The sequence below is a fragment of the Perna viridis genome, chromosome 1, assembly GCF_037379345.1.
Source record: "Perna viridis isolate PV_CMFRI_1.1 ecotype Kerala chromosome 1, ASM3737934v1, whole genome shotgun sequence".
Classification (NCBI taxonomy): domain Eukaryota; kingdom Metazoa; phylum Mollusca; class Bivalvia; order Mytilida; family Mytilidae; genus Perna; species Perna viridis.
Window position 1 is genome coordinate 56,565,133 of NC_142445.1, and position 568,448 is coordinate 57,133,580.

At 32.6% G+C, this 568,448-nt stretch overlaps 23 protein-coding genes across 60 annotated transcripts; 9 read left to right on the forward strand and 14 right to left on the reverse strand.

Moving 5' to 3' along the window:
- Nucleotides 1–1,372: 1,372 nt before the first annotated feature.
- LOC148629499 (testis expressed protein 56-like) lies at nt 1,373–4,271 on the forward strand. The gene is made up of 4 exons (XM_088552466.1): nt 1,373–1,546; nt 2,749–2,845; nt 3,212–3,335; nt 3,753–4,271. The coding sequence occupies exons 1-4, from the start codon at nt 1,442–1,444 to the stop codon at nt 4,102–4,104; spliced, it is 678 nt and encodes a 225-aa protein (XP_088408592.1). The 5' UTR covers nt 1,373–1,441; the 3' UTR covers nt 4,105–4,271.
- A 115-nt stretch (nt 4,272–4,386) lies between these two features.
- Nucleotides 4,387–57,251, forward strand: LOC148629500 (uncharacterized). Of its 3 annotated transcripts, none has more exons than XM_088552413.1 (54): nt 4,387–4,719; nt 7,823–7,849; nt 8,441–8,500; nt 13,265–13,518; nt 18,691–18,856; nt 19,944–20,063; nt 20,275–20,384; nt 21,122–21,260; nt 21,797–21,905; nt 22,598–22,741; nt 25,045–25,201; nt 26,061–26,124; nt 26,323–26,410; nt 26,791–26,954; nt 27,307–27,471; nt 27,861–27,978; nt 28,231–28,302; nt 28,535–28,664; nt 29,059–29,209; nt 29,473–29,678; nt 30,590–30,755; nt 33,246–33,365; nt 33,748–33,823; nt 34,986–35,019; nt 35,776–35,914; nt 36,199–36,307; nt 36,631–36,777; nt 37,057–37,222; nt 38,245–38,308; nt 38,741–38,828; nt 39,116–39,264; nt 39,589–39,756; nt 40,133–40,241; nt 41,924–41,989; nt 42,310–42,442; nt 42,770–42,923; nt 43,179–43,384; nt 44,095–44,260; nt 44,905–45,024; nt 45,942–46,017; nt 46,203–46,236; nt 46,613–46,754; nt 47,046–47,154; nt 47,704–47,853; nt 48,435–48,591; nt 49,266–49,341; nt 50,787–50,874; nt 51,338–51,525; nt 51,685–51,849; nt 52,998–53,127; nt 54,102–54,170; nt 55,907–56,036; nt 56,313–56,457; nt 56,980–57,251. In XM_088552413.1, exons 1-54 carry the CDS (start codon nt 4,702–4,704, stop codon nt 57,115–57,117), a joined length of 6,639 nt encoding a protein of 2,212 aa, XP_088408539.1. In that variant the 5' UTR covers nt 4,387–4,701; the 3' UTR covers nt 57,118–57,251. The 3 variants fall into 3 exon arrangements, with proteins under 3 accessions (XP_088408539.1, XP_088408549.1, XP_088408555.1); XM_088552423.1 differs by lacking the exon at nt 4,387–4,719 and adding an exon at nt 6,049–6,308; XM_088552429.1 differs by lacking the exons at nt 4,387–4,719; nt 7,823–7,849; nt 8,441–8,500; nt 18,691–18,856 and having other exon boundaries at nt 13,328–13,518.
- Nucleotides 57,252–61,472: 4,221 nt separating this feature from the next.
- Nucleotides 61,473–85,588, reverse strand: LOC148629501 (uncharacterized). 2 transcript variants are annotated; one of them, XM_088552442.1, is made up of 23 exons: nt 85,513–85,588; nt 81,356–81,490; nt 80,939–81,027; nt 80,054–80,206; nt 79,016–79,145; nt 77,377–77,445; nt 74,812–74,932; nt 74,182–74,236; nt 73,896–73,994; nt 72,823–72,979; nt 71,287–71,401; nt 70,418–70,507; nt 69,431–69,553; nt 68,730–68,932; nt 67,975–68,086; nt 67,522–67,682; nt 67,078–67,203; nt 66,212–66,332; nt 65,231–65,387; nt 64,936–64,973; nt 62,860–63,003; nt 62,492–62,543; nt 61,473–61,869 (listed from the first exon to the last, which is right to left on the reverse strand). In XM_088552442.1, exons 1-23 carry the CDS (start codon nt 85,539–85,541, stop codon nt 61,694–61,696), a joined length of 2,655 nt encoding a protein of 884 aa, XP_088408568.1. In that variant the 5' UTR covers nt 85,542–85,588; the 3' UTR covers nt 61,473–61,693. The 2 variants fall into 2 exon arrangements, with proteins under 2 accessions (XP_088408568.1, XP_088408577.1); XM_088552451.1 differs by lacking the exon at nt 85,513–85,588 and adding an exon at nt 85,239–85,484.
- Nucleotides 85,589–86,001: 413 nt separating this feature from the next.
- On the forward strand, nt 86,002–94,930 carry LOC148629502 (RING finger protein 11-like). The gene is made up of 3 exons (XM_088552477.1): nt 86,002–86,220; nt 88,458–88,618; nt 91,710–94,930. Exons 1-3 carry the CDS (start codon nt 86,101–86,103, stop codon nt 91,879–91,881), a joined length of 453 nt encoding a protein of 150 aa, XP_088408603.1. The 5' UTR covers nt 86,002–86,100; the 3' UTR covers nt 91,882–94,930.
- A 1,043-nt stretch (nt 94,931–95,973) lies between these two features.
- LOC148629503 (uncharacterized) lies at nt 95,974–100,292 on the reverse strand. The gene is made up of 4 exons (XM_088552493.1): nt 99,317–100,292; nt 98,640–98,849; nt 97,803–97,912; nt 95,974–97,445 (listed from the first exon to the last, which is right to left on the reverse strand). The coding sequence occupies exons 1-4, from the start codon at nt 99,552–99,554 to the stop codon at nt 97,272–97,274; spliced, it is 732 nt and encodes a 243-aa protein (XP_088408619.1). The 5' UTR covers nt 99,555–100,292; the 3' UTR covers nt 95,974–97,271.
- A 1,040-nt stretch (nt 100,293–101,332) lies between these two features.
- Nucleotides 101,333–142,989, forward strand: LOC148629504 (uncharacterized). The gene is made up of 27 exons (XM_088575847.1): nt 101,333–102,105; nt 102,761–102,844; nt 104,133–104,345; nt 104,683–104,869; nt 107,307–107,383; nt 108,789–109,058; nt 109,456–109,532; nt 110,191–110,310; nt 110,580–110,762; nt 124,845–125,156; nt 128,464–128,482; nt 128,820–128,913; nt 129,463–129,536; nt 129,786–129,863; nt 130,681–130,777; nt 131,042–131,117; nt 131,731–131,781; nt 132,552–132,611; nt 133,091–133,194; nt 133,707–133,793; nt 134,961–135,050; nt 136,620–136,691; nt 137,044–137,109; nt 138,043–138,112; nt 138,557–138,652; nt 141,204–141,280; nt 142,129–142,989. Exons 1-27 carry the CDS (start codon nt 101,415–101,417, stop codon nt 142,310–142,312), a joined length of 3,609 nt encoding a protein of 1,202 aa, XP_088431973.1. The 5' UTR covers nt 101,333–101,414; the 3' UTR covers nt 142,313–142,989.
- Nucleotides 114,319–128,335, reverse strand: LOC148629505 (large ribosomal subunit protein uL15m-like). The gene is made up of 4 exons (XM_088552832.1): nt 128,175–128,335; nt 116,908–117,065; nt 115,777–115,942; nt 114,319–114,799 (listed from the first exon to the last, which is right to left on the reverse strand). The coding sequence occupies exons 1-4, from the start codon at nt 128,277–128,279 to the stop codon at nt 114,338–114,340; spliced, it is 891 nt and encodes a 296-aa protein (XP_088408958.1). The 5' UTR covers nt 128,280–128,335; the 3' UTR covers nt 114,319–114,337.
- LOC148629506 (uncharacterized) lies at nt 117,075–321,954 on the reverse strand. Its single transcript, XM_088552863.1, has 3 exons — nt 321,789–321,954; nt 122,538–124,834; nt 117,075–122,175 (listed from the first exon to the last, which is right to left on the reverse strand). Exons 2-3 carry the CDS (start codon nt 122,808–122,810, stop codon nt 121,867–121,869), a joined length of 582 nt encoding a protein of 193 aa, XP_088408989.1. The 5' UTR covers nt 122,811–124,834; nt 321,789–321,954; the 3' UTR covers nt 117,075–121,866.
- LOC148629507 (kelch-like protein 21) lies at nt 147,809–160,137 on the reverse strand. The gene is made up of 2 exons (XM_088552503.1): nt 160,020–160,137; nt 147,809–152,583 (listed from the first exon to the last, which is right to left on the reverse strand). The coding sequence occupies exons 1-2, from the start codon at nt 160,033–160,035 to the stop codon at nt 150,848–150,850; spliced, it is 1,752 nt and encodes a 583-aa protein (XP_088408629.1). The 5' UTR covers nt 160,036–160,137; the 3' UTR covers nt 147,809–150,847.
- On the reverse strand, nt 167,872–175,477 carry LOC148629508 (uncharacterized). Its single transcript, XM_088552845.1, has 7 exons — nt 175,312–175,477; nt 174,918–174,998; nt 174,368–174,512; nt 173,934–174,016; nt 172,305–172,394; nt 171,333–171,552; nt 167,872–169,305 (listed from the first exon to the last, which is right to left on the reverse strand). Exons 1-7 carry the CDS (start codon nt 175,405–175,407, stop codon nt 169,235–169,237), a joined length of 786 nt encoding a protein of 261 aa, XP_088408971.1. The 5' UTR covers nt 175,408–175,477; the 3' UTR covers nt 167,872–169,234.
- On the forward strand, nt 176,801–246,287 carry LOC148629509 (sushi, von Willebrand factor type A, EGF and pentraxin domain-containing protein 1-like). 4 transcript variants are annotated; one of them, XM_088552517.1, is made up of 35 exons: nt 176,801–177,362; nt 178,237–178,492; nt 178,898–179,074; nt 179,353–179,514; nt 180,964–181,143; nt 181,356–181,535; nt 181,802–182,002; nt 182,338–182,586; nt 182,847–183,083; nt 183,289–183,480; nt 184,311–184,435; nt 187,157–187,229; nt 187,554–187,703; nt 188,157–188,366; nt 188,657–188,818; nt 189,074–189,235; nt 196,402–196,563; nt 196,937–197,074; nt 197,286–197,399; nt 197,829–197,942; nt 200,899–201,100; nt 201,609–201,766; nt 202,178–202,373; nt 202,943–203,115; nt 203,297–203,533; nt 217,926–218,093; nt 221,510–221,683; nt 222,136–228,825; nt 229,143–229,334; nt 230,112–230,282; nt 230,433–230,615; nt 230,879–230,974; nt 231,174–231,269; nt 233,771–233,867; nt 245,574–246,287. In XM_088552517.1, the coding sequence occupies exons 1-35, from the start codon at nt 176,868–176,870 to the stop codon at nt 245,890–245,892; spliced, it is 12,891 nt and encodes a 4,296-aa protein (XP_088408643.1). In that variant the 5' UTR covers nt 176,801–176,867; the 3' UTR covers nt 245,893–246,287. The 4 variants fall into 4 exon arrangements, with proteins under 4 accessions (XP_088408643.1, XP_088408652.1, XP_088408662.1 ...); XM_088552526.1 differs by having other exon boundaries at nt 245,583–246,287; XM_088552536.1 differs by having other exon boundaries at nt 176,848–177,327.
- On the reverse strand, nt 246,275–260,025 carry LOC148629510 (armadillo repeat-containing protein 7-like). The gene is made up of 8 exons (XM_088552853.1): nt 259,908–260,025; nt 258,156–258,264; nt 257,325–257,423; nt 257,017–257,085; nt 256,180–256,246; nt 248,492–248,562; nt 247,628–247,719; nt 246,275–246,605 (listed from the first exon to the last, which is right to left on the reverse strand). Exons 2-8 carry the CDS (start codon nt 258,262–258,264, stop codon nt 246,528–246,530), a joined length of 585 nt encoding a protein of 194 aa, XP_088408979.1. The 5' UTR covers nt 259,908–260,025; the 3' UTR covers nt 246,275–246,527.
- On the forward strand, nt 259,989–291,204 carry LOC148629511 (5'-AMP-activated protein kinase catalytic subunit alpha-2-like). 20 transcript variants are annotated; one of them, XM_088552666.1, is made up of 20 exons: nt 259,989–260,270; nt 261,525–261,666; nt 263,924–264,017; nt 265,631–265,775; nt 266,589–266,676; nt 267,177–267,246; nt 268,021–268,069; nt 268,504–268,609; nt 269,647–269,752; nt 272,745–272,859; nt 273,217–273,278; nt 273,845–273,889; nt 276,323–276,362; nt 277,070–277,093; nt 278,739–278,828; nt 279,755–279,825; nt 280,165–280,230; nt 280,775–280,934; nt 282,657–282,785; nt 290,351–291,204. In XM_088552666.1, exons 1-20 carry the CDS (start codon nt 260,177–260,179, stop codon nt 290,446–290,448), a joined length of 1,794 nt encoding a protein of 597 aa, XP_088408792.1. In that variant the 5' UTR covers nt 259,989–260,176; the 3' UTR covers nt 290,449–291,204. The 20 variants fall into 20 exon arrangements, with proteins under 20 accessions (XP_088408792.1, XP_088408811.1, XP_088408783.1 ...); XM_088552685.1 differs by lacking the exons at nt 263,924–264,017; nt 273,845–273,889 and adding exons at nt 264,321–264,414; nt 273,510–273,530; XM_088552657.1 differs by lacking the exon at nt 263,924–264,017 and adding an exon at nt 264,321–264,414.
- LOC148629512 (uncharacterized) lies at nt 291,359–314,212 on the forward strand. 3 transcript variants are annotated; one of them, XR_015916568.1, is made up of 13 exons: nt 291,359–293,182; nt 293,439–293,588; nt 294,150–294,425; nt 294,683–294,814; nt 301,168–301,248; nt 304,670–304,837; nt 305,544–305,819; nt 306,277–306,393; nt 308,956–309,151; nt 310,791–310,975; nt 311,486–311,535; nt 311,993–312,162; nt 312,427–314,212. XR_015916568.1 is itself a non-coding variant. In XM_088552596.1 (13 exons), the coding sequence occupies exons 1-13, from the start codon at nt 293,098–293,100 to the stop codon at nt 312,687–312,689; spliced, it is 2,190 nt and encodes a 729-aa protein (XP_088408722.1). In that variant the 5' UTR covers nt 292,195–293,097; the 3' UTR covers nt 312,690–314,212. The 3 variants fall into 3 exon arrangements, 2 of the variants coding, with proteins under 2 accessions (XP_088408726.1, XP_088408722.1); XM_088552596.1 differs by having other exon boundaries at nt 292,195–293,182; nt 311,486–311,576; XM_088552600.1 differs by lacking the exon at nt 294,150–294,425 and having other exon boundaries at nt 292,193–293,182; nt 311,486–311,576.
- On the reverse strand, nt 314,681–422,364 carry LOC148629513 (neuroligin-4, X-linked-like). Of its 5 annotated transcripts, none has more exons than XM_088552587.1 (6): nt 421,479–422,364; nt 320,055–320,204; nt 319,432–319,617; nt 317,973–318,771; nt 317,336–317,433; nt 314,681–316,017 (listed from the first exon to the last, which is right to left on the reverse strand). In XM_088552587.1, exons 1-6 carry the CDS (start codon nt 421,876–421,878, stop codon nt 315,113–315,115), a joined length of 2,538 nt encoding a protein of 845 aa, XP_088408713.1. In that variant the 5' UTR covers nt 421,879–422,364; the 3' UTR covers nt 314,681–315,112. The 5 variants fall into 5 exon arrangements, with proteins under 5 accessions (XP_088408713.1, XP_088408706.1, XP_088408696.1 ...); XM_088552580.1 differs by lacking the exon at nt 421,479–422,364 and adding an exon at nt 391,009–391,414; XM_088552570.1 differs by lacking the exon at nt 421,479–422,364 and adding an exon at nt 373,030–373,483.
- Nucleotides 422,365–426,173: 3,809 nt separating this feature from the next.
- On the reverse strand, nt 426,174–428,456 carry LOC148629514 (uncharacterized). Its single transcript, XM_088575972.1, has 5 exons — nt 428,380–428,456; nt 427,901–427,980; nt 427,397–427,520; nt 427,064–427,262; nt 426,174–426,860 (listed from the first exon to the last, which is right to left on the reverse strand). The coding sequence occupies exons 1-5, from the start codon at nt 428,454–428,456 to the stop codon at nt 426,174–426,176; spliced, it is 1,167 nt and encodes a 388-aa protein (XP_088432098.1).
- A 17,269-nt stretch (nt 428,457–445,725) lies between these two features.
- On the reverse strand, nt 445,726–457,209 carry LOC148629515 (uncharacterized). Of its 5 annotated transcripts, XM_088552637.1 has the most exons (4): nt 456,886–457,209; nt 452,186–452,286; nt 449,499–449,526; nt 445,726–448,164 (listed from the first exon to the last, which is right to left on the reverse strand). In XM_088552637.1, the coding sequence occupies exon 4, from the start codon at nt 447,928–447,930 to the stop codon at nt 445,792–445,794; it is 2,139 nt and encodes a 712-aa protein (XP_088408763.1). In that variant the 5' UTR covers nt 447,931–448,164; nt 449,499–449,526; nt 452,186–452,286; nt 456,886–457,209; the 3' UTR covers nt 445,726–445,791. The 5 variants fall into 5 exon arrangements, with proteins under 5 accessions (XP_088408763.1, XP_088408746.1, XP_088408754.1 ...); XM_088552620.1 differs by lacking the exon at nt 449,499–449,526; XM_088552628.1 differs by lacking the exons at nt 449,499–449,526; nt 456,886–457,209 and adding an exon at nt 453,001–453,019.
- Nucleotides 457,210–459,405: 2,196 nt separating this feature from the next.
- Nucleotides 459,406–463,334, reverse strand: LOC148629516 (perlucin-like protein). Of its 2 annotated transcripts, none has more exons than XM_088552878.1 (5): nt 463,223–463,334; nt 462,518–462,609; nt 460,581–460,677; nt 459,873–460,107; nt 459,406–459,492 (listed from the first exon to the last, which is right to left on the reverse strand). In XM_088552878.1, the coding sequence occupies exons 1-5, from the start codon at nt 463,275–463,277 to the stop codon at nt 459,462–459,464; spliced, it is 510 nt and encodes a 169-aa protein (XP_088409004.1). In that variant the 5' UTR covers nt 463,278–463,334; the 3' UTR covers nt 459,406–459,461. The 2 variants fall into 2 exon arrangements, with proteins under 2 accessions (XP_088409004.1, XP_088408998.1); XM_088552872.1 differs by having other exon boundaries at nt 462,518–462,612; nt 463,223–463,325.
- A 5,698-nt stretch (nt 463,335–469,032) lies between these two features.
- LOC148629517 (uncharacterized) lies at nt 469,033–474,484 on the reverse strand. Its single transcript, XM_088552818.1, has 2 exons — nt 474,402–474,484; nt 469,033–470,375 (listed from the first exon to the last, which is right to left on the reverse strand). The coding sequence occupies exon 2, from the start codon at nt 470,215–470,217 to the stop codon at nt 469,084–469,086; it is 1,134 nt and encodes a 377-aa protein (XP_088408944.1). The 5' UTR covers nt 470,218–470,375; nt 474,402–474,484; the 3' UTR covers nt 469,033–469,083.
- On the forward strand, nt 473,853–479,829 carry LOC148629518 (perlucin-like protein). The gene is made up of 5 exons (XM_088552889.1): nt 473,853–474,005; nt 476,939–477,033; nt 477,448–477,544; nt 478,549–478,768; nt 479,667–479,829. Exons 1-5 carry the CDS (start codon nt 473,939–473,941, stop codon nt 479,689–479,691), a joined length of 504 nt encoding a protein of 167 aa, XP_088409015.1. The 5' UTR covers nt 473,853–473,938; the 3' UTR covers nt 479,692–479,829.
- A 1,894-nt stretch (nt 479,830–481,723) lies between these two features.
- Nucleotides 481,724–494,004, forward strand: LOC148629519 (perlucin-like protein). The gene is made up of 5 exons (XM_088552900.1): nt 481,724–481,821; nt 491,102–491,196; nt 491,611–491,707; nt 492,708–492,927; nt 493,830–494,004. Exons 1-5 carry the CDS (start codon nt 481,755–481,757, stop codon nt 493,849–493,851), a joined length of 501 nt encoding a protein of 166 aa, XP_088409026.1. The 5' UTR covers nt 481,724–481,754; the 3' UTR covers nt 493,852–494,004.
- Nucleotides 494,005–499,558: 5,554 nt separating this feature from the next.
- LOC148629520 (nuclear inhibitor of protein phosphatase 1-like) lies at nt 499,559–510,055 on the reverse strand. 2 transcript variants are annotated; one of them, XM_088552930.1, is made up of 7 exons: nt 509,929–510,055; nt 504,272–504,332; nt 503,190–503,343; nt 502,558–502,775; nt 501,974–502,112; nt 500,680–500,744; nt 499,559–499,949 (listed from the first exon to the last, which is right to left on the reverse strand). In XM_088552930.1, the coding sequence occupies exons 1-7, from the start codon at nt 509,991–509,993 to the stop codon at nt 499,617–499,619; spliced, it is 1,035 nt and encodes a 344-aa protein (XP_088409056.1). In that variant the 5' UTR covers nt 509,994–510,055; the 3' UTR covers nt 499,559–499,616. The 2 variants fall into 2 exon arrangements, with proteins under 2 accessions (XP_088409056.1, XP_088409067.1); XM_088552941.1 differs by lacking the exon at nt 509,929–510,055 and adding an exon at nt 506,720–506,930.
- A 39,816-nt stretch (nt 510,056–549,871) lies between these two features.
- Nucleotides 549,872–551,377, reverse strand: LOC148629521 (uncharacterized). Its single transcript, XM_088564764.1, has 2 exons — nt 551,136–551,377; nt 549,872–550,372 (listed from the first exon to the last, which is right to left on the reverse strand). Exon 2 carries the CDS (start codon nt 550,346–550,348, stop codon nt 549,971–549,973), a length of 378 nt encoding a protein of 125 aa, XP_088420890.1. The 5' UTR covers nt 550,349–550,372; nt 551,136–551,377; the 3' UTR covers nt 549,872–549,970.
- Between the last annotated feature and the right edge of the window lie 17,071 nt (nt 551,378–568,448).

Sequence of the window (568,448 nt, forward strand, 5' to 3'; positions counted from 1 at the left end):
AACATTTCTCACTATTTTTGGGGCAGAAAATATTGAGTTAAAACTCAAAGAAAGAAAATTATCCAATCTACTGATATTTTCACACATTTTCCAATGGAAAAAAAATAAGATTATTATATTTGATTAAAATATACTCTAATATGACGTCTTCATACCATCAAACAGTATATGTTGGTACAACCCCACCTTTAGCACCTGCGCAATTTTCTTTCACTGTCGCTTTGAGACAAAACACTCATTTCAAAATGTTTATGCCATGATTTAAAGGCTGAGATGTTATCTAATTGAAATCAATTATATAAATACACACATTTAATACATGCGATGACATAAATATACAAATTTAATCCAACTTCCGTACATGTGATGTTAAACGGAACAGCCGTTATTTTGGCTACACCTAGGGAAATTTTGTCACAAAAATTACCAGATCTGTCATATTAGAAAAGAAATAATTCGTGGAGTGGGTAGATTTGTACTCATTTTAACATGGGCATGGCATTTATATTGGATTATTTAACACCAAGCGACAGCAAGGTGTTAAATGAGAATAAAAATGCTAAGCCCATATTAAAATGAGTACAAATCTACCCCCTCCATGAATTATTTCTTAAAGGCATATACAAACAAACCCTCATCCCTCATCCCTCCTCCACTAAGTTAATACACCACTTTTATTTGGAATGTCCAAGTTTTATTACAAACCCAAAATATATAAAAATCAAGTTTAAACTTAAAATTTATGATATGGTAAATGTTTTGGAAGATTCTTACTGGATACTCCTATCCCTACCTGATTTATATGTGACAAAGTTCATTGCTAAATTCATAAAGTGAGAGGTTTCAGATACACAATATGCATATTGTTACCCCTATCTCAATCTAAACCAATGGCAAAAGAGTAATCAAGGAAACCATGATTGTAGCGGAAATAAAAATAACATTAAATAACCAAAATAATAGGTACAAAGTTACAAAAGTAAATGAGCAACTCAGTCCACTATAAACTTTATAATTTTTTTGTAAACCTACATTGAAATAGTTACTTTAACCAAGAAATAGTCAATTACAAAGAATAGTCATAATTTTTACCAAAAAGCTTACATTGCGCACTTATGGCTATGGCTAAGCACGTTTAAAATGTGTCCTCGTCAGTCCGCCTTTCCTAATTTTTTTCTGGCTTACTGTACTAAATACTTGGTGCAGTATTAAGTACACAAACCGATTCAGTCGTTGTACCAACACATTGCACTGCAGAGCTACTAGCCACTGTAATGATAATAATACCTACCAGACTACTATTAGCAAAAGTTACAAACCTAACGTCCTTACAATGTTACTAGGGGCTACATGACGTCAAAGTCATCTCTACGCATCGATTATGCCCATTACAAAGGGGAGGCCAATGGCAACTTGGGATGGCTTGTTTTGAACAGCCGCTATGTTGTACGGGTGTACCAAGAAAATAAACGCTACTGTCGCCTTACCTACCGTTCCAGTGGTTGTGCCTCACGTCGGCAAACGGTTAAAAAAACATTCGTCAGAGGTATGTGACAGACAATGCTTTTGAACTCTTTATTCTACTATTGCCCATACTCAGTTCAAATCCCGACTCTGAAGCATTTTATATCGTAGTTATCCTAAAAGGATGGAACGCCTTGGTACAAATACGTAGCACTTGGTAGAGATTCCGCAGTGCTGAAGATGAAAGGTAAGCTGGATGATACAGAATGAAAAGTCATCGTGTTTGTCGTATAGTTTGTTCACGAGTTTTCCTTTTCCATCGATCTCTGTGAGTAGGTCTATACACGAGACTGACTTCATAATGTCTCTATCTCAAGTTCTTGGTGTTTAAGATCAAAGATTCGGATCGAGGATTGTTTACATATGTAAAGACAAAACCATCTATATAGCGGAAACTGGGATCAAAGGATGTGGCTAAACGATATTCCTACCTTTGGATAAAATCAGCTATCAAGTCAGCCTCATAAGAGTGAACGAATATGTCGGCGAATAGCGGAGCACAATTAATTTGTTCTCATTGGAATGCCGATCGTCTGTTGAAAAGCACGTCCATCACACTGAATAAATATGGCCTCGATAAAAACTTCCAACATTTTGACATTTTCTTTGGTATGTTTAGAAGATGATAACTAACTATGCGCATGGAGCTCATATGCTGTGCCAGAGCTTACCGAAACTAGGCGGACTTTTTATAATGTCCTAGACTATGTATAATTATGCTTCTGGAACAGGTTTAAGTTAATGCAAGATTATCACTACACAAGTTTTATGATCGTGAACCGTTTCGTTGTATCTATCTGCACCATGAAAACCACTGTGTCGTAGTTTTTCCTCTCCTCTTTCGTCTACCTCGGAAATAAAATTTTATGAGCACTCGGGGAGTGTTTCTAGAAAAGTAGATGATATTTGCTATGGTGCACCTGGTTCATGCTTCCACTGTTCAGTTGGGTCCGGGTTGCTTGTTTGTACGCGTTATATTTGGGTTATTTCAAGTTATTGTCCCTGTCTAATCCTTATCCTCGGATTAAATTATTTTGATTATCGTTCGAATAATGGTTCCCTTGCACATGTTAACATTACCACAAGTCAAAATTATTTCCCTTTTCAGCAACCAAAATATATTATATTACAATTATACAATTATATTTCATTTTTTTTTACATTTAACAATCAGAGGTTCAGAGGCTACTCACAATATGAGTTGCAAATGATTTTATCTTACAGTCTTCAGAAACATGGAAGGTATATAAACGTCTACTCGACCCAAAAAAGGATGTTTGCAGAGTAGGGGATAAGCATACGAAGAAAGGATGCCGTCTCGGTATGTGTGTGATTTATGTAATCTTACTTTACCACAAAATATTTCGTCTACATGTGTGTATATTTTAACCTATATTATTTAACTTGGCCGCTAAATCTTAATGTTTTTCTTTCGATGTTTCAAATTTTGATATTGTTCTCTAATAATTCCAGAATACCCTTTATTAAAATAGTATTAGTAAATTTCATATGAGATTTTATTATATTCTTACTACTTAGATTTGTCTTCGATCTGGATTGCGTTCCTTTACCCGTAAATGAAACAAATTTTAATATAGCACGGAAGAATTAAGGTAATCTAATAAAATTGATAAAACTTGATTCAAGCATAATTTAATTTTACTTTTGAGAAAATCCTTTATTCTAGACTTGCCGACAGTTGATTTCCTAGAAAAGGAGAACTTGAAGTGTACATGCTTTGATAATGTTTTGGAAGCTGTCCATGGTGTCAGTGCTATTACCTCTAAGCCTAACCATCAACCTCCGAGAAGGTAGATTTAGCTGAATAATAGGGATAGAAGGACTCGTTCATGAAACATCCTCTCTATAAAGGAATCAGATCAAAATATAAAGAAAATATGTATGGTGAATATGTCAAAGAGACAGCAACCCCACCGTGATGAAAAAGTTGAAGGAAACTTTAGATTTTTTTTTTCGCGGGATTTAAGTTAATTGTGTTTTGTTGAAACCTCGAAGCTTTGAATCTTTTATATGTTACAAATTTACATGTAAATTCTTTTTCTAAAAGACGACATCCTGATGGCATCAACAATGTTGTGATTTATTGTGTGATTTGTGCATGCAGTGTCTCTTTTCCTGTTAAACTCTCAGCTATAACCATTGTAATTATTGCTATACCCTGCATACTTTAACTATGCAGCGTAAGTGGAACTATGATATTTTTTCAGTTGGCTGAAAGAAACCAACGACCTGTTCAAAGACAACCAACGGATACAGTTTCCACTATCAACAGTAGTGGTTAGATGGCAACTGAAGAAAAATCTACCCGGCTATGATATCCAAGCTCTGTACAGAATTCTATCCAAGTTCGGTGCAGTTAGGTCCATACGAATGACAAGTCCAAACAGCGCTATAGTAACTTTTGAGGATCTTTTGGTTGCGTGTATGGTAGTTAACTCACAAGCGACAGGGGAGCCGCACAATTACCTTCATTCTCGATTTTGGCACAAGACTATGGAGAACAAAGCTGTATATACCACTCACAAGGGCGCCAAAGTGAGAAGGATCCCATGTTTATAGAATCGGATTAACGTAATATATTGAGGGAAAGGGTGGAAGGTCGCTTTTTGTCAACATTTTGAAATTTATGGCACTGTCTGAAACAAGTTCTGAATACATGTTATCTGTAGTTGTAAAATTAAATGTTCGTGTACTGGTATTAAATTAAAGCTGCTTCCATACTTTAACTGGACAAATTTGTTTAAATTCACTTCTATTTAATGAATTTGTTTTGGATATTAATGAATTTAGTGATAACTTGTAAGCATTTATGTGAAGCATAGAAAAAATATTATAGTTAACATGTACATTTTGACTACATTTCTCTAGAATTTTTCCACAACCAGAATATTTTATCCACGATAAACTTTTGCTTTATCGGCCACCGGCATAGGCAACTATGGTCACGGAATATTTTTTTTGCGATGTTTTAAGACATAGCCTAGATTGGACGGTTAATACATACAAGGTCAATTTGACAAGATAACACGATCGATTAACTAAAATTTCGATTTTGTACCAGTAATTTAAATACTTTGTTGGAACGGTTATCTTTCTTTATACTCTTAGTAGTTGATTGCTTATTGTAATAGGACACATGATACCGACATTTTCGATATGCCAGGATATAATATGGTAAGAATTTATCATTTAACTTTTTATAATCAAAACTTCAAAAGCTTTTAGTAGATTAACGCAGGAGATACGAAAAATATTAACACTATAAGTAAAGGTCAAACAGGACGTTGTTCTTTTTAATATTAACAAACATTATATTTTTTAAAAGGGTTATTTCGTTGTTATATTCGACCAAAATATTTGTTGATAAATACATGTGACCTTCTTGTACCTTCAAAAGTGTGGTTGCAAGCATTTGATATTACATTTACAGTTAATTCGTTGTTATGTACAGTTTTAACATGCCCACAATAACACTGAAAAGCACTGAAAGGTATCGCGATTTTTTGGCGAAGCTTCCATTACCTTTTCCTATTTCACGATTTTGTTCTCAAAATTTGGGTAAACATAAAGCTTGCTTTAGTCTTCATTGAAAATCTTGCAAAGCAAATTTTTCGTCGTTCCCACTGCCTAGATGAGCTGTCCCGTACTACCATACACCGTGTACTACGTTACAGCCCTAGATTAAACCTACTACTACCTTTCTAAGCATGTATTATCCTACCTGTATCAATTTGATCCGACGGAGCAGTGTAGCGAACAGAATTGTCACTTTCTGAGACGTTGTATATATACATATATATTGAAAGGTCTGGAAATTTCCCAACGATGTTAGAACTGTCAAATTTGCGAAGCAAATTTTTGGTCGTTCCCTCCGCAGAACTCGTACTCGTACCGCTGTGACGTCTATGGCACACCGCCTACACAAAGTCCATCGCCTTAGACCACTCGGCCAGCTAGGCTATATTGAAATACAGCTTTCGCTGGTCGGGCCATTCCTCCTCGTAGGATTAATCTAGGGCTGTAACTTAGTACATGATGTATGGTAGTACGGGACAGCTCATCTGGGTGTTATTGTGTAGGATATATATAGTAAATATCCATGCATTTTAATAGGACAAATCTATGAGTCTTTTGTGAGTGTCATGAAAGTGACCAACCAAATTAAAACTGAAAGGTAGACAAAAAAAATTAGAAAAAAAACTCGGCTTGCATACAACACTAAAAGATTTTTTTTTGGCGTATGAGAACAAAAAGAGTTGTTTAGAACGTATTGAAACTGGCGAGTAATCATTTTGATTTTGCTGTTGTTTTATGAAAACTAATATAAAGTTTCTACATATAACGCAGTGACATTACGTGCTAAATATCTAATCACACTTGGGCAGTGGTAGATACAAAATAATAGATATCTCTGTAGTTAGATTCTTATACATTGGGTGGTATCCACTGTAAGATACCGTACCCATCTTTATACACTAAAGTTCAATTTCGTTTAATCTATCCCATAAGTCACTTTATCTTTAAAGCTGCGCATTTTCCCTTACGAAATTTACGAATATTAAGGAACTGATATATTAAAAAAGAACTCTCGCAGTATTTTTCTTATAATGTGTTTATTTAGGATGCGATTGTAAATTTCAAAATGAATCCTAATGGTTCGAGTTAAGCAAAAAGAAAAAAAGAAAAAAGGAGAGAAAACACTAATTAATATACTCGAACAAGTCCACAAGATCTAAGTTTTATATAGGATGTCGGAAAAACAGGTACGTGATTGCTTTAATTTCTTTGCAATTGAGCGTGGTTGTGCATTCTGTTAGAATACTAGCAAACATTTATGAATACACGTATGAAATCATAATTATATACCGTCCGGACTTTGGTGACATTTGCTATTTTAATGGAGTCAGAGTTGCTCAGTTATGCTTTTGTTACTTTGTATGTATGATTTTAGTTACTTTATTTTGTTTGTTGTGTATGTCTGTTTTCCATGTCTTGTCGTTGTCTCTGGATTACATTCTGACCTATAACCTTGGTTCCCTTGGTTATTCTTGCTTCAATTGAAAAAAAAGCAGCCTTTCATCAAATTCCCTCTCTACCGTTAACTTGGCGCAGAGGAAAAGGACGGAGCCAGGATTTCTGGCTAGGGAATCAAAAATTAAGAGAATCAAAGGGCAAGTTAGTCGAAGCAAGATGAATTTTCGGAGCAGAATTTGTGAAAAATCAAGATTTCACGCCAAAAAAGTGTTCCCCTATTTTACGCCGGATTCTCCCCTATGAACGCGCCCCTGAAAGATGTCATTTTTGTCGCAAGTGCATGATTTGTGGCACAATTGCATGACCTTTTCTCTCGCAATTTTAATGTTCATTTGCGGGAAGTAGAGGGCCACAAAGGTATAGACATCCTGCCCGATCGTGTAGATCGAATGCCAAACGTCGTACCGGTATACTAAATTCGCAAATTTGTATATTCTGTTACTTGTGTTTCTTACTTGGCAGTTTAAGATGTTCAAAACACACAGTAAATCTCACACGGGTATTGGTATGAGTAGATTTGTAACCCCATGCACTTTAGAATTTTATGTACAAACATACCACAGATGTCAGGATTGTTATCAAACCTATTTCCACTGAGCAAATAGATCAATTCGTCTGGGGCGGATCTAAACACTTCGAAAAGGAAAAATAGAGGGGATGTTAGGACATTTTATGCTATTTTTGTAAATTTTACAAAATTTCCATTAAAAAGGGATATACCAACCCCCTGCACCCCTTCTGGATCCGCCACTGATTCGTGTCTGCGTGGCATTGTTATTTTTTTGCCCGAAAGTCGACAATCGCTCTTAACTACTGATTAAATTTGAGATGGATGATACTTTCGAAAACAAATAAACAAACAAGAGAGACAATACATTAGACTCCTCCCAGATTTAATCAGTATTGGTTGATGTAGACATTCTAGATTATCTATCCGGTCACTCGGTCGGCAATGTCTTTAAAAGTAAATCGAGAGAATTTATTAGATTTAACATATTTTATTGTCCAGAAAACGAAAGGATTGGATTAAAGTTTTAACACGTTATCAATGTCCTCTCCATATAACACAAAATACATGTATAATCAACATTAATGGTGAGTTTATGATGATACCAGATGACCGTAACTATATTGTATAAAAAACATTAATAAAGGGTCATATAAAACCGTTGAAAATGATCTAATAAAATGAAAAAGTAACATCCTCAAATTTTTTTTTTGCTTTTTTTTCTTTATTTTTCAGCGATTTGAGCTATTTTCAACCTCAGAGGTAAGCTATACTTTTAGAGTCGTGTTACATCTGCACGTGCATTTTTAAGTAATAGTTCTTAGTGATATGTTACTAAAATACAACAAATAGAGAGTAGATTTTGGCATTTAATAAGTCATTACGCAGACTTACATACAGTTGTTTTCAATGTGTATGATTTTAGTTACTTTATGTTCTTTGTTGCGTATTCTTTTTTTTCATGTCTGGTCTTTGTCCCTGGCATTGCATTCTTTTGATTACCGCTATAAGCTTGGTTACCTTGATTACTCTTGAATAATCAATAGTTTTTTGACACGTTACATGTGTCTTTTTTAAATGGAGATGGTGGAAGCCGGTGTGCCTCTTCAGATAAATCTTGAAAAAAGTGTCTGTTTACACAATATATATATAAAACCACTTGATATGAATAAGAAAATCAACCAATAGTTAGAATTTCTATTCACGTATGTACCCCCTCACCTACACATATTTAGAATGATTCGTAGTAGAATTCTGTATACAAATATTGTAATTTTTTACTCAGGAGCATACATCGAAAACGGAAATCTTGAGTGGTACGCATTGTAAGTTTATTTTTTGTTGTTGTTGTAGTCGCCGGAAGAGGAAAAACGCACACGCAAATCCAACAACAGGCTAAAATTCGGATTAGGGGTGAGTAACTAACCGAGCACTTGTCTTCAAAGATGAGATTTGTAGGCAATACACACGAACCAAGATATTTAATAACTGTACTAAGTGTAATGTCCAATCTTGAAAATGTGCATACATGCAAAGATTTATATATAATTATATATTTAACTCCTTGATACATGTATGTATTTCACAAATTGACGGAATCAAATAGGAATAAAGTTGTGATGATATATTTTTGCATATTTCATATTGGGAATATTTTGTTAAACATTTTGTTAATGTTATGAAATCAATTGAATAAATCAAAGTTCACTTAAAGATTATATCTTCTAAGGATTAGAATTGAAAAGTAGTCAAAATGATGTTTACAAATTAATAAGAAAGGAACTGGATAATACTTAATATCTAGATCCGTTAAGCAACTCAAAAAGATTTTATGAAGACGTCGATTAAGGAATAAGATTTATAAATGGGATGCAGAGACGGAGATAATTCGGTATATAAAAAGGTGTTGCAGCCAGTTTAATCACTTCTGGTTTGCAATAAAATATATATCGGATTCTCTTCGCTCTCATTTACAGAGTGAGCTAGTTCTATCCAAAGCCTTTTCGGCAGTTTTGTTTATGCTTCAAGTCCAAAAATAAGCATAACAAATTTATGTATTGCATATTGCTAAGTATTATTTGTTACGCTACTAAAACCCTTTTTTTTAAATTTGGAAGATACAACGATAAATAATATTTTACGCTGACAAAACATATTTGATAAGGGACAGTGACCAAAATGACCCTGTTTGTATTTAAATCTCTATAACATTCATTCTATCTTTCTTATCGAAATAAAAATAATGATAATATATTTACTTGTACTGTCCAGGTACACGTTCATATAACAACTGCGTTGTATCTTAAACTGATTTATTGAAAAACATAATTCAGAAAGTAGGACTCGCAGAAATAAGAGCCCTAATAGTTGATACAAAAAAAAACACACAAACAAAAACAAAACAAAAACAAAATAAAACAAGCACATATAGTCTCGAGACCCTAGATCTTGGAAAATTACAATACCATGATTTTTTATGCTACCGATGGCAGTTTACCGGTAATGAGATCCAATTGTTGAGGCCCCAAAAATCCTGCAATTTTCTTAATTAGCAGGCGCCCCGGAAGCGAAAAACTTTGTCATTCCGGGACTTGCCTTCCGACACCGTTGTCAAGTTAGTTTTATGACTTCCGGTTATAGTATAACCCCTGTACGCTCACCTGTAGGAAGAACGGTACTATTTATTTTCCATAGGCGACAATAATGAAACTTTTGAAAAAAAAAATCACCCTTTAATACAATGACGGAGCGAGCTATAAAGTGACTTTTTTTTCAGTAATATCGTCATTTTCCTAACTAAAACTGTGATCAAAGTCATAGCATAACCATCTCGATTCTTCGGTATTTTAAGCAGATGATGTTTGGGGTCAAAGTTTCCCCCTTTCTCTGCGACTGGCATATAAATTTAAAAAAATCATAATATTTATATAAAATGGGTTTCAAAAAATATAATGCAATTTTTTTAGAAGTATAATAATGTTAGAGCCTGTAATTAATATAACATTTCGGGTATCATCACGATGTCATGTTAACTTTTAACTTCTATACTCACAGCTGTCAAAGGGGGTTTGCAGTCCTACCACAACACTTGTTACTCCCGTAGTGGTATTAATTCAGCGTGGATCCTGAAAAATTCGAAAGTTCTTTTGGAGACAATCAGTTCAAGACTATTATCAGAATATGATTTTTCAACACTGTATACTTCTATTCCACATACTCAATTAAAATCCCGACTCAAAAACATTATACAGCATTGTTTTTTTTTAAAAAAAAAGGTACACCTAGATACAAATATACAGTACTTGGTAGAAATTCCTGTTACTTTGTAAGAAATAATTCCAAACCATCTTCCAAATATACAGAAGAAGATGTTTACAAAATGCTGGAATTTTTAATCGACAACATATTTGTCCAGTGTGGTGAAATTAATTCTTAATTCGTTTTCCATTTCTTCAAAAGCTTCCAAACTAGAGTAATTCGAATTTTCAGGTGGTACATACACACATCCGAATAGAGTTCACATTTACTACAAACAGCTGACTTTACTAAGATTGCATTCTTTTGATTACCGCTATAACCTTGGTTTCCTTGATTTGTATGTCCAATCACTGTGTCCAGACGTACTTAAGTAGGGTACACAAAAGGCCAACATAAAATAATGAGAAATAGCACCGTTCTACCTATATAAAGCAAGTGTTTTGCGAATTTTAGACACAAGTACGGACGGAATACTTAAATTCAATATGAATAGTTACAGCTAGTTGAAAAGGACCAGTTCCAATTTCAATACAAATCTTGGTAGCTACGGAGTAGTTTAAATAGGTCTCTAGGTAGAAATATGCCATACATTATACCATTATTATGTTCTACTTAACTACTTCAGAACACCTGTGTGACCTTTTGGACACTGCCTTATCAGTTTGAATAGTTGTCAATTATAATGACCTTAACCTCTCTATCATGCCACCCACCACTGTGTTTAGGTAGCTTGTACCCTATATACAAATGATTTACTTGTTCCTGATTGGGTAATACTGTTCAATTTAGACCAAGCCTATATCTTTAGTTTCAATTACTTAATTGAACTGAATGCTGAAACTTCTTCTAGAAAGAATTTAATGCTTATACATTGTTAAACTGAGATTATTTCTAGCTGAAGTAGTTTTAAGAGCTTAAAGTTATGGTGCATTCATTACACTTTTGCAAAATGGCCACGTTTTCAGTTTGCAATATAAATGTGTGCACCAGTCCTTTTAACAACCTTCTTAATATTAAACAGTTCACAAAAAAATGTTTAAGAAATGTTGTAAAGTGATTGTAAATACTAGAATAATTTTATTTTTTTTGGTTTACAGTGACTGTTTTATGTAAGATGCCCTAAAATATAAACTTGAAAATGTACCATAATAGAAAATTTAACAAAGATTTAAATGGCCTCAGTGAGCTGTATTTACTTGACATTTTAGGGGTTAAACTCATCATAATTGACTGCTATTCTAACTTAAAAGGCAGTGTCCAAAATATCATACAGGTGTTCTGTGGCATTAAAGTAGAAGCATTGATATAATGTAGGACATATTTCTACCTAGAGAGCTATGTTTCCTTGTATTACAATGCAAGGTCGTAGTCAGGGGGTTCGATTGGTTGGAAAAAAAAACACCAAAACAACCAAAACAAAAAAAAACCACTTTGATTTACATTTTAGCCTGTAATCAAAGAGAAATCATACCAAATAACCAAGTAAAATTGCTTACCATTGATCAGTTCACACCCTCATTCATAATTCAAGGCTACGGCCATGCAATGGTAGAAAATTATGGTCTTCACCACAGGCATGAGATTTTTTTTTGTTTTGACAAGAAATGAAGTAATTCATTATTATTATGATTTAAGCAAAAAATGCAGATAAGACTTGAGAAAATTCTGCTTTAACACAAGCACTTAGACAGGAGATTGCTGATTTTTTTATGAAGTATCTGGTCCTGTCAAAGATGGGCAATGTAACATCTTTGCATTACAAAACCATATTTCACTAGACTTGTTTTTGTGAGATATCCTTCATCAAGGCCTCACCTTTTTTCCTGGCAAAGAAAGTCCAAACAACATCATAAAGACTAAAAAGAGCACATAGTTTTAACTATCTTTCAAGAATATTGCATCTCAATGTCTTTTAAAATAAATTGCAAAGAAGTTTTTTAATTTTGAGGCTTTGTCCCATTTTCCCTGGACATGCTGGGACTCTGAAGTGTTTCCTAGACTTTGCTGAAAATTGCCTTACAATTAAAATACCAGTAACCAGGCCACTGGATTACACTGTCAACAGTGAATTACAGAAAAAAAAAATACATCTTTGACTCTCCAAAATATGCTGAGACTTTATATTTTGTACATTTTTTACATTTCCTAGCAATTATGGTTATTCACTTACCAAATGAAAACACTTTCAAACTGAAAACTTAACTGCTTGAGAAAAATGGTCTTCACTTTTGTAAAAACTTGTTTGAAGTAGTCCAACTGACACAAGTGAATGCAGATTTTGTAAGGATGATAGCAGGTATTCATACACTTAACCATGAACCCTTGGGTTAAAGCAAATGAAAGAAAAAAACTTTACCTCTCATACTATAGCAGTCTTCCTAATAACTGTCCGTCCAATGGCCCTGACTTCTAAATTTTTTTTCTAGACTTGCATTATTAAAAGAGGTCGGTAGGAATTACAGAAAACATTTCAGTCCTGCAGATATGTCAAGTCTTTTGGTGGAAAAATGATTGACACTTTGTCAGCAAATTTCGGGAAGTCTGTAATAGGATCACAAAACTATGATGGAAAAAATAAGAATTTGTGTAGAACAATATAAAATGTTTTTTACCAAGATAATGTTTACTCATTAATTATTAATTTTAATGGGATAAGGTTGAAGTTCTTTGGTAAAGGTATCAATTACATAGATAAATTTACCTCATTTTCTATTAATAAAAGGGGATAAAAAGAGGAAAAATAAAACATGATTTTTCCAGATAAGTTTTCCAGGCTATATAGAGCCAAACAATAAAAATAATAAAAATAAATTGCTTTTCAAAATTTATTCAGTGGTTATAATGGGATAATATATTCTTTACAGAGCAACACTCATGACAGCAGTGATGACAATTAAGTATTGATTGCTTTCCTTTCAGGTTGCAGTGTTGATAATTTTAGCATTAGCTACAGCTCTAGCTGTAGTAGTTAGTAAAAGTAATACAGATGACAACAATTCAAAAGGTAGCGAAGAACAAGATCAAAAGACAACCCCAACTGGTACCACTGTACCATCAACAACAGACTCATCACATACAACTAAACCTAAACCTGTGTTAACAACAACAGACCCTGGTCAGGAATGGATACAGGAACCTTGTCAATCTCAGGAATCACTCAAATGTCCATGGAAGTAAGTGACTGTTATGTGAAAGCTGTTCCATGTTTACATGTATTTTAAAAAAAAATGTAGGTTTAATCCTACAAAGGTATCAATGTTGCTTAATGAAGTCAAAATTCCATAGTTGTTTAGACTTTGATTATCTATATTTGATAGATTCCTTTGTTTTTTTTTCAATAGAAGATGAAGATTGTGATCTCCCTTTTTCAACTGGATACATAAACTTCATAAGTGTCCATAGTATTAATACTGGGTCAGCCAAGTGTATCCCTTTCTAAGTCGCTTACAAGCATCTTAACAACTGTGAAATTTTTTTTTATGAAACTTGCTACATATCAGATGTGGAATTAAGCAGATATGCATTTTGAAAAATTATAGAGAGATTCTTATATCTAGACCTCTTTTTTTCTTGTAATAAAGTTGTTTTAAACTGAAGATTTTCCCAGTTTTTATTCATGTACTTCTATTACACAATTAAAACAAAAAGAAAACAGAAATTTTTTATTTAGTGCTTCCCTTTTTACAATGGTAAGGAAACACAGGTATACATACCTTGTTAAAGGCTAAGACAAATCTTACTCTGTGCAGTAATATAATTCTGAATTCAGCTACTAACATACTGATATGGATTCATTACTTGTTGAACTTTTTGATAGACAACATACTTGTCCAGTAAACAGTTGATAAGCATTCACAATTGGAACCAATTGTATATACACGTACCTCTGTTATTCTTTTTTGACACTCTTATGAGGCAGACTTCAGCCAAAATTTACTCACAGAAGACAAAAGGAATTCATGTTTTCCCCAATCTTTAAAATGCAGTTTCAATTTCTGTTGTGTTGATAATGTTTATCAACTTAATGAAATAATGAAATTCTACATTTGAAATGTGAACTCTGAGACAAACATTACAACTTTAATTTACCCGTTGTCAACTACCCTTTCCATTGTGGTAAAATTCAAGCTACATAAGTATATGGAGTAGTTGTCTCTCAACTCTAACAGTTTTTAAGAAATTGCAACCATTGGCAGTACAATGATTTTTTAAGTAAGGCTAAGCTGCTGACACAAAAGCTACAAGAATATGTTGCCTTGCCTATAGATTAAAATCATCATTCCAAAAGTTCATCTAGTGTCACCATGATGTAATTGACAAATATATCATTCAATTCTAATATGATAAAAAACCTATAACTGTCATATATAATCTTCTGTACCAACAGACTTGATCCTCAACAAGCCATTTTGCAAATGTCTTGCAAGAAATGAACTGCTCAACCTTCAGAACGCCTTGCCACAAAAATTCAGAAATACTTAAGTCTGAGAATATTCTTAACTTCCACAGATAAGTCAAATCAAAGTCTTTGAAATTGATGACATCACGAACAGTTAAGAATTTTCTCAGATACAAGAAATTTTTCAAGGTCCTGAGTTCACTTCCTGTTTTGTTTTTTTTGTTCCGTTTTCAATTTTGTGTTGTTTGACATGTTTTTGTACATAGTCGTTTTCTCGACATTGTTTGTACCTTGGGCATATTGGTACTTCTTTATTGTACTTATTTGGTCAGGACTGATTATTTTGGTAAATTAGTAGAGGATATATCAACTGTAAGATTTATTGTTAGTGTATATAAAAAAACTTTAGTTATTAGTTATTCAGTAGGTTAATCACCTTTAGACAGGATCTTTATGTTATTTCCTGATATATAAGGAAGGTTTATATGGATTTACATAGTTTTCACTTATTCAAATTTTAAGAAATGGACCTTTTCATAGCTATAAGTTAGAATTAACAGGAAAATTTAGGTTTCTGTCAATTGAAAGCCTAATGTTTTTTTTGCATGTTTATGATCAATTATAATGTGCAAACACATATAAATTAAAATAGCAGCATACATTGACTGTTTTACAGTTGGAGTATGTGTAGTATACATGAATGGTTTATAACTCAGAAACCTGAACAGTAAATAATGTTAATCCTGCACACTGTAAACCATGTATTATATATTAATTAGAATATATAGTTAGGAAGTTTATCTTAAATAGTTTGTTTGGTATTGTATATAGAGTCGTCACTTGAGTGTCTTGGTCTTGTTTGCTCAGTTAGATACCTTAACAACAGATCGTATTTCAGTTTGCTACTCAATCTGATAAAGAATATAAAATATATGACACATACATTTTATGGTAGTCTGTTGGTATTGTTCAAGTATTGGCTAAGTGTTTGTTCAATTAAATTTTACCCAGATTACTGTCAACTTTTAGGTCTGATAAATGAGTGTCAAGTTTGATTTTTATGATTTTTCAATGTCAAAGACAAGTACATATGTTTATATTATCTGGTTACAGATCAATTTGTACAAGAAAAAATTAGCATGCGAGACAACCCTTACCTATTTTTTTTTTCAATAAACTGGGCAGGTCATGCATGTTTTGATAACAGTTTTATAGAACATGTCACAATAGACAATAGACTATAGACAATATTTATTAGCACAAACACATTTACATTAAATGGTTATGGCATAATGCAATACGAAACATAGTGCAAATAAAAGTAATATGACATGTTAATACGAACAATAATTTGATCAAGGTGCAACAGTGCTATACTGTTTAATAAATTTATGTATTTATTCTGATTTCAAAAAATTCTTTCATAAATTTTGTAATTAGTTTGATTACATTGAATAGGCGACTGTTTAATAGGGAAACTAATTCTTTCATTGTAAAAAATAAATTAGAGACAAGATTATCAACTTTATTTAGATTTTCTATTAATTTGTTTCTTTGTAGGTTATAGTGGGAACATATTGAGAAAAAGTGGTGTTCATCTTCAATATCACCATGTATGATATACACAAAGGGAAAGATAAAAAAAAATCAGAAAATGTTTAACAGAATAACTAAGCATTGATATGCTTTGATATAAAAATGTGTTAATTCCTGGTGTTAGAAAAAATTTAAATTTCTTAAATTTAATGGTAAATAATAAAAAAAAAAGTTTTACTGCTAAATTTTGTACTATGATAGACAGGTATTTACTGTAAGCTAACTGAAATACTGGTTAGTGCAAAAAATAAAATATGGCCTATAATTATTCAATTTTACAACCAAAAAAGGAAATATTTAGAATGATATGTGATAAGGGTATTTGTTTTGTGCACTTTTACTACATGTACTATATAATCAAAATTGAATTAAACCTGAATGAAATACTGGGTGAAGGTGAAAACGTAGCTTGTAATTATGTAATGTTGCAATACCTGTAGGAATAGGTTTTCTCCCATTATAGAATAATCTGTGATAAGGAAAATAGTTTTCAAGCACTTTAACTACATGTACTCCCTAATTGGAAACACAATTCATGCACATTGTTAAAATCAGTTAAGTACACTGGATAAATACTGTTGAATGATAAATACAATCATATAAAAATCCCTGTTTAAGTGAATGTACTTAGTCCCTCAACTTTCCATTAATTTTACATTATCCCTACTTAGACAAAGTTAGTGTAACATATTAACAGACAATATGTCTGTCTTTCTGTCTGTTTATTTATACTCAGGTTGACAAGTTAGGGTTGTACAATTTTGGTGTAAATTTAATTACCATTCAGATGTCCCTTTCACAAGATCAAAGTATTGTAATATCATAACTTATGATTAATTTTTTGTTAAAAGGGCTGGGAGGAGTTATAGGCCTTTTAACTTATTGTCATTTGCCTCGACACATAAACTCATGATTCTTCCTAATTTCGTCTTACTACTAAGCCAGCAAGTAAAGTTCATTTACGAAAATTGTGAAGTTCAAAAGCTATTTGTTTTGATTAAAATATTTGTACAGACATATAAGTAGAGTTTTTAACTTTGTTACTTTATTAAATGACAAAAAGATTAGTCTGAAATAAACTTGATTACATGGCTTAAACAAATTATATATGAGATTACGATTAGAGGACCTATAACGTGTGAATCTGAACCTGTATGGCAACTATCTCTACTCATCCAAAAAACATTGTGAAGAAACTTTTTTCTTTAAAGTGCAAGAAAAATCTCCCAATTTGATACTAGGCCTCCAGAAGCAGATTATGAATTGACACCTTCATGACCTAACTGTACTAAATTCTGGAAATATAATTCATAGTGTTATTTACAGCTGGCTTTCTCCTTGTGTCAAAGTCTTTTCTTGGTGTATTTATATCAGAAAAGACAAACCTTATATAACTAAATCAGAATTTTTTTTTTGAGAAATTGCCAAGCAAATGACCGCAGCTTTTTTTTACAGATACACTCTCAGAATGGGGGGTTCACAGTGGTGATCAATCATTTTGTAGTTGGTGGGTATCCAGCTACTGTTGTCCCTCTTCAACCAAATTCAGCAAGCTTTTTTCGCTGCTTTGCGCAATCCTTGTACTGCTGTTCTCCTACGTTGCCCAGTCACTCCTAGTACAGAAAAACTGTGCAGTAAAGCCTTTACATCCAATCTCCACTTGGAAGTTCCATGTTTGCCAACCTTTGTTGCTACATTCTGGCAAGATTCATAAACTTTGTCTCTTTCCTTCATTTGCTTCACAACATCTTCCCATGGAACCGTCAATTCGATGACTATGATATCCTTAGTCCTCGTCAACCAAAGAAACATGTCTGTCAGAGGTATTTTTAATCACCTGATCAACTAAATGTAGTTAATTCACTCTGATTCCACTGAACAGAATGTTGTAACACTTGTTGTTATGATCATGTAGTCAAATGCTATACTTCAATTTTGATATCTAAAGAGCTATAATTTTTGGTTACTGAATAGATGAGATCATAACCTACAGGGTGTAGGAGTTTGTATCCTGTGGTAAAACCAGCTAAAGCACCATGCTACTTTTCTTTAACATTGGAGTCAATATTTTCACGACATACAATTTTGTGGCTAAATAAAATTATAAATGTAAACAATAAAACTGAATACCTTTTTTTGTTGCTTTAGATGGCAAAAAATACATGGCTGGTATGAATAATTTCCGAAATAAAAAAGTTTTATCTGTGTGGAAACAAGATTATTTTTACTTCTATTTTCTGTCCATTGACTTCAATTTAAATGAAAAGTAGCAAGGTGTGTTCAGTTGCATATGCTTGTACACACTGACCTATCTAGACATTGTGAAAAACCTGCTGTTTATGTGTTCTAGATCCAACCCAGTAGTACTGGTATCTTTGGATGGTTTCCGTGCTGACTATTTAAAAAGGAATCTGACACCAACATTACAGAGGCTAGCTTCATGTGGAGTTCATACTCCTTACATGAGAGCTATGTACCCTACACTGACATTCCCAAACCATTACACTATAGTAACTGTAAGTTAAACTATATAGGCTAGAAACCACTAATTCCACTTCCCATAGGCTTCTATGCTAATTTCACAATATTCAATGGCTTCTCTGGACTTTGGTAGTGTATTCCTCTCATGGCAAAGTTTACAAGATCTTCAAGTAGTTTAAAGCTATTCCAAGAATCTTTTCATTTTGCCATGGCTTCAACTTAAGGCTAGAAACCACTAATTCCACTTCCCATAGGCTTCTATGCTAATTTCACAATATTCAATGGCTTCTCTGGACTCTACCTTAACTTTAACCTGCAGAGGACTATATATCAGCATGATTCTACATATGTCAGCTCACAATCCTCAGAATGGCATGTGGGGTTAACAGACTTGCAGTGCAGCACTGGTAACCAGAAGTGAAGGGTCTATAAATAGCATGGGAAATCCCAGTGTTTTCACATGATAGGGGTATATTTAGAAATCATTATGGAGATTAGGCTTCACATCACAAGAAGCAAAATGCACCTATAAAATGTACAGAAATGTTTTTCCTTTCAGAAACTGTTTAAATTTTTTAAATAAGATGAGAACTTTTTTCACAGCACTATGAGGAACAGGGGTAATTTCTGCGTAGGACTATTTTTGCGTACGTTCCGAATGCTCATTGGTTGAATTGGTGGTCTGTAACCTATATATACTAATTAGAATTGTTACTTACACAGATGGAAATTTGAATGAAAAATTTAAGGAAATATAGAACCTAAATAATCAGTACTTTTCAAAAATTTTACCAAATGCCAAGTATTCTGTGGTCATGTTAAATATTCAATTTGATTACACAAAAAAAAAATGAAAATAATACGCTTGAAAAATTTCAAAAAAATGATATAAAAGCTATTTCTACACAAATAGTTTTGCACTAAATCACAGATAGAATTGAATTTAACCAGGCAGAGACAATTTAAAATGAAAATGCTAAAAATATTTGAAAAATAGTATATTAACCATATAACTGAGATTGTTGCTGGCACAGTTACCTTTTTTAACAGTTTTTAATGATCAAGTGCAGCATCATTTGTAAATTAATTTGTATGTTATACTAATGGAGACATTTCTTTCAGGGTCTGTATCCAGAATCTCATGGCATTGTAGATAACAACATGTATGATTCTGTAATGAATAAAAGTTTTTCTATTGGTGGATCTGAGACTTCTGATCCTAGATGGTGGGGAGGGGAACCAGTAAGTTTATTGGCAGACTTACTTATTTTTTTCTTCATAAATACAAAATGATTTAATATAAATTTCCGTGTATAGAAAGTGAACAGAAAATTAAAAAAAAAAATATTGCCAGGAAAGCATTTCATATATTGGAGATAACTCAGATTACTATCATTATCTTTGGATATTATCACCAGGAATTTCAACAAATACTTTTTAATGCCCTTTGTAGCTATGGGTTACTGCAAAGAGACAGGGGAAGAAAACAGCAACATATTTCTGGGTTGGATCTGATGTCAACATATCTGGTGTTCTACCCGATATATACTACCATTATGATGGGTAATTGTATAAAATTGCTTTTTTCCAGATTACATTTTGATAATTAAAAAAATATTTCCAGATGTTAAGGATTATAAAGTTAGTCTGATTAACCTGATAAATTGATACTTGATATATCTTTTTCTTAGAAGTTTTCTGATGAGTTGATTAATCAAGACCTTAAATAGAATGGAAAGGTTGTGCTACTGGATACTTAGGTTACTGTTTTTGTTAACCAATTAATGAACAATGGAAAAAAAGAGACATTGTAATATGCAACAAATGCATCAGCATATAACCTTGATAATGAATATGTTCAGAGATAACCTAAATGTCTCCAACAAGTGTAAACACACCTTTAAGTAAGCTTTGAAAGTGCAGCTTTGATATCATCTTTTTACCAAGATTTGCAAATTACACACTTATACAGCAGTGAAGTTATTATATTATAGTGTAAAATTCTAACAAAATGATGATTAAAAACTGTCTGCTATTCAGAACAAAGTCTTGTATTATTTTTCAACTAGTTTAAGTGGTCAAATTTTATTAAACAAACTTCATGTAATATCATACTGAATGTAGATATGTCATTAGGGTACAATTCTATATCTCAATCATTGTGGCTATGCATTGAATTGTATATAACTTTGTACCATTATTTTTATCTGTGGCAGTTGTTTTGTATTTAATTCTGTTCTGTTCTGTTTGGATAAAATTTGAAATAACTGTTTTTTGTAAGAATCACAAATCTTTTTCAGATCTGTAACTAATGAAGAACGTATTGATACAGTTCTAGACTGGTTGAGTTGGTCAGATAAACATAGACCAGATCTAATTACTGTCTACTTTAGTGAACCAGACCATACTGGGCATGGACATGGGCCAGACAGTCCTGAGGTAATTTTATTGGCAAAAAAGTCATAACATATACTGGGCATGACCATTGACCAGTCAATCCTGAAATAATATTATAGGGAAAGAATCAATATTCACACTGGCACAGTCAGTCCTGAGGGGATTTTCTTGGCAAAGAAGTCATAACACATACTGGGCATAGCCATGAACCAGTCAGTCCTGAGTTGGTTTTCTTGGTAAAAAAGTCATAATGCATACTGGGGATAGCCATGAACCAGTCAGTTTTGAGGTAATATCATTGGCAAAGAAGTCATTACATATACTGGGGATAGCCATGAACCAGTCAGTCCTGAGGTAATGGTATATGAATCATTTGGTATTATTATAAGAGCTCTCCTCATTGGTTGTGGTGTGTTAGCATTCCTAAGGCAAATTAAAAGTTGATTGTCATCTCAAAAGTCTTTGGGAAAATCTTGTTTTAAAATAAGTTCTTGTTATGCAATTTAATTTTCATCTGGAATATTCATTTAGAAAGGTTTCATAAAATCAACCACAATAATATATTATATTTATATAAGGTTGATGCTATGCTTGGTACAATGGATAAAGTTATTGACAGACTGATGAATGGACTTTACAGAAGACAGATCCATAACTGTGTCAACTTAGTTATTCTTGCTGATCATGGTGAGATTTTATCAGTAAAATGTATTTGAAGCCAACTCTGACTATAAAGGAAACATTTTGGAACAAATCACCAGTCATACTCAATCCTCTCCCTGTGCACATGGAACTTATTGTGTCCCTATATACTGTAGAAGAACTATTGTATACGAACTTTCATAGTTTGGTCAAATTACAATTTAAAATTCTTGATGACATGTTTTTATTGAGAAAGATGACTTTTCTGCTGTTATAAAATCAATTAAATTAAAAATTGTGGACTAGAAAAATTTAGACAAACCACAAAAACTGCTTTTTTTTTTATAAATTGTGCCAAGAAAAAACCCCCCCAAAAAACAATCAAATATGCTTCTTTAGAAAGTATTGCACAGATGCTTATTTCAATTTTGACATGGTAGTTAAAAATATGTTTAATTTTGTGTAATATGAAGACAGTTTGGGCATATGTTGACCATTTTGCAGTTGTTATTTATTGAAGTACATCTCATATGGATTTGCCAGTCTCTTTTCAGCCCATCTTCCTAATAAGTAATTACTTTATTGGATGGTTTGTGGCCAAGACCCAAATGTTTTTGTAGCTACTTCTTTCTTAATTGATGAAGTTTTTGATCTGCACACAACCCTTTTTTTCAATCATGCTCAGGACTTATCTGTTGGAAGAAAATTCAGAATTAACAGTACTTCTATCTTTATAGGAATGGAGTCTACATCGTGTGACAGGAGAGTTTACCTTAATACCTACATGAACACTAAAAATGCATTGATTTTTGATGGTGTAATAGGAAGAATTCATAGACAGTTTCATGAAGAACATAAAGTAGTGAAAAGCAATGATAATAGTAAGTCAATTAATTTAAACCTTAAAGTCATCCATGATTAAATGTTTAGGTCACTGTGTTTCTGTTTAATTGTCCTCCACAGTAAATCAACAGAGGGACTTAGTAATGGTTCATGCCCCTGTAATCCAATTTCATCTGAAATCTTTGTCATAATGAAATGATTTTTCAAAATTGCCATTTCTTGTGAATAACAGGTATTAAATTTGTCAATAGATTCTGAAAATTGTGATTTAGTGTGTATCATAGGAAGCAATATATATAATATGTATTGTTGCTATAAACCAAGCCAGTTTTGTCCATTTAAATTTTCCAGAATGTTATGACATGTGTAGACTACATCACCATTTCGATGATATAAATTTAGTAAGAATTTTAATGTAGGTAACTTCAAATCTTATAACTGGGGAAGGAGACATTAGGTTGTGTTTGATTTGCAACATTGGCAACTTATCCTGATGTGACAAAAATAATCCAGGATATTTCAATAAATGGATACATGTATCAATTTTCTCAGTTTTCTAGATAGTTCATTACTGTATGTAAGTGTGAATTTGTGAATTTCATTATGGCATCTCATTTTTCAACTGAAGCATTTTCAATTTTTTACAGTATGCTTTATAGGGAATTTGAATTTATGGTTAAACACATCATGAAAAATATGGTAGTTCTTTAATAGCTATACAAAGATTTTTTATACATGATTTTTGTCCCCCACCTTTTGCAAAAGTGGAGGAGTATAGAATTTGGCTTTCTGTCGGTCCTTCAGTCCTTCCATCTACTCGTAATTGAATTATGGAGAGTAACTTTTGAACACCTGAATAAAATTTAATCAAACTTGGACAGTGTAAGGCTTGTGAGGTAAGGAAGACACATATTAGTTTTGACTTCAGGAGGTCGAAGTTCAAAGTCACAGACTTAACAAAACAAAATTTTGTAGCTGAAAATTGGTTTCCAGAGCGTAACTTTTGAACGTCTTTAAACTTTGACTGTTCAAGGATTATGAGGTAAGGAAGACACAAATTGATTTTGAGGGCAGTAAGTCAAAGGTCATGGTCAACAAAATAACTTAACAAAATAAAATATATGAACCGAAAATTTCAGGGCATAACTATTGAATGCCTTCATGGAATTTCACCAAACCTGGGCAGTTAAAGGCTTATGAGGTAAGGAAGACACCTTAAAATTTTGCAGTCAGTAGGTCAAATGTCAAGGTCACACAGACTTAACAAAATAAAATTTTGGGCCCAAAAGTGGTTTCTGTAGCATAACTATTGAATGTCTTTATGGAATTACACCAAACCTGGGCAGTTAAAGGCTTATGAAGTAAGAAAGATGACACCAATTGATTTTGAGGGCAATAGGTCAAAGGTCAAGGTGACACAGACTAAACAAAATAAAATTTTGGAACTGAAATTTGGTTTCCAGGGCATAACTATTGAATGTTTTCATGGAATGTCATTAAACCTGGGCAGTTAAAGGCTTATGAGATTAGGAAGACACTTACAGATTTTACAGTCAGTAGGTCAAAGGTCATGATCACACAAACTAAACAAAATAATATTTTGGACCGAAAAGTGGTTTCTGAGGCATAACTATTGAATGCCTTTTTGGAATTTCAACAAACCTGGGCAGTTAAAGGCTTATGAAGTAAGAGGGACACCAATTGATTTTGAGGGCAGTAGGTTAAAGGTCTTAAAGGTCAAGGTCACACAACCTAAACAAAATAATATTTTGGGCCGATAATGATTTCTGAGGCATAACTATTGAATGGCTTTTTGGAATTTCAACAAACCTGGGCAGTTAAAGGCTCATGAAGTAAGAGGGACACCAATTGGCTTTGAGGGCAGTAGGTTAAAGGTCTTAAAGGTCAAGGTCATACAGACTTAACAGAATAAAATTTTGGGGCCAAAAATTGGTTTCCAGGGCATAAGTATTAAATGCCATCATGGAATTTCATCAAACTTGGGCAGTTAAAGGATCACGAGTAAAAAAAGACACAGATTGATTTTGAGGTCATTAGGTTAAAGGTTAAGGTCACTTAGACTTAACATCATCTTTGATTGTGCCTTTCACTATATATTCCATGAAATTTTACTTTTGTTGCAAGGCAGGGGACCTGGAGCACTTCTCTTGTTCTCTTTTAGATGTAAAAGCCATTGCTGTATTATTCCTGTTTCAACCACATGTAACATTTTCAGCATTTAATTTTCAAAAATTACTCAATTACTTGCCAAAACTTTTCTTTTAAAGTAATTCTAACACGTGGACATTGTGTCCTTTTTCATTCTTTCAATTTTATTCAGTCCAGTCTCAAGAGGAAATAGAGAGATTGTTACGATGTAAGAGTGGCCATGTCCAAATGTTTAACAGAACAACCATGCCAGTTAGGCACCATTACGTCAACAACAGAAGGATAGGTGATATTGTACTGGATATGCAGAGAAGATGGACTGTAGCTAAGTTTGTATTTTAATTGTTGAAGCTAATAGATCTGGGCAGAGGGTTATAATCATTTTAAAATGGGCATTTTAGTTGGTTTTATCAAATTAAAAGAGCATACTTTTGTTAACAATGTTTATGCCTTAAAATTTGTAATTCAAAATATTTCTTGGTTTTTAAGAGTAGTTTAGTGTAGATAAATCTATATACAGGATTTGAAGATAATCAGAAAGTTGTTGGCAGATTCTTCCCATTTTCATCTGTAAGAAAGAGGGGCAAATCAATAAGGCACTGTATTCCTGTATTTTAGACTCATTAGGTCTCTGGTATTATAGGAAAAATATGCTTGAAAGACAGCTCTGATACCATGATTTATAGACTGTATCTTAAAAAAAACAGGACACAGTCTAGTTTTCATATGAACCATAAATTAAAACTGAAATATATTCTGATGAACAAAATGATCAGATTTGCCATGTATTATATTGTTTCCATAGTCCCATTAATTCTTTGTTATATAGTACGTTTTGTTTGTATGTGTATTGAGAGTAAACTTTTCATCATGACCCAGTTGCAAGAATAATAGTAAATTTAGACTTCCATCCAAAACTCAGTTATAGCTGCCTGTTTACAGCCAACTAAGGATAACTAACCCTTAAATGAGCAAATTCATACAACTTGTTTTCAGTTTAAACAATCTATTTGAATTTTAATCAGACATATGTACTTGGAACTTTTAACTGAAAAATAAAGCTAATGAAAATGACATTTTTTCTCTAAACAATAGAAAATACTTAAAACAAGGAAATGATAAGAGAAAAACAATGACCAGATACTTTGTATATTCATTAATGACTTGCTTGAGTTTTTTTTATTATAGGAGTAGCAAGACTTACTGTTTGAAAGGAAACCATGGCTTTGATAACATTTACAAAAGTATGCAGGTATGGACATGTTTTCTGATGATAGAACTTATACTCATATTAAACAAATATCAGGGTTCTTGATGTGAGAATGTGGCACTGATTCCTTCATCCTCTAGAGAGGATATTTACTGGCACTGTATTAATTTCTATTGAAAATTTTATTAATTTGCAAAACATATATTGTTGTGCTGTTTTTTAATTTACATATACTTACAGGCATTGTTCCTTGCTCATGGACCAGATTTTAAACAAGGAATTGGTATTGAGCCCTTTGAGAACATTGAACTGTATAATATGCTGTGTGGTAAGTTTGTTTCTGTGATATCACATAATTACATACTGTAAACTACCAAATTTTCTTGGCCCCTCGTATATTCACAATTTCTGTTTTCAATCTATTTTTGCACAGTTCTGAATTTCAAATGTAGATTGATTGCAGAAACTGTCACATAAAATTTTACTGATTACAATATTATTTTCTTGGTAACCATTTCCGATATTGACTTATATTTTGTTTGTAATTAGATTTGATTCATTAAATTGTGCTTTTTTGATAACTATTGTTTTTATTAGAATGCCAGTTAATCATCCTATACATGTTTTGATGCACTTTCTACCACTGTATTTGTTTTATCACTTTACCATGTAACATATTTCAATTATGACAACTTATGCTATTTGCAGATTTATTAAAGATATCACCAGCCCCTAATAATGGTACTACTGGATCTTTACATCATTTACTGCACTCTCCCCCACCCATACCTACATCTGACAGAGTTAGTTCCCCTGATTGTCAATCTGTTGCTCAGTTTGCAAAAACAGAAAGCTGCTTTTGTTCAACCAAGGTATAAATAATAGGGAAAAAAAAACTTAAAATCTAACTTTGATAAAAAAGATGATTTTATTGATGTGTTTTTACTAGATAATTCAATGTCATTCTATCTGAATGATAAACATAAGTATTTCACATAATCATTCATACAGGTTTACAGCAACTTTCCCACATAATAACATTTCTACATTTCTTCTCAACAGCTGCCTTTTGTATAGATTTCTTCTGGAATTTGGTATGGTTTTTCAAGGTTAAAAGTATTCCATACTATTCAGTCCACAGATAACGTCTCATTCAAGAAACGATTAATTGCATATATAAATTTGAAAATAACAATCAGCTTTATTTAAGATATTAATTACCAGGTTGCTACAATAACTGGAGTTGAATCATTTACCAGTCCAGTTGGTAAGCCAAAAATGACAAGTGGACATGATGTATGTATAATGAACACAAATGATACATCCAGTGGATACAGTAAGAAACATCATATGCCATTATGGACATCCTTCATACTTTATCCAAACCAGGTAAGCTGAAGTGAAAATAATTGTTTTTTTTTATTCTTTTCTGAAGACTGTTAAAAGTGTGTGTTCAAGAAATGTAAATTTTTTTTGGGGTGTGGGTGGGGGTTGGTGGGTGTTTTACAACTATCTGTTGGTTACTCAGTCAAGTAAGCTTTTATAGCTTAAATATTGTTGAATCAGGTTTAAAATGTACATGATTTTTCTCTAATTCTTTTTCTGTTACTTTTATTTACATGGGTAAAAATTTCTATTCTTTACTCTGCTTTAATGTATGAATGTATAAAGATGAGAAAAAAAACAAAAGAATGAGTCCTTGTTGAATATGGGTTACATTGTGTAATTTTTAGATTAAATGATTGAAATAACAGGTTTTTGTATCTACCATTTTGCAGACAGTTGTGAATACAACAGGAGCCTGTGTAAACACTGATTCAAGAGCAGAATCTGTTCCATGTGGCAACTATTCTGACCAGAACCAGTCTATCTCACATGATTTCTTATTCAACCCAGGTACACTGTACATCTATTGTCATAAAATATAAAAATTTACTTTGTAATTTTCATTTTATAAATCAGATTGTTTGTGAAATCAATATGTCTTTATAGATAAAACTGAGAAAAATGAAGAAAAATTCCAAACTGTCAAGAGTATTAATTTAGATTGATACTTAAAGGCACTTAGAAAAGAAGGTGTCTATAAAAAATACATGTCTACATTTATACTACATGTATTAGAAAAATAAGTTTTTCATATCTTTTCAGGGTTTCAAAAAGATGATCTTGAGGTCAAACTAAATTCCTACTTAGTTCCTATGTTTGATGGTTTCAGAAATGGTAAGGTCATCTTAAGGGGGAGACTTTTAGTTTCTTTATTTGTTTATATTCAGTATAAAAATACAATAAATTTTATTTTTCTAAACAAGAAGAACTTGCATTTTCCAGAAAATAAAGGACTTTTCTTTGAACTAAGAAATTAGAATTAGTCATTTTTTTAATTGTTGAAGTGAATAAAGGGAACATTTAGGACTGGTTATGATACTTATTGTTTTAATTTTGTGTATTTCAGGGATATGGGAATATACATTTAGATTGATTACAGATTATGCCAGTCAAAGATCAGGGATGGAGATATTTGTTGGTCCAGCCTTTGATTATAACCATGATGGACTAGATGAGGTTTTGGACCAAGGAGTTCAGTAGGTCTTTTGTGTTCTCATACTGATGACAAATGTTGATTACAGTTATTTGTCAGTAATTAATGTTTGTTTTGGTGAACTCTACATTGGTTGCATTTTTTTTGGCTGTTAATGCTTGAGATCTGAAACTACTTATTTTCACATTGTATTTATTACACAGTGAAATTTCATGATCTGTAACTATCTGTGAAAATAAGTAACCCCAAATATGCATAGCATTTACCATATGGTAAGTATCAACATTAATTCTCACCAGACACAAAAATAAGTACCCATATACTTGGCATAAAGAAATATAAGATATTACTTATTTGACTGATTTCATTTTTCAATACAAGCATGCTGTGATTTAAAGGTTGACAGGTATTATAATATATGTATGACTTTCTTGTAGACATGTGGGAGATGGTTATGTCCCTTTACCAACACACTATTACATCATTGTTTTAGCATGTAAACAAGGAGATTTAAAGACATGTACTGAAAAAGACATGGACATTCTTTCCTTTGTTATTCCACATATCCCAAATGTACCCAACTGTATGGTTAGTATTCAACTCTATTTTCAAGTCAGAGTGTTAATGTCTAAAGAAGGGGAGATAATTCACAATTTGAAAAAAAAATCTTTTTGAAATTTGTTTAAAAGAATTGATTTATATTCTTTTGCATGTTTTTTTTAAGTGAGTGAACATGATAGTTTTGATAAAATTTTATATTTCAATGTATACTTTTAACTTCGTTAATTAGACTGGATTAATTTGCTTCTTTCTTTGTACTGAAAAAAAAAATTAATGTTGTTAAATTACAGCCAGACGAGGATTATTTGCTTGAAAATGTTGTTAGAATAAGAGACATTGAGTTGCTAACTGGGATCAAGTTCCTCACTGGGTTCCCAGTAGAGACTGCAGCAAGACTAACAACCTATCTGCCCACTTCTTTATGGAAACCCAAACTCATGGCCCTGAAATGGACTGATTTACCATGTATGAAACCAAATACTAGAAGTTGTTCTGGGTAAATATCAGATAACACATATATTTTTGTATATGTATAAGAGGTTACAAACCCTACCCTGGCAAAATATGTGTTTTACAGAGTGAGGTCAAAATTTGAATGTATTTCAATCACTTTACTTAACTGTCCTTCATCAGATGTTGCATTGCATTATCAGGTTAAGTTGGTATTTAGTGAAACAGTCATATATAACTGTTACCTTGCAAATTATAGTCATTAAATGTTTTAATTGCATGTCACAATTTTTGGCTCACAATTTAGGAAAAAAAAAGTACTTGAGTTTTTGCTAACCCCAACAACTGTAATTTTTTATGCCTACTCTCTATTTTTTTCTCAATACCTATTGAGTTGTTTTAGTAGTTAAATGTCAGTCCCTGTAAGAATCAGACAGTTGGTGAAACATAGTATGATAAAATCCATCATTTTGATAGTGTAATTTGACTATTTGTACCATCAGAATCAAGGAAAACAGACAAAATTTTCCATATCATGCTTGAGCATTTGGTTACAATTTCATTGAAATGCACTGAAAATGAACATTTCAAAGGCAGATAACTCTGTCAAAAGCTTCATTTTTCTAAGATTCTATTGAAAAATTTCTGTGCAAAGCCAGTGATGCAGAGATCAAATAATGGTCTTTTCAAAGAGGGAAAGTATCCTTGAGTGAAATTACATAGTCAGATTGGTGAGATTTTGACATGCATGTTTGAGATTTTTCCCATTTTGCCTGATTCTTACAGAGACTGACACCTAATGTTAGAATGATTGTTTTGACTATTGGAAGCTCTCTACCTTATATTCATTTTTTTTTAATTTAGAGTTAAGGGGATTTAAGCATAACAAGGTGAGATAAATTCATCAGTGCTTTTGCACAGCTGATAATTTCCAATATTATTAGAGTTATTTTTCAGCAAGGTTCCATTATTGCTGATATCATTAGATGGCTTTAGAGCTGATTATGTCACCAGAAAGTTAACACCAGTTATAGAGAAGTTGAGAACATGTGGTGTCCACACACCTTATATGAGATCAGTGTACCCAACTGTCACATTCCCTAACCATTATACAATAGCTACGGTTAGTTTAATTATGCATTATTTAGGTATTATGAAGAACTGTTAAGGATTTTTTATTATTTTGTTGTCGCTAGCTCTGATAAATTGTCAGAAAAAATGGGATTGAGTAGATTTATTTCATGTGGGTTGAATTATGTTTGAAGATAATTCTAAACCTTCTTGAATGAAATTATGCATTTATTATCACGTTTTATTGAAATAACACTGATTTCCACTCTACCCTGGCAGTAACATTTCAGAAGGGCAGATATAGACGATAGTAGTGCACTGACTTGACATGAAACTGATATATGGATGAGGCTTAGAACCGCTGGAAAATTTTAGGCTGTGCAGAGCATTTTCACTGGTTTGAGCTGAATTCATATCATAGTTTTTGTCAAGTCAGTGCACTGTTATTGTCTTCATACAGCAACAAAATTTAAACAAAAAATGATGTTTTAAGCAAGGAAAACAATGTTTTTTATTCAAAATGGATGGCATCCTGGTAACTTCAAAACAACATAACATGATGTCACAACAGAAAAGTAATATTCATTCATTGACCCTATATCACTTGTCAATATGCATTCAATGCATTTTGACTGCTCAAATAGAATAATTGCAATATAAAACATGTTATCAGCCCTCTCATAAGCTTCACTTACATTACTTCGGCACAACTGTTCAAAATGTTATATAGATACTGCCAGCAGACTCCAAAGGGAGATAATTTAAATTAAAGGTTGTACATGTTTGATCTTAATAAGCACAACCTCTTCCTAAACCACTCATGGAATTTCGATGTTATTTTATAAGAACATAGGGTATCATATGTAGATATGCATGAAAGAGTAATCAAGGGAACCAAGGTTACAGCGGTAATCAAATGAATGTAATCCAGGGACAAAGACCAGACATGGAAAACAGACATACACAACAAAGAACATAAAGTAACTAAAATCATAAAAGCAAATGAGCAACTCAGATTCCACTAAAAACTGGGAGCATGGACCAGGTAAACCGGTAGGGTAAACGTCCTCTGCTTTTCTAGAAACACCCCTGAGTTGCTTATAAAAAGTCAAGTCCTGGGTAGATGAAAGAGGAAAAGAAAACTATGACATGTTGAGCAAATCAGTTTTCATGGTGTAGATGGATACACAGTAACGATACATGAGTTCCTGATGACGACCATAAAACTTCTGTAGTGATGACTTCAACATAACCCTGTTCCAGAAGCCTACTTGTTAGAAATCTAGCGCGATACAAAAAGTCTGCGTAGTTTTGGCAATCTCTGGCATAACATATGAGTTGTGATATGAACACTTAATACACAGGTGCTGAAGGGATGTTGCCCCAGATGAAAGGAAAGTTGACAATTCTGAATGAAAAGTCATCATGTTTGTCGTAAAGGTTGGTCAATAGTTTCCCCTTACCATTGATTTTTAAGTGTAGGTCAAGATATGAGGCTGACTTCACAGTGTCTGTAGTATTCTTTATCTCAAGTTCTTTGGGGTAGATGTGATGTATCCAATCCCCGAAACTAGGATTGTTTAAAGATAATACGTCATCTATATAGGGGTAACTGACATTAAAGGATCTAGCTAAGCGATATTCTTTCTTTTGGATCAGATCAGCTATAAAGTCAGCCTCATGAGAGTGAAGGAATAGGTCAGCAAGTAGAGAAGCACTATCTGTTCCCATTGGAATGCCGATTGTTTGTTGAAAAACACACCCACTGCACTGGACAAATACGTTGTTGATTAAAAATTCCAGCATTTGGTAAAAATCTTCTTCTGTATATTTGGAAGATAATTCGGAATTATTTCTTACAAAGTGTGAGGAATCTCTTCCAAAACTATATACTTGTATCTTGGTTTACCATCTTTTTTGGAAAAACAAAGATGTATAATGTTTGTAAGTCGGGATTTTAACTGAGTATGGGGAATAGACGTATACATTGTTGAAAAATCATTGGTATTAGTGCTATTATATTCTGATAATAGTCTTGAACTGATGGTCTCCAGAGGATCTTTCGAATTTTTCAGGAAGAACCAGAATTGAAGGTTTTAGATTTGAGTCGGTTAGAAGCGGGGGATATACTCTTTGTGTACTTGCTCACAGTATTTCTGTTATTGATGATGTCACCGTCGATTTGTCTTAACATTGTCAATTGGTGTTGCAGATTTTTATTTTTGTTATCACAGCATTAGCATGTGATAGAAAATATCAGGTAGTTAGTTTCTAATAGACAATCATCTGCTGTCAATTGAGAACTATACTGCTATAAGCACCCAGAAAAGTCAATTGCAACACAAACATAAAGAATCAACAGACCACACACTTTATATGCTAGCCTTTCATGATTTTTGTTACTAAGGAAAAATCAGTAAATAATTCATTACTGGTATAAAAATATGTGATAAACAGATTAATACTTATGATTTTGCATGAAGTATTGCTTTTGTATTTTTGCTTAATATTTCCTGTCAACTTTTTCTATATTTGTTTGTAGGGTTTATATCCAGAATCCCACGGTATTGTATCTAACAACATGTATGATAATGATATTGGAGAAGTATTTAGTTTATCCAGTAAGACGAAGGGTGATCCCAGATGGTGGGGAGGTGAACCTGTAAGACATTTAATTTTTCATCATTAATAAATTGTGTTTAACATGTGAAATTAATATTTTGTATCCCATTTTGAATTTGGAATGGACACTTTTATTTTCACTATATTCAGATTTATTGCCCTACGCATGTACTTGTTAACTTTAAAAGTACACTAATCGTTTTGAAAGAGGACGGTATTTTATTGAGAACATTTGACATGTCTATATATGAAAGCTATTATCGGTATTATATGCATGCTTTAAAAGTAGTGATCAGTCTGTCTGTCTATCTGTCTGTCTGTCTGTCAATAATTTTGACTTGCATCTCTTTAGTATGTCACACTTTTGTTTTTATCCAATGGGTATTCTGAACTAATAAGGCTGTAAAACATTTTTATGTAAGATATGGAATACAGCCAAGAAGCAAGGAAAGAAAGCCTATACATTTTTCTGGCCTGGATCTGATGTCAATATTTCAGGTGAGCTTTGTGTTCAAGTGTTCGTGTTAATTTATATGAAGGAGTAGATTCACTTTACCCAAGTACCACCACAGGCATATATATCAGAAAAGAATTGAATTGACCCCTGGATAAAATTAAGGATTCTATAGGGGTCAGTTTTTTTCTTAGACAAGTGCCTGTGAGTACAATTGTAAATATGAAAAAGGAAGAACAGAAGTATTCCAAGAAAAACATTTGGTTCATTAAAGTTTTAAAACCCCTAATATTAAAATAGAAAAGTAATTCTGACTACAATGTTATCATAGAATGGTAATGTCATATTCTCTGTAAGGAAGTAGGTGGTGTTGATGACTGTTGCAGTTTTCTCTAAGACTTCAGGCAATGATCAATATTATCATTTTATGTAGTAGATCTTTTATTTATCACATATTAATTTTGTCAGTAAAACAATGTCAGTGAGCAAATAAGTGCAAAATGTAAGAAATTTGAACTTTTCAATGAATTTTGTTTATTTCATTGTGTTAGGTTAGCTTAATTTGAATTGCATTACAACCAGATAAATAAACTGGGCATTAGTTCTATCACAATACAACCAGATAAATATACTGGGCTTTAGTTCTATCACATTACAACCAGATAAATAAACTGGGCATTAGTTCTATCACATTACAACCAGATAAATATACTGGGCTTTAGTTCTATCACATTACAACCAGATAAATATACTGGGCATTAGTTCTATCACATTACAACCAGATAAATATACTGGGCATTAGTTCTATCACATTACAACCAGATAAATATACTGGGCTTTAGTTCTATTCTATTACAACCAGATTAATAAACTAGGCATTTGTTCTATCATTTGAAAATAAAAATATGTTGGTCAACATTGGATGTGAAAAAGTGAAAATTTGAGAATCAAAGGGGTTTGCCACTTAACCTATTCAACTTAAACAAAGAATGCCAGTGTTGAACAACTGTGAGCTGTTATTGTGAAACATTGTCTCTATAAACTTAGTTCATTTACATTAATATGCTGAAATATGAAATACAACACCAGCATTACATATCACAAGTATAAGTTATTGTTAGAGTGATTATCCATGAGCTTGCTGTAAGGCCAGTGATATCTCCAGATAATGCATTATGGCTAACCATATTACTGGTTCTGTTTCAGGCAGTTATCCTGAAGTCTGGAAAGGTTATGACGGGTAAGTACATTTATATTATTGATAGTGCAGTGCAGTCACATCTTGTCTTAGGGACCACCTGTATTCAGCAGTAACACTATAATTTAAATACTCCTGTATTGTGAATTCTATGTAGATTTAACCTGTCTATAAAGGCAACCTGTCTTATGTGAACATGTTTTACTCTCCTTGGACAGGCTTGACAGTTTAATTTCATTTGTAATGTCCAAAAGAGAGATCATGGGACAATAAATCTTTCCTTCTATACACATTCACTTTTTGAGTTTTAAATTAAGACATTTACTTACTAGGGATCCTATCAGAATACAGAAAGAAAATGAGGTGATTTATTGGTAATCCGTACTTTATTCCTTTGATCATATTGGCTGATGTTTTCCTTCCTCATGTACATAAGATGTTCAAAAATGTTCGTCAAAACATTGGGAGTGATTGTGACGCATTACTCTTCTTAAAATGATGTCACACACCAGCAGTTTGTAGTCACGCTACTAGATTTTTGCTGAAATTACATTAAAATGATAAAAAATGCAATTATTGGAGTACTGATAAACAGATTAATAATTACTTCTGATTTTGATACTGACAGTATCATGTGGAACATCTCGAATTGTGCTCACATGCTCATTGAGATTTTCACATGATATTGTCAGTATCAAAATAAAAAAAAAACTATTATTCTATATTTATCAGAGATCCTGAAGGAAAATCTGGTTGTAATTACAAAGAGACATATTTTTGTTTTCCAACAACCTTTAGTAAGATAGGGTTTCCTGAGAGACTAGACACGGTGATGGACTGGCTGACATTACCTGAAGAAAAGAGACCTGACATTGTAACACTTTATTTTGATGAGCCAGACCATGCAGGGCATCAGAAAGGTCCAGAGAGTGAAATGGTAGGTTTTTAAATCTGTGTACTGATTTGGAGGTTATTTTAAACCATGTTGATGCTTTAGTTATTTCTCAGATAAACCAAGTAATTTGCATTATGATTGTCTTCTTCTTGCTTTCATTAATTGGTGATTTAAAGGTGAACACCAGTTAATGTCAGATAAATGTATATTTATGTTTGCAAATATAGGAAATTAAACATTTAGTCAAAAATTGATTTTAGGTTTCTTGTTTTGAGTTCCTCTATTTAAACAACCTAAATTAGATTGAGTCTCAAACCTTTTGATAGGTTAATGGTCAGCTAGAAACAGTAGATGATATGCTGGGACGACTAATGAATAAGCTTTACCAGAAAGGCTTACAGGACTGTGTTAATATGATTGTCATTGCAGATCATGGTAAATATTAGGAATATGTTACAAGTGAAATCTAAAGACTTGTTCATGGTTTCTTTGTAGTTACAATGGTTTGTGTTAATATAAAAAAATGACTTTCATTACTATTGTTATGGGGAGCTTTTTTTTTGGATATCATTTAATTGATTTATAAATCGATTGAAGTGTTTCTAGTTTTATGAAATGACTCTCATAATCCCCAAGCTAACAAACAAATAAATCAAACTGCATGTAAGGGAGATAATTCATTCAATTTCTTATTCATTTTTTTTTTTAGCTTTTCTCAACTTTTAATTTGCATTGATTAATTTGCCAACTTATTACAGGTATGCAGGATGTATCATGCAGTGATGTTGTCAAGCTACCAGAATACATGCCAGAAGATATCAAGAATGTCTTAGTCTTTGATGGAACATTTGGACATATAGAAAATGATTATGCAAGAATTTCTAAGTATAGAATCAAAACAGACAGTAAGTTGTTTTAACTTCTATTATAAATTCTGTAACTTAATTCTTAAATAAATTAATTAGTTTGCAATTGTATAGATTTTTCTTGTCTTGGTTTTTATATTGCTGATGACATTTTATAAAACTAATTATTTTGCACTGATATTGTTATTTAAACTTATTGCACCAAATCCTATCATTTACAGGTACAGATAACTTAATGATTTGAACTCAGTTGTGAAATTTCTTCAGTTCTTTAATTTAAGCAATCAGTTTTGTCAGAGCTTGAGTTTGTCTTTATAGACGTGAGCCATGTACCTGTAACTAAGATAATGGATGATCTGATGTGCAAGAATCCAGCCATGAAGGTGTTCACTAAAGAAATAGAACCTAAACGATTCCACTATAGAAACAATAAAAGGATTGGAGATATACTGTTGGACCTTCAGGATGGATGGCTTGTTTCTGAGTAGGTAATTTTCATGTTTAAAGGCCCTAGTATGCTTAAGGTAGATCATACCTATTATTTCTAGTAGATTTTTCTAATTTTTCTCATAGATTACTTTGCATGAACACATTTCAGAATTTTAATGTATAAAACTTAGGTCACCAAATTTGTTTTCGAGATAATTGATAAGTGAATTTATATTTTTGAAATTGTACAAGGAAAGCTGCGATTGATTTTTGGGGTTATGACTTGAACCATTTAGGAGTTTGGGTAAAAAAAGGTCAGAAGCAAGCATCTTCTTGGTGTCTGGATATAATAATTTGAGAAAAAGAGTGAATTTCTAGAAATCATACTGCAAGGTGCCATTACATTGAAGGAAGCCTTTTTTGGAGGGTTTGACATGAACAGTGAATTTGGGCCAAAAAGGGGCCACATTGATTCTCTTCAAAATCTTTTCCTGTTTCAAATCTTTAATTGCAATTTATATTCAAAGCTTGATCAAGCTTGAACGGTAGTCCAAGCTGTCAAGTATTTGACCTCTGTTGTGTATCAAACTGTGTCTTGCAAAATAATTTGATTTGAGTTTAGTAAACCCAGTTTTAGGTATATAGAAATCACCTTGTCTGTGTGTCTGTCTGTCAGTTTGTTCTTCAGTCCACCATTTTTATAAGCTTTGTGAGCTTGCTTGTGTATTTCTGCTTTGTGAGCTTGCTTGTGTATTTCTGCTTTGTGAGCTTTCTTGTGTATTTCTGCTTTGTGAGCTTTCTTGTGTATTTCTGCTTTGTGAGCTTGCTTGTGTATTTCTGCTTTGTGAGCTTTCTTGTGTATTTCTAATTCTGACTGTAAAAATTGCATGATGTTATACTTTTCCTATTTTCTTCAATTTTTTTTCTCTTCAAAATGTTTTTAGAAAAGCTTCAAAATTGTTCAAGATTTCATTGTTAGATCCCTTTTAATACTGTATTGTTGTTATCAATAACATATTTTGATAAGTAGTTGAATACGTCAATTTTTAGACAGGATTAATTTTGTTTATTTTTCAGTACAAACTTTTTTTGGTGCACAGGAGGCAATCATGGTTGGGATAACCTGTTTAAATCTATGCATGTAAGTTCTCTTATTTCTGTTAAGATATTTAAGTCATGGTCATATGACCTCATTACATGGTCAAAGTGTTTATCAAGATTATTTGGTTGGAAGATTTTTGATTGGTCAATTTTTGCATCAAAGTGTTTCAAAGTTTTTTTTGAAAAATAAGATATATAAAATCCATCTAAGTTCATTGTCAAAGTCCCTAAAAAAAAAAAAGAAACTTTGATTGTGAAATTCAGTTTAGTTCTGGTAAAAAATTGAAAGCTTCCTCTTTACTTAAATCCTTATCTTTGATGTTTCATGCAAGTTTGAATAAAAAAAAGGTTACGGAAGAGGACAATCTTTCCTAATGGTCGCGTTTTACTATTATCTCATTCTGAAGATTTACAGAATTATTTCACTAGCATTGTTACATGAAGGTATTTAAAGCAATTTACATCTATTCAGGCATTGTTTTTGGCACATGGACCAGCATTCAGACAGGAGGTTGAAGTCAAACCTTTTGAGAACATAGAACTATACAATCTAATGTCTGGTTAGTATTAGGATTTTAGTCCAATATTTTACAAAAAAAACTTTGTAATAAATTTTTATAGATGAAAAGAAGCTTAACAATTTTCTCCTTAATAATTCCATTTTCATACCAGCATTAGAACGTATGTATTATTAAAGATTTTGAATGGTATAATAAAAGATCTCTTTTTACTGTTTCAACATTTTACATTTTACTCTTGATTTAAATGATAATTAAGAAATACACTCATTTTTAACTCAGATTTTGTTGAGCTATTTTGCTACACTGAAAAATAATTTGAATTTCAGAGATACTTGGAATTACCCCAGCCCCTAACAATGGTACTGTGGGTACTTTACATCACATACTGATGAATCCTGGTACTGTACCAGTAATGACTGCTAATATGACTAACTACTCCTTGACTAAACCTACACCTGTCTGTGGATGTTCTGGGGTATTACTTATATAGTTGTTTGATTACCTCCCTTTAAATTGTTGAACAGACATAAAAGTTAAATGTTGTATGTATATCGGTGTGATAGGTATAATCCCTATTTGTCTATCTGTCTGACAGTCAAACTTAGATAAACAAACAAACAATATTCATTTTGTAAATAAATTTGGCCTGCATATTTTTCCCTTCAGCTTTTAAAAATGTGCAAATTATAATGAATTAGTGCACTAAATTGTGAGAGTTATTGATGTTTTTGACCTTAGTAGTTAATGAATCTCAGACAATGGAAGTCTTCAATTTACACAAGCACTATTTAATTTGTAGAACATATCTGTTTCTGTTCCATTAAATGAATCACATGTTTTGCCATATGGAGTGCCAGCTAATGTAAATGGTAAAATGTATGTAAGGAATTACTCCACATTTTCCTCTGGATTTACTCGAGATGGACCTCTCTGGACGACTGTAAACCTACCCTTAACAAAAAATAAGGTAAAGTGAAAACTATCAGTTATCTCCAGCAAATTAATGAAAAATTAATCATTTAATTGTGAAATTAGTTTCAACTGTTTAAAAGTAAGTTTTTGGTTACTTAATAATTATTGGTTTATCCATTGAAAGGATTTATTCTTCAAGTTGCTTTTGCCAATTGTCTAAAAATTCATGACAGTTTTTTGGAAGATTCTCTGAAAATATAGGTTGATACAAGTTTTTTTTAAAATTTAGCTAGCTTACTCAGTTTGTTTTTTTTCTCTTGAAGAGTATAATTCTCTGTTATGTTCTGTAATATGAAACTTCTTAAATATTTTGTGAATATAGTTTTCCTTTTTTTTAATGCAGGTATATGAATTATATTGTGTTTTTGTAGAAGAATGAAACAGACTGTTTTGTAACTGACATTAACATGTCTGATAGAAGTTGTTCTGAATATAATAACAACGCTATGAACCTCACTCTACGTGCAATCAGTCAGGGTTGTAAGTATACCTTTTTTTCCCCTAATGAAATTCTAGGAATACTTACAACCTGACTTGGGGTTCATAGCCCTCTCATTGAGGAACTAATAGTTCTTCAATGAGAGGGCTATGATTAGTTTCTCAATGAGAGGCCTATGAACCTCAAGTCAGGGTTGTAAGTATTCCTATTTTCCCTAATGAGGTACCTGTGACCTTTGACCTTGTTGAACTGGAATAGCCCAAGCTAAATACCAGTTTATTAAATGAATTCATCTATTGAATATAAGTGACAACTGAGCTTTAACTCTGTGGTCATTTTAATTGACACCCTCACTCATGCAGTTAAACTGCTGTATGATAGTTTTTCTTTCACATGGAAAAATTTACCTGTTAGGAGTTATAGTAGGTGAATCCTGGAGTGTGAAATCAGTGTTCAAATAACAATATTCTGTTTTCCCATTTGTTATAATTCTCTAGAAGTTTAAGTTACATGTAATCATATTATTAGAGGAAAATAAGTCATGAACACTCTGAATAATGTGACCATGTTGCAATTTTCTTATGTAACAAAAGAAGTGCTTAGTGGTTTTTTTTCACATTAGCTAAATGCACATATCTTTTTTTATTTTATCCTTGTAATTTCAGTTAATTTGATGAGAAGTTAGTCCAAGTCTTTGTATAGGTTTTTAGTATGAACATGTCCACTAGAAATGAAAATTATACAAAAATGATGCATCTTTAATCATTCACCATTAAGTCAATGTTATTTCACTTTCATCCCACAGTTATGAGAATCTCAAGATTATTTTGTTGGAGTTAACAACTACCCTATTCTTTAGGAAAAAATCTCCTGCCTTGTAGAAAACGATCTCCTACTTTCAGCTGTTTAACTGCTTGAATGAAGGTGTCTTTTTAAATGATCACAGAGTTAAGCTCCATTGTTCAATGGAGGAGTTCACTCAGCAAAACTGGTATTTACCTTGAGCTACTCCAGTTCAACAAGGTCAGTAATAAAAGTCAATGGACTGTAATTCCTCAATAAGAGAGCCATGAACCTCATTCTTCATTCAATTAGTTCGGGTTGTAAGTATTCCTACTTTTAAAAAAAATATTAACTTGATTAATGAAAAAGATGTGAACATGGACTTCAGACATTGTTCAGTAGAGAAACATACTTGGAGAAATACTCTTTTTGCACTTCGTTCACCTTTTTTCAAAAAAGTATAGTATAATGTAATTTATCATACTCCCCACAATTAAAAAAATTGGGTTATATATGGGAATAACAAATGTCTGTCTTTGTTTATTGTGATTGTAGTGCCATCAAATAGATTTTGATTATGTTTCATATGAGAAATGGATACCATGTGTAGAATGTGTATGAAGAAAGATGACTGTGGTCAGATGCTTGCAAAGGAAGATAACCGAACTTATTGGTTCACATGTTTTAGAGTTCATGGTGAAAGATTATCCTTTAATGAGTTGGCTCCAGTTATGATTTTCATTTGATTGCAAATTTTACATTAGCGTGAAAATTTTTCTTATGTCACTGTCAATAATAAATTAAAAAAAAATGTGTCCTTCAAGAATAGGCAAGTTCTCAAATTTGAATATATTCTGTAATAGTTTCAGGTAAGTCTATTGTTTATGGTATGCATATCATAGACAATTACCAAACTGTTATGTGTATTTTTTATTTTCAGTTACACAGGTCTCTGGTGTTAATTTCTTGAGTTCATTGTCTCCTATGTATGATGGATTTTACAGCGGTAAGTTCTTTCTGCATGTAAAACTTCCACGGCCATTTAAAAGATGCAAACAGAAATGAAAATGTAATTGCATGCTACAATTTTGTGCTTTTAGTTATCTTACTTCATGATGTTTTGCTTATCAGTCTTATTTTTGTCCTTTACCTTAATTTATTTGTAAAAATTAAGAATTCCGTTGTCTGCAATGAAATAGATCAGAGTAGCCCTAGATCAAACAAGTCATAAATTGGTAATAAAACATATCTACTAACCCTTTAAAATGGTGTTAAACAAGAAACATACAATTTTTCTTTTGGCCTAATTAATACAATTTGTTGTAGGTATTTGGTCATATGCATGGAAGCTGACAGAGCATTACAGCAAAAGATATGGTAACATCAGTGTGACAGTTGGACCAATTTATGATTACAATGCAGATGGGTTGTCAGATGATAGTTCTTCCCTCAACTCTAGGTAAATTAATTCCTGTATTATCTCACTACCAAGTAGTAATAACAATTTTCAGTTTTTTTCCATGCCATCTCACATGATAATGGTAATTTTTTATAATCACTTTTGCAATAAAGGTGGGGACTAGTTATGGAATGATAAGCAGCGGACACACCACTTGTTATTGAACTGAAAGCATATTCTAAATACTTTATAGAGATGAGCTAAAAATGGCATAATCATGTGAGTCAGAATGACATTTTATCCATTTTTTTTTACAGCTTATACTTTTAAGTATATTTAACTTCAGTTGTGGTCCTTTCATCAATCAAGAAATGTTTTACCTTTCAGTACAGTAAATGAGAATAGTTCAGTTATAATACCCACACATTTTTACATGATTCTGATGAAATGTAAAGATAGCAACCAAAGTCTCCCTTGTAATGGAGAAATTGATGTACAGTCTTATATCCTACCACATGTACAGATCATTCCTAATTGTCAGGTAAGAGAAAGTGTACTGGTCAGGCCTAATTGTCAGGTTAGAACAAATGTACTTGTCACTCCCAATTTTTAAAGGACAAAACAGAAATAAAAAGTAAAATGAAAGAGCACATAGAAACATACAAAACATGATCAACCAAGACTCCTTCAAAAACTCTAAGAAGAGCCATGACAAAAATATTATTAAAAATTAAGCCAGTAGTACCATAATTATACAAGTACAAATGTTATTTCTGTAATTTTACTTTTATATTAGTTCCAACTGGACTATCTTAAGGACAATGTAGCCAGAATCAGAGACATTGAGTTACTGACTGGATTACAGTTCCTGACAGAAAACATTGACCAAGACCTTGCAGCCAGACTGAGGACATACCTACCTGTAACACTATGGCCTGAGGAGATGATCCAGACTTGGTTAGAAAAGTCATGCACAGATGAGCAGGGCGTTTGTCAATCAGAGTGAGTTAGATACTATTTAAAAAGGTTCACTGAATAGATAGAGTACAAGATATTATTTATCTCATTATAACAGACAATAAAGAATTCTTAATCCTTTTCAGAAAGGGTTCAGTTACCAAGGACACCCTGAGATGTAACTTGCCTTTTGCTCATTGTTTTGAAATTTGCATAAAAATAAGATGTTAAAGTTCTATGGAACAAACTTATAAACCACCAACTTAACACCATGTGAAAACAAGTACAATCTTTAAAAACAGAAAGCCAACACATTTTCTCGCTTTGTCAGTCTATTATTAAAATACCAAGTCTGATTTAGATTTTATATGGTGAACAGTGTAAGCCAATGTATGAAAGTCAAAAACTGTTGACTGAAACTATTCTGGGCATTACGGCCCCACTGGAGCCTTCAATTTCACAGTTGTCATCACTTTTGTTTAAGTGAAATGTGAGGTTGTAAGCTTCATAGATAAGAGGTTGTAAGCTCCATAGATAAGGTTGCCATAGTTAAACATCATCAGTGTCATGTGATGTCAAAGTGAACTCAATACCGACTATGTCTGAAAAAATATAAGTTTCCCACATTTGAGAAAAACTAATCCTTTATTATTGTTTCAATTAAATTCAGTCTATTACCATCTGCAAGTGATAATGAACAAACATTTTTCTCCATTAACCAAATAGAGGTGCACCATCTTTTCTTTTATTTTTAGTTACCAACCTCTGATTTTGATATCATTAGATGGGTTCAGAGCAGATTATTTACTCAGGAACTTTACTCCGTATGTCAGGAAATTGAGTCAGTGTGGATCACATGCTCCTTACATGAGATCAGTGTATCCAACAAAGACATTTCCTAATCATTATTCTATTGTCACAGTAAGATTATGTATGAACATGCACAAACAATTGAAATTTGGAAGTTAATGGTTTGCAATGGCTCAATCAATTTAAGTAGCAGTCATCATAAAAATCTGAAGTAGGTGATTCATGTATGTCAAAACCCACCAAATTCACTTTACTTCTTATTCAGAATTAGTTACAGACCTCATAGTTAGTCTTATTTTTTCATTTTGGTGTTGCACTTTTGAGATAAAAAGTACATAGATAGTACATGAAATAAGCACTTTGCAAGAGTTATTGTTCTTGATTTGATTTGATTGGTTCTATAGTGAGATGAATGTATGGTTTTCTCAAGAGTACAGTTCTGAAAACAGAAAAGACATTTGTTAAGAAAAAATGTAGCATCTGAAGTGTTGAAAAAACATTGTATATTCGGTGGGTATTTCTACACCACAAATCACATGTACCATAGGCATTGTCTGAATTTTATATAGACTGGTACTTAAATAGTATCAAACTGTTATACAGTTAAACCTGTCTCATATGATACAGTTTATTTCAGTCACTTTTACTGTCTCACTGCTAAGCATTTGTTTACAATTTGTATTATATCCAAAGTAAAAGTTTAACAAGTTTAAATAAGATTTTTTTAATGATCTATGTTTTTTACAAATTTGCAGGGTTTATATCCAGAATCTCATGGTATTATAGACAACAACATGTATGATGAGACAATAGGATCCTGGTTTGGTATGAGTAAACCTAATGCTAGTGATCCAAGATGGTGGAAAGGTGAACCTGTAAGTTAAGTATTCTATTCAGTAAGATGTATTGTTTATGGTACTAGTAGACAATATTACAGTCAACTCTTGATATCGGTGTGACTGATAAGAATCAAACTCCAGTGGTGGTGGAATTCAGAGAAATCTCAGACATCTAATGGTAAGATTTCATGTTCTATAATGTATCAAGTTAAAGAACATTGAAATCTTACAGAAGAGGTGTCTGAGATCATTGGAGTCTTACAGGAGAGGTGTCTGAGATCATTGGAGTCTTACAGAAGAGGTATCTGAGATCATTGAGATCTTACAGAAGAGGTGTCTGAGATCATTGGAGTCTTACAGGAGAGGTGTCTGAGATCATTGGAGTCTGACAGGAGAGGTGTCTGAAATCATTGAAATCTTACAGGAGAGGTGTCTGAGATTTCCTAGTCTTACAGGAGAGGTGTCTGAGATCATTGGAGTCTTACAGGAGAGGTGTTTGAGATCATCGGAGTCTTACAGGAGAGGTGTCTGAGATCATTGGAGTCTTACAGGAGAGGTATTTGAGATCATTGAAGTCTTACAGGAGAGGTGTCTGAGATCATTGAAGTCTTACAGGAGAGGTGTCTGAGATTTCCTAGTCTTACAGGAGAGGTGTCTGAGATCATTGGAGTCTTACAGAAGAGGTGTCTGAGATTTCCTAGTCCTGCTTTGGATTCTCCTTTTCACCTTACTAATGTGATTGTTATGCCAATTTATAATAACCTGCTTTCCACTTTGTATTCGCAAGATTTCATAAAACATTTTATTCTGGGGGCAGAAGCATTGCATGTTTTATTTCATCCATGGTGAGAAGGGAACTATTAAATATTCATGAGTTTAACCTAAATAATAGATCATTGTTTTGTCTTGTTTTATGTCTTGTTTTATATTTTGTTCATCTTTCACATCGATAGATATGGAATACAGTGAAAAAACACAACAAGACTTCAGCTACCTATTTTTGGCCTGGGTCTGATGTAAGCATTCAAGGTAAGAATATCTGAAGATATTATAAGTTTCAGAAGTTGAGGATTTCTTTGCTGCTCAAATGTTATTGATGAATATTTTAAGATACCAGTATTACAAAATCATGGTATGATGCCAACAAAAAAAACCCCAAAAAACTACTGTTACCTGATTTGTTTCTAATCCTATTTGTATTATTTTTATTTCAGGAATGTATCCAGATATTTGGAAGAAGTATAATGGGTGAGGATTAGTTTGTTATAATGTTGTAATCAGTTCTTCTGATTAAAATTAATTTGTAATAATAAGGGGATCACATTAAAGGGAATGAATAATAGTAAGACGGTCTTCTAATGCAACACTAATCACCACAGAAATTTTTCACTGTCATCTGTAGACAATTGGTTTCCAGATATTAGATTAAATATGTGTCAAATAATTATATGGTTTGAAATTCAAAGCTTGAAAATCATGCTAATAGTTGTCCAACTTTTCAGGGTGTAACCTCTATCACTGCATCAAGCTAAGCCCCTTGGAGCATTTGAGCATTTTATTGCAATTTGAAAACATAAGAATTTTAAATTTACAATTAAACTAAAAGTAACTGTATAATATTCAGGAGAATTCCCTTCAACTCTAGAGTAGATGAATTACTGACATGGTTATCTTTACCACCGGGCAAAAGACCAGATTTTGCCACATTGTATTTTGATGAACCTGATCATGCTGGTCATAATTATGGACCTGATGACATTGTCAAGGTAATTTATATCAAAGTTCAAGGTTTTGAACACTGCATGCATATCCTTAAATCAATCTGATCAAGCAGGACATAAGTGTGAACCTGATGAATTAATGTCTGTCAAATTTTAATTTTTGGTCTTTAATGATGTCTGTAAAGCATGATATATCATTTCAATAAAAGACTATCAGCAGTTTGTACTGTCTTGTGTCTGTCCAATTTCTCCAGCCATTTTGCCAACACAACCTATTGCATATTATTGAATCCTTTATTAAAATAAGCATTAAATAACAAATTTGCTGTGTTTCAGATTGGTCAAGCCTTGGATAAGGTTGATAAAGCTGTTGGTAGACTGATGGAGGGATTATACCGAGCTGATTTACATAACTGTGCTAATATCATCATTGTAGCTGATCATGGTACAGTTCTATACATATTATCTCTTATAAGTTAAAATTGTGCTGGAATAGTACTACCAGTAGTATATAGAACTTTCATTTGAACATTGTTAAGTATTTAGAGCTTCCATTGTAAAATCTTATTATTCCTGTGCTCCAAGGGAACCAAGATTTTAGCAGAAATCAGAAGAATGTAATCCAGACACAAAGATTAGACATGGAAAATAGACAAACACCAAAAAGAACATAAAATAACCAAAATAATACATACAAAGTAACAAAGGTAAATGAGCAACTCGGACTCCACTTAAAACTGGGAGCATGGAACAGGTGCACCAGGAGTGTATATACTGTTTTAATCTTGTTTGTTCGTAAAATAACCAAACTTATACATATAAAGTAACAAAAGTAAATGAGCAACTCAGACTACACTAAAAACTGGGAGCATGGACCAGGTACACTGGTAGGGTATGTGCTGTTTTAATCTTGTTTGTCCTTATTTCCATCAGTGACACCTTTTCATTACAGTTTTTTCTGTAACTACTATTTTTTTAATGGTAAAAATTTCAGGTATGTCAGACAATGATTGTAACAGGATAATTACAGCCAGAGACTATCTAACACAGTACAACAACATGTATATTTATGAAGGAGCATTCAGTAGGATTAATCCAAAGATAAGATATAGTCCAAACCATCCTAATCCTGTCCCTAATCCAGGTAAAGTTACAATTTGATTTACAGTTTAATTTTTAGTCATTGAAGTAAAACAGTACATCTTTAATTTTTTGTCATATTTGCATTACAAGAAAAAAGACGATTTTATAACATACTTGTGATTTCTGTATCTGCCTTGTTTTTAGTTGATGTTTGGTGTTGACTTAATAAACGACAATGCCAATACAAAATGCATTTTATTGTAATATTTTTACTTAATATATAATTTATTTTTCATGATCAAATCTCATGGAGATTTAAGATTTTATGAAGTAATATTAACATAGTTTGATAAACATGGATGAAGTAAAGATGAATGATTACAAATTGGCTTTCATCTACTGTGAAGTACTATTTTTCGTGGGGTACCAATATTCATGGTTTTCGTGGGTAGACAAAACCACGAAATTTGGTTCCCAAGGAAAAGGAAATTTCCTTTGATGTGTATATTGAAAACCTCAAAAACATGAATTCAAGAATTCACGAACTCATGTTTCTTACCTGATCCACGAAAATTGGTATCCACAAATTAAAGTACTTTCACAGTAAATTATTTTTTCTATTACCATTACATATTTTTTCAGTGCCTATATCTGATATTATTGCTAATTTGAGCTGTAAAACACCACACATAAAGGTTTTTGAGAAGTCCTTGTTACCAAAGAGACATCACTATGCCAACACTAAAAGAATAGCTGATATTGTCGTTGATGTAGAGGATAGGTGGCTTTTTACATATAGGTACTTAATAATATATATAGTTCTCTTATTAGCATACTCATATTATACAAGAATTAATAGTCTGTGTTGATACATTTTAAAATGGTGTGAAAGATCATTCTTTTTCAGGTTTGGGATTTCATTACTTTCGTTGGTTTGTGAAAACTAAATTTTTTCAGTGAAATGTATATTAGTTCAAATCACTGTGAAAAGAAGGAAGGAATTCAATGAACTTTTGATAAATAGAAAAAAAATTATATCGGTAAATTACAATCCTTCCAAAGTAGATTCATGTTGTGGTAGTTGGTCTGTTTTGTACTAGTCTTCGTAGGAATCAGGTGAAATTTGAAAAATCAGAAACCTGCATAAAATTCAAAAGAACATTTTGAATGTTGAAAAATAAAACATTTGGACAGAGTTATCTGTAGCTGAAACATTAATTTGTAGTGCATTTCAATAAAATTATAACTCATTTTGCCAAAAAATGACAGAAAATCTGGTCAGTGTACCTCAGTTCTACTTGTACTAATAACCCAGTTTCACCCACTGCCTGATTTTAACAGAGATCAGTACTGGAAAATGAAAAAAGTAAATAAATTTTATTTTGTATAGATATACCGGTAGATAGAATTTATAATGGAAAAAAAAAAAAAAAAACTGAAATCACTAAATATTTGTATTTTGTTTTATTGTAGATCACTGCATAATTACAATAAGAAATATTGTCAGGGTGGTAACCATGGATACGACAATGCTTACAAATCAATGAATGTAAGTTTTAGTTCAAGTTTCAGATTAAAAAACAGTCTATACTTTAAATTATCTCCATCTTAAAACAAGAAGTCCTGGAAGAGCCTGAATCTCTCTCCTGGCAAACCATGCTCTATCTACCAAGTAAGAAATTGTATCATGCTTTGTTACCATGTTTGACAAAAAATTGCTGAAAAAAGAGCATCTACTGATGAATGATTTTCAGTTGAGTACCTAAGGCACTATGAAATGTTGGAATGCATTCAAAGTGTTCTTTTAGCCTCTGAAAAAAATTTGGGCAGGAGTACCCCTATGACCTGTTATCCTACCGCATCTGAGGGAGTAAACATTTGCTGAAAAAGAACATAGAATGAAGTTAAATCATGGCTATACAACATTTTCATCATCACTTCGACTCAGGAGACCATGTTTAATATATAAACCAAAAATTATTAAAAGCAAAGGAAGTGTATAAATTATTGGGAAAATGGCCACCCAGAACAAATTTTCGTCATCACCTTAGAATACCATGTTTGCGATGGTTACCAAAAATCATTGGAATCTGAGCCACTGGTAAAAATGGCCGCAAATTGGCAGCTATTTTGAAAACAGTCGCAAAACAGAAAATTTCAAAACTGCCAGTCAACTCAGAATGTCATGTTTATCTTATGAGTAGCTTTCATCTTCATTATTCTTCTTTAGTTGAGGATTACCTTTAATAGAAAAAAAACATTATGACCCCTATTTTTAGTAACAGTGGCCATGTTTTTCAACCGATAAAAAAAATTTTAACTGTCAGTTTGTGCAGGATACCCTAAGGAACAATTATGCCAACTTTAATTGTTTTTGTTGCATAGTTTCAGAGAAGATTTTCAAAGTTGTACATGTGAAAAACAACAAAAATATCTGTTTCAGGGGCCATAAATCATACATCGGGTGACAAATCATTTTGAAAATTTTGGTATAGGTCCGTCTTTTGATGGGAGCAATATTACCCCATCAAATTTTTGCTAAATTCAATTGTTTTTTAGTTATTTGCAAAAAACTGTATTTTAACCCCTATGGTCTATTTTAGTACCAGTGGCCATGTTTTTTAACATTTCAAAAATTTTAAACAATCATTTTGTGCAAGATATTGTAAGGAACAACCATGCCAAGTTTCATTCCAATTGGCTGGCAGTTTCAGTGGAGAATTTGTTTGAAAAAAAGCTAACAATCGAATGACAGACACATTGGCAGATGACGACGGACAGTGGACGCAAGTGATGACAATAGCTCACACGCCTTTAGGCCAGGTGAGCTAAAACCCCAATGTTTCTGTAGTTTGATTTAATGTTAAGAACATGATGATATTGTCTTAATTTCTATTAGTCTTGTAAAACCTTCAATATAGGTGTTAGAGTGACCTACTATGTTACTAAGAAAAAAAACATTCCTCTATATTGTATAAATGTTTTATGTTTCAGGCTTTATTTTTGGCCCATGGACCTGTTTTCAAACAGAATTTTGTCATAGAACCCTTTGAGAACATAGAACTATACAATTTAATGTCAGGTATCTATAGATTTTATTATTTCACATTTGTTATAAAGTTCAAATAAAGAGATCAAAATTGGAAAAAAAAGTAGTTTAGTATTTCTTAGTATGGTAAACTTTAGAAATATATATTACTTAATCAGAATACAATTGCAATTTAAACTTTAAAGTAACAATATGTAGTGTCATATCAGAGAAAAAATTTAAGGCCTCACAAAGTGAATTACTTGTGAATTAATTGTTTGTCCTCATGTCTTTATTTTAAGGTTCCTTGTTACCAGTTTTTATTGTCATATCAATAGAGGTAAATAAAACACACCTCTCTCACCGTTTTTTTCATGTCTACATAAATAATGTTAAAAGCATCCTTATCACAGTTTGGACAATAAAAAGGTAAAAGTTCCTCATTGGTTTTCATAAAAAAAAATGGTATGAAAACCAAGGTATTAACTTTAAAGAGCCTAATATAACTTTTTTACAGGTATATTGAATATATCTGCTGCTCCAAACAATGGTACTATTGGAAGTTTGTACAAATTGTTAAAACATCCTCCCAAAGATGTTCCTGACAAACATAGAATGAACTACTCAAAGAGCTTTTTAACACCTAATATATCATTATCCCCAGAATGTCTAGCTAACTGTCCATCATTTGCTGATATTAAAAAGGTAAGCCAATTATCCTAAAATTTAAAAATGTTTTTATTTACTTCCATAGAAGTTTGCAGAGATTGTTTTTTTTAATGAAAATTCAGTTGAAACATTGTTTTTATCAAACCTTATTTAGTTGGTGAATAGATTAGCTTAATCTTTCTTTGTATATTTCAGTCATCTTTTAACAAAAAAGCGGTAGAAATAAAACACACACCATTTGGTATTCCTGACATAAGCCTGAATTCAACCGTAAATCTATTATACAGTCCAACTCATGTCACAGGATATAATGTTAACTACCAATACCCAGTTTGGTCATCATATACTTTGGATAATAGTGTAAGTATTATCTGTACTGAAATCACAGTGTGTCGGGGATCATTTTTATACTCATACTCAGTGAGTGGTTTGATTGGAATCACCTTGTATGTCTGTCATTCCATTTGTCCATCCTAATTTTATTGCAATCCTCTCAGCTGCCTCTGTACAGATTGATTTCAAATTAGGTTTAGAATACTGTAGACTTATGGTGCAAGCCTTGTTGTCTGATGTCAACTTCCTGTATGTAGCACAATAATGCATGCAACTTCATGTTAGGTTGGTCATGTGTTAAAGCCCAAATTGAAATTCAAAAGGTGTCATCAAACTGAATGACAGTTGAGACAATAAAATGGCCCAAACAATTTAAATTATTTTCTTCAGGACTCATTAATGATTTAATAGTAGGGGCATTGGCCCATTTGAACATGATTCCAGAATGATCCTAGGATAAATGTTTACCTTCAATATACTGTATATATATATAGATCAGATAAATTTTGGTAAAGTTTTTGACATAGGCCTTGGAAGTGTTTTAATATTGAATGTACTATTGTTCATGGGGTACCAGTTTTTTGTGGTTTTTGTGGGTAGACCAAACCATGAAATTTGGTTCTCAACGAATGAGAGATTTCCACACTTCCATTGATGAGTATACTGAAAACATTAAAACCACAAATTCAAGAATCCACAAACTTGTGTTTCTTCCCTGATCCACGAAAATTGGTATCCATGAATTAAAGTACTTTCACTGTAGTTCTATCAGGATGAGTTACCAATTAAGTTTGAAATTTGAGTTTGATGAGACAATTTTCAGTGTTATGCCCATATCCTTCTTTGATATTTGCAGTAGGTATGGACATTATAAACTTGAAAACCTGGTTTTACAGTACTCCTTAAAAAGTTAAAATGAAACTTAATTTTGTGATTTCAGTCTTGCATTAAGTAATTTTATGAAATCTTGAAACATTACTCTGAGCCTCATTTTTGCAGACATACAGTTTAAAGTTATGGTATAAATTATATTATGATAGGATATCTGTATCTTTTTTCACTTCTTTGACAACCTGAAGCTGTCATGTTTAACATATGATAATAGTACAAGCATTAAATAAAAATTGTTAATATGACAAAGAGTTTACTGAACTGTTAAATTCTAATGTTTGTAGACATACACACAGACAACTGAAAAGAATTGTGAGTTGCCAGATGAAAGAGTTACACATTTTGCCACTAAGACTTGCCTTATGACAAAGATGTTACCAGATAATTTCACACCAGCCTCTTTAAGAGTATCAGGTAATAGATTTTAAGAACAGGAGTTTTAGTAGTTTGAAAAAGTGGCAGACAGAGCTTTTTAAAAACAAATACCTTTTTATGGTATTCTTTTCTTATTTAAGCATAATTGTATGTAAGCGGTTGGAATTCCGTTCCTCCACACCCCAACCTCTTACCTCCAAGCGCTATATTGCAAACTGCCCATTCTGACCTTCTTTGAAATCGGCAGAATTATAGTTAATTATTTACCATTTAAAACATTTTATACAATCTCTTTACTCTAACATGATAGAAGGTGACTAAACTTAAGAAAAACAAATAGCCTACCTGATGAGAAAATCCAGCAATCCTGAAATCCTTTGTAAAAACAGTTCAAATGAACTTCAAATTTCGTTTTCAGCATTTTGAATGTGTACATCCAGTTGATAAATAAAGTAATAATACAGACTTAAATTTGTGAAACAAAAATATTAAATTAACCAACAAATTGCCATTACCAACTTTAAGTTAGTTGTGTCAAAAATATATTGTAATCCGTAAAATTAGTGACCTAATTCAAAATGGCTGGTCACTTTGATAACTGTCTTCATTACAAATGTTTTCTAGGTATTTAACAAAAATTTAGGATTTTTTTGCTTGATTTCTGTTTAGTTTAAACTTTTTTTTGTAAATAAAAGACTCGAAATATTTTAAAACACATGTTAAGCTTATTTACATTTGCAGTGGTGTTCAGCATGTCAGACATTAGAGGTTAGGATGGCACCAAGTCAGAAAATAGCTTGCAATGCTACCTCTAGCACTGCTGGAGTAGTTCTTGGTTAATTCAATGTAAAAATGTCATATTTTTCCATTTTCAAATAAAGTTTTAAAATTATGTACCATTTTAAAATTTCTGTAATTTTATGGAAAAATAGGTGAATAAATTCTTTACTCCTCATGTAAATGATTATAACTCATAACTTACACAGCATATACTTATCCTTTCAATATTGTAGATGGACAGCAACCAAACTTCAATAAATTGTCATCGTTGTATGTGACAGTCTATAAAGAATTCATGACAGGTAAAAATTGTTCAGACCATTAGTCTTTATGAAAAAAATGAGATTATTTTCGTCATCCTGAAAAGTTTTTCGTCAATGACGAGTGCTAGAAAAATCACTGGAAACATACCATAAACGCTGAAACATGTAACAATTTTTGTTTCTCTCTTTTATCAACTTCTTGTTTAATGGAACTTTGAAATTTTCAATTAATGTAGTGACATGCAAAATTTTCTTTGCAAAAATCTTTGATCCCTTATAAATCAGAAATATTGCTTCAATTTGGTATCATATAAAACATGTTGTAAGCAATTTTTGTCAGTCTCTTTTATAAACTTCTTATTGAGCAAAAATAAGGAATGAGTCAGGATATACTTGGCATGACATCTCATAAAACCTTGTGTTATTCCAAAATATTGTGGTTTTTTTTTTTCAGAAGATGATGGCCATATTTTTTTTTATGTTTATTTATCATTCATATTGTGGTTATTGGATTAAATCAGAAGAGTTTTTAAATGTTTTGTTTCAAAAAGAATTCAGATGCATTTAATTTTCTGTGTCAATATAGTAGTCACAACTTTGATGTTGCTACATGTAGGTTGAATACATAGGAATATTACAAGTACATGTGTATAATTATTTCTTGTTAGGCCAAGTAAAATTAAATGGTAGATTCTCATCCAATCTTTACAAAAAATATGGGGTGGGAGGGAGGATTTAATTTTTTTTACTTGCCAGATACTTGCTAGTCTGAATTTAGATATAATCTAAATCCATAGCCACATCAGTTTCAGAGAAGAAAGACTTAGTCACTAAGAAATGGAAGATTTGTTTGTTATAGTATCTCAATACGAAAAACTGACACAAAAAAAATCCTAATTTTGAAATTCCCACCCTGATTTTTAGTTCACCTGGCCAGGCCAGGTGAGGCTATTGCCATCACTTGGCATCCTTCATCATCTCTAACAATTTTTCAAAACTCTTCTTCTCTGAAAATACTGGACCAATTAGAATAGAACTTGGTATGAATGCTCCTTAGCCGCTGTTACTGAAAATTAAATAAAGGGGAGAGACAGAAGTTTTTCTTATGTATCTCCAAAACCTTTGAAGTTCTTTCAGTTGCCAAAATAATCCTTATTATAAGGCCTACAAAAGTCTGCATTATATCAAAGTTGTTGGATGACTCTGTGTTAAGAGTTATTGCCCTTGAAAGGTAAAAAATGATGTGTTTTTTTCCTACAGTTATCAACCAATATTCTGAAAACTTTGAAAGAAGGAAACTTTTAATTGCTAAAATGATCCTCATGATAAGACCTACAAATTCTGCAGGGGATTAAAGTGTTGGACAACTCTTGGTCGTTATTGTCCTTGAAAGGTGAAAAATTATGTTTTTAGCAGTTTTCAGCCAATATCTTGGAAGCTATAATAGATCGAAACTTTCAATTGATGAAATGATCCTTATGATAAGTCCTACCAAAGTCTTCATTTAGTCAAAATTGTTGGACAACTCCTTGTTAAGAGTTAAAGGCAAAAGTTCAACCAGGTGAGCAATTCAGGCTTCCGGGAGCCTCTTTTTTTTTTATTTTTGTCATTGAGAATCTACTAATAAGTTTTATTTGGCCTGATCGATCTTGTTTCTTGTCTAATTTTGAGATTTCAGTTTTAGTTTATTTTTGTGGTTTCTTCAATATGCTTATTAGTAGCTACAGATTGATTTATGACACAAATTAATTTATCCGTACACAACTTTTAAACAGGAATATGGAGTTCTTTGATGCAGAAGATAAAGCAATGGTCCATGAAAAATGGACCTGTAAATATTATCACTGGTCCTGCTTTTGACTATGATTACGATGGACTACCTGATACTGCTGCTGTAGCACAAAAGTATGTAAGATTTAAAAAATTGGTTACTGCAAATAAATCATCCCATCTAATATTTGTTTATTTCACAATTAAAGAGGGGGCCAACTCACACTTTGCATCAATTGAGCTGAATTATTTCAATTCTTTCAAGTTGTGTATTTTCATACTTGTATACTGATCTTGAAAAAATGTATTATGGTATAGTATAACAATTTCTGTCTACCATCACCAAACATCTCAATCCATACATAGACATATTGTACAAAACCACACCATGTATTTTGATTTTTGTTTAAGCCATTCCAAAGTAAAAGACATTCCAGTTCCAAGCCACATTTTCCTGATAGTTACTAAGTGTACCTCAGGTGACATGTCTTCCTGTTCAGATCTCAAGACCATATCATTTATACTACCTAACATTCCACATGAAAATAACTGTCTGGTAAGTAAATATGGTGACATTGTCTAAACCTTAAATAGTGTGACATTGTCGAAACTTTAATTATGGTGACATTGTCTAAACCTTAAATATGGCGACATTGATTTTTACACCTTAAATGTGGTGACACTTTTTTAAACCTTTGATATAGTGACATTGTCTGAACCTTAAAGATAATAAAATTGTCTTAACCTGGAAAGAGATGTGAAACAAAAATTATCTTATTACTAATTTTTTTATTTATAAAACTGAGTATGCTTATTTTCAACTGTGACATACAATTTCTCACAAAGTTCCATGTTTATTCTGACTCTTTTTTATGTACCACAACTGATATTGTCATTGGCTTTTAACCTGTGTATTCCAAAAAAAATATTTTAAACTTTGTCTTATTTTGTTTTTGTTCATTTATTATTTTTTCTGCTAGTTTATAAACAATATGGTTTGTGAATGTTATCTCCCCTATTTGTTACTTCTTCAAGAAATATAATCGATCCTTTCTCATTTTGATTTCTCTTTTTTTAGAGCACAGATGCTTATTTGACAGATAATGAAGCTAGAATCAGAGACATAGAACTCTTGACAGGTCTAAAGTTTTTTACTAATCATAAAGACAATATACAACTAAGAACATTTTTACCTCATGGATTGTGGACTGTTTAAAAGCATTTCTGTGATCAGTTTTTTAACAGATGTGTGATCTTTATATTTTGTAGCATTATTGTATCTATTGATTTTAGTTTCATACACTTGAACAATGTAGAGTAGAATAGCTCCATAGTAAATGAAGATTTTGATGTTCTATTTTGTATTATTTACCTTCTACCAACTGCAGTACACTTCCTGTCTCCAGATCTTAATTGTCTCTGCATCTAAATATTGTGTAACTTACCACACCATAGTTTAACCGACCAAGACAGGTAACAGCTGGGGAAACTCTTTCAGATCAATGTGGGGTCAAGAAGTAGGTCAAATGGCTAATCCATCAGCCAAAGCCCCTAGTACCACATCTACATGTATGATTGACAATAGTAGTGTTACACTTTTATTTTAAAGGTACTGGCATTGATTTCACAAAAAGTCATAAGTGTGAAATTGATCATAAGTTATGACGTCACAATGCTATTTTTGATAGTGACATCATTACTTACAGTCAACTTTACTCTTATGACATTTTGTGAATTCAACGCCAGATCTGGGCATTGTTTCACAAAGCTTAGGAAAGACTTACATACACATAAGTACAATAGGTTTATTAAGGATATGTGTTTACGTAAGTCTTAAGAGTGCTTTGTAAACCGGTGGCCAGTTTAGCCATTTTTCTACTTACACAAAGACATTGACATCTTTAGTTGTCTTTTTAATTAGTCACCAAATCTGTTATGTTCAGTACATATAGCTAGGACATTGGAGCTAGTAGCTATACGTGTACATTGTAAATGAAGAATAGATAGAGTACATATAATTCTAAACTTTAATATTCATTTATCAATTTCAACAAACACATAAAATAAAAGAAAATAAATTTTGTCATCTGATGATATAGTAGCTTAGTGACAAAACTCCATAACATAATGTTGTTTTATTTATGGACAACAATTTACTGACTAGATGAAATAGAAATCTTTATCAAAATTACCATGAAAATTGTTTAGAAAGCTTTAAAATTTCATTTAGGGAAAAAATTAAACATTTTAATTGAGAAAAAATTGGAAGACATAAAGTTCAATAGAAGTCCTGCTTTTGACTATGACTACGATGGACTACCTGATACTGCTGCTGTAGCACAAAAGTATGTAAGATTTAAAAAATTGGTTACTGCAAATAAATCATCCCATCTAATATTTGTTTATTTCACAATTAAAGAGGGGGCCAACTCACACTTTGCATCAATCGAGCTGAATTATTTCAATTCTTTCAAGTTGTGTATTTTCATACTTGTATACTGATCTTGAAAAAATGTATTATGGTATAGTATAACAATTTCTGTCTACCATCACCAAACATCTCAATCCATACATAGACATAAAGTTCAATAGAATGACCCCCAAAATAGACAAGTTAAACATTTAGCATCATTCAATATGATTTACATTTTTATTAAAAATTAATATTTTGGGATTCTTTTCTATAAACAGGAAACAGTCCCTTGTGCCAAAAAAAATCCAAAAAACATACAAAATTGATACTTGTTTGAGAATATTAATAAATTTTAACACATAATATATATATATAAATTGCCATAAAAACCTTTAAATCCCTAATTGTTTTTATACAGAACCCTATATTCTATGTTTTGATTTCTTAATCCCCATAAAATATCATATTTTGAAGTCTAAATTAAAGGCATGAAAGAAGTTATGTTATTTTCATTATCTTCAAAATAAAATCATACAACTTGAAATATCACAGTTTTTTTGGTGGTGTATCCCCTCCAATTCCTTGAAATATGTTTAAGAAATTTCAGTCTTCAATTTCTGTTCATTATTTTAAAATGAACATGAATAAGACTATACTGTAATTATCTGTAACATTGGTAGTTCCAGGTGTTTGAAACCCTCCTTTTGTTAGAAAAATTGTAAACTTCAATTATATTTTTGGCAATTATGAACTGATAATAGTTTGAAATCCCCATTCCAAAATATCTGGATCTTCATCTGTGCAGGATATCATATCTGAGTAGCAATCTTTGTAAAAAATCAGACAGGTTGTGATTCATGCAAGTCAAAAACCCACCTAATTCACTTTCATTTCTTATTCAGAATCAGTTAAAGACCACATAACCGGTCACAGTTTTTCATTTGGGTATTGCGTTTTTGAGATAAAATCTCTATCTCTCTCTATCCATCTCTATATCTATATCTATACCTAAGGGTCTGAGAAATTCCCAATGATGTTAGAACTGTCAAATTTGCTATGAATATTTTTGGTCTTTCCCTCCGCAGGACTCGTACTGTCCTGTACTACCATACATCGTGTACTAAGTTACAGCCCTAGATTAATCCTACGAGGAGGAATGACCCGGGCAGCGAAAGCTATATTTTTATATAGCCTAGCTGGCTGAGTGGTCTAGGGCACTGGACTTGTGCAGGCGGTGTTGCCATAGATGTCACAGCATTATGAGTTCGAGTCCCACGAACAAAAATTTGCATCGCAAATTTGACAGTTCTAACATTGTTGGGAATTTTTCAGACCTTTCTATACATTTACATATCTTCCCTGTATCAATTTGATCCAATGGAGCAGTGTAGCGAATAGAGTCTGAGATGTTTAAATATATAATATCCCAAACGATGACGGTATAGAAGCCTGCAGAGAAGCTTGGGAATTTTGGACCCCCCTACTGACTGCTAAGTAAATTTACTCACTTTAGTTTTGAAGTGTAACAACTTCATTTTCAACGACGAACACTACCTCCAAATCAATGGTACAGCTATGGGAATGAAAATGGCTCCTTCGTATGCTAACATCTTCATGAGTAAATTAGAAAATCAAATAATTTCAACATCTTCATTGAAACCCCTCTTTTGGTTTTGATTCATCGATGATGTTGACATGAAATGGACTGAGTCGAAACAAAACTTAGACAATTTTATCACACATGCCAACAATGTTTATCCATCAATCAAATTCACCCATGAAATTTCTGACACTAAAATCACATTTTTGGATACTACTACGTTTGTAAAAGATGGGGAAATGTCAATGGATCTTCAAAGCAAACCAACTGATAGTCACCAATACTTATCTCCCAATAGTTGTCATCCAAAACATAGTACTAAAAGCATACCATACAGCCAGGCACTTCAAATTCGGCGCATTTGCTCATCTGACGATACCACCAACAAACGTCTAAATGAACTCCGTGGTCATTTGTTATCGCATTGCTATAAATCAACAGATATAGATCAGGGATTTGAACGTTCTAACAACATCAGCTGTAAAGATCTCCTCAAGTACAAACCTATGAAAAAGAACAAAAGGGTTCCTTTTGTGCTTACATACCATCCAGCCTTTGGGAAACTCTCGCAGCTACTGCATTCAAATTGGGAAGCCATTCAAAAACATCCTAAGCTCTTCAAGATCTTTCCTGGGGCCCCTGTCCTGGCATTCTGTAGACCTACGAGCCTAAGAGATGCCCTAGTAAGAGCAGAGATTTCAGCCCAACGGGCCAGTGTCGACCATGTGGAGATAAAAGACCTGTACTAAGATACTGCACACCAAAACATTGAAAAGCTACTGCACTGGAAAGGAATTTGCCATTTTTTGCGATGTGACTTGCAAAACTGAAAATACCATATACCTTCTCCAGTGTCGATGTCGTATGCAGTAAGTTGGCGAAACAGAAAAACCTTTCAACAGGCGTATGAATGGTCATTGCAGTGACTACAAATGCAAACCAGACCTCCCTCTAAGTCGCCATCTTAGATCCACCGGACACACCCAGGAGTATCTCCACAACATTACTGTTACGATCATAGAACATAATAAAATAGTCAAAATGTAAAAGAGTGTCTTGGGAAAGCTTTTGGATGAAGAAATTACAAACAACTTCTCCAGATGGAATAAACAAGAAAAAATAATCCATTTTTAGGTCTTGGTCTACATCCTATACATCAATACGCCGTACTACTATATTTTGACTTTTTTTTTTTTTTAATTGTTTTCCATAGTTAATTTTTATTTTTAATTTTGATAAAAAGATCCCCTTTGTTATTTTCATTTAGGCTCCTCATCATTTGCTTATGTGTGCCTTTGATAAAGGTACAATCACCCACAGCATACATGATTCAGCTTCTGAATCTGTTATGATTTTGAACTTTATGAGGTTTATGCTGAAGAATCAATTATCCGAAATATTCAATGTAAATTTTACCATCTTTCATATATATATATACTCTGTATATCAGGAATAATAGAAACTTTATCTCTATGTGGGAAAAATGTCATTTAATTTATTGTGATACCGAGAAGACATCAATCATCATGCATTCTATACAATAATAAAAACACTGAAATAATTTCTAAATTTACAGTATTGGCAAATTTTGCAGATTTTATTCATTAAAGACAGATGCCAAATACCCTGAAGATTCTTTTTTCAAACTACCAATGTCAATAAAATGTATAACATAAGTAAAATGACCTGAGTCATGGTGATGGTGATGTAGCTACCATAATGATCAGCTGAGGAGTCAGTATCTGTTTTAGTCTATATTGATATTGGAAGACATAATTTTCAGCCAACATCCATCGGACTGTTAATATTCACATTTAGAGCAAAGTCTCTGCCACATTCTGACCCCTTTATTGTGAAACTGCTACCAGATTCTTGGAGGTTACTGTCCAGGTTACAATCTAAAACGTTAACTGTTGTCAATTTGTTGATGGCTTTTCCTAGGTCACACAAATAATCTTGAAAAGAAAAAAGAGTACTTAAGTCACCTAGTTTGAAAAATACTTTTTTTATATATATCCTCTAGCATATAGTAGTTTCAATTATAACCGAAGATTAAGTATCAGTAAATACTTAATTTGTCAAAAATCTTACAAACATTACTTAAAGACAGAATAATGAAGGCATGATCTAATTTTTCTTATAAAGTCTGGCAACTTGCAAAACAAAAAGAAACATTCTCCCAAAAAAGATCTATAAAAATGTACCAATAATGATAATAATCTATGGTGTGTGGACAGACAGATATATACAATGGGATAAACATATACATGTATTAAAAGATGGGCACCTTAAAATAGGAAAAACACATTTTGTTGTCAAACTATATAAAGTTTAACCAGTCAAATTAAATTATTCATAGCTATGTCAATTACTTAATAGTAGACACAGATTATCATCTTGTATGCAAATCATTATATTTGAATAATCTAGAAATAGGTAATTATCATATTTCCTCTACCCCTTCACTGAGTTTCTTTCAGAACAAAAATGAGACTTCCTTTTTTCTTTGCCTTGATTGAATGGTAGTAATAAACACATGTAATTTCCAGTTTATATGACATCAAAGTTATTGCTTACCTTCAGTAACACTGCTGCCTTTCAGTTCAAGAGTGGTTAAATTAGGTGTGTACTGAAAAAGAACAATTCGTCCATCATTGTCATTCCATTTGTTTAGGTATTGTGTACCATACAAATGTGATAGTTTAGGGTCAATGCATTGAAAGGATTGCTCTAACAAACTCAAACTTTTCAATATCAAACATTTCTGTTTATATTGTTAAAAAGCTGAAAATGCAATATAATGAATGCTTTATTTTCGTGAGTGATCTATGTATGCTGATTTTGTGCACACAAGAAAAAAAATCATAAATAAATTATTGTAAATAAGTCCATACATATCAGAGTGTATGAAATCTTCAAAAACTTTAAATCAAATCTTTACTTACATGTGCCAGTATATTAGCTAGATACTGAACATGGAATGCCTGTAACACCATGGTCTTCAGAGCCAGTAATGGAGAACTATGTTTTACTTTCACTTGAGATAGTTTGTTCAGCTGCAATACTAGGTGGTTTAATCTTGGACATCCCTGTTGAAAAAAAACCATCATCCAATATGTTTTTTATAGTGTGATCAAATTCATAAAAGTTACTTTGGGTGATATACTACACCATTTTCTATAATGGTCAGAGCTGTACTGCATCAAATGATTCAGTGTTTAACAATTAATATTTCCATGGTAACTTCTGATATTAAAGCATTTCTCAATTTGTTGTTTAGAGGCAGTTTTCCTAAGATGTTATGTCTAAAACTCAACATTTTTCATACAGTTTTTTTAGCTCACTGGCCAAAGGCCAAGTGAGCTTATGCCATCACTTGGTGTCCGTCGTCGTCGTGGACAAATGTTAAAAAATCTTCTACTCTGAAACTATTGGACTGACAGGTTTTAAACTTGACATGATTGTTCCTTAGGGTGTTTTGCACAAAATGACCGTTGGGATTTTTGATCCATGAAAAAAACATGGCCGCTTTTACTAAAAATAGAACATAAGGGTCAGATTGCAGTTTTTTGCAAATAACTCAAAAACCGTTGCCTTTACCAAATTTCTGGCATGGGTAAAATTGTTAAGCATCATGAGAAGGACCTATGCCGAAATTTTCAAAACCATTCATTGACTAATGTAGGAGTTACGACCCCTGAAAACAGTTTTTTTGGTTTTTTTTTCATATGTACAACTTTGTAAATCATCTTCTCTAAGACCATTTAAGATCATTGAATGAAAATAAGCATAATAGTTCTTTAGTGTATTGTGCTCAAAATGAGTGTTGTGATTTTTAATCCATGAATAGATATGGCTGCCTATACTAACAAGAGGCTCTCAGGAGCCTGAATCGCTCACCTTCTTGGATTTTGCATTTCAAAGGCAATAAATTAAACAAGAAGTTGTCCAACTATTTTGACTAAAGAAGTCTTTGGTAGGACTATCACAAGATCTTTTCAATAACTGAAAGTTTCTTTTATTCTATCATAATTTGCAAGATATTGACTGAAAACTATTAAAAAAAAGTCATTTTTCCAACATGTCTTAACGGATTATAACCAAAATTTGACCAGAGATAGATTTCATCATGCTGAACACTTTTACCCAGTCAAAATTCAGTTAACCCTAACGGTTTAGGATATATATGCGGAAAACTACTGTCTGACCCCTATGTTCTATTTTTAGTAACGGCAGTCATGTTTTTTTGATGAATCAAAAATCCCCACATCAGGTCTATGCAAGATACCCCAAGAAACATTCATACCAAGTTTAGTTCTAATTAGTCGAGGAGTTTCAGAGGAGAAGAGTTTTGTATAATTGTTAACGACGACGACGACGACGACGACGACGACGGATGCCAAGTGATGGCAATAGCTCACATGGCCTTTGGCCAGGTGAGCTAAAAATGGAACTTAGGGGTCGTAAGACAGGTTTTTGAAAAAAATTAAAAAATTGTTGCCTTTAGCAAAATTCTGGTTCAGGTCATGCAAATGCTATGAAAAGCATTTCCTGCATTTGACAATTTACTTGATTTTAACTTCGCCTGTCTCATTCCTCAAGTTTTTCAAATAAGCAAATGGCTAACCATGTGAGCGATTCAGGCTCTCTTGAGCCTCTAGTTAACCAGAAAAATTCCTTAAGCTTCATATGCACTACACATATCTTTTACTGGTTTTTATTTGTAACAGTTGAAATCAGCATGCCGACAGAATTTGTAACAGTAGAAATCAGCATGCTGACAGAATTTGTAACAGTAGAAATCAGCATGCCGACTGAATTTGTAACAGTAGAAATCAGCATGCTGACTGAATGACAGAAAGTTTGTTTAAGCTACTTAGGTGACTTTCTTAAAATAACCAAACAAAATGAAATCACACTGAAATCTAATTTGAATATAAACAACTCAAAAATGATTTTTGATATACATTTACATTCATTGAATAGTTTATCTAATAATGTGTCATTGTACAATTAATCACCTGAATTCTGAGATACTCCAGCTTGGGACATAATATTTCTGAAATGAAAGAATTATAAATAAGGGTAACGATAAAATTACCGACACTAATCCAATCCATAATCATGTCAAGTCCAAAATAAATCTGACAAGATAGATATTACATCATCAATTTACAGTCATTAAATTTTTCAAATTAATTGTTTTATTATTTTTTGTTGTTGACAAAATTGTTAATGAATCAAATTCTGTAGTTTACCCATTTCTTTATCATAGTCTATAAGTACTAGTAAACATATATAGACATATAAGCCTACCTAAATTAACAAGGTCAATACCCTGGTCCAAGGTCAAACACTCCAGGTTGGGTAATTGTAAGCACAAATCTTGTTCCTTTGGAATGGCTCTCACTTCTAGCCTTTTCAATGTAGGAGCACAGGTTCTTAGTAAATCTATTCTGCTCTCAGGTGCAAACTGATAAAGAAAAGTATTCATTAATACAAGCCAATCTATACATGTAAAACAATTACCCCAACAAATGTAAAGTCCACAAGAATAAACTAAAACTTTGTTCATGTCTACATAAAATTCTGAACCAAAAAGAAATATGTTTCATAAAATATTATCAGAATCTCTACCCTACTTGTATCAAATCTTATTATGTTTAGATCTGGAAACAGGAGACAATATACAAATCACTAATACTATACATGTATAACAAATATACAGTCTATATCAAGCAAAAGCTTTGGAAAATTATGTTAATTATGGTATTTTATTACATCCCGTGGAACAAATTTTGATCAGGCAGAACTGTGAATAAGAAAAAATACAACTCATCAAGTCAACACTTCATACCAATAACAGTATATTGTGTCACTGTGCTCAATACTTAGAAGTGAAATAGACAGACCTTTATTTGGTCAAAAAGAAAGGAATCTAGTTATAAGAAGGCAACAATATACACATAGTTAGTAAATTAGGAATTGTAATAAAGCTAGATGATGATGATTGGGGGTTTTTATGGTCTTGACTATCCTTACAGATCTCGCACTACCGCCCCTTAGTTTGTTCTGTTAGTAAATGTCTGTTAGAAGTTGGAGGTAGCGGAGCCCAGCCTTCGGGATACCTGACCGAAGAACTCAGTCAGAGTATGTCCTACTAGCGGCTGGGCTGCTCTGTTGATGCTCTGGCCTACTCCAAGACCCCAAGTGGGTCCAAGAGCGTTTCCCCACTCTAACTGTTTAGGAGTACGTCAACGTGGAAAAGTGTGATAAAGCTAGACAGCAGCCCAATACCTTTATAAGATTGTTCAATTTAAGATGATGAATTGTGATTGGTTGTTCTAAGGTGATGGCCTGAAGTCGTTTCAAAGCGGTGACACTAAAAGATGTCACCCCTGATGGGATAGAAATGTACCTGAAAAAAAAAATCAGAAAAAGTTCACAACAGTAAAGTTAAAACTGAACAGGATATCAATCTTAATTAAAAAATAGAAAAAATACATACCCTGCTCATCTATTATGTTACATGGAGAATGAAAAAATAAAATACACATCTATTAGTCTTTCTGATGTGGTTGCCCATCTTGTAAACAGAGAATTACAACTATCAACTATAAACTGGTTAATTTCCTACATTAGAAGGAAAACTATTTTCAGTGGAGCACCAACATACAACATTGCTGGCTCTTTTTGTCTTATCTTTTAATTGCAATATATACAAATATATGTGTCACTGAATTTACAAAATTGTGATATTCAGAATGTAACAATATCTATTTTTTAACAATGTCAAGGTCTAAATATGTGTAATGATCTCATCTGAAAAGATCTGACACTCAATGGAAACATTTGATATACCAAATTACAACTGACTTGATCTGATGCATAAAGCATCAGGATGTGATACATGTGTATTTGAAATCTCCCATGAACTGAACTGACACATACAAGGTCAGAGAGCGATAATTCTAATCTCACTTGATTTGATCTGAAAAAACTAAGATCAGGAAAGCAAAACTTAAAATTTCACTCGATCCATTGTGACGTGGACAAGGTCAAAAATGTGTTATTTCAAATCTAACACAATTTATGAAATTTCATGCATTTTAATCTCATAAGACCTCATCTGACACAGTTAGGGTCTAGGATATGAATCTCACCTGATTTGATCTGATACAGACAAAGTCAGAGATCTGATACCAGGATTATCTGTAAACAAACTGTGAAGGGTCACATCATCAAGGGCATTACACTTGTTAATGGACAACTCTGTCAGCTTTGTACACCTGAAAAATTACATATGTGTAAACTACAAATGATCCTTTCAACATACATACAGTTGTGAATAATGTACAGAAAACTATCTACTGTTGGCACACAACATGCCATGTAATGTATAATGTGTAAAATGTAATAATATCTTGGGTATGAAATCCTTCAAATACCAATTTTTTTCATTATTTCAGGCCGTTATTGCTTTGTGGTCTCAATTTAAGGTCCTAAAAGCAACTTCAGAATAAATTTACTGCCATCAAAATAACAACAAATATTAAAATACTACCATTTTTAAAAGAAATTTCGTAAGCAACGAACCAACTACATACCTGAGAGATAAAGTATGGTTTGGCTGGGTACAAACTCCTGATAGATTCAGTACAGATAAACTGACAGAATGTAGATAGAAATGAGCAAAATTACAACCAGTTACATCAAGGTCAATGAGATCAACATTATCAGCATGGAATGAATTAATCATACTGCACCACTGAAAATTGAGCAACATTCTAGTCAGTAAGGTCAAGGTCAAGTAAGTCAACATCGTTAGCATGGAAGATGTCAATTACACTGTGTAAATACAAATAATGTTTGGCTAATAATGTTTAATTTTATTAGTTAACTTTTATTAAGCATAAGAAAAAGAAATATAAAGCAACAACTTTCATGAAGATTTATATTAAAAAAAAAATGGATTTATTGTACTAATGACATCTTAAAGCATATTAAATTTTTAAACTTTTGGTATAAACAACTGAAAAGTTAATCCAAAAGTGTCCTACCTTTAATGACGTAGACTTAAGGTTAGGGACATCATGTATCTTCACTGCAGATAGGTGATTACAGCTCTCTATTGTCAGGGTAGATAACTCTATTAAATCGTGTACATCTAACCTTATTGTAATGTAAATAAGAAATATAAAACCATATTCAACATTCTTAACTTTTAAACAGTTAACTAGTCAAGAATATGATCTAAAGGCTTTAACTCAAAGCAATATTAAAATAATAATGCACTACCCGTGCACCTGTTCTATGTTCCAAGTATTTGGTAGTGCCTGAATTTCTCTATTTCTTTTTATTTCTGTATGTTGTTCATTTATAGTTTTGTGCCAAATTTTGCTTAATTTTTGTCCATTTATATTCTTATTTTTAATATTACTTAAATTGAGATTACTCTTGATTTCAATTCAAGCAAAAGATCACCAACAATTTTCATTTTTATGGGAGGAAGATGGGTGTTATTTAATTTTGAAAACTATAGACTATTTGATTTTTACAGTATAATAGGGAAAAATCTTTAAAAACCAGTATTACATTAAATTAAAATATGCCATTAAAAATGTGAAAAAAATACCACTTTCTTTAATTTTTTTATAATTTTATTAAACCTTTCAGCTTATAACAATCAATGAACCAGTAATCAATCTCACAAAAAGTTGTATGTAATGATGACACAATGTTATTATCATTGCCGCTATTTATAGCTTATTTTACGACTTTTGGTAAAGATGACTGCCAAACTCTAATTACTTACTCTTTCAAACAAACACAGTTTTTGATTTGAAGATCAGTGAGTTTTTTAAAATAAGGAAGAGAATCAGACAGCCTCCTTCCCTGTATGCCTGGTACTTGCTGAAGAATTAAAGTTTCTATACAGGGTACTCCCAATCTTCCTTTAAACGGGGTGTAATCTTTAAAATCTTTCATCAGACTTTCTAGCCCTTCCACACCATGACTCTGTAAGGGACAAGGACAAATTACTCTAAAGTTATAACTGGTCTTCAAAGTTACATAAATTAGTATTTATATTATCATAACAAAATACAAGCAAACCACTACATAAGCACAATAATTTAATTTTGGGGAAAAATTCACTAAACTCTGTTATTTCCTTATATTATTGTGTATTTTTAATAGTAGTTTTAATATATAAAAAAAAACACAAGGATCTTAATATTCTGTTCTGTTCACCTACAAACCAGAAAAATCTATTCATTTATAAGATGAATGTTTATCTAGAAGAGTGAGTAGGTGTTTGTTTCATGAATTTCTATAAAGTTTGTCTTTAAGCAGTTGCCATACAACTTTGTCTATATGATGCTAGTAAGCCTTTAAAAACCTTTAAAAATGGACCAACTTCTACAAGGACACATTAGTAAGGCTTGTCACAATGATAGTCAAATAATAAGATTTTTGTAGGTCACAATAGAAGACATATGTTTAGTCTAATCCTACCTTTTTCTCACCAAAAAGAAGTCCATCTATCAGAGAAATCTCTGTTAGCCCTGAACAGTTCTCTATTCTGAGGGTCTTCAGGGAATGTATGTTCAGTGGTACAATACTCATTATTTTATTATTCTGAAATTCAAACACAAATAAACTATAAATACAAAGCATGGGTGATTCATGAAAAAAAAACATAAATATTGAATGTTTCAATGTCTCACCCTTACTGCTTAAAAGGTTTCAAACAGATATAATTACATTTACAGTGCATACAATTAAAATATGCTAATCTCTTTGAATAATTGGCTTTACACATGATGTTTCATGAGTCGATGAAACACATCTACGAACTAGGCCACGCCCACAATAAAGTGGACTACTTTTATTGATCACTGTGTATTGCCTTTCATTCTATATATATCTATATATATCTAACATATGAAATGTAATTATAAGAATTGAATGTTTCATTTTATAAGTTTCATGGGAGTGTAAAAGTGTTGACCAGTTGCACATTTTGGACATGAAGTGTAGCACACTTCACTGAAAATGTGTTAGGGTCAACACTTTTACACGCAGATGAAACATAAAAAATGAAACATTCAATTCTAAGATATAGATGATTTATCTATGATTCCCTGTTAAATTGTCTTTCATTTTTTGTGTAAATGAATTTGACTCTTCAAACTATACCACTTTTACAATCTTAATGTTCTACTTGGTTGAGTGCAATAAATGTTTTTGGAGAGATCACAGGGGAGATAATTCAAATTTGTTGCAAGTCAATACACACAAGAATGACATCATCATGGTTTCTTTTTCAGTGTATGATGAATTTAACTTCAAAGACTTTGTGTAAAATTAACAACAGGATTATAGGCAATGTATCAACCAGCTAAATAATGAATCAATAAAAGAATCGTTACTATTACATACGTATTAAAAGTATATATCTATTTTAACAGCAGTAGTTTAATCAAAAGAAATAAACAATACCTTGAATGTCAATGTAGTAAGATGGACAGAATTAATCTCAGTACTGGACAGATGTTCTCCACCAAACACAAAACTTGTCAGGTTTGGAAACTGTTCAAAATTAGGGATAACACAATAAATAGAAATATTGATCTAAAATTAGAATGTCTTCAACTTCCACAACTATTTTAAGGCTAAAAACCACTAATTCCACTTTCCATAGGCTTCTATGCTAATTTCACAATATTCAATGGCTTCTATGGACTTTACCTTAACTTTAACCTGCAGAGGACTATATATCAGCATGATTCTACATATGTCAGCTCACAATCCTCAGAATGGCATGTGGGGTTAGCAGACTTGCAGTGCAGTACTGGTCACCGGAAGTGAAGGGTCTATAAATAGCATGGGAAATCCCAGTGTTTTCACAAGACAGGGGTATATTTAAAAATCATTATGGAGATTAGGCTTCACATCACAAGAAGCAAAATGCACCTATAAAATGTACAGAAATGTTTTTCCTTTCAGAAACTGTTTAAATTTTTTAAATAAGATGAGAACTTTTTTCACAGCACTATGAGGAACAGGGGTAATTTCTGCGTAGGACTATTTTTGCGTACGTTCCAAATGCTCATTGGTTGAATTGGTGGTCTGTAACCTAAATTAAGGGGCATCAGCATCTTGAATCTGACTTAACAGTGTACTCCATGTGGAAAAGAGGTATGAAAATCATAGATATAAATACATGTTTTGAAGAAAGAAAATTTGTATCATTACAGTATAATGTGTGGTTTTCATAAAATTACTTTGACAATTAAATTGATATAATTATTATACACTGTGGTTCTGTAATGTACATCAATAATTTTTTTAGCCAAAATTTTACTTACTTCTTTGAGAATGCTATCTATGTCAGCTGATGTCATCTTACTACACCCTGCTATGTTGATGTGCTCCACTGGTCTCTTGTTAGGTACACCAACCAAAAATTGATGGGCAGATAAACTGTAAAAGTTGCATTAAGGTAGAGTTCTTATAAACCAATTAATGAAAAAAAGTCATTAATGATTAATCATAATCAAATATATATGTCAATGTATGAAAAATTGGTATGTAATATAAATGTAATTGGTATGTAATATAAATGTAATTGGTATGTAATATTAACGTAATTGATATGTAGTATAAATATGCAAAATATCATTCTGATACCAATGTGTGATGAACAGACCATTGTATTGACAGACCACTGTATTGACAGACCATACAGGGACAGACTGTTAGATAGACAATGTTTCATCCAGAAGGATCACTATATACCACTAATTCTTGTCCAGTAATGTATTAACATTAAGTTTAGTATTTGAAAATTTGTGTATTTTATATTTTAAAGGAATATATGTATCTAACCTGACACATGTGCCAAACAAAACAATGGGCTCCATGATACAGATTTTTATTTCAAAATTACACTGTTATTATTTATGCTCATAGAGGTTACAATTCTCCTTACAAGATAGTGTTTCAATGCTTAATTATTGCTATGACATATTTTGTGGTACATGTAATTCTATTTCAATGAGATTTTCCATCATGTCAAAAAAAAAAATTAAAATTAGAACTAAAATCTTAGGAATTACAGTTTTTCAACAAGAACTGGAAAATTTTAAGTCATAAGGTTTTTCATCTCTGTTGGGTTGTTGTCTCCTAGCCATATTCACCATATCCATTCTCCTTATACTTAATAGTTTAGTTTAGCATCAGGAAATCATATCTAAATGTAACCTCCATCACTTGCAAAAACTTCAAGGAGTTATGAGAAGCTTCAGTTGTGTACTACATGCATTGGAAACCAAGTTTAAAGGCAGATCAGGGGTGAATCCAGGATTTCAGGATGGGGGGGGTGGGGGGTGGGGGGAGGGGGGGTGCATGAATAGAACCGGTAAATAAAAGAAAATAATTAAGGATAAAATTCATGAAAAATCCAGATTTCAAGCAAACAAAAACTGAAATTTCCCAATGTTAGGGTGTGCATCCCTGGCATGGTCGTCCCTGAATCCGGGCCTGGATATAGCTCCAACAAAATTAAGGATATGAAAAATGACACATATATGTACTATGCACAACTACATATTGCATAGTTTGCTACATACAATGTTTTGTAAAATTATTTTCAATAGTTTAGAAGTTGCAATGACAGAAAGAGAACTAATGAACATATATACAGATTGATGGATAGATGGTCACATACAAAAATATTTTCTCCCATTCCCATTGCAGGCTAGTGATTAAAACTGCATGTGACTTTTTATCCCCTGAGTGGTAATTATATTTCTTGCCATTTTACATTTCTGTTGCAACTATGTTGCATGGTGTAAAAAGTAAATAAGTATTAATACATAAAAAAGCTACCATATTGCTTATACCTTGTGCAGCCTGACACATCAATGAATTCAAGTACAGGACTATCAACACCAAATAAAGATAGTCCTTCAAATCCAGACATGTTAATCTTTGATAAATGGACATTGTAGAAATTAATGCTCATTAGACTCTCACAATTCTGGATCTCAAAACTCTTCACTGAAAAGGTAAACACACAGTGGTAGTCATGGATATAATATTTAAACACATAAATACAAAAGTATATCATTCTTATGTTAATGCTTTACTGTTCTAAAAATATTCTATTTTCATGATATCCCATTCCTAAAATTCTATTAGTACTTGATTAATGAACAAACATATATAAACAGGAAATTTAGTACTAAATAATTTATCTTGATTTGCAATGGAATCATGTTGTGTTGCATAGTCACATTATAATAATGGTTGAGCGATCATAAAAAATGTAATATGTCCAGTGTAGTAAAAACAGATATGCTTATTCAGTTGCATCCATCCATCATCAACATCATCATTGTAAACATGCACAGTCACTTATAAACAGTTAATTTGGACATAAATCATTCAAAAACATAACACACACACAAAACATCACACCCGGTACTTTTGAATTCTTCCAACAACATCAATGTAAGAAACATACAACGTCACTAGCAAAACAGGGGAAATAACTTATAAATGAAACATAACACTGTTGCAAATACGTATTCACAACAACAAGATTCCTAATTACTTAGTGTTCTTTGAGGAAACCAAGTTTTATATAACTTGCTTCAGAACAGTGATGTTATTAATGTTGATCCATGCCACATGATTCAAATAATCCCAAACATAATTATGTTTTGATATCATACCAATTCTTAATATTTGCATTTGAATCCATTAGATATCCAATTATAAGGACTTAAGTTATTGCATTAAGATAATTGAGACCAAAGGATATAATTTTGTATGCTAGAGAAAGTGGCAGACAGACCACAAAAAGCGATAAAATGACAGTAGTTAATCTCTGGATTTGTGAACATAAGATTGTGCTATCATTAGGTAAAAAACTACCCAAGAGTACTAGGAGCTGCTATCAAGTCAGACTTACATTTAGGGGCTTGCATATTGATTTGTCTCAGCAGACGACAATCTTTGATCTTGATAGTTTCAAGCTGATCCACTAGTGTGAGATTCAAGTCTCTAAAATCTGTCAAAACAGAGGAATGATATTCGTTGCTCAATACATTAAAATTAAAGTGAATAGACAATACACAGGTGGTAAATAAATTGTTTAATTAACAGAAATTACAGCAACATGTCAAAAGCTGTCAACTAAAATTTTCGTTGGTTTGATTAAATTTTCTTTTTCCCATGACAACCAGTTCACAACTAACCTGGTTGTGAGTATATCTTTAGATTCTTCACAGTCTTCAAACCAGTTTGCTCCTCCTGTCAGTGAAATAGAAAGCTAAAAACATTACAAAACTAGACAGTAGGCTCAAGTCCCACTTTGATTACAAACATGTAAACTTGGACATTTACTAATAAGTATCTTATTACATGCACACCTATAAATAAAACCTTACCTAAATATATGAAAAAAAATCCTCATTTCAATCCCATGAAAAAATTCTGCAACAAAATTTTTTTTAATATTATTTCAGCTCACTTTATAAATGTACAACCATGATATGTTCAAACAAAATGGTTTTACCATGGCAACTTTATTTGAAATAAGAGTCAGACACAGAATTAAATAGTAAATACTATGAAAATACTTGAGAAACTGTAAGTAATGCTCATTAACTTGATACCACCACTCCCCTGTTTGATAACATACACTTTTTGACCTCCATATTGATTTTGATCAAAACCTTAAATAGGAAGGCACAATAATAATATGTAATAAAGATTCTGTGAAAGTTTCATTAAAGTCCATATAGTGGCATAGGACGAGGAACTGAAAGGAAAGAGGGACAACCCTATTACTCAAAAGTAGGGGTATAAAAACAAATTTTGCTTACTTCTGTGATATTTGGGAAGCCTTGAAGTACCAGATTTTGAACTAAAGTAAGATTTTCTAGCTGTAAACAACTTTTTAGTAAGGTCTGCAAGTTGGCTTTAAATAAGCTACAGTTTTCAATCCTGAAAAAAAATTTATACTTTATTGCCAAAAATATACTACAAACTATAAAATATGCAAGTCACTTTTATTTTTCATGAGCACTAATATCCTTCCAATTAAAGTATTTTGACATTGGAACTCTGTATAAGATAACTAAAGAGCTACATTATAAGAAGAGACAGTCAAAAACAGGAGTGAGCGGTATAAATGGCAAACTTCTCATAGAAGAATATACTTAAAAATTAGGAAGAGCATTTTGAAGAGGTATTGTACACTGATAACCATAGTAATGAAGGTGAAGATGATCACAATATTGACCTCATGAACATTGAAGTAATTGAGGATATCAGCACTGGCACTTTTACAGAGTAAGAAGTTAAACAAGCACTCAGCAAGTTGATGAGCAGTAAAGCAGCTGGTATGGACAACATCAATGGAGAAATATTAAAAGCTGGATGTGAGATAACATAAAAGATTGCTGTACTTGTTCAAGAACTTGTGCAAGGAATACAATCAGTATGCCTGTCAACTGAAAGAAATCAATGATTGCCAAAATACCAAAGACGGATGACCTTATGAAGTGCGACAACAGTAAAGGAATATCACTGCTCTCCATACCAGGAAAAGTCTTCTGCAGAGTTCATATAGACAGAGTTAGGAAAGGAGTAGAAGAAATCTGTGGAATCTACAGGCAGCTTATAGAAAGGGACATGAGACAGATGAACAGATATTTGTACTGTATAACATTGCTGAACAGTACATCAATTGGCAGGCACCATTGTATATAAACTTAATCAACTTCCATAAAGCCTTTGACAGTATTGACTGGCAGAAACTCTAAAGTTCTTGGAGTCATAAGGAATACTAAATATTTTCATCAAGATACTCAAGGAGATGTACAATGGAAGCAAATGTTGTGTCATCAACAATGGATGGTTCTCAGTCAAAACTGGAGTAAGACAAGTTTGTGTGATGTTAGGTTTCCTTTTTTATATTTGCTGTAGAAAGGATAGTGAAGGATACAACCAAAATGGAGAAAAAAAAATGGCATAAGATGAAAGTTTACCACCCAGCTTGAAGACAAACTATGGTGATGATAATGTCCTACTTTCTAGTATAAAGCAACAGCAAAACAAAGAGAAAACTGAAAGATTGTGTAGCATGCTGAAAGCACTGGTCTCCAGATCAACACAGAAAAGACCAAAGTGTTGAGGCTTGACAACAAGGATACCAACCCTATTGAGATCAAGGGAAAGAGTGCTGAGGATGTGGACACTTTCACATACCATGGTGTTGTGATCAACAAACAGGTGGAACAACAGAAGACATCAAGCACAGACTAAGTCTAGCCAGAAACTTCTTTGCATTGCTAAACCCTCTTTGGAAGTCTTCATAGTATAGCAAGATGAAGAAGATCAAAGTCTTTAACAGTAATGTTAAGTCCATGCTACTTTATGGAGCGGAAATGTGGAAACTGAATGAAAGTGATATCATCGCTTGGAAACCTTTCAGAGGAAATATCCAAGAAATATACACCGCATCTTCTGGCCAATGAAAATAATGATGACAAAGACATGTCCAATTGGAGAAAACTTTAAATGCCAAATATAGAACATACTCTGAGAAAACCACATGACAAAAACTCCAGAGTTGCTCTGACATGGGCTCCAGTGGGAAAGAGAAAGAGAGGTCGCCCAAGAACAACATCACGAAAAAGTGTTGTGGTAGAGAGGGAACAACTGGTATGGCAGACATGGAGTGAAGCTCAAGCAGTTGCCAGTGACAGAGGTGGATAACAAAGGATGCTGACAAGCCTTTTGAACTAACCATGGCTTACAGAGGATAGTGATGGTGAATTAAAGTATTTGAAAATTTATATACATGTGTTTCAACTGTGGATAGCCAGTTCTACATTTATGAGCATGAAATTCAATGCAAATAGCTTTGGCCCTCACAAGTAAAACAAAAAATCATATCCATAATCATAAAGCTCAATTCGTAGATACAAAGAAAAATATATGAATTAAGCATCCATTTATTCATAATATTATTTTCAAATTTAGAAATATTCATCACAAATTCCAAAGCCCATATTGAAACTTGATATAGTACTGCTCACTTCTGATCCAAAACTACAGTTAGTTATTTGAGCAAAATTATAGCTTATTTCATGTTCCATCCTTATATTTTTGCTTTTAAAATTAAGCTGAGTTTGAATTTCATGATAACAATTATGTTTAAAAGGCATTTCTTTTATGTTAGAAAAACATACGGTAATATATACATGTTTATCCCACAAAGTTAACCAAAAGAGCCTAATGTATAAAGTTCATTCACATCTTCCAGTAATACATGCATTAAAACATTACTTACAATTGCACAGCCAAAATATATGAGCCACCAAAATATCATTTATTAGATATGATAGCAATGCTAATATTTACAACCATACCCAGTTACTTACTGAACATCTTTCAGATTGAGATGGTGTCCTTCATTTTCATGTTTTATCATTGGAATCATATTAGTACACCTGTTAACAAAAATTGAATTTTACTACAATGTTATGTATTTTTTCCCTGACATTCTCAACATTTTGTAAGTACAGACAAATCTGCTTGAAAAGTCACCTTTTTAATTACTCCTACAACGTAAGAGGTTGGAATTCTGTTCCTCCATACCCCGACCTCTTACTTACGAGCACCATATTGCATAACGCTGGTTCCGCCATTCCTTGAAATCGGCAGAATTATAGTAAACTATTTTCCATTTAAAACGTATTATACAGTTTCTTTACCATTACACGGGAGAAAGTGACTAAACTAAAGAAAAACAATGACCTACCTGATGAGAAAATCCAGCAATCCTGGAAATCCATTGTATAGGCAGTTAAAATGAACTTCATATTTGGTTTTTAGCTTTTTGAGTGTGTAATTCCAGTTGATAAAATTACGGCTTTTAAAATTTGCAAAAACGAACATAACAAATTTACCAACGAATTGCCTTTACCAACTTGAAGATCGTTTTGTCAGAAATATATTGTATTCCGTAAAATTAGTGACCTAATTCAAAATTGCTGATCATTTTGATAACTGTCTTCATTACAAATGTTTTCTAGGTATTTAACAAATATTTAGGATTTTTATCATTCGATTTCCGATAGGTTAAACTTCTTTTATGTAAATAAAAGACATAAAGTATTTTAAAACACATGTTCAGCTAATTAACATTTGCAGTGGCTTTCAATATGTCAGATGCTAGAGATTAAGATGGCACCATGTCAGAAAATAGCTCGCCAGACAACCTCTAGCAATGCTGGAGTACTTTTTAACAGCCTTTCATTTTACCATTAATCTATTTCCCTTTCAAAAAAGGTGGCTATAATATAGGTTTGAAAGTATTTTCTTACTACCTGACAACAAAGGCATTATGGTAAAGTGATAAGTGTATATAAATATATGGAAAGAACAGGCGATAAAGGTCTAATAGGTCTCAAATACAACTGAAAATTAAATGTTGAAAGATTAAATTGTGAATTTCGAGATTTGAATACACAACAAATGAGAAATAATAGACTTCTGATAATTCTTGCTTTAAAAGGACAGAAGAACAGCTTGAAGCTTACCAATATTCAGATATACATTCTATAAATTTTGTACTTAATACAATGTAGTTACTTTCCAGTCTTATTTTTGGAAATGGTGTCCACATTCTAGAAACAACTTTATGTATAGTTTATCTAAAGTGAAAACATTAAGTTATTTCTTATGACATCATTGGACTAATGATGCAAAAACATTCTTCTTCCTGATATTCATATATCTGACTATGTTATGAACAATTTTTACGTTCTTAGAACAAAGTTGATATTTTGAGGCAATATTCATAGCCTAATGCCCCTTCTTCTCTGATATTTACCAGCAGGGCTGGTAACCAAATTTATGCAACAAATAAATTTCAATTGCTTACTACAAATCTTTATATACACCTGGTAACACATCTGTTTTTTTCTTTCTAGAGTAACTTTTTGCAGTCATTTAACAAGCATAAGGTGTGTACATGGCATAACTTTATTTAACTCTAAATACAGCATTATAACTTACGATATAATATGAAATTGTGTCAAGTGTGGTAAATAAGAAAGCAGGTTGACCACACCCTCGTTGCTGATGTACTCATTGTCTGACAGGGTCAGACACCTCAGGCTCTCACATTTGGCACAGATTGCATTCACTAGAAATATTTACAAAAACATCAGTAAAGTTAATTATTAACCAGAAAGGGAAGTCATAAATTATCAGTTAAAGTTTTCTCATTAATTAAAGCTCAGTTTTATGGTTGTCATCATGAACTCATGGATCATTAAGTTGTATCCATATGCATCATGAAAACGGATTTGTTCAACATGTCTTAGTTTTCCTTTCCTAGTTTCGTCTACCCTGGACTTTATTTCTTATGAACAACTCGGCAGGTGTTCCTTGAAAATCAGAGGACGCTTATCCTACCGGTACACCCAGTCCTTACTCCCAGTTTTTAGTGGAGTCTGAGTAGCTCATTTACTTTTGTTACTTTGTATGTATTATTTTAGTTACTTTATATTCTTTGTTGTGTTTGTCTGTTTTCCATGTCTGGTCTTTGTCCCTGGATTACATTCTTTTGATTTCCGCTAAAATCTTGGTTCCCTTGATTACTATTTGAGTCTCCTTCTAACATTTCATTACATTTGTAAAAGTTAATTAGTATCATTGGTATTTATGAGGCTTCATGTAGATAAAAAATATATTCTGCGTTTAAGTAAGTGTTAAATTTGCATTGACCAACAAAGCTTCTGTGTCGTCAATAATAAGGGAGATAATTCAATTTTTTTGTTATGTTTTTTTTTGTGTTTTATTCTGCATTGTAAGATGGGTAGTTAGCTATATGTGTGTCTTTGATTTTTTGCACATCATCAATATGTATATGAATATAGTGCGAAGTTTGAATAATATTAGTTATATATTTTTTAAATTAAACAATACACAAATAAGGTTCTCCCTAAAGTCGAATGTACAGAGGACAGTGGGACAGAGTTGATCCGCTACTAGACCTGCTTTCAATATTGGTGACGTAGGGAAAAAGCAACCAACGACATTAATTTTTACCTGAATGATCAGTCAGCATTTCCATGGATAAGCTAAGCTCTTTTAATTTCAAGCAGTGTCGTAAAACTTCTAAGAGAAACTTATCAGCAGTAGTGACCTCCTCAGCAATATCTTCTTCATTAGACAATAACACATTGCATAGTTTAAGGTCCTCTAAAACAGATATAGTCCATTCAAATAAACATGTAAGTAATAATTCTGTTTGAATACTTATACTATCTTTGAAAAAATGCATTTACTGAATTGCCAATGTGCATTAATGGTAGTTTCTTACAATCAAAATTAACACTATTGAAGGTAAGTAATCTAACTTTGTTATAAATTTTAGATTGTTTTGGAGTCTCCTTCTTACAAGAACTCTATTAAAACAAAAAGTACTGTTAAGCTACAGGTAGAGGGTATCTTAAGCAGTTTCAAACATATAATTTGCAATATACATGTTTTTAAAATAATTGATGTATTATTTAATTTGTAAATTCGGTGCACCTGGTCCATGCTCCCAGTTTTTAGTGTAGTCCGAGTTGCTCATTTACTTTTGTTACTTTGCATGTATGATTTTAGTTACTTTTGTTCTTTGTTGTGTGTGTCTGTTTTCCATGTCTGGTCTTTGTCCCTGGATTACATTCTTTTGATTACCTCTATAACCTTGGTTCCCTTGATTACTCTTTTAAGCCATTCAATACAGGTTATTTGCAACAGACATCATTCCAACCTATGATAACTTAATAAAGACAGACACTTGGGTTTATAAATTAATATAGTGGCAGTAAAAAAAGAAAAAAATGTTTCACAAAAGAAAATCATAGACCCAAGCTCCCGTGACAAGAATATGATTAATTCTGTCACAACTGTAATACAACTTCTATCAAAGTTAATTCAGCATACCAATTTGAGGACATTTCTTGAGAATAGCGAGTATCTTATAATCATATGGAATAGCACATCTTGTAAAGTCCAGAGATGTTAACTGAAACCTGAATAAGAAAGAAATAACAAGCATAATTAATAACAATGACCAATCTAAAATAAATTCATTTTCAATGACATATTATAGTGAGAAAAAAAAAACCAAAACAACTTACTTTTTTTCTTGTGTGTCTCATAAACTTTGTGATGTAAGTTTTCATGAAATATTCATTGATTGCTTCTCATCAATACTTTTAATAACATAAGAAATTATACTATCATAGCCCTGACAGTCACATCGCAGTGTTCAATAATCATTTCAAGTTCAATCTAATAAATTCCTACATTGTGCAACATGTATATTGCCTCTTTATTATCATAATTGCTAGTACAAACCAAATTGTTGCTGTCCTGCAGATTTCATAAAATCTTTGACAAGTTCTACCAATGCATAAAATATCCTGCCATCCAAGGTATTTAAATATTTCAAAAAGCACACCAGATGGAAGATATTCTAACAGGATATCAGACCTACAAAACAAACACTATATGTATATATATAAGCTTATCAAAGAACATCACTTATAAAAAAATATATTTATGACTTACATGAACTTGATACTTTACAACTAAAACAGTTACTCAGTAATTACAATTAAGGGGCTGCAAGTGACTTGTTGTAGAAGGTGGCAAGAAATTATGTTCAAACTTTGATATATCAGGAATTGAATGACTCGGCCCATTGTCCATAATCAACAAAATGTTCCTGTTTTGCCTTCACATCTTGCCGTTGAGCATTTTAAGATAGTCACAGAAATGAGAGAATTCATCCACGAGCTTGTTACTTTTAGAACGGATGGGTAGCAGACATGTTATTTTTCAGCAGAATTTTGAAATATTCTGTTAGATTCGGTTTTAAAAATTGATTCTGCTCCACTCCGTTCCAAAAGTAACAAGCTCCGCACACTCTCTATAACGATTCAAAATGTCAGCAAAACAGGGTCTCTCATGGAAGAAAATGATAAAAACATCAATAAAAAAACAAATTTTTGTAGCAAATATGGTATCAGCATACAGAAAAATGATTCCAGAATGTAACTAGGTAGGTGTGACAACTTGAAAGTCATTACAAGCAGTTGAAGCGCGGTACTGCTGAATCTCCAACTTTTTGTATGGCACTTCGTTCTGACCCCAACCCGACATATCAATATTATCCAAATAAAATAGAGGAGGGTTGCAGAGTCAGAGGAAATTTGGACCAGATGGCAATATACAGGGTGGCATTATAACGACGGAATGCAATGCACGGAAAATGCGACCCAACAAAAATGTGGCATATACCAATGTGGCAATTTATCAAGGGTAATATAAAGAGGGAGCACTCTATAAGGAATAATTTCATGACAACTTTGCAAGGTTATTAGTTTTTTTATACTGGCATCTCCATCTTGTTTTTTTTGTACACCACTGAGAGAAAAGTTTGAAAGTTCTTCTATAATTGTAAGGATTTTAACAGCAATACATGTTTAGTAATAACAGCTGATGAGTAGTGAACTTAACACCTCCAAACATTTTATATTTTGAACTTTCTTCAGAAAGAATATACAGCAAATCAAGTAAGACAGTAACCTGGCCTACTTCTACTTTTACAATCTCCCGACCAACTTCAACACGCTGAAGATAATTTCACTTTTCTCTGCGCATGCTATTTACAAATTCCAAACTAAATTAAACTAGTGAATTTAAATATTAACAATAGGAGTGAATAAAAAAAAAAAAAAAAACAATAAGTGTGAGTTTTAATCTATATACATTGGTGGATGTTTAATGACTGTAGGTGTAAGTTGAGATGGCTGTTTTGAATGACTCGACTGAGTCACTCATAACAATGTTCATTGGTATGCTGTTCCATAACTTGATGGTTCTTGGGACGAAAGATTGTTGTCTGACTTGTAACTGACACTGAGGAATTTGGAAGGATAATGAATGTATGTTTTGGGAATGTCTGAGAGGTGGAATTAACTGGTCTGCCTTTATGATGGCAAACTAGGGAATAATTGATTTTGTATAACATTATGAATCTTGTCTGATCTTCTATGAGCTAGGCTTCTCCAATTTAAATGTTGTATCATGTTGGAGACACTAGATGTATTGTGATACATGTTTGTCACAAATCTAGCTGCACGCCTTTGAATCATTTCTATTTTATTTATGTCATCTAATGTGTATGGATCCCAAATAGAGCAGGCATATTTCAGTGATGGTCTACTAGCCATTTATATGCCTGCTCCCTTACCTTGGTGGAACTGATGTTTAGATTTCTATTTAGAAAGCTTAATGTATTGGTGGCTTTATTGCATATGTTGTTTACTTGACTGTGCCATTTAGGTCAGATTGCATTGTAATGCCAAGGTATTTAGCTTTATCGACATGTTCTAGTGTATGGTCATGTAATGTGTAGGTATATTTGACAGGTTTTTGTTACTGGAGATTGAGAGAACATTACATTTGTTGGGGTGGAATACCATATGCCATTTTTGTTCCCATTCTCCTAGTTTTCCTAAGTCATTTTGTAATGATTTACAATCACCATTAGATTTAACTGCTACAGGCATATCATTAATGTAACATAAACACAGACTGGGTCCCAGTACAGAACCTTGGGGTACCCCTGACTGAACGTCAACATAGCCAAGGACGATTGCTTGAGTAAGATTTGATAGGAAGCTATGTATCCATTTATTAATTTTGCCTTGTATACAATTGTTTTTATTTTTGAGAGTGAGTAAATTGTGACTGACTTTATCAAATGCCTAACTGAAATCCATGATTAATACATCCGTCTGGAAAGAGTTTTCAAGGTTTTTAGTTACATCATCAATAAATTCTAAAAGTTGTGTTTCACAAGATCTTTGTTGCAGAAAGCCGTGTTGAAGTGGATATAAAATATTGCTTTCATCTGCATGGTTCATGATGGCACTAACCACAACATGCTCTAAGATTTTGCACCAAATGCATGTCAAGGATATTGGTCTATAATTTTCAGGATTATATTTAGACCCTTACTTGTAAATTGGAGAGACATGTGCTGTTTTCCAGTCAGAGGGTACTTCACCTGTATTAAATTATTTTGGATATATAAGACAGAGAATTGGTGATATATCAATGGCTATTTTTTGAGAACCCAAGGTTTGATCTGATCAGGTCCGCAGGCTTTTGATAGTTTAGATTCTGTCAGAGCTTAGTTATGCCTGGGACTGTAATTTTAATATCGTCCATAAAGGATGTTTTTCCATCTGTCATGAAATTTTTATTGCTGAATTCAGATTCTGAAATATTACTTTGTGTTGAGAGGATTTTTGTTGATCATCTGTAAGAAGCTGACCATTTTTCTTAGGTAGTCCAACTCCCACATAATCTGTTTTCTTACACTTGATATATGACCAGATTTTTTTCCTAGTGGAGAAACCTCCTTGTTCCTGTTTTGGGGTGACTATACCTTCTATTTAATGCCAATAAGAACGTCTGAACAATTTTTGTATGTTATGTTTAGATTTTTTGTATCTCTCTCCGGTCATTTCCACCAGTTTTTTTCATTTTTTTGTATAGGCTGTCTCGTGTTTTCATGTGTTGCTGTAATTCAGGTGTTATCCAGGGAGTGTATATTTTATTGTAAGCTTTTTTTTTTTGGAATATAATTGGCTATCATCTGACTTAATTGTGTTTTAAATTCTTGCCAAAGATCTTTAACTGCTAGTGTGTCAATTTTACTTTTGATGTTCCCATATAAATGTTGTATTTCTGTTTTCTGTTTTCATGTCTTCCCATTTTGCCTTGCTATATATTGGTATATTTCGAGGTGCTTGCTTCAGCCTTGATGGTGTGGCATTAAATTCTATACAGACAATGTCATGGTCTGATACACCAGGTAATATTTCAGTACGAGGTACTTGGTTAGGTAGGTTTGTAATCATAAGATCAAGTGTATTTTCTTTTCTAGTAGGTTCATTTATCAGTTGTACTAAGCCAGTATCTTCTAAAGTTATAGTGTATTTTGTGATGAGTGGTATTTGGTTAAGGGTTTTGTTGTTCCAGTCCCACCCAGGCAGGTTAAAATCACCACCAATAAGCAGGGCTGCATTTTTAATTTGTGTAGCTCTTCAGACAGATTTATCAAACCGTTTTAAACTTTTGTCATCAGATGTTTTGGGATTATAGAATGCACAGATATAAAGTGTTCTGGTGCCTTTAATTTCTAATCTAGCCCAAATAATCTCACATTTATTATCAGGTGATAGATCTTCTACTTGGCTTTTGCGGTCTTTTCTATATATTTTGTATCCTTCAGGAAAAATTTCATTGTTCTTAATACTACTGTCTAACCATGTCTCAGTTCCTATGACAATATCAGGTTTTGTGCTATCAATTACAACTATTATAGGTGTTGATTGGACTGGAAATTGATGTTTAGCCTATGTAATACAATTTTTAAACATAATTGGTCTTATCAAGAAATATAGAAAACTAGCAAAGTTCAATGTTAAGGCTAGTACCATTCATTCACATCCGAAGGATCCATCATGCCAATAGTCAATACATTTCTTAACTGTTTTATTAAATCTTTCAAAAGTGAAAGTAGATCAAAGTTAAGCAGAAGCTTATTTTTTAAATTATAACATATGCAAGTTAAAACACAAGCATGTTAGTTTATTTGATTTTTATTATTTGAAATGAAATTAAGTTTAATGAGTATCCATAGATTTTGAAAAAGAACACAACAAGATTACCAGGAAAAACATTTATTTATGTATCCACGAAAGGTTTGATCATTGAACCGTGAAATGAAAGTAGGAAATATTCTTCCGCCGTCTAGACATTAATATTGTATGTTGTTGCAACAAAATAATGATTGATTTTCATATTGACTATTTTGAGAAATTAAGCCGAACAGAGTATTGCTTATTAGTGTTTCGATAATTACTGTGTTAAATAAAAAGGCTTTTTTTTAAATAATACAATTAAGGACTCTTTGTACGTGGAATGTTTTCAATATAGCAGTTATACGGGGAATGTTTTGATGAAAAAGTCAGTCAACAATGGAAGGATAAATAACCTTCGAGATCCACAAAGACATTCCAGTTATGGGTAATTGTTTCAAAACCCAAAGTGCCGATGATATAACACTGTTACATGACAATGACAATCCCGAAGGGCCACAACAGACTGCTCCAGTCCCTGTAGGACCACCACCACCATATCAGGTCAATATTTATTTTCATCCAACATATACTTTACATCATACACGTGATTTCTGGTGTTTTGAGATAAAAGATGCGTTTCTTTATCATTTTTTTGTTAATGAAAAAGTAATAAAAGATTGGGTTTTTTTATCGTATGTGTCGCTTTTGTTTATTTTCTCAAGTTCACCTGTGTCATCAGCTGATCTTGACAACAAAGAAATTGGTGATCTATTTATAGATAAGTGACTAACTGAAATAGTGAAAACATATGCATTGTTAAAGATCATGATGTATTTGATAATACCCAGTCTGATGCTGTAATTTATTACTGTTTTTTTTTCAAATCATTTAACAATAAATTGCATGTATTAAATGTATGTACAATGTACATGCTAATGCGAATCCATGTACATGCAACAAGGTCCCTTATGGTGCATTGACATTTATAACACCATATTTACAGCAATTCTGCTTTATTTTTTTAAGTGTGTTACATGTTTCAAAGAAAGTCGAAGGGGAAAGTCAAACAAAAAATTGTTTTTCAACCTATATTTGTATTAGGAGTACATACAATGCTTACAGGCATTAAAGAATGGAATAAACTTGATGTATCCACTCGACAATTAGACACTATTTCCAAATTTAAAACAGAGTTAAAGAAGGATACACACAAACCACTAGTTCCTAATTATTATTCTATTGGTGAACGAAAACTGAAAATTATTTGGACACAATTACGATGTTCTGCTTCTTCTTTAAACTATGACTTATGTAGAGTCAATATCGTAAGTAGTTCTTAATGTAGATGCGGAGATGTTGAGGATGCTCATCATTTCTTTCTTGCCCTGTGCAGGTCCGGGTGTTAAAAGAATAGGCCTGCAGCAGCGCTAAGCTTGTCGTATAAGGCGACTAAATAGTGCTCAGCAACCTAGCCGGGGGCTAGGCGCTCTGCCCACAGAGCAACTGGGATGTGTGCCCCAGGTGGTGGAATGGGGTACCCCTGGCGTGTTACATGCTGGGGTTGTCAGGCTATAATACGGAAAACCTGACCGCAAACCATAGTGGTGCACCGTGTTGGGAAAGATGCCACGTTCCTCGCACGTTAAAGAACCCTGCTGTGGTATTCGATAGGAGTAGGAACCTTTGCGCTCCGCCACAGGAGGCTAAATTGCCCGACCTTACCCATCCCCCCCTTTTTCCAGTGGCAATCAAAATTTGTCGACCCTATTGTCCTTGTGTCCCATCCTTTTTTTTTCATTTCATGTTCATTTTATCATCCATTTCATGTTCATCGTCTGAATATAGCTGAAATATTGCTGCTCGGACGTTAAACCCCAACAAACAACAAACAAACAAACATTTCTTTCTTGACTGTCCCTTATACGAAAACACTCGAGTATGAATAACATTAGTTGGCTGCCCGATGATTTGCCATTGAATGTAAATCTTTTGACTCATGGAAATCCAAATTTAACTTATGATCAAAATGTTTGTTTAGTAAAACATGTCCATAGATATATCAAAGAAACTAAAAGATTTTCTGTTGTTTGATGAAATTTGATGAAATAGTGATATGCCCATGTTTTCTTCACCATCACCACATTCCTCTCAACTCTCTTATTTTTTCTTTCCTTTTCTCAAACTCTTCTCTTCTATGTCTTATTTTTCACTTTATTTTTTATTTAGTGTTTGAAAAATGTAATTGATGCATGCTCGTTTTGACAAAATATTGTACATTGCTATTGTATATGGGAGAGGACCTCGTAAGTATGATTTACTTTTGTCCAATCCTTTTTGTTTATTACAAATAAAATATGTTTAAACTAAACTAAACAGGCAGATCCAGGGAGTGCTGTGCCCCCTTATCAATTTGTAAAAATTATGAAAATAGTGTATTTTGTGTGTAAATGCATGCAAGATGTGTTTATCAAGGATTTTTTTTTGTTGACCCCTTGCAGCCTTCCCTTCGGTAATTCTCTGGATCCACCACTGCAATGGATTCATTTTATCAAGTTTACCCAAAAAAGTAAATTTCTTTAATCATATGTACAATGTACATGTTTATTTGCATAAAATGTACATTGTAAATACAATGTAAACTTACATGCTTACACCTGCTTGAAATTTTGAAAATAAAATACGACTTTTTTTTTCATTTCATATGGCTTTTTCAATTTACTGATTTGCAAATTCAAGCTCAATTGTCTACAGATCAAAAATGGATCCAACCATAATTCCTTGTTTTTTTTCTGCTGTAGGAGAGAGCCCCTAGAGCACAAGTTTACTATCCTTCCCCAAATGTCAGTAGACCTGCCAATCAGCTAACAGAGGATGAACAGATTAAAATTGCCCAGCGTTTGGGTCTTATAAGTCATTTACCTTTAGGTGTTTATGATGGCTGTAGCAAAAGAGGAAAAGAGTAAGTGATTATATAATGATTCTACACTGCATTATCAAATTGGATGATTGTAAAAGTCTTTTTTCAAGCAAATTAATCAATGTAGTATTGACTTCTAGATTATTTTGATGTTCACTTCAAAAAGATCATACTCCTAGATTGACTGAGGAACAATAACATTTTGAATATCCATGTGTTTTATTGGTTCTTTACCATGAATGGATAATTTTCTAATTAAACTATGGAGAAACAAATCACCATATACTTTTTGTTCTCAAGTTCAAATTTACAACTTATTCAAATTTCATTATGGTGTCAATCATAATATGAGGTACTCAGATGTGGTTAAGAATTGAGAGAAACATTAAATTTCATCATAAGCAGTTATGAACTGAACATCATTCTACAGTCATTACAGCAGGTATATTTTTAATTTCTCAAGTGAGACCCAAAATGTTCAAGTTCGTCTTTACTATAGAAATATATTTGTATATGTAACATTATGCTAATCAACTGATGGCAAATTACAATTTTTTTCTTCTTAATTACCAGCAACATGATTTATCTGAAAATCTTTTGGATTCACAATTGTAGTGGACTAAAGCATGGGATTTTGTAATTTGAATATAAAGTACATGTAGTATATTTTCAAATGTCTTCTTCCAGTATTTACATGTATTAAGTAACCTAACACACAACATAACCTTTCAACTTGAATGATTTTAAGACAGGTAGTACACATAAATAGACTCGGGTTCATAAACATTTACTACATGTTTTCATTATTGATTTGCTTTGTTTTTACCTCATGAGGTATATCAGTTAAATTGATTTACTATACCATGGTCTTTCTAAAGTAAATATCAATTATTTATTTTGGTAGAAAGTCTGTGTTTTCTCACACAATAATAGAGTGTAGCATTATTAATTATTAATTAAGAGTTATCATAATAAATGTATGTGCATTAAGTTCTCTTACATAAACAAAAACATATTTTCTTTGATATTAATTGTATTGAAGTATTATGTCATCCACATGTGCATGGTTTTTGTGATTTTTTCACATCCTGTTTGATGCCTTCATATGTATATTTTAGTTGAACAAGTATAAAATACAAATACATAGTTTAAAAAAAAAACAACATTTGCCCTAGTTTAAAAAAAAAGCAACATTTGCCCTTAAATGTACATTGTATTTAAAAATCCATATAACCATACCACAAGGAAGTACTTGGATGGTAGACTGGATGTCAACAGGATGTATGGAGAATGATAAAATTTCATTTCAAATATATATATTTCCTGTTTAAACATTGACAATAGTATATCAGTGTTAATTGTTTCTAATTTCTGTATTTAGCATTTATTCAAAGAAAGCACACATTATTCATAATATTTTAGAAGTAGTGTTTGTTATTTTTTGTTGTTGGTTTCTTTATGGTTTCTCTCTCCTTTATCCATTGTCATCTTTCTGCTTCAAGATGTAAATTTTGCCCCTACTTTGTTTATACTATACATTGTATTTATGCATCTCCCAAACAAAGTTTGAGGGGTATATAGGTTTCACCCTGCCTGTCTGTACTATTTTCTAAGCAACTTGCAGCATTGTTATGAAATTTTGTGAGATGTAATATAACCACAAGGAGTCTGGAAATGTGCATACTGTCAGGAATTGTCAAATGTGCTTAGTCTATCCACCATAAATTTGTGTCCAATATGAATCGTATGACCACAGTGGTTCTCAAATGTACAGGGTTCAATAGGCTGCGGGAATATTAGTCCCATTAGGGACAATGTCAAGTTTAATACAAATGTATAACTCAGATTGTGAAAATAGCCAGAAATATACATGTTAAACTGTAAATGACAAAAGGTTTGTTATAGTTATTATACAATGTATGTCTGTCTATTTAACAGGACATACAAATGTATTGTGGTATATTTGTGTCCATTCTTCATTTACACTTCCCACAATAGCTCAAAAACGATGCCACCAATTTTTGTAAAACTTACTTGAATTGTTTCTTTCTATTCATGTGAGCTCCCTTTTGATTTTTATTAAATTTCTGCAATTTATTTGTACAAAAATGGGATGATTTTATGTTTTCAGACTCTCACAGCATTGTCAATAAAACTTCGTTGAATTGTGTATTGGTATTAACTCCTTTCAAATTTTTGTAAATTTCTGATTTTATTATTTAGAGTTATGGGACTTTGTTCTTAAAAGGGAGGATTTCACACTTTTCTGACTATACAAAAATGTAATTCGGCAGTGGTTACACCCATTTTCATGACACTTTGGAAAATAATTGTAATTTATTTCTATTGTTGTAAGCTTCCTTTTCAGTTATTATTAATTTCCTACTTTCTGTTTTTGGATTTTTTAACTTCATTCATAAAAAAGGGGGATCTCCCATAATTGCACAATAACTTCAAAACACTGCAAGCTTTTTTCATGAAAGTTTGTTTTTAATCAATGTAAGCTATATCAAGCTTGAATTTTGTGTCAATATTTGCCCTATCTGTCTAGGGTTCAAGCTCTGTGGGTGTACATTTATCTAGCTGTGCTCAGTGAAACATTTTATTAACATGTGCATTTTTCTGAAAGAAAAACATGTATTTGAAGTACAGGGGGTATGACCTGTACTTTTAATTCCTGCTAACATGAATCTTGAGGGGAAATACACATATGTAATAATTTTAGTACTGTTTATACATATGTTATTGCAAATTATGTCTGTGTCTTTCAATACAATGTACTTGCATAGATACCATCTATAAACCCAGGTTAATATTCTTACCCATTGTCCTTTTATTGTTTACATAAAATGTGGCAAAAATGTATCAATTCTGGTGCAGAAACTTGTACACTATGTTGAAGTCTCTTGTTTTACCTAAGTGTGACTCATTAAAAAAAGTTTATTACCAATAGGACTGTGTAATGAGATGCATGTGTAGTACATGTATTAATGTTATAAAAAATATTTATGACTGATGTGGAACTTTTATGTGAAATGTACATGTATTAATGTTTCGAAAAAAAAATATTTATTACAGACATACAATTTGTGTGTGTACTGCATGTGCTAATACTTACTGTTTTTTATTACAGATGTGCAATTTGTATGTGTGAGTTTGTGATGGGTGAGGCTTTACGATTTTTACCATGTATGCATGTTTACCATAAAGATTGTATAGATGATTGGTTAATGCGATCGTTTACATGTCCGTCGTGCATGGAGCCAGTGGATGCTGCTCTGCTAACAACATATGAAACAAATTGATGGCACATACACAGTGAGACTTATGGTGCTAAAGGACAGTGGAATATTTCAATGAAAGGCTGTGATCTCATGCATGAAACATAAACAGAGGGCTTTCATCACAGTATAATATTCAGTCTTTGGTTTGTTCATTCACTGTATTACATTGTATGTTTGTACTGTAGTATTAGAAGTTCAGTTAATAGACTTGTTCATGGTCTGATGCACATGCTGGTACATGTATTAAAGCTTTTATCAATAGAACTGTGAGTCAGTGATAAGTATCATTGACATTGTAACATGTTTGCTGTTTTTTGCATTATTTTTTCGTAAGTGAGTGCTTGTGGTTAAAAACCTGGGTTTAAAAAGTCTCAATTTAATGCATTAATTACATGTGTTCTGCATGGACTAAAGACACATCATGTGCAATGATACATTTATATCTGCTGGTGAGGTTACTGGTATACTACTATCAACACAAATTTTAATTTCTCCACTCTTCTCAGTGGAGATATTTTGATTGGAGTCACAGTGTCTCCACTCTCCACAGTGGAGTCACCATTTCAAAAATTGTCTACAATTAACTTCTCCAGTCTTTATGAAAGGTATATTTAATGGTTCCAGCAGCTTAATAACATTTCAGTAAAGGACAGAGAAAAATATTAAAAACTATTGAAATTGGGCATTTTTTTCCTGGTTTTTACTTTGGTGGAGTCACAGTGGAGGCCATGAGTGACTCCACTGTGAAATGTGGAGAAATTAAAATTTTGGTTCACAGTAGTATATGTAAATTTACATTTTGAGATAGTTTCACACATGTTTGTAAAATGGAAGAAATAAAAATGGCTTTATTTTGCTACATGTGCATACATAATGTTATATGTGAAAACACTATACATTTGTCCATATAGAAAAACATGTATGAGACTGAAGTTTGAGCATTTATTGCACATCATTTTGTCCCAATCACTTCTTGGTTGTGGGTTTTTCCATATCTGTATTCTTGACTGTCTCTTTGATATGTAAAAAAATGTGTAATTCTGTGATAATTGTTTTATTACACACTGTAGGTATTAAGTGGAGTTGTTTTGGGTACCATAATTAAATATTTAAAATTCTGTGAAATCCAGTCTTTTCAGTATTAGATTAATTATAGTGAAGACAGAGTTATCTCCCATTACATGCTTGTACTATGAAGATATGTTTTACATGTATCCCTCTGTATATTTCTTTTAGGTAATATTTATAAAATTATAGAAAAGTTATTTGTATGTTAATAAAATATTGTAATTACCAGTTATATTCAGCGCTGTATTTTGAATAATTTCATTTATATCTGAAATATTTATTAAGAGCCTTTGTATCGAATTTTAAAGGAACTTTGTCAACAGTGCTATGCTCCTGGGATTGCTACATTTTGTATTTTGTTTTTGTATAATTGCTTTTACTGTAATAAAAGAGCAATTACATTTTGCAACAAAACTAGTATCTATTTTGTTTCCAAATTGTGATTTAAATGGGGAGATAATTCAGTGGTACTCTGGAATTTTAAATTTATTAAGTAAGGTTACCTATTGCAATTATAATGTTGTGTAGTTTTTGCAATTTATTTTCTTGAAACTGGTATTCATGATGAGAAAACCATTCTTTAATTACCTGTAGATGATAAAATATCCATGTGTTCAAAATATAACATACTAGTAGATAATGTAATTGTTGTATTTAGGAGTGCCTGTAAGTGAAGTAGCTGGGTGTAAATATAAGTTTAAACTCATTTATTTTTTGTTTTTATCAAGCTGCAAATGACATTAAATTTTGATTTTAAAATAAAAATAATAATTAATCCCCACCTAGTTCAGCTAATGAAAAACTGATGCAATACCAAAATATTTCAATAATATTTTGCCTCACCTATTGATTTTATAAGTAGCTTTTAGTCACTGAACTGATGCTGTCTTAAAAAAATTAAGAATGTGGCTTTGTGCTAGTTGAAATTAATCAATTCTCTTACATGCACGCCCATAAATATTTGCTACCACTAGAACTTTTAATTTTTACTGAATTTTATTTTAGAAAAGTCTCTATTCATATCTAAATAATTATATTCCAGTTAAAAATGAAACCTACATTTGTTTATGCTAACATATTGTTTTAGAGAAAAGGAAAAAATGAACAAAATCTTTACATGAAGTCATATTTCATTTTAAACAAAGGTTATGTCAAATTTGGTCTTGAAAGCTTAGTTTGGATAGTAAAAATAGTGAAATTACATTGCACATTGTCAGAATTGTGATTTTTTTTCTTACTGTTTCACCCAGGGCCAGGTTCTTACTAAGCCAGGTACTTATGAAATGGCCTTCGAAGACAAACTTTTCTATTGTTAACATATTTTTTTTGTTGATGTTTACATATTAATATTTGGACTCATTATCATATGTTTATTGTATTTTTTGTCTATTTAATATTGTTGCTTGTTAATATATTTTTATTGCCAATGGCTAGACACTGCTATTAACATTTAGTTGCCTTGTGTTCAGTTTATTTTCATAAATTTAAATCATGAAAGTTAAATTATGTTAAATTTCAATTAAAGTTGTTTTTTTTTTTAATTTCTTAGCTAGTGTGAAAATCAGAAGAATTTGCAATGTTATTTAAAATAAATCTATTTTTTATCAAAAAAATTCATGAATTCTTAATTCATATGGTAATTTGTAATCATTTAAATGATCTCAATGGATACTTGAATCAACCTTTAAAAAGAATCTTTTTTGTCCATTTTTGTACATGAAACAGCAATATTAGCCAGAATGAAGATCGTTCAATGAACATACCAATGGACACCTCGCAGTAGATATTTCGTTATGATGATGATCATTTATTCTCGTTACTTTCCGTAAATGTACAACTACATACGAAGTGACTGCTAAAATGCCTTTTTAAACAACATATAATATTAGAGTCTGATTGAATGTGAATGATGAATGTATTGTGTACTTTGTTATTCACTCTTTTATCATCTATTTGTTCCCTCACAGTTCTTGTGAGTTAGATTAAAATGTCTGAACAAAGAGTTTTTCTTTTTTTTTACTTTTTTACTTTTTATAAGAATACATCCCGATATATCTAGAGTTAAAGAGATAATGCATAGAATATGAATATATAGCTGACTCATCAGGTGTAGTTATTCAATGCCAACTTTTTTATATTGAAGAAATTGTAAGGACTATATAATGATACCATCACTTAAAGCAGAGTGGTATATAGTTAACAGGATGTAATCCCATCTCATGATACCCATCACTTGAAGCAGAGTGGTATATAGTTAATAAGATGTCCTCCCATCTCATGATACCCATCACTTAAAGCAGAGTGGTATATAGTTAACAGGATGTCCTCCCATCTCATGATACCCATCACCTAAAGCAGGGTGGTATATAGTTAAACAGGATGTCCTCCCATCTCATGTTACCCATCACTTAAAGGAGGGTGGTATATAGTTAACAGGATGTCCTCCCATCTCATGATACCCAACACTTGAAGTGAGGTGGTGTATAGTTAACAGGATGTCCTCCCATCTCAGTCTTATCATTCAGTTTGTCTCACACTTTTTATTTCAATTTGTGATCTGAACGAATTTTGGGTTTTGATTTGCATAACTTGGATATTGCAATTTCATCCTGTAAGTTTTTGGTCTATGTATAAATACATGTAGTAAGAAACACTTTGTTCATCTGTCATTCTATATTAGTTATCTCAGATTCTACTTATGGATTTGATTTCTAATGCTGCTTCATAGTGATAGGGGGGTCAAATATTAACTACCTGTAAAGCAGGAATTGAGACTTTTCAGGCATGAAAATTTTCTTTTAAAGTTCCAAATTTCCCCTAAAAACTTTAAATGTGTTGTATGATGTAAGCAATTTTTGTTTCTACTTGATATCACTTCATACTTGAAGAACTTAATTTTTTTTACAGCACATTATTTATGATAGAAATTACCCCTGAATAACTAAGGCTTCCTTTGATGAAAATGATTTGACATTATTGATACTGTAAATGGAGAATGTTTCATCAAAGAGAAAAAATCAACAAAAAGAGAACAAAAAAACATCCAAAGGCAAACATTGATAGTAATTTAATACTAAGGGTATACCAAACAAGACAATGCATGCAACAAAACAACATCATGTTTTCATTCCATCATTAGAGTCTACTAGTCTCACTAAGCAATGGTGTTGAGCTTTTTACAAAGTCAACTTTGCTGAGGTTAGGTCCAAAGTGATGAATATATACATGAAAAGAGCTAGGAGAAAATATTCCATTGTAGATACTTACCAACTTATTATAACATTTATAATTTGCTCTCTTAAATCCTATGAACTAAAATCAAAATAACCCTTCCCATTTCAGTATAAAAAAACCAATATATTTTGCAAGCTTTTTATTATGTCTCTAAAAAAAGTAATGAAGTAGGGAGTATGACCAAGTATGAATATGTAATTTAAAAGCTTTCACAAATATCACAAATATTGCTGCATACAGAAATGTTCAGACATACAAATAAATAATTTATAACAAATATATACCTATAAAATGATATGATAATAAATGAAAGACCAGATGTTAGACAGTTACAAGTTCTCAAGCATATCACATTATAAAAAAATTACACTAAAATTATGTCTTCCTTCTTCAATTTATCATCACCAGAAATAATTACTTTGAGTAGCAAAATCAATTTTGACATGGATGTCAGAGATAAAAAATCACACAATGGTCATTATGGTATTTGATATTCCTCCTCATGCCAAAAAAATACCAAAACCTGTGTCAACAGTTACAAAAAAGATTGCTCTCAAACAGTGCATAAGGCTTAAAAGTATGTCAAGGTCATTTGATTCTCCTCATTGGTACACAACACCAATCTTCAGTGTGTTGTATCAACATGTCTAAGGTCTAAAGATAAAAAATACCAAGACAAATATCCTTAATAAGTGCATAAAACTGACCTTAACATAAAGGTCGAAGTAACACGAAGGTGATCATGGTACACCACTCATCACCTCATAATCACATTCCAATGATTCCAATGTCATATACTGTCATCATGGTAGCGATGCATTAAGTCTTATACATCAACCTAACCTTTTGTATTACCTCCAGCGTCGCTCACAGTATAGTTTGTCTCTCAACAAATGCCCATATAAATCTATTGAGTACATTTGATGGTTGACGTTTTATACCATTGGCAATTCAGGTGTGTTCTCTAATTCATTGATATACCTTGATTATATACTCAAAACGTAAATCGGACTCAATTTATGTATTCACAAAAAAATCACATCTCTCGGTAAGAAAGTTTTGAGCACAAATTGTACCACTCAATGACAGATTCCTATAAAAGATAAGTGCTACACAAATTCACTTCGCGCTTGTTTTATAGAAAGTCTCCATGATGCGTGTTTATTGACGTGCTGTAAAGCTGGCGCCCTAGCATCATCCTCTGGGTCATTGTCTTCTACAATCTCATTTAGATGGAACCGACCTCGTTTTATCTGTACTATGATAACATCTGCTATGATGACCTACAAGCATAACATGGTAACTGTAAAATGGCAGTGAAGCTTTCAGAGTACCTAAAACAATTTGCCAGAAATTACTGCAATAATACTTCTGATTTTCGATTTTACAATTACTACATACTATATTCCTTCTTATTACCGTAATCGACGTTGTACACGCGGGAGGTATTTGAAGTGCTTGTAAGTTATTTTTGCTGGAAACATGTCAAATAAGTTCGAACCAAGCATGTTTCAAAGTTTCACCGAATTCCCACTTAGAACTTAAGAGGCCATCGTCTCTGGTTATATAAAACCTGGAACAGTGTAATGTCGTCGGGAAGTCTCCCTCTACTACTATGTTTGTTTTACTGGTATACAAACCGAAATAAGAGCATATATTCCTCCAGTACAGCCTAGACCGAAGGACCAAGACAACTGAGATGGACTGTGTCTTGAAGCCAACACTATGCATCCCACTATAATCAGTAATCCTGTATTAAACATAAGCATAAATGATGTAAGTTATTCTCAAAATAGAAAAAAAGAATGGATATGGTGAAACGCAACAAATGTTCGATCGTATTACAGTAAATACATTCAGAGATCACCAAAAGGTCATCAACAAAAGCAAAAAAACACATCTTCAAGTATGCTCTGAAAGGCTTCGACGATAAAGGTAATAAAATACTAGTACGCAGTAACAGAATGATGATCCTTCTTCATAATGAACTAAAAAGTAAAATTACGACACATAGTACATTTATTTTCAAATAAGTAAAAGTACCTCCCAGATTATATTGCTTTTGGTACCCAAATATGTGTCTGCCTATGAAATTCGCATATGGTATAGAGTACGTGTAATGGAGAACTAGAAAATTTCTGAGTATTACGTTATTATTAAGGTATTTCAATAAAATGTCTAGTCGTGCTGTGTGATATATTACTTCTCAAGTTCACACTTTCAACTAGCACCAGATAATTCAATGACTGTTCTTTATGTTTCCCTATGAATACGGTAAAGGAATATATATATATATATACTAATACCTATGCAGTAATTCTACAATCCAAAATAAATTTATATATTTTAAAACTCTAGCCGAACCCTATTCTTTTTATGGGGAATACACTCGTGACACAACGCCGTGCATCGCCTATACGATTCTGTATTCTGTATTTATGTACGCTTCTTGGGTTGAAGTATCAAATAATACTCACCCGAGACTGTATAGATTGATATAAAAATGCATCCACCTATAATCTCCTGAAACCAGTCATAGTCAAAAGGATTGGAACCAGAATCTGACCCATCACCCACCACATCCCTTACATAGAAACGCCATAATGTAAAGACTACCAGAACAAACAACAAGAATGTGTTGAACAATAGAGCTACAAGCTGTAACCAGAGATTCGCATCATGGTTAGCTGAAAATAAAGACATTCATTTAAGAAACCGGAGAGGTTAAGTTATGAATGTAGTAGGTCTGGTATTTTAAGAATACTAATAACACGTCTTATTGCATAAACTTTTTTTTATTTACTGGGAAAAAATTATTGGTAAACTCTTGTTAGGTTAAGAAATAGATTCGGCATCTGTCATCTGAAGTACATGTATTACTTCGATTTCCCCAACATTGTGCTATATATATGTTCATCCGGCAATATTGTTTTCTTTACATGCGCATCATCCAGGTTTTAGTTACAACTATTTTTTTGCTTAGCTTTGATGTTTTTTTTTGCTTTTGCTTTTGTTTGTACCTAGTTAGTACTAGTACACTTTATTATATACATTGCGAAACCGAAAGGTGGTGAGCAATTTGCCGTTTCGATTACGTATTTAAAAGTAGTAACATAATCATAGTGCTTATATGGTAAATAACATATATACTTACATGAACTATCACGAATAAAACATCCTCGTATACTTGAAGGACTACTTGTGTGATTCACTGTCATGCAATCACTACAACTATAAAATAGTCCATGTTCATGACAACCATCGACCACCCAGAACGGAGAGAAAAATCCAACGAAGTGAAGAACATATCCAAACAAAAATATACACAGAAGAGTACATGGTGTAATTTGTAGACATCCAATGTCAATTCGAACAGTTCGTCTTTTCGCCATGTTAATCTATATCTACCTGGTTTGAATACCTAAGTAAACCTTTCCTCAAGGTCCAATGGTTTTTGACTAAAATACTTAGTATATTAACGTAAATTGATAGCGTGGGTGATAAAAGCTATGAAAATAGATATGTAACTAAATATTGTCAATTTAGTAAGTTTTTCACCTGGGCATTCCACCTGTCTGACGCAGCAACCAATGTCATTTTATTATTTCTTATATCAAATGTGTCTTTAAAAAGTTCCGTTATTATCCTGTCTGGCACATTAACATAACAAACGATTAACATAATCATTAAATAACATAATCATATAGGTTTGTACTAAAGTAGTAATTATGTCTTTTAACCAAATGGTTCATGTGTAAATATCGTATGTGTCACAATTTTAGAAACATTTCCTGTCGGGAGTGGATCTATGATTTCTGGTTATTGAAGACATAACATAAATATGCGTTGAGCGAATCCACAAACTGTTTGAAGCTTAATTCTTTTGATTAAAAATAAGATTGAAAAACGGAGTGCAATAAAAAACTGTCTTTCCTTGATTTTACATAATTTCGACTTTCTAGCAAAATCCCGTGTTTTTGACATCGGACGAGCCCTGACGTCCCACGGCTCAAGCTTTTCTGGCAAATCAGCCGTTGGATTTGAGACCAATCTCGGATTAAATATCTTCATAAATGACCGTCAGATATTGGTAAATTATTTGTAAGTTGACTGATCTAATTATAGCCGGGTGTTTAAATGAAAAGTGCTGGTAGTGACTTTATATACACTTCATGGCCAAAGTAAGCCTGTAAGAAGAAGTTTTAAATATAAATTTATAAATTTAGAGTTTTTAAATATAAATTTATAAATTTAGATAAAGCTTTTGACATGGCGACATGGAGTGTATGATCAAAGTCTCTGATAGGGATATTATTTTTACAGCAGACTCTTTAAAAATCCCTGGTAAGGCTATATAAGGAAACTTATGAAAAAAATATTGCGGTTCATTTTAAAACCGTTTTTTTAAGATTTATCCTTCTTTGTCACCCAAAAAGCATCCGATCTTCATTAGAGGCCTTTAAGGAGGTAGATCAAGGGTAAGGGACACAACTCTTACAAATCCCTGGACCGTTTGTATTCAGGCAGTATTTTACACCAATCTCCTGTACCTGTAAGCACCAAAGTAACTTGAACTGATTTTCATTCTGTTTCCATTAAAAGCTTGATAGACTTTGGTGATATTGAATATGATACAAACTTATCACTGGTCTCACTAACCACTTCTAACGTTTCCATTACTTTACATGTTAAAAAAGTAATTTTCAAAGTCTCACTGTGAATTACCAGGACAAATGACATCTTAAAGTTGCATACCGTTGCGAAGCTTGGAAAATAAGGCTTCCAAAATCATTATGCTAATGGTACGATGACTGTAGAAATTCTTCACAAAATTTACTTGAATAAATAATACTGAGAATCCACATTTTTACCTGTTCTGCTATCTGACAGCATGGAGGCAAATTACTCACACATGTAAATAATATCCATACACTTTTGTAGTTAATTACATATATGATTTTAAAGTACACATTCTCAGCTTTATTTTGACAACTTTTAATCATGATACACACAAATAATGCACTTACAATGCATATGTCTAGGTTCATTTGATCCAGAAGTGGTTAGTGAGACCACTGATTTCAAGAGTTATGTCCCTTACCCCAGGTCAATTGACAGAGTCTTACGACCCGCTTTCGAATTGTCCCCTCGGTTTTAGGTAAAAATTTTCTTTGTGTCATGTGACTATGTTTCGACGAAACAAAATGGTGGACGGATGAAATCTGACAGTTCTATTGTGGTTCTGTTTTGTTATGGATTTCTCTGTATCCTCGGGTATACCAAAAATTACATCTCCACCCAATAGAAGAGTATCAGAAGATGTAACATCTTTAGACTCGTGGAGTGAAGCCATGGACGAAAATGACGTAGATACACGTGTATCAAAACCGAAAATTAACAAGCATCATAAGAATAAATATCAAGCCAATCAACCACATCATCAAAATATTTCGAGCTTTCAGGGTTCTATTTTATTGAATCCACAGACTCTTAATGACTTAACATATGATAGTAATGGGGAAAATACCAACCCAAATTTGCAAATGACAAGGAACAATAATTTAGGTCAAAATCATCAGCGAGTGCAACACATAGCTTCCAATCGAGATGGTGGTTGGTCTGTTGTTCAGTCAGACTATGATCATGATCAGTTTCACTCATTGGACTTTGCATCTCTTCAACTACCTAGTACTTCTAGTCCAAACTTTCAAAGTGATGTTATGAAATCTTGTGGTCAATCATCTAAGTTAAAAAGCAAATCATACCATGGATTAAATAAACAAGTAGAAGACATTAGGTCATTCTTTACTGGCGATGCAGAGGATTCTGATCAACCACGCTCACTACCTCCAGATCTTAACAGAACATACTTATTGGAAGATGTTGACCAAACAGAGAAAGTTAAAAATAAGATAATGTCTGTCTGGAATAATGTTAAATATGGTATATACACAATGTGTACCTTGATACAAATACATTGTACATTGAACTATTAATGTTATTCACTTCAATTAACAATTTGTTTTACTTTAACTTTTACTTTTAGGTATCTGAAAGTAAAGTACTGTTATAGTCTTATTAGGAGTTGAATGTAATACTGTAAATTTGCCTTACATCTTTTGACATTTAATTTAAGTTAAACCCTCTAGAAATCAAAAGTGTTACATGTATGGCCCTAGAATTAGAAAATTAATTCAAAAACTGAGTTTTCTGCACTTTTTTCGTCATTCTTGCTGATATACATTTGATACTTGGTACATTGTTTACCTTGACTTTAAAGATCAAGATGGAGCTTTGTTTTGGTCTGTTGATTTTTTGCTGATTTATGGCCCTTGGACTTAGAAAATTAGTGCAGTCTCAGTTTCTGCACTTTTCTCGTTAGCAAATTATGCATGAAGTTTGCATTCTGTTCTTTTCAACAGAAATTTCCTCTGGTAAGGGACTTTGCATTGCCTTGCAATACTCTCAGAACATGCTTGTTATATTCTGTGATCTAGCTGGATATCATAATATTTTTAAGTTTTTTGTTTGTGCTTTTGTTGTTTTACATAAATATTTAAGATGCTGTATGTTTATGGTTATTATGGTTATGTTTTAGGATGGACTTTGAAAACAAAAACACAGTTTAAATGTGACAGTCCTATTTTCCTTCTTGGGACTTGTTACCACATAAGGCCATCTGGTAAGTGTATTTGTAATTATTACAAACAATAAACACTTACTTGCACCTGTAGTCTTAAAAGTGTTTTATATTTTTTTAAAATCTTGAGTCTTTCTTTAGCATTCTATCTGAGCATATTTGGAAAAAAAATGCACTAACACATATACATGTAATTGTGTTTTTGGAAAAAAATTGCACTAACACATATACGTGTAATTGTGTTACCAACATCAAACACATTCAGTGTCATGGAAAATACTTTCAATATTTGTTGTACATGTGTATAATAAAGCATCTGTTCTTTAATAACAGCTGTTAAATAAAAATACAAGTTTAATAAATACAGACATGTACCAGTGTGTCATTTTACATCTTTTCCATGGCTGCAAATTTGTAAAAAATGAACATCTTCAAGCTGTTTACAATGTGTATAGGCCATGCCAGCAATTAAGTGGATTACTGTTATTGATCACTGTATATTTTATTACTTATTTTCTATGTACCGGGTATATCCAAAATAAAGTAATAGAAAAATATGAAATGTAATTACAAGAATTGAATATTTCAATTATGACGTTTCATCGGCATGTACAAAACGTTGACAGGTTGTACATTTTAGACATGAGGCGCTAGCATGCTTTATTGAAAATGTGCTACAGTCAACACTTTTACATTTTTTGTGCTAAAGCAATGGCTGGTCCCACATTTTGGACATGTAGTGCTAGCATGCTTCATTGAAAATGTGCATATATATATACATGTATATGGTAAATGCTTTGACACACTGATGAAACATAAAAAATGAAACATTCAATTCTTAATTGTAATTTAATGTACCTTTTCATGTAAAAAAACATGTTCAATAATTTTAAAAAATTTTAAAACTAAATCTATTGATAGCATTGTGAATAAGATTTTTATAACTAACTCAAAACTTGTAAAAGCAGATGAAATTTATTTTACTACTTATATTGATGCAGTTGATTAAGAAATTAGGGAGAAAAATGTTGGTTTCACTGATATTTTATACCTTATAAGAACTACTCGGTATGCGTGAATCAAACACTGTGATAATGAAGGACCATACATAGCACCAAGGGTTGTAATAAGATATAGGAAAGTCTTGTTCTTTGCATCAATGAAAACCAAACGAAATGAATGAGAGGGCCATTAAAGCACTTTTTTCTGTGAATAAGTAATGCTTAGTTATAGCAATTATGGTAGTATTGTTCATCGTGTGAAAGTATTTTCATTTAATGATAAAATTGCAACAAAAAAAAAAAAATTTAACTAGTGATTTGTTTTGTAGATGGAGAAGTTAAACCAGGAGAGAGAAAGAAAAGACCACCAAATGTTGAAATATTTAAGCAAGATTTTGCTAGCCAAATTTGGTTTACATACAGACAAGACTTCCCACTAATTCCAGGAACTAAAATGACTTCCGACTGTGGTTGGGGTTGTATGCTAAGGAGTGGACAAATGATGTTAGCCAGGGCATTTCTGACTCATTTCCTTGGAAGAGGTATTGACTGAGCAAATTTACAAAGCATTACAATTTACTCTGCATGAAAACATAGTAAAAACTTACACAAAGGGCAACATGTTTCAAAATGAAAATATAAATTGCTAACTGTTGCAAAGAAACATTTACACTTCACATAATGATACTCTATATTTTAAAGTAATTTCCTGAAATTTCTAATACATGTAATTTCAACTGGAATAATGTATAACACTAAAACATTTCAACAATGCAAAATACTTTATACCTGTACATATATATGTTTTTTATCTGCTTGGGGAGAGTATAAATGCCAGACTTATTACACAGTTTAATATATTATTCTGAATTCTGTTAGATTGGAATGTGTTTAAAGAACAGAGCAGGGAGCATGATACATATAGGAGGCAGATTATAAAATGGTTTGGTGATTTTCCTAGTGAGAATTCACCATTTTCTATACATAGACTAGTAGAAGCTGGAAAGACACATGGTAAACAACCTGGTGAATGGTATGGTCCTTCTTCTGTTGCATTCATACTCAGGTAAACATTATAAGCAAACACTTGAGAAAAATTATGAAAGTATTTGTTTTTCTTGTCTTTGATGGTTTTGTTGTTTAGTTATTTTGTACATGTAATTTGTGTTAAATATTGTTACATTAATTTCATTTGATATTTTTTGTCTAACTTTACCATGTATTTACTGTGTTAGTAAGAAGCATCTATGATTAATCATGGATAGAAAGTATCTTATGAAAAAATATATACCGAGTATTATACAACTATGGCAGGTCAGTGCATGCAGTATAAAATGTTTATGGAATATTTACAGAATGAAAAAGACCAGTTCCAATTTCAATACTAATTTATGTAGGCTAGTGAGTAATTTAAATAGCTGTCCAGGTAGAAATCTGCCCTACATTATACTAATGTGTCCTACTTAACTGTTTCAGAACACTTGTGTGATCTTTTTTATTCTTCCTTTTAAGTTTGAATAGCTGTCAATTATGATGACCATAACCTCTATATTATATCACCCACCATTGTGTTTGAGTAGCTTGTATTCTATATACAAATGATTATTTGTTTCTGATTGAATAACACTGTTCATTTTATTTAAATATTCAAAGAACAAGCCTATTTTTAGTTTCAATTACTAAATTGAACTGAATGCTGAAACTTTCTTTTAAGGTATCCGACCCATAAATGGCCCAAAAACAACCAGCAAAATAATTTGGTTTTTTATCAGTAGTTATAAGCAGAGGTGTCTAGTGGTTCTTACTATAAAATAAAAATCCGTAGAATGTTCAAGGTATTAGCACAGGGCTTGGTTATATTACCCCCATTTTTTGCCTATTTTGGGGGTTAGGGGGTGCAAGAAATATTTAAATGACAGTAACCACTTTAATACACTATACTACTATATACCTTAAGAGGAACCATAAAGATGTTCTTATCAATTGAAACTAATAAAATTCTCATAGCTATATGTTGTTTTATTTTTAGACATGTATGGTTGTTACTAAAAATAGAAATAGAAGAAAAGGCTAAATAGGCACAACCTCAGAAATTAAGGAGTCCAGAAATACAACATTTTTTTAGGCACTCAACATTTGCATTAAAAATAACTTTAGTTATTGTTTATGTTGTAAAAAAAAATTCGGAGACTTTTACCGTGCCAATTTCTATGAATTAAGATTCGTAATGTCAAGGTCATTGTAGTGAGATGTAGACTGTCTCATTTCAGTTTATCTCTTTTGTTTTTCACAATACTTTAAGTTTGCATACAACTTTGATAGTGTGTCATAATAGGGACATTTTACAACCAAAAGGTTAAAGGTTAAGGTCACCTTAAAGGCTAAAATCTGATAACAATTTTCTTTTAATGCTCAATCCTCAAAAAGTGTGTATTTTTTTAATAATTTGATCAACTGATCCTTGCTATTGACAGTTTTACACCTGAGAAATATCATAAAAGAATTTTATGCTTTTACATTGTTTAACTGAGATTCTTTCTAGCTGAAGTTGTTTTAAAAGCTTAAAGTTATGATAACATTCATTGCACTTTTGCAAAAAGACCATGTTTTCATGTTTTCAACTTGTAATATAAATGCATGCACCAGTCCTTCTAAGGACCTTATTAATATTACACAGTTTTTAAAAAAAAGTTGTTTAAGAAATGTTGTAAAGTGATTGTAAATCCTAGTATCATTTTATTGAATGTTTTTCTTTGGTTTACAGTGACTGTGTATACAAGATGCCCGAAAATATAAACTTGAAAATGTACCAGTATAGAAAATTAAACAGTGATTTAAAAGGCCACAATGAGTTGTAATTACTTGACCTTTAGAGGTTAAGGTTATCATAATTGACAGCTGTTCAAACATAAAAGACAAGGTCCAAAAGATCACACAGGTGTTCTGAAGTATTTATGCAGGACACATTGGAGTAATGTAGGGTAGATTTCTACGTAGAGAGCTATATAAACTACTTAGTAGCCTACCAAGATTTGTATTGAAATTGGAACTGGTCTATTTCAACAAGGTGTAAAAGAGATATTGACCCAGGCCATTATTGTTTTATTACACTTCTCTGTAGAAATTTAAGAATTTCACACAGAGTGAATTTTTCTTCATCAGGATTTAAAAAAGATATTTTGGTATATATTTAATTTGGTTAATTTTTTGTATGTATTTGTTTTTGGATGCACTTTTTTTCAAGTGAGCAAATTTAGGCAAATACCTATTAGATATATTTGACCACCAGATATTCAGTCAGATAATTTTGTTGTTCATAAAACACGTTTATTGTGAATGTAAACATCTGACATCAGCCATGCAATATCACTTGTAACAAAACGTCAAGTTTGCAATATCACAATATATAGGTGTGTCAGAAATACATTGTTTAAATGGAAACTATAAAATATGAAATGTAATAGTAGTTATTATGTTTTTTTATTTCACTTTGTCTTTATCAGGGATGCCATGATGAAAGCTATAGAGACACAGCCATTACTGGCTAATATTATTGTGTATGTTGCTCAAGATTGTACTGGTATGTATCATAAAATTACATGGCAAGGTGGTGATGGTACCAAATATTTCTGAAATCCGGAAAGGATTTTCTTCATTTTATTCAAAAACTTTAGGATCCATGTCAAAAAAGTTGGGTAGTAGGAAACCAGGCTATTATTACATTTTTGTTCATGTGAATATAAAGCATCAACAAACATTTTTTATCATAAATCTTTTTCACATTTAATGATTGAGTCCAGTTTAAAAAACAATATTCACATGAAAAGTTCTGAGTCCTCTGTTGTTTCTTGTGGGACTTTAAGTAATCCTGATTGCATCCCATCTAGCTCTGTTTTGGCTGGTTGACATTAATGATAAAATACAATTGTTGAGAACTCAGTGCAGCACAATCCCATTACCATATAAGAAATCTTAATTAGTTTTTCCAGAGTAGCTAAATTTTGATCTTCTTTGTTATAACTTTGATGCATTTGGAAACTTTATGCATTAAAATAAAGTGATAGATAATTATTCCCCCTACAAAGTTTGGGGGTATATACATATAGGTTTCTGTCTGTCTGTCTATCTGTCTGTCCGATATATGTTTTCTAAGCAGTGTGAAACTTTGTGGGATCTGATATAACCAAATGGAGATATGCAGACTGTCAGAAATTTATGTTTGGACAAAATTGTAGAAATGATGGCTGTTCTTGTGTTTCTTTCTATTGATGTAGGCCCCCTTTTGATTTTTATACCCCTGCAAACGAACTTGAGCATTTTTAAGCAAAACATGGTCTCATGCATTGTCCACAACCTGCCAACCACTTGCAGGTATAATATGAAACTTAATGGGGTGTTAAATTACCATATTGGGATGTGAATATTGTCAGGAATTTATGTTTGGACAGAAATTGTAGAAATGATGACCGTTGGACCTTAGGCATTTTAAACTTGGTCTGATGTGTTGTCCACAACTTCTCCTTAACAACTTGCAGAATTTAATGAAACTCAGTTGAGTGTTATATTACCATATGGAGATGTGCATATTTTCAATTAGTGATTGTGGTGTTAACAAAAAAAATAGTACTAATTGATCTTTGGAGTTTGGTGTTTTCAGCATATTGTGTGTCAAAAGCACTTTAATAGTCTATCCACCATTAAAATTGCATTAAAAATGTCCACATTTGTCCCTGAATTTACAGGATTCAACTGGTTGGAGGAGAGGGTGGGGTATGAGCCCTTTTAGGGACAATGGCTAGTTTATTTCCTGGTGTGGAAAAAAATTAAGAAAATCATATATTTTGACCAATGATTTGTAACTTATTGATTATAATTTAACACTTTGTCAGCCTGTGGAAGTTATTTAGAGGATCAATTTCACCTGTTGCTGTATCTCTATCTATCCTACATAGAGGACATTTTAATTTCTTGAAGTTTCATTTCAGTTTACAAAAAGGATATATATGAAGTGTGCTGTATGAGAGGAAGAACAACTACTAAATACAGTGAATCCTCTGATACGTCAGAAACCTCTTTAAATACTGAGGTAGATGAATGGAAGAGAGCTGCCGTCATTCTAGTCCCAGTACGACTTGGTGGTGAGGAATTGAATCCAGTATATATTCCTTGTCTTAAAAGTTTACTTGCTCAAGATAGCTGTATTGGTATTATTGGAGGCAAACCAAAGACTTCCCTATATTTTATTGGTTGGCAAGGTAGAGTATCAACTTGCTGTGTTTTGTTTTGAATATTAAATGAAATCTTCTCTGATCTCTGTTGAAAGGGAAACACACAAACATAAAGTAAAAATTGAATTTAACCCAAAAAAAGCTAGAAATGCACTTGCATTGAAATTCATTATGTAGACTCGCTGTTGAAATTGGTTTGTTTTTAAAAGATAATATTTTAAAGAAAAATATTTCAAATACAGCATCTGTTTGATAAAATTGAAGCTATCAATTTCACATACTGGGTATTTAGTTGTCTTTGTTCTAAGTATAGTATTCAAGTGAAATAGTATAAGAATAAAGAAGCTAACAAGACATAAGCATAAAACTAATCCAACCTCCTCAATTTAGATTCTTAACACATTTTTCATTACATTCTATTCAGATGATAAAGTGATATACTTAGATCCTCATTATTGCCAAGATGCTGTGGATACAAGAGAAAGAAATTTCCCAATTCAGGTGTGTAATCTTATCAGTAGTTTTCTTGTTCGATCACCAGTTTAAGTTTAGACAATGTAGGTCATTTGACAATGCAAAAATAGTTGCCAAGTTAAACATGCTTTTTCAGATCAAGCAGACTTGAACTGAAGTAGTAACATTGCTTCTTCCCACAGCTATGATACCTATTATAATGTCACACTGACCACAGTTTTGCAGATGAGAAATCAATTTATATCTGTAATCATTCTACAAAATCCACTATTATGCAAAGTAATGCTAAATGTCACATTTTCTATACCACACTAATTATGGTATACCCATCTCAAACTTTATTCTCATTGTTCGTGTATTTATCTCTATTAAATTATACATGTAATAACATATCATACTAGAAATGTTCTGCAAGACCTTGATCATTTGTCCAGTTTCTGATTGTCTGAATGCCACTTTTAATGCACTTTTCTATGCATTAGAAGTCTTACACACCAGATGATGTACAAATAAGTAACAAATTTTGTACTGCAATACTTGTTTGTCCTTACATGTTGGTAAGCAAAATGTGTTTATGTAGACCAATTACATGACCTTGAACTTCTCCTAGACAGTGATGCAGGAAAATAAATCATTTCCCAGAGGCATGATACATTTTGCTGTAAAATTGTTTTTTTTATTTCAGACATTCCACTGTTTATCCCCAAGAAAGATAGCTTTATCAAAGATGGATCCTAGCTGTACCATTGGATTTTATTGTAGAACCAGAGAAGAATTTGACAGATTTGTCCAACAAACAGAAGAGGTTACATATGTTAACTCACTTTGTGTTCAATTTTATTTGTTGCAACAACAAAAAATAAAGAAGGAAAAAAAATTATGTCATGTAAATAGTAAATATTACCAAAATTTGGATATTAATTGGTATCTTCATGGTTTCTACTATTAAGTAAAATTTTACTGCATACATGAGCTTTACATACTCTACAGGGATATTATCCTTACATCCGTTATATGAAGTCTGTTAATCTCTACTTCTGGCATGTTATAGATTGGATTATTATTTGATTACAGATGATATCTCCTCCCAAACAGAAGTTATCTTATCCTATGTTTGTATTCAATGAAGGACATTCTTCAGAGACACATGTACAAAATGATGGTTTGGAAAAAGAGGATAGATTATTGAGGGTAAAACATTATACAATGGACCAGCATGGTCGAGTTAGATCTGCAACTGTGGAATCAGAAGAATTTGTTGTTTTATAACAGAACTTTAATACTAGGCCTATTATCATTCAAAAAATGTTTTTGCATTTGCAGCATTACCTTCTATTTAGAGTTTTTTTGTGATGGGTGAACTTTCATCACAATGATAACATTCAACATTTGCCTTTATTGTTCTGTATGATATTGAATTTACAACTTTCTTGTTATTTGTTATAATTTCATACTATTTTACTGACTGTCAAATAGAAACTACATGTACATGTATTCCTTTGTAAGATGATATCTTTTAAAAAGGTTTTAATTGCAAGGCAAATTAAAAGGTGTATATTTCATTGTTATTTTATTTGTATTTTTACCTCTCTGTTCATTGATATTGTGAAAACTAATGGTTATATGTCACAAATTTTCAAATATAATGACATCAAACTGACATCATCCACATCATTGTCATTGTCTGTAGATTAGGTTTTTGTTCATTAATTGAAGTGATTGGTCAATGAAATTACCATGTGGTTATAAACCTCTAGTTTGAATTAGAACCAAACAAGTAGTTTCAAGCCAACATTTTATAAAACTTAGTACTGATTGCTTATTACATGACAAATTTCAATGGTGTCTAAAGTAATGTTTTCTTTGGTTCTTTGATATGCTGAAAGTAACCTGGTAATAGATATTTCTATATTGGGACCAGTTTGTTCAGTTGGTCAACCATGAGGTACAAAATTACAACTTTGATATTAATGGGTTTGATAAAATGAATCCAACCATGTTTTTATATTCTTGATAATTGACCATAAAATTAAGGTAAATTTTAACTTTTCTGTTTTTTATAAGGCTGAAGCTTTTAATCACAATCCAAATTTTTTTTTCAAGCTGGACTGTCGTACTCATGATTGCCTAACTGTTCAGGGTTTGTCTGCTGCTGTAGCATGCTGTGCCTCATGAAACATTTTATTTATCGAACTAGTACATATTACCTTATTGTTACCTTTTTTTTCAATGAATGTCAAACTCAGGGTCAAAATCTAACATCATACATGTGAAATACTGTATAACTCTAATCACAAGATGTAGAATTGAGACCTTAGTTTTGGACCAAATAATACAATTTCTTTCATATTTTTCTTAAGTATCCCATCAAAATGTAAATTAAGCCTTAGTTTTTTAAATCAGTTTCTTTAGATTGAAATATTTTTAGGGTTCTAATTTATCTAATTGGCTGCCTCTTAAGAATTTTTTTGTCAAAAATAGTTAAACTTTTCAAATATTACTGTCTTTCACATTTATGTTGCTTGTTAATAAACCATAAGCCATCTCTACATCTTGAGTAGTTAATCAAATGTAAATGATCAGCTTATTGGAGTTATTTAATGATGAATATTAGCAGGAGACAGATGGTTAACAATAGAATTTCAAAAATCTCTGAAACAGGAAGATGGGAGGTGATATTTCTAATAGTTCATCTTAACAATAAAAGAAAATAATCAATTTAAATTGTATGCATGGTGGGGTCAAATAAATGTGCCTCCTGACCCCTCCTACATTTATTTCTGGAATAGCACTAAACAAAACTGAACTTAAGAAGAATATTTTAAAGAATTTGTTGTTACTAATGTTGTCATAATTTCATTTTACAGTTGGGGAAATTGCAATGAATAAGCAACAATACTTTATTTGTCTCTAACTATTACCCTAATTTATATGTTATAAGTCATTAAATTTGCTAGCTTTTGCATTTGAACTGGCTTTGTTATAGTAATTTTAATTACCATGGAAACATACAACAGTATGAGGTTCATGAGAGGATAGCTCTTGGACTTCCTTACTATGCAGCCTCATCATTCAAGAAATTTAATGGAGAATAAAATTATCAGCACTTCAAGTGTAATTTTCAAACAGGCTTTAAATTTTGGTAAGTTAACACATGTAGTCCCACCTCCGATGATAAGTATTATATGTATATCATGCATTGCCTAACATTTAATTTTGTCACACATTTATCATTGCAGGCATGGATGGACCACCAAGTGTATCTGGTCTGTTGTTCATGTATATGTATAATGATCATGATAACCATTCATTCATACTTAATATCTATGTGTTTAGGGGTATATGTTTGACGTTTTTATTCCTTGAAACAGTGGGAAGCATGTGGATATATTGGTGCAAATTCTATGTAGTAATTATCATTTTTAATTTGTACATAGAGAAATTATTTATTTTATTTACAGTTTTTTTTTTATATAGAAATGATAAATTTTAAGCCTTGTATATAAACAGATTTCTTTTTGTACATAAAAATATACTTCAAATTCTTTCCAAGAAAAACCAGTTTTACTACATGTATATGGAATATTACCATTCATATTACATAGTAAGACAAGAGCTTGAAACTAAGGACAGTAGAGGATAATTTGGTAATCCATAGTCACTTTCTCATTAGGTAAAATCTACTTGTACTGTAGTTCATGCATTAGGTAAAATCTACATGTAGTTCATAGCTAAAGGTGTTGGAACACCTTCTTTTTTCACTGCTCCAATACACTGTGACATATCATTAAAGAAAATTCTTTTAATTAATCAAGATTAATGAAATTTTCACCATTTATAGAGAAATCTCAGTATGAAATCAACTTTTTTTTCTGTTTTGGATTGGTGTTTTGATAACATAGAATAATTTTATGTATTTTTATTTTTCACCTACATAGATATGTAAATTTCTATTTATTTGCTTAGCTTGCAGTTGTATGATTACACAACTTTTCTGTTGTTAGGTGAAATATTATAAGTTTGTGGACATGACTTTACAGTAACTTATATAAATGCAAGTTGACCACTGTATGATAGATAGTTGTAATACACAAGTCAAGAATTTTTTATACCATAATTTTGTGAAAAGCAATATCAATGTGTTATCACTTGGTTACATACACATGTCATACATGATTGTCATCTCATTATTTATCTGTTATGTTTTTATTGTTTTACCAATAAATCTTTTAAAGGAACTTTTGTACATTTAATTATTAAACTTTTGAAGGAAGTACCCTGCTATTCCTCTTATTTTTTAAAAGTTAATTTTTTACATGTATGTATTAAAAATAAGGAGTGTGAGTATTGCTCTTCATTACAGTCTAAAGATTTACCACTTTTGAGGTCAGAAAGGCGTTTAAAGAAAATGTGTTCTTTGTGCTTAACATTAGGTAGCACAGTCGAACCTTGATGTGTCAAACTCGGAGTCAACATCTCAGATAACTCTAACTAATTTCAAAGTCCAAGCAAAATTCCCCATACTCCAATACGATTCTACCTATAATGACATGAACTCAAATGAATTGAAATCTTGGGTAACTCCTGGTTTTCAATCAGTCCCCTCAATAGTACTTTGAGGTTAATTAACCCTGATGTCACGAAGTCAACTAATTAGTCAAGAAAACTGATTGCTTTATCACAAACCATGATCAAAGTATATTTTTACAATTAGAAATTATTTGTTGACACTCCTTATGGCTTGAATCATGTATTTAGTGAAAAGAACCAAATTGCGAAGTAGTTTTAAAATTAAACCAAATTTTAACTCAACTCACAAGATAATTATTTATTTAAGATACATAATATTCTTGATATTCTTCATCAACAGGTTTTAATATACATTTGTCCTTCATATTGATCACCCATCCTGGTTCAAGTCCATATAAAATCTGACGAGGATCTTTTCTTCTCAACAACAACTCACGCTTTGGGTCATCTGTGAAGTCGGGTAAATTATAACCATACTTTTGTGCAAGTTCTATTCTAGCTTTTGCTACTACCTCTGGATCAGCTAAATAACCCCTGTTATTGGGATTTGTGTAATATTCGAATGCATCTTGTGGAGGTAATTTACACTTCGGTATAGGGTTGCCACTTTTTAGAAATCGTAGAAAATTAGACATGACTTTAACACATTCAGGGTCATAATATCTAGTAGTTATAACACCACCATTACTCTCAATTGCTGCAATGGCTGTCTCACTGGCATACTGAACTTCAATATTAACCTGAGCAGCAAATTTTTCTGCTCCCTGAAAAAAAAAAAAGGAATTCATATAATTACAATGGTCTTGATCTTTCAATGCAGTATTTTTTCTTCTTGGAATTAGTGTCATTGAACTGTAGCCATAAGCTAGCTATGAAGACATATTTTTTTTAATAATTTTTGTTTGACCATCTTAATCGAGCCATTAGATCAACACCAGTCTCAGAAAACATGCCTTGATGAGGCCAAGAAAAAAATATATCCCTATCTATCCTAGCACATTTTATTTGGATTTTTTTCAATGAAACGTGGCTTAACCATCATTTTTTAGTTTAGCACTTTTAAATTTGAGACATCCTACCACAATTGTCTATATATAATAATTAAAAAAATAAAATGGTTTAACCTACACTATTTTTTCATCTAATACAACCTTAAATAAATGGACATATTTTTCTTGGCCTAAGTTAAAATCCATGAAACTCTGGCATATTTACTTCAAAACAATGTGAATACCATTTCTGTTGTGTAATACTTATTATTATGCGATTGGATCTGTAAAAATAAGAATTCTCAGGATGCGCCTTTGACGTTTAAAAAAATAAATAAAAAAAAAAAAGAAAATTGGACCTAAAGACCCTATAAATACTTGGTGATGTAATCATAAGACAACACTTTTTTTTAGGCCTAATCTGTAACTAAAAAAGTATTAAACCAATATTATTCAAACTTTGCACTTTGTTTATATACACATTGAAGATGTGCACCTGTTATGGACAAATTTTCTAATTTTTTCAGCAGTATATGCTATCACCAGTACATTACTGTAGGAAATTTGTAACCCATACTGCAGTTTTATTTAAAACTTGCTTAGCGTTTATATACATGTACATATTGAAGATACTATTTACTGGCAAATATATGAAGATGACACAGGTCCATACATGTATTGGTCTCGTTTTATTTGGAAGTTAAATTTCACAATTGTTTTGAGGTTTCTAGAATTTATGAAAATAAATGTACCTCATCTGTTAAATTCACCCCATAATGCATGTCATCAATATTACATCTATAATGAAGAGTGTTACACAATGTTAGTAAATCTATTGGTTCACTGGTGTCAACAAGGCCCATATCTATCAGTCTCTGGACTTGAAGTAAACTGAATGGAGGATATTGTCTTCTAAATCTGCAACACCAAAAAAAATTCAATGAATTATCAAATGATTATATTTGTCAAGCTTGGATGAAGTAGGATGTATTGCACCTTTGATTTGCTAAGGTAATGAATAATTTATCACTTTGAAATTAAATTGTACATTTGTATATACTTTGATAATAACTACATCAACATATTGATATGTGATATTCTTAGACAAAATCTGTACACATGAAAAAAAAAAAACAAAAAACAAAAACAAGAAGCCTAAACCATTCACCTCCTTAAATTTTTGCCTTTCAAGGGCAACAACTCTAACATGGCTCAATAGATTAAAAGGAAACTTTGACCAGAGATAGATCTTATCATACTGAACACTTTAACCTAGTCAGAAATTGGCAAAAAAACAACAACAAAAAAACTTTTTCGAGACATATGCTGTCTGATTCCTATGTACCAGTTTTAGTAACAGCAGCCATGTTTTTTAAAGGATCAAAATTCCCACATCAATTCTACGCAAAACCCGTAAGGAACATTCATACCAAGTTTGCTTCTAATTGGTCTAGTATTTTCAGAGGAGAAGATTTTTGAAAGAAATCACATAAAAATAGGGAAAAAACGTCAAAAAAGGGCAACAACTTCAACAAAGCTTAACAGATTTAAATGAAAATTTGACCAGAGATAGATTTCATCATGCTGAACCTAATGGTTTTGAAGATATATGTGTAAAACTTCTGTCTGACCTCTATGTTCTAATTTTTATTGCGGCAGCCAGGTTTTTCAATGGATAAAAAATCCCCACACCAAGTTTGGTTCAGATTGGTCTTGTAGTTTCAGAGAAGAAGGGTTTTGAAAAAATTGTCAACAATGACAACAGACGCCAAGTGACGGCAGTAGCTCACATGGCATGGTCAGGTGAGCTAAAAACTGAATTATGAAGGATTTTTGTTTCCTTTATTTAACAAAGATAAATGTAATATATTTCTATGTCTTACTCGTGGTCTTTATAATACGGCTCACTGGGTATCCTTATATGAAATGGAGTTTGTCCTCCTTCATATCCCAAGGGAGGTAGTGTCATCCTCTGTCCCATTCCTTTTTGTCCACGACCATGAGTTTTTGCTTTAGCAGCACTTCTGCGCTTGTTAAAGTTCTGAAAAAAAAAGTGGGTTCTCTGTTCCAAACTTTTTTGCTTTTTTTTTCTTCAGCAAGATTTACTAAAATTAAAACTTTTATTACCAGATATTATTTTTCATGTAACAAGGAGTAACACTGAATTACCCATATGGGTCCATAATGGCTTGTCAGGATGGAGCGTCCTATATTTTGTATATGTTTTTGTTGACACTGACATATTTTGGAAAAGATGCATGTGTTGCAGTAAGGAAATGATTCCTTTCACTTTAAGTGCAGACAGACAGTCTGTATTGAAGTAAGTCTCACATATTTCCATTGGTCGAGATGTTAGCAATTTAACAACATCACAGTGATTCACCAACACCTGTTTTCGCAGATAGTATATATTTGTAAACTGCCGATCACTATCGCTTTCAATCGGACACACTGCATCACATGTCATCTTAAATTTACCATGTGTAAGGCTACCAGTCATGATAGGCTAAGATGTGGAAAGTTAATTGTAAAAAAATAACATCCTCCATTTTTATTTGCTTTCACTAATGCCATTTTTTTCAAATTCAATGCCCAAGATAATTGAGACATGTTACTGTGTTGAAAATTGTTTTGAAGCTGTGACCTTCTATGGACATAGTTCAATGAATTCATGTGACTGTCATGTGATCAATATCCAAATTAAGATAATTATGACAAACTTAAAAGACGTTGGTCCTTATGTATTTTCTGGAGAAATGCTCTCCATTAATGAGAGCAAGTTTCCCCCCAAAAAATTGATTTGATACCAAAGGATTTCTAAGATTGCACTGTTTAAATGCTTCCATGCTCCTTTTCCCCACATGGAGGCTGGACTAGACTTCTAATGATTTAGAGTTATTTATTTGATGTTTTAGAAGTGTTCATGGACTCTTGGAGGTATGGTTGTCTTCATAGGACAATTTTATGTTTTTAGTCCTTATCTTGTGCAGTAATTTTGTTCCCAGTTTTAAAAGCAGCCACAACCTTTTATTTTTGGGAAATTTTTGCCGTATTTCAACACATTAGGAAAATATGGTATGGGGGACAGAAACATGTCATATGCCAATCCAGAACTGAAAACCGATATGAACTGGCAAATACACACTCCAAATATTCATTAGGTTACGACTTGCTGAAAAAAAAACCTTATCCAGAAGTAAAACAAAGTACCACGCCAAGTAATCACATCCTGAGGGACATTTCAGGGGCTGCTCTGGCTTCCAAAATTCTGTCCCCAATTTTCAGATATTAGAGCAAAAATGGGTGCTAAAAAAATTATTCTAATTTTTAAAAATAATGACAGTGTTACGTCCACTGATGAGTAATCCCTATCAATTCATCAAAATAACCCCTTTTCAATTATCTCCTTCTCTTATACTCCTGCTTGGTATCTGAATATTTATGACTTAATGCCTTCAGTATTCCTAAATTAGATTTTGGGAATCCCAATTTATTTTACCGATTTTCCCACCAAAAAAAGCCACATGTCAAAAGTGTAAACAAATGTCATCCATTTTCTTTTATCAATTCTTGCATTTGGGAGTGTATTAGACACTTCCTGATGTGATAATTATTGTCAATTGGATTTAGTTTATTCTGTTATAAGGTAAATCTGTTTTTGAAGTATCATATGGTTTACCAAGTTTGTATGTAGCCACCTGCACATGGCCATGATTGAGTATAACTTTGACCAGATTATGAGAGTTTCGATTGGCTAATTAATATATTTACATCTGATTGACACATTCTGAGTCATAGTCACCTGGTCTAATTACCTTTGATTGACTTTAATCGTAAATTGGTTGGGGTCAATTAACTCTGACCAGGTGTCAAAACAATTGTTTAATAAGAGAGAATATCTTTGCTGACAAACTTCCTGTCAATTTTAATTTACAAAACCTAGCCACCAAGAAAATCACCAACTGGTTATTTTTGTTGCCAAATCAAATAAAAAATCGCAAATTGCGACATTGGCAAAGCCCAGCGAGATCCGTGCATTTCACTGGCTTCTTTACCTGGTTTTCCCCCAAAAAATTATGCCTGACAATTGGGAATTTTCCTCCCTATGGGAAAAATATTTTTCAACATTTTGGGAAAAGTCTCTAGGAAAAGCAGCTGATATTCGGCTGCAATAAAATGGTAACAAAATCACTGTTGTGTCATTTGTGAACTCTATCATCTTAAGTGATTATTTCTGAGGTTTAACATCTGTTCCTGATTAAACATGACCATTTTCATTCCACTAAATATAATTTTACAGGGGTCCGTCTTTTTACTCAAATAAACACGTAAATGTCTTGAAATACTATTAAAACGGCAGTTAAATAGATGTTACAAATTAATCATAAATATCCTAATATTTATGGCTTATGCTTTGATCTCGCAAAGTTGTAAAACATAGATACAATGATGGATATGACACGAATTTCTGTACCGGATTTCAATTTCCAGCACAACTTCACTTGAAAAAAAAAAAGGCTGGTATCGGTGTAAATAGCAATTCAAATCAGTCAGCCTCTAAGAAAATTAAATTTTTACAAGGAAGCAAATTTTGCACCAAATGTAACCGTTAAAAAGGAACTAAAAATCTTATCCTATATTGAAGTACCAGTTGACCAAAAATGGAAAAATACAACTTCCACTTAACAGAGATAAAATTCAGAAAATTTTACAGTATTCAACTTCCAACTTCTGAATGTTCACCATATTACATGTCCATCGGTTTAAAATGTAATTACAAATTACAAATTACAAATACTGTAAAGAATATATATTCATATCTAAATTTTATACGAAATAATAATAAAATTCATAGAAAAAATCCATTAATACAAAACTCTTACATTTCTTGATCTTGAAAAATATTATGTGAATGCCGCTCCTGACTTAATTTAAAAAAAAAAATATTTCTGACATCCCAAGTCAGACAGGAATGGATGCTAAATATTGAGTTGTTAAATAATATGTTTGCTGCATAAAATGATTACAAGCAATATGCGTAACATTCTTGAAACTTGTAAAATGTATGTGAGGGCCGCGTGCATTATACTTACTACACAGAAACACATGTAGCTTCGAGCGATTTTTAAATAAAAGAGGTAAAAGAAGCCGTATACATATTTTACTTCTGCACCTAACTATCTGGGTATGGATTGAAAAATGGAAGTCCTTTTTATATGTAAAAATAAATAAATATTTTATTTTGAAATTTAATAGTTTGTATTGATATAATAAATAGAAATAACGATCTGACTTAATAAAAATAAAATGTGTACAGGCATTAAGTTCTCTCTAACACGTCTAACATGGAGCAGCGCGTCAACTGAGTCCAGTAGAAGTAATACATTAATTCAACTGAGTTTCTGTGTAAAAATTGAAATAACACGGACAAAGTGTTTCATGTCTATCAACTGTTCGTTGGTATAACACATGATCAGAGGTACACGCTGCTTCTGAAAAGTCATTTCCTGGACGAATGGGTGGTTATTCACCATGTTTATCACTTCCTGCAATTTCATCAGCTACGTTGTGTTGAATAGTCCTTTTCTGTTTCTTCTTTTCCCTGTACTGTAGGTTCCGAATTTGTTTGTTGTCACATGGTCCCGATATCGAATTGTTCTCGTCTATAGCGTTGACGTAAATTACTTGCAGGTGTTCTTTTCCCACTTTAGTTCACATGTTCTCCATTGTTTGTGGGTCCATTCTGAAGAACAACTGGTTTCTTGAAGATGGAAATGTTCCAAGATATTCATGGACAGCTACGTCTGATATAGCTGTGTTAATATTTGACGAAAACCAGGTGACACGCTTTCGATATCTCGAGTAAATCTTCAGGGTAGCATAGTATCGATGAAATGTTAGTGCATCTTCCTCTGCTGGTTGGGGTTCAACTGGTATTCAAGAAAATTTACCATTTTTTTTCAGTCGAATGCAATACGTGTCTCCTCTCTTTGTAACTTGTCGTAAATTTTGCGACACGATGTGTACAGTTTTTTGCGGATTCTGCTTTACTGGAGTCCCATACACCGCAGTCATCGAAGAAGGTTGATCTCTGGCCTCCCTTTATTCTTGATGCGTTTTTTGTATTGTTAACAAGGAAGACTTTATTGTTTTTCTAGCCATTTGGTACATTCGGCAAAATGTCCAAATTTGATGTGATTTGTTGGTACACGGCCTGTGTGGATAACCATTTGTCTTCTTTCATGTCTTCACCAAATAGCATGTAATTTGCTAGGTTTTGATCTGTCGTTGTGGTATCAGGGTCTCTTTTAGGCAAACTGCATACTTTTGGGGTAAAACCTAGAAATTCTTCTGCGTCGTCAAAAGATGAATCCCGATCTAAGACTGGTGGTACGGAGTTGGACAGTATTGCAGTTGGGTCTTTTGAACTACTGTTAAGGTATTGAATGTAAAGAATCAGACAGAGTTGAAGTTTCGACAAAACTTGGTACTGGGAATTGGTCACCGTAATCACATGATAGTGTTGACTTTGGTACTGTTTCAGGTGTAGCACGAATTGAGGAAATGAGTGGAACAAAGTGGTTTGGTGTCCATAAACCAGGTAAATCCCACTTTGAATGTGTCCACATTACGCTTATTGTAGACGTTGGTGTTTTCTTGAGTGGTTTGAATGTCTTATTCAGGGTCTTGAAGGCATGATTCTGTTCACCATGTACCTGTGGATAAACGAAACGAATTTGTCTGTTGTCTGCTAGGGAAATTATTGCCCATGCTGACTGCCACTTTTTGTCTACACAAGCTTCCTGGAAACTTGGCGATATTAACAAAATGTCATTTTTGTCCTAACGGCTTGTGAAATGACTGCTCTCTAGGCACATATTTATGCAAGTTCTCACCCGTAACTCAGTGGACAGTGAATCAGTCCCATTCAGTAGAATGGACACTGAGTTGAAAAGACAGTTTCCATTCCCAGCAACTTTCAGAGGGATTCCGAAATCGGACATGTCAAGAGCCTGCAGATACATGACACTAACAAGATCAAGTTGGTAACCATCCAATGATGGAGTAGTAGTTGGCAGCCTAAGATCTGGTTTAACAAGACTCTCTCGATGAGCAGCATATGTTAGGGCATGTATTCCTTTTCCTGCAGCCTGCAAAAAATTGTAAAATAGAGATGAATAGATATTCTCTGATTATAATATTTCTATTGTTTAACAGCTTTATTTATTTATTACAAGTGGCTTAAAGATAACAGACAGTTTTGATAGGCAAAGAAATTACTAGATAGAAATAAACTATTTGCGCTATTGTAGGATTTGCCCCGTCCATTTTAACATAGACGTGAACTCATTTACGTCAACAATTAGTTATTTTCCCTTCAATTTTTATTCGGGCTGGTAACAGCAGCAATAAATTTACTAATTACAAACAAAAATATGACCAGACCATCAATGAATTTATTTGGATGGGGTTTATACGTTTTATTTTTTGTTTTAACTATGCGATATCTTACCAAGCCAAGTCTGAAGATGGCACCTTGGTAGGAATATGAACCGATTTCTTGCTTAAAACAGTCCAGACATGTGAAGCTTGAATCAGGTCTTACTAAGTACTCGATGTCCAGTAAGGTCACATTCTGGCACTGGTAATGGTACCAGCTATTGCAGCATTCACACTGCACAACCTTGGCGGAACAATTGAGGCGACAATCCCCACAAGGCCAAAAAACGGACCTATATAAAAAAAAAAATAAAAAGCAACATACTTGGGCTGAATTTGTTTCCATGAACAACAATTCTGGCTCATTAGGAATGCAATGTGAATTTAAGGGTAAGAAAGAAAAATAAATTTTTCAAAGTGATACGCAGAAATATACACATACATGTCTATCTGGTTGATTTCCAGTGAGTATTTAAATAAACGCCTACGTGAATATCAGAACTGAATACCATATAAGGACAAACAAATGTAGGTCCAGAAAATATTCCATAAATTCCATAAATTATTCGTCTATAAGTACATATATATACAAATTCACAGACGTTTGAAATATCTCCTTTTAATTCCACATTTCGAAAAGGAAATAATTTCAAAAAACATAACCTTGAAATTTAATTTAACTACACTCATATTATATGTATCAATACAAAGTTCAATATTTAAATTTTGTTTTTTTTTCTATAAACTCATGTGCAACATTTTGAAGTTCACTTTTATTGCAAATCGTCTTTTAAATAAAACAAATGCATAGACAAACGTCTTGAACAGATAAAAAAAAATAACAGCAAGTATTTAATATTAGCAGTTCTTCTATCTCACAAAGAATAAAGGTTATTAAACTTATTATTACAATAATTACCTTTCTGCACTGTTAATCTTTCTCTTCTTAAACATGTCAATGGTAATGTTTGACAAATAGCGATAAAACAGACTCTACTCTTATAACCGTAAATATATATAATAATATTTGTTACTATATATGATAGCCAATTTCCTTTTCGTCAGACGCGAAAAATAGAGTGTTCTTGTTGTCCAAAGTGTTTATGAATTCATGAAAAATATGATAAACCAATAGAAACAAAGAAGTGAAATGAGAAATGTAAGAGGAACAGGGGTGTAATTATCAACTTCTTAGGGTAGGGGTGTGTCAATGTCATTGTGGAACAGATGCACATTTAAATATACAATCAACAATAAAACCAAACCTATAACTATATAAACCGATAATAAAATAGCATTATTTATATATATATAAGGAGGATGAATTATATATTTATCTTGACACTTGCATATGATGTTAACAGGAAGTATCCATGGGAGTTCCAATCTTAAACAAATGTGTGTTCAGTGTCGTGTGGATTATACTGCTATTGATATATTAATGACAATTAGTATCACCAATTTCCTTCCTGTCTTCTAATGATTGTTTATTTTTTTCTGCTAATTAGCATTTATTTATTTATTTATGGGTCATTATATTACATTGTATTGCATTTGGTCCAATGGTTGTACATTAACTTATAAACCATATACAAATTTATATAACATTGTTTTCTTATGACTTGCACTCTAATCTATTTATTTCAAATAAAATTTTTTTTTTTTAAAATATCAGAGACCTTTAATAAGAATTTAATTACAGGTTATGAAAATATATAAGTAAAAAAAAACATATCTCTTTTGATTTTGATATATTGGTGAAAAAAATAGCTCATAAGCAACAACTTGTAACTTGTTCACGAACTGTGCTCTTATATAAGACATCACTAAAAGATAAATCCTAGAATAACTCAACCTTACTATTATTAATATGATCACTGAGAACCATTACTCTCTTCCAAATCCATTCTTTGGCCCATTGTGTAACTGTTAAGGGGGGGGGGGTGGGGGGTGGTAACAGTGGTTTATGTACCGATTAAATGCACATCATTTCTTTTTAACAATTATATTATACTGTTACTATTAGGAATTGATAGTTTTTTTTTAAACTTTAATTTTTCTGAAGCTCATTTTATGTTTTGTCCATGCCAAACATTAACATGCTGAATTTCCCGAGGTGACTTATATATACTGTAAAAGTGGAAATTTTCGTGGGGTGATATTTTCGCGTTTAACATGTTAAAACCTTTCGTGTGGGGGAAATTTTCGCGGAAAATTTCTTACCAAAATGTGAAATTTTGCGATCGTTGGAAATAAAATGAAACAGAGTTATCCTTCTTTCACTGATTAACCAAGTCCAGGGGTTACCCTAAGGGTTTAAATCTATATTTACGGGTGAACTTTACTAACTACATGTAGTCGTATTTACATCTAAATACAGATGGATTTTGTGGCAATCGAAATGCTTCGTCGATGGCTAGACCAAACTCCAAAAAAAATTGGATTACCAGACCCAACAAAGCATTCTACGCCAGAAAAACAAAAACTTACAGAGGAATTAAATGACATTCTGGAAGTCAAATATGTTGCTAAAACTCCAGGGTCTGAATCAAGGAAAAGAAAACGTGGGGAATATGTTCATTATACTCCAGAACAGAAAGCTAAGATAGCCCGCTATGCAACAGAACATGGAGCCACTAGAGCTGCCAGTCACTTTTCTGATACTTTTGGGAAGAAACTTAACGAAAGTACTGTTCGTTCAATGAAATCATCGTATTTGCTGCAGTCAAAAACAATAAAGAAACTCTAACTGAAATTGTTCCTAAACCAAGAGGTCGACCGAAGCTTCTTGGTGAGGAATTAGACACATAAGTATGTGACTACATTCGTGACCTCTGGGATGGAGGTGGATGTGTGAACACATTAATAGTGCAAAGCATCGGCAGAGGAATTATGTTGAAAAGAAACAAATCTTTGCTACCCGAATACGGAGGAAAAATTGAACTATCAAGAGAATGGGCTAGATCCGTGTTAGACAGGTTGAACTTTAAAAAGAGAAAAGCTACAAAAGGAATAAAACATTTACCAGCAGATTTCGAAGATGTGAAACGGGAATACTTGAATAGAATTGAAACAACTGTGAAAAAATACGACATTCCGGATCAACTGGTTATAAACTGGGATCAAACTGGTAGGCATTTTAATATTTAGAAATATTACAATATCAAACTGGTAGGCATTTTAATAATTAGAAAAATTACAATATTTAAACAAAATGGCAAAGCAAATCAATGAAAATTTTCTGTTGCAATAATTTGTGTTCATCTGTCAAAATACTATTAAAACATAGTCACACGCTGATCTAGCCCACTCTATGATACCTAACTATTGTCAAATGTTTACAGGTGATTGGTTTTATTGTCAATCCCTCTAATCAGCTGTTTGAAGTGTCACCTATCCCAGCGTATGTTTTTATAACAGTAAACATGTCAGTGATTACAATTTCATTGACCGTTAATTAAATTTCAGGTCTCAACGTTGTACCAACAAGTGAATGGACAATGGATTTAAAGGGTTCTAAACAAGTGAAAATGGTTGGATTGGGTGACAAAAGACAAATAACTGCTTTATTATCCGTAACTAAATCAGGCCGACTACTACCGCCGCAGTTGATATATCCCGGTAAAACCGATGCTTGCCATCCGAAAGTCACATTCCCGGGGGATTAGGATGTAACTCATACTGAATCTCACTGGAGTACAGAAGAAACAATGGTTTGCTTCACAAAAAAAGTTATAATTCCGTACGTCAAGTCGGTTAGAGAGTCTTTACCTGTGACTAAACACAACCAAACAGCTTTAGCCATATTTGATGTTTTCAAGGCACACAGAAGTGAAACATTACTATCACTGTTGAGAAAGTCGGGGATTCGTTATGTTTTTGTGCCTGCAAGTTGTACTGACCAACTGCAGCCTCTCGATCAAACGATACAAAAATGACATTAAAAAACAATTTCAACGCCGATGAGTTTGCTAAAATGTTGAAGGATAGAAAATCCGGCGAAGAATGCGAACACGTGAAATTGACTTCCGAACATCCGTTGTAAGGCCGCTACACGCCAAATGGGTTATTAAATGTCACGAGAAGTTTGAAAAAGAAACTGAAAATATTCAGCGATCGTTTGAGGTCATTGGACTCCCCATGAGAACCTCTTCTTCTGCACATGCCCAGTGAAAGTTTCTGAATGTTGTAAACAGGGATATTTTGACGATTGACATGCATCCTTGATAATATTTTGATTTGTTGCTGTAAATTGTAATAAAATTGATACATGAAATTAAATTACATGTCTTTCAACTTACAAATGAAACAACGTTCCATTAATTGAACATATAAACCTGCATAATCAATGAAAATAACCAAACTAGGACACCCAAAATAATAATGGATATATTGTCGGTGTTCACTCAAGACCTGAAATAATACATAGAAATTCAAAATAATTTGAGTGGGGGATATTTTCGCGAATATTTTTTGATCGCGAAAGTAGCGAAAATAACCCCCACGCGAAAATTTCCAATTTTACAGTAGCTCCACTAGGGCTGGTTGTTGACTAGCGTATATTTTTAAATATATATGATTCATACATTTATTATGCTATAAAGCACATGTCACTATAATAATTGGTATACTTACTAATTCTGATATCCACAAAGAAATTTTATTTATGATAACTATTGTATTATTTTTTCTACTTCTTTAATTACAACTATATTTTTTATGTGTATCACTACTATACAACATTGTAAGTCCTTGCTTGTAGTAGGCTTCTAGTATGCTTTGTTTTATGGTGTAAATATCATTAGATTTATAAACGGACCTGTGTCCTGTCTCACTTGTTCTACAAATAGCGTCTTCTTACATGTATGAACAAAAACAACATATAAGTATAAAAGTGATCCAACCACAGGTCATTAATCAATTGCAATGAATTGCCATTTTATCATTAGAGATAACTACTCTTAACTATTTATGGTTTTTACAACTTTTTTTTAAACAAAAATGATAGAAATATTTGGCACTCATTTTACAGTTAATACCACTTGTAAAGCGAAACAGGAGTTTAATATTACCCCGAAACAATATTAATCTTTAAATGAAATCCAGTACGGAAGTTCTTGTCATCTCTGTCATTGTATCATTGTTCATTTGTTACAATTTTGGCAGATCAAAGCCTATATTGTGATATTTATGATTAATTTGTCCTGAACATCTATTTAACTGCCGTTTTAAGTGTATTTCAAGGCATTTCCATACTGATTTTAGTGTATTTGAGTAAAAGGACGGACCGATTTTACAGAGTCCTCAAAAATAGGTGACGCATTACTCAAAACATAATTTTGACCTTGCCCTAGTGTGGGTAGCAGTCGATAATGAAAACTTTCTAGAAATGCACCATATGTATTTTCTAAAATGGACTGTTTATTTACTTCTAGAATGGTAGAAGTGTTTATAAAGGTAGACGTGAAATATTCTAGCATGAAAATTATGTTAGAAAAAATGGGTGACATGAGTAGAGCTATTAAGCATGCCTTCGGAGGCTAATTTTAATTTTTCTTGGTCGCCTCCCTTAGTTTGTGAAGCACAAACGTCAGATTTTAAAATAGCCTCAGCGAACGTCACGATTAGCTGGACTACTCTCTGTACGATTGTAGTGGCACTGGCAGTGACTAAAACAATTTCAAATTATATCTATTTCTATGCGGTATACCTTTTTCAATGCACCTGGCATATCTTTTATGTTATTGAGTCGAACTCGGGGGTATTGTCGAAGCAACTGGAGAGCCTGTTCGGCGACTTTCCCTGCTTGTGCCATTGCCGATACTCATTCACGCTTTTTCTGTGACCCTGACCTTTCAGATTCTATCGATGTCATCTATACACTTGATCAAACATTTATCAATATACTTTTACAAACGTTAACTAGAATGAGACGGACACAGTGCGCTTCCGGTTTTCAATTTACATTGACAACGCTCTAGTTGGGACATGAAATATAGTATATCACAATGGTTCGAAGTAAGTTTAATGTTGCTTAATGATTATTTCTGAAAAAAAAAAGACATGTGCTACTTTCATTTAAATTTTGTTCTCCATTCTCATGTCACATGATTTGTAATTGTAGTATTTAATCTATAATATTCATTACACGGCACCGAACGTACAAAGACTTTAAAAATGGTAGTCACTTCTCAGCCAAACATTTAGTATTCAAGGATAGAGTGATAACTGGTTGCCTCTAAGTTAGAGTAATGTGTCCAAGTGTGGTGGGATGCCTACCTGTGGGCTATTGCTTCTGTGAGCTAGTGTCATGTAAGAACATGATTAATATCTAAATGTATCCCTGTGTTAATAGTTACAGAGACATTGATCAGAAAGAGAGCTGAACACAACAACCTTGAAATATCAACTTTAGAGGAAGTTTCTTTACATCAACAGGATATAGAAAAGTATGGTTAAAGTTATCTATGTTTGTACAAGTGGTGTTCTGAAATTATCCAAAATATTCAGTTTTATCAGGGATTTAAAAAAAATATAATTAACAGGATATGAGTCTTGTCTAGAACAAATATAATAAAAAAAACTTTTATTTCAATTTTTGTGAAAATTTTAATGTAGTCTGTGGAAGCAGTTTTATACGAAAAATTAGACGAATTATAAATGAACAGATAATGAAATTCAAAATGGTGTCTATTAGCATGTAACATATTTCAGTTGGCTGAGCAATTGTTTAGCAAACCACAATATTGGGCAAAAAGTAATTATTTTATACATTTTTTGTGATATTAACAAATATAAAGGAATTATGCCGTAACTCAAGTTTTGAAAGTCTCCAGGGAAAACAGCTGATATTCGGCTGCAATAAAAATACAATCATTAAGTCTTTTAAAGTTTAAAAGTATATGTAGCTGTAACAAATTTTAAATAACACACATATTTCACTATTATCTCTCTTTTTATTTTGTTAAAAATGTATTGAATGTTTTTTTTTTTTACAGAATAGAACATATAGGTAGATGGTGCAGAGAACTAAGAATTTTGTATTTACAAAGTAACCTTATTCCTAGAATCGGTGAGTTATTATTCCTTTGTTGGTCTGTTTCTTAACACAGAAACATGTATGGTAAGTTTAGTGGTTTTCGTTTTATTTAGAATGTAGTAAAATAAGGTTATCAATATTTTTTTTTTTTTCACATTTGGTAGAAGTTCCATAAAAAGGCAATAAATTTACTTACTAGTACCAGCAATAAGTAAGTTTTTTTTGTTAACAAGTTCTTTAAAGACAATTGAAATTTGTGCTGTTACAATGTTTACATTTCAGAAAATGTTGGAAAACTGAAGAAGCTGGAATATCTGAATTTAGCACTGAATAATGTAGAGATAATTGAAAATCTATCAAGTAAGTAAAATGGTTGATAAAAAGAAATATATATTGGTTAATTTGTATTTAGTTTTTACGTGGTGTACTTTTAAAGTTCAAACCTTATTGGATTATTTTAACCATAGTTACATGGTAATCTATTGAACTGTGGGAGGTTGTGACCCCTGTCAAATAACATCTGAAAGTTTATTTAAAAATATAATAGGTAGCCATTGCTTTTCCACCAAGCTTGTGCTATATTGGAGATAGAGAGACAGCTGATAGGCTTAAAGTCAAAATAATGTGTCTGGTTTGAATGACATACCTACCTGCTAACTGTTTCTTATGTGAACTAGTACAATCAAATTTCAGCACAGTATGTTAAAAGCATAACAAAAGTTTGAATGATCAAGCATTCTCATGAGATGCATAAAATGACTGCAATGGGATGTAAAACCACAATTAATCTATATTGAACCCAACTCTTAAGTAATTCCTCTTTTTTTATCCGACTTTATATCTATTAATCACAACAACCTGTTCTTTTAGTCATAGTTTTGTTGTACCAAAGTACCAAAGTACATGCATATTTCATAAGGAAGGTTTCATAATGTGTCATAAAAATACAGGACAATAACCTACTAATGGATTTTATTACTTTATTTCAGAATAAAACATTTGTCACATACTTATAACTGGTAAAAGATACCAAGGATTCTGTTCCTAGGACCAACATGTAGCTCAGTAAAATGTCAGTGACTGTTTCAGTTCACATTACAGATGTAGTGTAAAATAATTCATATTCAGAATTAAGTATTTGTTTCATGAACTTACCAATGATTTATTTTTATTTCAGATTGTGAATCATTACAAAAACTTGATTTAACAGTTAATTTTGTTGGAGAGTTGACAAGTATAGAACATTTGAAGGATCTTCCACACTTCAGAGAGTTGTAAGTATAGCTTAAACAGAAGCCCATGTTCTTTTTATTTGTAGCAATTACTAGTATTTTTTAAATAATACCCTGTATAAAAATTCAGTACCTTTTCTACTAAGTTTGTTATTTAATGGTTGCTTTTCGTGTAGAAATGTCTTCAAAAACATAAGAAAAAAATGTTCATAGACTTTCTTTCCAAGTAGTTGCTCAGACATTCTCTCTAAATTCAATTTATTCCATAATTTTTTTAAATTTTTTTACATGATTTACCTTTCACAGATACTTGACAGGAAATCCTTGTGCAGAATATGATGGTTACAGACAGTATGTTATTGCAACTTTACCAAGACTTGAGGTAATGGTGCCATAAATGTATAGACTGTTTATATATTGGGATTATATTGGGCCATGTACCATTAATCTCATTCCAGTAAGACATTTACAAGGAATGTTTAATTCCTGAATGTCAATAGAAAATATCACATTTTAAAGTATAATTCTTTAGACTGTACCACATGTACACTTGGTCATTAGAAAAGGACTACTAAGTTTTTAGTCATTCTCAGTGTGATATTTTATTTTACATTAATGTTATTGCATATAAATATAAATACTAATGGACACATTTTAACCTGAGATTGTATTCCTATTTCAAAGTCTTTTGCAAAATTTTTGATTAAAGATACAAGTTATATTGTCATTTACAATTATTTGTCAAGTGATCAATAATAGATATTGTTGAACACACTTTTTATCTAAAAACTTAGGTTCCAAACTTATGGCCTAGTGTTTACAATCATAAATATATGTGAATGTAATATACAGGTAAAATTGGACAGTTGAAGCTTAACTTTTTAAATTAAAGTGATATGAATATTATTGTGCATAACTGTTCCATTAAACAATTATATATAATTTTTTATAAGTCCTGCATCAATGGTTTGATGTTTTGAATATCATTCTTTCAGCTATTAGATGGTCAAGCAGTTGAAAAATCAGAGAGAATAGTTGCTAATCAGGTATGTTATGGTAAAGAAGACATTTGGTAACTTTATAAACATAACTCTTATGGACTTCATGTTATTTTTTTCTGGACCATTTTGTTAAGTTAGTTTTGTAGATAATATAATGATTCATGTGATGTTAAGTTCTGGTAATAAACTTTACAAACACCCGTTATTTATCAATTTCTATCAGAAGTTGTTTCTAATCAGCATACCCAATGAATAACTTGGTTATTGTGTGTAGAAAAACTGAGGTTACTTACTAGTGTACAAGGTTTTTGCTTCTAGATCTGTTGTGCAGTCTGTATATTACTCTTGATTTGTGTATGATTTCATTGCTTCCTCTCTGTACCGCTTGTAATATCTACATAAACATTGGATTTCTATTTCACTATGATTATCCTTGATTTCAGTTTGGAAAAAAATATTTTGTTATTGATGGAAAGTCCAATTTTTTTCACCATATAACCCAACACTAGAGCTTGGTCTATGAATGTCTGATATTTCAATTTTTACAGTTGTTATCAATCAGTAAAAAGAACCATAAAAGATCATGCTTATTCATATACTTAGATAAAAAAAAACTTTCATTTAAAGAATAACAAAAAATAATCTCTAATTTATTTAAGAAATTTCAAATTAAGATTTCAGAAGGAACAAACAAACTTTGAATATTGCATTTATTCTTTATACAGTTTTAGGACAATAAGTAATTTCTGATACAACTGTTTGGGATTATGTTATATATACATCTGCAAATGCATGGATTTATTGTAATGTTTTAGGACTACACAGAATTGAGAAATAAAATCATCAGGCAACAGGAGGAGTATAAAAAGAAAAGGGTAAATATGAGTCGGTATAGCAACAATATCAATATCCACTTAAAACCATAAAGAAAATTCTCCAAAACATTTTAATCAATATATTTATAAAGTCAGGTGTGAACTCCATATTTCATTTCAATACTTTTAACTTTAATGAAAGAATTTGAAGTCGGCATGTAAATTAAATTAGATATGGCAATATTAAAAGAATGAACCACTGGAGGACAAGATACAGCACTTATTTTCTATTTCAGTTACAGTCTTTTCTAAGTAAAATGTTGAATTGCTAATAAACATTTTGATATTCTTATACCTTCAAACAACTATTACCGGTATACCATCACATTTTGGATGCTGCCAATATTAACTTCCTGTTTCAATATATGAAAAGATAGAGAAAATCAATGTACACTCATATAAATCTTGTCCCTGGACTTCCTGCATACAGACAGAAGAGCAGTTTCTTATTGTTGTCAGCTAACTTTCTCTTTATATAGAAAAGACAAAAAGATGAAGCAAGACAAAAAGAAGATAAGAAGAAAGAGCAAAAAGAGAAGAAGCCTGGTTTTGATGGGAGATGGTACACAGATATTAATGAAAGGTCAGAAAATAAATTTTATAGTCAAAGTTTTAAAATTTAAACTGAGTTACAATTTTCTTTTCATATTAAAATGAACCAATGAGAGATGATTGTGAAATTTCTATGTTTACCATGACAGTTATGTTTGATGTTATATTGTTTATGAGGCATTTTTCTTTTATCAGTCCAAATACATGAATGTAAGAACATGGATATTTGACCAATACTTATTATAAAAGCACTGCTGTTCATAGTGTATCATCTTCCTGCCTTAATAATTCAATGGAGACACAAATTAAAAAAAATTCCTTTTAAAACTTGGATGTATTATTCATATTAACAGATTAAAAGCTTAACAAACAAATGAAATTTGGACAAATCAAGAAAAATTATATAAGCTGAAAAGAGAATCATTCTTTTGATGAATACTGTAGTTTACTGTCCCTAATTATTTTTAAAAAAAATTGTAAATTGGCTTTTTACTGCATTTGTTCTAAAAATTTTAGTATTGATTTTATAATTAATCATTTTAGTGACAAGAAAATTGTAGAGTGTAAAGATGGCAGCTCAGATGAGGATGAAGAGGTTGAACAAAAGAAAATGGAAAAAGAAGAGAAAGAGTATGTTTGTGTTACACTGACTTTGGTATATGGTGTGTCCAACTGCACCATGAAAACTGATTTATTCAACGGGTCATAGTTTTCCTTTCCTTGTTTGTCTACCCCGGACTTGACTTTTTATGAGCAACTCGGCGGGTGTTTCTAGAAAAACAGAGGACGCTTACCCTACTGGTGCACCTGGTCCATGCTCCCAGTTTTAAGTGGAGTCCGAGTTCCTCATTTGCTTTTGTTACTTTGTATGTATGATTTTGGTTACTTTGTGTTCTTTGTTGTGTATGTCTGCTTCTATAACCTTGGTTCCCTTGATTACTCTTTGTAATCACATGAAGTGAATTTTAATGTTCTTTGATATGGACACTGTCCTGTTATATAATAGGAATTTTATTGTCTCCTACTGCTACACAGAAGGGAACATAAAATACCACTGTCCATCTGTGCATCTATATGTCCTGTTACATTTGTGAACACAACTCCTGGGAAACCACTTGACAGATTTTGTTCAAATTATGTTTGATTGTTAGTCACCATTTGTACTTGATCATGTTGTGCGGTCATTTTGATTTGACGAGTTTTACAGAAGTTATGGGACTTTTGCACTTAGACTTTTTGTGGCAGTTGGGGACATATTGCCTCAAGTTGCTTGGTCTTTTTACTTTATTATATCCCAAACCCACTTGCACCAGTGAATCTCTGAATGGAATTTAATGCAACTTTTATAGAAGCTTTATATTCCCATTCTTCTATTCAAGATTTTCATCCAAATTAATTTTGAGGTTTCACATATCAAAATATGCAATTTGTCATACATGAATATGGGAACATGGGGGTACCCATCACTTATTTGTAACTCCTTCCACACCACTGAATGGAATTTGATGAAACTTTCACAGAATCTTTATTACTTGTTCCCATTGTGTACCTCCTATCTTAGATTTTGATCCAAATCAGTTTGGAGGTTAAAATTGCATGTAATTGTGGGAGTTTGAAGTATCAATTTAGTGAGCATTACTCAGTTTTTCTAGTTTAACATGTGTTTGTTTCAATGATTTAATCTTGTATCTAAAATGTATCTTACATGAATATAAAGTAGATTAAAATTAACAACAGGAAAGGTTATAAATTGATGGTCCACAGTTCATAAACAAAACCTGCTATTTTTCACTGTAGATTTTGGGAAGAGAAGACAGAGTTCACACCTGAATCTAGAATTGCAGTTCATCAACACATGGAAGAAAAGAAAAGACGTGAAAACAAAGAGTATGTTATATTTTTTATGATGATACCTTGCTGTAGGATCTTTTGAAATGATTTATAGGAATTATTTTCTGGGTTAATCTTTAAATTGCATTATGTTAGAAATATAGAATCTACAACAATAGCGAGTTGATTATTGAAATTTCTTGAGATGTGAGATATTTCTTAATGGACAAGCTAAAGTTGCAGATTCTGTTACTTGTGCCTAAGACTAAGTGAACTTATGCCATCACTTGGCATCCGTCGTTGTTGTCGTCGTGTACAAATTTTAAAAAATCGTCTCCTCTGAAACTACTGGACTGACAGGTTTTAAACTTGGTATGATTGTTTCTTAGGGTGTTCTGCACAAAATGAATGTTGGGATTTTTGATCCATCAAAAAACATGGCCACTGTTACTAAAAATAGAGCATAGGGGTCAGATTGCAGTTTTTTGCAAATAACTCAAAAACCGTTGCCTTTAGCAAATTTTTGGCACAAAAATAATATTGTTCAGCATCATGAGATGGACCTATGCCAAAATTTCAAAACGATTGGTCAACTGATGTAGGAGTTACGGCCCCTGAAACAGTTTTTTTTGTATTTTCACATGTGCAACTTTGAAAATCTCCTCAAAATCCATTGCACCGAATTTAATGAAAGTTGACATATATGTTCCTTAAGGTATCCCACATAAATTGACAGATGGAATTGTTGATTCATGAAAAAAACATGGCTGCCGTTCCTAAAAATAGAACATAGGGGTCAGATGGCAGTTTTTCGCAAATAACTCAAAACCATTAACTTAAGCAAATTTCTGGCATCGGGTAAAATTATTTAGCATCATGAGAAGGACCTATGCAGAAATTTTCAAAACCATTCATTGACTAATGTAGACGTTACGACCCCTGAAACAGTTTTTATGTTGTTTTTTTTTTCAGATGTACAACTTTGAAAATCTTCGTCTCTAAAACCATTTAAGATCATTGAATGAAAATAAGCATAATAGTACTTTAGTGGTGCATTGTGCTCAAAATGACTGTTGTGATTTTTAACCCTTGAATAGATATGGCTGCCTATACTAAAAATGGAACTTAGGGGTCATAAGACAGGTTTTGAAAAAATTCAAAAATTGTTGCTTCAGCAAAATTCTGGTTCAGGTCATGAAAATGCTATGAATAATTTTAGTTGATTTTAACATAGCCTGTCTTATTCCTCAAGTTTTTCAAATAAGCAAATGGTTAACAAGGTGAGCGATTCAGGCTCTCTTGAGCCTCTAGTTTACATGGATAACATCACTTCCAATCAAAATAAAACATGTGGTTCTTATATACAATATACAATATACATGTACTAAATTTGTATGTAGTCTTTTTACTAGCCTGAGGGTATATGATTTATCAGTTTAGGAAAAATCTAACCATAAAAAGTCAAGGAGAATACATTTTTGATACAAAAGGGCATTTAATTAAATTTAATTTAATTAATGAAACAAATGGTACATTAAACTATATGATACTGAGAGAGTCTTTTCTATTTATAGCTCATTGTTCAAATTTATCTGTATAGATTATTGTTGACTGTTATTTCTACAGAGTAAAAGAAGAAAAGGCTCCAAGAAGACTTTTTGCTGATGATGGGAGACCTTTGAATGTAAATGAACCAAAGTAAGTTTTTTTTTCTTTTAAAAATACAGATAAATTTAGGATACATTTTAGAATGTAGTTCATGTTTATTTATGACTCTTTCTAGTAATAGAACTTGTATTAATTCAGATTTATAAAAATTATTTATTACAGCTTCTTCTATAATTAAAACTTTAGCATTTGGTGTATCTTATTGAGTCTATATGTTGTAAGATAATTTGAACTTTCATATTCAGAAACTACTTTTTCTGAAATTAACCTGTGTAATTTCTTTCATAATTCATTAAAGAAAATAAGAATAAACATTAGTGTAATTCTTGATTGGTTGTTATAGATTTGTAAGTGCTATTTAATTTGTAATTTTTTACAACAGAGTAGATTTTACCCTGACAGATGATGAAGAAAATAACAAATTCCTGCTTGATTTAGCTGTATTCAAGTAAGTATCTAGTAGACTGTAGTGCAGAGTATTATTTTTATGGTGAAAAAATATGGTTTCTTTCAAATTTAAAATTCTTAATGAAATGTGACACTTCCCTCAGATATGACTTAAACTTGTTCTAAAAATTTTTTTAAAAATGTATTTGATTTTTTTCAAATTTAATTTTTTGGGTTGTACATTATATGATGTCCATGTCTTAGTTGCAGATTATTCGAGAATTTATTATCTGTTTTTCCTAGCATGGAAAGTAAATAGATTCCTACTGAACAACTTCATATCAATTTTAATGATGTTGTAAAAGGCATTGAATCTGACATTACAAATCTTTGAACGAGGTTAAATAAGTGTTTTACATGTATTCTTAATGTGAGAAAAAGGGGTGTTTGTTTATGATAGGCAGTGTTTTGGTTATGCCAAATTGACATGTTTTGGTAATGTGACCAGTAAAATTTCAGAGTTTTACATTTGTAAGGTCACTTTAATACAGTCAGAAAGTTTTTAGAGGTAGCATCATTACCATATTTTCCAGTTGTACTTGCATAAAATTGATAATTTGTCACCAGCTAGAATCTCAGGGTTTACAGTTCATATGAGACTTGTGATTTTTTAGTGTATGGCCATGGATATTGAAATGTAAAAAAAATTCATGAAAACTACATTTTAGCACAATATTTGATGATTTAATGTATCTTATGCAAGTCCCTGTGGACAAAATGTATCATATTTTTGCCATAAAAATGAATTTATCTAGTCCATTTATTTAAACAAAACATGATGGTATTTTGCAAACTTGTGACCTTCATTGACAAGGTGTGCTATAAAAAAAGGTTATGCTAACCTGGAATCATTGTTAACCTATTAAAATTTTGAATATTAATATTAACGTGGAAATTTAATTTGTACTGATACTATATGCATGTTTAATTGTAGACACATGGATACATCTTTATTGGATGTGGATGTACAGACTAATTATGTTAAAGTTGTAATGAAAGGAAAGGTAATATATATATCAGGTCTAACAAGAAGATTTTGTCACTGCAACAGAATTTCATTTATCTTATCAAATATTTGGCATTTAAGTTCCTATCAATTACTTTAAATGTTGCTGCCACTATTGAATCATCAATGTGAATCCAGTTTAAAGCACATATCGTTATTGATGAAAGAAGCAAATAATATTGCTTTGCATTAAGTAAAGAGGAATAACTTAATTACATGTATTATAACATGTTTCACATTCTTAATTTAATCACTTGTGCTAGGTCAATTATATTTGGTATGCAGTTGAATTAGCATCACCACATAACAGTTATATATATGTTTCATGCAAATGTCCCCACAGTCACTATCAAAATATTGAATAACAGAGACCACATACCACAAACAAGACATCTCTCTTTGATAGCAGTTAATATTTTTTATTACATGTATTTACCTGCAGATATTCCAATTATGTATGACAGAAGATATCAATGCTGATTCAAGTTCTGCAAAGAGATCTCAGGTCACAGGACATTTACTGATAACAATGCCAAAGGTTAGACTAAATCTTAACTACAATATTCTGATCAACTGTAGATGTAAAACTTGTATCCTTTACATGTTTTGATGTGTTTATAATTATACCCCATGCAACGAAGTTGCGAGGGTATAATGTTTTTGACCCATCCGTCCGTCCATCGCGCCATCATTCCGTCAGTCCATCATCAGTTTTCCGGACTTTTTTTCTAAATGCTTGCTGATATTGACATGATTTTTGGTCTATAAGTTCACCATGATAAGTTACAGGTCAAATTTAACTTTCGTTTCGCTCTGATGATTTTTACGGAAATTATGGGGCTTGAACTTAGCAAAATTCACAAAAGTAACAGTTTTCCGCACTTTTTTTCTTAAACTTGCAGATATTGACATGATTTTTGGTATATAAGTTCACCATGATATGTTATAAGTCAAGTTTACGTTTCGTTCCTATCTGATGATTTTTACTGAAATTAGGGCCTTGAACTTAGCAAAATTCACAGAAAAAAAGTTTTCCTGACTTTTTTTCTAAACGCTTGCAGATATTGACACGATTTTTGGTCTATTAATTCACCATGATAAGTTACAGATCAAGTTTAACTTTCATTCCGCTTCAATGATTTTTACCAAAATTATGGGCCTTGAACTTAGCTAAATTCACAGAAATAACCGTTTTTTCACACTTTTTTTTCTAAACGCTTGCAGATTATGACATGATTTTTGGTATACAAGTTCGCCATGATAAGTTACAGGTCAAGTGTATGTTTTGTTCCGCTACAATGATACATACTTTCGATTAATTAAAACTCAAAGAAATCACAGTCTGGAGTTTGAAACTACCATTCTGAGTAACAGAATTTAGTTAGAAATTGATTGATTGATTGTTGGGGTTTAACGCCCGAGCAGCAGTATTTCAACTATATTCAGGCGATTTTTTAGTTTAAAGATTATTATTATTATTATTACAAGGTTCTTTTATAGCATATTATATATTTTTAATAAAATACTCTAAGTGCTTTACAACATACATTGAAAATACATATAAACCCAGAAACTAGTATACTTAATTTACAGTAAAATAAAATTGTGAACAATAAAGGAAATAAAAAATTCGAAAAAATTTAAGATTTAAAATTATATCAGTCATCCAAATAAAATATTAAAAGTATATACACAAACTTAAAATGATATTTTATGGAAAGTTAAAAATTATCTGTTATCAAACTTAAAAATAATGAAACAAACAGAAATTATAACTTAATGAAATGGAAAAAAAAATCATGTAGCAATCAAAAAATGTGAAGTAAATATAATCAAATATTGAACAATGCATAAAAAGCAATAAAACATACTGTAAAAATGCATAGCAATATAAATAGACAGTAAATAAATATCTCAATAGTAAAAGTCAGTTAATAAATTCTCAATATTAAAAGACAGCTAATAAAAATCTGAGACTCAATAATTAAATGACAGTTAAAAATCTTGATATACAAGTCTAAAAAGGTGTGTCTTAAGACTTCTTTTAAAACAACAGAGCGATCGTTCATTCCTGAGAGCACCAGGTAGGTTATTCCACAGAATAGCAGCTGCTTTATCGAAACGTCTCTCGCCATAAGTTTTGGTGCAGATGCAAGGTTCAGTGAGTAATGAACAGTTCTCTGATCATAGTGACCATGTAGGCTGATAGACATGGACCAGGTCTTGTAGATAGGATGGAGCACTGCCACAAAGACATTTAAAAACATACATTAAAATTTTATATTGGCAACAGTAACCGACATGTAGCCAATGGAGAGAAATGAGAGTAGGAGTGATAAAAGTCTTAAGCCTAAAAAACACTCTTATTCCTTTTTTCATCGGGGTCCTTCTACATGTATTTCTCTTACAAACCAATTTACTTGAGTATCCAACATGGGGACGCGTGGGATATGAGAGCGCACTCATTAAGGTTCTTTTACATTCTGCTTATATTTTTCATGCTTTCCTTCGGGACTGATAATGTTAAGATATTTGTATATGTACTGTCCTTGGTAGTTCTGTGGCATGTGATTTTCTATTGATATAACCATTCTTCTATGATTTGGTTGTTTTAACTACCACATGGATGGCTAGATATTTGCAATTTCACACCATGGACAATGATATATAAACTGGTAATATGAAAAATATGCTGTTTGATTGGTTGTTGCTCGATTGTGTATCATTTTTTATAAAACCTGATATGTGGAAAGTGATGTTGTGATGTTACTAATGTTGTTATCCAAACATCATTGGTGATGTCATAAACAGACGATCACTAGAATTTCCGCCATGACAGATACCAGATGTCAAGTGGCCAAAATATTCCAAGGGAATCATAGAGAAAAAGTTTTATAACTTGTGAAAGTTGAATATAGCATAACATCTACTGACTCTATTTAATTTCAACTTCAGAGGCTCATTTGTTATGATGTTGAATAACTTGAGTTGATATTTTGCGATTTTCAACTTTCACTCATTTGAAACCTGTAAAGTACTGCTTGTATATACTATCATTGTACAATTCAATGTATCCTTTGTTATTTCAGGCTAAGCCATTAATGAAAATAAAGAAAGTGATAGTTGATACCCAAGAAAATAAAGAGAACAGTCTGAAGGAGAAAAAGTAAGAATTTTTCATCCTTAATCGATGTACCTCAGTTGATATTTCAACAATAGACTCTTTCACATTAACTGTAGGGAAGATGATGAGCATTCTTAATATACGCATCATTGAGGAAAATTCTTATGTTCTATCCAAAGGCCTGCCTACCTTTATAAGTATAACCCAGGCATGCTCATTGGCTATCCTGCAGATAACACGAAAGGGTCTATTTCTTCAGGAAAATGATTCTGACATACTAGAAAGAAAACAGTATTGAGGCAAAAAAGAAGTTGAAATAATATACTATGTTCAAGTATTTTATTTTAGTGAAGCATTACTGGTAGTTCCAAAACTGATATTTTTCCGACACAGTCGGTATAGTTTCACTTTTTACCCTTTGACCTTAAAGACGCTCTTCCATGGAAATGCAAGTCACCTGATTGCAATTCTGTTTCCCAATTGGCCAAATACTGATTACTTAGTGGCGTTCGAAAAAAACTGCATCGAAACTTAAAATTGTGTGCCATGTGTTATTTCCCGATTGAAATGTAGAAAATTATAAGTAAAAGGAACAAATTTTACTGTGTCGGCCATCTTTATTTTTAAAGATAGTACTTGTTTTTCGTATAATACACTAATATTCAGAAATATAAGATAATTCACCAGTAATAACATTCTTAATGGGATCTAGATTTTATTAAGAATTCCATATTCTTTTTTCCCCCTAACTTTACTAACTGTTTATTTTCATTGATTTTTATGTCCCATTTTATATGTTACTTTCAAATATCATTTCGATTTCCATCATCTTTCTCTTGTTTAATTTAATTGACTAAAGCGCTGATGTATAACTACTTTTTATCTTTCAGGAAGACACATGAAAGACTAGAAGTTGATAAGAAAGCTCATAAAGGAGTAGACATTGCGAACATTGTTGAAGATAAAAAGGACAAAATTGTTCCGCCACTAGGTTCTAAAATAAGACAGCCTGTGAAAGAAAGACCTAACAGTGAAGACTTTGTTGATGATTTAGATGTACCACCACTGGAATGATTTCTTTACTATTTTCATACCTATGTGTTCAATTAATATAAACATTCTATCACCAGTTGCTGAAACATTCAATAGGAAAGGAAAGTATATAGAATTTCTTGGAACAAGTACAAATATATCCTCTTCAGAAATTCTTAATGATTTCTATATGAAAAAAAACATGTCTTACAAATAAATGAAAACCTTCGTTTCTCTATCATTAAAGAAGAGCACATTTCTGTCAATGTGCTAGTAATTTAAAGAATTTGATAAGATTGATATCATTATGATGATGAAGTTTCATGTTTGCATCAAAGCAATTGTTGAATTATTTAGTAATGTGACAAAAATCGCATGTTTGTCAAATGATAAAATAGAGCAAAATGGATCCCTTGATAAAATAGAGCAAAATGGATTCCTTGATAAAATAGAGCAAAATGGATTCCTTGATAAAATAGAGCAAAATGGATTCAAGAACTATCTTCTAACTCTCAAATAAATGTTTAAATCTTTGTTAAGCATGAAATGAAAGATTCATAATTAAACTTTAAATATCAATGCATTCTCTGATTTCATAGAGAATGTGTGGAAAGAAAATTTTGTGATATTTGTTGTATTTTATTTACAAAGATGTTTTAATAGATGAACTAGTATTTATAGAGTGATCTTTATAATTAAAAAAAACTTTATCTGTTTGAGTATTTGGATGCCTAGCTTATTTGGCTTGTTTTCCATTAAGAAGTATAAACCGACTTTCACTTATTCTACTTCTGTTATGTCACCAACCAATGATGGAATGTGAATCTGTGCTTCAACTGGAACAAACTGTATAATTTATAGTAATCATCTGCAGACAAAGGTCCATGTTTGGTATAGTCACCTCAATGAATCTGTGGTTGTCTGATTTTTTTTTGTTTAACATTTCTTTGAATAAAGAGCTTCCTGGAGCTCAGCATGATACAACTGCAACATGTCTAACTCTTGGGGCAAGTGGACACACTGAAGCATATGGACTTACAGTTCATTATGGAAACAACAGTTGGTTTGGACACAAAAAAGCACAAAATTTAAAATTTAAAATTTTTTTTGGATGTAGGCCCTTTGGCCTCTTATAACTCAAAAACCATAAGAGATAAGAAAATCTGTAATTTGATTTACGGTAATAAGTAGACAGGGATTTGTATAAAAAGTCAAATAACAAAAAAATAATTTCGAAATCAGATCAAAAATTAAAAAAGTCAATTCTTTGGGTGTGTCCCCTTTGATCCCTTATGGCATGAAAATTGTGAGAGATATCAGTCAGACCATTTTGGAACAACATTACAAACATTTTCATGCTTTTACTGGAGTTTTATAGTTAAATATTATAAAATGCTTGCCTCTAATTCAAAAAATGGTTGGGACAACAACTGTGTAAATTTATTCCAAACTTCTTTTGGTGATTTGGAACCTTGTTATAAAATTTTATAAAGATTAACCACCTAATATTCAATTTATTGCACAACAATCAAGCGTCTATGGACAACAGTGCCATGCCATTTTAAGACTGCATATTTTTTTTTTAAGTCAAATAAGAAATGTTCTCTTCTAAAACTATTGATGTGATTACAACCAAATTTAGTTGCACATTTTCTTGTGAAATTTTGGTTATTGTGATTGAGCATGAAACATGTGAAATATGTTCCAGTTTCCCTTTGCCATTTTAAGTATTCCAATAAATTATTTATCTCTCTTTAAGATGCAACAAAAAAAAATACTACATGTACTGAGGTACTTATTTAAAAGTTAGTAGTCACTTAGGATAAATGTGACAATCTTAAACCATTTCAGCTTTTATCATTAAAACTACAACAGATAAACTTTTGATTAAAGGAATGACCCTGATGACTAGCATCTATGAAATCTCCAGACAATGCCATGGTCTTTGGTTTGTCAGCAATATTTATTGATGGCTGCTGTCTTCAAGTATTATGTTGCTACATACAATAAAGAGCTTCGCAGAGGGCAGAATGATAAGACTGGTGGTCAAATCCTGGACATGTGGGGCAAGTGTGGACACAATATTAGTTTGTGACACACTTAAGCATAGGGACTTATAGTTCATTATGGACAAAACAACTTGCACAATATAGTACAAAAATTGAAAATTAATTGAATTTTTTTTTAAATCAGACCAAAAATATACAAGGCACTCCCAGGAGCCTGAATTGCTCACCTAGTTTATTTTTGTCATTCAAGGGCAATAACTCTAACAAGGAGTTGTCTGACAATTTTGACTCCAATAAGACTTAGGTAGGACTTATCATAAGGACCATTTCATCGATTGAAAGTTTCTTTCTATTTGTTACAGTTTTTATATATTGGCTGAAAACTGTAAAAGAGCGTCATTTTTCACCTTTCAAGGTCAATAACTCTAACAGGGAGTTGTCTGACAATTTTTATCCAATTCACGCTTTTGTAAGCCTTATAATTAGAATCATTTTGGCAATTGAAAGAATTTGGCTAAACCTAATGGTTTTGGAAATATTGGAGAAAAACTGACAAACCCCTTTGTTCTATTTTAAGTAACAGCAGCCATGTTTTTTTAGACATGGCATGAATGTTTGAAATCCCCACATCAGTTCGATGCTGGATACCCTAATGAACATTCATACCAAGTTTGGTTCCTATTGGTCAGGTAGAATTAGAGAAGATTTTTAAAAACCGTCAAACTTGAGACTCTAGGGAGCCTGAATCACTCACCTGGAAAAAAGAGTCTTTATAAGTTTCTGAAGCTGGACTCTTGACCTTACCATACTATTGTCACAAGAATCATTTAATCAATACTGAGCATCTTAGTTATCCAGCCAGTTTTCTTATTATAAAATAAATCTCCCTTAGTCATTTTTTGACTCTTCAAGGGCATTAACTCTAACATTGATTAATAGATCTTTATGGAAATTTCAGCATAATAAGGTTGGTCTCACCAAGCTGATCAAATTTCTCCCTAGAAAATTTGGCAAAAACCTTTGGTTTTCAAGTAATTTTAACAGGTCCTCAGTTTTCAGAAGTGGTGGCCATGTTTTCAACAGATAAACAATTATTAAGGATATCCTAACAAACATTCATGCCATGTTTGGTTATAATTCATCCTCCAAGTTGTCTAAGAGGAGAAGATTTTTAAAAAATCCATTCCAGGACCCATAACTCATATATGTGAAAGTGAAGAGAAGCCTAGTTAACCAATAATATGAAGTAAGTAAGTAATCCTTTATAGTACATAAAGTAAAATATTAATCACTAAAAGCTCACAAGCTAAAAATTATCTTTTTATCTATTTTGAATAAACATCTTGAAAATCTAATGCTGGAGACAAAGTCACCTGAACTTAACAATGTGAAAATTAACAATTACCTAAGAATTTGTACACTTTACAAAGATTGTTATGTATTACAATTTATTACAATTTGTGAAAAATCAGAAGCAAATATTTTGAATTTTTGGTACAATTGTACTCTATAGAATATCCTGTACAGAACTTAGTCATCCTTCATAAGTCAATTGTACAGCAAAAAGAATAAACTATAAACTACTGGTAAATATTTTATTGGTTATAAACCAGACATGACTGACAATACAAAACATATACAAAGTACAACAAACATTCATTTCACACAGATGTTCTGAAGATCAAACAAAAACTTGCAGTTAAAAAATGCCAGTTGGCTTTTTTTTTTTAAACTTGAATACTATTTTGGTATCATATGACCTTCCAATGATTCTCATTACAGTAAGTTATATAGTTAACTTTAGGGAATAGTATCAGTCTACCCTTGATAAAATGATAATCACCTTATGAACTGCCATAAGTAGTTAACTGGACTATTGACAATCAAAGTTAAGATTAAAATCATATAAATGGTAGAGTTTAAATCTCCTTAACATTTCTCTGATTGTAGTCAACTTCCAGTTTGCACAATTTTTTCCACTAAGTCAGAGTGTTTAATAAGATGTTTTTGGAGTTGTTTTCTATGAAATTCAGAAAACAATAAGTAAATAAAATAAAATAACATCAGTCCTACAGACCCATTGCTCTACTGACATAGGTATACTTTTATTTGGCCTTAGTTCATCATTCCACGGTTAACTATCTAGGGCAGTCCATCAGGTAATGGTCATTATATGATAGACCAACTTCATTCCCTAAAGTTAAGTGCATATTACTTGTTATAAGAATCTTTCTTTTCAAATTCCAAAATAATTTCAAACTTGTATGCACTTAACTATCAAGTTGGTCCAGTATTCAGATGAATATAAATGTACCGTTTTTTTTTTAAATTTATCAAACTCTGAACATGTACTTTTGTGTTAAATACTGATTTTTTTTGGGTACTATAAATGCAAAATAATTCCTTAAGTAAACACAGTAATAATTTTTTAGAATAAAATGCTTCACAGGGTATAGCTAGATACAACTGCAGAGATCAAACCCTGAACAGTTGGGACAAGTATGGACATCATTTGAATTTAATATTGCTTTGAATTTATATTTAGATTACAGTAGATATTCGACGCAGAGTATCTGACCAGAATCGAAGTGGTCAATTTTTGGCCCCTAGTTCCTAAATAGTACCAGTTGAAACCTCCGAAATCAATCCCAACCTTCCTTCTGGGGTATTGCAGCCTGTGGTACAATTTCAAAGTGATCCATTCTTTCTTACTGAAGTTATTATTCTGTAATAAGAAAAACTAACTTATTTCTGGCCCCTTATTCTTACTTGGTTCAGATTTCTTTTTGTGATATAGTACCTTGTAATACAATTTCAAAGGGACCAATTCACTTTTCCTCAAGTTACAGTAAAATACATACAGAAAATGCTTGTTTCAGGCTCCTTTTTGGCCTCTAATATAAAAAGGTTCAAGTCTAAACCCCAAAATCAATCCCATCCTTTTTTAGTGAAATAGCACCTTGTAATACAATTTCAAAGAGATCCATTCACTAATATTCAATTAATTACCTGGACATAAGGAAAATCATTGCTTCTGTTTCTGACCCCCCTTTTTGTCTCCTAATTTCTAAAATATTCAAGTCTAAACCCTTAAAATCAAAATCAGTGTGACCATTGGGGAATAGAATATATTGGAATAATATAACACATTCCTATGCTTTTACTGGAGTAATATACATGTACCAAGTTTAATTCTATGAAATGCTTCTATTTGGCCCCTTTTGGGGTCCTAATTCTATAATGGTTTTGTCTATAACACCCAAAATCAATATCAAACCTTTTTTCATGGTTTAGAACTTTGTTCTAAAGTTTTATAAAGATAGATAAAGATATTCAAGTTATCACACTGAAACCAATGGTTTATGGAAGACTTTAACACGGACAATGATGATACAGACGCCAGTGCTATACCATTATATGACTACAATTTTTTTTGCAGTCATCTAAAAATTCTGTAATTGAAACAGAATCTCAAGACTGCAGAAAAATTTTAAAATTCTGCATAACTTAGATCTTTAAACAAAATATGAAAATTTGCATCTTTAATTGATAAAAGAAGTTGTCATAAAAATGCTTTGAGGTCATCAAAATAATACTACATTTTTTTACAAAAACAAGAAGTAAATACTGGATGCATATTCAACAATCAAATAAATAGTAGCATATAAAACTATATATGTTGATTATCTCCCTTGACTAGAATTTCAAGTAGAATTATCACATGACTGTAACATATTCTATCAAATAAGTTAACTATTATTTGGCATTTCTTCACCACTTTTAATATGAACTCCTTAAATGACTATTGTAAAGCACTAAGATTAAAGTTCATGCTTAAATAGTAAAGCAGTAAACACCATAAACTAAAACAAAACCTCTCAATGGTAATAAATATTTGCCTTCAACATGACGTTTACCTGTCTGTGTGACATAAATTGTAAGGTTATATCTCTTTATTAACTCAAACTTCTTCTGTAGATTGAAGATTTCATAAATTAAAAAAAAATATGAAAAGTAAAGATTATACACAATATATCATGAATTTAATAAGCCATGATAGATTTTCCCTAATAATCCAAAAGAAATGGGAGATTAAGGTAAGTCACTGGAGATTCTTCAAATTCTGAAATAGCATATGTCATAATATTACTCAGAATGCTGAAGAACACAGTGACTTTAAAAAATTTGTAGAATAAATTATGTGTTTCTCAGCATATGAGATATGGTTTTAGCAGGGACATATATATATATATATACAAATCTGTATTATATGTCCCTGGTTCTAGATATGTGTATACAAAATCTCTAATTATATTATTCTACCAATTACAAGCACGTAGTATCAAAATTTAAGAATTGAGTTGTTTCAAAAAGTCATTTGATTGTTTTGTTTAAGAATACAATGCCATACAGTAAGTGGACGGAGGCTGAGCACATGAGTGTAATCATCAGATGTTATTCCACTCAGTGAATAGTCAAAATTGTTCCACCTTGAAACATATAGCCTGTATCTAAATAACTGCAGACTTTAAATAAATCCCACAGTTTCTGTAGTAACAATTGATGATTGGAAATTATGAGGTGACCCCCATAAATCCGTAAATGTGATAGAATGTTTTGGGAGCTAGATGATATACAGGGGGTCCTTGGTATGGGTATACTGCATAACAGATGCCTTTAGGAACTATACTGGTTAAATAAAAAAAATTATGAAGTTTGGTCATTGATATCATCAATCCTCTATTAATCATGGTCAATAACAAACCATTTCACTGACATTCAATTAAAAAACATAATGGTATACATATTTAAAAAAAGAAATAATAAGTAGAAGTACAGGCATCTGAATGAGTTAAACACCAATTTTAAATTGTACATTTCTAGTTACAAAATACAGGAATACTAAAATATTATTAAATGAGGAGAAATCAATGTACAAAAAACAAGCAAGAACACAAAAATTGATTGTAATGTACTGTTAGTCACCTGTAATTTGAACATAAATATATGGGAACAGTGAAAAACTACAATCGGGGATCTCTTTCAATTTTATTAATCTTAGAAAAAGATTCTTAAAAAGTCATTTACCAAAATATCTTTTATTCTTAAAATATTCACATTTTTCCTATGGCACATGAAGTCTTGAACAATTTTGATTAACTTTTTTTTTACTGAAGAAGTTATTGTATATTTTTCCAGTAAACGTGGTGGTGACAAATTTTAAATAAAAAAGCAGAGAAGGCTACTGATTTTAATAGGAAATAAAAGATGTATTAATAAAATATGAAAACAAAATTTACAACAACTCATTCAAGATAAAATATTGATGCCAGCTCCAATAAAAATAAAGCACTTGTTCCTTGACTGAACCAAAAGCCTCAGGATTATTGATTTCATGTATGAAGCGTCAGAACTTATTTCTTTAGTAAAATCAGATAGTGGGCAGTTTATGTAAGAAGCAATCATTGTAATGCACTGAAGACGACAATCAAAATAAAAATAACCAAGGTCATTTTAACCATATGTTAATACTGTAAATTCAGTTGATTTTTATATGTGCTCATTTATTGGTCTTTACTACCTAAACTTTGTTTAGAGGTACAAGACAGGAGCATGACGTTGAATAAATAAAATAGAAGTTGCATGATACAGATAATGAAAAACTCCACATTATCATGTCTTACAACTTGCAATTCATGAAATGAAAATGCAGCAAGTGACTAGTGAAAAAATACAATATGAGATCTAAGTAGATACCACGATACACTGAGATCAAAGTTTCATATTTGTCCACACATACATCCTTTAAAACATCATTGTTTGATATCTTTCAGTGATAGTCTATGTAGAAATCAGGCATTCTATCTGAAACATGTATGATAAAATTCTTTTAACTACTACGATACTTGTATTTTATAAGAGTTTAACTATGTGAAATGGTCATCTCTTCAATTAGAAACTGGAAAAAGTTTGAATAGAACTTTAAAACATCATGCTTTATGATACAACAATTGTTTATTTGAAGGGTTTCAGCATGTTCAATGAAATCTTAACTTTTTTTTCCCAAAAGATACTGGAAGTTTTGGTCATTGTTCTCATGTCCTGATGCTACAAAACATAAAAATTACACTGTCAAAATGTTTTTTTTCCCCTGACTATGGCCCATGTTTCATATACTGCCTGATTCTTATTGTGACTCCTACTTAATCATAAAAAATGAAGAAAACAGCAAGCATTGAAAACTACATTTTTTCTGTGAATTTACGAAATGAAAAATGTCCATCCTTTTGTCAACCAGAGATTTTTTATATACTTTTTTATTATGCAAATATGATTTGACCTGAATATTAAGGCACCAAAAATACATGTTACATAAACAGTGTGCATGTACATGTACATGTAGGAGATTCATTTCTTATTGCACAATGAACTTAAAAATTTTCAACTGATGTAATGGCTGTATAGTTTGATGGAAAACAAGGCACATATTGTAGGTTGAACGATGATGTTCATGATGTCAAGTATGTTAAAACATTTTTTTGATAACAAGCACTGAGTATCTTTTCCATCACAATGGTACTGTAGCACAACCATGGTGCGTCCTTGGTTCTTTAAGTGACTTTTCTATGGTCCATTTATTTGTAGCTGGGTCATAACTCTCTACAATACAGCTTGGTCTAGTGTCTATCAATCCCCCTACAACATAGATTTTACCCCCTAGAACTGTGGCCCCTGAGTGTTTATGGGCATATTGCATGTCAGCTAGCCTTTCAAATGTCCGTCTTCTTGGATTCAGAGCAATCATTTTCTTAGTATCTTCCCAAATAATGTAAAATATACTATTAATCACTACAATTTTGGCAAACTGAATGGGTTCTGGCAAGATAAACTGTTCAGCGGATCTGATTTCTTTGCCTTTTCCTGAACACATGAAATTGTCCATTGTATTAACCTTAGCTTCACCTTGCAAACCTCCGACTTCCACAAGCATATTATTGAATGTCACAACCTGTGACTGTGTCCTTGGAAATACTGATTGACCAACATTTGTCCATGTTTGTGTAGTGGGATCATAACATTCTATTAATTCACAATCTATAACACTATAAGTTGTACCATATGTAACACCACCGAACACATAAATAAGGTCACCTAAAGCACCTGAAGCATGACGTGCACGAGCCTTCAACATTGGAGGCATTGAAATCCATTGTCTACTTCTACCTTCGAATTTCCAAACTTTGGACACAATATTGCCTTCCTGAATACCACCTGTGACTATGATTGAGTTAGACACATTACAAACACTAAACCATGATATGTTGTCTGGCAAGTCAGGCAAGTCAAACCATTTGTCCTTTAAAGGATCATACATTTCAACAGACCTATTGACATAATTATTTATGCCCCCAATAACAACCATTTTCTCCTTTGCTACTGTAGAGGGTCGAGGTTGGACATGACTATTCTGCATGCTTCGTCTTCGACGTTCATGCTGCTCAGGAACAGTTTCTTGATGCTTTTGAGCATCTTGTACCAATTGTAAACAGTCCTCACAACTTCGAATTAGTGAATCTTGTTCTATATTGGCTAATCTAAGTTTATCTATTACTGGTAGTCTAATGTGTCCTAATAATTCAGGCAAGTGTTTCTTACGTTCATCAAGATCAGAATTAATCCATTTCATGACAGCATCATATACGATGTCTTCAGTCCTTACATCAATGTAATCACTAGATATGTATTGAATTAGATGATCTGACGTAAGTTCTAAAAATTCCACTTGCTCTGTCACTAAACTAAAATTTTCTAATGCAAATTTATGTGCCTCCTTTTCTAACCAAGGACATGAATGCATCTGAGCAAAGAGTTCAATTCCTAAACAATTAAATGGATCTAGCTGGGTTTTTAAAAATTTGCAGCATGCATCAACAATTGATTCATATTGTAACATACTCCCAGCAACTAACATTTCCTGAACATTGTCAGTATTTATTTCTAGTTTCCCTGTGTAGATATAGTCAATGATTCTTTTCATTGTCCATGGTGATATGTTGTTGAATGAGACTAATGTTTCTTTCCCTTCTCTTAATTCACTGGTAAACATAGCTCTGAAGTATGGACTACTAGCAGCAAGAACATTACGATGACAATAGAACTCCTCCTGTCCTACACAAACTGTAGAGTCTGTAAAAACTCTTTCATTCCTCAGTGAGTTCAGTCTGTTCAACATTTCATTCCCATAATCTTCATCGTGGAGGACATATTTTTCAGCAGCTGGTGAACCAAGCCTTCTATCCATATCTGGAGGAGAAGACATATTAAAATTAAATCAATCTCAAAACATGTTGCAACTTCAATAACTTGCTTTCTATAGGTAAAATAAATATATGCATTAAATTATTAAATTTACAAAACTTTAATCAGCCAAAGCAGATAATCATGGCTTAAGACATTTTAATCAGTATTTATAAGAACCAGAATGGATAGACTTATTTAAACACTGGGCACATAAGTACTTAATTTGGTAAACTTTGTACAACCTTATTTAATTTTCCACTCTCCTTCACCTATTATTGAGGCTATAATACACAAGGTTGTGAATAAGAATTCAATCAACTGAGACCCCACTATGTGTGTCACATCATGCTGAACAAATGAATTTAGACCTATTTAATTATAAGAAATGATGATTCTCAATAGGTATAACTTTTCAATGTATTGCAATGCATTTGGGCATATACAAGAAAAAGTTTATATCAATCCAATATAACTATGGTACAAATGAACATGAATACTAATTGAGTTCATCTTCTTACATTTCTGTATACTCATAATGGTTCTAAGCAGAAATATCATGACTTATCAGATAGTAACATATTATTGAAATTAGTTAAAATAGTATTAGCCAAAAGAAGTACCCTAGGTCCTCAATAAAATCCATTACAACAAGAGAATCCCAGGAGCCTGAATTGCTCACCTGGTTAGATTTCTCCTTTCAAAAAGACATAATTTTTTGCCTGTCAAGAGCAATAACTCTAACAAGGATTGATCCCCACAAACTTTTATAGGCCTAATAAAGATCATTTCAGCAACTGAACATTTCATTCTATCTATCATAATTTTCAAGATATTGGCTGAAAACGGTAAAAAAATATCATTTCTCACCTTTCAAGGCAATAACTCTTACATGGATTTGTCAGACGACTTTGATCCCTGAAGACTTTTGTAGGTCTTATGATAATAATCATTTCAGCACTGAAAGAATTTGGCTAAACATAATGGTTTTGGAGATGTATGTGAAAAACAACTATCTGACCCCTATGTTCTATTTTTCGTAACAGCAGCCATGTTTTTCAACAGATAAAAAATCCCCACATCAGTGCTATGCAGGATACCCCAAGAAACATTCATACCAAGTTTGGTTCCAATTGGTCAAGTAGTATCAGAGGAAAAGATTTTTGAAAGAAATAACATTAAAAATAGCAACAAATTTTAAAAAAGGGCAATAACTCCAACATGGCTAAGGTCTCACTAACCACTTCTGGGTCAAATGGCCACCCCCCCATGTAGTACTAAAAACAAACTGAACCTAGACATATGCATTGTAAGTGCATTATTTGTGTGTATTATGATTAAAAGTAGTAAAATAAAGCTGAGAATGTGTACTTTAAAATCATATATGTAATCAACTACAAAAGTGTATGAATATTGTTTACATGTGTGAGTAATTTGCCTCCATGCTGTCAGTTAGCAGAACAGGTAAAAATGTGGATTTTCAGTATTATTTATTCAAGTAAATTTTGTGAAGAATTTCTACAATCATTGTACCATTAGCATAATGATTTTGGAAGCCTTATTTTCCAAGCTTCGCAACGGTATGCAACTTTAAGATGTCATTTGTTCTGGGAATTCACAGTGATACTTTGAAAATTACTTTTTTAACATGTTAAGTAATGGAAACGTTAGAAGTGGTTAGTGAGACCTAAACATATTAACACAAAAATTTGACCACAGATAGAACTCATCATGCTGAACACGTTTACCAATGTCAGAATTTGGCTAAACCTAACAGTTTTAGAGATATATGCGAAAAACTACTATCTGACGCCTGTGTTCTATTTTTAGTAACATAGGCCAAGTTTTTCGATGGATCAAAAATCCCCAAATCAGTTCAATGAAGGATACCCCAAGGAATGTTCACACTAAGTTTAGTTCCAATTGGTCCAGTAGTGTCAGTAGAATTGAGTTTTGAAAAATTGTTAACGATGATGGATGCCAAGTGATGGCAATAGCTCACATAGCCTATGGCCAGGTGAGCTAAAAATAGTCCCCTCTCAAGCTACAATCATACTGTCATTTTGCAATTATACAGCAAATCGAATCCATCCATACTGAACTTCTTAAAATTTAAACATAGCTATACCTAAAACATCTTTTGTTATACATCCCATTCTATTGTTAAATGCTCCTTTGGGAGCAGCTTGATATCCTGCAAAGTTTGAATCCTGAACAGTTGATAAAATACTTAAGCTTAATACACTTACTAAGTCTTGATGAATTTTGAGGGGATTAACGTTTTGACACACGACAGGTTTCTGACACAAGACTGAATGTGGTCATAGAACTTAAAAATTTGATGTTAGAAAAAAAAGTGAATGTGATGAAACGTAACAAATGCATCAGTGTATTATTAACCTGAATACTAAATAGTAAATATCTTGAACAACTAGAGGCTCTAGAGAGCCTGAATTGCTCACCTGGTCAAAAATAGACATTTAAGCCATCTAAAGCTGGACTCTTGACCCTACTATACTATTGTCCTAAAAGAGCATCTAATTTAAAACAAAGCATTATGATGGCCGTCACCCAATGCTGACCCAATGTGCTTTCTGCCCAGTGCTCTGAATGACAAAGTGAAGTGACAAGTAAACAGCCGCAGTAACTATGACTCTTTTAAGGTAACCAATTGTCTCGTCATCAAGAGGATAAATTAAAATTTGAACTTCGTGAAATCAGATTTTTTCCTGTTTGAGAGCTATTACAAAATTCAAAATTTAGTAGGTGATTTTACTGAAATGAAGCTGTGAAACTCGCCTGGTGCCTCCTCTTATTAAAAATCCTGCTAACCCAACTGTTTTGAGTTACATGCATAATTCTGCAATTTGACCACTATAGTCTACTTTTAGTAACAGTGGCCATGTTTTCAGCCAGATCAAAAGTCCTACACAAAGACTGTTAAAGGTACCCAAAAAACAAAGGAACATTCAAGCAAAGTTTTATTACAATCGGTCTAGTAGTTTCAAAGGAGAAGATGTTTGAAAAGTTAACGGATGATCAAGACAGACAACAGACGCTTAGGGATGGCAAAAACTCATAAGGTCCTTTGGATCATGTAAACTTAAAAGTTCAAATCTTAATGCCCAAAATAAATTCCAGCCTTCCTTCTGTGGTAAGGCACCTTGTTATACAATATCAATTCCATCCATTCACTAATAATCAAGTTATTGTCTGGAAATCAGGAAAATGCATTTTCTGCCATAACCCCCAAAAATCAATACCAACCTTCCTTTTATGGTATGAAAACTTGTTATAATGATCAACCAACTCACATTCAAGTTATCGCAGGAAAATCAAGTGTCTATGGAATACACCACAGACGACACCCACAATAGCCCCATATGATATAGGACTGCAAATATTTTAGGTCAAATACATTTTTGTAAACTGCGCTCTAACACCCATGTTCTATCTTTTGTAATGGCAGCCATTTTTGTTATGGGTCAAAAATCCCCACAAACTGTTAAGAATATCATATGAAACATTCATGCCGAGACTTTCAAAGTTGAAAATGTAATATTCAGAGAAAAATCCATTTCAGAACAATAACTCAGCCATAAGTCAACAGATCTTTCAGATAATTTCAGCATAGTTACATCTCATCACGCTGATCAATTTTACTTCAAGCCAGATTTTAGCTATACCCAAATGTTTTTGAGTTATTAAATTTAGCAAATTTCTTCAATTTTACCCCATGAACTATTGTAGTAACGGTGGCCATGTCCTTTGCCAGATCAAATGAGCTAAAAAGCATCAAAATTGCAACTTTTGGAATAACACATGAGGGAAGAGATTTTATACAGTATTTTAGAAGTAATTTCTTTATACAGTACAGAGGAGATTTTATTTTACATCAATCTCCATTTAAAATTGTTAATCATGTACAAATCTTGAGACAATGTTGCTAGGGCAGTATGGTGTATACAGGACAGGCTAAAGCTGGCCCTAAAACATCATTAAATACAGGTACAGGGAAAGAGTTGTCCCTAAATACTCAAGTAACATAAAAATAAACTAAAGGTGAAAACGAAACAAGACATGTAGAGGCCAGAAATTCCTGACTTGGGACAGGCGCAAAAATGTGGCAGGGTTAAAGTACACAAAGTCAAAATGTAAGATTTTGGTATAGAAAGTATTTGGAAAAATTCTACAGATCAGACAATCACTTTAAGTCATATACAATGTACATGACAAATCATGTACATTTTTAGATATTTGTTTTTAATATCTCCAAGTATATATGTTAAAATACAAAAATTCATGAAAAATCTTGAAAATTTAAACTGCACAAAAAAGTTATTTCATCAAAGAAAGCAATACATAAATTTGTTATGCAAGCATGACCCCTGAATTGTCTCTGAATAACCTTTTTACATTTCAATATGAAAAAAACAGGAAAATATATTATTCCCTGCAATGGTATTCACAGGTGTGAATAGGTCTATTTGGGAAAAGGCCAACTCTCATGCAGAATCAAACATATTTTAGATGAATTAATAACATTTTTCTTTAATCAACTGATTCACTTTGATCTTTCAAACTTTGCTTAATCTTACGCTATCACATCTTGAAAGCTAAGCTACCCAGGAAGACATGTGGGCAGTAGCTCATACACATCATTGACCAAAACAAAAATGAAATGACAGAAAGACAACTCAAAAACTTAGTTGCAATGCATTTTATCAATAAAAATTTACTTAATTTAATCAGTTTTATATGAAAATACAAAATACATACAAATTTTTTTAAAAATTTATCGGAAAAGTCATATGTAGTCAGATGATCAACCTTTAAAAAGTCGTATATTAACCGAGTTTAATTTCACTTTATAACATACAGCTGAAAATAGGCATGCATCATTCTTTAATTTAGGATTATAATTAGTCCTCAAAAAGTTGTAAGGTGGATTTTTTTGGCAAATAAATGGTAAAAAATTGAGGTGCCACAATAAATAGAAGGTTTTTTCACCAATATAATCTGTCTTTTCATGATTTTTTCAACACAGTTTTTTGCAGCAAACATTGTGAAATAAATACCAACAAAAACTCATCATATTTCTATTCAATGTAATAATCACTTTGGGGATAGATGATTTAATTTTGAATTTTATCAAATTAAATAGTATAAGAAAGTGTGTAATCCTCCTTATAGGTTTGTCAAATCAATGTAGCATTCTGTCATGTTTGTTTTTACCTTCAGAATCAATGATACATAATTTTTGCAGCTTTCTCACTTCAAAATGCTGATTATTTACAAAATATCCAAATAATTTTATTTCATATACAATATTATGTCAAAAATATTGTCTAAAAGAGAATAAATAGTTGTATAATTAAAATTTTGAGGTGTCTCTTGGTCATTCCATGTGTATTTTGGTCAATGACACTTATTTCTGTCTTCTGAGTCACCCAACCAGGAATGTCAGTTGTATTTTAAGAAGCTGAAAAAAAGAAAAGGTAGCAGGTGAACTGATGAAAATTTTGCAAGAGTTCATCCATTTTTGAAAATAGAGTAGCCGTCAAGAGATTAGCAAGTAGTTCTCCAATTTTGTTAGTGGACGGCTTCTACTGACATCCCTGCTGAAATGTGGCACAGAATCATTCAGAACATGAACTAGTCAGAGAGTAACCAAAAAAATTATGCCATCGTGGAATGCTAATTTTTATTTTGCTTGATCACTACCAATAGTTAATGAGGCATAAAAAATGATTATCTGGACTAGTTAGAGAGTAGATCTTGTCATTTTCAAGATATATCTGCTCACCAAAACTTTATTCTCAATGAAAATTGCTTTATGGTAGCCATTTTTAGAGCAAATATCTGCTATCTGATAGATGTTTTATCATAAATTTTTGGCTCAAACTTGTTTCACAGGAGAGGACGAAAAAGTAGTTGGCGAGAACTACATGTATACAAGTTGACTGGTATAAATAACTGCAACTGCTGTTTAGGGAGGGGGTCATCTTTTTCAATCATGTTTTGGGGAAGAAGGAAGTGGAATAAAAAAAAAAAAGAACTATTCATCAATTAACATCATTGGTTTGCTGATGAAAAATAATGTCACATTAAGTACAGGGGAAAAGATTAACGGTCGCCCACTCACCAATGGTGACCAAAAATGTGCCTGGGCGACCATTTTTTCCTATTTTAATAGCCCAGCTGGGGAATTGCAAAAAAAATTATTGCAAACAAAAGTTGTGGTCAGAGTTTTAACTGGTTACCATGCGATCAGAAACATAGCACCCCTAGTTAAATTTTATCAGTAACCAGTTCTAATCATACAGAAATTGTTCATAACTGATGTAGGTTTCTTATTTAGAATTGCTAATTAATTTCTGCATCCGGTATTTTGTAAAATGTGAAATTATATTTCTGGAGTTAAAAAAAAACCCAAGAAACCAACACCACACCCAAGAGAAAGACATACCAAAAAGAATATGAATGAAAATAAATCAGTTGAAAACCTGTCTCTAGCACCTGCTAAGCCTATTGTCATTAATGATGACAAGGAAGGGAAGGAGGGAAGATGTGAAGAGTTGGCTACTGAGAGTAAGGAAGGGGGACAGGGAGATGGAGAGAATTAGGCAGTAGGAGAGAGTCAGGTAAAAAAGGGAGAGAGAGAGTCAGATAGAAGAAGAGACAGAGGTAGGAGAGAATCAGGAATAAAGGGTAGAATTGAGTGCGAAGCTAGGATGTGAAGAGGATGATAGTGATTATGAGTAAGACATGTCAGAGTGTGATAATGATTTAGAAGAGGATTCTGTTTTTGCAAGACTGTTTGAACATTCTAGAGATTAATTTGTTCAGAATCTGAACAAAATAAATCTCTAGGATATTTAAACAGTCTACTGTTTTATGTATTAAAGTTTTGAAATTATACGAATTGGTTGTAAAATTTCAATTCATTGAAAGAGATATTATCCAAAGCACATTTTTAACTTCAACTGCAGATTCAAAGGTTTTCCATGATGCATATAAATTGGGAGGCTGTGTAGTGAATATGTGTGTGACAACGAATCACACCATACAGTGAAAAAAATATCATGGCTTCTATTTCTATTCTACATATTGATGTTGCATGAGGTATTGAGGATCTTCAACAATGTTCATACCCTCAAACAAGTACATGAAGTATTTTTACGTACCAAAATTTCGTCCGAAAAAGTCTGGGCTACCAACTTTTTTTTCTGGGGTAATTGATTTTATAGTTTTGTAGCCCTGGTGGCTACTGGCCTCAAAAAGTAATCTTGACCCCTGAAGTAGTATACCAATGGTTCATGTTAAGACAATTCGACAAAGATCACAAAGATGACTTGATTGGACAGGTTTACGGTGTATTGAAAGGCCAGTCCAACTTCAGTTTGGGTGTTAAACTGTCTCGGTGAGTAAAAGTGACTTACATTTATGCAAATTCATACTGGTCAAATACTGCACGTATTATCGTATAAAATAATTTGGTCCATGACATTTAACTTCCATCGATATGAAGGCAGCCATTATTCTATTAATATCCCAATTGACGTCACGACTGACGCAAGTCTGGAAACCCCCTAAAAATTGTAAACACAGCCACGTGGCTACGTGGCTAGTTAAAATGTCGCACCGTCCGGACAAGAAGACAGTTGTAAACATTGTAAAGATATTTTAAATATGACATTACATTATTAGCAACAGCAGAAACAAAAAATAATAAGCATTAACCAAACTGACAACCTCTTTCTTTCCCAATTCATGTTTGTCCATGAAATTTTTCTGTTCGATTTCAAAACTGTAACACTCATGTCACACTCATTACTAAACCTACTAAACCTATTCAACTTTAATATAGGACAGTCAACTTTTGTGAAAATATCAAAATTTAGAAGCAGAGGGGGAAACATAAGCTAAAGCAAGGAGTTAGTCTTCAATAATAAAAATCCTTGGATGAATGATACACGAGCAAAGGTAGGCAATGATAGGTTCCTGTAACACATAGTTGTTAAACTTCAACTAAAATACGACAATATGAAAAAAATGCCAGATAAGTTACATAGGGGAACAAGACAACTAATGAACAAGTTATTGTGCCAGTAACAGTAGAATGTGATAAGTCTCACTCTCTCTTCACAGAGAAAGAAAAAGAATATGTTTTATTTTCAATTAAGGACCAACATAGGACATAAAAAAAATATACATATATGATCAATACATATAAACACACACCTACACACATTGATATGTTATAAATATCACAGAAGTTGCAAGAGACAGCTTTACTACTGTTCCAGAGGTCTCAGGGTAGCGTGCTTGTCTCATATCGCAGGTTCGATCCATAGCTGACATACACAGAAGAGTGTGAAACTGGTATATATATATAGTCACTGCTTTTCCTCAAAGCACATGGTATTTAGGGAAAAGAGTGACGACTGGTTGGCTCGAGCAGGACCGTAACTACATTGAGGCAAATGTGGCAAATGCCTCGTGAAAATATTGACAATATTTTTAACAGACCCGAGAACCAATGATCGAGCAATCGTTAATATATTTCACCATATCCAATACATAAATAATGTAATAATAAATCGCCTTGATTTTCGCCGTCTCCTTTAGATGTTTAAAATCAATAAGGATGACTGACATGTAATTGTATATCCAACTTTATTGCTGGATATCAAACATATTCTTTTTCACGTACTCCCAAGGAACAATGCGGAAGAACTTAAGTATTACACTCCATGACTGTCGTTTAATCAGAACGATCGTATTAACAACTTTTAAAACTGTAACGGGAGAGCATGATTTGACTCGGTTTGTCGCTGGCTTGTCACCGAGCGGTCTAGAGTTCGATCTTCGGTGACGGAGTATAATTTTGTGAGTCAAATCATGCTCTCCCGTTACAAAACCAAGCAGTAATGTCTAAAAAAATTGGTTGAGGACCGGATCTTTGAAAAGAAAGTTCGCAAAATCAGATGGTAAGCACGGGCACAACATTAAAAAATATTTCACATATTTTATCTCCTATCATTCCTGATTTGGGACAGGCACAAAAATATGGGGTTGAACTAGTTTGCTACTTTGCTGGATGCTGATATTTATATCTAACCGATGTGAATAAACTGCATATAAGAACAAAGAATTATAAAATTGCATTCGGTTTACTAGCTTCCGACTCTGTTCACCACTAGTTCACCAGAATAATACATGTATTGTGCAAAATCAACATAGTTTGATGAATCAATTCAAACGTCTTCAAAAATAACTTTAATTTGTCAAGTTTTGACGCCACCTCCCCCCCCCCAAAAAAAAAGACGCGTACGTGTATCTCATAGCGCAAGACTTAAAGATGTATTGATGTCTTGCAGATGTTCTTGATAAAACCCAGTCGGTCACTAAATCTCAGGCTCATGATGATGAAGCCACGACGTTGACAACAGATTCAGACAATGACACACCGGGTCCATCCTTTCTTCAAAAAAGCGACGCCCAAGTGTCGTTTAGATAATATCCTCAGAGAAAACAAAAATCTTGTTGATTCTTGTCTGCTTTTTTTACCAAACCGCCAATGCTTTCGTCAGCGCAACTAGTACATGTACTAAATTCCCAGTTGAATTTTTAGTTATATATCACAGTATCACCTCGTATATGTACCTAAAGCAGCAACCATTTGATTCTCGGGGGTGGGGTGGGGTGGGTGCTTTGGATTTTTTCTGAGACAAACTTTTTTCCCTTGAGCAAAAATAATTTAATTTTTCCAGGGCCAATCAAAAACAAAAACTAAAATCATGATCTGTTGAAAACAATTATTTTTTTGTCCTCTCACCGCTGCATAGCACTTTTAACATAGACAGCATGATTTTTTTTGTCATGTTTTTAAAACATTTTTTTCTTTCTCTGCAGTGTAAAGTCAATTTTTTCCCAGATTTTCCAGAAACAAACTTAAAAAAATCTATAGTCTCCCCCCAGAAAATCGAATGGTTGCTGCCTAATTTTACCAAAATTTTTGTTGAAAGTTCGTTACGATTCGGAGGTCAAATAGGGTTCTGGAAATAATCAGAACCTAGGATTTTGCATCATTTACTCCAGAGCATTTGGGGGCCCTGAGCGGCCTTAGCTCCCCTGCCGAATTCGTTTTTGCCTCGTTTCGCTCGACGAAGTCTTTTTGTCTCATAAGAACCTAATTACTGCCCTGTCGAGGCCTGAATAATGTGTCAGGTGGGGGGACTTGCCCATCTGCGGGATGTTGCGTTACAACAAAGATCCGGCTCAGCTTGGCCGACCAGTACAAGCAAGGTCTGTTCAATTGATAATCGTTCTTGTCAGGAAATGCATGGAATAAGTTGGTTTGTTATGGTTCTAGTAAGACATGTTTTTTTCGAATACATGTCAATGTAGCATGCCTTTGTATTATATATCATCACAACTTTCACAGCCAATTATAAATGGTTTGTTTGTTTAGTTTGAAGAAGTGTCATGTTTTGTTACTGTGGATTTTATTACTTTTGTTGTTGGAGCTTTTCAGAGCTTACTTGAAGGTGTGTTTACACTTGAAGACCTTTGTGATCTCAGTATTTACTATTTTTATAAAGGTTATACAATGGTGCATTTGTTACGTTTCACAACGTTTGTTCCTTTTTCTATCCATGTGTATAGCTTGATATGCTCAGACACATGTTTCGTTGACAATCATTGACCTCTCTATTAACCTATGAACTGTGTGTTATTCCTATGTTGTTGAATTCTCATTTTCCACACATCTCTATCTTACAGTGACATAAAATATATATTGTTCTCTGTCATGTTAGCACTTGATAAAACAACTGTATACTTTAATTAGAAAATAAAATGTCCTTTAAGTAGTATAATGAGTTGATGCCCTAAACAAATGTCCCGAGAAGCGTTTATATGACACATGCTGGTACATCAATACAAATTGATTTATTGCAGGTAGATTTTATTTTTGCTGGAATATTTTAAGCTTACTCTTAATGATTAAAATGGAGTCTAAACCATGGGGTCGTCATAGTAATGCTTTGTCTGAATACCAGGCATCAAGCTAGTTTTCAATACCAGTATTCATAGGGAAAGGCATACATTTTTATCTGGTGTTTAAAGTACAGTCCTGCCTAAAAACCAGACAGAGGCTCATAATGGGTGATTCATGCATTTCTCAATCCCAAATATTTTTTATTGCAAATCCTTCTGTAGGCCCAATATAAAACTGTATAAGTGAACATAAGTGCAAATAAAAGTAGTTCACTGGAGATTTGGTTTGTTCTACAACAGAAAAAGTATTGGAAAATTTTTACGCTATCACCTGTCAAACAATATTTCAAGATATATAGGAGATCCCAAATATTTTTTTATTGGAAATCCTTCTGTAGGCCTCATAGAAACTGTTTTCAAAAATTACAGTGTAAATGAAAGTTGCCCAGTGGAGATATTAACACCAAAATTTTGGTCATGTTCTACTAAAGAAAAAGTACAGGAAAACTTCCTGCCAGATTTTTATACTATTACCAGTCAAAACAATTTTCACGATAAGTAGCAGATCTAAGGACATGAACATAGGAAAAAATCTTTTTAGAACCTAACAAATGTATTTATACAGTTTCATTGATTATATATATATATATAGATATGATGAATCACCCCCTGCCTGGTTTATAGGCAGAACAATACTTAAAAATTCGGAAATTACTGCATGCATTAATTAAATTTTGATCTAAATCAGTCTCAAAATTTGGAATAACATGTAATTTTATTTAACAGTATATTTGAAAACTGCATAATTCACTAGTTGAATGTGTGCCTTCAATGATGAAGTTTTATCCCAGTTCTTGTATCTGTTGCATGGAAACTGATGGCTAAAGTTGGCAAATGCCAGCCTAATTGTTAAAAAAATAAAGATTATTTTATCAGACATATCTTACAAGGAGTCGTCTGACTACTTTGATCCATAGAGACTTTTGAAAGCCTTATAATTAGGATCATTTCAGCAGTTGAAAGAATTTGGCTAAACCTAACGGTTTTAGAGATATAATATCCGAAAAGCTACTGTCTGACCCCCATGTTCTATTTTTAGTAATGGCAGCAATGTTTTTCGACAGATCAAAAATCCCCACATCAGTTCTATGCAGAATACCCCATGAAACATTCATACCAAGTTTGGTTCTAATTGGTGAAGTAATATCAAAGTCGATTTTTAAAAGAAATTACATTAAAAATCGCAAACAATGTTGAAAAAGGGCTATAACTTCAACATGGTTTAACAGGTTAAAACGAAAATTTGACCAAATAGATCTCATCATGCCGAACACTTTTATATGTCAAAATTTGGCTAAACCTAACAGTTCTGGAGATATATACAAAAAACTGTCTGCCCCCTATGTTCTATTTTTAGTAACGGTGGCCATGTTTTTCAACGGATCAAAAAATCCCCACTCCAGTTCTAGTCAGGATACCCCAAGGAACATTCATACCAAGTTTGGTTCCAATTGATCAAGTAGTGGCAGAGGAAAAGATTTTTGAAAGAAATAACATTAAAAAAATGTCGAAAAAGGGCAATAACTCCAACATGGCTTAACAAATTAAAACGTTTGTTTGTTTGTTGGGGTTTAACGTCCGAGCAGCAATATTTCAGCTATATTCAGACAATGAACATGAAATGGATGATAAAATGAACATGAAAAGAAAAAAAAAGGATGGGTCACAAGAACAATAGGGTCGACAAATCTTGATTGCCACTGGAAAAAGGGAGTATGGGTAAGGTAGGGCAATTTAGCCTCCTGTGGCGGAGCGCAAAGGTTCCTACTCCTATCGAATACCACAGCAGGGTTCTTTAACGTGCGAGGAACGTGGCATCTTTCCCAACACGGTGCACCACTATGGTTTGCGGTCAGGTTTTCCGTATTATAGCCTGACAACCCCAGCATGTAACACGCCAGGGGTACCCCATTCCACCACCTGGGGCACACATCCCAGTTGCTCTGTAGGCAGAGCGCCTAGCCCCCGGCTAGGTTTCTGAGCATTATTTAGTCGCCTTATACGACAAGCTTAGCGCTGCTGCAGGCCTATTCTTTTGACACCCGGACCTGCACGGGGCTAAAAATTTAAACGAAAATTTTACTACAGATAGATCTCATCATGCTGAACATCATATTTGAGTCTTAATTTGACTAAACCTAACGGTTTTGGAGATATATGTGAAAAACTACAGTCTGACCTCTATGTTTTATTTTAGAAATGGCAGCCATGTTTTTCAACAGTTCAAATCTCCACATCAGTTCTATGTGGGATACAAGAAGGAACATTCATACCAATTTTGGTTCCAATTGGTCGAGTAGTGTCAGAGTAGAAGAGTTTCGAAATATTGTTCACAATGACGGAAGATGGCATTGTTTACTTGTTTTCCAAATTACCAAAGTTCTTAAACATGATTTTAAAGTTGTGAAATAAAGCTGCCATTTTCGATATTCTCAATAGACCCTTTTGTGGTAAGTTGATGAGCATGCTCAATATACACTTCCGCGAGGTGGGGCTTGGGTAGAATACTAGTTCTCAGTATCGTATTAATTTTCCCATAGACTTCTATAGTGAAGTGCATATTTTTAGGATTTTTTAAAAAATACGTAAATTGATTTAATAAAACTCACTTATGTAGCATTTCTAAGGACATGTGAAAAAATAATTCCCCACAAGAAAATAGGGTGAGTCCACGAAGATCGGACAGAAAAGTAGTCTTGAACTATAAATAGCCATTTTCCCTACTTTCTCTTTCGTTTTGCACTTATCAAACCAATCTTTTCAGTGGAACATTTTATGTTAGATTTTCTTTGAAAAAAGTTCTTCATCTTACATTGCGATTTTTGCTCTAAGTCATTGTTCATATCTTTTGACAAAACATTAGTTTGTAGAGAGGCAAAACGAAAATGCACTATATTTTAATAGCATCCATGTTTTAACGTACATCCGCTCAGGGATATGCAATACGATACTGGTACCAGAACAAAAGAATTTTCCTCGCGGAAGTGTATATTGAGCACGCTGTACGCTTGCTCATCGACTAACCCATTGTTAGCACAAAAGGGTCTACAACTTCTCAAGTTGTTGACTGAACAAAATTAGCAGGCTTTGTCCGTAACTTTAAAAAGTAGATGTTACAATTTTGCACCAGCCATTTTGTAATCGGTGGCAACAAAAATAATGATTGGAATATTGAAATTCCAATTTTTTCCTCTTAGCTGGAAAATAGGAGAGTGCGCCGATCTTATTAGTGATGTCATATTCACTAATTTGCATATCATTAAGTGTCAAATTGGTTGGCAAATAAACAGTTAACAATTTCATAAGGATCTCAATTTCAAAACTTTATAGCTTTGTTATTTTATATCCAATTTTGGTTCTGTAAAATGTTTCATTTAGATAAAAGAATTCATATTTTGTATGTGAATTTATTTAACTCTTTTACTTGAAAAATAGATTTAACATGATATTTATATGTAAACCTCGATTTTCATACCACGTTATTTTTTATTTTTAAGCTCATATAGTCTCATTACTAAATATTTATATAAAATTCCGTGGATAAAAAGTTTTATTGGCAGTGTAGGGAACCAAAAAATGTAAAAGTTATGGTGATTTCAAGTTGATACCCCATGCCTCTAAATGGACTTTTTGCTGGTCAAATCCAAATCACAGGTAAGTGATGACATCACCAAGAACACTCCTATAGGATCGGCGGATCCGTAAACCAACAAATTAAAAAACTGTGGCCTAAGGCCAGGAAAAAAATGTGTTTCCATTCGCTCCTCTAAAATTTTGCAGGGTCGGTAGGTAGGGATTTAAAAAAAATTTTTAAATGAAATAAGCGTGAACTCCAAACTCAGAATATGATAAAAACCAAATCTGAAAAGATTAAACATGCAATAGATTTAGTCCATGACCAAGAGCACAATCACATTTGTGTTGACAATTGATTCTAATTATAAATAACCATAATGTCTGTTTTTCCATCTATGATATAAAAAAAACATCTGCTGCCTTATTATTTTCTTTTTTTCTTTCTGTAAGACAGTCTGCAGGTTTTTATTCCTTTTTTTCTTCAAAAACACAAAAAGTTTTGGGTGGGGGTCTGAAGTAGGGTTGGTAGGGTGACCAGAAACATGACAATTTTTATTTTAGGCTTTAGTGAACCTATCCCTTTATGTCACATTTTGTTCAATTCTATAAAACCAACACAGAAATCCAGGCATTAAAGGTTTACATAAACACCAGTGGAAATGATCACAATTTTATTGAAATTTAAAGAATTATCTATCTACCATATATACATATTTACACTACAATTTCACATGATCTTTTTGGATAAAACATTTACACTGTATCAATTACCGTACATTAAAGCATAATATCATTCTTAAAAAAATATAATAAAATTCACACACACCCTTTCATCCAAATTAAATCACAAAAACCTAAAATTAACCCCTCAATGTAAAAATACAAGAATACAAAATTAATGATTTATTACTGAATACTTTCAAATAAATTCATAGCATGACATGATAAATAAATTAAAAAAAACACACAACACATTAATTACTGAGCAGGATAACATTGAAAACTATGCAAATTCTCATCCCAAGCAGTATGTATTAGAAACCAGACATGGTTTTAAGGAGCCAACCAAAAAAATCATAAATTGTTGAAATTGGAAGTAAATATACTATAAATAGAACTGTAACAGTAAATTCCTGATTTGAAAAAAACTGAAGAAAATCATATCTGTAGGAACTGTGACGGGGTTTTCTGAAAGACAAAAACCTCACTTGGTGATACCCCCTGCTCCCCTCCCTAGAAGCCATATAGGGAACCCCAAAATTTTTCAGAATGAAAAACAAAATAGAAGATGCACAAGGAGTTGTGAAAGTTTCATCAACTTCTAATTAGAACAGCGGACAGATGAATAGTTGGACAGCAAGATCATTTTTGTATGCCCCACTTTTAAAGAAGGGGGAATTAGTGAAATCACAGCTGATCTGAACAATGAAATAAATAAAATTGTGAGAGAATATGAAGTAGGATAACTTTTTCATTTCTACACTTTGTTACATGTCTGCATATATTAAAATAACAAATATACACTTATAACATCCACAATGAATGATGAATATGTTCACTGTTTAGCACATGTACAGACTCCTTTGAAATAATAATATAAACAGAAAAGACAGTTTATGTATACAACTACAAAAAAAATACAAAAAAAACCAACAAAAGACAAAAAAAAAACCCACCCAAAACAAATCTTCAACCTAAAAAAATACATCTTTTAGTACATTGTACTACATAAAGACATCAATTCCTTTTTATCATACTTTTTAAACAACAGAGGTAATAAGTAGAAATTTACTTGGTATAAAATGAATAATAAAATTAATGACACAAATCATCTATATCCATTGTTTACTATTAAACTCAATGCACTCTCTTGTTTAGTGACAGATATACCAAAGTTGTATAATATATAAAAGATAATTTCTTTCTTTTCAAGTTAAAACTCATGTTTAAAAGTGATTAAAATACCATATACAAATATAAGTCCCTGAGAGCACTGGCTTAGGTGTCAAGCTTATTGTTACTGACAGTTTAAAGGACCTTTTGTTGAACTGGTTGGTGATTCTTCTAAGATCTTTGGGTTTTCTTCATCTGAGAAAAAAAATTGATGGAATCTATTTTACAATTAAAATGAGCTTTCTATACATGTTTAATAAACAAGAAAATACAATGTACTGCAATGTAAAAATTAACCCTCAATCTTTCAATTACATATGAATGAGCAATCGAGAGCTTTTTCATATAAATACTATTTTAAGAAGTTATGTAGAAACAAATATTTGCTTGTTAATTTCAACAGAAATGACTGCAATTTATCCCAGGTACGTATGTTTTTGGAAAGAATTGGTACATTCTGTAATTGACTTTAATATTGCACCATTGTCATTGGCAGATCATGCCTATTACACATAGCATTCTCTTTTGTCGTCTTGCAAAATCACACAGAAGTATGTATTATTAACAAGCAAATATCATTTGTTATTAAGTAAAAAGAATTCCTTTGAGTTATTTAAAAAGAATTTTTGACCAAAAACAATATGAAAGAATGTCAAAGGTGCTCTTAGTATATATTTTAAAAAAATTCTATATATTAGTTCTTCAATTAAATGCAAAATAGTCAAAATTTCCAACAGTATTTATAAATAGTCTATATTAAGGCTCAATTATTTTGGAAATCAAGTCTTAGTGACCTATCATTTTTATATTGTAATTTAAAGTATGTTTGTTCGAGGTCAACTTTCAGAAAAGTCAGGAAATTCTATAAATAAATATTAGGTATGGTCTACCTCATGGGTTACAACAAATGGTGGATGCCTATATCATTCCAAAATGCATTCTATTTATTAAAAGTAAAACATTAAATAGTTGAGTTTAATGAAGATTATCAGTATTTTAAGAGTGGTTGAAAACCAGAAGTGAGATGAGTATTGAAGTAATTAGTTGTAGTCAACATTAGAATTAGTTAAATATGAAATGACTAGTTTGAGTGCATTGTATCTATTCAAGCACATGAAGATGGTCGAAATAACTAGGAGCCTGAATCGCTTACCTGCCTTAATGAGCTACATTCAAAATGTTTAAAAAGCTACTGTGAAGAATTTTAATCGAAAAAAAATCCTAACCCTCATCCCTAAGGAACAAACATATAAACTTTCACTAAATTTTGTCCTGTGGTTTCACACGAGAAGACCTTTGAAAGTAATCACATCAAAAATAGCAACAAAAAAAAAAACTTCCAAAAAGGGCAACAACTCCAAGTAGGTAATGGCAGCCACGTTTTACAATGGAAGTCAACAATCATTCTTGCAGGGTGATGTATCATTATAAATTAATACAATATGGAGCATAACAAAAATTAAATATAAGTCTAAATATGTTCAACATCACCAAATGATAGTAAAATTTACATTGAATATTTTGGATAACGGATATTCTTCTTCAGCATAAGCCCAGTGCAGGTCTGTGTGTTAAAAGAATAGGCCTGCAGCAGCGCTAAGCTTGTCGTAAAAGGCGACTAAATAGTGCTCAGAACCCTAGCCGGGGGCTTGGGCGCTCTGCCCACAAAGCAACTGGGATGTGTACCCCTGGCGTGTTACATGCTGGGGTTGTAAGGCTATAATACGGAAAACCTGACCGCAAACCATAGTGGTGCACTGTGTTGGGAAAGATGCCACATTCCTCACACGTTAAAGAACCTTACTGTGGTATTCTCCAGGAGTAGGAACCATAGGGCTCCGCCACAGGAGACTAAATTGCCCGACCCTACCCACCTCTCCCTATTTCCAGTGGCAATCAAAATTTGTCGACCCAATTGTCCTTGTGTCCCATCCCTTTTTCGTTTCATCATTTCATGTTCATTTTATCATCAAATTCATGTTCATCGTCTGAATATAGCTGAAATATTGCTGCCCGGACATTAAACCCCAACAAACAAACAAACATCTTCAGCATAAAATTCACAAAGCTCAAAATCAACCAAAATAATTCTGAACATGAATGATGCAGTGAATGATGGTACCTTCACCAATATAAATGTAATAACTCTATTTTATTTGTAGAATTCATTGTAAGAACACTTTTTTGTAAGCATGTTTAATAGTAACTGTTTAACAATGTACCTTGTTGACTAGTTTCTTTAGAATGGTTTGTATCTTCTTCAGCTTCATCATTCTCTGTTTGATCTGATGTTTTAACAGGACTTGAATCACAATTATCTTGTAACAACTGGTCTGTTTTCAAATATTCATTGTCATCTGATGTCTCACAATCATTACACGATACATTGTCTTCACTGTTGGAGTTTTGATCTTCGTTTTCTTCATCAGCACCCAAAACATCCTTATAAGTATATTTCATATTTAGTGATGAATTGGAAATAATTTTTTTACCAATATAAGTGTCAATTTCGTTTGTAATGAACCATATACATACAAAATTAAATAACCCTAAAAAATTGTTCTATTTCCGGTCACCCTATCCACACTCCTTCAGACCCCCATCCAAAAAGATCTTATTTGTGAATTTAAAAAAAAAATTAAAAGCCTGCTGACTGTCTTAAATAAAAAAAGAACATAATAAAGCAAAAAAATATTTTTTCTATCCACTCCTAGGAAAAACAAGAGTTTGAAATTCTTGTTTATATTTGGTTTTTATGGTATTCTGAGTTTGGTGTCATGCTTATTTTAATTCAAAATAAAAATATAACAAAATCCTTACCTACATACAAACCCTACAAAATTTTAGAAGAGTGATAAGAAACACAACTATTTTATTTTAGACCTTAAATAGGGATCAACATCCTAATTTAGCAAAAATAAGTATCCCCAAAAATTAATTGATTTACAGTGAAGTTCTACAATGCTGCACATATGTCCATCAGAATCAGAAGCCTCATTTTGGACACACATATTCAAGTTATACTTTACATGGAATATGATATTAAAGATAAAAGAACTTAATGCCAAAAAAAAATCCAAAAAAATCAAAGATTAGTAGATACAAGAAACGATAAAAAAATATCATGAAAGGATGTCTGCCTAAAAAAACATAGAAAAAGAACTGGAACTGATCATTTATTAAAACAATCTTACTTTCAACACATCAGCAAAGTATTCGGCTTGACTGGCAACTTTAGAGAGTTTTTCATTCTGTTCTTTCAGTTCAGCAACTTCTTTGTGAAGCTACAAGCAGAAAAATAAATTATATTTAAAGGGTCTTATATACTGTATAAATCATCCTGGATATGTATAAAATTATATTTATTTTCGATTTTGATACTGACAATATCATGTGGACCATCTCAATGAGTGAGCGAGTCAATGAAATTTTCAGTATCAAAATCGAAAGTAACAATTTTTCTGTTTATCAGTAATCTTAATATGCATGTTTGGTCATTTTGATCTAGTGCATTTACAAACTGTTGGTGCCTGACATCATTTTCTTTCAAAAAAGAGTCTATTGTATCACAATCACTCCCAAATGTTTTGACGGATATTTTTAAATATCTTGTCATGTATGAAAGAGAAAAATATCTGTCAACAAGATCAAAGGAAAAAAGTACAGATTACCCATTAATGTAGGAAAAAACACAGTAGTTTCTATAATTCAGTCAGCCTAATGGTGTAATTTCAAAATATCTCTACTAAGATGCAGCAATGTCACTAGAACAACTGTTGTTAACTTATATTGGCCATTCTTCATGCCATGGCATACATCAGCTGTACTGCAGCAGTGCTACAGGTCCGGCTAGCTATTTTTTGACTTGATGCCATCCTAACCTCTAGCATCTGACATGTTGAAAGCCACCGCAAATGTGAATAAGCTGAACATGTGTTTTAAAATAATTTAAGTCTTTAATTTACATAAATGAAGTTTAACCCACCAGAAATCAAGTGATAGAAATCCTATTTCTGTGTTGAATACCTAGAAAACATCTGTAATGAAGACAAGTCATTAAAGTGACAAGCCATTTTGAATTATTGAATACAATATATTTTTGACAAAACAAAAATTAAAGTCGTTGGGTTAATTTAATATTTTCATTTGGCAAATTAAAATCTGTAATTTTATCAACTGGATGTACCCATTCTAAATGCTGAAAACCGAATGTGAAGTTCATTTAAATTGCTTTTACAAAGGATTTCCAGGATTGCTGGATTTTCTCATCAGGTAGGTCATTTGCTTTTCTTCAGTTTAGACACCTTCTCTCATGTAAGGGTAAAGAAACTGTACAAAATGTTTAAAAGGTAAATATTTTACTATAATTCTGCTGATTTCAAAGAACGTTGGGGTATGGAGGAACAGAATTCCAATCTTTTACGTTGTAGGAATAAAGTAGCTTCAGAGAAAAGTGTTACAAAAATTTATCTTTAAACCATAGGGTCCCTGTAGTTGTTGCTGCAAAAGTCGGAACTCAATTTCTATGATATAGCATACATTTTGTAGTTTTAAATAAGCTTTTGTCAAAATATCAAGTTTATGTGACATATTTCAGAGAAAACTGTTAAAATATAATCTTGTGTTGTCAAATAGAAAGTCCTTGTGATGTAGGTCCAATATTAACAATATGGCACACCTGTCAACTCGAGTCATTTTCAAGTTACAAAGAAATAAAAATAATCTAAAATTTTCATCAAACATATTCATGTACGAAATCTAATTTGGAGTTTATAGGATTATGCTTAAAAAAAATTTTCTGTAACACGTTCAGAATCAGTTACCATTTCATTTTCATGCAGTGATTCATCCAAAGCTTTTCTTCTTTCTTCTGCTAAGTCTTTCCAATAGACCTCGGGTACTTCCTCTATAAACAGAATTTTTGTTTCATATTTTATAACTGCACTTTTGATATTATTTACAAAAATCTAACTTCTATTAATGTACATATGGTTTCAATACTTATAAAGTTAATATTACATGTTTTTGATCTTAAGACCTAAATATTCTCAAGTAAAACAAAAACCCTTTGTTAACTACCATCAATTAAATAATATGTCTTATTGGGATTAGGCAGGTTAAATCTATATGTACTTAAAATGTTGATCACTTGTCGCACAAACAGAACTTATTAATGACTTTACATTTATTGACCGTTTTATTTGCTTGTATATTAGTATTTGCAGTTCTATATAATATCATAATCATTATTCAATACCAGACACAAGCAGGTTGTAGGCCTCAGATGAATTCTGAACCTTTTCTGTTTGACTTGCTTTATCATCTAACTTTTTTTGTGGAGGATCCACAAAAACTGTGATTGGCTTTTGACTTTTTTGAATTAAACTCTTTTTCTGAGGTTTCTAAAATAAAAGGAGTATAACAAGTTTAAGAAATAAATAATAGAGAAGAATATTGAAATGGAGAATAAGTCAAAGAGAAAACAACCCTACCAAACAGTAAAAAAATAAAAAAAGCAGCCAAAAGTAATCTGTATGTAAGTACATGTTTAAGTTTAAAGTTTAAAGCTAATACATGTAAGTTTATTCAAAAGTTTTTTTCTCATTAAAAAATTATTATGAACGAGTTGTATGTATAAAGAGTATTTAACATAATACTGCTACTGATTATGATTTAAGACATAACCACAATTGTTGTACTTTGATTTTTAATCAAATGCTTAAAAGTAAAAAAGGTCAGTCTGATCTTTCATTGTGAAAGAAGATAAAAGACTGTAATGATGTAAATCTAATGTACATTGTACTTACAACAATTTTTCTTATGGGTGATATTGGAGCTCCTGTTGAATATTGCAGAGTCTGTAAAGTTCTTCTATTCTCATTATGGCCCTGAAATATATAAAATATCAAATCTAATTGGTGAGAACATTACACATCAGGATGCGAACAATGTTCAACATGTACACAGTACTTGTACATCAGCAATTCAGCATGTTCAGTAAGAAGACAATTTTTATATTGGCACATGTTGTACATGTAATAGACTTGAAAGTATTAAGACCACAAAATCTTCATGTTTTTGATTCTTAACAGTGCATCAGTTTTTTTTATACACTATTCTAATCCCAAAAGGGATTAACACTCTTCGTGAATGCCTTAGCTTCTTGTCCTTTAAAACTAAATGACCTTAAAGAGAACTTACATGTCTTGTCAGTTCAGATGTCTGTTTCGCTAAAGATTTAGAATTAGGAGGAATCTTTCCGTTTGCATTTTCTGTCGACAGGACTGTGGACGCCATCGCTGTTATTTTGGTTGTTGTATTGAATTTCCCGCAAAATATACCACGTGACCTAGAAAGGTACAACTAAATTAAAGATTGCGATTTTCGAAATTGTATTGTAATTACAATATCGGGATTTAACAACAATTTGAATTCTTTCAAAAACGTTTTAAATCTATTTTGATCATATAACAAAAAATTGTTGTGCAAATAAAAATTATTATCTAAACTCAAAATACTACAAAACAAATTCATAAAATTTTAGAATTAATAGATAAAAAAGTTCAAAAATTTCAAACCCATTCACACCACTACTTTTCTTTAAGAGTCATTAGAACTGTGCATACGTAGACCGACAAGAACTTTTCTTTGTATGCATGATTAAAAAAAACAAACAAACAAAGATACGAACAAAACAGTAATAATATTAAGTAATTGTAGATAAATAATATGACTGAATATTTGAGAAAGTAAATATACGCATCAACACCGAACAAAAACAGCATTAAATTACAAACCACACCAGTCGAATATATCAGCCAACAACACTTGCCAAAATAAATAAAATGATAGAATAAATAAAAAAAGGCTAACGAACTTGCTGACACGGCTTGTCATGGTGCACAGCAAATAATTAATACAAATGTATCATAGAATATACATGAAAGCACGTGGAAATGACAGACTGATCACTCCTGCATTGCTATTTGAAAGGCAACACAGTTTATGTACCTATCATGGGGATATCACCCCTCCCCATTCAAGTCCAAAGCACATTCTATGTTTTGAGTGAAGTCCCAAGTACAATTTAAGTTTTGGTAAAGTCCAAATTCCATGAAATTTGAAGTACAGAGTACGGCTGTTTTGAAATGTTAAGTCCGTGGACCTCTAAAAATGACCAAAATTCAAAAAGGGGGTTAAACCCCTGTGATATAGTCCCTGTACCTATCTACGTTTAAACATAATCAACTTGACCGACAGCAATCTTTTGGAGATTGATATGTACGCAACAGAAAACTAACAATTGGCAGAACCACAAAGAGAACGATGACAACAAAAGGGAATGGAATGGAATTGAATGGGTATAATCTTATTTTTTTGAAATGTGAAAAAAAAAGATTCTAATATATATCTCCTACTTTTAAATCTCGAAGCGGTGAATATACAACTTTATCGCACCACTTTAAGTTTTGGTACCAAAGAAAACTGGAGACAGACAGACGGACACGAATAGTTTCTGGAAGAAAGCACGATTTCTTAAGTTATGATTTAAAATAGTCGTATACAAACAAAACAAAAGTGAAATTCTAAGATTAAAGATGTGATAAAAAGCACCGGTTTCAGGATGAAAACACCAAAAGAAAAAAAACTTTTATGAAAGAGAAACGATGACGTCATACCATTCAGGGAATCATATTTCAGTGTTATCAACGATGTAAGTGATTGATGGAGTTAGTTATTCTGATTTCTCTACAAACATGAACTGGCAATTATTTCGTCTACATCGAATTTTTCTTCTACTAGTCATTTATATTCCATCAACTTCGTGTTTTAGAGACGAAAATTTAATTGATCATAGACATTCTACACAGCTTACTGATGATACGTCAAAAAATAAAGTTGAGCTCTTAGGATCTGTGTTGAAAAAACACATTCATTTACTTAGGAGTTCATCGGAGACAAAGTTAGATATAATATTTCTAGTTGACAGCTCTGCTAGCGTTGGAAAAAGCAACTTTGGAAATGAATTGAAGTTCGTGAGGAAATTACTTGCTGATTTTGTCGTGGATGAAGACCATACAAAAGTATCTGTGATAACATTTTCATCCAAACGGTTAGTGTTAAGACAAATTGATTATATAACTCCGTATCATTCAGAGAAACACAAATGTACACTGATCGAGGATGACCTGCCAACGATTAAATACAGAGGAGGAGGTACATATACATTAGGGGCTTTTAGAGAGGCTAAGGTAGGAACGCATTGTTTAATAGCAAATATCGTTCTATAGAGTTAATGTGTAAAATCTCAACCATTTGAAAAATAATGAAAGTGGGAAATTGAAGGCTAACATGCATTACCCGTGAATAACATGGTACGTGTTCCCTGGGAAAATTTTAAGATTTTGATTTGTACATTTGGAAAAATTGAAGAAACCTTTTAACATAAATTAAAACAGATGTTTAACCCCACCGAGAAGAGATTTATTGAACTTTCTTTGTTCTATAGGTTACTGACTCTCATACAACTTTCTTAATAGACTGGAACCAAAAATAAAGAAAAAAAGTTTGACAAACTGCACAGCGGTGATCACCCTAATATATTGAAAACGTGCGTCTTGTCCATCAACGCTAGATCCTTATCCACGCTATTTGTATAAATAATTGCTCAAATTACTACAATATGTATACTATAACATGTATAAGCTTATTCATAGCTTGTTATCACATTCATGGAATATTTATCAATGTATTCATTACGATAGATAAAAGTTGTAGGTTATAATCAATAACATTTATTTTTGAAGAATTCTGTCAAAATTTACAACTGTAAACATTCATCGCAGAACTTGAAAAAATAAAATCTAAATTTAGAAAAAAAGTTACGTACGTAGAAAGAAGAACACGTCAGATGCACGAAAGTTATCAAAATATAATGGAGAAACGTGCCATTACTAATTCTAAAATCTAATTTCGATATAAAACCGACAATGATATCAGAGTGGGTAAAAGTCATCACAAGACTTATCAGGTCATATTAGAATTTTAAAAAAATTTTGTTGATTATTTTATCTACGTACATGTATAATCTTTTGATTCGATCTAAACTTATTTTGCGTGTTCCAGAAAGTTTTAAACAAAGCACGCCGAAATTCCGAGAAAGCAATTTTCTTGATAACGGATGGTTTTTCTAATGGCGGGGATCCAAGACACGAAGCTAAAAGAATCAGGGAAAGTGGTGTCAAAATATTTACATTTGGGATCGCCAATGGTAATAGAGATGAACTGTGGGACATGTCCTCCGAACCAAAGAATGAAACCAGCTATATCCTGGATAGTTTCGAGGAATTCGAATCCTTAGCTAGACGGGCACTCCATGAAGGTAACAAGTTCACCAGTTCATCACTTTTCATTCTTAATTAAAGTTTTATTCATTCTTTTATAACCTCTATACTTAGATATATATTGCTGCTCGGACATTAAACCCCAACAAACAAACAAACAAAAAAAAAATACTGAGATATAAAAAAGTATAATGCATAACGGCAATACGCACACCCTCTTGGAGAAATTCAAGAAGTTATTTTGTAACTGTTTCTTATTAATCAAATAAGATAGCTGTTTAAACCAGGTTGCAGACTTGTTGAATAAATACGTACCCCAGTACATGCCCAATAAATACTAGCTCCAGAGATATTTTGAAATGAAATACGTATTATGGATTAAACAATTCGATGCGTTTCGTACCACTGAATCATTAAACATGTATAACAGTGCAATTTTCCAGATTTAGGTCGCGGGGATTTTATCCAACAACCAGAAGAAAAATGTGACAACCTGTGTTATGAAGGTTACGAATGTTGTGACAAGAAAGCCTCGTGTAACTGTGGAACATACACAGGAACCTACGAATGTATCTGTCAACCGGGATACTATGGCAACGGTCGGGTAGATTCCTGTAAACGTATGTAGTCACCATATATTGCATATTATATAGAACAGGCATGTTGATATTTTCACTAACTAGTAGTACTCATAAGTCATAATATAGAGTCGACTACATGCTCATTTTCGTTGACAATTTAAAGGATTAAAAACGGAGTATATAAGAGCCGGAACAAAGCCATGGTTTTCTGTCTATTAACTAGTTATACGCCAAATTTGCAATCTATCCCAATGCATCTGATCAATAGTGTCTTAGCTATCTGGAAATGTCACTTGAATTTAAACCTTTTATTTCAGCTTGTCCACCAGGTACATACAAATCACGCGCAGTACCAGGGGATGTCAGATCATGCACACGATGTCCGGATGAAAACCACACAACCTTTAAGGGATCTACTGATGTCTCACAATGTGTTTGTAAAAAGGGGTATAGGGATTTCAATAACACAGGATGTGTAGGTAAAGCTGAATTAAATTTTATAGCATCATGTCAGAAAGGCTGGACAAGTGTACGCGGTGTACTGCAATCAATCAAACGCACTGAGCTACTTTTTATTAAGTCGCTAGAATATTAGTAGCGACTTCTCTCACTCATAATTTCTGTATTTTACGTTCGGATATGATTTACATACTTTATATTACTACTTCACATTAAGCTGCTGATCGGTGCCGTGTTTACCACCATAGTGTCAAAGATCTAGCTTCATTTCGCCTGAATATAGCTGAAATATTGCTGCTCGGGCGTTAAACCCCAACAAACAATCATTCGTGATCAAAATGTGCTTCTTAAATATCATACACATTTGTTTTACGAGTGTTTTTTTTTTTGCTTGTATGAGAACGGGAAGTTTACATTAAAAGATGAAATGATCGGTTAGCCTTGAACGTCACCCAGTTTCCGATTCAGAAACAAGGGCTCATTACAATCAACTTAATAGGTCATACATATACATATATATCTGGTTCCCTGGTCAATATCATAAGCGACCCCAAGATCGCTAAATTTTGAGAGAACGAAAACATTACTCGAACTTCTTTGTAACCAGTTGTTTTGATTTAAAACATTCGGGTTATCACGGTTACAAAAGAGTAATCACATCAAGGGAACCAAGATTTTAACGGAAGTCAACGTGGACGAGAAGTCGACATTTTTTAACTTAAAAAAGGAAATGTATATCCACCATGTATTTTTTCGATAACTTAAACTATAAATATAAGTACTTAGTTCCAATTTTGCATTTGTAAACTCTTTAATTATGTCTCATGAAAATGTAGTGAAAATGCGTGCATTTTTCGTTATATTGCACTTGAATGTGTAGGCAATCGTTATAAGAAACGGTGTAAACCATTAACGGTAAAAACTATGTCCATTGCCAAAAAAAAAAAAAAAATGCAAAATTGAAACTAAATACTCATTTTTATAGTTTAAGTAAGCGGAAAATGCATGGCCGGTATACATTTTGAAAATGGGAACAAATGTCGATAAAATCACCGCTGTTTGTCGCCGTTGGCTTCAATGGTAATGAAAAACATTCGGTTGATTGTAGCACAGTGCGTATGCTTGTGCACCCTGGGTTTTATTGTATATAAATGGGACACTAAACATAATTCGATTATACGATCAAATTGAAATGAACTTAATAAATTCAATAACAAGATTAATTCCATAGAATCTAAGAATTTGCCGTCGTGTATTTACTCTCATAAGAAAACGAAACTGCATGTACTTCAAAATAATTTGTTAATGGAATAAAAATTGTTAAAACATTCATAATTTGCGAAAACTAGCAATAATTCACATGTTTCGAAAGTAAAACATGCAGCTATACAAATTTTAACCCTGCTTACAATGGACGGATTTTGTATATGTCTATAATCACATCTTTTTGTATCTACACATAACTTTAGCTATGAGATGTCCTGCACTGACAGCACCAAGGAACGGATACTTTGTCAATGACAAATGTGAAAATGTTTTTAATGCTGCATGCGGTATTCGTTGTAAGCCAGGATATTACATGAAAGGAAGCAGCCTCAGAATCTGTCAAGAGAATGCCGAATGGAGCGGAAAACCAACAGAATGCATCAGTCAGTATAAATCATTTGGTTCAAAGCATAAATCTATCTTTTTTTTCTACAAAAGCACAAATAATCAGCCAATCTTCTAGATACTTATATAACTAGCTATTTAATTTCATACTTCGTTACTATTATACTTATGATGTTTTTATCTTTCGCTGTTTCATGATAAAACTTTACAATAATGTAACGAATTCGATAAACTAGGTTTCTGCTTTCAGTGAAGACATGCCCAGCACTACCAAAGCCTAAGAATGGGAAGATTGTATGCGACAAGGATGGATTTCTCTTTTCTACCGTCTGTCGGTTTTCGTGCGATCTGGGTTATAAACTCGTTGGTTCTAGGAAAAGACAATGTCTAGCCATAGCCGCGTGGGCTGGAATCAACACGAAATGTCGAGGTAAGTTAAATAGGGTTTTAGGAATTTAAAATCACATCTGCTTTTATATTGTCCAAAGGTAAACCATAGGCACAAAAATAACCAAATATCTTTCTTAGTACCGACAACCCAAAACATTGCCATTTGAAAGCAATATTATTTTTTTAATAACGTGAAGTGTCAAATATCAATATGTGACCCAAAAAGTAAAACAAGCAAATTTACAAAGAAAAAGAAAAAACATAATATGAACATACAAATATCTGACTATTGTTTTGTTCCATTAGAAATAACTTGCAGACCATTGCCTTTGGTTAAAGACGGAAAAATCTTTCCATCGGCGTGTACCAAAGGTGACGTTCCATTCGGAACGACCTGCCAAATATCTTGCTATCATGGGTATTCAGCAATGGGACCGCCTACAAAGCAGTGTACCCCTGATGGACTCTGGACACCATCGTCTGAGGGAGAAATGACACACTGTGAAGGTATGGTAATTAAAAGGGTTTTATCAACGTTTGTCGTGTTAAGATGATTTTTTTGTATCGGACGAAACTGGCTTTACTTATAGACGAAGGTTCATTTGGTTGAATCAATATCGAAGGATAAAAAAATAATAATACGTTTTGGCCAAAAAGTAACAAATTGAGGGCAATAAAATCGGCTTAATCATTAGTTGTTGGTTGAAAGCTAAATAAGTTTTTGACCTTTAACACTTCGTTATGTCATCAATCTGAAGTGAAAATTTCTTATGCAGAGCTGATTTTTTTCGTAAATGAGGAATATATATAAGGACGAGAAAAGAACGTATGTTTTAATTTAGATACCAGTCCACCAATAATGAAGTGCCCACGGAATGTGTATACAGACGCCGATGCTGACGACAGTAGTGCTGAAGTGTCATGGCAACCACCTGTAGCTCTTGACAATTCCGGTATCAGACCACGACTCAAAGTCGTACCTGCCATTGAACCACCAAAGAGGTTCCCAATTGGTATAACCAAAGTAAAGTATATTGCTGAAGATTTAAGTGAGAACAAGGTGAAATGTTCATTCACTGTCCGTGTCAGAGGTAAGAATGTTTCTCTCCACACAAAGCTTATTCGAAATGAAATGTTCACAAATTAAGAGTCAAATAGAAAATGCTATGAAAATCTTAAAATAAACATCGTGAATATTAGTAATATTCCACGATCATTAATGAAGTGCCCACGGAATGTGTATACGGACGCCAATGATGTTTCTTATTATTGTATTTTGTTTTTACAAAAAATGACAACTGATCACTCCTTGAAATATTTTTTGATGATTTGAATACAATTCTCGGTACAGACAGGACTCCACCCATGGTAGACCGCTGCGTATCTCCATTCCCATTTGTCACATCAGAGCCGTATGCTAACGTCACGTGGGAAGAACCTGAGTTCAGTGACAATTCTGGAACAGTTGAGCTAGTGGAGCGGAATCATGCGCCAGGTTTATTTCCTCAAGGAGAAACTACAATAGTTTATAAAGCATTTGATTCTAGTGGAAATAACAATACCTGCAACATCATCATCAATGTAATTCGTAAGTGAATTAATTATTTCAAGTACTCAATGCCGATTATAATGCCTTAAAAAGCTGTACACTATACTCATGATATTTTTTCCTCATTTAGAACAAGTTTCTATTTCTAAAGATGTTTGATATAAAAAGTCCTAATTTGTACCATGACATGAAAATATTCATGATAATTCATGATAGAGTAATACACTAACATTTTTTATACAAGCGCACTCTTGCCAGTACCCTCCAGCACCAGTCAATGGTAAACGTGACTGCTTCGAGACCGATGAGGGTGTCCACTGCAGAGTATCCTGTAACGAGGGATTTGCATTTGCAAAACCCCCGGCTGACGACTACTTCTGTGCCTATGACCATAAATGGAGACCTGAGGATAAACTACCCATTCCAGACTGTTCTGGTATACCCAATATAGTCTAATTTAGAGTTTACATTGTACTTATTTCTCAGCATTAGATAAGCAAAATGTTATTGCTAGTACTTCTTTCTTTTTCTTCTTTTCATTAATTTTCGACGAGTGTCATATAAATTGAGAATCTTTGTTTAGTTAACGTCGTTAAGTAACCTTAAATAAATAAATAAATAAATATATATATATATATATATATATATATATATATATATATTAAATCAGTTTTACTTAGATTCGGCATATAGTACAAAGTAAGGAACATAAGCTCTTGTGAGCTTTTGATCGACATTCCAAAAAAAAACCCCTACAATTCCATACGTAATTTGCTGAAAGCGATTTTTTACTAGCTTGTTTTGTCCAGAAAGTGTCCTTATTTATTTAATGGTGTCGCATTTGGCACAAAGCATGTTCACGAATGTCCCAACGTATTGTTTACTTCTAATATTAGATTGCAAAGGTTCCCTATGTTCAATGTGACTGTTATAATTTGATAGTTTATACAACATTTCTTCGCTGATTGTGTCATTTCTTTATATGCTGTGTACGATAAAGAACAAGTGTTGAGTTGTAATGGATCTTAGGGAGGTAGACCTAGGGTAAGGCACATAACTCTTGAAATCAGTGATATGTTTGTATCATATTCAATATCACCAAAGCCTATCAAGTTTTCATTTAAAACAGAATGAAAGCAGTCCAAGTTACTTTGATGCTTACATGAGATGCTTAATGTAAACTGCTGAATACAAAAGTTCCGATGATTTGTAAGAGTTGTGTCCCTTACCATAGATCTTCCTCCTTAAATCACTTTCATATTCCAGTGGAGACATTATCAAATAGTGTAATACAACCAGCATCAGTCACATATATTGGCAATGTGCCTTGTGGAGAACAACTCATGGTGAATAAAATTGAATCAATATTTAACCAACAAGTCAGTGAAAGGGTAAGATGTACTTTTTTCAACCAAATATATCCTTTTGGATAAGCAACTGAACAAAGTCAAAAACTCTCATTTTGAGCGCGTTCAATGCATATCAATTTATCATCTGCCATTGTGTTGATTAAATTCGGTTTATATATCCTAACTAATGGCGTTTTTGTTTATCCGAAATAACTCGCTGGGATTTACTAGAAATACAGATAATACTTACCCAACTGGTACACTGTTTGTCTAAAAAAAAAAATAAACAAGGGAACCAAGGTTATAGTGGTAACCAAAAGAATGCAATCCAGGGACAAAGACCATACACGGAAAATATACACACAACAAAAAACATGAAGAAACTAAAATCATACATACAAAGTAACAAAAGCAAATGAGCAACTCGGACTCCACTAAAAACTGGGAGCATGTACCGGGTGCACCGGTAGGGTAAGCGTCCTCTGCTTTTCTAGAAACACCCGCCGAGTTGCTCATAAAAATTCAAGTCCGGGGTAGACAAACGAGGAAAGGAAAATTAGGACACGTTGAATAAATCAGTTTTCATGGCGTAGATGGATACACCATAACGATCCACGGGTTCATGATGACGACCATAAAACCTCTGTAGTGATGACTTCAATCTTGTAGCAACATACATGTAACCCTGATCCTGAAGCCTATTTATTAGAATTCTAGCGCGATACAAAAAGTCTGGCATAATGTATGAGTTGTGATATGAACACGCCATACGCATGTGCTGAAGGGATATTACCATAGATGAAAGGAAAGTTGACAAGTTTGAATGAAAAGTCATCACGTTTGTCGTAAAGTTTGGTCAATAGTTTTCCTTTACCATCGATTTCTAAGTGTAGGTCAAGATATGTGGCTGACTTCACAGTGTCTGTAGTATCCTTTATTTCAAGTTCTTTGGGGTAGATGCGATGTATCAAATCCCCGAAATTAGGATTGTTTAAAGATAATATGTCATCTATATATATAAACTGAGATTAAAGGATCTAGCTAAACGATATTCTTTCTTTCGGATCAGATCAGCTATAAAGTCAGCCTCATAAGAGTGAAGGCATAGGTCACATGCGTGCGGTTTATTTAAACGTTGGTTTACCACGACGCGGTACACCTTGTCCTGATTCTTAAAAAAATCTTTGTAGCTCATGAAATGTAAGGTTATCAATCTCAACATTTAAAATATGATACTAAGCATTTGTAGTTATTTGTCCAAGCATAGTTTTCAAAATAATCTTTACTTGTTAAGAGAACATGATTTCATTCGACACTAAACATGCGACAAGATCCTCTCCTTGCACTCAGATATGCTGTCTCGGAATTACTTAAGTCTTAAAGTCGAATATCTATCTGTAGAATTATATGGTGCTGCGGATAGGTATCAAAAAGTGCTTTAGGTTTCGAGTTTAATGGGCCTAGAGTGTATACGGCTGTATCATATGTCAATGGAAAGATAAATCCATGTAGTTTTTGAATATCGTACTTATCAAAGTAAAAAACGGTAAAGTTTCCTGCTATTTTGCATTAATTAGAGGAAGGATCAAAGATCAATCGACCCCAGTACATTTTGATAAGTAATTTAAGTGAAATCATTGATTGTTGGTATTAGGAAACAAGTAACATGTAAAGGTCACATGTATAGAATTTAAAAAATGTAAAAAAGAACTGTTTCCAACAAAAGTTGACTATTTAATCACCGAACAAAAATGCCCCTAAAATTGGTTGCATTTTATTGCCTTTTCAATGATTAAGAGATAATAAGATACCGTAGAATATTACAATGTATATCTAAGTATTCTTTACTGAACAAAAAATAAAATAAACACAACGTTCTCGATTCGATCTGCAACATGGGCTTTGCAAAATGAGTTTGAAGTTGCAAATTTTCGCATATTTAAACTATTAATTGTACTAAAATTGTATAACACGGAATCGTTTCCGGAAATTTGTCTAGTTTCCGGACTGTATTATGAAGGGGGCACATGTAAAGTATCTAGTCTACCTTACGTTTTGATGAAAAGACTGAAGGTTTTGTAATTTATTTTTGTACATACAAAAATCATACATATTTTTGTTGTTGCATTTGTCTTTATATGTTTGGACTTCAAATAAAACGTTAAAGATTAACCATGAATCAGGGATTCTCAAACAAAAAATGCGACTCGGGGTTTCACGATAAGGCTGGATTTCGTAATAAATGTGACTATACATAAACTGTGAACTTTGAACTTTGCATGGAAGCATGTGCAAACATGTACATGCATTTTGTCACAATATTTACGTCTTATGATGTTTAATTGTGCGCCAGGCTGATGCTTGTAATGCAATATCCTCTGCTGTGGCAGATCCACACTGTGAAAAGAAGGGTGCCAGCCGGGGGTTCCTCAGAAAAGGGTGTGTGTGCTAGGAAAGTTAGAAAAGAATGATATTCAAAAACTACATTGATTTATCCTTCCACTGACATATGATATAGCCGTATATCCTCTAGGCCCATTAAAAGTTAGAAAAAATCCTTAGCCGTCCGCACCGCTATGTCTTATTAATTATAATTTCTGATGTGCATCAAAAAATGTATGTTACAGTTGAAAAGTTTAATTTGATCAAAGTTGAGAATTTCATAGAAATAAGCGTTGTTACATTTTTATGATATAAATTAAAATGATCACTTATCAGACACAGTTTTGAAATTGTGTCTAAAACTTTTGTACTGAATTTCAGATAAGTTCGTTGTGTGGAAACAGCATAGAATGTGAGATCGACAGTATTGTGGCTACTTGTGAAGAAGATCAGGGTAAGTTCTTGGTGAAACCTGAAAATTGTAACCAACTACTAGTAGTCAGTGTTAAAAGTTAGGCAGATTAGACTACCAAAGTTATAAATTTTAGGTTGATAATTTTAATTTCTTTAGAATTAGTCAACTTCTTCATCCAAAATGCATAATTTGTATTATGTACAGACATCAGAACAAACTACAGTAGGGAACATACTAATGAAACAGTTGATAAAAACTGATATTCGTTGAACACTGAACAATTAAAACTAAAGGAAACATGTTTCTTTGGGGCTGTATTTCAGTTCTATATGTTGAAGTAAAAAAATAAAAACTTTTTTTCAGAATTTAACAGAGTAAAGTTGATCTACAATGATAGAAACAAGAGAAGTGTGAGAAGACATTACAGAAGACGTCAGAAAAAAATCATACGTAAACAAAGGAGTCAAAAGAAAAAGAAATCATATGCTATAACCTTCACATTCATACTTAAAGGTAGAGAATAAAGTTAGAAAAGGGAAGGTGTCAACGAGACAACAACCCTGCCAAACTTTTTTCCACACGAGGGCATGCATTTGCATCTTTGTATAAGTTATACATCCTTGTTTGTAAAAAAACCCCAAAATATATAAAATGGTAACATAAAGTCTTGCCTGTACAATTTTTACATAAAAAGTACCAAAACCTGACTTTGAGGCCAAAGGTCAAGTTAACATGGCGGTTATAGTGAAAAGAGATAATAGAGTTGACCTCGAGATCAAGGGTTAAGTTCAACTAAAGGGAATCATGGTATAGGGTACACACCTGACAGAGATATATAACGCATGCTCAAGATGGAATACATGCATGTTTACAAAACAACATGTGAACAATTTCAGGATTTGAACAAGTTCGAATTACACCGAAAAAAAAAGGTTAATTTCGAGACTATGTTCATTAATTGTTCAGGAAAGAAAATAAAGATAAGAGGAAAGGACTCCAAAAAATTAGAACAGTCAGTAGAAAAAGTAATCAAGACAGTAAAGGCGGAGGCAAGCAGTGGAATTTGGGATTTAAAGATGAACGGAAGGGTTAGAATGCAATTTGCCAACTTAACGGACTCGGAAGAAGCAACATACCAGTGCGAAAATGGAAGTATATTGATCAATACGTCATGTGGTAAGTAACATAGTTGTGGCCTTTTCACTTTTCGTACTTTACTTAAACTGGCCAGTCCTTATTCAAATCAATACGTGTAGTATGGAATTAACACAAGATGGTCGTACTTAGAAAGATAGAGAGAAAAAAAAATAGAAACTCTGCGAGAAAGCAAGGAACCATTTAATAACGAAAACACGAAAACTATCTGTTCTAATAAATAATGATATAATTTTTTACCTTCACAAAAGTATTTATAATAACCGAGTGAAATTGGCTTCCCACTATTTAGATTTCCCGTTTTATTTCAGTGAAATGCCCCGTTGGCACAATGTTGAACGTAGAAACTAAAGAATGTGATAGTTGCCTTAGGGGATACTACCAACCGAACGAAGGTCAACTGTCCTGCAGACAATGTCCAAAACTAACATCTACACATTACAATAACTCAAAAAGTAAAGGAGAGTGCATTGGTATGTATTTTTATAATACATTTTACTTCATTCTTACAAAAAATAACAATGAAAAGATTTTAAAACATTATTTTTTTCAAAGAAGACAGCAAATATGTAATAAAAAAATACAAAAATACAAGCAGAAAATGCTACTTCAAAAGAAAGAAAGTTTGCCTATGCATCGTATTTTCTTCACTATTTTAAAAGATAGCTCAGCAGCAAAATAAATCATTTAAATATGGAGTGTTAATACATTTATGACTGTATCGTCAGCACTTTGTCAACCTGGAACATTTTCTAAGGATGGATTAGAACAGTGTACGACTTGTCCAATAGGAACCTATCAAAACCTTTATGGGCAGGTGTTGTGTATTTCATGTCCACGCAACACTACAACAAACAACAGGGGAATGAGAAGACAGGATATGTGTAGAGGTATGTATTCATTGACCAGACTTGAAATAACAAGTTGGAATGTGTAGTCTATTGTCAATCATTCTGTAAAGACATTGTGAACAAGTCAGTTCTTATGGTGGAGATGGCCACACCATAATAATTAATTATCAGGTTTGTGATGTCAACCTTAAAACGTTTGAAGTGAGGCTTTTTGGTCTTCTAAAAACATAGCCTTGTTCCAATAGCTAATTTGTTAAAATCTTTGCACGGTACAAATCAAATCCTTGTACCTTCGTCAGTCTCTGGTATGAAGTGTGATATAAAAACCATCTTCGACGGGAATGACAGAACTTTGCAAAACACGAATGGAAAAATTGACAATTTTTACATGTAACTCCCTCTTGGCCAACATATGTGAATTAATTAATTAATCTGTTATTCAAACAAGTGTGGACACAGACTGGTATTGCCAGGGGCAAGTATGGACGCAGACAATATTTCCCGAAGAGCACATTTGACTGAACAGACATACGTTTTGTCTTGAATGTGTTTGCATTGTCTAGAAAACTCTTTCATTTATTGATATCAATAACTGAATTATGTTGATAAATATCCATTAACATATGTTACTATACATCTAAATGGGGAACAAATTCCACAATGGCTTGCCATAACCATTAAGACAAGTCATATACGTATAACAATGCTTCTTTCTTGAAGGTGTACTTGCATGGATGTGTTGAACTTGATATGTCATGTTAAGGATTGACCATTTCACTTTATGTACGTTACCTTTGTTAGTAAAATTCTGAACTCTCAGTTCTTTTTTTAGATTAACAGAAACCAACGGTGTTGTATCTGTCAGATAAATGGATAGTCCTAATTTGAAAACGGTAGGGGCCATAAACTCAAAATTAAATAGGAGCATTGTTTTAGTAGTTAGTAAAATCATATCAAAATTTTATAACATTTGATCAACCATAACTAAAGTCATCGCACGAAAACCAAGTGAATATAGACGACGACGACGACGACACGGACGCTGTCGCCGATGACGCCGCTGTCAGCACCATACCAATATACGACCGAATTTTTTTTTACATATATAAGGTCTTTGATTTCACATTAGTCCTAGTTAAACAGTTCTCTATCAAAAGAGGATAAAACTGCAAAACTGTAAAGTTTTCCCACTGACAGTTATGTACACAACAGAAAACATTCAAAAATCTTATGAATCAAAATTACAATACCGATATATGAAGGACTTTAAGGCTAAATCCATCGATACTGGCTCCCAGTTAAAACTTCAAAACCAATATTTCAACTAAATCTTGTATCAAACAATTTTATCAACTTCTAAATAGCCTGAAAATGTTTACTATACTATAGTACTTATTTCAGAATCAACATAAAGTGTATCTACATTCAGTACTTCACAGCACTGTCATTAACTTAAGAATCACTATTTCATTTAATCCTGTAAATCCTCTTCACAATTTAACAAAACTTAGTTTTTTCAATGTGTATAGTATTAATGTCTTAATACTTAATAAAATTCCCACCCTTTTAACAAATGTTTAAATATGAATGTGACTAAAATTATATTTTTATGTACATGTACAAACTTTACTTTATTGGCATGAAGTCATAAACAAAAAATGGTTTAATTAAAAATCATATTAAGAGTTGTCAGTACATGCAGTCTGAAATATACATATATAGCAAAACTAAAAATCGTTGGAGCTCCTCGGGAATGTACTTACAAGTACACTGTACTCTTACGTGTACATAATGGCTATATGCATAACGTAGAGTCCCCGAAACTTCATATTACAGTAATGGACAGCTAATTGGACTGCCCCAACTCAACAGATTCCTCATTGCCATGTGTTTTGCAACAAAATAGCTTGCCAGATAACCTCTAGCACTGTTGGAGTAATAAATAGACCATCCTATTAGGCCTAAAAATGTGTTATGTTTCCGGTCACCCTACCGACCCTCCTACAGACCCCTATCCAAAAGTTTTTATTTGTTATTTTGAAAAAAATAATGATTAAGTCTGCCGATTATCTTTCAGAAAAAAAAATAAAGCATAGATGTTTTTTTCTATCCTAGATGGAAAAACAAAGAGAAATATTGGTTGTTTATATTTAGATTCGATTGTAAACAGACATGCCGTGAGTGTGCTCTTGGTAGTGGATAATACCTTTTGGTATTCGGCACTTGAATTAAATATTTGTTGTTTTGACCATTAGCATCAAAACAAAAACATATCTCAAGCGCTGATTCCCAAATGGGATTATTCAAATTATTTCACATCATTTTTTATCCGGAGGATATTATTTCCCTACGAAAAATTTTCCACACCTATTGTTTCCACTTCTTAAGTAGTAGTTTTTGCAAAATCTGAAAAATGTCCCAAAAAAAGCAACATATTTTAATTTTCGTAATTAATTTGTTTTTTTTTGGGTCTTTATTATGAAATATATAATTATTCATTCCAATCTGTCGGCTCTCAGAAGATAATAAACATTGAAAATCCAATAGATTCTATTGTATTTGAGTGTCATTTACAGAGTTATCTCCCTTGTTTTTGAAATCTATTGTGCATTCTGTATAATTTTTATCTCCTAAGAACACTGGTTATATGAAAAACTGAATGTTAATTTCTGATTACTGTGGCAATTCGAACAAAATGTCAAAAAATAAAAATATGTAGGTTTTTCACCCATGAATCACATTTTGCATGATTCTCAGCTGGAGTGCTACTTAAATAATGATATTTACTATAATTTCTTGTGAAAAAGCTAGATGTATTCCTAATTGTACACATGATATTTTTTCATACCACAGTATTAAATAATATCCTGAATATAGTTCAAATAGAGTGAACAGAATTTATACTTTTGACATAATAGGTAACTAGAGGATGCCCACGAAATCGCGGTCGATTGTGGACACGGTACTAATTTGACGAATCCCAACAAAATGAGTAATCGTTGTCAAGGATATACGATCATCTATTATACATTAATAGTGTACATTTTTCTTCAAATTGCTTTAGTTGTTTAAGAGTGGGGACTTGGTTTTCTTTTGACTCAGAATTGTTTTTGTTTTGCGCTGAACGCACAAAGTACTCTACTAACGCATGTAAGCGAATTATTCTTTTTCCTTTTTTATTCACATTACTTATTTTTTAACTATTTCTTACCAAATTATCTTTTCTCCAAAGTTAGGATCGAAATATTTTTAACAACCATAGAACCCCCTCCCCCCACGGAAGTTAAATGGTGCGTCCCTAAGCAGTTTCATATCCTCATGCCAATGCACTTTCCTGGAAAGAAATGGTTAAATCTGGGACTTTTAAGCTGTTTTATTGGTCCCAGGTTTAATTCGACTCAGGGGTATAGGAGGAGATAACGTTTTACGACGACGATGGCGACACCGACAAACGCAAAGAGAAGACTTTAAAAGTTGATAAGGTCCGTTGAGGAAAAAAACCAACTCAATTTAAAATACACTTGCAGTAAACAATGTGCCTGCTCCAGACATGTGTTGCGTCAATGACGTATTTTTGCTGCGACCGATTAAATCAATATTAGCAGTCTCTACCTGTAACCCTGGTGCTGTTAGCTGGTTTACCTGAGGCTTCGTCCATGTTTTCACTCCATGGCCACTGGGCAGCAAGAGAGTAACCTTGATTTTTATTTTATCAAAAATTCTGCTTATGTGCACGTTATAGATGGCCTTCTTGGTCTGGTTTGAGAGTATTAACGTTTTTTCATTGTTAAAGACCCTCATACAACAAGACACAGAAGAAGCATTAGTTAAAGCCCTGCTCCTTGATATCGGTTATTTTTAATGTATCGTGTGAGTTTTTTTTTCAGACGCACATGCACTCCGTAACCACCCTTTTATATGTACATGTATATACAAATATGTGATCAACTCCAAAACTGGGACTTGTTCGCTCGCAATTTTTTAATGGTTGAATTAGCGAGAAAAGTCAAAAGGGAACTTTCTGGCATTTTGTCCTATCATTCAGCGAAATTTCCTGTTAGTTATCAAGGAATTACGCCCAATAATGCTTTCAAGTAGGTTATCAAAGTGGTCTCTTGCTAACTCGAAAAATATTTTTTTTTATCTAGCTCAAAATCGAACTTGCATGTACTTTTATGCTTAACGACTGTACAAAGGTTTGTTTATCAAATGGAAAACGCCGGGAGACGAACGGAGATAAACACCCTTTCGTTTTCTGAAAGTTCTTGTCGACCCAGTTAAAAGGTGCATAATAAATTCTTGAATTTTAAATAATTAAATATTTTACTCAAAACAATGGGTAGGGGGTTTAGCAGTCATGCCAGTTTACACCTAAAAAGGGGGGTCCGAACTTCTGGCGCAGATCTTTACACATAGAAGGGGGAGGTTTATTTCGACACGTTCTGCGCCTTTCCATGTCTGGACAGTTTTACACCTTGGAAAAATAGTGGGTGTCGTTTAATTAAGCAAAATAATGAACGTACAATATTGGTGTAACACATGTACACATGATCCGGATAGTCGATTGAGCATGCGCGAAAGCGTATTACAACACTGAGAAATGACGGTCTCCGTATTGGGATATTTTCCCCAAAATTCGCGTTTTCCATAGAAAACAGATGGTTTCAAAAACAAATTTAGGAAGTACACAACACTACATTTATACCTCATATCACAAGTATGCCCGACCTTATATGGTTTCAGAGGAGTCGCGGCTCAAATAAATCGGTCTATTCCTTTAGTAGTATAGATATTTATAACGTTACGACAGCTTTGTGAAAACGGGACCAGGATATTAATTAATATCTAAAAACATCCTGGAAAATATGTCGCATTAAAACTATCCGAATCATTCACACCTAATACTGTGAACTCTTTTTAACCCCCCTAAAAATAATTATAGTGCCTCTAAAGAAAACCTATTCAGATACTTGTATGTTTAATCATCCAAAGATTAACTATGGAAACAATTCAATAGCCTTGGAAAACATTACTATTATAAAATATTCCCGATTAAATTTGATATTATTTTTTTCCGGTTGAAAGTATTTCACAATAATATACTATTGGATGCTAAATGTTCACATGAGGTCCTTACTAGTTCATTTATGAAAAAAGATCATATAAAGGAAAAGTTTGACTTGACCAATAATGACAAATGCATAACTTCAAGAATTGATTGAGAATTGAAGGGGAGGACATTTATCTTGCAAGTGAAGGATTCAGTTGTTCCATTAGGCCTGGACTTAATGACAATATTTACTGACGATGCTCTGAGACTAACTACCAGGCTGAGGCAGTAACCGAACAAAGTGGAATTTCCTTACAGAATCCTTAAAAAAATGTTATAAAAAAACTACTGATATCCACAAATAAAATGAATTAAATACATGATATAGGTATCGATATATGCAAGACAAAAAGTCTACCTAAATAAAATTGGGTTGCGTTAACTTCTGGGGACCTTAATCCGCGCATATAATGTAATGGTCGATTCCATAAAAAAACAAACATATGATTGCAAAGGGAGAACTTGTGGTTTATCAACGGTAAAGTGGAATTTCCTTACAGAATCCATAAAAAAATGTTATAAAAAACTACTGATATCCTCAAATAAAATGAATTAAATACATGATATAGGTATCGATATATGCAAGACAAAAAGTCTACCTAAATAAAATTGGTATGCGTTAACTTCTGGGGACCTTAATCCGCGCATATAATGTAATGGTCTATTCCATAAAACACATATGATTGCAAAGGGAGAACTTGTGGTTTATCAACGGTAAAGTGGAATTTCCTTACAGAATCCATAAAAAATGTTATAAGAAACTACTGATATCCACAAATAAAATGAATTAAATACATGATATAGGTATCGATATATGCAAGACAAAAAGTCTACCTAAATAAAATTGGTATGCGTTAACTTCTGGGGACCTTAATCCGCGCATATAATGTAATGGTCTATTCCATAAAAAACATATGATTGCAAAGGGAGAACTTGTGGTTTATCAACGGTAAAGTGGAATTTCCTTACAGAATCCATAAAAAATGTTATAAAAAACTACTGATATCCACAAATAAAATGAATTAAATACATGATATAGGTATCGATATATGCAAGACAAAAAGTCTACCTAAATAAAATTGGTATGCGTTAACTTCTGGGGACCTTAATCCGCGCATATAATGTAATGGTCGATTCCATAAAAAACATATGATTGCAAAGGGAGAACTTGTGGTTTATCAACGGTAAAGTGGAATTTCCTTACATAATCCATAAAAATTGTTATAAAAAAACTACTGATATCCACAAATAAAATGAATTAAATACATGATATAGGTATCGATATATGCAAGACAAAAAGTCTACCCAAATAAAATTGGTATGCGTTAACTTCTGGGGACCTTAATCCGCGCATATAATGTAATGGTCGATTCCATAAAAAAAAAACAACATATGATTGCAAAGCGAGAACTTGTGGTTTATCAACGGCAAGGAAGACCCTTTTCTGTCACGGATTCAATCCCACAGGCGCTTGGACACAATTTGTGGTTTCACCGTAATCTTCGTCGAAACCCGCGTATTTTTATAGTGTTCCCTTATGTGCCTCATATTTGGCCATTATAGGCATATCTGACCTGGTTTTAGCTTGTTTTACCATCTCTGATATTTTTCCTCCATCTCTAATATAAACTCTAATGGGGTTAGAGATCGATTGTAAAAGAAAATTATTGACTGTACGACAAACACGATGATTTTTGACTTCGTATTGTCAACTTTCCTTTCATCTGTGGCAGTATCCCTTCAGCGCCTGCGTATGGAGTTTTCATATAACAACTCTTACGTTATGCCAGAGCCTGTCGTAACTACGCTGTTTGCACCACGCTTGTTTCTTATTTATGAAGACTCTAGGCAATAGTAAAAAGTGATAGTCCATAGATTTAACTATGATTTTTTTATTTGACATTATCACACTATTGATGTTGGATGAAAGAAGAATTAGAAAAAAGGTGCCATACCGATTGTTGTCAGTAGAAAATGAAGAGATGAATCTTACACCCATGATCAAACTATAACGCTTCTACGTTCTTTCGATTTGTACTGACAAAGCCCATGAGTACTATATTGAATCAAAAGTTTTATATTATAACTGTTTTAGGCAAATGTATCAAAGGTTATGTATCAGAAACAGGACTGCAACCTTGTTTACCTTGTCCACGAAATACATACCAGTCAGAGGAAGGAAATACTAAATGTTTAGTATGCCCGGGTGGAGGTTATACTGATGACGTTGGATCGATTAATAAAGAAAGTTGTAGTGGTTGGTATGACTGCTTGTATTTTGTTTTAACTTATTTTCAACAGAACACAAACAACACCTTCCAATATCAGATCTAATCACATTTCACGTTATCCTCTTTTTTTAATGTTAATAATTCCAAATTAAATCTGGTTTATTTAGACAATGCTTTACCAAACTTTTTACAATAGTTATTTGTAACTGTATAAAGAAACGTCAGGTGTACCAAAGCGAACACTAGGCTCCTGCAGATTGAGTTTAGTAGCTAGAGCAAAGAATTACACTTTCTTTATTCTTAAAAAATTCGAAAAAAATAGGAGAGAAAGAGTCTTTGTTATGATTGTGGTTGCTAAACAACATACTATTTTTTCAAAGTTATAGACATTTTCTACAGGTGGAACTTCTTACCAGTCAGACGAGCTTACGAATATTGACTTTGATGAGTGCTTTGGTAATAAATGTCAAAATGGAGCTACATGTGAGAGTCGTGGAGGGTTTGGGTTTGACTGTATCTGTCCTCCAGGATTTACAGGTATGTAGCCACACATAAAAGACATAGAGGGTTTAGGTTTTACTGTTATATGTAGCAAGCTGTAAGAAAAGTGAAGTGCTAATGAAAAGATGTTGTTATGACAAGAGTAACAGTTAGAATTAATACATATCTTTAGTTTTAAGGTTAGTTATGTTTTGATGAAATACTTTTTACTGTTTGTTGACTTGTTTCATTGATTTTACTATAACAGGAGTCTACTGTGACAAGGAGTTGGATGAATGTGAAACTGAGCCATGTTTACACGGTGGAACCTGTGTGGACCTAAAGATCGATTACTCCTGTAAATGTGCCGCTGGGTTTACAGGTAGGAAAACACATTTTTTAACATAGGGAAACATATAATGATGTAAGTGAGAGCCAGAACAAAGACCAAGTGTCACAGTCCTGGTTGATTTGTGTTGTTGTACACATGGTAGTTCTCATTTAGTGCTGCAGACGGGTATTAAAAGTATTTTTGTATACGTGTTTAATGGACTTCAGTTTATATAGCTATACCATTTATGGGGTATTTTTGTTGAGTGATAGATTACAGAATAAACTTTGGCCACAAATAAAGTGTCGTTAGCGTTGGGCTGAATGGCGGGAGTCTTTTTTGGAAGTATGTTTACTTTAATCACAACACCTGAGTTTTCGCACTAAAAACTGATTTTATTTTTTTTAATGTTACATTTGAAAAAAAAAACAATAACAGTACACTAAATGTATCAATCCTGTCGTCATTATGCTATTGTAGGCAAAAAGTGTGAGTTTGACATTGATGAATGTATTCCAAAGCCATGCTTGAACAATGGCACGTGCGTGGATGGTATAAACGGTTATACATGCTCTTGTTCTGCGGCATATGAAGGTAAAATATATTGTAGACGCCGTCTTCAAATTCACTGCAAGATTCATAAGGCTTATATCTTATTAATGAAGCGACGTACCATTTGTAAATAAAAATTAACTGCTCCACTTATAAAACGAAGATGGGTAAATGTCAGAACAGAAATAAAAATTGAAAACCCCTCATGTCTTGAACTTGAAATTTTATTGCTGCATGATGTAATTTCACCTCTTCGCGGTATGAAATGTTCAATATCAACTTTGTTAATGTAAGAACATGTGGTTGTTTACTGCAGTTTCTAATAGTGCTGCGGACAGGTATTAAAAAGTGTTTTAGTTTTCGAATTTAATGGGCCTTACAGGGTATACGGCTATATCATAGTTTAAAACGGTTAAGTTTTCTGCCTATCTTGCAGCAAGTAGAGGAGGGGTCAAAGATCAATCGACCACAATACATTTTGATAAGTAATTTAAGTGAAATCGTTTTAGGTATCGGAAAACAGGTAACATGGAAAGATCACTTGTATGGAATTTAAAAAATGTAGAAAAAGAACTTTTTCCAAAAAGAGTTGACTATTAAACACTGAACATATTTGCCTCTAAAAATGGTTGTATTTTAGTGCATTGTCAATGATTAAGAGATGATAAGACACTGTAGAATATTACAATCAATGTATAACTAAATATCCTGTACTGAATAACAAATAAAATAAACACACCGTTCTCGATTTGATCTGCAACATGAGCTTTGGAAAATGAGTTTGAAGTTGCAAATTTCACATATTTGATCTACTAAGTATACTAAAATTGTAATCTACGAAATCACTTCCCGGACAATCTGTCCTGTTTCCAAACTGTTGGTACAACAGAAAAGCATGAATAGTATCCAAAGTAACTTATTTTTTGACATGATCAATATTTTAAGTGCTTTTTAAGCAGATAGACAAAATTTTGACATATTTTTTTCTTCTGTTAGTCAATAATAGAGCGCCAAACATTGTTCGTTTTGTGTAATTAGAACGAAGAACAGGATATCCATAGTCAAGACAAAGCACCAAAAGTACAAAAATAGTCATAAGAATAACATATATAAATTTAAAGAATAAATTAGCAACTCTGGCTTGATAAAAAAAATAAATTTTAACATCTATTCTCCGTTTTTCCTCAAGCGCCCGTCAATCTGTTCTTATATAAATGATGTCATTCCGGATTTAAACGAAGGAAGGAAAATCCGGCATTGCTTAAAGGTCATCTGTATAGTAAGTGACGATAAAAAAGAACGTTACAAAGATTTATCACATAGACCGAAGTTTAATTATGAGTGGCTTATTTCCGATTCCTAGTTTTTACATCATCTTCGCTAGGCAAATGTTACAGTCCTGTCCCTCCCTTTGCGTGAGGAGAGGGGGCGGGACGGTAACCCTTAGCTAGCGAGTATGCTTTTACAGTTGTGAAAAATCCAAGATTCAGTTTAATTTTTTTTTTGGTATTTAGATTATAACCAATCACAGTTAACGTTCAAAAAAGTGAACCATAAAGTGGCTAAGTCTGATTAAAATACACGATCTGGCATGTGCCAAGTGAGGGTAGCATAATTAAAGATTTAATTTTAATTAGATTGGAGGTTGCTCACTTATTCATTCTTTACGTGAAGCAGACAGGTCTACGTGATTGACTGCCAGAAAATTAAAATTATGGCATTGTAAACATTCAAAACAACTTTACTACCCTGTCAAAAGTAGCGATATTTTATTCTACCAATCAATTCAATGTGCAAAGCACATACTATGTTGAGTACAACTGCTCTGTACACGTATGTTTACGCCGCAAAAAAGTAAGTCTGTAACAAGTTATAGTAAATAGCTAATGATAGATTGTACCCTCGGTTTATAAATGTCTTGATCAGGGCCCCTCGCTTTTTCTAATATTCCTGATCCGCCCTGCCCTTCACAATTATATTTCCTTTGAACTAATATTCTATAACAACTATGTTACCATTGTGTCCTATTCATACGACTACTAAAATGGGGAGGGGTGCTGGGGGTTTGCACCCCCTTGTCTATTGGAAATTTGTCCTTTTCATGTGTAAAATTGACAAAAAGGTAAACAATGTTCTAGTGCCCCCTTTTTCCGAGGAACCCCCGGAAGCCAAAGTTCACAGTGTTGTTTGAGAATCCCTGCTTCATGGTTAAACGTTTTATTTGAAGTTTAAGCATATAAAGTCAATGCAAAAAAAAAATTTGTATGATTTTTAATGTACAAAAATAAATCTCAAAACAAGAAGTCTTTTCGCCAAAACATAAGATACATTCGATTCTTTACATGTCTCTGTTCATACAACAGCTCGGAAACTAGACAATTTATCCGGAAACGATTCCATACTATACAATTGTAGTACAATTAATAGTTAAATGTGTAAAAATTTGCAAAATTTAAACTAATTTTGCATAGCTCATGTTGCAGATCAAATCGAGAACGTAGTTTTTTTTTAATTTTATTTGTTATTAAGTACAGAATATTTAGATATGACATTGTAATATTCTACGGGGTCTTGTTTCTTCTTAATAATTGAAAATGCACTAAAATGCAACCATGTTTTAGAGGCAATTTTGTTCGGTGATTAAATAGTCAACTTTTGTCGGAAAAAGTAAATTTTTAACATTTATTAAAATTCTATACATGTGATCTACACATGTTACATGTTTTCGATACTTACAACGCACAATTTCCCTTAAATTACTTATCAAAGTGTATTCTGGTCGATTGATCTTTGACCCTCCTCTATAATTAATACAACATAGTAGAAAGCTTGACCACTTTTCAGTTAGAAAAGAATAATATTCAAAAACTACATTGATTTATCTTTCCATTGACATATAATATAGCCGTCTAGGCCCATTAAAGTTCTAAAAATCTTGAGCATCTGCTGCACTATAAATCCTCATTCACATGTCGGGACGATTTATTACGTGTTACAGGTGAAAGATGCGAGCTTCCGAAGAATAATTGTTTGGAAGCGGACTGCCGGAACGGTGGTACTTGTATTAATAATTTAGTGGGATACACTTGTCAATGTATAGATGGTTATGAAGGTATCAACTGTGAAATTAATACTGACGATTGCGCCGACGCTCCCTGTCAGAATGATGCTACATGCGTGGATCGCATAAATGGCTTCACGTAATTACAAATAAACTTTAAGAGATTATGTCAACAGATTTTTATTTATGAACTGTAATCTCAGACACTTGGAGCAGAGATGATTCCGAGCCTCCTTTTTTCTCGAGATTCATTATTTCCGTCTGTTTCGTTAATTTCATTAAAATAGTATTTTTGCAAGTTTGTAAGTCTATTCAATGAACACACAACAAGGAATTGGATTATACCACTATCTAATAAAAACATGGACTCTGATTCTAGAAGAGTGACACAGGCACGAACAATAACAAACAGAGGTTATACGGATGGACTTTTCTGATATTTTTAATGATTAAACAGTACCGGTCATTTTTAGATTTTGTAGTAGAAAAATATTTATTTTACAAATTTTACATGTTATTTTTATTCAAACTAAAAGCATTTTGCATGCTATTCCATATTTAAAAACATGTCTTTGCTACATCCCCTGATAGTCGTCTATAAATATTTGTGATGTATTCATGGTGTCTGTGAATTTTTAATTTACTAGTTGTCAATGTCTAGACGGGTATGAAGGCGATAGATGTGACGTTAACATCAATGAATGTTTGGATGAACCGTGTCAAAACGGAGCTACGTGTGTTGATTTCATAAGTTCTTTTAAATGCTTCTGTCCAAAGACATTCTCTGGAAAATTCTGTGAAACAGGTAGTCTTTCTTAAAAAAAATAATGGTTTATTATTGTTTTCTTTTTTAATCATCGACTACGTAATGTTTTCCTATGATATTTTTGCCTTTATGTCATGCAAAGACAATTATACTAAAATGACATACAGAAAGCTGCAATTTTTTTTACAGATCAGATGATCAGATACGCGAAAATTAAATTTCATTTTTTCTTCGAAGAACACCATAGACCTAATATGATTTGAGGAACGATTGCCAATTTAAAATGTACAAAAAAAAGAACACTGCGCCAAAATTACCGGGTTACAGAAAATAAAGCTTTAAAAAATATGTAAAAAAAAACAAAAAAAAAACAAAAAAAAAAAAAAAAAAAAAAAACAAAAAAAAAAAAACAACATTGTGATTAAATGATACACCGATATTGTATTCTAGAGTTAAATGGGGACTACATGCTAGACTTCCCGAATGCAGGGATTATCAATTACGCTACAATGAAGATGGAAACGCCATTAAGTGCTTTCACTGTTGCATTCTGGATGAAAACATTGGATGAGATAAATCAAGGAACTCCTTTTTCATATTCTGTTGGAGCGTTTGACAATGCATTAACAATAACAAATTATGACGGGTATGAAACTTCAGAGTTTATATATATAGCATTAGAAACTTTAGAGTTCTTATATATATAGCATCAGAGTTTTGTCCTCTATACTGAAAGAAATCTACATCAGAAAGAGGTTTTCCAAAATAACAATTCAAAAAGTTTCCGTTAAGTTACCGCAAAATCGTAAATATAATTGACCGATATATGGATGACGACATTACTTAAAGAACCAGCATCTGAAGATTGTCCCAGAGTGAGGATGTGCATAGTGTATTTCCTTACTATACCCCGAAAACGAGGTATGAGGGTTTATTGGAATCACCTTGTGTGTGTACATGTCCGTTTGTCTATCCACATTTCTTGTAAGTGCAAACCCTCCTAACCTGTAAAAGAACTTTATGAAAGAAGGGTAGATACCATATGTAGATGTGCATGTAAGAATTCGTGATTACATTCGGAGAACTCAAAAAGGAACAAAATGATTCCAAAGTGAGATCAGTAAACTTATCGTTTTTAAATTTAACATTAGACACGATTTGAAATGGGAGAGGAATCATCTTTGTATTTCTAGTTTATTAATATTTTATACACAGGTTTGTCATCTATGTTAATAATGATAAGCGTAACACTGACGTAAAGGCGAACGATGGAACTTGGCATCACATTGTGGTCACATGGGCGTCAAACAGAGGCACATGGAAGATATATCAGAATGGATTTCCTTTAGATGGCGGTTACAATTTAGCTGCTGGTCAAACGATACGAGGTAAGGAGTGATCTTTTGACTCTTTGATATGATAAAAAGTTGGTCTGAGTTTTTAAACACTGTTTACAGATGAGTTTTCCTTGAAATTAATTCAAAACAAAGTGCAATTGGCTATTCAGATAAAAATATTTGTAATACATGTATCTCTAAATTCAAAATGTTTATTAATTCTTCTTTGAAGGAGGTGGAAAAATTGCCATTGGTCAGGAACAGGACAAAGGTGGAACTTTAAGCCCAACAGAATCATTCATTGGATATATGACAAACTTAAACATGTGGTCAAGGGAACTAAGCCTTACTGAAATAGAAAATATGTTGGTTTCTTGTGACAAATTCCTTGGTGATGTTATAGCCTGGCCAGATGTTCAGTCTGGTCTCCAAGGAGATTTACAACCAACGCCTTCAGGATTTTGTAAAGGTACTGGTTACGGATATACTTAGATAGAGTAGAAGCTGCAGACTTCATGCTACAACAATTGCGCATTAACTATGCTTTGCGGATGCAAATAGTGCTTTTATTATCATACAATGCTTTTATGAACACTTAAAGAAAATATGTGATGATTAGCTTTTGCTCATTTTCATATATTAATTGCAATTGTAATTTATATATATATATATATATATATATAGAGAGAGAGAGAATGGATTGCAATACGAACAATAATTTTTACGAGAAATAAAAAAATCGTAATTTTAATATTTGTTAAAGAGTAATAAAACCTAATAGCGGTTAAGTTTAAGCGTGGTCACTAAATACACACCTTCATTCATACAGTTTTACAGCTGAAAGTAGGAGATTTTTTCCTTTAAGGTAGGAGAATATTACCTTCAGGAAAAAGGCTGGTTGGCAACTTCAGTCTTCATAACTTTGGGATGAAAGTGGTATAACATTGACTTAATGATTGGAGAATGATTTTTGTATATTTTACAAGTGGGCTTATCGATACTAAAACTATACAAATACTTGGACTAATTCTCATCAAATGTACTGAAATAAATGATAAGATAAAGAATTTGAAAATGTGCATTAGCTAATATGGAAAAAAAAACAGTTGTCACTCCTTTTATTAAATAACACTATAACAACAAAGCTGAAAAACAGCACTTTCCGTATAAAAATTACACCCTTCAAGTCATTCATTATAAGGCTGAGCCAATATAACTTCGAGGATATAATTTTACTTTCTTTGTGGATACAAACCACAAAAATCCAGAAAAAATCTTTCGTAACAGTTAAACAATCAAACGCAAGATATGAGTGACGCTGACGTTCAGCTGACCGTTCCTATACTTGGTGTCTTTGCCGTTTCGTGCACTTTTGTGTTTTCGCGATTAGAATATATACTCAATACTTCGCACGCATGTTGTAATCATGACCGACTATGGGATTTATTAATTTCCTAGAATATTATTAATTCTTTAAAATCATTTATGCAATTTAGTAAGCGAAACATTTTTATATAAAAAAGTAGCAATGAAATATACCCTCTCTTTCTATGTTGTAAAGCGGTAAAGAGAGGTTATTTTAATGGCGAAGTGTGTTGTTTAATACCTAAGTCAGGAGCGTTTTCATGAAAATCATGTCTTGACATTTAAGAGTAAATGAAACCTTATACAATGATCAAAGTAGCAATTTCAAATATGCATGGAATGTAAGTATCCCGCGGTACCCTCACTCTATATTGTAAATCAATATTTGGGAGAGAGCTTATACAAGTAAAAAAGGTATAAAAAGGTGACTTCTATATTTTTCTGTACATCTATTTACAACCTGTTGGTCAACATTTTTTTCTATTAAATGAAACGTTTGGACACCGTGGTTGCCCTGTCCATCTCAATTGGAAGCGGTTACCACAATTCTGCGGAGGGGTTATTTATGTTTACACTCTGTGCAAATTTCTTTTTAAGAAAGTTGAGTTTTTATATTAATATATACTTTATATGAATTTTTAATATTATATCTTTTAATATTTCGTGTGATGTATGATTTAAAGAGAGATAGTAGATTTGTTTAATATAAATCTAACTATAGCCCCTCGGACACCTGCATATTAAAATATTCCAATTTTACACGCTAAGAGTGTAATTTCTCCGCATCAATATAGATGAGTCTATAACAATTTTAATAAGGATGTTAACCATTTCTTACAATCAAATTGATGGTTATGTGTGTTTCACTTCTTTTTATTTCATCAAAATTTTGTTAAGAATAATTTAAAGATTGAATTAACAATGAAGTGTTCAACGAACAGTGGAAATGCGGTTTAGACTGTTAATCATCGTAAGTCATCGGTCACCTATATATTAGACTAACCCAATATTGCGCGGGAAATTAGTGTCGCCATTGCCTGAGAAGAAGAAAAAGATGTTACAGAAAAATTATGTAAGTATTTTTATGATTCAAAATGTGTTTTAATAGTTTTACTAAAAATAAAAGTTTTAGGGTTGATTTGGTTCCACAAGACAAGGGGTTAGTTAAGTCATAACAATAATTTAATTCTATCTAATATAAACATGCACTATCGAGAAGACATTTTTATAAAAGAGTAATCAAGGGAACCAAGGTTATAACGGTAATCAAAAGAATATAATCCAGGGACAAAGACCAGACATGGAAAACAGACACACACAACAAAGAACATAAAGTAACTAAAATCATACATTCGAAGTAACAAAAGTAAATGAGCAACTCGGACTCCACTAAAAACTGGGAGCATGGACCAGGTGCACCAGTAGGGTAAGCGTCCTCTGCTTTTCTAGAAACACCCGCCGAGTTGCTCATAAAAAGTCAAGTCCGGGGTAGACAAACGAGGAAAGGCAAACTATGACCCGTTGAATAAATCAGTTTTCATGATGCTGATGGATACATCATAACGATCCACGAGTTCATGATGACGACCATATAACTTCTGTAGTGATGACTTCAATCTTGTAGCAACATATCCCTGTTCCAGAAGCCTATTTGTTAGAGTTCTAGCGCGATACAAAAAGTCTGCGTAGTTTGGGCAAACTCTGGCATAACGTATGAGTTGTGATATGAACACTCCATATGCAGGAGCCGAAGGGATGTTGCCAAACAAGCACTCATAAAATGCCAAAAATTCCCATCATTTGGTGCTACATGTGTACAATTTATTAGAAGCAATTGAGTGACCCAGATTCGCAAGTTTTACAGTAGTTAATACCAACATTTGAAGAGACTGAGCTCATGTATTATTTTCTTTTATATACATGTATCTACACAAAGAACTCTGAACAGCCTTTATTACTCAAGTGGTAATGTTAGAAAGCTGGTTACTATTTTATTCGTTCCAGCAGAACATTTGTTTTTAATTTACAGGGGCCTATCCTAATATACTGGACATTTTTGTAATATTTGTATCTATATCGCCCTGTCATAGGAATCATCAACTGAAAGGGTTTTCTTTCTATACATGAAGCCACAGCATGTACTACAAGTATTACGCATGTTTTTTCAAAACAAAAGTTGAAGAACCCTGTCTTTGTTCACACTACACACAGTTACTTGAAAACTCTTCCACCAATTTTAATAAAATTTTATTGTGTTTTTATGCGACTTTGCTGTCACATATGGTTTGACACTGTTCTCTGTTGTCAATGTATGTCAATAGACACTTAGTTTTGTGTAATAGTTATATGTAATATAAGTATTAGTTGGTTGCTCAAGTGTCCAAAAAGAAGTTTGGTATTGATTTCTTGAAATATGACATTTCGTAGAGTTGAACTATATACATGTAACTAAAGTAAAAGTAATAGAATGTCTCTGATATTGCTAAGCAATTTTCTATACTTATAAGATTGTACTACAAGATGCCATTTTTGGGGTTGTGACTTGATCTGATAAAGCTATAATTTTCCTGATGTCTGGATGATAAATGGAGTGAAACAGAACTGATCTCTTTGAAATTGTACCACTATATGCCTTTTTCCAAAGGAAAGTTTTGACTGTTTGACCCAAATGAAGCCAAAAAGGGCCACATTGATTCTGGAGATTTTTTTTCGCCAAAGGAAAGTTCAGATTGATTTGAATCAAATAAGGTCCAAAAAAGCCGCATTGATTCTGGTGGAATTCTTATCCTGTGTCAATGTATAAAAAGTTAAAGCTGTATCAATATTGATTAGTGTATCCATAATAGCCCAGCCCCTGCTTTTTCAAGGTTCAACCCTGCAGTCAAATTTAGCTGTGGAGAACGTATTTTACTTGGTTATGGGATTTTATTTTTTTATATTTTAACTGTATGACATACACTGCGTAGATGTGTTCTTTTTGCAGGGAATTTCAGTGTAGTTATCATATTGTGTTACAAGGTCATTTGAGTAGAAGTTAATTCTGACGGGCACAACAATGTAGAGGCCTACGGAGGTATGTTTCTCACTATATCAGGACAGTTTCATATTTTAATCAATTAAATTGAAGTACATTTTGAACTATATTAATCATACAATCCAAATTATATTTTTAAATATCAATCATGTATTACTTTCAAAATATTTGTGGTAATATTACAAGTCCAATCTGCTCCGAGTGTATGTGAATTCATAACACAAAACTGTCTTAAAATCTGAACACAACATTATAACATACTGACATTAAATGTGTGAACCCATTGACATTCCCAACGTTTACACATTCATCTGTTATAGAACAATATATCATCTTGCACTTATTGTAGTATTTATTTTGCTGTCTGTGAAGAGCCAGGACTGAAATGCACAGGAAATTATTGCCTGAAATAAATTATTACTAGCAAGAAGTTTCTTTGCGTTCTTTCTCATACCGATACAAAATGTCAGGAAAATGGCACCAACTTTATTGCTTTGATATTTTACACAAGAATGTAGGAAAAGTTACTTGTTACTTCATGTAATTTATATTAAGTATGTAGCTTTCTGTCAGAGTTGCGGGACTTGGAAACTTCAGAAATTTCCTTATTCAATGTAACTGATAGGTATCATACTGTTAGTTTCTATTAAACAAAAAACAAAAATAAAACAAAAATAAAACCTACATTAAGCGAAATCCTTAACTTGGCATCTCAAAGGTCAACACATCCATGCAAGTACACCCTTACAAAATCTAAACCTTAGTTTCTGAGGAATAGGACTTCATCTCTATGTATAACAGAGGAAATATCCTCAATTATTTTACCCCCTAACTTCAGTGGGGATTTATAGTGATAGAGGTGTCCATCCTTCCTTCTTTCCGTTACGTAGAGGAGTTCACATATCTTAATTTCTCTCCTCCTACTCCACTAAATGGAATCTAATGAAACTTTCATAGAATCTTTTTGTTGCAAAATGTAGATGTTTTGCATTTGAATAAGTTTGGGTTACGCAATCAAAGCGGAACTCCTTATAAAAAAGTATTGGAGTGCCCTAGGCATCAATTTCTATAAAATACCTCAACATTTTGTTTCTAGCCAATGCAAACACATTGAAGACAAAACGAATTTGCTCTTCGGGCAATACCAGTCTGCGTCCATACTTGCCCCCAGTGCAATACCAGTCTGTGTCCACACTTGTTACATGATGATAAAAATATTGCAACAGGATCGTCACAGTATCTAGACTGTGACCATCCTCTTAAAATATGATTATATATAACACAAACCTCTCAAGAACCAGAGCAAATGGGAAACCACAATTTTGTACAATTTTCCATGTGAAGGGAAAATTCTATTGTATTTTTTTGCATGAGTGAAGGTGTCTTTTTAAAAGACCACAGAGTTTAAACTCCATTATTCTAATTCAATAAATGAATTCATTTTGCAAAATTGGTATTTACCCAGGTCTTTTTCAGTTCAACAAGGTCAGAAGTCATAACCAACTCAATATAACTAAGAGCTATTATATGCTTTTATTGCATTTAAACTTTTCTTGGATATGTAAATCTTTGGTGTTATCTTGGTAGGGCCAATTTGAAGCCAAGGTCTAAATAAACAAAGGTGGTTATGTTGTTTTGACAATTAAAATATGTTTCTAAAATGTAGGTATACTATTTACTATTTACTTGCAAAATCTTTTTGATAATTCTGTTTAAGATTAAGGTGAATGTGCATTTATTTCTACAAAACATAAACTAACAATAATTGATACATAAAAACAAAACTGACAAAACTTACTCAAATTTGTTTCAGTGTAAGTATTTGTTTCAAACTAATTCGCCAAAGTTGAAGTTTACAACAAATTTGCGAAAGTATGATAAAATTGTAACAAAATTAAGCTTAATACACAAAACTTAAAAGATGAAATGGAATTAATTGTAGAATTTTTTTTGTATTTGTAATTCCGTTAAAATATTTAATTACATTTTGTTTAAATATATCTTACTTTCAAATTCAATGAATTTACCACTTGAATATCAAACATGTCAGAATATTGTACCTATGTACTATGTCATAACCTATAAACAGTAACAGAAAAAATATTGATAATGTAACATAAATTGCATGTGAAAACAATTGTATATGCATTGAAATTAACCAAGCATAATAATTAACATAATATGAATAGTATTAAATCTCCTGGCTTAGTTTTCAGTTCTGCTTGTTCAAGCTGTAATAGTGCTTAGATAAGATGAAATATTTGTACTTAAGTTACATATTACTTTCAATGTTGTTACATGTTTATCTAATGTTCAACACAGTGAAAGCAAGTATTGTATACAATATACACAGAACATGAAATAAGCAAAATAATACGCACAAAGCATGAACAGTAAATGAGCAACTCGGACTCTACTGAAGACTTGGAGCATGGACTAGGTGCTACGAAATGGGAAGCGTCCTCTGCTGTTCTAGGAACATCCGCCGAGTTGCTTACAAAAGTCAAGTCCGGAGTAGACGAAGGAGGAAAGGAAAACTATGACACAAATCAATGCTTATGATGCAGATGGATATACCGTAACGATCAACGAGTTCATTATTAGGGACCATAAAACTTCTGCAGTGATGACTTTAATCTTGTTGCAACATAACCCTGTTCCAGAAACCTAATTGTATGAAGTTTTGCATAGTATAAAAAAGTCTGCATAGTCACGGCAAGCTCTGGGATAACGTATGGGTTGGGATATGAAAACTCCATATGCAGGTGCTGAAGGGATGTTGCCACAGATAAAAGAAAAAAAATGACAGTACGTTAAGAAAAGTCATTGCGTTTGTCGTATAGTTCGGTCAGTAGTTTTCCTTTACCATCGATCTTTAAGTGAAGGTCAAGATATGAGGCTGACTTAACAATATCTGTAGTATCCTTTATCTCAAGTTCTTTGGAATAGATGCGATGTATAAAATCCCCGAATATAGGTTTGTTTCACGATAAAACATCTATTTAGCGGAAAGTGAGATCAAAGGGTCGGACTAAACGGTGCAGCTTCCCATGGATCTGATCAGCTATAAAGTCAGCCTCATAAGAGTGATAGAATAGGTCAGCGAGTAGAGGGCATACTTTTATCCCATTGCAATGCCGACCGTTTGTTTGGAATTATTTTTTACAAAATATGAAGAATCTTAAACAATAACTATATATATGTATCTATGTGTACCGTGTAACATGCACATATATATATATATATATATATATATATATATATATATAAAGGTCTGAAAAATTCCCAACGATGTTAGAACTGTCAAATTTGCGATGCAATTTTTTGTCGTTCCCTCCGCGGGACTCGAACTCGTACTGCTGTGACATCTATAGCAACACCGCCTGCACACAGTCCAGCGCCCTAGACCACTCGGCCAGCTAGGCTATATAAAAATATAGCTTTCGCTGGCCGGGTCATTCCTGCTCGTAGGATTAATCTAAGGCTGTAACTTAGTACACGATGTATGGTGGTTCGGGACAGTTCATTTAGATGTTACTTGACTTTGGGCAGGCGGTGTTGCCATAGATGTCACAGCAGTACGAGTTCGAGTCCCGCGGAGGGAACGACAAAACATTTGCATCGCAAATTTGACAGTTCTAACATAGTTGGGAATTTTTCAGACCTTTCTATACGTTTATATATCTTCCCTGCATCAATTTGATCCGATGGAGCAGTATAGCAAATAGAGTCGTCACATTCTGAGACGTGGAATAATATTGCTTTGTTGTGACATGCATCATTAATTTGATCCTCTATCCTACATATTAACATCTAAATGAACTGTCCCGTACCACCATACATCGTGTACTAAGTTACAGCCCTAGATTAATCCTACGAGGAGGAATGACCCGGCCAGCGAAAGCTATATTTTTATATAGCCTAGCTGGCCGAGTGGTCTAGGGCGCTGGACTTTGTGCAGGCGGTGTTGCCATAGATGTCACAGCAGTACGAGTTCGAGTCCCGCGGAGGGAACGACAAAAAATTGCATCGCAAATTTGACATTGTAACATCGTTGGGAATTTTTCAGACCCTTCTTTACGTTTATATATCTTCCCTGCATCAATTTGATCCGATGGAGCAGTGTAGCAAATAGAGTCGTCACATTCTGATTTGTTTTATATATATATATGACCCCTATAAATTTGGAACAGACTATACAACTTCTTGGTCAGTGAAGTTTTGTTTATATAAATGATTGATATTTGGAGTAATTCAAAGTGGGTATTTAACTAGATTTTTATATTGTTTGTTGGTTTTGTTTGTTTTTTCATTTATTTTTGTATTGTGAAATGATTAAGTAGAATTAGTTGGGTTTTTGTCTTACTATTTTTTATGATTGGCCTTTTCATTTACTCACCTAGGCCGAAGGGCCATGTAAACTCATGTAATCACTTGGCATCCGGCGTCATCGTTAACAGTTATTTAAAACTCTTCGCCTCTGAAACTATTTGACCAATTAGAAACAAACTTGATGTGGGGATGTTTGATCCGTTGTGAAACATGACCGCCGTTACTAAAAATTGAACATGAGGATCAGACTGAAAGATTTCGCACACATCTCCAAAACTGTTAGGTCTAGAAAAATGTTGACGATGTAAAGGTGTTCAGGATGATGAGATCTATCCGTTGTCAAATTTTCTGTTGAGCCATGTTGGAGTTATTGCCCTTTTTGACTTTTTATTTCTTGAAAATATTTTTTTCTCCGACACAAGTTGACCAAGCAGAACCAAACTTTGTATGAATGTTTCTAAGGGTATTCTACACAGCAGTTAAATGAGGATTTTTGATCCGTCGAAAAAAAACATGGCTGCCATCAAAAAAAAGTAAAACACAGGGGTCGGACAGAAGTTCTTCAAATATATCTCCAAAAACACGTTAGATTTAGCAACATTCTGAAGTGGTTAAAATATTAAGCGTGATGAGATCCTTCTCTGGTCAAATTTTTGCTCCTTTTGGAAGTCTTTTTTTTGTTATTTTTAATGTTATTGCTTCCAAAATTTTTCTCAAGGGAAACTGCAGGACATAACTCAATGAAAAGTGATTAATTTTTAGGTATGAGCTTTAGGAACTTACCCAAGAGACAACATGGTAGCTTTTACAAAAAAGGGTGTTGCTTATGAAGCCAGGTGAGCGATTCGGGCCCTTTAAAGCCTCTAGTTTTTTTCTGATTTATAATCACCAGTTTCTTTCTTATTTGATGGATGCTATGAAAAATAACTGTGAAGTATAAAATGAATATGACATGACTGAGCTCTTTAAAACTAACTTGACTCGTAAACGCACTTTCCAATTTTATAAGCATACATCAATGAAGAGGCAAATTAAAATGTTCTTTAACATACAACATAGAATGAGCAAAATCGTAATGAAAGCATGATTCCAGCAGATCAAAATTAAAGCAACAGCGGAAGACAGTTTCAGGCTGAGCTCAGCAGCCCAATTGTGAAGGTTCATAAACCATATATAATAATCACAAAAGCTCCAAATTTGATGCTGCATCACCAAAGTAGATAAAGCTCTTCCCGGGTCACCAATGACATCTTCCGTCATTTGATTGGCTGAGCGAATACGACGTTATTTGATTTACATTTTACGTTCTTATTTTCAAATTTAAATTTTTTTCTTTGAATTATTTATATTATTTTTCGATGCACATTATTTAAGTTAATTTAGATAATTTCATCTTTGTTTTTATTTTAAGTAATAAACAACATTTCGCAGGTGACCTGAGTCTATATTTTAGCGGTTATACGGTCTCTTATGATATTGACCAGGAGCCCAGGTTTGTAGAACTCCAATTTTATTGTCCATTAATATTAATATGTTCTAGATCACAAACACTAGAAAGTAACAAATCAATATGCTTGCACCTAGTTTTATTACATCGTCTGTTTTATTGTTTGTTCCTGATTGACCCAGAAATCTACAGAAAAATTCGGAAAGTTTGCATAGTCGCAAAATTTAAATCAGTAATGGATTAAGAAAACTGTATATTCACATAAATGTATCAGAACATATACTGTTGTATAATTGTTTAAATTTTAATTGTGTTTAAGAGGACTACAATGAAAATTAGAGTTTATTTTTATTGGGTTCCAATCTTTAAATAAAGAATTTACTTATTTACTTATTTACTAGTGTAGGTTGTCTGTTATAACAATAGAGGTCAATTTTAAAATGATCGACTGAATATTGCTGAAATATTGCTGCTCGGGCGTTAAACCCCAACAAACAAACAATTTTAAAATGGAGATTGCATACAATTTGCAATGTATATTCGGTGGTGGGTTCATTTCGTAGTACCTTACTTCTATTTAACCAGTACTCTGATATTAAATCAGGACTATTGTGGCAATTTAAACACTGAATTCTGCACATTTTATCTTTTATTCATTATCCTGCACATGCATGACAGTTGCTCCAGTCAGTACAGTTGCTCATTGTTTTACACATTTTTTGCAGTACAAAACACCAATTATATACATTGCAAGTTTTGAGTTATCTTTCGAACCCTGGTACCTATTATTTCCCTTTAATGTTGTCTGCAGGGTACATTGTGTCTTTGTTGAAATGTGCTGCTTTAAACTAAACTTTTAGATCAATACCATAAAAAACGTAAAACATTAGATATCAAAATTCTGTAAAAACCGATTACAGTGCAAAAAAAAGCCAACAATCTCTTAGATTTTAAAAATTTCGTACAGAAAATGTCCTGATTTTTGCATCTTAAAAGATTTTCAACTAACAAAGGCTGTTGAAAGAGTAATCAAGGGAACCACCAAGGTTAAAGCGGTAATCAAATGAATGTAATCCAGGGACAAAGACCAGACATGGAAAACAAACACACACAACAAAGAACATAGAGTAACTAAAATCATACATACAAAGTAATAAAAGCAAATGAGCAACTCGGACTCCACTAAAAAACTGGGAGCATGGACCAGGTGTACCGGCAGGGTAGCGTCCTCTGCCTTCCTAGAAACACCCGCCGAGTTGCTCATAAAAAGTCAAATCCGGGGTAGACGAAAGAGGGAAGGAAAACTATGACACGTTGAACAAATCCGTTTCATGGCGCAGATGGATACACCGTAACGATCCACGAGTTCATGATGATGGCCGTAAAACTTCTGTAGTGATGACTTCAATCTTGTAGCAACATATCCCTGTTCCAGAAGCCTATGTGTTAGTATTCTAGCGCGATACAAAAAGTCTGTGTAGTCTCGGCAAGCTCTGGAATATCGTATGAGTTGTGATATGAACACTCGATACGCAGGTGCTGAAGGGATGTTGCCACAGATGAAAGGAAAGTTGACAATTCTGAATGAAAAGTCATCACGTTTGTCGTAAAGTTTGGTCAATAGTTTTCTTTTACCATCGATTTCTAAGTGTAGGCCAAGATATGAGGCTGACTTCACAGTGTCTGTAGTATCCTTTATCTCAAATTCTTTTGGGTAGATGCGATGTATCAAATCCCCGAAATTAGGATTGTTTAAAGATAATACGTCATCTATATAGCGGAAACTGAGATTGAAGGATCTAGACAAACGATATTCTTTCTTTCGGATCAGATCAGCTATTAAGTCGGCCTCATAAGAGTGAAGGAATATGTCAGCAAGTAAAGGAGCACAAATTGCTCACATTGGAATGCCGACCGTTTGTTGAAAAACACGATTTCTTTACAAAGTATGAGGAATCTCTACCAAGAACTATATATTTGTATCTTGGTGTACCATCTTTTTTGGAAAAACAACGATGTATAATGTTTTTAAGTCGGGATTTTAACTGAGTATGGGGAATAGAAGTATACAGTGTTGAAAAATCATAGGTAAGGTTGATGAAATAATTCCGAAAAGTAACATTTTATTTGTAACAACAATAAAAATAACATAGAAGTTATTTACTCCGAATTGTCAATATTTCACGCTTGAATGTTGTTAAGATAAGTAAAAACTACTAAATAAGGTTTCTTATAACTGTAGAAATTTAAATATTTTTCACTTTGACAAGTGCTTTCATTGAACAAGTCTGCAGGTAAATGTATTGACCATAATACATGTTTCGTCATATTGTACGATTTTTTTGAATATATAGCGTTATTGCATGAATACTTTGGACTATTATCCAAAGTAGAATTCTATATTGCACGAGTATACGAATGCAATATACATTCCACGAGGGATAAAATAGCCCAGTATTCATGCAATAACCCTTGTATCGTTTGGCAATATAATTTAGCTTTGTTTAAAATGAACTTTTGTCACTGGATAACTTAACATTGTAACAAAATTTGCACTAGTGTAATTATGAATATTTGTTGCACGCTGACGTTGCTTGCTTTATATGAGAAAATTATATTGCTATACAATACAAGAATAATTGCCAGTGGCTGACGTCTGATATATATATATATATAGGTCTGAAAAATTCCCAACGATGTTCGTTCCCTCCGCGGGACTTGAACTCGTACCGCTGTGACATCTATGGCAACACCGCCTGCACTACATCCAGCACCCTAGACCACTCGGCCAGCTAGGCTATATTAAAATATAGCCTTTGCTGGCCGGGTCATTCCTCCTCGTAGGATTAATCTAGGGCTCTAACGTAGTACACTATGTATGGTAGTTCAGGACAGTTCATCTAGGTGTTATTATGTAGGATAGATGTCACAACAAATCAATATCGTACAGCGTCTCAGAATGTGACGACTCTATTCGCTACACTGCTCCATCGGATCAAATTGGTACAGGGAAGATAACGTAAACTTATGGAAGGGTCTGAAAAACTCCCATCGATGTTAGAACTGTCAATTTTGCGAAGCAAATAATTGGTCGTTTCCTCCGCGGGATTCGAACTCGTACCGCTGTGACATCTATGGCAACACCGCCTGCAAGGAGGAATGACCCGACCAGCGAAAGCTATATTTTGATATAGCCTAGCTGGTCGAGTGGTCTAGGGCGCTGGACTTAGTGTATATATATATATATATATATATATATTCTTATGTGGCAAAATTAACAGAATTAAAGATTAAAGTCGATTTGAATGGGTCAAAATAGCATTTGCCTAAATTTGTTCTTACATTGCTTGATAAGCAACATTATTTTTTTTTGTAAAAGTTGCAATGTTCTTCCCTGGGGACAAAATCCGACAACTCAAGCCAAGAGAATCTTCATATAAGTTTTCACTGAATGCTGCCCAGTGATATCTGAGATTTTCGGAAAAAAAACATTACAAATAGCAAAAAACGTAAAAAATGGGCAAAAACTCAACCACAGCTTAACCGATTACAACGAATATTTGACCACAGATAGATCTCATCATGCTGAACACCTTTACCGTCATGTCAGGAGTTGGCTAAACCTATCGGTTTTGGACATATATGCGAAAAACTTCTCACTGACCCCTATTTTTTTTATTTTTAGTAACGGCGGTCATGTTTTTGACAGATTAAAAATCAGTTCTATCCAGAATACCTAAAGGAAAAATCAAATCAAGTTTGGTTCTAATTGCTCAAGTAGTCAGAGGAGAAGAGTTTTAAAAAATTGTTAACGACGTCGACGGACGCCAAGTGATGGCAAAAGTTCAAATGGTCCTTTGGGCCAGGGGAGCTAAAACTGGTTATAGGTATTAAACTCGATCACATAAAATGTATACCAAAATATTTGCTTTATTTGCTTTATTTTTATATCAAGATGGATACTAAGTTGGAAATTTTTAAATATCTACATAGAAATGGACTTCGGTCAGTATCTCTTTTAAGTGTTTCATAAAACATAACATCGCATGCACCAAGCTGCCATAATCGTATTGCACAAAGGATTCGACTGATAGTCTTATGGAGATAGCTTACTAGGTATAGAAGGAGATATCAAAGTGAGTATGCTTGCAGTAAAATATAAAATTATGTAACTGCTCAAATTCATAAACCTTTAATGTTTTAAAAAATACATATGAATGCATGACTGTCGTGGTAGATACAAAATTATTTAAATACATGTATACTTAATAGCAAAATAGCTTTTGGCAATGGCATTCTTTCAATGAAATTGTTACTTTACAGCAATGTAGCATTACATCGTTCAACCCCTTTACATTTGTTTGTGCTGAGTTGTCTTAAAAACTTCAAAAATCGTAGCTTAACCCAATTTCATTAAAATACAAGTATTTTTCTGTTATCAAAACCATGAATAGTTGTAACATCTTAATATCTAAATATTGCTAAGAAAATGTCATATTTAAGAATTAGAAATTTCATTTTTTAGTTTGTTTAGAAGTCCATGTAAAAAAAAATATACTAGTAACAAAGAAATCAAACTCTTAGTTTCAAACCTTTTTGCTTTCCGACCTATAAAGTATATCTTAATGAAAAAAAAAATGTTTTTTTTATAAATCCAGTAATTTATAAACATATATTCTGCAGACTGCCCAATTCCCTCTAAGCCAGTAAATGGACAATTAGAATATAACGGAACCACAACAAACAGTATTGTAACCTATACATGTCCAAGAGGATATAACATGAATGGCCGAGACAGACGGCTTTGTCTTGTTACCAGTCAATGGGAGGATTTGGAGCCATCTTGTGAACGTATGTAATAATGTTCCATAGATTACAATAAAGTCATCTCGTATATTATTTGAAATTAACCTTTAGATTTATGAAATAATTCGTTTAACATGGCTACCGCATGAATATTCGATTATTTAAGACCGAGCGACAGCTTTTTCTAGACAACATTTTCTAGTATGACAAATACGGTAATTTTTGTGACTAATATTTCCCTAGGCGTAGCCAAAATAATAGCTGTTCCGTTTAACCTCCCCATTATGGAAATTGGATTAAATTTGTATATGTTTTGAATGTGTGTATTTATATAATTGGTTTTTTAAACGTATTTAAACGAGTGTTTTGTCTCGACGCGACAGCGAAAGAAAAGTGCGCAGGTGCTAAAGGTGGGGTTGTACTGACATATACTGTTTGAAAATGTGAAGACGTTATATTAGAACAGTTCTTTAATTATTTTTAATCAAAGTTGATTAAAACCAGCTTCAAAATATAATGTATACTATACTTTTATGACGTCCTTAAATAGCTTTGTGACCACAACCGTTGCCATATGAAAAGCACGCGGTAAATTGAGTGGTTTTTGTCTTTGTAAGTTACCTACTACAAATAGGCAAATACGGGTATCATTCGGATTTGTATTGGCTATTTATAGCAGTAGAGTGATGGAACATGAAACTCAGTTTGATTAAACATAATGCTGCCAATTGGTTTTTATGGGTTTTCCACAAAAAAAACGGACTTCGTATGCCGTGAGGAGGCTTCACAGCCAGTTTACCAATAAAGTCACACATGTTCGTATAATAATTCCCATTTATTCAGGACGAAATATAACAGTGTGGTAGTGAGATGTATACAACTTGTATCTCTATACTCGGCGTCACATAAATAACATACTGTTAAAATTTGAATAAAAATATTTTCTACGACTTTATTGACACCTACCGTCGTTTAAATTGTCTTAAATGACTTGCTCATTCGTTTAGCCAAACGGCTTCTCCCTAAACATTGAATCGTTAAATTCCGGTCAGATTTTAATTCTAGGTGGCAATATTTACATTGTAAAAAGTCGGCCATGTTTACAGTGATCGGGTTGCTAGGAGATGTTGTTTACGTTTAAATGGTTTGTCCAAAAACCGAAGAACCCAGAATGCAATTCGGCGTTATTTCGGATATCTCGGATTTATTTTACGCGAACAACGTATAATACCGAGAAGTTGATCAAGCAGACGATTGTCACCGGAGTTCGACGGGAACTTACGCACTTCGTTTGTAAACAAATCGTCCCGTAAAAACCAACATGGCGGATATTAGTATGGGATTTTCCCGTAAGGATTTGTTACGCATGATTTAAGCTAATAAGCGACTTGTTTTTGAGAAGCTGTTTGGCTAAACGAATGAGCAAGTCATTTAAGACAATTTAAACGACGGTTGGTGTCAATAAAGTCGTAGAAAATATTTTTATTCAAATTTTAACAGTATGTTATTTATGTGACGCCGAGTATAGTAGTAGTGTTGTTGTGGTAAAAAGACATTGGTTTACCAAGGATCGATGGTCTAAGAAAAAGGTGGATATAAAACCAAAACAATGAAAACAATCAGTCCATTTTGACCGGATATTAAAGAGTGAAAGTGAAAGTAAAAGTAAAAAATAGATCCTTTACTGAAACGAATTTAAACAAAACGAAATTACTAAGAAAGTATGAAAACTTTATATTTGATTGAAAACTATTAATAAAAAGTTTTAAATGTATAAAAAACATTATGAAAAAATAATTATAAAAAATTCTGAAAAGGAGAGTCAGAACACTTCGATGACTTTTTTGAACTTATTTTAAAAAAAACAGTAAATTAAAAAAGCCAATAATAATAATAATAATAACATAATAATAATAGATAAATAAAATAAATAAATAAAATAAAATACAATAAAAAATAAAAATAAAAATGCATTATCACGAGCACATTGTAAAATATCGCACCACGCATGAACACCGCGAGCATAAAAATGCAGACAGCTTGTGTGATATGTACGATCGTTCACTATATTTGTTCTTTCTTTCATTATTAGATACAGCACAAAGTTCAATTGCTCTCCTTTTTGTTGATTCCGTTACATGACGTGTGTTCACTTAATTATGAAACTACTAAATATGGCGGAAATCTGATGTTATCTAAGGTCACAAAAAGCACCATAATTCGAAAAAAACTCCATTTTATCATTTTTTTCTTTAAGGGGTGGTCATTTATGTCGTATTCAAATATGAGATGGTTCAAAGTTTTTTTTAGACCACAGCCATGGTAAAAAAGTGATTAACACATGTCCAACCTTTCGAGCAACACATAGGCTGCGCCCTTTAAAAAATGAAGACACTACTCATATTAGAATCGAATAAATCTCGGAAACTCTATTTTATCATTGTTTTACCACGGACTGGCCATTTATGTCGTTTTTTACCCTTCGTCATCGCTGGGGGTAAAACAATGCGACATAAATGGCCAGTCCATGGTAAAACAATGATAAAAAGGAGTTTCCGTAATTTATTTCTTAAATTCCTATCTTAAAAGTGCAACAACCAAATGATATACAAAGACTGGTTATGTTGTCTATAACTCTTTCTGGAAAGAAATACGAGCAAATTAGGTGTTATGAAACCGTCAAATAACTTTAAAAATACGAAGACACTAGTCATATAAGAATCGAAATATCAATGTTTTACCACGGGCTGGCCATTTATGTCGTTATCACTACAGATATTTTATGGTCGTCATCATGAACTCGTGGATCGTTATGGTGCATCCATCTGCACTATGAAAACTGATTTATTCAACGGGTCATAGTTTTCCTTTCCTCGTTTGTCTACCCCGGACTTGACTTTTTATGAGCAACTCGGCGAGTGTCTCTAGAAAAGCAGAGGACGCTTACTCTACCGTTGCACCTGGTCGATGCTCCTAGTTTTTAGTGGAGTCCAAGTTGCTCATTTGCTTTTGTATGTATGATAATAGTTACTTTATGTTCTTTGTTGTGTATATCTGTTTTCCAGGTCTGGTCTTTGTCCCTGGATTGCATTCTTTTGATTACCGCTATAACATTGGTTCCCTTGATTACTCTTTAATAATGCGACATAAATGGCCACTCGGACCACAACATTCGGAATGATGACTCGGTTTATATTTTTGATCATTTACTTTCTCTGTTTTCTCAGACTGATAGTCTTATGGGGATACGTCACATTTTCGGGTTACGGTCCATATGCTTAGGTTTCTGTTTTGTGTTTCACTAGTGGCTAATGACTCAGATTTCTAGACCCGTGGTGAAAACTTTCAAATATGAATTGTTAAAACCTCTGAAAATATCTAGCTTAGTATTATCATGAAAATTACACAACCTAATTGTTACCGTAAAATGCAACGTGATAGCCTTCTAAATTTCTACTTAGGTGTAGTGTGTGACTTTCCAGGAGGAGTTAAAAATGGGTACATCATTGGAAATGATTTCAGTTTTGACAACAGAATTCGATATACATGTAACAGTGGTTACAGACTTGAAGGGAATACTACACGATATTGCACAGAGTACGGGACATGGGATGTTGACGCACCAAAATGTAAAGGTAGGACTAATGTTTACAGTTATTATTGCAAATTTAAATTTGATCATCTACAAACTCATACTAATGCCTCATTCTTTCTATTTTATTAAAATTGTTTGCTTGGTTTGTTTTCTTATTAAATGGAAATGGTGCTGAATTTAGTGTTAAGAAATAAAATCAATGATATAATCTTAGTGTCCTTAAAATTGAACGAACAGTGAAAGCAGATATATCTGTATACTCAATTATCGCAATGCCTGAAAGACGGAGTGAAAAAGGCCTTTGTTTTTTGAGAGATCTAATATAAACGGAACTCACTTGCAAACCGAAATACTTAACTTTGAGGAACAGAGTTTTTGTTCATATAAACATCTTTTATGTTCAAATCTTTACTTATATGATTGACTGTAACACATCTTCTGGTCAGTACTACTTGTTGCATTGCATTGCATATCATATCATTCTGATTTCAGAAATTACGTGTTCTCTGCCTTTACTATCGGATAATACAATAGTGTCCAATACCAAACCATTCTACAGATCAAACGAAATCGTAAAATTCAGTTGCAAGCCAGGAAAACGTTTATTTACAACCTACGACTCAATTTCATGCCAAGGAAATGGGGACTGGGACAAAAATGTACCAACCTGTGATGAACAAACGTGCAAAACACCACCACCCATAATAAATGGTGGAGTAGTGAGAGATAGATATTTTGTAGAAGACCTTGAATCGTACTCAGTTGGTTATGAAGTCACTTACAACTGTGATTATGGTCACGAATTTTCAGAAGGAACTAAATCAATGAAAGGGAAGGTGCACTGTCTTCCCTCGGGAGAATGGGATATTTCAAATCTTCCAGAATGCGTTACCATTACCTGTCCAACACCCCCTACCGTATTGTATGCAACACGCAGTTACGAATCTGTCGAATTCACTTCAACTGTTGAGTATGAATGTGAAGAGGGCTACACGATCGATGGAGAGAGTGTTCTTGAATGTTATGAAGATGGATCTTGGAGTCACAACCCTCCTATTTGCGATCCAGTCGACTGTGGACCACTGGAGGCTCCAGTTAACACATTAATAAATTCAGTAAGTACCACATATGGGAGCACTGCTGTTTACCAGTGTGAGCCTGGATATATCCTTACGGGAAATGTAAGCACAAGAGAGTGTTTGGTAAATGGGTCTTGGAGCAATAAGCCACCTCGATGCCTTCCTGTATCATGTGGACGACCAGATAAAATTGAACATGGATCGTTTAGAGGGGACATCTTTACTTTTAAAAGCACAGTTATTTATATTTGTAATCCTGGATACAATATTATAGGTCAACCAGTAAGATCGTGTACCGGGACGGGTGCTTGGACTTCAAATTTACCGACATGTGGTAAAATTGAGTGTGAAGTTCCAGTTGTAATTGAAAATGGGTATTATAGGCAATCAAGTCCGTTTTATTTCGAGGATATTGTTAATTATCAATGTCAAGACGGCTTCAACATTAACGGAATACCATCAATACAGTGTCAAAGCAATGGAGAATGGTCACCTCTGTCTGCTGTGTGTTTACCTGTTTCCTGTTCACCATTAACCAACTCCTCAAAATCCACAGTTTATGTCAGTAGTTCGATTTTTCGTGGCGAAGCAACATATACCTGCAAGAACGGGTATATGAAAGATGATACTTTGGCCCTTACTCGTGTATGTCAGCGGGATGGTACATGGTCGGGTGCAAATCCATGTTTTCCAATTTCTTGTCCAAGCCTTGGTCCATTTTCAAATGGATTAACAACAGTAACTGGAATAACTTATCTAAGTACTGCTAATTACTCTTGTAACGAAGGATACAGACTTGTAGGTCAAAGTACAAGAGAGTGTCAATCTAACAAAACATGGTCAGGGACAAAACCAACATGCAAACCGATTACATGTCCTTCCTTGCCAGCCCCGACTGGAGGTAGTATTGAAACCGATAATTCCAATCTTACTGATGGTACATATGCAACATACTCATGCAACAATGGATACAGTATGGAAGGAGAAAGCATCCGAGTTTGTCAGGCAGATGGGAGCTGGTCAGGTTCATCTCCTTTATGTAATCCACGTCAATGTCCCGAGCTGACATCTCCGTTGTTCGGAACAGTTACTGCATCTTCACTTACTTTCAACAGTGTAGCAACCTATTCATGTAATTTTGGGTACCAACTTGACGGTCAGAATTCAACGGTGTGTCAAGACAATGGCGCTTGGTCAGGATTAGCACCTGTTTGTAATGTTATTTCATGCCCTTCCTTATCTGCTCCGACAGGTGGTAGAATCGAAACAGACAAACAAGATCTAACCGATGGAACATATGCTACATTTTATTGTAATGATGGGTACATTATGGTAGGCGAAAGTATTCGTGTATGTCAATCTGAAGGATATTGGTCAGGTTCATCGCCGGTTTGTAATCCAGTACAATGCGACAATTTATCTAATCCATCCTTCGGATTTGTTTCAACATCAAGATTGACATTGGGAGGTGTAGCGACGTATTCATGTGATGAAGGATATCAAATCGTTGGAGCATCAACTCGGAAGTGTCAAGTTGATGGAGAATGGTCAGGTAAAGTACCATTGTGTTCGGCAATAACGTGCCCAGTTTTATATTCACCTTTTGGAGGAAGTATTGACATTGATAATCAAAACATTGGTGGTATAGCAGTGTATTCCTGTAATGACGGCTATGTTATGGAAGGTGAAAATACCAGAATATGCCAATCTGAAGGAATTTGGTCAGGTAACTCCCCTCAGTGTAACAAAAACACCTGTTCTCCTCCACCTAACTTACAAAACGGAAGAGTTTCTTATAAAGACTTGCACGTTAACTCAGTAGCAATATTTCAATGTTACAGGGGGTTTAGACTAGTTGGAGATGATGTAAGACGTTGTTCAAGTAATCTGACTTGGAGTGGTATTGAAACAAATTGTATTCCTATAATCTGCCCAAGCCCACCGAACATCAACAATGGATTTGTCAGAGCTACCGGGCTGACTTTTAATTCTATAGCGACTTTTTCATGTAAAGTGGGATTCCAGTTAGAAGGGTCTAATGAACTGACATGTGGAAGTACAAGTGACTGGTCAGACGCTTTTCCAACATGCAAAGCTATTGAATGCCAAACGCCAACGCGTGTTATTTCAAATGGACGAATGATAGGGAATAACTATACATACGGTAATACGGTAACATATGAATGCGATATAGGATATAATTTAGTTGGATCGCAAAGAAGGACATGTCTTCAATCTGGCAAGTGGAGCGAACCTTTACCATTGTGCGAAGTTGTAAGATGTGTTCAGCCGAGATTACGACATGGCTCTGCATCTTCGTTCAAAAATGAATATGGCACTCGGATTCAATTCTCGTGCAACAGGGGCTACATCTTATTTGGTTCAATAGACCGGCTTTGCTTATCCAATGGAAGCTGGTCGGGACCTGATCCAGTATGTGTAAAATGTCAAAGCCCCCCAGAACTAGAAAATGGATTTGTTCAAATCCGAAACGAACTTGCAACATACCAATGCGCCTTAGGTTATACTTTGGTTGGTAATACTCAACTAGAATGTCAAGTTGACGGGTCTTGGATCAATGAATTACCATTATGTATAGCAAAAGAATGTGACGATCTCAGCATTGAAGACTTTCCAAATGGTTTAATAACTCAAACAGGTTACGTGTATAAAGATACGGTTGAATTTGGATGCCTTGCAGGGTATACTTTGATTGGTCAGAGCCATCAAGTCTGTCAAGCAGATGGGACTTGGTCGGGATCTTTCCCTACTTGTAACAAAATAAGTTGCTCAGGGACATTCAAGCTGGAAAATGGTAGAATAAGTGGTGACAACACATTCAATTCAAGTTTATCATTTACCTGCAATATAGGGTTTAGACTTGTTGGACATTCCAGTCTTACCTGTATGGCATCAGGCGAATGGAGCGGCACGGCTCCACTTTGTGACCAAATTCGGTGTCCCACGCTTCCATCATTTATATCGCACGGATTGGTTATAGGGTCTGAAGTTGTATACGGAGCAACAGTTACATATATATGCGATACTGGCTATATTTTAATCGGACCATCCGTTGTGGAATGCCAAGAAACGGGAGATTGGAACTCATCAGTGCCGTCATGTCAGATTAAACATTGTGAAAAACTGCAACTTTATCATGGAACATTGTCCTCGAATGACACTGAATATAGAACATCAGTTACATTTTCTTGTGATGAAGGATTTGTCATTTTTGGTTCTAGACAGAGGTCATGTTCAGAAAATGGAACGTGGACTGGACTGGTCACTCAGTGTGTCGAATGTTCAGACCCTCCTTATATAAATAACACTCGCGTCATCGTTAGTGAGAGAATTGCTACCTTCACTTGTATTGAAGGGTATCAATCTAATAGTCAGACACATCTTGAATGTCAAAGAGATGGGACATGGAATGGAACTTTCCATACATGTGAGGCGATATCGTGTGAAAATTTGCAGTTATTCATATTTCCAAACGGTAATATGAGTCAATCAGGACATTACTTTGGTGACACCGTAGACTATTCATGTAATGAAGGATATAACATCACTGGATCAAGAACAAGACAGTGTCAAGCAGACGGCTCATGGACTGGGGCAACACCTGTCTGTTTTCAAGTAAGTTGTCCTGGTAACTTTAGTATTATAAATGGAAGAGTAAGGAGTACTGGATTTACATACAAGTCGAATATAACTTTCTCATGTAGACCAGGATACCATTTAATCGGAGACCCTTTGTTAACATGTGAGTTGTCCGGCAAATGGTCTGGTGATGCTCCGTTCTGTGAACTTATCAGATGTGAACTTCTTTCAAACATAGAACACGGAATAGTATCTTACACAGCAGTAACTGTAGGAAGCGAAGCAACCTATGCTTGTGATAGAGGCTATGAGTTAATTGGTCAATATGTAAGAGAATGTCAAAATGATCAGTTTTGGTCCGGATCGGAGCCTCAGTGCATACAAATGGTTTGTCCGACACCACCACCTCTTCAAAACGGACATTTTACCGGTGAGTATACTGTAGGGTCTCTCCTTAGCTACAGTTGTGATGTGGGATATAGACTTTCAACTTCGCCCATACGAATATGTAGTCTAGCTAAGGTCTGGTTGGGTGAAGATCCAAAATGTGAAATTGTAAAGTGTACCCAGCCATCTAAATTGTTGCATGGAACAATAACTAACAGCAAGCTTATATATGCCTATGGTGATAAAATTAATTATCAATGTGATGAAGGTTACCAATTGACAGGGGAAGTTGAGAGGACCTGTTCCGCTGATGGACGCTGGTTAGGCATAGCTCCAACTTGTGACATTATTACATGTAACTCGCGTGCACTAAACGTCATCAACAATGCTCATATCTTTGAACTTAAGGACTCCTATTCGTATGGTTCCAACATTACAATTGAATGCAATGACGGATACACAAGCATCGAAGGGAAGTCAGTTATTACTAGATGTGAAAGCGATGGTGATTGGTCAGTAAAATACGTAGAATGCTTCCGAATGACATGCCCACCACTAGGAAGTTTAGGAAATGTTGAGGTTAAAGTTACAGGTCTTAGTTACAACGATGTCGTCAAATTCTCGTGCAGTGAAGGTTTCCGCCTAGTTGGACCTTCTGAAATAATGTGCTTGTCATCCGGAAATTGGAATTCGCCAATAAGACCAAGTTGTGAAATTATGACTTGTCCACCTCCAGAAAGTGTAAGCTTTGGACAATTTAGAGGAATGAACTATACTTACAGCAATACAATAACATATGAATGCAACGCAGGATATACCTTAGATGGAGACAGTGAACGAATGTGCTTAGCAAATGGTAGATGGTCAGGCAGACAGCCTCGATGTGAAATAGTTACATGCTTATTACCACTCAGTCCTGCTAATGGGCAATGGAATACTACAGCGTCATCTTTACCTTATAATACAATAATCGGATTTACATGTAATACTGGTTATACCTTAAACGGTGGTCCGACACGTCAGTGCTCCGAATCAGGAAATTGGGATGGAGCACCAGCTTCATGTTCAATAATTACATGCCAAGAGCCTGCGAATATACTAAATGGAAGAGTATCATATTCATTATTAAACTACAATTCTGAAGTTGAGTATGCATGCGATGAAGGATATGAGCTAGATGGCGATTCAAAAATAGTATGTTTATCATTAGGAACTTGGAGTAAATTACCTCCGACTTGTGTACCTGTTGCATGTGGAGTTCCAGACTATGTGCAATTTGCTAATATTATTGGAGATGTCTATACATACGGTAATAGTGTGACATATAAATGCAAAAGAGGTTTCACTGTCTCTGGTGAACCTAGCAGAGTGTGTACTGCCGATGGGGCTTGGAGTGGAGAAGTCCCGTCGTGTAATCCGGTAACTTGTGGAAGACCACCGAACATAGACCATGCCATACGCAATGGAACTAATTTCAATTACGGAGGAACTATATCCTACAATTGCATAGATGGTTACAGAATGAACGGTCTTAATTCTCTGACATGTGGTATAACAGGCGCGTGGATTGGGGACCTGCCATTTTGTAACATAGTATCATGTGGGCCTCCACCAGTCATTCCTTTCTCAACAACAACTGTAACAGGGCTTACGTATGGATCGACAGTAAGTTTCCTATGTAATCGAGGATATATCCTGGAAGGAGATCAAATAGCAATTTGTGAAGCAAATGGGCGATGGAAGTCTGGGGGCATTTTTTGCCGCCCTGTCAGTTGTGGGCAACCACCGGATATTCAAAACGGAAACGCACGATATGACTCAATAACCTTTCGATCATCTGCAACGTATTCTTGTAATGATGGGTTCTCAATAGTCGGATCTGCAACGATATCATGTGGAAGTAATGGACATTGGGAAGGTCCATCTCCACAATGTAATCGTTCCACGTGTGGTTCTCCTAAGTTTTCTGGTAATGTCACGGTTATCGGTGGAGGAAGCTACTCAATTGGTGAAACAGTAACGTTCCGGTGTCCAGAAGGTCACATACTCATTGGGAACACCGAAAGCAGATGCATGAGCAGTGGACATTGGAGTGGTGCTCAACCAGCATGTCGATGTAAGTAAAGTTCTTAATTAGAATTATTTTAAGGAAATCTTCCTTTTTAAACAAATGGATCACGTATAGAAGATGTCTAACCTTTTCCCAATAAATAAGATGTTAGTATCCATAAACGAAAATAAATGATATATGTCACTAGTCTAAATCAAGAGAACTTTACTATTACAACAAGAAATTGTATGCATAGGTTATCCTAATTATGTAATCTTTGTATTCCATCAAAACTTAATTACTACTGTCTGTCCACATAAAACTATTCACAAATGTAATTTTTAACTCGGTCTGTCTAACTTTGATAACTACTTCTTTTGAAGACACGCCATGCGAGACGCTTTCAAGAAGCGATCCCGCGTTGATTGTTAGTGGTGTACAAAACAGGACGTACCATTATAAAGATGAACTACAATTTGACTGCCAGGAAGGCTATATCCTACAAGGCAAATCAAGAATACAGTGTCTGTCCAATGGATCATGGAGTGCTAGTGTTCCTAATTGTCATCTTTCACGTACGTAATCTTGTATGATTTATTATTTTTAGTAGTTTTTGTTTTCGTAAGGATGTTTAAACGATAATTAGCTCAAGTTTAAAAAAAAATCTAGGCATGATATTTAAACGATTAAGGATTGTAACTGATATCTTGTAAATCAAACCAAAGTTTTTTTTTAAAGATAATATATTCAGATATTAATTACATTCCTTAAAATTTAATATTTTGGCAACAAAAATTAAAAATAAAATAAAAACAAACAAACAAATAAATAAATAAATAAATAAATGCATATTAATTTATTCCAATACACACGCCTTTTTTCATCAGGATTATTTCGTTGGTAAAAACAGTCCTGTTAATAGGGGCATGGTTTAAAGTTCACGACCTTTTTTCATTGATCAGGTGATAGGAAATTTTGTATTCAAGATAAGATAAAAACGACGGCATCTTTTCTAAAAATCACATTAAATTATGTAAATATAAAACATGATGTGGATTTTTTTCCCCGTTCATATCAGCTAGTGTCAGTAACAATGCAAAGCTTCGCCGAGCGCAGCATAATACGACCACAGCCAGCTGAACTATGTTCAGTTAGGGAAGATGTGGTTATAATATTCGTTTTGACACACTTAAACAAATGGAATCGACACAAACAACTCATTTCAATACAATATTGCACAAAATGTTCAGTTAAAAATTTAGCACACGACTTCTTCAGGTTTTCTCTTAAGACATTTTTAATCAAGTTTGCATCTATTGTCCCGAGTTCCAATTGTTCACTTATATTTTAAGTACTACAGTGTCGGCCATCAATCCTGCTACCGCATACTCACCCTGCAGCATCAACTTCGACAGGAAGTCATACGTATATACAATGTTCAACCGGATATCAAAGTGAGGGGAATATGACAGCAGTTTGTGCTACAGACCAGAAATGGAGACCACCAACTGGATACTGCAAACGTGAGAACAATCTCTTTTATGTGCAATACAATCAATTCTTAACTGGATTAATGTCAATTGACCCAATTTACTTAGTTCCATAAACTGGTTATGTTTGTTTATGTCGTAAGATTTCCTTTTGAAATTTATTGATTTTCTTTTGTTACACAGGAACGTTCTGCGGAAAACCAAGAATTACAGATATGGTTAATGTTGTCATGGTGACTGGACGTTCCTACTTTTATAATGATGAAATTCGCTTTCGGTGTAGGCCTGGTATCTTGCCTGCTAAAATTCCACCGATCCTCACTTGTACAGCATCAGGAAAGTGGGATGGTGAAATAGCTTGTTCTTGTAAGTAGTAAGATATTGTTTTACATTTGTTGGTGTAATCCAAAACAGGGGGTATGGCTGATTTTGAAAACTGAAATGGAAACCTTATGTATGGCTAGTTTTGAAAACTGGGCAAACCTATTCAATGTCAAAGTTGATAACGACACAATGAAAGAGACATTTACATAAAACAAATAATAATAAACAAAAACAAATTCCTGGCACATTCCGGTATCCTTCTTTAATAATTTCTATGAATTAAAATCATTTTCGTTTAATTCCAGTACCATGTAAAGGCGGTTGTTATAATGGCGGACATTGTCTAGGACTGTATGGGTGTAAATGCCCTGTGGGCTTTGGTGGAAGACGCTGTGAGAAAGGTATTTCATCAAAATCTGATATTTTTGCTGTGAGTGTCTTAACGCGTACTCTTCAACTTTAAATTAGTTTGTTAGTTTATAGACATGTTTTGAAAGGTTTGGTATACTACAACTAAATCATTCGCCTAAAAGATTATAAAAAGGTATTCTTGTAATATACTGCCTACGCATTATACTTCATTTTACTTTATCACTTTAGCATACTGTATCTTGCCGTGTTTAAACGGAGGTACCTGTATTGCACCTCATCTATGCTCGTGTCATCTAGGCTACCGAGGATCGCGTTGTCAAACACGTAAGTAATACCCATTGCTTATTTTTTAAATATATTTTGTACGTAAGCAGTGGCGGTACCAGGGGTTTAGGGAGGTGGCACCCCTCCTATTCATTAGCTCACCTGGCCTCAGGCCATTTTAGCTATTGTTATCACTTAGCGTCCGCCGTCGTCGTCGGAGATGTTTTGTTCGTCGAAAAACATGGCCACTGTTACTATATATAGAACAAAAGGGTCAGTCAGAAGTTTTTCTCAAATATCTCAAAAAAAAGTTAGGTTAAGCCAAATTTTGTCAATTGCCGAAATGATCCTTAATATAAAGCCTATAAAAGTCTGCATTAGATCAAAGATGTCGGATGAATCCTTTTTAGAGTTGTTGCCCTTGAAAAGTGAAAAATGACGTTGTTCACAGTTTTCAGCCAATATCTTAAACACTATAACAGATACAAAGAAACTTTCAATTACAGAAATGATCCTTATGATAAGGATCATTTCTGGGTATCAAAGTTGTTGGACAACTCCTTGCTGGATTTATTGCCCTTGAAAGGCGAAAATTTTAGGTTTTAAGCAGTTTTCAGCCATTATCTTGAAAACTTTAATAAATAGAAAGACAGGTTCAATTGATGAAATGATCCTTATGATAAGTCCTACCATAGTCTTCTTTTATGTCAATTCACCTTAACGAGATATTGTCCTTAGTGAAGGTTGGACAGCAAGCTGGTTGTAATACGACTTACTCTGGTAGTGGCATTAATCATATGTGGATACTTAAAAGTTCTAAAGATTCACTTCAAAACCTAAAATCCCGCAGCTTTTCGGAAATTAGTTTTCTCCAAATTGTTGACTTCTCGACTCTTTACACTATGTTGCCACATGATAAAAGGACTTATTCGTTAATCTTTTGCTGATTCGAAAAAATTAAGTTGTTCTTGGTTACAAATCCACTACTGTTCTAAAACATTGCAGAAGGGTAAAGTGTGCTATACAAAAATTCAGATTTGTGATATACTTGATTTCATTATTGATAACATATTTGTCAGTTTGGAGGAGTTATATTAAAACAACAAGTTGGCATTCCAATGGGCACTAACTGTTTTCCTTTCCTAGCTGACTTGTTTTTATACTCAAACGAGATTGAATTTCTTCAGAATCTCGTAAGGCATAAAATATGAAAGATGCTAAATCCTTTAACTTTACATAGAGATACATTGATAATGTATTGTTCATCAACAACCCTTCTGTGGTAAATTGTCACCTTCAATATCTCCACCATAGCTCGATATAAAGAAGACTACCGAAACAGCTTATTCTGCATCTTTTTTGGACCCGCATCTCGACTTCTGTCAACAGTAGTCATCTCAGCACTAAGATTTATGACTGATTTTAATATATTTTTTTTCTTACCTGTACAGCAATATACCTTCATCTCCTGCATATGGTGTTTATATTTCACCATTGATTCGCTATACGCTAGAGCAAGTACTACTCCGATTTCCTTAAACGCCATATATATCTGCCTTACAGACTAATGAATCAGGGGTATGAAGAAATGCGTCTTAAAAGGTCTCTTACCAAATTACTTTTAGATATCAGCCCTTGGTTGAAAAGTACTCAGTATCTTCTGAAATAAAGAGTAATGATCTTTTTTTTTGTTGTTGTAAATTGGAATGGTAAAAAAATAACCAGTTGAACAATTCAGGCTCCTGAGAGCCTTTCTTTTTGAAAAATTTGTCATTTTCGTGTGTAAAATTGACAAAAAATGATAAATAATGTCTTAGTACTCCCTTTTTCTGAGGACCCCCACTGGCACCCCTCCTTTTCAAAGTGCTTGGATCCGCCCCTGCTTAAGACGACTTTCTTCAGTGAATATGAAATTAAGTCTTCTGTTTATCATCTGACCTGGGTTTCATAAAATAAATCTCGAATTAGGATTTTCCTAAAATCAATGAGTTTGTTCTCAAATCTACAATTTTCAGTAAATGATTGGTCAAAGTTCGAGTTGAGAAAGAATTTGTGGAAAATCTAAATTTGAGATTCTTTATAAAACCGGACCCATTTCTTAATCGTCATAATAGTAACCTCTTAAGTCATGTTTATCTGTTAACTTAACTGTCAAGAAAACGTAGTATTTTTAATGACTCTCTTTTATGAAAAAGCAATTTTCTTTACTTTTCATCGAGTTTTAAAGAAAAGAAAGTGGCAATTTTGATAGCAAGGGCAAATAAGAAAGTAGATCACTTTATTGTAAAACAAATCATTAACTACCCGAAAGTTGTAATATATCATTTGTCTATGCTCGTTGTCTATTTTGTTGTGTATACGGTATTAGTCAGCTGCTTTTATTGTCAATTTCATTTCAATATTTACTTCTGGAGTACTCAAATTAGCATGAATCGCCAAACCAATGATTCTCTGGGAAAATATACGAATTTGCTTCAATGATTTCGTAAAAATCCGTGCTTGCTCTAACTTATGAAAATTATTAAAAATTTTAATTCCATGGAATACATTTTGTTTCACAGCGATATGTGATAGACCATGTCAGTTTGGTGGTCTCTGTGTCAAACCTAATATGTGTCACTGTAAACATGGCTTCAGGAAACCATTCTGTGATCCACCGTGAGTACTTGTTTAATCTCATATGTATGGCACGCAAAATTAACCAAAACCCCATTATCTATAGGATAACACCGTTATCTATGGGTTAACTGACTGTAACTCTCAATATCATCTGTGATCGATAATTAAATTCCGCTATCTGTGGGTTATCAACCTGTTAACCCATAGATAACGCTCGCTAATACATAGATAACGCTTGTTAACCAGTAGATAACGGAAAATTAATTATCCTTACCGTTTGCTATTGATAATTAATTCGATTTAATTCATTTAAAACACTGTTATATAAGAATTAATTTACGAAATTAGTGTTATCTATGGGTTAGCAAGTGTTAACTATAGGATACCGAAGCTAATTCATAGATAACGCAATTAGTTCATTGATAACACTTTGACCAATCAAATCGGGTGTTACATCCATATTCGGAGTGCTGAACCAAAGTATTTGTTATCGCTTGCTTCGTCGGTCTCGTTTTTTTCATCCTCCCAAGTCAGTGTTTTGAGTCCACCCTCGCTCCCTCAAACCCCTGACATCACTAATTCATATTTAGCGGGTATCGTCCAGTGCCATCTAGTGAGTTACCTAAATTTAACCCGGATCCAAATTTTTTTCTCTATAATTAACTCATGATCACTCTGATTCTATCACAATGCTTTCACAGAATGAAAATAAATAATTTGATAACAGTTTTGTCCTCTAAAGTGGTAAAAAATTAGAACAAGATGGAAAGTTTGAAGAATGGCTTTTTCTTATTGGATTGTTTTTTATCCCCCTTATATGTAATTCAATCTACATGGTTTACAATTACATGTACGTTTACCTATTCTGGACCAAAGACGATTCTAAGAGGGTGTAGGACCAGAAGCTAATCCCTTTTGGGATTAGACCAGAAGCGTACCCCCTTTTAGTTTATTCACAAAAGTTGGATTGATTATGAAGTAAATACTGAAAATCACTTGAGTATCCCTTCCCTTATTTGACCGCCTCTGTGGATAATACTGGTACATATATTTGGTAACATAAATATTTTTTTCAAATAATAACTGCAAGTGCAAATGCAAGGTCACAAATTCTATATATCTATGGCAAGCCAAAATGGACAAAACTGCCTATTTATTCATATTTATAAAAATTATAAATATTAATATTTCATTTATAAATATTTATAAATCGCTTAATAATATTTGTAATTCAATTATGAATAATAATAATACAATTATAAATATTTACAATTCAATTATAATTGAAATGCTGGGTTGATCCAGGATTTCAGGTTTGGGTGTAAAATATGGTAAGCAACTTTCATATTTATTCCATATTTTAGATACCTCATACATGTATAATAAATCAGATATCTTTTACATGTATAACTGTATCTCATATACTATATAAGATATCTCTTATATATGAGATATCTTATTTAGTATAATTAAATATTCTAAAATATGGAATTAATATGAAAAAGGCTTGCTGTACATCGTTCACAAATTATGTGAGATTTCTTATATAATTTACATCTCATATATGTTAATTTATAAAAAAAGTCTCTTATATTATTTAAGATATCTTATATAATATAAAAGCTCTCTGAAGTATAAAATATGGAATAAATATGATGACAACTTGAAACTACACCTGAATTCTATCAATATATCAGTAGATATTTGTACCCTAAGGTTAATGTTATGTAGAGGTTAGAGACATGAATCCCTAATGTAGATTTTGATTTCCTTTCCATGATTTTAGGACCTTTGATCTGTATTAACTGATAATTATGAGTACATTTGTAAATTAAAATGTACATGTAGCTCATTTTTATATTCATAGTATATTTTATGTTTGCTTTCTAAGATAATTTTTTTCTCTATTTTTTAGTTTAAATTTATATATACTGAGAATTTTAGGCTGAGGAATTCTGTATTATAACACACTTCAAACTTGCCAAATTAGAAAATGCAACAGGAAATTGACAGATGGACAATAACAGGTGTTAAAGTTTGACTCTCTGATTATGTGCAGTACAGAAACATTACTACATACCTAACATTATGCTAACTAAATTACATGCATACAAAGACAAGAAGAATTAGATTTTAAAAATGAGATTGAGGATTTTTTTGCATCATTTTAGAGACACACCAGCATACTCACATGCTTTGTTCTTCAGAAGATGGATTGATACTTTTTATTTGTTGTTTTCAATAAATATAACTTGATTTTTTTGGTTTTAATTTGTTGGACTGAAAACATTTTTTCAAAGCTTATTTAAGGCACAAAAACAATTAACATTTTCGTTTTCTGCTACCACCAAAAAAACTAGGTACTCAAGTGAGTAAGAGGGCCAAGGTAATCAAGGGAACAAAGATTTGAGCAGAAATCAGAAGAATATAATCCAGGGATAAAGACTTAAACATGGGAACAGACATACAATACAGAGAACATGAAACAACACATTACATTTTAAGCAAATACTCAACTCAGACTCCACCAAAAACTGGAAGCATAGACTAGGTGCATCGGTAGGGTAAGCATCCTCTGCTTTACTAGAAACCCCTGCCATTTTATTGTCGAAAATATTTTACATTCAACAAGTTAGTTTGCACTAAAATAGTGCCCGAGCCAAAATGTTGAGGGTATACAAACTATAGGGTAAGTTGGGTAGCACAAAATGAATTTTTGAACATTTTGAATGTGAAAAGGCTTCTGTGTGGGATTAGATATTTCAAAACAAAATGCTGTTTTACTTTTTTCTACTTAGGACACACAGAGAACAGTATCATCAGTGGGACAGATATAATATAGTTGTAGACAAATCACTAGTCCAACAGGTACATTACATGATCATTGGACTGATCTGTCACAAAGACCATTATTTCAATGGAACATATATGATATAGGTTTGGACCAACCACCAGTCCAAAATGTACATTATATGATCGTTGGACTGAACTGTTACAGAGGGCAGTTATACAAATGGAACAGTTCTGACGAAGGTGTAGACCAGTCATCAGTCCAACATGTACATTATATGATCGTTGGACTGAACTGTTACAGAATATAGTTATACAAACGGAACAGTTATGATATAGGTGTAGACCTGTCATCAGTCCAACATTTACATTATATGATTGCTGGACTGAACTGTTACAGGGGACAGTTATACAAACGGAACAGTTATGATATAGGTGTAGACCAGTCATCAGTCCAACATGTACATTATATGATTGTTGGACTGAACTGTTACAGGGGGCAGTTATACAAACGGAACAGTTATGATATAGGTGTAGACCAGTCATCAGTCCAACATGTACGTTATATGATCGTTGGACTGAACTGTTACAGAATATAGTTATACAAACGGAACAGTCCAAAATGTATGGAACGCCTAAAATGTCTGATGAGATACACATTTGTTTACGTGTTGTCAATTTTACATTACTTGCTGTGGTTTTATAATTACTTGTGGTCATTTTGTATTTACGTTATTTAGGAACATCTTTACATTTTGTCGTTTTGTCTTAACGTTCTGCCATTTCGTCTTTACGTTCTGTCATTTCGTCTTTACGTTCTGTCGTTTTATGATTACGTTATATCAACATATATTTATGTAATGTGGATTTATCTTTACGTGCAGTGGCTTTCTTATAACGTGAGGTCGTTTCATCTTTACGTTATGTCGATCTCTAAATACTTTATGTGCATTTTCTTTTCTTTACGTGGAGTGATTTCGTGTTTACGTGATGTGGACAAAAAAAAAAAAAAATGCATGATGACGTGTGACCCCGGAACTTTTCGATCGTGTAAACTTCAAATCAATCCGTAAAAGGCAAAATAGACGTCACAACGCCAATTAGAAAAATGCTGAACGAATACTTGGGTAGTCTATCCAATGACCCTGGAGTATTTATTCTATAGTAAAAAATAGCTTATTTGTTATTTACGTTCAATATTATCACAATTGATACACCTTGGACTCGGATGATGAGTTGGGCGATTTTCGTAGTCAGAATATATATTGTTTTAATTCCAAAAACATGGGAATTTCCACTCCCGCGAAAATTTGCATAAATTCGACTCTACAAGGTATTGCGTGACTAAATTTAATTTTCTACATTAGTAAACCACCAAAACTAATTTTCAGGAAAGAATTTTCAAAAATGTTAATGATTGATTGATTGATTGTTGGGGTTTAACGTCCGAGCAGCAATATTTCAGCTATATTCAGACGATGAACGTGAAATGAAAAATGGGATGGGACACAAGGATAATAGGGTCAACAAATTATGATTGCCACTAGAAAAAGGGAGGGATTGGTAAGGTCGGGCAATTTAGCCTCCTGTGGCGGAGCGCAAAGGTTCCTACTCCTATCGAATACCACAGCAGGGTTCTTTAACATGCGACGAACGTGGCATCTTTCCCAACACGGTGCACCACTATGGTTTGCGGTCAGGTTTTCCGTATTATAGCCTGACAACCCCAGCATGTAACACGCCAGGGGTACCCCATTCCACCACCTGGGGCACACATCCCAGTTGCTCTGTGGGCAGAACACCTAGCCCCCAGCTAGGTTTCTGAGCACTATTTAGTCGCCTTATACGACAAGCTTAGCGCTGCTGCAGGCCTATTCTTTCAACACCCGGACCTGCACGGGGACAAAAAAAATATTCAAGAAAGAATTTTCAAAAAATGTTAAAAATATTACCCCTACTCCTAGAAAATTGGTCTCTGTATCAAACAAAATTCTCATTCACAGCATACCGTGAAACTCATATTTTAGGCATTCATAATATAAGATAATTATTTACCCAAAGTATTTGAATAATTCAGGCATGTGATTTTTTATAGGGTTACAATTACTATAAACTCGTAAAAAGTGGAATTTACAGAATTTCTTCTATATCACCCGTCATTATCTTTTTTTCAGAATACCGTAGTTTAAAAAAGGTTTTTGTGTGATACAGTAGATTTATATAGTGTGCAAGCTTTCAAATCGGCCAGGTAATTTATATTTGAACTTTTCCTGGTAAAGTTGGTGCAAAAAAAACCCTACCCATGCAAAAATACCTCAATATGAACCAAAATGTTAATTTTTAACATATAAACGGCGTACACTGGGCATGTTGCGGGCGATGGCTTTCATTATCGATGCATCCAACATATTTGCTAATTTCAGGAGCGTAGGCGACAATAATGTGGTTTTTTTTCATAAAAAGGGAAAATTCCGGAATTTCATTTTTCTTCCATCTTGCCGTTCATTGGCGTATTTTTTTTTCAAATACCGTACTTCGAAAGAGCTTTCGTACATTAAAATACGACTATATAATGTAGTAGCTTTTGTAATGAGCCCAGAAAATATGTAAGTACTTGAACTTTTCCAAGTCAAGTTAGTGCAAAAATTGCACTACCCATGATAAAAATACTTTAATACGGCCCATCGCCTTCGATTTTTAGAAAGCTAAGTTACTAAATAAATCTGTTTAGATATGCAAAGGCATGTTTGAAGTACGGTATTTAATAAAATTGCACAAAACAGGTTTTAAAATGAAAGAAAATATGAAATAAAAAAACCCTCTTTACTATGAAAAGCACAATGTTTTCACATTGAAACTGGAAACAATACGCTCCTGAAATGAGTAGATATGTTGACTACGTCGATAATTAAAACAATAGTACCCAGCATGTCTTTTTAACATCGATTATATGCTAAATATAACATTTTGGTTCATGTTGAAGTATTTTTATCATGGGTAGGGGGTACTTCTTGCACTAACTTGACTTGGAAAAATTCAAATATTTATAACTTGGGCTCACAAGAAAGCTACTAAACTATATAGTAGTACTTATGTACAAAAGCTTTTTTGTAGTACGGTATTTTAAAAAAATAGGCCAATTGGAATTGAAATGGAAGAAAAATGAAATTGCGAAAATTCAATTTTTTTTTACGAAAAACACATTATTGTCGCCTTGAAACTAAAATAATACGCTCATGAAATGAGCAGTGACGTTGGATATATCAATGATGAAAACAATAGCACTCAGCATGCCTATTGTACACCGTCAATGAACTTAAAACTAATATTTGGTTCATGTTGAGGTATTTTTTTCATGGGTAGGGGTGGTAATTTCTCACCTTATTTGACTTGGAAAAATTCATATGCATGCACTGTATCACACAAACACGTTTTTAAACTACGGTATTCTGAAGAAAGATAATAACCGGTGATAAAGAAGTTCTGTAAATTCCCCTTTTCTTGATTTTATGGTAAATGCAATTCAAACGCCTGAATTGATCAGATATGTTGAGTAGATCATTATCTTAATAATGACTGCCTATAATATGAGTTTCACAGTGTCGGTATGCTGTGAATGAAAATTAAGTTTGATACTGAGACCAGTTTTCTGGGGGTAGGGGTAAGATTTTTAACATTTTTAAAAATTCTTTCTTGAAAATTAATTTTGGAGGTTTATTTATGTAGAAAATTAAAATTTAGTCACGCAATAACATTTAGAATCGAATTTATTCAAATTTTCGCGGGAGTCGAAAGTCCCATGTTTTTGGAATTAGAAATATATATTCTGACTACGAAAATCGCCACAAGTCATTAACAGAGTCCAAGGTGTATCAATTGTGATAATATTTAACGTAAATAACAAATAAGCAATTGTTTATTGTAGAATAAATATTCTATTGTGTATGGCAATCCAAAGTGGACAAAAATCAAGATTTTTTAATATTAGAAATTTAATTCCTGATTTAACAATATTATAAAATATCACACATTTTGTAATATTAGAAAATTGAATTTGTAATATTAGAAAATGAATTTGTTATTTTAAAAAATATTTTTGTAATATTAGAAAATCAGTCACATTTTTTAATATTACAAAATGATTTTCTAATATTAAAAACTCGTAACTGAATACTACAAATCCATTTTCTAATCAATTTCTTATATTAAAAAATCGTTTTTTAATGTTAGAAATTCAATTGAATTTTTAATATTAAAAAAGTGTTTTGTGATATTAGAAATCTAATTTGTAATATTAGAAAATGGATTTGTAATATTAAAATTATCATTTTTTAATATTAGAAAACACTTATTTTCTAATATTACAAATTCCTCATTTAGTAATATTATAAAAAAAAAAATTAAATTTGTAATATTAGGAAATGTATTTGTAATATTAGAAAATCAGTCACATTTTTTAATATTACAAAATGATTTTCTAATATTAATAAATCGTCATTGAATAGGACAAATTCATTTTCTAATATTACAAAATCAATTTCTAATATTCAAAAATATTTTTTTAATGATAGAAATTCAATTGATTTTTTAATATTAAAAAATGATTTGTAATATCAGAAAATGAATTTGTAATGTTAAAAAATCATTTTTTAATATTAGAAATTGTTCATTTTTGTCCACTTTGGCTTGCCATAAGGGTGACTAGATAGAAAACCCAAGTGTATTTCGTTCAGCATTTTTCTAATCGGCGTTGTGACGTCTATTTTGCCTTTTACGGATTGATTTGAAGTTTACACGATCGAAAAGTTCCGAGGTCACACGTCATCATGAAATTTTTGTCCACATCACGTAAAGAAGAAATCACTCCACGTAAAGAAAAGAAAATGCACATAAAGTATTTAGAGATTGACATAACGCAAAGATGAAACGACATCATGTTACAAGAAAACCACTGCACCTAAAGATAAATCCACATTACGTAAATATATGTTGACATAACGTAATCATTAAACGACAGAACGTAAAGACAAAATTACAGAACGTAAAGACGAAATGACAGAACGTAAAGACAAAACGACATAATGTAAAGATGTTCCTACATAACGTAAATGCAAAATGACCACAAGTAATTATAAAACCACAGCAAGTAATGTAAAATTGACAACACGTAAACAAATGTGTATCTCGTTAGACATTTTAGGCGTTCCATACATTTTGGACTGATGACTGGTCTACACCTATATCATAACTGTTCCGTTTGTATAACTGTCCCCTGTAACGGTTCAGTCCAACAATCATATAATGTACATGTTGGACTGATGACAGGTCTACACCTATATCATAACTGTTCCGTTCGTATAACTATCTTCTGTAACAGTTCAGTCCAACAATCATATAATGTACATGTTCAACTGATGACTGGTTTACACCCATACCATAACTGTCCCTGGACTGGTGATTTATGTACATCTTTATCATATCTGTCCCACTGATATAACTGTTCTCTGTGTGTCATAAAGTAAACAGCATTCTGTTTTTAAATATCCAATGCCACACAATGTGACATTTCAAATGTACAGTTCATGCTACCCAACTAACCTTATATTTGTGCATACCCTTAACATTTTGGCTTAGACACTGTCAAATTAATTTATTGAATGTAAAATGTTCTTGAAAATAAAATGTTTCTTGAAAAGCAGAGGATGCCTACCCTACTGATGCATCTAGTCTATGCTCCCAGAGGATGCCTACCATACTGATGCATCTAGTGTATGCTCCCAGAGGATGCCTACCCTTACTGATGCATCTAGTCTATGCTCCCAGAGGATGCCTACCCTTACTGATGCATCTATATGCTCCCAGAGGATGCCTACCCTTACTGATGCATCTAGTCTATGCTCCCAGAGGATGCCTACCCTACCGATGCATCTAGTCTATGCTCCCAGAGGATGCCTACCCTTACTGATGCATCTAGTCTATGCTCCCAGAGGATGCCTACCATACTAATGCATCTAGTCTATGCTCCCAGAGGATGCCTACCCTTACTGATGCATCTAGTCTATGCTCCCAGAGGATGCCTACCCTACCGATGCATCTAGTCTATGCTCCCAGAGGATGCCTACCCTACCGATGCATCTAGTCTATGCTCCCAGAGGATGCCTACCCTACCGATGCATCTAGTCTATGCTCCCAGAGGATGCCTACCCTACCGATGCACCTAGTCTATGCTCCCAGCATTTGGTCAAGTCTAAGTTGACTATTTGCTTAAATTGTTTCTTTGTAGGTGCAGTTTGTTATTTGATACTCTCTGTATTGTGTGTCTGTTTCCTGGTTTAGTCTTTATCCCTGGATTATATTCTTCTAATTTCTGCTCAAATCTTTGTTCCCTTGATTACCTTGGCCCTTTTTTTCTAATTTAACTACCTAGTTGCATTTGATGGTAGCAAAGTGTTCCCCTAAAAGAAGAATTACTGAGGTCCATTGAATAATAGAGGTATATACAAATTCATCTGATTGAAAAGTATTCAAAATAAAGCTGATAATGTGTACTTTAAAATCATATTTGTAATTTACTACAAAAATGTATGAAAATTGTTTATATGTGTGAGTAATTTGCCTCCATGCTGTCAGTTAGCAGAAAAGGTAAACGTGGATTGTCAGTAAATTTTGTTAAGAATTTCTTCAATCATCGTACCAATAGCATGATGATTATCAATGCCTTATTTCCAAGCTTCACAATGGTATGCAACTTTAAGATTTTTGTCCTCGGAATTCACAGTGAAAATTACTTTTTGAACATGTAAAGTATCAACTGGGCTAAGGAGGTGTTGTTCTAGTGATTATATATAATCAAACTATCTGTTGGAGCATTGGTGGGTGTCGGGCACCAACTTGGATCAATAGTAGGCAAAGGAATATACATTTGCAGAAAATCTAGTGTACAAATACATTTAAAACTTAGTTTTGCAAAAACCTGCATTGTCTTGAATATCGCTAGTCACAATGAAATTATAAAATAGTAGGTCAGAAATATGAAGTTGGCAAGAAGCCATATTTTATAATATTTAATATAATTTGTTTACTTTCTTAGATACATGTGCCGTGCCTTATAATATTAAATGGATTGGTAGGACATTATATGGACCGCCTTGACATCACAATAAAAGTCTTTTCCTCACAGATGATTAATAGTAAACTACATTAGTTAGTGATACTGCAGGTGAAATGGCAACATATATGGACCAGGTGGTCCTCTAAAAATTCAATGGACCTCAGTAATTCTTCTGACTATATGATTTTCGGGGGCAACCAACAAGTCCCTATATTGTACTTATAATTAGCTAAATGAAGGTACAACCCCCCCCCCCCCACATTTTCGTATACAGGATTAAGCCAATTTTTTACCGGATGCAAAAAGTTTCTTAATTAGACCCAAATGCAGACTTGTGACTTGGTCCAAATTTTATGCCGTACGCTGGACTCAAAAGGTGGGGGTTATACTCCCTTATGTATTTGAAAAAAAATTGATACTAACGAACAAGATTTTTTTAAAGTAGTCCAAAAAATCCTTGAGTGTAATTTTTTTTTACTACTGGCTTGCCTTATATGAATGCATAATACCTGAAATGGTGAATGTTTGCATAGTGCAGGTAGCCGAGGGGTCAATGGAATTAAAGGCAATTTGAAATTGGCTGGAGATGAATCGTGATTTGTTTTTGTGTTGAAAAAATTCAATTTAGGTAGGGAATATTAATAGAGGCATAGAGGATGGTACTGGCTACTTGCCATGGGAAGCGCGAGGTGGTTCTTAATATTACTCATCACTTTTCCTTTAGACCGGCTGAATTAATTGTCAATAGCAAACGGTGATGATAAATAATTTGCATGTATCTATGGGTTAGAAAGCGTTATCTATGGGTTAACAGGTTGCTAACACATAGATAACGGAATTTAATTATCGATCACAGGTGTTATTGAGAGTTACAGTGTGTTAACACACAGATAACGGTGTCGTCCTATAGATAACGGGGTTTTGGTTAATTTCGCGTGCCATACGTATACATATAACCACATGCTATATTGATTGATGTCATTTCAAGGTAGGATATCAATATTAGTGTGAAGTAGACTAATCAGCGAAATATCGCGGAAAAAGAACAGGAACAAATAGGAAGCATAGAATACACAATAAAAATGTTTCGGTCGATGAAAAGGGACGGAAGTGCAAAAAGTAGTATGATTTGTTCCTTTTGAAATAGCTATTGTTTTTTCGTCATCGTTTCAAAATACAATCATACTGATACTTCTAGATCTTCTAGGATATTTTTTTATATTAATACCAGGAACTTAAAAATATTTTGGTTGGGCATCTTTGGCGGTTTGGATGACCCTTTTGTGCGTTTGGATGGATATTTTTTGGTAGTTTGGTTGGGCTTTTTGGTGATTTGGATGGGCTTTTTGGAGTTTTGGGTGGGTAATTTTTGGCGGTTTGGATGACGTTTTTGTGAGTTTGGATGTATATTTTTTGGTATTTCGGGTGGATATTTTTTGGTAGTTTGGGTGGGCTTTTTGGTGGTTTGGATGGTTATTTTTCGGTAGTTTTGATGGGTTTTTCTTTAGCTTTGGATGGCTAGTTTTGGAGTTTTGGTTTCATGGATCCTGATAGATTTGTGGATGATAGACATGAGACAAGTAAAAGCCTAAATATTTAAAAGGGACAAAATGTGACAGAAAAGTAGCATAATGGCCCATTATGGGGATCAATTAATAATCCTAATAAGAAAATTGCAATTTAAGAATCAAGATGTAAAACACCTTTTTATCATTCAATTATCTAAACATTCAGGATTGATACCAAATTTTGCACTGTGTTTTCTCTTGCTATTGACAATTACAAGACCAAAACATTTACATGTAAATATTATTTATGTATACATTTATAATCCTAAATTTCAGTCTTTTCAGAACACTTCCACCCTTTCCTACTCCAGTGACGTTCCAACCAGATGCAATGACAACACGGCCAAGACTAATTTCAGGGGGCATGGAAACAACAACAAAACCAAAGCCCATAATAAGGCCAACTGCAACAAGAAGACCAATCCATTTACCAACACCAACTCAAGCTAGAACTATCAACCTTGGAGGCGGACTTGTAACTATTGGCACTAAGACTGCATCTACAACAAATCCTCCATTCAGAAGGACACGTCGCCCTGTGTACCTAGATTATCTGGATATGGACTATTCGGTTAATATTCCAGATCCAAGATAGTCTCATTCAGTATTGATGTTTTAAAGATGTATGTAGTTTTAACATGTCTACAAATGTATTATACCAATTAAGATTTCTCAATTCTAGCTTGTTTCATGCTGAATTACATGTACATTTTATATTTAAAGAAATGTCAAAAGTAATCCTATGATTTATATGAAGGCTGTTTTTTTCATATGTTTTTCGTATATTGTGCTTATAGGCGAAAATATTTTCTATGTTTGTAGTGAGAGTAGTCAGTTCAAATTGGTTTTTGGGACACCAAACCCTATGGTTACAATATCAAAGTAAGGTACAAGACAATAGTTTTCCTTTTAAAACAATTCAAATAATACAAAGTAATATCAATGAGTGCTGTTAGTTTTATATACAGTTAATAAAATTTGTTTAATATACGTTTAATATCATTAAAACTAACTAACAAAAGTGAAAACAACAAAAAATTGAACATGAGTCAATCAACAATAAACACAAAAGCCAAACAGTTCCATGTTATCCAGTTTCTGTGCTGCAGCACCGAACGCCTAACACATTGTGACACTTGATTACAGTTTCTGGGCTGCAGCACTGAAGGCCTAACACATCTTGACACTTGAGATTTAATTGATATTTTCATCGTAACAGACTGTAACTTGTCAAGTTGTTCCTCCTGAAAAGCTGTATTCCTCTTGGACTTTTTGAGCCTGACTAACTTGGTCCTTGGTACAGTAATCCTGAAATAATAATTACAGATCAGACCAGATGTCTTCAGTTAGATTTCACATCTTAACTGATTAAGAACTCACTGAACTTGACTCTTTATTTTACTCACTTGACTGGTGCTGCTGGTGGAGAACATCCAACAAACTAACTTTTCCAGAGCACCTTATGTCAGTCCTGGTCTTTGTGGGTGCTTTGATTTTTTGTGTGATATCTTGCTTTCCTTGTCTTCAGTGTTTATATGTACTAGTATTTTTTTCTGTTAGCTTCATTGAGTATAATATTGTCTCAGTTTCCTTTATTCATAATTTGACCATGTAGTTAAATTTTTATGTCTCTGAAATGTCTGTCTATTTTGCTGCTTTAGTACATTTTTTGTCGACATTTAGAATTTTTCCAAAATGTTTGCTTAATCACACATGAAATAATAATGTCTGGTTCATTGAAACAGGTCAAATTAATGTACTTTTATAAACAAAAATGTAACATCTGACAGTAATTTCATGGACACAATCAGATAAGTAGAGTCTTTCATCGAATGTAGTTGATTATAGTATTATGACTCTGAGTCCTGAAACTTAAAATTGAAAATATTTTGCCTCATTAGATGATTTTTTTCTCTCAAAAAGTGGTTCAAGAGAATTATGCTTTAACACAAGAAATGAGGACAGGCAAATGGACAGACAGACAGACCGAGAGCTGTGACTATTTTGAAAAAGATCAATTTATTCCAAATTTGAGCAAAAATTTCTTGTTACTCAGCCGAGGACAGAAAAAAAAATATGATTCAATATTTTACCCAGTACTTAACAATGAAGCCTTTAAGATAAATTTTTTTAACTTGGGCTGTTGCTGAAAAAAAAATATCTTCACACTTGCACAGAAAATTTTCCAACTCAATATAAAATCTTAGCCCCCCCTGCCCTGTCAAAAAGAAAGTGGTCTGTGTCTAACAAATTTACCAATTACTTAAATTACCTGTTAAAAATATGTGAGACACTGCATTAATCTTGTAAGAATACCTAACGAATCATACCTGTAGAAACACTTGTGCCAGATTACTTATTCTTTTGTTTGACGCTTGACTTAACCTTAGCATACATTCTACTACAGGTATACTACAAATATCTAGAAAGATAAAGAAAATATCATGGTAATTTGTAATAACAATTATAATTATGGAATACTAAAGAACTGATTATTTCTTTCAATTCTGTCAACAAGTATACTAAGATGTGTGCTACCCTATCAATTTTAATTTTCTTTTTTTTTTTAATAACCAGTAAATCAGTCACATCATATAAGTTAAGAAAACATTTTTTTTTACATAAAAGTATTGTTTCATCATACTTATAACTTTTGCAAAAAAATATGCAAATATTTAAATATTGAGTAAAAAAATACATATCAACTCATGAAGTTACACCTATAAATGTACAATAAGGCCAAAATAAATTGTGTGTTTCCGATTTCCCGACCCCACCTGTTTTCAATGCGGACCCTGCACATTTGATTGCCAATTGAAAAAAATCTGGATTGTTTGGTTGTTCCTGTTACGATTTCTTTGTTTTGAAACAATAAAATAAAATGTTTTACCTACCCACCCTGCCTAGCTTTTGGGAGGAGAAATTGGGAACATGCAATTAATTAATTTTGGCATAACCAGAGGAAAAAAATAATACAAGTTCATTTATTTTTATTATCTATACAGTGTAATTTTCTAAACTAAAGTCTGAATTACTGGAAGAAGCCAAAAACAGAAATAAAAAGATGATTAACAACTTATATATCAGTACCATCCCTAAAAATGGATGGCTATTTATAGTAATTAAAATATGTCACAGGAATGGACCCAGTAGCCAACATATTCTAAGGTTCATATTTAGAAACCTGATCTCACCTGCTTTTGAAGAAGGAGTAGTCAAATACATTAGAGTGGTTATAGCTGACAATACTGTCTCTTCACAGACACTGTAACATATACATAGTAATAACTAATGTAATATCCAACAGTAAATTAAAGTACAATAATGTAATATCCAACAGTAAATAAAAGTACAATAATGTAATATCCAACAGTAAATAAAAGTACAATAATGTAATATCCAACAGTAAATAAAAGTACAATAATGTAATATCCAACAGTAAATTAAAGTACAATAATGTAATATCCAACAGTAAATTAAAGTACAATAATGTAATATCCAACAGTAAACAAAAGTACAATATCATTAAAATAATTCTCACGAAGAAAAGTTTTAACTAAGGCAACACTCAAACACACAAAAAAATACCGGGAAGTAGAGGCCTAGCTCCAAAGTCTCGATTGGTATGGCTTTAATGATGCCTAGCCATGTTTGAACTGGTTTTCATTTGAGTAAAATACTATTTTTTTTTATAGTTGACATGAATTTTAGGTAAGGTAGTTGCCATGCCAAGAAAAAATTATTGGTACAGCCTTAGCCATACCTGCTGTACCAGGCACTATGCTCCTAGGATGTCCAAAGTTTTGCTGAAATTGATTACACAAGTGTATATGAATATAAGTAAACAGCAGGAAATAAGTGCCCTTGACACCAAGAGGTTGGACATAAGTCTTAATTAATGACTATTATTTGTACATACAGTAGACGAGAAATAAAATGAAAAAATAATTTTACAATTAATGTCTGAAAGGAAACCACTCAAGCAGTCATATACAAATTAAAGAAAATTGCTTCACAGAGTGCAGCTAGATATGCCCCCAGAGGTCGAACCCTGAATAGATGGGCAAATATAGACACAAAGTTCAAGCTTGATACAGTTCAGAATTTTGACTGTGATAAAATGTATAACACAGGATAATAATTAACCCAGAATTAAAATGGTAAGATAAATACTTAAATATTTGCAATAAAACTTTGATAAAGAGCTTCACAAAGTGCAGCATGATGCAACTGCTGCCATCCAACTCTGTTCACATGATGCAAGTTGAAGTGTGGACACAATATTAGTTTTTGACACACTTAAGCATAATGACTTGTAGTTCATTATGGACACAATATAGCACAAAATTTGACAATCATTAAATTTTTGAAAAAAAATAAAAAAAATTGGGGGGTGTCTGGCCACTTTGACCCCATGTATCTAAAAAATCATAAGAGCAATCTCAATTATAACAGAAAACACTGGCAGGAATTTTTACAAGGAATCAAAAAAAAAATTTTTTTCATAATCAGTCTAAAAATAAACTAGAGGCTCCCAGGAGCCCGAATCACTCACCTTGTTCAAGTTTGTCTTTCAAGAGCAATAAAATTTAACAAGTTGTCCAACAACTTTGACTCAACAAGACTTTAGTAGGACTATCTAAAGGATCATTTCAGCGATTGAAAGTTTCTTTCTATCTATTATAGTTTTCAAGATAATGGCTAAAAACTAAAAAAAGGCACTTTTCATCTTTCAAGGGCAATAACACTCACAAGGAGTCACTTGACAACTATAATCCCTGAAGACTTTTGAAGGCCTTATAATAAGGGTCATTTCAGCAATTGAAATAATTATGCTAAACCTTACAGTTAGATATATGCGAAAAAACACAGTCTGACCCCTATGTTCTATTTTTGGTGGCAACGTTATTCAACAGATCAAAAATCCTCACATCGGTTCTATGTAGAATACCCAAAGGAACATTCATACCAAGTTTGCATCCAATTGGTCTAGTGGTGTCTGAGGAGAAGATTGTTGAAAGAAATAACATTCAAAATAGGAAAATAATATTGAAAAATGGCAATAACTCCAACATGGCATAACATATTACAATGAAAATTTAACCGAAGATAGATCTCATCATGCTGAACACTTTTACCTAACCCATGTCAGAATTTGGCTAAACATAACGGTTTTGGAGATATATGTGAAAAAATACTGTCTGACCCCTACATTCTATTTTTAGTAATGGTGGCCATTTTTTTCAACGGATCAAAAATCCCTACATCCGTTCTATGCAGGATATCCCAAGGAACATTCATACCAAGTTTTGTTCCAATTGGTCAAGTGTCAGAGGAGGATTTTTGAGAGAAATAACATTCAAAACAGCAAAAAAACGTCGAAAAAGGGCAGTAACTCCAACATGGCTTAACAGATGAAAATGAAAATTTGATCGAAGATAGATTTCATCATGCTGAACACCTTAACACCATGTCAGAATTTGGCTAAACCTAACGATTTTGGAGATAAATTGGAAAAACTACTGTCTGACCCCTACATTCTATTTTTAGTAATGGTGGCCATGTTTTTCAATGGATCAAAATTCCCACACAGGTTCTATGCAGGATACCCCAAGAAACATTCATACCAAGTTTGGTGTCAATTGGTCAAGTGTCAGAGGAGGATTTTTGAGAGAAATAACATTCAAAACAGCAAAAAAACGTCAAAAAAGGGCAGTAACTCCAACATGGCTTAACAGATGAAAATGAAAATTTGATCGAAGATAGATTTCATCATGCTGAACACCTTAACACCATGTCAGAATTTGGCTAAACCTAACGATTTTGGAGATAAATTGGAAAAACTACTGTCTGACCCCTACATTCTATTTTTAGTAATGGTGGCCATGTTTTTCAATGGATCAAAATTCCCACACAGGTTCTATGCAGGATACCCCAAGAAACATTCATACCAAGTTTGGTGTCAATTGGTCAAGTGTCAGAGGAGGATTTTTGAGAGAAATAACATTCAAAACAGCAAAAAAACGTCGAAAAAGGGCAGTAACTCCAACATGGCTTAACAGATGAAAATGAAAATTTGATTGAAGATAGATTTCATCATGCTGAACACCTTAACACCACGTCAGAATTTGGCTAAACCTAAAAGTATTGGAGAAATATGTGAAAAACTACTGTCTGATCCCTGTGTTCTATTTTTAGTAACGGCGGCCATGTTTTTCGACAGATAAAAAATCCCCATACCAGTTCTATGCAGGATACCCCAAGAAACATTCATGCTAAGTTTGGTTTCGATTGGTCAAGTGGTGTCAGAGGAGAAGAGTTTTGAAAAATTGTTAACGGCAACTATGACGATGGCCGACAATAGCTCACATGGCTTTTGGCCAGGTGAGCTGAAAAGTCAGTTTTTTTTTGTATGGGCCCTTTGACTCCTCGTAATTCAAAAACTTTAAGACTAAGAAATATCTGAAATCTGTTTTGAAAAATGCAGGCAGTAATTTTTATAAGGAATCCAAAAAAAAATTCAAAATCTGCCTTATTTTGTACTCCTTCAACTTCATAATGGTTAAAGATAAGCCTATCCAGTACAAATGTTTCAACAGAATTTAAAAAGAAACAGACTGACATCTGAATAATAAAAATTGGATCAACAATAAGCTTTTCCTAACAATTCTAATGATAACACCCATTTTCCCCCTTTATTTAAATTGGGTGGGGCAAAAACCCCCAAAAATTGTAAGGACCTCCATCATGCCCCATGGAACAATGCATTTAAATTTCAAAAAAGATTGGGTAAGTTTGCAGTTGTATAAAAAGATAACATGATGGACAAACACACGGATGGATAAAGTGCTTTTTAGAGATTCAAGAATTTTGGGTTTTTTTTTTTTTTATAGTGTATGATAAACAAATCAAAAGCCTATATTAACTGGTAAAAGTATTTTTGAGTTAAAGTCCATAAATCAGAAATTGCCCCATATTTATTTAAATGAAGTCCCATAACTCAAAAATGTAAAATCTGAATTAAATCATTATCAAAACTAAGCTTACAATAGTAGAAATAAATAATTCAACAAACTTTCAAGAAAATTTCTTGAAGCATGCCCAAAAATAGCACAACAACCTTTTTATGTATAAAATCCAATAACTCGAAATGGCAAAAAATTGGAAATTTATCAAAATTAAAAGGGAGCTCTCAACAATCAAGAGAACAATTCACTTACTTTTCAAAAGTTTCAAGAAAATAATTAGAACCATTATTGAGTTATAGTCTAAAAACTGGCGATATTCCCCCATTTATATGAACTAAGTCCCATAACTCAAAATTGTAAAATCACTAATCTTCAAAAATTGAAAGGGAGCTTTAATGAATGTAAAGAAACAAACAAAGTTTCATTGACATTGCTGAACAGAATTTTGAGTAATAGTCAGAAAACAAAAAAGTTACCCCATTTTTGAACATACAAAGTCCCATAACTTGAAAATTTCTTAAATTCGAAAGAGAGGCTACATCAATCAGAAGAAACAATTCACAAAACTTTCACAAAAATTGGTGACAGCATTGTTGAGATATTGTATAAAGTGTGAAGGGATGGTTAGGCACACCAGTATATTATACTACTCAGAAGAGGGGCTGTTAAAATCACAAAAGGGCATGGTCTAACCTTCAACACAGAGCAAACAAAAAATCATGGGATCAACTTTCAGTGGTAAACAAGAATAACAAAATTTGAAAGGTATGATAAAATTGTGAGCATATTCATAACATATATTGTAAAACTAGGAAACCGAGCGGAAATCTACGAAATAATCAGAAACTGATGGGCGTAGAAGCTGCATGTAACACGTATAAAAATGAATATTTTATTATGCAGGAATATAATTTTGACAATCCAAAAACAATATACAAATTCCGTTACCCAAGTCAAAGAACCTGCATAATGTCAGTAATTTAGACAAAAGTATAAATATAACACTAAATAATTATCAGTGATAATAATAAAATATCAAATCTAGGACGGGGTTGGGTTAACAAAAACAGCACCTTCAAGTAAAAGCGTTACGGAATTCACCGTCTAAAAACACTTGAAATACGGAAGATGTGTATAAAAAGAGCTATAAAGCTTATCGTCCAAACGTGGCAAATAAACAGGTCAAGGGAACAACACAGCCGATCCCTGGGACAGTCAAATTTCGAACTTACCAACTTTAGTTTCAGTAGAAACACCAACGTTAGATTGTTGATGACAACGCATGAAATTTCCCGCAATACACTAATTTCGCGGAATAAAAGACGTTCACAACCGACTGACAAATATGCAGAACGAATAAAACATAACTATATACAACAATATTCTATAACAAGACTAATTTACTCAAAACATGGAATTTAAACCCATATCTAACCAGTCCTGGTATAAAAGTTAATGTACACCAAAAGAACGATAACTCTACTTTTGGCGGAAAATGTAGACGTCAAAGCAGCGACAGACTTCTGTTAAAATGATAATATTATTAACTTAAATGGTAAGACAATGCTAAACCATTATCCCTAAGTATATTTTTGTCTTCCCAAAACTGTTATAATTCCCAAAATACTTCAGGATAATTAATATATGTAAATACGTATTTCACAACACTACCCCCTCCCCCCTCAAAGAAATAATTTCGTCCTCGAAATTCAAAAGGAAAAATTTCTTTGAAGAAACGATAATGAAAATTTATTATAATCTCTTTTCTGTAGAACAAATGAAACATCCAAGTAAGTGCTGAGGCATTCACCCCCTTAAAGCACCTAAAAAGATGTAGTTACCTTTAAATAATCGACTTTAATTATATGAACAAAATTTTGCTAAAAAAAAAAATAGTACAATATAAAATACTGTCGTAACAATATCAACACACATTGTTTACAAATATCCACAAGAAATATAAATAAACTTAAAACAGTTTCTGGACAACGCTTTTCATCTCCTTCTTTTCTGGTTCATCTCTTTCGGAATCAAATGTTTTATTGTTCTTATATAATTGATAGTCTTGATTCTCATAAAATCTAAGTTTCCGTCAAACTTTCAATTTCATTGTCCTTGTGTCTCACATTCCTTTCAAGAACGCGGACTTTGTCATCCTTTTTCACAAGTTCTTCCTTCAGAAATTTAACTTCATCTGATTTGTGCTTGAGTGTAGTTTCCTTTCTGGCTATAAAATCAGCAAATCTATTAAGCTCTGCCTGATGTGAACCCTTAAGTATATTAATTTCAGCTTTTAATTCTTTGTAGTTTTGAAATATTTCATCAATCTGGCATTCAGTGGTTCAAAAAGAGAACTCTGTGCTAAATTCCCGGATCTGAAATTCAGATTCTGAGTTGCTGTCTTCTGCTTCACCCTCAGAGTCGCTTTTAGCTTCTTCTGGCAATGCTGATTTTAGGATAGCGTCAACAGAACAGTCTGTACCGAGAACAACAAAATAAGAACTAAGGGATACTTTCAAAAAATCTTGTTCTTTATCTGTGAAATCTGCAATGGCATCTTTGTGCTTCCTATATGTTGACACATGTCTCTCCAACAATCTAAAAGTTGTAGTTCTATAATGGCACAGGGTACAGTAATAAGGGACTCTTTCCCCCTCCACATGAGTTACCAGTAAATGATGAACCATATCTCTGGTCCAGTGCAGTATAAAGGTTTCTGATATTACCTTTTACAGGTACAGGCAATTTGGTCACAAATACCAAAGCTTCATCTTTTAAGCTACACATAAGATGTTCTAATTGCTTGTCATTGTCAAAACGTCAAAACAGCGACAGACTTCTGTTAAAATGATAATAATTAATAACTTAAATGGTAAGACAATGCTAAACCATTATCCCTAAGTATATTTTTGTCTTCCCAAAACTGTTATAATTCCCAAAATACTTCAGGATAATTAATATATGTGAATACATATTTCACAACACATATATTTCAATATACAGTAATGACAATCTGACAATTCAATTCTATGGCAAATGCCTTATTTCTTGTGTCTGTTAATTCTCCTACCAAATCAAATTTGTAATTTGCCAAAAAAATGATTTGTTAATCCGAACTACTCGACCATTTCCACTACACTAAAAAATAACTTTATAATTTGTCACTGTCAGTGGTAACTTACAAAAATAGTACCAGTGATCACATTTTTCTACATGTAGAAACATAACTACAGTTTTAAATTGTTGAATACTTATTTATGTTATTCTGATAAGAAATAACCCTTTAAGAAGCATTTATTTTCATGTATGGGATATATAAAGAGGCTGTCCATGTGAAAATCAGGCAGTTCCTATGATATTGGTAGCACAAGGTAAATTATATCCCAGTGAATAATGTGAAAGTACTATTGTTCGTGGGGTACCAATTTTCATGGTTTTCGTGGGTAGGCTAAACCATGAAATTTGGTTCCCAACAAAAAGGAGATTTCCATTGATGTGTTTACATAACACCTCAAAATCATGAATTCAAGAATCCACAAATTAAAGTACTGTCACAGTATTTTGTTCCAATGTAATGTATATATATTATAGGTATGTCAAATAGCATAAAGTTTGTTTGAAACTGACAATGGATGGCTCAGATATAGACTTTAAAATTGACTAAAAATGCAACCAAATTTGTACAAATTAAAGAGTTATCCCCCCTTTTCAATGAATTTCAATGCCTTCTATGTAAAACCAACTTTCAACTTAGAGAAAGGATGCATTTGTGATATGAAATAGGTGAATTTTTTTTTAAACAAAATTTTTCATGTGCCACCCACTACCTGGTTTTTCCCTCTTAAGGAAACGTGGACATGCAACGTGTGTATTTGTTCTCACATTTTTAATGTATTGTGGAAGATTTGTTTTACCTTGATAGACATTTCACTATCAGCTGTACACCATTATTCTTCAAAATATACTCCTTGTTTTCTTTATCTGATATGTATAAAAATATATATATTTTTTTTAATTATTTCCAAAAATAATATGGTTATTATTGATTTCACTTCATGTAGGAATGGTTCGAACTTGCCTAGCTAGCATGTTGAAATCTAAATTTTAATTTCAAGAGTGGAGAAATGGAGAAATAAGTCCAATCAAAACTTAGACGGAGAATCTGTTTCTTTAAAAATTAAAGAAAATTAGAAAAATATGAAAGGGCAGAAACTAATCAATAACAACAATAAACAGTAACATACTTTGGAATATTTCTTACAATTTTTACTAACAACTTGCACTATGATTTGTATGTAAAAGTACATATTCATATAAAATTCAGACCCTGTCAATTGTAGAGATGATTCTGACATGGTGTAGAAAAACCCGCTGAACAAATGATGCTAATTCAGTCTACATATGCTATAATTTTAAGAATTCGGATATTCATTTTTTAGAAATATTCATCTCACACTAAAGTCAACCATATCAAAGCAAATGAAAAACAGGATGACTCTTGAAAAGTGCCAACTTCATACATAATCTATTTCTTTTTTATCTCATAAGTGCAAAAACCAAATGGCAAACTTGTAGACTGTAGTAATTTCTGAATACAAAATAAAAATAAACTCTTTGAGGTCCTGTATGATTAATATAGACTGCTACTTAAAAAAATCCAGTGGTTATGATGCTTTACTGTTGCACCATGGTGTATATGAACAATATGTTTGGTTGCAAAATAAATCTGGCCTTATTGAAGAATCATTTACCTAGACAGCAATTACAGATCCCACCTACAGCAAATTCTATGAGCTTGTTATCAGTTTCCTCTACAGCATCTGTAAATGTTATTTCAGAGTATCAAAAACATTTAAGTATCAGTCCATATAAAATTCAGACACTGTCTTCGGTAAGGTGATACATGATATAAAAATAAACCCATGGATCAGCTGATGCTTTTTTGGTTTACATATGCTATATTTTTATGTGGAAATAGTCCTTACTGTACTTAGATCTGTACTTTTGAGAAAACTACATTTAATACTAACACAAATATTTCAAACAACAATTTACTCACCTAAGAAAAGATCAAGGATGTTGAGTGTTCTAAAATGGTCATAGTTGATGGGATCATAGGCAAAGTTGGCAAGATTGGCAAGAACCTGCTGTTTAGATTCTACATAAATAAAATATTTAAAAATTTAAAAAAATAAAAATGTTGCCAGTTCATAGAATAAAAGGAGAAACCTCCTACCAGCAAAATCAAATCTGGCTTGGAACAAACTTTCGGTTGTCTGACTTGGTGCTTCCCTTAGTATTGAGTATCAATGGAGGAGTGTAAATTCAATTTCGTACTTTGTAGGTGATACACGATTTTTTTTTATACCCATTTTGTGAAGTCAGTAAAAAAATAATCTCATCTGGATATGTGAAAACTTCACTGGTATATAAGAAGAATGAAATAGTGATGTATAATAACAGGAATCATGTGTTGTATTAGTGACTTCAATATGTTCCTATTCTTATAACTTAGTTTAACTTGCATAATATTGTTGTTACCTGGTTAGTGCTTTCTTTCAAAATCAGTATCAGTGATTACAACTGAAATGTAGCATCAATCTGACTGTCAAGTGATGTCACCCAGAGCTGGGTTGACCCATTGATTTTGAAAAAGAGGGTTTTGAATTTTTTTAAAAGGAAGGGTCTACCCCCTGCCATACTTCCCCCTGGTTTTGCCACTGTAACCATTTTAAAGAAAAACATGCTTACATTGAAAGTCTTGGCAGAAAGCATAACTAGAATCATTGCTCTTTTGGGCTTCCTTTCATTACAAGTGATCATTTCTGTCTCGTCCTTCAAACTGACATTGCTCTATATGTTCGACATATTACATGATAGCCATCATTACCTAAACTGTTAGTGTCCTGAAACTCTGTCACCAATGACTGAAGATAACTTAGACGACCAATACCATATGGACCAGTTCTTTTATCAAGCTGTTCCTGAGAACTAAACATCTAGAAAATAAAATTAACAAATGCCATAAAAATTAAAAAAGGAAAACAGAACTAATAGTGGAAGTAGGAAGACCATGTTTTGATTACAAAAGTATTCATGTATACAAACTTCTGATCACTAAATTTTTAATGAAAAAAGTATATTATGTACTTAATTTGCATTCAAATTTCACTAGAAATGAAAATTATGATATTTTCTTTCTGCAGAACTAGCATTAATATATTTTTGGCAGAGCAGTAAGTATACACAAAAAGCAAACAAGATTTAAGGGTAATATCAGAATGTTGGAATCATTACACTGAAACAAATTACCAACTTTTGCATAAAGCAAATGCACTTGTCACTCTAATTCAACCCAGAAATTTGATCTTATGATTTTCTCTTTAATGCAATTATCAGTGAATTACATGTAACATGATAAGGGGCCATGTGTAAGTCTAGACATAAATATCAGTTTTATCAAAATGTGAAAAATAAGCAACACATTTATAGTATACCTAATTACTTATCAATATAAGATTTTAACAGCAACTAATTAAACCACAAAAGTCTCCTCATTATTATTGAAGCAATGCAATGAAAGACTGAATAAAAAAAAGAGATTAAGTGAGATCTCAATCAGTCTTCTTCAGAAAAAAAAAACATGTTAAAACAATAAAACTTCAAAATCTTTTAAATAAATATGGGATCAACAAACAGGAATATGAATCTAGAATTGAACTAGGTAGGTCTGGCATACACTTTTAACTGAAAGAAGCATTTGAAGTGAACCTGATATTCTGCAGTATGGCATGAAATCAAACTTTTTGTAGGACAAAATGCTCAGTAGTAACAGAAATAATTAGTGTCATGAAGTGTGTACACCATATGATACAGCATAACTGTTCCTGTCACATGTTCCCGTGAGTCATCAATTTTCATGAACTGTTTACATGTTAATTGCTGGTCACTTCCGCTTCTGATCGGTCATACTACAGCGCAAGTCTTCTTAAATTAATTGTTTATAAAAGTAGAAGTAGTACATTCAAACATGAAAATAATGTTCGCAAAAATAGATGATGTGATAATAGTTTATTTACATCTACATTTATCAATAAATAAAGTATATTACCGATGCAAGTCGTTTCGGCCACACTACCACTTCAGCCATAGTTATCTCGGCCACAGTATATTTTGTCCATACATTTTTAAAATATTGTATAAATTTACAAATATTACATAAATTTGTATTTAAGTTTTAAAAAAAGATGGATGACTGTGGTAAACTTATAAAAAAAATAATAATAATTGATTTAAAAAAGAGCAATTTACATATAAGTAGAAAAAATAGATGAATAAATAATTGATAAATATAAACAAATAATTAAATAAATGTTAAAAACAACTGAGGGAGAAACAACCAGTTAATATTTAAGAAAGTTTTAACAACAAAGATATTTTATAAAAACGACTTGGACAATTACCCAAGCCGTGTACTCAAGCTGAAACTGAAAGGGTGGCAAGACAGACACAAATTGACTCCTCTCCCGCCCCATTGACACAAACAAGTACATGTGCCACAGAAAAAGACTGGTTATCAATATCTTTTTGGAGGAATAACGATAAAAAATGTCGTTAACATCAGAAACCTGGATAAGATTACCTTTTCAAAGCGGGCTTTTCTCAGCTTAGTTGCTATTTTCACTTTCACTTTTAACCGGAAATGCTTAATCGGAAGTTTTTTGGTCACGTGACAGTTTGTTGACAAACTTGACCAAAAATCTTTTCCACATCGGCATACTTTGTTCCATCACCCGTAGTTCAAGCATATTATGTAATGCATAACAGATATTCCATACTTTCTTCCACCAGTGATTAGTTGTAGAGCGTCTTGGGACATCCTGTGGCTATTTATCGTAAAAATTGCCGACAATGGCGGAGAAGAATCCATCTGAAGGGAAAGTGAAGATTGGGCATTACATTTTGGGTGAAACACTTGGAACTGGTACATTTGGGAAGGTTAAAAGTATGTGCTCACGTTTGTAATAACTATGCAGTATGATATTGTATAACTGTTTTTTTTTTAAACCTTTTGATTTTGAGAACATCATACATGTTTTACTTGCGTATATCTTGGTGAAGGTCATTTCACTATAATGTGTTTATGTTATGGAACTCATGACATTTTAATGTGCAAGCATTATACATGTACATGAGATGTTATTGAGGATTTTCATTTGCTTAATTAAATCCTCTGCTTGGTTTTTCCAATAAGTCCTATTTTGATACGCACGTTGTGATAATGTACAAATGTACATGTATGAACTACAATGTACACGACTTCCATATAGGAGAGGTCGCCAATCTCATTACTGATGTCATATTCACTAATTTGCATATCATTAAGTGTCAAATTGGTCGGCAAATAAACAACTAAATAAACAATTGACACTTTCATGATTAGAATCCCAATTTTAAAAACTTTATAACTTTTTTATTTTATTTCCAATTTTGGTTCTGTAAAATGTTTCATTTAGATAAAATAATTCATATTATGTATGTGAATTTACTTCAAATTTTACTTCAAAAATAAATTTGAAGTGATATTTATATGTAAACCTCTATTTTTGTATAAAATTATAATTAAAATCTTATATACAGTCTACATAGTCTAATTACTGAATATTTATTTAAAAATTCCATGGATAAAAAGGATTTTATGTGCAATGTTGGGAACTAAAAGAATTTTTCAATTATCTTTAAAAATGAAAAAGTTATGATGATATAAAGTTGATGCCCCATGCCACTCAAGGGATTTTTTGCCAACCAAAACCAAACCACAGGTAAGTGATGACATCACGAAGAACTCTTCTATAACTGGATGAAGGCTTGGTTATCAGTTCAAAATAAGGGTCTCTGCAAATGATTATACTAGTCTGGTTAACAGCAGGACTTACAGTTGTTGAAACTGTGTTCCTTGGTACATGTTGTTTAAAAAGCAATTGGATTTTCATTGCCACTGAAAGTTCTAGTTAAATACTTCAAGACTTCAGTTTTTATTTAATTTGTTTATAAATATCTTTCTATTTAACTGGGTTTTAATAATCAAAAAGGTGGAGGGGTGAAGGTTTGCCTGGAGTGATAACATAATTCAGCTTACATGTACATGAAGTCTACTTGTCCAAGATTGCTTTGCCCATGGACATTTTAATTTATTTTTGTTACCTTTACATGTTTAATTGTCTGAATGAACTTACTGTGTAAACACTTTTTTTCACAGTTGCCACACATTACATTACAAGTCACAAGGTTGCGGTGAAGATATTGAACAGAAATAAAATAAAGAGTCTAGATGTTGTTTCGAAGATTAAGAGAGAAATACAGAATCTCAAGCTTTTCAGACATCCCCATATCATAAAGCTGTAAGTCTAGTGTATGTTTGAATAGCCTAACTCTTCCTCTGTTTTTTTTATATGTACATGTTCTATCCTTTTCCCATTTTTTGTCCCATATAATGAAGATCTTTATGATATTTTGTTGAATTGTTGTGTTTTCCTTAATTATAAAATATTTAGTGTGAGTTTCTACAAAAATGAACAATGTAAATCTTGTGATGTGGTACATGTTCATGTATGCACTTATTTTTTTTCAATAACTTTTCAGTTTGTCTTTTTAATTAGGTCAAATTATTGTTTAATGGCAACATAAGTTAAGGCTAGACTGAATTGTTACACACACCTGTCTTACACACTACACTCAATGAACCCCATGAAATCCAATATATATTAAGTACAGGATTTCCTAAAAATCATGGAGAGGACAAAATTTTAAATTTCTAAATCACTTAATTATGATTTTAAATGCATCCTATTAGTAATTTTTGAGCCATTAATTTAAAATTAAGTAAGATTGGGAATCATTGCCTGAGAAAGAGTGGTTTGTAGTGAAAACAAATACTGGTGGAGATGCTTTTCAACTAAACTATTTTAAGGAGGTAGACCTAGGGTAAGGGGCACAACCCTTACAAATCATTGGAACGTTTGTATTAATCATTTAACATCATCTCATGTAAGCATCCAAGTAACTTGGACTGAATTCATTCTGTTTCAAATGAAAGCTTGATAGACTTTGGTGAAATTGAATATAATACAAACATATCACTTATTTCAAGGATTATTTCCCTTACCCTGGGTCTACCTCCTTAATTTCATCACTTTGTCAACCCAAGAAAGTATTTTTGTTGAGGTTGTTTGTTGTTGACTTATCTTTTTCTTCATTTGCTTGATTCTTAGCAGAACTTGAAAACAATGATAACATAACCCTGTCTTTTAAGACTTGACAGAGGTTTTTGAATTGTGGTATACTATTGTCCATCCAACTGTTTGGACAATGACTTAACTTGCCTTTACAAAGGAGAAGGGGCAATTAAGACTCTTATTGGCTTAAAATACAACTGAAAATTAATCATAGAGTGATGAAAGATTGAATTGTAAATTTAGGGACTGGAATCCACCACAAATGAGGAAACATAAATGCTTATGATAATTATTGCATTAAAAGGACAAAGGAATGCTTTAAATTTACCAAATTCAGATATTCTGTCAGTTTTGTACTTTTTGGTCACTTTCTGGTAATATTTCTAGCAAGGCAACAGTGTTAACACCCAAGAAACAACTTAATATTTTGTTAATGTCTAAAGATGTTTCTTGGGTGTGGACATACATTAGTTGTAGTTTTCTGGATGTAAAGATGTCTGAAAAAAGCAACAAAATTTTTGTTAAATGTCATATATTGTGGTACCATTATGATATCATTGCAGTGAAGAAATGCCACAAAATATTCTTTTTCTTTATATTTATATATTTCATGATATGAACAATTTTTATGTTATTACAACAAAGTTGATATTTTTCGTCAATATTTATAGCCTAATGCCCCTACCCCTTTCCATCCATTGTTCCTTTCTATTGTTTCTAGCTCCTTTTTCATATTGGGTTTTTAAGTTTTTAATTAAAAATAGGGTGATTTACAGACATATCTTGCACTGATGGTGTAGCTCATAAAACATGAGTAGAAGGAATTGTTATTGATGTTTACTTTCTTTTACATCAGAAATATATAAACATATAATCAGTGTTAAATTCTTTTGAACTTTTTATAAATGAAAAATTGTGTGATTCATTTACTAATGCTTCATATATTTTCTAATTAAAATCAAATGATCGTTGATTAAAAAAATGTTTAGTGACAAGCGAAACTTACATGAACAATTTCAACATTTTATTTAGTTTTTTCTCCCTTCCTTCTTTGTCATGTATTGTTGTAGTGTTTCTCATGTCCCTTCAAACTGTTGTTTCTTATTTGTATTCTGTTGCCAACCTTTTTTTTGTTTTTTTTTTATTCTAGAATTTCTTAATACATTACTTTTAAGTACATTTGAATTTAGTAACTGAATTTTTATACTATTTTTTCAATATACTTAGATACATGGTCATAGCTTTAAGTATCAGTATGATTTATGATAAAAAGATTGTTAACTTGATTAAAACAGAAGAATGTAAATGGAAAAAGACAAAATCTTGAAAAGTTATTTCATCATTCAAAATCAAGTAAAACAAAATGAAATGCCTTTATTCAAAAGAATCAGAATTGAAGTTTTCTTGCGTAATGTAAACCCAGGTACCAGGTGATGAGTACCCCGACAGATATTTTCATGGTTATGGAGTATGTTGCTGGTGGTGAACTATTTGACTATATTGTAAAGAAAGGGAAAGTAAGTTGTTAGAAATTTTTTAGGGGATTATCTCAGAATGTAGCTTTACCAATTGTATAATGGAATAAAGCATCTGTTATTGAAATTACAAAAAAAATTAAGTTTTAATAATTACAAAATAAACAAATTTGTTTATTTTTCAAATTGATGTAACTTGTATATCACTGTCTGATAATATTTATTAAGATGATGTTAATTGAAAAAAAAAACAAATTCCTGAGGTAATAGGTGGAGTACATTTTGAGAAAGTCCCTAACATTATAGTATGTAGCACTGTATAAGCTAATTTGCCCTGTTTAACAGATACCAAGTGATAAGTACTCCTACAGACATATTCATGGTGATGGAATATGTGGGAGGAGGTGAGCTGTTCGATTACATTGTCAAAAATGGAAAAGTAAGTAAACGTATGATGGGAATTACCTCCCCTAATGACGCCTCTTGAATTAAGAAGCTTGGTTAATATAAAGTGACAGTTTTTTTGTTATATATTTTTGGATGAATCAAATTAATTTTTTATGTTTTCCCTGGCAAATTGCTTGGTTTGGTCTTTGACTTTACACTGAATTCTTCATTTTGCATGATTGAAGTCATAACTGTTTGGTAATTGAACTTTGACACTTGGAAAAATCTACTTGTGCACTTTCTCACCTTCTCTTTTCAACTCCTTTGAAGTCAGATGCAAAGCATGATCTAAATTTTGCTATTTTTGATTGGATTTTGAAAGAGTTCATCTTTTAATGATGAATCAGTTTTGTTAATCCTTTAGCAGTACTATATTTGTACAATTAAGGCACAGTACTAGTGTGGACAAAAGCAAATTGTTTATCTAAAGTAGAAACATGTACCAGGATGGTTATGGGTAGCATCTGTTTTTAATGCATGTGACTATAAACTCTACCTTGCTAAAATATTTGTGTCTTGACCCTTGGGGGTTTAATGTAGGCCTTTTTCATCTATGTATTAGTTACAGAAGTTAAATGTATCAAATACTTGCACACTCTATTTTTAACCCATTGTTGAAAAGTTAGTTACTTGTATGTCCTTTTTTGTACTGTATATGTATAGAGATTTGGTCAGTCAAATTTCTGTTTTGCCTTGTTTATAATAAGCATGCTCAAACTGAAATATAACAAGAGAAAGACAATTGCTAACATCTCTAACAGACAATTTGTATTCTTACCCTCATATACTTTCTATTTTTATAGAAACAAAATCAGAATAATCTTTTTATATATTGCATGATTAGAATTGTTTTTTTCTCCATGACCATCTTTTGCCTTAAAGAACTTTTAAAAAGCATTGTTTTTTTACATGTATCTAAGTTCAGCTTTCAGTTGTAGGTGACACAAGTGCACATTGTTTGTTTGTTGTGTACATACATGTACATGTATGTGTACAATTCAGCAAGACGGCACCTAATAATGTATTTTTGGAAAGGTTTTACTAGTGTTTATGATTTTGCTTATCTTCAAGATACATGTACATGTATAGGTTGTGATGTATCATTCTGTTGTCACCTATGATAAAACATCACAACTCCTTACTATGGTTATAAATTCTTCAAGAAAATTATTAAGCGGTAAGTTGTAGAAATAGAGAATATTTTGTAGTTGAAAGAACCAGAAGCGAGACGTTTTTTCCAGCAGATAATATCAGGTGTTGACTACTGTCACAGACATATGGTTGTACACAGAGATCTGAAACCAGAAAATTTACTTTTAGATGATAAACTGAATGTTAAAATTGCTGATTTTGGTAAGAGTTTTTTTAAATAGGCTATAAAATCCTTTTCACATTTTTTACTGTGAACCCTGTATATCATAGTTACATATATTTCTCTTAATCATTAATATATCATTGTTTTTATACATCACAAAAGAATATTGTGATAGTATAATGCTATTATGCTGTCCTCTATATACATTTATTTCTGTACAAAAGCTTGAGTAAAGTCTTTACTGGTAGATCTTTATGAAATTGTGCTACACCACAAAGGGAAAGATGAGATTTTTGGGGTTGACACTTGAAATTTTAAGAATAAGGGGTCAAACAGGGAACAGAAACAAGCATTTTCATTATGTCCAAACAATAACCCGACTATGAGGAATTGAAATTGTTTCACAAGGTGCTATACAATAAACCAGAGGAAAGTTAGGGTTAATATTGGAAGTTGTGACTGAATCCATTTTTGAATTAAGGAGCCATAAAGGAGCCACTTTGATTCTGGTCAAATTCTTTTCATGTGTCAAAAACTTCATGTAAGAGCTGTATCAAGCTTGAATGGTGTGTCCATACTAGCCTGAACTGTGGAGGGCTTGACCTCTGTGGTTGAATCAGGCTGCACTCTGCAAATTGTTTATGATGATGGTAATAAAAGCATTTTAAGTTACAAAAGAATGTTTTAAAATATAGTTAATTGCTATTCATATAGTAGATGGCAAATAACATCAAATAAATATACATAATCATATACATGCAGTCAAGTTGATCGTAACTATAGTGTCTGCATATCTCAGGGTAACAGTATAGCTCAAAAGATTTATTTTGTTTCACTTTTGAATTTACCAGGTTTGTCAAATATGATGCAAGATGGAGAATTTTTACGGACAAGTTGTGGTTCACCTAATTATGCTGCTCCAGAAGTAATTTCAGGAAAGTAAGTGAATACCTGATGTTAAAGCTACTACCCCAGTAAAAAGTGTTGGTCAATAAGGATGTTTTGCTCAAACCAGAAGTTAAATTTGCAGTAATTTGTAGTTTTAGTGATATTGAAATAGAGAAATAAACAAGCAAAATAGAAATTTTTATACAGTGTATATGTAAATGTACTCTGTTATAATTTCTGTACCTAAGAGAACATCAGGAAAAAACAACTTGATAGTTTATTAGTTGATTGACTCAGCGATTTGACTTTGTCAGCTGTGGTTTAGGCTTTACAAACTTGTAATGTAAAATTTAATTTGTCTTGCTAACACTGTTAGGTTTGGCCATGATGTCACAAAGCTGAGAAACTAATGGTCTCTACTTATGGTAACTCTAATCAACGTCTTTGAATTTTATATCAAGAACAGTGAATAATTTTCTATATCTTAGTACTTTTGCCAGCTCTGCTCTGTTTGGCCAAGGCACTCTTTATTTTCCTTTCCTGTATTTCAGATTGTATGCAGGTCCAGAAGTTGATATTTGGAGTTGTGGCGTCATCTTGTATGCTTTGTTATGTGGCACAGTGAGTTCATGAGATATACATTTTTATCATGGCTCCGTTACAATTTTAACTTAAAAAAGACCAACAGGATAGTTTTTGTTTCTTTTGTTACTCAACACTTAGTATTGAGGACACATTTAAGTTTCCCCTTAAAAATACTATTTTCTCTGAATATGCATCAGACTAAGTGCAGTAGTAAATTAATTGAGGATGAGAAATTAATGTATACCATGCTCTGTGCCAGCCACTAAAGCATAAATTAAATGTTATAATAAGTGTTAATCTAGTATGTCTTCAGGAGAAAAAAATTCTGTCCCATTTTAGCAATATGATTTCATGTTCTATGAGCTAAAATGATCTTATTAGTTGTAAATTATTTGATGTATTCTATTTTCATTTTTGCAACTGTATTTATCTCAATATTTGGAAGGAGAGAGATTAACCTTACTAAAGCAGTGTAGGTATTTATAAAGGCCCTTCACTTGATCAAATAGAACTTTTGACAAAGATTTTGATGGAAAACTTTGATTGTATATATATAGGCAGGCCTTAACTTCTACATAGTTCGACTAGACCCATCATTCTTAAGTAGGGTGATACTGACCCGACATTCTTTAGTAGACTGATACTGACCCGATATTCTTTAGTTGCATGATACAAATGTGTAGATCAATTTAAATGGTTTATTAGTGATAATTAGTTTCTTACTAAATCAATTTAATGTAATTATATTTACATGTAAGCATGTATGTCATTGAAATTATTAATTTTACTCCCTTATCTTTATTTTTGCAGTTACCATTTGATGATGAGCATGTTCCAACATTGTTTAGAAAAATTAAATGTAAGTTGAATAACTACAGTGTTCAGCATTTAACTTAACATGCTTCTATATGATCAAAATCGAAGTAGAAACTGTACATAAAATTTAGTATTGTTATAGTTATTATAAATTAGAATGAGACTTTGATCTATTCTGTTAGTGTCTACATAGAAAACTCGAACTGAAAGTTAACAGCATGGAACACCACCATGATGTACTTTCTCTGTTGTGTTTGGTTTGGTTTATTTTGTAGCCATTTAATTTTTGTAAGTTAAGGCTTACATTCAATGTGATCTCCTATGTCAGTACTTTTTTTTCTAAACTACTCTTTTCTATTGTCTTTTTTGGGAAAATATGCACAATTTTTTTTTTAATTTGGAAATTTGAAATATGTGTCATGAAGTTGGTGTACATTATTTTCAATTTTAAGGATATGTTAACATTTATTTATTCAGCTGGAATTTTTGCTGTACCAGACTACCTTAACAAAGAAGTAGTCAGTTTACTGTGTATAATGTTGCAAGTTGATCCTCTGAAGAGAGCAACCATTTCACAAATTAGGTATGCTTTCCTAAGGGAGATAATCCAACATAAGTTTTTAATATTTAAGACTATTTGAGGCTTGGTAATTTGCTGTGTGAAGTTGCTTACAGTTTTTCTGTTTTTCGTTTTTTTTTAATTACTCTCAGAGGTTTTATTATTAATCTTGGGGTATTTATTTTTGGTGGTTTTCATGAGATTTTGTGAACCACAAAACCAAGTATTCAACTAATAGTTATTTCTGTTGATGAAAAACAACTCAGATGAAAAGTCTTAGGATCAATCTCTTCATGGTACATATGTACATACACATATCAACATCCTGTCAACCCTTAAGTGCTTAATTGAACAACAATAGTTTATTAGCCGTGGGGCTGTCTTAGTTTGTGAAATGTTAGGGTTAAAATAAATAGATCTTATTGAGATTTCCATTAAAAGTTTGACTTACAGGAAGTTTTAATTTAGTACATGTACTTGTAAACAGGAAAATGAAAACGTGATTCATAACTTTCTGTGGATGTGTCATATATGTAACTTCCATTCGTTATTAAAATTACCTCTGTCTCAGTTGTCATAAATTGGTAAAAAAGTGTTTCTTTTAATATCCAGCAAAACAAAGTTTTGCTCTTTCAATATTTTTTCTTGAAATGCAGAGAAATAGATAATTTAAAAAAAATATATTGACCCACAAACCAAGAATTCAAGTACCCAAGAAAATGTCTTTTTTCTTCTACCTACGAAATTAAATGAAACCACAGTATTAAAACCATCTATAATGAAACAGAAGCCAAATGTATTCAGGGAAAGGAATAAAATCTTGTTACATGAATTTACTAATATTACACTTAATGACTTTTTTGAATGTCATAAAATCCTCAGCAGTGGATGATTATTTTTCTTATTTACATACAGTTTTAATTTTCCTGATTGTAAATGTAGAAATAATTGATAGTCATTAGGAAATCATTAAAAAAAAACAACAAAAAAAACCCTCAAAAACATGACAATATATGTGCATGTTTTTAAAGCATATTGAAAATGTGGATTACATATTGCAGGGAGCATGATTGGTTTAAGAAAGAATTGGCAGATTATTTGTTCCCCTCACCACATGAGCAAGATGCCTCCATTGTAGATATGGAAGTGATATATGAAGTCTGCAATGTAAGTAACAAAGTTGTGTCTTATGAAAGATATGATTTTAGTAAATAATCTGTCAAACTTTGATAGTACAGTAAGAACTATCTTAACTGAACCCTGAATAATCCTAAAACCTGTCTAAACCAAACCCTGAATAATTCTAAAACCTGTCTAAACCAGACCCTGAATAATCTGAAAACCTGTCTAAACCAAACCCTGAATAATCATAAAACCTGTCTAAACCAGACACCTTTAAAGTCCCAATATATCAAATTAAGTGTATTTTGAAGGTTCTTAGTTAACATCATCTGAGGGTTTCCTTGTCTTTCATTGAGGGCCCATGGGTGGTTTTGAGGTTACATTTTTCATCCTGGTATGGTTGTTGTCTCTTTGACATATTCACCATATCCATTGTCCTTATATCATCTGAGTCCATTAATAGCGAGCGCCGCGAAGCGGTGTGAGCTCTACAGGTATTAAGGTTACAGACCACCAATTCAACCAATGAGCATTTGGAACGTACACAAAAATAGTCCTATGCAGAAATTACCCCTGTTCCTCATAGTGCTGTGAAAAAAGTTCTCATCTAATTTAAAAAATTTAAACAGTTTATGAAAGGAAAAACATTTCTGTACATTTTATAGGTGCATTTTGCTTATTGTGATGTGAAGCCTAATCTCCATAATGATTTTTAAATATACCCCTGTCTTGTGAAAACACTGGGATTTCCCATGCTATTTATAGACCCTTCACTTCCGGTGACCAGTACTGCACTGCAAGTCTGCTAACCCTACATGCCATTCTGAGGATTGTGAGCTGACATATGTAGAATCATGCTGATATATAGTCCTCTGCAGGTTAAAGTTAAGGTAAAGTCCAGAGAAGCCATTGAATATTGTGAAATTAGCATAGAAGCCTATGGAAAGTGGAATTAGTGGTTTTTAACCTTAAGATGAAGCCATGGCAAAATGAAAAGTTTCTTGAAATAGCTTAAAACTACTTTAAGATCTTGTTAACTTTGAGAGGAAAAATTAGTGGTTTTTAGCCTTAACTGTATTTTCTAAATTTCCCTTACGATTCCCCAATATACTAACGAAAAAAAGTCATGTCCTGGAAGTAACAAAAAGTGACTGTCCTTACGGAGAAAATTCATCATTTCCTTCAATCAAGTAAAAAAATATAAGTTAAGATTACATTTCAGTAAAAATAAATTCATCTTTTCTGATAGTTTCCAGGTCTTTTTCTATTTTTTTTCACTTATTTAAAGAAGTGAATGTTATGTTTTTTAAAAAACATAGGGAAACACATGGATGTGTATGTACGTGTATCTCCGCTGTTCTACTGTTGCTGTTGTCAAGAATCTAACCTGCCTTGGAAAAAATATAAGTCTGTTGGTATTATCAAAATCAAAGCATAGCTTTTCTAAGATAGGAAAGGCAATCGTTTTCTTGTTTGGAATTTGCACATGATATGTGTAAAATATTCCCAACATCCCTGGAGAACTGTAATATTTCCGGTATCTGTACAGATTGATCTGACAGGCCAAAACTGAAATGGATGTTGCTAGAGATGCCCTAAAGGGATAAAAAATGTACAGTATTGCGAAGTGCTGTAAAGTTATTGACCATTTTGAGAGCGAGGGGAAAGGGAGTATTGGGTTGGAATTTTGGGGGAAAATTGTTCAAGTTATTCATTTATTAAAAAAAAACTCCACCATTAATTGACAAGACAGATTTTCAAATAGAAATATTGATTTTGCTTGCTGCTTAAATATAAATGGAAATATTGCTCTTGCGAAGCAAAAATTTTCATCCGGGTTGACCCCTATGTAATGTCCTTTTTTATTTTTACAAGTCTCGCACAGATGGTACACGTATGGTCAAGCTCACTGTGCTCTCTGATTTAGGCAATGCCTACCCCATATCAATTCACATTTTATCTGTGATTACAAAACACTTGGTGTTATACAGGTTGACTCTACCGTCATAGAAGACAAATACCATTGTCACTAAAACAGGTTTTAGTCTCATAAAAAAAATTGGTTTAATATTAATAAGTGATATATTCTATTGTGTGTGTTTGTATGTGTGTGTGTGATAGAGAGAAATTGTATAATTACAAACTGACAAATAATATCTTTGAATTGGAGAATAATATAAAGGAAAAATTACTTGATATGTATACATGCAATTAGGAATGTATGGTATTGTAGTTCTATTAACATGAATGTATGGTATTGTAGTTCTATTAACATGAATGTATTTAAAACATGTTTTAGTTTATGTTTATATATAAACTCATGTTAATATTTTTGTTAATACATGTAGTAATTAAGAAAACAATCAAATTTCTAATGTAAATTACTTTGTTCACATGTTTACATGGATATGTATACAGCAATAAAAACGGGCATCATCCTTTGGTGCCAGTTAGATAAAAAATGAAGTTTAATTGCTCCAAAATTGTTTTTTCCCAGTTGACAATTTGACCCCCCTCCCACAAAAAAAAAAGAAAAAAAAAAAAAAGACAAAAACGAAAAAAAAAAAACTACCAACTGTGCCAATTAACATGTAAAATATCTTTAGAGGCAGTGATATCAAAAACTTGACACAAAAAATGAAAATAGGATATATCTAAAAAGGCATATATTGACACAATAGATCAAGATGAATCAAGGAAACAAGTATTGCAGTATACTTGAACTTGAGGGGCACGAGTTAGTTTCATATTTAACTGTCATTTAGTTTCAAATTTAACTGTAATTTGTCACAAAAGGATTCTTATTGTTTTGGCACAATTCAACAGTGAAATTTAAGAAATAAACTGGCACAAATGAGTTGTGGCGCAATAGGAGATCACCCATGAAAACATGACATGATACACATAAATGGATTAATGAAAAACAAGTAAATTTTTGAATTCCTAAAATTAATATAAGGTGCCATTGCTATAAAAGAAAGCATGTTTAAGCATTACCAGTATAATTATTATTTAATGACATGAATTTATCTTTTAGAAATATGATGTGAGTGAGGAAGAAGTTGAGCGAGCTCTCCTAAATGGAGATCCATATGACCAACTCAGCATTGCTTACCACTTAATTCTGGATAATAAAAGAAGACAGGACACTTGTAAGTGGTTTTAATGGCGGATAGGGGAAAACTAATTTGCAAGTCTAAAAGCACTATTTAAAAAAATTGCTGACTGAAACATAATTGACACTATTAAATCATTGCAAAACACTTGTCAAAATTCAGTTAAATGGATAAGTGCAGTGCTAAAGGAAAAATAATTATGAAAGGGAATGGCATAATGGAGGAAAGAGGAGGATCTAGAAACTGAAATGTTATGAAATAGTGAGAAGACAAATGAATAATTTTTTATCACTTGTGTAATTTTTATTTATTTCATTTCTTATATTCAAAGATTTGAAAGTAAAATGTATCTTTATATCATTATTTTAAAAAAATTACTTTAAATATTTTCAGCTATGGAATTGGATATGAATGATTTTTATCTGGCATCCAGTCCTCCAGCAGATTCTTTACTGGTATGTTAGTATAATAGAGTAGTACTGTGTAGGTAACAGAAATGTCATACTATTGTGATTATGTACTTGTAGTTGTTGGCTATTCTAATGTAGAGTGTGTAAACATACATTTGTACATAAAAAACTATGCTAAAAGCTTAATGCTTACAAAAGTTACTGTAAATAGCTATGGTCTAAGAGCAATAGTCATGTTAAAAATTTGTTACCTTATTTTATGCATATTCTAACTAGGTATTCATGACTTCAAAGAAAGTAAGTGGTAAAAACTAAATGTTGGAATTTGATGTTATTAGTTTGGTTTTGTTTTAATTGGTATATTGTTGAAAAAAAAAAGTGACACAAAGATTGGAAAAAAAAGATTGAGGTATTTATAAAATAGCCTACATTGTGTATTTCCCTCCATTAGAAGTGGTTGTACAAAAGATTAAATTTCAGTCAAGAAAAAAAGCATTTGCTTGTAGGTTTATGTAGAATTCTTTCCCAGTTAAGACTCTTTAGTACAGTCTTAACATGTGGAGATTGTTACACAGAGAAAAAATGCTGACTGATATATTTTTGTCTTTTAGTCACGATACACACACTTGGTTGGTTCCCCACCAACTCAGGAACAAGTTAGTATCAAAATGTTGGTCCTTTCACATTGCTTCATCATAGCTAGTTTGATGTAGTCTATTCTATTTCTTCTTGTCTGTGGACACTAGAAGAAGATGGAACATGATATTGTAAAATCGGGCTATTCTATTAAAGATGTTATTATATACATAGTAAGGGAAGTTCAATTTTTTTGCATTGGTCCTGACTCATTCAAGTTCTCAATAAATAAAAATAATGTAAAAAAGGTCCTGATTGTTATTAGGTAATATAATGCTTTGACACTTTTCCTTCCTGGGAAATTAAATAGAAAGCCTTTCTTTCAAATGAAGATAATGTCATGATTTAAATAGTGATGTATGCTTTGCTCTTTTTTTCCAAATGAATACTCCAGAGTAAACTGTATTTGAATAAAAATTATATAGCAAATACTTAATGGTTCTTAGGGTCAGATTGCAGTACATGGAATTTTTGGTTGACAGGAAAATATTTAATGGACCTTAGCTATGCTTTATTCCAGATAACTTTTTGAGGAGGTCAACCAGGCCATATATTGCCACATGACCCTCCGCATCACAAGCTATTTTTTAATATTGAATATCCCGTCCTACCATCTTCAGCCATTCATTTTAATAGAATAGCCTTAGGTTTATTGGAAAACATGCATGTTCAGTATTTTTTTTTTTTGAACAATTTCTTACATGAACTCCACAGACACAAGAAATTAATTTATCCAGTGTTCTCCCCTCCCCCACAAATGGTGTACCACAAAATAACATTTGTTATGCATAGAGCCATGGAAGTAAAAGAATCAATCCCTGGTCAGATGAGTTCAATAATGTGGGCCAAATGAACCAGTGTTTTTTCTAAGGGTGCTACTCTTTAGAATGCTGGGGAGAACACTAGGACTCACATGACACTTAATACCATTGTCATTCATCAACATTATTTCAGTCACAGTTTACATCTGCATGGTGGTCATCAGGGAGATTTTCCTTGCTTGATACAGAGTTAAGACTTGATGAATGGCTTTACTTCTAGGTGAAGCTTTCCTGGTGACGGATCTAGATAAAACAAGTTTTACACACAAAATAAATTTATACTGTTTTTGTTTTAACTTTTCAGTATTACTGTTTGAGTTTGATATTGATAATATTTATACAACTTTTATATACATGTAGAATTGAATTGCTACTATATAATTAACCTTGGCAAAAAAGGGGAACCTAACATATTATAGATCATTTGAATGAAGAAGTCTTATCATTTATTTAGTTATAGTTTAATTATGTAACTAGAGAAGATTAATTGCATGTTAATTGTGATGATTGGTTAATAGTTTTCAGAAATCCCAACAAAATCTCTTTCTTTACCACATGATAGCATTATATTTGTGTTAACATGAATTAATACTAATGACTGCTTTTAATTTTTATACAAGAATGAGTCATGTCATTTGTTTTCCTTCTACTTATAATTTATATTCACTAGTTATGCAGCCACTGCACTAACTGCAATATTGTATTTGCTCTTTGGTTTACCTCCCTTACTTATTTTTTCTGTGTTCTTATTTTTAAATCTTTAATGTAGCTCGAAAAAGATGTACTTTGTCAGGTTTGGCAGTTATTAATGGGTGTCATGCATTTTTTTCAACATTTCAATAAAGGATATTGGAAGAAAATTGTTCATTTACAAAGTATTTCTTTAAAAAAAATAAGGAGTTGTGAGATGTTTATTTTCAATGCTTTCCCTGCTTCAAGCACACTTATATTCAGATACTGGTTCATACCAACTACTAATTACTGTAGAAGTAGGCATGAGTGATTTTATTGTAAATATACAGTAGCATTACCTTATCGTCTGAATTAGTACATGTATTAGTAAATAAATTAGTTGACAATGACATACAAATTCAATGTCATTATTATTGATTGCCTCCATTTAATCTCAACAAAGATAATCAGTGAAGAATGTTGTTTGTTGTCTCAGTAAAGTGAAAGTGTTGTGATACAGTTATCTATATTATTTTGCCATTATCTTCCTGATTTTTTGACATGGTGCTGAACTCTATATACTCAAACTTATATACATAGTATCAAACCTATTATCATAAGAGCTTAGAAAATTGGACAGAATTACTTATCCTACTGTAAATTCTGTGGTATGATATATATGCCACTCCTCCCACTACAGCACTGGTAATGGAGAATGACAGGTCACAATCAAAACTTGATAACCACCTTTATACTTAGAATATTTTAGAATTTACAGATTTGTTGATATTAAATCAGATGGTTAAAGAAATTACTGTAATAATACATAAGTATCCAGTAGAAACTTGTCCCTGTTGTATTGTATACCTTTATCAATACAAATGGTAAAATGTTTCTTGTAGTTAGTGTATGTTCATGTATAAATTATTTTCAAAAATTGACATACATGTATAATTTCAGGCCACCAGTCCACTGCGTCCACATCCCGAGAGAATGCCAGGTAGGTTATTTATACTGACACCATGATGCTTGAGATTCTCATAACATCATACATGTATAAATGTTCATTTAATAAATTTAAATTATAAGACTTGAAGATATTTTGCTTAATTAGCTTGTATAGTTTGCTTACATGTTATGAGTTGGCAATTTTCTTTTTACAGTGTGTATATTTAACTTTTCTAAATGGCTTATTGATTTTAAAAAAAAAGATTTTGCATTAAATACCTTTGCATACTGTATTACCAGGTACATTGAACTCTATTCTTTTTAGTTCACCTGGATCACAGGTCCATGTTATGTCATAACATGATTTTTTGACTTGTCCCATTTGTCATTTTGCTTACCTGAAAAGTTCTGGTCAGGAATGATGTATCACAAGATTTTAGAAATGTTCCGTACTTTGTCAAACAATTGGCAATTAAATAGATTATGATACTTAGCTATCAAGAACTACTGGTGAATATGATTTGGCATTTTACAGATTTGTTAGCATACAAACATTTCATATTTTCTATAGAAACTCTCTTAAAGGGTAAACACTTATCTTTAAATATAGCTGTAGTTCTATGAGGTTTGACTCTGTCTTCTGGACGATGAACCTATTTGAAGAATTTAAGCTTTAAGTTCCCTATTAGTAGATGCTGGAATTCCGTTGTTCATAGTTGCTCTCCCTTGTGCATAGAATTTTATTTTGGACATTTTCAGCACTTAAGATGAATGTTGTCCCAGGTAAATGGGGGTGTGGCAAGGTGTTGATAAAGTCTAATGCACTGCACCCATTTTAGATAATATTATGCAATAAATGTATTAGAAAGGGCTGGATATTGGTGTTGCATTAGAGTTTTATCAACTAGAAGCTTCTGCTTAGCAGGAAATAAGTTCTTATTCAATATTTTGAAATAAGATTTTGTCATTTGTCAATAATTTTAACAAGTATTTTGTTTCCTTTTAAACATGGCCTTTGAAATATGGGTTTAAGTAAAGTAGGTGTAATGGCTATTCTGTTTAGTTTTTGGAAACTTTTTTCTTAAATTAAGTCTATTTTTTATGTCAAGTTGAAAGATTGAAAACATGTATCATGTAACAAATATTTGTCTTTTTTCCTTGGTGACATTATAAATGGCAAGTCATAGATCAAATAATATGGTGTATTATGCTTTTTTTCTGGCATGCTTTTTATACGACCACACATTTTTTTTCCGGTCATATTATGGTATCACCCTGACATGGTTGTTGTTTGTTGTCGTCGTGGTAGTTGGCATCCATGAATCTAAGGTTATTTACAATAACTTTTTGAAATTTAAACACATTGTTTCTAAGGACATGGCAGAGGGCCCTTTAGATTTTGGAGGTTTTTGCCCCACACCTTTAAACAAGGGGCTTAAGGGGAAAAATGTGTGTGATCATGATATTTGATAGGCAAGTTTATTATTGATCTGATTTTTATGATTTAGATTTCAATCTATTCCTTTTAATACTTCTGTTTTCAACATTTTTAACACCAATTTGGAGTTAAAGGGGTACAAAATTGGGCCATGCCCCCCCAAAAAAATCAACTATTTTATTTTGGTCCCATTTTAAAAGTTTTCTTTTATTGGTTTCCTTATGGAAATTCCTGTCTGCTTTATTATTCAATCAAATTTCAGATATCTCGTATGGTTTTTGAGTAATAAGGCACCAAAGGGCCTACACTCCTAAAAATCAAATTAATGATTGTTCCAATTTCTAAAATATTTAATTGATTTTCAAATTTTTTGTGCTATGTATGTGTCCAAACCAATTATTGTATCCATAATGAATTGTAAGTCCATATGCATAAGTGTGTAAAAACCTTGTATTGTGTCCTGACTTGCCCCAAGTGAACAGAGTTTGACATGCATTGGGTGTATCATGCTGTGCTCTGCAAAGCTCTGTATTATGTTAGTTGTATAAGTTCTATTATTATGCTTATTTCTTTAGTAGATCAAGGAGCAATAAATGCATGCTTAACTTGAAAATTCATTTTATTGAAATTTATTTCTAGAATTCAACATTCCAAAGCCATTTAAGTTATGTGTAGACACTACATTCACCCAAAGTTTTTAGTATACCATAATAGTACACTAAATAGTATTTCAATAATGGTAATTTCATTGATAGTAGCTTTTTCAATTTTCAATTAATGCTTTAACATAAGTGATTTTTGTTCTGTGTCCTCCTAGCATAAAAGATCTTTTTTTGTCTTATTTTGTAACTTGATTTTATGAATTGAAAAATAAAGGTAAGGGCCTAAACTTATTAACAGTCTAGTAAAGTTCTCCAGAAAATAAGGTAAGTTGTCAATTTATTTGTTGTTGTCAGAAATGCTTAAATATAATCTTTCAACACTTTTCAGAATTGAAGCACACATCACACACTTTGGAACCACTACTAGTGACAGCTAATAAAGCAATGCAGCCCCCCAAGAAGGCTAAATGGCATTTAGGTAGTCCTTATTTTTATACATAGAAATGTTTTCATTTTTGTTCATTAACATAGTGAATATTCTTTCATTCCGTGGTATGACAGAAATGACTTTAGTGATAAGATTTGAGTTTGTGGACTAATTTTGACCATCTATGTTAAAAGGTATAGTAATATTGTTTTTTTAGTAGACTTAAACAGATGCATGTCTGATGGTGTAGAAGTAAAATTCTAAATTATATGAGTTAACAAGGATACATGTAAACATTACAGCACATATTTCTTGAACTTTGTGTAAGAAATAAAACATGAATTGTAAATACTTTTTAATGAGTCATCTCTCTTCTCATAATGAAAGTTTTGAAATATAATCTTTTTTCTTTGTTAAATGTGATGAACAAGTACAAGAATGTTTTAAAATTGATTACAGGCCCAATGGGTCTGGCGTATGTATTGAAAAGAATAATTGCGCATGAAAATTAATATTTATGCAAGTTACTAAAATAAAAAAAAAAATTACTTACTCGCTTTTATAAAAAATTGATAGTTCAAAAATGGTTGGGAAAAAGTCACATTATAAGTACACAATCTAATGAATATAATGAAAACCACAAAAAAAACATATACAATTGCAGTGAAGTGAAATAATAGTTTGGTTATACCCTGCTCTGAAGGAGAGGGGGTATACTGTTTTACCCTTGTCCATGTGTCTTTGTTTCCGTCTGTAACAATTTTTTCCATCACAGTTTTGTAAGCAACTACTAATCACAATGGCTTGACATTTTAACACATTCTTCCTGTAGATATGTTATATATTGGGAATCATTTTTGAAAAAAAAAATTCAACAATTTCCTGTTTACTGAGTACTTTGTTTATTTACCTTATATTGTGATTGACAGCAAGGGTGTCACCAGTGAGCCATCTCTCAGATTTCTTGTTTCTTACAGGAATAAGATCCCAGAGTAAACCACAAGACATCATGCATGAAGTTTACAGAGCCATGAAGACACTCAATTATGTAAGATATGTGATTGTATATCTCTATCCTTTATATAAGGTTTGAATTAATTCATTTGATCTTTGAAATAATGTACATGATTGTGTATTAGAATGCCTACACTTAATTTTCATCTTGAATCAATTTTAGGTTCCTAATGGTTAATAATGGATCAATATGGATACTTAATTTGTGTCATCAACTTTTTTGTTATCCTTTATAAAATGAAAGTCAAACTTTCAAATTAGTGTACATCTACCACATTGATTTTTGAAAGAAATAAAAAAAAATGGGGGTTATTTATGATTTGGCAAAGCATGGACTAGATGTATGTGGCATAATGGTAACTTCTAACTGTAGGAATGGAAAGTGATAAACCATTATCATGTTAGAGTTAGGAGGAAGAACCCAGTCACTTGCAGATTTGTAAGTATTCATAATATTTCTATCAGGTATTAGAAATCATCTTTGTTTGCTTGAACTTCTGCAAAGTGTTTACACCTGACTGGTGTGATGATTTCTGCTATTTTTTTACATCTTTTGTTAAGTCACATTTTGTGTCTTACTATATCACTATATTCCTTGCAATGGTAAAGTTTTCAACATAAGTATAATTGTTTGTTAGAATCAAGCAAAATGTTTTACCAACTGCCTGATTCTTACAGAGACTGACACTTAAAAAATACAGATAGTTGCTTCTCCACTAGGTTCTTTGCAGACAGAAGATAGTTTGACAACTGGTTGACACAGGGTCTGAAAAAAGGCTTACAAGACTTCATTTTGGTCAATTTTAATTAGCATAAATGTCTTGATAAGAACAACATGATGAGTACATGAAATCAATCAATTTCAATCAATTTATTCCTATTCTTAAAAATGTTTTTATGCTTTGTTAAATTTTTAAATATGTAGAATTGAGTGGATTTATTTTTGAAATGAGGGTACTTAGCTCTTTGTAATTAAATTACAGTCTAAGATGAGTCTACAGTTGTATCAAGTTGATCAAAAAAGTTTCTTGCTGGATTTTAAGAGCCTGAATTCAGTTGAAGTTAATGAGTCATCAACAACATCATCAGAATCATCTCAAGTGCCCAGTCTGCCACCAACACCAGCCTCATTCTCTGATCTTGGTAGGTTTTTTAATTTTACAAATCTATGTATTAATTGTCATGCATAATTGTCTAAGAGTGCTGAGAGCACTTCAAAATCTTTGTCCTAGAAATCAAACCCATAAAAAAATTGATTCATTGCATCTGAAAGTTTGATCAGTAAATATGTGATAAAAGGCATGTTGTTTGGTAATTTTGAAAATGGATGACAATTATGAATGACCTTGACCTATATGTGAACTTTGGCTGAGGTTCCTGCAGCTTCTTCATATTTTATTCCTGAACTGTGTGATCCTTAACATATTTTGCTTAGAAGAATGTAGATGGAAGAAAGAATTGCATAAGGGCTGTTTTATTAACATATTTTAACAGACATAAGTTAATGTTCTAATCTTTTTCTGTAATTTAAGATTTTAAATCCACATACACAAGCAGAAATGCCTTAAATTTTGCATCGTCATTTATATGCTTTGTTATTAAAATCGTGATGCAATAATTAAAGTTTGCTAATTTTAGTTTGATTTACACATCATTTGACTGATTGTGTACCAAAATTCTCTGCTTTATTGAGGTCATATTATTATAAAATTTCCTGCTGAATTAATATAGGAATTTGTTATTATTTTCTATCATAAAAGATTTCATTTGGTATAACTATGCTTCAGTATTTTTTTGCCGATATTCAGTAGAATGAAGGTGAAAATTATCGCTAGAAATGTAGGACCCTGCCAGTGATGTTGTTAGTGTAAACAAATAAGGCACCATAGGTACATTAATGATAAATAGATTATTATTTGTTATATTCATTCAGTTTGCTTCTCTTACTGGCTCCGCCAGCTCAAGCAAGAAAGTCAATCTTTTGATGATAATCAACATGTGTCTAATTTTTTTTTTGATGATTCAGATTTTTACTTAATGTCCTCATATGATCAGTTATCTTCAATTTGTGTATTATAGGGCTTTGTTAAAGTTCAGATTTTAAACTTTGTATTATACAGGTAAAGATACTACTAGAATATCAAGTAAAGAAATATTAATATCAACTCAGAACTTTGCGAGGTTCCATAAACATTGTTCAGTTAGACAGGATGGTGTGTTTTGAAATAAATTATTTACAATTATTAGTCAACTATATTATTGGTTGTTTAATGTATGTACGTGTAAGTGGTGTCCAAACTTCAAATCTGAAATCATAGAATTAACTTAAATTGCATGTGTCAGACATTTGCCATAAAACTGCTTGTGAAATGAAAAAAGTTTTTTTTTGCATAATAATCAAACAATGGAGATCTGCATGCTGAAGTGTTTTCATTTTCATGAATTTTGTCCAACCATTTTGATAAATGAACTTTCATAAAGCAGGGTTGCCTTGAAAACACAATTGCTTGACTGCTTTTAGGCTAAGGGACATTTGCCTTGTCTAGTTTCTGTCATGTTCGTGTGATTTACATTATATGTACTTTTGTAATAAGGGTCATAATAAAGCTAAAAATCTGCAACTTGAATACAATTTATAAGTAATATTTTATGTTTTTCATTAATCATGTTACAGGATTAAAAGCCTTGTCAGTTAGATCTGTTGGACATCTTTGATTTTTTTAAGATGCTTTTTCTGAGGTTGTTGATATTTAAAGGAAACTCTTAAGTCCATATATTTGGCCAAATCTTAATGTTTTGTCACTAAATTTTTGTTCATATTCACTACTTAAAAATACATAGGGCCATGATGCTTTATAATTGCAGTGATTGTGAAGCCTTTACTCTCTGAAGGGAAGATAACCGCTCCAATACGTCATCGTAAAATATTAATAAGAAATCTTCAGCGGTTTCCTTGCTGTAAATTATCATATTATCCGTTCAGCATTCTGGAAGGTGAAATAAAATGGCTGCCCTTCTGTTGTTCTGCTATTTGGTGCCGCTTGTTTTTGCAGGCACACTTATATATTCTGTTTAACTTAGAAGTATGTTTTAATTGCAGCATTTGTAGGCTTCTAGCATGAAGCGAAAAGAAATAATGAGCAAATTCCTGCTGAAATCATTTATTAACATAATCAGATTATCAAACTTAACATTATAAATGGAAAAATGATTCTCTCTGTCTTGCATGTTATAAATGGAAAAACTGATTCTCCTAAAAACCTGCTTGAACATGTATGTTATTAACTAAATAGTACCAAATAGTTAATGTTATGACCAAATTTCAACATTCATTTTATCTGTATGTCTTAGAGACTTCTAATCAATTTAATCTAATCTAATCTAATTTAGAGTCAATATAAATTTGTTTTGTATTTCATATTTTGTTTTCTTTTTTATACTTCTTGCAAGTTTTCATCCATTTTTTCTTAAAGCCTCAGTGTCAGTCTCTGTTAGGATCAGGCAGGGGGTGAAAATGGTATGAAAAAAAACACCTTTTTGTAAGCTTAATTTGACTTTGCATTCTCAGAACCAAAGAAAAAAAAGTTTTCCTTATCATTTTGGTAAATTGAGCAATAATTCCATTGAAATTCACTACAAACGAACATTTCAAGGGCAGACAACTCTGTCAAAAACCTCATTTTTCTAACATTCTGTTGAAAAATTTCTGAACAAATCCAAATCAAATAGTGAAATCATCCTTGAATGAAATGATATTGTCAAATTAGTGGATTTTTGACATGCATCTTTTTGAATTTTTCCATTTTGCCTGATCCTTACAAAGACTTACACTTACTCGTTTGAGATGGACGTAATGTTTTATGTTTCTATGGATTTAGTCATTTTTTTTCCTTCAAATTTACAATGTAGACAGTATCTAATCTGTGACAATGTTTCTAGTAATATAACTGTATCCTTTAAGGAAAACATTTTGTATGCTGATTTCTCCTTTTGTTTTTGTTTTTTATTGTTTTTCTTTTGTGGGAGGGGGGTATTTTTTAAATATTTTTTTACTGTCTTTTAGCATTTTGTCTTTGAGGTATATTTGTGAACTGGTCTGTAGGGTTTCCACATTTTTAAAGTATTTTTATTAGTGTATTCCCCTAAAAGCACCTGAGAAATAAATGAGTTGTATTGACTGTTAAGGATGGAGTGATGCACAGCAGGGGTTTGCAGAGTTATCTGTTTATATATGCTGATCATAATCACTTCATAGATACATGATACATTTATATATATATATATATATATGTTGTAGAACAACATTACACAGTTTGTTGACACAGTTGTCCTCTGATTTCTCTTTGTTTTTTGATGAACTACACATAAATATGTTATTTTTCATATAAATGATACTACTGGCTTCTCTATTTATTATGTGCTTTGTACTTCATATGTTTAAGTACAAATTTCTGTCTAATAACTGCAATTGATATGTTTCACTTATAGCATTATTAGCTCACCGGGCTGTAGGCCATGTGAGCTCTTGCCATCACTTGGCGTCTGTCGTTGCCTTTAATAATTCTTCAAACATCTTCTCTGAAATGACTGAATGGATTTGGATTAAACTTGATATGATTGTTTATGCACAAAATGACATTTGGATTTTTGATTTGTTGAAAAACATGGCTGCTATTACTGAAAATAGAACATAGGGGTGAAACAGCACTTTTTTGCATATATCTCCAAAACGTTTGTTTTAACCAAATTCTGACATGGGGTAAGAGTGTTCAGCATGATGAGATCTATCTGTGGTCAAATTTTTGTTGCCCTTTTTGGATGTTTTTTTGCTGTTCTTGATGTTATTACTTTCAAAAATCTTCTTCTCCGAATCTACTATACAGAATTTAATGAAAATTGGTGTTACTGTATTTTAGGGTATCCTGAACAAAATGACCATTTGGAATTTTGATTGGCAAAAAGCATGGCCACTGTTACTAAAAATAGTACATTGGGGTCTAAGTACAGTTTTTGCAGATTTTGCGATCATTTTCACCAGTTGCTATGATTCCAATGAATTTTGGTTTGTGTAGGAAACAAGGTGTTTGAAGTTGAATGGTGATGACAAAAGACTGTTCTGGGCAGCCATTTTTCTGCTATTTTTATACTTGCTTTGATTTCAATGATAATTGGTTTACATAGCAAACACATTCTCCTGATATGAATGGTGATGATGAAAATGTTGGATAGTCATGGTTTAACTTCATTTTATGTCCTTTTTTAGCAAATGTATATCAGGCTAATGCCCACTCAGACCTGGTGGAATAAAGGGGCATAGGGGGGACCCCTGCCCAAAGTTTTTCCAGAGGTTCTAAAAACACTTGGAAGGCATTTCCAACATTTAACAGTACCTTAGGTACTCTTTTGAACTTGAGGCATTCATCAATATATGCTCTTTTTCAGCAATTTTTTGTCAAACATGGTAACAAAGCAATTATACCTGTCCTTACTTAGTTAATAGGGCATGATTTGCCAGGTGGGAAATTCAGGCTCTTCAAGGGCCTTTGCTTCTATTTACTATGTGCTTTGCACTTTAGATCTGAGATAGTACAATTAAATATTCTTATGATGCATTTTTCATTTTCTATATAAAATTCATGCCTGGCTATGATTTTGTTTTAGTATGTTTCTTTGTTCAATAGCTATTTTTCCACCTTCTACGTGTTTTCTGTTTTGATATCTAAAACACTGATTTTAGTATGCAAGCTTGATTGTTAAAAGTGAACCATTGATACATTATATATACCTGTCTCTTCTGTTATATCTTTATTCATATGCTACACTAAATATCCATAGAAACGCCCTTTTCACATTTCTTTGGGCCAAGTCACCAACATCATTTTGACACATTTTTTATGCCCTTGCTACTAAGTGTAATTAGCATATAGCTATGAAAATAATAGTTACACAGGTGCATTAACAAGTCTTCCATGTAGTTTTATCCTTGTTTTTGTCATCCCATCTTTGCACATCTAAACAATTTTGATAATTTTTCTCTATTCTTGAAATCTATATTGAAATGAGATTTTGTGGGTAAGAGTAATCTTGATGAGTTATAGGCTGAGCTGGCATTTCATTCTTTAATTATTACGTTTTTAGGATTAATTTTGTTTTTTTTTTATTTTTATACAAGCACAAAAAAAAAAAAAATATTTTTGGTTTCACAATATTATCACCCTATAGTTGTTGTCATTAACAACTGTTGACTTGTTTTATTTACTATAACTTGAGTAAAACTTATTTGATCTCATTGAAATTTTAACACTTTGTTCCTAGGGACATGGCAGAGGGTCCTATAGTTTTGGAGGTTTTTGCCCCTTTTCTTATAAAAATAAGGGACTAAAAGGTGGAAAAGGTGTGTTATCATTAGAATTGATAGGAAAAGTCTGTTGTTGATTTGATTTTCATGATAAAAAAATCAATGTGTTCCTTTTGAAATCCTTTTTTAGAAGTTATTTTTCAGTGTAAACTTATGTTTAATTTTTAAAGGGGTACAAAATTGGCAAAACTGGGCCATGCCCAAGAAAATCACCTTATTTTTAATTTTTGGTCTGATTTCAAAATTTTCTTATAAAAATTCTTGCCTTCATTTTTTCATCAGATTTCAGATATCTCTAATGTTTTTTTTTTTAAGTTTTAAGGGGCAAAAGGGATCCCCCCAAATCATCTTTTTTATTTTTGGTCAAATTTTGAAAATTTCTTTTATTAGATTTTTAATAAAAAAAACATGACTGTAATATTCAAACAGATTTCAGATATCTATTAGAGTTTTTGAATTTTTGATTTTGTGCTCTATTGTGTCAAAACCCGATGTTGTATCCATAATGAACTGTAAGTCCATGTACCATAGTCAAATACTAATGTTGTGTCCACATTTGCCCCAGGTGAACAGAGTTCAAATACTACAGTCATATCATGCTGCACTTTGTGAAGCTTTTTATTTTTAAATCATGGAATTTTTTTTTTGTTTTTCTCGAGCATCCATTTAAAAATATAATTCTTCAAATACTAATTTTAATTTTTGATATTGATGAAAATAAGTTAAATTTTGATTTGTTTTATATCAGCCTTTTATTTTCATGGTAAAACTATTATTGCCATTTAAGATACTAAACAGAAGAGGTCACCAAAGAGAGGTCCTTATAGAAAACTATGTCCCTATTAAAATAGGTAATATTTAAAACATGATGTAGGGCAAACAAACTAAAAATGTAATAGGTCTTATCATAGGTAAAACTGTTGATACATCTTTGTGGATGGGTTTTAAGTCATACATAAAGTCAACCTTTAGGTTAAATAAAAAATACCATTAGCATTCAATAAATGTTGTGAATACATTGTGTAAGTCCATGCTATTTTCAGATCCATCACAAGACAATGTTTTATTTATGCCTGGTAAGTCACATATCAGCTTATGTCAACCTAAACACAGCTTGGTCCTGAAGGCACTGGTAACCAAGTCAAACAAGCTTGATAAAAAGCCCAATATAATGGGTGTATATTCCTCCCAGCATATATTTTAATACCATTACTCCTTGCAGTATCTTCCTCAACACGTTTTCCATATTATATCCTGTATATACTCATATTCAGTGTCATCACAAGTTTTTTTTTCCTTTGGTATAACTTGATGGGTAAACACTTCCATTCTTTTGAAATGCAAAAAAGTTTTTTTGGTCAATTCTGTCTTTGAGATGTTGTAAGTTTGGTCTGTCACAAACAGGTTGGTATAATTATGCTTAACAACTAGAAATTGTTCATTGAGAAGCTTGTATATCCCCCACTCAACTATCCACTCCCAAGATAAACTTCCCTTGATACAATATGTCATGCCTATTTGTTACCCTGAAGGTTTTCATTTAAGCCTTTAGTGAAATCCTTGTTTCATTGTTTACTTTTTGAGGTGAAAAACGTGTCCGCAATATTTTTAAACATATTGAAGACCTTTTATATGGCTGAGGTGTAAAACATAAACCTGATTGAAGTGTTAATTGACATAGATTTATTTATACTATATTAATGTTTTATTGTGTAGACTACTAATATTCTTACCCCTTATGTTATAACAGTTATGTAAAATATGTAATGTTTTTGAATTTGATCAAAACTCAGATGATGTGTTCATATTTTCCTTTGCCTATTTTCAGCTCCAATTTTATTGATTTCTTTAAAGCATGCTTCAAATTTCAATTAGCTTTAGTTTCTTTGATCAAAACTTGACATCATGTACTTCAAAGTGTAACTATTATTCATAAATAGATTCTTTAATGTTTAGGTTTTGACATAAGCTGATAGAGATTTTGTTATTGCTTTGGATAGAGGGTTGATATACTGTAGAATTCTACTGTTTATTAGTTACTGCATGGTCTAGCTAGGACATGCTGTAATTGACATATTTGTAAGAGCACATTGGTATCTAAAAATATGCTTTAAAGTAGAAAGTTTTGCTATTGCACCACTGTATGAAGTTGGTAAGCAAGAAGCTTTCAACTAAGCTGAAATAAATTGGATGTTGAATTGGAAAGATAATTCTTATGAAAACATTGTAAGCCCCCCTTTTACCAGAGGGTATTATGGGTCATATCAGGATAACCTGAGTCACATGATTGTCTTAACCAATCACAATTACTTTAGATTATTCGCAAACCAAGACCAGCTATGAAAAATAAAAAAAAAGAATTTTTTTTACATTGTTTATGACCCATAAAGAATCATCAATTTCAAGTACCGGTACATGTATTTTGGATTATGAATCTTGCACTCAATTGATAAATAAGTACTTCATATCTACTTAAAAAATAATAAAATAATGACTTTGTTCAGTACATTTCCGTGTTTTGCATTATTCATCATCAAATAACATTGACCTTATTTAATTTTGTACTTTTTATTCATTTTTCCTTCTCTTCAAGTTATATAAAAAATATGTTATTTTGTTAGAAAGCCTTCGTAGTTGACATGACTTACAGCTATATATCTTATTCTACTTATACTACTAATATGTCTACAAAATAATTTTCACTCTGGCTTACTCTCAATACAATTTACTATGCCCAACTTTCACTCGGGCTTTTATGCATGCATAATATCTAACTTGTTATATTTGATATTTTGTTTTGTCTTGAATTATCTTGTTATCACAGGGGCTTGAGTTCAATACACAAAATTATCTCAAATTGCTGTGTTTAAATTATTTTGCAAATTAATACCCATACGGAACAAGTGGGTGGTATATTGGAATCATCTTGTCTATCTGTTAGTTATCCTCTCAATCAGAAACTTTTGTTTCAGAAATCTCTGCTCTCACTGGGCAGATTGACTTCAAATTTAGTATGTGGCTTTATATAGATGGGGCATATCATATATGGAATTTTTATACGACTGCATAGTTTTTCCAGTCATATAAATGCTATCAACCTGTTGTTGATGTTGACAGCGTCATTGGTGTCAGTGAACTTTATTTATGAAAACTGGAGTAAAACTTATCCAATCTTTTAGAAATTTTAACAAATTGTTCCAAGTTGATGCTGTCAGATATCGACTTCTTGTTTTAGTGGGGAATACCTAGCATGTGCATTTTCATGCTTTACCTTTCGTAGTCATATAGTTTTTTTTTTAATTATATAGTCATAGGTAGAAAAAATATTTAAAAAAAAAAACTGTAAAAGACAACACTTTTATGGTAATTTAGGTGATATTGTGGGTCTATCTCACGAACTCATGCCCCTTTGTTGTTTGTGGACCTTTATGCTTCTTTATTCAAGATATTTTTTTAATCCCTGAGTTAACTTTTTTATTTTACGATATAGCTTCCCTTAAGAACATGTTAGAATGCATGAGTTTTGAGTCATTATCTGTATAGTCTATGTAAAAGAAGTACAGTCAAACCTGACTTAGCAATTACCTGTATTCAGCATTAGCTTGCCTTAAAAGGCTTGGATTAAAATATCCCTATATAGAATATTTTTTATGAAAAGTTAACCTGCATATGTAGAACACCTGTCTTATGCAACAATGATTTTGCTATACCTTGAGAGTTAACAGGTTTGACTGTACTTAATTGTAGAGGCCAATATTTTTTATGATATGGAAAAAAGTTGTGGTAATAAAGTTTTTAATTCCTGAATTTCACTGAACCACAATGGTTTTGAACTTTAACTCACAATTTTACTGACCCTTGGAAACAAACAATAAGTTATATCCAGCATTGATACTCTTACAGTCCCAGTGTTTAATATTTTATCAATACAAGTTCCTTTATATATTGTAGCCTTTCAGTGTTCGCATGTGTGGTTGTTCTTTTTGTTTTGTATTTGTCAAACATTTCTAGTTTGATTTTCCTTTAATTTAAAAATGTCCTTTTAACATTGAAGAAATAAATTTTGCATGTTAAATATCTTTTTGGTTTTATGTTGCTACTAAATATATGTTAAATTTGTAAGTTGTATGTTCCCCTATATTTGTACCTGTATCATTGATTTAAAGTTGGCTGAACTCATAGTCAGTTTTTCTCTTTACAGAAGAGAATATGGAGGTAGATGATGAGCCAATGAAAACACATCAGACATTAGAATTCTTTGAGATGTGTGCCGATCTTATAACAACACTTGCTCGCTGATTGACTGATGATGGACTTTAGTTGTACTGAAATTTGAAAGAATAATCATGTGCTCATGAAAGTTTTAGTCATGGTGAATTGTATTGTCAATTATATACATGGAATTTCATGTAGTGGTATGAGAGAGTGATGAGAACATGCAAGCTATATTGCCCAAAAAAGATGAAATTTTTTAATTACAGACAGCAAATTTTTGAAGTATGGCATTGTTTTTTTTAAATAAACCTTCATTTAAATGAAATTAGGAACAGCTGTGGTAGGAGATGTTATTTGCCATTTCTACTAGTAAAAAATTAGAAATATTCAACCACTAACTAAAATGGAAAAAAAATGACTTAAGTAACAGAATGGAATAAGTTTTGTCTATTTCAATGATAGCCTTTGTTTCTAGAATATACTCTTACTATTTTGTACTATTTGAAATGAAGACTGCTAAATCTATATTGAATTTGTTATTGATTTTTATCAGAATGAGCAATAGGAAGGTTATTTTAATGATCAGTTGATCAGTCTGTATGGACAAAAATAGCTGTTGTTACAATGATTCAATTTGAAACCTTATTTTTTCATCTTTTCAATGATGAAATTTATCACTTTAGACCCTTTTAAATATTTTTTAAAAAGTTTTATGAGCCTTTTGATGATTTTTTGCTTTGTAGAGTTTTGTTCAAGTCTGTTTTGTTATTTATAGATAGGGCAGTTATGTAATCAAAAGTGTATGTAAAACTATTCAATAAAATAACCAGATTATTCTAAGGTGTTTTTATTTCAATGATGTAATTTTAGAATTATCATATATTTTATTCTTTGTTGTAGGACTGTCAATGTCACCCCGATTGTTATACATGTTTATGGTACTTCGTGAATTCTGCTTGTCGCACTGACTTGTTACATGTCTTTATTATACTCTTGGTCTTGTCGACTTGTCAGAATCCTCTTACACCATCTTATAACAAATGTTTTCAAAAATAGCATTTAGAATTTAAAATAGATATGATTCAACTGTAAATTTCAAAGTTTGTCTATTTGCTTTATGGTTTCATTCCTCAATGGATATAAATGAACGTTTTGATTTTTCTTAACTTCTCTATTTATTCTGAAATTTCTTCGTTTAAGAGCTCCGTCGTCGAAGATAAAATATTTTAAAGTTTCAACTGGAATACCGTTAAAGAGCAGTGGAGATTTTCGTCGGTAATGAAGTGATTTTTACTACTTTTATTTTGTTAGTGCATTCCTTTAATGGCGGATTTCCTGTACTTTGGAAAATGATGTAGATAAATTTATGAATAAAAATATGCTCTCTTAAACGTGTTTTATAGTACTTGCAATGGAAAAAGTGTTAAGAGATAAGCAGGAAAAAAAAACCGCGAGCACTTTCGCCTTGTCTATCAAACAATTTCAAGCAGCACTAAACATTTTTAATAATTTTTAACAAAGAGCATAGAGTGAGAACACCGATATGTTGAACCCTCATGGCTATTAAATTAATAACGGTCTGAGTGTTCTCAGTTATAGAATCCATTGGTCTTCTCTGATGCTTCTCTGCTTATCCGTATTTGGGTTAGAACTTAGATGATCGCAAACACCAGGTGGCTGACATTGTTGTGTGATTGATTGATATGTCGAACCGTGGGGTGTCCTTATATGACGGAGATCTATGTTCTCCTAGTCTCTCTTTTCAGAGTCGTTTTGTTTTTTTTCGACGTATTGTTTGTCAAATTTTGTGCAAGTTATGATATAGTTGACATTTGCAGTGTTGCAATCACCTATAAAGTTGTTATTGTATATCTTGACAGTGTTCTTACTCGGTGTCTTCTCTTGCCAATCCAAGGGAAGTATGTACAGCCTGTTGTAGTGGTGCATGGTTCTACTACGTTCTTGTACATTTTGCCCGAAATCCCAGGTTATATGCAGGGTATTCAAAGCGGGCGTTTGCCAATAGGTCTTTTAAGTTTTTGTTTCTGTGGTTTACTTACAAGGGGGTCTTTGTGAGCCATGTGTTGCCTATAATCGTCTTGAGATTTAGGTTGGCTCTCTTGTAAGCTGTGACTGTAACTACATGATAGTTAGGTGTAGCACATTATCACCCACTATCACAAATTCACTTCTTATTACAACAGCCTTATTAATACATACACACCCCATAGGATTGAGCATTATACTACCATACAAGAACAAAATAAGTACCAAAAAAACATGTGTACACATAAATGAGCATTGACTGACATGCCCATCATGCTTCTAATTTTAATGACTGTTGTAGAAAAAAGTACTAATATTACATGTAAACAAAAGCTCCTCTTTGTGGTTGGGTAGAAAAACTAATTTTTCCAAGAGAATCAAAGATTAAAATGATTCATATATCTATCTTTTATACTAGTCGCCAAAGACTTAAATGGATATAATCCAAATTTCATATTTGGTAATAAATTATGCAGGTTTTCAGACATTTACAATTGTTGAAATGAGTAATAACCAACATTTGAAAATTGGAAATGCCAAATTTTAGAATATAGAATCGATAATAGAATATGACCTAATTGGTAAAAAATGATAAAAAATCAAATTTTATTTATCATTTCCGTTGATTTTAAATCATTCATCATTTTATCAACACATTATTTCCGTATTATCTCTAACGATTGAAGGATGCACAAACTTTTAGTGCCTTTGAGCTCTCTTTTTAAAATTCTCTTATTAGTATTTGATTTGACAGAATCTGAAACAATTAGACGTAAGTAATTAATTGTTAATAGCATTTGCATAAATGATAAAAATAAAAATAATAATGATAATAATAAAAGGTGTAAAATATCCTAGAAATGAACAAACACAAACGACGAGTTTAAACATTGAACTTGAACTTATCAAAACATTTTCTGTATGAAATAAAATTTATATATCACATGAAGTTATTAATGAAGAATTTAATGCCCAAGTATCCAACTCTTAGATATGAAAGTTGGTTATGTAGAATCATTTTTTTCCAGATATTTATTTCAGTGAAGCATCTCCAAATAGACCATCATGTCAGAGACCATCCTTCCGGGCTGAACAGGTCTTCACTACAGATACAAAAAACTCAACTTTAGCTTTGATAGGCGGTCATGTTATATTTACACCTGTGCTTAATCACGAAGGTATAGTAAACATACACCCTCCTAACATTATGAGAAAATAAAACTATATTCCGTGTTCGAATGGCGACTAGTGCATGTTTTGTTAAATACCTAAGGAAGGGACCATGTAACTACATGGGAGAGGGCTGACAAAATTTTCTAAAAGTATTTTGTTTTTGTTATGTTTCTGAATTCTAAGGATTTGATGAAGTTTTGGAGCAATTGATGTAAACTGACTTTTCCAGAGAAAAAAAAAATATTTGGAGTAGCAAAATATGATCCGATGCGAATTAAAACATAGCCCTTCTTGAAGTAAAATGAATAGTCCCTACAGTCATCAATGTTGATAAATTGATAAACAATATCCAAATTACTGACCTCCAAGAAAATTGGCAAGAACTAGTCAATATCTTTAATATCAATACTTTGACTTTCGATGTAATTGGCGGTTTAAAGAAAGTTTGTGCTGAATTTCACTGCTTTGCTTCGATTTTGAAGTAAAAATTCTTATAAAAATCATGTTATCATTTGTTTTGGGATTTAAATATAGACTCCAATTTATACTACAACTTCTGTTTGCAGGATGCGCATATATAAAAGCCAATATCAATCCTTTCAGTCTTGGCTACAACACTTACAGTGAACAAGAAGATGGACTATATCAGTGTTACTTATTCTGTACCAGATCATTCCAATATACTTATATTGGCATGCACCAAAGAAAATGCTCCTGTCTGGTTCAAACAGATATAAGAGATTACAATGTTTGTAAGACAGCAGACATTATAAGCTGTGGCTTTCTAAATTCAACCTTATGTTCAACCAAGGAAAACATCGTGGTACTTTATAAAATAAAATGTACGATCATTAATCGATTAAATATTTTTGGGTAAAATAAACCAACACACACACACACACACACACACACACACACACACAAAATAGTTTTGAGTCTACACGCTCTCAATTTTGATGTGTTCACTTCTGTTATTAGATACGAAGCAAAGGTATATTTCAAACTTAGACAAGAAGTATTAAAACAGAAAAGTGTCTTCATCACAAACAATATTGATTTACATTACAGTAGTTTCCACTCCTTTATTGTTACATTTCAGATGAAAGTTCGCCCGGTCCCGTGACATGCAAGAAAGATCAGATTATTTTCCAAGGCACCGGGAATTCACTTAAAAGAAGAAGTAGTGACCAGTCACTGGACACTCGTGGTGTCAGAATACTTACATCTGGAGGTATGTATATACTGATAATTTGGATGCTAAAACGAATAAGGAAAATCCAGAGAGACATTAGTATTTTCAGCAAATATCTTGACACCAATGACATACATAATTAATTTCACAAAACTATTTTTCAAGGAATTCCCATTCGATCCTTTTGGTAAAAAATACATTTACTGCAAAAACACCGTCATATAAATAATAGGATAATATATAAATAATAAATATTGCATACCCTCCTGGTAGTAAGACTATAAAAACATAGAGTGAATCATTTTTATTAGCTCACCTGGCCGAAAGCCATGTGAGCTGCTGAAATCACTTGTCATCTGTCCTCCGTCGTCGTCGTTAACAATTTTTCGTGTGGAATCTTGCATGGAACTGATGTGGGGATTTTTGTTATGTCGAAAAACATGACCGCCGTTACTAAAATTAAAACATAGGGAGTCAGACAGTAATTTTTCGCATAGATCTCCAAAACTGTTTGGTTTAGCCGAATTTTGACAATGAATAAAACTGTTCAGCATAATGTGATCTATCATTGAGGAAATTTTCGTTTTAATCTGTTGAGCCATGTTGGAGTTATTGCCCTTTTTGTCGTTTTTTTTTGAAACTATGAAAAATTGAAAGAGACAGTTGCTGAAATGATCCTTATGATAAGTCCTACCAAAGTCTTCTTGAGTCAAATTTGTTGGATAACCCCTTGTTAAATTTATTGCCTAGAAAGGCAGAATTGAACCAGGTGAGCGATTCATGCTCCTGGGAGATTCTTGTTGTTGCATAGTTCTACTTTGAATATAAACCATTTCAGAGGTTTTACACAATAAACAGCACTGTTGTATAGCCGCATTTGTTAGAAGTAACAACCCTCTTATGAACCCTACGGTGTATACATGCAACGCAGCTCTGCCTCAAGCTTGTGTATCTCTTGGTAAAGGATTTAAATGGTTATATTTCGTTTTATTGACGCTTGTGATATGCGGTGTACATATACCTGTTTTTGGTGCTTTGATTTACCATTGTGTCAAGAAACAAAAATGTGAAGGCATGACACCTGGAAATATCAGTGAAATAGAATCAGTACCAGAACTTTCATGTAGCAGTCAAATCAATGACACTGAAATAAAGGCCATTCAGACGATGTATGGAAGTAATGTTGCGTCATCTTCTACACTTAATGATTTAAGTTTTTTGCTTACGGAAGTTTTCCGTCGATTAAATGGGGATTTCAAAAAATGTGCAATAAATATATCGTTTTTTGGTGAAGGTGCAGAAGACGAAGATACTATAGACAACCGTAGAAACAGACTTTCAGTCACGTTTGATAACACAAGCAAAAGAATGCAACGTGAAAGGCCATACCACAACTTGTTAAGTTTGAAAGAGAGAAAAGATGAAAACCTGCGTAGTTACACAGCAATGCATACATATGGCAATGAAATTGAATTTTCTGGAAATTCATTTAATTGCCATTCAGGTGTGGTACATAAGAATGAAAACGAACTATTAAGTGAAGCCAAGTATGAACATTTTACAAATGTAAGCTATTGTCCACGTAAAGAAGACAGATTACGAAATCATTGTGTATATCTTAACAGCAAGAAATATATGGAAGATGTGGAATATGTAGACGGATATTCCCCTTCTTCCTGATAGAGTAAAGATTATTTGTATATTTTATATTACAGAGATGAAAATGTTGACGAATTCGTTCTTACAATTCTCAAAATTCATTGTCATAGAAAAAAAATAAGAGCTGAAGAAACAAAATCAACAACGAACTGTTAAAGACAACTGTTAAATATTAAACTTATTTTAATAGAATAGAAACCTAGAATGCGCACTTAAAGAAAGGAAATTCTACTTTAGGTTGTATGTTTGGTTAGAGGCTTATTGTAAGCGGGTGCTGGAAACTTTTCTCTTTCACTTCTCTTTGTAGTACTAGTATTTTGTGACGTAATAAAAATGTAACACTGAAGCTTATGTGTATTTATAATCGGCCTAAAATCTCAATAATTTAAGTTGCACCCAAAGTTAATATTATTTACTCATTGCATTTCTAACATAGTATATAGTAGTTTAGACAGGAAGAAAATATTACGACTGTCATAGATCAAGGACCCCGTGCAGATCTGGGTGTCAAAAGAATAGGCCTGCAGCAGCGCTAAGCTTGTCGTAAAAGGCGACTAAATAGTGCCCAGAAACCTAGCCGGGTGCTAGGCGCTCTGCCCACAGAGCAACAGGGATGTGTGCCCCAGGTGGTAGAATGGGGTACCCCTGGCATGTTACATGCTGGGGTTGTCAGGCTATAATACGGAAAACCTGACCGCAAACCATAGTGGTGCACCGTGTTGGGAAAGATGCCACGTTCCTCGCACGTTAAAGAACCCTGCTATGGTATTCGATAGGAGTATGAACCTTTGCGCTCCGCCACAGGAGGCTAAATTGCCCGACCTTACCCATCCCTCCTTTTTTCTAGTGGCAATCAAAATTTGTCGACCCTACTTTCCTTGTGTCCCATCCCGTTTTTCATTTCATCATCATTTCATGTTCATTTTATCATCCGTTTCATGTTCATCGTCTGAATATAGCTGAAATATTGCTGCTCGGACGTTAAACCCCAAACAATCAATCAATCAATCATAGATCAAGGTGGAATTTGAAAGTTATTATTACCAGACTTATCAATCATTTTTCACGACCATTCTTCCCAATTGGACATGACACATATTTTTGTACTAGGTTAATTTGCCTGATTATGTAAACGCGGTTTATTCCTCGAATGCCAACAACTTTTGATCTACTGACAATTTACTGGTAAAAGTTTGTTGGCATTCAAGGAAAAGCTACAAGTAGTGGTGTCTTCCTCCTATTCCCACTTTTTAAAAACATTACTAAAATTAAAATGTAAGGTTAGTTATGGGCAATAAATGATTTAAGAGTAATCAAGGGAACCAAGGTTATAGCGGTAATCAAAAGAATGTAATCCAGGGACAAAGACCAGACATGGAAAACAGACATACACAACAAAGAACATAAAACAACTAAAAGCATACATACAAAGTAACAAAAGTAAATGAGCAACTCGGACTCCACTAAAAACTGGGAGCATGGACCAGGTGCACCGGTAAGTTGAGGAATAATAAGTGACAAGTGTTCACCTTGCTCTTAGTAAAGATAATGAGCTATCAGCAACTAAGTTTAATCCATTGTTTACTGTCCTACCCCAAACTGAAAAAAGATAAGAAGATTTTATCCAAGCTAACTAGTAAGTTTACATGAATATCTGCTCAGCAGAGATCACCAAGCCCTTTGAATTCCAAGCTAATTGTTTGATATATATTCTGGTACAATCTCAAAGGATATCATTATTCAGTCACAATGGCTAATGCACTACTACAAGTAAAATTCGTTACAAACAGACTTGGGAAGAACCAGAACCTTCTCCACAATGGTTTTAAGTTTCAGGCAAAGAACAGACGGGGTGAAAGAACTTACTGGAAATGTTCCACTGCAAACTGCCCTGCAACAATCAACACCCTTAACAACTTACCAACCAAAGTCTCAGCATATCACAACCATGGGTCGGATCAAATGCATCTGAAGGTAGACGAGAAAACGCAAAAAGACCCTACCAGTTTTACCCTTAACTGTGGATGATGTCCACCTGAATGGTATACAGGCACAGACCACCAAAGAAGACGAAAACACAGCCGGGCGCATGCTGATCTTCAATACTCAAAAGGACCTTATGCACTTCGCAGCTGCAGATACGGTGCCATGTATCCTCCAGTTTACAGTCTACTTCCAGCTAAAAGTCTGCTAAAGAAGCTGAAGAAACATACACATCACTCATGTCCTATCTTCTTCAAACTCATCAAAGTACTGAAACATGAGGAAGCCATCAACCGACTATGATCCAGTACGCAGCTGGTGGTGAGAAGATAACACAAAAGGAAAAGAATGTCGAGATCAAACGCAGTTAACCTGACCCAAAGAACAGACACAGTAACCAGGAAATCACCGCCATTCAGTTTGGTGATGCAGCATATCGCCTTTACCTCGAACAGATTAATGAACTTTAATAGACTTATGTGTAACTAATGTGTAATTTGTATGCTATATGTGTTTCAGTGGTTATTTATTGTGTATTGTTGAATATATGTTTACTTCAGTCTGCTGTTACATTAGTGCTGTAAAATTAATAAATGATAAAAAATACTTATATAATTTCTTTAATATATATATTTTCATAAGAAAACAACACACAATAACTGCATTAACCTGTCCTCAATCAATATTTAGTTACAAATTAAAAGTAAATATTTTTTATTAATTTATTTATTAATTTTATATCACTCCTGTGAATCTAGTGCTATAAAAATAAATAAATAAAAAATATTTACCTATATTTGTTTCTTTTTCTTGAATAAATCCATGAAAAAAACATACAAAAAACTTCATATGCGTGACCTCAACCAACAATTATTTACTGGTTAATTAGTCAATGTTTATACAGTATAATCCCTTGTTTGAACAACTTTTCCCTCTATTCCCACACGAAATTTTACCTTTTCTTACCCGAATTTAAAAAAAAAGTGGGAATAGAAGGAATGAACCTCCATAACCCAAGTAGTTATCACAACAAAAGTGCATGCATATCTAAAGAGTGATACTAATTATACAGATAGGTAAATTACAGGTAGCTATATCTAGTTTGTGGCAAATTATATTTTGCTGATACTACCTGAACATTTTGGATACTATTAGAATGAAACTTTTTAAAGTATTGCATCTCAATGTTAACTTATAAATCATCAGGACTTCCAGTGTGCAAAAAATCTACAGTAGACTCTTTGTCTAAATGTTTTTTATTTAATATTCTATAATTGTGTGTGCTGCAATGTCCTCCCATATTACTTGATGGAATTTCTTGAAAATTTGTGTTTCGTGTTAAAAACTGTCTGATTTCATTCAGTTATTCAAGATATTTTTCTCGTCATAATATACCCTTGTTCATCCTTTATCATTGTAAGTGGTTCACAATATGATATATTGTATGGGTGTTTGTTATGTTCGCAACTCATCGGAATTCAGGTTGCCCTATTTCATTGATTTTCTTGAAACTTTGTAGAGTTGTGGAAGACAGTGTGCAATTTCATACTTTGTTCATACTCATGCTCATACAGTTTCCAGCTTATTGGAAATTGTTAAATTTCCTTAATTATATCTTATTATCCTTAAAGTTAAATGAATTGGTCTATCATAAATTTCATATAAAATTTCATTTCAATACAAATATTCAGCATGATATCGTTTGTTTTAAATTATAATAATAGTATTTCACTATACTTTAATATTTCTAACATATAATTTGCTAATTAACCTTTCCATTTCCAATTTTTTTTGTTAAAAATTTATGAAAATTTTTAATTTTATTTATTTAGATTTCATAATGATTTTAACCCAAAATGTTCTACTTTATCTCATAAAAAAATATAAAAAAAAATGTTGCTATTTGATCAAGTTCACTTATTATTTTTGATTGTTAAATAATTAAAAAAATCATTTGAATAGTTATAAAAACACCCATTGTCATTATCTTAACATCTATTGAAATCTTTTTTTCGCGTTCAAGTAATAGGTAGCATATGAAATGTTGGCATTCTAAGAAGACACCGTAAACGATTTTAATATGTTTTGTATTATTCGATATGATTATTGAAAATAGTACATAAAATAAACTTACCAGATAGAAAGATGTAAGAGTTATGGAAACTAATTATGACTATTATCAAATCAAGCATTTTATTAAGGTTTTGTCATACGAGTTGTTCTTCCTACAATAATATACTTGAAAAATTACTGTATTAAGATAACAAAAGTAATGCAGCATTTACTAGTACAACTTAAGTGCGAGTAAAATAGGTAAAAATTAAAAAAAAACAAAAACAAAAACAAATGTAGTATGGTTTCTAAATAAAAAATCAAACAATCTAAAGCCATATCCAGGAAAATCAGAAAAAAACAGGTATTTTTCATGTTGTGGTATAAGGACCCTTTGGTTTGTATTTAAACCTTTTTTTCACTTATTCTAAATGAAACAAATAAAGCAAAAAAATATATACATTGATCAAAACATGTGGTACCAACCTAGACTCTTCATCGAAATGAAAAAAACTTCATTTTCCAGGTCATATTTTGAAAATTATTAAACAATGAAAGAAAGACTTAAACAATTTAAAGACGGGGAAGTAAAACAAGTAATCTCGAGAGGATTTAGTACATTTGTATAACTAATAACTTACATGCTAGTTCCGGACCAGTTTATCGTTCATCTTTGTCAGCCTCCGTTACACTTTTAGACATGGTTCACTTTGTTGAAGCAGTTTTAATGATTTGGCCTGGAATTGTACTAAAAGCATTGAGTTTAGAGTCTTATACAGGTAAATATACTTGTATTTTATGTATTTTATGACACCAAAACCTTTTGAACCTGAAGTAAGTTAGCAATGAAATAACGTGTAGTTTGCTATTTAGTATAATGCTACTACCAATTTTACATGTATAATGGATTATCGAGCAGCTACGACTTCAAATACATCTCTCAATGAACAAATTAATTTTGTATATATGGGTATTTGAGCAAGCCAATTAACTACTACCATTGGATTATTGTGCAAATGCGCAATTTAATTTAAACATAAATATTAGAGATACATGTGCACACTTATTTTAATCAATACTACATACAATGTAAATTAAGTATCAAACCTTTGCTTGACTTGTTCTTACTGACAGAAAAAAAACCCAAATTATGTAAACAATCATTGGTGTAAAATTTATAATGTTAAAAAAAAATACGATTTCTTTGGTTGTTTATATTCTTTCGGCTTTATAAATACTTCAAAATACGCCTTGCTAACAAAGAACCAAGCACTTTTAAAACATTGCTTTCATTAGTAACATAGAGTGCATATAAAAAAAAGTAAAAAAAGCAAAACAAAATTTTTGTGAGCCAAAGTATTTTTAGTTCTGTTTTATTCATTGTATTACAAATAATGAATGTAAAAAGTGATTTGTTGATTACTTTTCAAATCGAAAAATAAAACAAAAACAAACAATATTGTTGGCTACCACCTAGAACTTCAAAACATACACGTGCAAATACCTCTGTTTTGTTCAGAAGAATTTTAAAAGAGTGATTAAGTAAATCAAGATTCTATCGGAAATCAAACTAATCCAGGGACAGATACCAGACATAGACAACAGACACATATAACAAAGAACATAAAATAACTAAAATAATAATAAAAGGTAACAAAAGTAGATAAGCAACTCGGGCTCCACTAAAAACGTGGAATATGGATCAGGTGCACCAGGAGGTAATCGTCTTCTGCCTTTCTAGAAACGCTCACCGAGTTGTTCATAAAAAGTTTGGGGTAGACGAAAGAGAAACGAAAAACTATGACACATTGAACAAATCAGTTTTCTGTTCAGTGTAGATGGGTACACCGTAACGATCCACGATATGAAAACTCCATACACAGGTGCTGAAAGGATGTTGCCACAGATAAAAGGAAAGTTGACAATATGAAATGGAAAGTCATCGCGTTTGTTGTATAGTTTTGTCAATAGTTATCTTTTACCATCGATCTCTAAGTGTATAGGTCAATGTATGAGGCCGACTTCACAGTGTCTGTAGTGTCTCTTATCTCAAGTTCGTTGGGTAGATGCAATGTATAAAATCCCCAAAACTAGGATTATTTAACGATAATGCGTTGTCTATATTGTGGACGCTAAGATAAAGGATCTAGCTAAACGATATTCTTTCTTTAGGTTCAAATCAGTTATAAAGTCAGCCTTGTAAGAAGGAAGGAATAGGCCAACAAGTAGAGGAGCACGTCCACCACACTGGACAAATATATTGTCGATAAAAAATTCCAGCATTTTAAAAACATCTGTTACGGTTTATTTTTCAGATGTTTTGGAATTGATTTTTTTTAGGATTGAGGAATCTCAACCAAGAACTACATATTTGTATCTAGGTGTACCGACGTTTTTGGGGTAACACAGATGTTTTGTTTTTTAATTGGGATTTAAATTGAGTATTGGAAAAAGAAGTAAAAATATTTGGAAAATCATTGGTTTTTATGTTATTGTATTCTGATAATGATTTTGAATTGAGGGTTTCCAGAAGATCTATCGATTTTTGCAAGGATCCACATTGAATTAGTACCACTACGGGGATAACAAGTGTTGTGGTAGGACTGGAGACCCTTTTCTACAGCTGTGAGTATAGAGGATAAAAGTTTGGAAAGAGGTTTGGTGGTACACTTTGGAGATCCAGCTATGTATCGTTGTTTGTATATTCTTGTGGAGTTTAGGAATCCAGTACATAGACGGTAGATCACACTCATTGTCCTTTGTAGGGAGACCAAAAGATGATAGCACATATCTATGGTTTTCCACTATCTCTTTGGAGAGTGTGGTAACAGTAAAGGTCTTTTACTGCTATTATTTTCTACGTATACCTCTGATAATAAAATTTATATGATATAATACGTTTTTCAGAAAAAAAATAGTGTTGTTTTGGTCTTTGTCTGCTGGTATGACAACATATTTGTCATGTATAGTAGACAATGATTTTGCTACATCGGGGTCTTTGAAAGTAGCATTGACACTCATAGTAGGTCAAAACTTTTATACGACCTCACAGCCTTTTCAAATGAACGTCACCATTTTTAAATCAGCTATATTAAAAGGAAGGTTCACTTTAAATCATTTCTGCTTCTTTTTTCACGTATATCGTTTGTGGCGGCTCATGTCAGAATAATGATATAAATATTGAATGGATTTGCTTTCTCTGTATTACAAATGGCTATACCAGTGTAAAAATCGAAAAGTTGGAAATTACCGCAATGGTCCTGACCTGATACAAGAATTTTGGGGTTTTTATAGTGCACCAAACGATCCAAAATTCTCTTTCAATTTGTACACCAATACAAGTAACAGATACATGCAGCGAAAGAAGCTAATTCAAAGTAGCTTGCAATATATATTTGTTTCAGGATAAAGAGTTTTATTTTGGTGTATACTTTTTAATATACCACTTTTCGTCAATGCTTGAACGACTTTCGAAAGGTTTTTGATTGTAGTAATGTAGAAATGTAAATAACACTTTGATTGCATTGTGATTTTAGGCTATTGTTATATCTAGTTATAGTTCTTTCTGGTTTGAGCTGGATGATTAATTGTTTTAATCTATGACATTTTGATCAAAGTCGTGTTTTGATTGTGAAGTTACTTCTTTTGTTTGTGCCATCTTTGTTCATTCATCCATTCTCCAAATACCGGAATTGGTTTCCCTTCGTATTTTACTGTGTGAGGTATAATGTCTATATGTGTCTCGTGTGGTTTTGAAATTGTCCAAGTTTTCACCAATAGCTAGTTATCGATGATCAGAAATGCAACGTATTTTTTCCAAAATTTCCCAAAAAAAAAAAAAATACTAGTCTTTCAGATACAGTTCATCTCAATCATCAAACAAAAGTATTATTATATCTTTTATTCTGATTTGGAAAAGATACGCAAATTTTCAATAACAATATGCCACTAAATTAAAAAAAATAAGTGATGTATGTCTCTATGCATATTTATCTTAGATATGGGTCAATAGACTTTTACAACGACAAAAATGTGACAATAACAAGAATATCACACACACACCCATAAATAAAATAAATAAAACAAACACAAAACGGTATAACAACAACAAAAACCCTAAAATCTTTGCGGCCACAGATACGGATTTTATACGACGGTGCAATTTGATGTATTTACACTATGGAAGCCTATTTCATTCAGTTGTTTACGTGAATCCAGAAACAAGAATTGGGACAGATATCAACTTTTGCTCAATGCTAGGGCCACAAAACGACTACAGTAGTATCACGATATCAAAAAGAAACTCCAACTTAACCAAAGCGTGGATAGGTGCTTTCGTCAACTATACACAGTGGATGGAATACCAAGGTAATAGTGAAGTACATTTTGAGTATGAAAATATCTTTAAAAATTCTTCTTTTAGTTGCATGAAGGATGAGATATTATGATTTATTCTTATAAGTAAAAGAAAACCTCACTCACGATGTGAATTAAATTTTCTGAAAGGTTATTTTTTTACTGAGATCAAGTACGTTGGATATTCGATGTTCGATATTCGACATTCAAACTTTTCAATATCAAACTGAATATCAAACGGTAAAATTTCACCGTTTTATATTCGTTTAGTATTCATTTTTGGCTACTTTTAAGAATGTAAACTCTAAATGAATATCAAATGGGTGTCCAACAGTTGTTTTTTTCTGTTTGATATTCGTTTGACATTCGTTTCCGGTTTATAGATTGAATATAGAACGGATTTGAATATTAAAATGAATATCAAACAGGATTTTTTTGCTGATCAAATGAATATCAAACGGTAAAATTCTACCGTTTCATATTCAGTTTGATATTGAAAAGTTTGAATGTCGAATATCGAACATCGAATATCCAACGTACTTCATTTCCGTTATTTTTCCGAATTAAAATGGAAATAGTGAGTAAATGCCATAATTTAAACATAGAAACAACAAAATCAAAAAGAACTTCTTTGGATTTTATAGAAGATGAATTAATAAGTAAAACATGTCTGATTTAACTTTTTTCTTATCTTTTTAATACTTCCTTTATTTATCAGGTTGCATGTCCTTTAAAGAGAATGTGAACCCATCACCTAATTCCTACAAAAAATCATCAACCCTGTTTCACTGCTATGAAAGATGTAAAAACGTTTCATTTAATTATGATTACATCGGAATGCAACATGATGCTTACTACTGCTTGGCGGAAAATGATATAGAAGAAAGTACGCAATGCTCCGGAACTTCATGTGGAGACAACCCAGTCTTTCTTTGTAGTAATTCATCAAGTGTTGCCGAACCAAATAGAGATGTAGTCCTGTATGCCTTAAAAGGTAGGTTTTCTTTACTTTAATAGGAGTATTTCATATTTATTCTAACAGATATACAATCTATCCGATTAAGACATCAATCTATTGCCAATGTCAAAAACAAAAAAGATAATTTTAGTAAAATGTTGAAATACAATGAAACAAACAATGGCAATCCACGATCACAAACGAGGATACTAGAAAAAGTGCAATATTTTATATTTGCGGATACATTTGCGTTGAGAAAAATTTGATATTGATATTTTAAAGAAGTTAGATGATTATCCTTTATCCCAACTTGTAAAATATAAGGTTATACAACGTACCTATTTGGAGTAGATAGTTGATGCTGCAAAATTCTTTTTTCTGGCACACAAAAATGCACAACACTAAAGAAACCAAGGAATTTCTTTTCTTCAACACTGACATATTCACTAATCAGTCCGAGCATAAGAACTGAAAACTAGCCATTTAATTATAGATACTAGCAACATTAATTCCTCTCAGTTGGGCAGCTGTGGAATATTCAGATTTAACAAAAGTAACATAGACAAAGGAAGTGAACTATGCGACAATTATGCTTATTCTGTAAGTTATGGTAAGCATTTTGATTTTAAAGCCATTAAAGATATGCAGTAACTTACCATGCACATCAAAGTGCATTTTTATTTGTTGCTGCGATTCCCTGTATGTCCATTTTAACCCAGATTTTGACTTGCAAATTCAAAAATGAAAACGAATGTCAGTTTCTTTAGTCTTGAAAAACTCGGAAGCTCTAAATTATTCAAAAACAGACTTTTTTCACTATTTGACAATGAATCGAAAAAAAGAGAGAATTCAATGGTTACGCGATTTTGTGACTTGAAATGAAACGATGAAGGTTGGTCACGTAAACCTTAAAACCGTAAATCGCAAAGAGATACCGTAACATAAGAAAATGTAGTTTTGGCCTCACTTTTGTGTCAATAAACGTAACAGGTATTATATTTTTTAATGTAATCAAATAATTCATTTTCAAATGACTGCAAGTAAGTTTATCTTTAAACATTTTACCCTCATTTTCGTATAATAAGTAGTTATATTCGTCTTTTATAAGTCTTTTATCATTATCTGATTTTTTGCTGGACGGAGTTTTTTTATACCATAATTTGGTATAAGTAACATGTTTAAATTAATTTCTTTACCTGAAATGATTTGATTTCTCAAATCTGGCGAAATTAAATCAGTATCGTTAATAGATGTCGAAGGCACACCAAAAGAACTTTTCTGAGCAAAATAAATGGGAATAATACTTTGCATTAAAGACGGTCCCTGCACCGGCAAATGTTGAAATTCACGGAACTGAGGCTGGGCAGCTATGTCCTGACTGCAGTTCGGCGGTAGATAAAGATAACTATTCATTGCTGTGTTGAGATTAAATCTTGACTCTGCACCCGACTGTTGCAAATGTTGCATAGTCTGACGGCACATGTTGAAAGTGTTCATAATAACATTTCCGAGCCGGTCTTGACTTCCTGCGCAAAACGAATGCGCACTGGTATCTGCAGTTACAACTTGAGAAAGTCCACTTCCTACGCCAGACCCGATCACACTGGCTAATTGCGTGTTTCTACCCGAACCTACGTCAATATCATTTAGCAAACTTTACCCTAGGTTCGCTTCCTGTGACGATAAACGTTCATGGGCTTGCAAAAGGTCACTTTGCCCAGAACTTCCACTATTTCTCGCATTTTGCGTAACTTCGCTTTGCCTAAAATTATCAATAGTTGGAGCATTTTCCTCGGAATTATGTTCCCTTTTTAAATTGTCCAGATACAATTTCTTTAAATTGTTGTGACTTAAATTAATTGTCACATTAATCACAATGTTCTTCAAGGCTTCTTTTAACTGAAGAGTAGTCCAGTTAGCTGGATTATTAGAATCCAAAGAAGTAGTCACTCTCCGAGATCGACTGGCCATATTGCGTAACGCAAGTTCGGTCGTACACTACGAAATTAATGAATCGATAATCAGTGATCCATCAAAAACAATATACCACGAAGAAATGTTGATAAAATTAGGCATCAGATAACAATATGGTATCAAACAAATATGAACTATTAAAACTTTTCCATAAATTTGACCCTGACTACATGAAATAAAAACAAACTGATGCTGATTTGAAAACGAGGCTGAGTGAAATCTAATATGTTTGAAGCCCCGACGGGAGACTTCAATAACCTACAACCATAATTATAATTTTCATATTACTTTACATATTAAAATGTAGCTTTCAAAGTTTTACTGTGAATTTCCATTGAGAACAAATAATGTCTTTAAGGTTCCTTATATTGTGAAGCTAGGTAAAGAAGGATTTAAAAATCATCATACTAATGATACCATAATCAAAGACGTTTTTCACACAATTACTGAATACATTATAGTGAAATCCAAATTTTTACCTTTCATAAGTCTGCTTACTGACAAAATGAGGGCAAATAACCCACACTTGCATTGGCAGATCCAGAGAGTCACCTAAAAATAATCCTTAGTAAACTCTTTTGTAATGTACGCATTCACATATGCTTATAAAAAGACGATATTTTCATTTTTTCAAATTGATAAAAGGGAGGCTTGGCCTTCGAAGCACCCTAGGATCTGCCTTTGGCATGTAAACAATTTTGTAGTAAATTGTAAATATGTTTAAAGTACACCTTATAGCTTTATTTTGACCAATTCCATCAACACGCACAAATATTTTGCACTTACAATGTACAGATTTAGGTTAAGTGTGTTTTTGTACTACATAGGGTGGTCATTTGACCTGGAAATGGGACCTTTTTATGGTAGTTAACTATACTTCTCTTTGATTTTTCTCACGTTATATTCTTAATTAGATGTTTATAAAAGTGGACGAAAATTATTTTATTACTAAAGTTGCTACTCAAATAATGTTTCTTTTAACAAGAATAAAACATATTTGTTACTTAGTCAAAATTCACCAACTAATCTCACCATTTCAAATGTATGCATGAGATAAAAAAAGGTAATAAAAATGTCCCCGAAGCATGATCAGGGGATGTTTCTAATACATACAAGCAAAAAGGTGTAGCAGAAAATGATCTTTCAATTTTGCGTGAACAATTAACCTTTGTAATATATCCCGTGTTATGCTCTTCAGATACATCTAATAATACCTATATCAGTAACAGTTCTCAAGAGAAGACGTGGTTGGAGAGTATGAATTGGTGTTTACTAAATGGTTCGAAACCTAGTTCTTTAAGTGATTTTGTAAACCGGAAGCAAACGTTGACAGAAAATGATTACTGGACGACTTCAATAAGAGGATCTAATCTGATCTTGTTCAGTGATGATAAGTACAAACAATAAACTATGTATTATAAAACCATGAAGATATTTACTCTAGTCAATTGCAACTCTTTATCGTCTAAAATGAGATGAGTGTACTCTTATTTTTTAAAAAAAAACATGTTGTGTAAAATGCATTTAAGTGAACTCTGGGATTTCTCATACTGATATTACATCGTCATTTTACATTATATAATGATCAAAGACAAATGAAGACACCACTATCATTACTGTTATTACATGACAAAAAGAATTGATCTGACGATGTATCAAAAATATATTTGTCTTAGATCGAGACGGAAAGTAATTGCACATTTCACTTAAGTCCAAAGCGTAATCTAAACTATTCTTATATTATTCTATTATGTTTTCTTGATATCTAACGTATTACAATTTTTTAATTAGATAAAAGTTAAAAAATGGTTGCATCTGATTGAACTATTCCTCCCCCCCCCATACTGTCCTTACTGTAGGTTATTTTGTTTATCAGTCTTATTTGTTGCTAACAAGTACAGGTAACGTAACAATTGCTTACTTTACAATTTTGTTGGGATTAGATAACTCAAGGGTTTATCAAATGAACTCTCACAAAGTGTGTAACTTATAAATATCAACAAGAATGCATTTCTCGAAATCGAACGGTTTATGACAATCTTAAGGTGTTATTATAGGTATTCAGTGTTGGTTTATATCATTTGAGTAATCAAGGGAACAACCATTCTAGCGGAAATCAAAAGAATGTAATCAGGGGCAGGTATAGAAAACAGACACACACAATAAAGACCATAAAATAACCAAAATAAAACATACAAAGTAACATAAGTAAATGAACAACTCGCACTTAAACCGTGAGCATGGACCAGGTGCACCACTAGGGTAAGCGTCTTCTGCTTTGCTAGAAACAACCGCCGAGTTGCGCATAAAAAGCCAAGTTTAGGGTAGACGAATGAGAAATGGAAAACTATGAAACGTTGAACAAAACAGTTTTATGGTGCAGATGGATACACCGTAACGATCCACGAGTTCATGATGACGACCATAAAATTTCTGTAGTAATGACTTCAATCATGTAGCAATATAACCTTGTTCCAGAAGCCTAATTATAAGAAGTCTAGCACATTACAAAAAGTCTCTGTAGTTACGGCAAGCTCTGGCATAACGTATGAGTTGTGATATAAAAACTCCATAAGCAGGTGCTGAAGGGATGTTGCCACAGATGAAAGGAAAGTTGACAATACGGAATTAAAAGGCTTAGCGTGTGTCGTTTAGTTTGGTCAATAGTTTTCCTTCACCGTCGATCCTTGAAATTCAATGAATTTGACGACTGTCTTAATTTCCTCTTCCCAAATGGGCTTGAAATTGAGAAACACGTGGTTAAGAGAAAAGACATTGGACTTGCCTTGGCAGTTTTTTTGCAAGTCGAAAGTATGATACAGTACATATAGTTTCAAATGTTATATCTTTTCTTTTAACGTTCTAGCTTAACCATTTTCTGTAAAAAAAAAAGTTGAAAAAAGAACCACAATACAAGAAAAGCAACCAAAAATTTAACAAATAAACAAAACAAACAAACAAAAACACATACTAACAAACATACAAAAAGTTGTCCAATGGTTTGTAATTTTTCCATTATTTATTTATACAGAGTAAATTGGTAGGTGATAAATTTTGTGCCGCTGCTGACATAAAAGACGGAAATATAACAAAGGTATTTGCTGAGTACTGTTCGAAACTGTTACCTGTGTTATGCAAAGGATCTATGCCACCAGGGTCAAACAAGCCGGGTGTAGACATTGAAAGGAATATGACATCAATTAATGTTGAAAGAAACGGTAATAAGGAAGTTGGTTGTAGAATAAATGAAAAGGCATATATTACAGGAATATCAAATAACTCGACTAGAGTTCAAATTATTGCTTTTTGTATTCAATTTAAGGTTTGAAAAAAAATGGTCTAGACTGTCCCTGCTTACATCAAAATTAAAACACAACTAATGACAAAAAACTTTAAAAATTGATAAACTCACATCATTTTCTGGAAATCACGAAAAGGTGGATGACAAATACTCAAAACACTTTCATTCGGAAAATTCAGAAACTACGAAGTGTATTTTTTTAAATTTTATGTGGTATGTTTTTGCTAGAAAAACTTTTGAATATGGTTTCTTTTATAATCACGATTACCTTCTACAATTTTGAAAGTGTAGAATCAACACCCGAGTAGTACATGGCGTTTGTGGGCTTCTTTTATGGACTTACGCACATTTAAATTGTATACTTACATGTAATTTGGATACTTGACTATTTGAAGATTAACTATATATAATTTCTACTACTTTGTAGACATAGACAATGAATCATCACTGACATTCCCACAGATAATTGGCTCCTCAGTAGGTGTCATAATGGTGATTTGTCTTATCATTTGTGCGATGTAGGTTATTAACAGTTTTTATAATTCTACTCTCAATTAACTTTGCAAATGACCCCGGATGGGAGCATTCGTTATGTACCCCAGTCCAATCAATTGAACTATGATTGTTAAAAAGCAACAGTATTTTACACATACACACAAAAACCTAAAACTACAAAGATATCATGTATAGGTGGAAAGGGATGTTATACGGAACACGTATGTTTTTATTCTGTATTTTACATCGAGTGACATAAACCAGTATAAATTTTATTATATAATGGTCAATTACTCATATCGAATTTTGCAGTTATTCTTTTTCTATTTCTTATTCGTTATATTATAGTTTCATGTTTATATAAACAACTCGTTTATGGAGCAGTTGCGTGTTTAATGAACAAATAACACAATAATCAAAGGAACCTGATAAATTTCAGATGTATGTATCGTCGTAAGAAATCGAAATCGTCCAAAACACCAAACCAAAGCATCTCATTGACGGTGACAGAAAATGACAAAACGAACAACGCTTACTACGCAACAGCATTTCAAGGTGGACCTTCGCCACAAGAAAAGAAGACAGACGACGGTTACGTATCAAAAGAAGGTGATGATATCTCAGCAATCAAAATATGTTGTAATATAGATCATTTAAGTTAAAATGATATAAAGAGAAGAATTAGTAAATATCCAGTGATAGAAATTTCAATGACTATAGAAACAAGGGACATAAACAGCCCGTATAAAAATACTGTTTATGGTAAAAACTCTATAACTTGATATTATGACACTAACAACAAATATTGTTTCAGTGACTTAATATGAATGCTAAATTTATTGATGTTTTTTTTGTGATTTAATTCATTTTTAGGGGATGAAAACTTTTATGACCAAAACGCATTTGTTACGGAGAGAAACACATTGGGCAGTGAATATGATACGATGGCCGACATCAGAGCTAATACTGAGGGTATATATGACGAGACCAGGACGACGCCCTCTAAACCACTCACAGAAGACGTTTACGATATATCTTTTAAAGCAAGGATGAACCAAGAAAATACGTATGATGTTACAAGTCCTAGTAACAATCAAAACAATTCAGAAATCTATGACACTTCTGTTATAGTGTAATTTTAGGCAATGCGGGGAATGTCAAACATATTGTGTATCATTCTATATCGTCAGAAGGTTAACAGATCTGATTGTTATGTCATCTTAAAAAAAAAACAAAAAAACAACCATTTAATGTTCATCATACTTTTCGAAAAATATGGCCTCAATTTCAGCACTAATTTCCCTCTAAATATAGACAAAACTGTATCTTGAAGAATTTTAACGCACAACATCCTCTAGATATTGGAAAGTTGCATACATTTTATGTGAAATTATATGAAAAACTGGCCTGACTTTTGCTGTTTTAATTTAATCAATTCTGCAAAGAGGGTGGAAATGAACAATGTCTGGATAATGTTTTGACAGGTTTTCTGTGTATTAAAGATAATTCACATTGAGAAGAACAATAGCCACCTTTATTAACTGATGACTTAAAATACCATGTAAATTGCCCCTTTAATACAACAGGAGGTTTTAGCAACCATAATTTATACAGGGCAATTGCCCTGTATTAATTTAATACAGGGCACATGCCCTGTATTAATTCTGGCCCTGCATAAAAGTTAAACTTGTCCTCCATTTTGTTTGAAACAGACTATAGGAAATATGTCATACTGAGCTGTATTTAAAGGTTTGTACAGATAACTCCTGTTATTTTAAGTCATCAGTTAATAAACGGATCATAAAATGGTTATTTTCATATTAATCCTGTATTATGTCCTCGTACAGTCGTATTGGGTTTCGACAACTTGTATTGGCCCTCGGCTTCGCCTGGGGCCAATACAAGTGATCTCAACCCAATACGACTGTACTTGGACATAATACAGGATTAATATGAAAATAACCATTTAATAACCCTATAGGACATAATAGGTGATTTAAACTGTGTAAATGCGTGGACCATATCAAGTGAATTTCAGGTGTTTGTTTTATGAACTCTCTGCCGAATTGAAAAAAAATGACCCTACAAAATTTAGGTCCGTTTTTGATTTAACTTTACATAAACTTGTTGTAACTTTTTAAATATCTAGGGGATGCTATGCCTTAAAATTCTTCTAGATACACAGGTTTGTCTGTAGTCAGAGGGAAATTAGTGATGAAATTTGAGCCATATTTATCGAAAGGTAATAATAAACCTTAATGACAGGAAAATATCATTAACCTGGAATAACTTGCCATACCATTTTCGCAAAGAATCCACTTTTTTATTTCAATTTAAAAATCTTCTGAACTCAAGGAATGGCAAGTCATGCCATTGTCCTGCTTGCTGATAACATCTTTTTAGTACTGCTATTCCATTTTAATTTTATATTTGCATTCGCTTCCATATTGCTTTATATGTTGACCAAAAAATTGTTTAATGACTGCATGAAAAGGACTTTAACTAGACCGATGTCTTGTATTGTGCTTTTGAAATAAATGCGTGTATGTCCATTTCAAAAGTTCCTAGGAGCTGATGTTGTATTGTTTATACTATCGATGTTAAATAATGTTTTTATATTGTATTTGTATGATCTTATAATTATAGTCTTCATATTGAATATTTTTACATTGTTTTTTTTATCCGAGACATTTTTCGGTACTTTTTAATAATTCACTTTAAACACTAAAAAGAAATCATACATTTGATTTCATAAACAATTTCAATAATTTTGACAATACTAATAAAAATGCACAAAGTATACAGCGCTTTTTTCTTTAAATAGTATTAAATATTTTAGCAAATTTAGCGTCGTAAAATGCAATTATATGATAGAAATTCAGTGAGCTTTTATTTTTACGCATCTGACAACATCACAAATATAGCGAAAATTTAACCCTTGCAAAAATTGCCCATCATACGGTAGGGTTATACAAACTGAATGAAGCTTCTTTTTTCCGTATATATACATGCTCTTCTTTCTGTGAATATACAATTGGAAAGATAGTAAGAAATTTTCAGTGTTTAATTTGTGAAGTAAGATAAAAGTCTGTCGGTTATTGGTCTAGGAAATTATGATGAAAACAAATCCGTTTTACTATTTTATTCAAAAGACTATCAAATTGTTTACAATAAAATCAGCTCTATGCCAAGATAAAACAAGATCAAGTGATCAAATTGAACCGATAGCGATACGTATTTCAGTCCAATCGCGTCGATTGCATCTTATTTATAAGAGTATATTTTACTAGAGAAAAAATATACACTAAAATGTTCGCTTATAGCATGAAGTAATTTCTTGATATAAGTGCATTTTATACTTTTTACTCTTTATGTCGATTTGACAGATCATCCTGTAAAATGTTTGAATTCTCCTTTGTGTATGTAATGAAGTTGTCACTGTACAAAAAAGAAAATCGTAATCGTAATACGTTAATCACAACTAAAGGTTGAAATCTCTAGAGTAACGGGAAGATTTCAACCTAATAGAACCATTAATTATAAAGTTTTGAAAAGGTTGCTATACTACAGTTATAGGATTATCAGATTTAGGACCAGAGCTATGGTATTGTCTGTTTATTGACCTGTCACTTCCAGCCGGTGACCTGTCCGACGGCACACCTACACTATGATAAAGAGAATTTCCACCTCTACCAGAAGTTGTTATTGAATTAGCAGGTGGGTGTTTCACACGCTGCCTGTGAATTGGAGAGTCTGATTTTGTTGGCACCTGAGTATATGATTTTTTATCTGGAATATCTGATTGTTTAATCGCAACAGAGTACATTAAATTGTCAGCATCTCGTTTGATATTCGGATTTGTGCTGATGTGATTTACCGTATTAGTATCACTGTTCTTTGGTTCGTTGTTTTGACCTTGATTTCTGGCTGTATTTGCTTTCTCAGATTGTTTCAATTTCTTTATTCTTTCTCTTTGGTAGTATACACCAGCGTAAATCAAAATATTGATGAACAGTAGAGAACAACCGATAGCAACGGTAATACTTAAAGGGACGGAACTATTAACTAAAGAGTCATGAGTCATTTCTTTCGCCATGGCGCCACTTTCTGTCGTAATATCTTTTGTACTATCAGTAGATTCGTCAGAATAAGTAACCTTCAACGTTGAGGAATGTAAATAATTACCCCCGACGGGTTGTTGTGTGACGTGAACGTCGTTTTGATACGGTTTTTGTGTTGTTGTATGTAAAGGCGGGTTAACAGGGAATAAACGATGATATTTCTGGTCAGTAATGAGCCCTCCTGGATCATCAAACGATGATAAATTGTAGGAGTTACTCAGCATGTGATCAGTAGATCCATGTGGCGTTCCAGTTCCCGTTTTCTTATTGATTTTTGGTATCAGATCCAACCAAAGCGCCAACTCGGAGCCTCTGTAATGATGTTTTACTTGTGGTCGTTTACCTGAAAAAAAAATTGCAGAGACTTTGAAAGTTTTTATTATAACAAAATGGCTACATCTTACATTTCAAGAACATTTGATATAAACCATATGTCAAACATGTACCTCTAAAGTAATGAGAATCCGAATACTCGAGAACATGGGTTAGGTACTTTACAAGATCCGTTGGTTCCGAAATTGCATTTGTTGCATTAAACCATAGACAACCATACGCTTCTTTAGGTCAGATTGCAGAATAAATGCAACCGCTGTAGAAAATATTCAAATTATAAAACTAGAAAATTAAATGATTTTGAACAACGTTTTGCATTTATTCTAGTTCATAATGACCTGGTGATTTCATTATCTGACCACATACTGCGCACTTTCAGCGATTTCTTAGGACAACGGAAGGTTATGTCAACGACAATGTTGTTATAAAAGTCTTTACAGAAATAATCACCAGTATTGCAATCTTGACCTTTGAAACTAGTGTTATACTGTATTACAAAAAACATCACAGTCAATTAAGATATAAAATATTTTAATGACAACAGAGAGAAATTTTAAATATCCCGCTTAGTATGAAACAACACAAGTATCATTATATAGTGATGATGTAAGCAAGTATAGTAATTCCTTCTTAAGGTAAATAAAACTTGGAACCGTCTCTCGGGAAGGTAACATTCCACTATGATTCCTTACTGAAACTTTATTCGAAGCTTGTAGAATATCAAGCTTTTTTTATCTACCGTGTAGATTGTCTGGTACAAAGCCTTATTGTTTTATGAAAATTAGGGCTTTTAAACTCTTTATATATCTTTGCAAAGGGTAAATACACTTCATTTCTATGTAAAGTCATCAAAATATATTAGTCTGTATTAATAATAATTATGATTTTTTTTTATAACTTCCTTTATTTTTGAGCCACTTCTTAACTTTAATTAATTTCAACTTCTTTTTGTACAAACATTTTCCAGTAGATGTAAATATTATTAAAAACTTGAAAAAACATTTGTCAAACATTATCTGAATGAAATAACACACGTTTTTTTTCCGGCGATTTAAAACAAGTTGATCCCAAGCTCTGACCTGGTTGAACTGGAAGAGCCCAAGGAAAGTATCCATTTTTCTAAGTGTAAACTCATCTATAAATTTGGGGTCAACTTGCTTTAAATGTTTTACTGATAACAATAATCACAATGTACTTGTAAACATAATCACCTTGGTATGTTTTTGGGAATAGCGATTGAATATGTATATTTCTATGCGTAATACAGATGTGCATGTTAACCAAAAAAGTCAGAATTTGTCAGATTCTATTCATAAGGCAATACTTACCTATATGCAGGTATCTCTGTTTATCCATAGTATACTCTGGCCACTCTAGATCTGAAAACTTTTCCTGAGCGCTATCTTTTACAGGTAAGTTTGGGTTACTATCAAGAAAAGAGGAAAAATTGAAGATGAGCTGTAATCATTTTAAGCAGCTGCTTTACTATTTCGATATTTCCAAAGTTTCATGTTTTCAAAATTTTCAGGTGATAGTAAGCAGCTCCATTTTAAAAAAAAAAAATAAAATAAATACTACCTGTTTTGTTGCTATTCTCTGTTCCAGCATACAGAGAAAGACAATGGGTTCCTCAGAAATCTGTACGTAAGAACGTCGAATAAACTTCAAATGTTCACCGAAGACAATAATCATTTTGTTTGATTATGAATCGTAAAGTTATCAATAGAAGAACTCTCCTTACTCCTAATCTTATTAGGTTTTGTGTAGCAATTTTTAGCTGTCAATTTTATCCTCAGATGGTCAAAAGAGACAAATAATGAGTAAGTAAATAAAGTAATTACATTATAAAATAACATTATTATGTACTGCTCACATTTGAACAAAAAATGAATAAAATTGTTGATACTTGATACTTCAATACAATTGAAATGGAATTACTGAGACCATGCTTCATGATTTACTTACCCAGATTTTGCGAAATTTGTCCATAATCTCATAACTGCTGCGCTAAGTTTCTTTTCATTTTTTGTGTACCGACTAGGAAACGGTGATATACCATCAACTAATGGTGCTCCGAAAACATAGGGAAGTTCATCACCATGGACACCACTTGACCATTGAGGAAAGTCTTCTGATTGTGTTGAATATCCAAAATTATAGAAATAAGTACCAGTCCCTCTTTTAGCATGTTCTTGTGCCATTTTTACAGCTGGAGCAACATATAGACCATCACTTAGCATATCCATAATGTTATCACGAGTTGTATTCCTGTTCTGTTCCTTATTCCATTCTGTGTATTGAAAATCCAGTATCTCGTATAGTTTCTGTCTATTGAATGTATACAAGTTATGGACAAAAGTGCGAATAATTTGAGCTTTCCTCTCCTTCGTTATACCTTCAACTAGTTCTCTCTGTCGCAGATAAGAATATGCTTCGTTTCGTGTTACGCCAATCATTACAGGTATCTTAGAAAATATTCCTTCATTTCTACTAAGAAGCTCCCTTACACTATGTGGGAACATTTGCCCTCCTCCAGGTGTTGGAGCAAAACATGAATAATATTTTGGTGGTAAAGGCACATGCTCTACAAGTTCTGTTGCAGTTTTACTGCGTAAACAGTTTACAAGTTGTTTCGAATCACTCAGATATTGATCACAGTTGACGTTGACAGCCAGCCATTGAGTACAAGCCACGGCATCAAATGATACAGCCCACGGACTAAGTGCTGAACCACTCTGTAAAATAGCCCGCTGAACAAGGTGTGCTAAAATAACAATAGATTAAAAAAAACTTTGTAAAAACCAACGTCTATATTACTTTTTATAATACAAAACCTAATATTTTGGATGTATCAGTTTTTGTTTTTTAATATACATTTTATGAAATGTTCTCGAAGATGAGCACCATTTCTTCCTCGACTGTAAGGACGACGAGAAACATCTCGTATTTATCAATAAAACAACAAATTTTCAAATTAAATATAATCAGTTTGAGTCAGTTGAAGTGATATAATTGAAATACAATCAGATATGAATGTTTTGTCCAGTGTTGTATAGATTTTATAAACCAGCCATTAGAATTCCGAACATGAGATCTGTATTGGTTAAGTGCAGACATGTTTGGACATTTATTGTACAGTCTAATTTATTCATATCTAGTGTGTTGTAGAGTTTGTGTATTGTTTATAATGTGTTGATGTTTTGTATTTGCTTTAACCCGTTAGGGGTTTGATTTGCAATAAAAACAAGTTAATAAGACAAACCGTTCTCTCAGGATATCTATCACTACATATAATTAGTTGTTTGTGACGTATTAGAAAACTTATTAATTAATAATTTATATTATTTGGATGTCAGAAAATAATGAAAGCTTATGGACACGTTAACATACCATGCAAATTAACAATAATGGATAATACACTTACTTGAAACCATTGGCGAGAGCAACAAAATATTTACAAGTGCTGCACCATAACCATGCCCAAACAAAGTTACTCTATTAGTATCTCCTCCAAATGCTCCTATATTGTCGTTTACCCAAGACAACACTGCAAACAAGTCCCATAGTGCATAATTTCCAGTTGCCTCCTGGTCTCCTGTGCTTAAAAAGCCTGTAATACAAATACTTTGGTTCCAAAATTTTCTACGGCACAGGTAAGATCTTTTTTTAAATAATTGAACTCATATTAATTTGTAAATGGAATCCTGTCAAAATATTTGATTCCTATTCAAAAGTTGTTTAGTTCGATATTTTTAAATCGCTTACAACGACCAATTGACGTTTATGATATTAAATAGCCTAGTTTGCTCAGAGATCATCTTAAAGCTTAAAGCTTATTACATTATTTCAAATGGAACCGAAATGACTTCGTCTCTGGTTTAAATTTCTGAAGTGTGTCACTAATGTGTCTCAAAGTCATAACAGGTTTTGATTATAGTATAAAGCATACCTTCTCATCGAATATATATTCTAAAAATAGAAAAAAGGGAAAATCAATATATACAATCGCTTGGTGAAAAAAAAAACCAACTGATCACGTTCCTTTACCTAGGACACCAAGTCTGTAATTTACTGTTACTACAATAACCTCTCCATAACTTGCAAGGACACTCCCTTCATACGCATTTCCAGTGCCTATTTCATAGGACTCCCCATGAACAAACACCATTACTGGAAGCTTGGATGTGTTGTTCCAGTCTGAAAAAAAATGTTGCGATATAAAGGAGTCACTCAAAAAAAAAAAAATCCAAGTAAATTGTCTAGCATTAATAAAAGAAGAAGACATCTTTGAAGTATACATTTCTTATAAAAAATGATAATGCATATTTTTCAACCAACTGGCATTGGCTATACTTATTAAGCAAAACAAACAAATGGTCAATAACCAATGAAAACTGGAAGTTAACCTTGGAGATGCTCTTTTAATGATAGGATCATCACCTGAATATCTTCCTTAAGCAGTTAAATGTGCAACTAAGGATAATTCGAAATGAGTTTAAATCTATGCCCAATATTAATGTTAAATATCTTTCTCAAATGTCAAGTCTACTACCTAAGGCAGTTCAACAGATAAGTATCATTCAGTTAAAGGGAGACAAACACAGGGGCAGATCCAGGATTTTAGATTAGGAGGCGTATAGTTAAAATTTCGGCGAGCGGAGCGAGGCGAAAAATATTTTGAGGTTAAATTTTAAAAATATTCTTCTAAAAATCTAGATATCTTTTGTGGTAAAAATAGCGAGAAATTAAAGTTTCAACCTAAAACCGCCTAAATCTACCCCTGACAACCCATGCTTTGCAAATTTTAGGGGGGTCGCACGCCCGCCACGCCCCTTCTGAATCCGCTCCTGGACAAACAGAAAACACCCCATGAAGTTTACAATAGTCATCTTCTGTACATACAGATGACACAAACTTAGTTACATATACATCATAAACATTAATATAAACATAATTATGTCCATACACCAAGTATAACTGCATTATTAATTACAACGGGTCGTCCCTTTATTGAGCCAAGAGAGATGGTTTATCGTCATGTATAAGAGATATTAAATGTAATAATTTTTTAGCGAGACGTCAATTTATGCGGAAAAGACACTGTAGGATTGGGTCAGTCGATTGCAGGTTAAGTAAGTGCCTATGTCCTTAAGAAGAAGTAATACCCAATTGAAGAGGTAATTGCCTTTTTTAAGCTGATAGCTCTTGTTGATGTATTAAGATCCTCAGTATTTAGTTATCAAAATATCCTTACTTATCTACCATAAGCCGACCGTTCATATACCTTTTTAGAAATCTACAAGATGATGAAAAATGTTTGGCTCATTAGGGTTATCTTTCTTAAAACAGTCCAACAATCTTTTCTAAACGTCCGCGATTGTACTTTTTCCTAGACTACTGATTACAACTATTAGCATACTTCTGAAGGCTAGATCTGATGATTTTCTAGAAATTTGTTCTGATATAGAATAATATGCTGCAACTTTTATAAACAATTATTGAAAATTGTGTGTGATTGGTGGGTCACGTGTTCAATTAAGTACTTTGGTTGTTTCAATATTACACTTTAATGATAATTTATCCGAGTTTGCTTATCACTGACAATAACTTCGAACTTCTTGAATATCAACTTTTATTTTGTTTCTATATGTACTAACGATATCTATAAGTACCTGTATATCATGTATATACATGTATCTATTTATCCATCTAAAAGAGGAGTTAAAGTACGACTTGGTGAATGTTTTTCTAAATAATCATGTTGACTATACTCGGCGCCACATAAAGGCTAAAAACCACTAATTCCACTTCCCATAGGCTTCTATGCTAATTTCACAATATTCAATGGCTTCTCTGGACTTTACCTTAACTTTAACCTGCAGAGGACTATATATCAGCATGATTTTACATATGTCAGCTCACAATCCTCAGAATGGCATGTGGGGTTAGCAGACTTGCAGTGCAGTACTGGTCACCGGAAGTGAAGGGTCTATAAATAGCATGGGAAATCCCAGTGTTTTCACAAGATAGCGGTATATTTAAAAATCATTATGGAGATTAGGCTTCACATCATAAGAAGCAAAATGCACCTATAAAATGTACAGAAATGTTTTTCCTTTCAGAAACTGTTTAAATTTTTAAAATAAGATGAGAACTTTTTTCACAGCACTATGAGGAACAGGGGTAATTTCTGCGTAGGACTATTTTTGCCTACGTTCCAAATGCTCATTGGTTGAATTGGTGGTCTGTAACCTAAATAACATACTGTTAAAATTTGAATAAAAATATTTTCTACGACTTTATTGACACCAACCGTCGTTTAAATTGTCTTAAATGACTTGCTCATTCGTTTAGCCAAACAGCTTCTCAAAAACAAGTCGCTTATTAGCTTAAATCATGCGTAACAAATCCTTACGGGAAAATCCCATACTAATATCCGCCATGTTGGTTTTTACGGGACGATTTGTTTACAAACGAAGTGCGTAAGTTCCCGTCGAACTCCGGTGACAATCGTCTGCTTGATCAACTTCTCGGTATTATACGTTGTTCGCGTAAAATAAATCCGAGATATCCGAAATAACGCCGAATTGCATTCTGGGTTCTTCGGTTTTTGGACAAACCATTTAAACGTAAACAACATCTCCTAGCAACCCGATCACTGTAAACATGGCCGACTTTTTACAATGTAAATATTGCCACCTAGAATTAAAATCTGACCGGAATTTAACGATTCAATGTTTAGGGAGAAGCCGTTTGGCTAAACGAATGAGCAAGTCATTTAAGACAATTTAAACGACGGTAGGTGTCAATAAAGTCGTAGAAAATATTTTTATTCAAATTTTAACAGTATGTTATTTATGTGACGCCGACTATAATCAGTTAGGACACAAAAGAAGTCATTGACCGGTTTGCATAAAGAAAGCTATACAACTTTAGTTATATTGGGGAAAAGGCGGATATTAAAAACAAAGGGTTTACTTAAAAGTTAATATTAGTTTCCTGTATGAAAAATTATATGAATTGTAGATTATTTACTATAGGCCATTATAAAAGTCCTCAATTTTAGTATATTTCTTTAATAAGCCACAATAAAAAGTTAAAATCTTCCCACGAGTTCTTACACCATTATACACAACTTCAATTAAAATGTTGACTTCCCTAACCCCACTGAGAATGCTAATGTTGCAATTTGATGGAATCATTTGCCTGTTGATCTTAACAATGCACTGTTAGATCAAAAGTTTATTAAAAAGTAAGATTCTATAGTTTGATAGGATCCTAGATTCCATTACCATTGACAGAATACCAGATGAATTGACATGCTTCATCGTACATAATGATCGTAATGAGGTTTTGATGTAAATTAAAGGAGAAGTTAGTAGAGTCGATCAGGTGAAAGTGTAGCAGTCGTAGCGACACTTAGTGTCATTTAACATGTCAAATCACTGTAAATTTTACGAGAACGAATTATTGTAGTTTTATAAGCAACTATCATTAACAAGTAAGAAGTTACTTAAGTGTTTACTTCGAGTATGTCAATATTTATTTTACGTTAGAATATATTATTTGACTATTTTAACTGGACAATATAGATTAGTTTTGATAAGCAATTAAATTTGAAACATGCTTTAGAATTATTTAACTTTCTTTCCTTTTAGTACTAATTAAAAAATATACTCTGGGGTCTTACTTGGAAAGCGCTACCTGTACACCTAGTCTCTCTCTCTCTATATATATATATGCATATATATAGAAGGGTCTGAACAATTCCCAACGATGTTTAACTGTCAAATTTGTCAAATTTTGATGCAAATTTTTGGTCGTTCCCTCCGCGGGACTCGAACTCGTACCGCTGTGACATCTATGGCAACACCGCCTGCGCAAAGTCTATCGCCCTAGACCACTCGGCCAGCTAAGCTATATAAAAATATAGCTTTCGCTGGCCAGGTCATTTCTTCTCGTAGAATTAATCAAGGGCTTTATAAAGTTATTTATTCATTTTTTTCTGTCTTCAAACCTATGATAAATACAAATACGAAATATCAATGTTTATCAGTTTTCCGTCCGTAATATTGTTAATATCTAATATTTTAGTAATCATAAAATAAAGTAAAAACCTTGTTTACCTGTAATTGTAATCTAAAATTCAATTGTTCAAAGAAAAAAGATACAGGTAAAAGACCATCCCCCAACAAACAAACACAAACGAACAATTAAAAACAACCCCTCCCCCCCAAAAAAAAATACATAAAGGTGAAAATTATGATGTACATTTCACTTTGTTCTATGAATTGAAGAAATAAATTCACTGAAATTGTAAACTTCAGTTTTCATTATATTTAACTCATGATGCGTAGAGTCTGAGTGAAAGAAACAATTTCCTCTGGTATGATGTGAAAATGAGAAGAATGTTTTTTGTTAATTAGTATCTTGCTGCTTTACTGTGAAGACATCGTTAGAAGGTGTCATGTTTCGATAGTAATCATTGTTACATAACGATCTGTTACTAAGTTTTTTTGTTGACTTAGAATTCACTTTCCTAATCCGATTACGGCATTCAAGCCACTTGCTATTGAACCTCGGAAATGCCTTATGTTAGAATAAATACATTCATCCCATCAAAGACTACACTTTTCTTATCATCATATTGTCTGCAGAGATTCTAGACCGGCTTGTATCGAACGAAAATCTGATATATCATTGAAACCTTTAAAAGATCGTCTGGTTTTTCTTCTATATTTCCATAAATATTTTTCTCGTATAAACTCTATTCTCACATAATAAAACTTGACGCTCTACTTCTGAAGCCGTTTCAGCTATGTAAGATAATTCTGAATTTTTTATGTGACATAGATGTTTTTTTTGTAAGATATAGTCAAATAAGGCATCTTAGAAAACTAATGTCTTTCATACAAAATGACTACATGTCTTACTTTTGAAGAAAAAAAAATATGTGATAGAACTTTGTTTTCAATTTGAATAAAGACACACGCCCTGCTTTGTACTATATACATAGTCCGACATGCTGACATGTTTTTTTTTTATTATTATTTTGCTAGATCACAGAACCTCAAGCCGGCAGGTAAACATGTCACTCACCCATACTGACACATTAATCGGATTCTGAGCAAACAAATAGTCAACATATAACTTACATACCGTTAGAGTGACGGTCGGGAGACCAAACAGCGTTACACACACGAAAAAATGGAACATATATTGTCTATAAACGAAATATAAAAATAAAGTTAAGCAAGTCCTTTAAACGTCATTTCAGTAATCAAAAAGTAATCTCATATCCGTAGCATTCTCTCCGATTGCCGATGTTATATCTTACTGTGTTGGCGAAGATTCAAATGTAACCGATAATTGCTTTGATCTTTAATGTTTAAGTGTCAGCTTCTTCATATTTGCTAAGCTGATTGCCAGCATTTTTGATATATTTATGTGCCATCTTCTTGAGTTTATATCATTTTTATGGTTTTGTTATTAATTGAAATGATAATTGATAAGGACAGACTATCGTAAGTTTAGGTTACAATATATATATTCAACGTAAAGATCACAAACAAATGAAGTTTTGACATTATATAGCAATGAAAAATAAGAATCCGAATACCTTTGGTACCAGTCTTATGCACGCCGACAGTACATTACATGCGATGTAGGAAAGCACGTGTATAAACTTCATTCAATTCAATCGTTCAGTACCACGCATTAAATATACAGAAGGCGCATTTTCTTCATTTTGAAGAAATAAGATTCCTCATTTTATAAAGTAGTAAGCCATAAGAGTACTCAGGGAGCAAGGTTATAGCGGTAATCGAAAGAATGTAAACCAGGGACAAAGACCAGACATGGAAAACAGACATACACAACAAAGAACATAAAGTAACTTAAATCATGCATACAAAGTCACAAAAGCGAATGAGCAACTAGCACTCCACTAAAAACTGGGGGTATGGACCAGGTGCACCGGTAGAGTAAGCGTCCTCTGCTTTTCTAGAAACACCCGCCGTTTTGCTCATAAAAAGTCAAGTATAGGGTAGACGAAAGATGAAAGAAAAACTATGACACGTTGAATAAATCAGTTTTCATGGTGCAGATGGATAAACCGTAACGATCCACGAGTTCATGATGAGGACCATAAAACTTCTGTAGTGATGACTTCAATCTACAACATTACCTATTTGTTAGAATTTTAGCGCGATACAAAAAGTCTGCGTAGTTTCGGCAAGCTCAGGCATAACGTTTGAGTTGTGATATGAACATTCCATACGTAGGTGCTGAAGAGATGTTGCCACAGATGAAAGGAAAGTTGACAATTCTGAATGAAAAGTCATCACGTTTGTCGTAAAGTTTGGTCAATAGTTTTCTCTTTCTATCGATTTCTAAGTGTAGGTCAAGATATGAGGCTGACTTCACAGTGTCTGTAGATTCCTTTATCTCAAGTTCTTTGGCGTAGATGCGATGTATCAAATCCCCGAAATTAGGATTGTTTAAAGATAATACGTCATCTATATAGTGGAAACTGGGATTAAAGGATCTAGATAAACGATATTCTTTCTTTCTGTTCAGATCAGCTATAAAGTCAGCTTTATAAGAGTGAAGGAATAGCTCAGCAAGTAGAGGAGCACCATTTGTTCCCATTGGAATGTCGACCGTTTGTTGAAAAACGCGTCCACCATACTGGACAAATATGTTGTAGATTAAAAATTCCAGCATTTTTTAAACCATATATTCTGTATACTTGGAAGATGATTTGGAATTATTTCTTACAAACATAGTAAACACAAGAAGGCGTGTTATGATTTTATAATTCGTTTTTAACTTCTTATTGGTGTATTTAATCTCAATTCAGTATTTTCTGAGGAACACAACTTAAGAGCAGTAAGTTTAGCTAGTTAGAGCAGGTTGCAAAATATCTGTACCAAGTTAGGAACAAAATGTTGGTTTATTCTCAACTTGGTCTTGTATTATTAAATATGTCTCTTCTATTTGTGATTATGAGTTTTGTATTAACTGTATAATAGTAAAAATTTAACCAAAACAAGTTTTAACATCATTAATTATACTTTAACTCAAAACATATCAGCAATAACAGAAAAAAATGAAGACACATCATAAAATATTCTTAAAAGTAGAAAAAAAAACTGTTCTCTTAACATAGCAAAAGCAGCCTTCCCATTAAATTACATCATTTTAATTTAATTACTCTTTTCTTTAACATTCAAAATTGATTATATTACATCATGATGCCATTAAACAACGACTACAAAGTAATGTTTTAGACTAAAAATCACTGATGATTTCGTCCTGAGAATTGATAATAAAATGAAAAAGTCATACTGCAGACACTGTCTACCATGAAGAACTAATTGACAATTACTATTTTGTCACATCTATAAATTTGCAATTCAATAATCTAGAAAAAAAGGTTAATGTTCCTTATAAACGTGCATTTATAGGCTATGATCTGCAGTGGTATGAAACTAAAGACCAATAGTCTGACTCAATAATAAAGTAGATCAGATTTAAGTCCTGTTAAACACAGACAAACTTGGGATACAAATTTTTTTTAGACATCACAAGAGATAAACTTCGTCTTGTTTCAATGCTGTGAAACATCGATGTTAGGAAATGTATATGACAACAATAAAAAGGAAAATGAGCAAAAATCTTTTAAAACAACACAAATGAAAAAAACAAAAACAAAAACAAAAACAAAAACAAAACAAAACAAAATATTTGAGCATAAGTTTGAATGAAAATTAACTTGTTTTGGATATCGTTACAAAGTAAAACTAGTGATTCAGTCAAATAATTGCAAAGGTAAAGACGGAATTTTTTTTCAAAACTCTGCTCGGCATCGCTAATTGCAAATGTACTTAGGAAGAAATGACATCAAAAGCAGAGTTTTCCAAATATTACAACCTGACTCATATAACAAGTATGCTGAATTTCAAACCATATTCCAATGATTGACGAGTCAAATGCAGAATAAAAACCAATTGAAAACCAATTTATTGCTGGCATTTACGTAATCTGAACTGGAGATGGAAAGACATGGCTTAAATTATAAAGAAAGAATTTCTGATATTATGAAATGATATAAATGATACAATAACCAACATTGCTATACAAAGCCTTTTGTTAGCTTGTAAAGGTGTCGTGTCTCCACACGACTAATACTAAGAAGGTGTCGTGTCTCCGATATGACTAATACCAAGAAAGTGTCGTGTTCCGACAAGACTAATGCCAAGAAAGTGTTGTTTCTCCGACATGACTAATACCAAGAAGCTGTCATGTCCGACATGTTTTGAAACCAAATAGTTTTTATTTTAGGGAAAAGAACATAGTTATGTATATCGATGCCCGTAAATAATATAGCATTTCTTTTGCGATTGTCTAAGACAAAATGACATTTTTATGCAATTCCATAAACGCAAGAGCTTAATAAACCAGTTTGACGAGAAACAAATGGTCGTTCTTTTTTTTTTATTTTGATAAACTCAACTAACCCTTTGCTCTGTATCTAAATTTTTCATTTCTCGTATGTTGCAGATAATTGCAAGATAAATGTGATATCAAAACGTTGAATATATGTCAATTTACCGATATATACAATGACCAGACAGGAGTAGGTATAAATACTTTCAAATGTGAAACAGAAATGAGGTCGGGAATTAAGCAACTCTTATGGATGTGTTGTCTTATCCCCTTGAAGATACATATATGTAGATGCATACAACCACAATACAATAGCGTATATACAAAGTAAAGTCGAAATGTGTCTGTCATATAATTAAGGAGAACAACGATTACGGAAAATTAGGAGTCAGTTCGTAATAATATTGTATGACAAACTTTACCAGGTTAATACACCACACGGCAAGGATCATAACCATTAGTTAAAAAGATAGTACAATATGTATTGTTAGGATTTAAAATCGCTAAAATGGTCATCTCAAAACGTAAAGCTTTCGCTATGATCATCTTACTTTTCAGGGGGTTGAATTTCTGTCTATAAAGGCAAAGATTCGATCTGATGAACAATTCCTTCAGACAATGACTTTCGATTTTGTCTAGAAATAAGTTTGAATTTGTTGTAATTACAGAATATAAATGCATCATTTACAACAGTTTTAAGTCGTTTAATGGTTTGTTTAGAAAATGACAGATCTAAGAAAAGGTATCGATCAACTATCAAAAGGATGGACTAAGAATTAACGTATCATATCAACTTCCTTTACATTAATAAGGTACCAGTAATAATCATCTATCATAGCTCTGATTAAAGTATTTGATCAACTCTATACATTACTGAAAGAAATTCTATTACTGCTATCGAAATTAAATATTGAGGCTTCATTAACTGATCAACAGTTCTTATTTACAACTTGTGAAAATGTTGAATCGCAGAATTCCAGCCATAAAGTCTATATTTAGTAAGATTTTTTTTGTTTAATGTTAAATACTTATGAGAAATAATAAAGAGTGGATAACACTTTGGCAAAGTAAGATTAAAAAATTAAGAGTGTTTTATACACAAACAAAATGAATCATTTTGTTAAATATTTTTCACGGAAAATCTAAAATATGAACTTTTGTTATATCGAATGGGAAGCATTGCTTTTTTCCGAATTCCTTTATAAAATCACTACAAAATCAACACTGAATTTTAGAGAAATCGGCAAACACAAGACAAGGACTCGCCGCATTTATACATATTGTAACCGTTGCTTTATTCTATGATGTTTTGTTGTTGGCTTGCGACACTCCCCAAAGTAATTCCCTGTGACAGTCTTAAAAAAATAACAAGTCATTAACATTCAAGTTAGAATAATCTATCATCTGCCTAAAAATGTCACAGAACTTGTAACAGATTTTCTTTTCTGAAAACAACTTAAAGAAACACGTCAACCTTTAGGAATACGATCTAAATGAAAACGTGGTAGAACTCCCAAACGCCGACCATTTTAAAAATCCCTATTGCTTTAAAAGAAATAGACAATAAAGTTAAAATAACGATTTTTCCAAGATATAAAATTTGAAACTCTATTTTTCAACGATTCTTTTTGACATTTTGCGTGAGGAGAAGATTTCTGAGTTATTAAGAAACTAAGTTTGTAACTGAAGGTTGGAGTGATTCTTCTGTGCGTTGGTTTCATCACGAGTGTCTATATCAAATTTCAAGATGATTAAATGAAAACGTAATCAAACACCAACATACAATAACGGCCATGTCTGATCGAAAACAAATTGCCTATTACAATTTTCATGGTTTCAAATTTGCAATTCAATAATCGAAAAACTTTTATTTTCTCCATTAACACGCGAATAAGTTCTTATCGTTGATGGTTGAATCTCGATTGAGAGAAAGTAAGTTCATTATAGATTTACTTTTAATTAAATTGTGTTTTCTCTGTAAATGTGTACACTATAAAGGGTTCATTGAAGAACACATACAAATTATTTCCTATATATAAAGAAGCGACTATGATTTTATAGCGAACACAACTCAAGCTGCGGGAGAGCAGAGAGCTCTACGGCAACAATGATGAGAACAAAAGTTTATCGTCCAAAAGTGATATTTCGATGGCGGAGGGAATGAAAAATATGAAAAATAACAATAAATGTCCCCAATAATAACTTAAAATACTAAAAGAATTTCTTGAACATCTAAAAAATTAAAATAAATGGCAAAAGTTTACAGAAGATTGGAAGTACGTTCAATGTTTACATTATGATAACGTCATATTGCATTCGTCCCTTTTGTTTTCGTCCAAAAGTCATAACCGAGGACAAACAATATTAGCATGCCAGAAATGCATTTGCAAATCAAAACACATATTTATATTTTTTATATTTTGATGATAATTTCATTTCAAATAAATATTAATTATCAACGTTCTCTAGCCCCTGAGTAGATACTGCTATTGAATGCATGTACCTATAACTATTAGTCATTTACAATGAAACCTAATACTGGTAAAGAAACTCTAAGAGGCAATGCCTATTCCATATAACGAGAATAGGTATAGTGAAATATCAAGGAGACAACAACCCCACCGGGATGAAAATAATTGCCCAAGGCCACCCATTTATCGCATTCGTGCCATTTCGGATGTTTGAAGCGAGCCAAAATCAGTAGCATGGAATATTTGACGATAAGCGACTTCGAAGACTTCAGTCTGATTTTTAATTGGTTCTCGAGAAAAAACTTGACACCATTAATGTCTTAATTCAACCTTTAAAGGGAACGTTAGGTTATAAGGTAAATGTGAAATTTAACAAAAGCATTTATCGTCGATCGATCGGAATTTCCATGGGACCGATTGTGCACCACTTATTGTGGACCTCTTTCTGTACTTTTACGAATCACAATTTATGGCTAGGATAAATAAAGACCCTTCCAAAGAACATTTGGTAGAAAAAATTAATAACACCTTTGGATATCAGGACGATAATTTGTCTCTGAACAACGATGGTTTCAACATTTTTTCTAAAGATATTTATCCAGTAGGACTGTCTTTGAATAAAGCTAGTTTCTAGATCTTGGTCAATAATGATAAACTTAATACTAAAATTCATGATAAAAGAGATTATTTGTGATTATTGTCAACTGTCCGCTTTAGATTGTGACGTCCCCTTGTCATCATTATATAGTGTTTACACATCACAATTGGTTCGATTTGCTCGTATTTGTAACAATGTATCGGATTTTAACGAAATGAATCTTTATATAACCGAGAAGTTACTACATCAAGGGTTTCAATTATACAAGCTTGTAAAAAACATTCACAATTTTTTTCAACCGATACAAGGAACTCATTCTCAAATACAGATGTACTTGTAGCGATTAATACATGCGGATACCTCTCACCTTTTGTTATACGGTAATATTCTACACAAAGTACGGAAAGCTCAAAACTCACCAAATAAGTTACCTAAGCCGTTGAATAGGCTCATTCGTAAGGAATATAGTTATGATATTGTTGTCAAATGAGTTAAGGATAACATTTTTTATTAACATTAATTTGCTGATAAGAACTTTACATAGACATTAAGACACTATATTTAAAGCTGCATTAGCTGTCATTTTTGTATCCTCTTTTTTGTTTCTGTTGAAATATGCCTTAACCTTGAATTATTTCTATAAATTGTACTTTCCCTGTATAATTTCATTTCATATCTACAAATAAAATGCATTAAATACATGAAATAGGTGTCTATATATTTATTGTCTTGCAAGACAAAAAAATCGACGTAGATAAATTCGTATGCATGTGACTCCTGGTGACCTTAATCCGCGCATGTGCTGTAAGGGTTGCTTCTTTAATAACAATTCTTATTGCAAAGCGAAAGTGGTTATTCAGTGGTAAGGAAGACCGACGGACTCAAGCCGAAAAAGAAAAAAGTTCGAATATAACGCAAGGATCCTTTTAAAAATTACATATAGTGATATAATGTTGCACAAATAAGGTCATTATCTATTTGAAAACTAATAAAAAAATAGATGAAATGAAATGAAAACAAAACACGTGTTTACCTGTGTATCCATTATTGTTATTTTTTTTACCAAGGTTAAAATATATTAACCCAGGTGACTGTCCTATCGGCAATCTTCGGAAGTAATGGCGAAAAATAATTAGATCATAGCTAACGATCTCCGATGAAAAAACTGTTTTCACAATATTCTGTAGGTATTATCGACATTTATTGTTTCAATTGCATTGCTACAAATTTATTTCATGGAATTAGCAAAATTCAGTAAAAACAAAACTGAACAAATTTGGCAGCTAATGTAGCTTTAAAATCAATTTCTGGCAAGACATTGGTTGTGTCCTTATTGTATGAATCTCAGTTCCCTTGATATGATTACTCTTTCGTAAACCCGATGACCCGAATGTTTCTCAATCAAAACAACTGGAAGTGCGAGTAGTGTTTTCGTTCCACAAGTTTTTCTCAAATGTTAGCAGTCTTAGGGTCGCTTATTATATTGATCAGGGAACGCAACTGACAATAATATATAGGTCGTAGCATTATCAGGGCCCCGATATCTACGTGTGTTGCTTGTATGAGAACGGGAAGTGAGCATTAAAAGATGAAGTGATCGATTAGCATTAAACTTAATGTGATACTTTTCAGTCTCCAGTTCAGACACAGGTGACTATATAGGCCATAATCATTATCAGATATATCGTCGCCCTGATAATGATTATGACCTATATAGTCAATTGTAACGAGCCCGTGTGTCTGAATCGGAAACTAGGTAATATTAAATAAAGTTCAATGCTAACCGATCATTTCATTTTTCAATGTAAACTTCTCGTTCTCATATAAGCATAAAAAACACATGTAGACATGTGTATCATATTTAGGAGGTACATTGTGATCCCATATGAAGAAAGAATTGGCGGTAAACACGACACCGATCAGCAGCAAAATGTGGTGTAGTAATATATAATTATGCAAATCATATACCAATGTAAAGTACTGAAATAACGAGTGCAGGAAGTCGCGAACAATATTAAAAACGTGAATTTGTTTTTTGTCAGCTTCTGGGCCAATTAATTAAAAATATCACAAAAGAATGCCTTATACCGACATTTTATAAAAAAAAATCGACTCGGATAGTAGTAAAGGGAATTACTAGTATTAGTTGTCAGAATTTATCAAAAATGAGAAAAATGGGATTTTCGATTTTTCCGTAAAAGGTCATAAATTCGATTCTACAAGTTATTACTCAATTAGAACTTCTCAAATTTGGTATCGTTCGATTGATAATTTTAAACCGAATACTGTTTAATCGAAAAAGGTCAATTTTCAGAATTTCAGATTTTTTTTCTATATCACCCGTTATCGTAATTTTTTTCAGAATACAATAGTTTAAAACAAGCTTTTGTGTGATACAGTACATTATAAAAGTGATTTAGCTTCCTAATGAGCCCAAGTGAAAAATATGTAACTTTTCCAGGTCAAAGTAGGTGGAAAACTGCAACCCCTACCCATGAAAAAATACCTCAACATGAACTAAAATGTTATTTTTGCCATATGAACGGTGTACATTAGACATGTTGGGTAATGTTTTAATTATTTAGTTCCGGTTATTGATCTGAAATGCGCATATACGGTATAAACAACAGACGAGAGATAAACAACAATGGAAGAAATGTCGCGTCCTTTAATGAATACAGTAGTGCATTATTTCAACAACAGCAGGATATGAGTAGTTTTCTTAGTGAGATTGGATCAGGCGATAATGCCTTATGTGACATTGCTCTTGTTTCAATAAGGCGCTCTTTTAATGAAATTGAAAAAAAAATCGCAATAATAATGACATGAATTAATACCCTCTAAGGGTTGGGGGTCGAATTTCACTATTTTGCCAAATGCTTCTATCGGAAATGTCACAATTAACATTTACAGCTCTGATAAGTAACTAATTATAAATCAAAAGTGTTAACTTTGTATTTATTAATTTGATGTTGAGAAAAGCTATTGTGATTTCTTGTTTTGTTGAATATATATATTTACATTTGTTGATTTGTTAAATTTGTTAATCATAATGCAATTCTATTTAAAGCCAAAATATGTGATAACTAGATGACATGTCCGTTTCCATATAATTATCAATGTATTCAACTTATCTCCTCATTTCAGGCGCATATTTTTCAGTTTCAATATGATGATAATGAGTTTTTTCATAAGAAGGGGATTTTTTTTTGGAATTTCAAATTTTCTTCCATTTTACCGGTAATTGGCAATTTTTTTCAAGTACCCTACTTCAAACAAGCTTTTGCATATCCAAACACACACACACATATATATATATAGTATCTAAGCTTTCCGATGAGCCAAGGCAATGCATAATTTAACGTATTTCAGGCCATTTAGGCGGAAGAATGATTCCTCATAACCACAAAAATTTCCGTGAAAACCCACAATTCGTATGTGGTAGATTAACATTCTTAAATGGTGTTGGATACATGTATGCCACTTATTCATCGTAGTTGCTTCTTTAAAAAATCCTATTATAAGTATAAAAATAATGGTAGCAAACAAAATCAAATCATGTTAAAATCATGTGATATTTAAAAAAAAATACTATCTACGTACTAAAATGCGTGATAATATGTTTTCTTAAATTTCCAATTTTTAATATTTTGTTGTCTTCGGGACAATTAAAGCATATTTCCTTGACAATATGATTGATACAAGAACATACTCATAATAAATGCCAGATAGACATTGTGTACAGTTCGTGTATACATTAAACGGTCATTTTCTTTCACATTGGGGGCAGATTTTAGTGGGTACTATTCTTTCACCCAACCCCAAATGGCCTGGAATACGTTTAATTGTGCATTGCCTTTACTCTTTGAAAAGGTAAGATGCTACATAAATGTGTTTAAAAATAAAAAAAAGCTTGTTTGAAGTAGGGAACTTCATAAATGCCCATTATAGGTGAAATGGAAGAAAAAAAAATGAAAATCCGAAAATTCCCCATTTTAAGAAAAACTCAATATTGTCACCTTTAAACTGAAAAATATACACCTGAAATGAGCATGTATGTTAAATACATCGATATATAAAACGCAAATACCTAACATGTCTTTTTTTAAGTCGATTATATGCTAAAAAGTAACATTCTTATCATGAGTGGGTGTGGCAATTTTTCAATTAATTGGACTTGGAAAATTTAAAATTTTCATTACTCGTGCATATTAGAAAGCTAAGACACTATATAATTGTTTTTGAATATACAAAAGCTTGTTTAAAGTACGGTATTTGAAAACACATACAAATTATACGTGAAATGGAAGAAAATATGAAATACCGAAAATTCCTCTTTTTTATGAAAAAAATCATGATTGTCACATTGAAACTGAAAAAAATATGCACCTGAAAATGAAAAATATGATGGATACATCGATAATTGAAACAAAAGTACCCAACATGTCTATTGCACACCGTTTACATGCCAAAACTTAACATTTTAGTTCAAGTTTAGGTATTTCTTTCATGGGTAGGGGTGGCAGTTGTTCACTTAACTTGACCCCCTTGGGGTAGGGGTACATTTTTTTTTTATTTTACAGCAAAAACCTTAAGTGTTATCACAATTTTCTTGATACCATTGTAAAGTTACGACATTGGTCTACATGATGATAGATATATATATATATATCAATTTAATAGAAAGAAGAAGTTCAAAAAATCAAAAACCGTGAAAGATGAAATTTTGCCTCAACGAGGTATAAAAAGTAGCCAAAAATTACAAAAATGTTTCTGTTAATTTTTTGGCGACAAAAAGATTTGTAAATGGGAGGAATGAGGTTACCTGAAAACCATATTTTGGTTGATGAGTGTGGGGGAAGGGGGATGCACGGGTGTTATCTCAGCCCACGTACTAATACATCAATACTTTCATAGTTGTTGCTCATAAAAATTAAATACATTTGTTTTATATCATCCCATCACTAGAAGAGAGCCTTCATCTGATAAAAGGAACTTGTGTATCGGAAGAAAATGACACCTTTCGATTTTGTAGAGTCGACTGTTTAAGTGGTTCTGAAACATAAAGACTAGGTTATAAATCGTAGTTCCTGAACAAGACAGTAAATCAAGAAATACAGAAAACATCGATACCAATATATGTACCTTTTTGCCTTTTTTCCCTTGTATATTTACAATAAGCTGATGATTTGTAACGTACAATTATTGCCTATTGAGAGTTACTTTCTGATAAAGCTTTATCTTAGCTGATAATGTTTTCTTCAGGATATGACAAGTGACAACTGATTTATAGAAGGCACGCAAGAGTAACAAAGTCTTTTCACTAGCCTTACCATAATTGAAAATAAATTGCATTTCTATCTATAAAAGAGCCAAACCAATTACACAAAGACTGTGTCGACTATCTATGCAATCTGCATACAAATGAAAAAATGGATGCTGGTCAACAGATACTTATTATAGTGTGAAGAATGTCTGGCTTTTGGAGTACTCCAATAATAAATGTTTTGATAAGAGCCATCACTGGCGACATTAAAAATTTGTATTAACAGGAATGCTGTATCAAAATGTGCATGTAAAAGTACATGAATTTCACATGTGTATTGCAAAATCAAATTATGCTGTTTTAGAAAAATTGTAATGAAGTACCAATCCATAAAAAAGAATTCAGACCCTGACTACAATAGTGTCGAAAAACCCACTGAACATTCATTGCGTTTGTCTGCAAATGTAATGTGTTAACGTAACAATAATCCTTTCTGTATTCAGATCTACATTTTATGAAAACCATATATTCAACTTCCACTGAAATAAACCAAATCAAACGAAACCAATAATGATAACTCTTGAAAAGTGTTAATTTCATACACATTCTTCATATATTTTTATCTCGAAATTGCAACATCTTCATGACAAACCAATACTGTTACTGAATTAGAAATAAAAGTGAATTCGGTGGATTTTTGACATACATGAATCACCTCCTGCATACCACAACAACGATAATAATGATAAAATATTTAAAAAAAATAAATGAGAGAAAATGAAATGAAAATAATAATAATAATTATAATAAAAACCAATAACATAATGAATTTCAACACAAATCTGTGGAATGGACCAGGTATCTCCATAGAAAATATTTGCCAGTATTTTCAACTCGATACGTCCAATAAGCTATCTCTTCTAATTTTGTACTTATGATGTAGTATAAAAAAATATTAAAGAATTGTCAATAATTGATCATCTCTTTACCCGTTTTCCGACAAAAAATACCATCTATGTGCCTGTTGAAGTCTTATAGCAATAGAGAAAACGGTGTTTTTCTTAATTCAAAACAAGAAATGATGGTTCTTAATATGATGAATGATCTATTTACCAACACTTTTTTTTGATAATTCAATAAATTGCTAACATCAAAAGTAATTGTTAGGTGTTTCAATCCTGAGTGAAGTTAATTAATGGTTTTAACCACAGAAGAAAGTAATTGCAACATTGTGTAACATTTTCATCTATTGAGAAGTTAATAATGACAAATGATTCTCTCATTAGAGCAAACAAATACCACAGGGCAGGACGTGTCAGTTGCTTTGCATACAAAATACTACAACAGACACTTCTGCGGTGTTTTTCGGATATAAAATTTTCTATATGAAGATTGCTATTATTTTGTAATAATTTATTAGCCTTTTCATAATGTGTTATGCACTATTGTACTTATTCTTCACTTTTACTGTCAGATGTATAAATTTACTAGTCACGTAACGTAACATGTATATGATACTTCTATAGAACAGTGTAATAACGCAATTATACTTCTGATCTGAGCTCTCGGGTTTTATATACATGTAATTTTACAAGTAAATCTTTGACATCATTTTAAAGCATGTAATTTTGGTATATAATGTTGACATTCATTAGGAGTGCGTGACTTTTTTTTAACAAAGACTTTTGTTTTGCGTAAATTGAACATAGTCACGTCAATTCCATCTTGCTTAAATTTCATATCGACCATTTAAGTCATGTGCTCTTTTTGTCCTTGATTTTTGTGGAAAAGACAGAATGATATATGCGGCCAGAGAAAAAAGTTTGTGACGACCTAACTTTAGTTATACACGGTGTAAATTAGGTCACAGTGTCTGACAATGTGACACGTGATATTCATTTCTCAGACTTCGTGTAAAATAGGAGTTGACAAGTAGAGATGTCTTAATGTTTTCTAGTGCCTTGTTTTCAAATTCCAATTGATCTACAGTAAATGGAGGCATTGTAATAGCATAGAAAGCATGAGCGCAGTATTTCATACAAAATGGCGACACATAATGTATCCATTTTATTAAGTTCATATTAAAAAAATATGTATATCAAAAGTGTTGATAATTAAAACTCTACATAGAACTCGAAGTAAGCATTCAATGAAAATAAAGTACCTTTAAAAGTTCTCAGTTCATAGATTTACAAACTCCAGTACCAGTATAACGAGAACGCTAAAATTGCCTTAGCAGATAAATTTCTCATGAAATAAAACCAGTTTATTTGGCGCCATTTCGATAACCTCTTGGTAATTGGTGAGCTAGTTGTCACTCTGTGGATTTAACGTGCTCATAATCTTTTCCAAAAATGATTGCATTGACGGTTCAGAGGACAACGCGGATCCTATCTCTTTCTTCACAGCTGAGTAATTCGTATAAGAGGTAATCACATTGATCTGTTATGTTTGTTTATCAAGATTTTGATATTTGCTAAACTGAATGACAATTTCAGCGTAAAATAACCAACTCTGTATGATAACTGTAACGGGTTTCCTAATCAATTTATTGAGTCAGTCAATTACTTAAAGGCTTCAAACACATTTGGAAACAAAACTTACATAGTATAAGATTCGAATGTACCAGGAAAATCTTTCAAAAAGCGTCTTAATTCTTCTTTAAAAATGGATTCTTCCGTGCTTCAACACTTTAGTAACTATCTATCAATCGTTTTAATTCAGTTTAACCATATTTTGTAAAACCCTGACACTTTGCAAGGTATTCTGTAAAATGACATGCAACCAACTGTTGAAATAAAAAAAATCATGAACAATGACGAGTACTAAGTTTCATACTCTTTTCTTTATGAACTTAGCAATTATGAAATCATTTAAAGCATTATTATAATAGATAGATATTTACATAAAACCGTGTAACGTTAGTGCATTGATGGCGGAGAAATTTGAATGTATCAGAGAGACAACAGCCCTGTTAAAACAACGAAAAAAAAACGTAAAGTAGTTAATTGCAATAACTAGTTAATGATGGCAACGTAATAGTTGAAATGAAGAATGAAAGAGAAACAAGGTCATTTGGAACATTTAACCGATATCCTTACATTTTAAAAATTAGTATGCGGAAAAATCTTACCTGTTCGAAGAAGAAGAAGAAAGAAATGACACAAACTTTATTTTTAGAAATGTAAATATATTCAAGATAAAAACGTAAATAATGATTTTTTTGGTTAAAAAAAAATTGTTTCTTACTTCAATAGAAATAGACACCGTCTTTGAATTTTGACAACGGTCATGGTTATAAAATAATTTGAGAAGATCTTTTGAAATTTAAAAAATGTCATTACAGAAACTTAAAAAAACCTCCTTTGATAAAACAATGTGTCAAAATATTAGATAGAGTTTGAAAACATTTTCGAATTGAATCAAAATTCAAATAGACTATTACCAGATTTATTCGTAGATCTTAAATACAATAATACATAACATTTTAGAGATTTGGTCTGGTTATTGAGAAAGTTCAGACTCTATTGAATAAAACGAACCAATTCATCAGACCATCGTTAACAATACCAACAACAGTGGATTTATTTTAAGTATCTTGTATCACAGTCAAATTGGTCATTGTTAGATACAATAAAACGCTTACCAAACTATCGCCGATGGGGATACTATCTTTATAATGCCTTGTCAGCTTCAGAGAAAAAATTGCATGAAATAAGAGGTAATTTGGAGAACAATTCTGTGATAGTGACGAATTACAGTTTCTTGTCTTCTCTTAACTCAGGATTACTTCTCATAAAAAATTGTCGTTTTGTACAACTGAGGATTGAAGTTCCCATAAATACTATTTTTGTCACGATTACTATGTTTTCAAGACCCGTTTTGCCTTCATAAGAATGGTAGAAATCTGATTAATGATGACCTAGAACATTTCTATCAGATCTTATTGTAGAGATCTGGTAACTAGGATGAATAAGGGAAAAGTATCAAGTTTGATGGGAGTTTAATTTACTTAGATTATTTTATGGCCTCGTGTTGATGCTATTGGAAACAACATAGTCCTGAAGAATTTTCCTTTAGGAGGATTGACTATACTACTGTTTCCTCTCAGTTTCATATAACGACTTTGATATTACATAAACAATTTTCAGTTTTTGACAAATCACATTTAAGAACATTTTTAATCGTTTGAAGAAAAGTGCTGACAAAAATATATGATTGGTGGTCACACTGAGCGCATATATCAAGGTGTTGTCGAATGTTATTTTAGCTGTTCTGATTTGATTGATTAATGATAAAGTCTTCATATTTTAAGTGCAATACTTATTTTTGTTCATTTTGGAAAAAGTTAAATATCAATAATTCATATTAATTATAATAATTTAGTAAGAAGAGCTCTTTGAAAATATGTACAGACCCTTTTGTCCACACAGTGTTTTTTTGTAATTTCAAGCAGCTTGTAGCTAAAAATAAAGATATTTTTACATAAGTTTTTCTTCGTAATATCCTACATCAGCAGCAAGTACTATTTTGCATTTAGTAATACAACAACCTGGGTTTAACACGATATTGCCTTTAAAATGATAAATTGAGGAAATAACTGATAAAAACCTGTCTGCAACCATGAAAATATTTTATGCATTGTTGTACACTAAAATCTTCAGGGAAATAGAGTTTTTAAAGTTATTGTGTAGGTATCTTTTCTGTTTTTTTACTTATCTTAGACACCTATCTCAATGAAACACTTATATATTACGTATTTATAACTATAGAAATATTTAAATCAACAGAGATAATTCAATAAGAGCAAGTTTTTGTAAGAACCAGGCAAAATTGGAAAAAATCGGAAACATGCATGTCAAAAACCCACCAGCCTGACAGTATAATTTTCTATTTGAAAATACCACTATTTAATCTTTGCATCGCTGGGTTTGCTCAGAAATTCTCAATAGAATAGTAGAAAAATAAGGTTTTTGACAAAGTTATCTGCCCTTCAAAATATTTATTGTCAGTGAAATTATTGCTCAGTTTACCAACTGATATGGAAAATCTAGTCTATTTTTCTTGATTCTGATGGTGTAGTTAAATTAAACTTTCAATTGTTTTTTTTCTTTTATACCTCTTTTCATTCACTGCCTGATTCTCACAAAGACTGGCACTTACCAATGTGAAATGTTAACCAGAAAAAAAAATCTTGGTATTTTTGTATATTGTTAATATTGTTATTAATAAAAAATATTGTAAATTTCGATATGCTTAGAGAAAAAAAAAGAAAAATCATTAATCAGCAGTACTTGAGCCAAATATTTATCAAGTTTAAGATAAAAAAGGACGTTATAGACAAGAAATATTCAAAACCAAAAATATCAAAATACGATTTAAATAAGAAAACCTTCGTAGTAAACTTTACTGGTTTAACTAAGCAAATAAGAATTTTGTAAGTGTAAGTTTTTAACAAATCAGCTGTCTCTCAATATTGAAGCAGATACAAGTTCAATCTTTTACAAGGGTAGAAAAATCATTACATTAGCATTAGAAAGCTCCAATACTTGTTTACAACACTGTTTGAAGTTGTTATGGTAATGATTATGGCAATGATTTTATTTAAAAATAGCTGCATTAATTAAAAAAAAAAAAGAAATGTCAATTATATCTATAGTAGTTTTCACAATTTTGACTATGCCTGTATATTTTTGAACCATTTTATTACTTAAATGAATGAGCTGTATTATTAATTCTGTCATCTAATTGACAACATTAAAGATTGGATAATAAATGAAATCAATTTAATCTTATCGATACGTTTTTTTTTCAAGGATTGCTCAAATGAATGATGATACGTGTTTTAAACATACTTACCAACAGAGGGTACAAAAATATTAAGAAACAGACATGATTCGCGTTGTTCTTTCGTGGATTGCATTATTCTCCAAAAATGAATTTCAGTTCCTTTGGGTTTATCCGTTTCCTCAAAATGATATTCTTGCCACTTAACTTGGGAACAAGAAATAGATTTATTTGCATCTTTTACAGAAGTTGACAGCACGATGACTTCAGTTGGTGGTAAAAATCGGTATGAACCTGAAGCATAAGGAACTCCAAAATAACCTTCTACTGTCCGGAATGCAGTTTCCCGCGGAAATTCAACCATGACTCCTCGGACTCTTCCCTTCGAAGTAACTATTTGTCGTAGTGCTAATTGATGAATAGACACCGGTGCGATTGAATCTTTAACAACTAATAAAGTAAGTGTGAAAATGAAAAAGGCATAATTTCCGATTACGTTAACCATTCTAATGTCTAGTTTCGCTTTTCTTTCTTGGTGGTACAAAAGAATAAACAAATCTGGCACGCCTTCCCCGACATCATTCCAAACATTAAGTACTCTACTGATTGCATATCAAGTATGGCAATTGTCAAACCACTAACACAAAGCACACAAAAGCCATAATATAATCATAGCAGATGTAATTCTCGTCAAAGCCTTTGATTGTTCGTACGCTCGAGATCACAATTCAAACTTAGCATTTTTCCATTAAGGATGAGTAAAATGGTAATATCTCTTGTGCATTATAACTGCAAGATATTCACTGCAGAACTCACAGTATTGACATCTATATATTGGCCAATTTGATTTATAACTAATGTAAAGCAACTTCGACAATTGAACAGTGACTTAAAGATCAAGATCAGGAACAATAAACTGCGAGTTACCACGGAATAGTCACTTTGATGACACAATTGAAAATACATTGATCGCCAAGATAAAGTTAAGGAAATAAAAATTCAATTCAAATCCCATACTCATCACATCGATATTGAATTTAACACTTTTTTACAATTGTCTGTATGGTTTTTTTCTTGGCTGTCATTTCCTATTTTCTATTAATGTAAATTGTCCGGGAGAATAAAACTTGTCACGAATGCAGACATTAGAGTTCAGAAAAATATAACCGACCACAAAAACAGACATCAGAAGCAGACTCAGAACAATACAACAGACATTAACGGTGAGTAAATGATGCCTATTGGTTTTTATGTCTTCTCATCTCAAAGGGGTTTCTTATTCATATCAAATTTATGTTTTTATAGTTTTCTAGTATCCAATTCCGGAAAAGTCAAGCAAAACAAAACGTTGAAAACGTACGATAACTAAATAATGAATAGCATTGGATATATTTTAATGGTGAATTCGACTGATTATTGGCAACGATTTTGAGAAATTACAAAAAGACTTCAAAATCACCGTTAATGTAGTTATCTCGGAATAAATGAGTTATGTACTAAATAGCATTGTTCAAACATGTTAAAATCCGTAGAGAATTAAATGTGTTTTACATATCCAGTACACATCTTGGATCTGTCAGGTTTATTTATACTGTTTCTCTATCGTACCTAATATCATCATAATATTCTCTTGTGTGTCAGGATTTTTGTGCAACTAAGTAAGTTTTAAAAAGATGAAATATAGAAACCAAGGGATCAATTTTAACTTATCAAAATCATCGATCAAATTCTGAAGGAAGTTTGATCAATAATTGTTCGATTAACAATTACCATACGATCGTTCTTTAACCAGAAAAATGATCCGTGGCAATATTCATTTTAATTATTGCCACTGTTGATTTTTTCAAAATGTCAAAATACTTGCATATTTTTTCAAGTTCGACAATCACTATATCCAAGGAGCTATAACAATTACAGCAGATATTAATTTCACGTAAGTTTCTTAAAGGTTATAAACATGTACATAAAATGTGATGTATTAAAAAGGTGTTTTGCACATATTGCATACAGCAGAGGGTGACACTCGACTGCGTCATGGTTGATATACCTATCTTGCAAAGACGTCATTACGGTGATCAATACGTATTTAAGATGTCGCCGTGATAGCATGATTTCAGTCTAACAGGAAGTTACGATTTGTGGAACTCTTAAGAATTTCTGAATTTAGTGTACCATAAAATGACTAAACAATTTCGAATAAGAAAACAAACGGTAATACACAATTTAAATAGTTTCGTATCTTCCTAAAGAACAAACCTTATTAAAGTTTCGGCCGTAGTCTTTATAAAAAAAAAATAATGTTCATGGAAAAAATATCTGACCGTGCTCATAAGCCATTACTGTATTCATTTACTTTGGAAACTAGTGACATCCTGACTGTTCAATGATGAATTGTGTTATCCAGAAGTTTGACATATGGAACAACTTGGCACACAGACAAAATTGTCAGAATGAACCTAGGACATCATCGAACTTATTGTAATTTGCATAATTATCAATAAGGCCTTTTTAGCTTATAACATAACTTGAGGGTTATACAGATTAAACTTGTCATATCAAGACACCTTATTATGTTTTTTTATGCGGGCACTTTTGTCTACGGAAGGTATTTGCAATTGCAAAGCCGACATGTATATAAGAATGATAAAGATACGGTCAACTATCCCTTTAAAATGGGAAACCTTTCATTCTAATGCTTGCATTTTATCATAGGTGTTCTTTTTGTTTATTTATTGTCTAATTTTCATTACATGTCACGATTAAAAAGAATATAAATATTGCTAAAAGTAGAAATATAGCATTTCCTTTTTTTAGATAGATTATACACCCATGTATTATTTTCTTGACTGTATATTCTACTATCATAAAACCCTAGCTGCAGTGTGTTGACGACACCACTAAACCGTTCAAACCCTTTATTTGTTTTATACGATTTCACAACCATTTCGAAAAAAAGTATTTTGCCTCATTTCCCCAGAAGAAATGATCCATGAATATCGGTAGCAGGCAACTCGAAGCACAATAACAGTGACACCAAAAGCTCATGTATGAATGAAATGATTGATTGATGCTAACTTATAGTTTTAACCACATTTACTCCTTTCCGTAAAAAGAATCGATTTACTTTAACAGAGTTAAGTTTCATTCGTTTATTGATACTGCATGTCAAAATCTTTCTTCAGCATTACTACTCGCTACATTGTAAGCTGAACATGTTGATGAAAGTGTAATCATGGGAACAACAGTTCTAGGGGAAATCAAAAGAATGTAATCCAGGGACAAAGGCCAAACATGGAAAAAAAGATAAACACAACAAAGAACAGAAAGTATTTAAAATAATACATACACAGTAAAAGTAAATGGGTATTTTTTTAGGATTTAACAATAGAGTAAAAAAAAAAACGTAGAATCATAGCCCGATGAGCTTATAATCTGGAGTTAGTTTGAAGTAAACTTTTAATTATCAAACGCATTATTAGTTTAATATCAAATTATAAATACAAATTACAGCTAAAAGTGTTTGTCAGTTTGATACCAATCGGTATGATAGGGAAGACAACCTCTAATTTCTCTGCTTTATTTGAGCATGTTATATCGGGTGATACAATAGGTATACCATCGACAGATAAAACTATTATTATTACTGTTAAATATTAGATATTCTTCAAAATTGGATTTTAAAATCAGCGAGATGAATGTTCCTAATTGCTAAACATATGTTATTCAAGTACTCGAAAAATATGTTCACACAAGTTTGTACAAGTAACAGAAATAGCTCCTTTTTTCTTGCAATGTGATTTTTTCAAACTTTATTTAAGATTTATTTATCCCCGGAAGATTGTATAAATTTTTTATATTATTCATTTAACATTCCCTACAAAATAATAAAATATCAACACACTAGCGAAACAAAGAACCACATCGATTAATGCAATATTATGAGTAGCAATATTAATAAGTAACACTGAGTTTACCTTTGAGCTTTTAACAGTACCCAGCAAATCATGTCACGCATGAAAATTTTATACACTCTTCACTTATGTCGAACATGAGTATCATTTATTTCAGTGTATGTTCGGTTTTAGCGTAATTTACTTATTTTTCATATGTAAAGTAAAATGTTCAATAAACATGTTAATCACACGTGAGCTGTTCATCAAAAAAAATAATCATACTAGTATGTAAATAATTTGATTTGCTTATGGAGTTTATGATTATCTTACAAATTACAAATGTTTTCCAAATTAACCGAGAAACTAATGAATGAGTTTATACAAGGCACAAACGGGGACGTTTACGAATTTAACTCGAGGACTTATATGCAATAAGGAGTATATTGCGTTATGGCTAACTATGTATTTACGATACTTGTAAAGTATAAATAAAATACTGTAAATTATAAGGGTTCAACATAACCGGTGAACTGACAACCACACCTAGAATTATTAATACTTGTTTTAGTATATACAAACATACTCTTTTAAGATATAAAACCAATGAAAAAATGATTTTTACAGAAGCGACAATAAAAAAAATCATGATATAGAAGCACTCCAGCTAGGAATCATGCAAAATGGAATTCATGGCTGATAAGCCTACATATTTTATTTTGATATTTTATTTGAATTGCCATAGTAATGAGAAATTAACATTCGGTTTTTCATATACTCCGTGTTCATAGGAGATGAAAATTACATAGAATGCACTGTAGATTTCAAAATTAATGGAGATAACCCAGTAAATGATACACAAATGCAATAGAATCTATTGAATTTTCAATGTTGATTGTCGCCTAAGAGCAGACAGATTGGAATGAATAATTACACATTTCATTATATACACCCATAAAACAAATAAGCTACAAAAATAATAACATGTAGCCTTTTTTGGGTGTATCACTTTTTCAGATTTTGCATGATTCTTACAAAGACAGCTACTTATGTGAAACGAAAACGCAAAAAATAATGTTATAAGAGAACTTGACATGTTTACCCTTCACGTTTCTTGTCAGCATTCATACTGCTAGTGTCTTAGTTTTTAGTGTTACGTCTTGTTTTCCTTATCATCATAGGTAATCTGTGTTTGCTACATTGTGTATGTAGATTGTCTTTGTTTTCTGTTTTCAAGTTCTGGTCATGTTTTTGGATTTTGATGTATTTGACTTGTTTCATTGTTGTTCATGATTTAGTAATTTTGGGCGATATTTTAACTAAGTTAACTTAATAACTAAAATAGGTTGTTCCATCGCAATTAAACAGACCCCTTATATTTTTGAAGAATAAGAATATTAAAAGATTGCTTATAAGTGCATCTGAATATATTTAAGTACACGTCTGAATGACAAAAATAAGTTTTTCACCTTGGTTAAAACGTGTTGATGTTAAGTCTGGAAAGATACTTTTCCCCTTTGACTTTGAAATACACATAAATATTTACTACTATTCAGTTTTGATGGAAAGAGTAATCAAGGGAACCAAAGTGATAGCGGTAATCAAAAGAATGTATTCAAGAGAAAAAGACCAGACATGGAAAACAGACATACACAACAAAGAACATAAAGTAACTAAAATCATACACACAAAGTAACAAAAGCAAATGAGCAACTCGGACTCCAATAAAAACTGTGAGAATGGAGAAATAAGGAAATATACAACTACTCTAGATGACGAAGTAACCACACTGAATTTATAATGTTAAATAATTTATCTTGACTATATAATTCATTAAAAGGAAATGGTGTACAAATGAAAGGGACAACATTTTCTATGGCTTTAGGAAACATTATGTTGAATGCCAACAATGAGGAAATACATACTTGGTCCCAAATAGGAACAAGTGAAATACCGACACTTCCTAATACTGTTTTAAAAAATGTATTTAATCGCTTTTTTCACCTTAGTTTTCTTTCTTTTTTTGCATTCTAACAGTATAAATTATAGATGACAGCAATCCCATCAGGTTAAAAAGAAGTCGTTCATATTTTGTAAAACGGAAGAAAAGTATTATATAACAGAGGCCTGTTTGAAGTCGTCAAGTGGTTCTTCAGTTGATTATTATTACCGTGAGACTTCGTAATTGATAACTTTATTGCAAAATTTCCTTTCCAGACCTAGAATTTAACGTGTCAAAGTGATGGTTATATAACGACAATAGGGTTAGTTTGCTTTTAAGTATCAATGTGAAGACCTAGAAAAGAAACAGTACTACAACTTGAAAGTTTATGATTGGTAACGTTGTAATATCAAAAGAAATAAAAATTAAAGACTGAAGTCTTCAAAGTCGCCCATAGTTAAATATGCTATGCCACTGATTTTGTTGTTTCAACATCCGAAACGGCACGAATGCGATATGCTCTAAAATCGGGTGACTTCCGTTAGAATATTGGTTCTTTTGATATTATTACTCTTTCGTAACCATGATGACTCGAGTGTTTCTCAATCAAAACAACTGGTTTCCAGGAAGTGCGTATAAGTTTCACGATCTTTGGTCCCTTATGATATTGACCAGGGAGCCAGAATAGAATCCAGATTAAAAACTTATACATACATATATATAATAATGACGACTCTACTCGCTACACTACTCCATCGGATCTAATTGATACAGGGAAGATACCATAGAAAGGTCCGAAAAATTCCCAACGTTGTAAGAACTGTCAGATTTTGCGATGCAAGTTTTTGGTAGTTCCCTCCGCGGCACTCGCGGGACTCGAACTCGGGCGGCTGTGACATCTATGACAATACCGCAACACCTGGACTTTGTGCAGACGGTATTGCCATAGATCTCATATGATATATATACAGTCAATAGTAACGAGCATCTGTGTATTCTGAATCGGAAACTGAGTAACGCAAAAACACACATAGAACACATGGTACATTTCGGTTTCGTATGAAGCTAGAATTTACGGTTTTACGGCACTGATCAGCAGCATAAGGCGTAATATAATAGTAATATATAATTATGCAAATCATATGCGAATGTAAAGTACTGAAATTATGAGTGCAAGAAGTCGCTAACAATATTACAAAGGTAAACATGCGGGATAAAAAAGAAATGTTCGAAAAGGAAAATTTTGCTATCTAAAAAATGATAAAAAATGACTGAATAAATATTTTATTGAAAAATTAATAAAAATAACGTTTAAAGCAACGCATACTTTATATTAAACAACAACGTTTAAACCAGATCCTTACTTAAATTAAGTTTAAAAAATGTTACTGTTGACAGTAAAAGTAACATAGCTTGAAGACGAAAGAATATTTAGAGGTTGTGAAGCAGATGTGTTGGAGGATGATTATTTAATCACTTAAAAAAATGCAAAAATGCAACTTTAATATTTACTAATATTTAAGAGTAACTCAAAACAGCAAGTTTATATTAGCTTTGCTATATGGGAGAACAAAAAAATCATTTATCACCTGGTAGGTATTTTACTAATGGAAACAACAACAAACGTTACAGAACAAATTGACGCAATGATTTAAATTCTGTCTTTAGTCTGGGCCTTTTATATGAAAAACAATACCATGAATGAAATTTCTACTTCATTGAAGTTAATCAAACTTCAAATCTGCAAGATGATTAATAGAATCAATGATATTTTTCCGCTTTAACTAAAGGTGAGTGCTGATATTCGTATTAATATGAAGCGAGACAACTCTACTTTAACTAATGTATTGTATTCATTATCTGAGAAAAATAATGAGAAAAATATTACGTCGCTCGTCCTATTTCACTTCTAATCAATTCTTATATTAGACATAAGAATGTGTGTACATAGAAATAACAAATAATAAGGAAAAAATTCCACTCTGATGTACCTAGTATCAAGATACATAACATATTTACTTCTTAGGTAAACTATATCCAAGCAAAAACATTTAAAAAATTATGGCAATTTTTCACAAATCAAGCAAAAACAAAAACAGAAATCGATTCAACAAATAGTAATTAGGTACAGCTTTGATTGTTTGATCAATTCAGTTCTAACGCACTTTTCTTCAGTGATAAGCATTTCATGTTGATGTTTATTATTCAATTTTTACATTAGTTTTAATTTCATTCAATATCTAAAATCTAATATTGGAAATTTCCTATTCATGTCACCTCATTACATTTTCACTTGAAAGTATTCTACAATTCAGTAGCTTTGAACTTTCGTGCAGAAGTTTTCCATTGGTGCAATGTCATTCTGAAAAATCATAATATTTTGATGTTTAAAAAAACCTTCAAAGCACAAGACAATTTCTATCTTAAAAAAATCCGAATGCACTTGAAATCTTTGAAGGTAAAAAAATGAGAAAGCTATTTCTAATGTGTTAAAATAGTTTACAGTGGTTATAGATAAGAGTAAGCAAACCTAGATTAATGTCGTTGCTTAGCAAGTCACGCAATTTGTAAATTATGAATCAGACCCTGTTTTATACAAGAAAGACATTGCACTATGTTGATTTCAAATGAACGGTTTCATATATAAATCATCCTGAACCTTATGCCCTGTTTGTGATCTAAAAATATCAAACATAGTATTAGATATAATTGTCAGGAAAATGAGTGTTAATTGTAAAGACATCACAATAGACGAGTTTCACATTCACTTTCGTTCCGGAAAAGTTCTTCAATTAAAACGAGGTCAACTAAGATCAACAGGCGTTAAATAGGAGAAGGAACTTGATTTGTATACTACAAAGAATTTTTAAATGATACATATATAATAAAAGCACTTTAGATTTTTTTGTTCGGAGACGTAATTTCACATAACTATTACTGTTCTTTCAGCTCTCAAATCCAATATCCGTTTTTGTCTAGTATAAAAAGTAAACCAGCTTCGACGTAAATGCCGAATTGGAAAGTGTTATACATCATTTAAAAATTGTTAATTATTATAAAATGATACTGCTTTTCGTACATACAGAATCACATGTACATGTTAAATTAAATGTTTCCACTAATGAATTGGACTGAATTTCGTTGCAAGAAATATAACCGATAGCAGCCATAAGTACAACATTTATAGAATTTCTGTATTTTTGGTTAACTTCAAGCAATTCTGTTGTCATTTTTATGCAAAAATACTCAAAACTCCTTATATTCTCATATTTGTTTTTATTGATCCAAGATTATCAATTTCAACATGATGATTAAAGTTTCCAGTTGTATTTTGTCCAAAAAGGCCTTTAATACCCCTTTCCTTTCTTTTCCAGTTTTAGTAATAACGGATATAATGTTGAACATTCTAATCAGTAAGAGAACAGACTACTAGATGTCTCGTGATTTCTTTTGAAATGAAAGAAATCAATTTAGAATATCCAAATAACTTTTTGTAACAAGCACCTACAGAATTTCAACAGACAGGTCATCTTAATTATTGAGAAGTCTAAGATGCTACAGCTGCCGTTTATATAACTCCTTAAATGTCTTTTCAGAACTCCAAGCCAATAAAAATCAATTATCAAATCGAGGAATCATTCATCAAATGTCATTAGGAAAAGTTTGCAGTATAGCGGAGATCATATCATAGAGTATATATATAATCTAAAATTAAGACGTTATCGCATCTATCTTTAATTATAATTTGTGTGAAAAATCGAATATAGAGAAAAAGAATTATTTTGTCTACGAAAAATTATATCAATATGAATTGTTGAGTTTTTATGTCATTCATCTCATCCGGTAACCTACTGTTTTTACTAATAAAACTATATTAAAATGATTATGAACAAAATTACACTAAATTGACAATAAAATTCAGAATGCACACAGAAGCTGAATTTGTGTCTGATTAAAACAATTAAGAGAGATCTTTCGGTAAGATCGTTTGGGACACACCTTTACTATTATTGAAAACCATACAGCATTTGCTTCTTATTCATTAAAACATGACCATACTGGTCCATTCCAGCGTGACAAAACATATCAAACTGTAATAGTACATTTTTATTTCATCCAACATACGGGCACACCCAAGATACATACGTACATCACCAAAAATGTCCGGTAAGAAGCAGAAGCTGCCTACCCTTTAAAAGCACTTTAGTGCAAACACCTGGTTTGCGCAAGCTGTTAGTTTCTGTGTGTTTTGTGACATTCGTATGTGATTTTCAAGATGTTCTCGGCTTCTCTTGTTCACGGAATTCCCCTCGTTTGCTCGACACTTTCATATTTCGACTTTTTTCAATTTGTTACAAAGAAATGATCACTTTTACAGTGACTTTCCTACAACCATGACAGTCTTTTGTTACCAATCTGGTTAACAATTCAATGGATTGACAAAGCTATTGGGGCATTTAAACTGACCAGTTGCTATTGAAAGAGTTGAAGAATACTCACTTATGAATCTTTTCATAGCTAACTCCTAGTTATTTAAATCTGAAGCAGCTACCTGGGTTATTCTATTTATCATTGGTGAGGGGAGTTCAAATTTAATAAATTATATTTTGTTTTGTATTTTGTTGTCAAGATTGAAAACCATGATTTAGAATAGTATATTAAAGTGCTTATTTTATCTTAACAACATTGCACAGAAGTCTTAAATATTATTATAAAAATGAGACCTCAATCACTATTTATTCCCTCCTTAATAAAACTAGATTAGGCCCACCAATGTTCCCTTTTAATTGAAAGTATATGATTCATACTATAGTTAAGGAACAAGTGTTATACAAAATGCAAACAGTTTGAGGTTCACGTGAATAACAATTTTTGAAATAGTGCTATGAGTTTATTTCATTCAATTTTGAGTATGAGTAAGCTTAAAAGTGAATTAAGTGCTTTATCGATTGTAAAGGATTGCCATTGGAATTATGATGTTCCGGTTTAACTACACTGGTTTTCATAGTTTAGGATGAAGTTTCATGTTAATAATAATTTTCATCTGTTATAGTTTGGGATTTAGTGAATTGAGTTTGATTGAAATTATAATTTGGAATTATAAGTGCAATAATTTTCAAAGAAATTTAAGATTTGGAATAACCGTTATTGGAACATTGGAACTTCTTTGGATTAAGTGCGGTTCATTGAATGCATAGCTTTGGATTTAAATGCTGTTTTCCATGAAACTTTTTGTGGATCATTAAAGTGCAATGCGTTTCATTCAAATGTAATAGTTTGGGATTTAGTGCATTTTTTAAAGTGCAATGATTTTCATTACCGTAAAATGTAGTTAGGGATCTATTGCAATGGTTATTTTTAAACAAAAAAAATGGATTAATTGTTTTTTTTTTTTCATTGGAAGTAAAGCTTGGGATTACGTGCAATGATATACATGTAACTGGAATTATATGTAGAATATTTCTTTTTTTTTATTTTCATTCTGGATTAAGTGCTATGATTTACAGCTCCGATTTGAGTGTTATGTGTGAAAATGATTTTATTGGAATTATACTCATGGCTGAAGTGCATTAAATTTCATCAGAACTATATATACATTTTGTACATGTATATTTTAAATAATATACAAATGTGTGCAAGAAATTTATAAGAATCCAAAGTATTGTTAAAATAGATACTTTGAAGGAGTATATTTCAACGCATATATTTAAAAACCAGTATTCAATGTATTCAGTTTTGATATGGGACAAATAAATAAATAGTAGCATAACATTGTAATTTCAAGTTATTGTTCATTCCATGAAAGTGTTACTATTTTATTTTAATTTGCCATTTCATATTTGCTATCCACTTGGGGACCTGTCGGTTTAAAGCTTTTTTACTTGGAAAAATATAAACAATATTCACTACCAATAGTTTTCCACGTCAGTACTTTGCCTGTGTTAGCAAGTATAAAAAATACAAATTATGTAAAAAACACATTAAATTCCCTCAAAACACATTGTGAGTAATATTCACAAGCTGCAAAAATTCTATATGATGTGAAACATAGCCAGTATTGGCTGCCTTACACCTGATCAGGTAAATTTTCATGGGTGAGTGGCTACCTATTCATCATTTTTTACAATAGCAACTGGTCCGTTTAAATGTCCCAATAGCTTTGTCAGTCCATTGTAAACCAGATTGGTAACAAAAGACTGCCATGGTTGTGGGAAAGTCACTGTAATTTTTTACAAGTACAAATAACATTAAAGTCATCTTTATCACGGCTCAAAATGCCAAAATATACAAAGAAATATTAAACTAAAATTGGTAGAGTAAATTAGTTTGAACGATAACTTGCAAAAACGACAGGATAAGTTTGTAGCACGAATCTCATAGATCATAGAACATTTATTGACCGTGTTTTGTAGGAAATATCAGAAGCCCGATTAAAATACAACACTATATTGCCTCATGCGATCTAAAATACATGCAATATAGATAGATGTTTAAGAATGTGTATAGTGTTTTCGTTATTTCAGAAATGCTTCACGACAGTCCTAAATGAGTACCTTATCCATTTAATAGCACACAGGCACTTTTTTATTCGAATTAATTCCGAGGGGATACATCTACGAATATACTGATCAAGACCATGCATGATTTGTATAAGTAGTGATTAACGAATGTCAGAACAAAGTTGTATAGCTTTGCAGAGCTTTATATATGCAATGATTCGGTGGGTTGTGATATTTGATATCTCTCCTCATAAAAATTTTACTACAGTCCCTACGAACAACTATTATATGGCGTTTCTTCGGGATAATTATAATAATATTCCCTAAGCTTCAAATACATGTACTGAATAGATCTTACACTACAAACGTAAGATATTTGTAGTTTCAGTGATATTCATTACGCGTTATTTCCTTCAAAGTAAACAAACAGTTATTAAACCAACTTGGAATACTATATAAAATAAAAAAAATTATCATTCTGATGATATATAAAGAGCACATTCACTTGCAGTACAATGATTTGTTTTCTTTTTACTAGCCATTTGATTTTATATTTACAGCGTCAATAAAGTTACTTCTTTATTTGACAGACTCAAACATCGCACATATGAGTCACGTCCGACCGTTTTCATGAATATTTTATTCTATTTATTATTGAAATGAGCGGATTAAAATTCGTCTACATGTCAATTCAATGTCTTTAAAAGATTGAAACTCGTCTAATAATTGTTTTGATGCAAGCATTATTTGCAACACAAAATTTGAAATTATCTCACCTGCATACATTTGTCTTTAATATGATAATGAATTTAAAAAAGTGTTATAGTTTATAGAAGATTTCATCTTCGAAGAGACGTATCATTGTGTATAGTTGATTATATGAGAGAAATTATAAAAAGAATTTATTTGTTGTAATCACCGTTTATATGAATTTCTCATTTTAAAATGAAACATAAAGACCACGTAACATCCAGTATATGTTAAAATGAACTTTACTAATTGGTATCATAGTTTCAAATTCGTTTAATTCTAACATTTGGTTGTGTCTGTGGTTGCCACAATTGGTTACTCCTTGAGTTTATTCAGATACCTAGGAATGATGTTTGTTTATGGTCTTATTCATTTTACCTTAAAACAAAATACCATATCCGTGAAATATCACTTTTGTTTTCCGAGTTCATGATATTTTTGTAATCAAAGTTCCTATTTATTTAAAAATAAAAAAATAATGCAGTTACGGAGATAATCCACATTGAAAATCCAGTACATTCTATTGTATTTGAGTGTCATTTACAGAGTTATCTCCCTTAATTTTGAAATCTACAGTGCATTCTATATAATTTTTATCTCTTAGGAGCACGGGTTATATGAAAGAGTAATCAAAGGAACCAAGGTAATAGCGGTAATCAAAAGAATGTAAGCCAGGGACAAAGACTACACATGGAAAACAGACATACACAACAAAGAACATAAAGTAACTAAAATCATACATACAAAGTAACAAAAGCAAATGAGCAACTCGGACTCTACTAAAAACTGGGAGCATGGACCAGGTGCACCGGTAGGGTAAGCGTCCTCTGTTGTTCTTAAAACACCCGCCGAGTTGCTCATAAAAAGTCAGGTCCGGGGTAGACAAACGAGGAAAGGAAAACTATGACCCGTTGAATAAATCAGTTTTCATGGTGCTGATGGATACACCATAACGATCCACGAGTTCATGATGACGACCATAAAACTTCTGTAGTGATGACTTAAATCTTGTAGCAACATAACCCTGTTCCAGAAGCCTATTTGTTAGAGTTCTATCGCCATACTGAAAGTCTGCGTAGTTTCGGCAAGCTCTGGCATAACGTATGAGTTGTGATATGAACACTCCATACGCAGGAGCCGAAGGGATGTTGCCACAGATGAAAGGAAAGTTGACAATTCTGAATGAAAAGTCATCACGTTTGTCGTAAAGTTTGGTCAATAGTTTTCCTTTACCATCGATTTCTAAGTATAGGTCAAGATATGAGGTTGACTTCACAGTGTCCGTAGTATCCTTTATCTCAAGTTCTTTGGGGTAGATGCGATGTATCAAATCCCCGAAATTAGGATTGTTTAAAGATAAAACCACATGTTAATTTCTGTTTACTATGACATTTCAAACAAAATATCAAAAATAAAGATATGTAGGCTTTTTACCCATGAATCACATTTTGCACGATCCTTAGCTGGAGTCTAAGAAAGTGATTGATGACCACAAAGATAAAACCAGAGGAGACAAAGGTTCAGACAGTTATTGTTGTAATGAAATCAAACTGCTTTTTAATGTACCATTGGAAGCAGTAGTAATACTAGTTACAAGTCACTCTGTAAATCTTATCTCATTTGACTAAGACGGAGCCGACATAAGACACTGAAGATGTTTGCACATGCCTAAAATAAACAGGAAATCGAATAAATGACAGTTTTCAGTTAATCCACCCTATATCTTAACGTAACACGCGGTAATTGTTTAACTATCCTTGTTACCACAAATCGCGTGCCTTCAGGTCATCAATGTTTTTCAAAGAATATGTTATGAAAAAAATTTCGTTTTGAGATAATGAGAGAGAGCATGTTTGTCTGTTCTATTACACAAGTTTCTGATAAATGTACACTTGCATGCTAGATGTAATGCTACTCTGCAGTAGTGAGTGTAGTAAGAAACTACACCTAGAAACATACTTTAAAATATAATGTTCTAAACATTTCTATTGACATGTAGAAAAATGCTTTAAAATTTTATGTTCTGAAATGTAACAAACTAGAAAGAAAAAAATATTTTAAAATATCACGTACTGAATTTTGTTAAATGGACTATAAAAATAATGCAAATTTTCAAATTACCAATGATCACATTCCTTTGTAAAATTATGAATTAAAAGTTTCTTGTCTACGTTTTTGACCTGGAAACTGGATTTGTAGAATGAACTGTATATAAAATTTTATGTTCTGAAATGTAACAAACTAGAAAGAAAAAAATATTTTAAAATATCACGTACTGAATTTTGTTAAATGGACTATGAAAATAATGCAAATTTTCAAATTACCAATGATCACATTCCTTTGTAAAATTATGAATTAAAAGTTTCTTGTCTACGTTTTTGACCTGGAAACTGGATTTGTAGAATGAACTGTATATAAAACACTGACTGCTTCATGTCGTACTTCAACTTCCTGGTAAGTTCTTGACAAGAGATAACCCAAATGGAATAATTACTTATTTCCAACACTCTACCGAAGATTTATCAACCACTAGTATTCTAAGAAATGATTTATATCAAAATATATCACAAAAGAATATTAATTCACAGTTGGAAATTGAATCTCACCAATATCATACAATAAATAGAATGCAATATTTATTCAAAATATAAGAATTTCAATCTATCTGAGCGTATAATGATTTTTCAGAACTCAAATCCTGTCAATGAAGTCAAATAACACTGGCCTATTTTCTAAGTATGATGGTTCAAACAAGTTTGAATGCAATTAAACAACGAGTTTTCCTGTGCCAAACTCAGCCTTAGGGGATACAATGATGTCGTTTTGACATTTCTGCTTCCTCGTTCAATGCTACATGGAAATCTTGTAGTATTTCAAATTTAGCTGTGCTGTTTTGGAAGACAGTTTCAGTGTAGTATCATAGAAAAACACATAGCCAAATTATAAACTATCAAATATATATATATATATATATATATATATATATAAATATATATATATATATATGTACAACGTCTCTCTTCGCTACACTGCTCCATCGGATTAAATTGATACAGTGAAGATAACGTAAACTTATAGAAGGGTCTGAAAAATTCCCAACGATGTTAGAACTGTCAAATTTGCCAAGCAAATTTTTGGTCGTTCCCTCCGCGGGACTCGAACTCGTACCGCTGTGACATCTATGGCAACACATGCATCATTAATTTGATCCTCTATCCTACATAATAACACCTAGATGAACTGTCCCGTACTACCACACATCGTGTACTAAGTTACAGCCCTAGATTAATCATACAAGGAGGAATGAGTATATATACATTATGACTTCAAGAAATTAAGATTTTTTTTTCTGAATTCTTCATTTATCATAAACTTATTGCTTTACAAAAATAGTTAAAGGGGAACTGAGGAATAACACATTTGACATTAATTGTTTTCAAGTTTACCATCCCGGCTTGACTATGGAAATTCATTACTATATGGCATAAACAATGTAAATATTTCAAAATTACAACGTGTCCAAAACTCAGCTGCAGATTTGATCACGAGGACTAAAAGACATGAACACATCACACCGGTTCTAAAGAAATTACACTAGGTTCTTGTTCAATACATATGTCAATTCAAACTTTTGATGTATGCTTTTAAGGTTTTACACGGTCGCGCCCCGATCTATTTGAAGAAACTGCTCCCTTTATATGTTCCATCTATACAATTACGTTCTGAGAAATGAAATGCTTATCAAACAACCGAGAGTGAGAACAAAGACATACGGTGAAAGACCCTTCGATAAATCAGCTGCCACATTATGGAATGGTTTGCCTAGTGACATCAGGAAAATTACATCACTCGAACTATTCAGAAAAAATGTTAAGACTCATCTTTTTAGACTGGCTTACTCGGATTCCATGTGAACGTTCTTCTGTGAATTTCAGTTGTTTTTACCTTATTTTGTTTAATTTATATTATTTTCATATTATTGTTTATATTGTGTGATATTCTTATGTATGTAAAGCGGTTATAGTAATTGTAACATTATATAATGCGCTATACAAATATTGTAAATAATAAAATGATAATAATAAAAGTCTCCATTTTTCATCATACACAAATAAAATAGTTTTAAGTTCTAACAAATCATTAAGCATCTTCTGTGGAAGGATTGTGACGGAGAGTACGGGGGGGGGGGACATTCAACATTAATTTGTTTATTCGTCATTTTAGGTCGCACAGAGTTGAAATGGTCGCAATCCACTCGGAAGGATTCAGAGATCTCATTTCAACATTAGTTTCCTTCTCCAACATTCATTTGTTTATTCGCCATTTTAGGTTGCAAAGAGTTTGGAATGGTCGCAATCGACTCGGGAGGGGTCAGAAATTTCATTTGTCATTTCAACATTCATTTTGTTTTTTAACATTAATTTTCTTATTGGTCATTTAAGGTCGCACAGCGTTGGGAATGATACAAAGGACTCAGGAGGGGCAATCGGCTCCGGAAGGATCAGAGATCTCATTTCAATACTCATTTTTTTCAACATTCATTGCCTTGTTCGCCATATTAGGTCGCACAAAGTTGGTAATGGTTGCAATCGATTCGGGAGGGGTCATATATGCCATTTTCATTTCATCATTCATTTCCTTATTCGCCATATGAAGGAGATGTGACACAATTTTTTTTTATGTTTTGTTTATTTGATTTATTACACCTAAAATATATAATCAAAAACCCCTTGTAGTTACTTCCGTCGTTAAATTGAACATAGATTGATTCAAAATCGACAATGGCCCAAGCTATACGAATTTTGATTAGTCTAATGGTCACGTGACCGTGTTACGTCATTAGTTCCCAATTCATAGATCAAGTGGTTGAAATGCGTAGGGCTTCTGCATTTATTGCATGATTTCGACAACTGAGCGCGAAAATATTAAAAGTTGTGGTATCAATTTAAATCACTTCGGGAAGATAATGATAAACAAAGTAAAAAATATCTAACCATTACATCAACTATCTCTATATTTAACTCCTTGGTTACATGAAGACTAGACAGAGTGAGACGACACCACTTCTGTTCGAAGAGTACACAGAACAATTTCTTTTTGTTCTTTCTTGTAAGATTGAACTTTAACATAAAGTAATTTAAATTCATATTCTAAGATTTAATGTTTCGATCACGGTCTCCAATGAAAATATTGATTTCACTCCTTTTTTTACAAAACGTAACTACTGACCATTGTACCAGTACTATGGGGAGTAATATAAAGTCCCTGCAAGTACAGATAATGATACGAACATGTTCAATTTTCGTTAGCTTTGATAATTTTATTTGATATCCCATAAGGGTTTCGTGCTGAAGCTTCCTTGTGATCTAAATCTTTTTTGCTAAAAATTAAATATTTTAACTGACCTATAAAATATTGTCCATTAAAGCTCCCTTAAATTCACTGACGGTCACCTATAATATACTGTGTATTGTGTCATAAAATCCGTAAAAAAAAGAAATTCAATTATATTTCAATTATTATCAAGTCATAAACGGCCTGCGTCAACACCTGTGTTAATTACGGGTCGCCGAACCATGTAAAGTTAAAAAAAAAGCCACCCAAGCTATCTCTTGGTCATAATTAAGTCTACCGGGCTTGTTTATCAATATAACCTAGCAGCAAAGAAAGAACGATACACAGTGTGTCACTATTTTAGTAGTATCCTCCTGTTCCAGTTCAAAAATAGTGCGCAAAGTAGTTGTGTATTCACCATGCGGGGATGTATGCCTAACGAAAATGAAAAGCTGACAGAAAACGAGAAGAACTTAGTCTTCTTACTTTCTAAACACTTTTATTGCATCCATACACAGATTAGTTGACAACTCTGGATCATAAAGACAAGCCATTTTCGATGATGTATAATTTTTTTCGGACACACGTGTACATTTTCAATGTACCCAGATGGAGATTGAGAGCCAGTGACGTTGCATTTCCATATAGGGGGATTAAGCTTTACTTATGGTTTTCATTTATGCATATTAATTAGGTCGTCGTGAAAACACAAATTAATCATTCTAACTTTATTTTGCACTAATCTGATGAGAAAATGTTTGTTACACTCGTATTTAAACATACTATAGTTTTATAAATACAAACATTTATAAAATGATATTTTTTGTGTCACGTCTTCTTTAAGGTCGCACAGAGTTGGGAATAGTCGCAATCGACTCGGGAGGGGTCGGAGATCTCATTTCAACATTCATTTCCTTATTCGCCATATTAGGTCATTTCACTCTTTTTGTAGTTATTTGGGATTGGCGAGTCAACCATGCACCATCACACTCATTAACACACGATGGATTTCAGGTACATTCGTATGTTTCATTTAAAAATCAACTTGTCATAATGGTATCAAATTATGGTCACAATTACGATTTTTGAGTAAAATGCAAAATACATGCCCTACCCCACCAAAAACAACTAACATGACACGTTTTAAACTTCTTTGGTATTAATGTTTCAGTATAACATTTTTCTATGTCTTTAAAGTTATTCTGAAAACTTGTTGCGATTTGAAATTTTTGGTAGGATGCATTCCTTTCTACATTTCTCAAACGTTAAATTGTTTCAAATTTGGAATCTTTCCATCGATAATTTCAATTCATGATGAAACCGGGATAAACAACTTTCAGTATTTTAAAAGCACAAAACAGGGACATATTATCCTTACCGTATAAAACAGGTCTCAAATAAAAGCTTGTTTGAACTACTACAATAACGGGTGATATAGAAGAAAATCTGAAATTCTGAAAATTTCCGTTTGTACGATTTCATAATAAATGTATATTCAAAAGGATTATGTAAGCGCTTGAATTGATCAGATATGTTAGATACATCAGTTTCATAATATTGAATGCCTTAGATATAATAGTACGTGGGCTTAAGATAACCCCCGTGCAACCCCCACTCATCAACAAAAATACCTCCAATTTACGAATCATTTTGTCGTTAAAAATTGACTGAAGTTTTTTTTAAGGCTACTTTTTATATGAGGCAAAAATCCATTTTACATGTTTTTTTTTTATTTTTCGAACCGCTTCTTTCTACAAAATGATTTAAATTGACATGTATAGGAATCGACATATAGCACAGTGTCTCAGCTTTACCATAATACTAATAAATTTACGGAAACACTTTGGATTTTAGAATAAAATGAAACAAATGCCCCCACCACATAAAAAAATCGATAAAATTGACATTTTGTCAATTTCAAAACACCTAGAGTATTTATGCTTCAGTAAAAAAAAAGTCTTATTTGGTATTTTCTGTTTATTATTATCACAATTTATACTTCTGGGATTCTTTTGATGACTTTTTGCGAGTTTTGTTGTCATAATTTATCAAAAAATGGGGGAAAAAATATGTGACTTTCGATTTTTCCGTAAAAGTCGCATACATTCGACAAGTATTGCTCAAATAAAACGTCTGAAATTTGGTACCATTCGACAGATAATTTAATTTTCTACCAAAATAAACCACGAAAAAACTAATTTTCTAGAAACACTTTTCAAAAAATATTAAAAAATATTATCACTATCCCAAAAAAACTGGTCTCAGTATCAAACAAAATTCTCATTCACAGCATACCGACAGTGTAAAACTCACATTTTAGGCATTCCTAATTAAGATAATGGTGTAACCAAAATATGTGATTAGAAATTCTTTTTAGGATTACAATTGCTATAAAATCGTAAAATTTGTTCAATTTGCTCTAGTTTAAACAAACGTTTGTGTAATACAGTACATTTATATAGTGTCTTAGCTTTTCAAATGAGCCCAAGTATAAATATAAACTTTTCCAAGTCAAGTTAGATAAAAATTTACCACCCCTACCCCTGAACCAATAACAATAAACAATAAATTAATATCATATATACGGTTTACAATAGACATGTTGGGTACTATTGTTTTAATCCAATATATCTGATAATTTCAGGCGCGTATTCTTTCCATTTTCAATGTGATGATAATGAGGTTTTAATCCAAAAGGGAATTTTCGAAAGTTTTACATTTGGATTTGTTTCAAGTGTTACCGAAATTGTAAAGTTGGGGAATTTGGCCACAATATGATACCTATATGTATTTAGTTTCTTTAAGCATGTTGTCCCAGGATGACTTAGACTATCGGACAATTGAGTAAAAATAATCTTGAATTTTTGACCCAGTGAGGTAATAATGTAGGATTATACTGAAAAAGAATCCGGGAATATTCTTTGGCGACAAATTGATTCGGTAATGGGAGGTATAAAGATACCTGAAAATTACCAGTTTTGAAATTGAAAGTTGATAAGTGGGGTGGGGGTACATTGCGACCATTTACAACATTGTGCGACCTAAATTGGCGAATGAATGTTAAAATGAGATCTATTTATTTTGTTTTTAAATGTTGAAAAAGGAAATAGAAAAAAGGCTCGGTAATTTCAAAATTTGCTAAACTCTTTTAATTTTGCCCCATTCATCTGAGGACAAGCAAATTATGTCAGATAGTCCGATCATGCAAATTATTGATTTACATGACATTTAACTTCCAAGGCATTTAGCAGGTTCCACAATATAATGTTTCACTTTTATAATACATACCATGCATAATTGTTTTCTTCAATATAACAACACTTCACAACTTCTTAAATACTCATCTAACATTTACTCCATCATAATGATAAGAATCGTATGGTTATCATCCAATTAGTATTTCACTATCCATGTCTACATGCTTCTTTTTGTGAGTTGTAGTTTCAAAACGGAAATTTAAATTCGTACAAGACCAAAGCTGTTATGGTGTGATTTATAATTGCGCAAGCTGCCACACATAATTCTTAAATCGCGAAATGTTTAAGAATATGTTTAAATTAGCATTTTATGCAACAATATGATCAGCTTTTGTAACAAAACCAGATAGACAGCTAAAAATTGAGTAATAACACCCAACAATTATGAAGGTGTAAAATAATTGTTTTTTAATTTTTAAAACCAGATTTGAAATAAGTAAGTATTGTCATTGAAAAACAATGTAAATACACAAAACAGGAGAGATAACTACCAGAAGGAACGATTTTCTAGCATTTTATTGTTTTAAGAAATATCAAAAGATTGAATAATTGTTGAAACGATGAAACGAAGAAGACCATTGAAAGTGAAAATATATTTTCTAATTAGTGGGCTTCGGACAGGCTATCATTAGACTTTTCCATCAATGTCTCATTCTTTAAAAAAAATATCTATAAAAATTACTTTCTTTAGCGAACTGCACTCTGGTGGTCTCTTAAAGGAAAAAAGACAAACGCTAATTATCACTTGATTAATGTGCATGTAAAAAGTCAATTAAAAAAGTAAACATATACAGTCTTCTAACTTTTCATGTGTAAGCAAATGTAGATGTATCATTTCATCATGAAATTCTATTGGATCCATAATTTGCACCAATCCTTAGATAAGCCTTTAGATTCATAAATGTGGATATGGTTGAAAGCACCACACAGATAAAACAGAGTCTGTCTTTAAAAAGAAACAGTCTAAATTAAGTTATCGGTAAATTTACTTGTATGTCCAATCTAATGGCAGATCACAGACTCTAATTAACTTCCTGGTCTACGTTTGTAAGTTAATTATTAGAGAAGAGCTCTGTGACATCAAGTCATTACTGCTAATTTTGGCACATTGTTTTCGTAGACTCGCCGCGCATCCTTACGTGTTCTAACAATACTAACCTTGACATCTAAAATGATATACGGGTATGCAACGGAAAGAGAAGTTATTTTTTTTTATTTTAAAGACAGGCGAATTTATTTTTTAGTATGTTGCAGAGCTAAGTGTTCATCTGTCTAACACATCAATTGATTGAAAATGAATACAACACATCACTTACGATGACCTATTCCTATGCAATATTTAAGTTATGTTTATCATGTTTTTGAGCTACCTCTTGGAAGAAAAAGCGGATTTTTGTTAATAAAATAGCTTGGTATTTGAATATTTTGATCTACGTGACTACATAATGTTAACATTGACTATCAAAACAAAAATAAAAGCTTAAACATTGATGTTTAGAAAGGTTTTTTTTATTAAAGATCTAGAATTCAAATATCATGGAGAAAGTTCAAAACAACCACTATTTACAAACAGACAAATACATATAAATTGATAATCATAGATGAATCCAGTGATGCATGTATTAGCTAATCTGCTTTTGTCTTTGACATACGCATGTATATAATACGCAGTTATTTGTATATAAAAAAAGATTTTTTAGTTTAAAGGATAAAATTTGAAACAGGACATCGCACAACCATAAAAATCCTACATAATATTAGCATTCTTTCATTCCTTTTAAAGCCTGTTTTATTATTCATTAGATTAAAGATTCTTTAAATGATTACCTGGAACTAGAGAATACACATTAAGGCTAAGACAATCATCCACCTGCGATCCTGAATGTTTTGCTATCCTGATATATTCTCGTACCATCCTTGATGCTATCTTGTCATAAAACTGACTGACCCCATTAAATGGCTGAGGACAAACACCTTTGAAGGTCGTGCACGCAATATAATCCTCCTTTCTATTTGGTATAGCATCTGAAGCTGGATGGAAAGTAAATATTATATTACGCTTCAATGAACCATAGTCTACTCCGAGAAATGCTTCAATGTACCTCAAATATGGTGCTGTTGGAAAACTTACAGTTAATCCACGGATTTCACCATTTCTAATTTTAACTTTTCTCTGTCCCCAACTCTTTTTCTCAATAATAAATGAGAACATCGGCAGTTGAGCAAACAATATTGTATAGACATAGAAATTGTTGAATATTCTTGACAACAACATATTCACTAAGGAATAAACTCTAACACGTAATACTGTTACATCTTTACCAACTGTAATAACAATCAACAAGATCACCGTAACACAATTAATATCTGTACATCTTCTATCTTTCGACAATATGTTAACAACCTCTCCACCGTAATGAGAATGGCGGTTTACATCATATTCAAGAAAGGATCAGAAAGCCAGATCAGTGCAATCCAGATCGACCCACAACGGTGTTTCCAATAAGATTTGGTAAGGTCGACTAATTTGTTCATTCCAAGACAGTTCTCCATAGGAAGTATTAGATAAAGGAAATCGAAATGAAAGTCAAAACTAAATTCTTACCAAATGATCCAATATTTATAGGATAATAAAGACAGACTCTAATTTCCATTAGGGACGATGCTCAATTTGATTTGACCGTAAATCAGAGTGCAGCGCAACAGCAAATGTTCAACAGAAGTATACATCTTCTTTTTCACTTAATTTGTTTATCTCCTAGTTCCTGGTGAGACCTATTTCGTTATTGGATCCATGGTTTATAACTGCTTCCAACTGTATGCCTGGTATTCCCTATCTTCTCTTTATTTATAACCATTTTCTTCTGGATTGGAATAGATGAACAAAACTATGGTCTTAACGTCGCGATCGCCTTAAACGGTATCATTAAACCTCGATTTTGTTTTTCGTTTTCATAATTCCTAACCACATCATTTGCCAAAGGATATAAGACCAAGTGCTCATAGTTAACTGCATAATTGTGTCGTAAATAAAATATTTATCCCAGTATTGGTAATAACTATTAGTGCCAATGTGGTTTATAGGATTTATGTCAGAACAATTCAAACTAGAATACGTAGAATACACAGACGTTTGATCAAGCTCCTGATTGTGTAGATGAATCCTCAAATATATCAAAAAGTGAACAAGTTGCAAATGAAGCCAAGTACTATTAACAACATTCTGACAGCCCCAAATGTTAATTCAGCATCATGTTGCTGTCAATTTTCACAACTTTCAAAGCCCTTGTTATTGAAGGGCTATCAAGACGGAAATAACAGCACAGCTGAAGTGTATAATACCGAATTTCTGATTATAATGTGATATGACATGGAGTTCTTCTAAATTGGCAAGCTATAAAAGGGGAAGTAATAATATTAGTACCGAGAAAATTTCATTTATCATGTCTACAGCTGTTACAACTTGTGACTTTTATTGGAAATATGTTGGTACTGTAATCGCAGTTGGTATGAAGGGATGTAATACATCAAAGCTAAAATGTTCAGATATTGTATACTAATCGATTTGTATGTCTTTTTATATTATTTTTATTCATTTGGGTTAAAGTTTAAACAATGTTTATCTACAGACATATAAAATCTGTCTGTGCACCAGAACTGATAATATTGGGCAAGGGCTCACAAACTAAGTTGATAACCATAGGACTGATAACTCAAGATTGTCTGATCTTTACCAGTTATTAGTAATGAAGGTCGGTCAAATCTTTTTTTTTTTTTTTGTAAATCAACAATATGATTTTTTTGTTGTTGTAAAAACATGCACATTATAAAATTTCTATTACACATAAGAAAAAGAAAGAAGGGAGGTCGGGAGTGCACCAAAGGGTTAATACCAGAATGTCAAAACTGGCAACAATCGTTGAGATTTTATCATATCATAAACTACAAAACAAACATAAACATGAATTCAAATGAATAAATTTGCTCAATATTTCTTTATATTTTCACTAAATTATGAATACATTTCTTTCCTTTTTTCAATTAAGGCACTTTTTAAAAATTAAATTAAAATGATAGTTTACAATGGGTATAAGTAAAAATAAATCCAGAAGGACCCATGAGATATAAAACTGGACAATACCTGCATTTAGCTTCCCGAACCATTGGATTCCTTTCAAATTAGTAAATAAAATAATTCATATTTGCCATTCAATAAGACAATCAAAGAGAAAGACAAATAGCATACTTTAAAAGCTTAGCAATAACCTTGTGAAATATTATTAAAATTATTAAATCATTTGATTGAAAGTAAAAACAGTTAATAAAGACTTACAGTCTACCAAAACGTTTGCTAATTTTCCTATTCACATCCTTTAGCTCGTTACACAGAATATTGCTTTTTCTTATCATTCTTCTACCATACCAATACTCACTCAGAATTCAATTCAGATTGAAAATGTTATTCATTTCACTAAACATGATAAATAATAATAATAATAATAATAAAATAAAAAAAACAAAAGCAAAAACAAAACCAAAACCAAAATGAAACAATCCAGCAAGACAAACCAAAACAAACATGTCTCCATTTTCCGTTCAACTGGATAATTATTCGTGAATTCCAACCGTGCTCCAAATGTATACGCTATTCAAAATCATACTTATCTCACAAAAATGTTTGTATCACACAAAACATATTATATTAAAAGTTCCTATGACCGTCACCGTTAAGTTGTCTGAAACTGCGAGTGAACCTCCACAACGATAAAAGTTTTTCGGTTTTCTGAGTTGTTTTTGTCCAATGAACAGTCAACTGGACTAACATTCCTGTCAAAACCGGAAGGCGTACCCTACCGTTGCATGTATTCCAAGTCCCAAGTTGTCGGTAGAGACCAGGTTATTGATTTATTTTTTGTTTTGTTCTTGTTTAATTCGATTCCATCATACTTTATGCTGCTTTTACCGTTTTCTTTTCTAAATTTTTATCTTTATCTGTCTATTTTTAACGCCCCTTGCAGGTCCGGGTGTTAAAAGAATAGGCCTGCAGCAGCGCTAAGCTTGTCGTAAAAGGCGACTAAATAGTGCTCAGAACCCCAGCCGGGGGCTAGGGCGCTCTGCCCACAGAGCAACTGGGATGTGTGCCCCAGGTGGTGGAACGGGGTACCCCTGGCGTGTTACATGCTGGGGTTGTCAGGCTATAATACGGAAAACCTGACCGCAAACCATAGTGGTGCACCGTGTTGGGAAAGATGCCACGTTCCTCGCACGTTAAAGAGCCCTACTGTGGTATTCTCCCGGAGTAGGAACCATATGGCTCCGCCACAGGAGGCTAAATTGCCCGACCCTACCCATGTCTCCCTATTTCCAGTGGCAATCAAAATATGTCGACCCCATTATCCTTGTGTCCCATCCCTTTTTCATTTCATCATCATTTCATGTTCATTTTATCATCAATTTCATGTTCATCGTCTGAATATAGCTGAAATATTGCTGCTCGGACGTTAAACCCCAACAAACAAACAAACTAATTTTGACAGGTTTTGACAATGGCCCTTTTGGGTGAGTTTCCCCATAGTTCTTCAACAAAGACTCTTATTGTTCATCTGTGAACCAAACCTTTCACGTTGTTTTTCTGTTGTCTTACTAAACAAACGTTTTATGACGACATTACAACAATCAAATTGAGTCATCAAAGACGTCGTCCACGCCTTCACAGCTGCGGACTATATTTAAGTTTTTCGGTTTATTGTCACGGCCCAGACAAAAAGATATTTCCAAACCAATTTAGCAATGGACAATTTGCTGTGTAAAAGAAAGTTTGACAGAAGCCATTATATCTCCCACTAAATATACAGTCGAATTAGAGAAAAACGGATGCAGCGTTATGCGAACAAGACACTGCATTATTTATTGAGGTAACAATCAAAGTAGCAGGTGCCTAGTAAGATTTGTCCATATATAAGAGTAATCAAGAGAACCAAGGTTATAGCGGTAATCAAAAGAATGCAATCCAGGGACAAAGACTACACATGGAAAACAGACATACACAACAAAGAACATAAAGTAACTAAAATCATACATACAAAGTAACAAAAGCAAATGAGCAACTCGGACTCTACTAAAAACTGGGAGCATGGACCAGGTGCACCGGTAGGGTAAGCGTCCTCTGCTATCCTAGAAACACCCGCCGAGTTGCTCATAAAAAGTCAAGTCCGGGGTAGACAAACGAGGAAAGGAAAACTATGACCCGTTGAATAAATCAGTTTTCATGGTGCAGATGAATACACCATAACGATCCACGAGTTCATGATGACGACCATAAAACTTCTGTAGTGATAACTTCAATCTTGTAGCAACTTAACTCTGTTCCAGAAGCCTATTTGTTAGAGTTCTAGCGCGATACAAAGTCTGCCTAATTGCAGCAAGCACTGGCATAACGTATGAGTTGTGATACGAAAACTTCATGCGCAGATAGATACTGAAGTGATAGTGCCATAGATGAAAGGAAAGTTGATAATTCGGAAAGAAAAGTCATCACGTTTTTCGTAAAATTTGGTTAATAGTTTTCCTTTACCATCGATCTCTAAGTGTAGGTCAAGATATGAGGCTGACTTTACTGTGTCTGTAGTATCCTTTATATCAAGTTCTTTGGGGTAGATGCGATGATTTAAAAACGTTAAGGGAGAATTGCGTAACAATAACAACTCTCGGATTGTTGATATCAAAAATCGAAAAACCTTGAATTTAAGTAACATGTGATCCCTGCTATATCCGTTTAACGATGTGTTAAAAGCTTTCAAAATGTCATGAACTAACTGTCAAGTCATTAAAGAACAGTTCATTTGGTTAAGTCAAAAACCAAGAAAATAATTAATACCCCGGCTTCTTTTGGATTGAACAATCTTACAGATTACATCCTGTCGTTTCCATGTGCAAACTGGATCTTAATCAATCCTTTAAGAAACAATTCTTAGGAATTCATACGATTGACTTAACTAATTATGCCTGAAAAAGCACTATCAAATATAATCAATCTCAATGAAATTTGGCATCACAAAACTTTATATGCTTTTCAGAGAGAACATTTACGTGTATTGCGCAATTGCAGTTTGATTATGATCGATATTGTAAAATATTTTAAATTAGCTTAGTTGTTTCTGTGATATAATATTACATCATAAATGTGACAATAAAATCTTTCAACGACGATTTCAAAGGGTTGTGAAGTCTTTTCCGATGTTTCAAGCTAGAACAATATAAGCAGAAAATAAAATAAATGATGGGTCAGTGTGCTCGTTTTTGAGATATAAGTATTCGAAATTTTGGCGTGAAAAGGATTTCTCCTGACTTTTCACATGTTTTTTCTTAGTAGGTTTTATCTATTGAAAACCTCAAAGAATTTCATAAGAACTTCCAAAATAACATTTTAAAGTGTGTTTAATGAAATTAATAAAATAAAAATGGGGTCACTGGGCAAAAAAAATACCAATGCTATGAAATAGATAAAACCAGAGAAGTCAGAAATTCTGACAATAAATGGCTAAACATAAGCAGCGAACATCCTGAAGATGAAGCAAAAAATGACTAAGACATCAATTTTCGTATGCTATGTTGAATGATTTAAAAAAAATAAATTACACATTCCCATCCGTTAAATACATCTGTCCACTCCGTATCGTACATTCCATTACCTTTCATAAGACAATCAAAAAAGATGTTCTTATCAAGGCTTATTCGTTCTTTACACTGTGGTGTGTTCTGTCATTGACGGAATAAGCTACACATGTTATGATTAGTATATTTGATATTGGATATACAATAAATGTAATTGTAAATAATATAGATTAAACGTTATTGTCTTGGGGATGAAGGTGTAATTATTTATTCCGAATTAATTAAATGTCTAGTAATTGACTTAATCAAGATTCTTTTAAACCTCCTCAGGAATCTTAGGTAGTTTTTAAGTTTAACCATTTTCATAAAAAAAAACAAAAACAAAAACAAAAACAACACATCCAACAACAAACACAAGACTTTCCTAATAAATGGCATTTTCTTATAATGGTTTTATTCAAATTGATGTTAGTAATGTCCGGAAAATTACATCCTGAATTGAAGAGTTATATGACAGAGAATTGAAGTATTCTTCGTGTAAAAGAAACATGATTGAACGAGGTCTGAATGAAAAAAAAAACTAAATTATACTGATAGTATAGACATTACTTCACTAAATTATACTGATACTATAGACATTACTTCACTAAGTTTTACTGATAGTATAGACATTACTTCACTAAATTATACTGATAGTATAGACATTACTTCACTAAGTTATACTGATACTATAGACATTACTTCACTAAGTTTTACTGATAGTATAGACATTACTTCACTAAGTTTTACTGCTTATTGATATATATATATATGTGTCATTTGAATAGCAAGACCAATACTATACTAATGACGTACAATCAAAACAATAATCTGAATGTTTATAGAATTATTACGGTGTAAAACAAACAAAACAGATTACTACAAGACCTCGTGTACATCTTCTTAATTGCTTCATTAAGTTAGAAAAGTTTCTTCTTTATTTCATAGTTATTATAGCTTATATTAATTCATAAATTAGTAATAAATAATTGATAAGAGAAAACCTTTAACTACCAAGCCATTCTATTTTCCTTCTCCTTTAGCTTCCGGTAAAAAAAAGTTTTACAACGATTCTGTTCACACACTAAAACTTATTTTAATTTTGACCTTAAAGATACTTTTACCTTTTATAGGAACATGTGTTATAAGATTCAAGCACTCTGACGATTTTTCAGGTATTTCAGAAACTACAGCATAAATTTTCTGTGCCACGTGTTTAGGTACTTGGAGAACGTATTTGGTCCAATCTATGTCTTTTTGTACACACCCATGTCCTTTTCTTAGGTATGACTTCCGGTGTCGCCACTTTCGAGAAGAGGGCGGCATAAATTGCATGTGTCCACCTCCAACGGAAGCATATGGAATTCCATAATAGCTATAAACTGGGAGTAAACTGGTAGTATTAGAAAAAGTTCTATAATGTCCTAACACGTGAACACGTCTTTTCCTATGGTGGTAATTAATAGATGACTTGTATCCACGATAAGCCGTTCCAGGTTGCAATATCAGAAGTATCACCACTGCTTTAAGGACTGTCATATTGTAGAGTGACAATAAAAACCTAGAAGTTATTGATTAGGGATGGATTAATTCCGATGGAGATTCTTCACAAAATCAATTCACCTGTAAGACAGGAATATTTTATTCACGTCGGGTGATAATTCATCGCAAAGACTTAATTAAGTCTGTCAATACAAAAAAGCCATCCATTTACCCAAGATTCTGTTTAAAGCTTACTTTACATTCAGTATGATATGTTTAGAAGGTAATCAAAGGAACAACGGAATCACTTAACGGAGTCGACCTCTTTCCTCTAAATTGATAGCCTAACATTGAACGATTTACGTAACTTAATTGCCTCTGTTCCTGTGTTTTTGCTATGTTATAGCTTCCTATTTTCCGGGTTATAACGTTCCTTGTCGACTGGTTTTGTTTTACTCTTAAAACAATTTCCGTAGTATAAAAGTTTTTGAAGAGTTCCATTTGCCTAATCTATATCAAGGTCTCAATATATCCAAGAACTAAAACTTACCTTGTTGACATCATTTTATACGGATCATTGTTGCGCGTACGTTTAAATTATTGTATGAAGAAATAGAGGAAAAAAATGCATACTTCTAATTCATATTCAACTAGTCATTTCTGTTTCCTATATTAATAATAAAACATGAATGTGAAAGGTAATAACAATACAGAACTGAACAGTAAAACACAACAGTCAAAAAGAAAGTCCGTCAAATAGCCGGTTATATCAGTGTAAAATCTGGAAAGTTGGAATAAAAAACTGCATTAGTCCTCATTTAGTACGTGCATAGAAATGGTTGGAAAACCAGGTCATATAGCGGCTAAACCTCCTACCTCCATTAGAGTTAAATTATTTCAAGACAAGAGGCATAAAATTGCAAAAGTTCAAAATCAGTAGTCAAAATAGTACAGTAGATATGAACAATAAGTAAGTTAAAATAAAAAGAATTTAATACGATTAAAATTAAGCAAAATTAAGAATACAAAAAAACTTGAAAATAAGTCTTGAAGTTTTTGGAGTAGAGACGCCAAGTTCAAGATGAAAATAATAATTAACAAACAAAACCTACAAAAAATTAATTTGTTGACAAAAGGGAAATTCATAATCTATAATCAATAAGATTTTGATATCGGAAATAAAACTTTTTTTGGCAGTGAAGGTGACGTATTGTTATAATCTTCGACCAGAAGCCTGTCTCTCAGGCAATGATGGTGCATGAAGAAATCACAAAAGACGCTACTAGCTCTGAAATACATCAACAAATAAACAATATGATTTCCTTATGCAGGGCAAACTGGTATATAACAAGAAAAAATATAGATATACAATTAAAATCGTCTCGTTTGTCATATATTTTTGTAATGAGACAAATGTCGTCAAATTCGAGGTAAAGGTTAAACAAGTACATCTTTAAATAAGATAGCCGACGCAGTAAATTTTACTTCTAAGTTTCTACATTTCTTTGAAGAAATTAACACATTAGCACGCAATTCAAATTTTCGATACAGTTTTTGAACGCTATTTCAAGTTTTCGATTCCGTTCTATGAATGCCACAAAGTTATCAGTATTTGGCCAATCGGGAAACAGAATTGCGATCAGGTGACTTGCGTTTCCATAGAAGAGCGTCCTTAAGGTCAAAGGGTTTAAAATGCGAAACTTTTCCTTGTTTGCGCTCATTTTGAAGTAGATTTTTTTTCTATATAATTGTTTCACAAATATGTATAAGATTACAATACAAGTAACTCTTATGTTTTACAAATATATAAGTGCTAAGAAATCAGGCTTAATGTTTTTTTATAGCTTTTTATTAAGAGATGTTGACATACATTTACAGCTGCTTCATGTTACACATACATGTACCAGCACTTGAGAATCATGAACTTTGTTTCATGCTTAAATAGTGTCCCAGCACAGAAATGATCCGTTTTACTTTTGCTTTCTTCCCACTTCATCTAGTGAAACTGCCAAGTGATAACCACTGTAAAAAAATTAAGGAAAACATCATAACAGTGTCTGATATATGCAAAATGTTACAATGTAAATTCATGAAAATATATATGTATTGTAACCATATGATATGGAGAAACCTCCTCTTGTTGGGAAATATTGTTACATGTACATATAATTTCGAGCAAATCAGACAAAAATAAAGGTTGGGTGGTTATAACAGTCCCAGGTTTTTACTGGTTTTTAAACCACCTGGTCAATATTCCCACAGTGATCAATACGGGTCGATTGAAATTTGGCAAACAATATTTCTGACATTATTCATAGTTTTGCCCTACATAAAAAAATGTTAATATATTATATATCTACTATATTTCAGTGTACTTATGTTTTACTCTTAAAATATCTCTATCAGCTGTATTAATTAAGAAAAAATAAACATTTCTTTTTCTAAAATAATTCATATTTATCTGAAATAACGTAACAAACTTTATAAAAATGTACAGTGTATTTCATGAGCACATCTTTGTTCCAATAACTATTAATAACAGGTAACAAAAGTAAGAGTGGAACAAGTTAATTTTCACCTGTCATTGTTAAAACAGCATCCCCTCATAACCAGATAGATCATAAAAGGTGGTTTGAAGTGATGAGTTTAAAACAATAAATTAGTCATTTCATTTACCAGACAAAAACCTTCTAAATACAGAAAATGGAAAGCTTGTTAATGATATTGCTTTAGGGCTTCTTCCATGTATGATTTTAGCCACCTGCTGATTTATAATGATGTTTGGACCCCCATTCCAATATCTCTGGATCAATCCCTGAATGTTGATTTACTTATGAGCAATTAATGTCACATTGTAAAGTTGAAAACAAATTAGATACATGTATTACAAATATCATAATTTCAGGTATGAAATCTTTAATTGATACTGTATTGTATATACAACTAACCAGAGTTACACACGTACACGTTGCACATGTATTCAGCGGTGTAAATTTATTGTTCACAGACATACAAATGTAAACTTCAAATTTTGCTAAGAAATATGACTACACTGTTCTACATTAGCAATAAAAACAGTATGCCTATCACCGATTTTGAAAATTTTAAATAACTGTGTACATACAAAGTGTATGAATAAATAATGTATACTTTTAACACTTACCTAGTACATTGTACATGTAAGAATGTCCATGAAAATCAGCTCTTAGGAAAAGTCTTCTTTCAATGCACTTTCATGGACATAGAATTTCAAACATTATTGACGGTGTTTTTCTTGTGTCATGAAAATCCTGTTTCTTACTTTATGATCTACATCATAAATAAATGTATCTGGTATATCTTGACAATGTACTAAAAAGAACCATAATGATATGGTCAGTTATGACTTACATGGATATAATACACATGTACATTGTATTACTATTTCTTTGAATTCCATACTGAATCGTACATGCCTAAATCTGTATCCCATGCAACATCAACAGGACACTCCTATATCAACTCAAGGGCCACTGGCCCACGGGGTGATATAGGTCGAGGGCTGATACTGCATATCAAACAAATTTTTGCATGTCATGTTCATTCTTTCTTGTATTTTATCAATACAAATTGTACTTCAATTAAGTTCTGTGCAAGGTGTACCGTACATATCACATCCACAGACATATATTGCATAGCTTTATACACCCTTAGACCTATATTGCATACCTTATATCACACCTGTGATATGTACGGTACTTAAAATGGGTTTAGGGGTGTGGCATACAGTATGCGATATAGGTCTAAGGGTGTGATATAGAATACATTATAGGTCTACGAGTGTGTTATACAGTATGAGATATGTCTAGTGGTGTGATATATGGTATGCAATATAGGTATATGGGTGTGATATAGGGTATGCGATAAAGGTCTAGAGTCGGTGTGGAAGTTTGGATTTTAGGAACATGTACAAGTGTACATGTATGTGTAGTGTCATGGCTCCTGTGTCCACTCGCGTCCCAAGGACATTACTTTATTTCACTGGATACCCCCTTTTTTGATAGTTCAAGATCACCTCCTGAATGAGATGAATATGTTACATGACTTCCTTTCATCCTTACCGTTGAAACAGAGACATTGTTTAAGTCTCTGCTTTGAAATCATAATAATTTAACAATTCTGTTTATTTTCTATTTTAAATACTTCATTGTTTACTACATGTATGTACATGTGTGTTTACCATTTTATTTTATTTACGTACATGTACATGTAGTAATTAACATATATGTACATAGTGCTTGCATTTTATGTACAGGAGTAAATTTCCTCGGATCAAACAAATCACACGTGAATTTTTTCAATAAAAAGGAGGGGTGTCCACCCCACGCACCCTCCCCTGGATCCGCCACTGTAATCTATATTTACTACTCAAAAAGTGTACGTTGCAGCTCCGAAAATCCGTCATTAGAAGCTCCCGACATCTTCATTAACAGGGTCAGATCGAGAGAAATTAGATTGGCAAATCTCGATTCAGCTTTCCTCCTTGCGAATGTTCGAGTCATTTTGACAAAATAGTCCAGCTCTCTGCGTCAAAATTTAAATACATGTAATCATTGAAACATTGCAGTTCTACACATATTAAATTTATACGCCCATGTCGTACGTAAAGTAAACATCACATATTTGACATGGAGCGGCCGAGCGATATCTTTATGCAAACTTTGCAAGAATAACCCGCGGAGTGTTATTTTAGTAGTTATGTGTGGAAATGTCTACCCTGGTTACGTAATTTGGTTGCCGACGATCAGTCTATAAATAGACTTCCTTGATAAAAATGGATTGTTAATGAAGAGAACACCGTCAATACATCGATATGTGAAATTAAGAATTCTAACTTCTTTAATCATCTTGACTTTCACAAGATTTTGAAGAATTACCGATTCATATGAATAAAGGAAAGGATTGGCTAAGAAAAGGGTCCATTTTAATGCCGATAATTTGTTAAAAAAGTGTTCCTCCAAAAGATACAAATGTGTTGTCAAGAAGAAACTCTAGCTTATGATCATCTATTGGCCGATGTATAAACTTGAGTTTTTTTTTTTGTTTTTTTGTTTTTTTTTGTTTTTTGTTTTTGTTTTTGTTTTTGTTTTTTTTTTGGGGGGGGGTTCTGAAGTGGTAAAAGTGTAGATTTGTAGCCTGAAACAACAATTTTGTAAGAATTCTTACAAGGAAATGCTTTGTGAATGATTTTTAGACTGGTTTTTAATTTATTACAGAAGTAAGTAGTATTTGATGTTGAAAAGTCAAAAGTTTAAGTAGTATTAACATCCACAAAGGAGCAAGATATAAGATTTTATACTTTTTGAGAATCCACATATGACTAATACCACTACAAGGGTAAATAGTGTAGTATTTGTGTTGTTTCTCCTTCACTTACGGTGATTAAACAGTAATGGACAGTGAAGTTAACATGTTTCTTACACAAGTGTGTCTTGTATTCTAAATTAACGTTCTGTAGGATAAAACCTTCAAGACAAAAAGCGTGAAATCATTTGATAAGCGCATGGCTAACACACTTGAAGTGTGTCTTGCATATTTGAATAAGTTGTTATTGAATAACATGTTGATCTACATTTCAGCAGGACTATATTTTGTCACTCAGTGTATTAGATAAGCAAATTTATAAAGAGAATGTAAAAGAGTAATTGCATTTATATAACTGTCTGTTCATTAAAGTGAATCAGAAAATAATTTTCATCATGGTTGGAAAAATTAAAATTTAGTAGAAAGATTCTAGTTTATCATTGCTATATTTTTGTTGTTGTTTAACAATTGATACTAATGCCGAACCCGTGCTTAAAAAGCGATTATCTTAAGTCTCCATCATTTATTTCTGATTAAAACCTCATTCGTTGATTCCAAAGAACAATTAAACTTCTACAGGTCACAACATCTTCAGTGATAGGCAAAACCCATACCATAAAACAAGCTGTAAAAGCCCCCCCCCCCCAACAACCCCAAAAAAGGGGGGATTGGATGGATATAACTTCGAAAATACTTCAATAACAAGACAAATAAAAAAGAAAAGAATACAATATATCAAAGAGACAACAACCCCACCTTGACTAAAATGTCAGCCCAAGGCCACCAATTGGTCTTCAATAAACGACGAGGAAGTCATCACACCTAAGGGTAGGGAGAAGCTGGCCCCAAAGCATCATTAAGCATAGCTACAGCGAATGAGTTGCCCCTACATACTCAAGTAACATAAAAATAAACTAAAGATGAAACGAAACAAGACATACAAAGGCCATAAATTCCTGACCTGGTACAGGCGCAAAAACAAATGCGGTGGCGGGGTTAAATACTATGGCGTATTCACAACTTCCGTGTAACAACGGAAATAAAGAAACTGAATATAAATTACACAAATGTACAAACTAAGGACTACTAGCAGTTAAGTGACATGCCAGCTCAAGACCACTTTAAACTTTCAAAAAGTCATGTCCCTATCGTATGTAAAATCAATCTAATGCGGGATTGAGAATCACGGTACATCATAAGTCGTAAAATAAGGACACAATTCATGTCATGCCAGAAGATGCTTTAAAATATAATGTTTTAGTTTCTATGTATAGACCCTATACGCTAATCAATTAAACTTTTACTGGTCACCTCACAGTCTTCAATGAAAAGCAAAACCCATACCATAAAACAAACTGTAAGAGCGCCCCCTCACCCCTCCAAAAAAGAGAGGAAAATTGGATATGCCCATTAACTTCAAAAATACTTCAATAACAGGATAAATAAAAAAGGAAAAATACAGGAGTGTAGGTTAACTACTTACAAATTGAAAAGTAAGGATTATTACGAGAATATGTATGGTGACAATAGGGCATGAAAAATCCCCCTTTTATTAAGTTTACCATTATCGATATGATTACTAAGATCAAGAAACGGACATTCTTTATTATCGATATTTGCTTAATTCAAAGACAGTTCTACAGGATATACATCTTTAGTATAAATATTGAAGTCATCATTGTTTAGATCTAGAATACCGTCCAAATATCTAAAGGTGTTATTATTTTTTTCTGGAAATTTCTTTATTTATTCTAGCCATAAATTGTGATTCGTAATAGTACAGAAAGAGGTCGGCAATAAGTAGTGCATAATTGGTCCCCATACTGCATACTCTTCTTAGAGATGAGTTGAATATATTTATTGAAATAACAAAACACCCGTATGGTATCTATCGTTAAAAAACAAATGGTCCAATCGAACTGGTACTATATTTTATCATTGAACAACATTAAAATAAACTAGAAGTCAGAGGAAGTCTTTAGGGAGTAATGATACAAGAAATTGCTGCTCCAACATACAATGCAAGCATTATCGGAAGGACATGTTTTATTGTTCATAATTGATCGTAATTGTTTTATCGTCGAAATCAACCTTTAAATGGATCTGGAAAGTATAATGTGGAGCCTGACGGACATCCTGCTTTTCATAGCTAAGTCAAATTTAATAAATATTCTAAAAAATCAAATATAGGGCAAATATATTCGCTATCCGACTCAATGAATTACTTTATTATAAAAAAGTACGAGAAACACTCAAAATAACTTAGTTATCGTGTCCCGTTTTTTTCCCAGGACTTCTTTATATATACAAAGTAACAAAGTAATTTGATAATTTTCGCTGAATAGTCTTGAGGGATATCGATTATAAACTCGTATTACTGTTAAACATAAGTATATCGATATTCTTGTAAATACTGTCAGTAGCGTTAGATGAAAGCGCAATAACTCTGATTTGGCGTCGATTATATAATACTTAGTGAAACAAACATTTTCATCTACATTTTTTCAGACTGCAGCAACACCAAAAGTATGTTTTCTTTGCAAGATATTTTGTTTTGTTAAAGACTATCCCAAAATATTGATGGTTTAAGAATTACACCTTAATTATATATAACCATTTTGCTCAGTTAAAAATATTGTTCAATAGATAGTATAATTACAGGCCGATAATATTAATGTAATTTATTGGTATAAAGCGTCTTTTAACTATTTTTTCCAATATTTTTTACACTAAAACTGGATAATTTATATAAGAAATCATTTTTTTTATATCAAGTATATTTTTTCATACCAAATGTTGATTATATATAAGAAAATTGATATATTTTTTTCAGAAGGTAATAAGTTTTTATCTATTAAAACAAACAAAAAAAATTATAAAAATGATAATAATAAATAAGTAAATAATCATTTTTTTATGTCAATGAATGATATCGATAATTGATTAATTTATATGAAAAAATCTTTTCTTGATATCATAATTTAAGATTGCTTTGTGATATTAAAATCAGTAATGAGAAAAACAACAGTGGTTCCAAAATATGTCTTCTATTCTAATACTAGAAAATGGTTCTTGTTATAACAGATATAATAATATTTTTGTAAATCAACATTCTATTTATATATAAAATACTATTTTTATTATTTGTTAAACAATTTTTTTGGCGGGAGTCCAATTTTCTCATTGTCTGCTGTCGTCATCTCTTCCTCAAAATATGTCATAACACTGAAAAATTCAGCTCTCGCAAAAGTAAATAGAAACAAACAAAGAAATAAAAAAAAAAAACCTAAATGCAAATTATCCAAAATAGACAAATTAACAATAAAAGCAAAACGAAATAAAATAAAGGAACAAATAAATACGAAAAACAACCAAAAGATAAACAAATATAAAACAAGAGAAAATGACTAGAAAAACATCAAATTACAAAACTAAATAGATAACTTTGTCATATTTGTCATATCTCTGAATAGAGAACCTAAATTTCTCACAACTCCAATCAAAAAGAATAAAATGAATATATTTGATTACGACAACAATATCAAGAATATACCAGCAAACATTCTACAGACTGGGACAAACACTTCATTTATAATATCATAATAAAACTGATCTGTATTTAGCCTTAAAACACTATCTCTGGGGATGTTTTTCCTATTTGTGAACCACATTATATTTTTCAGTATTGAACAGAGTGAAACATTAGGTCTTGATATGGTTAGATTAAAGAATTAACCCGGATGTTATGATTTCATGTTTTTTTTCCGACCGTATATTTTTTTAGGGTTGTTAGATATGAAATAGATCTGACATAACTAATCGCTTTAACTGATCATCGATCACTAATCGTATAGATCACAATCGAATGAAAATAGATTAATTGGTTCTGTAAATCGAACACTTGTCGATCAAACTCTCAAAAGAGTTCGACTTACAGAACTAATCAAATCGATTATCATTCAATTTGTGAACGATAAGTAATCGATGATCAGTTTGATTGATAAACTATGTCGAGAATAAAGTAAAAATTAGAAAATGGTAATTGGGAATGAAAATCTTGATTTATTGATCTGATGCTTGCTTAAGATTGGCGATGATGCATGCTCAAAAGCAAAAATGAAATACTATTGAATAAGGAAAAACTAGTTTTCTTTTTAACATTGATGCAATTACATTCATATTTGGTTGCACTTTCCTATCTTTAATTCCTTAGAGGGACTATGATTGTAAAATAAAACGATACTCTTTGAAGACATTATTTTGGATAAACAACTCTTTTTGAGAAGTAATGACGTTCGATACTTACGACATTGAAAAAAAATTATATTTTTATTTGTGATAAAAATTTGTTCATACGAATTTTCAAAAAAATCTTGTAACAGTTTTAGATCAGTTGTTAGTATCAATGAATATTAATACAAACTCTTTGTCAGTAACACATATTCATTTTTTCGACGTGTACTGCAAATTAATATTAAGTATATATCATTAATTGTACCTATTACTTTAACTGTTTTTTTAAATTAATTTAAAGTGAAAATAAAAAGGCTTTAATTGTTTATAGGTTTTCAAATATCAAACGTTCTTGAAAGGCAATAACTCGTGCTGAAAATAACGCGAAGAACGCATTTGCATCTTAACAAATGCATATTTCAGAATTCTTCATTGATTTTTATGCTAAATGAACTAATTTTTGACTGACTCAAGGGAGTTAAACACACTATTGTTCAATTGTAACAAAATTAGATTTCACTTTCAAATCAGCGTAGTATGAGAATTTATTGCAACAGACACATTAAGAATGTTTTTTATATTGTTAGAATGGCTATTACCTAACATAAAACCGTTTTCCATCATTTATCAAATACAAAGTGTTTTGAAATAAAGTGAATTAGAAATTCTGTTTATCTTGACTACCTGACAAATGGTTAGTTAAAACTTTCAAATTTTTGCAATTCCTGCGGAAAAAAAATAAGTAACCTCTATTACAAAGTTAATGATGGTCAAAATGATTCTAACTTAAAGTACGTTTATCAAAGTTAAAACTGTATATGCAGATATTCAAGTATAAATATAACCCCTCTTCTGGTAAATGCCAGTATTTTCCCACAATCTACCACAAATTTAGTATGCCTGCCAATGTTCTCATGTTTTGTTAATATTAGACCTAAAAGATGTAAAATTCACAAACGTTCAACTTCCACATCGATCAAAACAGTGTTGTTTTAGCCATTAAATCAAATGAATTGAATAACATTGCTTTGAACATCACCGAGAAAAAAGTGTGACCGGAGGTAAAGTTTCGTAATGTATAGAGTCCAAAGAAATTAGTGTATTCTATTTTCTATGATTTTGATTTTTTCATCTGCTTTGCATAGAGAGTTTCATTTATTGTTTGAAATAAATTGTAAATATCTTATTCAGTAAACAATTCAATCAAGATATACTCAACCCGACATATTTAGTGCTTCATGACACTATTTCGTAAAGTTTTTTAATGGTTAGAGTCCAACGAAATTAATGCATACTTTTTTCTGATCTTGATTTTTTCATCTGCTTTTCATAGAGGGTTTCATTTATTGTTTGAAATGAATTGTAATATCATATTCAGTGAACAATTCAATTAAGATATATTCAACCCGACATATTTAGTGCTTCGTGATACTTTTAACGTCTTGTGTGTGTACATCTACTATAGATAAAATATACACTTACCTAAAACAGGAACAAATAAGTTAATAAGAAAACATTCCTCGTATTGGTTGATCAGAAACCGAGATTTCCTTTCCATTTGTTCTATATATAGCAATGGAAACATTTCTTTCATTTCTTTTTCATTCATGTCACGTTGAGGACATACTCCATAGCTATTATTGTAAGAGAAAATGTTCAACTGTGACAGTGACATAGTGGGAAACATCTCGCGTGTTCTAAAACGTAAGACTTGTTCATTTGTGGCAAATTGAATGTCTTTGAACACTTGAACTTTTCGCAACTGTGAATTCCAAAACGTTTTTAACATTCCAAGTAAGTTGCCATTGTTAAGCAGATACCGACGAAGCTCGATACTTTTAAAGACTTTAGGTTTATATCCAATGTTCAGTTGAATAATAAAAAATAGAAGGAAACATAATCTCCAACTGTTCTCAAAAAGGGCCTTCATTGTTGAATCAAAAGAATAGGATTTCGCTCTTGTACAAAGTTTTGCGGCAATATTGATTTGATTCAGGCTAAATAACTCAGGAAATTGATGACACTTTCCTTTTTATTGAATAATTTCTGGTTTCTTACAGATCAACAAATTGAGAAGGCGACAGGACTGTTAATCAAATAAGAGTAAAGCTTGAGGATAAACACTCGACCCCGACTGACAAAAAACAGAGGCACTTTTCCGGTTGTTGCGAAACGATTTATTTCAACATGGCACACAATATTAAGTCTGAAAACTCTTGACTTAAATTGCATGATTGTTAGAAATTTAGTTAAGATTTGGCATAGTGATGAATTCCCTTTCTTTGCTTGCAGATCGATTTTCAATATTCTCTTTCATAAATTGTTTACCCAAAACAGAAAACAAATTAGTTATTATCTGCAGTAAATTTAACCATAACATTTCGAGAAGAAACAATGAACTAATACGATGCAAATGACTGCCAATCAAATTACTGGAAAATTGGAAGATATGAACAAATCTATCACTGTTAAACACAGATTGTTACAGTCAATATTGACAATAATATCGATAATTAAAAGGATGGTACTTCGTGAACCCATCAGTTATTCGAGAAGTTCCCACACATTTTCCCCTAAAAGAATAAAGGGACAGTTTGAGATAAATCTCTTAGATAAGTTTTCTGGTATTAATTGTTTCTAAACAGGTTAGAGCATATTATATTTTTAAATAATAACCAGGGCAATTGTATCTTTAACTATTTCCGAATTCAACACAGCCAACAGTTTTCCGTTTACAACATCTATTATCATTATCATCATTTCTTTTACTACATACAAAAATATCAAATTCATCTCTAAACCTAATCTACCACTAGTATTATAGCAATGGAGTATCGGTACGAAAACATTTTGGGTCAACACTAGTACAAACTTTTAGAAAAGTAAATCATACTCTTTGAACAGGTACATGCACATTATATATGTTTTGCAATGACATCAATGTTTACTGCATACTTATTGCAGATTTTAACTATGGTATAAACTGGTTATCAAATTTAAAAAAAAATGAAATAATTTTCTTTTCATAGGCCTGCAGCACTGCTAAGCTTGGCGTAAAAGGCGACTAAATAGTGTTCAGAACCCTAGCCGTGGGCTACGACACTCTGCCCACAGAGTAACTGGGTTGTGTGCCCGTGGTGGTAGAATGGGGTACCCTGGCCTGTTACATGCTGGGGTTGTCAGGCTATAATACGGAAAACCTGACTGCAAACCATAGTGGTGCACCGTGTTGGGAAAGACGCCACGTTCCTCGCACGTTAAAGAACCCTGCTATGGTATTCGATAGGAGTAGGAACCTTTGCGCTCCGCCACAGGAGGCTAAATTGCCCGACCTTACCCATCCCTCCTTTTTTCTAGTGGCAATCAAAATTTCTCGACCCTATTGTCCTTGTGTCCCGTCCCATTTTTAATTTCATCATCATTTCATGTTCATCTTACCATCCACTTCATGTTCATCGCCTGAATATAGCTGAAATATTGCTGCTCGGGCGTTAAACCCAAACAAACAAACAAACATTTTTTTTCATTGAACTATTAAAATTTGCCTGGCAATTCTCATAATAGAATGCTCACATCGAGTGCAGTAAATGGTAGGTCCGCTTTCCGCCCGAATCATACCGGAGACTCGATCTAGCATGTGGACTAGTTTTTATAAAGGTAATACGATATTTGTTCCCTTTCTAGTGCAAAGTAAAGGCTTCCTGATTGTACAAACATTGATATCTGCTACTGGACATTAAACTACAATGAATAACTCAAACGAAAAATTGACAGTGTCAGCAAAGAAATAATTAGTCATGAAAAAAATGATGATGAAAATGATTTTTATATAAAATGAAATACGTGGACAGAGTTAAATGATCTCTACTTTTTTAACTACACCTGGCAGGCATTGGCAGCACATATTATCGAGTAAATGAAATATTCAACTACAGAACAACTGATATTGGTCTTCACTACGTTTGATATCAATCTTCTATCTAATTTAGTCTCTAGAGAAGTGGAATTCCTTAAATTTGTAGAGATAATGGATGTTGCTGAAGACGTAAAAGCATTTAGACCGATTTAGACCAGTTTTCTGTTCATGAGTAAAATTTTGAAAAAAAATCACGTTCATTCATGTATCTTAAAAAAAGGACCCACATCGTATTTTTGGGAGGGGGATACATCATTTCATAATTGTATCTATGCTATACAATGAAGGCATACATATGCATCAACAAACATTCCTGTAATGATATCAAACACCATTTAGAAGATAAGCTTCAACTGCATAAATTGTAGGAAACTGGAAAAAAGTACATAAGCTTTTACAGCTAGTATTAAATATTGACGCAGCTAATACAACATAATATCAATAATCACGAAACTAACTGTCAGGCACCGATTCTGTCATTCCATATTCCAATTCAAGTAGATTTCAATTAAAGTATATTATTTTTTTTCTTGCAGCAATCACTGTATCAATGAGAGTTTTAAATAGTTCAGCGATAATGGAAAATTTTAAAAGAATCTATTCAAGTTCAAATAGGTAACTTAAAAGTATCATAATTACTGTATTTTCATACGGTATTATTCAGAATGCGTGTGAAACACCCACATCTATTCAGTGCAATAGGGATACTTAGATGTACAGGATGCACATTTAAAACCCTCTAACAATTATCCTCATCCAATAACTTTTTATTTCTTTAAACTGATCTCTTATCATTGAATTTGGTTCTAATGTCATGCTATCCATTGGGGTAATGATCAGACATGCCATTTCAGCTAATGGCTTATCCAATAATTCAGGAATTACAGACATTATAGTACATTAAATCAATGATACATTTAGATATTCTGTTTAATAGACTTTTTTTATGCCTGAGAGAAAAAAGAGTATGTTTTTCTAACATATGTATACGTGGAATTCATCTTTTCATCATATCGTTTTCCGCCTTAAACTAAGTATAAACAGCACAATTAAAGAAATGTGATTTGAAATTTTAATACAAATGCAACGTTCAATTGGCTTTAAGAAATACAAAAAATACATATTGTAAACTTCGATATGCTGTACACGTGTTTCAAGGAGTAACCTCACATCAGCAGCATTAAAATCAAATATGAAGGAAGATCATAGACAAAATATTAGTTTTATACAAGAAGTATTCAAAACCAAAAACAATCGAAAGGGGAAGCCAAATTAATCATCGAGTGGTTCTACCATTTGCAATGCAAGGAATGAAGCCTCACTGTTTTACGTGAAAAAAAAAATGATAAAGATAAGATAGTTGAACCTTTCTTATTAGAACTGAGGAGATTATTCTGTGAAATAAACCCATATACTTATTTGGTTAACCATTCGGTGGAATTATATTCCTCTTAAAAATCTAAGAGTAATCAGGGGAACCAAGATTCTAGTAAGAACCAAAAAAATGTAATACAGGGTCAAAGACCAGACATGGAAAACAAACATATACAACAAGGAACATAAATAAACCAAAATAATACATACAAAGTAACAATAGTAAATGAGCAACTCGGATTCCACTAAAAACTTGGAGCATTGACCAGGCGCATCAGTAGGGTAAGATCTAGCGCGATACAAAAAGTCTGCGTAGTTACGGCAAGCTCTGGCATTCAACAATTTTCTTTGCCATCGATCTCTACGTGTAGGTCAATATATGAGTCCTACTACACACTGTCTGTAGTATCTTTTATACAAAAAATAAGAGTTAAAACCAATGGAAAATCATAGGTTTTAATGCTTTTGTATTCTAATAATAATCTTGAATTGAGGGCTTCCAATAGATCTTTAGAATTTAGACCCAAATTGAATCAATACCACTATGGGAGTAACAAGTGTCGTCGTAGGACTGGAGACACTCTTTGACAGCTGTGAATATAGAAGTTAGAAATTTTGAAAAATGTTTGGTGTTACATTTTGCAGAAACAGCTTTGTAGCGTTGTTTGTATAGATTCTTGTAAAATTTAGGAAACCAGTATACAGACGGTAGATCACAATCACGGTCTTTGTTAGATAGACCAAAAGAAGATAATACAGATTTATGGATTTCCACTATCTCTTCTTGGAGAGTGTAGTGGAAGAAAAGGTCTTATCACTGCTATTATTTCCTACGTCTACTCCTGATGATAAACACAGTATGTAATACATTTTGCAGGCAAAACAATGTTGTTTTGGGCTTTGGATGCAGGTAAGACGCAAGTATAATAGACGCTATTTTTGCTACATCGGGATCTTTGAAAACTGATGTAGCATTGGCACTCATTGTCCTACTTTCATACATTTCAGAATTAAAGACCTCATAGCCTTTACCCACTCTGACAGAGAATCAGTATGTTGTTGTTCTTATTTTGTCCATTTTCTTGTGTAGTCCTCGACGGCATTCATAAGAACTTTAAAGTTAAAATTCAGATTTATTGATCGTGGTTTACGGTACTTGGGACCTTTAGAAAGGACATTATGGAGAAATTCGCTTTTGACGATTTTTAAATTCATGGTTAGTTAAACATGAAATATGTCTTTGACAACTTAAAATATGAATTTATAAAAGGTTCAGAGTAACAAAAAATATTGTTTGTCTGTTGCAAAGAAGTATTCAATGTTTCATATTGAAATGTACATGTAGATGTCCATCTAAGAATCGGAGGGAAAATTAAATGAATTATTCGGGAAAACCCTATTAAAGGTTGCTTGAAACATCTTATACATGGATGGCTTTTTTACATAACACCGTCCAGTAATAGATGATTAGAATGCAAATAGGATAAGCATGTTGTCGAAATCAGTGTTATCTCATTTAAAAAAGTGATTTCATTGATATTCATTCACGTAAAAAGAAAAGTTACATTTAAACAATGGTCGTATTTCAGTATTCTTAAACATTCTTTACATCCTATAAAAATTGAATTATGTGATCTTCGAGTCATAAAAGGGTTTCGCAAGATTTTGATTAGGACACATACGTAAAACTACAATAAAAAATAACGTTGATAATCAGTGCAAGAACCTTCAAATTAAAACGATAGTCGTATTTGTTTACACCGTGTGAGGAAACTATCAAATCATCCCTGACTTACTTGAAAGGCAAAGGAAGTGATAGTAACATTAATCTTTTTTAAATTACAGTCTTGAAAAGTCTTTATGCTCCATCAAAACGAAGATTGGTGTTATGAAGGAATCTGCCTAGCTTTTTGACTGTCTGTCAGTTTTTAAACGAAACATCCCAAGAGATTTGATGAAGTGTAATAGAAGTTAAATAAAGGATTGACATCACATACACTATTGATATGCATGAAAATTGAACCGTTGTCCGATGCTTCAAAGGGAGATAACCCAACTTAAGGTTTTTACATGTTAAAACCTTGTTAGCACAACTCTACGTAAACCGCCCAATTCTATCAAAAGACATTTAACAGGAAGTTTAAGCATTGTACGTAGAAAGAAAACTGATATCAGATTAATGTCATATTATACCTGAGATTTAAAAAAGATGTAAGTCCACTTGAAGCAGGATATGCTTCCTTAGTGAGCTTGCTCACAATAATTGTCGTTGTATGTTGTACAGCATTTTAAAATACTCATGAGTCTAATGTAGAATTTATTTGATTAGCTAACATATACAACTATTTTATCTCACCGACAGTTAAAAGTCCTACCTGTCCCAAAAATATAATAGCACAATGCTGATTAAATAACAAGCGACAAAGCAAGACTAGCATATAGCAAATAAAATCCATATATGAATATCAAAAGGATTTTCACCCTCGTAGTGACGGAAAGGACAGGAAACTGTTCCAACTTATGCGGGGATTTACATGGCGTAGTTTATCTGGATTTACCTTTCCCAGACGTAGAAAACAATCATGTTGCACCAAGATAATTGAAGAAAAAGATGGAGTCAAAAATTCAAAACAACGGAATGCTTAGGACGATTTACCCTAATATCTAGACAAACAACCTAGCATTAAGCGCAGAAATATTTTCAAAATGTCTCAGAAAAGAATGTTTTCAATTAAAATTATACGATAAAACTCACCTTTGGAAGAAACAAACATGTTAAGAACCAGACAATCCTCATGTTGTCGTATAATATACGGTTGTAATCTTCTCAAATTCGTCATTTTTATAGAAGAGTAATTGACTATAGATTGTCTTTCCTTATCCAGTGACTGTGGACAAACACATCCTCTGTTTTGACCGGAAAAACGTCTAACTTCCATCCATTGTTCTACAGAGCCTATTGGCTCCTCAAATCGTTTCGAGCTTGCGAAGTGAAATCCGCGGAAAACCTCGGCTGGTGATAAAGAATCATTTTCAAACTTAAATATCATTCCAGATACAGGCCCGTGCCTTGTGGTGAAAAGGCTAGGTGCAGTCTGCCATCGGCAATTCGCCAAATAGAGATGAAATGATATAAAAAACCAGAGTAAACTCGATGATGTATCCATTTACAATATTATTTAGTGAGCAATGCCATGCAAATTCATCGATTACGAATGAAAAGCATCGTTTATGCAAACAATGTGTTTGCAACCAATTATTTATGGTGACATTCTGTATTAAATAATTCAGATGGTGATGATACAACTTCAAATTTACATTTAAAACGAGCCTTAAATAGATTCAGAGCAGCTAATGCCTCAGCTTTAACTTCCTGAGACTGAGAATTTATGTTATAGATCAAAACCAGACCATTGCTAAATGGTAACAGTGTCAGGATGGATTGATCCAACATTTCAAAATATACAAATAGAGAACATGTCCATAAAAAATTCCATGGAATTGATTAAATTCCATTTCCCTTGATTAGACAACCAGTCAACCATTACTATAAGCATCAAAGGTCTATCCTGCAGTTAATGACTATTATCTAACTCGTTACTAGCAAAATGTAAACAGTACATCCATTGGTAAATAAAACATTTATGTTTTGAATGTTAAGTCACGGCTACATCTATCGCGTAATTCTTAATCTGGTATGGCACATTTCTTAATGACAGTGAAGATATCAGTCTGAGGATTTATACGGAACACATTAAAAGATGATTTGTAAAGGTATCGATTACATGGAGAATAAATTAAAATTTTGATAAATTTTGTGGAAAGGCATTGAATTTTTTATACTACATTTATGATATTTTATATGCGTCTTGCGTTGTCATACGGAAAAAAAATGTTTCTAATGTTTACACATTTTTCAGTGTATTAAATGTTTGCACTTTTGTTCATAGCAGAACTAAAATATTTACTGGTCTGATGTAATACTAATCATTTTAGTCGCTTATCCATTTATCATCTATTTTGTAAAAAGTTGACAGCATTTTGGAATGTTAAAAGGTTCTCAACAATAATAACGCCCTCATCTGTGGCATTTGTGTTATTTGAATTTAAGATAATCCTATATAAAACAATAGAAAATAGAACAAATATGGTAAAACGCAACAAATGCACCAATATTTGACCTAAATAAAAAAAATAGTAAATAAAAAAGTCTACAACAAGTGTCAACACAGCTTTAAGTAAACTCTGAGGGACACCAATAATACAATAATAATAACAATAATACATCCGATTCTCTCCAAGTAATACATCACTATCCACGATATAGGCAATATGAGATATCCACTTAAAGAATGCTCACAGTTACTTAAAGCTAGCTCAAAACACATTAAAGATTGACAATAGCATTAAAACTACAAGCAATAGAAACAAACGATCACGACAATTCTAGTGGACTGGAGTTGGGGTTGTAACGTGAAGTACTAAAAGTCATAATGACTTTAGTTTTTATTTAGGGATGCAATTAAAGGTGGAATATCTCTGATTAGTGGAAACAAGGTTCAAAGAATAGAAAATAATTACAATAATGCTCTTAAAGTATATGTTCTTCAACTCAAGAATTAACATTGAATTATAATATATGAAATTTTTTTTTTCAATAATGGTACATTGTTTGTGACAAAAAGTATTGTAGAAAGATAAAAAGAAGCAATCCCCTTCACCACACACTTTGATTTTCTGAATTATGTAATTTTGTTATTGGCTGAGACTAAATGCTACGATAGAACCATTTTATAAAATCTCATAAAAACCTTTAATAAACGTCATGTTTAAAATAAAAAAAAATCATATCTCATGAGAAGAAAAGGTTGAACCCTTAACTGGGTAAGTATGAAGTCGAATTACTGTACATTATTGTATGTAAGTACGTATTATCCTTTTACATAATTTACTTAAATCTTTTCATTAAATTCTTTAATAAAAGTAATCAAGGGAACCAAAATTCTAGTGGAAATCAAAATAATGTAATCATGGGACAAAGGCCAGACATGGAAAACAGACAAACACAACAAAGAACATAAAATAACTACATACAAAGTAACAAAAGTAAATATGCAACTGGACCTCCACTAATAATCGGGAGCATGGACCAGGTGCACCTGTAGGGTAGCGTCCTCAGCTTTTCTAAAAACACCCAACGAGTTGATCTTAAAAAAGTCAAGACACGTTGAACAAATCAGTTTTCAAGGTGCAGATGGATATACCGTAACGATCCGCGAGCTCATGATTACGACCATAAAACTTCTGTAGTGATGACTACAATCTTGTAACAACATAACCGTTTTCCAGAAGCCAAATTATAAGAAGTCTAGCGCAATACAGTCAATCTCTGGCGTAACGTACGAGTTTTGATATGAAAACTCCATACGCGGGTGCTTAAGGGATGTTGCCTCAGATGAAAGGAAAGATGACAGTACAGAATGATTAGTTATCGCGTTTTTTTGTATAGTTTGGTTAATAGTTTTCCTTTACCACTGATCTCCAAGTAGAAGTTAAGATATGAGGCTGACGTCACAGTAATTATAGTATCGTTTATCTTAAGTTCTTTGGGGGTAGATGCGATGTCCCCGAAACTAGGATTGTTTAACGATGATACGTCATCTGTATTACGGAAACTGAGCTTAAAGTACAGTGTGTATCTAGCTAAACGCAGTTCTTTCTTTCGGATCAGTTCAACTATAAGGTCATCCTCATAAGAGTAAAGAAATAGGTCCGTATGTAGGGAAACACAATTTATTCCCATAGGAATGCCGACCGTTTGTTGAAAAACACATCCACCACACTGGACAAATATGATCAAAACTTCCAGCATTTTGAAAATATCTTCTTTGGTATATTTGGATGATGATTTGAAATTATTTTTTACAAAGCATGGCAATCTCTATGTATAAATTGTCCATAACTGGTGTTTGTCCCTGCATTACATTCTTTTGATTTCCGCTAGAATCTTGGTTCCCTTGATTACTCTTTCTACTTAGAACTACATTTTTGTATATAAGTGTACCGTCTTTTTTGCGTAGCAACGATGTATAACGTTTTTGAGGCGAAAATTTAACTGAGTAAGGAACATCGAAGTAAAAAAATAGTTGAAAAATCATAGGTGTTAATGCTATTGTATTCTGATAATAATTTTGAATTAAGGGTTTTCAAAAGATCTTTTAAATTTTTCAATCAAAATTGAATTAATACCACTATGGGAGTAACAAGTGCTGTGGTAGGACTAGAGACACCCTTTGACAGCTGTGAGAAGTTAAAAGTTTTGAAAGAGGTTTGGTGGAACATTTTGTAGATCCAGCTATGAAGCGTTGTTTGTATGGATTCTTGTAGAGTTTAAGAATCCAGTACATAGACGGTAGATCACTATAATCGTCTTTGATAAAGAGACCAAAAGAGGGTAGCACAGATTTATGGTTTTCCACTATCTCTTCTTTTGAGTGTAGTGGTAGTATAGGTCTTAACACTACTATTATTTTCTACGTCAACCTCTGATAGTAATCATTGGATGTAAAACGTTTTGCAGATAAAACAGTGTTGGTTGGGCTTTGTTTGCTGGTTCGACTATGTATTTGTCATGAATGGTTGGCAATGTTTTAGCTACATGGGGATCTTTAAAAACTTTCATACGTTGTAAAATTAAAGACCTCAAAGCCTTTACCCACGCTGACAGAGAAATAATGTCTTCTTGTTCTAGTATTATCCATTTTGTTGCGTAGTCCTCCATGGCATCCATAGGAACTTTAAGGTTAAAATTCAAATTTATGAATCGTGGTTCACGGTACTCAGGACCTATACCTATTTTACAGAATTTTGTCTGGGTTTCATAAATATATTTCCTTTTTCTCTAAGAAACTTGGAATTTAATGGAAATGTGTACAAGTAAGAAAATTCTATATATAGCTGCTATGCTGTCAAGATGTATATATTTTTTTTTCTAAAACTGTGAGATGACGATATGGTTAAGGTCTATGAAACTTTTATCATATTACATCTATCATTAATTGAAAATTTAAAAAAAATCCGCTTACATAAAATTTGAAAATCAGGTAAATTGAAAACAATTGTATCTGTCAAAAGTTACATATACTGTTTTCCTTAACCATCAACTAATCATTTCTTTACACTGATCAGCTACATGCATTCTTTTGGCATCAAAGAGGTCATGTGAAGATGTCGAGATTTGTCATCAAATGATCAAGAATATATAGTGCCTACAACGACCATTGATTAAGACATGAAGTTGACTAATGGTGTTCCATGTTAATTGCGTTTTATGTTTCTCTAAATGTCAGCTATCAGAGATTGACCAAGATATAACCTTTGTCACGGCATCTGCAATAGTTGTACACTTTGGCTTTCAAATTGATGTATATCTAAAAACCACTACCATAGATACGTGAAATTGGTAATTGGTAACACAATGATCATTTATCATCCAAGACAAAAAAAAGCCTACAATTACTGAGTATCATTAGTTTAATACTCAACAGCATATGTACAATATTAAATCATTATTTCAAATAGACTAACACAAAAAAGTGAAGTCAAATGTGTATAAATGATGAGTCAGAGTTTTTCTCTCTTTTTTTTTTATTCAAGACGAGTCAACTTAAAAGCTAAGCACTCCATCTTGTTATTTTGAGAGATACGATTTTATGATTAATGGCCATGTTTAAAGTTTGGAGGAAATTGAGCAATCAGAAATCTTGAAAAGTTAAAAAAGAAACTTCAAACAATTGAAGTTATCAGAACATTCAGATAGTATTCTACACAAAAACAATTGAAAATTTAGGCTGTAGATCAAGTTTCTGTTATTGTTCCGTTGAATATTAAATGTGATACTTCAAAGATAAACTAATGCTCGTGCTAATGAATATTTAAAATTTTTAAAACAAATTAAAAAAACAAAAACAAAAAAAATGAAAACAAAGTAAACAAAAACAAAATAAAAACAAAAAACAAAACAAAAAAACAAAAAACAAAAGCAAAAACAAAATCAAAAAAATCAAAAAATCAAAAACAAAATAAAAAACAGAAACAACCCCCCCCTGAAAAACAAAAACTAAAAAACATAACAAAACAAAACCAGCTGTGTTAGTAGATGTGCATTAATATTTCATTACGTAATTGGTCTATCCCTCTGGTTTTAAAATTTTATTTGAATTCCAAACCACAGCGACATATCGGTTTGTTTTAGCAATCATTAGAAAACTAGGAAAAAATTATGATGGATACTGTTTATCTCCAATCAAAGACTATGAAAGACTAATCAGACACATACAGAAATTATAAAAGTTAAATTGATTTCATTAAGTGCCTATAGCGCTTTCGATTTACTCTATTTAGGTTCAGTTCAGCTTAGATAATGAATTGGGAAAAGGACAATTAAAATTTTTAATTCTTTAGTAAAATATATAAGTAAGACGATACCCATTTACTTATTAACCTGTGAGGACTATAGACTACCATTGATTTTAATTGTTATTCCCCATACTATCATAGCCCTATCTAACGATTAAAACACGGAAGCCGATATGCACTTTTTTTTTTTAAATGTCGATATGATGTTGTAAATTTTAAGTGGCAAAGCCATGATGTTGACAGTAAACAATAAAACTGTCATTTGTTAACTCATGTGTCAGTAATATTTCTAATTATATAGTGATTTATTTTGACATCTGATCAAATTCAAAGTCAATATTTGTCTAAAGTTAATGTTCTACAACTATTTAATATTCTTTTGTAAAAATTCTAAATTATAATAACAAAAGTTTAAATAATTAATTTTAGGCATAAAGTTAAAAGATGGTAATTTAGGGTAGGTTAACCACGAATATCCCACGATGATATATTATCATGCTTTAATATTCCAAAACAGGACTCGTGAAATTGATTATTAAAACCTCCGAGCACAGTTAATTTATCTTTTATCAGTGTACTAGTAAAAGATTTAAGGATTCCATAAAACTGGTCAATATTTAGAACTTTACGAGACATATTACCATTATTTTAGTTTCAAATGTATCCATGTAAGGTATATACTTTAGTGTATAAACTGTAATTATAAAGTTTTTTGATAACATCCCTCTTTCTACATTTTTAACCTTAACATCATTTGGCTAGATCCTTCAATCTCAGTTTCTGCTATATAGATGACATATTTTCTTTAAACAATCCTAATTTCGGGGCTTTGATACATCGCATCTACCCAAATTAACTTGAGATAAAGGATACTACAGACACTGTTAAGTCAGCCTCTATCTTGACCTACACTTAGAAATCGATGGTAAAGGAAAACTACTGACCAAACTTTACGACAAGCGTGATGACTTTTCATTTAGAATTGTCAACTTTCCTTTCATCTGTGGCAACATTCCTTCGGTACCTGCGTATGGAGTGTTCATATCGCAACTCATACGTTATGCCAGAGCTTGCCGAAACTACGCAGACTTTTTGTATCGCGCTAGAACTCTAACAAATAGGCTTCTGGAACAGGGTTATGTTGCTACAAGATTGAAGTCATCACTACAGAAGTTTTATGGTCGTCATCATGAACACGTGGATTATTTCTGTGTATCCATCTGCATCCTGAAAGCTGATTTATTCAACGTGTCATAGTTTTCCTTTCCTCTTTCGTCTACCCCGGTCAACTCGGCGGGTGTTTCTAGAAAAGCAGAGGACGCTTACCCTACCAGTGCACCTGGTCCATGATCCCAGTTTTTAATGGAGTCCGAGTTGCTCATTTGCTTTTGTCACTTTGTATGTATGATTTATGTTCTTTGTTGTGTATATCTGTTTTCCATGCCTGGTCTTTGTCCCTGGATTACATTCTTTTGATTATCGCTATAACATTGCTTCCCTTGATTACTCTTTCTCGAACCAACACATTTCTAAGAAACTAGAAATGAAATAAGGATTAGATGAGGATTTGTAATGCATGTAAGTTTTGCAAAACAAATGAAGCGTGCAATTATTTGATATTTAAGTTTGCTACAGAACACTACAATAATTTTGCATAAATGTTTCATTTTGTTCAAGTTACAAAAATTATTAGTATCACGTGAGATACGGAACTTTTAAGCGCTATAGCCCGTATATTCTGATCTTGATGCATACCACCACTGTATGAACTTTGTTACAAACTAGTTTAAAACTTTTTATTTAAAAAAAAAGGGAATTCATTTGCTCTGAATGCAGACAAAGGTGTACGGGCATTAAGCTATGAATGTTGTCTAAAACTATCAACTTTGTTCTGATAACATAAAATTTGTTCATAACACAGTAAAATATATAAATATAAGGAAAAATATAATTTGTGGCATTAGTTCATAGTATGACGTCACTATGGTGCCACCGAAGAAACATTTTTTTTTTTATTTTCACATATGATTAACTACATAATAATGAATGTATTCACTAATTATTAAGTTGTATCTTTGGTGTGGATACCTTTTCCTCGCCAAAAATATTACCAGACCAAATAGAACAAAATTTGACAGAATATCTGAAAATTGGTAAACTTCAAGCATTTTTTCTGTCCTTTCAATGCAAGAATTATTAGAAGTTTTAATGTTTTCTCGTTTGTGGTGGATTCAAGTCTCCAAATTCACAATAAAATTATTCAACAGTTTATGATCATTTTTAGGCCAATTAGACTCTTTGTCACCCCTTCACCTTTACAGCAGGAATTTAATTCCGTATAATTATATAACTTCTCATCCTTGACATAATTAGGGCTCCCAAAACGAAGTTTTTTTAAACACATTTTAAGAAATTCTTTAAACCAGTTTTTTTCAATAATTTGCAAAATAGAGCAAAATTCCTACAGAATCCATATAAAATGTAGAAATGCCTCTTTTAAAGGTCTTATTATATTACTTGGTATCAATTTCGGTTACCGATTTTTTACATTTAAATTCAGGGTATGTGCATTGAAGATCATCTTGTGAAGAAATAGGAAAATCTATATACAAACATATTAGTTATAATCTAGCTTAAGCACTTGACATTTCGTTACACAACAGATTTCAACTTAAGAATAAAATTAACTAATTGTATTCCTTACGCCCTTGATACATCTAGGAATATCTCATATTTTTCAGGCAACACAAAAAAAGCAATAGAAAGATCTTTGTTAGACTATTCTTCATTTCTTGTGTCAATTTCTGAGATAGTTATCGGTAAATGTTTATTGTGCTTATACACATCCCTCTTGCACATCTTGCATCTGTCATTCTAATGATAGAAAGTGGTTTGTCAACTTAATTGACTTCTCTTATATGGAAGTATAATAATAACTAATGGAACTCGTACTTTAATTGAGCCGTCTGTGTTAAGTTCCTATACTTGGCAGTTCTGATTGACGGAGCAGCTGTAAAGGAAATCTTATCACGAATACACCAAAGCATGCTTTTGATACTTTGTTAAAACAATACTATAACAAGGACCAGAGTTCTTTTATTTCGATTGCGTGTACTGTGGAACTCTTCGATACCGGTGCTTTATAACTCAAGGAATGCTAATGGAAAATAAAATATTCAATGAAGTAGGTTCTTGAAAACGCAGCATTAAAATTGCGTTTTAGAACGAAATGAATTTTAAGATTACTTTGGATGCGAATTATTATAATCTATTTGTGATTTTGGTAATATTCTAAATTAATTAATGATTTTGGTGGTTCTTCAGTATCGTCAACTTATATATTTGTCAAATCTGCCATAAAAATTGTTGGTTGTCTTATTCAACGTTTTTAGATGAATGAAATGCATTTGTTTTTATAACAACCATAGAAAAGCCTTTACTTAACCCGACACAGTTATTGTCTTCCGTGTATTACCATCTTGACATTTTGGGACATGTTAAAAAAAGCATAATTGTTACCTTTCGTTTGGTGTGTTCACGTTGATTATTAATTTGGTCATTAAATGTTTGCTAGTTATTTATCGAATGATCTCTGATCTACATTTATATCGACAACCTTATTTTCTATCTTGGGTGACAGGCATGATGATTAAAAAATATCGGCAACCTCACATCGCCGATAAACATAAACATATGGTCTTCTCATCTTGCCTAAATTGGGCTACGCTAATAGATGACCTATCACTTCACTTTTTTATAAAACTTAATGGTCATTCAAAGCCTTATTTCGTAGGGAGAACAGTATTACTCGTGTCCCTTAATTAATCCATATCTCCTTCTATAGCTTTATACTGATATCTTAAAAAGATCGTGTAAAACTCGTCCTTTTTACCATGGCAAACTTGATGATTAGCTTTGAAAAACACTTAAGGTTTATGACATCTATTATGAACGGACAGACAGGTGTTAGTGATTTTTTTCATCCCTTATTTCAACAATAACGTTTAATAAGCAATTCAATGATTATATTATATATCCAACTGAGAAGCCTATTGGAGGCTTCGTCGGTAATGTTTCTTTTATGGAGTCCGGTTTTCTCATTTTTATAGATAAATGAGTAGTGTCTGTCTGTTTTCATAGATATAGGCTGTCTTTTTCAGTTCTTTTTGTCTTTGTCTATGAGTTATGAATAAGATCAGGACGCCCTGACGATGATTTTCTATTATTTTAATTACTTTATTGGTAAAAATATAATTTTAATTATGCGCTCTATGGTCACTTATAAATCTGTAGACCCTCTTACTGTGATATTGAAATCTCTTATTTGCTGTTTATAAAACGCAGCATGTTGCTGGACTAATAAGCAACCTTTCTCATTAAATAAGTGGTCATATGAGATACCAGGCTAGTATTGTTATTTCTTAATATGAATTATTATCAATAATTGTTGAACAATAACCTTGCTATTCCACAATTCCAATATATTGAATAATTCTGTCTCTATCTGGGGCCGCCTAGATAACCCTGCTGAGAAGTGTTAGAAGTAGAAATAGGATAATAATTACAATAGGAGCGGAACGAGTTAGTGATTGAATTTTACATTTTAGAATAAGAAGTAAACTGTAAGACTTATTAAATTGTCTACAATTGTGGAACTGAAAACAGGTATAACAACGTCTATTGCTCTGTACAAAACTTGCAACACAAAAGTTTAACAACTAACATAATACAGAATCAATGGCAGGAAATAGAACAATTTAAAGACTCACAAAACTAAAACATGGAATTGTGGTACTACCCGCAACACACACACACACACACACACACACACACACACACACACACACACACACACACACACACACACATCATAGCTTGTTATGAGCAAAGCAATTTCAATTCAAACATATAGGTGCTTGGATCTTTACTCATTTGCAAACTATTGCTACAAGAAATAAATCTTAATTATCTGTATATATTTTATCGTAAATTCTGTTGAAATTTTAATAAAAAGTATTTGAAATCTCACAAAAATTACAAAGGATTTTTTCTCTATAAAACGAGATGATTGCTTTCCTCTTTGGACCATGACTAATTAAATTTCTTTGCTGTTGGTTCTTTGGCTTGTATTATATGTTTTTTTTGTTTGTTTTTTTTTCGGTGTTATTTTCCGCTTTAGTAATACTTTAGACGTAATATTGGTTTGTATTCATACTTTATAGCCCCATTAAACGACCACTGTCATTGTTTCAAACGATAATTGACCTATATAAAAAATATACTATTCTTCTTTGATAATGTAAATGAATAGAATGCAGAACATTTTTGCAAATCTTTGAATCAGATAAAACAATATTGAAATCTTACTCATCATATTTTGCTGTTTTATTTCGGAATCTAACAAGGGCAAACAGAAAAAAATAAATTGATACATATGTGATATTCTGATATTCATGACAAAATGACATTGACATAGCACAAAAAAATTGATATTTACATCAAAATGTTCCAGTATGATCTCCACGCTATTTTTTTCACTGTCCTCAGTCATATAATATGTGCATGTGTAATAAAACAGTTATAGATGTAAAAAAAGGGTTTTATCGACCACAGGTACAGTTCTTATTGAATTGTCAAGATACAGATGAAACAAAAATGAGGCCAAGAAGAAAGTCTTCAGTTGTGTCTTATATGACAATTGGAACTTGGCTTTGAACAGATTTTCTCTGGCATTACATTTAATGTAGCCTTTTGAAAATCAAGCGATGTAATAAACAAACCGAAATCAATATGAAATATTTTTTTTTTCTAAATATCAATATACAGCGTTCCGAAAAGGAAAGTCATATATGACGTTTATACACTGTTACCTAAAGCGTATGAAAGTCTTTTTTAGTTATGAACAAATGCTAAAAAATAATTTTGAAAAAAAACCTTTCAAAATATCTGAATTTCAGTATGTATTACTTGTTATTTTGTGTCCTTAAATATTAAGGTAGTAAATTTTGAATGTGCATATATGTATTACACATTTACTTTCTATTTCCTATGTTGAAGAGTATTCAAGGGATCCAATATGCGAGCGAAAATTAAAAGAATGTATTCTAAGGAAAAAGACTAGACAAGAAAAACAGACACACTTAACAAAAACATAGAATAAAAACTAGTAGTTACAGCAAGCTCTGGCATAACGTATGTGTTGTGATATGGAAACTCCATACGCATGTATTGAAGGTATGTTCAGGGAAGATGCGATGTATAAAATCCCAAAACTAGAAATTTTTTAAAAAGAAAATACGTCATTTATATACAGGAAACTGAGATCAAAGGGTCTGGCTAAATGATGTTCATCTTTTAGGATTCGATCAGCTATAAAGTCACCCTCTGAAGATTAAGAAATATGTCAACGACTAGCGGAGCACATTTTGTTCCCATTCAAATGCGGACCATCTGTATAAAAATCCCGACACACTGAAAAAATATGTTGTCAGCATTTTGACATCTTCCTTGGTATATTTTGAAAATGATTTGGAATCCTTAGAGGAATCTTACATTATAATATGTATTCGTATCTAGGTATACCGTCATTACGGTGGATAAAGGTTTTGAGTCGTTTTAGTCATACAAGTTATCAAATTGATTATGACAAAGTTATGTTAATAAAACTGAGCAAGGGTGTGTTCTAAAAACATTAAAATATAATAAAATGTCAAAATTTACCTGTGAATATTACTGATCAGTAATTGCCTCTGGAAACAATAATGAAAGTGGTCGAATTATAACTGTTAATCAAGTTTTCAAACTCATTAATATGCAAATAAAAGTAAATTTTTTGAAAGCAGTTTCTTTAATCTTTTAATTGGTAGTAACTTCAAACGTTAAACAAGCAGAAAGACACAATGATTATCAGATAACTGGAGTATAGTTTTTGAAATTGAATATTTTAATATTTCTTTCTCAAGACATAGATGCAGCAATTGCCCCAGGAAACAGTAATGAAATTGGTCGAATTCTAACCGTTAATTAAGTACTTCAAACTTGTTATTATATAATAAAGATTACATCATTTTAAAAACGTTTCTTTAATCTTTTAATTGGAAGTAAAGACATATGGTTAAACAAACAGAAAGACACAATAATAAACATCTTACTGTGGTATAGTTTAGGAAAATGAATATTTTGATGTTTCTTTCTCAAGACAAAGGTACATAATTTAGTCATCATTTTATTATGTACCAAAGCACATTTATTAAAGATAAGCATTACCATTTAACAGACTTGTCTCTTTCATTTGATGTTAATTTCATTTTATCAGATGCAATAGTTTTTTTCTAAATATTTAATGACAAATCAACATTTATGAACCTTAACAAAAGTGATTTTACATTTATCCAATAATACCTTATTTGAATTGAAAAATATTTACATTCGTCTTATCTAAAGTACATAAAAGATAAATGTTGTCATTCTCCAGTTTTCTTTATCTTTAATTTTGTACATCACTCATTAAATTTCATCCAGTAGTTTTTACAAACACTCAAAAAGTATGTAAAGTCACCCTATTTTCAACAGAGAAGTTTGAGAAAATCGGCTAATAAACAGCAAAATAGCCACGGCAGTGTTCTACATCTATTTTAACAAGTGACTTCTCCCTCTAATATACACTCTCTTCATGTAGGAAAAAATGAAAAGTGATTACGCATTTTCAAAAATTACTCCAAAAATGTGTTCCTCAAATGCTCTGCACATGAGTTTATGAACTAGAAGAATTTTCATAATCAAAAATGGTTTCTACAAAATGTATGTCTGTGGTTAAAAATTGAGCACAGATGTTCATAAATTGAAGCAATGAATGTTCATTGTCAACGTATGTGGTACACCAAGAACAGATTTATAAACAGGTCGGGAATGTTGCAGTATACTTTATTCAGGGACGGACAAACACGTATTCCTGTTGAGTTAAAAATCTCAGTTCAAAAACACATTGCGAAGAGTGGAATTACTTTGACAAAATACAACGAAGTGTTTGATAGTATCTGTGTAGCTTGGTCCCCATTTTACCAGAGTTCAAGAAAAAATGCTCTGTTCAGTTCTGTCATTGAGTTTGCAACACGCCAACCGATGAATTGGCAATTGTTCACCGCTATATTCCTAACATGTAAAAAGTAACTCTCATTGTCCATGGTTTCTACCTTTCCCTTGTTCGCAAAACGAGACGACTGTTCGAATACCCAATCGAAGAAGCCAAAGAATCAAATGATATATAACACTCGATTAGATATGAGAAAAATATTAGGTAATATGATTTAAAGTAAAAGTTTTATAAATAGATATGTCAATATTTTCGGTCGTTTTGGCATTGTCTTAAGTAAAGTTATATATATATATATATATATATATATATATATATATATATATATATATATATATATATCGGAAATCTAAATGATTGTTAAAATCACACATAAAGAGTGACTATATAAAAGTATTGAATTCTCTCAAACTATCAGTAGATCAGCTCGATACAAATCAAAACTACTTAGAGAAGGCTGATTTATTCCCGAATAAATTTCTTTTTTTTGTTTGTCTGAAATCAAATCGCTAACTGACTATGAAACAAATATTTGATTAAGATATCCAGTTGTCAATTACTTGATTCAAAAGTAAACTTGGAAAAAATAAGACTGAAGAGCCTCGAGGGCAACCAGCTGGTATATGTTAAACGTTCGACACAATCAACAGACCTAAATTTCTGTCATAAGGGTTTGTGTATTTTTATGCATTTGGGAAATCTTGACAAGTTATTTGTTTGGTATATTTTTCTTTTCTTTTTTTTGTGTAAAATGCACTTTAATGTATTCTTGAAAGTTATAAATTTATCAATAGCGTAAGCTATTGAACTTGGTATGAATTGGGAATGCACTTTGAGGGTAATATTTTAGTTTATGAGCACAAATTATGAATGTGTTGTAGGGTAAAACGGAGAAGAATCATTACTAATAGCACAAACAAGTGAGGATTACTTAGACAAATCAACACCAAGGGTTACTAAAGGACAGGACAACAGACGAAGAACAAAAAAGAAGTACATACAAACCCCACTAAACTATATTGAACTATGACCTCCAAAAAGATGAATGAGTTAAAAAATAAGATTTTTATACCATGAAGCATCTGGGATGTTACTATAACTGAAACCATTGTAGATAATTCGGATTTAAGGTTGTATTATTTTGAAGTTTTGAAGTGGAAATCTTATTTCTTCTGAAAATTTCAAATTAAAGTCGAAATAAGAAGATTTTTAATTGCCTATGTAGTGTCCTTTATTTCAAGTTCTTTAAGTAGATGAAATGAAAAATGTCAACTTATCTAGGATTGTTTAGTGTAAATACTTCATTTAAGGGTAAAGAGTAATCAAGGAAACCAAGGTTATAGCGGTAATCAAAAGCATGTAATCCAGGGACAAAGACCAGACATGGAACACAGACATACACAACAAAGAACATAAAGTAACTAAAATCATACATACAAAGTAACACAAGTAAATGAGCAACTCAGACTCAACTAAAACCTGGGAGCATGGACCAGGTGCACCGGTAGGGTAAGGGTCCTCTGCTTTTCTAGAAACACCCGCTGAGTTGCTCATAAAAAGTCAAGTCCGGGGTAGACAAACGCGGAAAGGAAAACTATGACCCGTTGAATAAATCAGTTTTCATGGTGCTGATGGATACACCATAACGATCCACGAGTTCATGATGACGACCATAAAACTTCTGTAGTGATGACTTCAATCTTGTAGCAACATAACCCTGTTCTAGAAGCCTATTTGTTAGAGTTCTAGCGCGATACAAAAAGTCTGCGTAGTTTCGGCAAGCTCTGGCATAACGTATGAGTTGCGATATGAACACTCCATACGCAGGAGCCGAAGGGATGTGGAAACAGATGAAAGGAAAGTTGACAATTCTGAATGAAAAGTCATCACGTTTGTCGTAATGTTTGGTCAGGTTGTATTATTTTTTGTTGTTGATTGTAACAATTGTGAAACATTGATTTTGTTAAATGCTACAAGACACCTACACAGACAATCAAATGAAATTGATACACTAGTCTCTAGCATGCATTTTAGATTTTCCTAATCTTCAGTAAAAAGCAGCCTTCTCACACAAATTGCCCATCTGTCTTGTAGCTTTTCCCTCAGAAAACAACATAAGATCTTATATAACGTAAGGTACAAAATGATATTGTGTTGTATGTATATAAAGTGCTAGATGCAATGTGTCAATTTATTGTCTTCATAATGTATCTTTCATTTGTCATTCCTCTGCCGATAAAAAAATGTGTTTTGGAGGTATCTATGTTTTGTTTCTTCTTATTCAATTAATATTATTCACTCAGACTCGACAATACAAAATAATCGAAAATTGCTATCAAAATAACCCTTCTAAAATTAAATACATTTCTTAGCTGTCATCGCCATATGAAAGAAGCGATGTTGTCAACTTAATTGATTCCTTGGAAGGAGACATAATGTAACTAATGGAACTTCCATCTTAATTGTGTCTCTTATCTTATAGGTTCTTAATCTGGCTATTAATGATTGACAGAAAACAACAGAAAGGAAGTCTTTATCACGGAATATACAAAGTCTGTTAATTTCGTCTTCAACAACATTTCAAATTTTGAAAAGAAAACTTTTTTCCTCGTAAAAATGCCAATGCCAACCAGTACAGTTATTAAACTTAATTAGACTTACCGAAAAACTTATTCTTTTAAGTACACTTTATCTGTGCTTTTCTATTATATCATTATAGCAGATTAATGATGAATAAGATAATAATTGCCTAAAATTACACTGCTATATCGTTACTGTACTGACATTTACCCACCTACATTGGAAAATGCTATATCATCATGTCAAAATTCGAGCTTTTCGATCAAACACAAGTATTTAGGATTCAGAGAGCCAACACTGATTGTCCAATTACATAATTATATCCCCATATTGTTGTATATCTTGTCAACTAAGAAACAATCTAGGTATTTTTACATAACGAAGATGTCAAATATCATATGATTTAAGTGTTACAGCAAACATTACAGACTGCATCATAACAATATAGAACTATCACTGAGAACAGATCTAATACCTGCAATTACTTACCACAAGCTAACCCACTCAGTATGAAACAGAGTTCAAGAGCTATACATATTGCAGTTTGTAGCAAAGGGTTGGTAGAGATTTCGGTATATATTAATTATTATACATGTAAAACGTCATTAGACACTTTGATTCAATATCGGCTGTTGGTCTGTATATATCAGATATGGTAATATCCATGATATTATTTAATTGTCAAACCTGTCTGAAGTGACTCTCTAAGAAAGAGCTAAATCATGGTCTTATAAGAGAGGTAGTCTTTATTTACAGGTCAAAATTACATAAAATTAACCATGTAGGGAAAATACATTCACTCATATTCTTTTAGACAGGTTATGGCTGAATACTATTGTTCGCTGAGGATTTTTTTACTATTTATGTTTGTATGTCCTTAGTTTGTAAATATTTATTGTGTACGTAATTTACTGTCCGTACATTAATACACAGTCAAAGGTCATGCACCCCAATCTGATCTAATATGGACCACATAAAGCAATTTCCATAGATCTAAACATATGTTAACCTTACAAACTTTACCTGTTGCTATTCAAAGACGACTATGTGAACTCATATAATGAGTTGTTGTGCCATTAAGCAGTAACCAAAAGTACTAATGGTCAATTTTGGTCAATAGAATCATAACTTATATATATCATGGAGTATGAATTCATAAAGTGTTTAATTATCATTGTTCCATTAGCACCAATATTATGAATGTATAGTTTTATAGCTCAAGGAGAAAATAATAAAGCCTAATCAGATAGCAACCGGTCAAAATGTTCTGGTCGCCTTGCATATCATCGTGTGATAAATCACAAAATTAAAACATTTAAGATCAAAAGAAAAATATGGCAATGTTTTTCATTTCAAAACTTACTGGTTTGCTTTGAGAATGGATAAGGAAAATATATACTACATAAAAATATACGTTCCTACATTACCTTTTCTAGGAATATTGAGATTAAGCATTAAACACTCCTCCCTTCTATAAGTAATATATTGTTTTATATGATGTAAGCGTTCCTGGAGGATCACAAAGGATAACGGTTCATTTTGCATCGTGAACTTTTCTCTCTGAGGACAAACACCTCTAAAACTTGTATTGTAAAAGACGCGTGTTCCAAGCCATTTTTCAAGAGTTCCCGATGGAGGCATAAACCTCAATCTTTTTTGTCTTGTAGAAGCAAATTGGAGACCACTAAAAACTTCAGTTGGCAGTAGATTTTCCCGTTTAAATATCATTCCGACCAGACTACCATATCGTGTAGTAAATACACGTGGCTCCAACCTTCTACGTGATACTGTACTTCTTTCACATCTTGTAAACTTTGTTATGAATATTAAACTTTGCCATAATATAACTCCTGTAAACATGGATTTAACGTCAGAGGCCAGCATGCTATACTTATTGATACTTTACAAGTCCTAGTTAACAAGAACCTTGTTATTCAGATGACTTTGTTAAAGTCCAATTATAAAGCTCCCATTAAACAGAGACATAAGACGTCCTTGTTGGCTCCTCCTATAATTTACTTATGACTCTTGATAAACAAATAAGAATTATATACTGTAACGTATTCTTAAACCTTTTCCATCATAAATAGACCATGCTGGTTATTGGACAAGTCTTCCGATATGATATCAAAAGTAATTTCAGCCGCGCATGGCATCATACAATAATGGTACATGTTATTAAATTAGGAAAATATCAGCAGATTGGATTCGTAAACAGTGACATGCAGCTTTTATGTTCTCCTTTATCTAATAGAACTTGTCCACAGAGAAAAAATTCTTCAACTCAAAAAGACCTTATCAGTAGTCTGGGATATACAAGAATGGGCATTGTTAGCCTGTAACCATCACTCCAATAAATTCAAAAATGATATTATATTTTATAGCTGGGTAATAGTTGTTCACATTGGAACATCAATAAGATACGAAAAACCAGCATTGTTGATGTAAAAGTCAATTTTACGTTTGTTCTTTTCAGTTTTATGAATGGTTTGTTTCCTTGGTTCAACGAAAAATTGAAACACAGACACTAAATTTCTTACAAGACTAAATTAATAAGTAACTCTTTCATGCTCTATTTATTGAATTTCCAGGAAAAATTACTGACTAATACGTACCAAAATATGAAACAAGTGTCCTTGAAACTGTTTTCAAGGGTGTTGCAACGTAGGTGGCATCACGTTGTCGCAACCAATAGTATTTTCCACTGTATAGAAAGACCATTGAAGATTCTAATCATAGCTTATAGATAGTCGTCAAAGTATGTTTGATGGGAAACATATGGGTGTCCTGTTCATCAAATGCTTTAATGTCATACCAGGAATGGTATTGTGAAGAAAACAATTAAAAGTTGACGAATTTTTAATATTCTATTTTTATTGAGTTTAATTTCATTATGTTAACGTCATTGGTAATAATATGTCTTGTCTTGAGGAACAATAATGACAATCTGCATAGAGGTTTGAGAAAATTTGATCTGTCGAAAACAAGTTCTCTGCTTGATGAAGATAGTTTTAAAATAAGTTGATAACTGAAATAACACACATACCATTACTGAATGAAAACATTAAAGTACTTAGTAAGACTAAATTATAAATGTTTGTGCTGTTTTAAATCGGATCATAAAAAGTTATACATACTTATGTATTAGTCCTGTACGAAAACCTAACGAATATTTTTTTTTTCACGTTGTAATATTGAGCATTAAATGAATTTATATATGTAACCGGTCTGAATCACGTCCGTTGACACGCCTTTTAAGGTTTATATTTAAAAGTGCAATTTTTAACATGTCAAAAGAAGATTCATAACAGCCACAAATTTTATCTGAAGGAATGATCTCTGGACTTAACTGGGACAATAATGAAAATCAATGATAAAAATCATATCTGCAAATACGTAATAGTTATAAATGAGTTTTTGATTTCCCCAGCAACCAAGTAATAAAATGTCTTATCTTGGAAAGCGATCTTTTGATACAGTCCTGGGGACAAAACTGTGGTATTGGTATATTATACAAAAATAATGAAAGCTATAACTGTTGGTATGTGAAATTTGCTGCTTATGGCATTGGTTTAGTTTTATAGCACACGTAGATAATAAATAAAGGTATATTTATCCCTTTAGACATTTTAATATTAATCCGAGTTAAAATGCAACTTAGTGTGCAGATTGCTTCGTGATATTATGAAAAAAAGAGAAAACAGGGTTAAAGAGTGTCGTTTGCAGGTGTTTAGTTTGATCATAAAGTATCTTATCCCCTTCCCAAACCGTTGAAAACAATCTTAAAATTAATCTTGTTGGACGTGTTTTTATAGTTAAACAACTGCAAGCAGTTCCAAAATTGCTGTAAAATTCTCGAAAACATTTGTTAAATGGTACCGACTTATACCTTACTATTTTATGATTTACATGTGGCATTGGAAATCATGATAAAATAACTGCTTCCCAACTGATTTGTAATAACCACTCCTTCCATAGAGTATATCTTTTACTTCAAACAGAATTGATAATTTCTTCATTTTATCTGTAAATGTTGTTTCTTTTTAAGGATACAGGCGTCAAATTGTGTTTTCTTATCAATGTAAGTAACTTTTTTGCTAGCACTTATAGGATAATTAATTGGAAAGAGAGTTCTCAAAATATTATCACGAATTCAAATGACACCACAGTCCTGATAATTTTGGTAATTTGGTTATTTTTGTTAGAACTAATTTCTCTTATTTTTTACATCATAAAATATAATGCAAATCTATATAGATCATTTTGTGGAGAATCATGTCAAGTTTTAAATCATTTGTGTCTATGTGAAAAACATGAAACGGCTCCGTAGAACTAGAACAAAAAAAATCCATAAATATTCCGAATAAATATACTATCAGAAACGTAACCATTTGGTGTCATGATATTATCATGTTAGACACTACCCTTATGGGCTCTTAAAATGTTATGTCAAAATGAAGCTGATATTTACAAATAATCATATCAAAGAAAAGTTCAATATATAGGTTACACTTATAAACAATCCCGAATCTGTTATTGATTGACAGGTATTTTCCTAAATTACCTACATTTACTCTTACTGAACTTCCTTGAACGTATTTAGATGTATAATTGCTTTATTTAACGTTAGACAGACAGAATGAGATGAAGGGTTACCAACAACTATTATTGTTTAACATCATTAATGTAAGAACTTTGAGTGGTTTAAATGTTAATTGGATGTGAAAAGTCGCATTGAAACAATATTTTGTGAGAGTTCTTTTATGAATAAAGTTGGAAACAGTTTTATAGTGATAATTAATTACTTTATACGCAACAAATCTTATTTTGTAGCCAATTTATAGTATTGTTTTACCAACACTAGGAATAGAAGAACACCAAGTCAAAATTACATAGTTTAATTGACAAAAACAAACACATAAAAAAGGTCTAATGTTAAAAGTTAAAGTAAAATGGCTGCTCAATTTACTTGAAAAACCTTACTTCTAAATGTAATTTAAACCAATACATGGTGTACTCTATATTTCATACATACTGTAGCATTCAGTTGGTTTCATACGATCTTGAATTTCCATCAGTTTTGACAGTGTGTTTTGGAATCATATGGTTCCTTTTAAATCATCGTATTCATTTCAATTGATTCCCCAAGAGTGCATTATTATTGAATTTCAGACCTGAGTTCCGTGCTAAAATTAACAAAGAATTAATATCATTGAGAACGATTATTAATGCAATCGCGATTAAATTTAAGCGGTTTTATCATTCACCCTTGTAAATTAACAAGAAAACAGTTAAAATTTCCAGAGCAATCTCAGTTTTAAACAACGGGAAAACTAGTGGAAATTCCGCTCATCACATCGTTATAGAATTTGATTTATATATGGAGGCGATGCATCCTATTCGGTTATTAAGGAACCTCATATTGACCCAATCTAACAGTTTTTTTTATGAATCTAATTCTTAAGTTGCGTCATGGTACAACACATTTCGACACTAACGAACTGTGCATATAGGAAGTAGGAAATCAGCAAGTTAGCACATACTATATATGGTCAAGAGACTCGAAACACTGCTGTGACAGGATGTTATGCGTTCCTTACTTAAATTATGAATCTGACTTGACAAATACACTCATTTGTTTTTTTTTAAAGAAACAATGCGAATGTATTTTTTTTATCCAGTGTCAGATGGTCAATGGTTTGAAAAAGCTGAAACGAATAATTCTGAAGGAAGGCTAAAATGACAATATCAGTAACACAAACTATAACTTAAATAAGCATTGTACCGTGTTTTGAAAAAAATATGTCAGGTAAGTATCATTACTTTGGTGCATGCTGGTTCAATCGCACTCTCTCATAGTGTTTAAAGTTCTCTCCAACTTACCTTTCATTGGAACATACACATTGATTTTTAGACACCCCTCCGTTTGCTTAAGCAAATAAGGCTCTATTCTCCGTAAACGACTTAAAACGTAAAATGACAGAGTCATGCTCATCGACCTCAAATGACGAAATTGTTGGTAGCAAACAACCATTGAACTAGAAGCCATGAATGATCTCGAATGATTCCATTCCTTGTTCAGTATCAATGGTTCACGAAATCTGCCAAGTAAGCCATATTGAATTCCTCGGAACGCTTTAATTGTTCCTAAAGACTGATTTTGGAATGGGATCAGCATTCCGGACATTGGTCGTAAATTGATGCTTTTTTCACAACACACATACCACACTTCAGTTATCAAAAGCAGAGCCCAGATATTTTCCAAAATAGTACACCACATTACAGCTGGTAATAAAAACGAGGTACTTTCTTCTTAAGATACACCAGTACTACACATAAACTATACATTTATAGAGAAAACATCTTGAATTAGAGTCTTTTTAAGGACCATCTATGGATTATTGTTGGAAATTCTTGATTTTATAGCTCGCTGGAAGCAAGTTGATAAACCTGACACCGTCTTTCACTTTCTTTATTAGGTTAACTCAATTTGTCTACATCAATGAAGAATGACAACTAGCTCCCTCTTGATTTGTCTTTTATGGCACTTGTTGTAGGAATATTTATCATCGTCAGATTGGAAGAATTGATTGAGTTTCTATCCTAATGACTGACTCTTTGCATGTGTTCTTTGGATCATAAAGATAGAACTTTTTTTTGAATACATGGGTGCTCATTTCTTGAGGCAAATTTCTTTCGAATTACATTTATAACTCATAGCGCTCAAACTACTTTTGAATCAAATTTTGCTCATTGTGTGTTTTAATTATACCTTTTAAAAACTTGCCATTATTTAGAAACAATACGTGAATTTCTTCAACGTCGGTTCAATTTAGGTATAAAATGAATGGTATAAATTGTGCAAATTTATTACATCAAGTACGATAACACTGCATAGGGAAGCAATTGTGTAATTTAACAAATATTCTCAGTCTATTCCAATGTTAATTTACTAAAATGATTTAGTATTATCATAATAAAGCCTAACTTGTTATTCGATGATTCGATCAAAATTGTTTGGTCCTTCAATAAACCTTGAATAGAATTGGACTATTTATGAGCAGCTCAGTGGGTGTTTCTAAAAAATGCAGAGGACGCTTACCCTACCTGCGTATCTGGCCCATGCTTCCAGTTTTAGTGAAGTCAGAGTTGCTCATTTACCTTAGTTGCTTTGTATTATTTAGGTCATTTTATGTTCTTTCGTGTGTGTGTGTGTCTGTTTTTATTGCCTGGTCTTTGTCACTGGATTACATTCTTTTGATTTTTAGCTAGAATCTTGGTTTCCTTGATTACTCCTGCACTGGCCTGTAACAATAGTTATATACTAGTCAACAAAAGAATTGATTGAGCATTCTAATCAATAACAATATTTAACCCATTATGTAAGAAACAATGCCAAATAAATAAAGTATTTATTCTTTAACGTTCTATTTGAGACAGTAACAAAGCAGTTTCTTGACCAAATACGGACAGTTAAAAATAAGTTTCCGGAATTTCAGTTTGCCGAATTAAATAGGGAAATTATTACATCTTTGAGCTGACCCGAAATTCTGTGGTTGTGGGATCAGGTATTGCTTGCGTCGAACTTTCAGCACACAATTTGCGGTTGCGGGAATGTAGAAGACGTATCCTTGGGTCATGACCGCACGGCGTCTGAGTCATTATGATATGGGCCAGTTTGCGTCAGGTGCACCGATAAGGTAACCGTCCTCTGCTTTTTGAAGAAACATCCGCCGAGTTGTTCATAAAATGTCAAGTCCTGGGTAGACGAAAGAAGAAAGGAAAACTATGACACCTATGTCAACTTTTTAAGATTTCAAATTGATTTTTGGCCTTATTTATAGACTTAAACTGTTAAAGAAATTGTTAATTGAAAAGAAATATATTGATATATTGACACATTTTATTTTTAAGCGTTTCTTTCGTTGAGTAGAATATAGTGCAATTTGGGACAATACAAAACCCTTAAAATTCCCATACGATTCAGATTAACCAAAAGAAAGATACAAAACGTCAGAGTAATTCCGTTGTTTGGTATGCCCTAAATTACAGTATGCATTTAGATAAAAGTAAAACAATAATTGAAGGCTTTGATTTAACTTCATATATGCATTGAATAATTTTTTATCAAAAAACAAAAACATGTCATCAGTTGTATGCAACTTTTCTAAACAATGAACCAAAATATCGTAATAATAATCAGTTACTGACTATGATTCAGAATGCGATAGTGATAAAGTGGTTTTGTATATTTTAAGGTTTCCATTGATAATTCGGTACTCTGGTTATCTTTCAAACTTATTCCCAATCAAAAACTTGGGTATAAATCAGTAACAAAAATATGCCCCTATGTAAAATTACATTGAAGTGGAGAAGACCAAGTAATTTTAAAAAAAAGCATTTTATACCAAAATATTCTTTAGAAAAAAAAAGACGATACCAAGTAACTAAAAATACATGTTTTAGGGAAACGATGTTTTTAATGGACACTTTCTGTCAGTTACGTTTACTGACAAGTGAGAAGAAACAAACAGCTCCTGTTACTTGTCGACAAAATTGGAGGCCATTTACCAAAATTTCACATTATATGACATAACAGTGTTAACACAATGATTTTAAAGAATGAAATAAAATCTAATGACAGTTACAACTTTCGTGTAATGAATTTTGTAATTGATAAACTTCGTCAACCTTGTGGCCAATATTTCTTATGTGTCATCTATGCATATAAAATTTACGAATAATCAGCATACGCATATTGATTTACATAGTGCTAAGGTTGATATCACTATATGATTTCGGACTCCTCAATATATGATTGGTATTTATATATTTCGATGCTATAATTTACATATTTCCTAAAGAGCTCTTCTGCTGTTTGTGCTTCTCAAATGAAACATTATCCACGAATATATGACAACATTCCGCTTATTTGAACACGAAGATAACATGAAATGAAAAATACTAATTATACGGAGATATTTCAAATACTTTATCTTAATTGTTATCATTAAGATTATCCAGGGAGTAATTTATTGCTAAATGATATTATATTTTAATTGAGTGTATGCATCATTACATGAAGTACATTAAAACACGATATTTGGTTTTAATGTGATTATCATGTCGTTTCGTGCATCAAAATTTGTTTTTCTTGATCTGTTTGGAGGATATATTTTAGAAAGACTTTATTCGAGATACTTATCAAATTAAGTGTTATATCATATACAATATACGAAAAATTCGTAAAATTTCCGACACTTAAAGGATATGTCAGTCGTGAAAGGAGTCATAAGTACTATCACCTACAAAAACTGAAATCTAAGGATAAACTGTGATAAATGAAGAGCAATAATAAAATTACCGAACTGATAGAATCTAGGCAGTAGTCAAAAGGAATAGTCTAAAAGGACAGTCCGAACAAAAAAATGGTATTATCATAGCAAAAACCGGAAAGTAAGAAACCTACCTCAATGGTCCTGATATTGTATGGCCAATTTAAAATAAAATGTGGGTAAAAGTTTTATAGCGCGTTAAATGGGTATCTAGATGATATGCATCATATAACATTGTTAACACTCTCGAGTAGAACAAATATACAAGCATCTACACATTCCCAACTGCCGTATTCTCTTTACACTATATCTCCTTTCTCGATCTCTGTTCCTTTAAGAACATATTAATATCTGAGATAGAATTCCTATTGGATTTTATAGTTATGTGACTTAGTTGTTGACTAAAATACATGTTTAATGACATTTTTCCATCTTCCACATACCATAGCGTGATAAGCGTGCCACGCTGAAGGGGGAAAATACAGAGACGACCCATATACACAATAGAGCCAATAGAAAAATACACTTACAAATAAAACTGAAGATAAGAAAATTAAGATATCATAATCAATTAAGAACTAAAAATTGCAATATGAACCCATCCAATCCCCCCAAATGGGAGGGACACAGAGGATGTGCTCCGGAAGAATAAGCAGGTATTACGCCAACAGCGGCGCCTGTCACATTGAATTGCAAGTAAATGAAATCCGGTAACTGTTTAGTTTTAATAATGTATCTCCCCCGATACGCTCTTGTCAAGGCGTAGTATCACAACGGTCCCATAAAAAAAAGAACGGAACAACTCACAACTTGATGATTTCATTTAATCTTACGAAGTTTGCTGATGCAAATAAAATGGAAATGTTGATAACTAATAGACAAATTAAGTGTCCGGGATGAAAAGTCACCTTTATACATAGAACAATTCAGCGTAGGAACATTAAACGACTGATCTTGATCTTAATAATTACATATTGATACACCATGCGATAATTAACTTACCCAACATTAATGATTTATTTGAAAATGTTCAAAGAACGTGTCATCTAAGTCTAATTGTAATACCCTTGCATGATAGAAATGTGACCTAAAACTTGCAGTGAAGAAAATATGCTCGCACCGTTGTGAGTCAAAAGACCTAGTTCTTATTGCTCCTCCTACACGGTACGTCAAAGGAGCATCACCAGTGTTGCTAGTAAGGGTTGTCAATCCAGTAAGGCATGAAATCTTACCGAAAATACCTTGTCTCATCTGTGAGTAAAAAAAATTATATCGGTCAATCAAGTTGTGTTGTCGGTCGTAAAAATTCTGTGGACAACAACAGTGGAACATATTCCTGTCTTAAATTTTAAAAGTTATTTGCTTTCAAAGAAAGTCTGTGTATAGATAAAATACCAGGCTTGACAGTAAATGTTTGACTATGTTGTGTATGCTCCTTGGCTAGTGACATTGGTATATAGCCACTAAGAAAGGGGAAGTTTATAATTTGAAAGCCAAAACCACCTCGTGTGTCATTTAGATTTGATTTTAAACGTCCTGCATCATTCAAGGTGTATTAATGATCATATTAATATCAAGTTCATTTGGGTAGAATAGATGTAAGAAAGTCTTTACACCAGGAAAAAGTGCGTTAACGATGGTATGTATAGCAAAATAAAAAAGCAACGCAAAAAAAAAAAAAAAAACGTTTTCATAGGAACTTTTTTGACCGGAATTACCGATGAAATATTTTTTGCAGAGATGATAATATGATAACTACAATATCATAATTAGCCACTTAGACTTTTCAAGACGTAAAAACCATATTATTTTGAGTAAAACATATTTAGGTAAAATTGAATAAATAATTTTGTGATGATAAAGTGCATATAAATAAGTTATTATTATTGGGAATCATGGATGGTCAATGAAAACAGAATACTTCCAATAATCGTCATTGCTATTCATTTTCCAGATCGGAAGTAAAGCAAAGAAGTAGACAAATTACTAAACAATTCAGAATCAATTGGCGTATGCCAAATCCTAAAAATTATTCAACGTTTGATAGACAGGATAGCATGCGAATCAAATGCATGTTAAACATTCTAATATGACGTGCTTCAAACCTCTTTAAACGACAGCCATGGTAAAAAGAGATAAACACATGACCAACATTTCGTGTAACACATAGGTTGCGTCTTTTCAAAATTTTAAAGAAACTATTTCTGTTAGCATCAAAATCAATTACGGAAACTCCATTTCATCATTATTTTACGACGGGTTGGCCGTTTATGTTGTTATTTAAGCCCTTTCTATCGCTCGGGGGTAAAATAATGCGACGTAAATGGCCAAATCGTGGTAAAACAATGATAAAATGGAGTTTCCGTGATTTATATCTTTATTTAAAAAATAAAGCACAAAATTTTAAATGCAAAAACCAAAAAGATGGGAAAAGGCACCTAACAGCTTTGAAGAGGAAATTAAAATCAAACAATGTATCTGAATGGGCAGTAGTTTTCTTCAGTTTGAATAAGCAGAATCCAATGAATTATTGCTTTCTGACCTATTTCTTCACTCTTATGAGGCAAACTTTATAACTAATCTAATCCAAAAGAAGACACTTCGTTTAGCCATATCCTTTGATCTCAGTTTCCGCTTTATAGATGACGTATTATCGTCGAACAGTCCTAGTTTCGGAGATTTTATACATCGCATCTACCCTACAGAACTTGAGATAAAGGATACTAGACAATGTGAAGTCAGCCTCCTATCTTGACCTAAACTTTGAGATTAATGGTAAAGGAAAACTATTGACAAAACTGTACTACAAACGCAATGACTTTTTAATCTGCATTTCTTTTCATCTGTAGCAACTTCAACATCCCTGCAGAACCTGCGTGTGGAGTTTTCACATCACACCTCATTCTTTATGCCAGAACTTGCTGTAACAACGCAGACTTTTTTCAGCGCGCTAGACTGCTTACAATTGGGCTTCTGGAAAAGGGTTATATGGTAAGATTGAAGTGGTCACAACAGAAGTTTTATGGTCGTCATCATGAACTCGTGGATCATTACGGTGTTCCCATCTGCACCACGAGAACCGTTTTATTCAACGTGTCATAGTTTTTCTTTTTCGTCTGCCCGGAATTGACTTTTATGAGCAACTCAGCGGGTGTTTTTAGAAAAGCACAGAAAGATTAACCTACCGGTACACCTTGTCCACGCTCCCAGTTTTTAGTGAAGTCCGAGTCGAACGAGATAACAAGATATATATATGTATACGTGGTTACATGGCATTCACATTTTGGCAAGTAATATGTCCTCAAATGTGTAATATGTTCCAAAAAATCAGTTATTTCAGAAAACTTTAATCGCGTTAGGTATCATCATCAGAATCTTCCAATAATCACTGCTACTTATTTGTTTAAGCTGAAGCACGACCTACTAAAATTAGCTTTAAAAATGCTTTTGTACTGTATACGTTCATTGAAGTTCCCCTTAAAAGATGTAATATAGCAAACTTTTCTCCACTGCATAATTGATGTAAAGAAAAGACTATAAAAGTCTCGATAGTTTATTAAACATTTCTAGCCAAAGGCTCTAAATTTCAACGTTTAAAAATCTCAATTACAATTAACGATAACCAGTTGCAAACAATTTAGAAATAATACAAGTAAGTTTATTCCTCTACTGTTGCACCTGGTTCGTGTTTCCAGTTTGTGTCTGAGTTGTTAAACATATATATTCCTTTTGTGGTTCCCATTTGTTTTAGCCCAATTCCATACAATTCAGTTTGATCCTAGCATAAAGACTGGTCAGGATACATATTCAATTATAACCAATCTTTTATTCCGGTACTTTGCAGTAAACTATAACTTAAAATGAAGAATCATTTACTACCTACATAATGACCCGATTACTTAAACAGGTTGAATGCACTATGTGTTCAAGCATCAACTTGCTTTTAAGTACAATTAAAGAAAAGCCAACCTTCAACATGAGGTAATTTTCTAATATTTTCCTCAGGAATCTGAGAAAAATTCTCTTTCAATTTATTTCGTTTACCTTGCGGATATGACAAGTAAGTCTGTAGGTAAAATCCTTCAAGGAATTATTGTCAATATCAAATAGAGAGCATTTCGTTGTAATTGAAAGAGTAGACTTAACTTATTGGCCATATGCAAGTTGATAATTCGTAGTCTGTCCCGAAGCTTAGAATTATCAAAGCTTGAGAGAACTGGAATTAAAAAAAAAAAGTTGTTTACCGATTTTTTCCCCCTTAGTCTAAAGTGTATTTTCAGTTCGACACAAATTTTAAATGCACTAAGTTTTTTGACAACAATGAAATGTCTTAGGTTGAATTCCAATCAATTAATAATGATAATAACAATACGAAATTTCATTTGAAAATCATGTACATGTAGGCAGTCAATCTATGTCTTCAAACTTAACAAGACATAAAATGATTATTTCAATGCTCGAAGGCATTTTTACCGTATATTGTCACTAGCAGGGATAGAAGCAGTGAGGAAAATTGACGAATCAAATGTCTTCTATTGAATTGTTAAATAAAAACAAATTTGGTTCAACCTGATTAAAAGCGCGTCTTCCTGGGTAAAAATATGCACTAAATTATTTTTGCCTTATAGATCATGAGATACATTGATAAAAAATGACGATTGACAAACAAGAATAGTGGCGGGAGTAAATTTTTAAAACGTTTATAGAATCTTTTGTAAAATGCAATATTGACTTAATTGTTATCAAATGATTCTTTAACAAATTTGTCATCATTGCTAAAGAATTGTTACAATTACTAACCTTTGACTAGGATGTAAAGATTAAGATTCAGGCACTCCTCTGATATCTGTAAAACAAAAGGTTCAATATTCCTTAAACGATTACGTAAAAAATCACTGGAGTTTATAATTTGAGGACAAACACTTCTAAAACGTCTGTATGAAAATACTCTCACTGACAACCATTTCTCCAGAGAACCAGTTGGAGGCATGTATCTCATCTTGTAACTTTTGGTTGAAGCATACTGAAATCCATTAAATATCTCCACAGGCTGCAGCTTCGATCCCAATTGTTTTATCATACCTTTACATTCTCCATAACGGGTAGATACAGCACGAGGGTTCACATCGGAACACCGGGTGAGAATAATGCACAATAGTGTTTCAAAAAAGTATATAAAGCTAAAATAAACACCCATCATCAGTGAAGATGGATGTTTGGTGAGTAGTGCAATCTTTTATGCAATATCCCCAAAATATCTATACATTGCGACTGTATAATATAGAAGTACGTTGAAGAGAATTGAAATATTGTATGGTTTCTGTCATAAGTCTGTCTAGTAGAATTCTATACGCCATTTTGGTCATGTATTTTGCCTATTAACTTAAAACTGTCGGATGGTAAATGATTAATCACCAGTTTTAATAAACACCCAATACAGGAACTACAATCACCATCAATTTAATCACTCAAGTTTAACGAATCAAATTCAAACATATTGCAGCAATTCTCTTAAACTTGATTAGTATCTGTTGTTTGTGTTAATCTCCCTCTCTCGTAGGCCGTCATGCCAATATTTAATAACACTTAATAACACTCTATTATGGTAGAATTGAACGTTTTATGATTAATTTCAATGGCAGGGAAATGTCTAGTTAAATCCCAGCAAAATATAGAGAATATAGGAGATACCTTTCCAAGCGATCACCGATAATTATGAAATTAATGTGAGCATCGCGTTTTAACGTAGAAAACCTTCCATGAAAACAAATATCTTTTAAATAGTTTTTCTTTTGTTGGAAAAAATATGCAAGTAATGCATCATGAGTTTCATTAATAATACAAATGATCAAGTGGTACAAAACTGATGGAAATGGGGTATGCAAAATATATTGACTTAAAAAATCAAATTGACAGTTTGATGAGAAGCAGGATTATAGGCAGGAAAGTGGCATACTAAGTACCACTTTGATTGTCTTCAATGAGTCAATCCAGTAGGAGTATTTCAATGCATATAAGAGTTTGCATTATACTTTGGAAGAGTAATCAAGAGAACCAAGGTTATAGCAGTAATCAAAGGAATATAATGCCGGGACAAAGATTAGACATGGAAAACAGACATACACAACAAAGAACATAAAGTAACTAAAATCATACATACAAAGTAACAAAAGCAAATGAGCAACTCAGACTCCACTAAAAACTACGAGCATGGACCAGGTGCACCGGTAGGGTAAGCGTCCTCTGCTTTTCCAGAAATACCCACCGAGTTGCTCATAAAAAGTCAAGTCCGGGGTAGGCAAAAGAGGAAAGGAAAACTTTGACACGTTGAACAAATCAGTTTTTATGGTTCAGATGGATACACCGTAACAATCCACGAATTCATGATGACGACCATAACATTTCTGTAGTGATGACTTCAATCTTGTAGCAACATAACCCTTTTCCAGAAGCCTAATTGTAAGAATCTTGTACGATACAAAAGTCTGCATAGTTACGGCAAGCTCTGGCGTAACGTTTGAGTTGTGATATGACCACTCCACTGAATGAAAACTTATCTCGTTTGTCGTAAAGTTTGGTCATTAGTTTTCCATTACCATCGATCTCTAGGTAGAGGTCAAGATATGAGGCTGACTACACAGTGTCTGTAGTATCTTGTATCTCATGTTCTTTGGGTAGATGCAATGTATCAAAGCCCCGAAACTTGGATTGTTGAACGATAATACGTCATCTATATGGCGGAAGCTGAGATTAAAGGATCTAGCTGAACGATGTTCTTTCTTGAAACACGAAAGCCTGTTTAAAGGTATATTTGACAAAGAGTTCCCTTTCATAGCAGAGTAGATACCTCCATTACAAATTAGAAGAATAGTTTGTTTCTTAGTTGCTGAATTGAATAAAATATCTAAAAGGTCACCATGTTTTGGTGAAAGTTGTAATTATTTACACAAGTCTTTGACTGTTAATATCGTTAAGTGTGAAGCGTCATCCTCTTTCCGAAACATTAAGTCACCACTGTAGAGAATGAAACAGCATGATTATGTTATGATAAAGGCGATTTCTCTACCATCCAACTGTTCTTCACAGTCTTGTTTTTCTTTTCAATTCGATAATTTGGAAATGTTATGACGGGAAATATATTGCACTTATATTGTCTAGTTTCATTTGAAAACAAATTAATCAGACTTTTCTTAATGGAACGTACTGTAATCTTTACTTCCTTATTTGTCTGATTCTTAATTCACTGAAAAATATAAAATGTCAAAACTTCAATACCAGTCAAACTGAGGTTTTTATATTATAACCTAAGTCCAAACAGTATTAACAACGCGGGGAATCTGCACTAACGTCCATGGTTAAGTTAGAATGAAACAATCTGAAAAATCTAAGACAAGATAAGCAAACAAACTGTCAGTACCAAACAACAATAATATGCACGTTGCGTCAGCGACGTCCTATATAAGTAAAATGTAAGACCAGAACTATGAATTGCTAAAAAATATTCGGACATTTGTCGACAAGGAAGTACGCATGTGATTAGGCGCTGTCGACTTTGAGCTCCGCCCATCATAAGCATAGCCTAATCATGTTAGAAAAAAAATACTGGTCAACATCAAATCTTAAAAACAAAATCTAAATTATGTAGGGGCTTAAAGATTTTCAGATTGTATTATTCTGATACTTAGCCAAATTTTAAATTTTTGCTATCTGAATACATTTGAAACAAAAATTACAATATATATATATATACCCTGGGCTTGACTTTATGAGCAACAAGGCGGGTGTATCTAGAAAAGCAGAGGACCCTTACCCTACCGGTGCACCTGATTCATGCTCCCAGTTTTTAGTGGAGTCTTTGTTGTGTATGTCTGTTTTCCATGTCTGGTCTTTGTCCCTGGATTACATTCTTTTGATTACCGCTATAACCTTGGCTCCCTTGATTTCTCTTCCAAATAACTTTTTTGTTTGAAATAGAACGCACATCACTATTAATAGTGAACAAATTACATTTAAAATAAAGGCGTTCAAAAACTTTGACTTTGATAAGATATGCTATAAAAGTGGTTTTATATTTCATGAACCAAACTTTCAAAATAAAGAGCAAAAAATGATATTTGTTGTTGATTTACGATATTAACGCGGATCCTATCATGACTAAAACATAGTTTAAACAGAGGTATTACGTTTTGTTCACGTCAACCTGCCTTTTCAGTAGTAAAGGTTTAACGTTCTTACTATTAACACCCCTATATTGGGAGTAAAGAAGGTATTTCAATTCTAACATTAGTGCGTCATGCTTAACATTAAGACTATGTATAAAAGCGTCTAATATTAAAATATGGAGTTTAAACTGTTATATAGAAAGCAATTAATTAATGAGACTTTAGAAATCTTTCTAAAAGCTATATGAAAAAAGGGTTATACATTTTTGTGCTTGTAATATTTTATTCATGTGGAAAATGATATTTTTAATTGGACTCTCTAGTTTGTAAACGAATGTGTTAACAAAAAATTAGAGTTATCTCCCTTTAGAAATGGTAGTACATTACATTGAATATTCCTCCACCACTAGAAGAAATATGACATATCAACCGGGTTTTACAAACTTACAATGTAACAGGTGCCGCTGGCAGAGCAGGACATGTAAGTTTCCGAAGCACCTGATGTCTTTGTAGAAATGCAATGCTTCCTTCACTATACGACCTTTCGGCCCATAGGTAATGATTCTGAGATGAACAGCTACTTAATATAATTTTTTATCATAAGCATTCCACAAACTGTCCGTTTTGACATATTTCAGTAATATCACAAGCGATAAAAAAAAGTTTAAGTATGACATTACAAAGATCTACAGATATTTTATATTTGACTTGTATCAAGTTGTTATAATAAGTTGTTAGGATCACATTGAAGAAGCACTGTGATGGCAAGACTGAATAAACTGTATTGCTTCAGAGGTTGTAAAGAAATGAAATAAAGTTTGTAAACAATCACCAATGAGTTAAAATGGGTCCTGAATATATGCACTTGTCAAGGAAACTGACTGGCACAGTGACTAATGATATGTATAAATTGATTATTTTAGTCAAAATCTAACAAAATAACCAATTGGAAGCATTTTTTATGTAATGATGTTGGAAAACGGTACGACTGTACTGAAATTTCACTCAGCAACAGCCGCTATTTCATCTTTTGACGACAAGAAGTCTATACAATTACGATAATTCAGTTAAAATGAATAATTGATAATACAATATCATAGTTTATGCAGTAGTTCCCTTATTTAAAATTTCAGTGATCTCCAATATATACCAATGACCAAACTATCAATTTCAATCTTCAATGAAGGCCTGACATGTATAACCAATAACGGACAATGATAATTCTTTATCATTTAACTAATCTATTACAATCATATTCCAAATAAAATACACACATAAAAAAATGCAACATTTTTATCCTGTGTTATACAAAACTGAAATGTTGAACAAAAGTTCATTTATGACAGTAAAATTTTGAATTATTGATACTACATTGAATGTCATAACGTAACGTGTCAGAAAATACTTTCTCCAAATCCAGAATGGCGTTAAAATGTGCAGATTGTACCAATAGACTTCTTTCCCTAAAATGAAACCTTTGATCATTTCCCTCTCTGAACTCATTTTTCACAGGAAGAGTAAATACATTATCGCATCTTTCGGAAATAATTTTACGCGTAAAAGGCTGATAGCGCATATCATATAACTTCAGATCCCAAAATATTTTCTCCCAATTATTGTCGAAGTTTTTCTCAAAAAAGTAATCCACTAAAATGTTCAGATTGCTTTTGCTGTGACATTTAATTGGAGTTTTATCATGCATAGAAATATGTTTTTCTCTATGTTTATAGAGATACATTTTTGCAGGTTTTTTCAATTTCAATGTCTCAATGTCACATTTGTCATATTTAAGCACATCTTTATTCAATTTAACTGCTGGCATGGCAACGTCCACGAGTGGAAACACTAAAACATTCACCAAACATCGTTCTGTGTTCTTTACTTCGATCCGATTATAATTGATCATTGTTTTAACAATTCGAATCATATCAAAAACCACTGGTAACAAAGACATGGAACTTTTTCCATTTCGGAGAAAATATGATTTCCAGTATAAAAAAGAAGTATATTTCAAAATAGTCTACTATAAATGAATGAATTTTCCCCACTTCTGTATCATCCTTTTTTCTGTATATATTTTCGAATCCCTGATTATTTCCTTAAAACACTTATCAAATTCACCATTAACCAACGTTGAAATGTGATGTAGGAGTATAGTTTTTGAATGATATAATGTCGGAACTTTAAACGAATATGAAAAGTTCTTATTCAAAAGGCTGGTACTGAGAAATTGACGTCTAGATACCATGTCGAAATTTTGATAATTCTATACAAATATCTGTGGTAGGATGCTGTGTTACGAATGTAGAATGTCTCTTGTGTGTTGTGAACTACTCTCCAGCATTGTTCTTTACAATTACTTTCGCATGTACCATTTGTAGCGCAAATATCGAGGAACATGGGGTCTGTACAATATTTTCCACTAAATACGTCGGTTTTTTCTAAGTGTGAGAAAAGAAGGCAGGAAGAAGTTAATCTTCGACAACATTCGATATATTAATGTGAAGAAATTCTTACTAGTCCAAACCAACAATGCATTGACATCGTCATGTGTACTCATAAAGTGAAGACAACAACTCCCATAAGTTCTTTGTCTCTGAAGAATAATATTGTCTTGCAGTCGAAATTATTCCTTCATGAAACTCGTTCCTAACGACTTTGAAGGACCTCTCAAATATATCTTCCAATTATATACAACAATATTGATAAGGTTCATGATCATGCTTAGACTGAACAATTCTCAGTTGGTTCATTGATAAGTGATGATTTTCTACACTACTACTTATTCTAGCTTGCCCGGGGCATATTGGTATTATTTTCATGTCTGATATCAATGGCTTTATAATTGCTAAGATGTCAAATTACATACAGCAGATTTTTTAAGGGATTTCTAAATGAATTATCAATGTGTCCATTTTTTAAAATTATGACTTCCTTACCAAATGGATGTTTGATCTGACATGCTACCAGAGCGAAATTATTTTAGTGCACAGGTATACAGGTATTCTTGTTAATAAAATTCTTTAAACAATCATACATACATTGTAACACCGTAGTTACCATATCCTTGAAGTTGGTTATCATCATTTTTGACAAAATATGTATCGTTCATGTAGTTTGAAAATACCTCCATTGCATTCCTAAAAAATGAAAACAATTAAAGAGTTCTTTTGTTTTTCACTGTCAATCCTCTCATTTGAAATGACTCTTTTATGAATATTTAAATTGGTATTAACATCACTTCGGTTCTTTTGCGTATTGATATAACTTTAACACGTGTGAAATCATGTGGATAATCTTAGTAAGAATCATTAACTATGTCAATAGAAAAGCGAAAGGGTGTTTTGTATAGATTTTAATAGCATAATAATAGTTAATACTGTAACCCCTTACTAGAATAAAGGGGTTAAATAATTGAGTATATTTCCTCTGCTATACATAGAGGAAATGGAGTGTACTTGTTTTTCAGAGTTGAAGTCCTATTTCTCACAAAGCAAGGTTTAGATGTATATATTATAAGACAAGTTATATACATATACATTAGAATGCTTCTTTCCTGAGGGGGTACTTGCATGGATTTGTCGAACTTTGCTATGTCATGTTTAAGATTGACCATTTCGCTTAATGTAGGTTTGTTGCTCTAATTTTTTTTTTAAAATTTAATAGAAACAAACAGTGTGGTATCTATCATTTACATTGAATAAGAATATTTCTGTACTGATTTTTTTCTTAAGTCTTACAACTCTGAAAGGGAGCTGCATAGTTGTTATAGACTACATGAAGTTACATGTATTAGAACTTTTCATACATTCTTGTGTAAAAAATCAAAGCAATAAAGTTGGTGCCATTTTCCTGACATTTTTTTATCTTTAGAAATAAGAACGCAAAGAAACTTCTTGCAAGCAACAATGTATTTATACCAACAATTTCTTGTGGATTTCGTCAGTACTGGCTCTTCAGAGTCTGCAAGATAAATAATGAATTTGGTGTAAGATGATATATTGTTCTACGTGCAAACACTGGGACCATCACATGAGTTCACACAATCATGCAGTATGGTTGTTTTGTGTTGAGATTTTAAGACAGTTTTGTGTTATAGATTCCTTATACACATGACGCCATTTGCACTAGTAATATTACTACAAATATTTTGAAAGTAATACATTATGTATAATAAAAAAAACATATTTTGGGTTGTATAGTTAAATTTAGTTCAAAATGTACTTCAATTTAATTGATTGAAAATACGAAACTGCCCTGGTATAATAAGAAATATAACTCTATAGGACTCTTTGTCAGGATTAACTTCTACTCAAATGATCACCTAGTAACACAATGATAACTATACTGTAATTTCCTGCAAAAAAAATAATAACACATCTACACAGTGTATGTCATACAGTTATTTCATAATTTTTTGTACTCTAAAAAATAAAAAAAGATCAAATCCCATAACCCAGTAAAATATAGTAAAAAATAGTAAAAAAACCCAGGTTTCATATCACTGCAGGGTTGAACCATGAAAAGGTAGGGCAAGTATGGACACACTATTCAAGGTTGATACTGCTTTGAATTTTGATTGCATTGACACAGGATGAGAATTTCATCAGAATCAATGTGGGCTTTTTTGAACCTTATTTGGTTCAAAGCAATGTGAAGTTTCCTGCGGAGAAAAATAATTTCACCAGAATCAAAGTGGCCCTTTTTCGTCCTCATTTGGTTCAAAGTCTGAACTTTACTTAGGAAAAAAGGCACATTGTAGTATAATTTCAAAAAGGTCCATTTTCTTTTACTCCATTTATCATCCAGACATCAGGAAAATGCTAGTTTTTGACCCTTACAGTTCAATTCTATGAAATGCTTGCTTTTGGTCCTAATGATTGAGGTCACATCTCCAAAGGTCAATACTAACCTTCATTTTGGACACTTGGACAACCAACTAATACTTATATTACATGTAATTACCACGCAAAACTTAGTGTCTATGGACATTCATTGACAACAGAGGACAGTTTTAAGTCATTAAATAACACTATAACAATAAAGTTGAAAATGATAGCACTTTCCGTATATCTGTTACACCCTTCATTTCGTGCGTTATAAAGCTAGGATATCGTGGCTTCAAGCAGATAATTTGACTGTCTTTTTAGATATAAACCACTAAAATCCTCTAAAATCTTTCGTAATACAGTGTTAACCAATCTATTGCACGATATGAGTGACGCTGACCATCAGCTGACTTTTCCTATACTTGGTTTAATTGTCATATATACTCAATACTGTTAGACCCGGTTTGTACTTAAATGTGGAATTTGTAGTACATGATGAACTGAGGGGTTTCTTAAAGTCATTGGCTATCATTTAGGGTCCCTCACGGACGGTATAAAGCATCAAAGCGTTTACACAGTCCCCTGGGATAGTCATACCCGTGAATGTGGGTCATGGTGTATTCGGGGTAATTAGTTGTACTGTGACCACTCATTCATTAAATTCAGTAAAAGCATCACACTTGATTAAATGTCGATCCGTGACCTAGTGATCCAATTTGTGATCTTCACGCTGTACAGCCTACAACATTTGCTGATTCTTCAGTCGCGGATTCAGATATTTAGGTAAGTGGTGGGGGATTGGCCTAAAAAAATTCTTGACATTAACACCGGTGAGGATCACGAAGTGAATGTTTTTCATAATATAATGCACACAACTTTTTCGACATTTTTTAAGCCATCATCCCACCCCACCCCCTGGATCCGCCACTGATCTTTGACCCAGCGAAATACTATTTGGTATAAAATCAACACTTTCCTGTGGTTATGTTTCCGATCACCATTCTGAAATTTTGTAGAGTCGGAAGGTAGGGATTTATTTCATTTTTATTTAAATTTTGAAACGAAATAAATCATAGTCACACCAAATCAGAATACCATGAAAACCAAATCTGCAAAGACTAAACATGTAATAGACTAAGTCCACGGCCTAATCGCTTTTGGGATTCGGCGCTGGAGATTTTTTTGTTTTGTTTTGACAGTTGGTCAAAACAAAAAATATCTCAAGTGCCGAATCCTAGAAAGGGATTATCCACGACCAAGAGCCCACTCTCGGCATGAGTGTTTGTTTACAATCAATTATAAATATAAACAACCAGTATTTCTAACTCTTGTTTCCGTCTAGGACAGAAAAAAAATCTTGGGCTTTATTTTCTTCTTCAAAATTGCATTTTTGAAGTTGAATATGATCCAAATTTCTTCGCATTTTGCTGGAGGAAAAACTTGGGGTCCAAAGTTAAATAGATCCTTCCTTTTACATATCTTTCATGAGTTAATGTTCCATGAATGTACGCGTATATCATACATATGAACTTTTTGACGTTTTGTGGCAAAACACATGCCATTGAGGAATCTGTTAAGTTGGGGTAGTTCCATTGCTGCCCATTACTGTAACGTGAAATTGCGGGAACTCTTAGAGGTGATGTATACGTAAAAGTACAAATTCCCAAGGAGCTCCAACGATTTTTAGTTTTGCTATATATGTACATATCAGACTGCATGTACTGACAACTCTTTATATGATTTTTTATTTAACCATTTTTTGTTTATGACTTCGTGCCAATAAAGTAAAATTTGTACATGTACATAAAAAATAATTTTATCTCCTTCATACTTAAATATTGTACACATAAAAATAACTAAGTTTTGTTAAATTGTGAAGACGATTTACAGGATTTAATGTTATAGAGATTCTAAAGAAAAGTTGACAGTGTTGTGAAGTGCTGAATGTACATAGAGGTTATGTTGGTTCTGAAACCAAATAATACTGGCAGTGCCTCTGGATATATTGTATACAGCTGCAAAACAAGTACTGTAGTATACAGTTTTTATCCAAGGAAACATTTTTCAGGCTACAATTGTATATAACTATTTAGAAGTTGATGAATTTGATTGATACAAGATTTAGTTGAAATATTGATTTTGAAGTGTTAGCTGTGAGCCAGTATGGATGGATGTAGCGCTCCCACCTTTTAGTAGAGTCCGAGTACTTTGTATACATGATTTTAGTTACTTTTTGTTCTTTGTTGTGTATGTTTGTTTTCCATGTCTGGTCTTTGTCCCTGGATTGCATTCTTTTGATTACCGCTATAACCTTGGTTCCCTTGATTACTCTTAGCCTTAAAGTCCTTCGTATACCGGTATTGTAATTTTGTTTCATAACAATTTCGAATGTTTTCTGTGCAGTACATGACTGTAAATGAGAAATTTTTCCATTATGCCGTTTTATTCTCTTTTGCTGGAGAACTGTGTTAACTAGGACGAATGTTAAAACAAAGACATTATAGATGTTAATTCTTTTCAAATCACACACTATTAATTTGGTTCTAAGGAAGAGTAATTGACAGGCTTTTTAGGGAATTGGGAATGTCCAAACCCCGGAATCTGCCGATATATATGTATATATTTAATAAAATTGATATCAATAGATATTTAGTAACATATGTAAATGGATATTTATCAACATGTGTATAATTCAATTATTGATAACAATAAATGGAGGAATTTTCTAGACAATGCAAACACATTCAAGACAAAACGTATGTATGTTCAAATCTGCTCTTTTGGCAATACCAGTCTGTGTCCACACTTGTTAAATAGCACTATAACAATAAAGTTACAAAAAAAAATGATAGCACTTTCCGTATATCCGTTATATTCTTCATTTCGTGTATTATAAAGCTAGAACATCGTGGATTCCAGGAGATAATTTTACTGTCTTTGTGGATATAAATCCTTCAAAAATCTTTCGTAACACAGTGCTAGTCAATCATTTGCACGATATGTGTGACGCTGACAATTAGCTGACAGTTCCTATACTTGGTTTAATTTTCCTTTTCGTGCTAACATATATACTCAATACTGATAGACGCGGTTTGCACTCATATGTGTAATACATGACAGACTGAGGTGTTTCTTAATGTCCATGGCTATCGTATGGGGTCTCTCACGGACGGTGTAAAGCATTAAAGCGTTTACAAAGTCAAACCCGTGAATGTGGGTCATTGTGTATTCAGGGAAATTAGTTGTCATCTGACCACGTTCATTCATTAAATTCATTAAAATTAATGAAGTATCACGTGATTTAATGTCGATCGGTGACCTAGAGATTCAATTTGTAACATGTACGTTATATACAGCGTTGTATAGCCTACAGCAGCATTTGCTGAATCTTTGACCCAGCAAAATATTTTTTGGGATAAAATCAACACTTTCCAGTGAATGTGAGACAGACAGATATTGGTGCATGCCAGTCAATTGATGAGAAATTTCCAAGGCCGAAAACAATAATGTTATGTTTCCGAGCACTATTCTAAATTTTTGTAGGGTTGGTAGGTAGGGATTTATATTTTCATTTGATATTTTTGAAATGAAATAAGTCATAAAGATACAATGGAAACCAAATATGCAAAGACTAAACATGTAATAGACTTATTCCACAGCCTAATCCTTTTTGGGATTCGGCGCATGAGTAATTTTTGTTTTGACGGAGGTGGTAAAAACATAAAATATTTCAATCGCCGAATTCCATGAAGGGATTATCTACGACCAAGAGCACACTCATGGCATGTGTGTTTTTAATTTTCTTCTTTTTTCTGAAAGACAATCGGCAGAATTTTTACGTTATTTTTTTTTAATTTCAAATAAAAACTTAGTAGGGGGTCTGAAGGCCTAAACAGATGGTCTATTTATTACTCCAGTAGTGCTAGAGATTGTCTGGCAAGCTTGTTTTCTGACTTGGCTTGGGGTATGAAAGAACGGAATTCCAACTTCTTACGTCAATTGTCTATATATATATACAAAAGAAACGTTAATGACAGTGTTGTAGAGTGCTGAATGTACATACACGTCATGTTGGTTCTGAAACCAAATGATACTGGCAGTGCCTCTTCATACATGTATATTTTATACAGCTGCAAAACAAGTATACAGTTTTTGTCCAAGAAAACATTTTTCAGGCTACAAATGTATGTGATTATTTAGAATTAGATAAAATTGTTTGATACAAGATTTAGTTGCAATGTTGATTTTGAAGTGTTATTGTGAGTCAATACCGATGGATTTAGCCTTAAAGTCCTTTATATACGGGTATTGTATTTTTGTTCCATAGGAATTTCGGATGTTTTTCGTTGAGTACATGACTGTAAGTGGGAAATTTTTCCATTATGCAGTTTTATTCTCCTTTGCTAGAGAACTGATTTACTATGACTACCATTCACCCTACCGATGCACCTGGTCCATGGTCCCAGTTTTAAGTGGAGTCCGAGTCATTTACTTTTGTTACTTTGTATGTATTACTTTAGTTACTTTGTATGTATTACTTTAGTTACTTTATGTTTATTGTTTTGTTTGTCTGCTTTCAATGTCTGGTCTTTATCCCTGGATTACATTCTTTTGATTACCGCTATAACCATTTGTTACTCTTTCAAGACAAAACGTATCTATGTTCAAAGTTGCTCTTTTGGCAATACCAGTCTGTGTCCATACTTGTTATGTGAGAAAAAACTTGTCTAAGTCGAATAAAACCACAATTTAATTAAAGTTGGTGGAAGAGTTTTCAAGTAATTGTTTGTAATGTGAACAAAGACATGGTTCTTCAACTTATATCTCGAAAATCATGTATAATACTTGTTGTACATGCTGTGGCTACATGTATAAGTAGAAAACCCTTTCAGTTGATAATATGATTCCTTTGACAGGGCAATACAGATTATGGATATTTCAAAAATATTCAGTATTAGGATAGGCCTCTGTAAATTAAAAAATAGTTTTCCGGGAACAAATAAAATAGTAACTAAATTTGTAACATTATCAGTTGTGCAATTAACGTAGTTCAGATTTTTTTGTGGATTCATGTTCATAAAGGAAAATAATACATGTACTCTTCAAATGCTGGTATTTACTAAGACATATGAATCTGGGCCTATCAATTGCTTCTGCTAAATTGTACCTATGTAGCACCAATTTGTGGAGAAATTTTGGCATTTTATGAATGCTTGTTTATAAAAGTGTCTGCTTTAAAGTGCATGTTTATATTAGATAGAATTAAATCATTGTAATCACTTAACAGAACCCCTGCCTTGTGGAACCATATAAGACTTAAGACTTTTATTTCTAGTAAAACTAAACACATTTTGAATAATAAAATAACTTACATAATTTCTCCATAACATCTTCTTCTCACTGAAGGCGATACTAATTTCCCGTGCAATATTGGGTTAATCTAACATATACGTGACCGATGACTTACAATGATTAACAATCTAAACTGCATTTGCAGTGTTCGTTGAACACTTTATTGTTAATTTAAATTTTATTTTATTTTTTTAACTTTGATGAAATAAAAAGAAGTGAAAAAAAAACATATAACCATCAATTTAATTGTGCGAAATGATAAACACCCCTATTAAAATTGTTAAGATTCATCTATAGTGATGCGGAGAAACTACACTCAACAGCTGAATGTGTATAATTGGAATATTCCAACAAATACTCACACTGTTATTCAACATTTAGTGACATGGTTGTCCGATCCCAAAGATACTTTTGTGTCTAAACTTTTGGATGAACCTCGTCAAAATACGGACGATCTTTAACAAATTAGAATCAACTATTAAAGCTATGTAAACAGCCGCCAGATTTCCCATATCCAAAAGGTACTCTTAAACGGAGACTCGAGAAACGGGCAAATGGTTGCGATTCCCTTGCAGTAAAATTAGCCAAGGATTGTCATGTATTGTTAGTTGTGTACAATGGTACATATATAAATGAACTTAGCGATGTTTTATCCTTAAAAACAACGAAACCAAACGTCCAAACAGAAGGTGATATAAACACTCCTAATCTGAATGCGGCCCTACAAGAAAACGTGATAAGAGTTGATTGCGATCTTAGCGAGTTTCTCAATATAAGTGTAAAAAAATCAACTGGTGAAAATTCGTAATTCCGTGAAATCATCAACAAACAATCGGGTAGAATTCTGCAACTACAAAGCCATATAAACTTGATTCGTGATTGTAAAATTCAAAAAGATCTTGAAACTGTAAATAAACGATGTGATAAGATGGACGGTATCGTAAAACGTTGCAATGAACTTGAATCTAGATTAAATGAACAAACCAATTTAAAATCAAGAGTTGATAAAGTTGAAAGTATAGTAACTGCATTATCTGAATCAATCAAGCTTGTTACCACATCTAACAAAAAGAACTCAATAGCAATTAAAAACCTGAAATCGAGTGTTCAAGACATTCAATTGATTGTTGGGGTTTAACGCCCGAGCAGCAATATTTCAGCTATATTCAGGCGATGATCATGAAAGGGATGATAAAATGAACATGAAACGAAGATGATGAACTGAAAAAAAGGATGGGACAAAAGGACAATAGGGTCGACAAATTTTGATTGCCACAAGAAAAAAAGGGAGAGTTGGGTAGGGTCGGGCAATTTAGCCTCCTTTGGCGCAGAGCAAAGGTTCATACTCCTATCGAATACCTCAACAGTGTAGCATCTTTCCCAACACGGTGCACCACTATGGTTTGCGGTCAGGTTTTCCGTATTATATCCTGACAACCCAAGCATGTAACACGCCAGGGGTACCCCATACCACCACCTGGGGCACACATCCCAGTTGCTCTGTGTGAAGAGCGCCTGGCCCGGCTAGGTTTCTGAGCACTATTCACCTTTTACGACAAGCTTAGCGCTGCTATTCTTTTGACACCCGGACTTACACGGGGCTCAAGACATTCAAAAACAACTTAAGTCTGAATCTAGCAGAATTAACCTTGTCCAAGACCAACGCTATTCTAGGGTTTCGTCATTAAAAGCTTAACTCAAAATCATAAATGAAAAGGTCAAAGAGAATGAAACAGCTGTTAAACGCATTGAAACAATGCTGACTTCATGTATTAATTCTGTTTCTGAATTTCGGAAAAGATTGAACAACTTTGAAAAGAGAATAAATACGAATGAAAGTGATTGTAATAAATCGTATGCCAACATAGTGAAGGCTAATGAAACTAAACCTGATAAAAGCATTGCGGATGATACTACTCCCGACATATCGAATGAGGCAAATATTCAAGCAGCTTCCAATATCCAAAATGCCTATGAACAGAATCAACCACGACATACAAACAATGCGCCTGTGTGTAAATGATCCAACTGGTATAAAAGTCCGAAAATGCATTTCACGGAGCGTATTTTATTCACGAAGTGAATATAGTGACCCAAACAATATTCATAATGGCTAACTCTATTAACTTAATGGCATGGAACTGTAAAGGTGTGATGTCAGCAACATCGCACCTTAATCAATGTCTTGAGAATTATTCAATTCATGTGTACGCCCTCTCTCTGAGCATTGGTTGCGTCTGTGTCATATTCACTTCTTGGACAAAATAAACACTGAATAAGTAGCGTAATCAAAAAGCGTCGACTATCAAAACCCAGAGTTACAAACTTTTTCGAACTATTAAAAGGGTGTGGCCTTGCTCATTCATCGATCTTACGCCCAATTTGTTGCACGGGAAATTGAAGTCGACTCGGATCGTATCATCGGTATTGAGTTTAACTTGCCTAGTAATATTCGCTTGTATATATTTGCGATATATACGCCTGCATCCTCACTCTCGATTCAATTGTTTAAAGATTTTGTAGACTTGTTGCATGAACTTTACTCCATATATAGTGAACATGGTAATCTGATTCTAATGGGAGACTTTAATATCAAAATTAGAGGCTCACGTTACGATTTTAACGATTCTGAACGCACTCGTTATGCTGAGACACTGTTAAATGACTTTGATATCTTTTCAATAAACAGTGACGTTAAATGTTTAGGATCATGCTTTACATTTCAAGGTTTTCAGAACGGTGTCACAACCATGATAGACCACATTCTTTTACCTAAAGAAAGTTCGAATGTTATCAGCGCGATGTTTTGGACGATCATGCTGTAAATATATCTGATTATTACCCCGTGTTGTGCTCATTGACAATAATTCCATATATTGAAAACACAAACTTAGAATATTCAACTACATGTAGGATTGCATGGGACAACGCGGTTAATACTGGGAAAGTGATTCACTATAGTTTTGCTGTCTCTCAACATTTATGGACGCTTTCTCAACATGAATGTGATGACATTGAAACATATTATAATATACTGCTTAAGGCTGTGTCTAATTCAACTACTGAAACTCTGCCCCTGGTCAAATTCCGTAAGCACCTTAAACCCTATTGGAATGATCGGTTAACGTCTCTATAGCGAGATGTAATGCGTCTACGGGGTGCATTAATACATGACGGTAAACCTAGATTGTATAGTTGTGAGTCTTATGATAATTACAAAGCACTGAAAAGACCCTTCCGCGATGAGCCCAGAAAAGCATACAATGATTATTTCACATCAGTATCAGAAACTATTTAAAACTCTATAGAGGTAGATCAAAAACTAGCATGGTCGATTATCAACTCACGTAAACAGAAAAAGAATACTTGTGTTACATTAAAATCGGGCGACAAGGTTCTTCACTGTGTATCTGATGTAACGAATTTTCAAAACACTTCGAAGACATAGTTAAGATTCCCGATGGTCAAAAGACGATACATTACAAGAAAAACTTTTAGAAATTCGTCGAAGGAATAATAACTATTCATAATGTTGATCGTGCTGAACTCACTAAAATGCTTTATAGTCTTCCGAATAAAACAGCATGTGGTATGCTAGGAACATTTGAAATATGGCGGAAATTTGTTAGCAGATCAATTAAGCAAATTGTTTAATCTGATATTTGAAAATGGTGAGATTCCATCGACCTGGAAAGAGTGTTATTATTCCCTTATGTAAAGGTGGAAATAAATCCAAATCCGACGTAAATTCATATAGAAGAATTTCTCTTATTCCAGCAGTCTGCAAGGTATTTGAAAAACCTCTGGACTGTCGCATTTACGAACTGATCACCAACTTTCCCAATCCCCAACAAATGGCGTATCATAAACATTTATGTAGCATGTTCTCATCTTTCAACCTTTAAGAGACTGTGCATCACTACATGGAGAAGAAATCTAGTGTAATTGTCACCTTTCTTGACAATCAAAAAGCCTTTGACACGGTTAACCATAATGGCCTCAAGATAAAATTGTTTGAAAATGGAATTTCCGGGAAATTTTGGGCTCTTTTGGATAAATTCTGTGATAAACTGTCGAGGTTGTGTCAGATATAACCACAAACTTTCTCGTATCTTTAATCTTGAGAGAGGAATTCGTCAAGGTAGCTCGTTGTCGGCTAAACTGTACCTTGTTTATATTAATCAATTGATAAACATTTTAAGTGCATCAGAGAAAGAGTAATCAAAGGAACCCAGGTTATAGCGGTAATCAAAAGAATGTAATCCAGGGACAAAGACCAGACATTGAAAACAGTAATACACAACAAAGAACATAAAGTAACTAAAATCATACATACAAAGTAACAAAAGTAAATGAGCAACTCGGACTCCACTAAAAACTGGAGTATGGACCAGGTGCACCGGTAGGGTAAGCGTCCTCTGCTTTTCTAGAAACACCCGCCGAGTTGCTCATAAAAAGTCAAGTCCTGGTAGCAAACGAGGAAAGGAAAACTATGACCCGTTGAATACATCAGTTTTCATGGTGCTGATGGATACACCATAACGATCCACGAGTTCATGATGACGACCATAAAACTTCTGTAGTGATGACTTCAATCTTGTAGCAACATAACCCTGTTCCAGAAGCCTATTTGTTAGAGTTCTAGCGGGATAAAAAAAAGTCTGCGTAGTTTCGGCAAGCTCTGGCATAACGTATGAGTTGTGATATGAACACTCCATGCGCAGGAGCCGAAGGGATGTTGCCACAGATGAAAGGAAAGTTGACAATTCTGAATGAAAAGTCATCACGTTTGTCGTAAAGTTTGGTCAATAGTTTCCCTTTACCATCGATTTCTAAGTGTAGGTCAAAATATGAGGCTGACTTCACAGTGTCTGTAGTATCCTTTATCTCAAGTTCTTTTGGGTAGATGCGATGTATCAAATCCCCGAAATTAGGATTGTTTAAAGATAATACGTCATCTATAGAGCGGAAACTGAGATTGAAGGATCTAGCCAAACGATATTCTTTCTTTCTGATCAGATCAGCTATAAAGTCAGCCTCATAAGAGTGAAGGAATAGGTCAGCAAGTAAAGGAGCACAATTTGTTCCCATTGGAATGCCGACCGTTTGTTGAAAAACACGTCCACCACACTGGACAAATATGTTGTCGATTAAAAGTTCCAGCATTTTGTAAACATTCTCCTCTGTATATTTGGAAGGTGTAGATGCTGTCTTGATTGATATTCAAGCCGGCTGTCCTGTCCAGGCAGATGACATCGCATTAATATCTGGTAATATTCAACTTATGCAAGATATGATTAATATTTGTGCAAACTACAGTTATCAATGGAAGTTCAACTTTTCACAAGCTAAAAGTCAAGGTATGTTACTCTCAAAGAGACCAATGAAATTAAAATTGAAATTTACTTCTCGAACGTGCACATCGATTCGTTTGTAAATACATACAAGGTCTACCAAAAAGAACTAGAACCGAACTTCACTTATTGGTTGGACATCAATCACGTGCATAATCGAAATTAAGAAAATATTGTTTTTCGGCAGACTATGCAACCTTCCATCTAGAAGTTTACCTCGTCAGAGTTTCATTACTCGCTTACTCCTTCATCTCAACCAAGCAGATACGTCAAAAGTCTGTTTTATATGTGATATCAGAAAGTATGACCCAATGCAATTTGTTGACAATCTAGTCAGAAATATTGATTTTCCATCAACACCACTACGGAAACGCATTGTAAAAAACAAAGTAAATTCTGAGGAAGAAAAGTATTTTCTGGAAAGACAAGAATCCGAGTTTGAATATTTTAAATTTATTCATCCAAAGTTGAACCTCAAGGTGTATGGACAATTACAATGAAGCATAGCTGCCTCACAACGCAGTGCAGGTTCGTCATCTCGTTGTGTGCTCTTGTTAAACCTTCCTGTGATACTCCTAGAACCTTGTGCCATCAATGTGGTTATTTCTACGACGATTCTATTATACACATAATATCATCATGCTCTAGTATCAACTCATCAAGAGACAAATTCTGGTGTGACATTATTAACATTGGGCCTATCGATTCCAGCGTATCTCTGCATGGTATGGATGATACAACCCAAGCACGCTCTTACTATTCTCTCCTGTGATAGTGACCGATTTTTCGAGCTAACTGAGTCATGATGAATCAGAATGTTTTGCAATTAACTGTGTACAGTACATCTACAGAATGTGCAAGGATTTCGACAAGTGATTATTACATTATACATACAGTCATCCTGTTTTCTTTTATTCGTACTTAACATTTGGTAATTAAATACAATTTAATGTAACTCACTGTGTGTGTGTGTGTGTGTGTAATGTTGTGATGGTGTAATCGTGATGACGTGTGTGTTAGATGATGCGTGCAAGACTGTGTGTGTATGTGTGTGTGGAGGGGAGTGTAACGTTCGTGCGTAACCGTGTGTTTTGTTGAAAGAATTAGTATATGCGTATTTATGTAATCAAATGTGTGTGTATTTTTGATATTTTGTTTCTCTGGTAAATCCCTTACTTCATTAATTTTGCATGCATTCTATTCTGATATATACATAATATATGTTCACTGTGTTGATAGTTATTTATATCTATATCTGGGTGTACGCGATTGGTGTATGTTCGAGTGATTGAATGGTTCATGGTTAGTATGATGTGAATGTGTATTTATTCTTCATCTTCTTGTTAGTAACTGTTTGTAATTTACATACTCTCCACTTGGAGGTTAATAAAAGTATACATATCCCGTAACATCTTCTTCTCACGGAAGGTGATACTAATTTCCCGCGCAATATTGGGTTAATCTAACTAATAAGTGACCGATAACTTACAATGATTAACAATCTAAATTTCATCCAGATTTTAAAAAAAATTGCTACTGTGATAATTATATAAAAATGTTTCGCGTACTTAATACAAACATGTATATGATTTTCGTGGACAAATAATAGCCAAGGACGTTATGAAATCCCTTAGTTGGTCATGATAATATATTACAAATACCATATATGAGTGCAAAGTATTGAGTATATTCTTAGCACAAAAACGGCAATTACACCAAGTAAACGAACAGTTAGCTGATCGTCAGCGTCACTCATATCGTGCGTTTGATTGGTTAACTGCGTTATAAAAGATTTTTTTTTTTTTTTTTTTTTTTTTTTGGGGGGGGGGGTGATTTATATCCATAAAGGCAGTCAAATTATCTCCTCGAAGCAACGTTGTCTTAGCCGTATATTGAAAGAAATGAAGGGTGTAGTAACTGATGTACGGAAAGTGCTATCTGTTGATAGAGTCATTTAACATTTTATGTAGATGCGTTTTATCAGATTATCGGCTCAATCTCTTGTTGCACAACATAATTGTTTATTACTTCCTAGTGGATTTTTGACAAAGAGGAGATAACAAAACAAAAACGAAAAGTACTTTTTTACGACTGAGGACAGCTCTCTTACCCCTCTTACAATTTCGCATATCAAAATGCAAACAAATTTACACAGGAATAAATACACATTTTTATTAATACACTTAAGATGCATTTATTTAGATGTTTTTGTACCTTAAAGTGGGCTCTTTCACTTTTTAGTTTTTTTAAAGGTTTTTTATTCAATTAGTTTCAGTATACCACTACTCAAGATGAATATAATGTTTAAGCAACGGATATTTTATCATATTTCATATGGTGTAACAGCCTTCTTTGTTCATTGGTTATTATGATCACGTGATGCAAAGAATATTCCACGTACATGAAGCTTTGTTTCAATTTTTAAATATATTGACGCTATGTTTTTATTTATATGTATATTGACGCTATACTTCTAAATTTAAATCCGGATATAAACCGTTCCGTTCCGTAATTACTCTCTACCAATCATGGTGGAAGCGCCGCAGACGAAGCAGACAAAACGAAAATAAATTACCTACATATGTAATATATAGGTTAAGGACTTTCACTCAGTCAATATGTTATATATGGACCTGCAAGATCATATGTATTGTATTGACTTCGGTAAATGTCCATTATTGATAAATGTACTAACATAAATAAACCGACTGATTTAGCCATTGAATTATCTTTCTTTGATTAAGAGTCTGAAGAAACTAGTTTAGAACAAAAAATCTTTTCTGACTTGTATAATCATCGCAGATCTTTAGTTTCAATGCCGACTGAACTCCTTGCAATAAACAAAAAGTGTCTAGACAAAGATATCCATCCTCTTGAGAGAATGTTTAGCAATTGGTGAAATATTTCATATCATAAAGTCATTATCTCCGTCTTTGCTGCAAATTATTGTACGTCTTAGAAAGAATTGTCTGGCAAATAGCACCGAACCTTTTACACTTACCAAGTTATATAGAGTTCATTTTTTTTTACTTTTATTGATAACTTCTGATTGATGTAGGTAATAATATAGTTAACTTTCTCATGCTATACAAAATCAAAAGATCGTATGTTTATATTTTTTTTCCAAATTTAAAGAATGCTATCTCTTTCCGATATTCATTAAATAGTGTACATTTCTAAAACGTTATTCATGATCCATGATGCTTGAAATTAAAGGGAAAACTGATACAACTTCTTCAGTTTCATACGTAAAAAATAAAACTAGACGTTGGCCATGGAAATCGAAAACTTTATGTCAAACGTGGTGACTGACTTTTCAATTGTAACTTCCACATTCTAAATAGCAATATACTAACATATGCAGCATATTGAGTATAAATTTAAAATCGTGTATGTTATTTGTATAAGGACTTTTTAATAGAGCGAAGACACTGTCAAAACAGCTTCTACGACAGTGATGTTCAGCCTTTGTGCAAACCATCACTACAGAAGTTTTATGGAGTCATCAAAATATCTTCAGTTATATTTCACCACTTACTGGATTGAAAAGCAACCAAACTTGACGGTAACTTGGTTTGTACAAAAATGCGATGAGGTAGATGCTGCCGACAGAGCAGGGCATGCTTCATTTTCCGAAGCACCTGATGTCTCTCCCGTTTGTTTTAGTGGAGTTCATTTGCAAATGCTTAAACTTCTTGTATGCTGTCTTGTATTCTTTATCTCCTGTTTTTATATGTGTCGTACTTACTTCTGGTGTCAACATTGTGTTTGTTGATATTCTCTATTTCCCGTTTTTTTTTTCTGTATTTGCCATGATGTTTTATGCCTATTAATTATCTTTATTTTGTTGGTTCGGAATATTTTGCCAATTTCGAGTTTCAATGTGAATAGCATCTTTTTTATCATAAGTTGACCCGCTGAAACTTTACTCACTGTATGAGTTAAAGAGGTAGACCTAGGGTTCGGGACATAACTCTTGAAATAAGTGATATGTTTGTATCATATTCAATTTCAACAAAGCCTCTCAAGCTTTCGTTTGAAGCAGAATAAAATGAATCCAAGTTAATTAGATGCTTACATAAGGCTGATGTAAAATGCTGAATACAAACGTTCCAATGATTTTAAGAGTTATGTCCTTTACCCTAGGTCTACCTCCTTAAACCATACAAAATTCAATACGAAACTTATCTAATAACTCTGATGTCTTTTAATTCATCAGCATCTATTCTCTGAATAAGTCGATATTGTTATAAGCGGATATATATTTAAACAATATATAAACACAATATACTCAGCCACACCCACTTCAGTTACTTTGGTCAAACCAGGGATCTGTGACATTTTATCTATTGATTCGAGAAAGATTTTCACCCGCCCAGCAAATGGGGCGGCTATATAATCACTTTTTACAGTGATAGGAAGCCTCCAGTACATTTGAGTCATTAAGACCAGAATTCAATAGTAAGATAAATTGAATGACTTATGACAACCGACCTACCAAGTAAGTTGTTATGCAATAAATAAACGATTTCGCTTTGGCTAGTTAAAAGAACTTTTCTGGGTGAGTCTTGTACCCTTTTTATAACTTTCATTCGTTCAACAAACAGTCCGTTTCAAGAAGATCGGTATGTTTCTACCGTAGGATATGTCACTTCAGTAAATTAACGCCCTGTCTTTCGACGATCTTCTCTTTGATTACTTTTGTTTAAAAAATTCAGTTCTAAATTGAATTTTGAAAAAAAATGTGTTTTAGAAATCGATGAATCTTTTTTTAAGATATCTGTATGAGTATGCCAACAATACTTATAGGGATCGTTCTTAGCATGTTTAAGCGAGTTTCATGTGTGTTCTTCTATACATTCTAAAATAACTTGGATAGAACCAGTCCAAAACAAGCATTTCTTATTATCCTTCAGCAGCAAAATTATTGAAAGTAAGATGAAATAACACTGCCTTTTTTCTGTTGTCTGTACTACTGTACCTACATGTAAAAGGTTTTTGGTACATTTTTGGTACATTTTGTTTTGGTGGTGGGGGGAGGGGGGTCGAAAGCGTGTATAAATTTAGCAACATTGTCATATTCGTTGTGATGCAAATATGGGTGTATCTACATTATAGAATTCTTTAATTAGCAGAGTCTATGCAATATACAGGACAATTGTTTTCGTTTTCTTTTAGTGCCTGTTCTTTTTATATTGGAGCTGATGACAAGACTGTGTTTTTTACGTATATTATATTCTCAATGATGAAATTAAAAAGCAGATGGAAATACATAGTATTGCAACAGAACACCTTCTAAGCAACCTTAATTGAAAACACTCCTTGTTTTGTTCTGAAAAATAAAAATGAAGAGTGTCGTAAAAATTTCATTATTATCATTTTCATACATGCATACTGTGTTTGAATTAATGACCTATCAGACCATTGATTCTTGAATTGCACTGTTTGGATTTGTTTCTTTGTCATGCCATATCACAATAGTACTGTCTCCTGATAAGTGTCGATTATTGTCCACATCGGATTTATTATAAGGGAGGTAACTGTAATTCTCAGAGTTTCTGAATTGCAGTAATGCATCTTTAGGACGGAGTAGTATGTCGGATTCCTTTTTAGTTCTGACATTTTCGGACATCTGATTTTCTCTGGCAAAGTTTGAGTATTTTGAGCTGACTTTATCTGCGTGTTCTGATGAAGGAGCAGGTGATGAACACTTGTCAAATGAATGAAATGAATCCTCTAACGAAGCCTCCCAGTCTTTTAACTGAGATAGCCAAAACTGAACACTGTCTGATGCCGATGTTGTTTCCTTCGGCAAGTTGTGTAGGTTTATAAATGTCATCGGATTGGATGGTGGCCATGTCAGCGCGCTATTTGAATCACATGACATCGTTGACCAATCAGTGGTATCATAGTAACTATATGTATAGTCTGAGTATGTTGAGTCCGTATCACTCCCATTATACTCATCTACAGAATTGCTCAATACGTGTTTAGTATCGAATGTTTTGTTTGACACAAAATTGGAGCATTCATTTGGAAATAATGGCAAAGGATTCTTTCTATTTTTTGGTGGACTTTTAGAAAAAGATTGTTTTGCTTCAACACTTGTGGATTTTCTACTTGAGGACCTGACTGTTAGGCCTGGGTGTTGCCTTGTAGCCAGACATGGCATAGTATGAGCATTCTGAAGAATTTCATTTTGATGAAGGTCATTGAACACATTATTAGGATCACTTATGTTCAAAGTGTTTGTATTTCTACTGTTACTTGATGCTAGATCAGCATTACTAAAACTTGACTTCCGTGCTTTTCTCCGATTGGGAGTAGAATCTTTAGTATTTGAATATTCCTCTTTCCTACTTCTTTCAACAGTATTACCACCAGATATATTTTTATGCGTGGTCTGTGGAGTTTTATGTATATATCCATTTTCCAAACTTATAACAGAACGATGATTATCTGATTCATGGTACTTCTCGTGATTCTTTATCTCGTTTTGAGTCTCGTTAGTAGTTCCAAGAATTTCTGGAGATTGATTCTTTGTTATTTTTAAAGCCAGTTGAAATGTTGCATCTGAGAACGGCTCGAATTTGTCATTTTGAAGATAACTGCAGCTACAACATTTAAGAAACATTCCACAAACGAAAGTAAGTATAATGGAGACAATAGTTCCTAACTCGTACTTGTAATCCCAATTATTGTCCATCATCCAAACTCCTGTCATCATAACGTTCTGTAACAAAATACCACTATATAACAACACATTACTACACTGAATCTTTTGATTCTCTTGGCTAAATAACTCAAATATATTAAAATACGATATTGGTATGATCTTCAGGAAGTCGACTACGCTGCCTCCTGTTTTACGAAACAGATGAACTATTGATGATAACAAATAAATAATGAAATGAATTCCTAATGGCAGAGGAAGCCAAAGTGGCAATGATGCAAAAAATAACATTATGGAACCACAACGAGAAAACATCAAAAATATTGTTCCGAATGTAAGGATGATAACTCCAAAAGGTTTACGAACCCTAACACTAAATTCTGAGAATTCGTCCGTCTCAAAAAGAAACCTTTTAGTATTATACATTGAGAACACGATTGCATTGCCAGTAACTGAAATTACTACTAGAATTATTGCTTCGGTGCTAGTATCCGTACCGCTAAAATAATGGCTACCCTTAAGGACGGCGATTGGTATACTTTGTAAAGCTGTGTGTATTAACCTGAGCGATAGAAACTCCCTCCAGTCTTTTTCATCAAACAGTAATAAGAGTTTTAGACACCGCCACAGTAATCCTACTTGTAAAACATGAAGGATGATACATATAGTCCTTGCACAAGCTCTGCCAGTAAAATCCATTGTTTTAAGCACTAGTACAGTCGATATGATATTGACGAGAAGAAGTGGTCCTGCAGCAAAAGATATAATGATAATGGACGACGTGAGATCTGCAGAATACAGACTGACAGACATATGGATATGGATACCAGTCTCAGCTAAGTATAGCACCATACTGCTGACAGAGAGTATTATTCCCAACATTATCAGGAGGGGATTGTTGTTGACATAGCTAGCCTAGAGGATCAATGGATACTGAATTTTAAAACACACATTAGTGAGGATCAAAGTTCGTTGTCCCGTTTGTTGTGTCATTGTTGTAGTAACAAAAATCCAAAAGTTTTAAATCCATTTCATTTAATTCACATTGTTCCTTTTTTTTAAAATTGTGCATTTATTCAGATTTTCAGTAGTCATAAACATCAGGTTTCTTAAATTCTACAAAAGAGAATGGCATCTAATTAGAATACAATGTAAAATTCCGTTTAGTAATTCAAATAAAACACATTTTTAACTTTTTAACACATAATTAAAATGTTAACTTAACAGCACATCTCGCCCTTACTTTGTATGTAGATAATCTAACTTGGTATGTAATATCAAACCGGGTACAATGCAATGTTAAAACTCGACAATCAGAACAAAAACAAGGGTATCAACCTTAGGATGTAAAATACGAGTCTTTTTAAAATATCAATAGATCTTTTAAACTAGTGGTTTGCGATTCAGTTACAAGACTACTTCAATATTGTATTTTATGTGTGTTTAAATCATTGTAGTAAAGCCTGATGTTTGAATGAATGTCAAGTTTTTGTTTATTCCACACGAGTTCACAGATATTATTGAGTTGTCCATCCAAGGATCAGAACCTTTTCAAACGTGTTCGTCTTTCGCTTTCACTGTAAATCAACTGTCAATGTGATAAGGCCCTAAACATTTCTCTTAAAGCACCTTTCATTATTGTTCAGTTACAATGTGTGCACAATGTAAGCCTAATCTTTTCAATAGTAAGTCGGCTTTTCATTGATTCAGTTATATAGAGTTAGTTTTGAAACTTCATTGAACCAAGATACAAGGTTATTTCCCACGAAAGTTTGTATTTAAAAGGGGAGATGTGACTGCAAATATAAGAAAAAAAATCTTCATAACAAAAGCAAAATGAATATAGGGTATGCCCTATCATTTCTTTATCAATGAGATAAATTTTAGAAACTAAATGAATAAATATATCTCTTCTACAATAAAAGATAGCAAAGAAAATGGCGATGACAAAGGCATAGTGCAAAAGTTTTTGAATTGTAAACATCAATCAAGAGACTAATCAATACGAAAAATGGAGGCAACTATCGAACACCGTAACGAACATACAGACAAACACTACTTAGAACATGTGTCTGAGACGATAAAATGATACAAAAATGTAAGAAGGTGAGATTGACACCATTGGTACAGTTCATTCATTATTGCTGACAGAATAATACATGCAAAAATAATGTCTTGTGATGTGTTTAAATTGATGATTAGGAGAAAATAAATGTTATGTCTGTATTACATTCAATTGTGGCTCATAATTCTATACACATGTTAGTAAAAGAATTTCGGTGATATATAAACGACACAAACAAATATTGCAACTACATGTACCAGCAATCAAACACATGCTCCAAATTGCCCCTACTATAAAAATTCAAATAAAAATTAAATCATCATTTATCTGATAAAGACAAAGCACGTGCACTTCTTCACACCATGAATGAAATATAACTGTTTACCTTATTTGGCCCGAGGCATCGAACATCGCTAACAAGTAAACACAAAAACAATTTCGTTACAATTGTACAGGAGTAAGAACTTTTTTTCTAAGTGAATTAAAATTGTAAATGATTCGGATAATCTTTTAACGACAAATGTCACGATAAGAAACGGAGAAGATAAATGTTGATCTCACAACATAATGTTTACTTTTACATCGCTATATTTGTTTTGATAGATAAAAGATGGTATACTGTAATTATTAGCTATGCGTTGCTGTAAAGACCCCGTGTTCCCTCGGATATTAATGCTATTTGGAAACACGGAGACAGTTGAAGATTAATATAGAGAGAGATGTTTGGATGTCCTTTTAACAAAGTCATGTAGAAATACTATTTAGATAAAATTATCATTTTTGATTTCGAAATGACCACAGCACTTAGCCATTCCATTAGTCAAAGGATTGGTTGACTGGTTCTGTTCACTTTTGAAGTTCCATTCAGCCATTAAAAATGCTTAAACTAATGCTAATTTCATTCATGAAAAAAGTACTGGACTCTTAGTTAACAAAACAAACATGTAGACAGAACATTAAATTATGGGTCCGTTCCTTAAGTAGTTGGAATAGGTGTAAGACACAAATTACATAAATCAAGGAGCCAAAAAAATTAAATAAATTGTAACAACCAAAATAAGGATAGGTCAACTACATAGCTCACCGTGAAATGCCGTATCCAAACCAAGAATATTACTATCAAGGTCAAAACCTATAAGTATTACATTGCAAACAGCAATCCCCTGGTTAGGACACAAATAACTAAGAAGAAATAGGGTTTTATTTCCCTTTTACGAGTTAAGCTCTATAAGAGTGTGAACACTGCTTTGATAATAACTACAGAATATAGTAACGGTATCACCCTACATCACATTGTTGTATTCATAACAGTGTTCATATACACCACCATCTCATTATTTATGCCATATGAAAAGGCCAACACACCATATAATTAGACACCCGCCATTATAATTCATTACTTAGCGTGACTGTCTATGAAAATGAATCTACTATTTATGGAAATTTCCCCTCCATTAATGATATAATGTTACCTACAATTTAAAAAGAATAAAATGATAGCCCATAATGATACCAGATGTGTACAAGAATTTTGAACGAGAAAAACATGCTAAAGAAACCCAAGAAAAAGCTTTGTACTCCTTATTTCAGACGAAATGAGGTTAATAATATCAATAGATGTAGTACATACTGTAAACTAAGTAGATCACAGAATACTGAAACATTATTGTCTGATGTTGTATTACAGTAGCTAATACTACAAGTCGTTGTAATAGTGACACTTTTGTAGGCAGTTCAGCATTCTTTTATTTAATTGATGAAATCCGCCACAAGAACGTTAGGCCCATTGAACTGGTTTCATTTTTATCAGGAAACACTGTTTCAATGAGGTAACATGGATACTCAATATGGGCAAAATTGAGAATATTCCTACCTATGTCTTTGAAAAGGGTCATTTTTATTTATAATTTTCCTAACTTTTCTTCTCGCATTCTTTAAATTTTACACTTTTGACTCTTTACAAATGCGTGCCACCCCATTTTTTCTCTAGACACCTACATGTATTTGATTATGAGTAGCCCTATTTGCACGTTCATTATGACCACCACACGCACTTAGTGAAATTGTCATGCACTTTAATACTATACAAAAATAAATCAGTGTTTATACAATTACAAATTGAAACTACAGCAACAGTTTGCTTTTCATTAACTTTGGATAAAATCAATTATTAAGCTTAAATTTCTGTTAAAATCTGTTGACATATTTTATAGACCAGATATATGTATATAATACATATAAGAATGTTCCATACTTAAGAGACTTTTATATGATTATTTATAAGAGTACCACTTGTTCTATAACCACAAGCTATTCTATTTGCAAACATTTAACTATTAACAAGATTTTCAATATTATGAAAAATATAACATTAGCGTAACTTTAACACCAAGCTTAGTAGTATGGTAACAAGACCAACAGAATAGGTCTCCCCTGACTTTTATCAAACACAAAGAATTCACATGACAATAGAACTGCAAGTAATGTAAACTCACAAACACTTATATCCTGCGTACAAAGAATTTTTATCACAATGGCATGGGAAGAAATGTAAACTAACATATGGATCTTACACGATGATTTAATGAATAAAAACGGTTGGAATTATGGATTTTTACAACTCTGTGAATTGCAATATCCATTTAATTGTAGACATTGACAAAGGCTTCCCATTGTAACATCAGAATGCAGGTGCACGTACATGCATATCATCTGAGACGTCACATAGACATTGTTGTCGTTCTGAAATCCATAGATCATGGGTGAATGTTAATGTTTTACTTTAATACTTGATAATGAATAAATAATATATCTGACTTATATGAAGAAACAGGTGAGCGTAGCCATGCAAATCACAACAAATAGGTTAACAGATGACATCCAATACATATTTTGTACGATTTTTTAAGGTTTTAAATTCTATCAAATTCTATCGTTTAATGCTTTCTGAATCGATTTGTCTTTTAAAAATGCTGAGCTATTACAACTGTCATAATTTTGTAGGATTTTGACATTTTTATGCACTCGGGCATTTTTTAAAAAATTTCAACAATATAAATTAATGATACATACAGATGGTTTTGTGTTAGGTGGAATGTCTTAATACTCCATTTGTTAAGTTCGTCGTATCCGCTTTTCGAAATAGAACTGATGATATGCACGATGAACACAATCTGTAACAGTGGTAGTTTTTCACACAAGAATGACTATGCAACAATAAAATAGATTAAGTATGACGTGTGTGTGTGTGTGTTCTAAGGTGTGTATAACTGTATTCAAGTGAAAAAGCATAAATTTGTCAAGCGGTAGTGTATTCTGTTAAACTTTTGATAATGCCATACCAATAATAACGCAGGAGTACATCATTGCCGATGTGAATTGGCATATATGTAATAGTCATTTTTCCACAATGCATAATACATCAGTATCCATACAAATTAAATTGATGGATTTCTTTGAATTATCCACAAAGAATTTGTACAACGGAACCATTCTAAACGTACGTCATGTGACACAACCTTATTAGATTGAATGCGATAATATTAGATTGATTACAAAGACCTTGGTTTACATTACGGTGTTTAGTACAAATTAAAACCACAGCAAGGAAAATAAAGTCTGTCATATTAAGACCTGCTTATGCAAAGCATCATTGTATGTTTTAAAGTACAAAGAAAGTGAAACGTAAAAATAGTACAATAAAACAAGTTTAAAGCTTCGGAAAGAAATAACTTATCACACAACTGTGCTTTTAACGTTCAATAGTCGATTGTGATTCACATTTATTTCGAATTTCATGAAACACAATATACCTATAATTTAATCATTTTCTTGAATGGGTCTTCAGAAACATTTTTAATGATAAAAATTTAAGTTTAAGACCTTACCTTTATATAAATTCACACATTTTGTAATATTCGTTTGAAAGCATCAAGTAGCAAATACAAAGTACTTTTTGAAGCAAAGCGACTGATACAATACAATACAAAAATGTATAGCTATAGCCATCTTGGTAACATAAATAACTTTATGGTCCATAGTACCTTTTATCGTAAAGCGATAATGATGAGGTAACATTATAACTCTCAAAATGAACCATGACTGAAAGCACAATACCCCGATAATTGGTAGCATTGTGATCAGCCGGGCTCCAGTCGCTAAGGTCGGACTGTTAATGACCCCATTAGCGGAGAAATATTTCTTATAGATTTTGAGGGAAGATTGAGAAGGAAAAAATAACTTCTATTGATATAATAGAGTGAGAAAAGACACTTGATCCACTTGAAAAATGAGAAACAACTATTGAAATGTTTCAGGAATGCAAAGACTGTATGTATAAGATGTCTATGCCGTCTTCTTTGTGTCTGACACAGATACTGTAAGATGTGACAGTGTTATTGTTAGCAAACACCTTGTCCGTAGCAAAGAAATGTCTGTGGTGGTACAATATTTGATAACTACATGTCAAAATATTTATCCATGGACAGTTTTGACACTCATTAAAGATCCTTGCATGGCAGTTATACTAATTAATTTGGACACAAAGAAAATGGGACCTTTCATCTACTCTTTATTGCCCTTAAAGACATTTGCTCAATACAAAGATTTTCTATGACAATAGCAGCATACAAAAGAAATTTAAATGATCGAGAAAGGAATTCAAGTCATTGATTTGAGCGATTGTATGTACCAGTGTTCCCAAGCAGCTTTGTCATGGTACAGTGTTACGGAATGGTAAATAATGTCACAGACAAGGCGATTCTATCGGGAAATAAAGTTTACCTTCCTTCTGTGTTTCGTTTTCGAGGACTGTGTTTTATTGTTTGTTCAAATAATTAAAGAGTAATCAAGGGAACCAAGGTTATAGCGGTAATCAAAAGAATGTAATCCATAATTTCAGTTTTAGAAATTAATTCATAACTAACTGGGGTACGGCAAGAATAAGTAATGGCAATGGCATCTGAATACTTTACAGGCGTGTATCTCGTTCCAATGTCATCTGAACACTTATGAAATATATAAAAGAAACCATCAAACCACAGGACAGACTGTAGCTGGCCAAAAAACATCATTATGCACAGGGTCAGCGGAAGAGTTGCCCATATATATACTTAAGTAACATAAATAATAAATTGAAGACTTATGAAAAACACTTTTATACTATCTGACGGTGTCAGTTTTACTTTACGGAAGTTAAACAATATCAAGATTTAAAAAAAAACTTAGAAACTTAAAGTTAATTCAGATTAGCTGAACAAGAAGTGCATATAGGGGAATAAGCCTAATCAATTTAATGAAAGCTTTATTAAAACAATGGAACAGAAAATCACAACAAGAACATTATCAAGTTCAATAAATGGACAACAGCAGGTAAATAAGCAATGACCAAATTGTACAAATGATCCACAGAAGATATTTATGGCATTTCTTGCTATTTTTGTAAATATTCAATAATTAACATAAACACTGTATACGTTATACCAAAAGCTCGGTTTAGGAAATTACAATAACTACAATATATGCACACATAATCGGCAAAAATATATAGTAGAAAGAGTAATCAAGGAAACCAAGGTTATAGCGGTAATCAAAGTAATGTAATCCAGGGACAAAGACCAGACATGGAAAACAGACATACACAACAAAGAACATAAAGTAACTAAAACCATACATACAAAGTAACAAAAAACAAATGAGCAACTCGGACTCCACTAAAAACTGGGAGCATGGACCAGATGTACCGGTAGGGTAAGCGTTCTCTGCTTTTCTAGAAACACCCGCCTAGTTGCTCATAAAATGTCAAGTCCAGGGTAGACCAACGAGTAAAGGAAAACTATGACCCGTTGAATAAATCAGTTTTCATGGTGCAGATTGATACACCATAACGATCCACGAGTTCATGATGACGACCATAAAACTTCTGTAGTGATGACTTCAATCTTGTAGCAACATAACCCTGTTCCAGAAGCCTATTTGTTAGAGTTCTAGCGCGATACAAAAAGTCTGCGTAGAAGTAATGTATTTCATTTTAAGGCAAGTTCTTTCCGGATACAGATTTTGACAATTCAGTTTAATTTGTAACTTTTTCTTCAGCAAGTTAAGCGTTACACAGTGGTACATCGTAATCCGACATCTGAATAATCCAATTTATTATGCAATAACGTCAGAATGGTATTGGTATGTACAAGGATCACACTATATATGAAAAGAAGGATGAATTTTATTTCTCATGGTGTAAGATTATTTCCTTTTTAATAAGAACTTTGAGTATAGTTGACGACACGCCCCCAGAATAAAGATTTAAATAAAATTCTTTCAACTTACTATAATATCAACACTTTTTCGTGGAGAAAGCGTTCTTTGGGTCTATATAGTGAAGTTATACTCATATCAAACACCATTATTCTCTGTCAAGCTTTGTAACTTTAATAACTTACAATATTTCACAACGATATATAATTATATTTTATGAAAAGAATCATTAACTTTGCCAGATTAAGACATAGTACAGATAATAGAAAAGTACTGATTTAAAGGTGAAGTATGGACCGACATGATAGTGGTTTATGTTACAGTTTAAACATCATTAGATCTAAAGGTTCTGTCCCACTAGAACTACGTTACCTTTCAAGTAGTATCAAAATTTTAAAGGCTTTACCTAAGGAAATTAAGACTAAAACTTGACTCTATAGAGAGTGATTTGGAATTAAAAATCGGCTGATAAAAACCGATGTATGACTAAGGGTTGACTCATGTCATGTCATCTATAGTAACGAAATGATATGCATATAATATAATTTGAAAACGACAGCTCAAAGCTTTCAAGGTCCATGTATGTCTTGAAATAAGGAAGACACAGCCTCTTTAATTATACTATTATCCCCAATCAAAGTCAATGCAAGCTGTATGCACATGTAAATAGGCATCCCGGGATGTTTTCCACAAAAAAAAAAATGTCATTTTCAATTATCTAATAACAGAGTATATTTTTGAAGTAAGAGTCGATGAAATGCCTTTTTTTTCAAGATTAAGATCTTGCAATTAATATTTATGAAGATTCTTTATTCAGAGTGGAAGATATAAACAAAAGCATCATGGCACAACAGTGGGCTGATTCAGATACTTTAAAAATGTCTAGACAAGGGTATACTGCTATTCAGAATGTATTTTAAAGGCAAGTTGAATGCCATGCAAATCACAAACGAGAAATTCGAAACTATATCTGTCACACAATAGTGAATATTGTGTTCTATATTATCTTCAGAAAATAAATTAAGACAGCAGACAGACTGGCCACCATAGATGACAGACAGACAACATAAAAGATTCACATTCGTGCAAGACACGATCGGTATACATAATCTACTGGGCGAAGTTTATCAGTGCAATGTAGACATTTTTTTTGTAGGAAAGTGCAAATGTCGATACTGGGGGTTTACCAGCGTAGGATATGAACCTCGTTAGAATTCCCTTCTGTTTGGTTGTTTGAATATAATGTACCAATGTGTGAACAATCTGTCGTCTGAAAGGGATATTTATTTCTCTTAAATCTTAAAAATCCATAAGACTACACGAACTCACCTTTATGCACACCTGGTAGCTTTTATCACTACCAAAAATACACTATAAATCCATGTTATCTGTGTTAAAATAACTTTAGAATCATGAATCAAAATTAAAATTTATAGAACTAATTGTTTTGATTATGACTTTGTTGAAGAATAAATATTAACTGGTATATCATAACAGTGGTTTAGATTAGAGATTCTTACCTTTTATATGTGTGTAGAATAATTGTTACCGGTGCACTAATCCTAAATATCGTCCAACAATCATGGGCTCTCTATCTGTAATCCATTAGCCACTGAATGCATTTTAAATGGGGTTTGGACACTTTAAAAACGGACTGCGAATCTATAGGTAGTTTATTTGTGTACAAATATTTCCTTTAAGTCCAAATCGATAAGATTACACAGCGTTCGACCCAGGACTGTGTTACAAAATATTATAATAGTATGATTTTAAAGTTTGTCAATCGTGAAATGTAAACATTGATATAAGCATACGGTATCTTTACATCTTCTAACATGGATCAGTGAATTGAAAGTTAATTATACAATGGTATACATTCAAAGGTTTTTCAGCTCAATAAAATTTAATTACTTGAACTATGCTTCGTTATATCAACTTTAAATTGAACCCCCATACAATCATTATTGAAGTAGTCACCGAGCACTGATGTCACTGTATGATTCATCAACGAATTAATTACAACAAAAAATTTAAAAAAAAACTGCTTGATTTTTTTAATGTTTGTCTCTGGATGGAGCAGTACCTTGTTTAACATTATCATTATCTGGCTTAATTACAAATGGGGATCGAGTAACGTTGTACGACCAATTTTGATCATTTCTTACTTTATATTGATGAAGGTGCAAAATGCATGCTATGCCTTTGTATATTTGTTGTTTTTACCAGCCAAATATTACGTCTCCCTGGACAAATAAAAAATTATATTGATTATGAATTTTTTTTATAAAGATGGCAGTGTACGAATGTGAACATGAAATAGTTAAACATGAAATGTGCTCCATTGAACAGAAAAAAGGAACAAATATGGGGAAACGCATCAAATGTACCATCGTAAAACCTTTAGAAAATAGTAAATACTTACAGAGATCACAAAAAGGTCTTCAATAATTGTAAACACACCTTCAAGTAAGTTCTGAAAGGCCCCGACAACAAACGTAATAAAATCCACGGTAACAGAACGATGACAATTATTCAAAATAACTAAATTACGACACAAAGACACAGTTTTTACCAACATTGTACAACGCTACTGACCTTAAGGGCGAAATCATTCATTTCCAACCAAACATCATGCTGCACTCGCAGCAGACAACTTAGAAATAGTGGACAAACATCCGTAATCGACAACATTAGATTTAGACAACGAAAAGTTACCATAAAAAGTCGTCATTTATCAATTATTTCTTTAAAATTTTGAATTTGATCTTGAACTTGGTATCACAAAGCGATTAATCTTGCAATAAAAACCAACGCAAGGCAATAAAATAACTTGAAGATTTCGAAAGAAATAAATGTATATCTTGGTGAACAAACAAACACGAAAACACGTTTCAAAATTATAGAAAAAGAAAAATAAAAAAAAAATGAGTTCAATCGAAAATATCAACATTTGTTATAGCTAAAACTGCTTGAAGATATTCGTGTAGCTCGAACATAGGACATATTTTAAGAGCATTTTATTGAATCAAGAATACACTTGAACTCAAAATAAAATGTGTTTTGAAACAGTCAAGCCACGGCATGGATACAAAGGCATTAAGTATTGAAGTGTGCTATGATTAGACAAAAAAAATTCAAACATAGATGGTGAGGTTCATTCTCGACCTCGGTCCAAGAAGCAGAGTAAATTGTGAATTATTAGAAAAGCTGAATATGTTGTTTGTGGCAGATAGAGTGTTTCAGTTAAGAATAAATCATGTTTTAATATGTTTCATGGAAAGGATCCTGAATATTTATGTGCAAATTTTAATTTAAATACCAATAGTACAAGAGGTTCCTCAAATTTTAATTATTTTATTCCCAACACTCCAACCAATAATTTTTGTTATTCGGCGATTCAAGATTGGAACAGGTTATCTGCTAATGTCAAAGATGTAACCAACAAATATGCTTTTAAATCTTCTGTCAAAAAATATTTACAAGAGACTGCTAGAAATCGAGAGAATAATGAATTTTTAATGTATTAGTTACTCTTTATGTATTTCATGTTTTATTGTCTATTTATTGTAATTTACTAAATATATGTGTCCTTTTTTGTATTTTTGAACTAGGGACCCCATTGGATATACGCTATTTTAAGCTTTATGGGTTATCACAGGCTACCAAGTCATGTGTTTAAAATATTCTACAGGGATTTATATAATTCTGTATCTAGTGTCATGGTTTTATTTATATTGTAAGCTATTTTAATGTACTGATATTGCCTAAATAAAATCTAATCTAATTTAATCTAATCCACTTCCGGTAGAGCACAAGATGGATCTCACTTTTCCCGAAATTGGCTTCTAAACTTTAATAAAACTTAAGTAATTTAAACGCACTCGCATGGTAGCAATGTGATTAAAAACTGTAATAGAGAACCATACTGAATCCTATGACTTGTCCACTTTGACTGTTGTGTCAAAGGAGTTACTGTATCGTGGCTGGAAGGATTGGATAACATATTAACTCATTAATCATGCTTTCATATTAAAAAAACACACTTTTAACCATAGACTTTATTATTCATTCCCGATTATTTTAGATGTAGTCATTTTTATCCAATAACTTCTTGTCCTGTTGACGCTCTGAAACATTGATAAATAGTTGGTAGGTACCCTTATTTTCACTATACACTAGGAATAATGACAATTTATGAAATGAATTTATCTTTTTTTTATAATTCATTATGAATTAATACTGGCTTCCGATTGAACTATAAAAAAATGTATAAAATTTCCCGTGTTCTCTGCAAACAGCCTCTTCACTATCAACAGAAAAGAACAAAATTTTATTTGGTTAAAATCCAATTACAAGGATTGTTTCCAACACGTCACAAATACAGAACATTGGAAATACAAGAGAAAAAAAACCCCACTAAGGTCACTTAATTTCAAATATATATATAATGAGTATCGTTTTGAAATCAATAAGAAGGGTATTAAAAGGTATAATATGTAGTACTTACGGTTTCTCACAGATAAAGAAGGCTTTGACATCATTGCAAAAGTCATCATGCCATGTAAATCCTGTACTGAACCAAAGTATACCGCAGTTTTCGCTTTGTCTAGAATCTGGCTGACTAGGTTCCCAGTTTGAATACGTCATACCCGATAATGAACGTCCTGAATCTACCCATACCCACTCACTTCTAATGACAACATCAGTTAAACCTATCCAGTAGCCATGTGGTGCAGCTGTGTCTGAAATTAGAGAAAATGTTCACTCATCTTAGACTTTACAATTTAGAATACCGGTCGATAAATATTCAAAATAAATTCAGATGCGCATAAGTATCTTTTCTTTTTTGGGGAAGGATACTGAATCTCATGGAGGTTTCTTTGCATGTAATAGTTATCATCTACTTACTTAAAAGCTTTACACCGTGTAGCTGAATCTATCGTAGAAAGTATTACCATGGTGTTTATATCTTTGTAAAAAGCAGGGTACTGATCATAGTCGACATCATGTTCTTCTTACCTATGAATGTTACAGCAACCTGCTACCAAGAACTTTAAAAACGTATTGTTATAAAACATTTTGACTCTCAGGGGCGTAGCTGCCTATACGCAAATACGCAGTTGCGTACTTTCGGAAAAAGTAACAAAAATAAAAACACACATTCTTAATTAACAACACTGAATTTATTACTATATTTGTACGTTTTATACTGTACCGTGTGCATGTCTATTTTTCAATGTTTGTTGAATGAAATTATCCTCTCTGTGTGATTCAATCTCAACAAGTTTTCCATCAAAAGCTTTACAGAAAGTCTGAAATTTACGAAAACAATCAACATGAAGTTCGAAAAAAGCGGGTATAGTTTTTTAAGTTTTAAAGTAGTATATCACGTTAATTACCCCAAAAATCACATTATTAACAATTATAGACCAGTCTCAGTACTGCCAATTGGTAGTCAGATACTTGAACGACATGTTTTCAATAGCTTTTATTAATACCTAGCTACAATAAATAACGTTTAGGACCAAAGCATTCTTGTAAGACGGCATTAAATAGCGTTGTAGATCAGTGACTGTAACATGTAGATGATGGTAAATTAACAGGTGTATTATTTATTGACCTAATCAAGGCTTTTGGTACTGTGAACCATAATGTATTGTTATATAAGTTGAACCTTTTTGGTATGTGTGATAATTCACTTTAATTGTTCAAATCATATTTTTGTAATAGACCGCAATGTATTACTTGGAATAGTATTTTGTCACAGCCTAAAAATATAACTGCAGGTGTCCCACAAGGTTCTATACTTGGACCTTTACTTATTATATCATATGTAAAAGATTGTCCAAAATGTTTAAAATATTCATATGCTAAAATTTATGCAGATGATACATCAAGATTTTTCAGATAACTGAATTGATACCATTCATTATAAATTAAAACCAGGTCTGGTTAATTCTATGCAATGGATGAAAAGAAATAAATGGATAATGAATTTAAAGAAAACACAATGTATGCTAATTGTGACAAAACAAAGGTTGTTAAAATGTAGAAATATATGTATTGAAATTAATCATGTTATTCTTGAAACTGTTGATGTATCACAACTCCTAGGAGTTTTTTGACATGGTCTTATCATGTAGATGTTTAAACTAAGACATCGAGAAAACTGGATGTGTTCCGTAGATTTAAAAGTTTTATTTTTAGTAACGCTTTACTTGAGGTTTACTACTCAGTAGTTTTTCCCCATTCTAATTACTCTTGTACTTAAAGGTCTTGTGCAAAATATATTGCTAATATTGATGATAAGATTTTTTAACTTAAAAAAAACAAAAACCAACACAAAAAAAAAAAAAAACAAACAAAACAAACAAACAAACAAACAAAAAACAAAAATCAGCATTTTATGGGTAATTTTAAATGAGCAAAATGTAATGATCCCATTTATTGTACTTTTCAACACACTTAAATGGATGGTTATGTCTGATTATTTATATAGAAAGTTTTCAAGTCAATAAGTCTATTGGTTCCGCAATATTTATAATGTATTTAGATACGTTCATCGAGTTAGTGAGAGATCCACCAGACGGATCAATCGAAATTTATTGTATTTTCCAAAATGTAAACCAGAATATTATAAGCCTCTTTCATTATATCTGGTAGCTATCTGGAACGAGATTAGTAATAATTTGAAAAATTGCACAACGGTAAAATATCCTGTAGTAAATTTGGATTTACGTTTTCGCATAGGTTATCGTTTTATGTGTAATTTATAAACGATTTCATCAATTTTTGTGGGGCATCAAATACGTCACATAAGAAGACGACCATTCAATATTCAAGAAAAATACAAACCTTAGGAATAACAATTTCTCCATAGGGGAGAAGGTAAACAAAATACAGATTGTTTGTTCATAGCCGGAAATGTTCAGTGGTTTGTGAACCTTAAAGAGGAATACATAAAACTTCTTGATTTCTTTGGGTTAACTCACAAAGGGTATAACTTAAAACATGGGTTTGCATTGGAAGCAATTATGGAAGTTTTTTTTACTAAATTTATTCCTATAGTAGCCTTAGCTATTATGCCTTCTATTTACATTTTCTTGTATACTTTTCTTGTTTTACTAATGTCATAACTAAAGAATAAATCACCACTGCGTCTGCCCAATCGACACTCGTTTGGGTCATCAGATAACACGAATCATCGTATCGCAACCATCCATTTTGACAATCAGCATTAACAACTGCTAAGGAAAATAAAAATAACATAAGGTAAAATACAAAACGTAACCATCAATTAGTCCGTCAGCTTAAACAAAAAATACACAACGTAACCATCCATTACTCAGTCAGCTTAAACAAAAAATACACAACGTAACCATCCATTAGACAGTCAGCTTAAACAAAAAATACACAACTTAACCATCCATTAGACAGTCAGCTTAAACAAAAAATCACAACGTAACCATCCATTAGACAGTCAGCTTAAACAAAAAATACACAACGTAACCATCCATTAGACAGTCAGCTTAAACAAAAAATACACAACGTAACCATCCATTAGACAGTCAGCTTAAACAAAAGATTAGAGAAAGTGAAAGAAACATAACGTTAAAACGGGGTCATTGTCTGTTTTATATTTCCCCATATTTTTGCTTAAACGTCGTCTATCATAACCAGACATATGATATAGATTCAAATGTTGCAAAGGAAAATAGTATTCAATTTTAATTTTCAAATATAGGCAAATGCAGAAGACATTGTTTACATCATATATTAAATTGACTCTGTGGAGAAATTGTGTATTATTTTAACGTTTAAGCACACATCTAAGCAGTTAACTAATGGAAAATATACCTGTTCCGAAAATCATCAAATTGATAACTAGACTTTCACGAATCTTGTTCGCCATTTTGACCTATGGACCGACCAACGTCTAGGGCTATATTGCATATCAAAGATAAGCATTACAGAAACGTCAGGGGAGAGTACTGTATGTTTAAATTTGAATTAAATGACAGACTAGAATCAGAGTTATATATTTCTAGTCCTAATAAAAATTTGTGAAGTAAATGAATGATAAAAACAATAAAATATCAAATAAAAGACCTTCGGTATAAAAGTGAAATAAATACATAAGAAAGAGGCAATGACATAGATAAACATAAATCTTTTTTTAAATAGTTTGACATAAAATAATAAATAAACAGAACTAAAAGGACAAATTCAATAAATGGATAAACAAATACGAGGCAGATATAGTCCATTTTATTTCTACAGGATAATGAAAAAAAACCTTTAAAAATTAAATTTTCATCAGAATTTACTACTTTTTTTTATCAAACACATGTGTAACATCATGCGTCTGAAACCGTTCACAAAAAAAATCCTCATGATTTTTATGAAAAGTTCCCCATTACCCCTAATGCAAAATATTGACCTAATATCAAAAAGGAATGGTACAGCAGGTAATGTAAACAACAACAACAACAAAAAAAAAACAAAAACAAAAACAAAAACAAAAAAAACAAAAACAAAAAAAAACCATGTCCTTTGGAGTATTTTTAGCTTGATATGTATTCACTCCATTGAGAGGCTTTTGATATTTAAAATAGGTCATCCCATGTCATGCTAAAAAGGACTAAAATCACATGACGTTTGTTTCTATTCCAATGGAAATTACTTTTACCTCGTCACTCCTACTAAAGATATTATTAAGGAATTATTTTCATTATCCTTTAGAAATGAACTAGCACGTTTCTCATTTAAACAAACAAACCAACACAAAACAAACAAAAACAAAAACAAAAAACAAAAACAAAACAAAACAAAAAACGCAAATTAACAAAAGAAAAGTTTCGAAGAATGGCTTGCAGAAGAAGAGCATCACCTTATTGAAAATCGGCAAATAAATGATTTTCGGTTGTCTTTCTTCTTCCATTCACAGAATTTCAGTATTTAACTTCTTTTAAGAAAAATAAAATGTCTTTTAATTCCACTCCCACAATTTTTGTACCATAATGCAGATTATTAATCATATTTTTTTGGTCAATACATTAAAGGAATATGTGAAGACAAACTATTTGGAAAGAATGTCAGCCAACTGGGTTGCAATTGAGGAGGATGACATTACATTTCCTCAACTGAATGAAGAACAAGTTTAATCCTTGGGGTATACCAACTTAAACTATCTCCTTCCTACATTTAGGAATACATTGATGGATAGTCTTCCATATTTATTCATAAAGAAGAACAAAACTTGATCAAAGTCAGAATTCAAAGTAGACATATTTCCGCCAAAAATATTTAGTTTTGATAAGATTTTCTGTAAATGATGTGCAGTCTTGGTACTGCACATGTCGTGCTGGATGTCGTGTATTTGGTGTCTGTGCGCAAGTAGCTGCTGTTATATGGTATTTGAGTGGTGCGAGAGAAACAAGACAAACATTTGGTGTACGTGCTTGGAGTGTTCATTTGTCTGATACAAGTGATTTGCCACCAGCTATTGACTCCTCGGAATCTGAGACTGAAAGTGTAGCTACTGTGATGGAGGAGTGAAAAGTGAGTTGTGGTAATCTACAGTTCACAATTTATATATTTAAGAAAGCTTTCTTCTTACTCACAAAAACTTTGAAATTATTATTCTTTTAAATAATTGTTGTTAACATACTTTAGATTCATCTGTAAAATATTGCTTTATCTGAATTATTCCTCAAGTATTATGAATTAAACCAGTATATGATGACCAGATGAATAAATAATAATAAAGAATTGGTAGTTCATCTACAGTGTAGTTTATTTGATTTTTGATACTTTATAACGTCGAACATTAACCCTGCTCACAAATGACAGTGGTAAGTTTGCAACTTGTTCTAATAAATTTGAGAAAATTTTCACTACTATAAAGCTTCTCTGAAAGTAATAAATAATGAAGTAATTTAAGGACAACATATTAAAAAAGATTAGTCATCATTGTGTTGGTTTAGAAGTAAGAAAGATGAAAGATTCAAGATTCAAAGACTTTATTTAATAACTCAGGCACAGAGTGCAACATGAGAATACAATACAGCATTTTAACTACAAACATATATACATTGATAAAGAACAAAATACAAACACATAAAGGGAAAAAATATGGTTAACAGAGATGGTACGGTATTACACAAATAATTTGCTCAAACTCTTTAGAAAAAAAGATACATTTTTCAGTAAATCTACATGACATAATGCAAAAATACCAGCCATTTTCTCGACACTGCTATATTTGATATAATAATCGGGAATATATTTAATTCTGAGGTTACTGATTTCTGGATTAGTACATATAAAAAGATAGTGGAATTCATCTCCTATATCATTATTTAAACATTTTGGACATTTTCTGTCTTCCTTTGCTATATTTAGCCATCTGCCAGTTTCGATAGGTATTTTGAAATTACTCAATCTGAATTTAGTAATATAACATTTATTATTATATTGAAGACGTAGTAAATAAGGCTCTAAACAAAAGTCTTGCTTAAAGAGAGAATAAAAGTGTCCACGAGATGAATTAGCTATATCACTACGCCATTTTTGAATGAATTGATCAATAAATATCTGTTTCACATAAGTTTTTATCCATATTGGATTAACTGGCATCTGGCTATTAAATATAAAACTTAAAGCAGTATCATCAAAAATGTTTGCAATATTTTTCACAAAAGCTGACTGATATTGACCATCTATATACAAAGAGTACAACAATTTATAAATTTTTGACGATAACTTATTAGTTACTAACAATCTACTCCAAAAGCACAACATTCTAATCTTAATATTAATGTATAATGGGTATCGACCTAATTCACCATATACTAGAAAATTAGGAGTTGTTATTCTGACTCCAAGTATTTTCTTCATAAACTGTAAATGCACCTTTTCTATATTATCGTTTTTTTCCAATACCCAAAACTTCACTACCATATAAAGAATAGGCGATACCAAAGAATCAAAAATCTTTAACTGTAAATCTATTGGTAGTCGTAAATTTCGTATTTTATAATAAACAGCATATAAAGCTTTTTGTGACTGTTCGACCAGTTTCTTTTTTGCAGCATTAAAACTACCATTATATTGAAATAGTATGCCCAAATAGGAATAAGTATCAGTATAATCTAGTTCTTTCCCATTCAACTTCAGTTTTACATCTGGTCTAAATTTTCTTTTTGAAAAAACCACAACTTTAGTTTTTTTCAGTATTTACCTCAAGTTTCCATAATTTACAGTAATCATCAAAAATATTTAATGTATTTTGCATGCCATCCAAAGTTTCCGAAAAGAGCAAAGTATCGTCCGCATAAAGAAGGAGAAAAACCTTCATGAAAATATTCAAATGTTCGAAAAATAAATCGTCAACTATGTGTAATGAATCAGCATAATGATTTTCAAAACATGATTCTAAATCATTCATGAAGATTGCAAAGAGGAAGGGCGAAAGATTTTCCCCTTGCCTCACACCTAGTTCACAAGCAAAAAAATCTGAAATAATACCCCCTTTAGTTACACATGACTTTATATTTTGATACATATTCTTAATGATATTAAAACATTTTCCCTGAATATTAGATTTTATCATTTTTGACCAGAGACCACTTCGATTCACCGTATCGAAGGCTTTACTAAAATCTATGAACGCGCAAAACAATTTATTCTTTTTATGCAAATATAAATCAATAAAAGAATTCAAAATGAAAATATAATCAACCGTTGAATGTGATTTTCTAAATCCACATTGTACCTCCGAAATAAGGTTAATTTCGTCAGAAAACGGAGTAAGCCTGTTATTTATAATAGTAGTAAAGACTTTACTGAAGCAGCTTACTAGGCTTATAGGACGGTAGTTTTTCGGATCCATCGAATTCCCTTTATTTTTATAGATTGGATGTATATTACCTGTTGTCCATGATTCGGGGACAATACCCGTTTCAAAAATTATATTGAATAGTTTCGTATAAACAGGAAGCATAAAAATGAGTGTGTGTTTTAAATATTCATTAGTAATAAAATCTAAACCAGATGCTTTATTACTATGTAATTTTCTCACCACAAGCTCTATTTCTGCTGCCGTTATTTTCCCATTCAGTATACGGTCTGAAATTTCAGAATCAATATCGTTCTGCTCATCAGGATTAAAATCTAATTGAGTGTCGTCACCACGATTTATTTCTTTAAAATATTCGTACAAATCTTTTAACGGGACATCAATATCTGACTTCTTGCTGTTGGTACAGCGGCGAAGAATATCCCAAAATTTCTTTGGATTACTCTTAGAAACGCTTCTTATTTCACCCGTCATCTGGTTTTGAAATTGATCGTATGCTTTATTAAGCTCTTTTTTGTATTCTCGACTAGCAAGATTCATTCGCGCTTTATTTAAATCGCTTTTACAAACGTTATATTTTTTTTCTGGCAATATGAAAAATTTCGCGCTTATCTTTACAAGCGGTATTAAACCACGGGGTTTGTTGCGAATTATCACTATTAGGTCCATCTCGATTTGTAGAACTCTTTCTAATCCCGAACACAGATTTTGCTGTGTCATTAAAAAGTTCGCCGATGTCGTCAACAATTTTGTTAACACAGTCATCTGTAATAACTTCTCCGTTATTATGCTTTTCATCAAGTAAATCAACAAAGCTATTTATATTTTCGATTCTCGAGTCTGACAGAAAACATTCTATATAGTTTTCAGTTTTATCTTCGGACCAAGCGCGTGGACGTGTAGTCGGGATACTATTATCAGGTGTCTCGGATTCGGTAATCGTCCGGTCGCGTTTCAACATACCAAGGGAAATGTGTAACCGTTTATGTACGTCGGAAAATAATGGCGAAAAATCTTTTACTTCAAAATCAATAATATATGGAAATAAATTTGAAGATGCTAAAAAATAGTCAATCAGTGACATGTCACCACTTGTGCATTCACCTTTCATATTATCTTTACCTACTCGACCATTTACAATATAAATATTATTTTTTCTACAAAAATCAAGTAGCCTGTGGCCTTATGCATTTGGTCGACCTGTACAAGAATTTTTTCTATCTAATGGTATACCTGCTTTTGTTAAATTTTCATAGTCATACATGAACTTTATCAAGTCTACATCCTCATCTAAATCAAACAGATCTAATAATGACTTGTCTGTTTCTACATAATCTAGTAAAGTACCAGTTTTTGCATTATAATCACTAAGAAATCCAATATAATCACCCTCTTTCACCATATCAATCATCTCCGATTCAATTTCATTGAATGCTTCGGGAGAAGAGTATTTAGTGTTTTCGGGTGGGACATAAATACATCCAAAAATAAAATTGTGATCAGATTGTAATAAGGATTTATCAATTTTCACCCACTGAACATAATCGGACTCTGTTTCTGGAAATTCCAGAAATTTGGATAGATAATTTTTATAAATAATTATAATACCACCAGATTTCTTATGACATGTTTTCCTGTGTTTGGCTTTGTAACTATAACCTTTTGGTAAACACAAGTGATCTTATATATCAGTTTTTGTTTCTTGAAAAAAGAAAATGTCATAGTTTTCAATAAATTGCAAAAAATCAGGGTTTTTTAATTTTGAAATTAAACCACATACGTTAAGGCATGATAAATTAAGAAAATATTTATTAAAATTTTTATTGTACTGTTCTTTTGCACCACTATGCCGCCTGGCCTAACTGAAATGTACTTGTCTGGAATCCGAAACTGTACCGCGCACATTTTGGGAATTCATTCCTTCCTGTTGCATCCTGTTAATATGGTTAAGTTGTCTTGGTTCGTCTGTGATATACGGTCTACCATTTACGAAAAGTTTATCACGTACTATATATGCCCTTTGGTTTTGTTCGCGTAGTTCCTTCATGACTGGCACTAACTGCCTTCTCCTATCGCTAACCTCCTGCGGGTATTGCTGGTATACTTTATACGGTTTTCCCGACAGTTCGGTTCTAGCAGCGGTGAGAACTTCTTCCTTTTCGTTGTTGTAAAGAAATTTTGCAACAATTGATGGTGGTTTTCGATCACGTCGTGGCTTTAAACGATGAACATTATGAAACGATATGTTAGAGTCAATTTTAATTTCATTTTTAATAAAATCGATTAATACCTTTTCTGTATTTTCAATTGTGGTAGGATCAGGCTTCACTTCGGGGATGTTTTCAAAAATTAAGTTGTACTTCATCGCACGGGTTTGTTGGTCCAAGAACGATTCGTGCATTTTATAAGTCATGTCCTCAAGCTCCCCCTTTGCTGCTTCTAGGTCGCGTAATCTTGTATGAAAAATTTGCATATCACTATTGTTCTTTTCAAAATTGTTTTGATGATCCGTTACCGACCTTTTGAGTTGTACAATGTCATTTTCAACCACATTAAATCGTTGTTCTATGTTTCGTAATCTATCAACGATACTATCCAGTAGGTTTAATTTTGTAAGTTTATTTTGAATGTCGTTCAAAACAACACCGATGCTATTGTTAATAGGAAACTGTCCCATTGTTGACAATTGTGTGTATTGTCCTTGACCCTGTACGGAATTTATATGTTGTGGCGGTGGGTTTGATTGGAAATTACTGTGTATTGGCGTGGATGATTGACACTGTGGCCCTAATTGATTTTGTTGCACTCCTTGGACGTTAGGGTTTATTGGAGATGCGCTCTGGAGGTATGGTGGTGGACCGTAAAGCATATCATTTGCATTTTGGATGGCGAAAGTCAAATTACCCATCTGCTGTTGGGGTGTGCTCGACATGTTTATGAACGATCCACCCTGGGAACTGTTCATGCGCTGTCTTTTGTTTTTACGTCCCATGCATGTGCTTTTATTGCATTCTTCATATTACAGGCAGAAAATACAGTTGAATTGCTATATTGGTGACCTATACAAAGCTCCATTTGACAAACAAAATCAAAAACTGACCTCTGTAAAATACACCCGTCCATCCATGTCCGCCATGTTTTCTCTTCGATCTGTGAAAGGGAGATATTGTTGTCAAAAATTGATTGGTTTCCATGGAAACATAAAATAAACATTAGTTTTTTATTGTGATTTTTGTTCATTTTGCATTACTTGTATCTATCAATCTACTACAAAGTCTCTTACAACTTATAAGGTAAGTCAATACCAAAGATGAATAAATTTGCCAAATATGTCATTTTAATGAAAAAAGTGTGATTTTCTCATGAAAGCTTCAATCGGTTACCATGGAAACGCAGAATTCATATTCAGACATTCAAATATTTATGTATATATATATATTTCATCAATACCATCTATCTGTGAAGCTTTTGTCAAAAACTGAGCTTGGGCCAAAATTGGTACTTAGTGGACCTACCCCTTTAACTTGCGGTTATCATGAATGGTTGCTATAGCTTTTGAACAAGGGTAAACCATCCCTTAGTTGGCTGTTGAAGCATAATTTAGTAAAAATCCCCATAACGATTCCAGTCTAAATTAAGATCTGACCCTTAGTATCAAACATTTTAAAGAGTAATCAAGGGAACCAAGTGTGTCTGTTTTCCATGTCTGGTTCTTGTCCCTGGATAACATCCTTTTGATTTCCGCTGGAACCTTGGTTCTTTTGATTACTCATTTATTCTACTTCTTACTAAACAATTGACATAATAACCTTGATGGGAATGATAAAGTGATCAAATTTGTGGCTTATTTTGGACCCTTTGTTTACCCCAAATTTCTAAACGGTTAGGATCAAAAACCGGAACTCAATATCAGTCTTTATTTTTGGTATGGAACCTTGTTTCATTTCATATAAACCCATACATATATATACTTAATGACGATGTCGTCAAAACGTCAAAAAACATTCATTTTTTTTTCAGTCGTACACGAATAAAAATAAAAGGTATAACTACAATTGAATTCGCCAAGTACGATACTACTTAACGTTGTCGAATATCGTTTCTCTATTGGATTACATGCGCTAAATTTAATCATTTAATCGCACTTAGCTAAAAGGGAAGTATATGAAACAACAAGCGGTATTTTCTGAAAATCACTATTTCTTATCACATCGATGATTCGTGTAGCGTATATGTAAAATGTACCTGAAGCCTTCACAAATACGACACAGCCAAGATTCTATTCTAATTCATTTGGATATAAAACTGACCATACGAATTCATACATTGGTGAAACATTAGACCAACTCATTACCGGAGAAATAACCGTGAACGACATTCCGGAAACAGGAGTATTCAGCTATCGTAACTAATGGTTTACCACTGATAACAGAAGGTTATGGGTATTTCAAAAAGCTGAACGTCGCAAAATTGTCTCTGTGATTCCGGTCTATATAGTTGACGAGATACCTTCAAAGACAACAACAAACTATGGAAAAAGTGTTCAAGTTCGTTGTAATCCTGGTGGCCATGAATGGAGAAAATTTGGTCAGAAAAAGGAAAGAAGAAATGGACAGCATTATAGTCAGTATTCTTTTATGAATTTCAACAAACCATTGCTACCAATGCAAGCAGTCGCGAAATAATCCCGAACATATGCTTTTCGCAATGGCTTTTATAATCAACATAACTAATATCTTTCTAGCCCTGCAAAAAAACTGGAGTTCTCTTCAGTATCAATGAAAAATTCACATACTACAAATAATCACACGTGTTCAGTAGATACAACTAATAGCGACAGAAATGAAAGTTTTAATGATTATGCATCACGGATGAGTAGTGTGTAGTTCAACTTTCAGAGAACAACACAAACTTTAAGAGTGTCATATCAGTCATAATTCAGCTTTCTATTCAACTGAAGAAAAAGGCAAAACGAAAAATGCACAAATTACTTCAAGTCGACAAATACATACTTCTACGTCTACCCGTGCGTATTCAGAACAGGCAATAAATTCTGCAAATTCAAGACCGTCAACTTCAAGTAGAGGGAAGTATTCCTCAGGCCCAGGTCAAAATTGCATTTCTTTGTCGATAAATCCGCCAAAATCGACAAATAATCTTGTGGATTCTTGGTTTCTTGGATTCTTGTGGATTCCCTTGATGACTCTTTCAAAACAACCTGACCGTAATAGTGAAACCAAGTCAGAAATTTCCTTTGCAAGTAAAGGATCTTTTAGATTTTCCGCCATTACAAACATGATTCAAAGGATCTGGACCTCGATAAAAAGAGTATGGAAATAAAGCAAGGATTGCTTTAAGAAATATCATTAAAACTCCTTACTAAACTAAGACACAAATAACTGAAACTTACACATGTTGACTTGAATTTTTGTGTTATTAATGTTAAGTTTCTGTCGAATGAACTAATTATGTATATCTCCAAGGGTTAATTTTACATAATTTTATGTGAATTATTATTTCTAAAACATCTTAAAACAAATGGTCTAACTTTTTGTAATTATTTTCTTGTGTACCCCTGAAATCAATCCCATGCCTCATTTTTTGAGGTAAAAATCCTTATGAATCAATCAAAAGAGGTCAATGAACTTAAAGTTAGATCGTTGGCCGATAAATTAGAGAAATGTTTATTTTCTTTCGTCCCTTTTTCTCTAAACAGTGACTCAAAAACAAAATAAATCTCTATCATCTGTTTAAAGTATAGAACCTTGTTCTATTTCATAAATACCCGTATATTTATACCCATTATTTACAGAAAACAGATGTCGCCAAAAAGTCATACGAACACTATCTTTTTACAATCGTATATAAGTAAAAGTAAAAGTAAAAGTAAAAGATAAAACAACTGAAAACGAACATGTTTGTGAATCTAATTAGTCTCCACAATATTTGTTGTGTGATTAATGCAGGTTGGTTGTGTTTAGTCTGCACTTAAATTCTAAGAGTTATTAAGATGATACACAAAAGTTCAAGTTATAAATAAATAAATAAAATTAAAATAATCATAAATAATTCTTACAAACGGATTCTTCTTATCAATTTCAAATGTACCAATTAGGGAAGATTGTTCCAAAGTTATGTTTTGTTTGGTGTGGAATTGGTTGTCAATAATTGCATGAATTTAAGAAAAAAATATATTAAAACTGTTACTGTGATTGATGTGTCTTGTGTATGTGTTAAAAAGCTACAAAGAGTCAAATGGTGAGTCTAATGTATTCTTAAAATATTAACGCAAAGAGCAATTCAGTCCTGCTTGAAATCCTAATTGTTCCTAATCGCTTTTCTTTTGGAAAACCCATCTACAGCTTAATGTAATTTGAAAGGTTTAAGTAATTCTATTACAAGTCCATTTCATAAGCATGTCAATGGGTAGATAGTATTATGTATGATAACGATTTCGGTCAAGATGGTTCTTGTGTGCAAAAGCCCTCTTTTCCTTTTTGTTTCATTTAATTTATGTTCTATAGTCATTATGTCCATTTTGGGATCTGATAAAATCACAGAACATTGTCATAAATGTTTGATTGTGGTAAACATATAAAATGTATCTGATCTACCATCGATATGACTAGTTAAAGCCGCGTTCTTACTTATTTAGAAACAAAGTGCTTATCTCTATCTAACAATGCCAGACAGAACGACCTTATCATAAAAACATGGAGGATCTGTTAAAAACTAGGAGTGTTGTTTATATATTTGTAATTGTTTTCATTAACTTAAACGGTATGAACTGTATTATTCTTTAACATTACTAGTTAAAAAACAGTTAAAGCTGCATTAGCTGTCATTTTCGTAAATTGTTGTTTCTATTGAAAAATACTTTAACTTAATTATTTCTACTAAATTGTACTTTTCCTGTATAATTTAATTTGATATCCACTTCTGGTGACCTTATTCCGCACATGTGCTGTACGGATCGCTTCTCTAATAACAAAACAAAGCGAAAGTGGTTGAAAGGAAGACCGACGGACTCAAGCCGTAAAAGAAAAAAAGTTATAACGCAAGGGTCCTTTTGAATTTTACATATTGTGATATAATGTCACTCAAATATGGTCAATATTTATTTGAAAACTAATTAAGAAATAGATGAAATGAAATGAAAATAAGACACGCCCTTACCTGTGTATCCGTTATATTCTTACCAAGGTTGAAGTATTTTTAACCCAGGTGAATGTCCTGTCGGAAATCTTCGGAAGTAATGGCGAAAAATTATCAGATCAGGGTTATCGATATTCTCTTATTAAAAAAGATATTTTCACAATATTCTGAAGGTATTATCGACATTTATTTCTTCAATTGCATTACTAGAAACTTTTTTTCATTGAATCAACAAAATTCAGTGGAATCGAAACTGGACAAATTTGGCAGCTAATGCAGCTTTAACTAATATGTTATAATCAAAATATGTTTGTATTGAGAAAACAGAATGGAAACTAAATATGTGGTGAATATTTATACACATGTACACACAAAAACGAAACAAAGCAGAAATAAATATATGAAAAACTAAAAACAAAACAGCTAACCAAAAATAAACAAAAATACAACTATACGGAATCGTATTGACAATATCAAGCAATGTGTCAAAAAACTGCCTTAGTCTGTATTCAACGATCAATGAGGCATATGAATGCCTTTCCTCACTGCATGGAAAATATATATCGTCCCTGCAGACAAAGCTTCAAACAACATAGTATTTGTAAAGCCCCTTACCTCAATTGCCTTATTAAGGAATTGGGTATTGATAGTTGTACCCCAAATAATGCCACATGCAAACATACTACTTTTGACAAAGCTGAAATCCTAATCATCCATAAGTCCTTCATGTCTTCTCTTTGCATCGAAATAAAATGTGAGGACTTATCTTACTTGTTCTAGATTGCCAGACTTTAACAAATATCCATACAAAGAAAGGTATATACCTGGATCTTCATATTGCTCCACGAAAGAGATGTCAATTCAGCTTACAAAGATGTTTTCCGTTAGTTGCAATACTACCTACTCTCGCAGTGGCAATCGTATATGTATACTTAAAAATTCTAAAGATTTATTTAAAAAACCTGAACATTTTCTCTTCAAACCTTCGACTTCTCAACAGTCACTTAATAAATTGAAATCTCGTTTTAAAGTACTTATTCGTAAATCTTTTGCTGATTCGAGGAATTATATTGTACTAGGTTACAAACCACATATTTTTTTCTAAAACATCGCAGAAGGATAAAGTGTGCCACACAGATAATTAGGTTTGGCTTGTAACATGCTTGACTTCCTCATTGATAACATATTAGTCACGTTTGGAGGAACATTTTTTTTCAGCAACAAGTTGACATTCAAATAAGCACTAACTGTGCTCCTCTCATAGAAGATTTGTTTTACATTCATACGAGACTGGATTTCTCCACAATCTCATAAAGAATAAAGAAATAAAAGATGCTCGATCCTTTAATTTCACATACAGATATATTGACGATATACTGTCCATTAAAAATTCTTCTTTTGGTAAATGGTTACCTTCAATATACCCACCAGAGCTCGATAGTACGAAGACTACAGAAATAGCTTGTTCGGCATCGTTTCGGTGATGCCTCTCGAATTTGACAACAGTGGTTATCTCAGCGCTAAGATTTATGATAAGAGAGACGACTTTAATTTTTTAATTACAAATTTATATTTTAATTATAAATTATCTTACGTGTCCAGCAATATACCTTCATCTGCATATAGTGTTTACATTTTACAATTCGCTACGCTAGAGCAAGTACTAACTACTCTGATTTCCTTGAACGCCATAAGTATCTGCGGAACAGAACCCCGAATCAGGTATATGAGGAAATGCGCCTTAAAAGGTCTCTAAAAGACTTACACAATTCTTTTTTTAATAATATCAGTCCTTAGTTGAAAAATACTCAGTTTCTTCTAAAATAATGAGTAATGATTGCTTTTATAATTATTCTTTATGTTGATAAGACCATCAATTTACCAATTATGACACTATAGCATGCAAATGCTATTTAATCGGTATATTAACTCTGCGGTAGAAGAGGGGTGTAAGGCTCGCTTTTAAACCTAGATTTAACCCACCATTTCGTTTGATATGCCTGTACCAAATCAGGACCAATACGGTACCAGCTGTTCCTGTGCTTTACTTACCTTATTGTTTAGAATTATTTTGGACTTGACTTGATTATAGATCGGATTAGTGTTCGGTAATTTTGTTAGTTTGTTTTATTTATTTTAACTATACAACATGAGGTAATGGGTTATCTTTCCTCGATTTGGATATATTTTACAAAATATGAAAAAAAACTAAATTTTGAGACATAAAATCCAAAATTTGGGCTAGTTAGTACACAGGTTAAATTTTGGTAGCCAAATCTTTTAAATCTTATAATAAATTTTAGTATCCCTCACCAAATGTTAGGGACATTGGCGAGTAGACCTCTACTAATTTCAAACCTTGTCAGACAATTCTAAGGGATAACTAAGGCAACGACGCTTTCTAAATGAATTTTATTTATAACTTTCATCTGTTTATTAAAGAAATAAAAAGGAATTATAAACACACAATCAGAAAATCAATTCTATCAAAATAAGAATTTGAATTTTATCAACAAAGCTACTTAATGTATATTTCAAAATAATTTGATCATTTTCAGGGTTCACTAACGCTGCATGTCAAAGAGGTTTGGTTAACTATGGAGCTTCGTGCTACTTCATTGGGAAAACTGCCATTTCATTTGCCGATGCAATGGTATGTTTCAATTTATATTCTGTGGTTTTTTTTTTTATATTTTCAAATTTCTTCTAAAAATCTAATATAATTGTGACATTTGATGTCTTTCATAACAAGTAAATGTTCTAAAATATCGTTTTAAAAATTATTGACGAGTAAAAATTAAAATAGCTTTATATTTACTGATACAATTCATAGTATAGTTACAAGAAAGTTATATGATATAAATTTATATGTCAGATTGATTACAGGTTTAGACAAGGACACAATCGTTATTCATAAATAATAAAGCATGCCGGAAAAGTGATAGACATGTTAATATATAAATAATGGATACAACGATCGATGATTTTTATTATCAGGTACCATGAACTTTAAAATCAATTGGTAGAGAAAAATAACCGTCTTTGAAACACAATAAAAATGTTTTAGGTAGTCTGTCAGCAGATAAACTCCAATCTAGTTGAAATAGAAAGTGCTGATGAGAACACATTCATAGTAAATACGCTTAAGAATACCACAATAAGCAGTACGTATAAACTATATTTTAACATATTAACAATGTATCGAATCAAGGGGGAATTCAAACAAAATTATTAAAAAATCCAGTTAAATAAAAAATTATCGATGTCTGTAAAAATAAAATAAAAATAAGCACAAAGGATGTTTCCAAGGGTAATCAAGGGAACCAAGATTCTAGCGGAAATAAAAAGGATGTAATCCAGGGACGAAGACCAGGCATTGAAAACAGACACACACAAAAAAGAGTGTAAAATGACCAAAATGATTCATACGAAGTTACAAAAGAAAATGAGCAACTTGGATTTCACTAAAAACTGGGAGCATGGATCAGGAGCACCAGTACGGTAAGCGTCCAAGTGAGTTGCAAAGTACTGATTCATTACTTCAACTATTATTGTAACAATTGTTTTGTCATCTCGTAAGAAAACAGTTGCATATCATTTCAATAGTTCTAGAGGGAACTAAAATCATTTTTTTTTTATTTTGGCAAAATTTTGTGTGCTGGTGGAGTTTTCAATTAGTACATCCTACAAGCACTTAAATTTCGTTTGAAATGGTAGACCCAGCAAGAACTGACAATATTGGTATCCCATAAAATGTCATGCATTCGTAATACAAGTACAAAATATGAATAGTAATACCAAATATCTTTGGAGGCCACCACAATTAGACTAAAGAGTATACGAAAAAGTTATCATGCATTAAATAGATCATATATAACGATGGTGAATGAAATAGATCCTGAAAGGACATGCTCAACATCTACGAATATCGTGTAATTAACTTTGTTATAAAAGATAAGGTTATACTAAATTTTAAGCTCACCAAAATTATAATCAAGTTCATTTGCAGAATACTTGGAAAATAGTGTTCTGTATACATACATAGTTAATCTGGATACAATATGAATACCATTTATACCTGCTTTTAACAAAAGTTTATATTTGACAATTCAGTCCTTAATTTTTTACACTATATATACACATCTCAGTAGCTTTTAATGTACAACAGTCGCACCTCATGGTTTTTGGATCGGCCTGACAGACATTGAGGTGGCAAATGAATGGAAGTGGATAGGAAGCGGTAAAGCAGTGAAGTATAGTAACTGGCAACCGGGTCAGCCAGAGTTGCGTCAGAGCGAAAACTGTGGAATACTGTGGTCAAGCACAGGGTTTACGTGGCATGATGATTTCTGTTCTGACATCCAGGCATTTTTTGTTTGTGAAAAAGAGTAAGTTAAATGTTATAACATAACAAAAACTGGTGGACAAAATAATACCATAAGACTGTTATTGCCATGAATATTCAAGTTTTTTAAATAAATATTTATATATTTTGAATTCTGATTAGGTAATCGGTGATGATGAATTATTGCACACGCTTACTTGCCCCGCCCCCACTGAACAATGGTTGGTGGATCGATATATCACCCCGACGGCAGCGATATATCACACGATATATATGTATCACCCTCCTCTAGCAGATATTACTCTCCCCAAGATATATCACCCTCGACGTCACGATATATTACGCTCTCGTATTCAATGTAATGTAACACATGCTGCCTGTAGTAGAGGGTGTTACGCATCGTATCACACTCTGTAAATATATCACCCTCGACTCCGTCTCGTGTGATACTACATCGTAACACCCTCTACTACAGGCAGTATTTGTAGAATACACAAATATAAACATAATGCATTGATTCTCGGACCACCACGTAAAGTTCATCCAAAAATTGTTCATAGCAAGGTAAAATATAAACTTCCTCCTACAACATTATCAATTATTTTATCTTAACTTCAGCAAATGGAGAAAAATATCTGAATGATTGATCAACACTACTTCGATTTAAAGAGTTAAAATAAATTTTTAAAAAAATATTGATTTACCAAACAGAGACTACGATTACCTCAACATTTTATCGTAAATTGTAAGTTACAGCAATATGTGTTTGAGTAAGCGAGGCATGATATTCACAGTACTTAACTAAAACCTAGCTGTGGTTTTACCAGTAAATTGAGGCGTAAGAACATACGCAACAATGTGATTACTTATATTTGACAAATAATCTGAAAAGAACTTCGCGACGAAAAACTGAAATTTTAAATTTGCTTTTGTCTTTTCAGATCAGAAACAGGGTTGAATGGTTAACCACCTTAAAACGCAATGAGAAGACAATAATCTAAGTATTTAAAGACATTTTTTTGTACAACCATAACCAGTCAACGTCAAAATCCATGTATTCGGCAGTAATATACTCAAAATATAATAAAAGTGTCATTTTGTAAATCAGAAGTTCATTGTGTTTTTTAAATTAAATATATATATATATCTCTCTCTCAAAATGTGACGACTCTATAGCCTAGCTGGCCGAGTGGTCTAGGGCGCTGGACTTTGTGCAGGCGGTGTTACCATAGATGTCACAGCGGTACAAGTTCGAGTCCCGCGCAAGGAACGACCAAAAATTTGAGTGCTAACATCGATGGGAATTTTTCAGACCTCTCTCTCTCTCTCTCTCTCTCTCTCTCTCTCTCTCTATATATATATATATATATATATATATATATATATATATATATTAGTTGCAATACAACAATATATACAATATAAGTGTGTGTATATGTAATAGTAACAATACAACAATATATACACAGACATACACGTTATCTGCATGCAGTGATATGTGGTGTGGCGAAATAAATAACAAGTTCCAAGTGTCATGAATTCTTTCAATTCTAAACTCAGTGCAAGTAAACTCGCATCATCAATAAAAAAAAAAACACAATACAAAACTAACAAACAAACAAGAGGCTCCCAGGAGCCTGAATCGCTCACCTTGTTAATGTTTTGTTTTCCAAGGGCAATAATCTAACAAGTCGTCCAACAATTTTGACTCAGTGAAGACTTTGGTAGGACTTATCATAAGGACTATTGATCTATCATATCATATCATCTATCACAGTTTTCAAGATATTGGCTGAAAACTGTAAAGAAAAGGTCATTTTCACCTCTCAAGGGCAATAACTCTTACATGGAGTCGTCTGACAACTTTGATTTCTTGGAGACTTTTGTAAGCCTCATAATAAGGATAATTTCAGCAATTGAACGGTCTTTACCAAACCAAACAGTTTTGGAGATATATGCAAAAAACTACTGTCTGACCCCTACATTCTATTTTTGGTGAGGTGGCCATGTTTTTAATGGATAAAAATTCCAAACGGTCATTTTATTTAGGATACTCCAAAAAAAAAAAAAATAAAACTACCAACTTTCATTGAATTCTGTTCAGTAGTTTCAGAGGAGAAGATTTTTGAAAGTATTAACATCAAAAACAGCAAATTAACGCCCAAAAGGGGCAACAATTCCAACATGGTTCAACGGATTTTCACCAAATTTTGGCCACAGAAAGATCTCGCCATGCTAAATACTTTTACTATGTAAGAATTTGGTTAAACCTAAGGATTTGGAGATAAATGCAAAAATCTGCAGTCTGACCTCTATGTTATATTTTTAGTAACGGTGGCCATGTTTTTTAACTAATCGAAAATCCAAGCGGTCATTTTGTGCAGGATACTCTAAGGGAGAATCAATCTAAGTTTCATCCAATTAAATGTACCAATTAGGGAAGACTGTTCCAAAGTTATGTTTTGTTTGGTGTGGAATTGGTTGTCAATAATTGCATGAATTTAAGAAAAAAATATATTAAAACTGTTACTGTGATTGATGTGTCTTGTGTATGTGTTAAAAAGCTACAAAGAGTCAAATGGTGAGTCTAATGTATTCTTAAAATATTAACGCAAAGAGCAATTCAGTCCTGCTTGAAATCCTAATTGTTCCTTTTCTTTTGGAAAACCCATCTACAGCTTAAAGTAATTTGAAAGGTTTAAGTAATTCTATTACAAGTCCATTTCATAAGCATGTCAATGGGTAGATAGTATTATGTATGATAACGATTTCGGTCAAGATGGTTCTTGTGTGCAAAAGACCTCTTTTCCTTTTTGTTTCATTTAATTTATGTTCTATAGTCATTATGTCCATTTTGGGATCTGATAAAATCACAGAACATTGTCATAAATGTTTGATTGTGGTAAACATATAAAATGTATCTGATCTACCATCGATATGACTAGTTAAAGCCGCGTTCTTACTTATTTAGAAACAAAGTGCTTATCTTTATCTAACAATGCCAGACAGAACGACTTTCTCATAAAAACATGGAGGATCTGTTAAAAACTAGGAGTGTTGTTTATATATTTGTAATTGTTTTCATTAACTTAAACGGTATGAACTGTATTATTCTTTAACATTACTAGTTAAAAAACAGTTAAAGCTGCATTAGCTGTCATTTTCGTAAATTGTTGTTTCTATTGAAAAATACTTTAACTTAATTATTTCTACTAAATTGTACTTTTCCTGTATAATTTAATTTGATTTCCACTTCTGGTGACCTTATTCCGCACATGTGCTGTACGGATCGCTTCTCTAATAACAAAACAAAGCGAAAGTGGTTGAAAGGAAGACCGACGGACTCAAGCCGTAAAAGAAAAAAAGTTATAACGCAAGGGTCCTTTTGAATTTTACATATTGTGATATAATGTCACTCAAATATGGTCAATATTTATTTGAAAACTAATTAAGAAATAGATGAAATGAAATGAAAATAAGACACGCCCTTACCTGTGTATCCGTTATATTCTTACCAAGGTTGAAGTATTTTTAACCCAGGTGAATGTCCTGTCGGAAATCTTCGGAAGTAATGGCGAAAAATTATCAGATCAGGGTTATCGATATTCTCTTATTAAAAAAGATATTTTCACAATATTCTGAAGGTATTATCGACATTTATTTCTTCAATTGCATTACTAAAAACTTTTTTCTCATTGAATCAACAAAATTCAGTGGAATCGAAACTGGACAAATTTGGCAGCTAATGCAGCTTTAACTAATATGTTATAATCAAAATATGTTTGTATTGAGAAAACAGAATGGAAACTAAATATGTGGTGAATATTTATACACATGTACACACAAAAACGAAACAAAGCAGAAATAAATATATGAAAAACTAAAAACAAAACAGCTAACCAAAAATAAACAAAAATACAACTATACGGAATCGTATTGACAATATCAAGCAATGTGTCAAAAAACTGCCTTAGTCTGTATTCAACGATCAATGAGGCATATGAATGCCTTTCCTCACTGCATGGAAAATATATATCGTCCCTGCAGACAAAGCTTCAAACAACATAGTATTTGTAAAGCCCCTTACCTCAATTGCCTTATTAAGGAATTGGGTATTGATAGTTGTACCCCAAATAATGCCACATGCAAACATACTACTTTTGACAAAGCTGAAATCCTAATCATCCATAAGTCCTTCATGTCTTCTCTTTGCATCGAAATAAAATGTGAGGACTTATCTTACTTGTTCTAGATTGCCAGACTTTAAAAATATCCATACAAAGAAAGGTATTTACCTGGATCTTCATATTGCTCCACGAAAGAGATGTCAATTCAGCTTACAAAGATGTTTTCCGTTAGTTGCAATACTACCTACTCTCGCAGTGGCAATCGTATATGTATACTTAAAAATTCTAAAGATTTATTTAAAAAACCTGAACATTTTCTCTTCAAACCTTCGACTTCTCAACAATGTCACTTAATAAATTGAAATCTCGTTTAAAAGGACTTATTCGTAAATCTTTTGCTGACTCGAGGAATTATATTGTACTAGGTTACAAACCACATATTTTTTTCTAAAACATCGCAGAAGGATAAAGTGTGCCACACAGATAATTAGGTTTGGTTTGTAACATGCTTGATTTCCTCATTGATAACATATTAGTCACGTTTGGAGGAACATTTTTTTTCAGCAACAAGTTGACATTCAAATAAGCACTAACTGTGCTCCTCTCATAGAAGATTTGTTTTACATTCATACGAGACTGGATTTCTCCACAATCTCATAAAGAATAAAGAAATAAAAGATGCTCGATCCTTTAATTTCACATACAGATATATTGACGATATACTGTCCATTAAAAATTCTTCTTTTGGTAAATGGTTACCTTCAATATACCCACCAGAGCTCGATAAAACGAAGACTACAGAAATAGCTTGTTCGGCATCATTTCGGTCATGCCACTCGAATTTGACAACAGTGGTTATCTCAGCGCTAAGATTTATGATAAGAGAGACGACTTTAATTTTTTAATTACAAATTTATATTTTAATTATAAATTATCTTACGTGTCCAGCAATATACCTTCATCTGCATATAGTGTTTACACTTTACAATTCGCTACGCTAGAGCAAGTACTAACTACTCTGATTTCCTTGAACGCCATAAGTATCTGCGGAACAGAACCCCGAATCAGGTATATGAGGAAATGCGTCTTAAAAGGTCTCTAAAAGACTTAGAAAATTGCAAATGCTATTTAATCGGTATATTAACTCTGCGGTAGAAGAGGGGTGTAAGGCTCGCTTTTAAACCTAGATTTAACCCACCATTTCGTTTGATATGCCTGTACCAAATTAGGACCAATACGGTACCAGCTGTTCTTGTGCTTTACTTACCTTATTGTTTAGAATTATTTTGGACTTGACTTGATTATAGATCGGATTAGTGTTCGGTAATTTTGTTAGTTTGTTTTATTTATTTTAACTATACAACATGAGGTAATGGGTTATCTTTCCTCGATTTGGATATATTTTACAAAATATGAAAAAAAAAACTAAATTTTGAGACATAAAATCCAAAATTTGGGCTAGTTAGCACACAGCTTTGGTAGCCAAATCTTTTAAATCTTATAATAAATTTTAGTATCCCTCACCAAATGTTAGGGACATTGGCGAGTAGACCTCTACTAATTTCAAACCTTGTCAGACAATTCTAAGGGATAACTAAGGCAACGACGCTTTCTAAATGAATTTTATTTATAACTTTCATCTGTTTATTAAAGAAATAAAAAGGAATTATAAACACACAATCAGAAAATCAATTCTATCAAAATAAGAATTTGAATTTTATCAACAAAGCTACTTAATGTATATTTCAAAATAATTTGATCATTTTCAGGGTTCACTAACGCTGCATGTCAAAGAGGTTTGGTTAACTATGGAGCTTCGTGCTACTTCATTGGGAAAACTGCCATTTCATTTGCCGATGCAATGGTATGTTTCAATTTATATTCTGTGTTTTTTTTTTTAATATTTTCAAATTTCCTCTAAAAATCTGGTATAATTATGACATTTGATGTCTTTCATAACATGTAAATGTTCTAAAATATCGTTTTAAAAATTATTGACGAGTAAAAATTAAAATAGCTTTATATTTACTGATACAATTCATAGTATGGTTACAAGAAAGTTATACGATATAAATTTATATGTCAGATTGATTACAGGTTTAGACAAGGATACAATCGTTATTCATAAATAATAAAGCATGTCGGAAAAGTGATAGACATGTTAATATATAAATAATGGATACAACGATCGATGATTTTTATTATCAGGGACCATGAACTTTAAAATCAATTGGTAGAGAAAAATAACCGTCTTTGAAACACAATAAAAATGTTTTAGGTAGTCTGTCAGCAGATAAACTCCAATCTAGTTGAAATAGAAAGTGCTGATGAGAACACATTCATAGTAAATACGCTTAAGAATACCACAATAAGCAGTACGTATAAACTATATTTTAACATATTAACAATGTATCGAATCAAGGGGGAATTCAAACAAAATTATTAAAAAAATCCAGTTAAATAAAAAATTATCGATGTCTGTAAAAATAAAATAAAAATAAGCACAAAGGATGTTTCCAAGGGTAATCAAGGGAACCAAGATTCTAGCGGAAATAGAAAGGATGTAATCCAGGGACGAAGACCAGGCATTGAAAACAGACACACACAAAAAAGAGTGTAAAATGACCAAAATGATTCATACGAAGTTACAAAAGAAAATGAGCAACTTGGATTTCACTAAAAACTGGGAGCATGGATCAGGAGCACCAGTACGGTAAGCGTCCAAGTGAGTTGCGAAGTACTGATTCATTACTTCAACTATTGTAACACTTAAATTTCGTTTGAAATGGTAGACCCAGCAAGAACTGACAATATTGGTATCCCATAAAATGTCATGCATTCGTAATACAAGTACAAAATATGAATAGTAATACCAAATATCTTTGGAGGCCACCACAATTAGACTAAAGAGTATACGAAAAAGTTATCATGCATTAAATAGGTCATGTTTAACGATGGTGAATGAAATAGATCCTGAAAGGACATGCTCAACATCTACGAATATCGTGTAATTAACTTTGTTATAAAAGATAAGATTATACTAAATTTTAAGCTCACCAATATTATAATCAAGTTCATTTGCAGAATACTTGGAAAATAGTGTTCTGTATACATACATAGTTAATCTGGATACAATATGAATACCATTTATACCTGCTTTTAACAAAAGTCTATATTTGACAATTCAGTCCTTAATTTTTTACACTATATATACACATCTCAGTAGCTTTTAATGTACAACAGTCGCACCTCATGGTTTTTGGATCGGCCTGACAGACATTGAGGTGGCAAATGAATGGAAGTGGATAGGAAGCGGTAAAGCAGTGAAGTATAGTAACTGGCAACCGGGTCAGCCAGAGTTGCGTCAGAGCGAAAACTGTGGAATACTGTGGTCAAGCACAGGGTTTACGTGGCATGATGATTTCTGTTCTGACATCCAGGCATTTTTCGTTTGTGAAAAAGAGTAAGTTAAATGTTATAACATAACAAAAACTGGTGGACAAAATAATACCATAAGACTGTTATTGCCATGAATATTCAAGTTTTTTAAATAAATATTTATATATTTTGAATTCTGATTAGGTAATCGGTGATGATGAATTATTGCACATGCTTACTTGCCCCGCCCCCAATGATTGGTGGATCGATATATCACCCCGACGGCAGCGATATATCACACGATATATCACCCTCCTCTAGCAGATATTACTCTCGCCAAGATATATCACCCTCGACGTCACGATATATTACGCTGTCGTATTCAATGTAATGTAACACATGCTGCCTGTAGTAGAGAATTCTCAATAAAAAAAAAAACACAAAACAAAACTAACAAACAAAAAAAGGCTCCCAGGAGCCTGAATCGCTCACCTGGTTAATGTTTTGTTTTCCAAGGGCAATAATCTAACAAGTTGTCCAACAATTTTGACTCAGTGAAGACTTTGGTAGGACTTATCATAAGGACTATTGATCTATCATATCATATCATCTATCACAGTTTTCAAGATATTGGCTGAAAACTGTAAAGAAAAGGACATTTTCACCTCTCAAGGGCAATAACTCATACATGGAGTCGTCTGACAACTTTGATTCCTTGGAGACTTTTGTAAGCCTTATAATAAGGATAATTTCAGCAATTGAACGGTCTTTACCAAACCGAACAGTCTTGGAGATATATGCAAAAAACTACTGTCTGACCCCTACATTCTAATTTTGGTGAGGTGGCCATTTTTTAACGGATAAAAATTGCAAACGGTCATTTTATTTAGGATACTCCAAAAAAAAACAAAACTACCAACTTTCATTGAATTCTGTTCAGTAGTTTCAGAGGAGAAGATTTTTGAAAGTATTAACATCAGAAACAGCAAATTAACGCCCAAAAAGGGCAACAATTCCAACATGGTTCAACGGATTTTTACCAAATTTTGGCCACAGAAAGATCTCGCCATGCTAAATACTTTAACTCTGTAAGAATTTGGTTAAACCTAAGGATTTGGAGATAAATGCAAAAATCTGCAGTCTGACCTCTATATAACGGTGGCCATGTTTTTTAACTAATCGAAAATCCAAGCGGTCATTTTGTGCAGGATACTCTAAGGGAGAATCAATCTAAGTTTCATCCAATTAAATGTACCAATTAGGAAAGATTGTTCCAAAGTTATGTTTTGTTTGGTGTGGAATTGGTTGTCAATAATTGCATGAATTTAAGAAAAAAATATATTAAAACTGTTACTGTGATTGATGTGTCTTGTGTATGTGTTAAAAAGCTACAAAGAGTCAAATGGTGAGTCTAATGTATTCTTAAAATATTACCGCAAAGAGCAATTCAGTCCTGCTTGAAATCCTAATTGTTCCTAATCGCTTTTCTTTTGGAAAACCCATCTACAGCTTAATGTAATTTGAAAGGTTTAAGTAATTCTATTACAAGTCCATTTCATAAGCATGTCAATGGGTAGATAGTATTATGTATGATAACGATTTCGGTCAAGATGGTTCTTGTGTGCAAAAGACCTCTTTTCCTTTTTGTTTCATTTAATTTATGTTCTATAGTCATTATGTCCATTTTGGGATCTGATAAAATCACAGAACATTGTCATAAATGTTTGATTGTGGTAAACATATAAAATGTATCTGATCTACCATCGATATGACTAGTTAAATCCGCGTTCTTACTTATTTAGAAACAAAGTGCTTATCTTTATCTAACAATGCCAGACAGAACGACCTTATCATAAAAACATGGGGGATCTGTTAAAAACTAGGAGTGTTGTTTATATATTTGTAATTGTTTTCATTAACTTAAAACGGTATGAACTGTATTATTCTTTAACATTACTAGTTAAAAAACAGTTAAAGCTGCATTAGCTGCCATTTTCGTAAATTGTTGTTTCTATTGAAAAATACTTTAACTTAATTATTTCTACTAAATTGTACTTTTCCTGTATAATTTAATTTGATATCCACTTCTGGTGACCTTATTCCGCACATGTGCTGTACGGATCGCTTCTCTAATAACAAAACAAAGCGAAAGTGGTTGAAAGGAAGACCGACGGACTCAAGCCGTAAAAGAAAAAAAGTTATAACGCAAGGGTCCTTTTGAATTTTACATATTGTGATATAATGTCACTCAAATATGGTCAATATTTATTTGAAAACTAATTAAGAAATAGATGAAATGAAATGAAAATAAGACACGCCCTTACCTGTGTATCCGTTATATTCTTACCAAGGTTGAAGTATTTTTAACCCAGGTGAATGTCCTGTCGGAAATCTTCGGAAGTAATGGCGAAAAATTATCAGATCAGGGTTATCGATATTCTCTTATTAAAAAAGATATTTTCACAATATTCTGAAGGTATTATCGACATTTATTTCTTCAATTGCATTACTAAAAACTTTTTTCTCATTGAATCAACAAAATTCAGTGGAATCGAAACTGGACAAATTTGGCAGCTAATGCAGCTTTAACTAATATGTTATAATCAAAATATGTTTGTATTGAGAAAACAGAATGGAAACTAAATATGTGGTGAATATTTATACACATGTACACACAAAAACGAAACAAAGCAGAAATAAATATATGAAAAACTAAAAACAAAACAGCTAACCAAAAATAAACAAAAATACAACTATACGGAATCGTATTGACAATATCAAGCAATGTGTCAAAAAACTGCCTAAGTCTGTATTCAACGATCAATGAGGCATATGAATGCCTTTCCTCACTGCATGGAAAATATGTATCGTCCCTGCAGACAAAGCTTCAAACAACATAGTATTTGTAAAGCCCATTACCTCAATTGCTTTATTAAGGAATTGGATATTGATAGTAACATTACAGGTAATGCCACATACAAACATACCACTTTTGACAAAGCTGAAATCCTAATCATCCATAAGTCTTTCATGTCTTCTCTTTGCATCGAAATAAAATGTGAGGACTTATCTTACTTGTTCTAGATTGCCATACTTTAAAAAATATATATATACAAAGAAAGGTATTTACCTGGATCTTCATATTGCTCCACGAAAGAGATGTCAATTCAGTTTACAAAGATGTTTTCCGTTAGTTGCAATACTACCTACTCTCGTAGTGGCAATCGTATATGTATACTTAAAAATTCTAAAGATTTATTTAAAAAACCTGAACATTTTCTCTTCAAACCATCGACTTCTCAACAATGTCACTTGATAAATTGAAATCTCGTTTAAAAGGACTTATTCGTAAATCTTTTGATTCGAGGAATTATATTGTACTAGGTTACAAATCACATATTTTTTTCTAAAACATCGCAGATGGATAAAGTGTGCTACACAGATAATTAGGTTTGGTTTGTAACATGCTTGATTTCCTCATTGATAACACATTAGTCATGTTTGGAGGAACATTTTTTTTCAGCAACAAGTTGACATTCAAATAAGCACTAACTGTGCTCCTCTCATAGAAGATTTGTTTTACATTCATACGAGACTGGATTTCTCCACAATCTCATAAAGAATAAAGAAATAAAAGATGCTCGATCCTTTAATTTCACATACAGATATATAGACGATATACTGTCCATTAAAAATCCTTCTTTTGGTAAATGGTTACCTTCAATATACCCACCAGAGCTCAATAAAACGAAGACTACAGAAATAGCTTGTTCGGCATCGTTTCCGTCATGCCTCTCGAACTCGACAACAGTGGTTATCTCAGCGCTAAGATTTATGATAAGAGAGACGACTTTAATTTTTTTATTATAATTTATATTTTAATTATAAATTATCTTACGTGTCCAGCAATATACCTTCACCTGCATATAGTGTTTACACTTTACAATTTGCTACGCTAGAGCAAGTACTAACTACTCTGATTTCCTTGAACGCCATAAGTATCTGCGGAACAGAACCCCGAATCAGGTATATGAGGAAATGCGTCTTAAAAGGTCTCTAAAAGACTTAGAAATTTTTTTTTTTTAAATATCAACCCTTAGTTGAAAAATACTCGGTTTCTTCTAAAATAATGAGTAATGATTGCTTTTATAATTATTCTTTATGTTGATAAGACCATTAATTTACCAATTATGACACTATAGCATGCAAATGCTATTTAATCGGTATATTAACTCTGCGGTAGAAGAGGGGTGTAAGGCTCGCTTTTAAACCTAGATTTAACCCACCATTTCGTTTGATATGCCTGTACCAAATCAGGACCAATACGGTACCAGCTGTTCTTGTGCTTTACTTACCTTATTGTTTAGAATTATTTTGGACTTGACTTGATTATAGATCGGATTAGTGTTCGGTAATTTTGTTGTTAGCCTTATTTATAGTTTGTTTTATTTATTTTAACTATACAACATGAGGTAATGGGTTATCTTTCCTCGATTTGGATATATTTTACAAAATATGAAAAAAAAACTAAATTTTGAGACATAAAATCCAAAATTTGGGCTAGTTAGCACACAGCTTTGGTAGCCAAATCTTTTAAATCGTATAATAAATTTTAGTATCCCTCACCAAATGTTAGGGACATTGGCGAGTAGACCTCTACTAATTTCAAACCTTGTCAGACAATTCTAAGGGATAACTAAGGCAACGACGCTTTCTAAATGAATTTTATTTATAACTTTCATCTGTTTATTAAAGAAATAAAAAAGAATTATAAACATACAATCAGAAAATCAATTCTATCAAAATAAGAATTTGAATTTTATCAACAAAGCTACTTAATGTATATTTCAAAATATTTTGATCACTTTCAGGGTTCACTAACGCTGCATGTCAAAGAGGCTTGGTTAACTATGGAGCTTCGTGCTACTTCATTGGGAAAACTGCCATTTCATTTGCCGATGCAATGGTATGTTTCAATTTATATTCTGCGTTTTTTTTTTATATTTTCAAATTTCCTCTCCAAAATCTAATATAATTATGACATTTGATGTCTTTCATAACATGTAAATGTTCTAAAATATCGTTTTAAAAATTATTGACGAGTAAAAATTAAAATAGCTTTATATTTACTGATACAATTCATAGTATGGTTACAAGAAAGTTATATGATATAAATTTTAAATGTCAGATTGATTACAGGTTTAGACAAGAATACAATCGTTATTCATAAATAATAAAGCATGTCGGAAAAGTGATAGACATGTTAATATATAAATAATGGATACAACGATCGATGATTTTTATTATCAGGGACCATGAACTTTAAAATCAATTGGTAGAGAAAAATAACCGTCTTTGAAACACAATAAAAATGTTTTAGGTAGTCTGTCAGCAGATAAACTCCAATCTAGTTGAAATAGAAAGTGCTGATGAGAACACATTCATAGTAAATACGCTTAAGAATACCACAATAAGCAGTACGTATAAACTATATTTTAACATATTAACAATGTATCGATTCAAGGTGGGATTCAAACAAAATTATTAAAAAATCCAGTTAAATAAAAAATTATCGATGTCTGTAAAAATAAAATAAAAATAAGCACAAAGGATGTTTCCAAGGGTAATCAAGGGAACCAAGATTCTAGCGGAAATAAAAAGGATGTAATCCAGGGACGAAGACCAGGCATTGAAAACAGACACACACAAAAAAGAGTGTAAAATGACCAAAATGATTCATACGAAGTTACAAAAGAAAATGAGCAACTTGGATTTCACTAAAAACTGGGAGCATGGATCAGGAGCACCAGTACGGTAAGCGTCTAAGTGAGTTGCAAAGTACTGATTCATTACTTCAACTATTGTAACAATTGTTTTGTCATCTCGTAAGAAAACAGTTGCATATCATTTCAATAGTTCTAGAGGGAACTAAAATCATTTTTTTTTATTTTGGCAAAATTTTGTGTGCTGGTGGAGTTTTTAATTAGTACATCCTACAAGCACTTAAATCTCGTTTGAAATGGTAGACCCAGCAAGAACTGACAATATTGGTATCCCATAAAATGTCATGCATTCGTAATACAAGTACAAAATTTGAATAGTAATACCAAATACCTTTGGAGGCCACCAGAATTAGACTAAAGAGTATACGAAAAAGTTATCATGCATTAAATAGGTCATGTATAACGATGGTGAATGAAATAGATCCTGAAAGGACATGCTCAACATCTACGAATATCGTGTAATTAACTTTGTTATAAAAGATAAGGTTATACTAAATTTTAAGCTCACCAAAATTATAATCAAGTTCATTTGCAGAATACTTGGAAAATAATGTTCTGTATACATACATAGTTAATCTGGATACAATATGAATACCATTTATACCTGCTTTTAACAAAAGTTTATATTTGACAATTCAGTCCTTAATTTTTTACACTATATATACACATCTGAATAGCTTTTAATGTACAACAGTCGCACCTCATGGTTTTTGGATCGGCCTGACAGACATTGAGGTGGCAAATGAATGGAAGTGGATAGGAAGCGGTAAAGCAGTGAAGTATAGTAACTGGCAACCGGGTCAGCCAGAGTTGCGTCAGAGCGAAAACTGTGGAATACTGTGGTCAAGCACAGGGTTTACGTGGCATGACGATTTCTGTTCTGACATCCAGGCATTTTTCGTTTGTGAAAAAGAGTAAGTTAAATGTTATAACATAACAAAAACTGGTGGACAAAATAATACCATAAGACTGTTATTGCCATGAATGTTCAAGTTTTTAAATAAATATTTATATATTTTGAATTCTGATTAGGTAATCGGTGATGATGAATTATTGCACATGCTTACTTGCCCCGCCCCCACTGAACAATGATTGGTGGCTCTATATATCACCCCGACGGCAGCGATATATCACACGATATATCACCCTCCTCTAGCAGATATTACTCTCGCCAGGATATATCACCCTCGACGTCACGATATATCACGCTCTCGTATTCAATATAATGTAACACATGCTGCCTGTAGGAGAGGGTGTTACGCATCGTATCACACTCTGTAAATATATCACCCTCGACTCCGTCTCGTGTGATACATTTACCTTGTGTGATACTACAGCGTAACACCCTCTACTACAGGCAGTATTTGTATAATACATAAATATAAACATAAGGCATTGATTCTCAGACCACCACGTAAAGTTCATGAAAAAATTGTTCATAGCAAAGGTAAAATATAAACTTCCTCCTACAACATTATTTTATCTTAACTTCAGCAAATGGAGAAAAATATCTGAATGATTGATCAACACTACTTCGATTTAAAGAGTTAAAATATTTTTTTTTTAAATATTGATTTACCAAACAGAGACTACGATTACCTCAACATTTTATTGTAAATTGTAAGTTACAGCCATATGTGTTTGAGTAAGCGAGGCATGATATTCACAGTATTTAACTAAAACCTAGCTGTGGTTTTACCAGTAAATTGAGGCGTAAGAACATACGCAACAATGTGATTACTTATATCTGACAAATAACCTAAAAAGAACTTCGCGACGAAAAACTGAAATTTTAAATTTGCTTTTGCCTTTTCAGATCAGATCAGAAACAGGGTTGACTGGTTAACCACCTTAAAACGCAATGAGAAGACAATAATCTAAGTATTTAAAAACATTTTTTGTATAACCATAACCAGTCAATGTCAAAATTTCCATGTATACGGCAGTAATATACTCAAAATATAATAAAAGTGTAATTTTGTAAATCAGAAGTTGATTGTGTTTTTTAAATTATATATATATATATATATATATATAACGTCTCAAAATGTGACGACTCTATAGCCTAGCTGGCCGAGTGGTCTAGGGCGCTGTGCGGGCGGTGTTGCCATAGATGTCACAGCGGTACAAGTTCGAGTCCCGCGGAGGGAACGACCAAAAATTTGACAGTTCTAACATCGTTGGGAATTTTTCAGACCTCTCTCTCTCTCTCTCTCTCACTCTCTCTCTCTCTCTCTCTCTCTCTCTCTCTCTCTCTATATATATATATATATATATATATATATATATATTAGTTGCAATACAACAATATATACAATATAAGTGTGTGTATATGTAATAGTAACAATACAACAATATATACACAGACATACACGTCATCTGCATGCAGTGATATGTGGTGTGGCGAAATAAATAACAAGTTCCAAGTGTCATGAATTCTTTCAATTCTAAACTCAGTGCAAGTAAACTCGCATCATCAATAAAAAAAAACACAAAACAAAACTAACAAACAAACATGAGGCTCCCAGGGGTCTGAATCGCTCACCTGGTTAATGTTTTGTCTTCCAAGGGCAATAATCTAACAAGTTGTCCAACAATTTTGACTCCGTGAAGACTTTGGTAGGACTTATCATAAGGACCATTGATCTATCATTTCATATCATCTATCAGAGTTTTCAAGATATTGGCTGAAAACAGTAAAGAAAAGGTCATTTTCACCTCTCAAGGGCAATAACTCATACATGGAGTCGTCTGACAACTTTGATTCCTTGGAGACTTTTGTAAGCCTTATAATAAGGATAATTTCAGCAATTGAACGGTCTTTACCAAACCGAGCAGTTTTTGGAGATATATGCAAAAAACTACTGTCTGACCCCTACATTCTATTTTTTGGTGAGGTGGCCATGTTTTTAATGGATAAAAATTCCAAACGGTCATTTTATTTAGGATACTCCAAAAAACAAAAACTACCAACTTTCATTGAATTCTGTTCAGTAGTTTCAGAGGAGATTTTTGAAAGTATTAACATCAAAAACAACAAATTAACGCCCAAAAAGGGCAATAATTCCAACATGGTTCAACAGATTTTCACCAAATAATTATCCACAGAAAGATCTCGCCATGCTAAATACTTTTACTCTTGTAAGAATTTGGTTAAACCTAGGGTTTTGGAGATAAATGCAAAAATCTGCAGTCCGACCTCTATGTTCTATTTTTAGTAACGGTGGCCATGTTTTTTAATTAATCAAAAATCCAAGAGGTCATTTTGTGCAGGATACTCTAAGGGAGAATCATCTAAGTTTCATCCAAATTTATTCAGTAGTTTCAGAGAAGATGCTTGAAGAAATTGTTAACGACGACAACGACGACGTACGCCAAGTGATGGCAATAGCTCACATGGCATACGACCAGGTGAGCTAAAAACGAAACCCAAAGGCAGTGACTGAAATTGATTAAATAAGCGTAATATAGTTGAATATAAATATTGTTCCTGTATGAATAAAACGTTTGATAGGGCGCAGCTTGATACAACCCCAGATGACCAACAATGAATAGTTAAGGTAAGTATTGATTTGCCATTCGCGCTTAATACAGTTGTGAATTTTGGATTGTGATAACATATTTGACAAGGATTTGAATTTGTTGACCCTGACCTGTAAACAGTTCCAGTCATAACCTCATAAAGCGATCTCGACTTTCCCAGGCGCGTAGCTGCCGTTAGGCAAAAAAGCTTTTGCCTACACTTAATTTTGCCTTTTTTTTTAAGATAAAATACATCCAGGAGAGGCATAAATGATGCTCTAACACGCTATCTCCGCGGAGCTTCGGGGGGGGGAGGGGTTCGCCCCCTGGACCAGCTGGGGGCCTTAAGCGGCCCCAAGACCCCCTGCCGTAATGTTGCTTACACTTCAACTTGGCCTCAGCTACGCGCCAGTTTCCTTTGAAAGTTAAATTTTAAAGGATCCATTTCCTTTTATTCAATTTATCATCTAGACACCATGAAAACGCTTGCTTCTGGTTTCTCGCTGTACAGTTCAAGTCTCAACCCTCAGAATAAATTCTAGGCTGACATTTGTGGTATGGAATATTGTGAAACAATATCATATTTACAACTATTTTCTTTAACATGAGTTGTAGTAGTTACATTCTATGAAACGCTTCTTTTTGGTCCCTTATTCCAAAACAGTTTGGCAAAAACCTAAGAATGAATACCAATTTTGCGTTTGTGTTTTGGAACCCTGTTATGAAAATTTATAAAGAACTGCTAACTTATATTGATGTTTTCGCACGTAAAAAACTCAATTCTAGTTAGTTATATAGTTATATAGTTAGTAGTTCGTTATCGAATTAAAATAGCAAATCTAACTCTATGTAAAAATGAAAACAGAATACAATAAATCAGTCATTGTTTCTCTGAAAAATGAATGACGTCGAGATGTGTGCCGAAATTTTTCCCTTTTATTTATGTATGAATATAAAAACATGCAGAATAGTAAATTACTACCAAAATAGTTAAATATGGTAACAATCAATAAAAATCGAAAAAGGAAATTTATTGGTTAAATAAGTTGAAATAAATATTGTTTTCGTATGAAAAACTATCTCTAATCTGAAGGTCTAGTTCGTTAACAACTGGAACTCTATGTACCAAAAATGAAATATGTTGCATATAAGTGTTTCTCCGATGTTTATTCGCAAATCTTTCCTTTCATGTGAAACACAATGAAATATTGTAAGTCACTTTAAAGATGTTCAGAAGTAATTTATAAAATTCTTGATGTTCAACAGTAGGCATTCCGATGGGAGCATTTTGTTCCAGACAATTTTAAAAAGAGCCTTAGGCTATAGAAAAGTAACATTTTATGCCCTCCAGCGTATGTTGTTTTCCATTCAACTAAGATTTTACTAGGCATCTTTATGAAGTTAAAATTAAGATTCAGATCTTCTTGGAATCATAGTTGATCATTTTTGTTTAAGCCCAGACATGTCCAGCTCAGAGTATATAGAAAGCGTGGGACGCATAGCTACCCTACCAGTTCACCTGTTCTATGGTTCTTGTTTTATAGAGTGTGGGTAACTTATCAACATGTTTTTATTTGGATTCTGAATGTTTCGATGTCTTTTTCTTCAATTTCTTAATTGTGTTTTTGGGTAATGATTAAAATTTAGTTCCCTTAATTTTACATTGTGAAAGTTGTTTTGAGGGATATCAAAATTATGAAACGTTGTATGTTACGAAAATTAAGTTTTCCATTTATGAAGCCTACAAGAAATTATTGGAAGTTGTAGTTTCACAACATAAAAAAGTACTTAATTTTAACTCTATGTCACAAAATATTCGTAAGATAACAAGAAGAAAACCTGTGCTAAGTGGTGTAATTTACAATTAGTGTCTCACACGTCTCCTCATAAATTGTTATTTTTTGGTGTTGTTCCTTTCAACCATAAAAAAATCATAAGAAATCAAACAGTAAAGATGCACAATAGTTCTGGTTTCCACAATCTAAGATTTTAACAAATACCCTGATTAGCAACTCTACATTGAAAAACAATGAAATGCTTCACAGGTTGCATCTTGATACGACTGTAGAGAGCAAAGTCATGAACAATTTGGGCAAGTTTGAACACTCCATAAAAACTTGAATAATTGGGCATTTGGACACAGGAAAACAATTTATCCAGAATCCAAGCGGCTTCTTTTCCTACTAGTGTCTAAATGAAGCAAAAAAAAAAAAAAAAAAAAAAAAAACACTTCGATTCTGGACTCACTTTTATCTGTCAATCTCAGTCTCATTTTGGGGGTATAACACCTAGTAGTATCAATTCAAAATGATTCACTTAAGTTATTGTTTGGACATCAGAAAATGTTTGTTTCTGGTCCCAAATACGTAATTGGTTTATTATAACCCCAACATTCCTTTGGTAGTATGACCCCTTGAAGTACACTGTCAGAGAGATCCCAGTCAAGTTATTACATGGACACAAGGAAAATGCTTATTTCTTGTCCTTTTTTCTTTTGGCTCCTCATTCCTCAATAAAAGTCTTAACATTCTAAACCAATCTCAGCTTGACAGTTGTACTAAAGAATATTGTGGTACAATATCATAGACATCCATATGCTTTTACCGAGGTAGTCTATGCAATACTGTTTATGCCCCTTTTTGGGCCCTAATTCCCAAAGACTTGGGGTCATGACCTAAAAATAGGGCATTAATGGAACATTAGGTGATATCCTGCCACGTAACAGTGAAAAAGGGGGTGGCAAAATCTTCTGAATTGCCAAAACTGAAAACACTTTGGATTTCACTGAAAATTTAACTTACTTAAATTTTATGGCACTAGACATTCATCTGTTCATTCAAAGTAATCATCTGGAAACCTTCAGGGGGTGGACAGACGGACAGACAACCTTGTCATTTAATGTGGCAGAGTTTAAAAAACAATACCAACTGTGTAATAGTGGTTTAGAGCCTTGATATCAAATTTTATAAGGCAAGTTGTTTCAATTGTTCATGGAGAAAGGACGACAACATCACCATACCATCATACAACCACATATTTTATGATGGTCCAATAAAAAGTAATAGCAAGAGTAAACAAGTAACTTTTTAGACTCTACTAAAAACTTGCATACAAATCATGGCTCTTGAGTGTAAGCATGGTAACTCTCAACACTCTTTCCTCCAGAAAAATGTTGCATCAAAACAGGTCTATATACATGTATCTCCATTTATTTAGTAAGTCAAATATACTTAATGGAATAAAGGTCTTCACTTTTAAACTTAAGACTACTCTTCATGTAACATTTTTACACATGATCAGTTCAATAGAGCATATCTAACTGATTTAAGTAAACCTGCTGACAGAATAACTGAAAGTTTTAATTAAAATAAAACGTGTGTCCAATCAAGATTTTCTTATAAAGTGGTCCAGCTGCCTGACATTCAAAAAATATATATAGAGCATTGTTACAATATATCACCTAACTTTCTTCAAAAGTTTAAACCAGAAAATTGAACAGACTAAGTGCTTTCTGTTTTTTAAAGAATAGAAAAGTTGACAGTTGTGTTTTTTTTTCTTTTTGTTTTCAAGGGAAGATAATTCTTGTAGCAAAACAACATAACATGTAATCATGTTCTACAGATACATGTACCTTCTTTTCATTATCTAAAATAGAACATTATGTACAAGGAAAATTTGGGAAAGCAACACTCAAATTATAGGAAAAAATAAACAGCTCATTAAGACAGTGTCCTCTTTGGTTAAGTGAATAAATTCAAAACAGGTGAATAGAGATATACTAAAATAGGTCAGTCCAAAGATATGTCTAAACATCTCAAATAATCCCAGTACTGATATTAACACAAAATATAAATGGAAATTAGTTTTCTATTTGTGTCATGAAAATATTACTGCTAGATCCAACTTTTAACCATATGAAAGTAATATATGTAATGTATGCAGTGTAACTTAACCCTTGGAAAGACAGTTTATTTCTCAGTGTACTTCTGTAGTACAACCCATCAGTATTTCAAAATGTCCATATAATCCTACATTTTTTATTTGATTCATGACAAATGATGCAGCGAGATAAAATGAATGACTATACAAGAAATGAATGAGTTGGTTTTTTTCCTGGCCATGCCTCTTTAACATATTTCTTCTTCTTAGGTTCTTTGGGTCCTTCCTCCACTTGGAACACCACTGGTGGATGTGATTCCATTACATCAGGTAATGGAGCAGGTTGTTCTTCAATGTCAGGTGCCAGATTAGGAATATGTAGTCCCATCTTATTAGCAATGCTTGCTGCAGTGTCACTGGCTGGCATATCACCATACAAGTTCCGATTAGAATATGAAAAACTTTGTAGTCTTTTTGTAATATTGTCTGTCATTGATCCAGATGAAGATAGGAGATTACCATCTAATTTCTGTCTCTGTAAAAATTAATACATGGTGCATATCTAGATGGTATATAACAACACAAACTGGATTTTTAGGATATTCAAATGGGAAATCAAAAAAATGTTGTCATCTTTTTAAAAGATCAATTTTATATTATAATACATAGTGTTCATATTGAAGTAATAACTAACATGAAATCTACGAACTGGGCAGAAAAAACAGAATGTAATATGCATGATTGACAATGAATACTGACGATATATCAGTTATCATAAAGTGGTGATGCATAGAACTGTTGAATTGTAATAAATTTCAGTATTTTACATGTAACAAAAACCTTTACATTCTGTTGCCCCAGAACATCACAATGTTTTGCTATCACTTATCTAGCTAAGAACATTAGAAACTAAATCCACAGTCATCAGATTTCTTTTTTGACACTCAGATTCATATTTTAATTATTTACTTTCTAATTATGTATCCTACAATTCTTTGATTAACAAGAGATTCTGAAGTCAAAAGAAAAATAGCATTTATCATTAATCTCAATGTGAGCATTAAAAGGAAAGGTGCTAATAAATACCTGTCAACCTCCACAAATGACCTTTCTACATTGATCAAATTGGAAACAGTAAAAATTTAGTATCACAACAGTAGCAGGAAATAAAAATAATCTGGCAGTAAAAACTGAACAAAATGTTTAAGTTGTTAACAGATTCCATTAAACCTTACAAGGAACACAGATATCAATAGCCACCATACCTTTGTAGGGATAACAGTTGTTGACACCAGATTTCTAAACCTTCCAACTGTTGGATCAATGTCCTCTACAAAACATGATATAAATTAATAATACATATTGTTAATTTCAAAAAAACATTTTTATTTAGAGAAATATCTGTAAGTGAGAAAAGAGCAATACATCTATTAATAAAAAGGGACATTTTACATAAAATTACATTGAAAAAAAAATGAACTTACAAAAATTACAACTTTTCAATGACTTATGAGCTTATTTCAAACCAAATATTCTGTTGATATCTTACAACAATTTATAACTAGAAAAACTGAGCAAAGTTCACTAAAGGCCATGGAACAACACTAACAGTAGTCTGGTAGTCTTGTGTCACCCTAAAATTGGACGGGACTATCTGAAAAATTTTCATGGTAGTGCAATGGGCTATCTAAATTTTGCCTCATTTTTCATAAAATCTAAGATCAGAACTGGCATACCATCTACTGACTACCTGTTTTACCTCCAAAGTAGTCCTGTTGACAACCACACAAATGAAGTTAGCGTCAAACCTTGACAAAAGGATATTCCCTGCTCTCGAGACAAGAAACCATATGATCAAAATAAAGTCATCATACAGGAAATAGAAGATCCCTGGGTTTAAAATGCAACCCAACATAATAGTATACTACATAAAGCTTCTGTCACAACATCAAGCGGCTGTGATAAGTAGTTGCACAGAAAGCAGTAGCTAAAAGGTGACAAAGGACAAATGGACAGATGCCATGACCACTATATATCTCCAGCTTTTAAAGCAGGGTATTAACAATCAAAACAACTACATGATGCAGAATGACAGATGGATAGGAAGAACCTAAAACAGGTTAGTAAAATGGGCAAATTCTGTAATAAATAGCTGTAGCATGAGGGCATGATATGCCTGTCCATTTCATCAAAGTATTAATATCACATATCGTATGATATGCTAAATGTTCCTCCTCTACAAAACATGGATTTTTGTTCACAAGTAACAGTGCAAAATGTGAAAAAAAATCTTATGAAAAGTTTATGACATGTGAATAAGTCCCATAACTCAGAAACTGAAATGGAATTTTCTCCAAAAAGTCTATACAAACTGTTACACCATTACAGCAAACCAATGTGTAAAGTTTGAAGTTTTTTTGACGTGGAGTTTCTCTAATTACAGTATGCAGTATGACGTGTGTATGTGGACAAAACACCATAGTACATCCTCATATTGACAGGTGAATAAAAAAATTGACTGTAGAATATCAGGCTGAATTTCTTAACGTTGAAACCTACCTGGATTTATGACTTCTTCTTCATCGTGAAAAAAGACATGTACATTTTTGTGTTTCCGTTTCAATGGATTAGGAGCAGGACCATCTTCTATCATTGATGTTATACGCCTATTGTGGGCTGTGTTAAATTCTGTTAAGTTCTAGAAAATAACAAATTCACTATTACAAACAACACACATGTTGGACAACTATACCATTGAAAGTTTTTGTACTTTTTATTGCTGTTAATAATTCAATAGATTTTAGTTGCAGTCAGGAGAAAATCAACATGGAACGTACATGAAATAAGTTATTTTAAGGATTAAATTACTATGGTTCTGACTTAAGAAAGGCTGTAAATTTATGGACAAAATTCTTTGTTATACAGTAGAGAAACCATGAATCTTTCTTTAAATGCCAAAGATTGGATTGCTTTCATAAAGCTAGTACCAGCAGGTTGCTGCTAAATATAATCACAAAAACTATGTTCAAAATAACGTACTATTTGAGATGAGCACACAAAAAAACTTTTCTTCTTTGTCTTACGGTGAAGTTGTGTACATTATTGTGTTAATACAAATGTATGAGAGGTCAGCAAAGTCTTACATCTAATTCCGTTTCTGTTTCAGGTAGTCCCAATAAACTGCCTTCTAGATCTTCCCCACGTTTCTCTTTGTCATCGCCCAACCCACCAGATAGTGGCTGTGGTCTCTCGCGTATTATGTACATTCTTGTAGATGCACCAAAATGTATTTCACTGTCTATAGGAACCTGTTGTGGTTTCTTTGATTCTAATCTAATTCTGCCTATAAACGTCCCATGTGCTACAAAAGTTACATTTGACATGAAGACGAGGCAAATTTTATAGCCACTCTGTAAATGAAAGCAACTTATATCAACCAGATAATATTTCCCATTAGGGAAATCTATGATGAATTACTTATGGACATCTGTTTCTTTGATATTTTGTTCACTATCTTTCACATGAAAATATGAATTCTTAAAATAATACAAATAAACCAGCAAACAGGTGACTGGTTAACAAAGTATACCTGTTAGTCTAGCCAATGACTCATGTGACCAGTCACCTCCAATATTCACAAGAACATCTAATCTTATAGACAAAGACTAAATCATTAAAAATTGGATGAAGTTGATCATATTGTAGACTAGCCTAATTTCTACAATCCATGGCTTTGTGCAAGAACTCCTAATTAAAGTTTTAACAAACAACATACTACTGCCAAGGTCCATAATGAATGGTCGACTTAAATGCTTGTGCCACACTAATGCTGCATGAACACGAGAACAGGACTGATGGTCAATACAGAAGTCACATAGCTGTTTGTTTCTTCCAAAAAAGTAACACTTCTTGTTGTCAATCATTAATTTCTGAAAACATAAGAAACGTACTGCTACAATGTAGGAAGAAACTATGTCACCATTATTAAAGTGAAAATGTGAATTACATATGTATATGTAAAAAAAAATGTACATGCAACCCTAACAGCTTGTAAACTACTCTGAAAAAGATTTGTTAGAGTCAGGCTTATTTAAAAACACTGTTTATACAGTGTTTTCCCTAAACAAAAAATAAAAGAACATCCTGGTAAACTAGAAAATTTGGATTGCATATTTTCCTTTGAAATGATAGCATCACATACAAATGTACAGGAAAATCAGTTCAGATAACATTACATATCCATGATACTAAAAAATCCTGGGGAAAACACTGCAGAGAATAGAACAGAGTTGCTAAAAACTGCTCAAAGATATTTCTGTGGAAACAATTGTAAGGCTTTGATGAAAAAAAAAACCAAACAATGCAATATTTTTTTTTATGATTCTGAGAAAAAAATTCAAATGTACAATCTGTTTCAAGTTTAAATTACAGCAATCGCTCTGTATGTATGAATAATTTATAACCCAGTGGCTTATCTACAGATTCAAGCTGGGCTGATAATTGTCAAGAATTTACTTTAGCACTCATGTCTAAGTACTTCACCTTACAAATGATGAATACTTTCTGTTCAAGTGCACAAAAGCTAAAAATACAGCTGTAACTATTCAGGCACAGCATAAAGTCAACTATTGATTGATTTATACATGCTATTTTTAACACTGAAAATAACAATTAAAAAATAAATCATGAAGACATTTTCTTATTAACTGCTAGAATCCAAAAAGCAGTTTATTTATAATTCAACCAAAGATTGAAAAATTCCAAAAGAATTGTTCATCTATAATTTCATTACTAAAGGGAAAAGCAACCATGCTAGAAAGACACATTGTGTGATATTTTTACAAAAATAAAACTTACTTGGACCATTTTATTTTCTTTAACAACATCCAAATGAAGACCTGGTGGAGGTTTACCAGCCCTGAAAAATAAGTGATATTATTTGTGCACGTTACAGTAAAAGTGTATAATCAGTAATTATGCATACTTGCACTTTAAAGTTTTTTTCTTCAATTTGCTTTCTTTATAAACAGCATACTTCCATTCAATGAATCAATTAATGTTGATACATGTAAATTGTACTTGAGTCTTGACCTTTGCTTTATTAGGACTTCTGAATTCTTTCTACATGTGATGTACATTTGTACATGTACATGTATAAATAAACTACCACCAAGCTATTAACTATAGATTTTCCACTCTCCACAGTTGAACATCTTGACTACATTTGTACATGTAAATATATTCTCCTTATTGAGTCTTTATCAACAATGAAGATAGATTATGATTAATGGAATGACTAAATATCAAGGTACCCATCCATACTCTAGCTACACCCTCCAACTTTGAATACACTATGCATAGTATGCAATCTCGTTCAATCAAGAAATGCAGGGTATTTCTGGACTTGCTTTTTATGTGCCAACCCTTCAGCCACACATAACTTTTTTAACCACTTAAAAATATTGTCAGCAATGAAAAATGCTTTCTCAAAAGCATCACTCATGTAGCAAGGTACAGTGTACATGTATCTTTTCAGCCATCTTGAAATTAAAGTTTATAACAAAAAAAAACATTTTGAGCATTAATCTTGACAATAAAAATTTAAATTGCTTACATGTACATATAATACATGTATGTGTACATTACAAAAACTATTAAAATGTACATATAATGAGAATAGGTATGGTGAATATGTCAAAAAGACAACCCTACTGGGATGAAAATGTCTGCCAAAGGCCACCCATTGGTCTTCAATGAACAATGAGGAAACTCTCACACCACAAGGCAGGCTGCAGCTGGCCCCAAAACATCATTATAAACAGGTACAGTGAAATACAAATGTAGTTGTCCTTTATACTCAATATAAAATAAACTAAAGGTGAAAATGAAACAAGACATACCGAGGCCAGAAACCCCTGATTTGGGACAGGCGCAAAAAATGTGACAGGGTTAAAGTGTTTTGGCATGATCACAACTCTCACCCTTTAAAATCTGGTCAATGAGGAAAAAATATTACACAATAAGACACACATAAAAATCAGTTCAAAACGGTCTGGGTCCCTTGTTACCACAGAAATAAAAAAATAAATATAAATTATACAAATGTACAAAACCAAGGACTACTAGCAGTTAACTGACATGCCAGCTCCAGCCCTGTTTACATGTAAATGTACAAAAAGTTATGTCCCAATTGTATGTAAAATAAATCCAAATTCTTCCCATGTGGGGTTGAGATTAATGGTACATTATATATGTCGTACAATGTACAATAAGGACATGTCATCTCAAATACTGCTTTTAAATATAGTATTTTTTTTTTATTTCTATGTAAAGTCCCTATGAGCAAATCAATGCTAAAACCAATAAATTCTACACATGTAGCATTAATGATTTGACAACAATATCATAACTACAGTGATGCGAAATGTAATTTTTTTACAGAACATTCTGTCTGTTAATTAAAGAAACTTTACCAGACCGAACCATCTTTTACCAGACCGAAAAAAATTATGCTATATTACTATAACAAAATTTGTGTGTGAACAAACAGATATGGCATCTGAAGATTAAATGGAAGAGTAATCAAGGGAACCAAGGTTATAGCAGTAATCAAAAGAATGTAATCCAGGAACAAAGACCAGACATGAAAAACACACATACACAACAAGAACATAAAGTCACTAAAATCATACATACAAAGTAACAAAAGCAAATGAATAACTCAGACTCCACTAAAAACTGGGAGTGTGGACCAGGTGCATCAGTAGAGTAAGCATCCTCTCAAATTTTCAAAATTAGGATTGTATAAAGATAATACTTCATCTTATTATAGTAGAAACTCGAGAGATTTTAAAGTAATTTATTAAGATATGTCTAAGTTCTTCCTGGAAATAAAGAATATCTCCTCCCATTACTATATGCTATGAATTTGCCATTATCATCCCCTGTAGTAATTAAATTGAGGGCTGCTAAATCTTCTGCCTCTGCAAAGCACCAAAATCTTCTAAAAAGATAATTATATTGAAGAAATAAAATTCATAAATACATGTACAATAACAAAATATGAATCTAGTGGATAATAAATAAAACAAAAATAAATGAAGAATTTACTTTTGTATAATTCCAATAACACAGGTCACCATTTCTAATTCAGCTGTAAATGAATCAGAAGACTTTTATTAACAGCAAAAAAGAATTGTTTAAAGCTCATTTTGTTGTGATGTGCCGATTTATTTTAAAGTTTGACTACTTCTTTCACGAGTTCAATGTACACTCTCTCGTAATAGAAAATGTTAAATAAGTTACCTGTTGATGGTTACATAATGCAATCTGTTGGTATCCATTCCACCAAAGTATTCCTCACTGAAGCATCTTATTTAATTTGATCAAAGTTATTCACTGAAGCGGCTTATTTAATTTTATCAAAGTTATTATCTCTATTTACGGGAAATTTCTATACAAGTATTCATTCGTTATCAAATTTCTTTGTTTAAAAACAAATCTCGTAACTACTTGGATGATTCCAGTGACATCCGTATAATTTTCCGCTGAATTGAGTCAGGTGATTGTTGTTGTGGACGCCATGCCTTCCTTGTAAAGTAGATTGTTTTTGGAGGAAGAACTCTAATATCCAATACATTGAACTCTGCTTTAAAGCTTTGTTTTAAGAAAACACAGTACAGAGGGACTGATTGTCAGAGATTTGCTTAACAGCTTTTGAAAATAGCTTTGAAATAAAAAAAGTAACGTCATTTCCAAATCCACCGCCGGAAAAGACACCAAACATTTGGATGGAAATTATATCAAAAAAGAATTGTTTAAAGCTCATTTTGTTGTAATGTGCTGATTTATTTTAAAGTTTGACTACTTCTTTCACGAGTTCAATGTACACTCTCTCGTAATAGAAAATGTTAAATAAGTTACCTGTTGATGGTTACATAATGCAATCTGTTGGTATCCATTCCACCAAAGTATTCCTCACTGAAGCATCTTATTTAATTTGATCAAAGTTATTCACTGAAGCGGCTTATTTAATTTTATCAAAGTTATTATCTCTATTTACGGGAAATTTCTATACAAGTATTCATTCGTTATCAAATTTCTTTGTTTAAAAACAAATCTCGTAACTACTTGGATGATTCCAGTGACATCCGTATAATTTTCCGCTGAATTGAGTCAGGTGATTGTTGTTGTGGACGCCATGCCTTCCTTGTAAAGTAGATTGTTTTTGGAGGAAGAACTCTAATATCCAATACATTGAACTCTGCTTTAAAGCTTCGTTTTAAGAAAACACAGTACAGAGGGACTGATTGTCAGAGATTTGCTTAACAGCTTTTGAAAATAGCTTTGAAATAAAAAAAGTAACGTCATTTCCAAATCCACCGCCGGAAAAGACACCAAACATTTGGATGGAAATTATATCAAAAAAGAATTGTTTAAAGCTCATTTTGTTGTAATGTGCTGATTTATTTTAAAGTTTGACTACTTCTTTCACGAGTTCAATGTACACTCTCTCGTAATAGAAAATGTTAAATAAGTTACCTGTTGATGGTTACATAATGCAATCTGTTGGTATCCATTCCACCAAAGTATTCCTCACTGAAGCATCTTATTTAATTTGTTATTCACTGAAGCGGCTTATTTAATTTTATCAAAGTTATTATCTCTTTTTACGGAAAAATTCTATACAAGAATTCATTCGTTATCAAATTTCTTTGTTTAAAAAACAAATCTCGTAACTACTTGGATCATTCCAGTGACATCCGTATAATTTTCCGCTGAATTGAGTCAGGTGATTGTTGTTGTGGACGACATGCCTTCCTTGGAAAGTAGATTGTTTTTGGAGGAAGAACTCTAATATCCAATACATTGAGCTCTGCTTTAAAGCTTCGTTTTAAGAAAACACAGTATAGAGGGACTGACTGTCAGAGATTTGCTTGACGGCTTTTAAAATTAGCTTTGAAATCGAAAAAGTAACGTAATTTCCAAATCCACCGCCAGAAGACACCAAACATTTGGATGGAAATTATATCAAAATTTACAGGACTAGCAGTCGTTTTACCAGACTTGTCTGTCAGTCCGACGATATTTTGTTTTCACTGTAACTATATACCTTACGAATGAGCCTATTTAATGGTTTACTTACACATGTAACTTATTGGGTGAGTTTTCAGCTTTCCATGCTTTGTGTAGAATATTACCATAAAACTAAGATTGAGAGACACTCGCATGTAGTAATCATTTACATGTACATCTGTATTTGAGAATGAGTGTATATGATGTTACTATTAAAACTTCTTCAGGGAAATAAAAAATAATATTGTAAACTACACATACATGTAATGTACCTAATATAATCAGTCAAATCTGACCCTTTCCGAGACTAAGTGACAAATTCACCTTGAACTACCCTGGTCCTCAGGCAGGTCGTGTTTAAGTGAAGGTCATTGGTCAAATGGAGTCATCAGAAAAAACACGCTTTTGTGTCCATGTAGTATCTTATGTAAACTCCTGGCACTTGGGTAATCTAATTGAACACAGCCATTGATGCATGTACATGTAGAAACAAGTTCCTGAATGATTGATTAATGTTTAAGGTCCAAGCAGCAATATTTCAGCCACATGTACATTGTAAATATCCAGGCGATGAACATGAAAATATGATGAAATGAAAAATGGAATGGGACACAAGGATGACAGGGATGATGAGTTTCATATTTGACTGGAAATTGGGAGAGTTGGGTAGGGTTGGACAATTTACAAATGTAGCCTCTTGTAGCAAAGCTGAGGCTCCTACTCCTTTCGAATACCATAGCAGGGTTCTTTAATGTGCAAAGAACATTGCATTTTTTTAAACGCCCCATCATGTAGCAGTTCCTGCACCCATGGACTAATAAGTGAGTAAAGCTTGCTCCTCAATGTACAGAAATTCATCTAATTTTTTTTATATTTACCTCTTGGGAAACTTTCTCCAGAGCAAAATGCTACACCTCTTCCTATTAAAGCTTTGAAATGTAGTCAAAACACTTGTTCAACAAAACGTTTCAAAGACCCATATTGTACTTGATCGGAACTGCTTGGACATATAACATATTAATGATGTAATTACAAATATTTGAAATATCTATTGATCCATTTTAATTAAAAGGGAACCTACATTTGTACTAAATAGTTTCCTTGCACTTGCACTTGCTCTGTAAGGCAAATGCTTTCCTCATAATATCATATTTCAAAGTGACATTTGAAAAAAGTTCTTTGATCCAGATAAAATTTGATAAGTTCTAAGGCATAATTTTAACTTCACCTAACTTAATCACATGTAATTTATTTCCAAAAATTAAACATTAAAGAGGGACATGGCATGTCATGAAGAACATGCTTTAAGTCAAGAGCTGAAGTCGTGAAGAAGAATTAGATTTGCCAATCCAGCCGTCATTTGGTCCTGCCATAGTTTTCCAAGTGTTTCATCCACAGACAATATGCACACAAGAACCATCAAAATGCATTTAGCTTACCATGAAGGCACCTCAAAGTTGTTTACAAGAGGGCCTTGATTCTGGCTTGTTTGGTGCTTCGCCATGTTTATTATTCTGAGATCGACCGCCACCTATGCTAACATTTCATTTCGTCCTTTTGTACTTTCGTCCTCCATTGAAAAAGCGTTTAACATGCTTGCTATAGATGCATATATTTTTTGTTACAGCAAATATTTTTTGAAAGATAAAGATAAGATAAAGATCATTTAATCCAAATGAAAGGGCCTTTGGTAAGGCATAGAATTACATATAAGTTATTGACATTATTAAAACATGTGGATTCAATGTGATATACGTTTTTAAGTTATACAAGTTAGTTATTAAGCATAATTATTTTTTCAATATCTGAGGATCTTCTTAATTCTAGTCCATTAGCTAGTATATTGTCCCAAATTTTTAGAAGTTTCAAACTTTCTTCGATAAAAATCAAATTGAATTTAAAATTGATACCCAAAGCTCTGAAATTGTTACTTGTAAGCATAATTCACAAGATGTTACGCGCGCTGTTCGTAATAGCGTATATGGCTTTTATCTTATTTATTTTGGAATATAAGTAAATTTGATAAAAATATCAAAATATTAACCAAGAATTTCTTGTTTTAAGCACACATGTAACAGTTATAACTTTTTAAATTCGACTTTTTCACCTTATACGGGGTAACATTTTTAGTTAATCACATATACTAAAACGACTATAGGATTTGTAAGTCTCGTTCTAGTTTCAGTTTCCCTTCCGGAATTTTAGATGTAGAACGTATTGAAATCCGAAGACTGGTCTGCATTTTATTGTTTACTTCCGGGATATTGAAACGCTGTATTACAATGTAAAATCTTCTATTTTATGCTTTTCTTTACATTTTTATACAGTAGAACTGAATATTTGTCTTTTTTTTTTTCATCATTTTTTTTCATAAAAATATATTTTGCTTTTAACATTGAACTCAATGCTATGTTAATGACGAATCTCTACGCATTTGAATGGGAGATGAGAACCCATTCTCATGAAATCACGTGACGAGACTTACATACCCTATCACGAGTAAATACCAAACGATCGTAAAACGTCATTGCTTTATCAAACTAGGAGCTTCTGGTAGTCATGTTGGTAATATTCTATGATGTTCTTGTGATGTCTCGGAAAAATAATTCGTCCAATATGTAGAGAGGAAATGTCTCCCGTGTGAAAAATGAAAACGGCAAACTGATTGTAGAAGCAAAGAACAAAGATTCAAACTAAAGAAAGGGTTATAATTTTATTTTGAAATAAATGTTATTTTGCTAAAATCAACATGTACAATTGCTTAGCAAAATTACCATCAAGACGTAAAGTTTTGAAATATGAGCTATTTTACTGAGGCTTACAGGATTGTTGCACTTCCAACTTTGGTGCGAAATATGAGACTGACTGAAGTTAGTCGTTATGGTTTGTTTAGTAATGCTCTTTTACGGGTTTGATTTCATGAATTCTCAGAATGTTATTTTTCTCAACAATTTTGATAAATATCCATGTCTTATCCTTCTCCGTTGTATAAGATACAGCATCGTCACTTTTTCGGAGCCTTACAAGATTGTCCCATTAGATAAATACGACGTTCCCTTTAGTGTCTTTTTTTTAGTTTGCATTGCTGATAATCCTTACGTTCTGTCACGCTTTCATGTATGAAAGCCCATGTAATTTATTTCGAAAATCAAACGTTAAAGATGGACTTGCTATGACATGATTTTCATGTTTTAAGAACTGAAGTATAGTTAGCCAAACTTTCTGGAGCACCGAAACAGAAACACAAGTCGGAATAAGAAGACTTGAACAAAAAAAAATGAAAATCAATGAAACTCTGAGGTACTTGAGGTCGGGATATTTGTATTATCAAATATTGGATTTTCTGAAATACCGGTTCGACTGGTATACACATAATTTGCTTTTAAATGCACGAAAATGGGTAAAAATGAAAAGTACCATGTATGGAATAACAGTTTTATGTAAAATTGAAGATAAAACAAGAAGACTGAACAAATAATAATAATAATAATAACAATAAAATGCAAAACTTAAGCATCTACGATCATTCGCCCCGTGCAGGTCCGGGTGTGAAAAGAATAGGCCTGCAGCAGCGCTAAGCTTGTCGTAAAAGGCAACTAAATAGTGCTCAGAACCCTAGCCGGGGGCTAGGGCGCTCTGCCCACAGAGCAACTGGGATGTATGCCCCAGGTGGTGGAATGGGGTACCCCTGGCGTGTTACATGCTGGGGTTGTCAGGCTATAATACGGAAAACCTGACCGCAAACCATAGTGGTGCACCGTGTTGGGAAAGATGCCACGTTCCTCGCACGTGAAAGAACCCTACCGTGGTATTCTCCCGGAGTAGGAACCATAGGGCTCCGCCACAGGAGGCTAAATTGCCCGACCCTACCCACCTCTCCCTATTTCCCGTGGCAATCAAAATTTGTCGACCCCATTGTCCTTGTGTCCCATCCCTTTTTCATTTCATCATCATTTCATGTTCATTTTATCATCAATTTCATGTTCATCGTCTGAATATAGCTGAAATATTGCTGCTCGGACGTTAAACCCCAACAAACAAACAAACAAACCTACGATCATTCCCTGAAAAACGTGGAGTGACATCAGGTGCTCTGAAAAGGAAAATTTAGTTTGATCATATTTATTAAGTAATTTGCATATTTTAACAAGTCAAACAAATAGAATGAAATGAACTATAGAAAATTAATTACAGGATTCAGAAACAAGACTTTTAAGTCTGGTATCAATTCGTCTCCTGAAATCATGAATGATAATTATATCATTGACATATAGCATAGCTCAAGGAAGTAGTGCTCTTGTGCTTATAACTTGCATTTGTTGAGTTCGATGCAAAGCGAAGAGGTTGATATTTAATGCTCTGGACAGTGATCAGATATCACAAATATGGCTATATTTCAAGTGCTGTTGATTTTGTTTTGGCCAAACTTATTTTTGGATAGCCACTTAATATTAAAATGCAAATGAAATAACCTTATTTGAATTTAAATTCAAACCCATCGATTTTTACGACCAAATGTTAAAATTTAGATAAAAGGAGGGTGGTCTCACAATTTTTCGTCTACCTGTAAATTACCCGTTGACCCCATATTTTTTCCCAAAAATGTTTCAATTTTGTGTCTGTTAAACATGATACTTTATAGGGAAAAAATGAAGACGGTGATTTTTTGGAGCATTTTTTATTGGGGGGAGCAAAAACATATTTTGATATTTTGATAATTGCAAGTTGTAGGATATATTTTTTACTTACCTTTAAAAAGTAGTGTGTCCTAAACAAATAACAACAATAAAGGCATTTGATAAATGGCTTCAATTTAATTGCATGTATTTCACATATATACTACACAATCTACAAGAAATGGGAACTCATTCTAGAGCAAAATTCCCTAATTTGGGTCTCCATTTATGTGAAAAATATGAGTCCGGTGACCCCCTATTTTCTTTCCAATTTTGGAATAAGGGTATAAAGTTGTACAACATATATAAATAAAGAAAATAAATTTCGCGCCTCTTTACTGAGGGAGCCACTTTAACTTCCTTGACTATGTACGGGCGGTCCATCCGGAAGGGGGATTTAATTGTCTACAATCTAATTAAAATTAAATCTTTGATTACGGTACACCCTATAAAAAGACTTGGCGCGTGTAAGATCGCGTATTATATTCTGATTGGCATGTCCAGTTCCGCCAACGGCACTCATCGTGGTTTACACAAATATACAAATAATAATGATAATTTGTTATTATTAATAATGAATAAGAAGAAACGATTTGTGACCGATTTCAATGATGTTGTACTGAGTAGTCGATGTTTAAAGCACGAGAATAATCAGTAAATAATTATTTTGAAGGTAGACTCTATGGTGACATGAAAGACTCGTGTCGTTATTTTTTATTATATTTTTTTGTTTTTGTTTGTTTGTTTTTTTTTGTTCGAACATAGGAAAAAGAAGTCGATGGACATATTTGGTCTTGTATAACCTAGATATTACAGACAAAATTTGTTTAGAATTAAACAGCCGTGCGCATAGCTTGATTAGTAGCAGCCTAGTATGTATTTACCTTACATATTTTGGGTCATAAATTATTGATACTGTTTTATATAATAATCTCCTACAATGCACAAACATACCAATTTTATTTGTAAAAGCAAAGTTATTACCTAAAAAAATGCACTGATTCACTATACATCTTATCAACAAACCATTAAGAGCTGAATGATTGCAGATTTTACAAATGTAACAATGAAGTAAACCTGAATATACACCTTTATTTGTAGAATAAGACGGAGAAAAGGTACACGGTCGATACAAATTTCCAAAAGGCAAATTTTGTTGATAAGAAAAAGAAATTTAGTAATTTTGACCTCTATTTTCCTTTTTTGATTCTAGTTTTAATACGATGCGTTCAGTTGGTTGTAGCGATGCGTTCAAATGACCGTAGCACAGAGCGTATGTGCGAGTACACCCTGGAACCCTGGACCAGTAGTAAAACTAGAGCTGACTAAATGAGGTTTCGTTTTAACGTCCTTGACTACCCTTTTATGTTTCGCAAGGACGGTAGTTTAGAGTTTTATCAATGAATTCTGCTATCACTGAAACCACAACCTATTACCAGTTAAATGGACTGAATCACAATCGCCAAGGAGGGTAGATTTTAGCAGACATTGCCAATCTCCCTTACTCTTACAAACCTCCACTGGTCGTGATAATCTGTTCGAATTTATTTCACAAATATTTAGCGAAAAGTTCGTGATGCCGAGGCAAAGAACCAACCTTTATCACTATCTTCTATTAATAACCTGCTATGGCCTTTAATTGACCATAGGTAGGTATTAGTTTTAAATTGTGCTTGTAGATATTACATTAACGACTTTTTGCAGAATTTATCCATTCTCTGTATCTTAGAATGGTCGTAATAAGGATCATCCTAAGATAGGGTCGGTTTACACCGTAAGACGTGTCAAAGACGTGCTAAAACCATCCTAATTTTATCCTTAAGATATGACGTCAGACATATCTTACTAATAAGATACGTTTATTGACATGGTCCCTTGTCAGTCGTAGATCACAAGATTTAATTTATTTTTAAATCGGTTATTTGAAAAACTTAATGTCGTCGAGACAGGACGATGCAGCACAAACCAAAAAATTATTAAGTCCAAAGAATTGCATAACGATACCGATAAAGGTAGATGTTAATACACTATAATAAAACTAATGTAATGCAACCACGGCACTTGCTCCATCAAATAGTGTTTATATGCAAGTCGGGTTCATATTTGAGAGTGGGATCTATAGCCCCTATGGTGAAACTCAGACTAAATGACCATCCATCGATGGTTTGCTCCCCCCACTTGATAAATATTGCATTGTCTTTGACGAGAAAGGCTTCATAGTCCCGATTGTAGTTAGGATAGCTAACTATTTATTACCAGATAATTGAGCCGTTGTAATATATAAGCTATTTCCAAGTTACTATAAAACGAGTTGCTCAGTATGTCATTGAAACAACTTACAGATATATATATTTGTTCCGACGCATTCGGTATTGCGTTCGCCATGTCAACGTAAACGATGGCGTTTACAACTTCGCATTTCTTTGGAGCAAAGTGAAATTCAAGGCTCTATTAGGGGATTAGGTGTCCGAAATGTTTTCAATCATGTTTCTATTGAATTATGAATAATTGTTTAAACATGAATGACTGGAAGTACCTAACTTGTTGTACCAAATATATAGTTGAAATACGAAACATACCAGTGATCATACAGTTCACCAAATAAAATCCAATTTCGGATTTGGAATGAACAATGCGAGAAAAGGCGTCGGCTATCTTTTTTTTAAAAGACAGAAACTGTTTACTTATTCACGTCATTCAGATTTTACTTCAGTCTGAGATCCATGTGTATATGCTTTTATGATTTTGAAAATAAAATCGACTTATGCATCTATCTGTTGTTATTTTTTAGACCCTACAAGGTTGCTATATCGTTCCCTCAAGATAATATTTCGTTTACACAAGAACGCCATATCGTTCCCTCAAAATATTATATGTCGTTCCCACAGGAAAGTTATATTGTTCCCTCGGTATATTATGTTGTTTACTCAACTAACTATGTCGTTCCCTCAAGATAATATCCAGATCTATCGTTCCCACAAGGTAGTTTTTTATCTTGCAATCGCAACTTTTTGGCCAATCTCGGGATCAATTGAAGATACTGTTCAACTGATTTTGTAACAATTTCATTACCTATTTACAGGATTGGAAAGTGCCTTTGCAAACTTCGAACAGAATATAAAAAAACGACTAAAGCATAGTATGTTTGGAGTTCATAAAAATGAACTCTTTAATGTCAACATAGTTGTTTTTTTTTAATAATACATAATGTGTAAAGTTATTTGATGCTATACACAAGTTGACTGTTTGTTTGTTTGTTTGTTGGGGTTTAACGTCCGAGCAGCAATATTTCAGCTATATTCAGACGAACATGAAATTGATGATAAAATGAACATGAAATGATGATGAAATGAAAAAGGGATGGGACACAAGGACAATGGGGTCGACAAATTTTGATTGCCACGGGAAATAGGGAGAGGTGGGTAGGGTCGGGCAATTTAGCCTCCTGTGGCGGAGCCCTATGGTTCCTACTCCGGGAGAATACCACAGTAGGGTTCTTTCACGTGCCAGGAACGTGGCATCTTTCCCAACACGGTGCACCACTATGGTTTGCGGTCAGGTTTTCCGTATTATAGCCTGACAACCCCAGCATGTAACACGCCAGGGGTACCCCATTCCACCACCTGGGGCACACATCCCAGTTGCTCTGTGCGCAGAGCGCCCTAGCCCCCGGCTAGGGTTCTGAGCACTATTTAGTCGCCTTTTACGACAAGATTAACGCTGCTGCAGGCCTATTCTTTTAACACCCGGACCTACACGGGGCCACAAGTTGACTGTACTTTCAATGCTATCATATCGTACAACAAAGAAAGACATAATATAATTAACGCAAGTACCAGAAGTAACATCATTAATACATGAATGCATGGTGAAACAACTTCTATCTTTAAAAAAAGATAGCTGACTGGGGGAGTCCAGCAGACACACCTACAATCTTATCTTAGTACCTGGGGGAGCCCGGCAGCCACGCCTACATCCTAAATCTTAGTATCTGGGGGGAGCCCGGCAGACACACCTACTGACGTTTGGAAGCTGTGGACTAGATATCTGCGGGGGAGCCCGGCATATGCCACAACTGATTTCTAACCATTGAAAAAACTTTAAGGAAGTAAAAGATAACCTGGGGGAGCCCAGCAGGTTAATAACATAAAAGCACTTGTGCAATCTGAATTGTAGATTATAATTCCAGAAAAATGGAATTGAAAACACCAAAATGAGTGTAACGAGTGCCCCCAAGAAATGTAGGTGCTGTAACCCACTATAGTCAACAATTAACATCGAATGGAAATATTCATTTGACTCGTACATTTCATTCAGGAAATAACACATATGGCACGCAATTTTAATTTCTTCGAACCCCACTAAGTTATCAGTATTTGTCCAATCGAGTAACATAATTTAGATCAAGTGACTTACGTTTCCATGGAAGAGCGGCTTTAAGGTCAAAGGGTAAAAAGCGAAACTATACCGACTGTGTCGGAAAAATTAGGATATCATTAGGGTTTCACTTAAACTGACCGTTTAAAAGAGTAATCAAGGGAACCAAGGTAATAGCGGTAATCAAAAGAATGTAATCCACGGACAAAGACCAGACACGGAAAACAGACACACACAACAAAGAACATAAAGTAACTAAAATCTCACATACAAAATAACAAAAGCAAATGAGCAACTCGGACTCCACTAAAAACTGGGAGCAAGGACCAGGTGCACCGGTAGGGTAAGCATCCTGTAGGTAAAAGTCGGAAACAAGAATCAGAAAAATAACACAACTAAGATCTTGCTAAAAAGTGGGTAGCAATCCCACGCAATTGCAAAACCAAGGTAAAATTCCTTGACATATTCCAAGTACCATATGTGAACTGTAAATCAATAAAGATTGACAGCTTGTATAATATGTACGATTCCTTAGTTCATAGAATAGAAAACCAAAATCATAGACCTAATCAGTTTTAACAAGTTTGCTTTAAATCGATGGAATATGCTTTTAAGTAAAGATGGATAAAAACAAAACAAAAACATAGAAACAAACAAATAAATCAATGAAATATTACAATGCCACTGTATTATTAGCATAGTGGGTAGCTATGGCTTAAAAAGTAGATCTCTCCGGAAGCAATTATTAACGAAGTGCGCATTTAAGTTTTAATTCTTCGTGCGATAGTTCATTTTTAGAGTGCAATATCCATGATTCTTGATCTTGAAATTTTGGCAAGAACTTTTTACATATGATATGAAGAAAACTTAACGTACAAAATTACTTGCTACTTCCTACTATAGAAAGAACGGAATGGTGAAACGCAACAAATGCAACAGCGTTTAAGCTAAAAACATACTAATAAATTCTATCAGATGTCAACAAAAGGTCTTTAACAAGTGTAAACACACCTTTATGTGAGCTTTGGGAGACCTCGACCACTAAAGTAATTAACCCACGGTAACAGAACAATGACACTACTTCAAAAATCAAACTACATAGAGACACAATTATGATTAGCATCTCCTGAATATTGACAGGCGCATGAAATCTGCGGAGGGGTTAAACTAGTTTCATAAGGCCTTAACCTAAGTTAAAAATGAACTGAAACAAAAAACACTCACATTGTATATCAAATAAGTCTTGTTTATTATCTTATTTTTATTCAGTGAAAGACACATCACCAGGGGCGTAGCTGTCTATACGCAAATACGCAGTTGAGTACTTTCGGAAAAAGTAACAAAAATAAAAACACACATTTTAAAGATGAAATAAAGGTTATTTATCACATATGCATACCATGAACGTAGTATAGGCTCTGAAAAACTGGCTCCAAAATCGTTAAAATTCAGGAGTTTCCCTCAGGGCTTTGCCTTGCCGGACTCACTGGGGGGCTTGAGCGACCCCCGCCCCCCCCCCCAGACCCCTCGCCATAATTTTGCGTACAACTAAAACAGGCCTAGCTACGCCCCTGATCACTGCAATGCTATAACACAAAAGAAAACAGCCAAGTCTAAAACAATAAAACAAATGACCACATAACAATCAGATTAAGAAAACAGTTACATTCCAATGGTAATAATAGGGATATTAGGTCATATTTTATTCAATGTGACACGGAGTTTATTTTATGTAGGATATGAAAGTCAAAATTATATGTATATATATACATTTACAATTCATATGTACCTGAACTTAATATATATAAATGCGAATCATGACAATCAGATGCAATACTAGAGAAACTTGATGCTTCACTTGCTGCCAGATGTGTTGTCAACATACTTTCACAACCTCATCATGTGTTACGATTGTTTCCCACGTATTTCGAAAGGTATCGTCACACTTCGATACCTCCAGAACGGTACCAGTTGTATTTTAAATGAACAATATTACCTTTAGGTTCAAATAGTTACAATTGGAACCCGTTTTACTTTGGATATAACAAGTTAACAATAGTATTGCATTAGTTTCGTGTCCTTTCAATCAAACTTAGTAACAATGGTATAACCATCATGATATTTCCATGTTTAATTAAATGCTGAATGAACTCTTTCCTTAATCCGGATTTTATGAGGAATTCGTTTTACATCTGTTTTTCCTTGTTTGCTATCGTAATTTTCTCTTTTATCTTCATCTCCTATGTTGCTAGGGATCATATAAGGAAAGAGTGGTATTTCTGATTGAAGCCCCATCATTGCCTGAGGGAACGTCATATATCCTGCAGATTGGCAGAAACGCTGAGAAATTGCTTTAAGGTGCTCAATCGCACGCGGATGACTGAATATTCCGATGTTTGAACTAGTACACATCGGTGAATATACACCATGGAAAATTGATAAAGCTGAATGTGATTTTAGATAGCTATCGGTGACAGGAGGTGAATCGACCTCATGTCTGAAATCATCCATTTCTGACTTTCCTGATGAGTTGCTGCCGTGATCATCCTGGTCGGTAGAGGTACTTCCCGTTTCACAGGTGCTGCCATTATCAGATTTATCATCACGTGTCGTTTGCTGACTGCCTTGACGTTGATGTTCTTGAGTTATGTTTGACCCTAAATTTCCCGAACCCCTTGACTGAAGTAACATGATGTTCACTGCTGCTAGTTCATTTTTCAACTGCTGATTTTCCTTTTCTAAGCCCATGAGCTTTTTTTCCATTACCTTATCTAAAGCTTTTCTTTTCATTCTAGATTTTCTGGCGGATGCATTGTTTCGGACTCTTTTAAACCAATATTTTTCGTCCTTCTTATCAGCTGGTACAAATTCACGAGTTGCCCTGTGTTGAAGTTGGACATCAGTACGAACACGCTCGGAATCTGAAGGTTCTCCATACATCTCATAGTCAGGACCAGTTTCTGTATTCATTTTAGTATCTGCATATGAAACAAAGGTTTAACTCTTGTATATGTAACTTTTCGGCATATGAATTATGATTTTCTCATTATGAAGTGTATGCGTTTTATATACACTGCTTTCTGCAAATATTTTTTTGATATTACTATGATATGTCTCACTCTTTAAATTTGCCCAATCGACAAGGAAGCGTAGTGGTTAATTAAACCAAGAGAAACATACATGTATTCTACAATGATATTCCAGTTTGGACAAACCTTATAATTATCAATAATTATGAACCCTATGAAATAATTGAAAAATGTGTTAACAAAATAAAATAATTTGGTAAAAAAATAGACCATTCATCTGATGAAAGTTTCTGTTAGAACAAAAACATTACGTGAATATGATTTGAAAACCGTATGTAACGCTCCCATTTTATGTAATAAAACAGAATTAACTGCTGCATATAAAAAGTCGATTTTTTGTAACTTTTATAAAATACGGTTTAGAAAAATTAATTTACTTTACCTTTAGAATACGTCTGTACTTGTCAGTTTCTCAAAACAATATAAAAGCCAGTGATTGTCACAACTAGTTATCACTTATTCCGGGTATTATCGAATTTCATCCTCTAATGCTACACGTGAACACCAGAAACGTTCTTCACAGGTCAGAATATGTAAATGGTCAATGCTGTTAATAATATAATAAGGCGATAAATATCAGTTTACTTCATCCCTTTTTTTCAACGGCTTTTAAGTTATTTATACTTCAAAACATTTGAAATGCATTATTTAATCAAGGACTCCACACATGAACCAGCAAGACCAAAACTATGCAGCTGATTATTAACTTGTCTGCAGCTTACTAGTGCATACGTATACGTGTACTTCTAGGTATATCATAAATACAAATTGTGAATGTTACATTATATTTCACCTTCTTAACGTGAATAACTATATAAATCATTATAATAAAAACTAACTATATATTGTGGATGTTATGGTCACAATTCATATTTTTGGGCAGGCAGGATGAGGTAAAGTGAAGGTAACGGACCGCCGTGCATAGAGTGGCTTGCCCGTGTTTCACTGGGCGTAAGTAAAAACCAAAATCCTCTACGCAAAACACACAATTGAGAGACACAATAGACCTTAGACCCAAATACGTTTCAAATATTCCCCAAAGAACTCTTTGGTATGCTATACACTTATTAACAAAGAAGAATTCCTGAGCTCCGTACAGGGAACAATTCAGGAACCCGGTCCACCTGGTACATTCAGATGAGACCACGATACTCTGTGAGAAAACACAGAAGTACCTATCCTAATTTATATTTGCTAACGTACGATTTAGGGACATGATCCATCCCTTCATCTTGCATCATCCCGCCAAATGAGTGATTACACGTGTGCACACTGACCAAGTTGAGCGCTCAGATGGAAAACCGCTTGGATTGTGGATGAAAAATTAAACTAATTAAGACGGAACAATAACGGAATCATTTTCCGTATAATTAAAATTTAACACACATTATTGTCACTTCGATTAAATCGGTTTATCTATTAGCTGATAAACCCTGTTAATGCAAGTTCTTTTAACTTTTACGATGCATCAACCCCTCATCGTCGGAATCAGACGTGGGTTTCCGGCGATGTAATTCTTCGATTAAGTCAAAAGCAGTAATTAAGAAAAACCAATCATATGAATATTACAAATTTTGGTATGCTGTTCACGTGTGTCAAAGAGTAACCTCTCAACTGCAGCATTAGAACCAAATGAACAGGAAGACCAAGATAAAAATAGAAATAAATTGTATACAGGAAGTATTTAAACCAAACGCATTCTCCAGCACCTACAGAAGTTATATCGGCAAAACTAGGCATAACACTCAGTGTTTTACGGATATTGCAAATTTCGTTTACTTATCTATAATATAATTCGTCAGAAAAATCTGACTACAGGCCTTGTGAATTCTTTAAGTTAAAACAAGTACTATCTTTTGAAAAAGATAGCTCACGCAGGAAAGTTTTGTCATTTTTACTTCATTTCAATAAAATTAATATGATCCGATTTTTAATTTCTATTCAGTTTTTCGAACACTACTAAGTTATCAGTATTTGACAAGGATCGCGGTCTGGTTTACCTAAAAAAAAGCGTCGTTAAAGAACAAAACTCCAAAAACGTCAGGAAAAAATCAAGAAGAGGAACAAACGGGTGTACTTACAAGTACAAGAAAGATTCTTTATGCAAGATTAAACATTCTCCCATAATAATATAGAACAACACTAAGTCTTGCTTTCCTCAAGACACATTAAATATTAGACCTATTTCACTGGCAAAATTTGTATTTGTAAAGTCTTAAGTTGTCAGCACGACAAGATATATGCCAAGAGAAGATTTCTGTTTTATTATGTTTCACAATTTTTGTTGTAGTGATATTTCGTTGTGATTATTTACAAATCAAAATATTACAAATACGAAATGGTTCGTATCCTTGGAAAAACAGTTGAATCATTTACTTGAAACCCTCCACCTGAAAAAAAAAACGAATATTACATTGCTCTCGTTCGGTTATTTTAACATTTTCTAGAATAAAGAGAAACAAGATAAATTTTTTCTTTTAACATTATTATCTAAAGAGTTCAGTGTCACCTAACTAATATATTACTTCAATATTCATTACAAAATTTTTGGTTTATGGATCTCACTTGTTATGAACAAATACAACGTAGGAGTATAAAAGAAAACACAGACACGCTTTGGAAGACACGAGGCTCAATTCTATGATATTATTAAATGATTAAACCCGAAACCATCTGCTACGGAATTTGACCTCCACCTTCACAGATATTTTCAGATGTGCGACTCCTGAGATTTTTTGAGGTATGTATTTGACAGCTAATAAAACCTTATACTTTTTACTGAACATTATCTGTAAAAAAAAAGTCAGATTAGTTAATCCTGTGGCTATATCTTACGAGTTTTCTTCATATTTTGTGCATCACAATACACAATATGACTGTACAATGTGCAAATTTTCTCCTCTTCAACACATGGCAATTAAATAGTCAACAGTTTGTACCCTATTGACGTCACAAGAAGAGTGGTAGGCCAATCATTTTATGACTATAATCTCTATAAAAACTATCATTATGATGTATAAATATCCACCAAGTATGTATCCTCGTGATAGGGTTTCTTTTTCATGTATTTGATTTTCTCTAATACAAGAAGAAATTTATTCTCCCTGTTGATATTTCAAACGTCCCCCGAATGGTTTATGTCAGTTTAATTATAGTTCGTCAGACAATAACAGAAACAATTAAATAACTGATACTTTCCAAATAAACATTTATCATTTTTTTTTTTTTTTTTTTTTTGGGGGGGGGGGGGACATATTCTTTTAATTCTTGGGGTATTGAATTGACTTTAATGTACGGGGTTCGTCTTGCAGGCCAATTTTTTTCTTTACTCGTATCACGAATAATGCAACTCAATGTTTCATGTTTGTATTAAATCGTATGAGCATACGTGTATTGTATGAACAATTAATACTATAAGTTTCTTTTCGATGCTTATTCCTCGTAATGAAATATTCCATATGTAATTACATTGATTTTGTATTAGGGCGTAAAATAGAAGCGCTAAATACATGACATTAGATAATGTTACAAGGCATAAAGGTACGTCTAATACTCGACACGTGAACCAAACAAACGTGAACAGGATGCACGAGACCAGGTTCCATGCTAAAAACATTTATGGTATACGTACATTGGCCTCATAAAACCTGGACTCATACGGTTGCATGTACTATCTAGCATTATTCCTGTCTCAAGTTAAAACCAGAGACTCTAAATAGTCTGAACCGCTCACCTGGCTTGATAAGCAACATTATTGGGGGGGGGGGGGTAAAAATGTTTAACGTTCATGCCTAACGAATGATAATATAAATTTTCATTGAGTTCTGTCCAGTAATTTCTGAGGCGAAAATGTTTGAAAGTAATAACATTTTTAATAGCTGAAAAAATTTCGAAAAGAAAAACAAACTCCAACTTAGCTAATTTCTTCAAGGAGATGGAGAAACTCGCAAAAGAACAGATTTAACATTGAACTTGCTAGCCCAATCTTTTATTCCATAAGAAAAAAACAAAGTGCTATTCTCAAATTGGATGAACACATTCTACAGAACATCGCAGAGGACGACATCAAAGCAGAGATGACAGACTCAGATGAGTACCATTTATAATTACAGACAATGTTACGCCACTATAAGAAACTATTATCAACCTCATAAGTCAAAATTACGCGTCAGCCCTCGCATTATCTTTAAACAAGTTTCACATCCTGTTCATTGCATCCAAACACTACAATGCACTACTCTCAGAATGTGCCTAGCACATCCATGTACACAAGAAACACTGAGTTTCCTAACGACGTAACACTGAGTTTCAAGACAATGTCCACCAAAGTACACATAACGCCATGCCTACGGATAATGCCATACCTACTCATAATGCCGTATTGTCACAATCTTACTGCTACACAACCGGGTTTAAGCAGTTTCAATGAGTTCATACCCACCGTATCTCTAGTCCTGTACAATGTCTAGCCAGAATCCTCGTTAGCCTAAGCTTTCTTTGCCTACTTTCACTGGTGATACCCTAGAATGGCAGTATTTTTGGGCCCAAAACCATCATTACCATACGCTAACTGACGTACAAAAGATTAGTTACCTACAATTGCTATTCGAAGGAGATGCAATGAATGTAATAAGTACATGAAGGTTTTAATTAATCTACCAGCTCCTAGTGACAACCTTGAAAGTATACGTAGTTTTTATGACGAGCCCGATGCATATATCCGAGGATTAGAATCTTTGCGACAATAACCATGAGATGTATGGGTCATTTCTTATCCCCGTAATGCTAGAAAAAAACTTCCTGTATCAGTTAAACGGAACATAACGAGAGAACAGAAGCAATATTTGCATAATTGACAAATTGCGACATGTCCAGAACAGGAGATCTTTATAGAGGAGTCAAATATTTCCAATCGTAAATGGGATTACAGACGTCTAACTGCAAGCTTTCATGCTGGAGTAGCAAAACAAACCCCAAGAACTTCACAAACTCAAGATCACTGAATGAATACTCGTCTGTCAAGGACTGTATATTTTGCAAAAACAGACGCTTTGCAACGGGGTGTAAAAAGGTCACAGGCAGCAAGACTAGATGCAAGTCGTTAAGAAGAAAAACGTATGTTTCAACTGCTATTGTATGTCACAAGATATCGGAGTGCAAGTCAAAGAACACCTGCCGTAAATGTTAAAGACACCACACCAGTCTTTGTAATGAATCTCAAGTTACAACTTCAACTCCACAAACACGTGAAAACGATGAACCTATTCTACAATTATCTGCCATGCAGGAGATTTCTACTATATTCTTGAAAAACGCCGTAGACCTAGTGTGGTTGATCACTGTATGTGATGATGCTAACATTCTATTTAATGAAGGAGCCCAGTGATCCTTCATAACGTCTTCGTGAGACCTAGCTGACACATTGAATATTAAATCGTAAGGAAGATAGGCTCTGAACATACCAGCATTTGGTGTCTCGAGTAAAAACTTTGGCTATATGGAGAAAGCAACTGTCTATCTAGGGGCAGATTCAGGAGAGAAGATTCCGATCTCAGTGCTTATCGTACGATTGCAGCGCCAATACAGGATAACCGCCGTTACATTACACAGAACTTGAAATATCTCCGAGTTTGAAGTTAGCTCATCCTTTGAAAGTAAATGACAACTTTGAGATATCGGTGTTGATTGGAGCAGATCACTACTGGGATATCGTTGTGGACGAAATTGTAAAGGAAACAGACCACTGCTATGAACTCATGTATATGATACATGCTCTCAGGAACGCTCAGGACGCGTACAAGACCTTCTAACTTACACATGGTGCACATCATAGCCGATCATTGATAAGTCAATCATGACTTGAAGAGATTCTGGAGGTTGGAATCACTTGGCATCAGTGAAAACTAGACGACAGACAAGCAACATAATAAGAAATCGTATGCATCAAATTCTATAACGTATAATGAGGATAAATACAATGCAACGTTATCATGGTTTGATGACACAACAGATTTGCCAACAAATCTCAGCGATCACGTTAAGGAGAACCGAAAAGTTGTCGCACACCTAGGCAAGAATGAAAACTTACTGAAAGTTTATGGCAATATAATCAAAGAGCAAGAGAAGACAGGATTCAAAAAAAGTAAACAGCATTGAAAACGACTATGATCCTAAACGCATTCACTACATTCCTCACCATCCGGTGAAGAAAGACTCCACTACTACGCCGATCCGTATGAAATGCCAAGGGTCAAAATTCTTAATCCGTAAACTGTTAATTTGTAACTTCTTGATTTGTAAATTGTCAATTTCAAATTCGTAAACTACTGTCTATTTGAAATTCTTAAACTGTTAATTTGTAACTTGTAAGTGTGTAACTTTCCATTTTGTACATTGAAAATCTGTATATGCAAATTTGAAATTCTTCACTTCGTAATGCGCTTTTCGAGACTTGTAAATCATCAAAAAAATATTCTTAGTTTTAAACTTTCTTTGAAATAGCGGTCAAATCGTCTTTTGTCATTCTTCATTTGACAATGTAATAAACCACGCAAGATTGACAATTGGCAGTTCGTACTCCGAAGTTTTGTGACGTGAAACATGTCGATTCGTGAAATGTCAAATTATGCTTAGGTAGTACAATACAGTTAGGTCATTTCTGAAAATTTGGTCCCATTTTGTTGAAATAAAGCTTTTTTGAGGCAGTCCACACGAAATTTCTATTGTTTTGTCATAAAAAAGAGCATATTTTTTAAATCCTTGGTGTGTGGCATTTCAAGTCATTTATAAGTAATTTAGTAATTATTCTTATAAAATACAGGAGCTATGGTAACATACTGAAAAAATATTACTGAGTTTCCGTACAAATCAGGGGTGCCTTTCCAAAACTAACAGCCAAATACTATGTTTAATAAAATATCAAGTACTTAGACACTACCACAGGATGAAAGCATGCATGGAAAAAAGGTAAAAATAATAAGACCCTTTTCGATTCATTCTCTCACAGTTTTAGTCCCAAAAGTTCGTGCGAAATATGGTGTTTTGAAAATCAGCCATCTGATGCTGAAGAGAGAACCTAATACGGCAGGGGACTGAAACGTTCCGGATACCATTTTTTATTTAAATTACACCTGTTTACCACAACACATATTACATCTATCTATGTATAAATGCTTATCTACATTTAAACAACATATCCACCAAATTTCAACTTTTAATTTTAAGTTTTACAGGACTTGACGGGGGTAACTTGGTGTGCGAAACAGTGCGCCTTAATATAACTGTATAGTGCACCCTTAGTTGCATTATATGCTAACGATTATTATGACGTCAGATGGCGCTCGGGATTGGAAGACAAAAGGCGTTGCTGTCCAGAACGGAAATTGAACCGGTTGGACGAGCATTTTTTGATACTTTTTTGGCTCTAACTTTAGTTTCACTCTGTGAAATTCAAAAATTTAATGTGATTTCTAAAGAAGAACAAAAGTGCTTTAAATTGGTTATAAGTTTTTAGAAAATATCAAAAAAGAAATAAAGCGAAAATCTTGACAGGACGAACTTTTTCTGACAAGATATTATTTTCATTTATTTAAATTTGTTTTTTTTATTACTACTATTACATTGTCAATTGTGTTTTTACTGTTGTGGGTTGGGGAGCATTACATTTGCAAACTTTTTTTATTACATTTGTGAACCATTTGTAAACTTAACATATGCGAACCAAATTGGCTATATGCATATTTCTTTGTTTTCGTATTTCAATGAATTCAATAGTGCTATATATCCGACTTGTAATCCTACTTTCACCCCAGAGGCATGGTTGAAGCATGATAAAGATGCATATTCTCAAAAAGTTCGCAAATGTAACAAGGAAGTTCGCAATTGTAATGTACCGGTTGTTATCGAGTTAATTTGTGTTACAAGTTACTTAAACTAACATGTTGTTTTAAAAGATTAACTGAGTAAACAGCGTCTGTTAATTGTGAGGTGTAATTGTTTGATGTATATTTAAATAGGGCTGTGTTCAGTTTGTTTCCAAACACTATATCTCTTAACCCCATTTTTATAGTCACAACATACAATGTCCTCAATTCCTTCGGCCTCAAAACAATCTCAATTCATTTCTACAGTTGCAGTTTTTTATTTCATTTTACCTACTTCACCCATTAGTGAATTAGAAAACATCCTTAACTCTCCCATTTCCAAACATGAAATCAGCTGTTCTCTCATATATCGTTTTCAGTACTGATTATGAAGACCCCCAGTAAAACTACCTGTACAGAATTCAATGGTGTTTGCAAACCATAATCAATTGAATAAGAATGTTAATGAGTTTCTGGGATTTTGACGAGAAGTCGCTATTGCCATCACTTGGCGTCCGTCGTCGTCGTTGTCCGTCGTCGTTAACAATTTTTCAAAATTCTTCTAGCTCCTCTGATACTACATGACCAATTTGGAACTAAATTTGGTATGAATGTTTTCTTACATATCCTGCATTGAAATGATGTGGGGATTTTAGATCCGTTGAAAAACATGGCCGCCGTTACTAGAAATAGGACATAGGGAGCAGACAGTAGTTTTTCGCAGATATACCCAAAACCGTAAGGTTTGGCCAAATTCTTTTAATTGCTGAAATGATCTTTATTATAAGGTATAGAAAAGTCTCCGGGATAAAAGTGTGTCTTCCTCGAATGCCAACATTGTATATGTTACCTATTCCTTGAATGCCAACAAAAAATATTTCAATAGATGTTTATATTATAACAATAGGTTTATTCATAACTATTAAAATGTTTTATAAGTATTTAACTGTTGAGATGAATAAGTGAAGTTGATAAGAACTGGTAAGAAATCAGCAGTTCTTCCAATGGTACCAACTGAGGAGGTGGAAGACGTCTGGTTTCAAGCACTCCAAGACTTAGAGGATGCAGATACGAACATGAACACCACAAGATTTACTGACTATATGACCGCGAGTACTGTATAGAGGGTAACCGACATCTTTGGAACCATTACAACACTGCAGGACTAAGAACAACCAACAACTTAGATAGCTGGCACTCAAAGATCAAGAAAATCGTCCAAACTCCACACCCTAATATCTACAAGCTGATCGAACTGTTAAACGCCTTGAAGCTGCATCCAGATGTCAAATGCTACAGTACGCCGCTGTTGGTAAATGCGTCAACAGAAATAGAAAGTACAAAGAACAGACTTGGTAACCTGAAACAGCGACATACCAACCGTGAGATGACAACTTACAGTTTGAAAACTCAGCATCATATCTTTTACACTTGTAAATGAACTGTTAAATGTGAAAAGTGTTTTTTTTATGACTTATTTATCAATTGTTATCAGATCACATTATATGTAGTGCTTTTTGACAATTTGCTAAATGTTTGCTTATGTGTTATGTTTTGTTTTTAGTTTGCTCTGTGTGCAAATAAATCATATATTCTGTTTTTTTTCCTACTTTTTATACCTCATGTGATATCAAAGTTATATGAAGCATTTGTAGAAAAAAAGTAGTATTATAATATTACATATACCAAAAAACAAAATATAAACCAGTTACAGCAAAAACGGATCTTCTGCATTGTGTCGCAATTACAAATATTTCATTAAAATGAACAAAAACCTCATACTTAGTAAATATTCTAGTACTAGTATTCCTACATAAAGTAGAATGATAGATTGAAATATCTCCAAGTTATTGGACTATAAAATGATTCAAAAGTCTATTGTGCTATACATGTACATGTATGATTTTGTGAAGAAATGATTTAGTAGTAAAAGCCAAAAAAAAAAAAAAAATTGAACAACTGGAATTACTATCTGAAATATGAACTGAAATAAGTCACCTGTAATTTACCTATCTGTTAATTAGTATGAGTGTTTTGATAAACATGCACCTTTGTTGTGATAACCACTGACTACTATTCCTGGAATGCCAACAAAATTTTACAGGTAAATTGTACATAGATCAAAGGATGTTGGCATTCGAGGAATAAACCGATAAAAGTTGTCAGACGACCCCTTATAAGAGTTCTTGCCCTTGAAAGGAGAAATAATGACATTTTTTTTAATACAGTTTTCAGCCAAAATCTTGAAAACTATGATAGATTGAAAGAAACTTTCAATTAGTAAAATGATCCTGATGATAAGTTCTACCAAAGTCTTCTTGAGTCAAAATTGTTGGGCAACTTCTTGTTAAATTTATTCCCCTTGAAAGGCAAAATTCAACCAGGTGAGCGATTAAGGCTCCTGGGAGCCTCTTGTTTTTGTTACATGAGTAAATATGTGATACTGGATTTCTTGAGAAACTGTAAATATATCAAATAAACTATCTAAAACATAAACTTGTTTTTCCTGTATGGACTAATGTTGGTGCTTGCCTGCATGGTGCATTTGTGCTGATTTGCCTGACACTTTTTCAGATATTTTTTGTGCGACAACCACTATTGGTTTTCATTGTCAAAAACACCGATGCCAGGAAAGTGTCTTGAAAATCCGATATATGTGGAAACTGTTTTGTTGTGTGTGTGTGTGTAATCATCTCAAAATAATATTAACAAGATGTGAAAGTTTTACAAACCTGGTTAATGGTGATTAGAGATAGTTAATCCAATTAAGATCTATATGTATTACAGTTCTATGCCTAATTATGTTGATAACTGAAGATTTTTCACCTAAAAAAAGTTCGTCCTGTCAAGATTTTGGATTTATCTCTACATTAATTTCAAATATCTATACACCAAAATGTAGCACAAAATATAACCTTTACGAATATGATAAATATTTTTGATAAACATTAAATAAATTTCAGATATTTTATGTTTTGTTACCATATCCCCGTAAAAAAAACTGCCCAAATCACGTAACAGAAAGAGTCCGTCCCGTCAAGATTTTCTCCTTTTAACGTTCTCAAAATTAAATATTTAAATATACTGTTAATTATAGACTTTAAGAATATGTAAATATTATTTGACAGAACATTTATAATTTAGAAAAAAAAATACCTTTGTTTGTTCCCACATCCGATACCCAATTGAAAATTTCATGTTGGAAAAAGTTCGTTCTGTCAAAATTTTGGTTTATTTTCTGGGCATATTTCAAAAACATATATATATCAAAATGTAGCAAAGAGTTTAAGCTTTCAGAATATGTTAAGGAGTTTTGACAGACATGAAGTAATTTTCAAGTTTTTGGTGTTTTGTTACCGCACCTCCGTAAAAAAATAGGACACAAATCACATAACAGAATCATCCGTCCTTTCAAGATTCCCCTACTTTAACTGACTCAAAATGAAATAATTTTAAATTAAAATGTGCCTATTTCTATAAGCTTTAAGAATAAGTAAACATTTTTTTGATAGGCGTGACACAATTTATCAATAATGAAAACTTTATTCATCGACATGTCCCCCTTTTTATCGCCATTTTCTTGTCAGAGAAAGTTCGTCCTGTCAAAATTTTCGCTTTATTTTTTGGGGGATATTTTCTGCAAAAAAAACAATCAATTTAAAGCACTTTTATTATTTTTGAGAAATCACTTTACATTTTTGAATTCCACTGAGTGAAACTAAAGTTATAGCCAAAAATGTATTTAAAAAAATGCAATAAAATCCTGTTTTAAGACCAACCGGTTTAATTTCCGTTCTGGACAACAGTGCCGGAGCGCCATCTGTTGTCATAATGATCGTTAGCATGTAAAGCAACTAAGCATAATTTGACATTTCACGAATCGACATGTTTCACGTCACAAAACTTCAGAGTACGAACTACCAATTGTCAATCTTACGTGCTTTATTACATTGTCAAATGAAGAATGACAAAGGACGATTTGTCCGCTATTTCAAAGAAAGTTTAAAATGACGAGTTACAAATTAAGAATATTTGATGATTTACAAGTCTCGAAAAACGCATTACGAAGTGAGAAGTTGTAAATGAAGAATTTCAAAGTTAAAAAAGTTGTATTTCAAAGTTGCAAATACAGATTTTCAAGGTCCAAAATGAAAAGTTACACACTTACATGTTACAAATTGACAATTTACAAATTTCAAATAGAAAAATTTACGAATTTCAAATTGACAATTACAAATCAAGATATAAATTAACAATTTACGGATTAGGAATTTTGACCCCGTTGGCATTCCATAGATTCGTATCGTCTATGATTGTAGTTGTAAACAAAACAAGAATAGCCCAAGCCTCAACGACTGTCTACATTAATATCAACCAAAAACCACAGATATTAAAGACATTCTAACTGGATTTCGGGCTGAAAAGTATGCAGTAACCACTGATATCGAGAAAGTTTTTCTTTCACTTAGGCTTACACAAAACAGACCGTGATGTTACACGCTTTTTCTTGCTTCGAATCCGAAGAGCTCCTTCACAACATACTGCTTTAAATTTGTCTTGTTTGGTGCAACTTTACCACCGTTTATACAAAATGCTACACTTTTGAAACATTTCGAGAACAATCCAAGCTGACTAGAATGAAGCAAGATCTTTATGTAGGTAATGTACTTACCAGCTTTTCAAGTGAAACTGAATTTGTAAACTTCTATCACGATGCACATGCGTTACTCAGAGAAGGAGGTTTCAACTTAAGGTCATGGACATCAAATTTACATAAACTCAGAGAAATAGCAAGCACGAAGAATGTCTTGGACTACTTGGCCTACTTAGTCATGTAATTGTAAGGTCTAAAACACTCATGCAGTACCTATGGAAACAGAATTCCGGATGGGATGAATACTTGTCAAATGATGTACACGATATTGGAATGCGTAAGCCACAGACCTGAAGAATGCGAGTACAATCGAAGTATCTCAATTATTGAACGATATTGATTAAGTTCTATAGATATGGAAAACGTATCACTTCAAATCTTCGTAGATGCCAGCCAGTCCGCTTATGGAGCATGCGTATAACTTGTACATGGGACAAACTCTCAATTAATTATGGTTAAAAAAGTCTGAGTAGCACCGTTGAAAGCAATTACGTTACATAAACTTGAACTGATGGCCGCTTTAATAGGAGCTGAGTTGGCGAAACATTTATCGACAATTCTAGGAAGTAATTGAAGCCATGACATTCTGGAGCGATAATCAAATTGTGTTGAACTGGATTTATTCGTAAAAACATTAAAGAAGTTCGCTGAAAATAGATTGAATGAAATACGGCAACAAGTTAATTCAGCCGATATTCTTACACGTGGCATTCAAGCATTAACGCATAGATACAACAAGTTATGATTCAATGGATCAACCTAGATCGTACATATTAATCAATGGGCCGAATGGGAAAGAAACTATGTTGTAATGACTACGCAAACAGACACCGAGCAAAATGATGAAACAGAATCTTACTAAATTAGACATGTCAAACGAGACAAAACATTGGTCGATATTGAACGATTTAGCAGCTATCAAAAGTTACCACGTGTTGTATAGTATGTTTGACGTTTCGTCGGAAACTGCAGAAAGAACAAATGTGAAAGAGAAGTAGGACCGCTACATGTAAATGCAATTCAAACCGCATCACGCATCTTAATTCGATCGGTACAACATAGCATATTCAGAGATGAAATCTTAGACATCACCTATAAAGGAAGAACAAATTACCAAGTCTGCGTCAATTACGACTCTACTTAGACGACCAAGGATCATTGTGTTCAGGAGGAAGAATAGACAATGTTGCTATATATGAAACCTCAAATTATCCGTACCTATTACCGCCGCATCATTCGCTTACAACACTAGTGATTATGAATGCACACAGACGACCGAATCATATGGGACTAAATTGAACGATTGTATTAATTTGACAAAAATTTTGTATTCCGAAAATCCGACAGTAAAGATGCGACTGCGTTCATGAGTCTCATGCAAAAAAGTTCACCCACAACCTTATATCTTTGGAAAGTTCTTTAAACGTACTTTCAGAATTACACGGTCGTAAAAATGGGAAGTGGTCACATTTTTTTTAAAACTGCAAATACGGCAAAAAATGAGTATTCAAAAAATCATATAACATTTAAATAAAAACGTCGTTTAAAAATAAACCATAATTTCACATTATATCAAAATTGCTTTTTTTTAATTAATTTAAATTTATGCTTTATTCAATTTTAAATTAAACTTCTAGAAGTTCTTTATAATTTAGAAAAAAACGCATTAATTTGTAAAAAACCAAATTTTTTTTTTTGGGGGGGGGGGTTTCCATATTCGACCGGAAACTTTTTTCTTGCCTTATAGACATAAAAAAAAACACTTATGTTTACGTCACCAGAACATAATTATCTATGTTTTTTCAACAAAGATCCTAGTTAATTCGCCCCTTATTAAGACACATGTTTGTTGTATCCGTTCAAGCATCTGTCCGTACGTCCGTACCTGTGCCAGTGCGTCCGTCCGTCTGTCCGTGCGTCCGTCATAACGTCTTGTGGCCTAGGTAACGCCTCTGTTTTATTACCGATTTACTCCAAACTTTAGTGAATGATTAGTTAATAATATCTTGGACGTTTTTGACATCGGTCAATGGGCAATATTTTATTTGGTTACATACATGTAAAGGATTAAATATACTAAAGTGTGTAAATGTTTGCGCGTTGGTTATTGTGAGCGTGCCTGCTAAATTGCTTCAAATTATCCCCCTTTTAGTTAGACAAACATACAACTTCGAATATCTTAATCGAAAGCTAAACCAACGCAAGAAAAAATAAGGTCGGGGGCCACTGGTATCCTCAATAGGCAGAATAATTTAAACATATAGTGTAAAATGACAGGAGTCCATTAGAGGCCTGAGGGGCGTATTTTATTAGAGACAGAAAAGTAAGACAACAATGAGAATAATGAATGCAAACGAAATCCATATGTCTTTTTCACTCTTCTCTATCAATCAGCAAAACTTAATGCTTCAAGAACTTGGAGGCTAATTATTAATGCCAATTCTTAAAATGTCTTCATTTTTTACCCGATGTTGCTTTTATTGCTTTTTGATGACTTTATAATGTGATGATTGCCCAAAGTGAGAGAACGGCTCATAAAACTGTCAAATGTTGTATACGGCATGCCAAAACACTTTAGGAATTTCAAGACATTCTTGTTACCTAATACAACCACAAAAAAAATAGCAGACCAAGTAGCCTATATGTCTTACACAGGAATATAAAACTTCATACGACACAGTTGGATTGTTTTCCTGAAAGCATTTGGTAAACAGGAGTGACTGCATATAAATCTGTATTTATCAACTGATATCAAAAACTCCCATTTCCCAATATTTTTCCTAATGATGGATTAAAATACGGCAGAGTATAAAAGCCACCAAACCGCAGAATATGTAACTGAATACAGGCGCTGAAGTATGCACAGAAAATGGTCGACATGCCTGCTCACAAATATCAGCACACCACTGATTTTGTATTTCTGCTTTTTTGAACACAGTACACAAAATAATTTGCTGTCTTAAATTGTAGGTAATTTACATAGTAGCTCAACAATAGTCGGTGGTAAATTTCTAAAGTACCAAATAATGAAATGCATGGAAAGGAAACATTTCAATAGCTTAGAAAAGCCTAGTTTTTCTGAACAGCATCTGCTCTATGATTTAGTTGCACCAGTATAAAGCGATGACACTTTTTCGTCTATTGGCTGGGATTTTATTCGTCTATTGGCTGGGATTTTATTCGACAACTGGTGATTGTATGATTGCGTTGCCAAGTATTTAATTTTTATTGCGTACCATCTACTTTTTCAGCATTCGTGTCAGTTTTGACATCGTATGGACAGAAAACAGTGGGAATATATCGGGCACAAACATGCAAAGGTTGTCAGCTACAATGTAAAATCAAACCTCGTGATACGAAGCAAGGATTCTATGAAAGTATAAGTGGTCATTTAGAAATTATGACCTTCGATATAGTGCAATTGCAAAGAGATGTCAATACAAAGTATGACTAAAACCTTTGTAAGCAATGACAATGAATTCGGAAAGACCTTTACTTTTCCTTATATATTAAAAGGAATTCAAATAAATGTTCCTTTTTCTACATTACTGTTAGATTTATCTTCAAAAGGTCATGTGATAAACCCTGTCGATAAAGACGGCAAAGTCTCTCAAGATTTCATCAGTGTCATTTTGTTCACGGTAGGATATTTATTGAAGAAAAGAAATCCTAATTTTGCGTCTTAGAACTGAAGCTTCACAATACAGTATTTTGGTTTCTTTTTCTGAAGTTTACGCAGACATTCGTAGTTTTGCACATTCTTTTTTTTCCAGTTTTTAAACTAATAACTCTTGAGTGCCAAAGACAGTTGTGAACAAAACTACTAGTTTGATGTCCCCTGACCATGATTCACATCAACAACTGTGTTGTCCCCGAAATATTTATAAAAAAAAAATGAGTTGAAGTATTACAGACGCGTATTTGAGTAATTAGTCTGTATGCTGAAAGCGATATTTGTATTTTTTCAGCAAGAGACCTTTTTCAGAACGAACAACTCTATACTTATAGATTTGATAAGTCATGTGAATGGTACACGAACATGTTCTTACGCCAATTGTGTAAGGTATTAGATATAGTCAATTGGTTTAGACATATCCGCAAAAAAGTAGTTTTTCTTCGAGTGAGTTTTTTTTAACACTTTAAATGATAATGAAAAACTTGATTGAGATTGAAGATTCAATGGAAATCAAAAGAATGTAACCCAGGCACAAAGACCAGACATGGAAAACGTAAGGTGTCGTTTACTTGTATGAGTTCTGTAATAACTTTTGTGATGTCTAATATTGTTTGAAGGATTGTCATCGAACTGATCAAATACAATTCTGTATACATAACTTTTCCTGCCTTAAAGCATTTATAAAGGTTGGGAATATTATATCCGTTGAAGCGCGGTTAGTTGCTGTGTGACAGTTTGGCATATTATACAATGATGCCAATTTATTGGCTTTGTATACGTTTCAGAGGCGGGTATGCATTCAACGTGACTGAAACTCGATCATGATACGCAAATATTATATCTTTTTTCAGGAATATTTCAATTTACACAATCAATAAAATGAGGCCGGGATAAACACGAAAAACAATCCGGAGGACAACTCCACTGCTATTTATTCTAAAGGCTTGTACAAATATTAAGTCGCATCATTGATCTTCATTAAGTGAATAAATCGCTTAAATGTACTCAAAATAAGATTTAAAAAGACTGATGAATGTTCTAATAAGTTATTTTGAAAAAAATCTAAAGTAATACAATGTTTTTTGTGCTGTTATAAAGGGGGAGGGCGATCGATAATAATGCCGTTGCATTTGATTATTTATAGTTTAATATTGTTTTTATCAAGATTTTCTCCTTTTTATGAGACGAAGTTTTATCAAGAAAAGAAATGATTCAGCATCAAAAGTTTAAAAATATATTGAATTGAATCTCGCTGTATAATTACAAGCTTTTCGACATATCTTTGATCTCGCGAGATTTTTTAAGAAACGTGACCACGGGAAACTTTTACGACCAATCAAATCTTAAGCCATGATGACTTTTCTTTTAATCGATATCAGCCATGTGTTAGGTAGGTGCATTAAAAACCTTAACGGGAGGCTTTTTTTTTCAAATTGGCGCTCGCCTATTATGTTGCACCGGACGTACCACTCCTCCCGAAAAATACGACTTGCAGATGACCAACCTTTTACTGGTACAGGAGTCGATTTCAGTGGAGTGTTGTATGCAAAGATAATGAATAATTTAAACCACAACGTTTTCCTTGATGAAGGCTGTATGGAGCCTCTCCCTTGTTTAGAATGTCTTAGGATTATTGTTTCCTAGAATTTTTTCCTTCCCCCTTACTACAATGCTTTGATAAAGAAAGATATTGAAGTTAACTTAGAACAACGAGTTTATATCAACAGGTTCACAATGTTTTAGAATCATGATGATGTTTTGAAATTAACATAGTTTGCATGTGATGTTGGTTAAGTAGATTACGCCTTATTTCTAATAGAGATTTCCCAATTTTTTCTTGATTTTATTTATTTCCGTGTGCAGCGACAAGAGCTATACACATCTTCACTGTTCCAGATTTGAATGAACGCTCAGGCTTACTAGCACTCTGCAGATTTTCAAGTCGTCGATCACAACCTCGAACAATGATGTCCGGAAACGACACTACCTTCAAAAGTGCAGCATCGCAGATTTCGGAATTATTCAAAACTAACACTGTTCATTACAAACTTAGAGACTATGAAACAATTTGGAAATTTATACCGACTCGAGCACCGTGGTATGGAGGATAATGGGAATGATTAGTCGGATTCACAAAAGATGCACTGAAAAATAATCTAGGACGAGCGCATGTTGATATAGACACTTTTCACACGATTATTACGGAAATCGAGTGCATGTTAAATGACCGTCCGTTAACGAGCATTTCATCAGATTCAAATGACGTTGATCCGTTATCACCGTCTGATTTACTCTATAGATGCAAATTAAAAATTAAAAATTTTACCATATGCGACTACCACGGAAATATCAGAATTCGAAAAACGCTTAAAAGTGCTCAAATAGTATAACGTACTCTCTATCAACATTATACATAACATTATTACGTGACTTTTTTGGAACATATAGCAGCAATACCCAGGTAATAGAAGTTGGAGACATTGTACAGATACATGAACAATCGCCGCGTACATTATGGAACGACAGGATAGTTGTCGACCTTGTGCGCGGCGGAGATGGTTTGACAAGAACAACGATCGTGCGTTCAAAACATGGATTAGCGAGCCGACCAATCGTGAAGTTGTAACAACTGCAGATAACTGCAACTGAGGAGGTACCAAGGAGAAGTGTAGGAATACAAAACCAAAGACTGTAATATTCAGAGACTGTTCATTTCTGATGATAAAAAAATTCTACTCTAAGAGACAATTGCGATAATATTTCTAGTCAAAGTTTTATTCATTTCTTACAGAGTACATATTATTTTAATGTTAAGGTTCAAAAGGAGAAAGGACTTCACCAATTAATGGGCGCTTTACGCATATACTCTCACGCTATGCCGCTCTCTCATGTGACGTCATTATTGTTTTTGTAATAATTCAATGATAGGGAATGGAAAGTAGTATATTTTACACTATTTAACTAATGAACAGAACTATTTCTAAATATCATTGATGTCTCATTGTATAGTTCGCATTTAAAACAAAATGATCCTACGTCCAAATAAGTATATGGTAACTTTCAACAACAAAGTTACTTCTATCTATTGAGATAGTTGCCGATAGATATAGTTTGGTCACCAGTATTGATGATTATGTATGACACATTTCATTTTAGATATAAAATGTTTTATTTTAACAACATAACTATATTTTATTTACATATTTATAATTATTCTTGGTACTATCTTCTCCATCATCCAAGTTTGCAGAGTGGAGCCTCCTTGTTCACAAACGTTTGTTTAACTAGGATACTAAAACAAAACTTCAAACCACATACAATATCCATATACAATTCATTGATATAAGAATGAAATAAGAGGAAATAAATAAGTCTTGGTTAAACGAAAAAAAATCAGATGATGTACTCATCTACCTACTTTCCATCCTTTTTTTGAATCGGTGCATTGTCAGAGACACAGTTATTTATACATCGAAGTGTGAAAGCATACTTCAAACGAAAAATAAATGAATAAATAAAAACAAAAAACAAAAAAACAAAAAACAAAAAAACATGGTAATATTATGATATCAATTAAATGCAATTGTTTCAAGGAAATATATTTTTGTGGTATTTTATATACATTGTTAATAACCGATTTTTTTAAATCGTGTTTATTTATCTTCTCATTCTCATATCTATTTTGACATTTATTTAAATGAACAGGAATAGTCACATTTAAAGACTTATGATGGTTTAATGTGTTCTTTTATTCAGGAATTACAAAATCACTAACTAAACTTGATGATATCCTTCTATCTGATTGTTTGTGCCAGGACAGAGATTCTGGCGTGAGTGAACGTCATAAATTGTTTCGTTTGTACATGGGATCAAATCGTGTTTCTGATATTCATGGTCAGTTATGCTTTGCTCCGTGTATTCATTGTTATAATATTGCGAATAATGAACACGATTTTCCAATGTATATTCATTTGAAAGGTTGTACCCATGATATTTTTTATGTTGGTTATTCTCTCCTTTTGTATGTCCTGCAGAACACAAGGGAAATGTACTCGACAGAATTCCTGCATATAATCTTGATCTCATTGGCCATTTCTAAAATAAAAAAAAGACATTAAATAATTGACTAGTATTTGCAAGATATCTGTAAGGAGTATACAACATATAGTTTATGTCGGGCAGTTTCAGTTTACCTCGGTCAATATTTAATTAACGGACTTCATTGATAAAGTATTTTATCTAAATTTTGTCATGTTATTGTAAAAATTAGAAATAAAGTGTATACGAAGTTCGTATTTTGTATTAAAAAACATATCGCGTTTAGCAATTAATTTTAAAAACAAATGTGTACAAACCTATATGTTTTTTTTTAATGTATAATAATTTCTCATATAGAAATGACTCAAAAGAAACAAAAAGTCACTCCAATCAGTAAAAAATGGAGCATTTCTTTGATATTAATATAAATTAGATAAAATTTGGAAGATAATAATATATGTAAACTTATTTGCTAACAGCTTATTTTTGTTTAAGTTCACAGTTTTTTTTATAATAGCTGAGCATAAATTTGAATTAAATGATTGATATTAAAACAGACTGGTTGGTGTAAAGGAAGATAAAACCATTTGACCAAAATATAGTTACTCCCGTTCTTCCTATATGTGTGGGTATCAAAGGAATGGCAGGTGTAAATTATCTCTGATCAAGGCATTGAGATTCGTTTACAAAACACATGACAAGATCGGTATTATCCGGACTACATGCGAAATCTTTGTAAAAGTACCCGACTCGGTAAAGTCAAACCCACAACGTGGCAAGCGTCCGAACTTTCTTTAAAAACTGATTCGTTCACTGAACAGCAAAAAGGTTATTTCAATTAAACTGCTTCAATCATAACGGTTCCACTAAAAGCCAAATCTCTTGTTGAAATGTTTATTTCATAATTAAGTAGTTTTTGGAATGTAGCTCTGAGACTTTACTACATATATATCTTGATTTTTTGGGAAAATATTTAATAACTTCTATATATTTCACATACAACAATTGTATAAACATGCTTTTTTTTCATAAATCTGAAGATTTATAGACTGAAATACAGATATTACTTTCCTAAAGGTAATTTAGAGGTCACTTAGTTGTTGGTTTGCTTTTTTGCCATTTCTTCAAATGCTATATACCAACATCAATTATTATAAAATACCAGCTGCTCTGTACTAGATGATTAGACTATAGAATATGTGTTTATCATAAAAAATAGGGAACTTGGACATGTCTTTTCAATATGGATTAACTTTTTAAAGTTGCAAATTGAACACAAATGTAATTTATTTTTTCACAACAACTAATTTGCAAGCACCTATGAATTATACAGAAGTTATAAATCTTATTGACGATAGACGATAAGGTGCTTGATATACTTATCAAAAAGAAAAAAATAAGTGCATATACAAATTTAGATCTTTCAGTTGGCAATAATAACAAGAAGCGCAAATGCAGTGTTTGACTTCATGACAAAATTGACATAATCAATATACACAATCATTCATGTATTTACAGTATATAACACAAATTTCAGAATCATTTGAATGGAATTTTTTTATAACATTTAAAATCAAGGCATTTTTTTTCCATTTAACTGATATATATATATTTAAGTTGTCAGCGTCGACTTCGGAAGAATATTTACTCTCCTAATTCATCAAAAATAATAATATGACAGTTTAATATTGTTTTGTTGTTTTTTTTATTTTTGTTTTGTTTTGACTCGATTCCTTTTTTGTCATAATGTTACGTCTTACTCGTTTTGTTGATGTCCTTCTACATATTATATTACCCGAGCGGTGCAAAATATTATTATATTTTCAGAAATTACCCAGCAATATGTAAACATTAATTTTCAATTGAATTTAATCTTATTATTAAATCTTATATGGCGGTGCAATACTTTATAAATTGTAATGTAAAATGGTCGGTGGCCCAACTAAAAGTGGTATGAAATCCACTTATTGTTTATTACAGATGATTTGTTTAAAATTATATCAATCGTTATCTTTTATGTTTTAATAGATTCTTCAAACGGCTCTTGCTATTTAACTATTTCACTTCATGTGTACATGTATATAATTAGAGGCACCGGGCAGAATTCTGGGATTGGACCCCTTTTGTTTGAAAATTTGTATATCTTATATATTTATTGCTATAGCAATTCAAATAAAAATATAAATTCAGAATACGACATTAAAGTTTTTGAATATGATGAGTCTTATTCATTTTGGTTAAATTTAAAAAAAAAAACGTATTTTTTTATTATCATTTTGGTGTATTTGACACTGCATCAATCAACACAATAAAATTCACTAAAACTTTCTTATACCAATGCATTTTACGACCGAAATGACTCATTATTCTTAAAATGTATAAAAATAAATACACATAAAGTTTGTTTTGAAAAAATGAAATAAGAGTACTTATTGGACAAACATAATATACATGCAGGTTTTTTTTTTTGGGGGGGGGGCGGAATTAAACAAAATAGGGCAAAATATGTTTTCAACCAAAAGCAATAGGAAAGTTGTGGAAACATATTCTACAAATCATATACTTCGTCCCTACCTTAACAGGATGAAGAATTCCATTTTTAGTAAATATCTGATTTTCACTGTCATTGTTTAAAGTCTTCATTAAATGCGCTATATATGTTGTTGCCAATATTAAAACGTCCAACTTCGATAATTTGGTATCCGGTGGTACTGCTGGCAAAGAGCGCTGAAGTTCAAGAAACGCCCCTCTCAGTGTTTTCACCCTTGTCCGTTCTCGTTCTGCATTGCCGTGTATTTCTTGACTCGGACTTGTGTGTCCATCCAGCTGCTGATGATCATAAAAAGTGACTTGTGAACCATTTGTAGCATGTAGCTGATGAAATTGCCCGGACCTTTGATTAATGAATGTATTGAATACTCTGTAGTCAGACATATCTTTTCTTACAACTAAATGAAGTTCTCATTCTATAGGTAATTCATATATATAGTTGCATGTTCGAGGACGGACCAGCACGCGACGATCATCTATCAATAAATACAACCACTCATAAACAATAAAACAACCGAAACGTAAATATAATCACGGTCATCACTCTTTTATTTTGTGGGGAACAAGTAATTAGTCTTTTATTTACACCAACACAGGAGGTTTTGTTTTCATTCGTTTAATCTATAATTGAATTGGGTCTGATTGGTTTGCTAAATATTCCAAGTTGGTATCAAGTGTTATCCATGTAAACAATCTTCACAGTTAGAACTGTGGTTCATAGTTACATTGATGACTTTAAGATTTTGTTTGAATCTGTGTTGTAACAACACTATGAAGTCTTTGAAGTATCTAATGCACAAGATTTACAAACTGAAACAAGTACACCACATATGTTTAATCGAATAAAAAGGGTACCATTTTGAAGTCACATGACACTGCATTAATATGTTAACTGAGTCATTTTTTTCAAATAATTTGAACATTATTTATTCCTCAGGTTTTTTTTTCACAAATCCGTCTGGATTTTATTTTTTCAGGTGTAGTTTATGGGTAATTTATCGCCTATACGAATCATTCCTTGCATGTTTAAAGTCTTATTTTGTTTTTTTTTCTTGTTTGTACCCTTTTGCAATTTGTGACAAATTATTAATGATATCAACTCATATACCTTGCTTTTAAGAACGGATTTAGGATGAAAATATTTCAAACAATACTGATATGACAATTTGTTTTTCTTTGCAGTTGCACTGCTCTTCTTTTTTAACAGAATAAATACAAATTGACATGATTTGCATAATAGCATCCCTTGCATATTAATCACACATAAACGTCATTTATGGTATTTACAATTACATAGTTTGTAAAAACCAATACTGTCAATGTTACTAACATTATCGTTTCTAATAATTCCTACAGTCATTATATGATTTAAATTTACGTGATTTAATTGTTATTTAAACATATTGGTCTCAATTGTAATTCAAACATGAACCTGAGAGATTGCATATGCCATGTGCTGTGAAAAAAAGGAGAAAGGCTAGTTAGTATAGCCTAATGTAACCTTTCACAGACAGGTTTTGAATATATTTTCTTGTTAAATCTCAGGCACCCCAGCAGACCCAAACAATGCAATTTGTAATTAAAAGAAAAGTCTCTAAAATAAGAAACCATCGGCAATATTGCTTGCATTGAATTACAGTAGATTTTATGATTACTTTCATTTTTTCAATGTGTATCTAAAACTTCATGAAATAAAAAAAACTTTCCTATTAGAAATCGAGATGACAATTCAACCCAAACCTCTTCTTTAAGGATGTCTAAAGAAATAGTTGAATGCGTTCTGCTTTTCTCCTAACTATCATGGAAAGACACATACATTTGTATTAAGACTAAATACATCAACTCAACATTTTAAAGCAACTGTTATAAAAAAATGATCGCACAGCTATTCACAAAACAATTAGAAAAACAAAAACCATAGCGGGTAAAATTATCAATTAATTTTCATGTCACAATGTAGAGAACAATAAATTAAGAACAGACAATGTTGAAGGCGTGATTCTTTCTTACAGGGGTGAGTTTCCGTGTATGACCTAACAATTTTCTCACGGGAAAAGATCTGTCAATCATTTATGTGACTGGGATTTGTGGTAGGACACATTTATTGAGGACAAAGTAGTTTTTATGCTAAATTTATTGCTTACTACTAATATATAATAATTATAAGTGATTATCTCTATATGTTGACATGTGAGTGATAGATTTTGGTTGAAGTTAGATAGGGGAGTTTTCTTTTAATGGTCATTTCTTTACCACAAAAAAAATTGGTCGATTGATCTTTCTTACAATTTTATATTTTACGGGAAACAGAATCAGAAATGAATTTCAAGCGCAAGTTATTTAAACAGCCTAATATACCATGACTGTTATGACTTACTGTGCTCTTGTCTCAGTGCTGTGTATTTAATTTTACGTAAAACCGCCATTTACTACGAAACTTGTTATGTCATTAGTATAACAGCTGAACAAAAATAGATATCAAAACATAAATGAAAATGAAAAAAATGGTATCACTTCGTGACTATTAAAGTACTGACGTTCTATATACTGACACTACAAACAGCAACGTTTTTGTAGAACCGTTTTAATGAAATGAAGAGTTTTTAGACTTTTTTGCTAAAAAAAAGTAATCATGCATAGGTGATCGCTTGAATTACCATCATATGATCGTAAATTAGATGTATCAGAAGATTGATGTCTCATTGTTACATCTACTTGTTCACTACGTTGTAAACACGAACCTCGTCGTGTTTGTCCGCCAGTGTCGGTTACTCAGCAGTCTTATGTTGCCGGGTGGTCTACAGACAAACCACACATCCCGTCATTTTCCGTGTTATACTGAAGATGGACGTCTACTGTGAGTGACAAACAATATGTACTGACGTGTAAAAGTAGGTTTTTTATTCCTCCTATTCATTCATCATTTTTTACACTTTGTTCTACTTTATAGATATGTATGGCAATTGTTTGAACTATTAAAATAAACGTTGCATTGAATAAGCTAGGCATTGCAATAGCAGCATAAAAATGAAATAATTAATACAATAAACAAGAAAAAGTTTCAACAACATTTTGACATATATTTTAGTATGTGGGTTGAGATAACCCCCACAACACTCATCAACCAAAAAATGATTTTCAGGTACCCTTATACCTACCATTTACGAATCTTTTTGTCGCCAAAAATTAAACTGAAAGCATTTTTGTATTTTTTTGCTACTTTTTATTCCTTGTTGAGGCAAAAATCAATTTTTAAAGTTTTTTCATTCTACGAACTTCTTCTTTCTACAGAACGAATTAAACGGATATATATATGCATCATCATGTAACTAAATGTCTCAGCTTTACAATGAAACCAAGAAAATTGCGGTAACACTTAAGATGTTGCGGTAAAATGAAAAAAAATGTACCCCGACCCGCCGAAAAATCGCTTAAATAGACATATGTAGAAAATTAAATTATATATCAAATGATACCAAGTTTTAGACGTTTTAGTTGATCAATAACTTGTAGAGTCGAATTTATATGACTTTGACAGCTTAGACTCTCAAACAATTGAGTTACAAAAAGTTTGGCTTTTTGACCCAGCGGGGTACAAATATAGGCTTACACTGAAAAATAATCCGAGAATATTCTTTGGCGACAAATTGATTCGGAAATGGGGGTATAAAGTTATCTAAAAAATCACCATGAAGTTGATGAGTGGGGTTGCACGGTGGAACCTCCCAGCCCATGGACTATCTATTTTTGCATAAATTAACAGAGTAGAAATTGTTTATTTGTTCAATCTGTTAAATGTATAATATTGAACTGCAAAATAAATTTATGTAGTACATTGTATCTGTTCCTTCCTGCAGCAAGGACACAGGAAAATATGCAAGGCTGTTGTTATTGTTTTTTCTTTAGACGCTATAAGCATCTCTGAGTCTTTTGAGTTCAACCTTGGTTTAAAGTGGGTTCCGTGATGCTTATTTCCGCCTATATATTTTTCGTGTGTTGTACGACTTGTTCGTCGAGTGCTTTTTTTTTCATGATAAGTTTTTTCCCCAGATTTTCCATATTTAACCCTAGAGTTTTTATTCTTCGTATTATTTATGAGATTCAAATAGCACACCAACGTTTTCTTTGTTGTATGTTCAAATTTGTTTTCTTTCTTTACAAATAATGAATATAAATTTAGTAATGTGCTTGTGCTTTTTTCTATGTTTTCTTGTTTGTTTTCATAACCAATATAGATAAAATATTTCACAAGGCGCTGAAGAATACGACAGCATTTATAAAATTATTGACAGTGTGTAGATTTGAAGAATGTCTTCAAACCATAAATACCCCAACTCCTTTTATGAAGGTAGAATAAAAACCAATAAATAAATAAATAAATAAATAAATAACATTGTTGTTTTACGGAACAAATCTTTACTTTACGACAAAGATGATCCAATGTTATGACGACAATAAATAAACGTAATCACAAAATTAACAATTCATTAACAATTCATTGTGTTCTGTTTATTATTTTTTTTATTTCCTACTGATATTTCTTTCAATACTAATACATTGTTTAAAAAAATAATTTTGTTTATAAGCTAGTCTAAAAATATCAAATTTCAATCCTTTATTCTGATATCATTAATTGTAGCATTGGTGTCTCCCGCTTTCAAAGGGAGGCTCTCGATAATTTATGAAAAATTATGAAAAATTTAACATTCTTCTTCTTACGTGCTCGTGTCAAAGCGGGAGATTTAGCCATTTCGCGGAAATTTTCCCTTCCATTTGAATTTTAATAAATAACAATATTATTTTAATTCTTGTCAAAGGGTTTTCAAAGGAAACAATATTCGAGCGGAAATCAAAAGAACATATTCCAAAGATAAAGACTAGATATGGAAAACAGACACACACAAAGTGAACATGAACATGAAGCAACCAAAATAACACGTGCAAGGAAAGAAAAGTAAATGAGCAATCCAGACATGGAGCATGGACTAGGTGCACCGGTAGGGTAAGCGTCCTCCGCTTTTCTTCGTATGTTATCATTTGAGTATTACCGTTGTTGTTTCATCGAATGATTAAACCTCATTGGCATATTCAGTATTGCAACCTCTTTAAATCACAAATTCATGTGTTAATTCAGTACCACAATGTCGTTTTAAGTGTTGAGTGTGGCCAACTATTGAATCAAATATATATAAAAAATGATACACCAAAATAAAACAAAACAAAACACTAACAAAACAAAATGCATCGACATACATTTTTACATGTCCGTGGATAATGTATCCTGCCGTGTGGAATAGTAAGGACCTATTACTCTAATGATGGTTGTTTTTTTATTATGTCATTCCTTAATATGTTCTGAGCTAGCTGGCAGTTACTGCGAGCCTTCTTTAAGTGAATATCTGATTTGTCTATATGGTGTATATTGAGGTATTCCATGGTGATAGTTGGATGCATCATTGAATGAAGTTTATAGTGTGATTGTTTGTTTGTTGTTTCGGTCAATTTGCCGACCTTACATGAAAGGGCGATTGTTAAAGCCTAATAAAACTAGTTTAACCACACTTTTGTTGTCGGGCCTTTAAGATCTGTCGTAGAATTGTGCCTACACTTAATGAACATAAAGATAATTGGTATGGTGTATATGTCAAAGAGACAGCAACCTCACCGAGATGAAAATGTCAGCCAGAAGACCTTTTTGGTGATCTCTGAAAACATCTACTATTTTGAATTTAGAATTTAGGTTATACCCTGGTGCATTTTTTGCATTTCACCATATCCATTCTTTTTATTGTTAGCGGAAGATTGAAATGAATATGAACGCATAATTATATAACCAGAAAAATGTAAACGAATAAATTCTGCGTTATTTTATGTGTGTTAAGTTATTCTGGCAACCGTTTGAGCATTTGCAAATTGTATTCGTCGTCTTCTCTACAATCAATTTGCTTAATAGAATTGTTGTGTCTTTATTAAAGCCCAGAATCAATATCGACTTACAGTTAATTCAGACCTAACGCATACTTTTAAATTAATAAAGTAAAAATGTATAACGATGATTTAGGAATCTAAGACTATACAAAAATCATCGGATCAACAACTTAATGTGATAGTAATACCAGCTTTTATGATTAATTTTAAAGAGCTTTTCGTTGGCTGATACGTGTTTTATAAACTCTGAAAATTTCATTTATCATTGCAAAATTTATGTAGTTGTATAAACATTATTCGATAACGCATAATTTGATTTTGGGTGTAACACGAGTAAACTTTTAATCGACTGACTTGCCCAAGATGAAATCTGGAATTTTTATATTTCTTATGCGATTGTTCAAAACATTATACCCCTTTATATATTTGAACCGATTAAAAGGATTTTACTATTTTTTATTTAAACAGTTTACTATTTGACAACTACGTAAGTGTACACTTTCTATAATACCACTATGAAAATCACAATATATAATAAAACACTTTTATATTTATTGGTTCCAAAAGTAGCTTCTTTGGCTTAAAATGGTTTAATTTCCAACGATATTTTTGAACACATAACATTTTTATATTAGCAAGGGTTACTAGTTTCTACAGTTTGTTCATTCACATCTGATATAATCTCAAGGGCTGTTCCAGTGTTACCAGAATTCTTAAGCTGTGGTGGAGATAACAGTGGTTGTTTACCAAAGCGGTCCTTTATGTTTCTGTTACGTTCTAAATACTCGTCATAGTATTCCGCGTCTTGTCCTTCTCGTCTTTGTTTCCTGATTTGAGTGGCAATCATCACCATTAGCGCAGTGGCATAGAACATGATGACAATAACTACGTACAGCAGTTCGTTTAGTTCACTGTCTTTGTACTTTTTCTTGTTGTTCAAAAGGACAAATGTTCCATTAGTGAGACATTCTGGACAAGATGTATTTACGTAAATAGCTACCACAGGCATAACTATATCTTTGTCATGACAGTTCTGAAATAAAAGAAATCAAATGTATTTGTTAAACCCTGAATATATTACTCATTTGAAAAGGGTATCGACGCTTTGTATTTGTAATTATCCGTTTCATCGTACGATCGCTGGGGTCTTAATTGATAGCTTCAGACTCTAAAGATAAAACCTTTTAAGGCTATTTATATCTATTAGTTTAATTCAAAGTAGCCCAGAAAATGTAATTGGCCACGGCTGTTACAATTTAATAACATCTTTGGTTTCCCGGAGTATTTTAATGTTAAGATGGCTATCACATTCTTACAAAAGAGAGTTCAGACAAACAATCATTCGGTCACTTTTGCAATAAAATTGTCGTACAAATTCCTAGAACACAACATCTAATTGAAATATTTTAACCGTACACTGGAAAACTATTTTTCTCTTACTTTTTTCATTACCAGGTAAAATTAAATTTATGTTTCAATTAACATGTTTTATACAGGTTCTATAGTATTGAGAATTGTCATCATTATACATGTAAAGAACTCACCTTAACCTTCAGATGCCGTTAGTAAGTAACATGCCTTAACACAACTTAATTAATTTATGTGCATAATAAAAATAAGTCATGTCACGTCCAGATAATTGACTTTTCATTTTTTGTCCTTACAAAAATGTTAAAAGTCATAGTAAATAGTAAATAGATGCTCCATATGGACTCACATATGATACCAAAGCTGTTACATAATTCTACATGTTAAGATTGTTTATGTGTTTTATGCGAATTAGACGTAACACTTACCTTCCAATTATGTCAGTCCATTTAAACAAAACTCTAGAATGAAATTAAAGAGGATCATTATCGGGTTTAAATGTTGTCCTTTACGGAATGGATATCAAAATATAAATGTTAATTCCTGTCACTGTAACGCCGCCATATTGATTTGTGCATAATCGATCTTACTTTCATTTGATCATCGCGTTAATTTCCGTAACAGATTTTTATCAAATGTAACGCTGATTTTTGAACAATACATTTCCAAAGTGCGTTTATGGTAATCATCAACTGCAGCTTGTCGATTTTCAACTTTTCTAAATGTTGGTAAATATTTTTTTGCATGAAGTTGACGTAATAGCCTCTGTATTTATGCTATTGTTCATATGGTATTTATTTTAATATGATGCAGATGTAACATTAAGGAAAAAAGTTGAAGAAATTGATATAATACTTAAAAAAAAGTCTTGCATTTTTACAGTTTTACATCAAATAAAATTTATTTACTTCACAATTTTACAAAATTATTTTAGACGTGAGCTATAAACAGATAAACATTTTGTTTTGTTAAAGATGTAATCAAGATCCTTGCACTCGGAGTTAAGGGTTAACTTCCTTCAGACTGAACTTTGGTTCTCCTGAGTTACCTATATTATGTCCTGCTGTTTTCTTTTTTCAATAATTTCCTGTATCATTTCGGTATTCATGGTCACGTTCTATCTCATTTAGACGCCATGGATGTCAGTGTTTTCATTCCATTTTTCTTCTCTGGCTTGTGAATGTTGGTGTTCCAGACCGTATTACCATCAGTTGTGTGATACCTACTGCTGTAAACTCTCGGCTATTATCACTTCGTGACATTTGTGGTGAACTAAATGTCATTTTGGAAGATGATTAGCAGATAAGAGATGATTTCTGCAGTTCCTACCAGACGCTGGTCTGGAAAACAGAGACAAAATAGAGTCTGCCATCTTTGCAACGATGGTTTTAGAAATGAACTTCACTACCTTTTTTTATGCAAAAATTATGATATCAAAAATTTTCGTGCACTATATATACCTCAATAATACAATTAATACCCCGAGAGGATATACATCACTTACCCTTTTTATCAGAAAAAATGTACTATTTCTTTAAAAAATGTATATTGAACCTGTGCGATTACATTTTTTATTTGACTAAGTGATATTGGTATCTTATCGTACTGTATATATTGTGTGAATGCATTTCTGCATTATATGTATGTCCTCCTGTAGACACATGTGTCTGGGGTTAAATAAAATACATTGTCTTTGTCTTTGGCATATTTTTGTAAAAAGATCCTGATGGTCATTATGATTATGAAACTACTTCAGGCATACTTCGAATGTCGACATAATTGTACATTTATGACTCCTTGTCTCTTTCTATTTCTATCGCATATCTGTTCGAAATTTTCTAATGTAAAATATGCTAACTTTGATAAAACCAATAATTTAAAAAGAGGATGCATTACCTTAAAATGTGGCGTTCTATAAAATGACAATAGTCACACATGGCATTGAACGCTTATAAAATACACAAAATACTATTCATTTATATTGCAAATTTTGATATGCTGTACACGTGTTTCAATGAGTTAACTGTCACTAGCAGATTTAGAATCAAATATATTCGAAGATCTAAATCCAAAAATTAATTGTTTACAAGAAACACTCAAAACCAAAACTATCGGAATAAGAAGCCAAATCCACACATAGACATTCTACCATGTGCAATAAAGGAATGTTTTAGGTATTTTGAAATGAGTATTACTGCAAATTTTGATAAATATGATGAATAAAATCTGAAGAAACATTTTTGAACTTGTCTCTTTGAATTTTGAAAATTATAGACATTATGTACATCGCTTTGTATGAAATCGCAATTGACAAATATCTATCATTGCATTTATCAAATTAATATTTATAGTTGTTGAGGCTTCAACAAAAGGTATAAGCTTAACTGCAATGTTACTTTGTTCTGACTTTCCCATCGCCCGTCGTTGTGACTTTTGTTCCCTACAACCGGTTTGAAATGATAGTTAATTGTATAATACGAGTTTTGTTTTTTAACAGAATCATTCCTGCAGGTCCTTTTCTCTTTGTTTCCATTTTAATTGTTTTATTTGTGTACTTACCTTTCACAAGTTAGACTAAGTGGTATTTTGGTTTTTTAATTAGAACGTCTTCCGTTATATACAATTTGATTCTTAAAAAAATCCCTGATAATGCAACCATCAACCTTAGTCCTTTTATTCATATACAATTTATTTTCGAGTAGCTAGGCCAGGTTATGACATTAACACGCATATATTGCATCATTCGGCTTGAATGGGAAACTTATGATCGTGTAAGTACTGTTTATAGTGTATTTATAATCCCAAAAGACATCATGATTTTGCCTTTATATGTATCCTGTAAAAGAGATCCTCATAAACTTGGCAGATATTTAAGGTTTTTTATTATTTTGTTTTTGTTTTTGCTCTTTTTCTTTTTAATTTATTTTATCTTTGTTTTTTTTATGATTTGTGGTTTCCTATCCAAAACATAGCGTGCGCTTCATATGTAACGTACTCAAGAAAAATTATCCGACAGGAAACACCATAACTATTGTAAATTTCGACATGCGGCGTACGTTTTAATGCGTACCATCTAAAAGGAAATACAATGTATCGTAGTCCAAACATAAAAAGTCTACATGAAGTACTAAATACATAAAAACAATATAAATAGGAATAAATCCAAATTATTTTACCATGTGAACTTCAAAGTCGAAGATCTGGTAATTAAATTTTGTAATACTATCTATGATACAAGTCAGACTTGTAAAATTGTATTCTTTATGAAAAAAGGAAATTCAGAGGTAAAATCGTTTTTTTAGAATCCATACGAACAACACTACATGGCTGGATCTGTAAAATATACCACCAAACCTCTTTCAAACTTTTAACTTTTACACTCATATGCTGTCAAAGAGGGCCCCAGTCCTACCATGACACTTTTTACTCACGTAGTGGTATTAATTCAATGTGGATCCTGAAAAATTTTAAAGATCTTCTGGAAACCCTCACTTCATCACTTTATCAGAATATAATAGCATTGAAACATATGATTCTTCAAATCTTTATACTTCTATTCCCAAAACTCAGTTAAAATCCCGACTCAAAAACATTATTTAAGAATTGGCTATGATAAAAATTTTGTCCATTGAAAAATAACATAATTTTTCCATGTGCATATTGTTTATAGCGCGAAATGCAATAAACTAAATGTGCACATGGAATATTTATGTTATTTTTCAATAGGCAAAATTTTTATCATAGCCAATTCTTATCAATTAATTTTAAAACATATTTTTATCTTTAAACATGAGAAAAGTAGCCCTAAATTTAACTGAATAGGGGCGTGTCAATATTTTTTTACACGGTACTCCTAGATACAAATATATAGTTCATGGTAGAGATTCCTCATACTTGATAAAAAAAACAATCCCAAATCATCTTTCAAATATAACGAAGAAGATGTTTTCAAAATGCTCGAATTTTTTTTTTATCGACAACATATTTGTCCAGTGTGACGGACGCGTTTTTTCCAACAGTCTTCTGAGACAGGGCTATGTTGCTACAAGATTGAAGTCATCACAACAGAAGTTTTATGGTCGTCATTATGAACTCGTGAATCGCTACGGTGTATCTATCTGCGCCATGAAAACTGATTTGTTCAACGTGTCATAGTTTCAGTCTCAGTTTCTGCTATATATACGACGTATTATTGTTACGCGATACTTGTCTCGGGGATTTTACACATTACATCCTTCCAAAGAACTTGAGATAAAGGATACTACAGACACTGTGAAGCCAGTCTCATATCTTGACCTACCCTTAGAGATCGATGGTGAAGGAAGACTATTGACCAAACATTTACGACAAATGAGATGACTTTTTATTCCGTATTGTCTACTTTCCTTTTTTCTGTGGTAACATCCATTTAGCACCTGGGTATGGAGTTTTCATATCACAACTCATATGTTATACCAGAGCTTGTCCGACTCATTGCTACGTAGACTTTTTGTATTGTGCTAGACTACTTGCAATTAGACTTCTGGAACAGGATATAGGGTTATGTTGCTACAAGATTGAAGTTATTACTACAGAAGTTTTATGGTCATCTTGAACTTGTGGATCGTTACGGTGTGTCCATCTGCACCATGAAAACTCAATTTGTTCAACGTGTCATAGTTTTCCTTTCCTCTTTCGTCTACTCCGAACTGAACTTTCTATGAACAACTCAGTGGGTGTTTCTATAAAAGCAGAGGACGCTTACCCTACCGTGCACCTGGTCCATGCTCCCAGATTTAGTGGAGTCCTAGTTTACTTTTGTAACTTTGTATGTTTATTTTTGTTTTTTATACTCTTTGTTGTGTTTGTCTGTTCTCCATGTCTTGCCTATGTCCCTGGATTACATTCTTTTGATTTCCGCTTGAATTTTGGTTCCCTTGATTACTCTTTCATATATATATTTTTATCTTGCATTATTTTTTAATCATCTTATTTAAAGTATAATCTTTATTTTTACTTGTCAAAAATGCAAAAGAAATTAAAATCAATTCTCAGTTTACAACTATATATGAAAGGTAAAGGTGAAGAACTTTGTTCGGAAATTCTGAGGCACATTTAAATAGACTCAGAAACGCATCTATTTGAACTTTTAAGATATCGCACTGAATATTTTTGGAAAATGTTTATTTTCATTAATGTAAGTGAACTTTATGCTCTTAGTTTCAGAACAATTTCAAACAACTCATCTATCTTATTAAAGAGTAATCAAGGGAACCAAGGTTATAGTGGTAATCAAAGAATATAATCCAGGGACAAAGACCAGACATGGAAAACAGACACATACAACAAAGAACATAAAGTAACTAACATCATACATACAAAGCAACAAAAGCAAATGAGCAACTCGGACTCCACTAAAAACTGGGAGCATGGACCAGGTGCAACGGTAGGGTAAGCGTCCTCTGCTTTTCTAGAAACACCCGCCGAGTTGCTCATAAAAAGTCAAGCCCGGGGTAGACAAACGAGGAAAGGAAAACTATGACCCGTTGAATACATCAGTTTTCATGGTGCTGATGGATACATCATAACGATCCACGAGTTCATGGTGACGACCATAAAACTTCTGTAGTGATGACTTCAATCTTGTAGCAACATAACCCTGTTCCAGAAGCGTATTTGTTAGAGTTCTAGTGCGATACAAAAAGTCTGCGTAGTTTCGGCAAGCTCTGGCATAACGTATGAGTTGTGATATGAACACTCCATATGCAGGAGTCGAAGGAATGTTGCCACAGATGAAAGGAAAGTTAACAATTCTGCATGAAAAGTCATCACGTTTGTCGTAAAGTTTCGTCAATAGTTTTCCTTTACCATCGATTTCTAAGTGTAGATCAAGATATGAGGCTGACTTCACAGTGTCTGTAGTATCCTTTACCATAAGTTCTTTTGGGTAGATGCGATGTATCAAATCCCCGAAATTAGGATTGTTTAAAGATAATACGTCATCTATATAGCGGAAACTGAGATTGAAGGATCTAGCCAAACGATATTCTATCTTTCTGATCAGATCAGCTATAAAGTCAACCTCATAAGAGTGAAGGAATAGGTCAACAAGTAAAGGAGCACAATTTGTTCCCATTGGAATGCCAACCGTTTGTTGTAAAACATGTCCACCACACTGGACAAATATGTTGTCGATTAAAAATTCCAGCATTTTGTAAACATCTTCCTCTGTATATTTGGAAGATGATTTGGAATTATTTCTTACAAAGTATGAGGAATCTCTACCAAGAACTATATATTTGTATCTAGGTGTACCATCTTTTTTGGAAAAACAACGATGTATAATGTTTTTAAGTCGGGATTTTAATTGAGTATGGGGAATAGAAGTATACAGTGTTGAAAAATCATAGGTTTTAATGCTATTATATTCAGATAATAGTCTTGAACTGATTGTCTCCAAAAGATCTTTCAAACTTTTCAGGATCCACATTGAATTAATACCACTACGGGAGTAACAAGTGTTGTGGTAGGACTGCAGACCCTCTTTGATAGTTGTGAGTATAGAAGTTAAAAGTTTTGAAAGAGGTTTGGTGGTACATTTTGGAGATCCAGCTATGAAACGTTATTTGTATGTATTCTTGTGAAGTTTAGGAATCCAGTACATAGACGGTAAATCACAATCATCGTCCTTGGTAGAGAGACCAAAAGAAGATAGCACAGATTTATGGTTTTCCACAATCTCTTCTTTAGAGAGAGTGGTAGCAGTATAGGTCTTATCACTGCTATTATTTTCTACGTCTACCTCTGATAATAAACATTGGATATAAAACGGTTTGCAGACAAAAACAATGTTGTTTTGGGCTTTGTCTGCTGGTGCGACAACATATTTGTCATGTATAGTAGACAATGTTTTTGCTACATCAGGGTCTTTGAAAACAGATGTAGCCTTGGTACTCATTGACCTACTTAAAACTTTCATTCGTTTCAAAATTAAATTCCTCGCGGCCTTTAACCACTCTGACAGAGAATCAATGTCTTCTTGTTCTTGTTTTATCCATTTTCTTGCATAGTCCTCGACGGCATCCATAAGAACTTTAAAGTTATAATTCCAATTTATGGAGCGTGGTTCACGGTACTTGGGACCTTTAGAAAGGATATTACGTAGAGATTCGTTTTCGATAATGGTTAAATCTCCCGTAAGACGTGACCAGAAGGACCATATTTGAATGGAGAGCTTTTGCCAGAACAGTCAGGTGGTTTAGCCTTGAAGTCCTCAATCTCGAGGTTCTGCAATAGCCTTTTATAATTGAAAATTTTGGATGCAATGGGTGAAGTATAGGAATATGAAATAATTGGTATGAATTTGTCTTTGAAATATGGGGGAATTTTGTTGGTAACGTTTTTATGATGGAGGATGTTAGCCAAATTAATTGCATCTATACCTTTGTTGACAAACGGTAGTGGAAGAAATGATCGTTTTTCTTCATCTTGACTTTTCACACAAACTGGTTTAAAGAGTCTGTGGAAACCAATATCCAAAATGATGTCAACAAGTATGTATAATGATGAGGTGGGGTCAGAAACAGGAGTGTCAAGACTTGTTTTGTAAAGGGAGTGTAGTAGAGTGAGAAGTATAGAATAAAGTTTGGTTCTAATATGATGAAGTCCAAGAGGTTTTTGTATGAAAGGAAGGAGACCATCTATGGAGACATTATGTAACTTAGGTGACGTATAGTGGCGATGGCCATGACTCCTTTCCCGTCTTGGATTTTTGTCAAATAAATTCATCACATTCATGCTATTGTTATATTGGCTTGAAAGGTTTCCTATACTTTTGATGTTGTCATTGCATCCGTACGGTATTGCAGTACCTAGTCTGCGTATCCAGTACTCCTCTCTTTCCCTACGATAGTTTTTACTTAGAACGGGACTGTTCGTAGGATGGTAATTTTTTTTTCTAAAATACGAACTTTCATGGAGAGGATTGAATGATCTTGTTGATTAAAGTGTTGATAAACTGTCGGGAATTTGGTGGTGTTAATTCCCGAACGATGACCGCACATTCTTTTATTTAACCGTTCTATTAGACAAATTGTTCCATTCAGTCCCTGCATGTAGGATCTAACAACACTTCATTTTATTTTCTGTTCTTATGACTTTTCTTACTAGCCAAACAGATTTTATCTTTCATTATTTTGAAAGCATTGTTCCATAGGCCATATTTGAACTTTAAACATAAGTTACTTTGAGTTTTGATAATAGAAAAGGAACAGGTAAGGTGAAACGCAACAATCGTAAAACCCCTATAAAAATTGTTTATACTTACAGAGATCACCAAAATGTCTTCAATAAGTGTGAACACACCTTTAAGTAAGCTCTGAAAGGCCCCATCAATTAACAAAAGAAATAAATTCCACGGTAACAGAACGATGATACTCTTTCAAAATAAGCTAAAAAGACAATAACGACACGAAGACATATTAATGACCAACATTGTCAAACACTATTGACATTGGGGCGAAAACACTCATTTCTAACCAGGTATCAAGGAACAGCAGACAACTTGACAATAGTGGACAAATATCCGAAATTCCCATGATTAGATTAAAGCAACGAAAAATCACCATAAATTATGCGCTATTTAGCAATCATGTTATGAAAAATTTTGAATTTTATCTTCAACTTGATATCACAGAGCGATAAAGCGTGTGATAAAAACAAACGCAGGACTAAAATTTTATTTGAAGATTTCAAAAAAAAAAATTGTCTACTCGGTGGACATACTAACGCGACAGCACGACATTTCCAATTAAAAAAAATAAGTTCAATCGAAATTATTGATATTTATCATAGCTGGACCTGCCTAAGGATATTCGTGTACCTCGAATAAAGGACATGAGTCTGTTTCCAGTCTCTCATATATATTTGAAAGCCTCTAAAAGCTAAAAAATAGAATCTATTAGACACGTTTATCATATTTTTGGTATTAATAGACATAGTTGAAAGTTCTCGTTTTCTAATTGTGTCCTCATATGACTGCTATAAAACAGTGTTAATAGAAACTAATCAACCAATGTTAAATTCCCAGAAACTGAGTTTTCGCAATTTAGCTGATTTTTTCATGTTCCATCCAAAATATGAAAAGGACCAAAATTGTAAGTTCCGTTTTATAAAAATGCTATGCCATCAGAGAAAAAAAAAACAGGTAACAGTAATTCTTATAACATTTTGTTTTTGTCATTATATTGTGACCAAGGTATTGTAAATGATACTTCTTCTTTTCCAATATTGTAAACTGTAATTATCAGATTTAACGTGTGGAAGCTTTTCAAACCTTTACATTTTATGGCAGTGTACCAGTACGTGCATGGTTACAAAGTTCATGGTAGACTTTGCAAATATGTCAATATCAAGTATACAGTTTATGCATTTTTTTTTAAATTTGGTTTAATAACAAATAAACAAATAAAAGGAATTATCATGCATTATTTTACGGGAGAGAAAAAACAGAGAACTCAAATATCTGTATCATTCTAGAAAAAAACTAAGCTCCTCAACTTAATGTCAAAATCCTACATTTTTTGTGTGAAGATGCTGCTTCTTTCTTTCGTTTGCTTTTATACTCTGTCAAAGATACAACTTATCATATGTAGATCATATGTGGAGGTACTTCCTCGTCAATATACTACTGGGTATTTCCTTACATGTGTTGCGGTTCATCAAAATAGTTTAAAGGTCATTGTGCATTGGTGAGCATGATTTTTGTCAATTTAGATCGAAGATCGGAATTGATATATCAGATACGAGAACACAATTAATTCCCCTTGGTTTTTCGAATATAGTTCCAACTTTGGTAGTAGGTACCTTCCACATTTTTTCATATTTTTACTGGAAACTTATTTGCTGAAGTTTTGCCTCTAATTGGTAGAAAATAGGTTAAAATTACATCGGATTTTTTTTCATTAATCAATTCTGACTAAAAGTTGTAATTTGGTTCAGTGGAAGGTTAACATTTAGGGCTTTCAACTCACTTCATTTGTCATGTTTACCCCATCTCCGAATTATATGTATTAATTTCAGAAAATGATGGTAAAATTTTCTACAATTTATATATAAAATCCTGTTTGTACACATCTTTAGGCCAGAGAAGTTTAATTCAGTTTGTGCCGGTTGAGTTTTTTAAATCTGCTCAAATGTGTATATTGAAATGCACTTGAAAATTGATTGCGGTCTCGTGCCATCAGTCGCCAGAGCCTGTTAGCATCTTCAACTATCTCTCACATCGCCGCAAGTAAATAGTTCCATAAACACATTCCAATGAGGTCCAATGCACAAACTTAAGTCCCCTTCAGTTATGTCTACAGTGTCAAGTTTAAGCACATGCTATTTACGCCAATAGACAAAACCAATTAGCAACTTTTACTCCAAACTTGATATGCTGATAAATTTGATTTGAATTAACAACGATCTGATTAAAAATATTTGACCTTTTATCAGTACCTGTTGCTCATTTCTGTACATTTACTTGAATAAACCAGTCCATTATTTTCGATATTCAAGTTGTACGACGCATAATGTTAACATGATACCCCCGAAACTATCTTGATGTATCCGCCGTAACTGTTTCGTGCATTTCAGAACAACCATTATTTAAAATGGAGTCTCTCTTGGTAACAAACCGTTATGCTGAAAGGGCATGTTCTATTATTTATAGGCATAGAAAACATTCTCATCCAATGTCACACTGAACGAAAAATACGTCGAATTAAACGAAATCAAAACTGACGGCAAGGTAGAAAAAAATATGTTCTGGTCTTAATCCTAACAGATTTTTAGTATGGTTATACCCTCGTTTCATCGGAAAGGGTGACGATTAAAATAGAATTGTGTAATTTCTATTTGCAATTGTTTTATTTTGGGTATTCACCCATGTGTTAAGAATCAGTATGTTATTTCAAAATTAGATGTATCTAGGATTTTAATAAAGTAGTAAGTGTTCAAGAGCCTAAAAGTGTTAGTGTTTCCTTCATCAGGCCTTATTGTTGAAATCATAAAACTATTCTAAAACTTCGGCGTTAGCTCTTTTACTTGACACATATATAGCACGATTTATTGCTCTTGAGTTAATAAAAGCTTATCAACTGTGAATTAGTTAAAATACTTTGATGAGAGCGGTACATATATCTAAGGGCAAGGTTGATTTCAACGATTGTTGCTCATGTTTGAATAAATTTACAGACATTTCGGCTTGAAAATTTAGAAACTGGTAATTCGTTGTCAGATTATTCAGGATATCGGAGATATTTGTGTTCATTCATCTAGACGACAACGAACCTAAATATTATTCAAACTAGCGCTCAGTTACGAAGCCACGTTATTTTTTGTGTATTATTTTAAAGATAGATTGAATGCCGTTCGTTCCTGAATGGTGAATTCAAATAAAAGAGTTTAAGTTAACAAATTACAACAACAAACCTGTGTTTAGATACGTTTGAAGTTGATCCCTATTCTGTCCAGGTAATTCTGGGGTAATTGAAATAAGTAATTGCAATCAATTACAATTAAATACATTTTGGAAGTAATTGCAAAGTATCTGTAATTGAACAAAATTTCAATTAAATGTATTTGAAAGCATTTAAATACCTTTTGAAAAAAAACCGATTTTTTAAAAATACTTTTCAATTACATTTCAAATACATTGCAATATAATGATAAATTGATCTTTCTGATATTGTTTTCTGGAGGGTTTAATGCATACATTTAATTATAGGTTTAAATAAACATATAGGAAGTTGTTGTTTTAATAATTATAGTATGTTCTTTATTGCTCACCTTAATTTCACCTGGATTTTATCTGTGGAATTATAGTTAAAATTGTAAAATACTGTTATAAACTTAAGCACATATTAGAAAAAAAGTATTTGTTATCAAACATAATAACTGAATGGTGTTTTAATTGTTTATTACATGTTGTTGAGTATTGGGATTATAGTACAAAATATGATTATTTACACGTATATTAACTTAATAAAATTGAAAAAAAGATTAGTTTTACCCTTAATTAATACATGTTGAAATTTATTATGTTCCATATTGCCAAGCTTCCAAGCAATCACAGTTAGATTGCAAGCTAAACAAAAAAAGTTTGAAAAGTGTTCAACAGCTATGCAACGGTGCTACATTCCCAATAGTGTTCGGCATACTAGTTACTACCAGGCAAGCCTCAACCACTACTGTATTCACAGGTGTGACCATGAAAGAATTTTTTTTCGCAATACTCAATGGTGCAAGACACAAAAGTGTGAACTCCAGACTTAATATAAAGACAACGCCGACGTCATTCAACTCGTGAGACAAGCAGCAGTACTACCACTGGTCCCTCAGAATGGCCCCGTGCAGGTCCGGGTGTTAAAAGAATAGGCCTGCAGCAGCGCTAAGCTTGTCGTAAAAGGCGACTAAATAGTGCTCAGAAACCTAGCCGGGGGCTAGGCGCTCTGCCCACGGAGCAACTGGGATGTGTGCCCCAGGTGGTGGAATGGGGTACCCCTGGCGTGTTACATGCTGGGGTTGTCAGGTTATAATACGGAAAACCTGACCGCAAACCATAGTGGTGCACCGTGTTGGGAAAGATGGCTCCCCTCACTACAAGACATTGGCAATGCAGACAATGTACCCGACACTACTACATTTTCGGACTACGTTCCTGAACACTGGGTTGAGAACAACAACAAATTATTTTTGGAACCACTACCAGACAGAATGACATCGCTGTACTAACCATTTAGAGAGCTGGCTCAGGATAAAGAAGAAAGTCCGACATGCACACCTAAACATCTCTGAAATAAACGGCCATGACAGAAACTACCATGATTCAGTACTCAGTAGGAGGAGGTCGCCAATCCAAAAGACCGGTCTACCAACGCATCGACTTAAGGCTACAACAACCCAAAGACAGATACCGACAGGTATTAATTACTGTGACAGACTATGCTGATGCTGCCTCCCACCGACTGCATCTTACTTAGTGAACTTTTATATGATACAAACATTGTAATGTATTTCAAGCTTTGTCATCTTTGATAACTAAATCTGATTTTTACTTATTTGTAGTGTGTGAAACTGATTTTATAGATACATATATGCTTTATGAAATTGATATGCTATAATGTGTCTTAAATGTTGTTATTTTTTCCTGCTATATGTTTATTATTATTTTAATTTGTAGTAAATACAATCTATCTGAAACTGAAATGTCATTTATCCTTTGATTTGTGATGTTGATTTTGTCATTTATTAAATAGATTTATCAAAGATTAGTTTTATTTAAAATAAAATATATCATCAACATTCGAAATGCACATGAATGACGAACTCAAACATGTAAAAAGCTAAAAATGTCTTTTTTGACTAGTATTCTTACATACATTTGTTCTATTTTTACAGGTAAAAAAATTAATGCATTTTATTATGCATATCTAAAACAAACTATAGATCTTCTAAGTATGTGCACCTGTTGTCTTTTTTGTTTATTTAACTATTTAATTAGTAATTAAATGTTAGCAAACCAGGATGACACCTGTCTGGAGGTAGTCATGTAAGCCAATAGGGCAAGATTGATCAAATGATATAAACAATACATAAAAAAAATAAATTAAAATAATTATATTTTGAACAATATTACAATAAACCAGTGTTGATTATTTTTATACTTTCAATTATGTTTTAGAAAAGATTATATTGACAAACATCAAAATAAATTGATTACACCTTTGATCATTGGTTACACTTTAAACAGCTCTATTCCTGTCTTTGTTTAATGTCTTAATCACCCTTGGACAGTTATTAACCTGGTTCCCCCTCCCTGTATCCTGAAATCATATTCAGACACCTAAATAACAACATTATTGAAAATTAGAAAAGATGTGAAAGTGATTAAGAAAGTGTCAAACAAACAAAAATTAAATAGTGTGTTTTAAAAATGAATATTTTCTATTTTCCAGTTTTAAGGATTTTTCATTTGCAATCTGATTTTGTGAATGATGTCTGGTAGACTGTTTAGAGAACTTTTTTTTTGTTTATTTGTCATACATTGTGGTCTTTCAAGACATAAAGTATTTGAAAAGTAATTAATTACATTTTCAAAAGTATTTGAAAAAAATCAAATACATTTTAAAAATCAAAGTAATTGCAATGCAATGTATTTGACAAGAATTTCAAAGTAATTGAAAGTATTTAATTACTTTTAAAAGTATTTGTTCTGTCCTTCTATCTTATCCCTATTTTTGCAATTTGACGATTGGTAGACCCATAATGGATATAAATCGATCCAGTACATGAATACTGTGATAAAAAAGGGCAGTTAATGTGTTCCTAGATCTACACGCCAATCATTTTCATCACAATAAGGCGAAGAAAAAAAAGGGTCTGTAGGTTGGGTAGGAATGGCGGTAACACGGGTGTTTTTAGACCTCATAGCAGAAAAGATGAATCTAATTTTGCAAAAACTGTACTTATTTTTTTTAGAAAGATTACCGATAGGCGTTTCAATTTTATATGTAATGTTCTCATTGTTGTCTTGACTAAGAGTGATAAGACTGACTTTACAACCTAATAAGTTCCATGGGTAGATACAAATGTACGTGTGGCCCATATTGGTCTACTTTTTATGATTAGGATGAGTGATATATGAAAATGGTAGGCATTTTAGTTGCATTATATGTGATAGGGGTTAACATTTACAAATAGGCTATATACACAATGTATTTACACATGGTTATTGATTTGACATCAATTGATTAAATCATCCTTAAAATTTTCAAAATAAATGATTTATTTGCAGGAAGTAATCCAATTAACCCTGACATGGTAATGATGTCTTTAGATACAATATCATATGTATTGACCAGCATCCTGCTGTGATATGTAGATACAGATAAATGCCGTGAATATATATGAATGGGTTACATAAACGCATTACATATATTTAAATGGGTGAAAGTTTTTCATTGTCAAAATATATGAATGGGGTGGGTACAAAATTTTGGGGCCGCATACCCGTACCCTTTTACCTGTTTAGTTACCACCCCACCCCCTTGCGAAAAAATTGATATCCTGTTAATTTTATTCTGTTCATGATAAGTTGAAACAAGTTTTTGATGGCTGATTCTCTGAATGTCAACTTTTAATTAATTAATATTTATGTTCCTCTCCACTGAACTTAATTATGAGGCACCAAAAAGGGAATTTACACTAATGAGAAACTCAGATAAATTAATATCCAGGTATAATTTTCTTTATTGTTTATGTTGATAATTATATTACGGATATTGTGTAATTGTAACTGATTTGCAAAAAAAAAAAAAACAAACAAACAAACAAATCTTACAACAAAAATCAATCATAAGTTTATATTTAATTTTTATCTAAAGATTTGAAATGAAGTACAGTTTTATGAACTTTTTTAAAGCCTGTGAATGATTTATTTTGTGTGTTTTTGTTTCATTTGTCACTTAAAACTCTTTTTGTTTTAAAGTTTTCTTCAGACAATTACTTTATAAATGAGAACAAGATAGTATATAGATATTTTATTATATATCAATGTAACTTTGTATTATACATAACAATCATAATAAGTTTAGCACTGAAACTGATATTAAAATATGATAGACATAATCATCATTATTATGGAACATATACATATACAAAAACATAACAGATCAGCAAGTTGCACAAAAAGTCAGTACACAATTAACCTAGGTGGAGAAGTTCTGATGCTGAGTCGGCGTATTCCATGAGCGTGATGGTTCTGTTCTGTAGTCTTTCCTTGAGGATGGCAATGCGGCGGTCGATGTTCAAGTACTTCTTTGGACGTGGTCTGGCTGTTCCCCCTGCTTCTCTCTGTAGTCGGTTTATGTCGGTTGCGTTCTGGATATCCTGGAAAGTCTTGATGATGGTGAAAATGTTCGGGTGTGCGTGTTGAATCTTTTTCTTAAGTTTACCATGCCAGGCTTCTAGGTTGTTGGTTGTGCGTGGTCCTTCTGTGTTGAAGTGGTTCCATGTGCGTCGGTCGTCGGCATCAATGCAGAAATCGGTCACCAGTAGCTGTCTGTGTCCACTTTCCCTCTAGTCCGATATCTTGGAGAGTCTCGGGTAGTCTAGGAGTTTGCTTGCGGCGTGCTCTGTATAGTGCTGATCTTGCAGAGTTGAAGGTAGGCAGTCTCTGTATTACTGTTTTGGCGGTGTCGTCCCAGTCGTGGTCTCGGAGTTTGTTTAGTTCTTCTTCATAGATTTATGGTATTGGTCTCACGTCTTCCATGCAGCGTTGGTTGATGTGGTTGAGTATCTGTTTCGATTGCACAGTAGAATAATGTGTACATTGTAATCGAAGAATCACTGATTTTATAGTTGTAGCCCGTTATGTCTAATCCCAGAATATATATGACGTTGCGCACGCTATTGCGGCTGTGTTGAAAAAAAAACACCTATCTAAATTATAAATGGCTATTGTAAACAATCAAAACTCTGAATATGTGGAAGTTGTATACTGTTGGAATCAAGACAAATTATTAGTTCTGGATATTTGTCACAAATGGTCCTTCTAATTCTTTATGATCAATTAAACTTGTCAAAAACGCCAAAATACCGCGTCTCATGTGTAACAGACTTTATAAGTCTAAATAACTAAAATAGTGAATTGCGCTCCTGCACAGGGTATGAAATTCGCCAAATTTTGAATGGAATAATAACTTCATATGTTCTTTTTGAGACAATCATCAAAATTGCGTTTATTTTAGGCAAACAAATATTCAATGCAAATAATGATAGTGCTTGCAAATGGTCAGATTTCTAAAAGTGTTCAGTAATAAAATTCTATATTAAAGTAATTTCTTAATTACACAATATTCTTTCCCGATTTTTGTTTCCTGTAAATATACATACTTTCAGCAATTCTACGTCAGTATTTGATAAAATTTTCAGTACAAACAAAAAAGTTCCGGCTTTTTGAAAATTTAATATTCTGGTAGTACTGATAATCAATTTAATTATACTTTTCGATTTTTTAAAGAAATGTTTAAGATGTTTCAGTCGCTACCAATCATACAATTATTGTATATTTCGCTATATTGTACAGGTGTTTCGATAAGCAAGCAAGCAAGAAGCGAAAAGTGTTGCCAAACGTAGAATTCCGACGTTACCGCACGTGATGCAATAGCGTGCGTAATGTCATTATACTCGTGTGTGAATTTGAAGAAAAAAAATGAAAGAAAAACAGATGCACCATGGACTGGAAAGAAAGGATCCGTCTTCTTTTTCTTTTCTTTTAAAAGATGAATATTATGTTTAGATTGTTCAAAACATTTTTTTGTCATTGTTGAAATTAGTGTTCTGTACGTTAGCAGAATCATCGGCGGCCATGCAAATATATTTTTATTTCGTTCGCTAGACATAAATGTTGTTCCTTCAAGATAATATGTCGTTCCCACAAGATAGCATTTTCGCTCCCCAAGTCACTTTGTCGTTTAAACACATTAAAAATAACAATTAAAAAAAAAAGCTTGTGTTCGAATGGACAAATGGAGTCATTCAGAAGAAAGGTTACGGAAAGTGCAATCTTTTTTAACTTAATTGTTATAGTGTTATTTAATTATGGACACTGTACGTGCCTAAATTAATTTAGATGTAATTGTTTTAGAGCTAACGGAAGTGTTCGTATTCGTTATCCACTACCCGTATTTAACTCAAAACTACATTAGTTGTTGCAG

Excerpts from the sequence above, each read along its gene's own strand:
- LOC148629499 (XM_088552466.1), top strand. The coding sequence starts at position 1,442 with ATGTTGTACGGGTGTACCAAGAAAATAAACGCTACTGTCGCCTTACCT. Across the intron at positions 1,547-2,748 it reads TAAAAAAACATTCGTCAGAG|TCTTCAGAAACATGGAAGGT; the intron begins GTATGTGACAGA and ends TTTATCTTACAG. Across the intron at positions 3,336-3,752 it reads AACCATCAACCTCCGAGAAG|TTGGCTGAAAGAAACCAACG; the intron begins GTAGATTTAGCT and ends ATATTTTTTCAG.
- LOC148629500 (XM_088552413.1), top strand. Across the intron at positions 21,906-22,597 it reads AGTTATTCTTGCTGATCATG|GAATGGAGTCTACATCGTGT; the intron begins GTGAGATTTTAT and ends CTATCTTTATAG. Across the intron at positions 56,458-56,979 it reads CACATGAAAATAACTGTCTG|AGCACAGATGCTTATTTGAC; the intron begins GTAAGTAAATAT and ends CTCTTTTTTTAG.
- LOC148629501 (XM_088552442.1), bottom strand. The coding sequence starts at position 85,541 with ATGATGGATCCTTCGGATGTGAATGAATG. Across the intron at positions 74,933-77,376 it reads CTCAATCTGAAAGATGTTCA|GATTGAAAACTGTAGCTTAT; the intron begins GTAAGTAACTGG and ends ATTTTTTTTCAG. Across the intron at positions 72,980-73,895 it reads CAATATGCAAGCCCCTAAAT|TGAAGAGTTTTGAGATCCAG; the intron begins GTAAGTCTGACT and ends TTACCTTTTCAG.
- LOC148629502 (XM_088552477.1), top strand. The coding sequence starts at position 86,101 with ATGGGTAATTGTTTCAAAACCCAAAGTGCCGATGATATAACACTGTTA. Across the intron at positions 86,221-88,457 it reads GACCACCACCACCATATCAG|GAGAGAGCCCCTAGAGCACA; the intron begins GTCAATATTTAT and ends TTTCTGCTGTAG. Across the intron at positions 88,619-91,709 it reads TGTAGCAAAAGAGGAAAAGA|ATGTGCAATTTGTATGTGTG; the intron begins GTAAGTGATTAT and ends TTTTTATTACAG.
- LOC148629503 (XM_088552493.1), bottom strand. The coding sequence starts at position 99,554 with ATGGCGAAAAGACGAACTGTTCGAATTGACATTGGATGTCTACAAATT. Across the intron at positions 98,850-99,316 it reads TTTTATTCGTGATAGTTCAT|CTAACCATGATGCGAATCTC; the intron begins GTAAGTATATAT and ends CTTTATTTTCAG. Across the intron at positions 97,913-98,639 it reads ATCAATCTATACAGTCTCGG|GATTACTGATTATAGTGGGA; the intron begins GTGAGTATTATT and ends TGTTTAATACAG.
- LOC148629504 (XM_088575847.1), top strand. The coding sequence starts at position 101,415 with ATGGATTTCTCTGTATCCTCGGGTATACCAAAAATTACATCTCCACCC. Across the intron at positions 104,346-104,682 it reads GACTCATTTCCTTGGAAGAG|ATTGGAATGTGTTTAAAGAA; the intron begins GTATTGACTGAG and ends GAATTCTGTTAG. Across the intron at positions 109,533-110,190 it reads AAAGAAATTTCCCAATTCAG|ACATTCCACTGTTTATCCCC; the intron begins GTGTGTAATCTT and ends TTTTTATTTCAG.
- LOC148629506 (XM_088552863.1), bottom strand. The coding sequence starts at position 122,810 with ATGGAAACAAATTCAGCCCAAGTATGTTGCTTTTTATTTTTTTTTTTA. Across the intron at positions 122,176-122,537 it reads CCATCTTCAGACTTGGCTTG|GCTGCAGGAAAAGGAATACA; the intron begins GTAAGATATCGC and ends AATTTTTTGCAG.
- LOC148629505 (XM_088552832.1), bottom strand. The coding sequence starts at position 128,279 with ATGGCACAAGCAGGGAAAGTCGCCGAACAGGCTCTCCAGTTGCTTCGA. Across the intron at positions 117,066-128,174 it reads TGCCAGGTGCATTGAAAAAG|AACTTTAACAAGCGCAGAAG; the intron begins GTATACCGCATA and ends TTTTTTTTTCAG. Across the intron at positions 114,800-115,776 it reads GGGTGAATTTAACAGATGAG|GGAGCAGAAAAATTTGCTGC; the intron begins GTACATTTATTT and ends TTTTTTTTTCAG.
- LOC148629508 (XM_088552845.1), bottom strand. The coding sequence starts at position 175,407 with ATGGCGTCCACAGTCCTGTCGACAGAAAATGCAAACGGAAAGATTCCT. Across the intron at positions 174,017-174,367 it reads CTACAACCTGCTTGTGTCTG|AGGAAGTACCCGAGGTCTAT; the intron begins GTATTGAATAAT and ends TTCTGTTTATAG. Across the intron at positions 172,395-173,933 it reads CACTGCATGAAAATGAAATG|CTTCACAAAGAAGTTGCTGA; the intron begins GTAACTGATTCT and ends TTCTGCTTGTAG.
- LOC148629509 (XM_088552517.1), top strand. The coding sequence starts at position 176,868 with ATGAACTGGCAATTATTTCGTCTACATCGAATTTTTCTTCTACTAGTC. Across the intron at positions 188,819-189,073 it reads AAGTAAAGGAGAGTGCATTG|CACTTTGTCAACCTGGAACA; the intron begins GTATGTATTTTT and ends CTGTATCGTCAG. Across the intron at positions 197,075-197,285 it reads CTGTCCTCCAGGATTTACAG|GAGTCTACTGTGACAAGGAG; the intron begins GTATGTAGCCAC and ends TTACTATAACAG.
- LOC148629510 (XM_088552853.1), bottom strand. The coding sequence starts at position 258,264 with ATGTTTAGTTCTCAGGAACAGCTTGATAAAAGAACTGGTCCATATGGT. Across the intron at positions 248,563-256,179 it reads ATAGTGAAATGTCTATCAAG|TGTCTGTGAAGAGACAGTAT; the intron begins GTAAAACAAATC and ends TATATGTTACAG. Across the intron at positions 246,606-247,627 it reads TGGCACAAGTGTTTCTACAG|GATTACTGTACCAAGGACCA; the intron begins GTATGATTCGTT and ends TTATTATTTCAG.
- LOC148629511 (XM_088552804.1), top strand. The coding sequence starts at position 260,177 with ATGGCGGAGAAGAATCCATCTGAAGGGAAAGTGAAGATTGGGCATTAC. Across the intron at positions 268,610-269,646 it reads GCAACCATTTCACAAATTAG|GGAGCATGATTGGTTTAAGA; the intron begins GTATGCTTTCCT and ends TACATATTGCAG. Across the intron at positions 280,231-280,774 it reads ACCCAGTCACTTGCAGATTT|TCTAAGATGAGTCTACAGTT; the intron begins GTAAGTATTCAT and ends ATTAAATTACAG.
- LOC148629512 (XM_088552596.1), top strand. The coding sequence starts at position 293,098 with ATGCACAAACTTTTAGTGCCTTTGAGCTCTCTTTTTAAAATTCTCTTA. Across the intron at positions 293,589-294,149 it reads ACCTGTGCTTAATCACGAAG|GATGCGCATATATAAAAGCC; the intron begins GTATAGTAAACA and ends TTCTGTTTGCAG. Across the intron at positions 309,152-310,790 it reads ATCTTGTTCAGTGATGATAA|TAAATTGGTAGGTGATAAAT; the intron begins GTACAAACAATA and ends ATTTATACAGAG.
- LOC148629513 (XM_088552552.1), bottom strand. The coding sequence starts at position 366,527 with ATGTTGTTGTCAAGAATATTCAACAATTTCTATGTCTATACAATATTG. Across the intron at positions 320,205-366,079 it reads TGTGTATTCTCTAGTTCCAG|ACTGGAACAACACATCCAAG; the intron begins GTAATCATTTAA and ends ATTTTTTTTCAG. Across the intron at positions 317,434-317,972 it reads ACAAATTTCGCAAAATCTGG|TAACCCAAACTTACCTGTAA; the intron begins GTAAGTAAATCA and ends TTTTCTTGATAG.
- LOC148629514 (XM_088575972.1), bottom strand. The coding sequence starts at position 428,456 with ATGGTCAATCTTAAACATGACATAGCAAAGTTCGACAAATCCATGCAA. Across the intron at positions 427,263-427,396 it reads TTGTTGTCTTCACTTTATGA|TGGAAAATATTGTACAGACC; the intron begins GTACACATGACG and ends CGACGTATTTAG. Across the intron at positions 426,861-427,063 it reads ATCTAGACGTCAATTTCTCA|ACTATTTTGAAATATACTTC; the intron begins GTACCAGCCTTT and ends CATTTATAGTAG.
- LOC148629515 (XM_088552616.1), bottom strand. The coding sequence starts at position 447,930 with ATGTTGGGAATAATACTCTCTGTCAGCAGTATGGTGCTATACTTAGCT.
- LOC148629516 (XM_088552872.1), bottom strand. The coding sequence starts at position 463,277 with ATGGCGAACAAGATTCGTGAAAGTCTAGTTATCAATTTGATGATTTTC. Across the intron at positions 460,108-460,580 it reads GAAAAATAGACATGCACACG|ACACAGCTGCACCACATGGC; the intron begins GTACAGTATAAA and ends CTCTAATTTCAG. Across the intron at positions 459,493-459,872 it reads TTCTTTATCTGTGAGAAACC|AGCGTCAACAGGACAAGAAG; the intron begins GTAAGTACTACA and ends TCAATGTTTCAG.
- LOC148629517 (XM_088552818.1), bottom strand. The coding sequence starts at position 470,217 with ATGGGACGTAAAAACAAAAGACAGCGCATGAACAGTTCCCAGGGTGGA.
- LOC148629518 (XM_088552889.1), top strand. The coding sequence starts at position 473,939 with ATGGAGGATCTGTTAAAAACTAGGAGTGTTGTTTATATATTTGTAATT. Across the intron at positions 477,545-478,548 it reads TAAGAATACCACAATAAGCA|TCGCACCTCATGGTTTTTGG; the intron begins GTACGTATAAAC and ends AATGTACAACAG. Across the intron at positions 478,769-479,666 it reads TTTTTTGTTTGTGAAAAAGA|ATCAGAAACAGGGTTGAATG; the intron begins GTAAGTTAAATG and ends TTGTCTTTTCAG.
- LOC148629519 (XM_088552900.1), top strand. The coding sequence starts at position 481,755 with ATGGAGGATCTGTTAAAAACTAGGAGTGTTGTTTATATATTTGTAATT. Across the intron at positions 481,822-491,101 it reads TGTTTTCATTAACTTAAACG|GGTTCACTAACGCTGCATGT; the intron begins GTATGAACTGTA and ends GATCACTTTCAG. Across the intron at positions 491,708-492,707 it reads TAAGAATACCACAATAAGCA|TCGCACCTCATGGTTTTTGG; the intron begins GTACGTATAAAC and ends AATGTACAACAG.
- LOC148629520 (XM_088552930.1), bottom strand. The coding sequence starts at position 509,993 with ATGGCGAAGCACCAAACAAGCCAGAATCAAGGCCCTCTTGTAAACAAC. Across the intron at positions 503,344-504,271 it reads AAGAAAATAAAATGGTCCAA|AAATTAATGATTGACAACAA; the intron begins GTAAGTTTTATT and ends TTATGTTTTCAG. Across the intron at positions 499,950-500,679 it reads CAACTGTTATCCCTACAAAG|AGACAGAAATTAGATGGTAA; the intron begins GTATGGTGGCTA and ends TAATTTTTACAG.
- LOC148629521 (XM_088564764.1), bottom strand. The coding sequence starts at position 550,348 with ATGCCTGTGGTAGCTATTTACGTAAATACATCTTGTCCAGAATGTCTC.